We start from the raw sequence: 576,340 nt of genomic DNA on the forward strand, positions 1-576,340 counted from the left end.
CCTCCACACAGGAAACAATGCACAGCTGAGTCTGTCAATCACCTGCTATGTGCTGGAGCTCCCTTCCCCTGTTCTCCTATTTCTGATGCCACGTACACATGACCGTTTTTCCTGACGAGAAAAACGACGATGTGAAAAACGAAGAGAAAAAATAGAGCAGGTTCTAAATTTTTAACGCCCATTTTTCTCGTCGAGAAAAATGCTCTGGAGCCTACACACGACCGTTTTTCACGACCAATTTAAAAAATTTAATTTTTCTCGTCATGAAAAACGGTCGTGAGTACGTGGCATGAGAATTTGGATAACCTGTTGGCACTGACTAATGCAGATAGTATAGGAAGGAGACAGCAGAGAGAAATCACACTCAGTGCTTTAGATTGAGGCAAATAAACAATATAGAAGGGCATGATTTGTTCATTTTTCATGTCAGAGGTTTATAACCACTTCAAAGCCTGCAATTTTCAGGCTGGCTGCATGGTTCACAGCATATACTGTATGTTATGTTAGTCACACATCATATGGGCCCAAAACTTAAAGATCATGAACAATCTTCACTAGTAGTCCTTCCTCATGAAGAAAGAGGTCTTTTTGTCCATTCATTTTTTTATTCACACATCACTGACCATCATTTGGGGATTACAGAGCCTCCCTTTATCAATGCAAAGTTAGGTTATGACATCACAAGTCCTACCTCTTCTCCTCTGGAGGTGATTGAGGGTAATCCTTATTCTCAGGCAGAGCAGTGCTTAGATTATATGTAAGCGCTATTCTGTACAGGTAATACTGTGTATCCTGGCTGGCGTAAAGAAGCACCACAATGGGGTGTGTCCATGATAGCTTGGATTAACAAGAATTGGGTTGAATGATGCTGGAACATATTTATCCTGGAAGAGGGCTGGCACTGGATCACAGAGAGACAAGTCTGCCGGGAAAGATGTTAAAGAGGATGTGAGTACTACAAAAATAACTGCTTTTTAATTTTAAAACCTGCTAGGCAAATTTTTATTTATTTTTTAAATGGTGGAGTTAGGCTTTTAACACTGAGATACAAGTTTGGGGAAGCTAATATTAGTGTTGCTAGATTGCCTTTATGGGCTTAAATAGCCTTTTTGGCTATTTAAATATTCCTATACTCCTAGTTCAAATATTTATTTTTTAAATATTAGAAAACACACACACACACACACACATATATATATATATATATATATATATATATATATATGATTATAAATATTATGAAACTTACAAGTAATGCAGACACATTTTTCAAATTTCGACTTTTTGTCAGCTTATAATAAAAAATCATTAGGGAGGCATTTAATAAACCGGTGTATCAAATAATCAAATAAAAATATATCAATTACTAAACAAAAATAACATTTTGAAAAGCAAAACACGGGGCATAGTCATGAATCAGTGAATTGACATTTACCAAGTGAATTCTCCTGGTGCATGAGTGTTAAACAATGGATTCATCACCAGTGAATATTTGGTGAAAGTCACTTTAACAGCTTTATAAATATGCCCCTTAACCACTTGCCGACTGCCTACCGCAGATGTACTGCAGCAGGCCAGCTCTATTGTGCAAAAAGACCTAACTGTACGTCATTCTGTGCAATAGCCACTGGGGGTCGGATTTGTCCACCACCTTAGGTCATGAAAGGGTTACACAGACCATAACACAAATTTGATGTCAACTTTCTAGTCTTAAATCTGATAAATTGAGAGGTTTATTTAATCACATAGTCTGTACACCCCTCACATTTTGTAAATTATTATTATAACTTTTCATATGACAACACTGAAGAAATTACACTTTGCTACAATGTAAAGTAGTGAATGTACAGCTTGTATTAGAGTGTAAATTTACTATGCCATCAAAATAACTCAACACACAGCCAAAATGCTGGCAAAAGTTAGTACACCCCTAAGTGAAAATGTCCAAATTGGGCCCCATTAGCCATCTTCCCTTCCCGGTGTCATGTGAATTGTCAGTGTTACAAGGTCTCAGGTGTGAATGGGGAACAGGTGTGTTCAATTTGGTGTTATCACTCTCTCTCCCTCATACTGGTCACTGGGAGTTCAACATGACACCTTCATGGCAAAGAACTCTGAAAATCTGAAGAAAAAAATTGTTGCTCTACATGAAGATGGCCTAGGCTATGAAGATTGCCAAGACCCTGAAACTGAGCTGCAGCACGGTGGCCATGACCATAGAGTGGTTTAACAGGACAGGTTCCACTCAGAACAGGCCTTGCCATGGTCGACCAAAGAAGTTGAGTGCACGTGCTCAGCGTCATATCCAGAGGTTGTCTTTGGGAAATAGATGTATGAGTGCTGCCAGCATTGCTGCAGAGGTTGAAGGGTGAGAGGTCAGCCTGTCAGTGCTCAGACCATACAATGCACACTGCATTAAATTGGTCTGCATGGCTGTTGTCTCAGAAAGAAGTCTCTTCTAAAGAAGATGCACAAGAAAGCCTGCAAACAGTATGCTGAAGACAAGCAGACTAAGGACATGGATTACGGGAAACCATGTCCTGTGGTCTGATGAAGCCAAGATAAACTTATTTGGTTCAGATGGTGTCAAGCGTGTGTGGCGGCAACCAGGTGAGAAGTACAGAGACAAGTGTGTCTTGCTTACAGTCAAGCATGGTGGTGGGAGTGTTAGGGTCTGGGGCTGCATGAGTGCTGCTGGCACTGGGAAGCTACAGTTCATTGAGGGAACCATGAATGCCAACATGTACTGTGACATACTGAAGAAGAGCATGATCCCCTTTCTTCGCGACTGGGCCGCAGGGCAATATTCCAACATGATAACGACCCCAAACACACCTCCAAGATGACCACTGCCTTGCTAAAGAAGCTGATGGTAAAGGTGATGAACTGGCCAAGCATGTCTCCAGACCTAAACCCTATTGAGCATCTGTGGGGCATCTTCAAATGGAAGGAGGAGTCTCTAACATCCACCAGCTCCATGATGTCTATGTGATGCTCTAGTGAACTCAACACCCAGAAGGTTAAGACAGTGCTGGAAAATAATGGTGGCCAAACAAAATATTGACACTTTGGGCCGAATTTGGACATTTTCACGTAGAGATGTACTCACTTTTGTTGCCAGTGGTTTAAATTAATGGCTGTGTGTTGAGTTATTTTGAGGGGACAGCAAATTTACACTGTTATACAAGCTGTACACTCACTACTTTGCATTGTAGCATTTCTTCAATGTTGTCACATGAAAAGTTATAATAAACTATTTTCAAAAATGTGAGGGATGTACTCAATTTTGTGAGATACTGTATATATGCACACACATATGTAACTTTCTTCCATTATATTTTGAACTAAAAAAATAAAAATCTTTAGAATATGTTTTACTTTAGTTGTACAATTTTATGTAAAAAACTAAAGCTTAACCGCTTCAGCCCCGGACCATTTTGGTGGTCAAAGACCAGGCCACTTTTTGCGATTCGGCACTGCGTAGCTTTAACTGACAATTGCACGGCCGTGCGACATGGCTCCCAAACAAAATTTATGTCCTTTTTCCCCACAAATAGAGCTTTCTTTTGGTGGTATTTGATCACCTCTGCGATTTTTATTTTTTGCGCTATAAACAAAAAAAAGAGCGAAAATTTTGAAAAAAAATCAATATTTTTGACTTTTTGCTATAATAAATATTCTCCAAAAATATCTAAAAAACGTTTTTTTTCCCACAGTTTAGGCCGATACGTATTCTTCTACATATTTTTGGTAAACAAAAATTGCAATAAGCATTTATTGATTGGTTTGCGCAAAAGTTATAGCTTCTACAAAATTGGGGACTGTTATATGGCATTTTTATAAAAAAAATGTTTTAGTAGTTATGTCGGCGATCAGCGATTTTTATCATGACTGCAACATTATGGCGGATGCATCAGTCACTTTTGACACCATTTTGGAACCGTTGTCATTTTTACAGCGATCAGTGCTATAAAAATGCACTGATTACTATAAGAATGACACTGGCAGTGAAGGGGTTAACCACTAGGTGGCGCTGCATGCCATGTTGTCGACGTTCATAGTCGTGCGACGGTCTGCAAGTGGTTAGGTAATCAGCTTAAAAACATATAAACTTAAAACAATCTCAGAGCATTAAAATTTTCCCTTAAGGACATTGAAAACAGAATCTCTGGTACAGAGACCATATACATTTACAGACCATAATAATACAACTGGATTTTATAACTGTCATAATTAGTATCGGATGGACTATTTACATTGAAGTTGCTTACTGCTTACTGCTTACTGCCATGAAAATACAAATTCTCTAGCAATAAATTCTTAGTAACACAACAATTTACTGTCATGAAAAAATTACCAGTATTGGATTGGGACAGAAAAGTAGCCATGGCAAAATGTGAATAGACGTTGCTATGATTACTGGAGAAACATGGTTCATATTTTGGTACCACCATGACTTTTTACTGCCACTGAAAGGCTACAGTGGGAAAAAACTGCTTGTAGCAGGCCTTCTCAGTAATCCTGATGGGAATTTTCTATGGCTGTACACTCATGGTTCCTTCAGTGACTATGAACTTACACCCAGACAGAGCCTGACAGTTAACCCTTTTTATGAATGTATGCAGGGATGGACTGGCCATTGGGACTACCGGGAGTTTCCCGGTGGGCCGATGACTCAGTGGGCCGGCTTCAGTGACATCGGACCGCTGCCCCCCTCCACTCCTTTGTCTCTTCCTTCCGCTCAACCTGGGTGGGAACAGAGAAGCAGGGGGAGGTTTAGAGGAACAGGGACGACGACAGAGGAGCATGAGGGGGACTAGAAGGAGCACGGGGGAGGGGACAGACAGCTGACTCAACAGCTATGGCCTGGGAGTTTCTCACTTCTGCCTAATCTTGTCCCATAGGGGGGGGCACCAAACTGATTCCTTGCCCCGGGAGAAATAATGTCTAGCTTCCCCACTGGTACTGCCTATAAGAGTACCAGTACCAGCCGTTCTACTCTAATAAAGTAGAACGGCTAGTGGCTAGTGAAGGGGGAGAGGGGGGTTGGGTGGCCGGTGGAGCGGGAGTTGTCCGGCCGCTGTGGGAGAGACCTGTCAAAGTGGGCGAGTCTGTAAGAAGTCCAGGGCCAAATTTTTATTTAATTTTTTACATTTTTTTGATTACTTTTATTCCTATTACAAGAAATGTAAACACCCCTTGTAATAGGAATCTATAGTGATGGCATAACGTCGCGCCTGGGCCTCCGACGGTCATAGAGATGACTGGTGACCATCTGGCACAGGAGAAGCACCGGATGTCAGGAGGGGGATATTCCCTTCCGTTGCCTATAAGCAGGGATGGACTGGCCATAGGGACTACAGGGAGTTTCCCGGTGGGCCGATGGCTCAGTGGGCCGTTTTTTAAAACAGAGATGCTGCTTGGAGGACTTTTTCTAACGCCCTGGTAGCGCCCCAGTGTGAAAGCACTCAGGCTTTCAAACTAGGACTGCAGCGGAAGCGTTTTTCAGTCGCCGGTCTGGATGAAGTCCAGGGCCAAATTTTTGTCCCAGTCCAGCCCTGCCTATAAGAATGATTAAGTGGCGGAACTGCCGCTATGATCATTCTTATCATGCACAGAATCGCCGGCTGGAAATAATGATATCTGAATCATGCCTGTAGCTGCAGGCATCATTCAGATATCCCCGCTAAAGGTCCAGAACGTCATATGACGTCCTTGGGCTGGAAGTGGTTCATAAAGTAGTAATTTGACCAGCTTTTTGCTCACAAAGAGTGTCAGACATAACAATGACTAAAGTTTCCATATTGCCAGTCCAGGCCTGATGTTTTTTATTTTAAAACAGATTTCTCATTTGCAGCAGTTAAATACTTTAAATTCCAGGAATTTTATCAATTGAGAAAAACTTTGACAGGACTATAATATTACATGATGATATTCTGTTTATCATTTTTAGTGCAAAATGTTTTCGTATTCCACACTAGGAGGGATTATAATTATAATAATAAAAAATTCGGGAGCAAAAGATACTGGGTTTCATTTTTTTAAATCAATAATTTTATCTATAATGTTTGAAATCTTTTATGTACATATATGTGAACATCATTAGTGTTTTTTTATATGAAGTAGTATTTTTTAGAAATGTGAAAAAATAAATGAAACATTATCATATTCTTCATGTTGGTTGCTTGTGTAGTTTCATTTTTCATAATATTATGTAAAATTATTCAGTTCTGAAAAGCATATACTTACAATCCATGCTTCATGCTGGGCAGTCTAATATGAGAAATGCAGGCCTTACATAGTATTCAAGCTTCACAATTATTCTAAATAATGGATGCGATTTAGCCACAAAGAAAGGAACACATTAACCAAGCCTAGTAATAATAATCATTGTGCGATTCTCACAAAGTAACATCTCATGCAGAGCTGGCAAGAAAAATCAGAAATGTACTAGCACTTGATTGTTGTTCATTAAGGAACCGAGCCTGAAATCACATTGTAAAATTAATATCAGTTTTGGGAATCTTTTTTTATTTAAACAGTTTTTTCTAAGTAGCCTTTGTTGTATGTATGCAATTTTGATTATAGGACATATGACCAAACAAATTAAAATGCTTTAATGGTCAAAAATTTTACATTTGCATTCACATGAAACACATACAATTCCCATAGCTTAACCCCGGACCATATTGCTGGTCAAAGACCAGAGCACTTTTTCACAATTCAGCACTGCGTCGATTTAACGGTTGTGCGACGAGGCTCCCAAACAAAATTTTCCCCACAAAAAGGGCTTTCTTTTTGTGGTATTTGATCACCTCTGCGGTTTTTAGTTTTTGCGCTATAAACAAAAATAGAGCGACAATTTTGAAAAAAATGAATATTTTTTAATTTTTGCTATAATAAATATCCCCCAAAAATATATAAAAAAACTTGTTTTTCCCTCAGTTTAGGCCGATACGTATTCTTCTACATATTTTTCGTTAAAAAAAATTGCAATGAGCGTTTATTGATTGGTTTGCGCAAAAGTTATAGCGTTTACACAATAGGGGGTATTTTTATTAATATTTTTTTTTTTACTAGTAATGGTGGCGATTTTTTTTCAGTACTGCGACATTATGGCGGACACTTCGGACACTTTTGACACATTTTTGGGACCATTGGCATTTTTATAGTGATCAGTGCTATAAAAATGCATTGGATTAGTATAAAAATGCCACTGGCAGTGAAGGGGTTAACACTAGGGGGCGGGGAAGGGGTTAAGTATGTTCCCTGGGTGTGTTCCAACTGTAGTGGGGGGTGCCCTTACTAGGGAAAATTACTGATCTTCTCTTCATACATTGTATGAAGAGAAGATCAGCATTTCTCTCCCTGACAGGACCGGGAACTGTTTGTTTACACACACAGCTCCCGGTCCCCGCTCTGTAACGAGCGATCGCGTGTGCCCGGCGGCGATCCCGCCCGCCGGGCACGCGCACGGGACTTGGGGGTGAGCGCGAGAGCCGACGTATAGCTACGGGCTCTCGCGCAGGGGAGCCGACCTGCCACCGTAAAACGACGGCGGCTGGTCGGCAAATTGTTAAAGGAACTTTATCCATTTTTTAAGTCAGATCCAAACTACATGGGTGTTTGAGACTCTACTGGCATCTTAATCACCTTGATATGTGATTACATTTGATTTTTATGCTATAGAATACCCTTGGGGACATCACCCAAAGAAGTCCAATATATTTATTGGGATATGACTGAATAAAAAAGTATAACGTTTCTTTTTTGGGTCACTAATGTTACAGGGGTGGGGATTCCTGACCAATAGGGGTTGATTTACTAAAGGCAAATAGACTATTCACTTTGCAAGTGAAGTTGCCCTGGAGTTTAGTGAATGAGGTGAAGCTCTGCTGACTTCCATCATCTAATCGTGTAATAGCAAAAACATTTTTTTTTCTTGCACGTGAAATTTCAGTACATTGACTTAGCTCTAGACCAGGGGTAGGCAGCCTGGGGCCCCCCAGTTGTTGTGAAACTGCATTTCCCATGAGGAATTGCACGGCTGACAGTACAATTACTCCCAGAGGCATGATGGAACTTGTAGTTCTGCAACAGCTGGAGGGCCTTTAGAAAATCAACCCCTTAACCTCTACTGGTCACCTCTCAATGACTTGACTAAGTGAATACAGTTTGCTAGAAAAGTGAAATGCCCCTTCCAGTTAACCTTCAAGATTCCCTAGAATTTGTTACACATGTAAATTTATTCCCTCATTTTTAGTTAGTTTTGTTTCAAATGTTTAATATTTTCTCATATTATTTTCATGTCTATTTTCATTTATTATAGATGTAGCACTACCCCTGAAGGAGCTGCTGGTTTTTTTTGGGTTTGTTACTCTGGCCATCAACCCCTGAAACTGTCTCAAACCCTCCCTTGGCACAACTGGTATCAGTGGGAATTGTGGACCCCAATAGATGTTGGAGGGCACAATGTCCTATCACACCACAGTAAATTATGTAAACACATGGTTACCTTGCGTTGTATTGATCCCGCAGGATGACAGATGGACTGCACACAAATTCAGCTTAATCAATGTAACTCTTTACTTGATAAGATAAAAGCAAAAGAAACAAAGGTAAAACAGTAGTAGACGTCTCACAGAGCTCTCCGAGAGTCAGAATCAGTGATAACGGATGAATAAAAGTTAAATTATGATAGCTATGCCGACACTGGCATAGCAAGGGGGGGGCAGGGGGTGCTGTGGCCCCGGGCGCGACATTTAGGGGGACGACTTTCCGTGCCTCCTCCTAATTTTAATTTCCCGTGTCACCGACATGGATGTCCGGACCGGCCACCATGTTTAATGTCCAGAGCCCTGTGATTGGGCATATGGGGGTCATGTGAGGCGCCATTCCATGATCGTGCGCAATTTTAAAGTGCGACATGTTTGGTATCTATTTACTCGGCGTAACATAATCTTTCACATTATACAAAAAAATTGGGCTAACTTTACTGTTTTGTTATTTTTTAATTCATGAAACCGTTTATTTTCCCAAAAAAAGGCGTTTGAAAAATTATTGCGCAAATACCGTGCAAGATAAAAAGTTATTCCCTAGGGTGTCTGCTAAAAAAAACATATATTATGTTTAGGGGTTCTGAGTAATTTTCGAGCAAACAAATTATAATTTTTACATGTAGGAGAGGAGTGCCAGAATAGACTTTTTACATATTTAATAATTTTTTTGCCAATTTGGACAATTATTTGATCAATTATTTGATTAATCATTAAGAGCACATATATCAACTTATATATTTTATCCATCACAGGTGGTGATCATATGTGGTTATATATTCAATTGTTTATCACGTTTGAATATTCTTAATAGCGCCCCCTATTATTTATTAATATTTATCCATTTATTCCCTAGGGTGTCTGCTAAAAAAAACATATATAGTGTTTGGGGGTTCTGAGTAATTCTCTAGCAAAAATTTTTTAGGACAAGAGTGGTAGTGGTTAAATTTATTTTAGGGTGCAATGAGCTTTAACCCTTTTACTGCCACAAATGTAGAATCTTCATTAGTGGCTTTGGAGGGGTTTTACTCACTCTCCAGGGGCTGCAAGGAGTGGGGGTAAATCTAACAAGCTGACTGTCAGCTGAAAGCGATCTAGCCACTGTGCAACCAATGGATCCCTTTTTTCAGCATGGAGGTTGCTCCCGGGTACGGATCCAGAATGTGTAAAACATCACTTCTGGGACCTGATGTCACTGTCCCCAACCAGACAGTGGAAGTAGCTGATGGAAGACAATTTGCATTCCAATAGCTACAATCGAAGACAAGGGAGACATCGGGGATTTTTTTTAGATCCCTGAGGTCTCAATATAGAGAACCTGACACCAAAAAATGCATCACATACGCTTGGTGTCGCCGCAAACGTTAGAGCGAGAGCAATAATTCTAGCCCTAGACCTCCTCTGTAACTCAAAACATAAAACCAGTAAAAACAAATTTAAGCGTCGCCTATGGGGATTTTTAAGTACCAAAGTTTGGCGTCATGTGCAATTTTGAGGCATGACATGTTAGGTATCAATTTACTCGGCGTAACTTCATCTTGCACATTATGCAAAAACATTGGGCTAACTTTACTGTTTTTTTTAGTCATGAAACTGTTTTAAAAAAAAACAACAAGTTTGAAAAATTGCTGCCCAAATACCGTGCAAGATAAAAAGTTGCAAAGACCACCAATGTATTCTCTAGGGTCTCTGCTAAAAAAACATATATAATGTTTGGGGGTTCTATGTAATTTTCTAGCAAAAAAATGATGATTGTTATATGTAGGAGAGAAATGTCAGAATTGGCCTGGTTGGCAAGTGGTGAAATGAATTGGTTAGATGGGTTCTCCTGTTACATAGTTTTGGTAAAAAGAAAGAAAATTGTACAAGAGATTGTACAATCAGATTTCAAAGTGTATGGCCAGCTTTACACAAGTACATGAGAGGGAGACATTCAGCTGTCAATGTTCTTTTAATCCAGCTCACGGAGGGGAGGGTGTAAACACCAATTTTACTTTCAGGCCTCATTCATACAGCGTAATGGGAGTCAACGCTATATCCTGGCCTAGGCCAACAAGACCCAGGCCTAGGGCAGCACTTTGCAGGGGGGCAGCACGGCTTGAGCTACACTGTTAGTGTAGCACCAGTCTTATGGGGCAGACTGGGCTGAAAAGCAAACTAGTCTAGCGCCCCCCATAAAGCGTCCACACTGCTTCCGGTATGCGTTCTGCAACATTTTGGGGGGTGTGGGGCGCCGCTTCTAATTTTGACTATCCTATCATCCTGGACCACAAACCTTCCTCACTGTGCTATAAGTTTTATGCTGCACCATTGGCATAGTTATATCTTCTTAGTCCTCTCCATAAAATTATCAGAAATTTGTGCTTAAAGTAGAACTATAGGCAACACTTTTTTTTTCCATTTTGGATAGAGTAAGGGAGGGTTAAAGTCCTTGTCAGTCTATTTTTTACCATCCCTGTCCTATTGCAGAGATTTCCCTTCAATTCCTGCCCCATAGCCAGAAAGTGAGAGGAAATCTATGCAAATTAAGAACATCCATTGCCACCCCCACCAGGCCCTTAGAGCTAGTGTCCCCACTCGAAAATTTCAGGGCGGGTCTTAAACAGCAAGGTGTGTGCCCTTGACAGGAAGGGGTGGGTCATATTTAAAGCACAAAACCTAAATACACTAATGTAAGTGTATATTTTTTGGTGCATTTTTCCTGTTTTATGGTGCATTTTCCCATTTTATGCATAGGGAAGCTAATTGATCTCAAAATAGATTAAAGGGCAGTTTAGTGCTTTGTGGTTTGCACATTTTTTACTTGAGTGTTTTTTAAAAGGCAGTGGAGAAAACACATTCAATGATTTACATGACAGCATCGAAACAATAATCAAATACACAAAAAAAAAGGAAAACATACAAATACAAAAAACACTGAGGGGCCTCTTTTTATGCAACTTTCACCCAGGATTCTCATATTTTTCAGTTTAATCCAATTGGAAAAATGTGTGCATCTCAAGTAAAAGCTGTGTGATTGAGAGCAAATTATAAATAGATCCTTAAGAGCAAAAATAAAGTAAAATACACTCCTAAAAACTCCACACCCTCTAAATAAATGCCAATAATAATAATAAAAAAAAAATGAAACCCGAGAAGCCTAAGGCCGGGTACTAACGAACAAACATGTAAGATGAAACCGGTCCGTCGGACCGTTTTCACCGTACATGTCTGCCAGAGGGTTTCTGTACGATGGCTGTACTAACCATCGTACAGAGGTCCGCGCGTAAACAATACGCGGGGCGTGTCCGCGTCGTCGCGGCAACGTGGGCGGGCCTGCCATTTAAAAGCTTCCACGCATGCGTCAAAGTCATTCGATGCATGCGAGGGACGGCGGGCGCTCGGACATGTACGGTAGGTCTGTACTGACGACCGTACATGTCCGAGCGGGCAGGATTCCAGCGGACGGTTTTAAAACACGTCCAGGAATATTTGTCTGCTGGGAAAAGGCCGGTGGGCAAATGTTTGCTGGAATTCGGCCCGCTCGTGCCTACACACGACCGAACATGTATGCTGAAACTGGTCCGCGGACCAGTTTCAGCATACATGTTTGGTCGTGTGTACGGGGCCTAATGAACCTAATGAAAGTGGAGATTTGTGTGCAAAATTAATTTGTCGAAATCAGTGGCGGCTGGTGTTTTTTTTTTGGGTGGTGGGGGCTTGGCAAACAACCACTACCCCCCCCCCCCAGCGGCACCTCAAACCCTGCCCACTCAATTGTGGTCCGACACTTACCCCATCTGGGTGGCGAGATCAGGCATCAGCAGCGGGCATCGGGCAGTGGCATCTGTGTCCTTTCCTCCACGGCTGCCATGCGTCTCCTCCGCTCCTCCTAGGCATCCAACAGGATCACCTGTCCTTTCAGTCAATCAGGTGATGTGTTTCAAGACCTGCTTCCTGATTGGCCGGGAGGAAGATTGGTATGAAAATAGTGAATATTCATTCACTATTTAACACACCTGGGTGGGCTCGGTTTGCATTTTCTGCGCTCCGAGCCCATCCTATTTTAAAGCCTTAAAAACAAAACAAAAAAAACACCCCATTGGAATCCATGCATCGCCGTTCTTAAAGGGGCCGGATGCATGAATAGGGGGGGCGGCGCCCTGCGCCCTTAATGGACGGGCCGCCGCCCCTGGCCGAAATCCCTCCGCTCATCCTGTTAACAAAATACCTTCAGCTCTACTGCAAGATTTATAGAATGTATATATCTATACTGTACATATTAAAAGTTCTTTTACAGCTTATACATTGGGAGAAATAGATTACAAGCCTCAACAACTTTTATTATTGTGTATTTCTTTTTGCATATAAAATCAGTCGCTAGGCAGGTCTTCTATTTAAAGTCATCCGGGAAACAAAAACATTATGCCCCATGTAAATATAGCTTTAAAATAGAACAATGCTCGCTCAACCATAAACGCACTAAAACTCACTGATGTCTTAAACTATTAACTGTTGGGCCTTGGATAAAGAACAGATAAATCTGTCGTCAACTTTTCCACCAAAAAGTATATAGAAGACTTTACATTTACAAAGCCACTTTCCGAGCTTGAGAATTTCGGAGCATATTATTTGAATAAACAGAAAGCCATTTGTTTTCAATCTTCAGGTGCATAAATCAAAACGTCTCTAAAGAAGTGTATTAAAGCTTTCGAAATCAAGTGTACTCTGTGTGTGGTTGGAATTTAAATTCCAGTTTAATAATAGCTTTGCATTTTGGCCTCGGGTCAGATCGTATTATTTATATGAAAGTTTAGCAACCTTATCTGGACAAAAGAAATCTGAGAAATGTTGTAATATTTTTGCATTCTGCTTTAGGCGCTGTAGCTCCTGCAGAACTAAATAAAAATGTTTAAAACATTTATATGGTCACGTGCAAAAGTCTGTTTGCTATACACACTAGTGTAGATTAATATGTAATAGAGAGGGATGACGGCTGAGACTCTGGAAATTCTCACTGCTGTAAATGTGGAATAAATAGGCCACAAATATTATTTAGAAAACACAGAATGTAAGGTGATACAATGCTTTATTCTATTCAAGCAGATGAATGCATGAGATATCATGTGGTTTATTGCATAGGCCAGGGAGTTTCAGTCTCTCAGGGATATGTAAACGTTGCATTTGATCTGTTAATGACCCACAAATTTAACCACTTGCCTACTGGGCACTTTTACCCCCTCCCTGCCAGGCCAATTTTCAGCTCTCAGCACTGTCACAATTTGAATGACAATTGCACAGTCATACAAAACTGTACCTATATGAAATTATCATTTTTTCCACACAAATAGAGCTTTCTTTTGGTGGTATTTAAAGCGGATGTGCGCTGGAAAAAAAATATTAAAAGCCAGCAGCTACAAATACTGCAGCTGCTGACTTTTAATATTAGGACACTTACCTGTCCTGCAGTCCAGCGCCGTCCGCAGCAGAGGATGAGCGATCGCTCATCACTCCCCCCGCCATCCACGGTGAGGGAACCAGGAAGTGAAGCGCTCCAGCTTCACTGCCCGGTTCCCTACAGCGCATGCGCGAGTCACGTTGCGCCTGCCGATTGGCTCCCGCTGTGTATTGGGAGCCGAGTGTTCCCAGCACACAACGGGGGGGGGGGGGGGGGCGGGAGTTGACGTCATGCCCGCAGTCTGCCGGAGACTGTTGTGGCCGGAAGTAGGTGCAAATACCTGTCTTTAGACAGGTATCTGCACCCCCCTCCCCCCTGAAAGGTGTCAAATGGGACACCGGAGGGGGGAGGGTTCCAATCAGCGTGAGTTTCACTTTAGGGTGGAGCTCCGCTTAAATCATCACTGGGTTTTATGTTTTTTTGCTAATGAAACAAAAACTTTTTTTATAGTTTGTTATAAAACTTTGCAAATTGGTAATTTTTCTCCTTCACTGATGTACGCTTATGACGCTGTGCCAATGGTCACTGATAGGCTGGACTGATGGGCACTGATAGCTGGCACTGATGGGCATTGATAGGTGGCACTGATGAGGTGGCACTGATGGGCACTGATAGGTGGCACTGAATGGCACTGATATGCAGCAATGATAAGCAGCACTGATGGACATGGATAGGTGGCACTGATGGGCATTAATGGGGAGGCACTGATGGGCACTCATAGATGGCACTGATAGGTAGCACAGATATGAAGAATTGATTGGGGGGCACTGATGGACAATAGTAGGTTTCACTGATGGGCACTAATAGTTGACACTGATGGGCATTGATTGGCAGCACTGATGGAAACTGATTGGCAGCACTGATGAGCACTGATTGGGAGAACTGATAATCAGGACACTGACTTTGGAGTCAGAGATCTGATCATTTGTTTCAGGTCAGTGAATCAGCATTTAAAGCGGTTTTATACCCGCACACTAAAAAAAATTATGAAATACTTACCTCAGAACAAAGTCCCCATATCGAAGCCCGGTCCGTGCCGAGGGAGATGACATCTTGCCCTTGGAGTGTCTTCTGGGTCCTGCTAGTGGCCGGAGCCGCGATGATGTCATTCCCGTGCATGCGAGTGGAGTTTTTTTCCCGGCAAGGTTCGGCAGATTAATTTTACCTACAGGTAAGCCTTATTATAGGCTTACCTGTAGGTAAAAGTGTCAAATTTGGGTGTACAACCACTTTAAGCATCAACATGAAAGCCATAGAAATAGCATTCTTCAAAGGAAGAGTTAGGAGTGGCTGCCTAAATAATTCTATCATGGCAAGTGTATTGATAGGTGGAAATAAACTGGTTAAAAAATTTCATTTACAGTAAAGGTTTTAAAAAAGGTGTTCATTTTGGGAAAAGGTCTGGCTATGAAGATATCCAAGGTCTCTAGTGGTGTATATAGCCATAGCAGCTAGTACTGCTCCCACTAGAGAGGTTGTCTAATATCTCTATTCAATCTCTCACATCTATGAGTAGATTTATTGCCTTGAGATTTTTGGTCATCCTGACACTATTCTTGAGGCTGAACAATTCTAGTGTGTCTCCTCAGCTAAAAGTGGGACAATATTTGTAGTTTTTAATTTTGGAAACAAGTGCCAATTTAAAGAAGCGTGTATTACATTTATTGACTTTTTGTGTGTAGGGGCATCAACCATTATATACAAAAATATAAAAAAAATGTTTTTGTTACCGACTACTAAATCATAATGTTCAGCACTTCCAGTTGGGGTGGTCTAAGGGGTGGAAAGGCTTAGAATTTATGATAAAGCCCATCTATCAAGCACTTATTAATCTAATGACCATGTTAACAGCTCTCTTGTTTCCTGCCCTTGATGTAGGTCCGGATCCATTACACCAGGGATATGCAATTAGCGGACCTCCAGCTGTTGCAGAACGAGTCCCATGAGGCATAGCAAGACTCTGACAGCCACAAGCATGACACCCAGAGGGAGAAGCAAGATGGGACTTGTAGTTTTGCAACAGCTGGAGGTCCGCTAATTGCATATCCCTGCATTACACTATTGTCTGATTTAACATTGCCAGGTGTCAAGGACAAAGTTTGCTAGGTGGCCCGATCAAAATATTGCTATAAGCCACATGAATCATAAACCTCCTAAGGTCTATATAAAGATTTGGCAACCTATAAGCAAATAATAAAAATAAACTCTACAAAGCAAAAATGGGTTTTTAATTGTGTACGGTGGAAGATGAATTTACTATTGCTTTAGGGAGGTGTTCTTTATGGTAAGAGTTAGTAGGCTAAGGAATTTACTAAATTAATAGTGCAATTTAAAAAAGGATCTGCCACTATGCCCATTTTAGGTTTCTAAAGTATTTTGAAGCCTCATAACTAATATGGCTTAAATAGTCTATTTTTTTTAAACAACTTAATAATGCAAGCTTGCCGTTGCTCTATACCATCTTTCAAAACAGAGACTGCCTTGCGAAATTATTCAAGATCTGGGCTTTATTTTTGGATACACTTTCCACAGCTATGGACATGGTCCTTCCAGGTTGACTAACCAACTTAAAGTTTCTTCACCTTTAATGATAATTTCCTAGTTTAAAAATCTTCCCCGTTTCTTCTGTGAGTATCATCGACATTCCTAACTCTGCGTCAATATAACTCCCCCTTATACTTTTTCAAAGCATAACTATAACCAGTTTAACATGGGTATGGCCCCCTCACCCCCCCCATTACCCCTTTCTTTCTTTCCTTGGGTGCTTTCCCACCCCACTCCCCTTCTTATGACAAGCCCACCATAAAGCTAAAATGCACAAATTCAGCCCACTGTGGTTAAGGTCCTGTGACACAAATCATACAAACGTACACAGTCCTGATCAAAAGTTTAAAGCGGTTCTCCACCCTAAAGTGGAGTCCCGCTGATCGGAACCCTCCCCCCCTCCGGTGTCACATTTGACACCTTTCAGGGGGGAGGGGGGTGCAGACACCTGTCTAAAGACAGGTATTTGCACCCACTTCCGGCCACACGCTACGGGCGAAAGACGGGCATTGCCCGTCACATCCCGTCTGTCGCCCGTTGTGTGCTGGGAACACTCGGCTCCCAGCACACAGCGTGTGAGCCAATCGGCGGGCGCAGCGCGACTCGCGCATGCGCCGTAGGGAACCGGGCAGTGAAGCCGCAGCGCTTCACTTCCTGGTTCCCTCAGCGTGGATGGCGGGGGGAGCAGCAGAGTGATGAGCGATCGCTCGTGCTCTGCTGCGATCGGCGCTGGACTCCAGGACAGGTAAGTGTCCTAATATTAAAAGTCAGCAGCTGCAGTATTTGTAGCTGCTGGCTTTTAATATTTTGTTCCCATGGCACATCCGCTTTAAGACAACTTGAAAAATGGCAAAAAATCATATTTTACATTGTTGGATCTTAAAAAGGTTCCAAGTAGAGCTTCAACATGCAACAAGAAGAAATGAGTGAGACAAAATATTTTTTGAGCATTCAATTAATTAAAAATAACGATTAAACTGAAACAGGCTTTTTTTCAGCTGATCAAAAGTTTAGGACCACATGCCTTTAAAAGACCAAATCTGTGCAAAGATGTGGATTCATTGTAATTTTCTGTCAGGTAGTCACACGTTGTGATGGCAAAGGCAAAAAAACTCTCCCTTTTTGAACGTGGTCGGGTTGTTAAACTGCATAAGCAGGGTCTCTCACAGCACGCCATTGCTGCTGAGGTGGGATGCAGTAAGACAGTCATTTGGAATTTCTTAAATGATCCTGAGGGTTATGGAACAAAAAAGTCAAGTGTAATGTCGTGTACAGACAGTTGTTTTTTGTGATGAAAAAAAAACGAAGTTTTTCAAACTTCATTTTCAAAAACGACGTAGCATACACACCATCATTTTTTCCAAAAGCTCTAGCAAAGCACGGTTACGTTCAGCACGTACAACGGCACTCTGTTCCATCCAAACTCGCGTCCTAACTTGCTTCTGAGCATGCACGGGTTAAAAAAAAGTTGTTTTAAACGTTGTTTTAGATACACACGGTCATTTTTTGTGACACAAAAAACGACGTTTTGAAAAACGACATAAAAAATTGAAGCATGCTCTAATTTTTTTTGTCGTTTTTCAGAAGACATAAAACAACGTTTTCCCCACACACTGCCATTTTAAATGACGTTTTTAAAAACAACGTTTTTTTTCATCACAAAAAATGACCCAAAAAAATTTCACCAGCACTGAGCCGGAGGATCCAATTGGCTGTCCGTCAAGACACTGGACAATCCTCGACCCAAATTAAGGCCCTTTCTGGTGCTGACTGCAGCCCCAGAACCATCAGACGGCATCGGAGACTGAAGGGCTTCAAAAACAAAAAACATCTTCAAAAACCTCATCTCCTTGAACGCCACAGAACTGCTCGTTTGAACTTTGCAAGAGAGCACCAAACATGGGACATTCAAAGGTGGAAGAAAGTTTTATTCTCTGATGAGAAAAAATGTAACCTTGATGGTCCTGATGGTTTCCAATGTTACTTGCATGACAAGCAGATCCCATCTGAGATGTTTTCTACGCACCACAGTGGAGGGGGCGCCATAATGGTCTGGGGTGCTTTTTCCTTCAGTGGAACAATGGAGCTTCAGGAAGTTCAGGGGCATCAAACAGATGTTGCAGAGAGCATTCCTCATGACTAAGGGGCCCTCGTCTGTGTGGTTTTTCAACAGGACAATGCTACAGTACACAATGCCCGCAGGACAAGGGACTTCTTCCAGGAGAATAACATCACTCTTTTGGCCCATCCTGCGTGTTCCCCTGATCTAAATCCAATTGAGAACCTTTGAGGATGGATGGCAAGGGAAGTTAACAAAAATGGAAAACAGTAGATGGCCTTCGTGCGGCTGTCTTCACCACTTGGAGAAATGTTCCCACTCACCTCATGGAAACGCTTGCATCAAGCATGCTGAAACAAATTTTTGAAGTGATCAACAATAACGAGCTACTCATTACTGAGTTCATGTTTGGAAGTTGGATTTCTGTTTTGGGGGGGTTTAGTTTTTTTTGGAGGTGTGGTCCTAAACTTTTGATCAGCTGAAAAACAGCCTGTTTCAGTTTATTCGTTGTTTTCATTAAATTGAATGCTCAAAAAATGTTTTGTCTCACTCTCATTTCTTCTTGTTGCATGTTTAAGCTCTACTTGGAACCTTGTTAAGATCCAACAATGTAAAATATGATTTTTTGTCATTTTTCAAGTGGTCATAAACTTTTGATCAGGACTGTATCTGTGCTCGTTAATGTTTTCTGGACAAAAAGGGCTGATATATGTGAATACCTTATAATCTAAATGATAAAGCTTGCAGTGCTACCACATAAAGTGGTCAAATCAAAGCATATATTGTGAAAAAGCCTATGGTTCTCCGAAAAACACCAATGATTACAACCAAGTGTTATATTTCATACAAATATTATGAATGCCTAGCGTTCCAAATGAAGCACCAAGTATTACAATCAGAACATGTAATATAAAACCTGTGCATGCTTCAAAAACTAATGCACAGAAATACACAAAATGTCGTGTGTTCTAAATGAAGCACCCAAGTGTTACATTCCAAACATACAGTAATAAAAATGCTATGTATTCTTCACAAAGTAATACAAAAAAGTATATATAAAAAATTATCAACACAAAAAATTCTCAGTGACCTGATTTTTTGAATCTATTGAAGAGATTGTGAACACATCAGAGAGATTAAATGTAACAAAAGTACCGTATTTATCGGGGTATAGCGCGCTCCCACGTATAGCGCGCACCCCTAAAGTTGCCCCCATTCCTGTGGAAAAAAGAGTTTTTTGTACTTACAGTTTTGGTGTCTTGCGCGGCGTCCATCGGCGGCCTCGTCGGGTCCGGCGTCCGTCTGCGGCTTCGGGTGTCCTCTTCGTCGGGTCCGGCGTCCTTCTGCGGCGTCCTCGCGTCCTCCCCGCTCGTTTCCCACGCCGAGTTTGAATACTGCGCCGGCATATACCGAGTGCAGTACACTCGGGCAGGCTCGGCTACTGTCGCGCTCACGTCCTGTACGTCCAGGACGTGAGCGCGGAAGAAGCTGAGACGGCCCGACTATACACGAGTGTACTGCGCTCGGTATATGTCGGCGCTGTATTCAAACTCGGCGCGGGAAAGCGGGTATTGGCGTATATCGCGCACCCATGATTTTGCCCTGATTTTCAGGGCAAAATAGTGCGCGGTATACGCCGATAAATACGGTATATCAAAGAACTTTATTATGTGACAACCATCATCAAAATTAGTGTGCATGCTTACCAAATACGGCTCCTGAATGCACCAAAGTACAATCACTATTGTGATCCCAATAGCCAAACCACATCTATCCACTTTAGTCACTGAGGGAAATCACCCATTTTTTTTAACTCCATGCCCAAATGCTTAATGCTCAATCACACACACAAAAGAGGGAGGCAGCCTCATAGTGTAGCATTTGTTGTATAATGAAATCAAATATACATAGTAAAAGCAACATATGCTGACATATATCGGCCCATATGTATGCCACTGTCTGGCTCCAAAGACAGCAGCATGTAACACCTAACATGTTTTGTTCAATGAGATGTCAATGGTATGCATTTTGCCTTCTTAAATCCTACCTAAAATACACTGATCCTGATCATTGACACCTGATCTTTGCCCCAACCTTTGACTCTCACATCATGACTTTTGACCCCAACTTGTCCCTGACCTAGCTATTTCTTGTTTGTATTATTATTATTTATACATGCTTCTTTGTTTACCTTTTTCTCCTCTTGTTGTTTTCTCCTTCATTCAAAAATAGAAATAAAGGGATGGGCTAAACAGTGACTGATCACTGTTATAGCCAATCAGAGGCTACCACAGTGGGCCTTCCGCTTCCCGATCATTAATGCATAACCTGGGGCTCTTGATGAGAGCCTGCTCTCTGTGCTGGAAGTGCGCTCACAGCACAAACGCAAGTACATATACAGTATCTCACAAAGGTGAGTACACACCTCACAATTTTGTAAAAAAATATATATATATTATCTTTTCATGTGACAACATTGAAGAAATTACACCTTGCTACAATGTAAAGTAGTCAGTGTTTAGCTTGTATAACCATGTATATTTGCTGTCCCCTCAAAATAACTGAACACAGCCATTAATGTCTAAACCGCTGGAAACAAAAGTGAGCACACCCTTAAGTGAAAATGTCCAAATTGGGCCAAAAGTGTCAATATTTTGTTACCATTATTATTTTCCAGCACTGCCTTAAAACTTTGGGCGTGGAGTTCACCAGAGCTTCACAGGTTGCCACTGGAGTCTTCTTTCACTCCTATACAACGACATCACGGATCTGGTGGATGTTAGAGACCTTTCGCTCCTCCACCTCCTGTTTGAGGATGCCCCACAGATGCTCAATAGGGTTTAGGTCTGGAGACATTCTGGCCAGTCCATCACCTTTACCGTCAGCTTCTTTAGCAAGGCAGTGGTCGTCTTGGAGGTGTGTTTTGGGTAGTAATGTTGGAATACTGCCCTGCGGCCCAGTCTCAGAAGGGAGGGGATCATGCTCTGCTTCAGTATGTCACAGTACATGTTGACATTCATGGTTCCTCAATGAACTGTAGCTCTCCAGTGCCGGCAGCACTCATGCAGCCCCAGACCATGACACTCCCACCACCATGCTTAACTGTAGACAAACACACTTTTCTTTGTACTTCTCACCTGGTTGCCGCCACACATGCTTGAGACTGTCTGAACAAAATAAGTTTATCTTGGTCTCATCAGACCACAGGACATGGTTCCAGTAATCCATGTCTTTAGTCTGCTTGTCTTCAGCAAACTGTTTGCGGGTTTTCTTGTGCATCATCTTTAGAAGAGGCTTCCTTCTGGGAGGACAGCCATGCAGACCGATTTGATGCAGCATGCAGCGTATGGTCTGAGCACTGTCAGGCTGAACCCCCACTCCTTTAACCTCTGCAGCAATTCCGGCAGCAGTCATATGTCTATTTCCCAAAGACAACATCTGAATATGACACTGGTCATGTGCCCTAAACTTCTTTGGTCGACCATGGTGAGGCCTGTTCTGAGTGTAACCTGTCCTGTTAAACCGCTGTATGGTCTTGGCTACCATGCTGCAGCTCAGTTTCAGGGTCTTGGCAACCTTATCATAGCCTAGGCCATCTTTATATAGAGCAACATTTTTTTTTTCAGATTCTCAGGGAGTTATTTGCCATGAGGTGCCATGTTGAACTTCCAGTGACCAGTATAAGAGAGAACACCAAATTTAACACACCAGTTCCCCATTCACACCTGAGACCTTGTAATAGTAAATAGTCACATGACACCGAGGATGGAAAATGGCTAATTGGGCCCAATTTGCACATTTTCACTTAGGGGTGTACTCACTTTTGTTGCCAGCGGTTTAGACATTAATGGTGTGTTGAGGGGACAGCAAATTTACACTGTTATACAAGCTGCACACTCACTACTTTACATTGTAGCAAAGTGTAATTTCTTCAGTGTTGTCGCACGAAAAGATATAATGAAATATTTACAAAAAATGTCAGGGGTGTACTCACTTTTGTGAGCTACTGTATATGCAGCCCCACAGGATCAAGGCCCACTTCAGTGAGGCTGTAAGTAGGTATATGTTTTTTTTTATCAATGCATTTTTTTTTAAATAGTAAAAAAAAAAAATATTTAAACTGTAGCTGTATATTTCTCCCATGAACCACGCCAAAATTCTACCCATATACTGTATGTGTGTATAATTTACTGTTTATACCTTATTAAGCTTACCTAAAACACACCAACAGTTTTTTCTTTTGTCTACAACATACTGACCCTAACCTTTGACCCAGACACTAACCTAGATCAAGCCCAGATCTAGCGGTTTTAGCTTGATTCGATTTTTACATTCTTCTCCTAGGGTTTAGGGGGAAAATATACAATAGAGGATATGTATCAAACAAATTAGTGACACAATTGCAAATCAGGCTGCATCTCCTTTAAGTAAATCTCAGCGACAGGTTTACCGATCTGTGCGTTTGTACTCCTGGGCAGCCAAGTGCTACAGTTTGCAAAGTTCTAAGACAGATTTATTACTGAAGTTAAGAACCGATACATAATTAAGACGTGGTCAAGGTCAGGCTTAATACAGTTACAGCAGAAGGAAGAATTTATGACTAACCTTGTAAAATATCTGCCTCACTCACATTTAGCATTGGTTTGCCTTGCAACAGGATTGATAATCGTCCCCCAATAAACATTTTTCTCCATTAAGGAGAAAGAGTACATGATTGGGTTTTACAGAGTGATCACAATTATAAACTATAACATCCAGCATGTGATTGGGAACCAGTCCTCCCAGCTACTGATCATTGGTACTAGATTCAGAGCTGTCAGATACAGTTAATGGATAACACTTACAGCAAAAATGCCAGTGTGTGTGTGTATATGCATATATATATATATATATATATATATATATATATATATATATATATATATATATATATATACGATGCGTCTTACCTCTGTTATACCGCATAAATGTGTGAATCAATGATGTCAATGGGTTAATGATAACATTTTTTATTATAGGCAATGTTAACTTTGACATATTTGTCAAAATAAATAATGACACTGTTGGCAAATTGGAAAACAGGTGGGTCTGTACTAGTATTTGGCTGTCAGCACTATCAAAGGTCATGTTATTTGCCTTTTTATCCTGTTTCAGAGACGGTTTGCATCTCATTCCTTAAATAAGAAGCCCCAATCTGGTTTCGTTTGTACTTCAGAAACAGCATTTTTTTTAAACATTAAAGACCTTCCTAGATCTGCTCTCACTTACAAAGTAGAATTTCTTGTAGCCATCACTTCTGCAAGGCAAGGTTGGCAGCCTTATTTTTCAAGGAACCCTTTTTTTGCATAGAAATATGGTGGTGTTTGGGCCAAGGCCTTTGATTTTTCTTTTTTTTTTTATCTTTGCTTGCATTTCCCTATCTGTTGTGTTTGCTTAAATTAGGCAAGGATGGCCTTACAATAAGAAAATACATTTTAAAAATACAGGAATTTAAATAAGATGAAACAAAATAAATCTCTACAAGTGCAGTTAAAAGTAAATCACCAAGCGTGCAGAACCTCTATCTCTCACTACTGTTTTTTTTTTTTTTTTCAATAAAGGCGATTGCTTACATCTATTGGCAGATATAGAAAAGGGAAATGGATCCAACCACCGTCAGGAAATATGGTAAAGCGGTTCTTTGCAGTACTACTTTGGAGTGGGGCACTCTGTGCTCCCTCTTGGAAGGTAGCATACAGCAGATCCCTGTATGTTTTCATGAAAGGTCCCCCCCTTGCAGCCCCAAATTTCCGCTGCCCCCTTACTACCAACGCAACAATCCTTCTCTGCATCCTGTTGCTTCTGCCTCACAGGGATGGTGGTAGTAAGCAAAGAATCATGTTGGCCCTCAGACAGCAGGAAATTTTAATAAAGCTGCATTTTGTCTAGGCTAACACTTCATGTATATGACTGCTTAAAGTGACTGCACACATTTGGTCTGTAATAGGACACCCCAAAAGCCAGAAATAATTGCACCATCAGGTTCAGGACATGCCAGCAAAGGGGTGTGCGGACATTCCCTTCCAAAGGGTGGTCAGCAGGTTAGTGCTGTTCTCGCATAGGACCTCATCTGGCACAAGCTGGGGTGAGGTCAGTCAGTCACTCACAGGAGACCAACTCCACCAGCTGTAATGGGAACAGCTGTGAAGAAAATTTTGACAAGCTTACATTGATACTTTGGTCATGGGGTGATTATAGGAAATTTTTTCTTCTGCCCCAGAGATGCATGCCTGGTCAATGGGCACATGCCGGGGCAGGAATGCCAGAGACATTTGAATGGGATTAGGAGATTGATAGTGAGGTTGAAGCTTATGCCTGGCCCTACTCAAAGCAGCTCCTATGCTCTGATTGATGTTTCATATATGTAAGCCTCTCAAACCCCTTGTCAGATTTCCCTCCCTAAGGTAGTTAAGGGTTAAAAATGAAGAAAGAAGAGGAGTGCAGGTAGAGCTATGCTGAGAGTTAAAGGGGTGGCAAACTCTCGTGGTTTTTCACCTTAATGCATTCTATGCATTAAGGGGGACAAACCTTCTGTCATGCTGCAGCCCCTCAGTGCCCCCTTTTTATTCACCTGAGCCCAGTCTTTTTCTCCCTAGGGATGAGCACACAAACTCTAGCTTGTGTCTTGTGTCCTGATTGGATACATTGATGATAACAGCGCAGCCTTTGGCTCTTGCTCCTGTCAATCAAATCATATGACGCAGGCGCCGGGCCGAGTCCTGCTTTCTGTGTCAATAGACGCAAAAGCAGGACTCGGGAGCGTGCCCGCATGGGTGTCCCGAAGGAGATCTCTTTTCCGATGGGGCACTCAAGAAGGGGAGTATCTACTAGCGCTGATGAGGGACCCCAGAAGAGGAAGATCGGGGCGACTCTGTGGAAAACCAACTGCACCGAGGAGGTATGACATGCTTTTTATTTAAAAAAAAAACAGGGTTAAGTAACCCTTTAAACATAACAGGCTTAATTCAGCAGTAAACCCACAACCTGTGTTACTCAAAGTAATTCACAGCTCATGAAGTGTGGGTGGGGGCACTTTGGCATGTTTATCTTGGGTGCAACCAGTATATAGTCGAGGTTCTGCTGCCACTCAGTTCCTTGATGAACAGTCATGTGTTTCTTAATGCAAGTAGTATTCAAATTACTATTTTTGCCATGCCTGCTGCTGAGGAGCTGTTAATGATTAATTATCGTGCAAGCTTTTATCTACTAAAGGCTAAGAGGCAGTTTGTTTGGGTGATGGTGGCAGTGTCTGTGCAAGCGGATGATACAAGATTTCTCACTATGGACTTTTTTGTCGTTTACACACATTTAAAGTTTATGAGTGATATTGCTATTTATTTAAAGAGCTACACCATTTCCTGTATAATCCCCAACCTTGATTGTCAATGGACAGACCTCCTTAAATACTCAGGGTCAGCCCAGCTGGGGAGGAGTAGTTTAGGTAGAAGCTGTCATGGCTTTTGAGGGAGCTCCCCAGTCTGGAGGGGGAGGGGGGTGAGCTTGTGCCTGGGCTCGGGTGTGGACAGCACACTCTCAAGACACACAGAGGTGTCCAAGACAGGTGGCAGAGGAGCAAGGAGAGGACAGCAGGAAAGCACTGCCGGGCAAATCTCCAGGCTGAGCTACAAGTCACAGCCAGGAGGGCTGGTGTGTGACACACAGTCAGGAAGGACTGGGGAGGCACTCTTGAGAGGACTGGGAGATTGCAGTCTGGGATGGGTACAGAGCCAGTGGAGTGGACTGTGGTGGCACAGACAGTGGAAAACAGCAGCTGCAGCCAGGAGGGCTGGCAGGGCCTGAACAGGTGCTGCTGGGATCAGTAGCCATGTGAAAATATATATATCCACCAATACGGAGCCATAGATGGTTGCCAATCCCGGTATGTATACAAGAAAAAAAAGAAAAGCAGGCCTTTTTTTCAGCAGGAACGCAGTTCCGGCACCTCCCAAACTGAATGTATGTAATGGAAAGAGGTTCTGGGGTGTGCTGGAAAGTCTATTGATGCTGGCTGTTGGGGGATCTATCGCTAGAGGGGATCTATTTTGCGAAGGAAATAAGTCTATTGTTGCTGGGGAGTTCTTCTGTTGCTCGTGGGGGAGGTGGATAAGGGGTGGAACCAAGAAACTGTGCTCGGAGGTGGGTAGGGGGTGGAGTCAAGGGTGACTTGGAAGGGAGGAGTTCCTGCACCTATTCTCTGAGAAAAAAAGCCCTGAGGACAAGTATCCCCAGAACAGGAATTGTGGACTTTAGAGGCAAACCAAATAAAGAAAATCTAAGCAATATAGTTAAAAATATATAATTTAATTTAATAACAAAGAAAGAATAAGTATAAAAATGGTGTAGATCAACTTGGGTACAACCAGCATGTCAGATTTTCCTGTGATTTTGTCAGTGTTCTCCTGGCAGGGACAGCTCTGCGCTATAGCTTTTAGATGTGTGTTACACGTGCAAATTATATAATGCCAGAATATGGTTTTGTTGACACTTTCTGTTGAACAACATCAGGTTGTCATTGAAATTTCATAAAAAAGGGGAACCCTCTTCCTACCAATGATAAATGATAGGGGCGCTAGTGTAATAGGGGGAATAAATACCCTATTATAAAGTGTCAGAGATATATAAATAATATATATAAATATAAAATACCGACATATATACGTGATAAACAATTACAAAATTAGTTGTGATAGATACAAAATATAACAGTGCCAATATCCACACTCTTCCTACCAAACTGTATTTTTTTAAATTTGGATTCGGGCCTCGATCACACAGGGTGCCCTATGGCATAAGCCTGTGCGAGGGTTGCGTTTACCCGCACAGGGGTGTTCATTGCATTCCCCGTGCAGGCAGTCCCATTGATGTCAATTGCAATGCACTGGCACAGCTGCTGCCCCTAATTTGACATTGGTGTGCATGAATGGCCCTGAATGCAGCTAATGTGAAAATTCACAATTTTCGAATCTACAATGGGTTTGATGACTTGGCCCTTGAACTGCACCCAAGCTCATTCACTTGTCCCTACTCCACGACTAAGGCGTTTCTTGTCTGAAACATGTCAATACTATTCTATACATGGTGTTTTTATTCCTATGATCTAATAAAGAAGATTTTACAGTCCGTGGAGGAGTGCCAGCTTTTGCATTTACAAAGCACATCAAGATTTAAGGGCACACAAGCTTCTTGTATTTGGACCAAATTTGCTTATCTTATTTAGATGGCAATTTTTAATCTTTTAACGCTTCAGTGGATTTAAAAAAAAAAAATATCAAATTTTGAGGTGGATATAGGAATTAAAATTGCAGGCTAAAATATTTAAAAAAGTAAACATATATTATTATTAATACAAAAGTGACCAAGTGTATATAAAGCCATTTTTTTAGCTTTGGATAGGTGGGTTGGGGTAAGAGCCTCTATTTTTTAGTACTGGGTCCCAGCTGGGCAGATTCACCCTTACTATTTGTGCAGGTGACAATTGTCTCCAGTAGAGAAATTGATTGGAAATCAAAACTTTTCGAGTTGGCACAACAACAGTTGTTGAGGGGGGATCTTAAAGATATTGAGGATGTCCCCTTGCTTTGGAGAGATTGTTTCATGATTCTTGTCTTCTTCTGGGACAGAACGTGAGGAAATAAATGGAAAAAAAAAAAAAAAAAAAAAAAAAAACATTTCCTATTTCCTATTCTATTTTAAAAAATAAGTTTGGCTTTACATACACTTTAGTGTAATATTTTATTAGCTTAGAAAAGTTTGATTTTTAATTCTTTGTAGAGCCAATACTCCTTTGCTAGCTATAACTTGGTCTGAGCGAGGTCTGAATCAAAATTGTATTCTCCTATGAAGCAGTAGAAGCTTTGAATGCATTGCTTGGGGTAAGTTGTGCTGTTTAATTAGCAAGATGTAGTAGATAAAGTGGGTAATACACAAAATGTAAGTTAATTGCACATGAACTAATCTTCCACTGCAAGCAAGTTGGTAAAAAAGTACCATCTGCTTGTATAGTTAATGACTTCAGCTTCCCATTTTAAAAGCAACGTCTTATTTATTTATTTATTTATTTTATTAGACTGTAGATGATTACCTAAAGGTCTTTAAGAATAGCATGCAATCTCTAAGATATAAAGTTACACAAAAAGCTTAGTTGGTTTTAACATTAACAGAAACATATAAAGGGACAGAAACTATATTTAATGAAATCTGTGGAAAACACATTCACATATTTGACCTTGTGCCAGATTTCAAAACATTTCATAGTGAACAAGGTCATTCTGCTAAGTGTTTATGTCCCTTTAAACCACATGGCAGTCTTCATGAATCTAGAGTGCATGATGATGTGAGAACCGTTCTGAGATACAGCCTGTTGCAGATTGTCAGCTGAGATTAATTCATTCGGTCTGTACTTTCTACAAAACATGGGAAAACACATCTAACATTTCTAAGAATAAAAAAAATATATGTAACTAGTGCAGCCCAGTAAAGGAAAAACTTAAACCTGACTGATAAAGATAAACTAAGGATCAAAAAATATTCTAACTGCGTTGAAATAACCAATTTCCACATTTTGTTTGCATACATGCTGCTGCAATTAGAGATAAGTAATACAACATTTTGCTGCCAAGGCCTACATCACCACTTTTGACACTTTATTTTTGAATAGAGGGGACCCCTTGATGTCATCAGACATCATTCATTTTTCTTGAAAACAATAGGGCCACTTTTCTCTCCTCAGACGGGACTAAACAGTGTTAGCAGTCTGACAGAAACAAAGACACAATTACATTTTTACTCAAATAATTCAATGGCCCGGATTCACATACATTGGCGCATATTTATGCCGGCATATCGTATCTAATATACGCTACGCCGACGCAGCGCACAGAGGCAAGCACTGGATTCACAAAGCACTTGCTCCCACTCGCTCTTAAAGATACGCTGGGTTTCCTCGGCGTAAGCCGGCGTAGGTGGAAGTGGGCGTGAGCCATGCTAATGAGGCGTGACCCCATGCAAATGATGGGCCAAGCGTCATAGAAGTACTTAAAATGAGAGGGCGCATGCGCTGTCCCGTGGCCGCATCCCAGTGCGCATGCTCAGAATCACATTGAAACAACTGCCTAAGATAGGTCGAATCACTGCCTACGACGTGAACGTAACCTACGCCTAGCCATATTCACATACGACGTAAATGACGTAAAATACGACGGCTCTGTTCCCTGGTCCATACCTTTGCATGAGTTGCGCCTCTTATATGGGGAATAACTTTACGCCGGACGTACGACTTACGCAAACCGCGTATATTATGCGCCGGGCGCAAGTATTTTCTTGAATCAGCGTATCTCCCTCATTTGCATATGTGCATAGAAAATCAATGGAAGCGGAAAATGCGCCCAGCGTAAATATGCGCCCATGATACGATGCGTAGGCAAGTTACGTCGGTTGTAGGAAGCCTATTTTTAGGCGTATCTCAGATTGTGGGCACGGCGCACAGATACGACGGCGCATAGTTACACTTATGCGGCGTATCTCGAGATATACGTCGGCGTAAGTGCTTTGTGAATCCGGGCCAATGTATTCAGCTTTACTGACTGACTGAACTAGATTGTCAGCTTTTGGAAGGATGTACATACCTTCCAAAATGTTTAACTCTTTAGGACCGCCCACCCACATTGTACAGCGGACACGCAACCCCTAAGGTACAGGGCATGCAGGGAAAAGGAACAAATAGATTTTTAGTAAAAAGTAGCACATAATACACACATTAACGCTTGCTAGGCACACACTTGATCCCCTGATTACCCCAAGATCCCGACTCCTTCCCAGCCAGTGTCATCAGTGTATAGTATTATCACTGATCACTGTATTAGTGTCACTGGTGATGTCAGTGTCAGTTAATCAGTTCCCACCCAGTTAGTGTCAGATTGCCAATCCTACTACAAATCACTGATCACTGCTATTACTACTATAAAAAAATAAATACATAAATAAAAATTACAGTATACAGACCATAGTTTGTAGATGCTATAACGTTCACACAATTAATATACACATATTGGGATTTGTTTTCTACCAAAGACATGTAGCAGAATACACTTTGGCCTAAATTTATTAAGAAATTCAATTTTTTTTGTTTGAATATTTATTTCAGAAAGTAAAAAAAATGTATTTTTTTCAAATTTTCTGTCTTTTTTTTCATTTACATAATAGAACAACTAAAACCCAAGGTAATTGTGACAGACTCACCCGGGACAGAGGCTTTTGGAGGGGACTGAATGCTAGCCTCTTGTCTTGCGATCATGGGCCCTGGCATTTGGGGGAATGGTGCTCTTTGTGAGCTGTATGCATGGGGACCCTTGAGGTGGTGTTACTTTGGATTCAGGTCCATGTCCCCCCAAGACACACAGACTCTGGGAACCATGTATATGTCATATTAGAAATAGTGACTGATTCATAATGTTGTGACACATACTGTTAGAATATCCTGATGTCAACTTCAGCCACCTGTCTGTTATTATGTAAATGAGTCTAGGATAACTTCTAAGAGTCTTTCATCCATTGTTGTCTGTGCTAATTAACCCTGCAATTGTATGAAGGAGTTATGTGTTGATATGTATGATAATGTGTATTGTAGTTAGGGAGTCACAACGGCTGCTTTATGGGATTAGTTAATTAGCTCATGTTAATTTATGTTTCTGTGTATTGCTAGAGTAATATGAGCAGGATGTAGTAACCTCCTCTTTTACTGTATACTGTATAAGACTTGTATTCTGGTTCTAATAAACATTTCATGTTCAGCAATCAAGCAAGTATCTTCTTGTTTGTATTTGTCAGCGGTTGGCATATCTGATATCTAGGTTCAGACTAGGAGAAAGGGGTATATGAAGAAAGCACTCAAGCGGAGTGTGGGGCATTTCGTTACAGTAATCAAATACCACCAAATCGCTATTTGTTTGTAAACAATTTTCATTTGGGTGTAGTGTTGCATGACCAGGCAATTACCAGTTAAAATAGTAGTGCAGTGCTAAATAGCAAAAAGGTAAAACCTTCCAGAGCTCAAGTGGTTAATATAACCACTGGTAAAATTTTCAGCTACCTGGGTTAAAACAGCAACTTGGAGTTTTTTATTTACAATAAACCTAATCTATCCGAAAGAGATGCCGCTTTTAGTACACTAATGCCCTGTACACATGATCGGTTCATCTGATGAAAACGGACTGATGGATTTTTTCATCAGATATCCGATGAAGCTGACTTTCATCAGTCTTGCCTACACACCATCAGTTAAAAAAACGATCGTGTCAGAACGCGGTGATGTAAAACACAACGAAGTGCTGAGAAAAATAAAGTTCAATGCTTCCAAGCATGCGTTGACTTGATTCTGAGCATGAGTTGATTTTTAACTAATGGATTTCCCCACACATAATCGTTTTTTTTCTATAGGTTTTTTAACCATAAGATAATTTTAAAACAGGTTCTAAGTTTTTTCACCGATGGGAAAAAACTGATGGGGCCCACACACACAATCGGTTCGTCTGATGAAAAGGGTCCATCAGACCGTTTTCATCAGACGAACCGACCGTGTGTACGTGGCATAACTGCGAATATACCCATCTCCTGGGACTAAAACAGTAAGATGTTGAAACAGGCCTCTACTTTTTACTAGAATAGTGTAGTTCGTGCACTGAAGTTGGCAATAAATAGTCAGCTTCTGAGGCTAAAGCAGAAAGATAATTTTGATAAACACTTTTTTTTTCAATAAATGTAGCTTTTGAAAAGCACAGTTTTGACATAAATTGACAACTCCAGGCCCAAAAAAAGCAATGCATCTTATCTTAAACTTTGTTGCAAAGTCCTACATAGTTACATAGTTAGTCAGGGTAAAATAAAAGACACAGGTCCATCTAGTTCAACCATAAGATTTGAACCTTTTGAAATTACCTTTTGTTACTTTGAAGAAAAAGCTAAATAAATCTGAATGGGAGTGACTTTCATTTTCAGCCAGCTGATGCACTTGCAGGGATCTGCTGAGAAAAGTGGCAGGGTCTGAATCCCCGTAGACATTATAAACCCTTTAAGAGTATCTCACCAAAACTGTTTTTTTTTGTTCCAGAGGATGCCTAAAATTTGAACTGTATCTTGGTACAGACTTCTGGGAAAATTTGTGAGCCAATCACTCAAGCAGGAAATTGTATGCCTGGGGGGTGCTCTATACACCAACCGTTTATTTAAAACCTTTAGGTTGCCATATTGTAAAATTGACAGCATTGCAGATTTAAAAAGAAAGCTAATTTGTATGAACATTCAATTTCAATATGATTTGTAAATTATATATGCTATATGTTTTATTTACATTTTTTCCCCATGAAATTTACCGGTAAATATTTCCTATTTTTCAAACATACTTGCTCAGCTGGACACAAACACTTTCTTCTGGAAGTCATCATGGTTTTATCAGGACTGCAAATACCAAATTATGTTTAAACAGTTTTCAAGCTACTCTTAACAATGACATGATCATCATCTGATCTTTGCAGGTTTGAGTGACCATTAAGTGATGAGTGCCTCCATATCTCAGCAGAGTAACGCCAACTTCTTGATTTTGTCAGGGGGAGTAGATAACTAAAATGTCTGTACTGTTTGAAAGCTTATTTAACAGTAATCTAAGGTCTATGGTTACGTTTACTTTCCCAGGCCTCATTATCTTTAAAAATATTCATTACAACCCTGATGGGGTTATTACAGAGAAATTACCCATCAATGGCATTGTTAATATAAGCCATTAGTTAAACAGGTATTATAATCTACTAATAGCCTAGCAATGAATCATTGCCACATTAAAACATTAAATTGCCATATGTATACTTCTGTCACCTTCCTTTACAGAATATGACAATCACTGTCAAAGCCCGTCACTGCCATGGATCTTAAAGTGATTGTGAAGGCCCTCTCTCCCCTGATTGACTAGCTGACTCTGATTGACAACAGTGAAAGCCAGTGGCACCACTGCTGTGTCTCAGCCTATCAAAAAGGAGAATCTGGATGGCTGAGACACTTGTGGACATCGCTGGACAGAGAGGGACTTCAGGTAAGTGTTAGGGGGCTGAGGGGGGGGGGGGGTTGGGCTGCTGCACACAGAAGGCTATTTATGCATCAAGATAAAAAGGTCTGCCTTTACAACCCCTTCAACTTAATTTAAACCCTTAAAAAACGTATCTTTGAAGAGCTGATTTTACATGTTACAATAGTATTATACAATATGTTATAAACTCATTAACAGCTGTGGGTGCCCCTAGTGGGAGGCCTTATCTCATTTAATATAATCCAAATGCACTTTTTAGGCAGGCCATGGAACTGCAACAATAAAACTATACAACTACTACTATAAAAATATGTCCCCTGAAATGCGTTGCTTACTTATTGCATGTGACTCCGAAATCTTCACTACTGGACTGCAGTGTGTCCCAGCCACCAGGGCACCACCACCTAAGACGTCTAGCAAAGTCTTTGAGAGATACACAGAGGAGTAGCCTTGGTTGTTTATGTTACACTGCTTTCCATGGTATCATCTCCATTCTGTACAGACTGTTGCCAGACGTTCTGTCCAGCTTCACTTGTGAGTGCATGGATTATTCCTTTTGATAAACCAATATTTGTTTTGTTCAATTGATACAGTAATGAGCTAGCCGGGCTAATGACAGTCTGTGGCCCTGGCTGTCGGCGCAGGTGAGAGGCACTCCCCCCTGCTTAACTGCAAAACACCCCCCCAGGAGGAACCAGAGTGGTGTGTGGATGTCTGCTTAAGGGAAGAGAGCTGACACATTCCGTGGACAGGTGAGAGGCACCCCCCGCTCAACAACTTCAATTCGCCCCCCCGCTCAACAACTTTAATGCGCACCCCGATCCCCCCCTTGCTCAACATCTTCGATCCCCCCCAATTCTCGGCTCCAGGGGGCCCCCTTCAACACTCAAGCCCAGGGGCCCCCACCACCCTAAGTCCTGCCCTGAACATGAGAGTATATAGAAGGGGTGCCCGGCTTTGAAAAATCGGTGCTCCCCGGCTGTATGTCTCTCAGGCAGCAAACTTTGCACACTTGTAGAGGAAAACTGGGGCTACATGTGTGCCAAGGTTGGTACTGGGTCCCCCAAAGTCCGGGAGATCAGGCACAAAAAGGTGACTCGAGTATAAGCTGAGAGGGGCATTTTCAGCACAAAAAAATTGCTGAAAAACTCGGCTTATACTGGAGTATATACAGTAATTTTAGAGATGATTTTTTTCTATACAAATCTGAGATCAACAGAAAAGTGTGTATTTTTAAAAACAGCAGCAACTAGACAAAAAAAAATGCAAAGGATGTTGATAAACTGACAATTTACTGCTATTTAAGGTGAAAAAAATCAATACTGAAATGTCTTTTTTTATGGTGCTTAGGTGAAATTCAATTAAAAAAATAAAAACATTGTGGTGTTATTTTAGCATACTACACAGTCCCTGATGATCCAAGCTAGGATTCTGTTCACTGAAAGAAATTAATGAATTTCTTTAAGAAGTTGAAGGCTGTTGTTCCACAAACGAAAATCTAAACAGAATTTAGTTTTGTGATGTGAACTAGACACTTTTTCACTGTAATTAATGTTTGTTTGCTCTGTTTACATGTTCAGTTAAACATTTTAGGCGAACATATTAGCAAATTATAACTATTTACAGCAATTTGTCTGAGATCCAGAAAATAAGTAGTGTATTAGATTTGTATCCTGGGCAACTTTCTATTTACTCGAAAAACACTTACTGCCTCCCCAGGGAAAGCTGAAATGATCAATTATCACAATAGTGGCCATTACGGCCTTAGTCTTTCATTGTGACTTATTTTGAAAATTGCTCTTAATGTTATTTACCAAGCCTATTTTTCTGGCGTTTCCATACTAAAAATGATAAAGCAGATAAAGCAGGTGAGTGTTTGGATGTCATTACTTACAAATGTAGTATTTGGGAGATTTATACCTTATTTTCAACATAAACCCCATGTTAGTGGATTACTTTGTGTATTTATTCATAGTGTAGTAGTGTTTATTGGTAGTGTTTATGTTCTTTTGGGATACATATTTGTAAGGTTGTTTTTTTTTTCATTGTTTGTCAAAATGTTGTGTATATATGCTAACTTTTAGTAGTACAATTAGCTTTTCTATATTATGTGATAATCACTAGGTAAACCTTGACATTAACATTTATTTGGAATACTGTGAAATGTTGTGTCATTTAAATGTGTCATATTCTAGCTCACCAAAACCACAACAAGTGCAAACTACAAGTGCAAAGTGCAAAGTGCAGTCGCTGTAAATCTGAGGGGTAGATCTGAAATGAGGGGAAGTTTTGCCAATTTTATTATCCAATCATGTGCAAGCTAAAAAAATGTTTTTATTTTACTTGCATGTGTCCCTCAGATCTACAGCGACTGCACTTCCAAGTGTACTTTCAGTGCAATTTCAAGTGCACTTTGCACTTGTAGTTTGCACTTGTAGTGCAAAGTGGATTTGCCTTTAGTAAATAACCCCCAATGTTCCTACATTTTAAGAACACCTTGGCCTTATGGGTTAGAACCTCACATTATTGGACATGTATAGAAAGGGTTTTTCTTTAATGGAAATTAGTTAAAGCGGGGGTTCGCCCTAAAAAAAAAATTTTCTAGCATGCCATCAAGCATACTAGCGCGATCTACAGTACGCCTTTCTTTTATTTTTTGGCGCTGTACTTACGGTTTACTGCCGTAGTGAAGTTTCAGACTCCCCGCGGGGAATGGGCGTTCCTATGCACAGGGAAGATTATTGACGGTCGGCTATGGTGCGTCACGCTGCCCGAAGATAGCCGAAATAGGACTTGCCTCTTCACGGCGCTATACGGGGCCTGCGCACAGACATCAGAGCTGACTGCGCAGGCGCCGTGAAGAGGCAAGTCCTATTTTGGCTATCTTCGGGCAGCGTGACGCGCCATAGCCGACCGTCAATCATCTTCTCCATTCCCCGCGGGGAGTCTGAAACTTCACTACGGCAGTAAACCGTAAGTACGGCGCCAAAAAATAAAAGAAAGGCATACTGTAGCTCGCGCTAGTATGCCTAATGGCATGCTAGAAATTTGTTTTTAGGGTGAAACACCGCTTTAAGGAGTAGATGTTTGATCCTCCTGCAATTAGTCAGTGGTTTAATTAAATTTTCATGAGCTAGAATATGACACATTTAAATGACACAACCTTTCACAGTATTCCAAATAAATGTTAATGTCAAGGTTTACCTAGTGATTATCACATAATATAGAAAAGCTAATTGTACTACTAAAAGTTAGCATATATGAAAATCTATGTTCTAGAAAGAGTGCTGACGTGCAGATATTACTGATTACTTCTAATAAAGAAAGAGTTACCCATTTAAGGCTGACCTTTGCCTATTCAGTTTAGTGGGTAACAGTCAAGATAGAAAAGCGCGTTAGAATTTGTTTTAATGTTTAATATAATATATTTTTATTGTCAATTTCAATAATAAAAGGAGTACAGAGAATGCTTTCAGATGTCAATGCGATATGGACCATAAGAAATTAAACATGAATATACAGTATAGGTAAACAGAACCTGAATATCAATGTCACACTTATAGGTGTTCAAAAGAATTACCATGAGAGCTACCAATGATGTGCCACGATGTAGGAAATTTTGTAGGAAATGTTATGTTAATGATAATAAAAAAAAGTTACCCGAAGAAGGCTATTGAGAAAGGGTAAAGGAGGTAGAAAAAAGGAAGAAGAAATATAAAAGAATATGTAGATAGAAATGGGAGGCATATTCTCCCAAAATGTGTTGGCTTGATTTGTTCATTTATAAACCTCAATCAATGACTTAACCTTTCATCAAATGCATTTTCACTCTGGACACGCCTCTCTTCTAATATATTGCATTCATGCCACTGCATTACCATCTAGAGTTTGTAGGCAGAGTTGCTTTCCTCGTTGAAATGGATGTAGGAAGGGAGTAGAAAATGTGGGATTGGCTATTAGACTTCCCAAAGGCCAGCTTCAAAAGCTGCAGAGATAGCTGAAGCACATTTGCTAGGAAAGGCTATGCATATTTGTAGCACTTTGTAGGGTTGATTTACTAAAACTGAAGAATGCAAAATATGGCACAGCTCTGCATAGAAACCTTTCAGCTTTCATTTTTTTTTTGTCAAAGCTTAATTGAACAAGCTGAAGTTAGAAGCTGATTGGATACCATGCACAACTGCACCAAATTGTGCACTCTCCAGCTTTAGTAAATCAACCCTTGTATTGTATTCCTGTAACAATAAACAGTATGTATACACAGTATTATTATATGACACATTATTATACTACTTGGTCATTTACTTAACTTTACTGCAAGAATTAGACAAACAGCAAGAATTAGAAAAAACAAGTATGAAGTATAGAGATTTGTAGATTAGTTAGTAAAGGGAACTCTCAGTGGATCAGTGCAGTTGCTGTGTCTTAACAGCTGCGAAGGTAAGATTAAAACCATATTTTCAAAGAGTCATAAGATATTGCAATAACAAAAATAAAGTGAAACCATTGTGTAGTTCTGCAAAGCAAGAAACCAAGCCTGCATATGTGGAAAGATAAACACAGATCAGCTATAACATTATATCCACTGACAGGTAAAGTGAATAACATGGATTATCTCATTGCAATGGCATCTGAAAGTGGGTGGGATATATTGGACAGCAAGTGAACATGTTGTTCACCATAATTGGTCAATGACATCAGACAACATTACCGGACAGTTTGTTGACATTCAGCAGCTGTCCAGGAACCTGTCATTTAGCAATAGGAATAGTGACAGGAGAGTATCATCATGGCGTGGATCCCTGAGGCATTGTTTATTGTGACTAATGCCGCGTACACACGATAATTTTTCAGCATGAAAGAAAATTTTGTTTTTCAGCATGCCTAAAAAACGAAGTTTTCCCAAGCTTATCATTAAAACGATGTTGCCCACACACCATCGTTTTTAAAAAATGATCCAGCAAAGCGTGGTGACGTACAACACGTACGACGGCACTTTAAAGGGGAAGTTCCATTCGCCTTTGGGCTGCTTTAGCGGATTCCGTGTTAGTAAAAGACGATTCGTGCTTTTTTGTCTGTTACAGCGTGATGAATGTGCTTACTCCATTATGAACCGTAGTTTTACCAAAACGAGCGCTCCCGTCTCATAACTTGTTTCTGAGCATGCGCGTGTTTTTTTGTCGCTTTAGCCCACACACGATAATTTTTTACAACCCGAAAAAAACGACATTGTTTAAAACGACGTTAAAAAATGCAGCATGTTCAAAAAAAAAATTGTCGTTTTTCAGAACCTGAAAAATGATGTGAAGCCCTCACACGATCATTTTAAATGACGTTTTTGAAAAACAAAGTTTTTTTCATGCTGAAAAATTATTGTGTGTACGCGGCATAATGCAGGATCTACATCGCTGGATGATGTAATGGACTCTGGATTTACATTGGGGGACAATATTTAATTTTTATTTTTAATAAAGGACATTGCCAAGGTGTGTGTTTATTTTTTGGTGAACCTACCCTTTCCCTTTCCTGGCCAACCAAGCAGCATGTCTTGATAAAAAGTCTGGTGTGAATTTTGTGGGGAACCTGAAAAAGCCATGTTGTAATGACCCCATTTGTAGTCAATAACTGAACCCAGCATCCCCCAGCTGTATCATTTAAAAACAGAAGCCAGTGGGTCATTTAGCAGCAATATATATATATTTTTAAACAACATGTCACTTGGTGAATATGTACAACTTCACACATGGTATTTAAAAAGGAATTGTGAACTTTTAAAGTTACCTTTTAAACCTCAATAAAAGACCCACTCCACGGTTACGCATTTGCATACTGTAGGTTCCCATGGCGGTGCCTAGCTACCCATGGCCTTTTTTGCATTGAAACATCCCCAGTGGCAGTGCCAAGCTACCCATGCCCCTATTATATAAATCTAAGATCAAGAACATAAGGACATGGCCTTAAACTAACAAGAGGAAATTTCAAAACGAATCTTTGAAATATTATTGAACCAAAAGTGTAGTTTACAGTATTCTTGGAACAGACTTCCAGCAGAGGTATTGAGTAAGTGAGCAGTAAGTGTATTCAAATATGCCTGAGACAACCAGATTTATACTTAGAAAAAAAAGTTAAACATAATTCTATGTAAATAAAATAAAAAAAAGGGGTATGGACCTTTTTTTCTGCTGTTACTCTTTTATGTTTCTATGTTTTTAACAAGAGCTTGCAAATTGGTCTTGGTAAAAAATAGAAAAAATAAATAGAAAAAAAAAGGTTTGGCTCTCATGAACTTCATTGGGGCTTCAATTCTAGGTTTGGAACTTGCAGATTTTGAGCTGGGTTTGTGAGACCTCCCATGTACCAAATCCAGGACAGTTCAATTATTGCTAATCCCATTTATAGGTTTCTCCACACATTCTAGCATTGAAATAGAATTTACATTCCCTTTAATCATCCACTGTAATCTTATTGCATTTAGATCACTGGAGACTGTTTTTATAAGGAGAGGCAATTAGTCATTTATAACCGATCTGATAGCAGCTAAAGTGAAAATAATAATGTATGCTTGGTACTTCATTACTTGTCATATCAAAACAACCTTCACTTAATATTCATGTCATAGCTAGGGTGTTCGAAGGATAACAATCAAAGGCTATAAAATAAAAGTAAATGTGATTGACATATTAAATTTGCCCTGAAATAATTTAGGTTGGCCTAGATTGTTTTGACACAAGAAAAATGTATCTAGGTCAGTAGTAACTGATTGTATAGAAATCTACATTTAGACATTTTTATCAACTAATTCAGTCAATGAGCATTCTGTTAATAGCACATTTCTCAAGTTGTTCCATCACTTCTAATACCCTCATGTATTGATTCATTGATTAGCTTTCATCAATTTAAAAAACCAAAGAAATAGCTTATTACTATATTTACATCATGCATTTATTGGTTGAACTAGATAGACTTGTGTCTTTTTTTCAACCCAATTATGTAACTATGTATTCGTGCACTAATATACAAACATATACAGTATACTGTATAATCCGAAAAATAAAGCTCCACTCATGGGGCTTGAAAGGTGAACACACAGTGATGTGCTTTGCTGAGAACTTGGGGCTATTTTGGATATGTATGCAATGGCAACTACTTTAGAGATATATACTGTGTATATATATATATATATAAAATATTTTTTTGACAGAGACTTTTGGTTGTTTGAAAAAATTGTTTAAAGCATAACTCCGCTTTTGTTGAGACCCCCACCCCCCCCCCCAGGGTGATCTATGCACATTGCGGGGTGGTTCTGAATCTCTAACAGGCCGTAAAAACACGGCCTGCGTGCGCAACCAGCGGCGCGGGCGCGCCGCGGTCCGCGCGTGCTCGCCGCATTGCTGAGATGCCGATGCGAGTGCCTGGCGGCCGTGATGTCCGCCAGGGACTCGGGATCGGCGGCTACAGGGACAAGACGTGGAGCTCTGTGTGTAAACAGAGATCCATGTCCTGTCAGGGGAGAGAGGAGACCGATCTGTATCCCTTATACATAGGGACATAGATCGGTCACCTCCCCCAGTCACCCCCCTCCACCTACAGTTAGAACACAATTTAGGGTACACATTTAACCCCTTCCTCACCCCCTAGTGTTAACCCCTTCAATGCCAGTCACATTTATACAGTAATTAGTGCATATTGCTGTATAAATGTGAATGGCGCCAAAAATGTGTCAAAAATGTCCGATGTGTCCGCCATAATGTCGCAGTCATGAAAAAATGCTGATCGCCGCCATTAGTAGTAAAAAAATTAAATAAAAAATAATAATAATTCTGTCCCCTATTTTGTAAGCGCAATAACTTTTGCGCAAACCAGACGCTTCTTGCGATTTTTTTATTTATTTTTTCCCCAAAAATATGTAGAAGAATACGTATCGCCTAGACTGAGAAAAAAAATGTTTTTTTAAAAAAATTGGGCTATTTATTATAGCAACAAGTAAAAAATATTGTTTTTTTTTCAAAATTGTTGCTCTATTTTTGTTTATAGCGCAAAAAATAAAACCCGCAATTGTCAGTTAAAGTGATGCAGTGCCACAAGCTGACATTTCACCTGGTCAGGAAGGGGTATATGTGCCCAGTAAGGAAGTGGTTAACAAACTTTGTTGCAGATTTCTACCTTTTGGTATTCTGAAGAAATACCTGTGTGTTGGTCTATCTATGTCCATGTGGGAAAGTGAGTCTAATGGGAGCGGTTTCTTAATTATCAGTCAGCTACTGCACCTACAGGACTCTAATGAGGAAAATTGCAGGGTCTGCATCCCTTCAGACGTAATTTCCATTTGGGAGTATATTACCAAAAATTTGATTTTTGTTGCAGGTGATGCCAGATACCTGATTTATATCTTAGTGTAGACTTCTGGGAAAATCAGTGAGCCAATCACACAAGCAGGAAATTACATATCTGGGGGGAATTCTGTACACATTCAGTGTACAGAACACCTCCAGGTAGCCATATTGCATTTTATAGAAAATTACAGAGCTACAGATTGAAAAGAAAAGGTTATTTTTAATAACATTCAATTACAATATGACTTGTGTCGCAATTGTATACGCTATATATTTTTTCTTTCATTTATATTTTTTTCCACACGAAAGTGGAGTTACTCATTAGGCATTAAAATAATTAGTTGTCTTTTTCTTACATATATGTACTGTGTTCATTTACACAGTGCCTGTATATTCTCACATTGCTCTACTAACCTATTTGGTTCATACAGTTACACTCTTGGATCATTGTGAAGCAATGACATATTGTCAGTTTTTGGCATGTAAATGGACATGGAAGCATCTGGACACTGGCAGAATATACGATGCCTTATAGAGCGTGGGAAATTTACCCAGCAATGCCCTATATTGGAGGAAATTAACTACAATAACTCATAAATACGCTACATTTTTGAGGCTAGAGTATTTTTATTTTCATTATTATCCTCTGAAATTTAAAATATAAATGCAACTTGATTTTTTTCCCCCTTATACCATTCACATCCACAATCTATTTATTCATTTTAGGACCATTACTGTACTACTCTTCATGATTATTTGACAAACTGAAATCCTATTCTATAACCTAACACTTGATAAAAGTGGTGCAAAAATTGAAATAATAAGGAATTAAAATATTTAACAATACTACTTTGCACATTAGACTAAGCTGCTCCTGCAAGAGATTTCCGACTGCTATAAGCCGCTTCTGCTGCAGTGACTGATTATCAGCCAGGAAATGCTAATTTCAAATCATTCCAAGAAAGCTATAATGAATAAGAATGGGAAGCAATGATACCACTTCATTTACTACGCCACTAAGTATTGTAAAAAATAATTAACCTTTCTGATTTTGGCAGAGACAGTGTCAAATTGATTTTTTCTTCTTTACAAATTATCATGTAAAGTTGTGAAATGGATGCAGTCAACACCGGACAATTAATATTTATATACATTTATTCTGTGCTTGATGATTTTGTGCTTGAAAAATATCTGCCTATTAATCCTGTTCCATGTGATGATAAAGAATAATCAAAGATGGTATGCATTTTAAACACATTTGAATTATAAATATCATTAAAGTAAAATAATTCTTAAAAATGAATTGATGTGCAAATCCAAATAATCTCAAATTTTACATGCATTATGCAAGCTAAAACTCCTGACATGAGACAGGCCTGTTTCTAATGCCGCGTACACACGATTGGTTTGTCTGATGAAAACGGTCTGATGGACCTTTTTCATCAGACCAAACCGATCGTGTGTGGGCCCCATCGGTTAAAAAAATGTGGAACTTGTTTTAAAATCATCTGATGGTTAACTAACCGATAGAAAAAAAAAAACGATCGTCTGTAGGTACATCCATCGGTTAAAAACCAATGCATGCTCAGACTAAATTAGGGGACGGGAGCGCTCGTTCTGGTAAAACTAGCATTCGTTATGGAGATGGCACATTCTACATTTTGAAAATTAGTGCCTCGTTTATTGCAGCGCATTTTTTTTTTCCTTCTATTGCTAGAATAAAGACGTTGTTTTGCTGATGGTATTTAGACAGAGTTCTCCCATACTGACTTCTTTTATTTTTTGCTTGTGATCTCATGAATATTCATATTTTTTTTAAAAAAAAGCCAGATCTCCAAAATATATATATATTTTTTTTAATCAAGTTATCACAACAACATTATTTTTCCCCCCTCAAGGAGGTTGTGTCCTTTGTTAATTACACATTGTATTTCTGAAATACAATTCCATTATCCCGAAGGCATTCTCAACAACCCTCCGGGCTCTGGCCAGCCGGTAATTAAAAACCCTCCTCTCCGGGGTGAGGGTCATCTGGGGAAACGGCCTCATGAGGTGTGGTCCAAGCTCGAAAGTCTCTAGGGCCCCCATTTCCCCTAGAGGAAGAAACCCTATCTCCAGACCATACTGGCTGGCAGTGCTGCGTCAGCCACCCTTGGGTGCTATGATGGGGTAAGGGGCAGTAAAATCCAAATCCCCAGCCACATGCTCCCTCAGGGTAAACTGGCTTTGTATTAGTGAAGAACCTTAAAGTGAGGTAAACCTGTACTGTTATTATTTCTATGTTAGGATTATTATTATCTTCATTTATTAGCAGGTGAATGCGTCCCTCCATGCATTCACACACATTGAATTTGGCCCTTAAGTGGAAAAAGGTTGCTGACCCCTGTTTTTTTTTTTTTCAAATATAATATTTATTGAAGCCCACAACAGGTGAGAACAGGTCACTGCAGACATTATGTGAAATCAGGTATAACATCAGACAATACATCGACATGAAGATCATAGAACGATTAAAATAGAATAATGTAGATATTCTGAACAGAACCTCTATTAATAATGGCAAGATGGTTTAATGCAAATGCATTCATTGTCAGAAATAGATATATATATATATATATATATATATATATATATGTGAAAAATGAATAGTGAAGTAGGATCCAAATTCACCTCTTACCCATTTTCTCTTATTTAATAAAACAAAGAACAATTACATGGAGAGATATGAGGGGGGACACAAAGAACAGGAAGGGAAAAGAAAGGGGGGAGGGAGTAATGAGGTCAGGGTTACATTAGCTCCAGACAACCAAGAAAACAGGTCATAAAACTCATGCATGACATTATGTTCCAAAGAGGGCTGTACCCTCTGTAGAGAGGACAAACGGATTCCAAAGCCTCCATATTTTAGAGTATTTTTCTTGTTGATGTTGCGCGGTGAGAACCAGATCCTCCATTCTGTTAATAACCTCCACTTTATGGAGCCAGTCAGCAGTAGTTGGTTGAAATTGTTTCTTCCAATGAAGTGGAATACAGGACTTTGCCACATTCAAGAGATGGCGTACGATGGATTTCTTATATAGTTTGGCTGAAATGGTAGAGATGTGCAACAGGAAAAAGGCTGGATCACCAGGAATCTTGTATTCTGTACATTTTTGGGCGACGTCTCCAACTGTCACCCAAAAATGGGTCAATTTAGGACATGACCAGAATACATGGACCAACGTCTCTCTATCCGCCAGGCATCTCCAGCAGCAGTCACTAGTAGCAGGGTAGTATTTATGTAAGAGGTGAGGAGTTAGAGACCACCTAAAAGTTTATAATTGGTCTCTTGAATTTTTGTACAGACTGAGGATTTTAGAAGAATCTAATGCCGTGTACACACCATCGTTTTCTGCGATGGAAAAATGCGACGCTTTATGTGCTTTAAAAAAACGTCATTTTTCAAACTTCAATTTGAACAACGACGTAGCATACACACCATCGCTTTTTCACAACGCTCTAGCACAGCGCAGTTCCGTCAATCACGCACGACGTCACTATAAAGGGTCGTTTCCAAGCGGAAGACGGCCTCTTTTGCTGATATCGTGTTGCTGCGTGTTAGTAAAAGTTTGGTGAGATACGATTCGTGATTTTCAGTGACTGTGCTTTAAATTTCGTTTTCTGTCGTACAGTTTGTCTATTTGTTGTCGGATCTGTGATACAGTGCTTGTACTAAGGACGTATTTGTTTAGGCATTACGTTTGGTGTGCACGGTGCTGTTTAGCAGGTCGTTCTTCAAAGGCCATTCTTTACTTCAGGGCGTAATTTTTAGTCTGATCTGATTTGACGACCGTTTTCTAGCCATGTTGCGGGTACGAACTCGTCGCCGAGATCGTGCTGTGCTTGTTGTTAGGATGTGTGCTGCATCCCAGCGACGGTCCATGAACAGGGTGAGGAGGAGGTTGTGGACCAAGAACTGGTTGCTACGCAGGGACCAGTTCTCTCATATGCCTCTGCTGCGGGAGATCCGAGAAAATAACCCTGATGATTTCAGGAATTTTCTTAGGATGTCTGACCCCGTATTTCAGCAGCTTTTGGCTTTGGTGTCGCCATATATCACCAGGCAGGACACCGTTATGCGGGAAGCCATCACTGCTGAGCAGAGGCTAGTTGCTACGTTGCGCTACCTTGCAACAGGGAGAAGTCTGCAGGACTTGAAGTTCTCGACGGGCATCTCCCCCCAGGCTCTGGGCCTCATAATCCCTGAGACCTGTTCGGCCATCATTCAGGTTCTTCAGGAGGACTATGTTAAGGTAAGTGGTGTTCTTTCAATGGTCAAACTAATTCCCAAAAAAAAAAATACTTTTCTAATATGCTCAGAATGCTCACTTTGTCTCTATGTATGCTGTTCTACACAATTAGTAAAGCCCTACATGTTTATTTAATTTAGCCAACCTGTCCATCATTCTATGTTGTGGGCAAACCCACCTAGCATAGTCCCTATATCCCCGTTTATTTGTGGCCTCCATTGTAGTGCTGCATTTTGTGTGTCCCTATATCCCCGTTTATTTGTGGCCTCCATTGTAGTGCTGCATTTTGTGTGTCCCTATATCCCCGTTTATTTGTGGCCTCCATTGTAGTGCTGCATTTTGTGTGTCCCTATATCCCCGTTTATTTGTGGCCTCCATTGTAGTGCTGCATTTTGTGTGTCCCTATATCCCCGTTTATTTGTGGCCTCCATTGTAGTGCTGCATTTTGTGTGTCCCTATATCCCCGTTTATTTGTGGCCTCCATTGTCCAAACCCCCCCCCCCCTAGATTTTTGAAATACATACTAATAATTATTTTTCTTATTTATAGATTTTTTGGGGGGTTGTTTCTCATCTCATCTTGAGCCCCACTCCCCCTAAATATATTTTTTCAACATCAGAGGGGGGTGATTAATATGCTTAATTGTTCACATGTTATTTTTTAATACTAACCTTTTTTGTGGAATTGTTGGTGGGATCCCTTGTAATTTTAGCTATATTCTGTTTAAAATCTTTGTTCTAATGTTTTTTATTTTTTCTTTCTATCCAGTTCCCCACCACGCCACAGGAATGGCAGACTGTGGCAGCGGACTTCTCCCAGCGTTGGAACTTTCCGAACTGTGGAGGAGCCATTGATGGCAAGCACATCCGCATTGTGCCCCCACCCCATAGTGGATCCCATTTCTTCAATTACAAGGGGTTCCACAGCGTTGTTTTGATGGCGGTGGTCTCTGCAAATTACGAGTTTTTGTACGTGGATGTTGGGAAAAATGGCCGGATGTCGGACGGCGGTGTCTTTGCGGAGACGGAGTTCGCACAACGGCTTCGGTTGGAGGACCTAGGATTGCCACCTGCGGAGGAGAACGAAGAGGGTCTGCCCTTCGTGTTTGTAGCAGATGAGGCTTTTGGTTTGGGTCCCCACCTCATGAGGCCATTTCCCCAACGCACCCTCACCCCTGAGAGGAGGGTTTTTAATTATCGGCTGGCCAGGGCAAGACGTGTGGTAGAGAATGCCTTTGGAATCATGGCCAGCCGATTCAGATTGTTTTTAACAGCAATAAACATGGCGGAATACAAGTGGAATTATATCATACTATCTTGTTGCATTTTGCACAATTTTTTGAAAAGAAATTCTCAAACGTACCTGACGGTATTGCCTGATGAGGCTGATCTTGTGGCTCCGGAGCCGGGACATCAGGCTAGCCATAGAGGCTTGGCCCCCCAAACCGCACGTGCAGTGCGTCAATCCTATGTGGACTATTTTATGGGGAGGGGGGCCATTGCAATGCCTGATCTTGTTTAAAAAAATAAATTTACTTTTTGTTTGATGAAACAGTGTTTATTTGTTTGATTTTAGTTATTTGTAAGTTTTGGGGGGTAATGTTTCTTTTTCGTAGGTTCTCATCCAGCCATGTGTTTGGGATGTAATAAATTCCCATGAGTGTTAAATCTTAATAACTCTACAAATATGCCTGAGTAATTGAATGAGTCTGCATTGATACCAATAACTACACACAAATTGTTTGGAGTCCAAAATGTTATTTATTTGTTACTTTTTTAGTTTTGATTAGTACAACAAATATATATTTTTTTTTTTTGGTCTTTTTTGATTATTACAAAATATAATATAATTTTTTTGTTTTTTTGGTCTTTTTTGATTATTACAAAATATAATTAATTTTTTAATTTTTTTGGTCTTTTTTGATTATTACAAAATATAATTTATTTTTTTATTTTTTTGGTCTTTTTTGATTATTACAAAATATAATTTATTTTTTTATTTTTTTGGTCTTTTTTGATTATTACAAAATATAATTTATTTTTTTATTTTTTTGGTCTTTTTTGATTATTACAAAATATAATTTATTTTTTTGGTCTTTTTTGATTATTACAAAATATATTTTTATTATTTTTTTTTTTATTTTTTTTTAAATTCAAGGAAAAAAGAAAATACACCAAAAATTAAACCCTCCCCAAAACATTAATAAAATTTTTAAGCTGCCGTTCCAGCGTCTTTGCTTTGTGACGTATTTCACGGCAGGCCAGACGTATGTCCTCAACTTGGGCCCTGCAGGTGAGAACCTCGCCGATGAGGAGCTGGGCACTATACGTGTCCAGTCCCTGACCAGCCCGATTTCCTCCTGAAATGTGGAACCAAAACATGTGTTAAAAGATTGTATGCCTATATCTATATTCACAGAAAATGTGGTAGATGTTACTTTACCGGATGTTGAGGCAGGTTCCTCTTCCTCTACATCCCTCGGGGGTGTGGCTTGATTGGCTTGTGCCTCCTGCCTTTCTGCTTCATTGTGCCCTACAAGATTGAAGAAAGGGAAAACATGAGGTTCAACCATTACGAGCGGCATGAAATGACACCCAAAAAATAAGAAATGCTAAACAAAAGGTCACTATTGTTGATTTTTAAACAATTATCAATAAAATAGACCAATATTTAATCCATTCACAAAGTAATGTCAAATCAGTTAACACAATTTTTAAGTTTAGATATGTAAGCTAAACAAGTCTCCCCTGGATCTGCTCACCCCTGTGTGTGACCCAACATAGGTTGTGATTGTGACAAACAATTGTGCTACTGAGTACACATGTTCAATAAAAAAAGGAGTAGCAAACGCTCCTTTTTGTGAATCTCAAGGTATTTACGTTTCTTCTAAAATAAGCTGAAACACATTTCCATCTATTCCAGAATTGAATACACCTTTTTTTTAAGCCCCAAAAATGTCACAACTTTCATATTTGTGTCGACTAATTGGTCATAGGAGTCGTCGTTCATTCGCCCACAATTCCTAAATTTACGATTTTTGTTCAGATACAGTGCTTCAACTCCCCTTTGCACATGCAAACTAGGCATGATGCCATTTCTCATTAATATGGTATTGGATTATTGAAAGTCACCGAATGAACGACGACTACGACGACTGCATCATGCGTCCACATTCATAATATTCATTTTATGGTCAACCTGGCCCAAAAAAAAAAATGGCACAAAGAAAACACCAAAATAATTAAATACACATGGAAAAAACTTACTTCTTCTTCGAATCACCTTATTAATTCTGTAAAGTTGGTGGGGTTCCCTTTTTTTTAAATCCGACCACCTTTTGCGCAGGTGCTCTCTGCTCCTGGTTTTCCCAAACTTCCGCTGGAGCCTACGGATGACCTTCTCCATAATTTGGGCTTTAACTTTATTGGGATGCATGTAGGGGCCATGCTTGGCATCATAGTCCTCCCTCCTCAATATGGTGACCATCTCCACCATTTCATTAAAGCTCATGTTGGAGGCTCTGCAGCGGAATCTGCGGCGTGTTTGGGCCTGGCCTGCCTCCTGGCTAGAGCTAGAATACACCTCCATGTTGTCCATCTTTTCTCACTCACCAAACGACAGAGAAGGGGCGTGGAAAGGACGATACCGAACGTCAGGGGCGGGGTGTCGTGCGGAGCGTCACGCGTGCGTAGTGTAAAAGGGATGGGACGTGTTTGGAAACGGCCTGCATAGTCTGTGGAAGAAGTCGTAATTCCCGATCTTTCCTAACGACGAGACGTAAGTTTTTAATTCCGACTTTATTATAGTGAATAGGGAATGAGTTTGTGGGCTAGTTAGGGGAAGTAAAGCTAGTGCCTTTAATTACATTATGTTTTGGCTTCTGTTTCATGTGCAGAAAGAATGGATGCCTTCAAGGATGCGGACTTCCTCACAGAATTCATCCAAAAATGGAAGGAACATCCAGTTCTGTGGCAAACCAAAAGCACACTAAATAAAAACAAAGATGCCAGGGAGAAAGCTAGACAGAGCATGCTTGTTTTTTTGAAAACAAGGGTCCCCAACGCCACAACAGCCACTGTGAAAAATAAAATCAATTCCATCAGGGGCACCTACAGGGCCCAACGGGTCCAAGTCCTGGCCTCAATGAGGTCTGGGGCTGCAGCTGACTCCATATACAAACCAACCCTGTGGTACTATAGTCAGCTGCAGTTCCTGGACGACCACATTGAGACCAGGACATCCATGTCTACCCTTCCCCCAAGAGGTAGCTCCCAGCTTCCCAGCAGCCAATCCTCCAGTGTTCCCTGCAGACAAGAGCAGACAAGCTCGGAGGAAGAGGAAGAGTTCCTGGAGGACCCCAATTGTGAGCCGTGGAGAATGGTATGTGTTTTTTGTTTGAATTTAGTTAGTATATGACAAGTATAGTAATAATGGTAAATGTATGTTACTATTGTTCTAAATTCTATGTGAATCTCGTAAGTTTAGGGATAGGATCAATAGTCAGTAGTGGGAAAACATGATGGGGTCAAAATGGGCAAATTAATAATGTTGATGAAGGAGTGGGTGGCATTTTCAGATAGGCCAGTAGGGGGGGAGTAACGCAATACACCTGCAAGGGGTCCCAGATGGAAGACACCCTTTTTGAGTACTATCTAGTTGACACTAAATTGATTAAATGAATTTTTGGGGAAAAGGCCACTTATTTACTAAATTAGGCATGCAACAACCCACATAATTCCAGGGGGACCATGTCTGAAGGTGTTTAAGGGGCCACATAATTAAGGATGGCGACCCTGTGTGTAATATATATTGACATTCAATTTGCATCACTCATGATTGTAAAAATGTGTGTGATTAATGACAAACACAAATAACATATGTTCCTTTTTTTCATACACAGGCAGACCCAAGCCAGGAACAGCCAGGGCCCACAGGGAGCCAGGAAGAGCCAGGGCCCACAGGGAGCCAGGAAGAGACAGGGCCCACAGGGAGCCAGGAGGAGCCAGGGCCAACTGCAAGGCAGGAGGTGGCAGAGCCCACTGGGAGCCAGGAGGTGGCAGGCCCCAGTGGGACCCAGGAGGCACGCCGGCGGGATACCATCTCCCGGATCCCTCCATTCCGCAATCCCAATAAACGGCTCAGGAGTATGCGACAAATGGAGGAGGAGACCCAGGGCCTGCTTCGCCAAGCTACTGCAGCCATCCGAGAGCCACCCAGTGAAGTTGAGGGGTTCGCAGCGCTCATTGCAGCCAAGATGTACAATCTGGAGCAGAGCCAGCGTGTGCGCTGCGAACTCCTCATCTTCCAAGCCATAACCATGGCATCCCTGGGGCAGCTCGATGACGACACCCACATTGTGCGGATTGCTCCTCCTGTCCTTGCTGCTCCTCCTGCTCCTGCTCCTGCTCCTGCTCCTGCACCTGCTCCTGCTCCTCCACCTGCTCCTGCTTCTCCACCTCATGAGGCTGCTATGGCTCCTGCCACCTCATCTCCTCCAGGAACCCAGCCCCCAAGGACTCGGGCTACCGGGAAGGCTGCAGGGAAGACTGCAGGGAAGGCTGCTGGGAAGAAAAGGGCGAAGAAATAATACGGTGCCCCTGATGGAATTTTAATGTGGACTCACAGGCTGTATTTGTGGCTTCGGGGACCCTTGTTTTCAGAAAAAAACAAGCATGCTCTAAAGTGCTGCCTACCTTGGCATCTTTGTTTTTATTATGTTGTGTTTTTGGGTTGCCACTTTTTTTTTTTCAAAATTTTTATGAAGACTAAAATAAAAATTAATTTTTCAGCCAAATTTCAACATGTTTCTTTATTGTAGATTTGAGAGATCAGTAGTGAGTGGGCAGACCCATTACAAAATAAATAATGCAAACATTAACAAGGTAAAAAAACATGCTTGTGGGTGAGTTAACTAAAAAATTAGGTTGTTGCAGACACTTCACACACTCCTAAATAAAAACAAAATAGAGATTACTAATCAAATTGGTGACAAAAATTAAAAAAAAAAAAAAAAGGTGGACCAATATATATATTTAAAATGTTTAAGATGGAAGATACAACTAAATAACAGAACACAAACATAAACATTATCAAACAAGAAAGAAACTAATTAAAAGCTTGTCATAACTATGCAACAAGATCAGCCGCAACAAACGTCCATTTCTGGGTAGCAGTTAAAAGCAGGGGTTAAAGAAGCGCTTTATTTTCTTGTCTATAAGCTGAAAAACACCTTAACGAATGTGCTGATTCCATTCTGAACAGTCGTTTTACATGAATGAGCGCTGCCGTCTCCTAACTTGCTTCTGAGCATGCGCGGGCTTAAATCGACGTTTTTACGTACACACGGTCAATGTTTAGAACACAGAAAACGACGTCGGCCAAAAACGACACATAAAATTGAAGCATGCTTCAATTTTTTTCTGTCGTTTTTTAGAAGACATAAAACGACGTTTTTGCCCACACACGGTCAATTAAATTGACGTTTTTGAAAATGACGTTTTTTTCCATCGCAGAAAACGATGGTGTGTACGCGGCATCAGAATATGTTGTAGCTGGGCAGGTGAAAATTTACGCTGCAGTTCTATGTCCCATTTGTCTACAAATGGTAAGTGTGGTCAGACAATTCAGTAGGGTGTATGTTTTGGATAGGACCTGTGTGAAAGTGCTCTCCTCGGAGCAATACTCTTCAAAGATCATCAGTGGACGATCAAAGCCTTGCGGGTTAGGCCAGGTATGGAGGAAAAGCCGCAATTGGAGTGCTGTGCAGAAGGGCAGTTGAAAGGGGCCCGTAGCGTTCCCCAACACTTATATTGAAGGCCATTATCCCCCTGTTAAAAAATGGGATGCCTGAACTCTACCTAATTGATGCTTAGTTTGAAGTGTATGGGGGTCAAGACCAGGGGGGAACCGTGGGTTTACCATAATAGGGAGCAATGTGGAGTCTGCAGCAGAGAGGGAATTCTGTCTACTAATTTGTGAGTTTATCTGGAGTGTTGTACCCAATAGAGCATGGGTGCTCAACCTGTGCCTCTCCAGCTGTTTCAGAACTACAATTCCCATGAGGCATTGCAAGCTACTGACTGTTACAAGCATGACTCCCAAAGGCAGAGGCATGATGGGACTTGAAGTTCTGCAACAGCTGGAGAGCCACAGGTTGAGCACCCATGCAATAGAGGGTGAGATCTCAAAGAGGGATTTAAATGGTCGAAACACCACAGAGCTCTCTTCAGTGGAATGTTAGTTTGAGCCTGCTCCATCTGTACCCATAGCTTAAAGCAGCAGTGACAGCACCAATCAATAATCCCCTGACACCTGTTTTAAGTGAACAATTAACAAATCCAATATATTTAATGATTTCCAAAAAGCGGGGTGGGGACACAACAGGCTTGTGTTTGGGGGTAAGCCGTTAAGGCAGAGGCCATGTGCAGTAAAACCTTCAGCGCAACACCCACTGACCTCTTGACCATTGTACCACTAAAGCCTGCTAACTTTACAATGCTCAGCATTGGCTTGATACTATTACTGGCCAAAAAAGTATAGGTCTAGTACCCATGGTATTTAAATGCTTATGAAAATGTATGTTATGTGTGTTAGGAAAGAGCAGTGTCATTAATTTTGAATGGCAATACCAAAACAGAAAGGCAATGCAGCTCCAATGTACATGTGTTGCAGCACAGTTCCCTACCATGCACTGTGGTCCAAAGCTTTTAAAACAATGCCTCATGTACAATTTTTGGTTGTTCTTGTGCATTTTGAAATAACTCAACATTAGGGCATGACATGACTGATTAACCCCTTCATGTCAAGCGCAGGCAGATATGCAGCCCACAGGGCTGGGCTTTTTTGCTCTGGGTCACAAATTTGCTTATCTCCCTTTGTGCTGGGAGCAGGCCGCACTCCCAGGATATAGACCAGGGTCTCACCGAGAGCCCTGAGCCCCGTACTAAAGATGTGGACCCAGAACTCCCGATTCCGGGTCACCTGATCGCTGTGTTAGCTTATGATTGGCTATCAAAGTAATCAGTCACTGTGAAGCCCATCCCTGTGTTTTTTCTCTCTGTGAATGGAGGAGAGAGATACATTGTATCTCTCTCTCTCCTTGCAGAGAAAAAATAAATAAATAAATAAAAATAAGAATAATAAAAAAATATCTTGATCAAGGTTTGATCTAGGTCAGAGCCAAAGTTAGTGTTTGGGTCAAAGGTCAGGTTCATTTTTGGACAGGATTTTTTAAAATTAGTATCAGTAGGTCAAAAAAGTAGTAGAAGTAGGATAAGAAAAAGCAAAAAAGCAAAGTGAATACTATTGTTTTTGGGCTGTACTACGGGTACAAAAAACAACTAATGTACACATATGTGGTATCACTGCGATCATCGGGAGCAGGAGAAATTTATTTTTTATATATTATTGTTTTTTATGGTGTTTTTTTTACTATTTTAGGCCAGTTTTCCTTTGATAATAATAATAAAAATAAAAAAATAAATCGGTATTATCCACCTTGATGCACAACGTAGTTGTGATGATATGTACCGTTTTTCTAACGCATGGCAAAGTTGAAAAATTAAGATTTGTTTTACCCTTAGGCACCAAGGGGTTAATATGTGAACATCAGCGTGAATGGGCCTTTTTAATTTAGGGAGAATTGCACTAAGAGTTTTATACCCACGTACACTTCTATGATGTAGTGGTTTAATATACACATTACTGCAACACATATTAATGTAAATTACTGTTCCATTCATTCTAAATTGTACCCCAACACACTAAGGCAATGCCACACCGATGTACATGCATTGGGTGTTCAATTACTTTAACCACTTCCCATCCCACGTATTGTAATATGCAAGTTGGCTCTGCCATCCCGGGGCGGCCGTCATATGACGTCCTCTGCTTCCTGGCGGTCTAGGTTGCACACGTGCCAGATACCCACGATTGCTGTTTACAGAACAGGAACGTGGATCTGTGTGTGTAAACTAGGGTTGTCCCGATACCACTTTTTTGAGACCGAGTACAAGTACCGATACTTTTTTTCAAGTACTCGCTGATACCGATTACCGATACTTTTTTAATGTCATGTGACAGTATTTTTTTTTTTTTTTTACAGTGATTGTCAGTGGGTTTTTTTTGTTTTTTTTTTACATTTTATTTTTATTTATTTTTAAAAAATATATTTATTGCAATTTTTTTTTAAATCAGCCCTGTTGGGGGTCTTTGGAGAGATATCAGGGGTCTTAACAGACGTCTGACATCTCCCCTTTAAGACAGAGAAAGGGACTAAAGGACACAGATTCCCCAGTCCTTTTCTCTGCAGCCTCAGCTGAAATGAATGGAGGGAAGCTCCTCTCCATTCATAAACTGAAGCATCGTAAACACAGGTTACGATGCTCAGTTATGTAAATGGACAGAGTCAGTGATCACTGACTCTGTTCATTCTGAAAAGGTAGGAGCCGGGTTTAGCGGCTCCTACCTCCGCTCTCCATCCTGACAAATTGAGGGGGGAGAGAGGACAGCAGGGAACACAGGGGAAAGAGAGGACAGCACGGAACACGGGGGAAAGGGAGCACAGCACGGAACACGGGGGAAAGAGAGCACAGCACGGAACACGGGGGAAAGAGAGCACAGCACGGGGGAAAGACAGCACGGAGCATGGGGGAAAGACAGCTCGGGGGGAGAAGACTTGCAACTCCCCTGCCTGCCCAGGTATCGGCTGAGGCATCGGAGCATTTCCCCGAGTACAAGTACTCGGGGAAATGCTTGGTATCAGTACCGATACTAATATCGGTATCGGGATATCCCTAGTGTAAAAAACACAGATCCACGTCCTGTCAGGGGAGAGGAGACAGATTGGTGTTCGTATATACAAGGAACACACAATCAGTTACTTCCCCCAGTTAGTCCCCTCCCCCCACAGTTAGAATCACTCCCTAAGTAACACATTTAATCCGATCGCCCCCTAGTGTTAACTCCTTCCCTGGCAGTAACATGTATACAGTAATCAGTGCACTTCCATTACTAGTAAAACAAAATAATAATAAAAATGCCATAAATCAATAACCTACTTTGTAGGCGCTATAACTTTGCGCAAACCAATCAATATACACTTATTGCGATTGTTTTAATCAAAAATACGTAGAAGAATACATATCGGCCTAAACTGAGGAAGAAATTTGTTTCTGTTTTAAAAAAAAAATGATATTTATTATAGCAAAAAGTAAAAAATATTGTGTTTTTTTCAAAATTGTCGCTCTTTTTGTTTATAGCGCAAAAATAAAAAACGCAGAGGTGATCAAATACCACCAAAAGAAAGCTCTATTTGTGGGGGGAAAAAATTTCATATGGGTACAACGTCGCATGACTGGACAATTGTCATTCAAAATGTTACAGCGCTGAAAGCTGAAAATTGGCCTGGGCAGGAAGGGGGTGAAAATGCCTTGTATTGAAGTGGTTAAAGAACACCTGTGCAAGTCAATGCTTCTATTCAGAACTGAAAGTCGCCATTGTCTCAATTTCAGGAGCAGCTCTGATTTTATGAACACCACACATTTTCAGCATGACTCACAGTGACCCACCTACCCTGGACCTAGTAAAGATTATGGTAATTCGCAATGACAGCCTAAAGGTTGATAAAGATCATTCTGGTCATCTGGTTCTGGATATCAGCTAATTTGCCTTTCAGAGGCCCTCTCAGCTTCAGAGACAGAAATACATTAATAATCTCTAAATAGCTTTTGATATACTTTATTTTCTCTCTCAACATGGAGATAAACACAAATATCACAGACTTCTCTTTACCATTTATAGCTGCACTTAGAATTGAGAGCAATGGAATAAGGACCATTGAATTAGTAATTTCTTCTCCATACTCATACAAGACTTTCAAATACACAGATACTGGATGTACAGTTCAATTTCCACCCAATGACTACACCACCAGTGGCCAGTCATTGTTCTTCTACAATGAAAGTTTCATACAACGTACTCTGTAAGTCTCTTTACCTTTATTTCTTGCTCAGCAAACCTTTTAGAAAAGCAATGATGAACTGGACTGACCTCCAGTGGCTGTCTGGTCACTCAGAGCAGGAAATGACCCTTGATTTAGCTGAAAGGGTTAAATAAACAAATCATTACACATTGTTACTATATTCACAGTTAATATTTATCTGCTGAGCGTGTATGAGATTGTTTAATATTTGAAAAGTTGTAATAATTAACTTAAAAGCTTTATCACTTTTTCATAGAAATACAAAGTGCAAAGGTACGTGGATCCAGTTTCTTTAATATATTGTTCCTGGTTACTTAAGCTTGTACAGCAGACTTTCATTATTTTTATTTTCTTTTACCTGACACATTGCGCTTGTTCAAATATCACAATGATACAGTGTGAAATGTTATTCCATAGCTTAATAGCTGCTTTGGTACAAGTTATCAGTTATTATATTGAATTCCACTTTGAAGTTTTCAATCTTTCCTGTCCTCTTTTAGCCTCTTGACATAAAAGTCACTTTCAGTACAAGTTTTTATTTTTTATTTCTAGTTCTCAGCAAAAGGTGTAGATTACTTTTCTTTTTATAGCTTTGTTGCCTGACCTAATATTATTTTCCTGGCCTGAAAATAATAAAAACAAAAGTATGTATTCACAACAAAGAAAGACTCGATGATTAGATCATATGCATCCGATCTTTAGCCAACATTCCACTACAATCCATTAAAAAAATGTTTTTTTTTTTTAATACAGTCCTAATTTCAATAATTTCCCAATTCAGAGAAATTTAACAGAGAAAACAAGAAAACTAGTTAGTTACCTAGTAACTTAGGGCCAGATCCACAAAAGGGATACGCAGGCGTATCTGCTGATACGCCGTCGTATCCCTGTTTCTATCTATGCGACTGATTCATAGAATCAGTTACGCATAGATATTCCTAAGATTTGGCAGGTGTAATAGTTTTACACTGTCGGATCTTAGGATGCAGTACCGCAGCCGCCGCTGGGGGCATTTCTCGTCGAAATTCCGCGTTGGGTATGCAAATTAGCACTTACGGAGATCCACGAAGGTATTTCCCTTCGTTAATTCTCCGTAAGTGTTAGTTTGCCGTCGCAAAATTAGGGCTGCTTTTACAAAGTGTAAACTTAGTACACCATGTAAAAGTATACCCTTCTTTCCCGTGTCGCTGTCAAATTTTTTAAACTTTTTTTTTCCCCGCCGCATCTCTTTTTTACCCGTCGCGATTCACAAAACTCGGAGCAACGTAACGTAATGCAAAGCACGTCGGGAAAATAGCGTCGGGAGCATGCGCAGTACGTCCGGCGCGGGAGCGCACCTAATTTAAATGGGACTCGCCCCATTAGATTGGGCCTGCCTTGCACCGGACGGATTTTAGTTACACAGCTGCAAATTTCTAGGTAAGTGCTTTGTGGATCGGGCACTTAGGTAGAAATTTTGTGGCGGTGTAACTTAAATCGGAACATTTAAGTTAAGCTCGCTGGTTGTGGATCTGGCCCTTAGTATCCATGAATCATATAGGAAATATTTGAGATCCAGAGTGGAACCACAACCCCCACAACACTTTAAAAAGTTTCCCTAATCACTTATTTTTTGTGCTATAAACAAAAAAAGACTGACATTTTGAAGAAAAAAAATATATATTTGTTACTTTATGCTGTAAAACATATCCTATAAAAATTTTTTTCATCAATTTAGGCCAATATGTATTCTGTCACATATTTTTGTTAAAAAATCCCAATAAGCATATTGATTGGTTTGCACAAACGTTATAGCGTCTACAGAATATGGGATATTTTTATTTTATTTTTTTACTAGTAATGGTGGCAATTAGAGACTTATAGCAGGACTGTGATATTGTGGTGGACAGTCAGGATACTAACTGACACTTTTGACACTTTTTAGAGACCAGTGACACTAATACAGTGATCAGTGCTAAAAATATGCACTGTACTAATGACACTGGCTGAGAAGGGAATGAAATCCAGGTTGATCAAAGGGTTAAATGTGTGTCTGACCAGTGCTTTAATACTGTGGGGGAGATGCTTGGACTAGAAGCAGGGAAGGTAGCCCCTGCTTATCAGAGACACAGGATCCACGTCTTCTGTAGTGACAGAATGGCAATCTGCCTTGTTTACACAGCCAGAGCGGGCCACCAGCGGTGCACCCTAGACCCGGAAGTGCAGGATCATGTACTAGATATAGTATATACAGGGCCAAAGCTAAGGGGGTGCAGGGGGGTGCTGTGGCTCCCACCTCCTCCTCCTTCCCCCTCGGCTGTCAAAATCTCTTCAGCTCCTTGCCTCCGTTGTTATTCCCGTGAAGCCGCTCCCAGCTCTTGCTCACTACTGTTGCTTCTAACACAGAAGCCTGGCTTCTGTATTTAGAAGTGACAGCACTCCTCTCTGTGCAACTGCAATGAAATGAAAATTGCTTGTCCCTCCCCCCTCCTTCCCACGGTCCCCAGGTGCAGTACCAGAAAGGGGGGAGGGGTGTGATCGCCAATGTCACCACTAGCGTCCAGCACCCAGGCTTTACCGATACCCGCCGCATCATCTCTCCAGGCGGACTGATCCTGTGTAACAAAGCCGAGGAAGCTTCCACAACACTCCTTCCTCAGCTCTACCATCTCAGTCGTGATAGACCACAAGGAGGAGGCCTGAGGTCTGCGTTAACGAGAAATTTGAGGGGGATATTAAATTTCTCGATGTCCGCCGGTGTCCTGCGATTGTGTCACAGAGTGGCAGAATGGGGGGATACCATTGTAAACAAGGCATCTCCCTGTTCTGCCTTGTGATTGGACACGATTGTCTGCTCCCTGTCATCGGGAGCAGTGATCAGTGTCATGTCACAGTAAGCCCAGCCCCCACACAGTTAGAATCATTTCCTAGGACACACTTAACCCCTTCCTCGCCCCTACTGGTTAACCCCTTCACTGCCAGTGTCATTTACACAGTAATCAGTGCATTTTATATCACTGATCGCTGTATAAATGACAATGGTCCCAAAATAGCGTCAAAAGTGTCCGATGTGTCTGCCATAATGTCGCAGTCATGATAAAAATCGCAGATTGCCGCCATTTCTACAAAAAAATTCTAATAAAAATGCCATAAAACTATCCCCCATTTTGTAGACGTCAAAACTTTTGCGCAAACCAATAAATATACGCCTATTGCAATTTTTTAAACTGAGAAAAAAAAAAAGTTTTTTTTATATTTTTGGGGATATTTATTATAGCAAAAGGTAAAAATATTGTTTTTTTTCAAAATTGTCGCTCTTTTTTTTGTTTATAGCGCAAAAAATAAAAACCGCAGAGGTGATCAAATACCACTAAAAGAAAGCTCTATTTGTGGGGAAAAAAGGATGACAATTTTGTTTGGGAGCCACGTCGCACGACTGCGCAATTGTTAGTTAAAGCGACACAGTCCTGAATTGCAAAAAAATGGCCCCGTCATTGGGCAGCCAAATCCTCCGGGGGTTAAGTGGTTAAAAACAAAAAAACACAAAAAAGTCCCACTGTGCAATGTCATTGTAAATGACATTGTCTAGCGATGCAGATCCATGTTGATCACGATGAACATGCCCAACAAAAGTAAAAAAAATCCTGCAGAATCCAAATTAACTCAGCCTACTTACATGTGTATGTGTTCACATGCATGCTGGGCTACCCAATTGAGAGCCAAGCACTAAACTTTCACTGTTTGACTGTTCCTCCAGACTAAAGTTCCAGACAGCATCATCTCTACAGAAGAGGAGAAGAGGGGGGGGGGGGTCCCTCATTCGAGTCAATCAGGGAAATTCAGTCACTTGCATGGGGGTAACATTAGATCTTGCCCTTGGTTCTGTTGATACAGCCCAGCAATAATCCAGCCCTGAAGTAATAAACTCCCACTTACCACCTACTTTCTGCATGAGTGTAAATATGCGATAACTGTATATGCAATAAATTGGTTTACACCCTTTGGTATTTATTTCATAATTGTTTCCTCTTGCGTTTTAGAAAAAAAAAATTGTTTGTATTGTAAGAGATTACATTGGCAGCTGGGTGTGTGTGACTTCCTGTATAAATAATTCACTGAACTTTAAACATTTACAGCAAACATTTCTTGGTGAAACTTATGTGCAATCTATTTATACAAACTATCTACACTATGTACAGGAGCAAACATGGAAAAACAAAAACAATACAAGAAAATAAAACCTTACCAGTCTGTGACTTACTAACATTGGCTAGCAGACCTGGAGCAACCAACTGCTGCCAAGCACCTATTTCTCTGCAAATAAAGTTGCTGCCGCATAGGCAAAATGAGCTGTATTTCACCACACAGGTACAGTTCTCCCTAGTGTGACGTACACTGAAACTGGGAAGGAAGGCTTTATATAGAGCCACAAATCACCAGACCTGCTTCATCTAGGAAGCCATTCCAAAAACTTCAACTTCCATGCTTACCAAAAAATGTGAAATATATTCATCAAACTGCCAGAATCAGAGACATTCATACTTTTTATTCAAGATATAACTAGAATTGGTCCCTGGATGCAAGCTGCTTATGCCCAGGGGTGATCATCTGCCCTTAACTGCAGATAAGTCCACCATGTGCAATAACATCTGAATACTAGGGCTGTGTCAGGAATGCTGGTAGATCAGACTGTGTGACCGCACAGAGGAACCAAACAAGGTGAGTAGTGAAATAAAAGGTGTTTATTTACAAATGTGTGAACCACCAGTGCACAATAAAACGACAAACAGTATGTACAAATAAAGGGGAATACCGTATTCATAAACGAGCCAAGCCGAGGTCATACACATGGGAGGTCAGTAGATGGGTAAGGATGGGAACACAGCAGATCAGGGAGCGGATGGATGGACAGGCTGCGGGGCAGGAATCCAAAAGGGAACAGGAACCAATGTAAACAGGCAAAGGGAAGAACGGGTCCAGGATAAGCTCAGGATTTGGGAACAGAAACAGAGTCCAGATAGCAGGGTCAGATAACAGGCTCAGGTCCAGGAGGTATGACGATACCAGGGCGAGGAGTGATTACACACGCCGGGTATTTATAGAGGCGTGCTGATTGCATTCAGGTCACACCTGAACGCAGGAAGGGCTGTATGCTCCATACTGCCAAGAACGCCCCGCTGGTGGACGCCAGTACTGCAGCCCAAGGATAACATAGCACCACCAGGGAAGAACTCCCCCGACAGTCCAAGACTGTCGGGAGACACCTGGTGGTGGGCCACAGTACTGCACGCCAAATACCAGGCAGTAACACCAGCAGGGGGAACCTTCCCTGACAGTACCCCCCCCAAAGGAGCGGCCTCCGGACGCTCCAATTAGATGTTGCTGGGGGAAGTCCGTGGTGTCAAGCTGGGCAGCAGATAAAGTCACATCAGGTTGGGCCGGATGAAAGTCCATGACTTTTAACAGGGCAAAGTGCAGCTCAAGCTGGGCAGCGGGTACAGAAATCTTAAGTTGGGCAAAAAGTACATCAAGCTGGGATGCAGATAGGGGCAAATCAAGCTGGGCAGCAAGCTCTGGGTCGTCGAGCTGGGCAGCAAGCTCCGGGTCCTCGAGCTGGGCAGCAAGCTCCGGGTCGTCGAGCTGGGCAGCAGGCTCCGGGTCGTCGAGCTGGGCAGCAGGCTCCGGGTCGTCGAGCTGGGCAGCAGGCTCCGGGTCGTCGAGCTGGGCAGCAGGCTCCGGGTCGTCGAGCTGGGCAGCAGGCTCCGGGTCGTCGAGCTGGGCAGCAGGCCCTGGGTCGTCAAGCTGGGCAGCAGGCTCCGGGTCGTCGAGCTGGGCAGCAAACGCCGGGTCGTCGAGCTGGGCAGCGGGCAGGGACACCTCAGACTGGGCAGCGGACAGGAACTTCACAGGCAGGGCGGATGGCACTGAAACAGGCAGGGCAGATGGCACTGAAACAGGCAGGGCAGATGGCACTGAAACAGGCAGGGCAGATGGCACTGAAACAGGCAGGGCAGATGGCACTGAAACAGGCAAGGCAGATGGCACTGAAACAGGCAGGGCAGATGGCACTGAAACAGGCAGGGCAGATGGCACTGAAACAGGCAGCGCAGATGGCACAGCAACTTCAGGCTGGCAAACTGGCACAGCAACTTCAGGCTGGCAAACTGGCACAGCAACTTCAGGCTGGCAAACTGGCACAGCAACTTCAGGCTGGCAAACTGGCACAGCAACTTCAGGCTGGCATACAGGATCAGGCTGGCAAACTGGCCGCATAGCAGGTAGAGGTTTGGCAGAATCAGGTTCAGCTGGCATGCAAGCAGACTGGAGCAGGTTGGTTGGTGTGGAGACAGGTTGGGTTACTGGCAGGATCATCTTGGTTGGGAAAAACTTTCGTTTTTTCTTGGGCTTAGCCACAGAAGCACTGTAGGTAAGGGGTGCAGCAGACTGGAAAGGAGGATTGGGATATGGCAGAGTAGAGGGAACAGTAGCTGGAGGAAGTTTTTGTGGGTTAGTAGGCGGCTGAGAAGAGACAGGTGGGTTGTATGCAGGATAGGTACAGGGAGCAGAGACTGGATATTGGCATCTGGTGGGAAGCAGTGTATACTGAGCTTCAACTGGGGTTGCCATTGGTGATGGACAGATGGATCTTTGGGAAGGTAAGTGGTTAATGGCAGGGCTGGAAACAGGTGGTTTGGCAGAAATCAGGAGATCTGACCATGCCTGCAGCACAGGCTGAACAAAAGCAGGTTCACACACACCTTGCCTAATCAGAGACTGCACAGAACAAATGCACTCAGACAACTTTTGCTGGGGACAGGAGGAATAATGCTCATCAAAAGACGCCGGATCATCCTCTAATAACCACACCAGGGATTCAACTTGGTCATGACTGAAGGGGGGAAAGAAATCGTCACTGCCATCAGGAATAAATGACAGAGCTGGCTTTTCACACAACCGAATTAATGCCTGAACATCATCATAAGACATATAACCCTGATCCACCATGGAATGGGCTGATCGGATGGCTTCCATCAACTGGTCACTTGTCCATCCCTCAAAAACCTGGCGACAATATTCCTCATCCTCCTCTGCCAGCAGAGAATAGTAAATGATTTCATTGAAATCCATCTTTAGAGCCACACACTACACCAGTATGGTTCCTCAAAGCAATCACGTCTGATCAAGGGATGGCCCTGGTATACTGTCAGGAATGCTGGTAGATCAGACTGTGTGACCACACAGAGGAACCAAACAAGGTGAGTAGTGAAATAAAAGGTGTTTATTTACAAATGTGTGAACCACCAGTGCACAATAAAACGACAAACAGTATGTACAAATAAAGGGGAATACCGTATTCATAAACGAGCCAAGCCGAGGTCATACACATGGGAGGTCAGTAGATGGGTAAGGATGGGAACACAGCAGATCAGGGAGCGGATGGATGGACAGGCTGCGGGGCAGGAATCCAAGAGGGAACAGGAACCAATGTAAACAGGCAAAGGGAAGAACGGGTCCAGGATAAGCTCAGGATGGGGAACAGAAACAGAGTCCAGATAGCAGGGTCAGATAACAGGCTCAGGTCCAGGAGGTATGACGATACCAGGGCGAGGAGTGATTACACATGCCGGGTATTTATAGAGGCGTGCTGATTGCATTCAGGTCACACCTGAACGCAGGAAGGGCTGTATGCTCCATACTGCCAAGAACGCCCCGCTGGTGGACGCCAGTACTGCAGCCCAAGGATAACATAGCACCACCAGGGAAGAACTCCCCCGACAGTCCAAGACTGTCGGGAGACACCTGGTGGTGGGCCACAGTACTGCACGCCAAATACCAGGCAGTAACACCAGCAGGGGGAACCTTCCCTGACAGGCTGTTACTGATTAAAATTTTTGTGTTCAATAACGCACATACATTTTTCAGATCACCACCATATATAGTCCCCACTGTAATATCCACTGACATCCCCCCACTGTAATATCCACAGACATCTCCCCCACTGTAATATCCACAGACATCTCCCCACTGTAATATGGTCCACATCTCTCCCACTGTATAGGAAGATTAGTGGTTGCTTAGTCTTACCAGAGAAGCCAGCCTAACATGAGCAGTTGAGGCCGGGTGATGACGCCAGTGCGCCACTCTAGGCTCACCTAGGCCGTCGCCGGGTGGACCAAGATGGCCGCCGCTCCGGGAGCTAGGCCGGAGCGGCGGCCTATGGCCAAGGCAAGCAGCAGATCTCTGCGGATCACGTGGTGTGCCGATCCGCATATGGTGATCCGTTCGGATTCGTTGCACCACTAGTATCAATCAAAATAATTTTGACCGATCAAAAAAATTAATGATTAATCGAGGAATTAATCTTTAATTTCCACAGCCCTACTGAATACTCATCCACATCGCTTTGTAAAGGCTGAGTGGCCACAGCTATCTACAACCATATACTATAACTATATATAGACATGTGCAGAACAAAAAAAAATAGTTTTGTTTTGTTTCAATTCGTTATTTACATAAATTTGTTTGGTTAAATTTTTTTAATCAGTTTAAATAGATTTTCAGAAATTTGTTTTGTTTATTTGTATTCAAATCGATTCAAATTAGGATCGATTTTAAAAGTTTTCAAATCAATTTTGATTAGTTTTCCAATTTCCAAAGAGAATACAATAAAATAGAAAATAAAGGAATAGTCTAGAAAAAAAATCCTGTTATATTCTTTTCTATTATTTTTATTCTATTACATTCCTTTATTTTATATTCTATTTTATTATCTTTGGAAATTCGAATTTGAAAGCTACTTAAATTCTAAAACTTATGGAAAAGTATTCGAAAATGATTAAAATTCAAATTTCGTCTGAATTTTTTTTCCATTATTTCGGATTCATTTAAATTTAGTACTATTGAAATTTGCAAAATCAGATGCATCCAAATTTCCAAAAAACTAAAATTTATCCGAATTTAAATTTATAACTAAACGAACCGCACATGTCTAATATATACAGTATCTCCTAAAAGTGAGTACACCCCTCACATTTTTGTAAATATTTTATTTTACCTTTTCATGTGATAACACTAAAGAAATTAGACTTTGCTACAATGTAAAGTAGTGAGTGTATAGCTTGTGTAACAGTGCAAATTTACTGTCCCCTCAAAATAACTCAACACACAGCCAATAATGTCTAAACCACTGGCAACACAAGTGAGTACACCCAAAGTGAAAATGTCAAAATTGTGCCCAATTAGACATTTTCCCTCCCCGGTGTCATGTGACTCATTAGTGTTACAAGGTTTCAGGGTTAAATGGGGAGTGTGTTAAATTTGGTGTTTTCGCTCTTACTCTCTCATACTGCTTACTGGAAGTTCAACATGGCACTTAATGGCAAAGAACTCTCTGAGGATCTGAAGAAAATAATTGTTGCTCTAATTAAAGATGGCCTAGGCTATAAGAAGATTGGCAAGACCCTGAAACTGAGCTGCAGGGGTTTAACAGGACAGGATCCACTCAGAACAGGCCTCGCCATGGTCGACCAAAGGAGTTGAGTGCATGTGCTCAGCGTCATATCCAGAGGTTGCCTTTGGGAAATAGATAAATGAGTGCTGCCAGCATTGCTGCAGAGGTTGAAGGGGTGGGGGGTCATCAAATTGGTCTGCATGGCTGTCATCCCAGAAAGAAGCCTCTTCTAAAGATCATGCACAAGAAAGCCTGCAAACAGTTTGCTGAAGACTAAGGACATGGATTACAGAAACCATGTCCTGTGGTCTGATGAGACCAACATAAACCTATTTGGTTCAGGTGGTGTCGAGTGTTTGGTAACCAGGTGAGAAGTACAAAGACAAGTGCAATTAATTTAATTCTGAAATGTTTTTTTTATGAAAATCTCCAAAAGTTTGTTAATCAGAAACATCAGAATTAACAAAACCACTTAACACATTTTTGGGGAAATTTTTAATTTTTTCGAAAATTCGTAAATTCATAAATTCGAAAATCTGAAATAATAACTATTAAATTATAGGTATTGCAATGTCCTTTTAAATTTGTCTGAATACAAATTTATTTAAAACAGATTACCTGAAATAACGAATGTCGTATCTAAATGAATGGAACATAATGAATTAATAATATTAAACAATATTAATAAAACCTTTTTATTTTTATTATTTATTATAAAAAATGTTCTGTTCCATTTGTTTAGATGCTGCATTCATTATTTTGGATAATTCGTAACTTCGGATAAATTTGTATTCATTACATCCACTAACAGCTAAATTTAAAAGGAAATTCCAATACCTATAATGTAATAGTTATTAGTTAGTTGGTTATTCTTTAGAACTTTATTTTTTATTTAACTTATTTTTTTCAGATTTTTGAATTTACAAAGTTTTGAATTTACCAATTGCGATCACAACAAATGACCCGAAACCCCCCCCCCCAAAAAAAAACACAAATGAAACAAAAAAATAAATGTCGGCAGTGCATATGTCTAAGGCCCCGTACACATGAGAGGATCCATCCGCTGAAAAATCTCAGCGGATCGGTTTCAGCGGATAGATCCCCTGGTGTGTACGTTCCAGCGGATATTCATCCGCGGATATTTCCGATTTCCAGCAGATAAAAATTTGTAGACATGCTTACAAATCTATCCGCTGGGATCGGCTCCAGCGGATCGATCCAGTGGTCTGTACAGACTCACCGGATCGATCCGTCCGAACCCGTCCCTTGCATGCGTCGTAATGCTTCGACGCATGCGTGGAATTGCTTATATGACAGCGTCGCGCACGCCGCCGCGGCATCATCGCGGCGACGGCGCGACACGTCACCGCGGTGTCAATTCGGCGCGGATTTCGATCCGATGGTGAGTACACTCCATCGGATCAAAATCCTCAGAGGATTTATCCGCGGATACGGTCCGGCGGACCGTATCCGCGGATCAATCCTATCGTGTGTACCAGGCCTTATATGTAATGCTACCATGTGCCTCCCCCATCAAATCATTCTCCACAGCTATTACTTTTTGTACCACCACCCCCTCCCTATAGAACGTAAGCTCTACGAGCAGGGCCCACCTGTCCCTTCTGTATTGAACTGTACTGTAATTGTGCTGTAATTGTGCTGTCTCCCCTCTACATTGTAAAGCACTGTGTAAACTGTTGGTGCTATATAAATCGTGTATAATAATAATGTGATAGTCACACGTTGTGATTATTAAAGTTTGCAAATTTTTATTAGAACACCACGTATGCGACTTTGCCATTGTATCAAAAGTGATAGCTTCATACACATCACAATGCCACCATACAATCTCTGTACAATCAATGCTAGATTTACCAAAACTATGCAAGACCTACCCAAACTATCCAATCAGTCTGCTACCAAATAAGAGTGTCCTTGTACAACACAGTTTTTGGTAGATATAAAGGAGATTAGACAGAAAAATTGTAACGTGTGTGTGGTGGGCTTTAAATTGGTTTGCCAAGGGTATGTTTAGCCATCAGTTGGGATGTAATAGCATAATTTAAGTGCAAACAAATAATGACTAAGCTATGTATTTTTTCTATCCCATATACTGTAGCTAACGGTACATTTGCCTATATTTAAACTTTCAAAATATGGCACGATTGCCCATTGTAAAGCAGGATTTGAACAGTAAGCAACCAGTAAAATATGCAGTAAAATATGCCAGCAACATTAAAATTCAACCAAGGTGAAGAAGAATTAAAAATATCAACCAGTCATGGCTTCTGTCAGTAGGATATTTATTTGTTATGTACAACACACAAACAACCATCGATCTCATTTTAGCACAGAATAATTTGCTTGAAAAGCAGGTTAGAAATGTTTGCAATTTTGTCTTTTCATGTGTGACCAGTACAACAATGACACAGGTATGACAAGCAAAAGAAAAGGATTTGTTTATTTCCATTGTTTAGCTTACTTATATCTATAAGGATGTCCATAAATTTCGAATGTAAAAAATATAACCTTTGAAATCAAACAAACTTATTTTAGTCTTTTTTTTTTTTCATTTCTTTTAAGGTCTTCAGGAGTATATGTATATATAAAAAAAACAAAAAAAACCCATAAAAATGTAAAAGGTTTTAGGATATTAAGGTAAAAGATAAAGCTTTCCTAAAGGCCACTGTTAACCCTCGTACACACGACTGGTTTTCCCGGCAAGAAAACTGCTAGGAGAGCTTTTTGCCGTGAAAATTGGCCGTGTGTATGCTTCCTCGTCGGGAAAACTGCCGGGAATCCCACCGGGGAAAAATAGAGAACCTGCTCTCTATAATACCGGCATTTTTTCCCCCCCGCCTGATTTACTACACTTGGCAATGGAAAACACGGGGAGGCAGTGCCGAGGGAGCATAAGCCCTGTACACACGGCCGGGATTTGCGGTGGACTTTATACCGCTGGTAATCCCGGCCTTGTGTGCAGGGCTTAAAGGTTATCATGAAGATAAAAATAAAATTAGACATCTACAGTATGACAATGCCCATTTTTTTTGTCCTGTAAATGGCACATTTATTAATACCAAAAAATTATTACCATTATTCTAAATAAGGTTATAATTTCACCACATCGGAACTGTATCATTTAAAAAAAAAAATTCTGCTTAATGCACAAAGTGGAAAAAATGGTAGTAAATAGTAAATAACAAAATTGTGTAACCCAAACAACAAAATTCATTGAACGATTTTCATTTACACCCTGACAGATTCCTTTTAAATCCCAAATAGGGACTTGCATTAGTCTGTATAAATGTAAAATGTAGTTGAATGCATACAATTCAGGTCATTCCTTTAAACATAATTATACATATACCAAGAAAATTAATGTACATTGAAACTACAAAATACATTAATTTTAAGTTTTCTTCTTGGATTTATACATTATATGCATGTGTAGCTATAATACACAATAGCTATGCACATAATATTAGAATAGAATTTTCTCAGGATTTGTTGGAAATTCATTTTCTAAGTCAGTGTTTGCATTATTGCATTTAACTATTTCATAGACAGTGCATTCCTGGGTCCACAAGGGAATAGGTTTACACAAGCTTCCTGCTATTTAAACATACATTTGCTAGGATGTGGAAGACATAAAATATTCATATATTACCTGCAACATATTGATTCAGTAACTGAAAGTTACTTTTTAGCTCTTAAAGTAGATATAAACCTGGTCACTGAATTCTCATATAAACCTATACATTATAATTATTTCTAAAGTTGTTTTCTTGTTTTATTAATTCACATCCTACGTTAAAATAAAATATGGTGATCTTGCCAAGAAAGTCCTTGTTCAAGCAATTCTTGTTATGTGGCGATAAATTTATCCCAGTTGTTTGTCTGCATTTTCACTGTCACATGCACAGACATACGGGTCAATTCACTAAGCTTTACCGCATGCGATAAGGGTATCCCATTACTCATTTGCATACATTATCACATGTGGTAAATAAAGTCCAATTCATAAAAAAAAAAAAAGAGAACGATTATGCAATATTTACCAGGAAAAAAAGTGTGTAAATATTGCATAATGAGCTCTTAAGTCCAATTCACAAACGGACAAGAGAGTAAACAAGCATACCATATTTACCACCAGGGTTTTGCTGGCAGTATCACATGAAGGACCCCAATGCTATTTTTTGACAAATACCTGGTTGCTAAGGAGTGGGTCAGGAAGCCAGCCGCTGTGTCCTTAAAGCGGAGGTCCGGTTTAAAAAAAAAAGTCAGCAGCTACTAACACTGTAGCTGCTGACTTTTAATAAGGAGACTTACCTGTCCAGGGTGCCCGCGATGACATCAGCCGAAGCCGAGCAAATGCTCGGGTCTCAGCTGCCCCGCCGCCATCCTCAGTGAGGGAATCAGGAAGTGAAGTCTTCACTGCCCGATTCCCTACTGCACATGCGTGAGCCGCGCAGCGCGACGTGAATGGGTGATGTCTTCTGAGACACCGCTCCTCCATTCCACAGGAGGCAGCCGAGGAGAAGAAAGAAGACAGACTGCGGATCAGGAAGTGGCAGATTAGGACGATCTGCCTAGCAACAGGCACTTCAGGTATGTTTTTTTTTTTTTTTACAGCATCTTTTATTTTATTTTTATCTTGGTGGAGTTCCGCTTTAACAACCGATGATTTATCAGCTGCCAGAGAGTTCCCACGCCAATTTTTTTTTAAAAACAAGTGAGTGTCCCACTCCTGAACCATACCAGGCCACATGCCCTCATCATGGGGGAGGGTGGGTGCTTGCCTCCATGTTGATGGGGACAAGGGCCTTATCCCCACAACCATGGCCGGCAGTTGAGGGGGTCTGTGGGCAGGGGACTTATCGGAATCTTGAACCCATCTTTAAGGAAGGGGCCTCCCCTATGTGAATGAGTATCGGTTACATAGTACCCCTAACCATTCACCAAAAAAGTGTCATGAAGTAATAAAAACATAGTTTTTAACAATACCTGTATTAAAAAAAATCAAAGAGTGTCCCCCAATGTAAATCCATCCTCAACCGCCTGCCGACCCCGAAAAAGTAAAAAACTAAAAAAACACGCTCCCGTTGTCGATGAAGGCTGGCTGCCTACTGCAGGCTCTGCTGTCTGACATTTCTTATATAGGTAAGGGGCAGGGCCACCTGTCTACATCAATTGGTGGTCCCACCCCTTGTGAAGTCACCGACCAAGCATGCACCGGTCCGTGACGTCACAAGTGGGCGAGACCACCAGGTACCACATTCTCAAAATTCTTAATCAACCACTTGCAGTTCAGCCACTGTCGTTAGCTGTAAATCGGCTTGAGTGGGGGGCCCACTGCACGAGCATACATGCGGGTTGGGTGGACTTGATGCCCGCTGGCAACCCGCTATTGCCCAGTACAGAGGCAGAACGTGGATCTGCCTAAACAAGCGGATTCCAGTTCTGACAGGGAACAGTGATTTCGGTCATGTCCCTGGCAGCCCACCCCCCTACAGTTAGAACATACCTAGGGAACACAGTTAACCCTTTGATCACCCCCTAGTGTTAACCCCTTCCCTGACAATGTCATTTTTACATTGATCAGTGCATTTTTATAGCACTGATCAATTGAATAATGTCACTGGTCCCCAAAAAGTTATATTTGTCCCCCGCAATGCCACAGTCCTGCTAAAAATCAGATTGCTGCAATTACTAGTAAAAACAATAAAAAATAAATAAAAGTCCCTAAATCCATCCCATAGTTTGTAGACAATATAACATTTGCGCAAACCAATCAATATATATGTATTTTTTTTACCAAAGATATGTAGAACAATATATATATCGGCTTAAACTGATGAATAAATTCGTTTTTTATATATATTTTTTGGGGATATGTATCATTGCAAATTTTTTTTTCAAAATTGGCACTCTTTGTTTATAGCGCAAAAAATAAAAACCGCAGAGGTGATCAAATTCCACCAAAAGAAAGCTCTATTTGTGGGGAAAAAAGGACGTCAATTTTGTTTGGGTACAGTATTGCACAACCGTGCAATGTTGGCAATTCTCAGATGTCAAAGAGTTGCTGTATAATGACAGCATTTGTAGAAGGTGCTGTCAAAAGACAGACCACCTAACAGTGTCAAAAAAAGTTTACTTCATTTGAAAAGAACTTTGCAATACTTTTTTCTAATAACAATTTACAATTTAGTGCAATTTTAGTACAATTTGAGAATAAAATGTATATTATTAATCTACTTTAACACAATTTTTTTAAACACGGATTAAAATACAGTGATTTTGCATATGGGTTACATAAAGTAAATCATTTTGCAAGACAATATCACCAAGAAAGTGTTGTTTACCCTAAAAAAAATAATAATAATAACAAATCTATTTCTGAATCAATAGGCCCACAGCAAAACATTTTAAAAATTGCATTTGATCCACGGGTGTTAATATTTATAATCACTTTATCAGAGATATTTATTAAGGGGTAACATTATGAATGATTGAGGTATTTTTATTAATTGATGTGAGATTTTGCATTGTTTCACTATATACTGTATGTACTCTTTCAGTTATTTGGGTATTGATGCCATTTATTTTACATATATAATGGGGTTGATGGCACAAGAGGCACCACTTAAGTATATTGAATATTTCTATAGCAACACTAGTGGTTTTAAAATAATCACTAGTTAACCTGAAAAAAATGCCTATTTTGCTTCTATTTTTGTTTTACTTCCTTTTGCCTTTGAAATTGTATAGCATGTTGCATGGCAGCAGTGTTTCTGCAAAACAGTAATGAAGGGACTTGACACCCACTGAAAAGTTAAGTATTCATTATGTACTTGTACAGTACATGGGGCTGCTGGTTGCATTTTGTGATACTAGGGTCACTTTAACTGGTTAAAGCTTACTATGTGCCATATTTGTACAATAGGAGATTTTAAGAAGTTGAGACTAGGGGCCAGATTCACAGAAGAAGTACGCCGGAGTATCTACTGATACTCCGGCATACTTTCAAATTTGCTGGGTCGTATCTTTAGTTTGAATCCTCAAACCAAGATACGACGGCTTCTGGCTTCGATCCGACAGGCGTACGGCTTCGTACGCCTTCGGATCGTAGCTGTAATACTTTGTCGCCCGCTGGGTGGAGTCCGCGTCGGGTATGCTAATTAGCATTTTCCGTCGATCCACAAAGGTACGCGCGGCCGTCGCATTCTCTTACGTCGTCGCTAGTCGGCTTTTCCTGGCGTATAGTTAAAGCTGCTATTCTGTGGCGTATAGATAGACGTGCCATGTTAAAGTATGGCCGTCATTCCCGCATCGAATTTCAATTTTCTTTTTGTGTAAGTCGTCCGTGAATAGGAAAGGACGTAACGCACGTCGAAGTTCAAAAAATGACGTCGGTGCGACGTCATTTCGCGCAAAGCACGGTGGGAAATTTCAAAACGGAGCATGCGCAGTACATTCGGTGCGGGAACGCGCCTAATTTAAATGATCCACACCCCCTACCCGGATCATTTGAATTAAACGGGCTTGCGCCGAAGGGATTTACGCTACGCCGCCGCAACTTTACAGGCAAGTTCTTTGTGAATCAAGCACTTGCCCGTAAAACTTGCGGCGGTGTAACGTAAATGCGATACGTTACGCCGCCGCAAATGTACCTGAATCTGGCCCTATATTTTTTTTGTATTGGCTATAGGAGGAAAATATAATAGCCTTTAGTCATAGTTAAGTAAAAATAAATGTAGATCAATGCAGCCACATTAATAAGCTTTGCAGTGGCTCACTGGAAAAGTATATAAGTAATTAAATAGATATGGGGAACGTTAGTGTGGGAAAATTGCTTAAAATAAAAATACCCATTCTGAGGAATTGCTAGAACAGTTCACAGTGTTTTCAGGGATGTCATTTTACTTGTTCCAAAGAAACTGCTACCGTGTTTCCCCGAAAATAAGCCCGGGTCTTATATAAATTTTGGCAACAAAAGACACAGTAGGGCTTATTTTCGGGGTAGGTCTTACCATGTAATGTGCTGTCTTCTCTCCCCCTCTCCCTCCCTGCCTGTCAGGAATCCCCAGTGTTAACTGAGTTAAAATGCTTGTAAAATCTTATAATCCACTCTATTACAGTATTATATAATGTACAATGTGTGTGTTTCTGTAATATAATTGTGCCAAATACCTTCTTTATAGCGCCGCTCTACACTTCTGTGACCCGCCGGAGCTCTCGTCCCTGCATTTATATTACAGAAACACACACATTGTACATTATATAATACTGTAATAGAGTGGATTATAGGATTTTAAAAGCATTTTAAACTAGGTCTTATTTTCGGGGTAGGGCTTATATTGCAACCCTCCTGGAAAATAACGCTAGGTCTTATTTTCAGGGTAGGTCTTATTTTCGGGGAAACAGGGTATTAACACACATACTGTTCTGTTGCTGTATATTATTATGAATAAAATTAAATGGTCCCTAAGGATGAGGTTTTGGTTTATATTTACCAAATATCAAACTATGGCAAATGCGCAGATTCATTATAAGCCACATGTGCATACACACAGGATTCACTGTGAACCCATGGTAAATATGAACCCAAACCTCATCCTTAGGGACCATTTCATTTTTGAGTTTGAGTTTAGATCAGCTGGTATAGAGGGGCCAATAAGGGAGATTTGGATAAGCCAGTTCCCTGGCTATAAAAGGGTGGTTTCCAGCAGCCATGTTAACAGTGGGCTTTAGCTGTACTTGGGAAAGCATATGGACTGCAGCTGATAAGGTGCATAGGGAGAGATTTGCATAGGCATTGTAGGCACTGGCAGGTCTCTTAAGCCAGCCATACATGGATCAAAATTCAGTCAAATTTAGTAAGGACCGTTTTCAAATTCAAGGAATTTAAATTCCTGTATGGGCACTGTGATTTACAACAGTCTATCAATTGATTGACTTCTGTGCCCAAATCCTGTTGGATTCCCCCTACTCGATCAGTGCTGCAAGTTATAGTGTATTCTGACGGGGGGGGGGAGGAGTCTTGGAGAATTTGGAGGATGGAGAGGGAAGGGTTTTTACCTTTTTTTTTTATACTTTGTTAACAGTACATCTTGTGGCTAATTCACACAGAATGGGCAGCTGCTGAAGTGGTAAACCAAAGCGGTTTCCTCTCTGGCGGTTGTCTGTTCTGGCTGTGGTGCCCAATTCAGGGCATCACACAGCTCCCTTTTTTTCATTGAACTTTATTTGAAGTGTACAAAAAGTACACGTCATTCATGTGAAAAATATACTACAGCGCTAATTAAATAATCAATTCCACGTGCACCTAAATAAAAAACCAAATAATATAGCTGCTATCTTGAGTGATAACAAATCCAAACAGTGAAACATATAAAATATAAAGAAAAGATGTGGCGCCAATAAAAACACAAATGCCCTGTGGGGCAAAAATGAATATAGACTCAGCAAGGTCAATGTGATTTGAACAGTGAGTACATAAGGAGTGATCAAAAGGGGCTCCACTACATTGAAGGTCAATAGGGTGGGTCCCTAGATCACTGAACAGTGAATATTGAGTGTGTCAACCCAAAACAGCATTCCAGATCAGCAGGAACGGTGAAATTCACAATACAAAAAACTGTGCACATGAATAAAAACAAATGACTGTGGTATTCATAAGGTGTCAGTAATATGTGAAATGGACAATGATTGTCATGAACCACAAAGTCCCATTTCCTGCATGTAAATGGCTTGTATTCATAAAGTTTATACAGTCCAAAGGAACATCAATCTTTTTGGTAAGCGGTGTCTTATCTCCAGAAAGAATCAGCAGTAGAAATAAATAAATTATGCCCTTACCGGATGGAGTAGACCCACATCTCACCGTACGGTGGGGGGTCTTCAAGGCTTGCGTAGGCCGATTGCCTTACAGGGGTAACTCTCCAGACACTCCTAAAGCGCTTTTCCGGTAGGACCTTTTCACTCTGATTAGACCAGAAATCTGGAACTGGTGATGATGATGATGATGTTCCTGGAGGTAGTTGGAGTTCTCAGGGGATCCAGTGTACCAGTATAAAATTAAAAGAGAAAAGAAAACACCTCCTCATCGCATAAAAAATTTATTTAAAAAACTTCAAAATAAGGACAAGCTCCCAAAAGTCTCAAAGAAGGGGATCTCAGTAAACCATTATCACACCAAAAAAGAACAGCACTGCAAAAGCAATCTCAGCATCAAGGCACACACACTTCAGAGAAGGATAAAGTAACTGTGCGCAGTTTGGGGTGGATATGATCAGATGCCCGACCGGTTTCGTATCAAAATACTTCTACTGGGGTGCGTTACGTCACAGGCACCCACAGGCACAGGTAGGAACCCATGAGTAAGTCGCGTGCCTGTGACGTAACGCATAGGGAGGAGCCTGCGATCGAATCCGAGTGCATTGGATCGAGCTGAGGAAACAGCATACTGAGTGGCGTTTTCATGCTTTACTGAACGCGGGGATTCGTGAGTGCATATGTCAATGCTCTGATTACATTTTTTTGATCTGTCATCGAATATTGCGCAATGAGAGTTTTTTTCTCTTTTCTTTCATGCAATCCCTGTCTGTGAGTGCCTGTATCATCTGATCACAGCGGTGGAGGGCTGGATTAGCATTCAGATTGAAGAGAGTGATTTTTTCCCTGCATGGAATCCTGCTAATCACTGTGCACTAATTAAGGACATATTAGTAATTCACAGTTTATGGAGTGTTCTCCCTGATTAGTTTTCTTTGTACGTTTTATCACCTTTTAAGTTAATATTAGCGCATCTATATTTTACACGTCATTCATGTCACTGTACACCAGCGCAATAATATTTCCTAATTGTTTTTCCTAATTGGCTGCAATTGTTTTTTTACAGGCCTTTTTTAAAGTAAACCTTTATCTTCAGTATGGCAATCTCTATCCATATTTTCCTGACCAGGGCAGGGATTGCTTTATTAACCACTTACCGCCCGGTCAATAGTAAATTGATGTCCGGGAAGTGGTTGTGTAATCCTGACTGGACGTCTATTGACGTCCTGCAGGATAACATGGCGGCGCGCGCCTGTGGGGGCGCTCAGCGAGGCGATCGGTGATGCTGGGTGTCAGTGTGACACCCTGCATCTCCAATCTTGGTAAAGAGCCTCCAGCGGAGGCTCTTTACCACGTGATCAGCCGTGTCCAAATCACGGCTGATCACGGTGTAAACAGGAAGAGCCGTTGATCGGCTCTTCCTCACTCGCGTCTAACAGACGCGAGTAGAGGAGAGCCAATCGGTGGCTCTCCTGATGGGGGGGGGTTCGCGCTGATTGTTTATCAGCGCAGCCCCCCCGATGCCCACACTGGACCACCAGGGAAGCCGCCAGGACCACCAGGGAAGGGGGCAACAAGAAAAAAACAAGAAAAAAATGAGAACAATAGATGCCAATCAGTGCCCACAAATGGGCACTGACTGGCAACATGGGCACTGACTGGCACAATATGGGATAAACAAGTGATGCCCAGCAATGCCATCAGTGCCACCCCTCAGTGTCCATCAGTACCACCCCTCAGTGTCCATCAGTGCCACCCCTCAGTGCCCATCCATGCCCAGTGCCCACCTATCAGTGCCCATCTGTGCCACCCATAAGTACCTATCAGTGCCACCCACAAGTGCCGCCCATGAGTGCCCATCAGTGCCGACTATGAGTGCCCAGTGCCGCCTATGAGTGCCCATCAGTGCCGCCTATGAGTGCCCATCAGTGCTGCCTATGAGTGCACATCAGTGCCGCATACCAGTGCCGCCTATGAGTGCCCATCAGTGCTGCCTATCAGTGCCCATCGGTGCCGCCTATGAATGCCCAGTGTCGCCTATCAGTGCCCATCAGTGCCACCTCATCGCTGCCCATCAGTGCCGCCATATCAGTGCCCGTAATTGAAGAAGAAAACGTACTTATTTACAAAAAAATTAACAGAAAAAAATAAAAAAAATTTTTTTCAACATTTTCAGTCTTTTTTTAGTTGTTGCGCAAAAAAAAAAAAATCGCAGAGGTGATCAAATACCACCAAAAGAAAGCTCTATTTGTGGGAACAAAATTATAAAATTGTTTGGGTACAGTGTAGCATGACAGCACAATTGTCATTCAAAGTGAGACAGCGTTGAAAGCTGAAAATTGGCTTGGGCAGGAAGGAGCGTAAGTGCCTGGTATGGAAGTGGTTAAGAAAAAATTTTAATGTAAAAAAAATTAGCAATGAAAAGTGTAAACAATTCAACTCTGTAAATAATGTTTAGAAAAAAAACTGCTAGTGGGTGGAAAATTTTAATATTGGACTTGCCCAATCCACAGACTAGAGGAAGGAGTTAGTATGGAAGCTTAATGGCTTTACTGCGGAGAAAAGGTGGGTAGCCTATGACCACATGATTGTATCTTTGAACCCAGGCATATCTGGCTCATCCCTAATGATTACTTGTAAATGTTTAAATGGAACACTGAAAAATGAGGAGAAAGATTCAAAGTTTTTTTTAAATAGAAAGGAATATGAACTACATTTATGAAGTGCAGAATTAGGCTACTGGTTATATGCCATTTTTCCCTACCACTACCATGTTGGATCTTTTGTCAAAATCACAAAATACATTTGCCAGCCAGATTCACTCACAGAGTTATTTTAGCATTTAATCACCACAAATCTGAGATTTCCATTCTTTAATGTAAATTTAAGCTACAATACTGTTACAACATCCATAGTACTCCAAATGTTAAAGCTCCTAGCCCTTGCCCTTTTTTAAACATGAACTATTGCTTTCTTTTAGTGATCAGCAGTGGATTATAAGTTGCTATAGGGGACCCACTGTGCTTTTAAAGCCTTGAACTGGAGGTTTTTAGACAAAATTCACATTTTTGTTTGTTACTATGCCCCTTCTATTTGCTATAAAATTCACATAATTACTACAATGAATCTTCAGGGCAACGCCAGCAAATGGAGAGGGAATAGGAGAAAATATAGGCAAACAAAACAAATGAAAAAAGCCCCCCTGACACTTTTTTTGAATTCCTATAATACATAAATGTTTTCTTGCAGTGTTGTGGTTGGTCTGGTCACATCCTGGGTCCACCCATTTGTCCTCTGGCAGCCTGTGTGTTGGTATTCCTGGACACTGCAGGATTCATATAGTGACACATGATTGCTGAGCTGTCCAGGGAGGTATGATGACCCACCCCCAAAGGGCATTCCTTTAGTGGTCTGGGCTTGCCCAGTACCATGCAACCCTAAAAATGACTGGTTCTGTATAGTAGAGATGCAAGTCTGTGGGAGACAATCCCAGAGAGGCGGTCAACTTTTACAGTATTCTTTCCTTTTTAATCCTCTGTCCAATACATTTATTTTAGAAACATTGAATCAGACTTAAAAAAATAAAGTGTAAAGATAAAAAAAAAGGAAAACTGTTTCATGTTGATATCAGTTTTTCAACCTTTTGTATGCTAAAGACATGATTGAGAAGGTAAAATTTGACTGAGGAGCTGGGCATACAATGTTTTTTTCCTACAGAGAGAGGAAGGGGCAGAACAATAAAAGAGGGTCAGTGACAGTTTTTCAGAGGAGGAGCCATATCAAATGGAACAGGTTTTCTAGTCTACCATTTTAAATGTTTACTTGAAAGCAGTGTCTTTGGATATGCTTACTCAGCTGTGTTGTAACCAGTATTAAACAAGAACAGTTGCACTTGTTTTGCCCAGTAGACTCAGTATAAGAGCAGCATACCGAACATGTGTGCCATGCACATAAACATGCACTGTCATAAAATATAAGCATGCATATCAATGTATATATTGAGGCAAAGAAAGCTTGTGAGCCTGCCAGATAATTAGTAACTTCCACTCATTATCTTAGATGTATAGCCAACTCTATTCAGTAACATATGGCTTAGCACAGGAATAATTTGTTGTGATTTGAGTATTCTGGACTTGTTACAGGATGGAGAGGCACAGTATGCTAATGTAGCGCAGACATAATGAATCAGCAAGACCCTTTGCTGAAATAAATAAAATGAAGGGCAAGTTCAGCATTGATGGAGTACATTGCATTAACATTTGCAAAAGTGTAAGACAATAGGGATTCCAGTATCAGATTGTCAGTTTGAGCTTTGAAGCATATAGTACTTGAGAGAATAGATTAGCCTTACTGATATGCATGTTTACGTCTATAATCAAGAGCAGCATTACAATATGGACTATGTTGCTTCTATATGATTAATAGTTACTGCTTCAAGAGGAAGCTTGACAGGATGAATAAAAGGATGTCAGTTGTACACCACATGTGTAGTGTCTTAAAAGGATGAAGATGTTTTTGTGAGATTTGCTCTGCTTCCAGCTGTGAGAAAGATGATCAAGTTAAGTTTTCTGCAATGAAAGAGTACAAAGACTTTTTATATTAACTGTGTGGCCAGATGACAATCATGAATGGTGCAAACAAAGGATTTCATTTAATAAAGCATTTGGACAAAAGCCTGTGTTGCTCCTTGCAATCAATGAATTCACAGTGTCATATTTTATTTTTTTAAGTTTGAAACTGGAAATGTTACTGTTACTGGGGCAACACAGACAGTTATTTTTTTAATTTTCTGACATTATAAAATTGGATACACACTCCCTCAGCTACCAATCAGATTTAATCTTACTCTGGAAGACCACGTAGATTTATGACACTCTAAATGTAGCCCTGCATAGTAGTGTAAATTACTGAACATGATGCATGATTCACTTGATTGAATGTTCCTTAGTGTAATAGAAAGAGTCTACTATAAAACACTAACATGTTAACCAGTAGCATAATAGGATAAGTATATAATGTACTATAAATATTATCAATTGGCAGCAAGACTAAATATTATTGACGATACTTTTTTTTTTTTCTGTTTCAATATTTTTATTAAGGCATTTTCAATCTCCACACAACAAAACGGAACAAATAAAATCGTATAAGGAAGCCATATTATCAAAAGCAGTATAAAACATACACAGAACGTATCCTCGACTGTAATATATATGGTGGTAGTCTACGTATACAATGTAGAATTCTCAGTAGATTTCACCATTCGGCATACACAGTAGTATGCCAATCAATCAGAAGTCAGTTAACAAAACACATGTCAAGGCCAACGAAATCCAAGGCAGTAATTGAACAATCAAATGCGTGGAAAGGCAGAACAGTATTATCATCGATAAAAATGAATACATTTTAAAAAAAGTATCGTTTTAATTTAGACGATACTTTTTTTTTTTTATAAAGTATTTAATGTAATCACTTAAATTTTATATAAACTTTAAAATGTTATTTTCAAAAGCAATCAGTATTTTTAACTCTGCAACTAGGAAAACATCTGGTGATCCTGCCATGAAGGTCCTTGTACGTGTATTTCCTGGGCTGTCATATAGACCCTCACATTAAGTCACTCAATTGGAAACAAGTACTGTATGTAAATAACACTTAGGACTTTGTGCCAACTTTCCTGATCAAAAAAAATATTCTAGGTCAATAATGTCAATGATAACTGTCAGACAGCCAACATTTTTATTAGTCCCTCTAATTCTCATAAGACAGGTTTATATTAAGTAAAATATCACAACATTATTGTCAACCCTCTTTTTTATTTTTCACGATTCTGAAAAGGGCTCATTATATTTTCTTCTACTAAAGTTCTACCTGTGTATTGAAATTACATTACGATGGATCTTGTAAAAAAAATCTGAAATCAAATGAATCTGTCTTTCATAATCGTATGAGTGAAATTCCTCACATTCTTTTATATATGCATTCATGAGAAATGAGTTATGATAACTTTGAAGTCTGTCTACTTGAAGCTTTTATTTAGTATTCTTTGATCTTCAACCATTAACCAACTATTTTGTTAACAATAATTTCTAAGTTTCTCTTTGTGACATCACTTTTGTAACAACTAGCAAATCCAGGCTCAATTTAATTTTTTTTTGCTACAAATTTTATTTTAAAGTATCTCATAGTATTGGAATGTTAGTAGCAGAAATGTAAACAACTTTAACGCCTGAAAACATCTGGCTACCATAAATACACAGCTCACTAATGCTGGCTATTTGTTGAGCTGTCCCTATACCCGACCATGCATACTGTTCTACAGTGTCAGTTACAACTTTGGCCTTAACTTTTTATAAAAAAAAAATTAAACTTGCTAAAAAGCAGAAGGAAGCAAGATAAAGACTTGTCACTAAGGATGGACAGCCTGGTCTAGCTGAACTTCTGAGTTTCTATTTATTGCAATAGGCAAAGATTAAAAAAAGGAGTCAAGACAGACCAAGAAAGTACTCTTTTTTAAATCAGGAACAACTTTATTGAACAAAAAAAAAGGAGCAGGTAAACATACACTTGTACAAGTTCCCAAAGCAGAACATCAAAAACTGGCAGCATGTTCAAAAACAGCAGACCCAACAGGACTGAATATGCTAAAATACGCAAAATATGACAAAGGCTATATCAAGAAGGTAACTTGGTGGTATGGGATTTTTAATTGGCAACAAGAATACAAACGCAATAGTCCGCAACATATTAAAAGACAACAAAAGAAAATATACATAGATTCAAAACCACCATATATATAGTACAGCACATCTTTAATGCTTAAAGTGGAGGTCCACCCAAATTTCTTTTTTTAAAAGCCAGCAGCTACAAATACTGCAGCCGCCGACTTTCAATAAATGGATACTTACCTGTCCAGCGCGCCCCCACAATGTCAGTAGCCAAGGCAGAGCAATCGCTCGTCTCTCGGCTGCCCCCGCCGCCATCCTCGGTTCCCTACTGTGCATGCGTGAGCCGAGTGGTGCGCCCTCACTGGTCCCCGCTGTCTCCTGGGACCAGTGTGTTTTCCAGAAGACAGCGGGGGGTGACGCAAAGGGGCGTGACTCCCGTGGGAGTCTTTTCCCAGAAGTGGGTGCAAATACCTGTATTATACAGGGTACCGGAAAGCGGATGTTCACTTTTTGTGTGGACGTCCGTTTTAAGGCTTACAAAAAACTCCAACACGTTTCAACTCAAAAGTTGTAAGCTTTCTTTAGTTGGTTTGTATAGTGGTATGATGCATAGAATTACTGAGCATAACATGATGTAGGATAGAGGCCTTTACTAGGGGAAGTTACATGACAGCATCCAATACAGCACAAGGGATGCAACAAACTCTCCATTTACTGACCCGGCAGATCACCTTAAAAAGGCTCAATCAAAAAGTATCAGGACAAATTGCAAAAAAATCCTCCCAAGATGCCAAGAGGTGACATAAAAGGGTTCAATAGAGTTAACCTGAATGGTCTCAAGAAGAGTGGATCAGAATTCCAAAAAAGGGGAAGGAGGATAAAATCCTGCAATCAGCCAAAGCCATATCACCACATTTATGGACATTAGGAATTCAACAGCTGTTTGCTGTTGGATTTTGGATGCCTATTGGTGTGGTGCTGCAGGGGGTGGGAGTACCAATTATTTTTCAGGAAGGATTTGTCAATGTACCTGTGATACATTTTGTTGTGGCACAGGTATATACATATTCTCATGGTATGGGCTGGCAATCCGAGGCCTGCTGTCAGGGAAATGGCCGTAGAAGAAGTACTGGCAATCTTGCCAGTAGAAGAAATGGGTGCCATAGGCACATCATGTGACAGGTGGATCCTCCTGCTGGCCTATAAAAGGCTGCCACTGTCTGATCCAAATTGCTGGATTGTAATCAGCCTTCCTGAGTTCCCGAGTCTCTGTACTACTGCTGTTTGGATTTCCTGTTGTGACCCAGCTTGTTCCTGACCTGTCTGATCCGCTCTCCTGGTTTGACCCCCTGACTTGCTTTACTGACTTGTTACCTTCTCCAGCACCTGATCCCGGCTTGTTTCACAGACTTTGCTTCAGTTTTCTGTTCCTGCCTGTTTTCCAATACCAGACCTTTGGCTTGTCTCCGTTCCTGCAACCTGCATCTCCTGCCTGGATCCACAGTGTTTGATCCCCAGCCGGCTTCCACTGTTGCTCCTTGTGCACACCTTGCCAAGTGTTAGAGGATTCCTAGAGACTGCAGCCCAGCTGTGTTTCCTGTATTCTCCAGTATTCTTCAGGCACTCGCCAGCTCTTCTCTCCTGGGTCTATCTGGCAACCTGTGCTTCTCTGGGCACTAAACCCTCTGTTCCCAACCTCAGAGGTGTACTGCACTCAGCCGCAAGGGGAGCCCTCTCAGCATTTCGGCCTCTAACCAGGTACGTGACACCTGCACTTTATCATTTCTTGGAGGGTTTGATTGAGAATATAATTAGTGATAATATAAATGATGATAACCTTTCATTTACTTATTTGGTGGCCAAGTGTATTACCTTTCTTGATCTGAACATTTCCATTGAGGAGAATGGTCAAATTTCCACCTCCCTGTTCAGAAATCAAACAGCAGGCAACACTGCTGATGCCACTGCGTTATCTTGATTCTATTTGCTTTTACTTGTCTTGTCAAATGTGAGTGACCATTTTATATTTTATTTAATAAATGACCACTTTTTAAACAAAATTATACTATGTGGCTCAATTTCTCTCCTTAACATATGTTACACTGGGAGGATTGTGTATGAAGTGACGTTGCTTAAACCTATGGTGGATACCCATTGATGTCAATATAGTGGAATATTGTTGCCTGGTCTCACTGCCTGGCCCCATTGGAAGCTGTGCTTGCTGTACCTCTCCCTGGGTGTGTTACACCAATAAGCTCATTCGATCCTTCAGGCATATGCCCTGCTGGGTCCATATGGTCTGGTAAGCCTTTGATCTTCATGGTGGTGGATTGCCTACAGACAACTATATACAGAGTCACTTTTATCACAGTGGATCAATTTTGGACTTTATATTTTATTTGTTCACTAGCACTTTTTTGGTTTATTTCCATCTTTGGTGCTTCACTTTGTATTTATATTTATTCATATAATATCGATTTATTCACTATATTCATTTGGTGCATTTTCAACCTACACATATTTTGGAACTTGTCCAAATTTTGAATAACACAATTTTGTTCAGTCAATGATTGCCTTATATTATCAATTTGATTATTCATGTGCATAGTTTTCATATTATGTGTGCAATTTAATTAGATTATTAAGTATAACACGGAGGTTATATCTACACTTACATATCTTTTGAGCATACCTAGTGTAATAATTTGAGCGCCACACTTTCTCTTTTCCACTTGCTTTATATACTATATATATAATATATTCATTATTGACAGCGCGGTTTTCCTTTCACCTTTATATTCATTGAACACTATTTTGAGGATGGATAGTGCCTATTTAAGGGCACTTGTACTAAGGATCACCTACAGACAATATCTGAGGATCAAACTTAACTGTTATAATGAACAGGACTTTAAAAGGGAGGCCTCAGCCCTGAGAGATCGGTTGTTAATGAGAGGCTATAGTAAATTATTACTGAACCCCCACAGTCAGAATTACTGCTTGGAGATAAACAAATGAGCAACAAAGTAATACACTAAAATTTGTAACCACCTATACCTATAATCATGACCAAGTTAGGGAGGCATTTTCAAAATTCTGGTGCCTTTTGAGCACTGATGAAGTTAAAAGCAAATGACATTGTGTTTAGATGGAATTCCTCTTTAAGAAACAGGTTGGTTTACAGTTCTGACCCCATCCGAGTGGGGAAGGGCATTTACGAGGCTTGTTTAGATAAATAAAGAATTCTCCAAAGCCACATTTTTTCCAAAGTCAACCAAACGTATTGCCATTTGGCGCTGTCAAAGGCTTTGTTGGCATCCAGTGAAAGGAGTGCCTGACCTCCGTGATTATCTGCAGTTTTTTGCATATTCATATACAGCCTGCGAAGATTAACAGCAGTAGATTTATGTGGCATAAAGCAAGATTAATCAGATTAATCAGAGTAATAATGCTAGTAAGCAATCTCTTTCCAAAGCTTGCTGCCTCAACCTCCGCAACATCTCTAAACTATGCCCCTTTTTAACCAATGAAACCACAAAGCTCCCGATTTACTCCCCTGGTTATCGCTCGCCTCGACTACTGCAACTCCTTCCTCATTGGCTTACCTTTAAATAAACGAACCCCCCTTTAGTCCATCATGAATGCTGCTGCCAGACTCATCCACCTTACAAACTGCTCAGTGTCTGCTACCCCTCTTTGCCAATCTCTCCATTAGAAGCTACTCCCCCAACAAATTAAATTCAAAATACTAATAACTTAAAAAGCCACAACTCTGCCCCATCTACATCACTAGCCTAGTCTCAAAATACCAACCTAATCGTCCTCTTAATTTTTCCCAGGACCTCCTGCTCTCTAGCTCCATCATCACCTCCTCCCATATTCGCCTCCGGGATTTCTCCCAAGCCTTTCTTATCCTCTGGAATTCCCTACCCCAATCTGCAAGACTGTCTCCAAATCTATCCTCTTTTAGGCAATCCCTGAAAACTTTTCTCTTCCGAGAAGCCTATCCTCCACCTAACAACTGCACTTCTATTTTTCTTCATCAGCTCATCCCCAACAGCTATTACCCTTTTGTATCACTTGACCCTTCTCCTAAATTGTAAGCTCAAATGAGTAGGGCCATGTGAATCCTCCTGTATTGAATTGTATTGTATTTGTACTGTCTGCCCTAATGTTGTAAAGCGCTGCGCAAACTGTCGGAGCTATATATGCTGGTGAGATAAACGTGGAAGGTCAACCTGGGTCAATGTGGGTTGAGAGAGGTGAGTTTGAGGCTGATATAAATCTGAATAGAAACAACGCGTCAGAGGGAGCGGGGTCACCCATACACGTCATTGGGTAACCCCCAGGCTTTCTCCTCGTGTCAGAGAGGGGGTGGGATCACCCATGCATTTAAGGGGTGGCCCCGCCCTCATCTATAAAAGAGCTGTGACACCAATTGAGCATCATTTAGCCTGGCGCCTCTTATGAGGCGGTATCATTCGTAGCGTCAAGGTTTTTTTTTCTCCGTATCGCTCGAGACAGGATTACATCGTTGGAACCTTTTTTATTTATTTTTTCTTTTTAATAAAGGACTTATCCCAGACTGTCTCCTGTGGTTTTTAACATTTTGACACTTTTTTTGTGAAATGGTAGGGGTACAATGTACCCAGTTACCAATTCACATAGGGGGGCGGGATCTGGAGTTCCCCTTTGTTAGAGGGGCTTCCATATTCCGATAAGCCCCCCGCCTGCAGACCCCCACAACCACCGGGCAAGGGTTGTGGGGATGAGGCCCTTGTCCCCATGTTGAGAGCATGTGGCCTGGTACAGTTCAGGAGGGGGGGCGCTCTCTCGTCCCCCCTCTTTTCCTGCAGCCTGCCAACCCCACACCATTTTTCTTTTTACAAAATGGCGCAGGGTTCCCCTTATTATCCATACCAGACCTGAAAGGCCTGATATGTAATTTGAAGGGGACCCCCACGCATTTTTTTCTTTAATTTTGGTTTGGGGTTCCCCTTAATATTCATACCAGACCCAAATGGCCTGGTAATGGACTAAGGGGGAACCCATGCTGTTTTTTTTTTAATGACTTATCTGTATTGCCGGCCCCTGACAATTCATTATGGCCGCAAGTAGTTTTAAATGATTTTTTTTCCTTTAGAAATGTCATTTTGTGCAGGGACTTTTCTAAGCACGGGAAACATACGCTACTTTACAGGCATACTATAGACACCTCCGGTACACAATTTAACGGAATATTTCACTTTTATTGTTTCACTTTAAGCATTATTAAAATCACTGCTCCTGAAAAAACTTCAGTTTTTAAAACTTTTTTGCATTCATACATGTCCCCTGGGGCAGGACCCAGGTCCCCAAACACTTTTTATGACAATAACTTGCATATTAACCTTTAAAATGAGCACTTTTGATTTTTCCCATAGACTTTTAAAGGGTGTTCCGGGGCCTTTCGAATTTGCCGTGAACACCCCAAATTGTTCGCTGTTTGGCGAACAGGCAATGTTCAAGTTAAACTCATGTTCGACCCGAACAGATAGCCCATCCTGAGTAGTGACCATAATCCTCTTCAGGGGGGGTCACACAACCCCCTGATGTTCTAGGATAGCACAGGGACCTCAGTCGTGGTTGACATTCAACAAAGACATGTGATGAGTTAAAGGAGTCATCTCCACTGCAGTAGAGGGCAAACAAGAGGAGGAGGTGTTCAGGCCAGGTGAAGAAAAAGTAGTCGACTATCAATCGGAAGGCTGGCATAAGGAATGTCCCAGGTCTCATGCAAGTGCAGGTCAAGATGCTCCAGAATAGTACATATTGAACTGTAAAAGAATACAGCACAAACGGTGCCAGAAAGCCATAGCCGGGATACTAGGTTCCCTTGGCCTCACTGGGTATTTCCAAAGGCCAAACAGTCATCATAGATGTGGTATACATGGCAAACTCAGGTATGAAAAAATATTGGCGTAGTGATAAACCATGGAGCTGTGGTAATAGTGTAGAGAATTGGGTGTCACCAGGAATGAGCAGTTCCTGGTCTATGGCCTTCCAGAAAAGTTGAGACATAGTGTAAAGCACAACTGAAGGGTAGGACTCCCCAGGTCTGCAGTGACATGCCAAAAAGATGGATTCATTGGTATCGAGACAGTTGGAGGCATCCAGAGCTTTTTCAAAGAAATGCATCTGACCCAGGGCAGCGACCCACAATCTAGATCAGTGGTTCTCAAAGTTTCTAGTGCCGTGACCCCTTGATAAAATGTCACAAGTTGTGGGGACCCCTAACAGTAAAATTATTTCCGTAGCATGGGTTGTCAGCATCCAAGGCAAGACAAGTAATTTGCGCCCCTAACCCATGGACATGTAGCACTTCCTGAGTCTCTTCCACTAGTACAGTACTAAAACCCCTTATGGTACTTTTTAGAATGTGCCACTTTCTCTTTGTTCTCTTTTTTTTCCCCTTTTATCTCTCTCTAAGCTAATTTCTTGCCCGCCCCATCCCCCTCTCTAGCCGTCTTTCCTGTTCTTTCTCTCCCCTTTTCTTTGTTCCTCCCCCTCTTTTGCTCTCCCTTCCATGTATTCTCTGTGTATTCCTTCTCTCACTCCTTGGTGGGGGAGTGGTAAGAGTGGCAGTGCTGGCGGGGAGTTGGAATGAGTGGCAGTGCTGGTGGGGGGGGGGGGGGGGGTGGGATCAGTCTCAGTACTGGGGGGAGTTCTGATCAGCAAACTTAGGTGCTCTTGATCAAGGTCATCTGCTGATCTGAGAACTGTAGTGGGGACTTTTAATTGGCAACTATAATCACAGGTAGTGTTGCTCACCGTCTCTCTGGCTCACTGTGTCTCTGAATTTGTGGTGTCTTGTTGCTATGCCAAAAACAGGAGATAGGGTCTCCTCCAGCCCCTCCCACTTCACATTCCTCACCAGTCAGCTGACCTCTAGTCTCTGTCCCCCACTAATGCTGTGAACTGAAAGGAGCGGCTGCGAAGAGACGGCGTGGGCAGCCAAGGGCTCCAGGAACAGCCCTGCTGGGCAGCCGCGAAAAGGCTGGGAGAGCAGTGCAGGCTTCAGGAACAACCCAGGATTCGGTGACCCCCTGGCAAATCATCATTCGACCCCCGAGGGGGTCCCGACCCCCTGGTTGAGAACCACTGATCTAGATGGATAAAGCATGGCGCATGTTAGTTGCAGCCCCTGCTCCTTCCCTGTAGGGTGGGAGGGCCTTCCCAGTTTTCTCACAGTGTATTTTGGCTTGTCAGCAGATCCACATGCAACGCACTGCAGTAGAGGAGGCTAGATGCCATCTTAGAGTACAGGGGCTGCCACTTCCTTGCGTTTTGGGTCATCATGGCTGTAAAGGGTGTCAGAGGCAAACAGAGAGAAAAGACCATCAGCAGACACAAGCAAAGCTAAAAGCAGCAAATGCTGGTAACAGGATCAGTGAAGGATCAGAGTCAAGAGCTCTGTGAAACATGTCTGCTCACATGCCCTATGCAGCCACGTCCCCTACTTGGATTATTCTAATTTATAAACGTTCTACAGTCAAGGCAGAAACATAATATTTATTACTTTAAGTATGTGCCTACTGTCTGAAATAAGGGTTATTGAGGAAGAATGCACCTTTTGTAAGATAACAATTTTTTGCTTTCCACACTTAAAATGTTGAAGCCTAAGGAAGCAATAAGGAGACACGTCACTAAGGATCATAAGCTTGGTTCAGGTAGGCTTCTGGGCTAGACCTATGAGATCTGCACGTGTGAAGTGGTGTTGGCACAAAAATATAATGGAAATTAACCTATCAATCTCCTATTTATTGCAAAAGGAACATTTACGGACAGCTTTGTCCGTAAATATCCAGGAAGGACAACAACTGCTCCAAAAAAATAGCCCAGGGATCGGCTTTGGGTCAGTCCTGTAGCCCACTGATCAAAGGACGTTTTCTATCAGCACCATTTGACAGAAGCCAAGATCCGCTTTAGTTAGTTCTAGAGCTCCATTTACAATCTTCAGAAATCCCCTTTGGGCAGCTATTGTTGCCATTACTCATTATTTGGCTGTTAACCAAGCCATCATCAAAGCAATCTAATTGGCTGTGTGTTTGTGTAATACTGGTGCACTCCACAACCATTACATATGTTTTGGTGAGCTGCACATGCTTCAACTAGCATCTGGCATCTTTGCCCTGGGCTCTAAATTGCCCTGCCCCGCCACTGGTAGGCATTCACTCAATTTTGCTGCAAAAGTGGAAATACCCTTTACACAGAGATTCCCGAGGAAGTTAAATGAGGAAACGCATAGAACGGAATAGACATCACGTATACGCAAAGCGCTGGTCTCTATATACTTTCTATTTTTTGTTTATGTACATTTTAATAAAGTGCCTGACTTTATTTTAATTTAATTTAAATATAAACACATTTAAACAAATGCTCCAAATAACATAACGAAATTCGGACGAATTTTGGAAACTTGGACTGAAATTTGAATCAAATTTTTCGTTGAACTCCAGTCGAATTCTCACTACACATATTGCTAAAATCAAAGACTGTGTGTGTGTTATTGGAGTACCATTTTGAAATAATGCTGTTTTTGTTAAGCCAAAGGTGATTTAAAAAGTCATTGTAATCATTTGAAGATTTTTCTTTTGTTTGTTTACTTTGCTGCATTCGAATCGAAAATAATGCAACATTTTAATTTCGAATGATTTGAAAATTTATCGACTTGATCGTTTAGAATTGAGAAAAAATGGTAAATTCAAAAATTCTGAATTCCGAAAACGAATTGAAAAAAATCAACCGAATTTAACTACACAAAATGACTAGATTAGCGAATCAAGGCGAAACAAAACACATATTTTCATCATCTACTTATTGCTGTCACTGGACGGTGACAATTCCATTCATTTAAAGTAGTGGTGATCTGTACTTTTAAAGGTGTGGCTAAATGGCAACTGGTATGTGAGTGTAATACTGTATGATAAGGTTTCTGGAATGTTAAAACATGCTATACTATAGTTGTATTTTTGTTTTTGATACCATTTCTGAGCATTTGAAGAGTGAAGAATATTTTTGATCCTGCGTGTATGAATTTAATGTAAATTAAATAAGGGGTCATTATTTTCTGGTAAGGCTTTTTTATCCATCTGAGGAACACTTAGCACAGAGGTGGAAAAACCATGGCATTTTTATCATATAGACTTTTAAATCATTTTTGGACAGTTTCTTATTGATTTCACATACATTAATTGGTTTACACAGAATGTCAGACATTCCAAAGATCGTTTAAAAGCCATGTTTCATAGCATTGTGAATAGGGATAGAAAGGGATTGATCCATTCGCATTAAAAGGAAAGTAACTGAAAAACTGCACTTCTGTATTTATTAAAGGGGTTGTAAAGGTTAGTTTTTTATTTTCTAAATAGGTTACTTTAAGCTAGTGCATTGTTGGTTCACTTATCTTTTCCTTAAATGTTTCTTCTAAAAAAAAATTATTTGTTTTCTTTGTCTGAATTTCTCACTTCTGCTCCTCCTCCGTAAGGTGTTCAGTAAGCTGTTCTAAATGACTTTCCACCGCTAGGATGATGGTGGAAAGCTTACTGAGGAGAAACAGGAAGTGAGAAATTCAAACAAAGAAAAAAAACATTTAGAAGGGAAATCAAAGGAAAAGATAAGTGAACCAACAATGCACTAGCTTAAAGGAACCTATTTAGAAAATAGGTTCCTTTAAGCTAGTGCATTGTTGGTTCACTTAAATTGTTATTTTGTCTATAAGAAATTCTCTGTGAATTTACTAGCTCACCTATGATTGACATAACGCTACAACAAAGTCCTATTTTACTGGCGTGGCTAATACCCACTCAGTTTGTTCTGTCCAAACTATTTAGAAAATAAAAGAGAACCTTTACAACCCCTTTAACAAATATGGTACTAGTGCTTTGACGATTTAAGATTTCATTCACACATACTGGTTTATAAGCCTGTGCTGATCATAAACACACATTTGGAGAAAAAATAAAAACAAAACACAAACGGTACACAGAAGAATGCTTGGCTATTGCTAGTGCATCTAAAAAATTCTGATTAGGCCAATTAGTTCAAAGTAAATAATATTCTGTTGAGGAACAAGATATGTAAAAGTTTTTCCTTTGTTGAGAGAGTGTCTCCAGTAATCATATTCACCAGTACTAGATTTTTTTTTTTTACACAAGGGATTATATAAATGGCACAAGAAATGTTATTTACTTAATACAATGTAGATGTGGGAAAATACCCAGGAATTAAAACTCTACATAAAAAAAACAAAAAAGTCCTTTAAAATATTAACTTAACAGTGATGACACTGAGGTTTTTAGATACGTGGTTACACATCCTGCTCCCCTCACTTATGTTGATGCCCAAGGTTCAATTATGACTCCTTTTTTCATAGCAGAGGAAGGGTTATATATACAAAATATGCACCGGCTTATCTCCAAGGACTGTTTTCATAAAGTTTACAATCCTTCATTGCAGAGCTAGTTCCTAACACTGAACTGAATGCTCTAAGCAGAACTGTGACAAACACTGGGCCAGATCCACGAAGCGCGGCGCTTCTTTCCGGCCGGCGTAGTGTATCTCAGATACACTACGCCGCCGTAACTTACAGCGTATTTCCCATATTCTCAAAGAATTTGCGCCGTAAGTTACGGCGGCGTAGTGTATCTGAGTCGGTGTAAGGGCGCGCAACTCAAATAGGTGAGATGGGGGCGTGTTTTATGCTAATACGTCTTGACCCGACATAAATGACGTTTTTTCTGAACGGCGCATGCGCCGTCCGTGGGGGTATCCCAGTGCGCATGCTCGAAATTAACCCGCAACAAGCCAATGCTTACGATGTGAACGTAATTCTACGCAAAGTCCTATTCGCGAACGACTTATGCAAACGACGTAAAATTTTCAAAATTTGACGCGGGAACGAAGCCCATACTTAACATTGAGTACGCCTCATATAGCAGGGGTAACTATACGCCGAAAAAAGCCTTACGGAAACTACGTCAAAAAATGCTCCGGCCGGACGTACGTTCGTGGATCGCCGTATCTAGCTAATTTGCATACTCCACGCGGAATTTGACGGAAATGCCACCTAGCGGCCAGCGTAAATATGCACCTACGATCTGACGGCGTAATAAGACGTACGCCAGTTGGATCTAGCCCAGCTTCAGGCGTATCTTGTTTTGTGGATACAAAACAAAGATACGCCGGAGCAAACTAGCAGTAGATACGCCAGCATAACTGCTTTGTGGATCTGGCCCACAGTGTCCAATCACTGCCCTCTTCACAAACTTGGGACAAATAGCTGGTCAACTCACGTCATGAATACACAACAATGACGCTCTCAGCCTCACTCTGGACAAAGATTTTCCAGCTTGCGGGACTACAATCTAAGTGCCAAAAGAGCAATTGTCAGTGGGTTTAGTTAACTAAGCAACTGACTCTTTACGCTGCCACCAATGTTCACAATATTAGCAATAGCAATGACTTTAGAATGAATGTCTGTAACACACATTGTCACCATAGACAGGTATATCCAGAGATTTACACTATAGCAGTGCTCTTTAGAGACAGTAATGCATTAATGCATTCGAGACAAGTTTAACACTTTTCAAAATATTGTTTAATAATGAGAGGTAAAAATGGTGCAAAGTAAATTTATATATATTTACATAGAAAACAGGCATTACAACGGAGACAACAATGCAACAGCAAAACAAAGGGGTTGACGAATGGAAAAATAGGATTTTGTGTACTCACCGTAAAATCCTTTTCTCTGAAGTCCATGGATGGACACAGCTCCTTAAGTCTTGACAAGTGAGTTATGTTCCCTGTTTACAGGAGAGGACTAGGCAGAAACATGTTAAATGGTTAAATACATGTTACATTAACAGAGTTGAACAGCCCCGCCCAGGGGGCGGTCCCTCCAGACATAACCCTCCTCACTGCAGCTTGCAGCCTCAGTTCGTAACAAGCAGTACAAACCTAAAAAGGAGGGGTGGGAGCTGTGTCCGTCCATGGACTTCAGAGAAAAGGATTTTACGGTGAGTACAAAAAATCCTATTTTCTCTTATCGTCCATGGACGGACACAGCTCCTTAAGTCTTGACAAGTGGGACGTCCCCAAGCAGTGTCAAAAAACGAGGGGTGGGAAATATATCAGTAAAACCAATTTTAACTTCACCCCAAAACAAGCAGAGCTCCTCAAATGGAGGAGATGCAACTTCAAACGGCCGCCTGCAAACACTAGCGGGCGAAAAAAAGCATCAGAAGATGCACTCACAGCAACCATGTAAATTCTGGAAAGGCTGTGAACGGACGACCAAGTCGCCGCCTCGCACACCTGAGACCGACGCATGTTGTCGGACCGGAAAAGGGGGGCCCGCCCCTTAAGAACACAGGCCTGTATGACAGCCTACCTGATCCACCGAGAAATGGTGGGCAACGAGATTGTCAGTCCCCTTTTGTGGACCAGACACCGACACTAAAGAGTCAGATCTTCCGAAACTGAGCAGTAGCAGGCTAGTATACCCGCAAAGTGCGTCCCCCGCCTAAAGTATGAAAGGCAACCTCCGTAGGATGCGGCGGCCGAGGACAGAAAGATGTGAGAAACAATGTCCTTATTCTGGCGAAAAAGCCGAAACCACCTTCGGAAGAAGGGTAGGTCGCGGACGCACCACCACCTAAGGCTATGAAGGATCAAACATGGCGGCTTGCAAGACAAGAGCGCCAACTCAGAAACCCCTCTGTAACAGAGGTAAAAGCCACTTAAAGGGGCCACTTCTGAGGTAGTGTCAAGAGAAAATCTCTCTGATGTTTCCAAAAGGAAGATTCCCGAAGAACCGAGAGCGCCAGAGTCAAAACTCATGCGGGAAAAGATGGGCCAAGGGGGGGGGGTAAGGTATAGGGTAAGCCCCCTCCACAAAAAAAGGTACCCACCAGGGAACGGCCGCAGAAAGGCCACTGAAAGAACACAGCCAAGGCTGAAATCTGCCCCCAAACGGTGCTCTAAGCTAATTTTTTGATCCACCGAGCTGTAAAAACAGCAGGCCGATGGACCCCGAGTACGTCCGTGGACGTCACTCCATCTCTTTGCACCCAGAGATGTAGGTCCGCCAGACACGACGGTAGGTTCACCGGAAGAAGACTACCGTGCCCTCAGCATTGTTGAGGTGACCGGGTCGGACAGACCCCGGTCCCTTAAAGTCTGGCTTCCAATAGCCCTGTTGAGCAAGTCAGTGACTGTACAACAGGAGGAAGTATGGGACCTCGAGACAGGAGGACCTCCTGCCCTGGCTACCGCCAGGGTACCTCCGCTACCAGGCGGCCGAAATCGGCGCACCCAGGATCTGAAGCTATTAAAGTCGTCGGGATTCCTCAGCCTCCACTCTGTGGGGAAGCCACTACAATGGGGGAAAGGCATAAAAGTCGCCGAGACAGACCCCACAGGGCCACCAGCGCAACTTGCACGTCTGTACCATATCGCTAGATCTGGCCACTAACCTTGATACCCCTGTGGCTGAGACGAGTGGCTAGGAGATCCATGCCCTGCGAGGCTCACCTCCTGCCGGGGAGTTGACTCCATGTACCAAGACCAGTTGTCCTGATTCAACATCAGGCGACTCCAGTAGCCCGCCTGCCGGCATACCTGATGGTAGCCCGAAGCCACCGGCGTGGCGTTGTTAGGTTGAATCAAGATCGGACGACCTTGCAACCCCCTCGACCATGAGGAGAGGCATAGCCTCTCATAGTACCGCCCATAGTACTAGGGCAAGTAACGGTAGACAAGGTCTACGGCACCTGGTATTTCCAGGTGGACTCCCACCCAGGTGCTAACCAGGCCCGAGCTTGGGCAGTTACCGAGATTGGGCGCATATAGGCCTGTGTGGTCGTAGGTCCACTCACGTCCAGCGACTCTGGGCCGACCGGACCCCCCAGACGCCCTCACAACCCTAGAGGTTGGCGTCCATTGTAATCTCCACAGAAGGGAAGAAACCACCTCCCAGACCGAAAAGTCAGGGATCCCAGCCACCAATTCAGAGAGACACTGACTAGGTGGCGTACCTGAATCTGATGATTCAGAGACCAGAGATTCGAGTCGTAGGCACTCCAAACTGAGTCGGAACCAGGGCCGACTCCAAATGTTTAACACCCACCCGAATTCACGGAGGGTCCGAAAAGCCACAGACACAACCTCTGAGTCAGGAAGTCGTCTAAGTAGCCACGACAGCAAAGCCTCGCTGTCCCAACAAGGATAGGATAAGTGCAAAACTCCTTGGTGAAAATCATTGGTGGCGCCCAACGTGGGGCACGAACCCACGACCCTGAGATTAAGAGTCTCATGCTCTACCGACTGAGCTAGCCGGGCTGCTGGCACCAGTTCAAAAGGAAGGCCCACAACTGACCGTGGGCATCTCCATCGCGAGGCACAGAAAAACTCTATGACTTGCGCAAAGTTGAACAAGCATGTATGCGTCCTTATGTCCAAGGACGCCAGAAAGTCCCCCGGATGGAGCGCAGCTAAAAAGCTATATAGGTAGCAGCCCCATGGTGGGTCGTACCTATGACCTTTTGCACCGAAGTGCAAGTGGCTACCCCACTGAACGAATGGATTCCGAGCGGACCTACCCATCATTTACAAAGACCTTTAGGTCCTTGAAGCCCAAAATCGGATGGATCATGCCCATCCTTGGGACCGAGATAGAGTCCCTCAAACCACTAGTCCTGCGGAAAAGATAAAATCACACCGCAGCTTAGCAAGTCCCATACTGCTCAAAGGCAGACCGAGCCGGGAGAGGGAGACACGAGGGAAGAAAACTGTTCGGTGGATCGGAAGGGACCCTATCTAGTACCCCGAAGATACCACCTCACAGACCCACTGTCGGAGGGCAGGGAGGTTCACCGAGCTGTTAACAGCAAAGGCGACCCCCCACTTAAGAGACGGGCAGGGGAAGCTACATACATTGGCGGGTTCGGGTGCCGGCGCAATTGGCTTACGCACCCAGGGACGGATCAGCCCCCCAGCTGAGCCCTTGTCGGCCCAGGAGGTTCGCCCGCGGCCCCTGACTGACGGAAAAAGACCGCTTTGGAAAAAGAAGGACCCGGCCCACGGCGGGGCCCCTTCCCCCTGGAAGCCTGAGGGAGGAGAGCGCTCTTCCCTCCAGTGACATCCTTGATAATGTCAACCAGCAAGGACGCAAAGGTCTCCCACCCAAAAAGGGTAAATCAGTCAGGGCGTATGTTAGAGACCTGGCCAGCAGACCAGCATTCCAACCAGAGAAGGCGCCATCTCAGAAACCAAAGCCCTGGATATCAAGGGCACGGCATCCAGTGAAACATCACAGACATATACAGGGCCCTGGACCTGCAGGTCCGTTAGCCTAACAACTTCGGGAGAGAGTAAAGTACTCATTGCATTGTCCGGGAATCGAACCCGGGCCTCCCGCGTGGCAGGCGAGAATTCTACCACTGAACCACCAATGCATTTATCCACCGTATGGTTCAAAATGCTCACTCAGTGAGCGACTGGGATCCAGAGTAGTGGCCACAATAGGCCGCAAGACAGACCCCAGCATGATAGACATGGAACGGGTCAGAACTTCGGATCTTCTCAGTCAAATTCATACAAGCGGGGGTGTCCCGCAATAGGGGGGGGTGGTCACCTATACATGACGCCCGGAGGGTCCACCACCGGAGGAGAAGCCCACTCTCTTAAAAGGCTCCCCTCAAGGGGCACCGAGCCGCCAGGCGGTGAGGGACTACAAAAGCCCTCAGTGGCTTTTCTCATTCCGCGTTTTTTTAAAAATTAGCAAGAAAGGGCACAGAAGGAAAACCTACACAGAGCGGTCTGATTTGTGTGATCCCAAAAAAGACCAAGCCCTCAGCGGAAACCCAGCTGCACTATCCAGCTACAGGGAGTCCCGTACAGCAGTGAGAAGCGCACCTCTAAGTGCCTTATCCTGCACCCCCAGGTATCTGGTCCATGGCTCCATCTGTGACAGAGCATTCCCCAGGGGATAAGAGGGGGGGGGGAGGAGGGCACTCCTTTGACCCCTGCCCGTCCACAGTCCCCCACCCTGGCACCAAGGTGTCCAGGACAAACAGTAAAAAACCATCTGTGGGATCCCAGGTGGGGAAGGACCAGATACTGACTCCAATAGAGCAACCCATACACATAGTGTTGTATATTTACAGAAGCTCCAACACCCTATGCAGGGCAACTCACCCTTCGCTGCGCTGGTCGGGGGTATAACAGGGGACTCACCGAGGAGGAGACTGCCCAGCGCGCCATCCGCCCACAGCACACGGCGTGTGGGGAGGAAAAAATACTGTGAGGAGACTGCGGCATCCGAGGGACTTGTGTGTACCGTAGGATTCAGCACTAGGGGTCAGCCAAGATGGCCGCCGAACGTCCTCGGAGCGCGGCTACGGCAAAATGGCCGCCAATGGGAGTTTTCAATGCAATTGAAAACCACCCCAAAAATGGCGCCAGAGCCGGCCGAATGGCGGCAAAACGCAGCATTTAAACAGCAAAAGCCTCTAAGGCTTTTAAAAATGTAAAAAATTAAAAAATACACACAGAAACCTCACAGAAAAACTCAGGCCAGACACAGTCCCCTCAGGGAGCCCCCCCCCCCCGACAGCGGCAAATGTTTGCAATGCAGCAGAGGGAAAGGAGCAGGGGAGGGAGGAGAAAAGGCCCCCCAAACCCCGGGAATGCCCAGCCGTACCAACCCACCTAAGCGGGAGGGACTGTACTTACCTCAGAGCGAGCATTCGCTGACGCATTCCTGACAGAACTACAACCGCAATGGAGGTAGCTGTCGGCCCGGTCCACTGTGAGTGAGACAACACCACAGCCCAGTCATATGTGGACCTCGGAGCAAAGCTCACCGGCCACCTCAGGAGTCATGAGGTATGGCGTGGCAGACCAAGCCTCTTTGCAAAGGTGTGTCCACGCATGCTGGTCGGACTGAGAAGACTACAAGGATCTATAATATCCAGCCTGTCTCTCAGCCGACAGTTGAAAGAAGATTCTTTAAGAAAAAATTTAAAGAAAAGAAAATAAAAGAAAATTTCTCCTCAAGGCGCTGGGCCCAAAGGGAGCCATACGTCCATCTCCTTTGCTAGGCAGAACAAAACTGAGGCTGCAAGCTGCAGTGAGGAGGGTTATGTCTGGAGGGACCGCCCCCTGGGCGGGGCTGTTCAACTCTGTTAATGTAACATGTATTTAACCATTTAACATGTTTCTGCCTAGTCCTCTCCTGTAAACAGGGAACATAACCCACTTGTCAAGACTTAAGGAGCTGTGTCCGTCCATGGACGATAAGAGAAATACTTTTAAAGTCTGGTTCAGCAGAGTCCAGTCAACAAGCAAGGTGGTACAATGGCTCTCATAAGACTTGACAGCTTTTCCTTGGTTTGATGTCAAATGAGAGCTGTCAAGTGTGTTTGCAGTCCCTTTTCCTGGACCTCGAGGGCAGTGTTGACAGAAATGGCTTGACCAATCACCAGTTATAAGGTGTGGCTGCTGAGATGTCATTGTGTTTATGACCATACACCAGATGCAGTTTTATACAGGTATTATTATATTTGAATACCTATAGTCTGCTAACTTGCATATTATTGTCCAACATAGAATTACCTGTTGAATGCATAAAAATATGAGGGTTGTTGGATGTCTACTTTACCTAGGAGGGAAATTGGGTCGGTTACACTTATAATACTTACTAGGATAGAGATGTTTGGGCCCAAAATGCTGCGAATTAACTGATAGAGGTAAATATGTAATTATTCTGGCTGTACTGCTATTATACCATGAGTTATGAAACATACAGAAGTTTTGGGTTCTTTAGGAGGAGGTAGAATGACTTTGGCTAGATATCTATGATGGGGAATTAGGAAGACGGATGGGGAATTAGGAAGACGGATATCTGCTTGCTTTCCCAATTACTCAAGCTTGCAGATTTGACCATTGTATAACACCACATAGACATGTATTGGGGTTAGATTCTGCTAATCCTATGAAGGTACTGATAAGAGGTTTTAAAATGCAGCTAAATGCTGTGTATTGTATACACTAATATCCATGTCCTCACATGAGGAAAGGTCATTTCTGCTCTGTTTTATATTCTGAAAAAAATGGCATATATGACCTGGGACCTGAAGAATGTGACTGCCACACATATCTTTTTGTGTGCCCAGTACACAATATCATTATAATATTAACTTAACATGCAACGGCACTGAGGTTTTTAGATACTTGGTTACACATCATGCACTATGTTGATACTCTAGGTTCAATTAGGATTCATTTTTTTCAGAGGAAGGGTTATATTATAATGTTTTTAAATATATTTTTATCTATCACCTGTTTCCTTGATCATATGCAACACCTTGCCTAGAGCATGTACATAAACTTTGTAGGTGGAACATATGATCCATATGATCCACCCCCTTGAGGAGGCGTTTGCTCTTACACAAACTAGTCAGGTATTTTTCTTACAGCTCCTTAATACATTGTATAATTGATGGATTGCCAAAAAATATGAATGCATGGCTTAATCTATTATTTTTAGAAGTAACCAGTAATTTTAATCTAACAAGTGATCTGTTTGTATGTTGCCTGTCGTCGGTGTTTTTGTGCCAGTTTGTGACTTTGAATTTGCAGTCTCTATTTATACCATCCAGGGCAAACTGTAGGCTGTGGAAACAAGCTAAACTGAGTATCTTGCCTTAAAAGTGTTCCTACCATGAGAAAAGTATTGGGGCTGCTATTGTGTCTTGCATCAATGTTTTTTGAGTCACAAACCGCAGAACAAGCATACTGTAAAGGATGTCAGAACAATTTCAGAATTCCTTAAATTTACACTTTGAGGTTAGGAAACTACTGATACCAATGCTTCAACATGACAGCCAGGTGACTAGCATTTTAGGGCAACCTCCCTGATTCTCTGATGAGCATCCACTGTGGATCACTTTTCACAGAGTACTGAAGGCACAGCAGACAGGCATTCAGGAGAAAATACTACTGCCTTCTTTTTTTTTTTTTTTGACAGCTAAAATTACTTTAAATGGGTTGTAAAGGTACAATTTATTTTTCCGAAATAGCTTCCTTTACCTTAGTGCAGTCCTCCTTCACTTACCTCATCCTTTGATTTTGCTTTTAAATGTCCTTCTTTCTTATGAGAAATCCTCACTTCCTGTTCTTCTGTCTAACTCCACACAGTAATGCAAGGCTTTCTCCCTGGTGTGAAGTGTCGTGCTCGCCCCCTCCCTTGGAGTACAGGGGAGTCAGGACGCTCTCTACTTTGTAGATAGAGAAAGGAGCTGTGTGTTAGTGGGCGTCCTTACTCTCCTGTAGTCCAAGGGAGGGGGCGAGCACGACACTCCACACCAGGGAGAAAGCCTTGCATTACTGTGTGGAGTTACAGACAGAAGAACAGGAAGTGAGGATTTCTCAGAAGAAATAAGGACATTTAAAAGAAAAATCGAAGGATGAGGTAAGTGAAGGAGGACTGCACTAAGGTAAAGGAAGCTGTTTAGGAAAAAAAATGTACCTTTCAACATGAAACAAAGAAAGGTTTTTCCTGAAATTTTATCTCAATGTGATCTATACTCTGTGTCCTTATCTAAATACCTTAACATACAGGATATCAAAAGCACAAGGCAAGTTATAATCTCTTGAAAGCAAAGCTAATGTGAGGAGACAAGAAAATACATGTTTTGCATGGTAGTTTATTGTTTTCTGGGCAAAAATAGACTTTACAACTATTTTTAAAATGTGATTTCCTGCTGACAAAAAAAGACCTTCATGAACTGGAATCTTTAATGGCAAGGAATATATTTCTTCAGTGATGTGTTGTGGGTTTATTTTGAAGTTAATGGGATGTTAATATGTGATGGTCTAATAAAGATCTTTAACCACTGGCTGTCTGTGGTAATTTTTAAAATTTTGCACACACATTAAAATCAGCATTTTTTTCTAGATCATTACTTAGAACCCCCAAACATATATTTTCTGAAAGCAGGAGGCCCTGGAGAGTAAAAAGGGGACTGTTGCAATTTTTTATATCACACAATATTTGTGCAGCCATTTGTCAAATGCAGATTATCATGGAAATATACACTGAAATGAAGCTTACTCCACCCAAACACAATACCCAATTTTTGGCAAGATATAGAATATGATGGAGTGTTAAAGGGGTTTTAAAGGTACAATTTTTTTTCTTAAATAGCTTCCTTTACCTTAGTGCAGTCCTCCTTTACTTACCTCATCCTTCGATTTTGCTTTTAAATGTCCTTATTTCTTCTGAGAAATCCTCACTTCCTGTTCTTCTGTCTGTAACTCCACACAGTAATACAAGGCTTTCTCCCTGGTGTGGAGTGTCGTGCTCGCCCCCTTCCTTGGACTACGGGAGAGTCAAGACGCTCACTAACACACCGCTCCTTTCTCTATCTGCAATGTAGAGAGCGTCCTGACTCTCCTGTAGTCCAAGGGAGGGGCGAGCACGACACTCCACACCAGGGAGAAAGCCTTTCATTACTGTGTGGAGTTACAGACAGAAGAACAGGAAGGGAGGATTTATCATAAGAAATGAGGACATTTAAAGCAAAATCTAAGGATGAGGTAAGTGAAGGAAGACTGCAGTAGGGTAAAGGAAGCTATTTAGGGGAAAAAAAATTGTACCTTTACAACCCCTTTTAAGCAAATAGATGCCAAACATTTCAAGACTCAAAATTGCATACACCCATGAAATGATGACGAAAAAAATGTACCTAAACTTTTTCATGGGTGACACTTTAAAGCAAAGGTGCAGCTGCGGTTTTATTTTTGTTTTAAAGTCAGCAACTACAAACACTGTAGCTGCTGACTTTTAATAAGGACACTTACCTGTCCTAGGCGCCCTCAATCGTGGCAGGTCCTGGCTCTGCCATCCTCACTAAGGGAAACAGGCAGTGGAGCCTTGCGGCTTCACTGCACGATTTGCGCAGCTGTTCTCTGGGATACACACAGTTCCCAGAAGACAGCGCGCCCAATTCTCCAGAAGACAATACTAAGATGACAACCAGCCACAGACTAGGACGAGGCAGATTAGGAAGATCGCCTAGCAACTGCAATTTCTGGTAAGTAAACATTTTTTTTTCTTCTTTTTTTTGAGCATTTTTATGTGGTCCTCCGCTTTAAAAGCCTTTATGGGTTATTACTTTAGCTTAAATTGAGAAATATGGTGCTAGAAATATTGCTTGCACTCGGATGTTCCCGGTGATACCACATCTTAGACAGTTGTCACTGAACATGTGCCCCTATTGGTTTTGCACCTCCTGCCTCTGTGACTGCTATAAAACCTTAGATTTCCCTTATGTCTCCATGGTCACCAGAACTTGACAAAAAAGTCAATGTCTTCATCAAGAATAAAAACAGCAAAAAAAACTAACATAGGTACTAACCTGTTCTTACTTAATCTAGAACCCAGAAAAAAAGACGTCTTTGTTATATATACTTTAAAGGAGTTGTAAAGGCTTGTGTTTTTGCTTCCTATGCATTAAGGTGAAAAAACACTTGGCAGCCACCGGCCTGCCAGCCCCCCCCCCCGCTTTACTTACCTGAGCCCCTTCATCTCCTCGGCAGATCAACCAGTTTGATAACGATGAAAATTAACTCCTGCATTGTGGCCAGCAGGTCCAGAATCAGCCCACATAAACCTGAGATTTTTTTTGGTGATATAAACTTACACAACATTACAGCTTCTTTCAGGTCTTAGGGTTCCAGTGCTGAGAACTGTCTACTTGTGCTCAAATGCCTGTACACGTCCAATAGTATTTTTAAGGGGGTCACACTTTCTCAGTATGGTTTTTATGTCACTTTATTGAGAATGTAGCAGGTTAAGTACAGGAGCCTTGAACTAAGGTGGGTAAACATTGTCATTGGATGTAAAAATTGGATGTAAAAATGTAGTTAGTGATTTATCCCCTTTGGGTAATAGAAAAATCACTTTTGGGCATAACGATTTTTTTAAAAACAAAATACCAGCCCAAGGTAACTCATTTGACACCACACATACCTGGTATATCAAAATAATTGATTTATACTGGTGCTTGTGTGAAACCACCTAGTATTGTAATACTAATACTACATGGTTTTTATATAAGCAGCTGATTAGGAAAATCTAGAAGGACAGACATGAAGGTGTTCCCAATAGCAGCCAAATGCTTGCATTAATTTTTTTTTAAACTGGAACCAAACAAATCAGCTAGTTGATTGGATTCTCTGGACAGACATACTGTACATGTTTGCTGGTATCGTCTATGTAGTGAAACATACATTACTAAAGTTAGGAATGAAAAAAAACTCTTTAACTGAAGCTTTGTCCTCTGTGGTTCATTTGCAGTGTTAAAAAGCTGTTAAATTTGGAGTACATAAGCTTAACAGAATAGCTTTAGTCAAAGCTCCCATGCTCAAATTCTTACTGTCCTGAGAGGTTATTCATGTATTTATCATGCTACATTCTGCTACAAATGTATACTTTAAGCTTTTTGCATGAACAGGATATCAAAAAGGGAAATATTTCTTTATAATTGGAAGCATACGGCTCTCAAGCACATGTTTTAGATTAAGTATACAATCTTTGGTTGGTGTTTCTACATTGTTTACCAGAATATCTAAACTGTGCACATAAAATTTACATAATAAGCCCATAATAAGTCAATCTAACTAATAGCATACAAATGTTTGCATTCCATGGATTTTCTTTTCTTAAATCTAATAGCTGTACTATTTCTGTTCTCAGCACTTTGATGAGCATCACTAAATAATTTTCTTTGAAAAGGCAGTTATTCTATTTTACTGTTTTAAAAAGAGATACATCAAATGACACCCAAGTCCACATAACTTTCTGCTCCTTGAAGGCATATTTATAGCAGATTTTTTATGTTCTGAATAGAATTTATCTGGCAATGCTAAAACGGCTTATTGTCTTTCTTACTTAATCAACTATCAGAGCAAAATGTAATAGGGATTCATCATACTTTGTAGTTAATGGGTCAATATACTGCAAAAAAAATAATAAAACAATCTAAAATATAAATAGAAAATATATATATTATAGGTTATCCTGTTCCAGGTCTAACAGAATCTGTGGCATGTAAAATCTCTTTTGCGTTGGTTCTCAAAGCACCAGCTTACAGACAGTTACATAGTTAAATAGTTAGTCAGGTTGAAAAAAGACACAAGTTCATCCAGTTCAACCATAAAACAAAATAAATTAATAACAATAATGATAATAACATACAATTCCATATACCCAATTCTATACCCACAGTTGATCCAGGGGAAGGCGAAAACACCAGCAGAGCATGATCCAATTTGCTACAGCAGGGGAAAAAATTCCTTCTTGATCCCCCAAGAGGCAATTTGATATTCTCCAGATCAACTTTACCTATAAGTGTTAGTACCCAGTTATATTATGTACATTTAGGAAATAATCCAGGCCTTTCTTAAAGCAATCTACTGAGCTTGCCAGAACCACATCTGCAGGGAGTCTATTCCACATTTTCACGGCTCTTACTGTGAAGAAACCTTTCCGTATTTGGAGGTGAAATCTTTTCCTCTAGACTTAAAGAGTGCCCTTTTTCCTCAGTGTTGACTGTAAAGTGAATAACTCAACACCAATTTCACTATATGGACCCCTTATATATTTGTAGATGTTGATCATATCCCCCTTAATCTCCTCTTCTCAAGAGTGAATAAATTCAGTTCCTATAATTTTTCCTCATAGCTGAGCTCCTCCTTCACTTTTATTAGTTTGGTTGCCCTTATCTGCACTTTCTCCAGTTCCCCAATATCCTTTTTTGAGAACTGGGGCCCAAAACTGAACTGCATATTCCAGATAAGGTGTTACTAATGATTTGAACAGGGGCAACATGATATCTCACTCTCTGGAGTCCATACCTCTCTTAATACAAGACAGGACTTTGCTCGGTTTGCAGCTTGGTATTGCATGCCATTATTGAGCTTATGATCTACCAAAATCCCCAGATCCTTCTCCACTATGGATTTAGTTAGATGACTATAGTATACAACAGGTGGCCTGGCATGCTATACTCATGTATTGTCAGAATCAGCTGTATTTTTATCTTGAGGGTTCAATAACAAACTCTATGGATTCTTAAAAGTCTGTCACTAGGGGGAAGAATGGCAAACTCCTTCAAGGTAGCTTCATAGGTGTAGAGGCTAGGAAAATGGACAGCCACACTTCCAAAAAACCCTTAGGTTGTCTTTATTGTAAAACAGGTGGAAGATGCATTACAAAATACAGAAAAAGGTAGAGATAGCAGCCTACGCGCTTCACACTACAATCAGTGCTTAGTCATGGCTAACATGCAAATGAAACACACTTCAAATATGTGTGATCCCAACAAAGAACATGTGGAAAATACTGACTACTTACAAAAGTGAATCAATAAGTGTTTTCACATGTACACATAGAAATAACCCAAATAGCATTCCCACCCAAAACACACACAAATATAAAATGAAAAGTAAATATAAATATAAAACATATATACGTGAATATATCCTAGCTGAAGTTGGCGAATATAAATGTGAAAAAACATAAAATGTGCAACGAGTATATATATAGTTGCCACAATTACCGGAGCCACATAATGCATGTATATGCATGCAGCGGCACCAGATTATGGCAATATGTAAACTGTTGTGGTGTCTAGTGGACCATAAAGCTAGGACAATAGTTCCGTGTACGTAAAAAAGTGTTATATATAAGTGACATGTGTGTCTATATACGTAAAAATAGAATGTATGGAAATATATTAAGTATAGCCCTGAGGACGTTATATGATAGTAATGAATAGAGTTTGAGTATCTATGTATATGTGAATATGACCACATATAATGCAAGCACAATATTTGTATTGATCTAAATAAATGACGGTTGTATATCGAGTGAAAACCCACCATATCAAAAGGTAAATTAACTCTAGATCAACATGAAGGTGAATAAAATTAAAAAATAATAAAAAATAAATATAAAACTAGATTGTGCTGAATCACAATGTATATAGATGTAATAGCATGTAGATAGACACTAGAAAACATTTCAATTTTCAGTGTGTATATTAATAGATGGATATAAATGAATGTTCGTGAGAATCACTTATAGTTATCTCTCATTTTTAAAAAAGAGATATATGTATACGTGTCTTTTCCGTGTTAGATCAAGTAGTAAATAATATCCTGAGAGGATAAGTACCATAAAGGAAGAGAAGAAACATACAAATAAATAGTATGTGTAATAAATACAGTTTAAGATTGGAAGTTGGATCTATGGTAAAAGAGATAGATGTATATATGTTCAATCTAAATAGAAGGAGGAATGTTGACTAGTGTGTCACCCCACATCAGAAAAATGAACCAACACAGTGTATCAGAATAATGCCGATGTTGATGCTAGAAGTAAAATAAAAATATTCTATTGAAAGAATATAATGTTTCCTAATGCTTGAGATACCCAAATGGACAATCCTATTAATTGTCAATGAACTCCACTGGCATGTGTATTTAATCTGAATAGCCAGACATGAAGAAGAGCACACATCCATGTCTATGGATGTGGAATGTTAATGTCTAGGGAACCCCTATCAACTTCTGATTCTCATGATGTAAAAAATTCAATCCAATAACTGTATTATTAAAAACATTTATACCACCTGCAAAAACATAAAATACATCATAAAATACATTATACATAAAAGAAAAAGTGTTCAAAGACGGAATACATTATTTCATGTGTAGTTCGTTGGTTGTGTTGTGAAAACTTCATAAAGTGGGAGAAATGTCCCATATTTCCACTGGTGTTTTTACAGCCACTTTTGTTAGCCTTTTTTACAGCTTAAAAACGCCTGTCCATGTTTATTTATTTTTTTTGTGAGCTGGAGCTCAAAAACGCCGCGGTAACGTTTTTGGGCGTTTTTGGGTGTTTTTTTAATGTCTGGCGTTTTTACAGCTCTATTGCTGGAGCCACAGAACGCCCGCGTTTTTTTTTACAGCTCAAAAACGCCTATGCCATTTGCAGCTCAAAAACGCCTATGTGGGCATGATGCCATAGAATAACATGGACAGGCGTTAAGCTGTAAAAAACGCTCAGAAAAGTGGCTGTAAAAACGCCAGTGGAAATGAAGCCTAAATGTTCAAAACCTGCTTAAATTTGAAATCTTTTCATGTGGATGTGTCCACTGTAGTCATATCATCAGACTAGACATAAAGAAATGTTTGACCTGAAATGTAGACAGAAATCCACTATAGATAGTCCTAGATCTTTTCTGGCAGAAAAGTACATCCCCAAAAAGTAAAACCAAACCATAGGTATATTATGTCTTTTTACCAAAATCATGTTCTTTGTCTGCCATTCTCTTCTAACCATAGATGGCAAGGGCCATCTGTCAGGTTTTTAGCATATAAAGCTGGCGATTTTGGAAAGAGAACAAATTATTTGAAATATTAGAGTTATACAATTATAAATTACAAATTCTAGAACACAATGGAGATGGTGATGATTTAGATACAGAACAAACTTGATGACGATAGAACTTAAAAAAAAACAAGTCCAGTCTATTTGAAAACAACAGATCCTTAAAAAGCCTTTTATTTTAAAAAGATCAAAATCTGTTTTTGTTGTAACACTTACCTTCAATACAGAGATTTCCCCAGCATTAGTTTTTTCTGCCACTAGATGTCGACAGTATGATGGTCATCATCATTCAACCTTACTCTGACCCAGGCTGTCCAGGCTGTTCACTGTTGTGACTGCAGAGTTAAGCCCTGTACAAACGATCGGATAACTGATGGAATCTAATCCGATGGATTTTTTTCGTTGGATATCCGATGAAGCTGACTTTCATCAGTCTTGCCTACACACCATCGGGCAAAAATCCGACCGTGTCCAAACGAGGTGACGTAAAACATTACGACGTGCTGAGAAAAATGAAGTTCAATGCTTCCGAGCATGCGTCGACTTGATTTTGACTGATGGACTTCCACACAGACGATCGTTTATTTCTATCTTTTTTTTATCCATAGGAAAATTTTAAAACATGTTCTAGTTTTTGTCACCGATGGAAAACAAACTGATGGGGCCCACACACGATCGGTTTGTCCGATGAAAACGGTCCATCGGTCTGTTTTCATCAGACAAACCGATCGTGTGTACAGGGCTTAAGTGTCAACTCACACTTGTATGACTTAAGAATTGTGCGATTTCCATTACGACTTTACTGCGCGTCTTGATGCAACTTTGGATGAGTGCGACTTTATTACTACTTAGGCTTTGATCAATGCGATCATTTTGTTTGTGCTCTACAAAGATTCTAGACATGTGCAGGATTGAAAAAGATGTTTAGTTTCACTTGGTTTTATTTTGTAACTACAGTAATTCCAAATATTCAGAACGATTTGAATTCAAATTGGTCAAAAGATGATTGACTAATTTAAATTCTGTTTGAAGAATAGCTGGTTGTTAAGGAGCGGCCTAGGAAGCTGGACTCTTGAGTGCTCAACAACTGATAACTTGTCATCTGTCAGCGAGTTTCCCCACTGACAGTTGAATGTAAACAAAAGAATGCCAGCAATGGGGAAAAAAAAAAACAGCGTTTGGCCCCCACTACCCTTCGGGTCTGGTTTAGGTAAGGTTAGCGGAACCCCACACCACAATTTAAAAAAATTGCATTTGTTTACCCGAAAATCCATACCAGACCCTTATTGGAGCATGTGGCTCGGCAGGTCAGGAAAGGGGAGGAACCATACCAGACCACAGACCCTTAAAATTGGGGGTGCTTTGGGGCAAAGGGGCCTCTTCCCCACAACCCTGACATTTGGGGTCTGCAGGGGGGCTTATCGGAATCTGGAAGCCGGGTGTCGCCGCCCCTTAATTATTTAAGAGCTGTCAGATGGCGGGACTGGAGGTTTTTTTTCCGTGTAGGCGGTGGCGGCGGGCATCGTGGTTGACAATGCAAAATATTGTATTCAATTCCTTTATGCCACTGAAGTCACTCACAACCAAAGCAAAAGCTAGCAAAAAAAATACAACATTCTCTCAACCTACTAGTGACTGTTTCAGGATTTTCTGTACAATATTTCCATAGCTTGAAATGCACGTTATGTATTCAAAAAAGCATTTTGTCAACCTAAAAATTTACAGCGGTATCTTGTGCATGTCATTTATAACAAATATAACAATTCAGACAACATTTTCTCAGATCTTAACTAGATCTTCTAAGAATTGCAAGCTTCAAATTTACTTTGACAGGGAGTATTACAAGATGATCAGAGTGGAATATCTACACTTTGAAACTGTTAACAACAAATTCATTCTCCAGCAACCTTCTTTCAATAAACTGTACTTTGTTTTCATCAGATAGGCATTACTGTAACCTAGTATGCAAAAAAAGAATAGCTATCCAAGTGCAATGCACAGTTGTGTTCTGCTTAAAACATCTAGTTATGTCCAATAAAACAACCCCATATTTTCTGACTCCACAAAGATTTTCAAATACATGATATTTCCTTTCTGAACATTAATATTCTGCTCAGCTGTGTAGCTATGTGGAAATTTAGGGTAAAAGTACACTGTAGAGTTTAATAAAAATCAAATTTCTTCATCTTAGGAAAAAGTTGTACAACAGGTTTAAACAATTAAAATTCCTGCAGTGGCAAGTGATCTACAGAAATTGTTTCCATGTTCTGCTTAGAACATATCCAATCATCAAATTTAAATACTTTCTGCTTTTCTATTTCACAGAAGACTGGGATTATTGTTAAATATTTTGAGGATTATTAGTGTTTAAAATCAAATATGCAGGAACAATTATCTTTTTCATTGCACTAAAATATAGTATATATTCAATACTACATTTCTGGTATCTCAGTTATCACTTATTATTACTTTTTATGCTCTTAATATATTGTGTAAATGTGTGCTGCCTCTAATATTTGTAACAAATGGATTACAGTCAATGTTTACACACACAGATACATATATATATATATATATATATATATATATACACATACATACATACATACATAGTATATATATATATATATATATATATATATATATATATATATATATACACACACACACACACACACACACACACACATATATATGTGCCACTTTTTGCAATTCAGCACTGCGTCGCTTTAACTGACAATTGCGCAGTCGTTACTACATGACTCCCAAACAAAATTGATGTCTTTTTTTTCCCACAAATAGAGATTTATTTTGGTGGTATTTGATCACCTCTGCGTTTTTTGTTTTTTGCGCTATAAACAAAAATGGAGCGACAATTTTGAAAAAAATGCAATATTTTTTACTTTTTGCTATAATAAATATCCCCCCCCCCCCAAAAAAAAAAAAAAAAAAAAAAAAAAAAAAAAAAAAAAAAAAAAAAAAAAATAATAATATATATATATATATATATATATATATATATATATATATATATATATATATATATATATATATATATATAAAAACTTCCTCAGTTTAGGCCGAAAATTTTTGGTCAGTTTGCGCAAAAGTTATAGCGTCTACAAAATAGGGGATAGTTGTATAGCATTTTTTTAAATTATTTTTTTTACTAGTAATGGCGGCGATCAGCGATTTTTATTTTGTATATTTTTTTCAAAATTGTCACTCTATTTTAGTTTATAGCGCAACAAATAAATAAAACAAATACCACCAGAAGAAAGCTCTATTTGTGGGGTAAAAAAAAGACGTCAATTTTGTTTGGGAGCCACGTCGCACGACCACGCAATTGTCAGTTAAAGCAACGCAGTGCCGAATCGCAAAAAGGGACCTGGTCCTTTAGCAACAAAATGGTCTGGGGCTTTAACCGGGCCACAAACAGTTTGATAGTAAAACAAGTATTCAAAATGTATTGCACATTGATAATATATAACAACATGAACATGGGAATATACGAAACAAACACATGTAACTTTTTTTCATGATCTGTCAACACTCAGCCTTTTCACACAGCAGCAGGCTTCGAAAGCAGAGTAAGCAAAAGAGAACACTGAGCGTCAGTCGGCTCACAAAGACCTGTCCACAACAGACTAAGCACGAGATCTGGCTACCAGGTAAGGTATGGGCCTAGAAATTAGGGCTTTATACAACTTAAAGCTCTACAAATATGCTAGGCTCCAGGACCTAGGCCAAAACTGAAGATTTTAAATAAAAAAAAGTTAGCTTTCTCCACTTCAGTGAAACCCTGGCAATCCCTGACACAAACAAATTTGGGAAAGAGGACAAGAAAAACATATTTCTAGATAGGGGTTACTCTGTGGAACATCTCAAAGTAAGATTGTAGTCTAATGAGAACAAGCAGGGTAAGGAAATAAGAAAAACAAAGATTTTGTATGTCAAAGTCATGGATTGTTACAGTGGGTGTTTGCGCATGTAAGTCATCACTGACATATTCTGCAGGCAGGATATCCCAATATTGAGGAATTCAAGAGCATGTCTATACAAGTGTGTATACGTAATCCCAAAATTGGAGATTGTGTGGTGCATGCTAAGCAGAGGAACCAGGACATTCCACAAACATTTTAAGGGCCAGCAAGGAAAGGATCATTCTCTGTTTGTCATACTCTGGATGTAAACATTTTTTTTAAGAGTGTGACCTTTCAGGTGGCACCAGGAGCTTTAGGGTCAGACATTACCTCGCTTGTCAAAGCTTATACATTGCATATGTACCAAGATGCCCATGCAATTTGTTATATGTGGTAGAAATTGCAGAGATGCCTAGGGATAAAATATCCCAGCATAAATCTTCTATAAAACTAAACAGATGGAGACATTTTATGGAGGCAAGATACAAGGATACAGATCTTGAGTTTATGATTATTGACCAGATTCTGAAACCTAGACATGGGGCAGGGGGTGTATTACCTTGCCGAAAAAAAATGTTTATTGAATACACAAGCTGGATACTTTTTCACTGCATGGCTTAAATTATGATTTTGACTTTCTTCTCTTTTTATGATGTTTATGTATTGTATTTTACCGTGTTTCAGATTTCAATTCAGATTGTTGCAGTGGATCAAAGAACATCAGATCATTGAATGTGTAGCCACACCTATTGTATGAAATTGAACTTAAATTGTTCAATTACCATTATATATTGTATTTGATCTATCGAATTATAAATGTTTATTTTGTGTACCATGTCCGGTAACTGTATTATATAGACTTGAGAGATAAGCTGTATAATAAACTTGAGAAAGGGTATTGTATTGCTCCCTGAAATGTTGCTGTACTGCTCTACAGCTTAATGAGCACTACATTTTGGCCTTTGATGTTGCAACCCGGTATTTTTGTGAGAATATATATATAGTATATACACATAGGGGCAGATTCACGTACCTGCGCGTAATCTTCCGCCGGGTGCAGCGTATCTAAGATACACTACGCCGCCGTAACGTATTTTTTTATTTTGAATCTACAAAGAATTTGCGCCGTAAGTTACGGTGGCGTAGTGTATCTCTGGCGGCGTAAGGGCGCAGAATTCAAATGGATGTAATAGGGGCGTGTTTTATGTAAATACGTCGTGACCCGACGTAAAAACATTTTTTTTAACTGCGCATGCGCCGTCCCTGGGGGTATCCCAGTGCGCATGCTCGAAATTTAACCAGAACAAGCCAATGCTTACGACGGTGACGTCATTCTACGCAAATTCCTATTCGCGAACGACGTAAAAAATTCAAAATTGTATGCGGAAACGACGGCCATACTTAACATTGAGTACGCCTCATAACAGCAGCTTTAACTATACGCCGGAAAAAGCTGAACGCAAATGACGTAAAAAATGCGCCGGCCGGACGTACGTTCGTGGATCGCCGTAAATAGCTAATTTGCATACTCGACGCGGATTTCGACAGAAACGCCACCTAGAGGCCGCCGAAAAATTGCATCTAAGATCCGACGGCGTACTAAGACGTACGCCTGTCGGATCGATCACAGATGCCGTCGTATCTTGTTTTGTGGATACAAAACAAAGATACGACGCGGGAAATTTAAAATTATGCCGGCGTATCAAGAGATACGCTGGCGTAATGATTTTGTGGATCTGCCCCAATCTGTGTTTATATACAGTATGTATGTGGGTATGTATCTCACAAAAGTGAGTACACCCCTCACATTTTTTAAAATATTTTATTATATCTTTTCATGCGACAACACTGAAGAAATTACACTTTGCTACAATGTAAGTAAGAGAGGAAAAATGGCTAATTGGGCCCAATTTTGATATTTTCACTTAGAGGTACACTCACTTTTGTTGCCAGCAGTTTAGACATTAATGGCTGTGTGCGGTAAGGGGGCAGCAAATTTACACTGTTGTACAAGCTGTACACGCACTACTGACAACTTCAGTGTTGTCACATGAAAAGATACAGTAAAACATTTTCAAAAACATGAGGGGTATACTCACTTTGTGACATATGTTTGCATATATATATATATATATATATATATATATATATATATATATACACACACACACATATATATATATATATATATATATATATATATATATATATATATATATATATATATATATATATATATATATATATATATATATAAAGGAAAATAAGTAGATAGGAGAAAAAGGAGCTGGTGGTTGCATAAAAAGCTTCATAATATTTTAAGGGGTTGTAAAGGTAAGAAAATGTTTCCCTAAATAGCTTCCTTTACCTCAGTGCAGTCCTCCTTCACTTACCTCATCCTTCGATTTTGCTTTTAAATGTCCTTATTTCTTCTGAGAAATCCTCACTTCCTGTTCTTCTGTCAGTAACTCCACACAGTAATGCAAGGCTTTCTCCCTGGTGAGGAGTGTCGTGCTCGCCCCCTCCCTTGGACTACAGGAGAGTCAGGACGCCCACTAACACACAGCTCCTTTCTCTATCTGCAACGTAGAGAGCGTCCTGACTCTCCTGTAATCCAAGAGGGGGGGGCAAGCACGACACTCCACACCAGGGAGAAAGCCTTGCATTACTGTGTGGAGTTACAGACAGAAGAACAGGAAGTGAGGATTTCTCAGAAGAAATAAGGACATTTAAAAGCAAAATCGAAGGATGAGGTAAGTGAAGGAGGACTGCACTAATGTAAAGGAAGCTATTTAGGGAAAAAATGTTTTACCTTTACAACCCCTTTAATGTATACCAAAGTATATATACAGTATGCGTTAATATTGTAAACCTAATTAGGATAAATACCGTAATACATATAAAATAGTGATGCACAATGGTACCAATCACCAAACCAAAACTGATTTTTTACTAGACAAGCAGATTTTAAAAACAAATGCCAAAATAAAAAATTATGTGTTATCTCAATTAAGTCAACAACACAATAAAAGAAAATCAAATTAGGTTAAAATCACGAGTAAACAATAGGTTTTTCGTCTGTTTGGAAATGTTATTGTGAGCTACAGTAGCTTCGGTATCCTCATAACTGAAGGCAAGTTCCCAAACAAAGCATTTTGTGGAAGGGAAGGGTTCTCAAACACATGGAGCTGCATTATTAAAATTAAATTGCATCTGGAAACAGACAGAAAGATGATTGAGACAGACTTTATTTCTGGCTATCTTTCCAATATTTTATAGGTCATTGTGTTTACCCAAACAATGCACCTTTATAAAATTGTTATAAAGGCAAAGGGGATTATTTATATTAATGCATTCTCTGCATTAAGGTTAAACACCTTACAGTGTTTGTTAACCCCCCCCCCCCAAAAAAAAAATATATAGATCCTTGACCCTTAAAGCAGATTATACAGCACAGTGCTTGTGCAATCTGCCCCCCTCTAAACTGTAAAAAAACAACAAAAAAAAAACAACCCTGAACACTGCACTTCCTGTATGCCCTCTCTAAACTGACCATGATAAACAGGGCTGCTCTGCCCTGATCACTGTGGTCAAAGTTTGTCCCTCTGTCATACACTGCCTGCTCTCTGCTCTTCTCTCTCCCCCCTGACCCCCCTCCTTCCTGCCTATCATCTCCCTCTCTGTCTCCGGCCCGGCCCGCCGCTATTATTATTATTAAATGAAAACTAAAATTTGTCACTGCCAGTACCTCTATTAGAGGATGGCATAGCGCACTATATAAGTGTTTTTTAAAAATGAGTGTTGTAAATACCGAATTTCAGCTTTCTTCAGGTCGGTCAGGTGACCTGTGGCCGCTTTACAGCTCCAATGGTTGGCTTCTGCTTACATCAGAGGGAGATCACGACCCCTCCCGCAGAAGACATCCATCAGAGCTGGAAAGCGGCCATGAGTCATGTGACCGGCCTGAATACAGCTGATATTTACAACACTAGTTTTTAAAAAAACAACTTACACAGTGTGCTATGCCAGTCTCTAATAGAGGGGCTGGCATAGTCTTGTATAAGTGCATTAACAAAAAATTTAAACATTTACCAGAGCCTGATCTCGATCCAGCACTGTGTCCATCTCCAGCAACTCTTCTCTGCTCTCTCTTTCCACAGGAGACTTGACAACAGAGGGAGCCATTGGCTCCTGTTTCGGTCAGTCAAATCCTGTAAAGAGGGAGCAGGGCCGAGTGGTGCTGGGTGTGTCTATACACACACACAGCCCTGCTTGAGATTGAGCCTGCATGATTGCCCCTATAGCAAGTGGCTTGCTATGGGGCACTCAAAGAAAGGGCAGAGCCATGACTGCCAGCAGGGGACCCCAGAATAGGAGGTTTGGGGCCGCTCTGTGCAAAACCATTGCACAGAGCAGGCAAATTTGACAGGTTTATTATTTAAAAAAAAAAAACCTTTACAATCACATTAATTATATATTGCTGAATTTTGTGTTTTACAACAAGCTGTCCTTTCAATTTTTCCCACATAGATCAGTCTCTGAACCCTACTAAAAACAAAATGCTTTCCCCGTCAACCACTGTATAGCAGGTCAGTGAAATGGTAAGGTGTAAACAGAATTACCCACTCTAATTCCTTTATGTGCTTTATACGTGTAAGAAATAAATTCACAGCTTCAAAAATACTGACCTAGCCATAGGTTTACAATGTGAACGACCTTCCCTCCTAGCAACAGGCTAAATCTCAACAACCTTCACTAATCGCACATGATTTGTCAAAAGGTTTAAAACATTATATGTGCCAAATAAATACAAAGAAATGGAGGCATTTCCTAATAAGCTACATTCAGTTAAAAAGACTACTAACTTTACCTGAAGACTAATCCAATCCTCCTGCATCTTTGGAAAATTAAAAGATATACAGTTGAATCCTGGATTCCGAGCATAATCTGTTCCAGGAGAATGCCTGTAATCCAAAGCACTCACATATCAAAGCGAGTTTCCTCATAGAAGTTAATGGAAACAAAGACAATTTGTTCCGCATTGACTTCTATTGCATGCAATACTGCATTGGGGGGGTGCTGGAGAGCATTGGAAATACTCGGGGACAGTTCGTCTGATCTCGGAAACCCTTGGAAAGGCTCAGAAAAACTCAGGAACTGAGAAACCAAAGTTCCACTGTATTAGGTGATTTGATATTTATGCGATCACTCAGGAGTTTCGCAGGACAAACACCTTACTGATATTATTTCCCAAAAACGAGTAAAAAATTAATTATGTTGGCTTATAGTATTTTTTATAGCATCTAATTCGGCAGGGTGCAAGGTTTGCAAACAAAATTGATATCTGGTCTCATTCTTGTAGTTGGTTTAAGTGTATCCAAACTTAAGAACAAAGCTGCATACTATTTTCCTTACCTGGTGACCCTGCCAGTAACACCACTTAGTTGTCCAGGGATGACAACACTGCCTGAACTGTATCTATAGATAGGCAGCTGTATCACCCTGGATGGGAAGTGTGTTATGACTAGTGTTGAGCGGAATACGCCATATTCGATTTCACGATATATCACGAATATATAGCCGAATATTCGTGAAATATTGGCTAAAAATCGAATATTCGTGATATTTTATCAAAAAGTTTTTTTTGCGAAATTTCGCTAATGCGAATGCGAAACTGATTGCGAAATTTCGCTAATGCGAATGCGAAATTGATTGCGAAATTTTGAAACATTCAATTTCACCTGCCTTTTGGAAAAAGTGTGGTTTTACGTAATGGACCCTGCAACTAACAAGGTATTAATAAAATAAATACATTATTATATAGATTTGAGGGTTTACTTTGACCAATTTGTATATTGATTTATATATTGTCTTTATGTTAAACAGTTATTATTCTCATTAAAGAGGTGAAATGCAAATGATGATGACACGGGACAAAAGATGGAAAATTCTTTGAAGATGTGATTCACTGGAAAAACGCACAGAAACACTCCACTCTCTCCTATGACAACTGTGGTAGGAGAACTCTGATTGGCTCTGATGCAAAAGAAGGGCGGAGAAAGTATTCGCGAATATTCGGAAATCGAATATTCGCGATTGCGAATATTCGGCAACATAAAAGGATCGCCTCAGCTTAGCTACTCGGCCCAGGGTCTCTAATCATACCAGCAATGCTTTTAGACATCGATGGAGATCACTAGGATGTGATCTGTTTTAAAAATATAATTGAAAAAATACGAATATTCGGAATAGCGAATATTGGCCGCGAAATTCGAGTTATTCGCGAATATTCGAATATGCCATATTCGTAACGAATATTCGCAATGCGAATATTCGTGAGCAACACTAGTTATGACTACAGAACAACCCATCCTTCCCCTTATCCCCATAATATACTGTAGGTGGAGGTGTTCTGTAGTCCTAACTTTCTGATACCATTATTTGAGATAGAACTACAGCATACACAGGTAAGAGCATGGCAGATTTTACATAGTTACTAAGTTGATAAGTCTGAATAAAGACACCAACCCACCCAGTTCAACCTGAGAGTGTGTGTTTATATCATTTCAAAATCTGGATTTCCAGGTTTATGCACTTATTGAACAGATGTAGCACAATACTTTCAATGATGTATTCAACAGAGCAAAAAGGGAATGCCCCAGTGCATTATACACATACACGTTAACAGGACAGACTATTAATTTGAACAAATTACTATAGGAAATGCCTAGTTCCTGCTGAAATGTTCAGCTGCTTCAACAATATTCTACATAATTTATGTCATCTTTTCTTTCCGTGACATATACTTTATACACCAGAAAACGTATATCAAGAGACAACTTGACAGATTTGCAGTCGCTTTTGCTTAGACAGTTATAGACTAAAATCTGATTAACGCCAGTTGGGCAGTGTGACAAGGCACATTTGCCAGAGTATGTAAACATATCTATAGATTTGGTTTAGGTTTGATTGTAGACATTTTTCTAGTGGCAGTGATGGGTTGTATAACTGTGGTGTTGGCGTGTTTATCTCTGTGGCTTGCTCTGCTCCAATTAATCCCCAGTTGCTTGCTGGTGATCATGATGGTAAATGTATGTGTTAACCTTGTAAGACCAAGAGATAAGCTGAAACTGGGCAATCTTTTATCAAACGATGAAAAGTAAAAAAGGACTTGTGGACATCTCTTTGCACAATATTGACAACATTTCGGGGGTAGGCCATTTATTCTGGCTGAACTTCTGTGAAAAGGAGGGTGTGATTATTATGTTAGAAGTAGCTAGCAGCCGAGAAGTGTGAGATGTGCTCAGGAAATTGCATTTAGGCCAATTTCCCTGGGCTGTTTTTTGTTTTGTTGTATGAATAAAGTAAAGTCCATCTGGATTGTCTGGCTGCTGCACCGAAGAACCCAGTGACCTGTGACAGGCAGACTAGATGCTAAGACTGCAGCATGAAAGTATGTCTTGTTCATTGGGATTAAAACTTATTTTGCTCAATTTCCACCCCATTCCCATCCATATAAGTGTCATTTCTATGAGGTTATCCAAGCACAAAGCTAAGGTAAATAGATGAAAAAAGAAGTTTGCAGTGTTTTCTTTAGTATACAGTCGTTTTCAAACAAAGGTTCCAAAGGAGTCTGTCTTTACAAAAAAACTGTACAAACTTGCATCAGCCTCAAAAAGCTTTAAGATATGACTCAATGCCAAGCTGTTCTGACGGGCAAAGTCCTAAAACTTTTCTGCTGCTATCCTGCCTCCTGCACATTCCTACTGGCCAGTGAGGCAGCCCAGCATAGTGATGGGCCAATAGCAATTTAAGGAGAACGAACTTAGCGACAGAACTGTCCTTAATTCAGCTACAGTATTATCTAGAGCAGTGTTTCCCAACTCCAGTCCTGAAGGCACACCAACAGGTCATGTTTTCAGGCTTTCCATTATTTTGCACAGGTGATTTGATCAGTTTCACTGCCTTAGCACTTACCACAGCCGTTTCATCTGAGGGAAATCCTGAAAACATGACCTGTTGGTGTGCCTTGAGGACTGGAGTTGGGAAACACTGATCTAGAGGCACAGGTATCTGCAGATACTTCTAGATGCTTATACCTGCCACAGCTGTTCTGTATTATTTTGGAGACACAACTCTTTAACTGCTTGCCGACTGCCTCCTACACATATATATGTCGGCAGAATGGCACGGCTGTGCAAAGCAACGTAGAGGTACATCGATTTGAATTTGCCGCCGTGCGGACATGTACGACCCTGCCGCAAGCTTTGTGACCGTGCCCGCGGGACCCTCAGACTCTATGTCTGCCGATGTCCCGCGATCATGTTCTGGAGCTGCAGAAACAGGGAGATGCCTGTATAAACAAGGCATTTCCCTGTTCTGCCTTGTGACAGGACACTGATCTACAGCTCCCTGTCATCGGGAGCAGTGATCAATGTCGTTTCACTGGTAGCCCAGCCCCCACACAGTTAGAATCACTCCCTAGGACACACTTAACCCCTCGCCCCCTAGTGATTAATTCCTTCCCTGCCAGTGTCATTTACACAGTAATCAGTGCATTTGTATAGCACTGATCGCTGCATAAATGACAATGGTCCCAAAATAGCATCAAAAGTGTCCGATGTGTCCGCCATAATGTCGCAGTCATGATTAAAATCACAGATTGCCGCCATTGCTAGTAAAAAAAAAAATAATAAAAATTCCATAAAACTATCCCCTATTTTGTAGACGCTATAACTTTTGCGCAAACCAATCAATATATGCTTATTGCAATTTTTTACCAAAAATATGTAGAAGAATACATATCAGCCTTAACTGAGAAAGAAATTTGTTTTTTTATATATAATTTTTTGGGAGACATTTTTTATAGCAAAAAGTAAAAAATATTGCTTTTTTTCAAAATTGTCGCTATTTTTTTGTTTATAGCGAAAAAAATAAAAACTGCAGAGGTGATCAAATACCACCAAAAGAAATCTCTATTTGTGGCTAAAAAAGGACATCAATTTTGTTCGGGAGCCACGTCGCACAATCGTGCAATTGTCAGTTAAAGTGACGCAGTGCCGAATCGCAAAAAAATGGCCCGGTCATTGGGCAGCCAAATCCTCCGAGGCTAAAGTGGTTAAAGGGGTAATCACTTGTTTGGAAAAAAATATTGCAACATTTATAAAAAAAATATCTAGCATATACAGTTGCTGCAGAAGCCTTAATGTAAATTATTTTTGTTTAAAATGTATTTATTTTTCAATCTGCGGCTGCTGTCATTTTCTATACATTCAACAAAATATGTAAACCTGGAGGTGTTCTGTACTAAGACACCAAGTTTCAAGCATCCTCTGCAAGAAAAATTAAATTTTTGGTGAGAAAGTCCCTAATGGTTATTCTAAAGGAATGAGGACACAGCTATTTTAACCACTTGCGTACTAGGCACTTTTACCCCCTTCCTGCTCAGGCCAATTTTCAGATTTTAGTGCTGTTGCACTTTGAATGACAATTGCGCAGTCATGCCAAACTGTACCGAACCGAATATTTTATAATTTTTTTGAGACAGATAGAGCTTTCTTTTGGTGGTATTTAATGTTTATTTTTATTTTTTGCTAAACTAAAAAAAATAAAAAAAATAATAATAATAAGTTTGTTATAAAATTTTGTAAGAAAATGTTCTCCGTCATGGTTTGTGCGTGCATGAGGATGCACTGATGCGCACTGATGGGACGGCATTGATAGGTGGCACTGATGGCTACTGATAGGCAGCAATAATAGGCATCACTGAAGGGCCCTGAAATGCAGCCTCAATGGTCAATCAACTGCTGCATGATAAGGAAAATTGCATGGTTTACATCCTGTAGACGTGATTTTTTTTTGGGACTATCTCACTAAAAGTGACATTTTTGTTGCAAAGGAATGCTCGAAATTGGATTTGTATCTTAGTGCAGGGAAAATCAGTCAGCCAATCACACACGCAGGAAATTACATATCTGGGGGTGTTCTATACACCATATATGTACAGACTGCCTCCAGGTAGCCATATTGCATTGTATTTGACAGAAAATGAATGCACTACTTTTTAAAAGCATTCAAATACAATATGACTTATGTTGCAATTGTATACGCTCTATTATTTTGTTTTTGCTATTTTTTTCCCCAGAGAAAATGGAGTAACCCTTTAATGAGTCACTCCTATTTACAATTAATCCTGTATGAAAAATGATCTAACAAATAAACATTCACTCAGAGCAGAAAAAGGTTAAAATCTGCAACAGTTTGCCAATTCTTGCAGTGTAAATGGATTTTGCAGAAGGAAATGCTTTTTCCTCCAAAAAAATGGAGTTCCTCTTTAAGCTTCAGGAAAAAGGACAGGGGTGCGAGACAGAAAGAGGTGAACAAGAGAGGGAGAGGGTTATGAGAGAGAGAGAGAGAGAGAGAGAGAGAGAGAGAGAGAGAGAGAGAGAGAGAAAGGGGGTAAGGGAAAGAAGATGAGGGGGTGAGAGACAGGGGGGCGAAACAAAAGGGGTGAGAAAAAAAGGGGGGTGAGAGAAGAAAGGGGGTGAAAGAAAAGGGGGTGAGAGAAAAGGGGGTGAGGGAGAGAAAAGGGGGTGAGAGAAAAGGGGGTGAGAGAGAGAAAAGGGGATGAGAGAAAAGGAGGGGTGAAAAAGAAGAGGTTGAGAGAAAAGGGGGGTGAGAGAGGGGTGAGAGGGAGACAAGAGAGAGACCCTTAGCCCTGTTCCTGTCTGCAGTCCCTCCTCTGCTTCCCTGTCCTCTGCACCCATCACCCATCCTCCAGGCCCCAAGTCAGCCTGTACTCCGAGCCATTGTCACCGCTGATGTTGGAGCGGAGAAGAGGTTGGAGAAGGAATCCAGGGATGCTGCTCACACTGCTGGTTGCCTTTTCAGGTGTCAGAGGGGCGTTGGAGCTCTTCTCCCTGCTGGGCTCTCAGGGCTAGCTGACCTCACTCATCGCCTTTTCCATGGCTGCCTGCTCACCACATGAAGATAGATGTCCGCACCTCGAGGATACTGCCGTTTGCTGCCCTGCTTTCACTGCCACAGAACCGGGACTCCCCATAACAACAAGGGGCTCAAGAGGCTGCTGCTTTGGGCCCCACTACAACAACTGGGCCCGGGGAAGCTGCCCCTTTGCCCCGCATTAAAGAGGACCCAGAGACCCAGCACACTCAGGCTGTCGCCCCTCTAAATGTTGCACCTGGGGCCATAACCCAGGCTGCCCCTCCACGCTACTCCACTGCATAGAATAAAAGTAGATTAAAGTTTGATATGCTTTGCTCCCACTGCATAAGTATGTAAGCCGATATCCTGCTGTGTTGGTACATAACTGTAAAACGGTGTGAGTTTAATGCACTGTACACACGATCGGTTTGCCTGATGAAAACGGTCGGAAGGACCGTTTTCATCGAACGAACCGATCGTGTGTGGGCCCCATCGTTTTTTCCCCATCGGTGAAAAAAAATAGAACCTGTTTTAAAATTTTCTGATGGTTAAAAAAACGATAGAAAAAAACGATCGTCTGTGGGGAAATCCATTGGTCAAAAATCCGCGCATGCTCAGAATCAAGTCGACGCATGCTCGGAAGCATTGAACTTCATTTTTCTCTGCACGTCGTATTTTACGTCACCGCGTTGGACAAGATCGGATTTTTAACTGATGGTGTGTAGGCAAGACTGATGAAAGTCAGCTTCATCGGATATCTGATGAAAAAATCCATCGGTCCGTTTTCATCGGATGAACCGATTGTGTGTAGGCTAAGTTTACACTAGTGTAGTGTAGGTCGGTAAAGCACAAAAACATTGCGTGGTTTCTCAAACTGCACAGAAATGCACTGGCTTTTAGCAGACATTTAGTAGTGCCATTCATTCTTAATCTGTTAATGCAAAGGTTTTTGTACATACTAAAAACTGATGTCTGCCCGATGCAATTTTGAAAAAGGGCTGGGGACTTCTTTTCCACGTTTATTATGCAAAAATGGTTTGCCCAACAAGAAATATGTGAGGGCACACTGTAAACATGCATAATTGCATGAACAAAATTGAACACAAGTGTGAACCAAGCCCTAAAGTGCCTGCGCTGTCAGATCTGAGTCTCCATTGAAGCCTACACAGCAGCAGCAATTCCATGAACTGGACAGTTCTTTGTCAGTTAACATCCTGGAAACTCCCCTATTTTAAAGTACTCCAAAATGGGTTTTCTGACCCAGCTAGCAGGGACAGAAAGTAATGCACATAAACAACTCTCTAACAGGAAGACACACGCAACTTACAATTACAGACAGTAGAGAAGCAGAATTTTTTTTAATATACTAACTTCTCAAGTTTGTGAACTCTAGCTTATGATTTTAATTTGATTAAAGTTGAGGTGTTTACATTTACAAATAGAGTAAAAGTTAGGGGAAAGTTGACTGGATTAAAAAAAAGTGTAATTAATAACAGACAAGTATTTATGCCACAAAACCCCCCCAAAAAAGTACATTACTGCATTTTTAGAAGACAAAAAAAAAACATGCAGATAATCTACACACTAATATTTTAAAGATAATGACTGACAAGTATTTCCATTATGCCCTCTCTCCAACTATGCCTGCAAAAATTGTTTTATAGCACACATTCTAAAATGATAACTAAACATTATTATAATACTACTTTCTATTTGTTTACTACCATTTTGTCATTAAGATTGGTTTCATGGATTTTTCACACAATGTATAAATATGTGGCTATGTGCAAATAGGGCAAAATTAAATGTTAGGTTATATGTTTAGGGGCTTTTCTCTTAGTATCAAATGTTCTCTGTGAATTTTAATTTCTGATCAAATGTTCTTTGGGATAATTATTCCTCTGTTCAAATTTCTTAGGGCTTTTTTTCTTCTTCTGGTCTCATGTACTTAAGGTATTAATTTTGTTTGAATGTTCAAGGGTATTTTGTCTTAAGATTAAATATTCTTAATAGTATTTTGCATCCAGTACTGCTATACGCACCAGAGAAAACCATACCATATCATGTTTTAATACTGGTAGTTACATTCTAATTACCTTCGATTAAACAACAACAATGGAATTCACCAACTGATTTATATCCCCCCTGTGAAAGATAACTTCAATATCAGCAAAACACATTTTGCCCATTTTAAAAACATTAGCAAGGATATTTTTCTTGACTTTTGTATGGATACCGATACTTTCACACAGCATAGGACTGTGCCTTTATTTAATTAACTCTTGAAATCCATCAACTTATAAACAGGTTATTACTATTCTTGAATTTCGATAAAACTCTTTTGCTATCATCTTTATTAGCCACATTCTGAAAATTCAGCAGTTGATTTAATAGTCTTATGAACAGAATAATCATCACCAACTACAATATTTGTGTCAGTTGTTCTTTAGTGGTTTTCAACAACTGCATGCCATCAACAAATCTGTGATATCTCACATTGGTTTCAGTTTAGAAAACATTATCTCACAGGTTTTTGCTCTTCAAAATACATGCTCATAAATTCTGCCCAACAATAATTTTGGATTTCCATGAGAACAGTAAAAATAACTATTTAAGAAGAAATGTAGAGAAATAGTTAAATATTCTTTTAATGCATAAACAAATGTGGATTCCATATCTATGCGATATTTCAGTTTGTGAATCCAGCATTTTGATGAGAAAATTATCTTCAGGGAAAATAAACACTGTTAAAATAACTCCTATATCTTAGAGAGTTGACCTTAATGTGCGGTTTATAGCAGGGAGTCTTAGTAAACATTTTCTCCAAATCATCAAGCAAAAAGTTAGAAAATGAAGATGCCTCTGGCATATCCATGTATGTTACTTGTGTCTGGATATAAAACTTATCTCCAAATAGAAGTGACTGTGATGGAAAAATGTATTTCAAACTGTCAGATAGTATATTTTTCCCCAATAGTTTCTTCTCAACACACTGTACCCCTGCATGGAATTTCACTTCAAGGTCTGTACACTTTTCTAGGAAAAGCAGCAAGCCAATCACACCAGTAGGAAATTATATATCAGAGGGTGTTCTGTAAACAAGCAGGTTACCATAGTTGGAAGGAAGCAACCATTGTACATTTTGGGACCATAGAAATTACAGAATGAAGTGGAAACTTTTGAAAATGTAATTATATTCTCTTTTTTTTCTTATTTTGGTTGAAATGTAATTATTAACAACATTAAAAAGGTGGATGCAATGGCTAAGCCTCAAAAACTACCAGGTAATTGCAACAGTGTTTTATTAATGTTGTCATTAATTTTAATAAAATTGATTTAGAAGTAGTTTAAGTTTTATTTTATGTGCAGTCATATGCATATATGGGTGGTGAGCTTGGACTAAACCTTCATTGACACCAGAGCTCCAAACATTGCATCGTCGCTGCATGTGTGCCAGAGAAAACACCTGACATACCGAGATGGGTAAGCTTTTAGGCGCTGACAATGCTAAAGGATTCTCTATTGGAATAGCACATAGATAGCATTGTCAGCTTGCCACCTTAATTGGCTTGATAAATGGGGACCTGGCAGGATTAACAGTTAGTTGATCTATCTTAGCAATAAACTTATAAGTTAAAAGTAATATCAATATGCATTTATTAAGAACCATGTACAGTATGGATTTTTGTTTTAATTTTTGACTGGAGTCTCACTTGAAAGTATATGTAAACCTTTAATGAATGGTGCTTAGTTTACTAAAGCGCTGCATATTGTCAATAATTGCCAAGCTTTATTTTTTTTTAAACACTTGAATTCAGGTTTTTTCATTTTTTGTTTATGTGCTGCTCATATCCCGCAGCCTCTTTGCAGGTGCATCCAGTCTACATGCATGCATGGCCGTATTACACTTTTCAGTATACATTTCCTGATGGTGAAAACAGTGGATCTTTTGAAGTTTCCATAAGGAGCTGGTGTGACAGGATGACCACACAGGAGCACAATAAGGAAAAAAGTACAGACAGTGTCACCCAATAACAGGAAGTAACTTCTTGGCAGGTATCACCAGGTATTATTTTAATGAACTTATTCAAAATGCAATATCTATAAAGTGCTATTGAATGAGTAACTTATATAGCGCTACAAATGCGAACTAAAATCACCATAATATAAGCTCTATGCAACATACTATGAAGCTGAGATAAAGTGCAAAAAAGATCAAAAAATGTACAACGATGAATATCAATATTAAGATAATAAAACAAAATGTACCAAATGAGTGAATAGTCTTTCCTTATGTGATTATCACAAAAAACACAAAAAGCAAACTTCACCAATATGTGAGTCCTTCACCACTCTCTCTGTCTCTCTCTCTCAATTGGACTCACCAGATGAATAATTGGATATATCAACTGGAGGAACACACGCTCCACAAATGGTTATCAATCACAGTTTTTCTCTCAGCCATTACAACATATCATGGGAAAGACAAAGAAAAAGGAAGGAGGCTTCCATAGCGTAAAAAATCTCACAGGCTTCTTAAAAAACTATTTACATTCCACTCACATTTGAAGAGTGCCTGCCCGACACTAGGAAGAAACATGCTCAGCTATGTACAGCCAGTCATTCATCTCCAGACCTGTCATGGACTGCAAGAGTGAGCTGGCAAATGCAATGTCCTCAGCATCCTGGCCCTGCAGAGCCAGGATGCTAAGGACATCGTGACTGCCAGAGCAAGGCCAGGGCGCTGAGGACATCACAATTTCCAGAGCAGGGCCAGGATGCTGAGGACATCACGATTGCCAGAGCAGGGCCAGGATGCTGAGGACATCGTGACTGCCAGAGCAGGGCCAGGGCGCTGAGTACATCAAGATTGCCAGAGCAGGGCCAGGATGCTGAGGACATCGTGACTGCCAGAGCAGGGCCAGGGCGCTGAGTACATCACCATTGCCAGAGCAGGGCCAGGATGCTGAGGACATCACCATTGCCAGAGCAGTGCCAGGACGCTGAGGACATCGCTATTGCCAGTTCACACTTGCAGTCCATGACATGTCTGGAGGTGAATGGTTATACATAGCTGAGCATGTTATTCCTTCGTGGTGTTGGGCAGGCACTCTTCAAATGTGAGTGGAATGCAAATATTTTTTTTAACAAGCCTGTGAGATATTTTTACGCTATGGAAGCCTCCTTCCTTTTTCTTTTTCTTTCCCATAATATGCTGTAATCATTGAGAGAAAAGCTGCGATTGTTGACCATTTGTGGAGAGTGTGTACCTCCAGTTGATATACCCAATTATTCATCTGGTGAGTCCAATTGAGAGAGAGCGGTGAAGGATTCAAATATTGGTGAAGTTTGCTTTTTGCATTTTTTTGTGATAATCACAAAGGGAAAGACTGTTAACTCATTTGGTACATTTTGTCATTTTTGTTTATTATTTTAATATTTATATTCATCGTTTTACATGTTTTTATCTTTTTTGCACCTTATCAACTTTATATTATATTGCATAGAGTTTATATTATGTACTAGCACTTTATAGATATTACATATTGAATTGGTTTAACACATATATATGTAAACATGTAAATGTTGAACAATTGGTTTAAACACATATATACACACATGTTATACTGTAATTGTAGTACTTACCATTTCAATTGTAAAAAAAATTGTGTGTGGATTAGCGCTATTCTTATCACTTTACACAGTTCACTAAATGTTTTTTTCACAATTATTGAAGTAGCAGCTGTTCATTTGAACCCAGATCTATGGCGCTGTTAGTACGTTATTTTAACAGAATCTATAGATTTACAAATCACATTAATATGCAAAAGCTTTTATGAGATAAACTGAATGCATTTATACGTTAAAATAGGAAGTGAGCTCTATATACAATAATAAACAAAGTACACATATAAATGTATAATCCAGAATAAAATGGTAAAGTCCCAAAATATTATTACAAAAACAGTCTACGTCATGACTTAGGTATGCTCTGTGTATTTAAAAGATCTTCCAGGTGATAGTGTAGTACATATAATCACTCCCTAGAAACAAGGGAATTTAAAGCCTTGAATTATTACACTCCACCCGGTATAGTGCTAGTTGCCTTATCAACTATGAGCCTCCACTATTTTGTACACCAGAATCCAGACAAATATGTGGCTTTAACTGTGTAGCAGAGGAGTGTCCCCGCTTTGTTTACCAATTAGAACAGGGGTCCTCAAACTTTTTAAACAGGGGGCCAGTTCAAGGTCCCTCAGACTGTTGGGTGGCCGGACAATAGTTTGAAAAAAATATAAACAAATCCCTCTCCATCACAGACTCCTCTCCATCACAGACTCCTCTCCATCACAGACTCCCCTCCATCACAGACCCCTCTCCATGAAAGGCCCCCCTATCACAGACTCCTCTCAATCACAGACTCCTCTCCATGAAAGCCCCATCACAGACTCCTCTCCATAACAGATCCCCCCCATCACAGATCCCTCCAGCGATATTACACTGTCCCTTCCATAAGATAGCAGCACTTCCCCCTACGCAGCACTCCCCCCTCCCCTACCTTATTCACACAAGACGCAAAGCGCGGGAAGGTCCAGACAAAGTGTAGGACTTTTCAAGTGAAAGGCAGATCATTGATTGCTGGGACCGCTCCGTTGCCTTGTACCAATTACCCGCTTCTTAACCCGAAAAGTCCCGCCCTTTGTCTGGACCTGTCATGCATTGCGTCTTCTGTGAAAAATGTAGCAGAGGGGAGGGGAAATGCTGTGATCTTTTGAAAGGGGCAGTCCGTGCTGTGGGCCGGTGAAATAAACTGGTCGGGCCGTATGCGGCCCGTGGGCCGTAGTTTGAGGACCCCTGAATAAGATGGAGGAATCCGAAGAGACCATATGCTGTGTGACAAAAGCTCACCACCAGGAGCCCGAATGATACTAATATGGTGTAGTATTTTATTAAATAACTAAAAACAAATACAAATTCTGCAGCATAGAAAAGACAGATGGGCCAAACTCACAGTAATGGCGAGTGGTTAGATGTACTACACTGTATCACCGGATGATCTTTTAAATACACAAGTCACATCACGGACTGTTTGGTAGTAATATTTTGAGACACTACCATTTTATTCTGGATTACATATTTATACTTGTACCTCGTTTATTATTGTTAAGTGCTGCACAGCATTTATACGTCAAATTACAAAATGTTTTGCAGCCTTAAGTGAAAGTCAGGTTTCTTTTCCTACATGAAAAAAAAAGTAGACCAAAATGCATGTAAGAAATGCAATCTCAAGCTGCAATCCAGATGCATTTAAAATGCAACAATGTTTACAACCCAACAAAGGCATTTTTTAAATACATTTATGTTCAACAACTGCGAAACCCAAATCTGAGTTACATTTGTTTAGAGTCAACATTTATATTTTCACTTTGATCACTTGTCCATTAATACAGATGGATGCAATATGAAAGAAAATAAAAGAATCCATGTGTAATGCATTCCTTTCTGTCTTTCGGTATATAAACAAATACAATGACAGATTATTTGTACTATACTAGATCTATACCATGTGACATTATGAAGCATAACTTATTAAAATTACATAATGGTCTAATATAGTCTGCAATTGGATTAAAATATACAGCTTTGTAACAAACATGAGAGAGTTAAAACTTTAAATAAGCTTTGTATAAAAAGCATAACATATTTGATGATTGTTAGAGAAAATAGAAAATAATCTGGTCAGCTTAATGTACAATTTTTTCAAGGTGTTAAAGGAAACAAACATTTTTTTAAGTGAAATTTTAAGCTAGCACGCATGTAAACCAATGCTTTATATATTTTTGCATGTAGAACAACTTGTAGGATGTATTTATAACAGGCATGTTGAGCTTTCTAAGAAAGCTGAAAACTACCTTCACGCTTTCTGATTGACTGTATTGCTCCAATATTGGACCTTTTTGGACCTTTTTTCTCATTGAAATATGGAGGATGCCATTGCTAAATGTTACTTGCCTGCCTGTAGTGCTGACCCCCTTTAATGGTGTCAATGGTTCTATATACATCGGATGACAGTATTGTGTGGATAGAGGATCTATATATAATGTATAGAATAGTCTCTTGCTTGTGTTTGCTGTTTTTATTAGGGGATTAAAAACTTGAATTGGGAAAAGGGACATGGGATGCCCAGATAATGAATACTTCTTAATAGAATAAAAGTAGTTGCATCTACACCTCTTAATAGAATAAGAGTAGTTGCATCTAGATCTGAAAGTCTCTTCCTATGCACATCTCCTCCAACACAATACTTGAGACCATCCTTTGCACATCTCCTCCAGCACAATACTTGAGATTAGGGATGAGATTTATGTTCGGGTCGAACATGAGTTTGACTCGAACAATGGCTGTTCGCCGAATAGCGAACAATTTGGGGTGTTTGTGGCAAAATCGAAAGCCGCGGAACACCCTTTAAAAGTCTATGGGAGAAATCAAAAGTGCTAATTTTAAAGACAATAAGTTATTGTCTAAAAAGTGTTTGGGGACCCGGGTTCTTGCCCTAGGGGACATGTATCAATGCAAAAAAAGTTTTTTCAGGAGCAGTGATTTTAATAATGCTTTTAGTGAAACCATAAAAGTGAAATAATATTTTAAATTTCGTACCTGGGGGGTGTCTATAGTATGCCTGTAAAGTAGCGCATGTTTCCCGTGTTTATAATAGTCCCTGCACAAAATGTAATTTCTAAAAGGAAAGAGTAATTTAAAACTACTTGCGGCTATAATGAATTGTCGGGTCCTGGCAAAAAAAACGACATGGGTCCCCCCCAATTCATTACCAGGCCCTTTGGGTCTGGTATGAATATTAAGGGGAACCCCGAAACAAAAAAAATGCATGGGGGTCCCCCCAAACTCCATTACCAGGCTCTTCAGGTCTGGTATGGATATTAAGGAGAACCCTGCGCCAAATAAAAAAAAATGGCATACCAGACCCTTATCCGAGCATGCAACCTGGCAGGCTGCAGGAAAAGAGGAACCTGAACCGTACACATGCCCTCAAACCCCCTTGCGTCAGAGGGGGGTGGGGTCCTCGGTTATAAAACAGCTGCCGCGGGTCACGCGTCATTTGGCCAGGAGGCCTCCTTTGGAGGTGGTATCAATTGTAGCGGCGGGTCTGACTCATAGGAAGATTACGGCACTGGAATTTTTTTATTTTTATTAACCACTTCCGGCCCGGTCAATAGACAATTGACATCCGGGAAGTGGTTCTGTTATCCTGACTGGACGTCTATTGATGTCCAGCAGGATAACATGCCGGCGTTCGCCCATGAGGAGCGCAGCGATCGGTAATGCGGGGTGTCAGTCTGACACCCTGCATCTCCGATCTCAGTAAAGAGCCCCTGGCGGATGCTCTTTACCACGTGATCAGCCATGTCCAATCACGGCTGATCAGGATGTAAACAGGAAGAGCCGTTGATCGTCTATTCCTCACTCGCATCTGACAGACGCGGGGAAAAGGAAAGCCGATCGGTGGCTTTCCTGACAGGGGAGGTATATGCTGATTGTTTATCAGCGTAGCCCCCCCACGGATGCCCACACTGGACCACCAGGGAAGCCAGCAGGACCACCAGGGAAGGGGAAAACATGTGGATGGCCAGGTATGTAAACCATGGCCATTTACATGTTAAAAAATATTCGCAATTGATGCCAATCAGTGCCCACAAATGGGCACTGACTGGCAACATGGGCACAACATATAAAACATAAAAAAGTGATGCCCAGTAATGCCACCATCAGTATCATCAGTGCCACCCCTCAGTGTCCATCAGTACCACCTCTCAGTGCCCACCAGTGCCCATCTGCGCCACCTATCAATGCCACCCATAAGTACCCATCAGTGCCACGCATAAGTACCCATCAGTGCCGCCTATGAGTGCCCATCAGTGCCACCTCATCAGTGCCCATCAGTGCCACCTCATCAGTGCCCATCAGTGCCGCCTATCAGTGACCATCATCAGTGCCACCTCATCGGTGCCCATCAGTGCCACCTTATCAGTGCCCATCAGTGCAGCCATATCAGTGCCCGTAATTGAAGAAGAAAATGTACTTATTTACAAAAAAAGTAACCGTCTTTTTTTAGTTGTTGCGCAAAAAATAAAAATCGCAGAGGTGATCAAAAACCACCAAAAGAAAGCTCTATTTCTGTGAAAAAAATTATAAAAATTTCATTTGGTTACAGTGTAGCATAACCATGCAATTGTCATTCAAATTGCGACAACACTGAAGGCTGAAAATTGGCTTGGGCAGGAAGGTGCGCAAGTGCCTGGTATTGAAGTGGTTAAAGAACTTGTCCCAACTTTGTGTGTGTGTTTTTTTCCTTTTTTCTCACTTTTTTGGGTGTAATGGTAGGGGTACAATGTACCCCGTTACCAATTCACATGGGGGGGTGGCATCTGGGGGTCCCCTTTTTTAAAGGGGGCTTCCAGATTCCGATAAGCCCCCTGCCCGCAGACCTCACAACCAACAGGCAAGGGTTGTGGGGATGAGGCCCTTGTCCCCATTAACGTGGGGACATTCCCCCAGTGTTGAGGGCATGTGGCCTGGTACAGTTCAGGAGGGGGGGCACTCTCTTGCCCCCCCTCTTTCCCTATGGCCTGCCAGGTTGCGTGCTCAGATAAGGGTCTGGTATGGATTTTTGGGGGGAACCCCACGCCATTTAAAAAAAAATTGGTGTGGGGTTTCCCTTAAAATCCATACCAGACCTGAAGGGCCTGGTAATGGAATTTGGGGGGATCCCCACACATTGTTTTTTTTTGGTTCGGGGTTCCCCTTAATATTCATATCAGACCTAAAGGGCCTGGCAATGGACTGGGGGGACCCATGTTGTTTTTTTTTCAATTACTTTTATCTGTATTGCCGGGACCCGACAATTCATTATAGCCGCGAGTAGTTTTAAATTACTTTTTTCCTTTAGAAATGTAATTTTGTGCAGGGACTGTTATAAACACGGGAAACATGCGCTACTTTACAGACATACTATAGGCACCCCCCAGGTACAAAATTTAAAGGAACATTTCACTTTTATTGTTTCACTTTAATCATTATTAAAATCACTGCTCCCGAAAAAAACTTCAGTTTTTAAAACTTTTTTTTGCATTGATACATGTCCCCTGGGGCAGGACCCAAACACTTTTTATGACAATAACTTGCATATTAGCCTTTAAAATTAGCACTTTAGATTTTTCATGTTTGTGTCCCATAGACTTTAACGGCGTTCGCGTTTTCGAACAATTTTTTTACCTGTTTGCATGTTTTGCTGCGAACCAATCCAAGGGGTGTTCGGCTCATCCCTACTTGAGATCACTTGCTTCACTTCACTGTCCAAATCTAGATTTCTGTCACATTAGCACATGGCTAAGCCTCAATCTGAATTAGTTCTAGTCTTTTCCTGATAGCCCATTACAGGCAAGGTTTTGCAGTCCCCTTTAAAGCAGCAACCATTTTAGATGAGAAGAATAAAATGTGCTGACACTTGGTGGACTACTGATCCTAGCACATTCGTCTCTCCCTCTAGCTCCACATCCAACTCCTGGCATGTCTCTTCCAGAGCTTTTCACTGTGCTTTCCACTCACCGACCTCACCATGATGGATCCCTCCTGAATGACTATCTGGGCGTGCTCCCAACTGTCCATTTCCTGCTCCTGTTCTAGGACAACTCTCAATGACGGCGTATGGAGAGGCTCCCTCCCGAGCTCCCCAGAAAGAGGGTTCCCTCGGACCAAGACAGTCTAACACTCCATCATTCAGTTCATCCACCTGACAACTCCTCCCACAGCAGGCTGACCATGGGTATATGTAGGAGGCCTGCCCCCTGCCAATCTTAATTGGGGATTGGTCAGGGCTCCCTGATACATCCCATGTCACTCCAACTCTCTGCCCTGCCTCTTTTCCAGAACCTTCTCCCTGGAAACAGAAGAGGCGCCCACAAGCTGAAACACATGTCAGTCACCTGCTGCTATACTAAACCACTCCCCTGCCTCCAGATCAAAACAAACTGGCCTACCTCACAGCATAGGCCTGCCTAAATTTACCTGTGCTGGAAGCTTACACAAAAACCTACACTTGGCACCTCCTTTCCCAAGGTAGAGGGTGCTACACATGATTTGTACTTAGTACCATACATTTTACAGGTATGGATGAATACTTATTTCCATGCATTGCACAGTCAGTCACTATGTATTCTCCTTAATTCAGCAGTGAGGATCCCAGATGGAAATATGGGTCCACTCGGTGGAGACAACGCAAAAATAATGACATGTTTCATGGGTATCCACCCCACTCTGTTGAAACTATAACAATATAACGTTATGACCAATGTATAACCTTATACATATACTATTTGAGTGTAATTCTTCAAATACCTTAAGCTAAAATAGAAGCTTAATCCTTGATTGGAATCATTGGCCTGGGGACCACCATCTGCACAGGGTCTACATACATATGATGTCAGATGTTTTTTCTATTGCTACAGGTAGAGGATAAGTGATCTATATATAGTATAAACATAATTGTGTGTATATATATATATATATATATATATATATATATATATATATATATATATATATATATATATATATATATATATATATACATATATATATATATATATACATACATACATATACATACATACACACACACACACACATACATACACACACACATCAACATTTGAATATTACATATACAGTTGTGCTCAAAAGTTTTCATATCCTTTGGTTTTGATTGGTAATATACAATATGTGCCATTTTTAAAAGAAAACATGAGCAGCAGCAAAACCCAGTTGTTTTATTTCTTATGGGATTCATAATAAACTTTAGGTCATAACAGAATGACCTGTTCAAAAGTCTGCATACCCTGCCGCGTACACACGATCGGTTCGTCTGATGAAAATGGTCCGATGGACCGTTTTCATCGGACGAACCGATCGTGTGTGGGCCCCATCGTTTTTTTTCCCATTGGTGAACAAACTTAGAACCTGTTTTAAAATTATCTGATGGTTAAAAAAACGATAGAAAAAAATGATCGTCTGTGGGCAAGTCCATCGGTTAAAAGTCCACGCCTACTCAGAATCAAGTCGACGCATGCTCGGAAGCATTGAACATCATTTTTCTCAGCACTTCGTAGTGTTTTACATCACCGCGTTCTGACACGAACGTATTAACTGATGGTGTGTAGGCAAGACTGATGAAAGTCAGCTTTTATCTAATATCTGATGAAAAAATCCATCGGTCCGTTTTCATCGGATGAACCGATCGTGTGTACGTGGCATTATTTCTTAATTCTGTGTATTGCCGCCTGTAGCAATGACAGCGTGCAGACATTAGATTTTGTTATAATCTATGAGGCCTCAAATTCTTTCAGGTGGTTTAGCTGCCCATTCGTCTTGGCAAACTGCCTCCAGGTCATGCAAAGTCTTTGGTCATCTTGTATGAACTGCAAGTTTGAAATCTCCCCAGACTGGCTTGACTGTGATGGCCACTTCAGAACCTTCACCTTTTTATGCTGCAACAACTGGAGGGTCGATTTGGGCCGGTCATTGTCACGCGCAGCTTTTGTGCAGAAGAATGGCAATTGTCTGCCAGTATTTTCTGATAACATGCTGCATTTATCTTGCTATCAATTTTCAAAATATTCCCCGTGCCTATTGAGCTCAACCCCAAAACATCAACGAGACACCACCATGCTTCACAGTTGGAATCCGTGGCGGCTGGTGCTCAACATTTTTGGAGGTGCAAACAAAAAATACTGAAAAAAACAACATCAATTTCAGCCTCACTGTGCCCATCAAAATGCAGCCACTGTGCCATCAATTGCAGCCATTGTGCTCCAACAAATGCAGCCACTGTGCCCATCATATGCAGCCACTTGTGCCCATCATATGCAGCCACTTGTGCTCATCAAATGCCGCCACTGTGACCATTGCCTGCCCGCTGTCTACCCGGCAATCACCCCCTCTTAGTGGCGGGTCAGGCATCGGGTGACGGCGGCGAGCTGTGGGAAGGCCCCTGTATCCTTCATGCTTCCCCCACCTCTCTTTTTCAGTCGGTTCAGTGTTTTTCTAACACATTTGGGTGGACTTCAAGCGCAATGCTCTGCGCTCACAGTCCACTGTTTTTGATGCCTATTAGATCTTATGACTCTAATCAGGTTCTTCAAAAAAACACCCCCGCCGCTGTAATTCAGGCACCCAGCATCTGAAAAGGGGCCGTACGGCTGAATAGGGGTGGCAGTGGTGGCCATTGATATCCATTAGTCATTGAGGGGGTGGCTGGAGAGAGGGGGCAGTGCCTGTGCGCACTTAATAGACGGGCCGCCCCTAGTGGGGATGGTATACTTGTCACTGCCTTGACTAACCAAAGACGAAATATTTTTAAAGTAGGTTACAGTGCAGACTTTTTTACAAGTGTATTTTGTAAAATTGTCCTGCAATAAATTTTCTCCAACAAGTTAATATTCGCTATTGTCTTACTGGCTGAGAGGAGAAGTGACTGTATTGGCTGGTAGGCAGGGGAGGATGTACATGGAGATTTGGAGGACATCCTCATCGGAAGCGATCTTGCCCTGCATCGCCGCGAACACCGAGCCCCACCGCGTGAGTATCACCCATGGCTGGAGCACCAGCTGCCACTGCTCAGGGGGGTGAGGGATTACTCACTCAGGAGACTGTAATAGGTACTCCAGAACTTTCACCTTTTTCTGCTGTAACCACTGGAGAGTCAACTTGGCATTGCGCTTAGGGTCATTGGTGGGAATTTATTAAAGGAAATCACTGTACTAGATCGCTGCTGGCTTCCGGTTGCTGTGCCAAGTGCCCGCCCTGCTGTTTATTGAATCAAAGAAGGTTGTTTACTGGGTATGGGTGGGTACCATTCTTTGCATTTTTTTCAATGAATGCAAACCTTTCTCTGATTGGATGTAGTGGAGATCCTAACTTTACCATCCTGCCTTTCCACTTTGTCAAATCAGAGAAAGCTTTGAATGTATTGAGAAAATGCAATGTGTTTTCTCAATGGTGCCCTTGCTAAGCAAGTGACTTCCTGTTCTCTTAATGAAGTGCAGCCACTTAATAAAAAGGACCCGGAAGCTAGTGGAGATCACCATAGTAACAATTCCTACTACAGTTGTTTCCAGCTTTCATGAGGATCCCACAGGTACAGTGTGATGCAAACCATTACTTTTGTCTAAGCTGGACCAATGTAAATATTCCAAAATATGTATAGAACGAGAAGATAGGATTTTAACCACTTCAATATCAGGCACTTTGCCCCTTCCTGCCCAGGACAATTTTCAGCTTTCGGCGCTGTCGCACTTTGAATGAAAATTGCGTGGTCATGTAACACTGTACCCAAAAAATTTTTAATTTCTTCCCACAAATAGAGCTTTCTTTTGGTGGTATTTGATTACCTCTGGGGTTTTTATTTTTTGCTAAACTAAAAAAGACCACAATATTTCTTAGTTTGTCATACATTTTTGTTTTCCCCTTCATTGATGAGGCAGCCCAGATGGGCACTGATGAGGCGGCACTGATGAGTTGGCACTGATAAGGTGGCACCAATGGGCACTGATAAGGTGGCACTGATGAGTTGGCACCGATGGGCACTGATATGTAGAATTGATGGGCACCAATAGGCGGCACTGATATGCCGCACAGAGGGACACTGATAGGCGGCACTGATGGGCGGCACTGATAATGAGGTACTGATTAATTACTGACGGGCACTGATTGGCACTGAGGTGGGCTCTGATTGGCACTGTGGTGGGCACTGGCAGTATTTATTATTGGGGCACTGCTGGGCACCGATTGGCAGATCTGAGGGGGCTGTGCTGATAATTAATGTGCCGATTATCAGCACAGACCCCTCCCTCTGACAGGGAGATCCGCCGATCGGCTCTCCCTGTCAGCCCGAACCGATGAATGCCGTTTACCGGCACTTCCTGGTTCATGCGATGATCAGCTGTGATTGGTCACAGCTGATCACGTGGTAAGAAGCCTCTGACAGAGGCTCCTTATCACGATAGAAGATGCGACATGTCAGACTGACACGCTGCACTCACGATCGCTGCGCTGCGGGCGCACACCGGTATGTTATCTTGCTGAAAGTCATATGACGGGGGGGGGGAGTGGGTGGGGAGTTACAAACCAGTGTATTGCCACTGTTTGTGGAAGTAAGGAATCCAAAAAGATGGACATTACCAGATCCTTTAGAAAACCCACAATTACATCTATGTGTAGGGCAGTATAGAGTCTGGAGAGATGTGGAGATTATCTTGATACTCATCCAAAATAACAAATCATGGAAACTGTTCAAGATTCATAAACACAGCACGTGGTACTGTGTGTATAACCAGGGCTGCTGATAGGCTAGTACAATTGGCCCTGTTGTAGTGGTAAATAGAAAATAGAATCGCGCTAAGTCAAAATGTACATAAATTGAAAAGTCCACCAGTGTTTGCAACTATGAGCCTATTGCAAAAAGTCCATCCACCATCTTCAGCGTGCAAGTTCCACCACCAAAATGATAAAGATGTCTCCTTACCAAATCTGCATGACCCCCCGTTACAGAGGATCGCAGAGTGCCTATTACAACAGCCTTAATCTTTTTCCGGAACACAGCTGTGCATCTATCTCCAGTGTGCCTCTTATCTACTTACCAAGATGTTATGGATAGTTTTCCAAAAAAATGTAATAGAAGCTCCATATAGTGAAAAATCATAAACACCTTTATTCACAAATAAAATATATTGCACTTACAGTATCCACTTTAAAAGATAGCCTTAAGTCAGGTGTGCTGGCCGGTGTACATCTAGAAAAAAAACATCCTTCCGGGACGTGAATTGGAAAACACGAGGTGATGTCAGCGCGCTGCTCTGCCCTACGCATTTTGTAAGAGATGACGTCGTTCAGGGGCACTGTGCCCCTGGACGACGACATCATCTCTGACAAAACATGTAGGGGGGAAGCCTTGTGTTTTATCATTCGTGTCCTGGAGAGACGGGCTTGTCAGGCACTATGCCATTGGCAGCATGGGTGGCACTGTCTACAGCACAATATGGTATTGGCGGCACTGTCAGCACATGCGCTATAAGAATTAACATCATGGGTGGCACTGTCTGCAGCATATTACGGAATTGGCGGCATGGGTGGCACCGTCTGTAGGTAGCACATGCATTATGGCCCATAATGTATGTGCTGCTTGCAGAGACAGTGCCACCCATGCCGCCAATGCCATAATGTTCTGCAGACAGTGCCACCCTTGCTGCCAATGGCACTATGCCATTGGCGGCATGGGTGGCACTATCTGCATCACAATATGGCATCTGGGGAGGGACCAGGGGTGGAGCCAGGGGTGAGGCTGAAGGAGGGACCAGGGGTGGAGCTGAAGGGGGCTCCGTCAGGTAGGCTGTACGGGGCCCCATGATTTCTATCAGCGGCCCTGTGTATAAAGAACATATTGGTATGCTCTTAACACCAGCTGCCGTGTGCTGCAGTGCATTGAAAAAATGCATTGCAGTGCTTATTTTTTCCAGCTTGTATAAATGCGATCTGCGAAGCGTTACAGCGTTGTAAAGCACTGCTCAAAAAATGTAAAATGTCCAACTTTTGCGATGGTGTGAACAGAAACCCTAGGACACAACACAGATTGCGTTCTCCTTGTGTTGAGACTGTGTTGGGCAAATTTCCCAGTGCTGCTGGTGTGAATAAGCCCTTAAAGGGATACTACACTGCTTTGAAGAATGTGTAAAAAGGATGGCAGTAAATTCTAATGTACTCTATCCAAAATAAAAATTTAAAAAATACTAAAAAAACAACCAACAGTTTTGAAATTCAGATAACTTTCCATCCATTTTATATCAGAGATTAAAGCTATGTATTTTGAACAAACAATATGTAATCATATATAGTAACCACTGAGACTGATTTATATTTTTGTTACACTTTGTACAAGCAAACGGTCAAGTTATCAGATATGCAAGAGGGAAGCAGTTAAGTAATCATTCTCAGGCTTTACTGGAAAATGCTTTTGAAATCCAAAGAGAATACCTATAATAGCGAGTCAGCATGTGTGCCAGTTGTATGTCTCTTCCGGCTCCACAATAACTATCTATTGAATTTGATGTTTGTTAAGAAGATAGTGTGTATTTTCAGGAAGTGCTCATTTTGTACTCATGTTTTAATATTTACTTGAATAGAATGTTGAGCAAAATATTGACATTTATTTATTTGGTGTCATTATGATCTATATCAGTGGTCTCCAAACTGTGGCGCTTTTTTCCTTTTGTTTTTCTCTTTGCATATTCTGAGCTGGCTTCGCTCCTGGAGAGCTGCCCTGAGCATCTGATATCATCCACACTGGTTTTATATATAGCCACCAACAACAGCCATAATGGCACCTTGTTTGGACTGATCCTTGATGGACCTATTCAACTTTTAGACCATATACGCCGCCGTTTTGGTTTCATTTCACTATTTTATTATACAGAACTCTGCCCGATAATAGATTGCTTGTGCAGACATCCTGAGCGCTGTAACCCCTTGCTATAAACTGTGGCCCGTTGCTTGCCATTATCTGGCTCTTGAGGGATTATTCTCCCACTGATATAAAACACTTATATGCCAATGGATATCACATCCACAATGGGGCACCACTTCTCTCATTGACCCCAACAATTGGCCTCCCAGTGATACCAATGATGGGGCACTATTCCTCCAGCTTTTACAAAATGTGGCAATGCCTACTCCCACTGATGCCAGGAACATTTCCACTCCTGCTGCCCACTGTCCAGCCTCCTAAAGTCTAAAGGACAATAAACTGGCCCCTTGTTTAGAAAGTTTGGAGACCTCTGATCTATATGAAAAAGTCTAGCTTCCTATGGACTTATTAAGCACCACTTACTTTCTGTTCAGTGATGCCATAGAAAAAAGAAAATTTGAAGGAGCAGAATGTAAATTGTATTTTGAATGAACACATTTCTAACAGCGTATGTCATTTTTGTTCAGGAAGTTCTATTTACATCACATTTGATTGTTAAAAGCAAGCACATGTTCCTGGCTGAAGGGCATCCAGCATCATCTAGCCATTTCCTTACAGTCCTTGGCCCACCCCTTTTATTCATTGGGATGCAGTTATTTCAATCATGGCTCAGAATCATATGTGGGTGTTACCACAGATTCCTACTGTATGTTCAGAAGTTATGTACAGCATCCTGATGGCCTTTACCAGCCATGATATGCCTGCATTACCTAGAAAGCCCAGTAATGATGTCACTGGGTCAAAGAAATGTTTGTAGTGAAAATAGAAAGGTCTTATTTCATAGATATAGATTATAGATATAGATTCATGTTTGATGTTTTGTAGCTATATTTAGGGATGTGGCAGTAACTCTACTGATCCATACAGCACTAGGCTAGCATTTTAGGAATAGTCTTGAATAAAGTTACACATAATAATAAGCTTAATGTAGCTCTAACAATCCTAAATAATTATCTCTACAGTGTCCAATAATTATGTTATACTGTGTCCACGCACACTGTGAACATTAAACAGTAGGTTCAAAAAAATTAATTTTCCACTGAAAACCAATCTACAATGGCAGCATGAATTAAAAAAAAACAAAAAGCAAAATCCACTCATTTTTTAATCTGCTCCTAAAAAATAATCTTGCTTTGCATGTCAGCAAGTTACAACGGCTCACTCTACAATCAATAAATACATACATTTAAATTGTAAAAAATAGCAGAACAATATTACTGCAAACATGCAGCCCAACGTTCCAGTTTTTGTTCTAAAATCGAACTTACTCAAACAGGAAACAACATTACAATGAACACATCACAGCATGTTAACATTTCAGAGCAACACGTAGAACTGGTTTTTAAAAATAACATTCATTAGGCTGTGAAAAGAAAATTTTCCACATTGAAAATGGATCAATATTAACTGTAATTATGTTTTTGGTGCATTTTTCTATTCCTTCTCTTGCTACTTTTAATAACTAAGTGCCAACTGTTTCAGAAGGCTGTTTGTAGAGCACCAAATTAATTATTCCTCCACACACTGAAGATAAAACTAACTCATTAACGATTCAGTTACAGCTGTTGATGTATTCTACCTGGAGGAACATTCCTGATGTCATAATCTGCTAGAGAAGAGCTAGAAAAACAATTTGAGGCACAAAGATCCATTAGATAAATTACAACATATTCTGTGTTCCTTCCCCTTTGTTGGGTGTGGGGCAAGATTCCATTTATATCGCATGAAATATTCAGCACTTTACTTATACTGGCAATCCAATTCAGTTTTGAAAAATGTGAAAGTGTCAAGAACGAATATATTCTTAATGCATTTAAAGTGAACTTGTATATTTTCAAACACGCAAATGTATACACACACCACAGGACTTGGCAACAGAAATAACAACATTTAAAGGGAAATTTATTCAGGTCCCATTTGATTGTTATCTCTGTTGCCAAGTGCACCAATGCATGTACCTAATTACAGATTATGTTTGTACATACTTTGTGAGTTGCACCATTATATATATATATATATATATATATATATATATATATATATATATATATATATATATAGTATAATATGGGGAGCCTGGGATCACTAGCTACTTGTAAAAAATATTTTATTGGTTTCTCAAGAACAGGCAAACAAAAATAGCTTTCTTCAGCAAAATGAAGGCACGTAGCCGATGATACTGGTACAATTAGGACAACAAAAGTGTCTCACCACCAGTATACCAGTCCCACACCAGGGTTTAGGCTCCTTGTCCGCTTTGGGGTATAAAGGCCACAGCAGCTCAGCAAGTGTCTCAGTCACCAGACATTGCACATTTTCGCACTACTGTGGGATTACTCCACTCCACCTCACTGATAGGTGCCGTTTCCTTCCTGCTTCTTTTCAAGCCTCCCTTGCAGGTGGATTCATTATTTTGGGACCAAAACCCCTGTAATCAGGTTTGGAGGCTCTTTCCCACCCAAAGCCTCTAAGAACCTCTGAAATCTGTGTCACAACTGTGACCCCAGGGAGAACTGTGAATCTGTACGCTCCAACCAAATTACCCTGGAACCCCTCACTCTGCATGTGTGAGAACCCTTGAGTAATGTTAAATGTGCTCACAGCATTCCTCTTAAAAGGGGACCACAGCCCTAATAGTGGGGCATGTATCTCCCTTCCAGTACCCATCCCAGGTGTCCTATACAGAAAGCAACAATACTGTGTACATATATATATATATATATATATCAATTTAAAAGTGAACCTGTACTTTGCAGGGAAAAGCAATGAATTCTTAGCTGTTATGCTGCTGCTTGCTGGGTCAAGTAAAGTAACATTCCACCACTTCGGAGTATAGGGGAGCATGTACCTCACTCCCTTTTGCATGTGACAGTGTTGGTGCTTTGTGATTGGCCTCTTAGGCAACTGGTGTTGTCAAACATGGGCAGGAAGAAATTCCAGAGTGCTGTGATGACTTATGCAGGGCTTCTCTTAATTCCCATGGGCAAACAGAGTGACTGGGAGGTGAAGAGGGGGGGGGGGGGCAAGTATAAGCAGCTGCAATGTCTGGAGTTAAGTCAACTTGTTGCTCTTCCATGCATAAGCAAAGCACATGTTTATGTTAAACCTTTCATTTCTAAGTATAGTACCCAGTAGGGCTGATACACAAAGCCGTCATGTTGTACGGGGACCATACAGACATCAATTTAGTGCTGTAATCAAGAACAAGAGGCTCCAAAGCTTTCCAAAGCAAAATAAATCAAAATCACTGTACAGAGAATGTAACACTCCATCCAGGCTTAAGCTACTACCTTGGTATTATAGTAGTACTCTAACATGAATATACTGACCAGCTTTTTCACTAAAAGCCTGGGAACTATCCCATTTGAGCCCATTTCCTGACCATAGGCACTAGTCGTTTTTATATATTCAAGACTTCTGGACTTTAAGGGTGCATCCATGCTTGCAAATCCCCCCAGTGTGCAATCAGCTGTGAGAATCCCAGCAGGGTTTCCTAGATTAGCTGCAAGAAGGCAGCCCTATTGTAAGCAATGGAAGGCTTCCGGCTCTTGAAGCTAATTGTGCCCACTTGCATGTAATCGCTCCAACAGTGATCACATGCGAGTGATCAGCCCTGAATGCAGGCAGTCCCAGGAAGCTTCAGAACAAAGCTGAACCAACATGCAGAAACCCAAAGAGGGCACTGTAGTATATAAACACCATTTAATTATTTCAAGCATTCTGTTACCAGCATTAGAAAGATGAAATGTGATTTGTTGCATAAGCAAACAGCTCCATTTTCTGTTCAAACTAAATTGGGCTCAGAAAGCCCTCCTCTTTCCAAGTAGCCCAAAATGTTTAATTTGTGTCACCTGTAAACTAATTAAATTCAGCCGTAATATCTCATAACCAATTAGTTACTTGACTGCATTGGTAGGTAGTGAGCAATTAAATGTCTTAAAAAGGCGCCACCTCCATAAACATAAATGATCCTGCAGACCATTATGGCAAATGACTGCTTTGGAATGTTTCATTTGATAAATAAAGAAGCAGAAAACTGACACCATAGCTTTTGACTGAAGTCACTCTAGTAATAGGATATGCATGCTTGTTTAATTAGTTAGGGAAAAAGGGGAAAATGACAGATTGCTGTGCTCTTTATGTGGACATCTATGTACTCCTTCCAACAATTTTGGCACTTTCTAAATATTTAATAATAAACAGTTACTAGATCATTTCTAACCTCTGTGTCAAGTCAACCAAATTTGAAGACCAGTCACAAAAAAAGGTCAAATTTGCAAAAACTGCATAAAAGATAAAGCAAATATTACTTAGTAAATCATATGAGCAGGAATCTGCTATGAAGGCAATGTCTTTTTTTCATGTCTGTATCAAAGGAAATGAAATGTTTGCAATATTTTTCGCTTGATAAATTTATGAAAGCATTTGTAGTATGAACACTGCTGACATAAACAGACTGTGACCTGAAAATGATTATATTCTACTCTGCAAGGAACAGAAAGGGGGGGGGGGGGAGGGAAGGGGGGAGCGGAGAAGAATATATTCAGCAGTTGGAAACATTGCCACAGGGTCTGAGTAATCCTTAATTAACTGAATATATTAACAGAGAACTATAAAAGGAAGGAAAAGAATTTTGTTTTTATATCACGCCCTTTGAAAAGAAGTCATTCTGTTGCAATTTACAAGCCACTATAAGCAGTAATAGCCACTGGGCATTTTGTACAATAAAACAAGATTGTTTCTGAATCAAGAGGTTAAAGCTGAAGCTTCAGACTCTTGCTTATATATTATTTATTGATTTTGTGGGTGTGCATGTTTTTTTTCTCCAACATTTTAGGTATACAGATGCAGCTATTTTCACTATATGCAAAAAAATATATGGAAAAATGTTGCGACATGATTTTGCCTGTTCTAGATAACAATTTTATGAAGCAGAAAGGGTGTTTATTACAGGCCCCTTGAATTTTGTTTGTGGAGGTCATTACTATAGTATGCTGTGTATTTCATAGCTGGTCATTTCACAAATAAAGCCAATTACAGTTTTCTATAAATAAATATTCATAGCAATGAAGAGGACAATTATGTTCAAACAGGTAATTAAAGTGGTAGTACAGTTTTTTGTATTTATACCTACAGGTAAGCCTATAATAAAGGCACAGTAAATATCTCCTAAACATGTACAGATTAGGAGATATTTACCTATGAAGTGCCAATATCACTGGATCATGCACACTGCACTCTCATTGGATGGTGAGCCATTCCTGCAGGAGTGATGTGGTTTGGCCAATCAGATGGGCACAGCTCGGGAACCGGAAAGGAAAACAAGGTAAAGATGGAAGACCAGGTGAAGATGTGACAGTGCACTGCTGGAGGGCTTCGTTTTCAGTTAAGTCTTTCATAGTGTGCTAGTATGCATTTTGCGATATGCTTATGCTTTAAGTAATTGTAGTTTAAGGTTAGATAAATATAAAGTAATACAGTAAAACCTTGGATTGTGAGCATAATTCGTTCCAGAAACATGCTTGTAATCCAAAGCACTTGTATATAAAAGCAAATTTCCCCATAAGAAATAATGGAAACTCAAATAATTTGTTCCACAACCATTTATTCATAGGTTCTTCATTTTATAGTCTATATCAGGGATCCTCAAACTACGGCCCTCCAGCTGTTGCAGAACTACACATCCCATGAGGCATTGTAAACCTCTGAAATTTACAGACATGACTAGGCATCAACGCTGTATCCTGGCCTAGGCCAACAAGGCATTCCACAACTGTGGGAGGGGGGCGCTGCTTCTAATTTTGACTGTCCTAATATCCTGGACCACACACCTCCCTCAATGTGCTATATGTTTTCTGCTGCACCATTGGCAGCAGAATATCTTCTTAGTCCTCTCCATAAAATTATCAGAAATTTGTGTTTAAAGTAGAACTATAAGACAACACTTTTTTTTTTCCATTTTGGATAGCGTAAGGGAGGGTTATATCCCCTGTCAGTTTATTTTTTACCATCCCTGTCCCATTGCAGAGATTTCCCTTCACTTCCTGCCCCATAGCCAAACAGGAAGGGAGAGGAAATCTATGCAAATTAAGAATATCTATTGATGCCCCCACCAGGCCCTCAGAGCTTGTGTCCCCACTCGAAAATTCCAGGGTCTTAAACAGAAAGGGGCGTGGCCTTGATTGGAAGGGGTGGGTCATATTTAAATTAGGGGGTGCATGAGTTTAGTCAGGCCTAGGGCAGCACAAAACCTAAATACACTACTGCTAGGCATGATGGGAATTGTAGTTCCTGAACAGAGCCGTACTTTGAAGATCCCTGGTTTATATAAAAAGATTATAGTAATGTGATCAGGTTGTGTAACCATAAAATGTCCATTCACAAATGGCAACCTCCACAAGGGGATTAGAAGCAAAATCCAGCAGCAGCTACAGAGTAAAAAAAGAGAAGAGAGTCGCCTCTAAGTGTAGAAATGAATGAATGAATGAATGAATGAATGAATGACTTGTATAGCGCAACGCATGCGAACTGAATCGCCTCTGGGCGCTTTTCCAGCCAGTATCTGCTTGGCTGGTGCGGTCATTTTTTACCCCGTAGGATCATGACACGCTAGGGACACACAGTCATACACACACATATACATATACAGTATACTGGGCCAATTTGGACGAGATCCAATTTACCTACAAGCATGTCTTTGGAGTGTGGGAGGAAACCGGAGTACCCGGAGGAAACCCACGCAGACACAGGGAGAACATGCAAACTCCAGGCAGATGGTGTCGTGGTTGGGATTCGAACCAGCGAACCTTTTTGCTGCTAGGCGAAAGTGCTACTCACTGCACCACTGTGCTGCCCAAAATATGTTGCCAAATGCTGTACCTTAATTAAATGTAACCATATTGCTACACTTACAGGCTCCTCTCTTGTCTTTTATACCCAGGTGTGACATGATGCTACTCTTATATCAAGACATCTCTTGTATATCAAGTCAAACGTTTTTAAAAAAATTAGCTTGTCTTGCAAAACGCTCTCAAACCAAGTTACTCTCAAACCAAGGTTTTACTGTATATTAATGTAATACTGTATAATAATTCGTTTATACAATCTAATCTATATTTAATTTAAATGTGACATATATGGAGTTTTAAAAAAGACTAATTAAAATTGAAAGGAAAAATCTCAAGAAAAAAAATGCAAGAAAAAATTGCAAGAAAGTATCTATAGTGAAATGTATTTTCTAAATTACACAATACTTTAATTAAAACTAACACAGCTACTTTAATAAGTTTAAAGTTGATGAAATACTTCACAAGGGATAATAACAAATGTGCGATAGGCTGCTATGATTTTATCAGACTTGTATCACACATTAAATATAAAAATAAAAATGGCTAACAAAGTGGAAACGATATGATCTTAAAACAACCACACGTGTGATGAGAGGTCATGGAAAGGTAGTCCAGAGAGTTTGTTAGAATAGCTATTAACAGCCCAATAAAAGCGCATTATGACCTCCATGAGAACCCGTACTAGTGCCTCTGGTGAAGGTGCTACTGATGACACAGGGGGATCTTATTGCTGAGAAATCAACCAGTGAGCAGGGGGAAGAATTTAGTCATCTACAGAGGGGATTAAAGGAGAACAGATCTAGAGAATTTCAGTTGCACATTAATTCTCACTTCTGGTTAAAGTGTAAAGCCCTGTACACCTGATCGGTCCATCCGATGAAGCTGACTGATGGTCAGTCGTGCCTACACACCATCGGTTAAAAAACTGATCGTGTCAGAACGCGGTGACGTATAACACAACGACGTTCTTAAAAAAAAAAAAAGAAGAAGTCCAATGCTTCCAAGCATGCGTGGACTTGATTCTGAAAATACGTGGATTTTTAACCGACGGACGTGCCTACAACCGATCGTTTTTTTCCTATCGGTTAGGTATCCATTGGTTAAATTGAAAACAAGATTGCTTTTTTTAACCTATGGATAAATAACCGATGGGGCCCACACACGATCAGTTTGGTCCGATGAAAACGGTCCATCAGACCGTTCATCGGTTTGACCGATTGTGTGTACGCGGCATAAGTCTATCAGGTTACATTCTGAACCCAGTTTCTGCCAGACAGAACCTGGTTCTTAGGGAAAAGACCCCACCTTGCTTCCTGCTATGCAATTACAACCCTGCTGACTGCAGCAACAGAAAGAGCAATATTTTAGTTAATATAAAGGTAAATTCTAGGAACATAATCTTTAATTTGAATATACAGTATTAGCCACAAAAGATAGAAATACCAGTTCTGTGCCTCTGCAACACAAATTATGACCAAAACTATAAACCTGGGAAGTCCACAATTTCACAGACGGCATAATGAGTATGACATGCATTATCTGCTACAAGTTCCCTCCCTTAATGTCACTATTTTATAAAATGTTCCATATGTCTAATAATATAATATCTTCTCACTTTTAAATTGTGTGGTGTGTGCTTATTTACATATTGCACTTTCCCTATTTGGCTTTTATATATATCCTACTCTATATGGGTTCTCAAAGTAACCACTCTTTGTAAACTTCTCCAGTATTTACCAACGCACGTGTAGGCTTTGAACCAAACTACTCCTTTTGATTCCAAGATCCCAAATAATGTCTTTAATAATGATGCCATAAACATACAGGCCCAGATCCACGTAGTGCGGCGCATTTGTAAGTCCGGCGTAGTGTATCTCAGATACACTATGCCGATGTAACTTACAGTGTATTCCCCGTATCCACAAAGAATTTGCGCCGTAAGTTACGGCAGCGCAGTGTAAATGTGTCGGCGTAAGGGAGCGCAATTCAAATCACTAAGTTGTGGGCGTGTTTTATGTAAATACGTCTAGACCCCACGCAAATTACGTTTTTTTTAAAGGCGCATGCGCCGTCCGTGGGGGTATCCCAGTGCGCATGTTCCAAATTAACCCGCAACAAGCCAATGCTTTCGACGTGAACGTAATTCTACGCAAAGCCCTATTCGCGAACGTTTTACGCAAACAATGTAAAATTCGACGCTGGCCCGACGTCCAAACTTAACATTGGCTACGCCTCATATAGCAGGGGTAACTTTACGCCGGAAAAAGCCTTACGGAAACGACGTAAAAAAATGCGCCGGCCGGATGTACGTTTGTGGATTGGCGTATCTAGCTAATTTGCATACTCGACGTGGAAATCGACCGAAGCGCCACCTAGCGGCCAGCGTAAATATGCATCTTATATGCGACGGCGTACTAAGACGTACGCCAGTCGGATCTAGCCCAGCTTCAGGCGTATCTTGTTTTGTGGATACAAAACAAAGATACGCCGGAGAAAGCTAGAAGTTACGCGGCGTATCAATAGATACGCCAGCGTAACTGCTTTGTGGATCTGGCCCACAGTGTAAAATATTTACCCACCTTAAACTTAATAGAATCTAAAGGGGGGAATGAATTTAAGAATTCTTAGAATAGTATATGCGATGGAGAGAAAACAGGTAGAAAAAAAATCTGATCCTGAATTTGACAGGTACTCGCTCTCACTTCCACTTGGATCAACTAGGTCCCCCCCATGCCCACAGCTTTCTGGGACACATCACAAGTCCCAGAAGGCTGTGAGACCATTTACCAAGTGTAGTAAGCTTTGTGCATGTGCAGAGGGCAGCCGGCTGTGAAGCTGTAAGGGGTCACAGCTGACAGCCCACAGTTGACATGCCGGCACCGGGAACTGACAACAGGTGAAGAAACTGGCTTGGGTGAGAACAGCGATGGATACTCGGGCAGATGAGTGTCTGTTTATTAAAAGTCAGCAGCTACAGTTTTTGTAGCTGCTGACCTTTAACCACTTCCTGCCTGCCATATAGCAGAATGATGACCACAAAGTGGTTGCATTATCCTGACTGGGCGTTGTCCAGCAACATAAGCTGCAGGGGCACACAGCGCAGAGATCAGTGGTGTGGTGTGTCAGTCTGACACAACGCATCTCCGATCCCTATAAAGAGCCCGACGTAGGCACTTTACCATGTGATCAGCTGTATCCAATTACAACTCATCACATAACTAGGAAGCGCAGTTGATTTCCTCTGCTCGCGCTGACAAGGCATGCGTATAGGAGAGCCGATTGGCTGCTCTTCTGACACAGTGTCTACGCTGATAATCAGCACATTATTAGTGCAGACCCATCGAGGCTGCCCACTAGAGACCACCAGAGATGCCAATCAGTGTCAATTGAAATGCCAATCTGTGCCCATCAGTGATTGCCTGTCAGTGCTCCCTAATCAGTACTACCTATCATACCATCAGTGCCACCCATGAGTGCCCATCAGTGCCACCTGTCAGTGCTGAATATTAGTGCCACCTATCAGTGCCCATCAGTGCTGCTTATCAATGCCATTTATCAGTAATGCATATAAATGCCTCATTATCAGTGCCCATCAGTGCCACCTCATCAGTGCTTTCCCCATTTGTGCCCGTCAGTGCAGCCTCATCAGTGCCCATCAGTAAAGGAGAAAACTTACTTATTTACAAAGATTTAGAACAGAAACAAGGAAAAACGTTTTTGGCCTTATTTTATTTGTAGTGCAAAAAATAAAACACCACAGTGGTGATCAAATATCACCAAAAGAAAGCTGTATTTTTGCGGAAAAAAATATGAAAATTTTGTTTGGGTATAGTTTTCCATGACCGTGCAATTGTCATTCAAAATGCGACAGAGCTGAAATCTGAAAATTGGCCTGGGCAGGAAGGGGGGAAAAGTGTCCTGTATTGAAGTGGCTAATTTTCACACACCTGACTAAAGCTCCTCTTTAAAGTGGAACAAGGAAAATGCCAAATTTCTTTACACAACATGCCTCAAGGATGCCCTAACCCTGTTTGTGAAGTGGTGGACTTGACTTAGTACAGCAACACTGAGCGTTAGAGTGACAGCTCCCATCTGCTTCATACAGTTTACAAATAAAGCGGCTGATGATTCCATTAATCTATACCAGACTCTTCAGGTGTTATATGAATTTACCCTAACCCTATGCAAAAAAAAAAAAAAAGTGAATGAGGTCAGTGGTTGTAAAGAACTCAGCATTGACTGCACCCTCCAGTGTCCATAACAACCATTGACAGTGGGAAATTGTCATGTGCAGTAGCGATTGTAATGCCCTATTAGATATGACATTGGGCTGCTGCCAAAGGGGTGGTAACGTTGTGTTTGCACCAAACATTAAGCTCATCCCTAATGGTCACATACTATACTATAATGGTATGCATGTACAGTAAAACCTTGGTTTGCAAGCATAATTAGTTCCAGAAACATGCTTGCAATCCAAAGCACTTGTATATCAAAGCATTTATTTTTTTACAGGGTATAAAAGAGAAGAGGCACCTATAAGTGTAGCAATAAGTTGCCAAATGTTGTACCTTCATTAAATGTAACCATATTGCTACACTTAGAGTCTCCTCTTTTATATACTCAGTTGTGACATGACGCTACTCTTATATAAAAACATCGCTTGTATATCAAGGCAAAATGTATTAAAACATTTTGCTTGTCTTGCAAAATGCTCTCAAACCAAGGTTTTACTGTATTATTATAACTCATAAAAAAAAAAAAAGAAAAAGAAAAGAAAAAGAATCAAGTGATTAAATTGAAGGTCGTCACAAAAGGACAGAAGAATGCTTCCTTGTGATTGAAAGAAATATTTTTTCTTTTTACCTTATGCCTCGTACACACGACCATTTTTCTCGGCAGGAAAAAACAAAGTTTTTCCCGACGGGATTCCTCTTGCATACACAAGTTCAGGCCAAATACCACCCGTTCAAAGCGCGCCGGTGACGTACACCGCGTACGATGGGACTATAAAAGGGGAAGTTCCATTCAAATGGCGCCACCCTTTGGGCTGCTTTTGCTGATCCTCGTGTTAGTAAAAGATTGGTGAGAGACGATTCATGCTTTTCAGTCCGGTACAGCGTGAAGAATGTGCCATCTTCATTCCGAACGCTAGTTTTACCAGAATGCGTGCTCCCGTATCATACTTGATTCTGAGCATGCACGTTTTTTCCCCCCTCGGGAAAGCATACACAAGACCGGTTTTCCTGATGAGAAAAAGTCCGCCGGGAATCCGGCGGGAAAAAAGAAAACATGTTCCCTTTTTTTTCACCGCAGTTTTCCTGTCGGGAAAACTGTGATGGAGCATACACCCGGCCAGGATTCTGGGCCAAAAGCTCTCATGGCAGTTTTCCTGCCGTGAAAACGAGTCGTGTGTACAAGGCCTAATTTAAGTCAATTGGATCACACTTTAAGACAGACTTTTTACCTTTCTTTGTCTCACGTAAGAGTTAAGAGTTTTAAAAAGGTTAAAAGACCTACATTCGTGTATTTACAGATTTATTCTTCGTTTTGGTTAAATTTATTATGTCCAGTACAGTCTTAGCACAGGATGTTCCAAGATTTTTACAAATCCAGGCATATTGGCTATGAAACCATAATAAAGCAAAAGTTTCAATCCAAATTCCAGCCCAGTTTTTCCCTCCACATTTTAATAAGAGTTGGGAAGAACTACATTTTCTGTCAGGGTCTTTTTATGTCTGACCCCAATGTGGAGATTTTCCTTTATTTCCTGTCATTGTGACGCACATACAGGAAAAGTAAATAATAAATAAAATAAAAAAATAGCAGCAGTTCCAACCCTTCCATACTTTCCTTTCTATGTCCCTATTGGAATGATTCCACATCACGTTCTTTCCTGACATTAAATTATTGAGTCTGTAACCCTTCCTTTACTATATCTGAACCAGAATAAAAATATTTAGCTGGAGCTGAGCTATAATACAAAATAATATTCGTTATTTCCCATGTAAATCTCTGTGCTGTAAGAAATAGGTATGCATTTGGAAGAGAACCAAGTAAATACATATATAGATAAAAAAAGCACTTAAAAAAAAAATTTCAGCCATTACCATGGCGATTAGTTTCCTAGTTCATATATACGAATACACATGAAATCTCATAACAATCTGAGCTCCCCACACAAATAAAGCACAAAAGAGACAAATTAGGGACTGGAAAAGATAAATGCAAATATGTTTGTTAAAGACAAAAAGGGTTCTGAGAGCACAGTGCAGATGTGACCTGGGTCATACATGCTTTGTTATTGCAGCTGTTTATGCCAAGTACAATTTAATTGCAAGGCAAATAGTGTTCTATATTGTAAACGTGAGGTTGATTTCATGAAAAAGCCCAATAATGCACAAAATAAAGTATAAAGACAATGTGAGAAAGGGTTTCAAGAATGTGACGTCTATGTACCAAAAGAAGTAGAATTAATCCTTTCAAGGGCAAACAAGCCTAGCATGCTTTGCATTATTAACATAACTTGGAATCATGATAAATAGGAACCAAAGAATAACAGTTGTTTCATTTTAAAACTACCACCGGTAGTTTTTTTTTTTTTGGGCCGCTAAAGCCATTTACAGATAACATAAATACAGACATAACATATTTCTAACATGTGAATAGTAAAATGAACAACTAGCTAGGAAGTGCAGAAAACACCAATCAAACACGGGAGTGTCTGTCTGCAAAGCATATTTTGGAAGATAAACAGATCTGGTAGGAGCAGGAACACTGGGAGAGAACCTTTTTTATACACTATATTACCAAAAGTATTGGGACATCTGCCTTTACACACACACATGGACTTTGAATGGCATCCCCAGTCTTAGTCAGTAGGGTTCAATATTAAGTTGGCCCATCCTTTGCAGCTATAACGACTTCAACTCTTCTGGGAAGGCTGTCCACAAGGTTTAGGAGTGTGTCTCTAGGAATGTTTGACCATTCCTCCAGAAGCACATTTGTAAAACCAGACCCTGATGTGGCCAAGAAGACCTATTTTGCAGTCACCGCTCTAATTCATCCCAATGTGTTCTATTGGGTTGAGGTCAGGACTCTGTGCAGGCCAGTCAAGTTCCTCCACCCCAAACCCACTCATTCATGTCTTTATAGACCTTGTAAAACCTTGGACAGAGGGGTGGTGATGGACGTGGTATACTTGGATTTTGAAAAAGCGTTTTGATACAGTTCCCCACACACGGCTAATGTGTAAGGCCCCATACTCACGACCAAACATGTCTGCTGAAACTGGCCCGCAGGCCAGTTTCAGCAGACATGTTTGGTCGTGTGTGGGCGCGAGCGGGCCGAATTCCAGCAAACATTTGCCCGCCGGGCCTTTTCCCAGCAGACAAATATTCCTGGACTTGTTTTAAAACAGTCCGCTGGAATTCTGCCCGCTCGGACATGTACGGTCGTCAGTACAGACATACCGTACATGTCCAGGCGCCCGCCGTCCCTCGCATGCGTCGAATGACTTCGACGCATGCGTGGAAGCATTTTAAAGGCGGGCCGCCCACGTCGCCGCGTCATTGTCGCGGCGACACCGCGTCATCGACGCGGCGACACCGCGGACACGCCCCGCGTATTGTTTACGCGCGGACTTCTGTACGATGGTGTGTACAACCATCGTACAGAAGCCCTCTGGCAGACATGTATGGTGAAAACGGTCCGACGGACCGCTTTCACCATACATGTTTGGTCGTGAGTACCCGGCCTAAGGTAAAGTCTACAGGCTTGGAAATATCAGTATGTAAATGAATAGAAAACTGGCTAAAAGACAGAATTCAGAGAGTAATGGTTAATGATTTTTACTCTGAATGGTCTAAGGTTATCAGTGGTGTACCCCAAGGTTCAGTGCTGGGACCCTTACTCTTTAATATCTTTATAAATGATGGAACCGTTGGTTTGAGACATTGCTACGAAGGGCCTGGGATGCAAATGCTGCAGCCATGGCACCAACATTAGCATCTGCTTGTGTAGCCAAAAACGTGGAAGCATGGTTTCATAGACTAACTGACCATGTAGCTAGGGAGAGCAGATGCAAAGAAGTCTCTGACTCTCTGGAAATTGTTAGTAAGGCAGTAGCATACCTGGCAGATGGGAGTCATCTCAGACAAACAGTTCCACAGTGATGCGACTCCCGAAGTCGCGTCATCATGGCCTGGCCTATCAAAAGGCCAAAGGCACAGGACCTGGAAGGAAGACTGGGTGAAGATGCAAGCTCCTGGGAACAGCGGAATCAGTTCCAGCATTGCGCTGAAGGACACCATAGGACAGGTAAATCTGCCATAATGTACTAATATTCTGTGCATACTAGCACAATATGGCATAACCATATCACCTGGGGTGGCTTAAAACACATTTTTTATAGCAGGCTTTACTTCCAAGTTTCTCTTTAACGCTAGGGGGGGAAGGCATACACTAGGTTATACCCCCACTCCTGTGCTAGAGGATCTACCCCTTCCGAACTCCACTTTCAGGGTGAGAGAGGATAACCACTCCACCTTACTGTTCCTCCTGCATAAAAAAGGCTCTATATCCGGGACCCTGAAGCACAGACTTATCTGAAAAAATACCTTTGTCCAACTCTCATTTCCCCTGATGGGTGGGTTTATCGACTTAGAAAGTCTGCTTCCATATTGGTGGACCACCGATACGGAGAGGAGGATCTCCTCTGCCCAGCCCAGAACTCTCAGGGACAGATTTAGGAGACTCCTGGACCTTGTCACTCCTTGACGATTTAAGTAAGAGACCGTCGTCCTGTTGTCTGACAAGACTTGGGTTTCTTATCCCTGAAACCTGTCCTTGAATGTCATCGGCGCCTGTCCTACGGCCCAGAGCTCCCTGTAATTGGGGGTTTTTGTTTGGCTGGGCTCCAAGTTCCCTAAGGTCCCCCAGATAGGCTCCCCCAACCCCAGGATCCCCCATTGGTAGTTCATTTGACTTGGTTCCACTGGGCCCAGGAGTGACCTGACGTCAACCTGTCTTTGCCTAGCCACCAACTTAGAGAGGCCTTTAATTCCCCTGAGATAGAAACCCTCCCACCCAGTGACTCTCCAGAGGAGAGCAGGAAGAACTGCAGTTCCCTGGAAAGAAGTTGTGCCCAGGGGACTGCTGGGATGCAAGGGGTTATTAGTCCTGGAACTCTTATGATGTGTCTGCGTGAGCAGTCTTCTAGTTCTAGTAAAAATGAAATTGACCCCACTAATTTCCTCTCCTTCTCTTCGGGGGCACAAGGTTTTGAACTCTGGAGTCTACCAGAAACCCTAGGAACATCTTTTACTCTTTTACATGCTTCCACGTTTTTGTCTACACAAGCTGATTCTAATGCTTATGCCATGGCGGCAGCATTTGCATCCGAGGCCCTTTGTACCAATGTCTCAAACCAACGGTTCCAGGTCAACCGCAAAAAGGTGCTTGCTCTGCCTGGAAGCCTCACTGTCTTGGCTGTCTGATTCCATGTTTTCGCCCTCCTCTAGGTCTAAGCCCTCTTACTTCTATAATTCCTCTGATTTGAGAGAAGATGGAGGTCTCTGGCTACCCGGCAAACTCCAGGCGGACATACCCTCTTTGGAGAAAGACCCTTCCCTAGACGACAGAGCCTCTGTGTCCTGTTTTGACATTTTGACTGTCTTTAAGGACTAAAGGGTGGCTAGCATTTGACTGTATGACAGTAAATCCTTCATAACGGCTTAAGTTTTCTTGTCCGCCAGCTTGTGAATGCATCTGTAGCAAAAAGGCTTTGGTCTATGGGCGCTACCGATTCACTGTGTTTTGAGGAGACAAGAGGTAACAGCATCTAGGTGTCAAACACCTCTCATACTTGCCACCACCCTTTCTCTACACAGGGGTGCAGGTCACACTTTTACCCTTTCCCCGCCCCTGCACCCACCGGCGGTTTCTCCTCTCAGCAGAATTCCGTTCCCCCTCGGTCTGGATCCACTTGCAAAGGGCCAGAACGCGAGAGGAGTTACCATGGAGCCTCCATCTTGCCCCACTGGGAGGACACCACTGCCGATGGCTGGTGCCATCTTGCTAGAGTCCCGTCACCGGAAGGGACATTAGCCTTGTGAGAACAAGGCCTGGAGTGAACCTGTCCACACATACGCGAGGAGGTCCCACAGCGTGGCTGAGCCAGAAGTCACACTGGCCCGTCTGCTCTCTTGCTGGACAGGTTCCCGGCCATGGGACTCCTTCTGCTCAACCAGTCAGTCCCTTCACCCTCAGAGCCCCGCTGCCTGAATGGGAGGTATGAGTATTGTTTTGGTCCACTGGAGTATCGGGGAAACTTACCCTGTGCCTGAAAAGCCTCATACAGGGAGGAACCCCTGAAAGTAGAAAAACCCAGAGAGGGATGCCCTTAGCTGGACCTGCAGTGCAGCCCTCCCCGGCCTTGGTGTCCAGCAACTGGTGGGGGACCTTCCACTACCGACTTCAGGTCCAAATATAACAAACGTTTTGCTGCCCGGAAACACAATCAAAAATGGACGTGCAGGGGGAAGGGTGGGGGATTTTAACCTCATTGTTGATTGTGTTTCCTGTCAGATGGAATCTGTCATCTCTCAGATCCAGGAAGATGATGAGTACAAAAAGCTGTGCTTTTGGCAGTGACCAGGGTTCTACCAAATGGAAAGAAGAAAAAAAAAACTGTTAAAAGACTGTTTCTTAAACGTTGCAGGAGGAAAGTAAAGTAATAGAACACTAATATGATCTAGACCACTGTCAAATAAGAAGCATCTTGAACCTTAAATCTAACCATGACCTGGTAAAAGATATATAGTGAAACACTAAAAGGAAAAAACTGCCTAAACCAATCATCTTGATATATTCCTAAGGTCAGGGTATTGCATTTTAAGGGACAAGCATTGTACATGAATATGTTGAATTTCAGAAGTCCGTATTTGAAAGTTGGGGGGGGGGGGGGGGGGTTGATGGTACTCTCATGGGTTGGAATGTAATACGAGTGGTATCAATGGCTCCATTCCATCAGCGGTGAGAAGACACACCACATGCTACAATACAGCGCTCCTGCAGGACCAGGAAGTGAACGGCGGACACGATGACACCCCTCTCCCTTCCTTGGGATTTTTACATGCCTACTGCACACCACCTAAATGTGAGTGGCCATTACCGGTGTTTACAATAAATTGTGTTAAAACTATTACACCCAGAGGCGCCTCCTCCCCTGAGTGTGCGAAAAGGCATGTGGGAGACTCCCAAAATATACGGAGGAAGGTACTCTGGTCTGATGAGATAAAAATTTAACTCTTTGACCATCAAAGAAAACGCTATGTCTGGGGCAAACCCAACACATCACTTCACCCAAAGAACACCATCCCCACAGTAAAACATGGTGGTGGTAGCATCATGCTGTGGGAATGTTTTTCAGCAGTCAGGACTGGGAAACTGGTCAGAGTTGGGGGAAAGATGGATGGTGCTAAATACAGGGATTTTCTTGAGCAAAACCTGTACCACTCTGTGTGGAATTTGAGGCTAGGACTGAGGTTCACCTTCCAGCAGGAAAATGACCCCAAACTCACTGCTAACGCAACACTTAAGTGGTTTAAGGGGAAACATGTAATTGTGTTTGAGTGGCCTAGTCAAAGCCCAGACCTCAATCCAATAGAAAATCTGTGGTCAGACTTAAAGATTGCTGTTCACAAGCACAAACCATCCAACTTGAAGGAGCTGGAGCAGTTTTGCAAGGAGGAATGGGCAGTGGTAAGATGTGGCAAGCTCATAGAGACTTATCCAAAGTGACTTGGAGCTGCGATAGCCGCAAAAGGTGGCTCTACAAAGTGTTGACTTTAGGGGGTGAATAGTTACGCACATTGACTTTGTTATTTTTCAAAGTTGTGGGCATGTTCTGTAAATTAAATGATTCAAATTCTCAAACAATCTATGTTAATTCCAGGTTGTGGGGCAACAAAACATGAAAAATGCCAAGGGGGTGAATACTTTTGCAAGGCACTGTAGGTTCTGCTTAATTTGAGTGATATCTCTGGTGGAAAAAACAGCGATGGCCAAAATATATTGCTGTACCTGCAATAAGGAATTGAAGGAGAGTCGCGACAACCAGGATTAACCATTAAGACCCCTTAAAGGGGAAGGCGCATGGTGACCTGTTGTATAGATCAAAAGGCTAAAGTGAGAGCAGATAGAGAACAGTGGTAGCACTGACGAATACTCACGTCTATTATTTTGTGCACATTGGGACTGTTTCATGTCAAGATGTATATTTGAAATTACCTTACTTTTTACAGAAGATATTTCAGTGGTGGTGGAACCCCCTAGTGTTTACACATATTGTTTGATGTTTAGTGTGACACAATTTTATTTAGTTGGCTAATGGCTATATACATTGCTTTAAAGTTGGTGTGATACAATATATAATTGTAAATTACATATTTTTCAAAATATTTTGCTATACCACAGGGGTGGTGGAACCCCCGCAAGTTTTAGGATTTGGGTTTCTTGGATTTATATGGTTTATATAAGAGAATTGATATAGGATACATATTTTTGATCACAACATTATCATATATTTAGGATATTACTCGGTTTTGTGATACAATATGATAATGTAGCGCAGAACTTTCCTAAACTTTATATGATTTAATGTGGGGACACATTCTGGGGCTTTTCAGGAACATTATATTAAAAATGTATTGAAGTATAAATCATATAGGCTGCACAGAGAATACACATATTTTGTAAATTGGTAACTGTTGAACCCATGTACTATAGCAAGGATATCCATAGCTATTTATGTAAAATCCACACATCAACTCAACAATAGTGTGCTCTGTTAGGCATTTGTTGTAAAATTTTAGGTTGCTCGGGCATTAGCCAAGTCATGGCAACATATCAGCCAGATTTTGTGGTTATACCCAATGTTGGCTGGCACCAAACAAATGCATTTAAATCATGAATTGGTAAATACTTCAGAAAGATAGAATGGACAACACATATACGTGAGGTGTGGATGCTACACACCCCAATTTGTAGTATTTAACCACTTCCATACAGGGCACTTATACACCTTCCTGCCCAGACCAATTTTCAGTGCTGTTGCAATTTGAATGACAATTGCGCGGTCATGCTACACTGTACCCAAATACATTTTTTATAATTTTGTTCCCACAAATAGAGCTTTCTTTTGATGGTATTTGATCACCTCTGGGATTTTTATTTTCTGCTAAAAAAATAAAAAATGACCGAAAATCTTGAAAAATAAAACTTATTTTTTGTTTCAGTTACAAAACATTGTAAATAAGTAAGTTTTCTCCTTCACTGATGGGCACTGATGGTACTGCACTGATGGCAACTGATAAGGCGGCACTGATGGGCACCGGTGAGGTGGCACCAATGAGGTGGCATTGATGGGCACTAATATGTGGCACTGATGGGTACTGATAGGTTGCACTGATAGGCGGCACGGATGGGCACAGATAGGCGGCATGGATGGGCACTGATAGGCGGCATGGATGGGCACTGATAGGCGGCACGGATGGGCACTGATAGGCGGCACGGATGGGCACTGATAGGCGGCACGGATGGGCACTGATAGGCGGCACGGATGGGCACTGATAGGCGGCACGGATGGGCACTGATAGGCGGCACGGATGGGTATAGATGGGCACTGATAGGTGGCACTAATGTACTGCAATGTGTTGTACTAATGGATGCCAATCAGTGCCAAACAATAATGTCTGCCAATCAGTGATGCCCCTTGTGGGCACTGATTGGCATTCATTCATTTATGATTGCCATCCTTGGTGGTCTAGGGTGGCATACCTGTGGTGGGCATCCCTGGTGGTCTAGTGGCATCCCTGGTGGTCCAGTGTGGGCATCCTCAGGGGGCTGTGCCGATAATCAATCAGCGCAAACCCCCCCTGTCAGAGGAGCAGCCGATCGGCTCTCCTCTACTCGCGTCTAACAGACGCGAGTGAGGAAAAGCCGATTATCGGCTTTTCCTGTTTACATCGTGATCAGCCGTGGTTGGACACGGCTGATCACATGGTAAAGAGTCTCTATCAGAGACTCTTGACCTAGATCGGTGTTGCGGGGTGTCAGACTGACACCCTGCAACAACGATCACCTTGATGCGCGCCCCTGGGGGCACGCAACGGCTCAATATGACGTCCAGTCAGGATATTGAAACCACTTTGCCGACGTCATTTTGCTATATGGCGGGCAGCAAGTGGTTAATGGAAGATCCCTCAAGGTTTTTTTTTTGAAAAGCAAAAGATGTTACGTAAAAATTGGTAATTATTTATTTATTAGTTAAATTATTAATTAATGACAGACAGATATTGCAAAGCCATTATTGATCCATTTTCAGCATCCCCTGAGCTATAGTAGAACAACAGTAATTTTTAAATCCTGTAATATAGAAATTTGTGGGTGCCCTTCCATCTCCCTTGGTTCATTCCCCAGTCCAATAAAGGGGTGACTTCTTGTAAGTGATGTGAAGGCGGGGCTCATCCATGGAGGGCAGGTGAGCAGCCTGTGGATAATCCAGGACCATTGAGGCTTGGTGCGCTTTTATATAAACAGCAAATCGTCTGGCCACAGGACATGGCTTCCTCATTCAAAAGTGGTAGATATACATACTACTCTGTTGTATTAGAATATACTAAATTATATAAATTATGTATTTATAAACATAATAATTTGTAAATCTTTTCTTTCTCACATAGTAATTAAATCCCCTGAAGAAGACCAAGAAAGGTCGAAATACGTAGGATTGTGTGAAGCTCTACATAATTACAAAGAGTTTACACAACATGAGTTATGTGTAGTTTTCCAATTTTTTAATGAGTATGTTGTCAATGTTGGGGTCAGAACTGTTTTTTATGACTTCTTTGTAATTATGGAAAATATTTTTGATATCATTTAACTAATAAATACCAATATGTAACATCTTTTGCTTTTCAAATACTTATCTCGCTGCTAAAAAAAAAAACCTTGAGGGATCTTCCATTAAATACTCCAGAAAGGTTTTAATTTTCAATGTTTCCTATTGCTTTACTATAAACCACTCCCTAAAAAAAAAAAAAGTAAATAGAAAGAAAAGAGAAATCAGTTCAACTTTCTATCCTTTCCTGGAACTGGGAGTCATTATTCTGCTTCCAATGACATCTGCTGGCAAAATCTGGTATCACGAATATGCCAAAGAAACACCAATGCTTCTGCCATCACTTATGAGAGGGAGGAGAGATGCCTTTTAGTATTAGGAGTATTAGTATTTAAGTACTAGGAGGAACCAAGTAGAAACCCCCTCTACTCTCTTTAATAGTTTTAAATAGCTCTAAATATATTTAAAAAACTATGAATGCATAGAGGCATAACAAAAGCCTATTGTATTAAAAAAAAAAAAAAAAAAATACACACAGCTTACAAAATATTTCTACAACTAGGATGCATGGGTCTAGGAAAATTCATTTACTAGCAGACTCTGCAGGTGTTTATGAATAAGACATGTAAGCAATATTTCAACTGTGAAGACATAATTAATCTTCCAGCAAAATCTCCCTCTCCGCCCCAGTTTCAAGGAGTCTCAAATGATAGAAAATGTGCATATTTTGCAAGCAATAGCAGAGTTATTCAGGGAAAGAAAGATAAAAGCTATTTGTTATTGTGTAAAGCAACACCATTCATTAAAACGATAATTATGTAACCACACCCAAGCAATTATTGTGAAGCAAACAAGACAAATCCCTCTATATAGTACACTGCCACAGCCTTGAGTTAGAAAAAAAAAATAGGCATATTAATGTTACAGTCTAATGGATTGCAAGCTGTTTTTATTAAAATCAGCTGAATCCTGTTTTGCATAAAAAGAAACTCTGTTTGCCATCAAGAAACGCATTCACATCAGTATGACTTTGACAGAGTAGAAAAAAATGCATTAAGATGATGTAAGCAGATAAGACAATGAAAACTCTGTGAGATCGTTTTGGCACAGAAATTTCAATCATGTCCCCACAGGAATGGAACATATTTTACACAGTGTATTTCTGCTTTTTAAATCTTGGTCGGCAGCCAAAAATTAATACACTTTTAAAACACTTTAATACATTTTTTTCCTCCCCTGCTCTTTGTTAAAAAGACATATCCTGTAAATTACATTTCCTTTGTACAATAACACAAACATATTTTGTTCTGTACACTGAACTGTAATCATCTTGATTATTGTGAGGGACTTTCCAATGTAGAGGAGCAGCTGAAGACAAGGTTTTGGATTACATGGCAATTTAGGAATGCATGAAAAGTCAATCGGTAACCATAATAGAAGTCTGAACAAACGTCATGGTTTTTAGACCAAAGCATAACAACATATGTTTTATACTTAGCTCACATGAAGCCTGTTTTTTAAATAATGATTTTTTTTTTCTGTTACAATTTCTTTACACTTTTTTTATATATATATATATTTTTTTACCAGAAAGTCTAACAATCCAGCTTGAGCTCTGGTATTTTTATTACAACACATTGCTTTCAGCATTAAGGTCTCTCATTTTAGTTTAGTCATTAAGAGGGAGGCATTGATGGATGAGAATAATGTTGTGGATTTTATGACTAATCAGACTTTGGCAGCTGTAATATTTCCTTACTAGAGAAGCTTTAATATTGCCTTTTCTATTCAGGCCTGTAAAGATTTTTTTTTTTTTTTTTTTAGCTATAACAACAAACTACATATTAAACATTACAACATACTTGTTATATGAACTAAAATAACTTTGATCTAATGCACAAATATTTAAAACTAATTCAGGCTGTTTTTGAGTAATGATTTATTGCAGGTATTTGCCCAAGTGTAAATTTATTTGTCAAACCTTCCAACACATTTTTAATTAAACTTGTAGCACTTGAGAAAAATAATAGCGTGTGGAGAAATTTAAATAGGTGAATCAGTTCTAAGTTAACTTATGAAGTTGTATTTAGAACTCATTTGTCTTCTTAGAAGATGTTTTTGGTAAGCTTGGCTGAATGTTTCAGTACATTAATTTTACATAAGGTTAGTTTACATCCTATGCATGGATGTTTACAGATTTTCTTAAACTTTGAAGGACCCTAACAATTTTCAATGAATGTTTAATTTTCAATGCATTCATGTTTTTTGACCAAAATATTTGTGACTGGTTTATACCATTTGATGTTTGGAGCATTCATTGAATTTTTTTTGAGATTTCAATGCATGCCAAGCCAGTTTGTTGTTGTGGACTATCCATGAAAATCACACATAGCTTTAACGCCGTCCAAAGCATGTCATTTTAAGAATTCATGTATTTTTCCCCTTTTTCTTTGTCCCCATTGCAGTGCCCAGCTTCCTTATATACAGCATGTATATATACAGTAGTACACATAGGAGGGAGTTTGCGCTTGCACCAGCAGCGATGTGGGAAAAACTCAAGCAAAAGGGAAAAATAATTAAAAGCAAGACAGGGCAATGTTTAAAACATAAGACTTTTAAAGTCCATTTAGTCCGTGCTAAAAACACTTTGAAGGCAGCCCAGTGTAGATATGAAAGGGATCCCGAACTTGACCCCGAGCCCGAACCCCATTGAAGTCAATGGGGACCCGAACATTTCAGTACTAAAATGTCTCTAAAAAACTAATGGAAGGGGCTAGAGGGCTGCAAATGGCAGCAAAATCTTGGTAAGAGCATGGCAAGTACTCTGCAAACAAATGTGGATAGGGAAATAACTTAAAATAACATAAAATACCTAAAAAAATAAATAAATAAATAAATAATCTTGACCTAGGAGGACGAGGTCCATATGGAGTAGGAGGTTGAGGTGGCGGTGGTGTAGATGGAAGCGGCGGTGGAGGAGGACGAGATAGCCAACACAGGTTTTTGTTTTTAATTTATTTTTTAAATTAGGGTACACCAAGAGTGAGAAAGATCAAAAGTACAAGAATGGCTGGGTAAGGCCGGTATACGTGTCTATTCTGTGGGATCCATGCCTGGTTCATTTTAATGAACGTGAGCTTGTCCACATTGGCTCTGGACAGGCGGCTGTGCTTGTCTGTGATAACGCCCCCTGCCGTGCTAAAAACATGTTCAGATAATACACTGGCTGCAGGGCAGGCTAGCACCTCCAAGGCATAAAGGGCATAAAGGGCAAGCTCAGGCCATGTGCCCAATTTGGAGACCCAGAAGTTTAAGGGGGCAGACCCGTCATTCAGTACGTGTAGGCGTGTGCACACATACTGCTCCACCATGTTGGTGAAATGCTACCTCCTGCTAAAACGTTCCATATCAGCTGGTGGTGCTGGTTGTTGTGGAGTGCTGACAAAGCTTTTCCACATTTTGGCCATGCTAACCCTGCCTTCTGAGGTGCTGGCAGTGCCCCGGCTGCGTTGGCGACCTCTTCCTCCTCCTCTGCCTTTGCCTTGTGCTTCCACTGGGCCCCCGCTGTCAGGTGGGAATTCCACCAGCAGCTCATCTACCAGCGTGCGCTTGTACTCGTGCATCTTGCGATCACGCTCCAGTGAGGGAATTAAGGATGGTACATTGTCCTTGTAACGGGGATCCAGCAGCGTGGCCACCCAGTAATCAGCACCTGTTAAAATGTGGGCAACACGGCAGTCGTTACGGAGACACTGCAGCATGTAATCGCTCATGTGTGCCAGGCTGCCCAGAGGCAACTAAAAGCTGTCCTCTGTGGGAGGTGTATCGTCTGTGTCCTCTGCATCCCCCCAGCTACGCACCAGTGATGGCCATGAGCTGGTCTGGGTGCCACCCTGCTGTGAACATGGTTCCTCCTCCATCTCCTCCTCCTCATCCTCCACCTCGTCATCCTCCAGAACTGTGCCCTTGCTGGACAATTGTGGACCTGGTGTTTGTTGGTGCAGGAACCCACCCTCTGAGCCACTTGTGAATGACTGCCCTGAAAGCCTTGGAAATTATCCAGATTCCTCCTCCTCCTCCTGTGCCACAGCCTCTTCCGTCATTGCCCGAAGCGTTTTTTTAAGGAGGCATAGAACTGGGATAGTTACGCTGAGAACGGCGTCATCGGCACTGGCCATGTTGGTGGAGTACTCGAAACAGTGCAACAAGGCACACAGGTCTCGCATGGAGGCCCAGTTATTGATGGTGAAGTGGTTCTGTTCCGCAGAGCGACTCACGCGTGCATGCTGCAGCTGAAACTCCATTATCACCTGCTGCCAGCATGTGCAAGGTGGAGTTCCACCTTGTGGGCACGTCACATATGAGGCGGTGAGCGGGAAGGCCGAAGTTACGCTGCAGCGCTGACAGGCGAGCAGCAGCAGGGTGAGAACGCCGAAAGTGCGCACAGATGGCCCGCACTTTTTGCAGCAGCTGTGGCATATCGGGGTAAGTTTTAAAAAACCTCTGCACCACCAAATTCAGCACATGCGCCAGGCAAGGGATGTGCGGCAAACTGGCTAGGCCCAGAGCTGCTACGAGATTTCGCCCATTGATGCACATCACCAGGCCCGGATTGAAGCTCACTGCCGCCAACCACTCATCAGTCTGTTGTTCCATGTTCCTCCACAACTCCTGCGCGGTGTGGGTTTTTTCCCCCAAACAGGAAAGTTTTAAAACTGCCTGCTGTCGTTTACCCATGGCTGTGCTGAAGTTGGTGGTGAATTTGTTACGCTGACCGGATGAGGAAGCGGAGTAGGAGGAGTTAGCAACAGGAGGAAAACTGAAGCGCCCTGCAATCCTCGTGCCAAACTGCTATCCGCCTCAGGCACAGCCGCCACTGCATTTACCCAGTGTGCTGTTAGGGAGATATAATGTCCCTGACTGTGCTTACTGGTCCACGTATCCGTAGTTAGGTGGACCTTGCCAGAGATGGCGTTGCGCAGTGCACACCTGATTTTGTCCCCCACTTGGTTGTGCAGGGAAGGGATGGCTCACCTGGAAAATTAGTGGCGGCTGGGCACGACGTACTGTGGGACAGCCAATGCCATCAGGCTTTTAAAACTCTGCGTCTCCACCAGACGAAATGACAGCATTTCAAAGCCCAGGAATTTTGAAATGCTGGCATTCAGGGCCAGGGATCGCGGGTGTGTAGGGGGGTACTTCCTCTTCCACTCCAGTGTTTGGGAGATAGAGAGCTGAACGTTTCCATGGGACATTGTGGAGATGTTTGGTGACCCAGGTGGTAGTGTTGCTTGCCGATCCTCTGATTGCGGGGTGGCAGGTGCCACTGTCACTACAGAGGTGGATGAAGAGGCCGAGACTGAAGCAGAAGAGGAAGCAGGAGGAGCCAGAGACCTTTCTTGGTTTTTGAGGTGTCTTCTCCACTGCAGCTCATGCTTTGCACTTAGATGTCTGGTCATGCAGGTTGTGCTCAGGTTGAGAACGTTTATGCCTCGCTTCAGGCTCTGATTGCACAGCTTGCAAACCACTCGTGTCTTGTCATCAGCACATTGTGTGAAGAACTGCCATGCTAGGGAACTCCTTGGACCCAGCTTTGGTGTGCTTGGTCCCTTGCTGCGTTGGGCAGTAGCAGGCGTACTGTCTAGGGGACAGATGCTCCGCTTTTGCACCCTGCTCCCTCTTCTGCTGTGCTGGTGGCTCTGTGCGACCACCGCCTCTTCCTCCGAACTACACAGGTCACCTGCATGACGTTGATCCCATGTGGGGTCGAGGACCTCATTGTCCTCCACATCATCTTCCACCCAGTCTTCACCACTGCTCTCCTTTTCGGTCTGCACAATTGCGAAAGCAGCAGCAGTTGGCAACTGTGTTTCTTCATCATCAGAGACGTGCTGTGATGGTCCCCCCATGTACTCATCTTGAAACATAAGTGGTTGGGCATTGGTGCACTCAATCTCTTCCACTTCTGGGGCAGGGCTAGGTGGATGGCCTTGGGAAAACATGCCAACAGAGTCATCAAAAAGCAGAAGAGACTGCTGCATGATTTGGGGCTCAGACTGCTTGGCTGATTTGCAAGGGGGTGAGGTGAAAGACTGATGGACATCGGCTGCAGGTGCCAACTCTGACCTTTCAGCACAAGACTGGTTGGGAGACAATGTGAAGGAACTGGAGGCACTGTCAGCAACCCAATCTACTATCGCCTGTTCTGCTCCTGGCCTCAACATTCGTAGAGCCGGATTAGGCCCGACCAAATACCGCTGCAGGCTCTGTCGTCTACTCGCACCTGAGGAAGGTGTTTCACTTGTGCGTGTAGCTGGCACAGATCGACCACGTCCTCTCCCTGCAACAGAAACTCCACCAGCAGCAGCACGACCGGGGCCACGTCCCTTATTTGACGTTCTCCTCATATTTCTCAAATGTAGGATCTTGCCCTAAATGGGTGTTTTTTGAATAGCACAAAAGAAGAAGAACAGTATCTAAAGTGTGTATCTCACATGTACAGATATGCAGGAAACGCACCAAAAAAAAAATTATTTGCCCTAAAAAAAATTTGAATAGCACAATAGAAAAACAGTATGTAAAGTGTGTATCTCATACGTACAAATATGGAGGAAACACTGCAAATACTGCAAAATATATTTTTTTGCCCTAAATTGGTGTTTTTTTAATAGAACAATAGAAGAACAGTATCTAAAGGGTGTATCTCACACGTACAGATATGCAGGAAATGCACCAAAAAAAATATTATTTGCCCTAAATATTTTTTTTTTGAATAGCACAATAGAAAAACAGTATCTAAAGTGTGTATCTCACATGTACAGATATGCAGGAAAAACTGCAAACACTGGAGGAAAAACTGCAAAATATATTTGTTTGCCCTAAATGGGTGTTTTTTGAATAGCACAATAGAAGAACACTAGCTAAAGTGTTTATCTCACACGTACAGATATGGAGGAAACACTGCAAACTATTTTTTTCCCTAAATGGATGTTTTTTGAATAGCACAATAGAAGAAAAGTATCTAAAGGGTGTATCTCACAGTAACATATGCAGTGCTGGTGTAATTTGATTTCTGAAGCAGGACTGACTCCTATATATTTCTCTCCCTACAAGCAAAAGCAGGAACCTTTCCCTAAAGTATCTAATGCAGAGTGACTTGCACATATGTAGATCACTGAGTAATTTGATTTCTGAAGCAGGACAGTCTGACTCCTATCTAATTCTCTCCCTCAGAGCAGCAGCCTTTCCCTACTCTATCTAAAGCAGAGTGACATGCTGTGCTATGGGCCTCTAGCTTATATAGAGGCTGGGTCACATGCTGCACTGGCCAATCACAGCCATGCCATTAGTAGGCATGGCTGTGATGGCTTCTAGGTCACACAAGTTAAACAAATGTTGATTGGCTGCCCTGTTGATTACATTGCCGAACCCGAACTCGAACCCAAACTTACAGTAAATTGTTCGGGTTCAGGTCCGGGTACCAAAAACCCAAAAGTCCGGTACGAACCCGAACTTTACAGTTCGGGTTCGCTCAACCTTATCTGTCACTGCTCTTTGACAATCCCTTCACTGGTGTCCTACTGCCCAATGAACACAATTCAAAACACTAACCATAACATACAAAACCATCTACAACTACATCACCAATATTGTCTGCAAATATCATCCTAACCATCCTCTCTGTTCCTCCCAAGACCTCCTGCTCTTCAGTTTCCTTGTTTCCCCCTCCCATGCTCATATCCAGTACTTCTCCAGAGCCTCTCCCATCCTCTGGAACTCACTGCCCCAACCTATCTGGCCATCTCCTTGTCTGCCCACTTTTAGGCGATCCCTGAAAACTCATCTCTACAGGGAGGCCTACCCTGCCTTCAGCTAACAACCAAATCTTCTACTTCTCCCACCAGTACATCCCTCATAGTTACTACCTTTTGTTTCAACATCATCTCCCTATTAGACCATGGGCTCTCAGGAGCAGGGCCCTCCTAAACTTCTTGTAGTGAATTGTATTGTTGCTGTATTGTCTCCCTTTATATTGTATAGTGCTGCGCAAACTGTTGGCGCTATATAAATCTTTTATAATAATAATAGGCTGGAACACATCATTGGGCTCAATGATCCTGAAACAATGTAACACTTGGTAAATAAAAAGATAGAAGCCTGCTTGTTATTTCTGCAATAATAAAGTCTGTCTCAATTCACTGACCTGCATATGTGTATGTACCCCATTTAAAGATCTTCTAATCAGTCTCCTAAAGGGAACAAATAAGGTGGAAGGACAGCCTCCTTTGGCTAGACATTTGTGCAACAGTCATCACTGCTCCACTGTGTTCGTTAGTAGCAATTTATATGTGACTCTTTTGCGCTGGAGTTTCTCTGTTTTGCATTTGCATGGCAGTGAGAAGGCTGCTGTAATCAATATACTGTACATCACATTTTAATAGACTGTATAGTTTTGTTTTTTTATATTTTCACATTTTTATTATAAAACATTTCCAATAAAAGCATTTTTTTGGTGAAAAAAAGGAAATCCAAATAAGTGTACAATAACTGATTTGTGTGAAAGTTCGTCTACAAACTAGGGTATATAGAATTTGAAAATTGATCAATCCTGATGTACTCTGGTGGTCTTTCTCATTTCTTAAAATTCCAGGATTATACAAACACCCCCCAAATGACCCCTTTTAGGAAAGTAGACAGTCTGAGATATTTGGTAAGAGGCAAGGCGAGTTTTTTAAAACTCAAATTTATTGTCACAACATTTTGGAACAAAGAAACAAATACATATATTTTTTCACAATTTCCTTTTACATACTATTACCAGTTTAGTACAGCGTCAACATATGATCAATGTTACAGACTGGTGTTACATTTTTTTTATTCATTTTTGAAGAATTAATGAATGATTATTTATTTACTTAAATACTTTCACCGTAGCGACTCGGGTAGGAGGGGTTATCAGGGATTATTTTTCATTTACACTTTGAGTAACAGCAATTTTTTGAGCTGTCTTCTTTCTCAATGGAAATATCCCAGCAGGATAAGGAACCACTGCTGCCTCAAAGGATGGATGGATGGATGGATGGATGTTGTCCCATAAGGTCCACACTCCACAAAAAAAACAAGAAGATAGCACAGTCCACCAGGATCCAATTCCATTTTAATGCATAACTAGACCCATTGGGGTCTATCCTTGAGGTGAGAGGCTAGAACACACTGGGTGTATTGTTGGAGGTTATCTACAGGATATCATCATATCTTATCTTGCCGTTTTGTACTTGGACGCTTTTTTCTCTTCGCCCTTCAGGTTTTTTGCACTTATTTTGCACAATTAAAGAGACTTCATTTTGATATTTATGCACATTTTCTGTCATTGGACTATTTCTTGATGATACATGATTGCACATTGACATAGGATTTGTTTATTGCATTTGCACTTTATTTCATATATAGCACTTTATATTGTTTTGTTATAGTTTGTAGCGCCGTTTCACTTTACTATTCACATATCTGCTGTTGCTGGTGACACTTCAGAAGTTCAGCAGCTTTATACACCTTGATTTACACTACTTTAATTGCCAACATTTTCAGTAGCGCATAAATACTTCACATAAAAAAAAAATGCTAATTTTGTGCCTAAACATGCTATTACACCTACTTACATTTGGCACATTTGTAGCTATTTAAAGTTCAATTATGATAGCAACATATTGTGTTGACTTTTTCTTTTAAACAAATGTATTTTTTAAAGTTCATTTTTAGATGTTTAAAGCTGAATTCCATCTTATTGAATTCCCCTGACCTAAGATAACAGTGCTGCTGCTGCACAATATGGAGCTCATTCGTCACTACTGGAGTGACTCTCTGCGCAGCAGTAAGGCCCCCCCACTGCTGACATCAGACAAGAGGAATGACCCACAAAGTCATGTGACTGCATAGAAGGCTATGTACCCAGTTTATTTATTTTTAGGGCAGGCTATGGGGGTGGCTTAATGCAAAATATATTTTTTTTGGTGCCCTAGGTAGTCTAATTTGTATGATGTCTTTGCATGTTTAATGCAGTTGACCAATTATCTGTACTAGCCATGACACTGCTAAGCCATGTTTATAAAATATTGGTCAAATTCCTTCACTATGTTAGCCAGGGGCTGGAGTTTTGTGTTTTTATTTTTGGTAAGGTCTGCTATGCTCTCCCAACATACTGGTGGGGGTGATTACTAAAACCAGAACAGAAAGAATCTGACGCAGCTGTGCAGAGTAACCAATCGGCTTCTAGCCTCAGCATGTTCAGATAAGTTTTGAAAATGAAAAGGTACTGTAGGATTTGATTGGTCGCCATGCAAGCTACTCCCGATTCTGTCTTAGCAAGTTTCACTTACTATATATTGTAACTATAGAAAGCAAAAGGGGTTTTGGGGCTTTAAATGTGGTGCACGTTATCATGCACCTCCATCCCTAAATCAGGAAAAATAAAGGCGTTTTTGGGACTTTGAGTGATGCATAAGACGCGTGGTAGGAGAAATTGTAAAATTGTTTATTTGGAATATAAACAAACAAAGCATAACTCATATGGTAAAATATAAGTATTTTTCTATATACAAGGTGATGGCATACAAAAAAAAGAGAAATGTATTTATATATATATATATATATATATATATATATATATATATATATATATATATATATACACACACACACACACACACACACACACACACACACACAAATGGTTTATAGGATAAACATGTGTTGGCCATTTGCCACTCATCAGGAGAAAACGCATAGCATATCTTAAAAAACAAATTAAAAAAAAAAGGTACCAAAATAGGAATTCATGTTTTGGCCAGATAGAAAATTAAACCATATAAACAATTTTACAGTTTTGCCTTACCATGCGTCTTGTGCCTCTCTCAAATTCCCCAAAAAAACGTTCTTATATATTGTAGATATGGCTTTTATTTGGTAGCATTTTATTTATTTTTTTCTTATGCCTCGTACACACGATCGGAATTTCAGATGAAAAAAGTATTTTTTCATCAGATATTCCGACCGTGTGTATGCCCCATCAGACTTATTCCGTCAGAAATTCTGACAGAATTAGAAAGAGAACGTGTTCTCTTTTTTTCCCAGACGGAAAATAATTCGAAAATAGTCTAATGGGGGGGGGGGTGGTCTGTACTAATGGAGGGGGGGTGCTATGTACTAATGGAGGGGGGGTGTTTTGTGGGGGTGGTCTGTACTAATGGATAGGGGGAGGTTTGTGGGGGGTCTGTACTAATGAAGGGGGGGTGGTTTGTGGGGGGGTCTGTCCTAATGGAGGGAGGGTGGCTTGTCCTGGGGGGTCTGTACTGAGGAAGGTCTGTACTGAGGGAGGGATTTATACTTAAGTGGGGAGTCTGCACTGATGGAGGGGGGGTCTGTACTGAGGGGCGACTATAGACTAGTAATTCCACTGCAGCTTCGGGCTCTTTACCCCTCCCTCTCCTCGCGATGCTGTACTAGTGAGCAGCGCTTGCCAGCACAGCTGCTCACTATGTTTCTTCCCCCCGCCTTCATATCGGATCTTGGGTGGGAGTTTCCACACTTTTTTCCCCAGGACTTGACCCCTGAGGATGAGGATGATTTAGTAAGCCAATCCCCCACCTCCTCTGAATGGTGTGGCTGGAGGATACAGGCAACATCACTAAACAAAGGAAATTAGGCCCTGCCTGAGGATGGACCACGTCCATCTTTGCCTATGGACACATACGCTGCTAGCCCCATCAAAGTGGGAACATCTGCGTCTCCTTGTTGGCCTTTCAGACATGGGGGCGGGGCGCTCATTAACAAAATGTAATAAAGATGTGGAAATGTGTACGTGAATGCACTTTAATCAATGGAAAGTGGTGTTTGGTGCATTTTAAATTGAGTACTCACTACACAGAAACACTCCACTGATGCACTAAAATATACTGCAGTAAAAACTGATGCACTGCAATATACTGTGGTGACATGCACCAACACACTGAAATATACTGTGTTAAAACATACAGTAAAGCACTGAAATATATGCAAAGGGGGGTCAGGAGCGGAGCACGCGGAGGGGGATGGGAGCGGAGGAGGACACAGAGGGGGACTAGTGGAGGATATCGGGAAGGTCAGGGGCAATCAGTGTGGCGAGCTACAAGCACTGATCTCCATGTATAGATTTCAATAAAGCAGCTGAAAGGGAGAGAAGGAGAAGCAGCTGAAAGGGAGAGAAGGAGAAGCGTCTGTCAGCTGCTTGACTGGAATCTACAGTGGGGATGGAAAGTTTGGGCACCCCAGGTAAAAATTTGTATTAATTGCATAACGAAGCCAAGAAAAGATGGAAACATCTCCAAAAGGCATCAAATTACAGATTAGACATTCTTATAATATGTCAAAAAAAGTTCAATTTTATTTCCATCATTTACACTTTAAAAGTTACAGAAAACAAAAAAATGGCGTCTGCAAAAGTTTGCAGTTAATATCTTGTACTGCCCCCCTTTGGCAAGTATCACTGCTTGTAAACGCTTTTTGTAGCCAGCCAAGAGTCTTTCAATTCTTTTTTGGAAATATGGTCCAAGATGTGTAGATTCACCCAAAAATAAGGCACCTAATCCCAATTAGATAGATAAAGTTTTTTCCAATGGGAAAGGGAAGGGGATAATTTGCGGTGCGTACTTTAGCAAATTGATAGTGATGAGAAAGCACAATTCTTGTTAGAAAATTACAAAAATGCTTTATTTATGAATACAAAACATACAATACAATAGTTTAAAAGAAAAGTGGACAACCAGTTTGTTGATTTGATTCAGTGGATAACACAGCATCAGTCAGTTGTAAATATGGATGCAACTGGAAAAGGAAATCGCATGGACCCTACATGTTTCGCGGACTTCCGCTTCTTCAGGGGAGGGAGCGATATCCAGTCAAAATATGCAACTGAAAGGTATATATATATATATATATATATATATATATATATATATATTAGGGTTGTCCAGATACCGATACCAGTATCGGTACCGATACCGAGTATTTGCGGGAGTACTCGTACTCGCGCAAATACCCCCGATACCTAAATAGAATACTTTCCCCCCCCGCCGCTGCATCGCGCCGCCGCATCAAGGGACATGGCTAGAGGGACATTGCTGCATATGTGAGGGACATGGCTAGAGGGACATGGCTGCATATGTGAGGGACATGGCTAGAGGGACATGGCTGCATATGTGAGGGACATGGCTAGAGGGACATGGCTGCATATGTGAGGGACATGGCTAGAGGGACATGGCTGCATATGTGAGGGACATGGCTAGAGGGACATGGCTGCATATGTGAGGGACATGGCTAGAGGGACATGGCTGCATATGTGAGGGACATGGCTAGAGGGACATGGCTGCATATGTGAGGGACATGGCTAGAGGGACATGGCTGCATATGTGGGGGACATGGCTGCATATGTGGGGGACATGGCTGCATATGGGGGGGACATGGCTGCATTTGGGGACACATTTAAAAAAAGTATCGGTATTCGGTATCGGCGACTACTTGAAAAAAAGTATCGGTACTTGTACTCGGTCCTAAAAAAGTGGTATCGGGACAACCCTAATATATATATATATATATAGATATATATATATATATATATATATATATATATATATATATATATATACACACACACACACACACACACACACACACACACAAGCATTAACCAGTAAAATATGATACACATTCCAATTGCTTAAATCAGGTACAACATATAATGGTAAAAAATGGTTCCAAAGTTTAAAGACCACACTATCTTACCCACGAGTTGCCCACAACTAGCGACAAACAAAGAAAACCGCCGAGGTGAAAATGGTCATGTGCATGATCCTGCAAATGAGCAGGAAAAGTTTGAAAATGGTCACAAAAGGACAGTCATATAAGGGTTAACATGTAAGTGAGACAGAGGTAAAAAAAAAAAAAAAAAAAAAAACACACACACCATAGCCAAAGCAATAGGGATGGCTAGGGGGTTAAAATATTATTATCTGTGAGATATATATGTATTTAAGACATAATGACCAAAATATTGGTTAACTTAGTTTAGCAGTAATGACTGTGAGACCATAAAGCATAAATGACTTACATATATAACGGTTTATGGGGTTAAAGACCAGGGACATCAATGAGCAATCCAGCTGCAGTGTTAATTCAAGGAAGGAATCATGTAGATTTCCCAAAATATCTGTTTAAACGATAACAATTGGCTACAAATTACAAAGGTGTCCCTGCCTCCAAACGGGGCAACCATAGAAAAAGATAAAAATAAAATAAATAAATTGTATAAACATTATCAAAACGGAGCCGAGATTATTTAGAAATTGCAAAAAAATACACATACCTGTATAAGATCTATATAAGGATCGCAGGCAGTGTTGCAAAGTCACAATAAGCTTAGTGTGTATAAAGCCAGAAGAAATCAGCTGCTTGATCCAGGAGGGGAACTAAAGAGCATACACAGCAAGCATAGTTGCAATTAGATGGAGTGAAATCTAGCAGTGTAGTTGTAGAGAGATAGCACAAAAGGAGTTTAACATACCTGCAAAGCATTAAGGACACGAGTGCTCACTGAACATATGACCCTGCGGCATTCTGCACTGAGTGTGCAGCAAAATGCCGTTTAAATAGGCTGTCCTAACCCGATGTGTGACGTGTAAGCATCACATGATATCGGGTGGGCCAATCACAGCTGAAACAAGTCCCAAAGCAATGCGTGCAATACACCTGCAGCGTGAGGAGGCTTGATGGGATGACAGGTGGAATGGATCAAGCAGAGAGCTCACTATGTCAAAACGGTGGGGAGAAAATTTAACCCCATCAGTGGACAAGTGGGCTCAAGAAAGTATGTGTGACAATGCACACAGCAAACAAGGCAAGCTGATCACAGATGGATTTTTTTTTTTTTACATATATAACATCTACACAAACTACTACACAAACTACTTCAATCATATGTACTAATTTAATGGTTCCACAGTTTTCTGGCCACATCCAATATTTTGAGGCCCTCAACCTGATAGTGGATATCGGGCTGGGCTTCAACTTTCTTTCCACTGTTTTGGGCACATTTGGCGATGTGTCGCAGTTTCCTCCTTGGTATGGCCAATTGTGCAGTTTGTTTATTGGCCACAAGGGCGCTCGGGGAGTTTAGTGTTAGCCTCCACACTCACTCCCCTTACCACAGCTGATTTTCCCCTATGCAATGTCGTTAGCAGTCTTCCTTTTTTGTCGGTAATACTGACAACACAGCCCCTGTCCATCTGTGATCAGCTTGCCTTGTTTGCTGTGTGCATTGTCACACATACTTTCTTGAGCCCACTTGTCCACTGATGGGGTTAAATTTTCTCCCCACCGTTTTGACATAGTGAGCTCTCTGCTTGATCCATTCCACCTGTCATCCCATCAAGCCTCCTCACGCTGCAGGTGTATTGCACGCATTGCTTTGGGACTTGTTTCAGCTGTGATTGGCCCACCCGATATCATGTGATGCTTACACGTCACACATCGGGTTAGGACAGCCTATTTAAACGACATTTTGCTGCACACTCAGTGCAGAATGCCGCAGGGTCATATGTTCAGTGAGCACTCTTGTCCTTAATGCTTTGCAGGTATGTTAAACTCCTTTTGTGCTATCTCTCTACAACTACACTGCTAGATTTCACTCCATCTAATTGCAACTATGCTTGCTGTGTATGCTCTTTAGTTCCCCTCCTGGATCAAGCAGCTGATTTCTTCTGGCTTTATACACACTAAGCTTATTGTGACTTTGCAACACTGCCTGCGATCCTTATATAGATCTTATACAGGTATGTGTATTTTTTTGCAATTTCTAAATAATCTCGGCTCCGTTTTGATAATGTTTATACAATTTATTTATTTTATTTTTATCTTTTTTCTATGGTTGCCCCGTTTGGAGGCAGGGACACCTTTGTAATTTGTAGCCAATTGTTATCGTTTAAACAGATATTTTGGGAAATCTACATGATTCCTTCCTTGAATTAACACTGCAGCTGGATTGCTCATTGATGTCCCTGGTCTTTAACCCCATAAACCGTTATATATGTAAGTCATTTATGCTTTATGGTCTCACAGTCATTACTGCTAAACTAAGTTAACCAATATTTTGGTCATTATGTCTTAAATACATATATATCTCACAGATAATAATATTTTAACCCCTAGCCATCCCTATTGCTTTGGCTATGGTGTGTGTGTGTGTTTTTTTTTTTTTTACCTCTGTCTCACTTACATGTTAACCCTTATATGACTGTCCTTTTGTGACCATTTTCAAACTTTTCCTGCTCATTTGCAGGATCATGCACATGACCATTTTCACCTTGGCGGTTTTCTGTGTTTGTCGCTAGTTGTGGGCAACTCGTGGGTAAGATAGTGTGGTCTTTAAACTTTGGAACCATTTTTTACCATTATATGTTGTACCTGATTTAAGCAATTGGAATGTGTATCATATTTTACTGGTTAATGCTTGTGTGTGTGTGTGTGTGTATATATATATATATATATATATATATATATATATATATATATATATATATACCTTTCAGTTGCATATTTTGACTGGATATCGCTCCCTCCCCTGAAGAAGCGGAAGTCCGCGAAACATGTAGGGTCCATGCGATTTCCTTTTCCAGTTGCATCCATATTTACAACTGACTGATGCTGTGTTATCCACTGAATCAAATCAACAAACTGGTTGTCCACTTTTCTTTTAAACTATTGTATTGTATGTTTTGTATTCATAAATAAAGCATTTTTGTAATTTTCTAACAAGATTTCTAACAAGAATTGTGCTTTCTCATCACTATCAATTTGCTAAAGTACGCACCGCAAATTATCCCCTTCCCTTTCCCATTGGAAAAAACTTTATCTTTCAATTCTTGTTTGAGGTATCTTTGCCCATTCTTCCTATTCTTCCTTACAAAAGTCTTCCAGTTCTTTGAGATTTCTGGGCTGTCTGTCACGCACTGCTCTTTTAAGGTCTATCTATAGATTTTCAATTATGTTGAGGTCAGGAGATTGTGAAGGCCATGGTTAAGGCCAAGGTTATTTTCATTAAATTATGTGCCCTTTCTTCTCCAAACGTACCTTTGCTCATTCCGGACAAAAAGTTCTATTTTAACCTCATCGGTCCACAGAACTTTTTTCCAAAATGCATCAGGCTTGTCTATATGTTCATTTGCAAAGTTCAAACACTGATTTTTGTGGTGAGGACGTAGAGGAGGTTTTCTTGATGACTCTTCCATGAAGACCATATTTGTACAAGTATCTCTTTATAGTGGAATAGTGTACCACAACTCCAGCGTCTGCCAGATCTTTCTGGAGTGATCGTGCAGTCAAATGTGGGCTTTCAATTGCTTTTATCACAATCCTGCAAGCTCTTCTGTCTCATATTTTTCTTGGTCTTCCAGATCTTGCTTTAACTTCCACTGTTCCTGATGACTGCCATTTCTTAATTCCATTCCGAATAGAGGATATTGACATCTGAAAATGCTTTGCTATCTTCTTATAGCCTTCTCCAGCTTTGTGAGCGTCAACTATTTTCAGTTTCAGTTTTCTAGACAACTGCTTAGAAGAACCCATGGTGCTGATTGTTGGGGCAAGGTCAGATGAGTCTGGGCATTTAAAACCTTTGAGATTGACATCACCTGGTCTTCCCAGACGATGATTGAGAACAATCCATGACACTGGCAGGTCTCAGCTTTGCAAAGGGGGCAGTGCATGCTATAAATTCTGCAGGGTGCCCAAACTTTTGCAGACGGCATTTTTTTTGTTTTCTGTAACTTTGAAAGTGTAAATGATGGAAATAAAATCTAACTTTTTTTGAATTATTATAAGAATGTCTAATCTGTAATTTGATGCCTTTTGGAGATTTTCCATCTTTCCTTGGCTTTGTTATACAAATTAATACAATTTTATACCTGGGGTGCCCAAACTTTCGATCCCCACTGTATGCAGGGAGATTGGTGCTTGTAAATCCTCCACTGATCACCCCTGACTGGCCAGCTATTGGATCGAGCATCGGAGCATTTGCCCGAGTACAAGTACTTGGGCAAATGCTCGGTATCAGCACCGATACTAGTATCGGTACAACCCTAGTATTTAGAAGAAAAAAAAGTGCTACCAACAAACCTCTTAAAAACATGAACTTTACTTATCCACACAGGTTACAACAATTCTGCTGATAACATGAGTCCCCGTGCTTCCGAGTGTGACACAGCCCCCAACATCTCAACGGCAAACAAATGCCATCCACCACCCACACAGGAGACGAATTGCGGACAGGAAGGCAGCGAATGCCGCAAGCACAACAATGTCCCCCCTGGGCGTTGGACGGGTGAGAAGGTGGCATTAAAGACTAACCTTAACATAGGAGGCAGGGGGAATGAAGAGCCAGTCATTCTCCTCTTTGTTCTCCTCCAGGTTAAACAAGAAGTGTGTCCCGAGACATGATTGGGAGTCTTAAGACTCCCTGGCCAATTGGGTCTACAGAGCGGTTTCCTGATTGAATGGGAGGAGAATCAGGAAGACAATAGCGAATATTAAATGAATATGGTTACAAAGGTTTATTTTAAACCTACAGAAATAGCGATCGATTTGAAGTGGACATTATCTCACTTGCCTGCAGAATATACCGCAAGGCCAATTTACTCGTATTAGAAGAAAATGTACTTCTGACACTGATTTTGTAGAACAAACAGAACACATAAAGTAGAAATTTGTACAAAAAAAAAAAAGATACTCTGACAAATAATTAGATTGAGATTCGGAGGATGCTCACCATCCCGAGGAGCCAATGCCTGGAGAGTAGTATTCCAAGAGGTGGTGGTGTGGGGTTAAACAATGGTGTTTTATCTCTGACTTTAATTGTCAATACAGAGAAGTCGAAAGCATATCCTCCAGACATTGGCATATCTTGAAGATGGATAGAGTCCTAAAATCGGAATTGCCCAAGAAACCATTGTTTATCTATAGAAAAGTCCCCAATTTTATATTTATATTCTGACCTTTGTGGCTTGTAGGAAGTAAGTATAAAGCTCTACATTTGCTCTACATTCTACGTTTGTCTCTAACAAAACAGGTCTTCTTAAATATGAGGTTAATGATCTCATTACTTGCGATACCACTCACGTCGTATATGCATTGGTCTACCCTTGTGGACTGATGTATATAGGATATACCAAAAGAATTAGATAAAAAGTTAGAGTTGGGGAGCATGTAATATTATTGAAGGGTACAGATACCATAGTGTCTCTGAGCACTACAGGCATTGTCATGCAAAGGATCCCTCCTCACTTCAATTTTGGGGAGTGGAGAGAGTACTTCCATCATGGAGGGGCTCAACTAGAATTAGAGACTTCTCTAAAATCTATCCGATAAGTATCCTCTCTGTATAAACCTCCTTTTAATCACTTGGGATTGTTCCAGAAATTCCTTAATATAAAATAAGTAGAGATGCAAACTTTTGCGGTTACTTAGCGCAGTGATTGTGTGGTACAAAAATATAATATATTGTACCTGCCAACTCCTTTGAAATGGTGGCTGCTTTAGTTTTCAGTTTTTTGGCATTAACCCGGTTAGCCTGCCAGTAAATATGATGTTTTTCAAAAGAACAAGCTCTCCTACAACTGTGGCAGTTGGAGGGATGAAAATAATAAATAAAACAGCGCTGGCTCCTCTTAATACTATAAGCTGATGGTTGCTAACCTGGGAATTGGGAATATGGTCTGATTCTAAATTTAATAAATTGTGATTAAAGCAGATAATCCCTTTTCCTCATGAATAGCTATGTACCAGTGGTTTTACATTTGTAAAGTGACAATATGTATCATAATTTGCAGTGCATTATTAGATAATCAGATATAAAAATTGATAAAGTGACAATAGTGCCATATACAAGTGCATATAGTTATAATAGTGCACATATTTCCTTTTCTGCGCAAAATAAAAGATGCCAGTGCGCCAAGTCCCAATGATGTAATGATCTCTTGTGAGTGATGTGAATTCAAGACTCGCCAGATAAGTTGATCCCCTTTTCCTTATAGCAAATAGGTCCCCATAAAGACCTACAGGTGTGATTGACTAACCCCATACTATTTTTCAACAGGACAATGACCCCAAACACACCTCCAGGCTGTGTAAGGGCTATTTGACCAATAAGGAGAGTGATGGGGTGCTGTGCCAGGTAACTACCTCTTGAAGCTCATCAAGAGAATGCCAAGAGTGTGCAAAGCAGTAATCAAAGCAAAAGGTGGCTACTTTGAAGAACCTAGAATATGAAATATATTTTAAGTTGTTTCACACTTTTTTGTTATGTATAATTCCACATGTGTTAATTCATAGTTTTGATGCCTTCAGTGTGAATCTACAATTTTCATAGTCATGAAAATAAAGAAAACTCCTTGAATGAGAATGTGTGTCCAAAGTTTTGGTCTGTACTATAATATATATATATATATATATATATATATATATATATATATATATATATTGTGTAAGGGGTTAGCTCAGTAGCGGGGTGTGTGACCCCTTGGATGGGATCACTACACACTGAATTTTTTACAGACAGGCAGTCGAAGACGGTTGAAGACAAAGATTTGGGTTTATTCTTCCATCTTGCTGAAAACAAGTGCAAGCATCCAAACAGCATAAACAAAATCAAACATAAAATAAACCCTGGTCACTTGGGGCGTCTACCTTCACCACACAGGAACCTATCTATGGAGTTTGGCACAGCCTAGTGCTGGGCAGACACTGCTGGTCATACAGCAGAAAAACAATAGTCTTTTGATTTTTATCACACAGAAAAATCAAACCTCTCCTCACCTCCTCAGAAGACTTTCAGTACACTGCTCTCCTTCCTCACAAAGCCTCAGGAAGCAGCAATTCAGTGGCAATCCTCTGGATTATTTATAGAGGCCTTAATTTCCTCATTCTGAACAGCTGAAGTTCTCCTTTCACAATATATATATATATATATATATATATATATATATATATATATATATATATATATACAAAGAATCAACAAGTATAACCAGTAAATGATGGATATAAAATGATAAAACAGCGCTAAACATGAGTGAAAAACAAATAGATAAAAGATGTTGGAAAAAAAGTCCATAGATCAGTGAATCAGGCAAAGTTCAAAGTAGTATAGGAAATGTTTCCAGGAATGGTAGTACACCCTCCACCGATTTCCAATCTTCACCAAAACGTGAGACACACTTCCCCTCTAGGGTTCAAACTCACCAGAAAGTTAACAAAGTAAAGCCTTGAAATAAATCATCCTGATCGAACCTCCAACCTCATTCCAGAAGCAGCAAGGGATTTTTTAAAAACTCCAAACAGGGGTTCATAGAAAAAACAAAGGGCACCAAATAGTGTAATATTGCTTTAATAAAAAAAAACCCTGTGTAAACACACCCCGCTTCCTATCTACGTACAATGGGTATACTTGTAAATGAGCATAAGAGTAAAAGAGTATAATTCACCTCTCTCCTCCGCACACAGGGGGTCGCGTTTGTGCTGGATGCACGCTGCTGAAGACGCCTGGCCTGGTAGGGATGGTGCAGCGGTGGAACGCACTCTTCACAACTTCCTGGATAGGGCGTGGCTAGAACGGCGTATCCAGGAAGTTGTGAAGAGTGCGTTCCACCCAGGGCTGGTGCAAGAATTTTTGACACCCTAGGCGAAACCTAATTTTGCCGCCCCCCCCTGGCTCCACCCCGGACTCCTGAGACTGTATTTGATGGGCACAGCTGAGATTGTATTTGATGGGCACAGCTTATGTATACCCTAACTTTTTAATGAAGCGCCCATCAAATACCTCCTCTCCAGCGTCCATCAAACAGTCTCAGCTGTGCCCATCAAATAGTCTCAGCTGTGCCCATCCATTTCACTTCACCTGTGCCCATCAAATACAGTCTCAGCTGTGCCCATCCATTCTGCCTCACCTGTGCCCATCCATTTCACCTCACCTGTGCCCATCAAATACAGTCTCAGCTGAGCCCATCCATTCTGTCTCACCTGTGCCCATAAAATACAGCCTCACCCGTGCCCATCAAATACAGTCTCAGCTGTGCCCATCCATTCTGCCTCAGCTGTGCCCATCAAATACAATCTCAGCTGTGCCCATCAAATACAGTCTCAGCTGTGCCCATCAAATACAGTCTCAGCTGTGCCCAAATACAGTCTCAGCTGTGCCCAAATACAGTCTCAGCTGTGCCCAAATACAGTCTCAGCTGTGCCCAAATACAGTCTCACCTGTGCCCATCAAATACAGCCTCACATGTGCCCATCTATTCCGCCTCAGCTGTGCCCATCAAATACAGTCTCAGCTGTGCCCATCAAATACAGCCTCATCTGTGCCCATCAAATACAGCCTCATCTGTGCCCATCAAATACAGCCTCAGCTGTGCCCATCAAATACAGCCTCATCTGTGCCCATCAAATACAGCCTCACATGTGCCCATCTATTCCGCCTCAGCTGTGCCCATCAAATACAGCCTCATCTGTGCCCATCAAATACAGCCTCAGCTGTGCCCAAATACAGTCTCAGCTGTGCCCATCAAATACAGCCTCATCTGTGCCCATCAAATACAGCCTCACATGTGCCCATCTATTCCGCCTCAGCTGTGCCCATCTATTCCGCCTCACATGTGCCCATCAATTCCGCCTCAGCTGTGCCCATCAAATACAGTCTCAGCTGTGCCCATCAAATACAGTCTCAGCTGTGCCCATCAAATACAGTCTCAGCTGTGCCCATCAAATACAGTCTCAGCTGTGCCCATCAAATACAGTCCCAGCTGTGCCCATCAAATACAGTCCCAGCTGTGCCCATCAAATACAGTCCCAGCTGTGCCTATCAAATACAGTCTCACCCACGCCAATCACATACAGCCTCACCTGCGTCCATCAAATTCCACCTCACCCATGCCCATCAAATACAGCCACACCTGCGTCCGATCAATCACATCAGTGCCAATTAATGCAAATCAAGCTCTGGGGGGGTGGGGGGGGGCAGATATTTTAATATACACATACATTTAAAAAAAATTATTGTTACCACATACATAAGTTTTACTTTACTCACCACACCAACTTGAACGGTGAACGGTGGTGGCTGCCTGCCCTCGCTCACACCACCTCTGCTGTTGTACAGTGGCACGGTGCCTCTTCAATGCTCCACCTGTCCCCCCCCCCCCGCCAAGCCCGGGAGCCGCCAGTACCCATGATGCATCGCGCGGCATCAGGCTCCACACACTGTGACTGACAGGACTCAGGAGAGGGGGGGGGCGCTGTGCTACGGACGGTACACCTCCTCCTGTCACACACAGACTGTCAGTCATTGTGGACAGAGAGAGAGCTGAGAAGGGAGGGGCTACTGCTGCCTCATGTCAGCCGGCTCTTTCTGCTGAAAAGGAGGATCATTGCTGGACACGGATGGACCTTTGGTGACACAGGAGAGGAGATGAGATGATGACAGTAATGGAGGGTGCCCAGGCTGGGGGGGACGACTATGGCTGGGGGGGACGACTATGGCACGTGTGATACACAGTCAGACTCACTCAGAACAGAGAACTGGAGCCGCGCGGGGGGATTTCTGCCTAGCGGCGCTGCTTGACATGTCAGGGCTGAGGACGCTGCCGCCTACCAGCATTTTGTGGAGGACAGTGCGGGAGTAATAGCGGTCGGGCGCCTCTAGGCGACAGTGCGCTCTAGGCGGTCGCCTAATCCGCCTAGTGGTAGCGCCGGCCCTGGTTCCACCGCTGCACCATCCCTACCAGGCCAGGCGTCTTCAGCAGCGTGCATCCAGCACAAGGAATTCGGTGGAGGGTGTACTACCATTCCTGGAAACATTTCCTATACTACTTTGAACTTTGCCTGATTCACTGATCTATGGACTTTTTTTCCAACATCTTTTATCTATTTGTTTTTGACTCATGTTTAGCGCTGTTTTATCATTTTATAACCATCATTTACTGGTTATACTTGTTGATTCTTTGTTTACATTTTTAATAGATGTGTCTTATCTATTTTAAACAGCTGCTTTAATATATATATATATATCACCTTCTGGGTTTTAGCAGAGACTTTAGCTATTTCTGTTAATTTTATATATATATTATATCTTTCAGATTTTGTCCATTTCCTGTTTATCTCATATTAAGTTTTTTTTTCCTGGGCGCCGGGAAGTGCACTGTGCACTTCCCTCTTGAGCGTTGTCCTTGGTGCACTCTCTTTTAGTTTTTTTATAATATATATATATATATATATATATATATATATATATATATATTACATAAAAAAACACACACACACACACACACACACACATTATAATATATATATATATATATATATATATATATATATATATGTGTATATATAGATATACTGTATATATAGATAGATATATAAACACATATACATACACTATAAATTCCTAACCTGCTAATTTTGGGGTGTGTAACAGTGGGGAAGATGTGATCTGACTGTATGGCTGCTTGTGTGTGAAGCATGGAAGTCAAAACACTTCCTTCTTCCTCCACAATACTCAGCCAGCTTTGCGCTTATCTTTCTGATTCTCCACCTCTGAGATGGTGAATCAGAAAGTGAGAATTCTGTCACAGATCGCTAGTGAGGTGCTGAGATCGCACTTTCATAAACTGTCCGTTTCTGTGACAGTCAGTTACAGATTCTCACTGTGCTGAGGTAATCAGTGGAGAACATGTTCTCAGCTGATTACCTCAGCTTCATAAACTGTGTATGACCTGAGATCAGCAGTGAGAGTCAGGATCGCCGCTGATCTCACTTTCATAAAAGGACACCTAAGGGCTACAATGACAGTCAGGTGACAACCATCTGCAGAATGAGAAGTCAGCAAAGGCAGCTCCTATATTTTGTTCAGAGACGGTTTGCTTTAAAGCCCTTTAAAAAGCAGTAACCCTAAAAAACACCAGGTGTCTCTACTGAGCTGAAGTTTCCAATAAAGTGAACTGTATGCATAGTCTAATTGTTCAGTCCTATTTCATTGCATGCTGTTTTGAATAGAAGTCAGCAAGTCTAAACAGAACTATAGCAACAGGAATAGTTTGTGGTAGATGCTGATTTATGCATGCTTCGACATCATCTACCTAAAATAAAGTGCTTCTGTTAATCTGTTTTGTGCAGTTTATTAGGGCAACTGTGAACTGCCCTTACTGTACATTAAACAATAACCTTGCATACAATGTTGCACTGTAAACTGTTCCACACTTTCAAGGTTTTTCATAATGTAAACTTTGCTTTTATTGCACTTGGACATAATTAAAAACATATAAAATATCAGGGAGAGAGTCCACTTCCATACCGTGTACTTCCCCCCTTCCTGCCCAGGACAATTTTTAGCTTTCAGCGCTGTCACACTTTGAATGACAATTGCACGGTCATGCTACACTGTACCCAAACTAATTTTTTTTTATCATTTTCTTCCCACAGAGCTTTCTTTTGGTGGTATTTGATCACCTCTGGGTTATTTAGACCGACAAGTTAAAGAAAAAAAAATGGGCACTGATAGACAGCATTGATGAGGCGCTACTGACAGGCATTACTGAGTGGCACTTTGATGGGGCACTGACAGGCATTACTGATAGGGCACTGATTGGCACTGTTACATACCTCCCAACTTTTTGAGATGGGAATGAAGGACACCTATCAGCAAAAGTATGAGGCATATGACACACACCCTGCCACCCTGTCCCTTAAAGGAGAATGGTACAAAAAACAAGATTAGTTAAACCCACAATTGCTTTTTTACCACTACTATTCCTTTTTATTGGCTTTTGGAATTTACAAATGTAGCAATTTAGAAATCAGATGAAAGGTTTAGCACTGGAAAACACTTTTTGATAGATTCCAAGTGCATTTTGTATTTTGATCTGATCTATAGATCAGATCAAAATGAGGGACAAATGAGGAGGAATGAGGGACATTGCTCCAAATCAGGGACAGTCCCTCGGAATCAGGGACAGTTGAGAGCAATGCTGTTGTAGGCACTAACAGGCATTTATTAGGGGACAGGCTGGCAGGTGTTGGGCACTAATTGGCACCTTTTGATGGGGGCTGTGCTGATAATCAATGTTCTGATTATCAGCACAGACCCCCCCCCCCCCCCTGACAGGGAGAGCCGCCGATCCCTGTCAGCGCGAACTGAGGAAAGTCGTTTACCAGCACTTTCTGGTTCACACGATGATCAGCTGTGACTGGTCACGGCTGATCAGGTGGTAACACACAGTACCTCCGATTGCCGCACAACCCCACGCCGCCTGTGATATCCTAATCATGTCATATGATGTTCAGTCAGGACATCACAATCACTTTGCCGCCGTCATTCTGCTATATAGCGGGGCGGGAAGTGGCCTTGTGGCAACTGAGCAGATTATTTGCAGAGTGACTTTATTTTAGTGGTGACAGGACACCTTAACACTACTGTGGGCAGGCAGTGTAAAGAGCCCTGTCACACTCACCTCTCATGTAACCTAAGTCTTCTGGGTCACCTATCAGCCAATGAGGCATGACGTTGTGTCCGCGCATGTCACCCCTCCCATCCACCGCACAAGGATCTCAAGTTAGCAAGGCCTGCTGCGTAGCTGATGGGCGTGAGTGGGGCCTCATGTCTAAGTTTTGCTTAGGGCCTCACAAAGCCTAGAGCCGCCTCTGACTGTAAATATATATATACACACACACACACACACACACACACATATACATATATATATATATATATATATATATATATATATATATATATATATATATATATATATATATATATATATATATTTATTTATATATATATATATATATATATATATATATATATATATATATATATATGTATTTTTTTTTTATTATTATTATAAAGGATTATATGTTGCCAATATGTTTGCATATACACACACACTCACACGGTATATATTATGTTTTTAATATATTTCTGCCTGCACATTGACCTAGATCTTTCTTTTTAAAGCATAACAAAACCTGTGAATGTTAATATTACAGAAAGGTAAAATCATACACACAATAAAAATGTTTTATGCACACAATACAATACATTTCTGAGGGCCTTTGTACTACCCACTGTGTCTAGTCAGAGAACTATTCTTATTCTGCTTGTTGCCATAGATGAGCTAAACTATGTAACAAATACTTTGCTCTCGCTTCATTCTGCATTCTACCCAAGCTGCTGTGTTATATCATAAATTATATTATACAATAAAATCATGTAAAAATCACAGAGCTACCCTTAATTAACTATTCTCCCCCCTAAAAACGTGCCAGTATATTCTTAAAAATACCACTTTATTGTCTAATGTAAACAAATGTGTAAAAAAAATACTGAATTTATAATCAATAGTGCCCCAGCAAATATTACATTTCTTAAAGACAGTAGGTGCGAACATTTTTTTTTTATATATAAACATGATTCAAAATAACCATTTATTATTATAAAGTGCATAATCAATAATCGTGCAAACTGTCCATCCATAATCACCGACAACAATTATTAGGGATATTAAAATCCTCCACTCCTCCTTCCTCTAGATCAGTGGTCTCCAAACTGTGGCTCAGGGGATAGATGTGGCCCTTTGCTTGCCTTTATCTGGCCCTTGGGACACTATTCCACCCCCCACTGAGATGTGAGAAGGTGGAAGCGCTTACACATCTGTGTTCCTTCCCCCTACTAACACCATCAATGGCACACTATTCCTCCCATTGAAACCAATGATGGGGCACTGAGGCTGGGGCATTTTCTACTCCCAATGGCCACAGTCCGGCCCCCTTAAAGCCTGAAGAATAGTAAACTGGCCACTTGCTCAGAAAGTTTTGAAGACCCCTGCTCTAGATCACAGCGCTCTATAATGTTCCAAGCATCACTAATGCACCAAATGTGTTCCTCTTTTCCTGTTCTTAGATTAAAGCATGTGTGCAATGTGTGTGGTGCACAAGGGCCCCAAGGGACTGTGCCCTCACACATTGCACAATCGGGAGGAAACACCATTTCACTTCAGCTGCATTTGTCACAGGCAACTGTTTGTTCATGCCAGGAAGGGGGTGGTTAGTAAAGGCTGGCATAATGAGTAGGCGGGTGGGGCTATAATTCGCTGTGATAACATTTTATGCCAGGTAGGGGGTGGGTACTTAAGGCTGAAGCAGGGAGTAAGGACAGGGCTATGATTGGCTGTAATTGCCAAGCCAATCATAGTATCCCCCCTCTCAATGCGCTGGCAGTACTTGCGCCCTGCCTGGCATAAAGAGTCATCACAGCCAATCATAGGCCTCTCCCTACTCCCCATGGTGGCCCTTAGTATCCACCCCTTGCCCGGCATAAACAAAACAGTGTCTCCTATGTAGTTGCCTGTGACAAGTAGAGCTGCCCTGATGACAGAGGGGATTGGTCCAGTAGGCAGGTATAAATTACAGCCAATCATAGCCGTGCCTACTAAAACAGTATCCGGAGTACTGTGAAGAGTCCAGGTAAAAAGGGGAACATAGGTAATCAATGCAGAGGACAGCCGTTTGTCCTATGAGAGGGTCACTTACTGATACACTCTGTACTCTGTGTTGCTACTAACATCTGAACTCTGCATCACTTACTTTACTGCATCACTTACTACAGATTTCAAGGATGAACAGTAAAGTAAGTAAATGAGAGGTCAGTAGTGACACAGTTTAGGGTCAATATCATGTGACACAGTGTTCAGGTGTTAGTATTAAGTAACAGCAAGTTCAGAGGTTAGTGGTGACGCAGACTTCAAGAATCCGTAATAAGTGATGCAGAGTAAGAGTAGGTGACACAGAGGTCAGTATTAATACAGACTTTAAGAGACGGCAGTAAGAAATGCAGAGTTCAGGGTTCAAATGGTAAGTGGCGCAGAGTTCAGGGTTCAGCGGTAAGTGGTTCAGGGTTCAATGGTAAGCAATGCAGAGTTCAGGGTTCAGTGGTAAGTAGCGCATAGTTCAGGGTTCAGTGGTAAGTGGTTCAGGGTTCAATGGTAAGCAATGCAGGGTTCAGTGGTAAGTAGCGCATAGTTCAGGGTTCAGTGGTTCAGGGTTCAATAGTAAGCAATGCAGAGTTCAGGGTTCAGTGGTAAGCAGTGCAGAGTTCAGGGTTCAGTGGTAAGTGGTGCAGAGTTCAGGGTTCAGTGGTAAGTGTTTCATGGTTCAATGGTAAGCAATGTATAGTTCAGGATTCAGTGGTAAGTGGCGCATAGTTCAGGGTTCAGTGGTAAGTGTTTCATGGTTCAATGGTAAGCAATGCAGAGTTCAGGGTTCAGTGGTAAGTGATGCAGAGTTCAGTGGCAAGTGGTAAGTGATGCAGAGCTCAGGGTTCAGTGGTAAGCAATGCGGAGTTCAGGGTTCAGTTGTAAGCGGTGCAGAGTTCAAGTGTCAGTAGTAAGTGACTTAGTTCAGATGTCAATAGTGACGCAGAGTTTAGAAGTCAGTAATGGATTAGAGATCAGTAATAAATGACTCAGAGGTCAGTGGCAAGTGGCACAAAGATCAGTAGGAACTCACTTACAACTAACCCTTGAACAGATGCCCCAATGTTGCCCCCCCCCCATTTTACTTACACAGAAGCTGTGCATTCCTTATTTAACATGGACTCATTCTATACTATGCAAATCAAGTCACATTCTGAGTAATCACGTCTCTTTAAGTCACGCCCAATATTCAGTGCAATTAAAAACACGCCCATTTTTACTGCGGTGCAATGCACATGTGAAGTTTTTTCATCGCTGCCCAAAGGGGCCCAACTTATAGTTTTGAATTGTGCAAATTTAGTTTTTTACATTAAAAAAAACTTCACTTTCATACAGCTTTATATATGGTTCTCTTTAAACCAAGTAATAGAGCAAATGCTTCATAAACAAAGTTCAAAACTAACATACCAATACAATAAATCTGCAAACAGCATAAGCTGGCAGCATTAACCTCTTGCTGGAGTCCAGCACACTCATGCCCTGTACACACGATCGGTTCATCTGATGAAAACGGACCGATGGACCGTGTTCATCTGACGAACCGATCGTGTGTGGGCCCCATCATTTTTTTTCCCCATTGGTGAAAAAAAATAGAACCCGTTTTAAAATTTTCGTATGGTTAAAAAAACGATAGAAAAAAAACGATCGTCTGTGGGGAAATCCATCGGTCAAAAATCGCATGCTCAGAATCAAGTCGATGCATGCTCGGAAGCATTGAACTTAATTTTTCTCTGCACGTCGTTGTGTTTTACGTCACCACGTTGGACAGGATCAGATTTTTAACCGATGGTGTGTAGGCAAGACTGATGAAACTCAGCTTCATCGGATAGCTGATGAAAAAATCCATCGGTCCGTTTTCATCAGACGAACCGATTGTGTGCACAGTGCATCAGTTATGTGGAAGGTAGAGGTAAATCACGCCCAGGTTCTAAAGCTGGCCTTACACTGGTAGATTTTCGACCATACATTTATATAAAAATTCTCAGTAAATCAATGACGCAATGAATATCATTCATAAATACTGCAATATTATGTTTGTTCTAAACATTATATTTTGCAATTAATGCAATTTTGCAAATGAGAACCGCATACACTTAAAAGTTCAGCAATTCGCCCTTTGGAATATTCTCATCACCAAGGTCAAAAACAAATGCCAATTTGACCTCTCCAACAATTATATAAATTGAATATTTTTAAAACAAAACATTTAAAAAATGTCTGCTATTGTATGGGAAGTGGAATATTGTCTTGTGGAAGGAAGCAAACCCATGCTTGTGTTTTTAAAAAGTTGTCATTTACATAGATAGGTTAAAGAAGTTCTATGTGAACTGCACTTGCATATGCAGCAATATATACACTATATTGCCAAAAGTATTGGGACACCTGCCTTTACACACACATGAACTTTAATGGCATCCCAGTCTTAGTCCGTAGGGTTCAATATTGAGTTGTCCGACTCTTTGCAGCTATAACAGCTTCCACTCTTCTGGGAAGGCTGTCCAGAAGGTTTACAAGTGTGTTTATGGGAATGTTTGACCATTCTTCCAAAAGCGCATTTGTGAGGTAAGGCACTGATGTTGGATGAGAAAGCCTGGCTCGCAGTCTACGCATTCATCCCAAAAGTGTTCGAGCTTAGGTCAGGACTCTGCAGGCCTGTCAAGTTCATCAACCCCAAATGTGGTGAAGGTATGGTGACTTTTTTTCATATTTTGTGATGAATAAACTTGAATTTTTCTGAGAGATACCGCAGTTTGTTCCTTATTGGAGCCCCTCTTATGGGCACTTTTGTGTTTTCATCCCCTCTTTCTTTCGATTAACCACAGGCTCCAGGACCACCACCTATTTCGCTTTGGGCAGTCGGTTGTTCTAATTAGATATTATCATGAGTGTACCACTGTTTCTTTCCTCTGTTTGTATACAGTCAGGTTTGGCTCTATACACCACCACAATGGATTTTATATGAAATGAACAGGATTACCTTTAACTACAAACTTTCAGCTTCAATTTGATGGTATTTACATCCAAATCAGGTGAACGGTATAGGAATTACAACAGTTTGTATATGTGCCTCCCACTTTTTAAGGGACCAAAAGTAATGGGACAATTGGCTGCTCACCTGTTCCATGGCCAGGTGTGTGTTATTCCCTCATTATCCCATTTACAAGGAGCAGAAAAAAGGTCCAGAGTTCATTTCAAGTGTGCCATTTGCATTTGGAATCTGTTGCTGTCAACTCTCAATACGAGATCCAAAGAGCTGTCACTATCAGTGAAGCAAGCCATCATTAGGCTAAAAAAAAAAACATCAGAGAGATAGCAAAAACATTAGGTGTGGCCAAATCAACTTTTTGGAACATCCTTAAAAGAAAGAACACACCGGTGAGCTCAGCAACACCAAAAGACCCAGAAAGACCACAGAAAACAACTGTGGTGGATGACCGAAAAATTATTTTCCTGGTGAAGAAAACATGCTTCACAACAGTTGGCCAGATCAAGAACACTCTCCAGGTGGTAGGTGTATGTGTGTCAAAGTCAACAATCAAGAGAAGACTTTACCATAGTTCACCACACGATATAAACCATTTTGCAAACAACATCTAAAAAAGCCTTCACAGTTCTGGAACAACATCTTATGGACAGATGAGACCAAGATCAACTTGTACCAGAGTGATAGGAAGGGAAGAATATGGAAAAGGAAATGAACTGCTCATGATCCAAAGCATACCACCTCATCAGGAAGCATGGTGGTGGTAGTGTCATGGCGTGGGCATGTATGGCTGCCAATGGAACGGTTTCTCTTGTATTTATTGATGATGTGACTGCTGACAAAAGCAGCAGGATAAATTCTGAAGTGTTTTGGGCAATATTATTATTATCTGCTCATATTCAGCCAAATGCTTCAGAACTCATTGGACGGCGCTTCACAGTGCAGATGGACAATGACCCGAAGCAGACTGCCAAAGCAACCAAAGAGTTTTTAAGGGAAAGAAGTGGAATGTTATGCAATGGCCAAGTCAATCTCCTGACCTGAATCCGATTGAGCATGCATTTCACTTGCTGAAGACTAAACTAAAGGTAAAATGCCCCAAGAACAAGCAGGAACTGAAGACAGTTGCAGTAGGAGGCCTGGCAGAGCATCACCAGGGATGAAACCCAGCGTCTGGTGATGTTTATCAGGCTGTAATTGACTGCAAAGGATTTGTAACCAAGTATTAAAAAGTGAAAGTTTGATTTATGATTGTTTATCCGTCCCATTACTTTTGATCCCTTAAAACAGTGGAAGGCACATATACAAACTGTTGTAATTCCTACACCGTTGACCTGATTTGGATGCAAATGCCCTCAAATTAAAGCTGAAAGGCATACAGTTAAAGCACATCTTGTTCGTTTCATTTCAAATCCATTATGGTGGTGTATAGAGCCAAAAATATTAGAATTGTGTTGATGTCCCAATATTTATGGACCCGACTGTAAATGGGCCCCCTTTGCCATAATTGTACTGATGGAAAAAATGTAAATGATGAAGAAAGACAGAGCGCACTGCCCTCTTTCTTTTATGTTTTCACAGTCACTGGTTATTGCCGCCAGTTTATGAGAGCTGCAAGTCCAAGACAAGTGGGATCCACAGAGACTTTTATGGACTATGGGGTAGAATGGCGTATGTTTGTGCGGGCGTAACGTATCCTATTTATGTTACGCCTCCGCAACTTTTACAGGCAAGTGCCGTATTGTCAAAAGAAAGTTGCGGCGGCGTAGCGTAAATAGGCCGGCGTAAGCCTGCCTAATTCAAATTGTGAAGAGGTGGGCGTGTGTTATGTAAATTAACCCTGACCCGACGTGATTGACGTTTTTCACGAACCGTGCATGCGCCGTCCGTGGAATTTCCCAGTGTGCATTGCTCCAAAGTACGCCACAAGGATGTCATTGGTTTCGACGTGAATGTAAATGACGTCCAGCACCATTCACGGACGACTTACACAAACAACGTAAATTTTTCAAATTCCGTTGCGGGAACGACGGCCATACTTAACATTGGTACGCCGCATATACGCCTCATATAGCTGGGAAAAGCCAACCATAAACAGCGTAACTGTACTGCGTCGGCCGTACGTTCGTGAATTTGTGTATCTAGCTGATTTACATATTTAGGCGTAAATCAGCGTACACGCCCCTAGCGGCCAGCGTAAATATGCAGTTAAGATCCGACGGCGTAAGAGACTTACGCCGGTCGGATCTAACAGAAATCTATGCGTAACTGATTCTATGAATCAGGCGCATAGATACGACCGGCCAAACTCAGAGATACGACGGCGTATCTGGAGATACGCCGTCGTATCTCCTTTGTGAATCTACCCCTATGAGTTTTCTTTATTTCCCTGACAGATTCATGCGAGACTCTTTGTGCAACAACTGGTATTTATTCATAAAAAATATATATAAATGAGCATTTCAAATACTAGGAAAGTGTTCACACTAAAATCACAGACCTTTCACATATGATTGGCACATTACATACCAATGTAATAAATTAGAAAATGTAGGAATGTAGTGATGATTGTGAATCTTTTGTTAATACATTGTTAAAAAAAAAATTTATGTTAGGCCTAGTACACACGAGAGGATTTATCCGCGGATACGGTCCAACGATTTGGATCTGATGGAGTGTACTCACCATAGGATCGAAATCCGCCCCGAAATCCCATCGCGATGACGTGTCGCGCCGTCGCCGCGATGATGACGCGACGCTGTCATATAATGAATTCTACGCATGCGTCGAATCATTACGACGCATGCGGGGGATCCATTCGGACGGATTGATCCGGTGAGTCTGTACAGACCAGCGGATCAATCCGTTGGGATGGATTCAAGCGGATAGATTTTAAAGCATGTCTTCAAATTTTTATCCGCTTGAAATCCATCCCAGGGGATAAAATTCCGCGGAAACAGATCCGCTGGATTGTACACACCAGGGGATCTATCCGCTGGAGCCGGTCCGCGGATCCATTCCAGCGGATGGATCCTCTCGTGTGTACGGGCCTAAGAGTATATCATACCCAATATGAAACACAAAACACACATGTCAAATTTGCTGATATTTCTGCTCTTTTGATCAGGCTTTTATGCCACAATTCATATTACGTCACCAGAATATTTTAAGAGTAAAACAGATGTCACCTTTGCTTTGCATAACAGTCATCAAATGCTACATTTGCATGATTCACATATCTTCATGGTGTTGATTTCTTAGGATTTGCTATTTAAATGCTGTATGCGATTTCTGTTGAAACAGTAAATAGTTCTGACCTTTGTTCTCTGAAAAGGTTGTCATAATGTCTGTTGACTTTAACTATTTTAATAATGCAGTTAAGTAGATTTAAAGGATGATAACATTGAAACAAAGGGGAATGTTGATATCTGACTAGAAACATTATTTTAATAGCGTCATTTATAATTTTATAAAGCAAATATTTTCAAATCAGGTTTAAAAATGCTAAAGAAAGTCAGAAGAAAGAATTTCTCTTCTATACATAGATCTTCTATCATGTAAACAGTAGTTTAAAAGAGCAATGTGTACAGAAAGCATTTACAAAGTTTTTAACAAGCTTTGATTATCTTTTTGGAGCCCATTACTCCTTCCTGTCCACCATCTGTATACTGTATGAACATTCCCAAGCGGGGGAGATACCTTGTTACACTAACTCCAATTCGCTTGGCTCCCAATCCTGTACTCACTAGGTCACCTATGACTTAGTGATCATATACAAGCCGGGGGCATCACTGACAAAAATTAAAGCTTTTAAACTGAACATGGACCCGGCCACCTACAAGGTGTAGTGTTCATCTGCATTGCCATATGTTTATCCCCCTTTATAACAAGGGTAAAACTAATCTTAAAACCTGAAACCAGTTTTGCAACTTTGACATGTATTAGTAAAGCCATCATTGCAAAACATTACAGCTACTTAGTGTATCCAGATGAAATATATTTTTTTTCCCAGGAAAAACTGGCCTTTCATTTCGTGGTAAATGGTAATAGAAATCGCCAATTTTTTTTATTATCAAAAGGAAAGCTGTCTCAAAATAGTAAAAAAATTTAAATTTGAAAGCTGGCTGTGTATTTCTTGCCATTTCCATTACCTACCACCACAGAACAAATTCTCCTTCTCCTGATGATTGCAACGATACCACATATGTGTAGGTTAGTCGTTGTAGTAGGGCTAAAAAACAATAGTGTTTATGTAGTGCTACCCCCTCAGGAGCCGCTGGTTAGATTGGGACGGCATGATTATGTTACCTCTGTGATGTGTTTAGGGATGATGATGATGATGATGATGATGATGAGATGCAATAACGGAATGTCCAAATCGCCTTAAGGCGATTAAGTTCGCATTTGTTGCGCTATACAAGTTTCTCACTCACTCACTCAGGGTGTAGTTTTCTGTGCTTTTATTTTCTGCCCAACACGACAAACAGTTAACTGGGCTTTAGCTCTCCACCTGCTGACTGCTGAAGAGGATGTTGTGGCAGAACATCAGTATCTCAGTAGAGAGGGAGGGAATGATAAAAGGGCAATGTTTCCACCTCCATATTGCTGTAGCCTAGCATCTGGCTGCAATAACAATGTGTTTTCCTTTGTAGATTTTGTTTCCATATGCATAATTTATACATAGGTATAGTATTTTTTTTTACTTTTTTTTGTTGTTGTCCCGAAGAGCATATATGAGGAACTGTACAAGTATGACAAATAGAAAACCAGCTGGTCAATGAAACATGATTTTATTTTTTTCCTATGCAATGCTTTATGTAAATGAGAAACAAAAAAAAGATATCCAAACTAAGCTGTCCATGTCAAAACACATCAATTGCTTTTGAATAAAAAGATTTTTTTTATTACACTTTGAATCCACAAAGGGCTTAAAGTGCCTGGGGCAATTTCAGCATTTTGTAAATTAATTATTTCTATGATTTTATTTAATAATGATATGTTTTCATCTAATATAGATCTTAGAGGAAGGCTGCTATAAAGCCAAATATACAAAGGATAAAGGAAACTCATCCCCAGTAGTTTCTGATATTCAAGCCAAGTCTTTGAAGTTCTCCATAAATATGTAACTGTATGTATTTTATGTATTAGTGAAAACACCACAATAATGGCAATGATTCTGTAGCTATATATCCAGACTGTACTGATTTTCACAATTTCTTATGTCTGTTTTGAGACACTGTGGCCAGTGTGCAGACCAAATTCCACCTTTGAAAGGTTTTTAGCATCAGATGCAGAATAATTATTTCCAGCTACATATAGTAACTGCTGTAATTTCCCTATTTTAATATTACAAAGCTCATCTTTGTCAGTGTGAACACGCACATGTGAACATTTAAAAGACATGAGACCTAATATGTCAACATACTAACTGAGTGCCAAACTGAAAACTCCCTTAAAGCCCAGTTGATTGCTCATTATTACTGTAATACAGCCAGGCTGCATATACAGTACAGTAATAAATAAGGGGCTCCTTTATTTTGCAAAGGGTAAAAAACCCTGTGCCACCAGCACATAGGAGACAAATAGATATCGATGCTAGCTCCTATAAAAATTGCAATAAATGTGATATAATTCACTAAATATGAGAACTCTGATTCTAACTTAAAACATCACACATTGCGTGACGTGTATATAACTCGGAAATTGTGTTTTTTAAAGGGGGGGGGGAATTATTTTAGGTTTCTGCGAGTAAAATCTTTTTTTTTGTTTGTCTCATTTTTAGTTATTTTTTGTTTGTCTAATTTTTTGGAGCTTATACGAATTGGTCCATATTCAGCCTGCAGTAAAAGGTCTACTGGTTTGTCGCTTCAGTCCTCGAGATCCATTCCATAGGAGTTACCGAGATTGCACCGCTTACCTGGGAGATCCTGCCACGCTGATTCAGGTCCTTTAAGACCACAAGCTCATCAGACCCCTTTTTTTTTTATTTTAAACAGATGAGTCCACAACACAGGGTAAGAGCATTTCACCCTCTCTTTGTGTGAAGTAACTTTGACCCCCTCTGGCTATCGGCCATTCAACATCCAGTGTCTCCATTTGGAAGGAGTTTTTCCACATCACGTGGTCACCACACATATATGGACTTCCACATCACTGTATTTTATTGTGATAATTTCACTTAGCATTTTTGCTTTTATTAGTCACATTATGTATGATTGACTTATTTAGGGCTGCACTATTTGTTTTTATTCTTAATATACTTTGTTTGTTGGAGTGCTGGCAGCTTTTTTATTCTTATTTGATTCATTTTTCACATGTGGGTTTAGCGCAGTTTTTTCTTCATTTACACATTAATATTTATGAAATAAAGCACTTGGTAGTATGGATTTACATTCTGTTTTGAGCAATACCTGTCAGCAATTCTGAAAAAAAGGTAGGTTAGGTGGAGGACCTTATCCCAGGTCAGTCTGGCAGTGCTACAAATGGAGGGGAGTGGTGGAAAGATGCCCAAGCATGGTCATGTAACCTCCTTTGTAAAAGAAGGTGTCAATTTCTGAAGCGCATTTTATATACATTACTGCTCTTAAATGTGCTTGTGACTCACTTTGCAAAAGAAGGGAGTCAACAACTTTTGGTGAGCTTTATATTTATACCAGTGGTTACTGTACTTTTGAATGTGACTCACTTTCTAATAATAGGGGGTCAATAACTTTCTGTGAGCCTTTTATATAAAACATTGGTGGCTGGTTTAAAGATACAAGTGAAATGTGCTTTTGTGGTGAGCCTAGTAACATCACGTAAACCCAAGATTGCATATATTATGTGAGTGCATTTTGTATTATACTGGATTTTTATTTTATTTTTTAATGTACTACACCATGAGAGTTATATTTTGATACTGGTGCAAGTCCACACAAGGATCTGTTTACTCTACTTCAGATCAAGTAGGTTCCTAGATATGCAATAATGTACAAAAGTCTTAGGCAGGTGTAAAAAAATGCTGTAAATTAAGAATGCTTTCAGAAATAGAAGTGTAAATAGTTTATTTTCATCAATTAACACAATGGAAAGTAAATGAAGAGAAGAGAAATCCAAATCAAAACAATTTGGCGTGACCCTTTAAAAACAGCACCAGTTCCTCACTTCTTCCAGGTACGCTTGCACACACTCATTGCACACGCATTACTTTTCTGCTCTCCTGCCGTTTGTTCACAAAAAGCTTTTTGCTTACAGCCACATATTACAAATTTTACCTTATCAGTCCAGAGCACCTGCTGCTATTTTTCTCCACCCTAGTTACTATGTTTTCTCACATAGTTGAGTCGCTTAGCCTGGTTTCCATGTTCTATGCATGAAAACTGGTTTGCGGAAAAATGGCAGCTGGTGTTCTTGACTGATGAGTCAAAATTTGAAATTTTTGGCTGTAGCAAAAAGCAGTTTGTTCACGAAGAGCTGGTGAGCGGTACAATAATGAGTGTTTGCAGGCAACTGTGAAGCCCAGTGGAGGTTTGCTTGCAAGTTTGGGGCTGCATTTCTGCAAATAGAGTTGGGGATTTGGTCAGGATCCATGGTGTCCTCAATTCTGAGAAATACAGGCAGATACTTATCCATCATGCTATAACACCAGGGAGGCGTGCAATTGGCCTCAAATGTATTCTCCGGTGAGACACCTGCCCCAAACATGCAGCCAATTTTATTAAAAACTATCTTCAGTGTAAAGAAAACCAAGGAGTCCTGGAAGTGATGTCAACATCATGAAGTCTGTCTGGAATTACATGAAGAGACAAAAGGATTTAAGGCAGCCTAGAACCACAGAAGATTTTTGGTTAATTCTCAAAGATGTTTTGAACAACCTACCTACCGAGTCACTTAAAAAACTGTGTGCAAATGTACCTAGAAGAATAGTTTTTTTTTAAATGCAAAGCGTGATCACATCAATTAATGATTAAAATTTCTCTTCTGTTTATTTTTATTATCAATTAACAAAATGGAAAGTAAATTAACTATTGACACTTATATTTATAAAAAACATTCTTAATTTACAGCATTTTTTCACACCTGCCTAAAACTTTTGCAAATTATTATATATCTGGGAACCAACGTGATCTGAAGTAGAGAAGAGGTTCTTGTGTGAAGAGGAGAAATTGGTGGACCCAAACATATAAAAAGAAGCCTATATTTGACACTCTTTTGACTCGTAAATAGAGTTGAGCGGACACCTGGATGTTCGGGTCTGAACCCGAACTTTAAAAAAAAAGTTCGGGTTCGGGAATCAGAATCTGGAAGACCCCTTTAACAAAGGGGACCCCCAGATTCTGACCCCCCCCCTGTGTGAAATGGTAATGGGGTACACTATACCTCTACCATTTCACGAAGGAAGTGAAAAGTATTGTAAAAAAAACACACTGACACCGTAGAATAAAGTCCTTTATTAAAAATAACTCCAGCGCTGAAAAATCCACTCGTTCCCGGCTTCCAGCGTTGTCCTCATCCTGCGACGGTGATCTCCCGCGATGAGAAGATCCTGCGGCGTCCGGGTCATCTTCGATCCATCGCTGAGAAGATCCATCCGGAGCGCAGCATCCCCGACCTGCTCATCGCCGGACACAGCCCAGCGGAATGACGCGCTGGGGCTGTGTGACATTACTTATATAGAGGAGGCAGGGGCACCCGTCACGTGACCCCGCCCCCTCTGACGTACCCTCTGCTACGTCACTGGGGAAGCCCAAAAAGAGGGAAGCCGGGCTTCGCCAGTGACGTAGCAGAGGGTACGTCAGAGGGGGCGGGGTCACGTGACGGGTGCCCCTGCCTCTTCTATATAAGTAATGTCACACAGCCCCAGCGCGTCATTCCGCTGGGCTGTGTCCGGCGATGAGGAGGTCGGGGATGCTGCGCTCCGGATGGATCTTCTGAGCGATGGATCGAAGATGACATGGACGCCGCAGGATCTTCTCATCGCGGGAGATCACCGTCGCAGGATGAGGACAACGCTGGAAGCCGGGAACGAGTGGATTTTTCAGCGCTGGAGTTTTTTTTTTTTTAATAAAGGACTTTATTCTACGGTGTCAGTGTGTTTTTTTTACAATACTTTTCACTTCCTTCGTGAAATGGTAGAGGTACAGTGTACCCCATTACCATTTCACACAGGGGGGGTCAGGATCTGGGGGTCCCCTTTGTTAAAGGGGTCTTCCAGATTCTGATAAACCTCCCGCCCGCAGACCCCCACAACCACCGGGCAAGGGTTGTGGGGATGAGACCCTTGTCGAGGGCATGTGGCCTGGTGCGGTTCAGGAGAGGGGGGGCTGCACTCTGTCCCCCCCTCTTTTCTGCGGCCGGCCAGGTCAACGTGCTCGGATAATGGGTCTGGTTATGGATATTTAGGGGGAACCACACGTCATTTTTGTTTTAAATTGACGGCGGGGTTCCCCTGAATATCCATACCAGACCTAAAGGGTCTGGTTATTGAATTTGCGGGGACCTCCGCACATTTTTTTTCCCGAACTCCGATCCCGGACCCAAACTTTTTTCAATTATTCGGGTTCGGGTCCGGGTTCGGGAAAAACCCAAAGTCCGTACCGAACCCGAACTTTACAGTTCGGGTTCGCTCAACCCTACTCGTAAATAAACAAGTTCTCTCTAACTGGTGAGCAGGGGCATTGCTAGGTGGCAAAAAGACCAGGGGCTTCAGCCCGAAGTCCAAAGCTGGAACCGAAGGGGGGGTTGCCGGGGGTTTTCGGTGTGGCTGAATTAGAGGTGTTGTATGTGGAGTAGCGTTTTTTTGGGGCTGGGCGGTGGGGTTGTGTGACTTACCAGTGCCCATCAATGCTGACCACTGACCTACCTACATTGACCTACCTGCACTGACCAGTGACCTGCATGACCTAACACACACTGACCTACTGACAAGGCATAGAAACACACACACACACACACTGACTTACCTGAGCTCAGACGTGGTGTCAGTCACTCGTCACTGTCAGAGAGGAGAGGAGCTGCCATGCCGAGGTGAGGAGCTGCCATGCCAAGGAGGAGGAGAGGAGCTGCTGAGCCGAGGAGCAGAGGGAGGAGAGCCGCCCGCCTGAGCAGGCATATTGTGCGGCGGCTGCATTTTGAAATTCCCGCCTTCTAGAGACTCTGCAGGCTATGATGGATGCACTACGTCACACATCCCATGGTCCTCCTGGATTGGCGCTGCAGGCTCCAGAAGGCGGGACCTATGGCACTCGGCCGAACTCGGCCCCAGCCGCACTCGGCCAAACTCGACCCCAGCCGCACTTGGCCAAACTCGGCCCCAGCCTCACTCGGCCATCAGATCGGTCCCGGGCCCCCGGTGCTCAGGGCCAACAATACAAATCATCGGTAAATAGATTCGGGGCTTTTCAAAAGGCCCATTTGGGGCTCCAGCCCCCCAAGACCGGGCCTAACGATGCCCCTGTTGGTGAGCTTTTTATCCGAGTGACTTTTATAAAATAATTTCATTTAGTTTAAAAGGGAGTAGAATACGAAGAGAGTTTAGGATTATTATTTCTAAAAGGCACAGCACTATGAAGATATTGTTCTCTTTTTAACCACTTCAGCCCCGGAAGTATTAACCTCCTTCCTGACCAAAGCTATTTTTGAGATACGGAACTGTGTCCCTTTAACTGACAATTGTGCGGTCGTGCGACATTGCATCCAAACAAAATTGATGTCCTTTTTTCCCCACAAGTAGAGCCCAGTTACGGAGTATGCAGCGGTGCATGAGAGCCCGCTAGCACCAAATTAAAGGGGACATACAGGTACGCCCATTTGCCCACCGCGCTGCCATTGTGCCAATGTATATCGGCATGTAGTGGTTGGCAAGTGGTTACTATATACTCTGGGCCAAAAGATTAAAGAGAAGGAAATTGAAGTGAAAACCCGGTATAGGACCATTCAGCTTGGAAGGAGGAGGTGTACAATATATCCGGCATATACATATCCCTTTGGGGAAAGCAATCTTGACCTACTTAGAATTAAGCGGTCAATATATCCTGGTGAGCCTCCCAAGTTATTGTGGACACATTAAACATGTTTTGGAAGATTTGGTGACTTTAGTTAATTGAACTTTTGTTTGACTGATTGCACCGCTGTATTTTATTTGACACTATTTGTTATGAATCACTACCTATGAGAATCCTGATTATTTCACATTTATTGTAATTTTTATAGGAGCTAGCTCGGATATTGATTTATGTTACTTAGGAGCACTGGGGGGGGGGGGGATGATTTTTTAATAGCAGTTGACTATTAGTTGAGTTAGAGTATTCACTGAGGGTTCTTTATAGTAATTTGTTTAGGACATAGGAGAATCGGACCATGGGTCTAACAGTCCTGCCTCCCCCAGCTTAGGAATTACCTGTTGTGTTGAAGGCGGGGGACATGTTGAATATCTAGGCCTCCGATTTGTGTGTTAGAGTCATAGTTTGACTATATCTGCTGGCACCACAGAGCATTTTACCCCTTACTGTAAAAAACAAATAAAAGAGACCCATATTTATTACTACATATGTAGCCAGTGTGTATGTAACAGTTGTTCAATAGTATCACATCCAAAACGCATGTAGAACGCGCGTAAAAGCACAACATACCTAAAATGCAGTGCACAGATGTGAACTGGCCCTAAGGTTGCCAAAATGTTAGCTCATTGGCTGTCATGCCAGCCCTCTAACTTCAATACTAAACTATTGACCTAGAATAAGCATGCCGTTCTGACTACACTTGGAAAGTAGCTCAGACAATATTTAAACTATGGTATCCACATGGCAGCCAAGCACATAGTATTATAAGATGGAGATCAACAATGATAGTATTCTTATTTTTCTAGCTGTAGGTTTCCTTTAACTGCTCAGGAAATATATGAGCATGTCCCTTACATTACATATCATAATCACTTTGAAGGTTGCAAGAACATACACTAGAATACAAATTATATATATATATATAAAAAAAAAAAAAATTCCATGATAATGGTTATATTTTTATATGAAACAACATGCAAATGTTAGTTGACAAGTATTTTGAATACAAGGTCCTTCTCAGAAGCAGCAAGAACTGTACCAGACCAAACTAACAACCACATGGAGCTTCACCAACTGGCAATTATAGACCAAATAAAATCATCTCTTAATCAACTCACATTGAAACATGTGTGGCAAAACAACGCTTCAAATTCAGCATGTAAAATATATAAAATGTACGTGTCCTGTTAAGTCAGTACAATATAACGGGTTGCAGTTCAATTTTCAGGAAGACAAGCACTTTCTGCATTGGCATAACTGGCAACACAAGGCTTTCAAGTGAGAGCAGCTAGAAGGCAGTTCTGCATCAGTTGTTTTAGTAATTTAAAGAACCCTTTGCCATCATAATTTAAAACAAGCCATTTCACCATGGTAAACAAATTGCACTGTAATCAATAAAACAATACCGCCATCAAGATAAGTAGAATTAATGCATTGTTAATTTTCTCAGAGCTCTTCATTGGTATTCACCCTGATGCCTGACTCAGTCTGTTCCACAGCTTATATTTCTGTTCTGTAATGATTCTATTATTTCTCTCAGAAAAGCTGGTCTTGAGCCGTGACTTGTTATTAAACATACTAAACAAAAAAATAACATGATAACATTCCATATGGAACTGAACCTACAAAGCTCATTACCAGGATGACACGAAGAGATAGGCACATAAGGGTTTCAGATAGGCCTATACTGTATAGTATTAAAATCAGACAAACTATTCAAATAAAAGGTACATGTGTGTCCATTAACACATGCATGAAAATTCTGAAACCCAAATAGCTTTGGTTAGCACTGAAACAATTAAAAGGCCTCATGCACACAGGAGGTTTTAACAGCAGCTGTTTTTGGCAGTAGACTTTTTTTCTACAGTCAATAAACTCTCCATCATGTTATCCTATGTGTCCATACACACATAGGCGGTTATCAGCAGTTTTGGGCAGTGGCGTTTTTGAGCAGTAAAAAAAAAACACACAAAACAAGTGGGTTCTGAGAGACGTTTTTCAGCTGTAAAAACGCTCTAATGCTGATAAACGTCAATAAACGCTGATGTACGCTCAAAAACGTCACTCGCCAGCATTTTTTTCACGTTTTTGATCCATTGAAAAAAATATATATATATATATTTTTTCTTCAACCAAAAAACGCTAAAAAACGCTAACCAGGAAAAACGCTAATAAAAGCTAAAAAACGCTATTGAAAAAACGTTGAAAAACTCACTGCAAAGCTACTGCCATTTTTTTAATGTTATTTTAACCAGTTCCCGACCCCCGCATGTACATATACGTCCACAATATGGCACGTACAGGCACATGGGCGTACACGTACGTCCTCGCCTATTAGCGGGTGGGGGGTCCGATCGGGACCCCCCCGCTACATGCGGAGGTCGGGTCCGCTCGGGGAGCGATCCGGGACCACGGCGCGGCTATTTGTTTATAGCCGCTCCGTCGCGATCGCTCCCCGGAGCTGAAGAACGGGGAGAGCCGTGTGTAAACACGGCTTCCCCGTCCTTCACTATGGCGGCGCATCGATCGCGTCATTCCCTTTATAGGGAAGACACGATCGATGACGTCATTCCTACAGCCACACCCCCAAACAGTTGTAAACACATACTAGGTGCACCCTAACTCCTACAGCGCCACCTGTGGTTAACTCCCAAACTGCAACTGTCATTTTCACAATAAAGAATGCAATTTAAATGCATTTTTTGCTGTGAAAATGACAATGGTCCCAAAAATGTGTCAAAATTGTCCGAAGTGTCCGCCATAATGTCGCAGTCACGAAAAAAATTGCTGATCGCCGCCATTAGTAGTAAAAAAAAAAAAAAATAATAAAAATGCAATAAAACTATCCCCTATTTTGTAAACGCTATAAATTTTGCGCAAACCAATCGATAAACGCTTATTGCGATTTTTTTTTACTAAAAATAGGTAGAAGAATACGTATCGGCCTAAACTGAGGAAAAAAAATGTTTTTATATATGTTTTTGGGGGATATTTATTACAGCAAAAAGTAAAAAATATTGCTTTTTTTTCAAAATTGTCGCTCTATTTTTGTTTATAACACAAAAAATAAAAACCGCAGAGGCGATCAAATACCACCAAAATAAAGCTCTATTTGTGGGAAAAAAAGGACGCCAATTTTGTTTGGGAGCCACGTCGCACGACCGCGCAATTGTCTGTTAAAGCGACGCAGTCCCGAACTGTAAAAACACCTTGGGTCTTTAGGCTGCATATTGGTCCGGGGCTTAAGTGGTTAACGTCCAGTGTGCATGAGGCCAAAAAGTGACTGCTCTAATGATGCCAAGGGACTAGGAGAGGGTGCTTCATATAAGACCAACTGGAAAAATAGTAAGTACAAACACATCACAGTTATGTATGTCAATTAGAAGAAATTTCTTAAGGATAAAAATGCACCCACAAATGTAGTAAATTGCAGGAATGTAAAAACATGGGGGACCGTCCGCATGGCATCAGCAATGGGACTTTGCGGGGGCTTCTTGTTGATAGCTTGGCTTTACATAGGCGTCAGCTAATTGATACAGTACTCACAGGTAATTTGAGACCGTCTTTGATCACCCTGGAGCTGATCATTGGCTGAATCTTTGCCTTTGTGGCTATTCTTCAATCCAATTGAATGATAGTTTTCTGTTTTCTTCCATGTCTTTCTGGTTTTGGTTGCCATTTTAAACCATTTGAGATCCTTTTAGCTGAGCTGCCTATCAGTTTCCGCACTTCTTGTGTTTTCCCCTCTGAAATCAACTTTTTAATCAAAGTACACTGTTCTTCAGAACAATGGGCCAGATTCACAAAAGGGATACGACGGCGTATCTCCTGATACGCCGTCGTATCTCTGTTTCTATCTGTGCGACTGATTCATAGAATCAGTTACGCATAGATTTTCCTAAGATCTGACAGGTGTAATTGTTTTACACTGTCGGATCTTAGGATGCAGTACCGCGGCCGCCGCTGGGGGGAGTTCGCGTCATAAACCAGCGGCGGGTATGCAAATTAGGAGTTACGGCGGATCCACAACGGATTTTCGCGTTCGCTACGTCGCCGCTAGTCTAGTTTCCCGTCGCAAAGTTAGTCGTCGTTTTAGGTGCCCTAACTTTAGTCAGCAAACGTATTGCTGTCTAAAGTATGGCCGCCGTTCCCACGTCGAAATTTAAAAATGAACGTCGTTTGCGTAAGCCGTCCGGAAATACGGAATTACGCTACGCGCGTCGTCGTTCGAAAAAATGACGTCATGGCGCGCAAAGCACGACGGGAATTGCACAACTGAGCATGCGCAGTAGGTCCGGCGCGGGAGCGTGCCTAATATAAATGGCACATGCCCATTTGAATTGGCCCGCCTTGCGCCGGAGGCCGCCGGCGTAGTTTTTATCGCAAGTGCTCTGTGTAAAGTGGATTTGCCTTTAGTAAATAACCCCCAATGGAGCCTACCTAGAATAGATTCCAAGTAGTTAATAGAAAAACTCTGAAAGGGAATTTTCCCTTAGCTTAGGAAATGAGGTGAAGCGATGCTGATCATCCAATCATGTGCAGGCAAAAATCCTTATTTTTAAATTATTTTCCTTGATTGGTTATCTTTGCAAATTGAATTACCACCTCATTCACTTTAGCTAAAAAGGATAAATCCCTTGCAAAGTGAACAACTTGTTTGCCTTTAGTAAATCAACCCCATAGAAAACAGGCGTTTTCCTACTAATTAGAAGATCCCAGAAGACACAGCAGTATAAAGCTGGCCAGCAGCAGGACAGTTTTAAATAGCAAGGGTAGGCCCCAATTTACTAGAGACAAACAGCACAGACCTGGCTTTACTACAAGAATGCAGCAAAGGATAAAGCAGTTTAAAATTGGCCAACAGCAGGACAGTTTTGGTTTAATAGGAAAGCCCATAGATGAGTCTGGGCGCTTGTTGTTCCTGTCTCCTTTGGTATCAAAAGAGATGAGTCTTGATCTTTCGCCTGAACGTCAAGTGGTTCTCCTCCAACCGAATGCTGGTTGGTAAAGCATTCCATAGTCTAGGCCCTTGGACCGCAAATCTCCTTTCTCCTTTGGACTTGTAGTTGGCTTTCGGTATCTGGAGGAGATTTTGATTGGTGGATCGCAGAACGCGATTGGGATTATGAGCTTTTATTTTTCCGCATAGATAATGGGGAGCATTCCCATAGATACATCTATGCGTTAGACAGAGTGCTTTAAACGTGATTCTGTCTTTTATTGGTAACCAGTGAAGGGTTCTCAGTGAAGGTGAGATTGATTCCCAAGGTTTTTTCCCAGTCACAAGTCTAGCGGCCGTATTTTGAACGACTTGTAGACGAGCGATTTGGTACTTGGGGAGTCCGAGGTAAAGTGCATTTGCATAGTCCAATCTTCATTAACTGGGGAAAATCTGACAGGGCAGTTGTATAGAAGCAGATTGGTAGATAGACTTCTGTAAAACCTCCCTGCCTATACATGGATCAAACATTGTCTGGTCAATGCTAAATTGGCCAAATTTTGATCCATGCATGGCCAGATTAACCAGTGTATGCCTAGCTTGTATTATATCTATGAAGATTGCAGTGAATGTGAATTATGTCATGTGAAGTGGTTTAGATGCACTCTGTTGTTGCTGTGAACAAAAACAGCCAAAAGAACATATGGTCAATATTAAGTGAATCCGGCACTTTTAGCACCCCAAACTTTAAAAAGGGCCCCTTAAAGTAGAACTATAGGCAAAACATTTTTTCCCCCCCATTTTCGATGGCATAAGGGAGGCCCATAACCCCTATCAGTTTATTTTTCACCATCGGTGCCCCATTAGGTTGATTTCCCTTCACTTCCTGTGCCATTACCAAAACAGGAGGTGAGGAAATCTCTGCAAATTAAGGGAATCACTTGGGGACGCCCTGGACATTAGAACTAGTGTCCCCATTGGAGGATTCCCTGTCTATTACTTTACTGAGGACAACCCTAAATGTGGGATTTTCTTTTACTTTCAATGATAATGGCAAACAAGACCGATAGAGAGGGTGAACAGACAGCAATGAGAACTGACAGGTGTTCTAATCCATCTTCACTCTGTCCAACCCCCCCCCCCCCCCCCCCCCAAAAAAAAAGTGTTGCCTTTAGTTGTACTTTAAAAATACAATTAAAAAAATTTAATGAAAATCTCAAAGACTAAAAAGGCTTTAAAAGGGAAGTCATAATAGGTTGATTTCTAATGAAAACAGCATGTGTCACCTATAAAAAGACATCCCTCAATTATCATTTTAAAGTTTTCAAAGCAACAGGAGGCAGATAACTAGTTTCCAAAATGGCAAAACAGCCATTGTCCAAATTGCATCACTATAAATATGCTGAAAAATGTTCTAATATTTTAAAACGGTACATTTTTTGAAAAATTACGGTGTATACAAAATAGAAAACAATATGCACTGCAAAATAAGAATATAGATCAGCTAAAAATATGCCACAAAAAGGACTGCCTCCACAGGTCCAAATCATCACCTTTATGGAATGATCTCAACAAAAACGAATTCACTAGTGCCACCAAAGATATTATTTATGGTAGGGATTCTCTTTGGAAATTCAAGATCAAATCACAAACATTGAAAATGTGATCATAGTATCACAAGGCCCATTGATTGCTTTGTATGGTCATATAGCAGCCATAAAGCTTTTTCACACAACTAAATGTGCCATTGGTGAAAACAGTGTCTTGTGATATTCTCCTACACCAAGATAAAAATGTAGTCAGGGTGTTTACCTGAACATAGAGATGAAGGCACAATATTGTACATTTTCTCCTGTCGCTTTAACAAAACACTAGGAAACGCTGCATTTGTTTTAGGTACATTTTTGTTTTATCTTAACATTCTTAATGTTGTATTTTTTCTAACCATTCCTGTTAATGTAAATGTTTTTCAAACGAAAGAATGATGAAGGATTCATAGAGCATTATGAGCTTCCTAAAGAGAAATCTGCTTGTCTTTAGTTACTCTGGAAGGTTATTCAATAATGCATTTATGACACATTTCTGCAGTGTGGATGTGGTCAGAAGCCTTGTGCAAAATGAATCTGCCATTTGTCACATTACTGCAGTGTTTCTCAATTCCAGTCCTCAGGCCCCCCCAACAGGTCATGTTTTCAGGATTTCCCTCAGATGAAAAGGCTGTGGTGATTAATAAGGCAGTGAAACTGATCAAATCACCTGTGCAAAATAATGGAAATCCTGAAAACCTGACCTGTTGGGGGGGCCTGAGGACTGGAATTGAGAAACACTGCATTACTGGGAGACATATTTCTAATGAGTATTGACAACATTTCTTATTTCTCTGATTTAAATGTCCTATTGTTTTTTGTCATCTTATTTCGCTCAATATAAATTGGAACTTGAGCTACTGAGCTCTATAAACAATATGCATTTTCAGAAAAAACAGGCAAGAATAGCTTAGATACATGGAAATACAACAAAAGTTCCTTCTGTCTTAAAATACTATTTATTCTAATACTATAAAAGTATTTCAAAACTTGTTTCAGTGCATACCATAATAAAGACAGAATGAAAGCAAATGGGACACATGCAAAACGTTTAATATTTATGGAAAGGTAATAGAACCGAAGGCTTCATACCTGTACAAACAGTTGATGACTTGTATAACAGCATTCCAAGAATGCCTGAAGCCGTTTTGAATGCCAATGCTGCCCCTTTACCTTATTAGTTCAAGAATATAATTTTAGGCATTTCTATTATTTTGGACATCTATCCATAAACATACTGATTATATGTCAATGCATGCACAAGGATAAACTTAACAACTGAACATAAAACAAACTGAAATAAAGTAACAGCAAGCCGAGCTTGTGAGCCTAAAATAATAATAATTGCAACGCATCCGCTCTGTTTCTCAGTAACAATAAGTTAAATGCCTTTATTGGGAAAAAGGAATTTGTGAATGTTTCACTGCTGAGCTGCCAAGTTTTGTCAAGCTTGGCATTTAAACAATTTTTAAATCTGCAAATGCTTTTAAATGCACTTTAAAATAAACAGTATGTACCCAATTAGATTACAACAAAGCTGTGCTTGACAGATATAGCAGAATAACTTAACTGCGACATGATTACCTCCCATATTGTGAGACCACGCATTAATATAATTAATATTTGTATTGGAAATAACTGTGACATATTAGTATGAACTACAGAGGTTTCACTGAAAATTTGTCATTAAATTTGATAAGCCTTTTTTCAAACATAGCAGTTAATGCTGTATTAGCTATATTATGTTAACCTTAAACAGTGAAGTACTACAATAATGAAAACCTCATACAATGGAGGTCTGTAAAGGTAATTTTTTCCCCTATATCTGGTTCAAAATTAATTTGCATATCTCAATTCCTTTTGATCTTATTCTTAGCATAAGAGGCCAGGAAAAGGGTAGAAAATCCCTGAACCATTGTTGCATTTATGAATAAAACCATAGATTGATGGATGTACTTCCTTTTTGCACAAATTTATGGTCCCCTTACACTGTCACATAGCTAATTCAATAATGACATTGCGCCCTAGAGACTGATTAAAGTGAAACGCCACTTATAGAGAAAAAACTATTAAACAGTCGTTAGTTAATGGTTGCTGTGTGTCAAGGGAAGTGAAAAAAAAAAGAGAAGTTACAAAAAACTGCGCGTTAGCCATTAGGATTCCTTAACACATCCTCAGAAAACCACACTGTCAGATTTAGCCAGGTTCCTCTCACCCACTCTTGGTGTCCTTTTGACTTAATATTTCAACAGCAGCATTTAAAATACAACCCTGGTGGAGCAAACGAAGGAAAAAAATGCTCCTTGTGCCATCATTTTATTAAAACCAAAAATCTTGAAAACATAACTTTTCAAACGTACTTTATCTGTTGAAGTCTAAAAGACGAAACCAGTCAGGCATATTATTATTTTTTGGGGAAAATTTGTGTTTATTTACTATGTGGATAAATCAATAAAACAGAATAGGGACTGGTGCCCACACAGGGGCCACTGCCCAAACAAAACAAACACTACAAACGAGCAGTACAGTACAGTCATTACTACGGCTAAACGAACAAAAAAGAAGAAGGTGCAAGGCTCAAACACAAATGGCTGATACAAATGAGGACTATTCCCCAACAGAAATTACATTACCCAAGGTGTTGAAATAAAAGTTTTTAGGGGTCCAGAGAAGTAGCAGTTAAAGGGCTGCCCACAAGGACCACACTTTATCAAAAACTTAGTCGGACACCCTCTGTTGCGATGTGTCCTGGTATAGGAGGTAGAATAAAGTTAACCAGCTTCATCCAGAATTTGACAGATGGGGGAGAGGACTTTTTCCAATAAAGGGTAATAGCTTACTGGCATAAAACAAAAGGCTGCTTAAAATAATTATTGTAGCCAGTTTAGGGTCTAGTTCTTCTACAAAACTGAGGAGGCAGGTCCTTGATCACAAGAATATGCACCACTAAATCAATGGCATCCAGAACCCCTCACTAGTATATGGCAATTGCAGGGCAGGACCAAAAGATGCGTATAAAGTCACCCCTTGACCTTGAGTGTGAGCAATATTGGAGTTCATCCTATGGAGCCCAGGCATAATAATTAATTCTTGTGTATATTAAAAATTGTGTCTTAATTACTTTAAAGACTTTTCTTTGGTTAGACCTAATGTTTTACTGGAGAAGAAACATCTCCAGACAAGAAATAATAGAAAAGTAAGAGCAGCAAAATGTATAAATAAAGTGGTCCATCGAGGCTGCCCATTTTATAACTTATTTGGATGTTTGTCAGTCTTTTTGTCCTAGTATAGGATTTATGTTTGTCCTAACCATGTTTATATCTACTAATTGTTGATTGACTCCCTACTTCTGCTGGAAGTCTGTTCTATGCATCAACTACTTTTTGGTAAACAAATAAGGATAGTTTTGAACTTTCCTTCCTGATCTTGGCTTCATGTTAGAAATACTCCCCCTCGTGAACCTTACTCACATCTTAACTGCTTGCCGACCAGCCGCCGCAGTTATACGGTGGCAGGTCGGCTCTGCTGGGCCAGATCACGTAGCTATACGTCATCTTGCCGAGCAGCCAATAGGGGCGCGCGCGCCCCCGACTCCTGCGCGCTGATTGCTAATCGCACTGATCGCAAAAAAAATGCCAATGGTCCCAAAAATTTGTCAAAAGTGTCCGAAGTGTCCGTCATAATGTCGCAGTACCGAAAAAAATTGCTGATCGCCGCCATTACTAGTAAATAAAAAATATTAATAAAAATGCCATAAAACTACCCCCTATTTTGTAAACGCTATAACTTTTGTGCAAACCAATCAATAAACGCTTATTGCAATTTTTTTTAATGAAAAATATGTAGAAGAATACGTATCGGCCTAAACTGAGGAAAAAATGTGTTTTTATATATTTTTGGGGGATATTTATTATAGCAAAAAGTAAAAAATAATTTTTTTTTTCAAAATTGTCGCTATATTTTTGTTTATAGCGCAAAAACTAAAAACCACAGAGGTGATCAAATACCACCAAAATAACGCTCTATTTGTGGGAAAAAAAGGACGCCAATTTTGTTTGGGAGCCACGTCGCAAGATCGTGCAATTGTCAGTTAGCCCAGTGTCGAATCGCAAAAAGTGCTCTGGTCTTTGACCAGCAATATGGTCCGGGGCTGAAGTGGTTAATACATCTAATAAGGTTTAATCATCTCCCCCCCCCATGACAAATCAGAATCACCTTTACTAACTTTTGACAAAAGACATCGTGCTGTCACCGATATGTAACGATGACACACTCAGCCTCACCCTGCAAAAAGATTTTCCAGCTTGTGGGACCACAATATCTACGTGCCAACAGACTGGATTTAGTTAGCTCTTTAAACTGCCACCAACTACTTTTAACGAGAAGTAGTAAACATCCACAAGACTAGCAATAGTAGCTGTGATTTTAGAATAAACGTCTAACACATGCTGTCACCACATAAAGTTATATTCAGAGATTTACAAGGTAGTATCACTCTTCAAGATGTAGGGACTCTCATGTTTGGGCATTAGACACAGTTTAACACTTTTCAAAATATTATTTAAAAGGCTTGTAAACCCTCATGGTTTTTCACCTTAATGCATTCTATACATTAGGGTGAAAACCCTTTTGTACTGCAGCACCCCCCCCCCCCCTCCACCCTTTTCATTACCTGAATCTCGGGTCTTCATTGGATAGATTAATAGCAGCAGGAGCCAGGGACTCCAATCAACCAGCAAGGTGATACATTGGCTTTCATACAGATGGACAGGTTTTCCTTGGATTGAACAAGGAGGGAGTTTTAAGAGACTAGCTCCCTTCTTTCTAGCTCTCTCCCGAAACGTGTTAGATTACCAACAAAATGGACCAATGATGAGACATACCGTCCGTGGCTGAGGTATTCGTTTTCTTTGCCTGAAGTTTTTGTACATTTGTGAATATTCATTTATCTTTGAGGGTGCAATACATTGTTTGGTAGTAATGTACAAGGAGCTTGTGCCCTTTTGTGTGTGTTTTTTGCAGTTGACTGAAGATTTCCCGATCTGTGGGGCGGTATACCTGAGGAAGTATTAGGCATCTTAGCATCCTTGGGAGCATATTGTATTGAGTGCTGGAGTGTTTTTGTGGATGCAGTGAAATTGCAGGGCAGACTCCTTCTCTTGTTCATGAGAGGGGTGTTGCAGGGCTATCTTAATGAGAGGGCACACCTGGGCACTGTCCAGGGGCCCCAGATGCATGGGGGGCCCTTGCCCTTTCCCCAAAGCAGCTGGTCCTTGAGCCCATGCTGGGGGGGGATATCTGGGATTCAGATGGGCCAGAGTGCTGGGGGGATATCTGGGATGTAGAGGGGTCAGTGTGCTGGGGGGATATCTGGGGTGTAGAAGGGTCAGAGTGATGGGGGGATATCTGGGATGTAGAGGGGTCAGAGTGCTTGTGGATAACTGGGATGCAGAGGGGTCAGAGTGCTGGGGGGATATCTGGGATGCAGAGGGGTCAGAGTGCTGGGGGATATCTGGGATGTAGAGGGGCAAGAGTGCTGGGGGGATATCTAAGATGCTAGACGCTACATACCTGCCTTGTGGGCTGTCAGACCACTGCCCCCTCCTTCTTACCATCTGCTCCCCCGCCTCCCGAACCTCTGCCCTTTGGCGCCTGGGAACCCATTGGCTCTCCCATGCCGACTTGACTGACTCTATCCCACCTCGCCTCACCGAATACTGGGAACTTAATGACGGATCCTCCTCCCCTGAAATCACCTGGGACACCTTTACGGCCTTCACTAGGGGCCAGTACATCTCCTCAATAGCTGGGATCCGTAGGGAACTGGGGGTGATTGCTGCCTACCTGCCTGGTCTGTGCTCTCCCGGGCTCATTACCCACTGCGCTTTGAGCCACCCCCCCCCCCCCCCGCTGCCTCCTGGACATTGCTCTGGGCACGTGCTGCTCCTGTGTTGGAGACCCCCTCTAGAGTCTCGCCAGATGTCCCCCCTTCCAAAAAGGCGAAGAAGAAGAACTCCGGGGCCGCAGGGACTGGCTCATCGCCCCAGCAGCCGCAACTCTCACCTGACCCCATATTGATTGGACGATTCCGGGTCCTATCGGCTGACTTGGAGATGGATCCGGGAGGGGTTCCAGTGGCGGAGGAGCCAACCCAGCCATCGCAAGATAACATAGCCACGATCCTTGCTGCGATCGAGTACGAGCAAAGTAAGACCTTACTGATTGTGCGCATCGATCGTCTTGCGGAGGAGTGCAATCTTATCAGGAATGACTGACAAAATAAGGGTGAGAATGACTGAAACCAGAATATCCGCTACTGAAGATCTTACTACCACCCATGCCTCCTCCATTGCCGAGCTGCAGCGCACAGTACAGTCCCTTGTCGCAAAATCTGATGACGCTGAGAACTGACTCAGGTGCAACAATGTTCGAGTCCTGGGGCTACCTGAGAGAGAGGAGGGGGAGCACCCGGCTGAATTCGTAGAGGAGTTCTTCAAAAACCTCCTGGGCCTCACAGATGTCCCTCCTACCTATGTGGTTGAAAGGGCTCATCGGGTGCCCACTGGCCGCGCCATCCTGGGGAACCTCCCCAGGCTTTTCTTAGTCCGCTTCCTCAATTATCGGGACAGGGACAAGATTCTATCCGAAGCCCGCAAACATCCCACTCTCAAATATGGCAACACCTCCATTCTTCTTTTCCCTGACTTTTCGGCCGATTTGCAGCAGAAGAGGAAGACCTTCAACGATGTTCGTAGACGACTCAGGGACAAGAACATAAAATATAGCATGCTGTACCCCAGCCGCCTGAGAGTCCAACACAATGGAGCGGTCCGATTCTTTGACAACCCAGCGGATGCTGATGACTGGCTGACCACCTTGCATTGAGGACCAGGGCTGGACTGGGACAAAAATTTGGCCCTGGACTTCATCCAGACTGGCCCACTTTGACAGGTCTCTCCCACAGCGGCCAGACAACTCCCGCACCTCCCAAGTCCCCTCTCCCCCTTCACTAGCCACTAGCCGTTTTACTTTATTAGAGTAGAACGGCTGGTACTGATACTCTTATAGGCAGTACCAGTGGGGAAGCTAGACATTATTTCTCCCGAGGCAAAGAATCAGTTTGGTTACCCCCTTATGGGACAAGATTCGGCAGAAGTGAGAAACTCCCAGGCCGCTGTCACTGAAGCCGGCCCACTGAGCCATCGGCCCACCGGGAAACTCCCTGTAGTCCCAATGGCCAGTCCATCCCTGTTGAGGACCCATCCCCATAAAGTCTTCAGATGCACAAATTTTCTACATCCTTGCCTGTTGTATCCTTCTAAAAAACTTCCTGTAAGTACCGAAGCCACCTCACCTTGACCAGTACATCGTCAAGAGATTCGCATTGAACCCCCACGGTTCAGGAACCACTCCGAGGACCTAGGTACAGCACGAAGTGTTGTTACCAACTTGCACCAGCTTACCCCCCCGGAGAACTCCCACAAGTTCTCACGTGCAGCACTGAACTGTTGCCGAGAAAAGTTTAAGGGGTTACATTGTTATTTTCTGGGTATAAGACCAATCTGTTCGCTCCTAAGTTACCAGGGATGCCATCAGATAAGGGCAGGGTTGACACCTTGCTGTCAGCAAGGGTTCTTTTGTTTCTCGTTACTGTATGTGTTTTTTTGACTGTATGGTTAATTGCTTGGTCATGACTCTTCCTACAGGGGGCTCTCTGGATCTATGTAGCTCTTGTTACATGCTGTTGACGTTATCACACGTCTCCTCAATGTCATAACTGAATCATCTAATGGCCACACGCGACATGTCCACTTTCAATATCTTATCCTGGAATGTCCGGGGGCTCAATCCCAATTCTAAAAGAGCAGTACTATTTAAGTATCTTAAACTGCACTTCCCCCACATGATATTGCTCCAGGAGACGCAACTTATGGGCAGTAAACTACTGGCACTAAAGAAGCTGTGGATCCAGAGAGCCTTTCATGCCTCATATTCCACCTATGCCAGGGGGGTCTCAGTGCTGGTCAGCAAATCCTTTCCATGCGTAGTGGAACAGATTCACACCGACCCCCAGGGCAAATATGTGATAGTGGTTTTCACAGTTTGGGGAACAAAATATATTGTGGTTAGTATATACATCCCTCCTCCTATCTCGGCCTCCACCTTATACACTATCCTAGAATGGGTTACCCCATACTGCCCTGCCAAGTTGCTACTTATGGGCGATTTTAACGCCATCCTAGCTCAGGACTTGGACAGACCAATCCCCCCTAAACATTGCTCCTCAGACCTATCCACTTGGGCACAAGCAATGGGAGTGTCCAAGGTCTGGGAGGTGGAAACACCCCTCAACTAGGGCCTACTCCTGCATTTACGCCACCTACAAAACATCCTCACGCATTGACTTAGCTTTTGCCAATCCATCGGATGTGCTAGACGCTACATACCTGCCTTTTGGGCTGTCAGACCACTGCCCCCTCCTCCTTACCATCTGCTCCCCCGCCTCCCGAACCTCTGCCCTTTGGCACCTGGGAACCCATTGGCTCTCCCACGTCTACTTGACTGACTCTATCCCACCTCGCCTCACCGAATACTGGGAACTTAATGCAGGATCCTCCTCCCCTGAAATCACCTGGGACGCCTTCACGGCCTTCACTAGGGGCCAGTACATCTCCTCAATAGCTGGGATCCGTAGGGAACAAGCCACCACCACAACTGAGCTACAGAGCAGGGTAGATGACCAGGCAAGGGCCCACGCGGCCGACCCCACTGACTCTAGCTTTGAAGTCCTTACCGCAGCAAAACGGGAGCGAAGACCTCCAACTGACAGAACTTACTAGGTTGGATTTCTACCGTAAGAAGCAAAGATTTTTCGAACAGGGGACCAGAACGGTCGCCTCCTAGCTATGTTAGCACAACATGACCTACCCCTGACGGTGATACCCAGCGTAGTGTCTCCTTCGGGTGAATCGATCTCTTCTCTCCCGGGCATACTTGATGTATTTCGGCAATACTATAGTTCCCTCTACACCTCCGTGTTTCCCTCGCATTTCAGGTCACAGGACTTGGCTGGACCCCCTGGCACTTGGCTGGCTTTCAGATGCAGAGAGAGAAACTTTAGTGTGACCCATTACCCCAGAGGAGGTTATAAAGGCCATCGAATCCTTTCCTGCTGGAAAATCCCCAGGCCCAGACAGCCTCCCAATAGAGTTCTACAAAACCCACGGGGACCTACTTGCTCCCAAACTGGCCCAGCTCTTTTCTCACTGTGTGGGGGAGGGCGCTCTTCCCACATCAATGAGTCACGCACACATAATACTAATCAACAAAGCCCCTAAAGACCCCACTTCCTGCGCCTCTTATAGGCCTATCGCCCTACTTAACGCGGACTTCAAAATTCTTACCAAATTGCTCACTACGAGACTACAACCCCTATTGCCGTCTGTAATTGAGACTGACCAAACTGGTTTTATGGCTAATAGAGCCACTGATGTCAACCTGCGACGCCTATTTACCAACATACATGCACAACACCTCAATGAAGGTTCCCGTGTGGTGGCCTCCTTAGACATAGAGAAGGCCTTCAACACTGTGGAATGGCCTTTTCTGTGGGAGGTCCTGCGTAGAATGGGGTTTCCTGTGATATTTATCGCGTGGTTACAGACACTATACAAGCATCCTACGTCGGCTGTCAAGCTGGGGGGGGTCTGTCACGGCCCTTCCCTCTGTCCAGAGGCACACGGTTGCCCTCTCTCTCCTGCCATTTTTGCCATTGCGATGGAACCGCTGGCATCAGGGGCCTGCGCGTTGGCTGGCTGGAGGAGACAACCTCCTTCTTTTCCTCAATGATGCAGACTCCTCGCTCACGGGGGCACTGCAGATCCTGAACTCCTTCTCTGCTGTCACAGGCCTCAAGGTTAACTGGTCTAAGTCTCTTTTGTTCCCTATAGACCCCGCAGCCGGCACCACCGCCCCCTCCGATATACCCCTACAATGGGTTGAGAGCTTCAAATACCTTGGGGTGGTGATCTCGAGGCAGGCTTTAGATTTTTTGCCCCTGAATCTATCCCCAGTGGTTCAGGAGACACGGCTGAAACTGAAGGCATGGGAGTCACTACCCTTATGCCGCGTACACACGATCGTTTTTCAGCATGTCCAAAAAACAAAGTTTTTCCAACTTCATCATTAAAAACGATGTTGCCCACACACCATCGTTTTTGAAAAATGATGAACAAAGCGCGGTGACGTACACCTTGTATGACGGCACTCTAAAGGGGAAGTTCTATTCGCCTTTGGGCTGCTTTTAGCCGATCCCTTGTTAGTAAAAGACGATTCACGTTTTTTTGTCTGTTACAGCGTGATGAATGTGCTTACTCCGTTATGAATGGTAGTTTTACGTGAACGAGCGCTCCCGTCTCATAACTTGCTTCTGGGCATGCACGGGTTTAAAACGTCGTTTTTGCCCACACACGATCATTTTTAACAACATGAAAAACGACATTTTAAAAAAACTATGTGAAAAAATGCAGCATGTTCGAATTTTTTTTTGTCATTTTTCAGAAGCCGAAAAACGATGTGAAGCCCACACACGATCATTTTAAATGAAGTTTTTAAAAACGTTGTTTTTTTCATGCCAAAAAACGATCATTGCTAGGTCGGATAAATCTCATAAAAATGAAAATCCTGCCCAAATGTATTTACTTACTCCGCCAATCTCCGCAATGGATTCCCAAATCTCTTTTCATCCGGCTGCATATAGCCTCTTCGATTTGTTTATCTGGGGGACCCAGTCCCCCAGGTATGGATGGTAAACGCTAATACGCCCATCCTCCCAGGGAGGACTGGCGTGCCCTGACCTATATAAATATTTCCTGGCCACCAAACTGGTTACAGCAGTCTGGTGGCTTACTCCCGATACGACAAACCCCGCCACCTTGGTTGAGGCGGCAGTGGTGAAATAGTTGGAAGCGATGACATTTTTACTTTTTTGCGGCCCCAAGGCCCCATACCCATTGACCCCCTCCATGCGCACCACGCTTCATGCATGGGGGCGGGACTTAGAATTGAAAGATACCCTAAAAATGCACCCTCTCCAGCTGCCCCCTTGTGGTTCAACCCCACCCTTGAGCACATTTACAAATTGCCCAAACACCACGCTTGGACCAAATTCGGTGTTAAAACAGTGGCCCAAGTAATCTCCAATCAATCTCTGGCCCCACTCCTAAAACTGATATCGGACTTCAACATCCCGCAGAGTTATTTTTTTTAGATATTTACAACTTTCCCATGCCTTCGGTCGTCAATTCTCCAGTTTTCCCCTCCAGATCGTTCAGTCCTCATTAGAGAACCTCCTCAGGTCAGGATGTGCAGATAAACCCACCTCGCGACTGTACTCTCACTTAATAATGACCTCCCTCCCTACTCTGGAAAAACTCAGAAACAAATGGCTACATGACATTCCTGACTTTGACAACGACGATTGGGATGACATATGGGACTTCCCTTTCAGATCCCTGGTCTCCCTGAGAGACTGACTAATACAGTTCACTGCGCATATTTTACCCCGCACAGGTTACACAAAATGAACCCCGTCTCCCCCCCAGGGTGTTGGCATTGTGGTACAGTACCAGGTGACTTTACCCATATTTTTTGGACCTGCCCAGCCATTGTCGATTACTGGAAGGAGATATTAAAGATCATTACGCCGATCACCACCATATTGCTCCAACCCTCCATAGCAATATGTATATTGGGCCTGATATAACAAATAATTCCCACTGTGGCAGGTCGTACCCTGGTCGGGTTACTTCTCTTTTATGCCCGCAAGGCCATAGCCCTTAGGAGGAGGAGTAGGCTTATACCAGCTATCTCCCTGTGGGAACAATTGGTCAACAACAGCCTGCCTCTTTACAAAGATTGCTATGCTAATAGGGGTTGCCCTCAAAAATATGATAAGGTTTGGTCCAAATGGCCGCAGACCCACACCCTACTTAATTCTCTGTTCCCTGGTGATGAATAGGAATCTACAACTGTGAATATATCATGTGTTTCTGAGCTACAAATTTTTTTTTTTAGCTCAGCGTTGTCCTTCTACCAGTGAAGGACAGCCTGCTGAGACCATTGTGATGACTTGAGCTCCCCACCGTGTTTCATGTAACTGTTTGCCTCTTATCATATTTCTGTATGTACCTCAGTCAATTCTTGTCATGACCAATGTATATTGCTTTTTTTTGTTGTTGAATGTTTTAAAATTCAATAAACAGATTTACAAAAAAAAAAAAAGCTCACATCGAACTTTTCTTGTCCGAAATTCCGACCGGGTGCATGTGGCATTACTGCTTTGGGTCCAGCAAGTTTTAGGTTTTCAAACCATTCTTGATAATTTTTAGGAGTAGTTCCATTATTTTTATTACGAATAATGGAACTACTACTAAAACTGTTCATTTTTTTTTTTTTTTTAAATAGGAGCCTGGAAAGCACTGCACCCGCAATCAGCAAATTGTGGGTGCAATGTCAGGCTCTTGCACACATGAAAAAATAATAATTGTTGCACTATAAGCAAAGCTCTAGCTTGGGACACAGGAAGCCACTGGCGCCGCCAGACAAGAACCCACAGCGCTGGAAGAACACCCCGCAGAGCCCTGCTGTCCATCCTGCTATCCATCGACCTGCTGCCGTATAATGACGGCAGCAGGTCGATTTCAGATGTAAAGGGGCGCTGTGATGGGGACACCTGATGTAAAGGGGCGCTGTGATGGGGACACCTGATGTAAAGGGGCGCTGTGATGGGGACACCTGATGTAAAGGGGAGCTGTGATGGGGACACCTGATGTAAAGGGGCGCTGTGATGGGGACACCTGATGTAAAGGGGCGCTGGGATGGGGACACCTGATGTAAAGAAGCACTGTGATGAGGACAAATGGGGACTTGAGATTCGGACCTCGGCCCAAAGAAAATTTTAGTGGCCGAACCTCCTTGAATTTTAATTCAAGACCCCTGGTTTAGGAGATTTTCACCCTGCATGCAGCAACCAAGGGCTCCCACAGCCACTCACAGCGGTGGACCTGGTCAACGTCAGAAGTTTTTTTCACCTTAATGCATTAAGGTGAAAAAACACAAGGGTTTACAACACCTTTAGGGCCAGTTCACACCAGACACAGTTCCGTTCAGTTCTGTGTGCTTTTTTTTCTGCACAAAATACATGCACAGTGTTTTCCCATGTATTCCAATGGCTCTAGTTCACACCATGCAGTCAGTTTCTGCATCGGAAACTGACTGCATGGTGTGAACTAGAGCCATTGGAATACATGGAAAACACTGTGCATGCATTTTTAGTGCAGAAAAAATGCACACAACTGCGTCTGGTGTGAACTGGCCCTAAAAATGCATGCACAGTGTTTTCCAATGGCTCTAGTTCACACCATGCAGTCAGTTTCTGCATGGTGTGACTGGAAACTGACTGTATGGTGTGAGCTAGAGCCAACTGGAGCCATTGGAATACATGGAAAACACTGTGCATGCATTTTGTGCAAAAAAAGCACACAGAACTGAACGGAACTGCGTCTGGTGTGAACTGGCCCTTAAGGTACTAGCATTTTTAAAAGCTGAACTCAGCAACAGCATTTCACATGTCTCTCTGTATTATTTAGTATTTCAGATGGCAAAATAAGATACTCTATCACAACACCATGTCTGTATTTATCATTCTAAAATTATACTAACTTACATTTGGTCAACAACAAGTGTCAAACTAGGGCAACGTTAATTCTGACCACAGTAATTTGAAGGTAATAGATAAAATCCAAGTCTTTATAATGTCATTAAAATGAAACATCTAATATTCCATGTTTTTATTTTTTTTATCTATAATACAAAAAAAGAAAAAAAGAATGCTGTTTAATGCTAGTACAGGTGACTAGTAGTAGAATAATGTCCCAGTTGTATACTTGGAAAGAGTTTAACGAATTAGGAATTCATACCCTAATACTTCATGTTATGAGACTTGAATTACATAGAGAAAGATTGGGGCCATCCATCTCTCATAAATTAACACAAAGCAAAGAAAATGGACAATTATACCATTTTTTAGTTGCACAACTAAAGATGACCCATATAGCTATATCCCAAGTGTATTAAATGCATTTTTCATAACATAAAAATGATTGTAGTTACTTTACCTTTCTGATGGTTTGTATGTGATGTTTCCAGCATAGTTTGTGTTTAGCAGTGAGAGACAGGTGTGATGTAATGAATGTCAGGTGCTCACAGAATCGCAGGTGTTTCATCATTTAGAATTAATGGATTACTTCTCTAATGTTTGAGGGCTTATCAAACTAATAATTCTGGCAACAAATCACTCATATGGCATCACTTCTTTGCTGGACCAGCAAGATAGGATTCTGTAGCATTCTGGCCACCCATAATGTCCATTAGGTAAAGTGAAGTTTTAATACTGCCACTGGTGAGCTGTCACAAGCAGCAGAAATTAAAGGGGTTGTAAAGGTACACTTTTTTTCCCCCTAAGGGCTCTTTCACACGGAGCGGACCGTTTCCGGGTCCGCTCCGTGTGTCTCCGTCGGCTCATCGGGGATCCCCGCTCAGCTGTCGGCGGATAGGGCGGTCCCCGCACACAGTGCAGGGACCGCCCTGTCTCTGCTCCGCTTCCCCCCTTTGGGGAACCTGATGCAGACGGACCGTCTGTCCGTCTGCATCAGTTCCGCTCTGCCGAATGGAAGAAAAATAGGGTTTCTTCCGTTCGGATGCTCCATCCGCTAACGGACGCGTCCCCATAGGGATTCATTACAAGTCCGTTAACGGACTTGTAATGAACGGACAGACGGAGCGGACATCTGAAAGGGGCCTAAATAGCTTCCTTAACCTTAGTGCAGTCCACCTTCACTTACCTCAGCCTTCCATTTTGCTTTTAAATGTCCTTATTTCTTCTGAGAAATCCTCACTTCCTGGTCTTCTATCTGTAACTCCACACAGTAATGCAAGGCTTTCTCCCTGGGGTGGAGTGTCATGCTCGCCCCCTCCCTTGGGCTACAGGAGAGTCAGGACACTCTACGTTGCAGATAGAGAAAGGAGCTGTGTGTTAGTGGGCGTCCTGACTCTCCTGTAGTCCAAGGGAGTGGGTGAGCACAACACTCCACACCAGGGAGAAAGCCTTGCATTACGGTGTGGAGTTGCAGACAGAAGAACAGGAAGTGAAGATTTCTCAGAAGAAATAAGGACATTTAAAAGCAATAATCGAAGGATGAGGTAAGCGAAGGAGGACTGCACTAAGGTAAAGGTAAAAATATATATACCTTTACAACCCCTTTAAATCACCAATGACATCAGTTTGAAGAATATCTTCCCTTTCAGAGAAAGTGCCATATACCTCTCTCCTAACATACCTATAGTATAAAGTATAGATACTGGGGGAGATCCACAAAAGGATTACCCCGGTGTATCTATTGATACGCCGGCGTAATTTTAAATTTCCTGCGTCGTATCTTTGTTTTATATCCACAAAACAAGATATGACGGCATCTGGGATCGATCCGACAGGCGTACGTCTTAGTACGCCGTCAGATCTTAGATGCAATTTTTCGGCGGCCACTAGGTGGCCTTTCCGTCAAAATCCGCATTGAGTATGCAACTTAGCTATTTACGGCGATCCACGAACGTACGTCCGGCCAGCGCATTTTTTTATGTCGTTTTCGTTCGGCTTTTTCCGGCGTATAGTTAAAGCTGCTGTTTTGAGGCGTACTCAATGTTAAGTATGGCAGTCGTTCCCTCGTACAATTTTGAAATTTTTACGTTGTTTGCGTAAGTTGTTCGCGAATAGGGATTTGCGTAGAATGACGTCAGCGTCGGAAGCATTGGCTTTTTCTGGGTTAATTTTGAGCATGCACACTGGGATACCCCCACGGACGGTGCATGCGCAGTTAAAAAAAAACGTAGTTTACGTTGTGTCACGACGTATTAACATAAAACATGCCCCATTACATCCATTTAAATTCCGCGCCCTTACGCCGCCAGAGATACACTACGCCGCCGTAACTTACGGCGCAAATTCTTTGTGGATTTGAAATAAAAAAAATAATTTGCGGCAGTGTAGTGTATCTTAGATACGCTGCGCCCGGCGGAAGATTACGCGCAGGTACGTGGATCTGCCCCACTGTATATAATAGCCATGGATTTATGTTGCTTGGCAAGTTTACAAGCTTCCTGATCTCTGATGACTGTGCATGTACAGTAGTCATCCACAGATTTGCACAGGACCACCTCCTGAGACTGAAGATGTTTAGGAGACAGGGCCATCTCACTCCTTGGTGGACTACTGCACCTATGAGGCTAGTGGGATAAAGGCATGTTAAGTGTGCCCAGTCAAGTCAGGGGAGTGTGTACTTATCATGTATGTTGTTTGACTATATTGTAAAAATATAGTATTAGTGATGAGTGAACCAAGCACATCTACAAACCCTGAGCCTCATTAATGTTCATGGGAGTCAAATGTTGATATATTTTTTTTCCTGGCATTTTTCAAAGCTAATTTCTATGCTTTTGATTAAAAAAGAACATGGGTTCACTGGGCACTGCCATGGGAATCATGCTGCAATGCAGAAAAATAGTACCGTAATTAAGATACTTTGCAGCAGGCTCTCTTTGTAAAGCAATAGTATAATCGTACCTGGCTGGGAACAGGTATGCTTAAACAGGGAAGGGCCCTTCCCACTGCCACTGTGACATAAATGGAGTCTGACAAACTCCAAACTGTTTGGAGAGAATGGTGAAGTAAGACTGAACACATTGCCACCCTCATTTTCCCAAATATAGGTAACAGCAGAGCAACCAATTGGCAGTGGACAGTGGCACCCACTGTAGTACCAGTGACTACTACATTGATTCTACTCTTCCCTACAAGGATGACATATGCATGTTTAATTGATTCAATCTGGACCAATATAAGTTGGATCCATACCTAGATTTCAGCTTCAGGGCTCCCTCATCTTGTTGGCAGTTCTGGGTTGCTTTTGAGAGAATGGTATAGCAGTTTCTGGCACATGTATATAAGAAGATCATTGCTGCCTCCTTAATGTCTGTTTTTTCCCCCCTATTATTTTTTATGGGGGATTTTGTTTTGAAAAACACACTGCATGTGTGATTTAAGCATTTATCTTGCGAATGCAATGCTCCCATTAAACTCAATGGGCGAGTTTGCCTGGCAGTGCCACCTGTCAAACAAAGTGAAGTAAATTTGCTGTGGCCATAAAGCAAAGGATGGTGGCCGCCCATGTGCACAGCCCTGTCAGACTGTAATGTTAGAATTTAGGTGGGCAGTTGTGAGGTGGGAGTAGGGGTAAAACTGCAGCTCAACTACCTGTTGTTTTTTAGGCCCCTTTCACACAGACATTCTGATTGGGTCCTGTCAGTTTTTCATGTGGACTTAATCAGAACCTCCATTCTTCTCTATGGAGCGTCAGGTGGAAATGGACATGTGTGCCTACATCCAATTTGATCCCCCAAAAACAGACAGATGAGGATACGTTCGCCAATCATCTGGTGGATCGGATGGCAGTTGGGTGTTAATGGACAAGTGACCCGTTTACATCCAGCGGCCCATAGGGAAGAGTGGTCTGTGTCCGTCCTGCGGGAAGATCCCCTGCTGAGTACGCGGATTGTAGCTAAAGTCGGCCCTGTGTAAAAGGGCCCTACTGTTCCCTGGCCACCCATGTGAAAGAGCCCTAAAAGCTTCTTCAAGATCTGTATTCAAGAATGGTTAGTATTTTGTCATAAGTGGTCCAATGGAGCAACATTTTATTATCTAAAGCGCTACGTAAACTGTTGGCGCTATATAAATCCTGTATAATAATAATAATCTACATAGTTCTTAACTTACACCAAAATTGTAATTTATTTTTCATCAAAATTTAAAATATTTTATAAACTTAAACAATTCACCGAATTACAACTTTAGAACCTCCATGAAGCTTTCTGAGAAAGTTGTGGCTTTTTCAAGTTTTCTATTTCTGCAGTGAAGGCACGTCAATTGTCATTTATCTCAGCCTGTGGAGAGAATGAAAAAAAAAAGATTTAGGGAAAGGCTGCCTGGTGCTGCACTTTGTCCAAACATGTCTGACATATCCATCTAGCCTTTACACAAAGATTACACTTCACGTGCCTTCCTGTTTCACAGACTGCACTCATTGCCAGCCTACATTTAGGTAATAACTTTTATCACATAGCACAAATGCATCTGAAATATGTTTATTATGACTTACTTTATCAATATTATTGGAATATAAGAATAAAGAAAGTCTTTTAAAAAATAATTATATATACAATATCTCACAAAAGTGAGTACACCCCTCAAATTTTTGTAAATATGTTATTATAGTAAAGTAGTGAGTGTGCAGCTTGTATAACAGTGTCAATTTTCTGTCCCCTCAAAATAACTCAACACACAGCCAACAATGTCTAAACTGCTGACAACAAATGTGAGTACACCCCTAAGTGAAAATGTCCAAATTGGGCCCAAAGTGTCAATATTTTGTGTGGTCACCATTATTTTCCAGCACTGCCTTAACCCGCCTGGGCATGGAGTTCACCAGAGCTTCACAGATGGCTACTGGAGTTCTCTTCCACTCCTCCATGATGACATTGCAGAGCTGGTGAATGTTTGAAACCTTGCGTTCCTCCACCTTCCGTTTGAGGATGCCCCACAAATGCTCAATAGGGTTTAGGTCTGGAGACATGCTTGGCCAGTCTATCACCTTTACCCTCAGCTTCTTTAACAAGGCAGTGGCTGTCTTAGGCCGCGTACACATGGTCGGTCCAAACCGATGAGAATGGTCTGACGGACCATTTTCATCGGTTCACCCCTGAAGCGGCCTGATGGTCTGATGTGCGTACACACCATCAGTTCAAAAACCGATCGGGTCAGAACGCGGTGACGTAAAACACACGACGTTCTGAAAAAAAAGAAGTTCAATACTTCTGAGCATGCGCAGGTTTTGAACCAATGCTTTTGTGTACTAACCATCAGTTTGGACCTATCAGGCGGCGGTCCATCGGTTCGATTTTAAAGCAAGTTCTAAAATTTTGGACCGAAGGACAACGGACCGATGGGCCATACACACGGTCGGTTTGGAATGATGAAACTGGACTTGAGACCGTTTTCATCGGTTTGGACCGACCGTGTGTACGCGGCCTTAGAGGTGTGTTTGGGGTCGTTGGAATACTGCTCTGTGGCCCATGCTCTGCTTCAGTATGTCACAGTACATGTTGACATTCATGGTTCCCTCAATGAACTGTAGCTCCCCAGTGCCGGCAGCACTAATGCAGCCCTAAACCATGACACTTCAACCACCATGCTTGACTGTAGGCAAGACACACTTGTCTTTGTACTTCTCACCTGGTTGCCGCCACACACGATTGACACCATCTGAACCAAATAAGTTTATCTTGATCTCATCAGACCACAGGACATGGTTCCAGTAATCCATGTCCTTAGTCTGTTTGTCTTCAGAAAACTGTTTGTGGGCTTTCTTGTACATCTTTAGAAGAAGCTTCTTTCTGGGACGACAGCCATGCAGACCAATTTAGTGCAGTGTGCAGCGTATGGTCTGAGAAATGTCAAGCTGACCCCCCCCACCCCTTCAACCTCTGCAGCAATGATGGCAGCACTCATATGTAAATGTGAGTGCGTGCACTCTACTTCTTTTTTTGACCAAGGCGAGGCCTGTTCTGAGTGGAACCTGTCCTGTTAAACCGCTGTATGGTCTTGGCCACCTAGCTGCAGCTCAGTTTCAGGGCCTTGGCAATCTTCTTATAGCCTAAGCCATCTTTTTGTAGAGCAACAGTTTTTTTCAGATCCTCGTGAGTTCTTTGTCTCGAGGTGCCATGTTGAACTTCCAGTGACCAGCATGAGGGAGTGAGAGCAATAACACCAAATTTAACACACCCACTCCCGATTCACACCTGAGACATTGTAACACTAATGAGTCACATGACACAGGGAAGGGAAATGGCTAATTGGGCCAAATGTGGACATTTTCACTTAGGGATGTACTCACTTTTGTTGCCAGTGGTTTAGAAATTATTGGTGTTTAGGTATTTTTAGGGTACAGCAAATGTACACTGTTATACAAACTGTACAGTCATTGCTTTACATTGTAGCAAAGTGTAATTTCTTTGGTGTTGTCACATGAAAAGATATAATAAGATATTGACAAAAATGCGAGGAGTGTACTCACTTTTGTGAGATACTGTATATATCTATCTATTATTTTTTGGAGAATATAAGCAAAAGCAATAATCATCTCAGAAATATGCAGGGCATTTACAAAGACTTGAATTGCCAGAATCTAGAGCAGCTGTGCATGGCGACCAATTAACTTCTAGCTTTAATTTTTCAAAGCTAATGAACAAACTGAAGTTATAGGATGATTGATTATTGTGCACAGCTTCTCCAGATTGTGGGTGCTCCAGTTTTAGTAAATTCCCCCCATTACTGTTCAGAGAGCTCACTTGTGAACACAGTAAATGAATCACAGAAAAATCTTTCAAATCTGCTTAAAAAGATACATACTGTAATTTTAGGTTTTCTTTTATTAAAGCTGAACTTAAAGCTCTATGAATTGTCCACTTGTCCTTCATTAATAGAGTGCTTTTCTTTGCAGTAAGCAATAGTGCGGCTTTTATGAATGGACCACGGGGCAGAGTGGGTGGGAAGAATAGACATTTTGATGAGTACCTGTGACAAGTCCAGCAGTTCAAATTAACTCTGGCACCAGAATATCTCAGCTGCAGGGGTATTGGGTGGCATAGGAATAAAGATTTCAACAAACAGTGCAGCCATAATGGACACTTTTCATTCAACATAAGTATCGACACTTGTGCTGCTTGAAAAGAAAGAAAAGAAACTAAACCTAAGCTTTAAGGCAAACAGTTAAATACACCATTGAAAGACACCTTTGGAAACTGTTTTACCTTTCAAAGGATATTTATTTCTATCTGCCCAGTCCAGAGACATACTGGCTCTGCCAAACAATACAGTGGTGACTTGACTTTTTTCTACTACGGTTAAGCAACAAAGTTAGATTGCCTTCCTCCTTCCAGACTCTGATTGGGCAATGAAGGAGCAGCAACAGACTGAGGTCATCTGAGGCATCTCTCTGCTCGTTTTCCTGTCTGTATGTTCCATGTCAGCATGTAGTGTATGCACATGAGAAACCTCACTGCCCGCCAGAGCTTCCTCTCTCTCTGCCAGTCTGTGTGCTGCTGTACAGAGGATTGCAGGAGGCTGAAATCGACCCACATGCAGGTATTTATACTAGTTGCGAGTACTTTTTCTTGTTTAAATACACTATAAAAAATGCATTCATTGATGTTTACCTTCTGCCTAACTCGAGTTCGAGTAACTTCGAACTTTAAAATTAAACTGGCATGATGGAAATATGAAACATGGCAGAAAGATTACCTCCCTCTGGAAATGGTAATTGACTGGCTGTTATGCTGGTCCTCTGGCTTAGGAACCTTTTAAGGAGAAGAGACACAGGCGCCTTCTAAGTGTAGCTGTGAGATGTGAGTAGTTCTGTAATGTGTAATAAATTCATAAGAAAAAGCAGTAAAACAGGCATGGGTGGTCTCAAAGGAACCGAACAGGGGATTGTCCTGTGCAGCTCTCTCCGGGGGGTCCACAGGGGATGGTTTCATCCATTAGAGGAAGTGGGCAGTCAGTTGATTCTGGTGCTTACATGTGTGCTGATGTAAAGGCTATGACAGCATGGTTGCAGAGCATTCCCTCCTTCTTCAGGCTCACTACGGCCTGAAGAAGGAGCGAATGCGCTACAAACGCATCGCCGTACCCTTCACGTCAGCACTCAGCATGAAAAAGGAGCGCATGCTCCGCAAATGCGTCGCTGTAGCCCTTCACGTCAGCACTCAGCCTCCGAAAAGTGATGTCAGCTCCCTCCTGCCAGTGCGTTCCATGGACCTGTAAGTGCTGGAATCCACCTGCGCTGACCGCCCCCGTTTCATCTGATGGATGAAAGCGTCCCCTGTGGAGAGCTGCACAGGACTATCCCCTGTCCGGTTCCTTTGAGACTATCCATGCTTGTTTTACTGCTTCCCTTGTGAGTAGTTCTGTTATGTGTAATAAATTCATATCTCACAGCTACACCTAGAAGCAGTGATAGACAGATATCTAGAGTAAGAACTGAGAAGCGTCACGGTAAGAGGGAGAGAGAGCAAAATCGACATACAATGTAAGATAGCAGATCTAAAAGTAATAGTAACCAAAGTAATCATTAACCAAACTAAACTAAAAGAAACATAAGTAATAGTTGGCCTGCGGAGGATTCTCATAGTCATACTTTGAATGACAATTGTGCGGTCATGCAACACTGTACCCAAATGCATTTTTTATCATTTTTTTTTCAACAAATATGCGGTTTTTATTTCTTGCGCTATAAACAAAAGAAGAGTGACAATTTTGAAAAAAAACACAATATTTTTTACTTTTTGCTATAATAAATGCATTTTTTTTAAAATGTTCTCAGTTTAGGCCGATATGTATTCTTCTACATATTTTTGATATAAAAAAAAAAAATCGCAATAAGTGTATATTGATTGGTTTGCGCAAAAGTTATAGCGTGTACAAAATAGGGGATAGATTTATAGCATTTTTTTTTTAAACGATCTGCAATTTTTATCGTGATTGCGATATTGGACACTTTTGACACATTTTTGGGACCATTCACATTTATACAGCGATTCGTGCTACAAAAATGCACTAATTACTGTATAAATCCACGGTTCTGTTGTGTTAATAGGCAATCGCGGGAGCCCGGCGGACATCGCAGCCCCATGGCACGCGCATCAGGTCCCCAGTGACATGGCGGGCACGCGCGCGCCCCCTGGTGGGTCGGGAAGGGGAGGACGTCATATGACTCCCGCCCAGAACAAGAGTCGCACTGTCCAGCCGTCATTTGACGGCCGGCGGGAGGCAAGCGGTTAGAGGGGTTGTAAATCCTCGTGTTTTTTCACCTTAATGCATCCTATGCATTAAGGTAAAAAAACACCTTGCACTGTCTGCCCCCCCCCCCCCCCCCGAGCCCCTGTTTTACTTACCTGAGCCCCGAACTTTCATGGGTGTGATCCCACGCCGTTCTCTCTACGGCTTCTCGGCTCTTCATTGGATAGATTGATAACAGCGCAGCCATTGGCTCCCGCTGCTGTTAATCAAATCCAATGACGCGGCCGCCGCAAGTCATACACAGTGGCTATGTACGCTGAGTGTATGACACGGGAGCGCGCCCACAAGGTAACCCCCTCGGGAGAGAGCTTCCCAGAGGGGGTTATCTATTGCGGGGAGGAGCCGGGAGAGCCGCCGTGGGACCCCAGAAGAGGACGATCGGGGCCACTCTGTGCAAAACGAACTGCACAGTGGAGGTAAGTATGACATGTTTGTTATTTTTTTTTTTTAAACGTTAACCCATAGTATCACTTTAAGAACCTTTAAAGTAAAGTTCCTGTGTGACAAAGGAAAAACCGGTTTGACTAGCAAAGAGTGATCTGTATATGTGAGGAACTAGAGTAATAAAGCCAATTATACCACAGGTATGTTTTTGTAAACCTTGAGCATGTTACTCTTCTGAGAGATATTGTGTGGTGGCAGCTTTGACAAGAATTGTTTTGTATTAGAATTCCCTATGTTATGAGACTTGATATACATTACAAGTTGGTTGAGACGATATTGACACTGTTGTGTGGACTCTTGCTGCCTGTACATAAAACCCCACATCTGAGGCTGTCTACCCCAAGACACTGAAATAGAGGCTGCTGTCCTTACACCTGGAACAAGAATGTAGATTGCCAGAAGTCTTTATATGTTTACTTGCTCTGGTTCAGGCTACTGAAACCAGACTGTCAGCATGACAGCCTAGCAGCACTAGCATTTTTTATTAGAAGTTTCAGAAGTCTGTTATAACAAGTTCAGTGGTGTGGAGCAGAAACAAAGGGGCACACTGATGTAAAACCAGCTTTAGCCCACATTCACGTTGGGACGATTTGGCATGCGATTTGACATGTGAATTGAATAAAAATGAATTACATTTTGCAGATATCCATTATCCATCAAACAGCCTGACATGGATCTCAAATCTGGTGAATCCATTCTGTCCTCAGTATTTTTCTCTGTACCTTATTCTGTATACATAATAACACTTGACTTTGGTAAATTAAACGTTATCTGCAGGAATTTCATTTTCACTGGTGCATGCTATATTACATTTTTGACAGGCAAACAGTCTGCACTAAAGAAAACAAGGCAACACCCATTACACTTCTATATCTAGAACAAACATAGACTAATCTCTTTTACCCTGACAAAATGTCACAGTCCATTTTGCACACTTCCTAACAATAACTCTATTAAGCTTGCTTATATATCAAAGTCAATGTTCAAGCAAGGCAACACATTATTCACAAGATAAAGTGTCTCTCCTCTTTTTTATTTATTGTAATAAAGTGCGGTATATCATTTTTAGAAAATGGAAGCAGTAACAAAGTACATTTGGTGTAAATAAAATATGCTGCATATGACATGGAAGAATTCATGTTATTTATTGTATGATTGCTAGATGGATTGTAATAAATATTTAGCTTAAAAAAAAAAAACTTCTGTCTGTATGTATTACACACCTCCCTCCTCCAAGAAGTTCTGAAGCAGCTGTGACACTCAGGGAAAGTTGTTAGAGGTGGGCGAAGGGGGAGCCTGGCTCAGGGAAGGACATTCTGTCACCAAAGGACACACATACTAATCACCTCCCAGAGCGGAGTCATCTGGCAGCCTCCCGCAGATGAGTGGGTGTACGGGGAGGGGCATAGTACATCTCTGGGAAGAGACTCAGTCCACTCAAATTAAGCTAATGAAGAGGGGCATGGCCAGTCCAAGAGGGGGTGGGGCCAGTAGAGGGAACACTGAGGGGACACTTAACCTGTACCAGGAGGGGAAAACTTCATACGTGATAGCCAAAGCCTCTTGACAGTGCGGGCTCAAGGGGCAGCTGCTTTGGGCCCCACAACAATTACTGGGCCCAGGCAGGTTCCCCTTTTACCCCACGTTAAAGACGGCCCTGAGCATAAGATTGATTAGATCATCCCTTGCCCTCTCCTACTGTTTGCATGTTCCTTGTCAGTACATGTGCATTTAACACAGCCTGATCAGCAGACTTTCCCCATCTCGTGGCCATACATAGGATTACAAGAAGTTGATATTGATACAGTTTCATGTGCTTACACTAGCTGCATTAAAAAATCTAAATTATTTTATATCTGCATGAAGTTCAGCTTTAAGTAGAACATGGGTTACAATCCAGCCTCATTATTTCTCAATACATTTTCGTGTTGAATCTTGCTTTCCAAGGCTCTTACAACCAGAGGAAAATGTTGGCAGTGTAATTTCCTAAATGTTTAAATAAATGGGGCCAGTATTTACGCATGGAATCAAAAAGACAGTGTTAAAAAACAGTGTGATTGTACTGTAGCTACATGTTATGCATCTGAACTCACGGTGTGAAAATGTCAATAATTTATACAGACTCCATAAATCTTCATCAGCTCCACCTAGAGGCAATATGTAATATTGCAATAATGTAATATTTTTCCTGATTTAGGGTGTTCAAGAAAAAAAAATACCACATGATTGCCTCTGGAGGGCACTGACGAGCCTAGGAAATAAACATTTTAGGAAAACAATGATGAAGATTTGTGGAGCCTGTGACTGACATATTCATACAGTGTTTTTTTTTTAATATACAGTATAGACCCTTAAGTTTGTGTTCAGTTGTATACCCAATTAGAGCATCACCTATAACTTACACATTTTCATGAGGATGTGTAGAATCCTTATTTAAAATTTAGTATGCAATTTGTTAATATAAAACTGTAATATAATAACATAGACTGTACAATACAAAAACTGTCATTTGCAAAAACATTGTCCAGGAACCTGTAAACATTTAGAAAAGCTAATCTCCTTTCCCACAGGACTGCAGTCTTTATTCTGACTCAGCCAAGAGGTCAGTGCAACTCATGCACATTGAAGCACTCATTGCGGAGAAAGGGGAATGGTTGGCACAATTTCAAAATTATAGTTAAGTTAAAAAATTGTACATCCTCAACTATGAAAAGTATTCATTAATCATTAGTCTAAAAGCAAAACTATGATAACACAGCTTTTTAATAAGTCAAAAAAGAAGTTGCGTAGTGCAAGTAACCCTTAGCCACTATAGCACAATAATGTTTCTTTGTTCTGACTGCTCTAAACTCATGAATTGTGATTTAGGATTGGTTACTATTAGACAGAAGCGAACATTGTAAAAAAAACCAAAAAAAACAGAAATAAAAGTCTCCATTGAGTTGCTGATCTAACCCTTTTTTGACCTGAGTACACATCAGAAAAGGTGCCCAGATGAAAATATCATGGGTGATAAATGATCTTTTGTTATAAGTATCAAGATCTTTTTTTTTTCATTTTCAATTGGTAGGGAGACAATCAAAAAGAAGATTTATTTAAGTTTTTTTGCTGGGTGTGGCATTGTGAAATACAACCAACATGGATCAGGAAAAGGCACAAGGAGACATAGGGACAACGTCCTTTTTACAAGACAGCAAGAAATATAATTGCATTTTAACCTTAAAGATAAAACAGAGAGGAAAGCATTTTTGAGGCACCAAAATAGCTATACGAAGAACACAGCTGGTTAGGGGCATCCAAGAGAGGTGACTGCTGCCCACCAATTCATTAAAAATTAACAATGATAAAGATTGACAATTAAAGGTCTTTTTACAAGGAGGTATGTGATCACAGAAAATGTATGTGAAACCTTAAAGACAGTGGGCTAGATTCAGCAAGCATTTACGGCAGCGTATCTTCAGATACGCCGCCGTAATTTCAAATCTGCGTCGGCGTAACGTTACGCCGATTCTCCAAGGCAGATCCACATTGGCTGGCGCTGCTGTCAATCACATCCAGTGACGTGGCGCGCCGAGGGGCGGGGCCAAGTGATACAGCGAGCGGCTTTGGCACGCAATTAGTGACCACCATGCAAGCTCTCGCATGACCGTGGTGACTAATTTCAGGGAGGACCGAGACAGCGGCCGAGGGACCCCAGAAGACATGGATCGGGGGCACTCTGTGCAAAACGAACTGCAGAGTGGAGGTAAGTATGACATGTTTGCTATTTAAAAAAAAAAATTCCTTTACAAACCCTTTAAGTATTGTGAGATGTTAACATACCACTTTAAAATCTTCCTGCATGATATTTATTCTCCATTCTGGGCCCAAGACAAAGATTGTTACTCCTTGTATCCTAAAATCTGCTCGAAAAATATTTTTACTGTCTATGTATAACATCTACAGCAGTTCTTCTAACTAAATGTGCCAAACGCCCTCTCCCTGTTTTGCTGTTTCATGCCGGTTTTAAAAAAAAAGGTACAAGCTTTCTCATTTTCTGCTATGAGGCATACTAGCTTTACATGCATTGTCTGGAATTTTATCAGAAATAGTTTTGTTATATTTTAATATTTTTATTGAGTTTAATATGCTCAATACAATAATAGAGTAGAAGAAAACACACGCCCAGATTCTTAAAGACTTACGACAGCTTATCTCCAGATACACCATCGTAAGTCCGAATGGCCGCCGTCGTATCTATGCGCCTGATTCATAGAATCAGTTCCGCATAGATTTTGTCAAGATACGAGCGGCGTAAGTCTCCTACGCCGTCGTATCTTGGGGTGCATATTTACGCTGGCCGCTAGGTGGCGCTTCCGTTGATTTCCGCGTCGAATATGTAAATGAGCAAGATACGCCGATTCACGAACGTACGTACGCCCGTCGCAATTAGTTACGCCGTTTACGTAAGACATACGCCGGCGTAAAGTTAAAGCTGGTCTCTAGGTGGCGCAGCCCATGCAAAGTATGGACGTTGGAACAAGCGTATCTTTTTACGTCCTTTGCGTAAGTACGCGAATAGGGCTGTGCGTAAGTTACGTTCACATCGTAGGCAGTGTTCGACGTATCTTAGGCATTCTTTTTTTTTCATATTTAAATCTTTTATTTTATTTTTCTTTTATGGTAAGGTTCACAGAAGGTTAACATATCTTATACAATGGATACATAATCATATAGTTCTTATCACTACACACTTATGATGGGCTAGCAAATAAACAGGTGGGGATTCAGAAACTTAAGAAGAATAAACCAAAAGCAGTACCTCCCCGGTCCTCTTGCTCTATTCCCAAGCCCGCCTGCCTTTTATCAGTAACTTCTTTTCCCGTTTCCTAGTACCACTGTATTGACCTCACACTTCTTCCTCCCCTCTGTTCCCTTGTCCATTCCTATACCCCACCTAACCCCCCCTTAAACCTAGAATCAACATAATCCTCAACAAAACAACAACCAAAAAAAAAAAAAAGGAGAAAACCCCGCCAACCCCCTCCCCTCCTCTCCCTCCCCTACCTCGCCGGAGACGGACGGATCCTCCCTTACTTCAACCCTTCGGCCTCTCCCTTTTCACTTCTACCCAAAAAGGAATCTTCTCTCCCCTATCTATTCCACCAGTAATCTCTTCCCCTCTTCCGTACTCATAAACTGATTCCAACCTGTCCAAGTTTCTACATACTGTTCCCTTTTGTTCTTAGGCATTCTATCCGACGCATGCGCACTGGGATACGTCCACGAACGGCGCATGCGCCGTTCATTCAAAACGTCAATTACGTGAGGTCATGCTTTATTTACATAAAACACGCCCACCTCTTCACAATTTGAATTAGGCGCGCTTACACCGGCACATTTACACTACGCCGCCGTAACTTAGGACGCAAGTGCTTTGTGAATACAGCACTTGCCTCTTTAAGTTGCGGCGGCGTAGCGTAAATACGATACGCTACGCCCGCTCAATGTAACGCGGCCCTACGTGAATCTGGGCCACAGAGTGTGGTTTACACAGTATGTATGTGTTGATCGTGTTCTTACTAGGGACAAACACAGAATTACTGCCTTGTGAATGAGGATCATCTAAGATAATAAAATATCATTTCGCAGTACCAATATGAGTTCTTCAACATCAGCTGCGATAGACATTTCATAAGCATTATCTTCAAAAAATAAATAGGAACAAAAATAATATTTCCACATTATGTAGTGAGCACACTCATAACTCTCATACAACAATTGAGAACAATAAACAATAAGAGCATAGAGGGGTTTGAGATCTCTCAACAAACCTGGAGAAATTAAAGAGTTGAATAAAATGAAGTCGTTTTCTATAAAGGGATGAAAAAAAGCAGACAGAAAATCCCATCAAGATACATAGACAAAAATTAGTAGAATAGAGAAAGGCTGGAGAGAAAGAAAAGTAGGAGGTAAGAGGGGGAGTTCAAATTTGGTTTGCATATGTGGAGAAAGTGATTTTTTTTGTCACTATCAACATTCCTTAGATTAGGGATAAATGTAATGAGGAGCAAGTAAAGATTTCTCTGTCACCATCACCATCAACAGGCCCAGAGTCAGAAAAGTGGACAGTGAACAATTATTTTACATTGTTCACTGTCCACAGTCAATAGGCCCAAGTCAAAGATGAAAGTCCGGATGTGTTCCAGATGCTTTTTTAGATGCACATTTTTGCCAACTTTTTGATGCAGTCCAGTGCATTTCCCCCCTCTTTTTTCTTAACCTTGAGGACCAGTGCACCCCACATGCAGTCCAATACATCTTGTGCATCAAAAACGCATGGAAAGTAGGTTATATGGTTTTTAAAGGCATTAGTTCACACCAGTTCTTGCAGATTCAGTGCGATCCAGTTCCATAAATAAAGCATCAAAAATGCACTGGAACATCCACCTGGTAACATTTAGCAATCTTAGCAACAGAAGACAAGGTGGCAGCCTTGCAAGTCTGGAAAACAGATGCCTGATGCTAAAAAGATCATGAAACCGGTACAGTTCTGTAGAGGTGCCTTAACAGGAAAGGGAGGAACTTTATCTTTCAGACTTGTAGGCTTGGATGTGTTTCCAATTCACCTGGCAATGGTGGAATGGGAGGCAGCATGTCCCCAATGGGGACCCACAGGAATAAAAATGAGTGTTTGTCCAATTGTCTAAAAGAGGCTGTAGCTGAGAAGTACCTCATCCAAACAGTGGATAGAATCTCTTGTTTTGAAATGTTTTGGGGCAGAATATTAGGAAGAAGGCACAATGTCCTGGTTAAGGCGGAAGGAGGAAACCATCTTGTCGAGAAAAAAGGCCTTAGGTAGCAAGACAAACATATCCTTGTGTAACACAAAGAAGGGTTTATTACAGGATAAAGCCACTAACTCTAAAACAAATCTTGCAGGTGACAGCCTGAAAGGCATCCATGTGAGTAAGGACAGTGGGATATCCCTGGTTCTAAAGGAGGTTTCTGAGGAATTGATACAGTCAAGTTGAGGTCCCAGGGAAACTTTGCAGAGCATATGGGGGAATGATGTGAGCAACAACCCACACAAAGGCTTTACACAATTAGTGAGAGGCAAATAATGGAAAATAATGGCAAGGGCTGAAATTTTGCATCTGATGATACTTACTTTAGGCCAAACGCTGATCACGACAAGTTTGGAGGAAAGAAAGGATACTGACAATTAAGTACTTCCTATGATGAAGTTCCCCAGTCTTACACAACACAAAGAAGCCCTTGAAGGTGTGATTTTAAAGATTTTGCAAGAAGTTGGTTTCTCAGCTTTCAGAAGCATAGGAATGACTGGGTCTAATAGACCCCCATGTCCATCAGGACTTTGGCTTCAACAGCCATGTTGTTAAATAAGGCAACTGAGAAGCAGGATGATGGAACACCTCCCGAGACAGATCTCTCTGATCTGGTAGGGTCCACAGACAGTCTGCCCGGAGTTTGATGGGGTCCAAGTGCCATGTTCTCTTGGGCTAGTTAGGTGCAATGAGGATTCCCAGAAAGTCCTCCCTTTTGATCCTGTGAAGTAGATAAGGAAGAAACTTCAGTGAGGAAAATGGATAGATGAAGTTAAAATGAAGCCATGGAGTCACCAGGGCATTCCGTGTGAAGACATGTGAAGGGCTTTGGTTCTGGTGACAAACCTATCCAGCTTAATTTTGAATGTGCACTCCAGAATCCACATTAAGTGTCCCCCATCCATGGCAGAGGTTTTAAACCACTTCTGGTTAAAGGAACAATTGCTCTGAAACCAGACAATGATGACTGAGGAGGTCTGTCTGCCAATTTCCCATGCCTAGAATATGCGCTATGAACAGGACTGGAAGATATCATGCTGCCACCTAAGCTAAAGGCTCCACTTCAGGACTGTTTATTGTGAGCACCTTCCAAGACATAAGGAGAAAGGTAATCCATCACACTAGGACAAGTCTGGCTTTGCTGGTAAGATGAATAGTATGATCCAGAGACAAAATCTGCTTCTTTCACTCTTACACATTCATAAGGTTGAGTTTCAATGAACTGAAGTGAAAATGGTTGCATGCTACTGCCTTGAAAGAAACTACATTAAACCCAGAACCCTCATGCAAAAGTGAATATTTGAGTGTCTCTTGGATCAGGCCCAGATACTCTAAGCGATGGTTCCATTCCAGTGCTGATTTCTGGAGATTAAACCAATCTGAACCTCAGCCAAGTCTTCCGTGTTTGACGAACATTGGCTAAAAAGGTTTGGAGGAGGTCATCTAGGATACCTAGATGGCTGACAAGGTTTGGAGGATGTCATCTAGGATACCTATTATGGGGATACCCTGAGAGCAAAGTATATATCAGGATAGGTGCTAATGCCTTGGTGAAGATCAGAGGTACCATGGACTGGCCAAAAGGAAGGGAAAAAAATGGTAATATTGCATGCCCACAGCACAAGTAATATGGATGAGGGGGGGAAGAAGGGGATGCCTAAATAGGCATCCTTGTTGTCCACATAGGCCAGAAATTCCCCTGGTTAAAGGAAAGCAATGACTGACCTGGCAGATTGGATATGGGATTTTTGAGTCTGAAGGAGCTTATTGAGAGTCTTCAGATCCAAAGAAGGGTCAAATGCCTCCACTTGCCTTGGGGCCAGTGAACAGGCTGGAGTAAAACCCCTGAAGCCTCTCTATTTCTTGAACTAGGACAACAATCCCTGAAATAGGAGTTGTCAGAGAGCAGCCTCAAGACCCCCCCCCCTGCTTCTGGGGGGAGGGTGGAAATTTTGATAGCAAAGAGAAACTTTATCTTGTAGCCTTGGAAACAAAGTTCTGGACCCAAACATCTGATATGTCTTGTGCCCAGAAAGCCATCAGGTTTCCCCCCACTCTGACAGCTAGGGATGTCTTTTCATTGTGAGGAGGGCTTATTCCTGGACTTGGTGGGCTAATGGTGGAAGTGTGAGACAGGCTTGGACATTGAACCGGAGGCCTCAGAGAAACAAAGGGAACTCTCCATTTCAGGAACTGAATGTTTGCTTGTAAGGGATTAAGCTTTTTTCTACAGGGGTAAGAGAACACTCTAAAGCCCTGTACACACGATCAGTTTGTCTGATGAAAACGGACCGACGGACCATTTTCATCGGACGAACCAGCGTTTTTTTCCCATCGGTGAAAAAAAGTAGAACCTGATTTAAATTTTTCTTATGGTTAAAAAAACGATAGAAAAAAACAATCGTCTGTGGGGAAATCCATCCGGCAAAAATCCATGCATGCTCAGAAGTCGACGCATGCTCGGAAGCATTGAACTTTCTTTTTTCTCAGCACGTCGTTGTGTTTTACGTCACCGCGTTGGACACGATCGGATTTTTAACCGATAGTGTGTAGGCAAGACTGATGAAAGTCAGCTTCATCGGATATCTGATGAAAAAATCCATCGGTCCGTTTTCATCAGACGAACCGATCGTGTGTACAGGGCATTAGTCCCAGATGACTTCCTTTATGTAAGGGTCTAAGGAGTCATAAAATAGATGTTGTCATTTAAAGGAATTTGCATGAGACTCTTCTTGCAGGGAGTGTCTGCAGATAAATACTTAAAACAAAGTATCCTTTGCATATGAACTGGAATGAATAAAAGCAGACGTATTTGTAACCCAACAACATTTAAAAAAATTGGACTTTAGTCTAAGGCCCTGTACACACGGTCGGTCCATCTGATGAGAACGGTCCGAAAGACCGTTCGCATCGGTTAACCGATGAAGCTGACTGATGGTCTGATGTGCCTACACACCATCAGTTTAAAAACCTATCGAGTCCAATGCGGTGACGTAAAACACAACGACGTGCTGAGAAAAATGAAGTTCAATGCTTCCAAGCATGCGTCGACTTGATTCTGAGCATGCGCGGGTTTTGAACCGATGCCTTTGTGTACTAACTGTCGATTTTTACCGATCGGTTAGGCGTCCATCGGTTCAATTTTAAAGCAAGTTCTAAATTTTTCGACCGAAGGATAACGGACCGATGGGGCCCACACACGGTCGGTTTAGACCGATGAAACTGAACTTTAGTCCGTTTTCATCGGTTTTGTCTGATCGTGTGTACAGGGCCATATAGTCATTATTTATGTACTGTGCATAGTTACATAGTTGGCAAAGTTGAATAAAGACACCATGCAATCCAGTTCCACCTTAGTGTGAGTGTCTCCTGTTAACATCGCCAACTGCGGAAAATCAGTTTTACATCCTTAGTGCTCTAACAATAAGGAACCCTTTATGCAGTTTAAGCTTAAACATCCTCGTTCCCAACTTCACTGTGTGCCCCTGTGTCTTCTTTTTTTTTTTTTTTTAAATCAGTAAAATGGTTTATTGTGCTAAAAATAAAAGTAAGATACAGAAATATATATCAGCATACATGGAAGTCACAACATATCAGCACAAAGAGAATTGTACCTTACGTATGCCAGAACAGAGGCACCAGGAGGTTACAGAAACCATATACCGTTATTGACAACGTTTAAACAGTGTCGGGCAGGTGAGAAACCGCCTCTCCCCCCAACACAATCACACACTAGGCCAACGGGCCAAAACAGAAAGTCTGCATTCCACAGTCTGCCCAAACATTCAAAATCATCGCCCGACATTGATGTAAATTCTCCTGTCCACAGTATAAAATCCCCAAAGATATATACTTCAATCATGGTCTGAATTTTATTTATACTTTAATTTAGTCATATATTTTTTTGTGATTTTATGTTTTGTACCCGAGTGGACAACGTCGACTACATCTGCAGCAGCCGAGTCATAACCAGTCTCGGAGGTGCCAATCCAGGTGTCTCCAACCAGGGCTGCCAAATGGAGTTAAATTTCCTGGGGGCATTTCTATGCTGATATGTATAGTGTTCTCTCACAATAATAAGGTTTACCTGGTCAATCCATTGTTTTTTAGTCGGAACGTGTGGGGACAACCAGAATCTAGCTATCTGTTTCCTTGCTAGGTATAAGAGTCTGATCACTGCGATATTAACAGGTGGAGGGTATACCTCTTCATCCACGGCACCTAGTATGCATACTAGGGGGTCCAATGGGACCCTAACTTGGAATACTGAGGAAATAACCTCTGTGACATTCCTCCAGAACCGATGTAACTTGGGACAGCGCCACATCAGGTGAATAAGCGACCCCTGTGTCTTCTTTAGAGACCTAGTTAAAATAGATTTCTACCAATGCTAGAGCCACCATTTAAAGATTTGTATATGTAGTTATACTTATTTGTGCAAATAATGGGACCTACATAGCCATTATATAAACAAATGAATACTAAGTTGTATTACAACATCATTAAACATTGTTGAAAGGACATTGGCACAAGCACACATACATTACATATAACAAACCCAATGTTGGACACCTCCCGGTCTTGGTTCATTAATACCCCCCTTCCATGTGATCTAATGATAACAAACAACTGTATAGTAATTCAAATAAAGAAATCCACGAATGTCATACTGGAAGTGAGGCAGGGGCCAAGGCTTGTTTGAGAGAAATAAACAAATCCATTTTCCATTTTTCAGTGTAATCTATTCTTCATGTATACACAATAAGTTTTAGATTGCATCAAATAAAACATGGGTTTACATGAGATTAAAACTCAGCCTATATCTCTGCCATTTCTGTAAAGGGCAGCATGACAAGAAAAGACACATGATATTTTATCTGAATGTGTAATAAAGTTATGTTTAGAGTCTGCCATCTGTGTCATTTAAAATTTAAATTTAAATTTAAAATGGTTATTTGTATTTTATCATATTGCTTCAAAGATAACTTGAGTAGTACTGGCTCAGGAGAAAAAAAAAAGCTTTATTTAAAATAAGTCAGTTTTAATATTTCTCACAGGTACTTATATGGTGATATTAATTTACACAACACTTTACATATCTATTGCATATTTACATCAGTCCCTACCCTCAAGGAGCTAATAATTCATACATATACTAGGGTTTTAGACAGGAGCCAATTTAACTACCACCATCTGATTGGCGTGTGGGAGGAAACTCACACACGCACAGGGAAAACATGCAAACTCCAGTCAGGTAGTGTCAAGGTTGGGATTTGAACCGATGACCCTAGAGCTGCTAGGTAGAAACAGTGGGCCAGATTCAGAGAGAGAGTACGCCGGCGTATCTACTGATACGCCGGCGTACTTTCAAATTACCCGCGTCGTATCTTTAGTTTGAATCCTCAAACCAAGATACGACGGCATCTGGGTTCGATCCGACAGGCGTACGTCTTCGTACGCCTTCGGATCGTAGATGAAATACTTTGGCGTCCGCTGGGTAGAGTTTGCGTCGTTTTCCGCGTCGGGTATGCAAATTAGCTTTTTACGACGATCCACGAACGTACGTGCGGCCGTTGCATTCTCTTATGTCGTCTCTAGTCGTTTTTTTTCCGGCGTATAGTTTAAGCTGCTATTTTGCGGCGTATAGATAGACTTGCCATGTTAAGTATGGCCGTCGTTCCCTGTGACTCTGGGGCTGTATATTCTGTCCTGTGATCCTGAGCTATAAACTCTGTCCTGTGATTCTGGGGCTATAAACTCTGTCCTGTGATTCTGAGCTGTATACTCCTGACACCATGGGTGGAAGCAAGTGAAATACAGGGGACGGAGTGGGTGAATTCTATAAGGGGCGGGGCATATGGAAAGTGGCATGGGTGAGGTCTGGCACCCCCCCCATCCAAAAAATGTACCAGCCACCACCGGTTGACTGGTATTTGACTAGAATTACACTTTAAAATGACAAATTTGACTGTTGCAGCTGTAGATACATTATCATTCCTTTATATGATCAGTAAGGCCTTGGTAAAGTTTATTTGTGTGCTATGAAAAGAAAAAACATACCATTGTATTTTCTTCTTCTGGTTCTGGTGGGGCTAGAAACTGTATGTACATTTCATAGGGTATTCCTTCTTCTAGTGGTGCTGGAAATGGTGTTTCTGCCGGCTTAGCAATCTCCACTTCTACCTACAAAAAATAAAGAATGCAACATTTGTTGTAAAAATTCTGTTCACAATGAAGTGTGTTACAGTTGTAAATTGGAAAACTAGTTTTTAAATAATATCATGTTTTACACAAGTGAGTTGTATTTAAAAACTGAGAGGGCACAATTATATTTTTGTCACATACGCTTCATAAAAAAATAACTACACAATTAATTACATTAGGCAGATTATGCCCATACTGTATATATTAAAATGGTCTAGGTTGAATCGATGAATAAAAATGAAGAGCACATTAAAATATAAATGCTAGGTAACCAGTATTTTTGTAGCTATTGCTCGTGTGCATGTGCCAGTACATAGGAGGACTCGGGCTAGTAACCAGCATGCACTGACATGTCAGTGCATATCTGTGTATTGGCGCACATCCGTGCATATCCAGTCTCCCTAATGGCGCCAAAGCTGCATGTTTTAAGGAGGTGCCCATATGTGCTGATTGCTGGATGTTCTTCAGGTCTCTGTGATCCTTGGACCTGTCCTTCCTGGTTACCCTATTGTCTGACTTCAGGTTCCTGACTCAGTCTGTTCCTGGATTTTCATCGGACTCTCCCCTGGTCGTGGTTGTGGCTTGTTGCTTGACCTTGCTCCTGCTTGATCTAATGTGCTTGTCCCGGCTTGTTTCCAGACTTTGCTCCCACTGCTTATCCATGTATGACCCTGACTTGGCTCTTGACATCTGACTGTGTATGACCTTGTCCCCATCTTCCTGACTACGCCTTCCTGCCTGCTCCATCAGAACCTTGTTACCAAATCTGCCTTCTGTGCCCTATCTGGCATTCCCACACAATCACTGCATGGACTGTTTACTACTCATGAGGTACTTTCTTATCTGCTTCTGCCATCATCCCTGCAGACCATCTCTACTGCCGGTTTCATTATAAAACGTCGTCTGGAACGTCAGACAACGTTTTATAACGAAACCAGTGGGGCGATTACCGCTGTCACCATACACTTCCGAGTTTTGGAATAACATTGCCTATTTTAACCAGCTGTATTGTGAGTACCCTTTTTAAAACTAAATAAAGTACAACATTCAAAACGGTATCACACTATTGGGATCCCTTCTCTCTACATATGTTTATTGTTGGACACTGAAAGTGGAACAAAGGGAAGGAGAAAACACCAGAGTGAGGCACAGGGCATACACTGTGAAAGCTTTCCACCCCAAGAGGGGGGCTGGATCTGGTGAGTGTGGTAGCTATCAGAGCACAGAAGAAGGTGTCACTGCATGGGACACGGACCCAGTTTTTCTAGCAATCTCCAGGATTTTCTGGATTCAGCACGAATCACTTTCTTCTCCTTTTTTCTTCAATTATCATGGACTGATTTAAACCCACTATTAATATTTATTTATTAATTATTTATTCATTTGTCACGTATTTAATATAACTTCACACATCACCTGAATTTAATCATTATATTCACTGCATGATTGCATAGCAATTTATCACTTTATTTTATTTTTATTATTCGTATTTATATAATTTATATTCCAATTTAATACATTATAGTTGTTATGTAGGCGCCAAATCTACTAACTAATTCCTATTCATTCATTAACCCATCTAGGTGGGATAACTAAAGTAGAGGCAGCCACCTAATTAACTGGTCTTCCCTTTCACTATCTGCCTTATAGTTTATATTTTATCAGTTTAATCACATTTAATTGTATTCATCGCATTTGCAAATCTTATACTTTCCCTGCCACATTTTAACATATATTTTTAATTCTGTAGCGCGGGTTCATTTTTTCTTTTCATGTCTCCAGACCTAAACCCTATTGAGCATCTGTGGGGCATCCTCAAACGGAAGGTGGAGGAGCGCAAGGTCTCTAACATCCACCAGCTTTGTGATGTCATCATGGAGGAGTGGAAGAGGACTCCAGTGGCAACCTGTGAAGCTCTGGTGAACTCCATGCCCAAGAGGGTTGAGGCAGTGTTGTAAAATAATGGTGGCCACACAAAATATTGACACTTTGGGCCCAATTTGGATTTTTTTTTCACTTTTGTTGCCAACGGTTTAGACGTTAATGGCTGTGTGTTGAGTTATTTTGAGGGGACAGCAAATATATAGTCCTCGGGCCTTTTCGGACATTTTCGGTTCTCTCTGGGTGCCAGATTCCCCCACCTCTGGCCGCATTTGGTATTACATCCCATTGAAGTCAATGCAGAACAAATTATTTTCGTTTCCATTGACTTCAATGGGAAAACTCGCTTTGATATGCGAGTACTTTGGATTACGAGCATGCCCCTGGAACAGATTATGCTCGTAATCCGAGGTTCAACTGTATATATTTTATATCTACCTGGAGCTTTTAAATATACCTAATAATATAATACGTTGCTAACCTTGGCTTCTAATTTAGAAGCCTGTACTTAAGCAAAATGTTAGACGTTTCCGAGAGCTCTGAATTGCATTAATTTCTAATATAATAATCTTGCCTTTGGTCAGAAAGTGGCATCTAGTTTACCCTCTCTGCCCCCTGGAACTCCTTGTGCTCTGAATTTTTGCCTGGGGGCTAACCCAGATACATGACGTGCCATAATTCCCTCTTGGTCATTGATGCCACCCTTCATATTGACAGACCAATATGAGGGGTGGCATCAATGACCAAGAGGAAAAAGTTTAGAGAACATTGGGATTAAGGGCTCCCCTAATGCTGTGCACCTAAGGGTGCCTGCCTTCGATTTAGAAGACCAGTTTAACCACCAGCACAAATAAAAAAATATATTTCAAGAGTGTTGTAAATTATTTATTTTTAAAATAAAGCAAATAATGTTGTCATGTTATTTACTTCCAAACTGCATTTGCAAATGTTATTTTTTTAATGTTATTGTTTCCATCTCAACAAAAAATGTTATATATAATATAAATAAATATACAGTATATAAAGAACTAGGTCTACTGTACAAAATAATTTTAACAAATGTAAGCAAATTATAGGTCATTATAATCAGATTCCACAAAATATGTTACATTATAGCTTGCATTAATATGCTGTGAATGTGGCAGTTGTATTGTTTAGTCATGCATGTCTTAATTTTGCTTTAAAGGAACGCTGGTATCTAAGGTATCTAAGGCGAAAGAAAAGAACATTTTGTCTTACAAGCACAAAAAAAACACAGTACGAAGGAAACAAAGATTCAACTTGATTCTGTGATTTATTGCGTCTCTGCGGAGTTCTTTTGATCCTTGACTATGCCCTTTGTCCCTGTCTACAATGCAATATATACTTTAATAGCTACAATGTTGCTCTAAAGAAAAATACATTGAAAAGCTGCAATTTCACATAAACTTCTAGGTGCAAGCTAGGTTACATTTAAGTTCTGTTTGGAAACACTCCATGTTTCAAAGGAAGGCACAAACAACAACCACCTAATTATTCTGCATAGCAGTTGTACAGTGTACATATGCTTAAATGTATGCGTTTCAGAGACCTGGGAGGCACCAGCATTCATTTCTTCAGTAGAAGACGGGTGCAGGAGGTGAAGACAACAGGTTATTAGCAGACAAATTCCAGCAGAGCTAACAGACTTTTTTTTTTTTCTTGATCATGGAAGTATAACTATATCTGCTAAGCTTGGTGTCCCAGCTATAAAGCAAGGTGAGAAATGTGTTACAGTCAGCTCCCTTTAGGGGCAGCATATTGTATATATCCAAAATTGATTCTACATTGTCCCATGACATTTGAGCTGCTCTGTACTTTTGTACAAACTGTGTAGAAGTGCAGTAGGACTATGATGTCAAAAGTCAGGTTGGAGAAAGAGCTTGTTACAAGTGAAACTAAAACCACAACTTAAAGGGGTTGTAAAGGAAAAAAAAATGTTTTCCCTAAATAGCTTCCTTTACCTAAGTGCTGTCGTCCTTCACTTACCTCAGTCAGTCAGTCAGTGGTGGAGTAGGACGCTCCGGACCTTCCGCATCGAGTCTGCTCTCACCAGGGACTAGACAGATAGTCAGCTAGACTACAGACAGGCAGGCAGGCTCCTACAATCCTTGCTGCACAAGGCAACTGCAGCTTCATAGGACCGGCTCCTTCCTTCTCTTGGGCCCCCTCGTGGGCCCCCTCTCCTCAGGTAAGTCCCTGTCTTTCAGGGCCTTTTCCACCCCCAGGAATTCGCTGAAGACCGTCCTTCTCAGGACAGCCACTCCAGCGACCCAAATTGCGGCTCACTACCTTCTGCAAAGCCGCATCGCACCCCACACTATTACCCACTACCATCTCGGCCCCTCGTCGCTCATAAGAGCGTTTTTTTCGGCGACTCTGCGGCTCTTCCCCGCATCCGCGCCAGCCCAGGCCTAATTCGCGGCCGCCGCAATCAGGAAAGTCCACGGCTTCAGCCGCGGCCTAGCGGCGCGCCGCATACAGGCCCAGAAACAGCCCGGAAATCTCCGGAACTGCTTAGAATCATCCCCCCCTATCCCTGGAGGATCTCTTCCTCCTCAGGATTAACAGCCCTAGCTTTAACTAACCAAGCTAACTGCCCCCAAACCTGAGGCCTGTGTCTCGGTCGGTGGCCATCTTGGTACTCCCCAGCAGCAGAGACACCTCTCATCCCCCCTTTCCTCCCTCTATTCCAACAGTACTTGATCCAGGGTTTTGTCTGATCGCCGCTCAGGGATCAGGAAGGAATTTTTTTCCCTGCGGCAGCACATTGGCTTAGCGCTGCCAGGGTTTTTTTGCCTTCCTCTGGACCAAGGCCAAGCGAGAGGATTCAGCGAATCTTCCCCCTATCGCAAGTCAATCCCCCCCCCCCGGTGACTGGCGACAATGGCTAATCTGCAATACTCTGCGGAGACTATTCGTGGTCTGAGACAATTCGCAACAGTATTACCAGCCGTCACCAAAAAGGCTTTAAAAATAGAGCAACTTTTGAGATTCGATCGACGATCGACCATCAAAAATTTCAACCACTTAACCCAGCTCAAGCACATATCATGTGCTTTGATTAATACAAGATCGGCAGTAAAACACCGATTAGAAATCCACGATTTCTTACTACACAACGATCTAGACTGCCTCTTTATTACAGAAAGCTGGCTTTCAGACGACTGCAACACCATTCTTGAAGAATTGGTACCAGAAAACTATCGCATTATAACGCAAAACAGAATAGGGCAAAGAGGAGGAGGCCTGGCGGTGATCCACAAGATTCATATTGCAATCACTAAGCCAGCCCTTCAAAATCCCCTTCCATTTATGGAAACCCTTACTCTTCAACTTCAAACTAACCCCCAGGAGACTGTTCACGTTCTCCTCTGCTATAAGCCACCCGGGCCTAAATCGCAGCTTCTACCATCATTAACGGAGTTTATATCCACTTATACCCTTAACAGCAAACACCTTTTGCTGCTCGGGGACTTCAATCTGTGGGCCAACTCCTCACAGGATCCCATTGCGGACGCCTGTATTGGTCACCTGGAAGGATTAGGGCTACAGCAACTTATATGCGGGCCAACACATGTTTCAGGTCACACACTCAACCTAATTTTCAGACAAAATCTGAAAATAAGCATTTTGGAAAATGAACCATTGCCATGGACAGACCACCATGCAATTAATTTCATAATTTCCAAAATTCCCCCAGTGATAAAAGCACCCAAGCCGGTGACAATACACTGGGCTAGATCTCAGAAGAAGCTCCATTCGGAACTCTTCAAATCTACCTTGGGAAACCGAATCGAAACTATTCATCCTCAGTTAGCAGCCTCAGATACACTGGATGCCATAAATGCAGCTCTGCTACAGTCAGCCGACTTAGTAGCACCGAAGCGCAAAGTCCGCATCCGGAAAAAAAAGTCCGGCTGGTTCAACAACCAGCTGTCCGTACTGAAGCAAGAGCGCAGAAGGGCGGAAGCCGCCTGGAAAAGAAGCCCTTCAGAAGATCACCTCATCATCTACAAGGCAACAACAACACAATATCATAAAGAAATCTTCAAAGCCAAGAAACATCATTTTTCTATGGCGATTAACAGCGCCATGAACCGCCCCCGAGAACTTTTCAAGATGGTCACCCAGACCATGAATCCGGGATGTCTTGAAGTCCCCAATTCAGACACCCAAGAGTTCTGTAATGAACTATCGGATTTCTTCATCAACAAAATCGAAAGAATCCGGGAAAGTATTCTGCAAAACAACACCCCCCTCAACCCCCCCCCTTCAATCAACCGCAAAACACCGACAGAAACTTTCTAAAATCAACAAAGTTCTCTCTGGAACCGATCTCCATCGATACCACAAAAAATATCATTGGTGCCTTGCGAAACAGCACAGCACCCAATGATATCATCCCCACCAAACTGCTGAAGGAATGTGCCGACATCCTGGCACCTCCCATCACACAGCTTATAAACCAATCATTTAAGGAAGGCATAGTGCCATCCCTGCTGAAAGAGGGCACAATCCAGCCCATCTTGAAAAAACCTAACTTGGATCCCAAGGACCCAACTCACCGCCGCCCCATAACAGGCCTAAATGTGCTCTCCAAGATAATGGAGAAAATAGTGGTACAACAGCTGCAATAGCATCTGGATACCCACAATCTACTCGATCCATTTCAATCAGGTTTCCGTCCCGGACACGGGACAGAAACGGCCTTACTCAAAATATGGGACGATGCCCTCGAGGCCGCAGACGAGGGAGAATCCTGTCTCCTGGTTCTGCTGGACCTAAGCGCAGCCTTTGACACAGTAGACCACAAAATGTTACTGATGCGACTGGCCGAGGTAGCCAGAGTCGCAGAAGGTGATTTACCATGGTTTTCCTCTTTTCTTGAAAACCGATCACAAACAGTGAAACTGGGATCTTTCACGTTGGAAAAACGCACGGTGCCATGTGGAGTCCCCCAAGGATCCCCCCTGTCACCGGTGCTGTTCAACATCTATCTTAGCCCTCTCTTTGATATTATCAGTAGCCAAGAACTACTTTATCACTCTTATGCAGACGATACGCAACTGTATTTTCGCATCTGCAACAAAAAGGATCATCATCTCAGTTTAGAGAAATGTCTCTCTTCGATAGAAAACTGGATGACTAAGAGTTATCTTAAACTCAACAGTTCCAAAACAGAACTTCTTATGTTTCACGCCAGCCGAAAGAGTCAACTGGCAACTACCTGGACACCGCCGCCCATTCTGGGCCAAATCATCGCCCCTAGCTCCAAAGTCAAAAGTCTAGGAGTCATTTTTGACACCTTCATGACAATGGACGCACAAATAGGGTCAGTAGTCAGCGGATCGCACCACTTGTTGCGCCTACTACGCAGACTTATTCCATTTATCCCCAAAGAAGACGTAGCAGTCGTGGTGGGAACAATCGTGAATTCCAGACTGGACTATGCAAATGCCCTTTACCTCGGGCTCCCAAAGTACCAAATTGCTCGTCTGCAAGTCGTTCAGAATACGGCCGCCAGACTTGTGACTGGGAAAAAAACATGGGAATCAATCTCACCTTCGCTGAGAACCCTTCATTGGTTGCCAGTAAAAGACAGAATTGCATTTAAAGCACTCTGCCTGACACATAAGTGCATCCATGGGAAGGCTCCGCAATATCTTTGCGACAAGATAGAACCTCACAATTCTAATCGCGTTCTGCGATCCAGCGACCAAAATCTGGTCAAGGTTCCAAAAACCAAATACAAGTCCAAAGGAGAAAGAAGGTTTGCTTTTCAAGGTCCTAGACTATGGAACGCTTTACCAACCAGCATTCGGTTGGAGGAAGACCACCTGACTTTCAGAAGACAGATCAAAACTCTGCTCTTTTGATGTCATGAGACACGAACAACAAGCGCCCAGAGGCGATTCAGTTCGCATGTGCCGCGCTATATAAGTTTTTCATTCATTCATTCATTCAGTCGTCCATTTTGCTTTTAAATGTCCTTATTTCTTCTGAGAAATCCTCACTTCCTGTTCTTCTGTCTAACTCCACACAGTAATGCAAGGCTTTCTTCCTGGTGTGGAGAAAGCCTCTTGAGGGGGGAGGGGGCGAGCAGGAGTATCAGGATTCCCACTAACACACAGCTCCTTTCTCTATCTGCAAAGTAGAGAGTGTCCTGACTTGCCTGCTCGCCCCCTCCCCCTCAAGAGGCTTTCTCCACACCAGGGAGAAAGCCTTGCATTATGGTGTGTAGTTAGGGTGTTATGGTGTGTGAAGAAATAAGGACATTTAAAAGCAAAATGGAAGGATGAGGTAAGTGAAGGAGGACTGCGCTAAGGTAAAGGAAGCTATTTAAGGAAACAAATTCCCTTACAACCCCTTTAAAGTATATGTGATGTCTCACCTAAAACAATCCATTCAGTTTAAAATAGAAATGCAAGGCTAAATGTTCACATGACTGAAGAGGGCATGTCAGTAGGAGGCAGAGAAACAGTAATATGCTGATCTTCCCAGTGAAGAGCTGTGCAGGGTGGTGTGTCAGCACAAGTCTGGCCATTGGATTACAGATAGCTTGGTACTCCCAAATAGAATGCAACTGATCACATTGGGAAGGATATGCTTCCTTGCCTGGCGTGGTCGGTTTAAAAAAAGGAAAGCAGGGGGGGCTGGCAGGATCTTCTGGTATTTCACGCAAGGGAAGCAATTCAAAACTATCTTATCTTTGCCAACTAGCAACACCCATTGCTCTTTTTTTAAGGAAATCTAATATAAAGCAAAAACATTTGGGGAAAAAAAGGTTAATGGAAGAAACCATTGGAGTTTGCTATGCACTTGGCCTGAAAGAGTGAAAATAATATGTACCCTGCCTTGGAAGTAAAATGTGGTCATAGAAATGAACAGAGACTGCTTCCAGCAAAGGTATCTTACATGGCTGGTTTGCTATATGAGTCACTTTAAAGAGAAGGCACCATAACTCCACTTTCCCCAGCTGCCAGAGCCTCAAGAAATATTAAACACATACCAGTATGGTAATTTATTATTATGTGCCTGAGCTGTCAGTTGGTGTCTCATGAGTAGGGATGAGCTCGATGTTCGAGTTGAACGTAAGTTTAACTCAAACATTGGGTGTTTGCCCATTGGGGGTACCCCCAAAACCTATACCAGGCCCTTCAGGTCTGGTATGGATTTTAAAGGGAACCCCATGCCAAAATAAAAGAAAATGGCGTGGGGGTCCCACAAAAATCCATACCAGGCCCTTCAGGTCTGGTATGGATTTTAAGGGGAACCCCCTGCCTGGATTAAAAAAGAATGGTGTGGGGTCCCCCCAAAATCCATACCAGGCCCTTATCCGAGCAAGCAGCCGTGGCAGGCCAGGAAAGGGGGGCGAGCGGTCTCCCCCTCCTGAACCATACCAGGCCGCTTGTCCTCAATATGGGGAGGGTGCTTTGTGGTCTCCCCCAAAGCACCTTATCCCCATGTTGATGGGGACAAGAGCCTCATCCCCACAACCCTTGCCCGGTGGTTCTCGGGGTCTGCAGGCAGGAGGATTATTGGAATCTGGAAGGCCCCTTTTAACAAGGGGGCCCCCAGATCCCGGCTCCCCATGTGAATGGGTAGGGGTATACATTGTACCCTTACCCATTCACCAAAAAATGTATCAAAAAGTAAAAATGATAGTAGACAATTTTTGACAACTCCTTTATTTAAAAAAAAGTGTCCTGCGATGTCCATCCATCTTTAATCACCGCGCCCGACCCAAAAAAGAAAAAAAAAGAAAAGAAAAAGCTCTGCCTCGACGGGAGGCATCCCGCCGACTGCTGCCTCTTGGCTGTAACAGCTGTTATATTGTCATGACCTTGCAGTAATACTTTCATGACCTGTCTGTCTCTTACCTTGTCTGTGTATCAGCCTTAGGGCTTGACTTCCCACACCTGCATGGTTAAGTAATCTTCCCTCAGTGTGGCTCCACCCTAGCCTATTTAACACTGTGTTCTCCAAGCCTGCCTTGCCGTGCAATATTGTGTGTTTAGTTTCCTGTTTTCTGCTTGCCGCGTGCTCTACGTTTGTCTCTGGTACCGATCTTGGCGTATTCCCGACCATCCCCGCTTGCTTGTGACCCTGACCTTTGGCGCGTTCTCGACTATCCCTGCCTGCTTGTGACCCTTGACCTTTGGCTTGTTCAACGTTTATCCTTGTCTGCTTGTCGCTCCGACCTGTAGCTTATCCTCCTATAGCCTACATGAACGTGAGCTGGGAGACCCCAGGAGCCGCAACCTGGAGTCAGCTGCAGCGAAGTCCATCCTTATCACTAGAGACTCTGGTGAACACCAGCTGCCTCTTAGACTCCGCGCCCTGGGAAATTTCACATTCTAGCTCCCTGTGGGATCCGTGTTGGCACCCCAGTGCACCTGCCTTCATGCACCACCCAGGGTTCCAACGGCAGCAGTCAGCCGTAGGGTCCACTATCATAGCGGTGCACTCCTGACCCAATGGTGTGCATCTGTCACCTGGCCTCAGGTGACCTGACATATATATAAGCAAGGTTGGGGGACACCCATTGACGTAAATGGGCTCCCCATATTGCTTTTATTTTTCATTTTTCAATTCGTGATCACTTTTAACGTCAATGTTTTTGTTGGTTTTACTACAATAAAACCTTTTTTACCATTTTGACCTGCACTATTGGAGCACCGTTCTTTCTTTCTCCTTGCATGATTTGTTGGATTAAGCCTTTGGAGCTGCTCCATCATGCCTTGCAAACCCCACTGGGGGTTCTTTTCATTTCTCAACACCCGTTTGAAGCAGGGTGGATACCATGTAAGCTCTGATCTGTTCCACCTATCCAGGACACCATCCAGGGTCTTCAGTCGAGGACTGTCGGGTCCTAACGACCGAGTTTGTGGTTCCAACTATTCAGAGTTGTCAGACAAGTTGAGCTGATCCATTTTTGGGATTTCCAATGCCCTTATGATCTGCTATTGCTGACAGGTAGATCTATTGGTTCTGGTAAGCGTATTCCATCTATTTCACATAGTCGGAAGGAATGTTTTCCCCATGATGATCTACGTGGCTATATGTTTATTTTCTTCACCGCCAACCCACATGTTTTATTGATGGACATTCATTTGTCATTTTTCCTTTCTTTGTGGACTTATTAGCACATTCAGTCATATACATTTTGTTTGATTGTTTAGTATATACAGTATTTGTTTCACTGCTTCACATCCAGTGATTATATGTACCTAGTGAGACACTGAGGTCTCTCCACAATCACCAGCTCTACATTTATATTTATCACGTAAATGGGTGACCTGCCCCCTTCTGATGTCACATGATGTCACAGGACACTTTTTTTAAATAAGGAAATTGTCAAAAACTGTCTCCTGTCGTTTTGACTTTTTTTACACTTTTTTTGGTGAAGCGGTAGGGGTTCATTATACCCCTACCCATTCACATGGGGGGGCGGAATCTGGGGGCCCCCCTTGTTGAAGAGGGCTTCCAGATTACGATAAGCGCCCCGCCCGCAGACACCCACAACAACCGGGCAAGGCACCTTCCCCATGTTGAGGGCAAGCAGCCTGGTATGGTTCAGGAGGAGGGGACTGGGGAAGGGGGGCCTCACATATTTTTTTTCAATGTTTTTTTATCTATATTGCCGAGAGCTGACAATACATTACACCCGTGAGCAATTTTAAATACAATTTTTTCCTTTTAGAAATTTCATTTTGCTGCGGTACTGTAATAAACATTGGAAAGATGCGCTACTTTACAGGCAGACTAAGCATTATTAACCACTTGCCTACAGGGCACTTACATCTCCTTCCTGCCCAAGCCATTTTTCAGCTTTCAGCGCTGTCGCACTTTGGATGAGAATTGTGTGGTCATGTAACACTGTACCCAAACACATTTTTTATTATTTTCTTCACACAAATAGAGCTTTCTTTTGGTGATATTTAATCACTGCTGGGATTTTTATTTATTTATTTCTGTCAGTAAATTTTGTAACTAAGTATTTTTTTGCCTTCACTGATGTGCGCTGATGAGGCGGCACTTATAGGCTGAACTGGTGGGCACTGATGAGGTGGCACTTATGGACACTGATGAGGCGGCACTTATGGGCACTGATTAGGTGGCACTAATAAGGAGGCATTAATATGCCGCATTTATGGGCACTGATAGGTGACACTGATGAGCACTGATAGGCAGCAATAATGGTCACTGTTAGGTCGCACTGATAGGCACTGATAGACAGCACTGGTGGGCACTGATAGGCGGCACGAATAGGCGGTACTGATGCCCACTCATGGTCATTGATGGGTGGCACTGATGGGCGACACTGATGAACAATGATCGACAGCAGTAATGGGCATTGATGGGCGGCACTGATAGGTGGCACTATCAGCAAAGCACTGACTGGCATCGCTAATGGGTACTGATTGGTGGCATTTGTGGGCAGTGGTGGGCACTGATTGCTGGCACTGGTGGGCAATGGTGGGCACTGATTGGTGACACTAAATTGCTATACAGTAATCAGGGCACTGTTGGTCAATGCCCCGATTACATTCCTAGATGTCCCTCTGTGAGGAGATGCCACTAAAAGATGCCACAAAGCTGATTACCGGCATCTCCGTGTTTACATGTGACCGGCTGTGGTTGGACACAGACGAACACATGGTTAAAGAGCCAGGGGCGCGGCTCTTTACAGAGATCGGGGTCGCGCCATGTCCTAGCAACACAGTGCGCACACATTGATTGCCACGCAGCACGCCTCCGAGAACGGCCGTTCTGGGATGCCGTCATGTGACGTTGTCGCAGAACAAGAGCCGCACCGCCCCACAGGTCAAGGAAGTGCAGCTTCTCCCTTTGTTAATTTTAATTTTTTAATCCAGTATAGTTACATAATTATAGTTAGTCAGGTTGAAAAAAGGCACAAGTCTATCCAGTTCAACCATATAAAAAAAAAAAAAATAATAACAAAAATAATATCATACAATCTCATATACCCAATTCTATACCCACAGGAAGGCGAAAAACCCCAGCTGAACACGATCCAATTTGCTACAGCAGGGGAAAAGATCCTTCCTGATCCCCCGGATCAACTTTACCTATAAGTGTTAGTACCCAGTTATATTATGTACATTTAGGAAAGAATCCAGGCTTTTTTTAAAGCAATCTACTGAGCTGGCCAGAACCAGTATTTAGTTGTTATAGTAACAGTGCAAATAGTAATCATGACTTGTCTGCGATCTGCTACAAAAAAGGAGGAAATTAAAATGTAAAAAAAAAATTCAGGGCCACAATTAAATCTCTGTGCTACTGGGAGACTAAGGCCTGCTGAACTGGCCAAGATTTGAACCAATAATGGGCAGGCTGAATGTACCAAGTTGATCGATCAATCAACTTGGGTACAACCAGCCTGCTGGATTCTCGTGAGATTATTGCTAGTGGCTGCTGTAGCCGCTAGCAATAATCACTGTTTTCACCCGGCGGCGATGGCTTCCCTCACCCTCCACGACCGGGAGAAGACAATACCTTGGCAGGTGGGATTTCCAAATCAATACTGTCTATGTTGGTGGGGAAATCAAGCAAATTTCTTTCCTGCAACCCACTGTTGCAGGAAATAAATTTGCTCCGTGTATGGCCAGCCTAAGCCTTTGTTCACACCAGTAGTGTATTTAGGTTTGTGCTGCCCTAGGCCTGACTAAATTTCCGCACCTCCTAATTTAAATATGACTCACCCCTTCCTGTCAAGGCCACACCCTGTTTTTTTAAGACCTGCCCTAAAATTTTCGGGGGGGAAGGGGCGGACACTAGTTCTGAGGGCCCTGGGGGTGGGTAATGGATTTCCTTAATTTGCATAGTTTTTCTCTCACCTCCTGTTTGGCTATGGGGCAGGAAGTGAAGGGAAATCTATAGCTATAACCCTCCCTTACTCTATCCAAAATGGGGAAAAAATGGAAAAGAAAGGTGTTGATTATAGTTCTACTTTAAGCTCAAATTTCGGATAATTTTATTGAGAGGACTAAGAAAATATAACCATGCCAATGGTGCAACAGAAATGGCATAGTGAGGAAGGTTTGTGGTCCAGGATAATAGGACAGTCAAATTTAGAAGCCCCCCCCACCACACACACACAGTTGCGGAATGCCGGGCCGAAGCAGAGTGTCCGCTTTATAGGAGCGCTAGACTAATTTGCCTAACAGTGTAGTGCAAGCCGGTGGGGACTCTTTTTGTGCTGCCCCCTTGCAAAGTGCTGCCCTAGGCCTGGGCCTTGTTGGCCTAGGCCAGGATACAGCGTTGGTTTACACAATCGTTTAGTCATGCTGTGAATCCCAGCAGCAAAAATCTACTGATTTGTGTGGCTTTGATTGACAGCTGCAGGCAGATAGCTAGCCAAAAGCTATTCCTGACTGTTAGCACAGCCAGTGATTATGTGGCTGGCCGCACTTAAGCTGCAAAGGCAGATACTGTATACAGAAGCTTACATATACGCACAAAGTTACCCCTCCCCCCTTCGCATTTTGCAGGCGATATCACAGCCGAACGCAACCTTTATGGCTGGGTTCACACCTATGAGGTTTGGATGGAGGTCCCCGCATCCAATTTGCATGGTAGGAGATTGTGACCGGCTATCCTTGGTGCCGGTTTACATATCTCCACTGCGGCTCCGGTGCGAATTTGCACAGGGGTCCCGTGCATTTTTTGGTCCTTTCAGGTCCGAACTAAGCCCAAATTTTGGGCTGAAATCGGGTTTGAAACGGTAAACGGGGAGTCATGGACCCCTGTGGTGAGCTGCATGTGGCAATAGTGTTAACCCAACCTTCAAGCAAATGGGGCCAAATTGATAGGCTTACAGATGCAGGATGGTAATCCCATTTAAAAAGCTGATTCAGCTGTCAAAAAAAACAAAAAAACAGGCTTCCAAGTGGTGGCAGTTTACCCTCTGAACGTTTGTCAGCCATCCCCTTGCTGCTCAGTGAAAAATGATCCATGGCGTATCAGTTTTCACAAATGACACGAGTGTAAATGAGCCCAAAGGGATCTCATTAGTCGCTCACTGATTGGTGAGACCCTGATTGAGTTGTCCTTTAAATACACTTCATTTCTGCCGTTATCTATTGTTTTTGAGTTTATATTTTACAGAGAAAAAAAAAGAATGCTGTGATGCCACATATGATATTACAAAGGAAAGACAAACATCCATAGTTTGCTATGTTTTATGGTACAATAGCTCTGCTGCCTTTGCACCAAGCCACATAATAAATAATATAAGAGCATGACGAATAACTAGAAAAGATCAGAACAGGAAAATGGGCTGATTGATGACTGCATAATGAATGAATATCACAGACGTGATGGCTGCAGGAAGAATTGACTTTGCATAAGTTGCTAATATACTGTAAAGATCTTATTTTCCCTTGGCACAGCCTTATCAGGAATTAGCTTAATGTAAACTGCCAACACTGATCATTGTATGTACATAGTGGAAAATGACTGTTATTTAAAGCATCATAAAATGTGTTCTAGGTTATGTATATACTACAGTGGGGTTTTGGCAGTAATTGTGATATTTAAAGAAAGGGTGAGGTAGTTCACACTGTTTTATGATTATGATTATTTTGCTTGTTATTAATGATAGAAGAAAGAAATAAAAATAGTTTTGTGAATTTAAAAGCGGACATTCGCCTAAAAGGGGAAGAAGTTCCCCGCCTCCACCTCTTCAATTTTTTGGGGGGGAGCGGGTGCCTTGTTTTGACAGGTACCAACTCCCATTTCGGCTCGGATCACCTGGTGATCCGAGCAGAAGTTCTCTTCCAGTCTCTCCCTGCCTACAGCCTGCTGGGACATTTCACAAAGCTGCAGGACCACTCACAGGGTGCAGCACGGCTCAGGCATGCGCAGTGGGTAGCTGGCTGAAAAGCCGCAAGGAGTAACGACCTTTTGCTTACAGTAAACCTGCCGTCGCTGGGACCCGAAGGCCGGTGAAGAAACCTGTTCAGGTGAGGACCGCACTGGATCCCCAGGACAGGTAAGTGTCTGTTATTAAGACAGCAGGTATATTTTTTGTAGCTGCTGACTGAAATGTTTTAACAAGAATGACCGAAAAAAACATTTAGGCCCCTTTCACACTTGTACACTTTTCCCATGGTTTGGGACTGCAAAGTAGCATGCCAAGTTGTTCCCCATGATTTCCAATGACAAGCATTCATGTTAGTACGACTTCAAGTCTTGCCTACTTCAAAGTAGTCCCTGCACTACTTTGGTCCAACTTTGATGCGAGTTACACAGGCATTCCCTGAAATCGCTGCAAAATTGCAGCCGTGAATTACGTCAAAATCACGGGCGACTTTGAAGTCGCAGTAGTGTGAAAGGGGCCTTAAAGCGGAGGTCTGCCGAAATGTTTTTTTTTTTTAATAGTCAGCAGCTACAAATACTGCAGGTACGGACTTTTAAAATAAGGACACTTACCTGCCCAGGGCGCCTGTGATGTCGGCACCCAAAGCCGATCTCTCCCTCGGCTCTCAGATGCTGCCGCCGCCATCTTCGGTAAGGGATTCAGGAAGTGAAGGCTTGTGGCTTTCTTTTCCTGGTTCCCTACTGCGAATGCGCAAGTCGCGCTGCGCTATCCGAATGGTCCCTGCTGTCTTTTGGGACCTGTGTGTCTCCCAGAAGACAGCGCGGGGGGGGGGGGGGAAGTGGCATAGATACTTGCAGATAATGTGGCTATCTATGCCCGGAAATGGGAGCAAATACCTGTATCGGTTCAAAAAAAGTGGAAGTTCCATTTTTGGGTTGAACTCCGCTTTAAAAAGAAAAGGAATGCTACTTTATACAATTAGGCCTTTTTAAAGTTGAGATTCTGGCAAACACCCAAATACACAGATAATTAATATATACTTGTAGAAGCTCTTTTTCATGCCAATGGATTCATATTTCTGTCCATCCAGTTCTGAGAGTTACACAGCTCTGCCTTACCACTAAATACAAATTAAGCTGCAATAATTTGTTTCTTTTGCATCCAGTTCAGTGTTAATTAAACCTCAGAAACACTTGGGTTTGTCAGTACAGGTTTCAATAATGATTAAAAGTCATTACTGAATTCCAATTAACATAGCTGGCGTATTTTCTAAGTGGAACTCCTATCTAAATTATGTAGTAGCTTCTGGGAGCCTTTTGAAATAACATACACGTGTAATTTTTATACAGGTTGCACAGGGCAAGGGTAGCTAAAGGATTTACACTAAAATTCCAGGTAAACAGCTAAATTGTATATGTAGGCTTCTTATTTACAAACAGATTTTTATTTCTATTCAGCTACTCTTGTGATTTTCACACATTCCTACCTGACTGCACAATCAAGGTAGTCTACCTAAGTTCTGTGTGCACCTTCCCTGTCAGCAGGTATGTGATTTACAAGACTGGATGAACAGTACTACATATCTTTTGGCAATTTACATAGATCATGTACAAGTATTTCTGTATATAGCTGTTTTAAACAGTTTTAAGCAACAGTGCTCTCGACTGAATGTCTTGCAAACCTGCATGCAACATGTCTTCAGTCACACAGGTGGCTGTGCGGGGTGGTAAAAACAGGTGGTTGAGCCATGGTTTTGCCAACTACCCGACTGCCTACTTAAAGCTTACTATACAACCAGAAGATGACTTGATGAATGAATGCATGTTTTTTTTAAATTTAAAATTAAAAGAAAAAATACGGAAGCTACCATTGCTGGCCACCTTTTGAAAATGCTAATTTCTTGGCTGCCTCTGGCATAAATACACTGATTGGAACAAAAATAAGGATTCAAAAAGGTGGAGGGAAGTTAGGGCCCCTGATTTGCATAATACAAGTCAGTAACTCAGAAAAAGCTGAAGCCTCTAGAGCAGGGATCTCCAAAACTACAGCCCTCCAGCGGTTGCGGAACTAAACAATCCATAAGGCATTGTAAAACTCTAACATTCACAGGCAGGACTAGGCATGATGGGAACAACTGGAGGGCCATAGTTTGGAGACCCCTGCTCTAGACCAAAACAACAACTGAGAAAATGTTATTTTTAGCAATAGAAGCCTTTATACTCCCTCAATACAAATCTCTATTAACTTACAAAGAGTACCAAACTATACTGTAGATTATAAATGCAGATTGAACTACTTTAGATATGGTTACCCCAAATTTGACTATTTGACAAAAACTATTCTCAGTGAACAATATACAGACTGGATACTGGATAGCAGGGACTATTATACTCATCTATCCCTGTAAGTGTAAAAAGTATTATTACTATTACTAGTATATTATTTTTCTGAACTTTCAGCAAAATAATAAGAGTCTGTTCGTAATTTTTTACACATCAAGGGGCTACTGAATGTGTATGTAAACCTAAAATCAAAAATTGTATATATTGCCGCTTATTAGTCTTGAGATGAACTGGTTGCATTAATTTACTGGGGTGACAATGCTTACTCACTCTACTGTATCTATGGAGGATCAGCAGTGCCACCCTAGGACTTGAAGTATACTAAGACTAAAGAACATCTTCCCCACTCTTCATCTCAATAACATAGGAGGAAGTTTCCTGTAGTCCAGAAAAGTGACATGATAACTGGGACTAATAAAAGGAAGAACAGGCAGAGATCACATAAAGTTATCAGCTGACAAGATTGATGGCTTGATCAAGAGGTATCAAACAGATATAACAAATTAAGAAAAATAATAAAATGGCGCTATGTGTAGAAAAGTACATATAGGTGACCAAATTAGTTTAGTCACAAAAAGTTCACACTTAAAGTGAATAATTCCATTATAGTGTCTATCATTCATCACCAATAATATCAAGGTGAATCCACCAATAACTGTAGAAACTGCTTACCAGCTCAAGCTGACCCCTTTTTAAAGGGGATCGGTGAACTCCTATGGCTTAAAACCCAGCCGGGACCTTTCTCCACATCACAGGGTCACTCCACTTCTCCCAAAGGTACTCAAGGGAAAGTAACCAAAAGCTCCAGATAGTGTAAATTCTATAGGTTTATTAAATGAAAGTTCTCACTCACAGCAATAAAAAGCTTGAAGTTTGGCGCGTCGGCCGGTACATACCAAACAACCCATCTTTCCGGACATATAAAAGATGGTGATGTCAGCACGTTATTCTTTTTTTTTTTTATCCAACAAAATTTTATTTAGCTTACAGAGGTACAAGGTATGCAAGGTCCCCTTAACATTGCGGGGACAGATAAAGAGCTGCAATGAGATAACCACTACTCACAATACATCTATGAACAGGAGGTGACCCTCCCCCCCCCAGCAAGTCAAACATTTCCCTCCCGACAATTAGCTCAATGCCCGCCTCACCCAATATTGACGCCCAGAAGCCTGTCCATCACCAGGTCCACAGGGGCCAGACCCGACACGTCCAGCCACTTTGCCCACAACTTCTCAAATTTTTGGGCATTACCCCTGTGCTGATATATCACCTTCTCCATCCTCAGCACTATCCCAATGTTATTGATCCATTCAGCTAGAGTCGGAGGAGCCTCGGCCCTCCAGTGAACCATAATAAGCTTCCTAGCTTGGAACAAGACCCTTTGCACCGCCTCCCTGTCCGCCTCCTCCCATTCGTACTCCTCCAGAGCCCCCAAGAGACAAGCCCTCGGGTCCTGCGGAAGAGACACTCCAAATGCTGAATTGATGGTACTCACGACTCCCGCCCAATACGTGTGGAGCTTTGGGCATCTCCACAGCATATGTATCAGATCTCCATGGTCTCTCTTGCACCTGGTGCAGGTAGGGTCGAGCTGTGGATTCATTCTATGGAGTCTGTGAGGGGTATAATAGGTTCGTAACAAAATATACAGTTGCGTGAGCCTCTGTGAGACATTCAGTGAGCACTTGCCTACTGCCTGAAAAATTTCCTCCCATTGTTCACCGTCCAAGTCCCCTGCATCTGCTTCCCACCTTTCCCATATCTTCAGGGGATGCTGCTTCATCACATACTGTAACAGGATGGCATAGCATTGGGAGATAAAGCCCTTAGACGTCCCAGCATCCCCCAGAAGTTCAAAAGCAGGGGTCGGCGACAGGCACCACTCAGAGGAGCGACCCTGTGCCGCCACTGCGTGTCTCAACTGTATGTATGAGAATTGCATGGACTGTGGCAGGCCGAACGCCTCCCGCAATTCCGGAAACGTGCGAAGTACCCCGTTACGGAATATGTGTGTAAGGTGTGTAATCCCATAATGTTTCCACCTGGCACCGGACTGCAGTTTAGCCAGTTCAGTGTACGTGTCATTTTGCCATATAGGACTGTACTTCGTGTAACCCTCTGCGTTTTGGACATATTTAACCTTATTCCATATCTTCTGAATCAGACTAAATGTGGGGAGCTTCTTGTGCGGTCTAGCAAATGCCTGCGCCTCCAACGCCTCAGGGATCGGACCTCCGCCCACGGTGTGCTCCATAAGCCTCTGAGCCGAGGACCGCACCGTCGGCCGGAACATGCCAACCAGCTGCTGCATCTGAGCCGCCAAGTAGTATAGCCAGGGGTTTGGCAACGCCAATCCCCCGCTATCTTTAGGTCTCTGCAGGTGTTCCAACTTAATCCTAGGATTCTTATCCTTCCAGATGAGACCCCGAAAAATACTGTTCACTGTATGGAAAACTTTCAGGGGGATGACCATGGGGGTGTTGTGAAGAAAGTATAATAGTTGCGGCATGAGTATCATCTTGATAAGATTCACCCTCCCAGCAACCGACAGAAGCAGGGCCTTCCAAGTTTTAACTTTGTCCCTAAACCGCAGCAACAGGGGGGAGATATTTAGACGTATGAAATCTCGTGGCCGAGCCGTTATCTGTACCCCTAGATATTTAAAGGATGAAGTAATGGATATGGGGCAGACCGAGTTAATTACTTGTGTGTCATCACCGTCCAACAAAAGCAATGCTGACTTTGCCCAGTTTATGAGCAGGCCAGAGAATTTTCCAAACTCTGTGATTGCCATCATAGCCTCTCTAAGGGAGGAATCCGTGTCTCCCAGCAGAAGAAGCGTTTTGTCAGCATACAACATCACCTTTTCCTGCATGTCGCCATAACAAAAACCGGTGATGCGAGGGTTAGCCCTGATACTAATGGCCAGCGGCTCAATAGCCAGGGCAAAGAGGAGGGGGGACAGGGGGCAACCCTGCCGCGTCCCCCTCCTCAGTGCAAAGCCCGCCGACAACGAGCCAAATGTCCGTATCGCCGCCTGCGGCTGGCTGTACAGCAGCTGCACCCAGGAAATGTAGACAGGGCCAAATCCGAATTTCCGCAGCACGGTCCAGAGATAATTCCAATCAATACTATCGAAGGCTTTTGTTGCGTCTAAGGATAATAGAGCCCTACTGCCCATGTTGTCCGCCCGCGCCTGTATATTAAGGAACAGCCTTCTCAAATTAACCGCCGTCGATTTGTTAGGCATGAACCCGGCTTGGTCTCCATGTACTATAGAAGTCACCACCCCATTTAGCCGAATGGCGAGCACCTTGGCCAGGATCTTAACGTCACTCTGTAGTAAGGAAATGGGACGGTAGGCCCCCGGGTCCACAGGATCCTTGCCTGGCTTAAGTAACAATACTATATTTGCTTTGGACATGGAAGGGGGCAAAGTCCCCCCCTCCCTGGCGCTGTTAAAAACCTGCAAAAGCTGTGGCAACAACACCCCCGAGTACTGTTTGTATACCTCCATGGGCAGCCCATCCTCCCCCGGAGCTTTACAGTTAGGGAAGGCACTGACTGCCTCTTGCAATTCCTCAACTGTAACCGGTTTCTCCAGCAAAGTACGCTGATTAGCGGACAGTCCCGGGAAGGTCAATTGAGTCAAATATAGCTCTAGATCCTCCTGGGTATACGCCGCGCCGGAACTGTACAGGGCCTCATAGAAACCCGCCAGTTCCTGCATAATCTGGTCTGGCTGAGAGACTACCCCTCCTGACCTGGCTCTAATAGCCCCTATCTCAGGTGAACGTTGATGGGAGTTCGCAATCCGTGCCAGTATACGGCCGGTTTTCTCACCCTCCTCAAAGAACGCCTGTTTGGCAAAGAATCTCTTCTTTTCTGCTGACGAGGAGAGCAACTGCTGGTAGGCGGATTGAGCCGCCTGCCAGGACTCCCTGGCCAAGTCAGAAGGATCTGCAATGTAAGCCCGCTCCATTTCCTGGACCCTGTTCTCCACTTCTATCAATAATGCAGCAGAGGCCCTCTTCACCCCAGTCACTTCCCGTATGAGGAGGCCCCTAAGATATGCCTTGAAGGCATCCCACTGTAGCACATTTCGTTCCACCCCCACCTCCGCAGCAAAATACCTCCGTATACTCTTCTCTATTTCGGCATGTGATCTAATCAATTTCAACCAAAATGCATTCAGCTTCCATGGTGCCTTAATCAGGTTCCCCTGCGGTGCCACGCAGAGCTGCACCACCAGGGCTGAGTGATCTGACACACTACGGGGCCTGTGCGACAGGTCTGCTATCAGTGGAAGCATGCTTGCGTTACCCACCCCCAGGTCTATCCTGGACAGGCATCCATGCGTCTTCGAAAAGCACGTGAACTGCCTGCCCCCGGGATTACGGTGCCTCCAGATATCCACCCAGCCCACCTCTTGCAACAACCGCGCCAGGGGAGTACTCCTAGCGAGGGCAGAGGGTCTAGGGCCCGGATGTCTATCCGCCACCTGGTCCAGACAACAATTAAAGTCGCCGAGCACGAGCAACGGAACTTCCGGCTTGCCCTCCAAAAAAGAGAGGAGGAGCCTGAGCACCGCTGCCGTGAATGGCGGGGGGATATAAACACACGCCAATACACAAATCAATGTACCAATTTTGCAATGGATGAATACATAGCGACCCTCAGAGTCTACAGCACTGTCAATTTCCTGGAAATCCAGGGCATTGTGCACTAGTACACTCACCCCCCTAGAGAAGGAGGTGTGTGTAGAGTGATATGCCTTACCCACCCACACATATTTCAGAAAGCACACAGTTTCCGCTGTCAGGTGCGTTTCCTGAAAACAGATCACCCCTGGCAGAAATGTTTTTAAACACATAAATAGCATCGTGCGTTTCAGTGGAGAATGCATACCCCTCACGTTCCATGACACAATAGATACCTTAGCCATGGGTGTCTTCCTTTAACATCAAAAAGCAATATACTTGTGGGCAAAAATATACAGTCTGACCCCACTGTCGGGAAAAAGGGCCTCCCCCCATCTCTGTCCACTCCTGCACAATATCTTGCATAAGGGCCAACGGCCCAGGTCTGTTGAGTTGTACCTCTGTCTTCATATGGTAGCTAGAAAAACAAAAGTTAGCATAACTTGCGGACCAAACGGGTCCCGAATCATCAATGCCCGCCAACAGGGCGGTTCCAACACGTTGTGCGACTAAACGTCGACTTACTCCAGTCACAGTAATCATCATACTAAGAACAGCTTTCCTCACGATGTGCTGCCAATCATAATGTCCCCCGGCCAAAGGGTAAATGAAAAAAGTATTCAAACTGGCAAAAAGTAGGGGATCCCCCCTAAAAGACAGCAGTGAAGCATAGAAACATTCCTAATCTTGCATATTCAGTGTCTGGAGGCAAAACCAAAGAAATAATAAAAAATAAAAATAACTTGCTCAAGACTCACTCCCCCTCCTCCTGCGCTTGGCGTTGTAGAGATTGTTCGTTTCTATCCAACCATGACATGGCCTCCTTTGCAGACTCAAAGAATTGGGCTTGACCCCGCACCACCACCCGGAGCTTCGCTGGGTAGAGCATAGCATATGGGAGTTGTATACGTCGCAGTCGTCTCTTTACATCCAGGAATTTAGCCTGGCGCCTTTGTACTTCCTGCGAAAAATCTGGGTAAAATGACACCCGGACGCCATAATGTTGGATGTTAGCTCGCTCCCGAGCCTGACGCAGCACCGCTTCCCTGTCCCGGTAGTGGAGTAGTTTTGCCAGGATGGATCTAGGGGGGCCCCCCTGCTGCGGTGGGCGCGAAGGTACACGGTGGGCCCTTTCCACTGCAAAAAATGGTGACAACGTATTTTTGCCAAAAAGTTCAATCAGCCAGTTCTCTACAAACATGGTGGGGTCTTTACCTTCCACCCTCTCCGGCAGCCCTACTATACGGACATTATTGCGTCTGAGACGGTTCTCCATGTCTTCCACGCGGTCATAAGCGTCTCTAGCCATCTGCAGGGCAGCTCTAGTGTCTTGGGCCATGGGCTGCAGCTGGTCCTCCACCTCACTGACTCTGCTTTCCACTGCAGTAGTACGTTCACAAATCTTTTGCATATCCTGCCTTAGTAATCCAAACTGCTCCTTCAAAGTGTCCACAGATGCAGTACATTTATTAACTGCTTTAAGTATGTCTGCCAGCGTGGGTTGCACAGTATTCTCAGCTTGTGCGTCAGGGGCCTGCTCGTCCTCCAGTCCCTGGCCTGCTCCTTCTCTGTCCTCCTCCTCCCCCCAGTAAAGTGGGACACTTTCGCCCTGTACTGCAGGCCTAAACTGGTGCGCGGCACCCGATCGGGACGGTTGTTCTGGCCCCCCCGTTCCAGACATCTTTTGGGCGTAGTAGAGCATGTCCCTGGGGGGGTCTTTTCCCTGGGTCTTGGCAGGCTTACCGTGTTTGGGGCCTGTTTTGTCCGCTCCACGAGGCGTCCCTCTTGCAGTTGGCGCGGCGGCGCCATCTTGGGCCTCCATCCCCGCGATCTCCGCCTGTCCTTTGCGGGTCTTTCCCCTGGTGCACAACGCCGGTGGTGGTACCGCTGTGGTCCCGGGAGTGCTGGCCTCCAGCATATGGCGGTCTCGAACCGGAATAACGGCCGGGGGAGGATCAATACCGGATCAGCACTGGGAGCTGTGAGAGATGCGTCCTCTCACATGCCTGTCCTGGCCACGCCCCTTCAGCACGTTATTCTGCCTGTGCCCCAGGATGATGTCATTTGTGACAAAACACTTAGGGAAGAGCGACGTGCTGACGTCACCACCTTTTTTGCGTGCCAACGGACAGGTTGTTTGGTATGTTCTGGCCAACACGCCAAACTTTAGGCTTTTTATTGCTGTGAGTGAGAACTTTCATTTAATAAACTTAAAGATTTTACACTATCTGGAGCTTTTGGTTTCTTTCCGTTGAGTACTTTTGGGAGAAGTGGAGTGACCCCGTGATGTGGAGTGAGAACTATAATTTAATAAACCTAAGGATTTTACACTATCTGGAGCCTTTGGTTTCTTTCTGGTGTCTAATTCCTATTAAATCCCTTGAGTACCTTTGGGAGAAGTGGAGTCACCCCGTGATGTGGAAAAAGGCCCCGACTGGGTTTTAAGCCATAGGCGTTCATGACCCCCTATAATAAGGGATCAACTGGAGCTGGTAAGCAGTTTCTACAGCTGGTGGTGAATTCACTGTGATACTATTGGTGATGGATGATGAACACTATCATGGAATTATTCACTTTAAGTGTGGGCTTTTTTTAACTTAAAGTGGAGGTTCACCCAAAAAATAAACTTTTAACATTACTTTCAGCCAAGTTGTCCTAATGACAATCGGCTGTTTTTTCCCCCGTACATACTGTATTTTCACCGCCGCTTCCGGGTATGTCTTCTGCGGGACTAGGCGTTCCTAATTGATTGACAGGCTTCCGACCGTCGCATACTACGCGTCACGAGTTGCCGAAAGAAGCCGAACGTTGGTGCGCAGGCGCCGTATAGAGCTGCACCGACAAAAAAACAGCCGATTGTCATTAGGACAACTCGGCTGAATGTAATGTTAAAAATCTATTTTTGGGTGAACCCCCGCTTTAACTAATTTGGTCACATATATAGACTTTTATACAATTAGCACAATTTTATTATTTTTATTATTTTGATTGTGTTGCACAAAATTGCTGCTTAAGTTTTGTTTGTTGTAATAGATGTTATCTAGTGCAGTTTTTCACGTTTTACAGATATAACAAATTGCTATCAATTGTATATTTAACAGACTAAAAAGGTAGCAAAAAGAGAATTGTATTGTTAGTGTTTGTCTTAAAAGGTCTTTTCTCAATTAAAAGTGCTTTTTTTTTTTTTATGTTGTTTCTTATTATATATTCACTTTAAATTTACTGATAGATTGCTGTATTGCATTTTTACTAAAATCGAACAGAGAAAAATATACACTTAATGACATCATTTGCTATTTAATTCATATTGCATGCCGACACATAAAGCATAAGACCATGTGTGGGAAACTAAACTTGTATTAATTCATATTCATTAATACTAGTTTAGAATTTAATGCTTTTTATTTGTTCTCACAATCTGTCTCTAGTACAGTTCATGTGCCAGCATGATTAAAACAGTATTTCACTGCAGGAAGTCTTATTTAAACAAAGAAAGTGCAGACAGGATCAGCATCATTTATATTCGCGTTGTTTGCTGCCAATGTACTGGGGTTTGGGAATAGCTTGGATAGCCAAATTAAATCAACCGTTTTTGTTACTTTTCCTGAGTTTTTGGGCTACAGCTTTCAATTACTTTAACGCAGGTCATCCATTAACAAAATAAAGTGCTGCAAAACATCTTAAAAGACTTAAATATTTTTAGCATGAGCTGGTTATGCAAAGGAAATGTCTGTTTAATACAATAATGTATGAAATATAAATAAAACACGCATACAAAGTATAGAACTATTATAGTACGGAAGCTTCTAGCTGGCTGTTTACCAAAAGTCAAGGACAAATGTTCAACTGTACTAGTAAGAAAAGTTAAAAACATAATAACCATGATTCACTCAACCGTTTCATCCCTGATAGGCAAAATCCTATGGCCTGATAAAGACACTAGACTTGTATTTTGGTCTGAAAAAACACACTGGGTTTTGTACTTGTGCCAAGAATCATAAACTAAATAAAAAAAATATTCTGTTATACTTCACCATCTTTGTAAAAGGTCAAAAAGAGACAACAGGCCCAAAAGCAAAGGGTTCTAAGCCCAGATTGGTGATATTGAGGCCAGACAGTTTGAAAAAGGCTCATACCCCACCTAGAGACTTAGGAACATAGGCAATCCCTTTTTTCAGGAGAACCGTCTTCTCATTTATGTTATTGATCCACAATAAAAACAATATTTACGTTACGCCTCCGCAACTTTTACAGGCAAGTGCCGTATTCTCAAAAAAAAGTTGCGGCGGCGTAGCGTAAATAGGCCGGCTTAAGCCCGCCTAATTTAAATTGTGAAGAGGTGTGCGTGTTATGTAAAACAGGCTTGACCCGACGTGATTGTCGTTTTTCCCGAACGGCGCATGCGCCGTCCGTGGAATTTTCCAGTGTGCATTGCTCCAAAGTACGCCGCAACGACGTCAATGGTTTTGACGTGAACGTAAATGACGTCCAGCCCCATTCACGGACGAGTTACGCAAATGACGTAAACATTTTTTTAAATTTCGTCGCGGGAACGACGGCCATACTTAACATTGGTACGCCGCACTCACGCCACCATATAGCAGGGGTAACTATATGCCGGGAAAAGCCTAACATAAACGGCGTAACTTTACTTCGTCAGCCGGGCGTACGTTCGGGAATTCGCGTATCTAGCTGATTTGCATATTTTGACGCGTAAATAAGCGTACACGCCCCTAGCGGCCAGCGTAAATATGCAGTTACGATCCAACGGCATAAGAGACTTACGCCTGTCGGATCTAACAGATATCTATGCGTAACTGATTCTAAGAATCAGGCGCATAGATACGACCGGCCGGACGCAGAGATACGACGGCGTATCTGGAGATACGCCGTCGTATCTCCTCTAAGAATCTGACCCATTGTTTACATCAGGAATCCTCAAACTATGGCCCTCCAGCTTTTGCGGAACTAGACATCCTATGAGGCATTGTAAAACTCTGACATTCACAGAAATGACTAGGCATGATGGGAATTGTAGTTCCTGAACAACTGGAGGGCCATAGTTTGAAGACCCATGGTTTACATGGTCGTTGATACATTCATATATGCAGCGATGTAACAGTGTAAGCTCCCAACATGTTTCGCCCACTGGGGCTTCCTCAGGGGATTTGATTGCCACTAAGGATCTAAATATTGTATCGAAACACAACAAATCAATTAAGCAATACAATGATCTTACAGCATCCAAAGATACATTTGCATATTTCATTATTTCATGCTTACACTTCAAATTAGTCACGAATCAAGAACACACTTATCTGCTAATTTCCAGAAAATGATGCATTGTGTGACCACAGGAGGTATCATAGGACCAAACTACAGTTAATAAATAGTCATTGTATTAATGTTTTATTAATATTGTTTTAAACCTACAATAAGCTGTTCAATTATCATCTTTTTCAATTCACTACTCATGAATGTGTAAAGTCCTGGACAATTATAGGCAGCAGCATTTTATCATTTCGATGGTGGAACGTTTTTATAGATATCAGCAGATATCTGTTATACATACATTCTTCTTATTTTGTTTCAGTCTGTATGAGACTGGTTCATGTTCCCTGTTTAGAGTCTAGGGGTCCCAATGTGAGTAGTGAATTAAAAAATCTGATGATTGAACAGCTTATTGTAGGTTTAAAACAATAATAATAAAACATTAACAAAATAGCTATTTATTGACTGTAGTTTTGTCCTATGATACCTCATGTGGTCACACAATACCTTATTTTCTGGCATTAAGTGGATAAGTGTGTTCTTGATTCGTGACTAATTTGAAGGGTAAGCATACAATGGCCTAAGACGGTGAGTAATTAAATATGCAAATGTATTTTTGGATACATTATGATCATTGTATTGTTTAATTGATTTGTTGTTGTTTTTTTTTATACAATCTTTAGATCATTAGTGGCAATCAAATCCCCTGAAGAAGCCAGTGGGTGAAACATGTTGGAAGCTTACACTGTTACATTGTCGCATATATAAGTGAATCAACAACCATAAAAACAATGTGTTTGTATTTTAATCCAAATGGCTTTTAATATCATAAACAATAAAATGATGGATTTTGTTGCGTTTAGATATTATATGTATGAATTTCAGCACTCTAAATATCCCATCCACATAGTCTTGTGTTCAAATTACTACTAAAGGGATGTGGTGCAATATATTCATGTGTCATACACCCACACCATAAAAAACAGAGATCTACAGTAGAACTGCATTATAATCTAACTTCAACCAGCAGATGTTGTGACCAACACTGTGAACCATTTGAAATCTAGACTTTTGGCAAGAGATTGCAAGGCTCTACAATATAAGACCATGATCAAGCTGGTACTTGCATATGAAGCTGAGACCTAGACACTTTTACAAGAAAAACTATGTATTTTGCCCTATTGAAAGCATAAAGGTAGTGGATACCCAGCTTTGAGAAACATCCGTTTGAAATGAACTTCATTCAGGAGGCAGGTTATGTCATCTGACTGGATGATATTGACCCTGTCAAAAAAAGTTCTACTTGGTAAACCTACCCTGGGGTGTGGCACCAATGGATGGATGCAAACAAGAGTCATATCAAATCATCAAAAGAGTTCCTAAACGTTGCTAATACTGAATAATGACTTTTCCATCCCAACTGTAGGTATGCAAAACCTTCTCTTTTATCTTGAACATACTGTAGTATATTATTGCTATATGTTTCATAGGAATATTAAGTGAATGAAATTCCTTAGAATGAAGAATTCAAATCTGACAGGTAAAACCTTTGACCCACTACATACAAAACTAAAAATATAATTCTGCTGGAGACTTATTTTAAATATGCATTTCAGTTGTCTTAAAGCTAAAGTCTAGTAAAAAATGATAACCCACCAATCTTAAGTCATATAGCATGTTCATCTGATAAATGGCTGTATAAGGGCCTATTCACAAGAGTGTATAGCATGGTAACATAAATCGATTGAGCCATGGTTTTAGTGACCCCTGACCACCCAAATAAACAAGGGCATGCAGCTGCCCAGGAGTGTATACCTGCCACAGGAAAAAATAAAATGGCATGCTGGTTTTGGGTGGTGGTACAACATCCCTCCTGGATCGATTTTCAGAGGAGCAGCAAAGTATACATGTGTGAACAAGCCTTCATAAAGCCAAAATAGAGTGCTGGTGCAGCCCTGATTTTTCCTGCCCCTGTCATTAAATGTAAACTCCTAGAATTAGACAAAAGTGCTGGGATGGGCATAATACTTACTTTATTCCTGGTTCAAGAAGGCTCCCTCAAGACATGTGACCGGTCCAGCGATGCTGCCTTTCTAAGGTGCTTTGGGTCCTAGTTACAAGCTTGTCTCCTCATGTACAATGCAGGGTTAATAGCCCTTCATTGTACATGATGATGCCAAGGGCCTACCCACAGCTTGGAGCAGAAGAAAACAGCACTGGTACAAGGGGTAAGGGAAGTAATACACCTTATCCCTGAAGCCCTAGACTAAGCAAGCTTTTAAGGCTGGGTTCACACTAGTGCGAATTGGATGCAGATTTTACCACATCCAATTCTCACAGCAGGAGATTGTTGACTGTCTCTCTATGGAGCCGGTTCACATATTTCTGCAGCTGCTCTGGTGCGATTTTTGCAGGAGCCCTGTGCGTCTTTTGGTCCGCTTCAGGTCCGATCGCAGCAAAAAATTTGGGCTGAGATAGTCCCCGAAACAGTGAATGAGGACGCACCGGACGCCTGCTGTGAGCCGCTGTGTGCTCATATGTAAACCCAGCCTAATGCCTTGTACATACGATCGGAATTTCCAATTAAAAAAGTCAGACGGAATTTTTTTATCGGATATTCCGACCTTGTGTGGGCCCCATCAGGCTTTTTTCCGTCTGAGTTTAGAAATTCCAATCGTCTGTGTGGAACTCTGACGGAAAAAAAACATGCATGCTCAGAATCAAGTCGACGCATGCTCAGAAGTATTAAACTTAATTTTTCTCGGCCTGTCGTAGTGTTTTATGTCACCACGTTTTGGATGGTCGGAATTTGGCCTGACAGTGTGTATGCAAGACAGCTTGAACAGAATTCAGACGGAAAATTCCATCGGATTTTATCCCATCGGAAATTCTGATCGTGTGTACAGGGCATAACCCCTTATGTGGGAGTTTTCTCTCTCCAAGAATAGAGTTTGTCTATTTTCTAAAGTTCAATTTAAAATTTTCAGTGTTAACTAGGCAGTCCATTGTTCCATTGTCCACATCATGTGAACCCCAAAAGGTATTTAAACCTCTAAACTACACTTTTGATTGTAATTATACACATTATTTTATTGCTGATTGTCACTGAGCATGTTTTTTGTAAATTACTTTTATATTAGGTTTACAAAAGATTCCTAAAACTATTGCAGCTATGATTAAGCACTAATTTATAGTGCGAAATGCGTCAGCTGTTTTACTCCCGTTTTGTGTGCTGTCACTTGTAGTGCATTTTCCTTTTTTAAATAAAGACAACCATCAAGGTTTTTTGGAGTGCGGCTGTCCATATTTTCTTTTTCCATTTGTTGCCTTGTGCATTGCCAGCACCCTTGATCTTCTGAGACCATACTGATCATCCTAACACAATCCACCTGGAGTAGTAACTTTCTTTCTTTCAACTATTGCAATGTGTTACAGACATTTTTACTATCCAAGCTGCTGGCTGGGGGCTGGTGTGACCTATAATTTACAGGAAAGAATTCATTTGTAGATCATTTATTGAGTATTTCCTAATAAAAATTGATTTTCGGACTTGGCGTCTCACTCCAGCCTTGTAGACAATGATACTGCTCAAAGACTATAACCTGAATTTTTTTATTCCATTAAAGAACATAATTTATTTACCCAGTTTATGGGTGACATCATAACTCTTCAAACATTAACTTTTCCCCAAATATAAACAGTTTTCAATACTTTACGGTATGACATTTTTAAAAACATATAATTAATGATTAAATGATTTACTGTTGTGTTTTATCTTTCGCCCTTTGGTAGACTTAAACATCTGCTGGACTATTTATCTTCCATATCTTCTAAGACTATTTATCACTTCCATCTAACAAGACCAGGTGTGGTATATTCTCCTATTCTGCTTTCCTTCACAATTTTTTTACAATTTAATTCAACAGGAGAAATGTGAATGGTTGATTTACATTAACTTCTTCAAAATAAGCCACTCATGAGAATTCGTTTTTATAGGCATTCATTAAGACCTAACAACAAAGACTAATGCAGTAAACAACTAAGTGCTGCATAACTTTATGGACTTGCAAGCACATGTTTTTTTTTTTCTTTTTTTGCCTGATCAAAGAGGAATCAGTTGTAGTTCTCCGGTTTCATAAGCAACGGCTGTCATAATAATTCATAAGTCTACAACCTCATAAAGATAAAGGGCTCTTTACAAAATTGCCTAATGAATATGTCCCATTTTTCACAAGCAAATCAACTCTGTCATGCATCAAATTCATGAATTCCACCAATAGATCTTAATTTAGAAACTGTGCAATCGCTATTCTGAGAACAAATTTCCTTATACAAAAAGAGTAAGGCTAAATGCAATTAATGTTCTGTTTTAAAGCATTAGTTATGGTTGTGCCTCTTTCATAATAAATGCTCTATTATTATGCATTACATAAAATGAACATGGGTACATCAAAAATCCACATTTATTTGCCATTAATGGAGATTGGAGAATATAATCACCCAAACAGAAGGAACGCACAGTGCTTTGCATATATTTTCTTGATTTATTTTGTTCAGGGTTGAAAAAAAACTATTTGGAAATATGTTTCTTTCTATAGTCAGATACATATAAAATAATGCATATGAATATTTCAAGCAGTTTTCAAGGCAACCAAGCTATCAAAGCACAATGAATATTCTATGTTATGCTATGAATATTCTGAATAGCAGGATATCAGGTTACACATCTCCAAGGTTGAAAGAGTTAAAGGAAGGATTCCGCCCCCCCCCCCCCCCCCAATCCCTTCCTGCTAGCAGTAAAACCAACCCAAATAATGTTCTAATGCCCCGTACACACGATCAAAATTTCAGATGGCCTCAAATACGATGTAATTTTTCGTCGGAATTCTGTTCAAACTGTCTTGTATACACACTGTCAGACCAAATTCCGACCGTGACATAAAACACTACGATGAGCCGAGAAAAATTAAGTTCAATGCTTCCGAGCATGCGTCAACTTGATTCTGAGCATGCGTGGGTTTTTTCTCCGTTGGAGTTGCACACAGATGATAGGAATTTCCTATTGTTTTTTTTTTCATCGGAAAAAAAATAAAACATGTTTTATTTCTAAACACCGATGGAAAAAAGTCTGATGTGGCCCACACACGATTGGAATTTTCGATGAAAAAAGTCCATCAGATAATTCCGATAATGGTCCAGGTCTTAAGTGGTTAAAGGAGAAGTTCGCCTTTAGCCTGGATTCACATCTATGCATTTTTAGTGCTTTTTGCATTTTGCAGATTTGCACTACAGAACGTGTTCCATAGGAAACCATGTTATATTGACTGTAGTGCAAATCTGCAAAATGCAAAAAGCACTAAAAATGCATAGGTGTGAATCCAGGCTAAAGGCAAACTTCTCCTTTAACCACTTAAGACCCGGACCATTATGCAGGTAAAGAAACTGGCCCCTTTTTGCGATTCGGCACTGCGTCGCTTTAACTGACAATTGCGCAATTGTGCAACGTGGCTCCCAAACAAAATTGGCGTCCTTTTCTTCCCACAAATAGAGCTTTCTTTTGGTGGTATTAGAGCGACAAAAAATAGAGCGACAATTTTGAAAAAAAAACAATATTTTTTACATTTTGCTATAATAAATATCCCCAAAAAGATATAAAGAAACATGTTTTTTCCTCAGTTTAGGCCGATACGTATTCTTCTACATATTTTTGGTAAAAAAAAAAAATCGCAACAAGTGTTTATTTATTGGTTTGCGCAAATAGGAGATAGTTTTATTGCATTTTTATTTTTATTTTTTTATATAGTAATGGCGGCGATCAGCGATTTTTATAGTGACTGCCACATTATGGCGGGCACATCGGACACCTTTGACACTATTTTGGGACCATTGTCATTTTTACAGCGAACAGTGCTATAAAAATGCACTAGTTACTGTAAAAATGACACTGGCAGTGAAGGGGTTAAACAGGAGGGGGCGCTGTAGGGGTTAAGTGTGCCCTAAGGGAGTGTTCTTACTGTGGGGGGGCGTGGCTGTGCGTGTGAAGTCACTGATTAATGTTCCCTAACACAGGGAACAGACAATCAGTGACAGCCACACTAGGAAGCACGGGGAGAGGTTTGTCTACACTTACCTCTTTCCCTTCTTCCTCTCTGTGACCCGATTGCGGGACACCGGAGGTGATCGGGTCCACTGTTCCCGTGGGGACGGTCACGGAGAAGAGGACCGGGTTGCGAGCGCGCCGCCGGTGGTTCGCTGCGCGACCCATGGCTAAGCTCTTAAAGGGGACGTACATGTACGCCCTTGTGCCCAGCCGTGCCATTTTGTCGACGTATATCGTCGTGCGGCGGTCCTCAAGCGGTTAAAGGGTCACTAAAGGATTTTTTTTCCTTTACCTTACTGCAGTCCTGGTTTCATGTCCTCATTGTTCATTTTTGCTCTGATGTTGCTGTAATTCCTCTCTGTTCTGGACACTTCCTGGTTGTCTGTTTCCTGATCACCACAGTACTGGGAGATTTCTCACTGTGGTGACTAATCAAGGAGGTGTGATTACTGTGTGTCTAAAACTCCTCAGCACCAATCCAGTTTCGTTTTGCAAAACCTTCCCTGCCCTCTATTGGCTCTCTGGCTCTGTACATCAGAGAACCAGGAAACAACAACAAAAACGAAACTAAACTGTAGGCACATTATATGATTGGTCTTTATCTATTTTTAATCATTTTTAAAAGGAATCAGTTAACTATTATGTCTCTATACCCTGTAAACAGTCATTTCAGCAAAAAAATTTTTTTCCTTTAGTGACCCTTTAAGGACTGAATTTACTCCTAGGAAATTGGATACCAGATTATTTTAATGGCACATGTTGCAACTGTCAAAATAAAATAAACTAAGCCTTTAACATATTTTGATACATTGTATTACTTGTCTTTTTTAATGAAATATATATATGTTTTTGTTCAGATCTAAGTAAATTTATGACCTAAACTGATTTTAGTCATTCTGACATCATAGCTGGCACCCACGCTAACATGGTAGTGCCAAAGATCAGGTTTAGACATATCTCTTATCTTTGCTACTAAAAGAATAAAAGATAAATAAAGTCTCTTCTCTCCTATAAATGTGTTCTGCTTTGGTTTAAAAGCTGTTCTGTGTTTGAACCAAGAATGCACATATATCCAGTAATCTGTTGAACTGTGACAACCTGTGCTTGAATCTTCCAGCTGCAACCTCATGCCAGGCTGAAGCTATGCAATCAAAAGCTATTTCAGGGCAGACCAAAAGAAATTAAATATTTTCAACTCAAAGACCAAGCTTAAAAATAAACATAATTCATTATAAATCCTGGAACTGCTTCAAAATCTGTCTTGTTTGTTGTGTTTAAAATATTTTACCTAAACAAAAACATATTAATCCTTATGAATGTGCTCATATGACAGTTTTGTGTTGCCAAAAGTTGGAACTCAATAGATAGTTAAAGGAAAAGCATGGGGAGGGCTCACTACCACTGACCCCTGGTGGACCATAGAGTGTAGTGCAACTAACATACGTTTATAGTGTATTTCCACTTTTTGCAGCCAAATTGAGATAACACCTCTTTAGATTTTCTACTTGTTCCCATTAACATAGAATCATTTTAATAACTGTAGAAGAGCTTTTTACTTGCTTAAAAATCTTTAGATGCTCTTCATGCTTTGTAATGTTTAGGAGGTGTCTGTGGAGTAATGATTAACATAATTAACCCTCAATTTACTGTATTCGCAGCTCTTCATTATCAATGGTAAATGAGATTTAAAGAGGTTTTAAAGTCAGAAGTTTTTTCTTATCTTAACCACTTAAGCCCCGGACCATTTTGTTGCTAAATGCCCAGGCCAGGTTTTGCGATTCGGCACTGCGTCGCTTTAACAGACAATTGCGCGGTCGTGCGACGTGGCTCCCAAACAAAATTGGCGTCCTTTTTTCCCCACAAATAGAGCTTTCTTTTGGTGGTATTTGATCACCTCTGCGGTTTTTATTTTTTGAGCTATAAACAAAAATAGAGCGATAATTTTTAAAAAAATTCAATATTTTTTACTTTTTGCTATAATAAATATCCCCCAAAAACATATATAACATTTTTTTCACCTCAGTTTAGGCCGATACGTATTCTTCTACCTATTTTTGGTAAAAAAAAAACGCAATACGCGTTTATCGATTGGTTTGCGCAAAATTTATAGTGTTTACAAAATAAGGGATAGTTTTATTGCATTTTTATAAAAAAAAAATTTCTTACTACTAATGGCGGCGATCAGCGATTTTTTTCATGACTGCGACATTATGGCGGACACTTCGGACAATTTTGACACATTTTTGGGACCATTGTCATTTTCACAGCAAAAAATGCATTTAAATTGCATTGTTTATTGTGAAAATGACAGTTGCAGTTTGGGAGTTAACCACAGGGGGCGCTGTAGGAGTTAGGGTTCACCTAGTGTGTGTTTACAACTGTAGGGGGGTGTGACTGTAGGACTGACGTCATCGATTGAGTCTCCCTATAAAAGGGATCACTCGATCGATGCAGCCGCCACAGTGAAGCACAGGGAAGCCGTGTTTACATACGGCTCTCCCCGTTCTTCAGCTCCGGGGAGCGATCGCGACGGAGCGGCTATAAACGAATAGCCACGCCGTCGTCCCGGATCGCTCCCCGCGGGTATCCGACCACCGCATGTAGACCCCCGACCCGCGGAAAGGCAGGGACGTACATGTACGCCCATATGCCTGTACGTGCCATTCTGTGGACGTACATATACATACGGCGGTCGGCAAGTGGTTAATGCATTCTGTGAGCAGCAGCTGCCCGTAAATACTTACCAGAGCCCCATCTCCGTCCACGAGTGTCTCGGCTGTCCAAGACTCTCCCTCCTGATTGGTTAAGGCACAGCAGCGATGCCATTGGCTCCCACTGCTTTCAATCAAAGTCAGTCAGCCTATCAGGAGAGAAGGGGCGGGGCCAAACTGCTGCTCTACATCTGAGAGGACACAAGGAGCTGCAGCTCGGGTTTGGGTGCCCCCATAGCAAGTTGCTTGCTGTGGGGGCACTCAACAGGAGGGAGGGGCCAGACGCATGGAAGAGGGACCGGAGAAGAGGAGGATTTGGGCTGCTCTGTGCTAAACCACTGCAATAGAGCAGGTGAGTATAACATGTTTTTTATTTTTATATAAAAAAAAGACTTTACAATCACTTTAAACACTTTCTACCCTCATGTATTGTATGTTAATAAGGAATATCTAGAGTCTGTGTGGGTACAAAGGTGTGTGCACTAACTCATAAAAATACAAAGCATTCTCTGAATGGTGCTCATTCTGAGCGACCAACCTCCTGTGTTCAGAATGCAGCAGAACAGCTGCTAAGCATGGGACCTGGAAGTAGAGATCACTGAAGTAGTGGCGTCTACAGCTTCAGGGGCATCGACCAGGTATGGTATATACATAGTTATGCATATTTACAATGGTCCAGGCTAGACCAATGTAACTGTGTTTATAATATCCAACAATCTTTAATCGTAAACCTACAAGCTTGTGTATATATGGTAGAGAGCTGTCTGTGAGAGTGGCATCATCCAAATTATGATATAGACAAGAATACCCTCCAAGAAAGGGACTTTTATTGGCACAACAGACCATAGAGACTCAAAAAACAATATGTATAAATTGTATACAAACTTTAATTTATTACATATCAAAAGAAGGTAAAAGTCATTAAAAGCTGACAGCTTAAGCGAGAAGTATACAGCCAACGCTCGTTTGGCTGGATCTCCCCTGTGGATCACAGGAGTGCAGATGGTTTTCCACTTTTGTGACCTGTTTTCAGCAGACAGCAGGCTGAAGCCCGCTGTCAGCTCACATCCCAGCCAGTCCAGGCTTGGGAAGGATCGCGACTCTATGGTCGGGATCCGCCCACATGCCTGGACTGGCACTCAGCTCAGCCTCTCAGAGAGCCACCGAGAGCCTGAACTGGCCGTTCCTGCCCCCTCCACAGCCCAGCGCTCCAGTTAGTGAGTGGGGGCCGAGCCGAGAGCAGTGACAGTGACCAGCTCTCTGCTCAGGAAGATCTGAGAACCTGAGCGATTGGTGGTATTTGATCTCTCGGTTGTTAGTGTTAGTCACATCAGGGGACAGATGCCGCATCAGACCGATGCTGCATGCACCTAAGTAAGTATGAATCTAGCTTTTCTTTTAAAGATAATACATGGGCAAAACAATAGTGCTGGTTGCCAAATCCTTGACCAAAGTCAATGAATTTATTGAGACATCCCACAGTCAAGAAGCTTTTAAAGGAAGTGGTCAGTAATGGCAGCCATCTTTCTCTCGTCATTGGTTCCCATTTGGGAGCAATATAACATTTTTTTTGTTAACCAATTGAGTACTAGCCTGTAAATACCCCTTCATTACCAGGACATTTTTCAGTTTTCAGTGCTCTGATAATTTGACTGACAATTATTCAGTCATGCAACATAGCACCCAGTTTTATATCATTTTTGAGGCAAATATCAAATATCCCTCAGTTTAGGCCGATACGTATTCTTCTACATATTTTTGGTAAAAAAAAAATTGCAATAAGCGTTTATTGATTGGTTTGCGCAAAATTTATAGCGTCTACCAAATAGGGGATAGTTTTATTGCATTTTTATTAATAAATGTTTTTCTCTAGTAATGGCAGTGATCAGCGATTTTTATCGTGACTGCGACAATATGGCGGACACATCGGACACTTTTGACACTATTTTGGGACCATTGTCATTTTTACAGCGAATAGTGCTATAGAAATGCACTGATTACTGTAAAAATGACACTGGCAGTGAAGGGGTTAACCAGGAGGGGGCGCAGTAGTGATTCTTACTGTGGGGGGGCGTGGCTGGGCGTGCAATGTCACTGATCATTGTACGCTATGAAAGGGAACAGACGCTCAGTGACAGGCTCACTAGGAAGCATGGGGAGAGGTTTGTTTACACTTACCTCTCTCCGTTCTTCCTCTCTGTGACCCGATTGGGTCCACTGTTTCCACAGGGACGGTCACGGAGAAGAGGATCGGTAATTAATAGACTGTAAGGTGAGGGCTGTGTTTACATTTTTATTTACAGAATGGGAGTGGTAGAAGCAGCACAGTAATGCCGCGTACACACGGTCGGAATTTCCGACAACAAATGTTTGAGAGCTGGTTCTCAATTTTTCCGACAACAAAAGTTCTTGTCGGAAATTCCGATCGTCTGTATCCAATTCCGACGCACAAAAATCCTACGCATGCTCGGAATCAGTTCGACACATGCTCAGAATCATTGAACTTCATTTTTCTCGGCTCGTCGTAGTGTTGTACGTGACCGCGTTCTTGACGTTTGGAATTTCCGACAACATTTGTGTGAACGTGTGTATGCAAGACAAGTTTGAGCGAACAATCCGTCGGAAAAAAAATCCACGGTTTTGATGTCGGAATTTCTGATCGTGTGTACGCGGCATAAGCCAAACATTTGGTGCATGTGTGTTAACAAGTAGCATGTTGATAGGAGGAGAGAGCAGATCTAAACTCATAAGTATGATGCATCTCCTTTCACTGTCCAATCAAAGGCTGTAGAAAAGACAAGACCCGTTAGTGTTGCTCAATTTCAACAGAGACAAATCATGTCTCTCGGTCTGCCAGACAGTGCTGCACAGAGCTGTGTCAGCCTCATAACTGGATGGCTAGACAAATACAAATTATTTTTCATGTGAAAGAGCCTTATATGTATTTCAACTGTTTGCATAGGGGCAGATCCACAAAGATCTGCCCTGGCGCAGCGTATCTGAAATACGCTACGCCGCCGTAACTTTTTAGATTTGGTTCGAATCCACAACGAATTTGCGCCCAAAGTTACGGCGGCGCCTAATTCAAATGTGGCGCGTAGGGGGCGTGTTTCATTTAAATGAAGCGCGTCCCCGCGCCGAACGAACTGCGCATGCGCCGTCTCTAAATTTTCCACCGTGCATTGCGCTAAATGACGTCGCATGGACGTCAGTGTTTTCAACTTGAACGTAAATGGTGTCCAGTCCCATTCACGACGACTTACGCAAACGACGTAGAATATTTAAAATTATACGCGGGAACGTCGGCCATACTTAACATTGAGTATGCCACCAAATAGCAGCTTTAACTATACGCCGGAAAAAGCCAGAAAAAAACGACGTAAGGAAATGCGACGGCCGCTCGTATGTTCGTGGATCGTCGGAAATAGCTAATTTGCATACTCGACGCGGAAAACGTCTGAAACAATACCCAGCGGCCACCGGAAAATTGCATCTTGGATTCGACGGCGTATTAAGGCGTACGCCTGTCAGATCTAACACAGATGCCGTCGTATCTGATTGGTGGATACCAACCAAAAGATACAACGCGCAAAATTCGAAATTACGTGGCGTATCAATAGATACGCCAACGTAATGGCTTTGAGGATCTGCCACACTGTATGTATTTTATGTATTGATGTATATACAGTATTTCTACAGGTGATGTATTTTCCATGGGAGCTACAATACTTTCCAAAATTATACATCTCACAATATCAGCTACATTGTGCCATATGGTGCCCCAGACTTGAAGCTGGGGTCTCTGAAGAGAAAGAAAGAACAGAATAGCTTCCCTGATGTGTAGACTAATACAGCTCTCAGTTATCAGCAGACACTATTCAGCTATTGATGCTATACTAAAAGTAGACCTTCTCTGGTGACTGTGGATAATATAAAGCTAGTCACTGAAAGACAGATCTTCCATCAACTTTTTGAAAAAAAATATCAGACCCGTACTTTCCTTACAACCATCATACGGGCTGCACTTTAAATCCAGGATTTAACTTTTTTTTTTTTTAACAAATGCACATAGATAAGAGTCAGCTTAACACTTGATCATTGATAGCTTTCAATGTGCTTAAAAAAGCTTAGAGCTACAGACCTCACCATTCACAGCTATTCCTGACAGTTGCACAATTTTTTATATTAAATAAAAAGTACAGTTATGTTAATTAAAACAAACTTTCAAAAATACTATATTTCTTGCCGTACAATCACGTTTATATATTTGATCGTGTTCAAGTGGTTATATCGGGACCCAGGCCTGGACTGGCCATAGGGCAGCCCGGGCGTTTGCCCGGTGGGCCAGGGGCCTCTGGGCCGCATGTCTGGCTGTGACATGCAGGGCCGGCCGCTGATGTTCTGCGCTGCATCCAGGGACATGTAGGGCTGGCCGCTGGTGGTGGTGGGAGGAGCGGAGGCAGAGGAGAGTGGAGGAGAGGTCGCTATGTGGAGGCAGTGCGGTGCCGTCTGCCAGTGAACACAAGCAGTCACGCTGTGACAAGGGGGAGGCAAAGCTCCCTTACTCGCCCCCCTTCTCCTGTCCGCTCTCGTCTTATCTGGCTGCTTAGCTTCTTTCCGATTTGATTCTGTCCCCATTGGCCACAGAGGAGGGCCAATCAGAAGAAGCTAGCAGTGCATTATGGGAAATGTAGTACTGGAGGATTGTAAGCCCCATTGTTGTCCACAGGCAGCAGACTTCAGCCCCCAGCATGCACTCTGCTGGGGAAAGAGTGAAAGCCTGGAACCCAGGAAGAAGCTGAATGACTACTAAAGGAAAAAGAGAGGACTGTGCTGGGGGAAGCCAGAGAGAGAGCTACGCTGTACCCGCACCACCAGAGAGAGAGCCATGCTGTGCCTGCACCACCAGAGAGAGAGCCAAGCTTTACCCGCACCACCAGAGAGAGCCATGCTGTACCCGTACCACCAGAGAGAGTGCCACACTGTACCCGCACCACCAGAGAGAGAGCCACGCTGTACCCGCACCACCAGAGAGTGAGCCACGCTGTACCCGCTCCACTAGAGAGTGAGCCACCTGAGTGAGGTCCTCCGGAAACCCCCTGATACAGATATGTGGACGTCCGGAACCCCCGATACAGACATGAGAACCACTGGAACCCCCCAATACAGACATGTGGACCTCCGAAACCCGCTGATACAGACATGAGGACCTCCGAAACCCCCAATACAGACTTGAGGACCTCCAGAACACCCAATACAGACATGAGGACCTCCGAAACCCCCAATACAGACATGAGGACCTCCGAAACCCCGATACAGACATGAGGACCTCCGGAACCCCCCAATACAGACATGTGGACCTCCAGAAACCCCCAATACAGACATGAGAACCACCGGAACCCCCCGATACAGACATGAGAACCACCGGAACCCCCCCGATACAGATATGAGGAAATTGTGCAGATGGAAGGAAACCGGCACAGAGGACTCCCCCAGTCCCGCTCCCTCACACTCACTGATCCACACCTCCATCCTCCGCCACCTCACCGGCTACTTCCTGGTCTCACAGCCACTTCCGCCAGCACAGCAACCCCCTCTGCCACGTCACTTCTGCCCGCACTCACAAAACCAACACTTTAATTTCTCGCATGACCGGAAAGCGTATTTTACACCGGAAATTGCCACTGAGGCTAATCCGCCATCCCCCTGCTAGAGGGAGCCACGCTATCACCATCCCGGTATTGGAGAGAGCCAACCTACTGCCATCCTGGTACCGGAGAGAGCTGACCTACCGCCATCCCAGTACCGGAGAGAGCCACCGTATGGTGGTGGGAGGACGGTAGTGCAGCTCCTCTCTGTTTACATTGATCACTGAAAGTAAAAAAAGAAAATTCGAAATAACGCTTTCTGTATCTGTATATGATTTATTTATTTTTTATTAAATCAGAAACAAAACAACAAGAGAAAGAAGAAAAAACAAAAACGTAATTCTATATTATAGTAGTGTTGTTACTCTAACACTGGGAGCTTGCTGATAGGAGACAGCGGAGAGAGGACCTAGCTCATCAGTACAGTAATGCCCCCTTATTGTCCAATCAGCAAGATTGCAAATAGGGGACAAGGGGACCTGACCAAACAGTACTAATTAGAAACAGTGTGGAGCAAAGATGCTTGGATGACGAGTCTGGCAGATTGGAATTGGAAGCTTTCGGAAACACTGGTTTTCTTCTTCAGGCATGCCTGAAGGCAAGTTATATTTTAACACAGTACTACACTTTACTTGTAAGAACGGCAGAAGAAATGTAATGCTAAGTCTATGGCAAAATTCCATAAAAACTGTAGATCACTGTAGACAGGGTGACAAATACATAACTTAGTTTGTGATTGATTTTTAAAAAATGTGTACAGGCAAACAATGTCTCAAGTGGAGAACCAACCACTAAATTCCTAGAAGCGTATACGTTTTAAACCACAGCAGCAATATATCAGATCCGCGCTGACTGATCATAAAGAGTGCTGAATTATAAAATCTGTTTATTTTCATAGAAAACTGCATGAATGAACTGCATGTTCAACTGAACATCACTGCCCACCGTATTAAGTATAGCTCATATTGGCTTTATGTGAAAAAAAATTATAAGATTTAGGGCTGTTACTGATTAAAAATGTCTTTTAAATATGGTGGTGATCCGAAAAATGTATGTGTGTTATAATTAATCGAAATTGGACCTGAAACGGTGAACGGAGATGCACCTGCTGTGAGCCACTGTGCTGCGGTGTGATCCCAGCCTGAAGTATATGTATTTTTTTAGTTTTTAGTTTTGGATAGAATAGAAAACGATTCAAATCTTGTCAGTATTTTTTTTTTTTTGTTCTGTGTCATCTTTTGAAAATTGCCTATAACTTTCTATCTTCAATGTCTTCTCTGAACATCTGGAATCAAGAGAAAATCTCCCCACAGTGAAGGGAAACCTGTGAACATGTGAAGCTAACTATTATCACACTGTTGTTTGGCTTCTTTTTAAGTCGTAATGGTAACATAAATCATCCAAATGGCCCTGATAAAAAGTTTACATACCCTGGAATGTTTCGCCTTGGTACAGACACACAAGGTGACATACACAGGGTAAAATGCTAATAAAAGTTTCATTTCCCACACTTTTGGCTTTGTAAATTGCATCAAGTCAATGAGATTGTTAGCTCTCACGTGGATTCACTGAACAGGCTAGATACTGAGGCATGGGGAGCAGAAAAGATTTGTCAAAAGACCTGTGTAACAAGGTAATGGAACTTTATAAAGATGGAAAAGTATATAAAAAATTATCAAAAGCTTTGAATATGCCAGTCAGTACTGTTCAATCACTTATTAAGAAGTGGAACATTTGGGATCTCTTGATACCAAGCCATGGTCAGGTAGACCAAGAAAGATTGGAGCCACAACTGCCAGAAGAATTGTTACAAATAAAAACCTACAGATAACATCAGGAGAAATACAGGCTGCTCTGGAAAAAGATGGCATGTTTTTTTCCAGGAGCACAATATGACAATACTTGAACAAAAATGAGTCACATGGTCAAATTGCCAGAAAGAAGCCTTTACTGTGCCAATGCCACCAAAAAAAAAAAAAAAACACAACACATTGCCATGCCTCAAAGCTTCTGGTATACTGTAATCCAGAAAGACAAGACCACATAAGAGCTCTGTCGTCACAGTTTGAAAAGAGGTCAACAAGGTCTATAGCGACAAGAATACAATCCCCACTGTGAAGCACTCTGGTTGCTCACTAATGTTTTGGGGGTGTGTGAGCTCCAAATCATATGGAATCTTATGGGAATAGATGGCAAGATTAATTCTTCTGCCCAAACGCTGTGCATGGGATGCTCTTGGATCTTCCAGTCAAGGCTAAGTTGACCCTCCAGCGGTTACAGCAGAAAAAGGTGAAGGTTCTGGAGTGGCCATCACAGTCTCCTGACCTTAAAGTGGTTGCAGAGGCAGAAGGTTTTTTACCTTCATGCATAGTATGCAGCTTCCCCCACAGCCCCTCTAATACTTGCCTAAGCACAATCTTCATCCATCGATGTGCACGAGAGCCAAGGCTCATCCGCGTCTCTCGCTCCTCATTGGTTGTGAAGCAGCAGCAGGAGCCATTAGCGTCTACTGCTGTCAGTCACAGCCAGTGAGGCAGGAGCAGGGGGCGGGGGGCCTTAATAAGACACAGAGACGGCTCAGGAGCTAGTCATTCACGAGTGCTCCCATAGCAAGCTGCTTGTTTTGGAGGCACTTGGCAAGGAGTAGAGGCCCTCTGTAAAAAAACTATTGGTAATCCCAAGGTGTATGTACAATTGTACATGATTACTCAGAGGGAATTGTTTGTTTCTCAACAAAAGTGCACTTCCTTTTTAAATCTCCATTTTCAAATTTCTACTGCAAGGTTGACCACCGGATATTGCTTGAATTGTATGGGGAACACACTTTTTATCGTTCTTAGGTTTTAACTGACTCACACTAAATTGTTTTCATGGGAATATTATCTTCAATTTTTTTTTTTATTTCAAAGAACAAATTGACATATTCCAGCTATAACATGGTGTAGCCTATTTTGGTACATTAGATTAGATATTTAAAACTAGTTTAATTGCAGTTTATCCCTCTGATATCCAATATAGCATTCCCATTACCATCACGATTTTAATCTATTTTTATAGTAGTCCAGAGTTGGTAAATCAAATAATCAGATTATTTTCAGTGTAAAATCTCAGCATGCAGCTAAAGTATATATTTTCCTCACTGAAGCACAACATCAATAAATCCTATTTTCTAAGTGGAGAGGTGCCCAATGCATTTCACAGCTTGCCTAAATGTTTCCAAAGCAGCAAGCCAAGGTAATAAAGTGCTAGCAGCCAACTACAGGACAGCGGAATTGTTGCCATGTTTACAAATAGAATCCAGTCACAGGTAACAATGTTCATTTGCCGGTATGACACACATAATAAACCCAGCATAGTAATTATCAGTATAACGCCTAACAGCACATTGTAGTGTAGGTTGTTTTAAAGAGAACATTTTTTTTTTTTTGTAAAATACAAATAAAAAATTGCTTCTGCAGAACAAAACTAAATCTGCAAATGTTTATTTTTAAAAATAATAATAATATATGCACTTGCAAATGGAGTTTAAAGTATATGTTCAGCTTATTTTTATAAAGTCACCTTTCTTTAGGGGGAGCTCTAATGGCAGGACTTAAAGTGTGCAACCATTCAATAAAACATTTCATTAAAATAATACAACTGATGTGTCAGCTAATCCTGTCATGAAGGTTTATGTTTGGGCACTTCCTGTTATAGAGTGACAACATCCTGTTGTTGTCTCCCAACTGAACTTTTGCACTATCATCCTGTTATTGTGAGCTTCTGATAGAGACTACAAGTGGACGTGCCAACGCACATTAGGTAAGAATGTTCCACCCTCTAGAAACCCACCTAAGAAATATTGTGTAGCGATCACTAGTGTGCATATAGGTAGAAAGTGGAAGAAAATAGGCAGCAGGTGAATGGCAGAATGGGGTTGCAACCAAATATGAAAACAAAATTAAAAACAATTATTTTTATTAAAAATAATGGCTAATTGTGTATGATATACTGCTTCATCAAATAAGGAGGGTTATTTATCAATGTTTTAAAAAAAAATAAAAAATCGCTCAACTTTTACACTAGAGTTGCTTATTTTCACATAAGTAAATGGGTATGTCTTGATAAATAGACCCATGAATTTAATTTAGTTAGGGTTTACACCTACTTTAACCACTTACTGATCGCCCTATAGCAGTTTTACTGTTAAGCCGTGTACATATGATCAGTCCATCCGATGAGAACGATCTGATGGACCGTTGTCATCGGTTAACCGATGAAGCTGACTGATGGTCCGTCGCGCCCACACACCATCGGTTAAAAAAACAATCGTGTCAGAACGCGGTGACGTAAAACACAACGACGTGCTGAAAAAAACAAAGTTCAATGCTTCCAAGCATGCGTCGACTTGATTCTGAGCATGCATGGATTTTTAACCGATGGTTGTGCCTACTAACGATCGTTTTTTTACCATCGGTTAGGAATCACTCGGTTAAATTTAAAGCAAGTTGGCTTTTTTTTAACCGATGGTTAAATAACCTATGGGGCCCACACACGATCGGTTTTGACCGATGAAAACGGTCCATCAGACCGCTGTCCTCTGTTTAACCAATCGTGTGTATGAGGCCGAACAAGGTGCAGCTGTGCGCCAGATCACTAATACAATATCACGCACTTCCGCTTCTGCTGTGATTATTCATAGCAGAAGCCAATCTGCGGGTGTCAGGCACTTTATGTCTGCCGGCACCTACCGATCATCGGACAGGGACTCAGAAGGGAGTTCTGCCTATGTAAACAAGGCAGAGTTTCGTTTTTCCAGGGGGGAAGCAGTGGAGTCTGTGCTCCTGCAAAGCAGGTACTTAAATCCATCTCCCCCTAGTAAAAGTAGCACACATAGTAAACACAAACACTGGCTAGGCACACAGTTGACCCTTTGATTGCCCTAGATCAGGGTTTCTCAACTCCAGTCCTCGAGGCGCCCCAACAGGTCATGTTTTCAGGTTTTCCATTTTTTTGCACAGGTGATTTGATCAGTTTCACTGCCTTAGTAATCACCACAGCCAATTCATCTGAGGGAAATCCTGAAAACATGACCTGTTGGGGCGCCTTGAGGACTAGAGTTGAGAAACACTGCCCTAGATATTCAACACCATCCCAATCAATGTCATTAGTACAATGACAGTGCATATTTTTCGCACTGATCATTCTATTGGTTTCACTGGTTTCCAAAAAGTGTCAAAAGTGTCAGTTAATGTCAGATCGTCCACCACAATATCGCAGTCCCGCTGATTGCTGTCATTACCAGTACAATAAACAAATAAAAAAGCCAGTATATATACACCATAGTTTGTAGTTTCTATAACTTTTGTGCAAACCAATCAATATACAGAAATTGGGATTTATTTTACCACAAATATGTAGCATAATACAGCCCTCAAAATTTCCACTCGCCTACTAGCATTTGGCGAGTGGATTTAAGCTGGGGGCGAGTGATGACATGGCTGCATGACCAATCTCCCTCCAATCTGTGCCTACACTTAGAGTCCTGATGAGATTGGCGGCCGAAGAGGAAAGGTGCATGCTCTGGAAAAGTAGTCTGGTGAGCCGCGCACAGGCAGAGCAGTACACAGGTGCTCTCCTTACAATTCTCATTAAGCCATGGGACCTAACAGTATGACCTCTCTGAGCCTGCCCCCCTCCCCCCGACCAATGTAGCTGGAGAGCAGGAAGTAATGAGTGAGGTGGAGGATTGCAAAAATTACCACTCCAGCGCTCACTGAAAGTTGCCCTGACATGAGAGCGGCAGCCTTCCAGTTTGTGCAGTTTTCTTCTCCTTGTGCTCTATGTAAGTGTCCAACAGTTCAGCCTGAGCACTGTGAGCAGACTGGTCTCAATGTGCGCTGTGCGCTGTCAGTGTGCGCTGTGCTATGGTGTCAATGGCTGTGCAGTTGTGTGGATCTCAGCGCTGGATTGTACTCCCTCCCGCTGTGCTGCAGCTCCTCTCCTCTCTGCCAGCCTGAATAAAAGGGGGAAGTGGGGACATGCAAGCGTGGAGCCGCACACACAGGCTCCTGATGAGATGAATGGGAGAGAGAAAGAGGATGGATGGGAGTTGCAGAGGAGACAGCAAGAGAATGGGGAAGAGACCCAGTTCTAGTGCCTTGTCCCTCTGGTCTGCCCCCAGTGCCCTGTCCCTCTGGTCTGCCCCCAGTGCCCTGTCCCATTTTGTTAAAGTTGTTGTTGGTAATATTTAATTTTGTACCTTGATTCTGCATAAAACATTGTCTTTCCATGAGATAATCTACGAGGGCGTGTTTACGGGTGCAATTAGGCGCAGGGCAGTGTATGAATTAGGTGGGGCAACTGGTGGCGAGTAACTCTTGAGGCCTGGCTAGTAGCTCAGGACTTGAAATTTTGAGCCCTGGCATAATACATATTGACCAAAATTGTAATTTATAAACATTTTTTATTGGATATGCTTAAAGTAAAAAATATTGCTTGTTTTTTTTTTCAAAATTGTCTGCTTTTTTTGTTGATAGCGCAAAAAATAAAAACACAGTGGTGATTTAAATAACACCAGAAGAAAGCTCTATTTGTGGGAAAAGTGGTTAAAACTGAACTATGCAGGTTCAACAAATATTTATTCTGATATCCGCCCATCTCTGCCATTCCTATTTGTTTCAAATGCCTCTATTTTGCATAATAAATCCAGAGCACATGGTCTCATGCATCGGGCATCGTATTGCTGGTATCATGCGGTGCTTAGAGTGGTTTTAAACTCCTAATAAGAGGTATTCTACAAAGAAACTTCTATACCTTTATAATATTACTTTAGAAAGGATAGCTTGGATGTAATTGTACATATTAACATGTTATACTTACCTCCTGCTGTTCTTTTCATAGATATTTCTTGGAGCTCTGTCTTAAATGTTGTGCTCTGCTATGGCTTTTCCTTTAATTGTACATTGTTCACAATGGACACATAAAAGCTCATACAGAAATAACAAAATATGATATGTAATAAACACTCTTATTAAAGTTAATGGTTTTAGTCTCATGTCTACAGCACTACATACATATATTATATATTTCACTTTACACTTTAAGCATGTTCCGTATGACTGAAAGATGAAATGACATGTAGCTGCTCATCGGTGACATTCGTGAAATTATCAACCACAAAACGCGGAGAGTGAATGGAAAGGTCTAAGCAGAATGTTCACCTTAAACAAAAATCATTACACGACAAAAGGAGACAAAATACTAGAGAACATTATTGAATGCTTAATAAAGATAGATGTGTTCAAATTATTTCAGCTGTATATAACTCCCCAGAGAGCATTAAAGTAATTGACTGAATTCATTTCTAAACCAATAAAGAAGAAATCTCTTGAACAAGACAGATACAAAAGATTAAAGAAGGCCAAATATTGTACCTCCTGTAAATTAATAAGAAAGGTACTTTTCCCAATTAAAATCTACAGTTATTACAATTCCTGTCATGTTCTAAAGAGATTTAGGTGGCAAAAATTCTGCATATTTTAAATACAGATGGTTTCATTAAAGAGAAATGTGTTAACAGCTAAAGTGCTCGTTCCTGTCAGTAAAAAGCTGGTGAAAAGCAAAATGTCTGTGCTGCCAAAAGCAAATGAATGTCATCCCACACATGAGTGTGCATACTACAAATGCAATCATTGGAGTTTGTTATAGTCCCCCCCCAGTGTTAATGAGGGGGTGGAGACTTGGCTCCTTGTACAGATAGAAAGAACTGTAAGGGCTGGGACAGTGATAATAATGGGTGACTTTAACCACTTGCCGACCAGCCGCCGCAGTTTTACTGCGGCGGCATGGCTCAGCTGGGCGAAACAACATTATGTTACGTCGATTCACCCTGTGGCCACTAGGATTGCGCACGCTGCCAGAGGGACATGCCCGCTGCTCGTCAATGGAGCCATTGTGAGTGCCCTCCGGGCACGATGGCCACCGGGCACCTGCGATCGCTTGTGACACAGTAAGAAAGTTTGTATGAACAGCGATCTGTCATTTCCCCTAGTAAGTCCCATCCCCTTTTCAGTTTGAAAATGCAGAGGGAACACAATTGACCCCTTGATCGCCCCCTAGTGTTAACCCCTTCCCTGCCATTGACATTTTTACAGTAATCAGTGCATTTTTATAGCACTAATCACTGTAAAATTGTCAATGGTCCCAAAAATTTGTCAAAAGTGTCTGATGTGTCCACTATAATATCGCAGTCCTGATAAAAATTGTCGATCGTCGCCATTACTAGTAAAAAAGTAAATAATAATAAAAATGCCAAAAATATGTAGAAGAATACATATCAGCCTAAACTGAGGAAAAAAAATGTTTTTTGAAAAAAAAATGGGATATTTATTATAGCAAAAAGTAAAAGATATTGTGTTTTTTTTTCCAAAATTGGATTGAATTCTTTTGTTTATAGCACAAAAAAAAAAAAAATGTGATCAAACACTACCAAAAAAAAAGCTCTATTTGTGGGGGAAAAAAATAAAATTGTTTGGGTACAGCACAATTTTCAGTTTAAATGTCGCAGTGTCAAATTGTAAAAAGCGTTCTGGTCAGGAAGGGGGTCAAATTTTCCGGGGGTGAAGCGGTTAAGTACCCTAATATTGACTGGAGTAAAGGCACTGCTGGAACAGTAAGACCCCTTTCACGCTGAGATCATTTTTAGGCATTTTAGCACTAGAAATATTGCCTGTAAGGCTACTTTACAGGCGTTTTAATTAATACATATACATTACATTAATTTATAGCTGGTAAATAGTTAGGTAATGGGACATTAGTTGCAGATTTGTTGATAATGATTTGATAACTTGTTGATCTTCTTCAGTGGACATAGCTGCTTCTGTAAGACTGAGAAAAGCTCCGGGGAGAAAAAGCTAATAAATGGTTTGGAAGAAGAACTCAGCTTCAGACGCTGTGAAAAAAGTGTTAGCTGAATAGTTTAAAGAGGCTGTACTGAAATACAGTTTACAGAAGCGGTACTGGAATTAGTTTTAAATGGTTACTGGGTCAGGACCAGCTCCCCTTTTTTAAGGGTAAAAGGGATCAATATTGAATTGAACATTTTCAGGTGGTTAGTTAGCATTGTGTTTGGTTTGTTACTTTTACCCCTTCATGATGGAGGGTAGAACAAAATCCTAATGCCTGAACACAATTTTGCAACTTTGACACGTTTTAGCAAAACTGTACATATATAAGCGGCCTCACAGAAAATAACCCACTTCAGTGAGGCCACATATATGTGCACATGCGGCAGGAAGGGGTTAAGGTAATATTTTTATTTACTTCATCTTAGTCTGTTTTGATTTCATTTTATAAGACCTTATGCACACTTGGTGGCTAGCACCAGTGCATAGGTTCCCAGTGTTTTGGTGTACGTGGAAGGCTCAGGTCCACTGTCCAGCTCACTGATAGCAGCCTGTAAAATTAGAGGCTGACAGATTCTGTGTATGGGTGGGACTGGGTGGTGTACCAAGAGCTATTAACATTTAGGGCAGTATGAGCCCAGGGATTAATGCCTGAAATGCAAGCAGTACCCTGTCTATCTCTAACCAGTCAGGAGAAACATTTGGTGCTAAGCAGGGGCATCGGGAGGGGATGGCTAGGGGGGGCTGGAGCCCTGAATGTGACCCCGAAAAGCCCAGAGTCTCATGCTGGCAGGTCTGCATTGCCAGCCCCGAGTGAGCAATGAGTGCTGGGACTGATTTGATCCCGAGCGCTGCTGAATGTGGCCAAGTGTGGCCGAGTGGGGTCGAGTGCCATAGCAGGTCCCACCTTTTGGAGCCTGCGCAATGCCTATGATGGACGTCCCACTGGTCCAATGCCTGGACCACGGGACGTGTGATGTCCATCATAGGAGCTGCAGGCTCCAGAAGGCAGGAATTACAATGCGGCCACCGCGGCTGAGCCAAGGTAGGTCATAGACAGTGTATGTAAATGTCAGTAGGTCACTACCATCAGTGTAGGTAGGTCAGTGTATGCAGGTCACTACCATCAGTGTAGGTAGGTTGGGTAGGTCAGTGTATGTAGGTCACTACCGTCATTGTATGTAGGTCACTACTGTCAGTGTATGTAGGTCAGGTAGGTCACGGCCTAACCCCAAAAAAAAAAGCCTGCATCACCTACACCAACCCCCCCCCCCCCGTTTTCTGGCCTTGGACTTCGGGCTGAAGCCCCTGGTCTTTTTGCCACCCAGCAACGCCCCTGGCGCTAGGTCCAGAAAAAGACTTGTGATAAAGCCCCAACAGGTCAGTGACTGTTTCAGATAGGCCTCAGTTTCTTGTGTCGTTCCTCTTGGCTCTATTTTGTTGTCCTCCAGTTTGTCGTGTACCCCTTTAAACTGGCCTGCACAGGCTCTAGATCAGATCCTGTTTCCGACCCCTGAGGACTGTGGTACAGCGATCCATATGCACCTCCAAAAGAAAGTGTGTTGAGGCCTATTTATTTTAGTTGTTTGTGGGAAAACATCTAAAATTTAGGGGAATGTCACTGTAATCTCCTGGGAGTCATCGGTCAGTGGATACAAGGCTGATGGAAATCACTGCTGGCTGTCTGTAGAATGATTTGAATCTTTGAGGGATGTGGTAAGGTAGCTACCCTACTGGCAATAGTGAACTCCATCTTGGAAGACCTGTGGGTAGAAGCTACGGGTTTTTGATTTGCTTGCACTCTGCCGCATCTGTGTTCAGTGATGTAGGATAATAGGGATATCTCTTGATGTATAAATAGCCCTAACAGCACGATTAAAGTGCATTATAGGGGAACCATGTCTGCCCAAGCTCACTGAGTGCATTCACACTCACAAAATGAATCCTCCTAATGATGCCGGATAGAATAATTATTAATATGCCGATCACTCGCAAGGAAAGCTTGTATACAGGTGACATCAGTTATTAATCAAGAAAGACTTTTGGAAATGTTGAACATGCAGTGGGTGACCAAATCCCTAAATGAATTATTTATTTACATATGTTTATGTAATTTCACTGAATAACAAGTTGATTACAATTCCCAGCAATGATTTCATCAACATATCTGCTAAAGTCAATGTGGTTTTAATGAACCATAAATTTGATGCTAGATACATGCTCAATTAACTGAGTTTTTGCAGCTGTGAAACATCGAGAAATAAACCCAAAGTGATTCAACAAAAGGTTACAGGCAAAGCTAAATTTAAACCTGTCCAAAACAAACCAGTATCGTTTTCAAGGAACTCTTCCAGATTCAGTTCTTTGTTAGCTTTAACAGAGAATGTGTTTGTTACCCACTACACAAGAGTCATTTATTTTACTTTAGATTTATTTTAGATAAAAGATTGTTGAACATAAGCACAATAATGTATCAGACAACTGCTTTAAAATTCAGTTTCTTTGAGTACCATAAAAGGCAAAGCTATATGACTAATTTTCAAACACCTTACTGAACACTTAAAAACCACACTCATCTGATGCAATCACCCCTCCAACCAACTGCACTAGAACAATATGGCATATTTACCTGTAAGGCCGGGTTCACACTTGTCCGACAAATGCTCCGACATTGGGAGCTCATGTCGCATGACATGTGAAAATCAATGTTTCCCTATGAGAGCTGTCTTAACTGGTCCGACACAAGTCGGTCCGACTTTGAAAACGCTCCCTGTACTACTTTGGTCCGACATTGATCCCACTTCAGCCCATTGAATATCATTGAAGTCGGACCAAAGTTGGAGCCTTTTCCTTACCATCCGACTTTTGACATCCGACATGTGATTACAGCAGCAGTAAAAAGAATTTATCTCAGTCTGGGATTGTTTTGATTGGTCAAAGAACAAGTCAGACTATCACAAAGTCGGATCAAAGTAGTATGCTGCTCATGAAAGTCGGATGGATGTAGGACCAATGTAGGATCAATGTAGGACCAATGTAGCAGAGCAAAGTAGGATGAAAGTTGTACTGCTGTCGTGTAGTATAGTGTGAACCCAGCCTAAAACAGAACCCTCCAGTGTTGCACTTATACAAAATACAACAAATGTCTGTGAATTTCACCTTCATCAACCACTATTAAAAAAACAAGTAGCAAACTTCAGATATTGTCCCTGTATCCAAGCAAGGTGTGCAATAAGGCAATATGTCAGGTGCTAGCAGGCAGATACGATTCCCCAAACTGCCCCATTGAGCTAAACAATGTTAAATAATATAGTCCATCCTTGGTAGTATCTCCATCATGGGGAAACAGGGGCCTTAGCTCAGGTAGGTGAGGCGTTTTGTTGCTTTGACCCAGTGCCTGGCTGCGCCGCCCGTTCGCGGTACATCCACCATGAGTAGGTCGGCAAGAGGTTAATGCTAAACAATCATATTGTTGCAAAACCCAATTGTGACTTGTTCCTTTCAATGTAGCTTAGTCTACATACTTTCATTGTATTAGAAATAGCTTATGGTCAATTATAGTCCATAATGGGGGTGGGTTTGAAATTTTGACTTCCAAAGGGCAAATGTGAATTTTTGGTATTTTTTTATATGTAGGTTATATTTTTTATTAAGAAAACAGTATTAAAGATAAACATGTCTTATGGTAAAAATGATCTTGCTTACCTTTGCTCCTATAACCTTTTGATCTCTTGGAAGTACGCACATGCATTCATACAGCTTATAATGCTGAAAAAAACTAAAGGCAAAAGAAAGAATAAACACCATAAATGTCAAAATGTATGTCAGTCCAAATATATTGGTGACAACTGAACAATACTTAAGTAGATATTAGGAATTTTACAGATCAAGGCCTCAATTAATATTATATTTTTTATTTTAAGATAGTGATAGCACTATTAAAGCGGAGGTTCACCCTAAAGAACATCTATGTACCATCCCATCCAGCATACTAGCATCAGCTACAGTATGCCATTTTTTTTCCCGCTGTATTTACCGTTTAATCCTTCAGTTTCTTTTCAGACTCCCGCGGGGAGTAGGCGTTCCTATGAAGAGGGGAACATGATTGACGTCCGGCTATGGCGCGTCACGCGTTCCGAAAATAGCCGGACTAGGTCTCGGCTCTTCACGGCGCTATACGGCGCCTGCACACGGACTAGGAGCTGACTGTGCAGGCGAGTCCTATTTCGGCTATTTTCGGAACGCGTGACGCGCCATAGCCGGACGTCAATCATGTTCCCCACGGTCGAATTTCAAATACATTTTCTTTTCAAAATCAGAAAGTTCATTTTTTTGTGATCCGATGATGCCACCATTGATTTTCGAAATTCGGCCGACCAAACCTTCATGTTGCCGGGAATATTAACAGACAATTCTTTCACCGCTCCAGGTGAGCCTCGTAGATCATCAAGGGTTGTTGAACCACCAGGGTGCTGGCGATGCTAATTGTAGCACATGAACGAAAAAACTCTGGATAGCCACACTCCAAGATAACTTAAAATGAAGTTGGCCATGACTAAGCGCTGAATTGCAGTGTGAAACGCGTCGGCCATTTCTGTACCTGTTGTTTGCGGTGAATGCATGTGCATTTGAAAATAAAAAGACCAACTTTATTTTAAGTTATCTTGGAGTGCGGCTATCCAGAGTTTTTTCGTTCATGTGTTGCCGGGAATATTAGTTTCTCTCCGGGAATATTCTTTTCTTGCACATGCGCATTTTTTTTCTATTACATTTTTCACACAATTCTCCCATTATTGACAGGAAAATCGTTTGTTTTTCAAAAAATTTCCAACATGTCGGATTCCTCAAATTTGATTGCTGCACGAAAATCGGCTGTTGCTGCAGCCCACTAATGGTGCGAAATTCGTACGAAAATTCTTTGATAAGATTTTCGAAAGAAAAATCTTTCAAAATTCGAACCGTGTATGGCCGCCTTAAGCCAGTAATATATAGAAATAAATCTGAAATCACTGCCCCGCCTCTCCACCTCATCCAAACAAAAATATGTTTCAGATCTATTCAGAAAAAACCTCCTATGTTCAAGATAGACCAATCCAGGCTGGACCAATGTACTGTAACTATTTATAGAATACCTATACCTGGAATTCATTTTTAAAGCGGCGTTCCACCCAAATTAACAACTACATCCTATCTCCTTCAGTACAATGCATATATGTTCAATTGCCACATCATTATTTTTTTTGTGCTGTAAATACCTTTTATTGCGGGGTAAAGTCTGACTTCCTGTTCATCACTCCCATGGGAGTAGGCATTTCTACTGCTTTCCCCGGTGCCGCACTGTCTCTTGGGAGCTTAGTTTTATGCTTCCCAAGAGTCAGTGCGAAACGCGGCCCAGCGAAATCTTGAGTGATTGCCATCACAATGAGGCGGGAACTTTTGATGACACCGCCAGTTGTGATGGCAACCAGGACGCGCGGGAACGAGCAGTGAATGCTGGGAGATAAGCATTGATCACATACAGGAAATCAGTGCTTGTGGGCTTCACATGCCCACAAGCAAAATGGAAAATGCCTTGATCACTTTTTAAAAGATGTTCTTGTGCACGAAAACGGACAGCGGATATATAAAGACACCAAAACACTGAGTATTGTTTTGTAATGTGGAAAAGAATTGAATGACAAAAATTTTTTAAAATTATTGGCCGTGGGACCTCCGCTTTAAGAAACACACACCAGGATGATTCACCTGCTGTGATTGTTTAATGAATGAGAGATTAACTGCTTTATAAACAAGCACCTCGAATAAGGATCATTATTATTATAAGTAACAGTTATTTTGATGTTGAGTCTAATGAGATTTGGAAATTTCGGTCACAAGGTTGAACATAATAATAAAGATCCTTGTGCTTTCGGAAAGCTTCTTGAACTGAACTATTATCACAAACGTTTGTAGGTTTTGTGCAGATTTACAGGTCTGTTAATGGAAACACATGAATATTTTTTTTAAAAAAAACAAACATGTTATACTTACCTCCTCTGTGCAAGGGTTTCCTCCTGCTCTGGGGTCCCCAGCTGCGCTCCTGGCTCCACCCTGCATCGAGTGCCCCTTCGGAGACCCGCATTCCAATGGGACACCTGTGCGGGCACGCTGCTGAGTCCTGCTGCGTCCATTGACACAGACAGCAGGACTCGGCCCCCAACCCCGATGTCATTGAATTTGATTGACAGCAGTGGGAGCCAATGCCTGCACTGCTATCAATCTATCCAACGAAGACCTGAGACAGCGGCTGGAGCTTCTGTGCTCGTCCCCATCAATGGAACAATCGGGTTCAGGCAAATAAAAGGGGGGCAGCTGCACTACAGAAGGTTTTTCATCTTAATGAATAGAATGGACATTAAAGGACACAAAATGGACATTAATAAAAAATGGCGTGAGAAAATGAATAAAAACATTTACATTTTTTTAAGACCAAGATGTAAAAGGTGAAGCAACCATGCTTGTTCCTGTTCACATGACAGGAACTTTCAGTGGGTCACTGGACTAATCCTTCCGCATCTTTTTTATCCTCTTTTTTGAGTAATTCATTATTGTGCAAATTAGAATTTGCTGGTGTCTTTTTCATTTGAAATGCAATGTGAAATGAAATGTGACCTCTGCAGCCCTGTCCTTGCTCTCCAGGTCTCAGAGCCCTCACCCAGCCACCAAGACTTTCTCCAGAGCAGAGACTGAAGCTTTGCTCTCCTTGTATACAGCTGGTGGATCAAAGCTCATCTGCTGTACCATTGACTAGCACACAGCTAGGGGTAAAGGCAGACCCTATGCAATCCTCACTCTACTTAAGCTAGCCATAAATGATCGTTGTTTTCTGACAGCAGGACTCCTCCTCTGTCAGAATACACTGATCAGCACTGCAACAAATTGGCTGCATGCACTAATTAAATAAAATATTTACAACATCCCCTTTGAGAGAAACCAATCATGCTAAACCAGTGGATGTTTGACTCTTCTATGGCATATTTAGCAAATGATTTATGGTTGCACAGCACCTATCTGTGAAAAACTGCCCTATCATGCTTGAAGGTAGACGATGTTTCTTTTCCAGTGTGATTGCTAGAAAAGATACTATTCCCGAGACAAGGCTCTGTCTGTGAATTTTAAGAAACAGCTGTGTAGGAGATGATGTGTATGTTAAACCCAAGAAGACTAGTCTACCCTAATGGGCCCAGTGAGTTTTTACTAGAAACTGCAGTTCTATCGCTGCTGTGAACTATTAAAACTGGTACACACTATGAGTTTTTCCTGACGTTAGTAAAGCAATCTCCCCTGCTGAGCTGTTGTGTTCTGACAGGAGGATGACCCCCCCCCTCCTATCAGAACACTCTAGCCAGCGCCCTCAGCTATTGGCTAAGAGTGCTGATCAGGAATTAGTCGGCTCCTGGTTTTCCAGCATGCTCATCGGACAGATGCCAACGGTTGGCATACAAATGGGCCAAATGTCGGACAGTTTTTATGGAAACTAGTCCCATATACCCATAACTTGACCTTGGGGTGCCCTTCTCATATCTAGTACCACCACCAAGTACCTGGCCACCTAGCGGTAGAAGAGAAAAGTGCAACAAAGCCAAATTTAGGGAGAAATCAATAGATTTCGGGTGTATTACTGTTATAAACTACTACAAAGACGTGTAGTTTATTGCTAAATCCACCCTCAAGTTATCAGCTCTGCCCATCAATATAAAATTCGGCCCCTTTTGTAGCCATCCGCCCCTTACACGATATAACAGTAATACACCCGCCCCTTGTCGGCCCCTTACATGATATAACAGTAATACACCTGCCCCTCGTCGTCATTGCACAGGCATTTGATACGTGTGTACAGGGCTTTGAGGACTGGCAAGATCTATAGTTCTGTATTAACTTGTTGCTCCTATCTGAACAACCCTCTAGAGTCAAATTTTCCCCTCTGCACTCTACCCCAGTTGGAACTGTATAAAAATCTGCTGGATTTCAGTTGCCCTGCTGGGGGGGTCTGTCCAGAGGGAACAATATGAAGATGTCTGCCTGGTGGGAGCATACTTAATAGAATCTTCTGTGCTCAGGATTGTCCAGGGAGAGGTGGGCAGAACCTTTTGCTGACAAACATAGCACAATTTACTGCTTACAGAAAATGGTACCGGTGGCTGCACCGAAAAGGTCAAAATTGAGAGAAGGATCCATCACAATTCAAGAAATTAATCACGACGGTGTCATAGATCTGAATTGTGGCTGCTCTTAAAAAGCCAATTATAACCAAGAAACTGGAGCAGGACAAACAAAAGCTACACTAAAGGAATTTTTAGAAATGTGAGATTCCCCCTGCTATTTATGTAGGTCAGATTGCTGCCATCTTTATCAGGTTTTCCATATCTTTAATCTGTTCTTCCAAAGTTGAAATCAGCCCAAAAATTGGCAAAAGACTGAACAAACTTTGTTACCGCACCAAAAGCCAAAGATTCTGCCCTGAGAGTGGATGTGCCCAAAAGAGTAAATACTGGGGCATTTGGAGATGTCATCCTGCTATACTGCTTTGGGAATCATTCAATACCCCGCAAGGAGTGGAGCTACAGTTGAAATAAGAATAGTAAGGGCAGGGCTTTTTTTCAGGGGGAACTTGGGGGAACTCAGTTCCACCACCTTTGGCCCAGACCCTTTGGTGCCTGCTCACCACAATCACTTGTAAACACAGAAGTCTGGTGACAGCTTTGTAACCCCCTGAACTCTGCACTCTGTATGTAATGCAATTCTGGTATTTAATGCCCCTTTAAGACCCTTCTACTGTTTGTGAAATCTGAACGGGTCGTGGTTAAGTTCCTGCACCTATTTTCTGAGAAAAAAAGCTCTGAGTAAGGGTATGATTTTTGGAAAGAATCGGCAGCTGATGACGTCTTCCCTTTTGTCCCTGCACCAGCATAGATTGAAAGGGTTTATGTAGTGATTATACTTGAATCAAAGAGGACTGCAGTTTGATGGAAACAAGAAGTGGTACAATCCCTACATTTATGCAGACGGCTTTTATAAAGATTTCTATTTTTTGTTTGTCTATTGAATAATCTGAGTAGCTGCAATTCACGGATTTCTTAAAGGTAGTTTTTCTTTTCATTTTAAATAGAACCTTACCTTTTAACAATTTCAAAACTTTGTTATCTGTAGAATGAATTTGAGTAGCTGTATGTCATGGGTCTAATCAAGATTTCATAAAGATACTTGTTTCTTGCAAAGAAAATAAAAAAACTTTTTCTGTAAATTTTGTTTTTCCTTTGAATTAATCTGAATAGATGTAATTCAAATGTAAATGAACTGGTAAATAACAGGTTGCGGTTTCATACAAGATTAAATAATTTCAAATCCCATCTTCAGTCTTTTCAGAACTATCTTCTATAAAATTAATACATTTTGCTATCATTTTTACAGCTGCATTGTTAAGAATTGACATGTTTAATACTTTAAACTGCTCTTTCAAACTTTCCTTTGCGATGATAAGAAAATATCTCTATCTCTGTGACACGCAATACATCACTGCTAGATACTGTCTCAAAGCAAACTTATTTTTTCCAATACCATGCTGTCAGATGTATCTTCCAAAGTGAGCCATAAAAAGAAAAGCAAAGAGATTTATTTAACAAGGTGATTTTCTTGCCACATTTTTAAGTGTTCAAAGCCAATTACATCATCTGAACTTTCTGCTATGCTAGGTACATAAGCAAAAATCTACTATGAATCAGTGTGCTTGGGGCATACAGACACATTTTTATGGCAACTAACCATTTGAAAGTGTGGAATATCACAACTTACTATTTGCCTAGTGGAGAAATCATGGGGTCAAAAGGGGTAAAAGCATTCAGAGCCAAGTTTTGAGTCGGCATTTGTCACTGGCTATAAATATGCCAAAAAATATGGTTGGATAAAGTAACTCATGCAGTTAAAATAGCTTAGGTTGCTCAGTGAACTAGTCCTTACGAGCAAGGAAACATATGCATGACAATATCATCATGCAACTTTATTGACAACCTAGCTGTCCCAGGGTCTGTGGGAGCTAAAGTGTTTACCTGCCACTGCCAATTATGCACACCTATTCTATAAGGTAAAGAACAATTTGCACTGTGCAGTAACTCATCTCAATCAATTATAGTTCATAAAATACTGATGTGACTAATGTGCATAATGGTTAATTTTATATAAGGGACCTCAGCAGATACCCATTTATAGATTGAAGTCTAATGCCCCGTACACACGATGAGATTATGGGACGAATAATCGTCTGGTTTTTTTTTTTGCATGCCAAACGCACGTCGAATCTGATGAGTTTACTAAAGTCACGAAAATTCTCATACGACAAAATAAAAATTCAGAAGTGATGTCATGTGTTGTAATGCATTTGTATTGCATTTTTGAACAACAGCTGTACTGATTAAACGAAAATCTTACGATCTGGCATTCTACAAAAAAAATTACGTGCATGTCCGATAGAATAATATCGGATGAACTGTCATGATCGGCTCTCGAAAAGCTCTGTTCTAACGACCCGATTATCGTACGATCGCTTCTAAAGCGGCATTTTTCGAACGATTTTCGGATCGTGTATACGGGGCTTAAGTTTAGTGAAAAATTTATGTATAGAGGCTTTTGACAGGTGGCGAGGAAGCAAAATGTTGCCACCTCACCGCCTTGTTTTAAACCGGTAAAGCGTGCACAAGTTATGCATTGCACACAGTTGCAAGGCAGTTGTGGCACAGGCTCTCATTAAGAAGTTATTGCCTTCGAAATGCGTCAGCCAGTAAGGACCCTGGTGACATCCACCTGTTACTCTGGAGTGTGCTGTACCTATGACTACAGGGCTACAGATGAGTAGCTTGATAAGTGGTTTTAATTCACATGTTCATCATGAGTATAATTTATGATTTCTTCTTATTAAATGCTGTTTGATAATGCACTAGGCTGGTGCGCCCTTTTTTGTTCATTTTTTGCAGTTGTGGCACAAGTCTGTTTACTTAAGTGGGTCATGTTTGTCGGGGGTACTGCTCACTGAACATAGTGGGTATCATTTTTGCTGTTGCTGCAAAATAAAGCATTGTGCCCACATCATGCGTACACCTCTGTCTGGTTAACTTTACAACATAAGAAAGGGCGGGTTTGCAGTAAAAATTCAGCTCAGCCGCCTATTTTTACTGCCTCCCCAACTGTAGGTGTAAACGACCCCTTAGAGCAGAGGTGTGTTGGTAATTGTGACTTATTTAGGTCAACAGACTTATTTTCTCCCGATTACTGAGTCAATGGTGGGTCTCTGTTGTTCCTATAGATATGCATGTAAAATTATGTAAGCTTGTGTGCTTTTTAGCAGCTGGTGAGATCATGTGTCCCTGGATTGTTCATAAACATGTGATCGTCCTCATAAATTGATAACTAACAGTAGTGGGAAGATGCAGGGCCATCTTTAATATTGATTGGACCGTGGGCAAAAAAATTCTTGGGCCCCCAATGCAATTTCGCTCTCCATCAGTTTACTGTATCAGATCAGGCAGCGATCGCGATTGGTTACCAGAGGTTACAGCATATCATTACCGCTTACTGACTGGTTGCTAGAGGTTACAGCACACATTACGGCTAACTGATTAGTGGATATGATTTCTGCTTGTTGATTGGTTGCTAGAGATTACTGTACAGTAATACTGCTCACTGATTGGTTGCTAGAGGTTAGAGCACATCATCTCCTCACTGCCTGCACACCATGGACTGGGGAGGTGAGCGGACCCATCAATATACAGACAAGGGAATTTAAACTAGGATAGTTGGCAAGTATGAGGCTGCTGCTTTGGGCTCTACAACAATGACAGGGCCCAAGACAGCTTCCCCTTTTGCCCTGCCTTAAAGATGACCCTGGGAAAATGTACCATGTAGTGAGTTTTTTGAGCAACCATCCTACATATCCCAGATCAATAGATTACAGCCTTTTTGACCGCAGACTGCGAAGCTGAGGGCCCATTTTTTCTGGTGAGTGGGGTCACCGAAGGGGGAGTGTGGCACCTCACACTTTGCAAGTTTGGAGCACCGTTGCACTTTTTTCCATTACTATATGAGCACCAATCACTTTACAGATTTGTGTATATTATATATATTTTTTGTTGCATTTTGATTTTGTATGGCACAAGCATATTGATTTAAATGGCACCAACCACCATGAATTGTATAGAATAATATATGCTGCCAGCACTTTTTCATATTTATTTCCATCACTGTTAATCTAACATTGACACCCGCAGCAGATTGCATGGAGGCTGTGCGATTGCTATGCAGTGCGAATGCAGGGAAATGCAGCGAATCATGTGTGTTTCCTGCATCGCATCAGTGTGAACCAGGGCTGATAAATCTGTGTTTACCTTTAAAATAGCTACAGGTAATGATGATTTCATAGATAGTTACTGAAAGTAACCTCTGCTTTTACTTCTGCTTATGTTTAATGTACACTGCAAACCATGACCACAAAGGATCAGTTCCATACAGAGGGAAAGTCCAGCGCAAAAAAACAGAAGTTGTCTAAAATTATCAACGATCGTTGCTAACACCTGCGTCTGATCAATCGTCATGAACATCTGACCAATGACCAAACACTATAATGACTTGCATCTTTTCTCTTTGTAGTCAGGGGCTGGACTTCAAAACCATGAAGAAAGAGACATTTCCCTCTTGACAATCATTTTACTTTCATTATCTACTGATATACTGATGTTATGCTGTGCCATTTTCCTCTGGCTAGCAGGGGGAGAGCTAAAGCCAAGCAACCCCATAAACTTTAATACAGGGCACTTGGAATCCTGGGGATTGTAGTCAGAAATTATAAGCATGTAATACAGGAACTGACTCTCTGAAACAGATTCCAGTGTGCACTGGGCAGAAGAAGGGGTTAGCAAGGGATTGTTTAATAAACTGCCTGGGAAAGCGGGCTGTCTTGGCACCAAGGAAAGCAAGGAGAGCAGATCTGCTACAGGCTGACAGACTGGTAAGATGCCAGACCAGCAGGGGCCGCGCCTGAGACCAAGGAAGAGACGGCCAAGGCCAGGAGAGGGCTGGCAGCCTTAGGCCTGGGGGGCAAGTCCAGTCAAGTGGCCCATAGAGCGAGGACAAGTGATGGATGGAGGAAAACAGTCTAAGATTTTTCATGATCACAAGAGTCCACACAGAGGCCCCCCTTACATCAGAGTCTGCACAGAGGCCTCCCTTACATCAAAGTCCACACAGAGGCCCCCCTTACATCAGAGTCAGCACAGAGGCCCCCCTTACATCAGAGTCCGCACAGAGGCCCCCCTTACATCAGAGTCTGCACAGAGGCCTCCCCTTACATCAGAGTCCACACAGAGCCTCCCCTTAAATCAGAGACCTCGTGTCTATGCAGAGGGAGAAGGGGATGTCAGCGCTGGTGTGTGAGACGAGACATAGCTCAGCTCTGCAGCCATCTACCTCGGAGCTGACACAGGCACGGCTGCACAGTGGGAGGTGAGCAGCGGCCGTGACCTGTGTTAACAGAGCTCCAGCAGGCATATTCCTGCTCTGCAAAAAACAGCATTTGGTAGTGGCGGCTGGTGGCTGTGTATGTTGTCACCAGCCCGGGGGGAGATTTCCACCCTGTCCCCCCTGCCAGCCCTCCCCTGGCCAAGGCCACTTGACATAGACCACAGCAAGCTTGTATTGCTGCAGCAGAGACCGGAGAGACCCTCTTATTCCCAACACTGATCATCAGAGACAATTAAAGAGAGAAAGGGAGCCCCTTTCAAAGTGATGGTTCACAGCTGCACCACAGGGACTCAGCATCAACTATTCACATTGTTAGCAGAAAATGAGTCACTGGAGACAGGATATTAAGTCTATCACAGCCATACTGCACCTGTGCCATACCTATTCAGCATCTATACCACATCCATAACGCATCTATACTGCGCCTATACCAACTTTATAATGCATTATACCAAACATCCACCCTTGCATCTTTGCCAATTAGACTATACTATACCTATACTGTACCTATATTGTATGCAGGTTAACTGAGACTGCCGTTAAGTGCACTGACGATCTTAAAGAGCCCAACATTAGCCGGTAGAAGAACATCTCAAAGGACTGCCCCTCCCTTTATACTTATGCTGCAAGCCCTTTTGTTCCCCTGCTCCCCCCCACTACCAATCACCTTTTCTTTTGGACAGTGCATACCCAGTCAGAATCGCCTTCATAAAATGTGCTCTGGAAGCATTGTTCCAGCACTCAGTAGATTAAGCTTCATTACTACCCTCTGCTGCACTCTAGGTGACCGTGCTACTGTTTATGCTGATCTGGACTTCAAGTGTCATGGTACTACTGATCGCTCTGTATGCTAAATTGTGGTATTGCTTTGTTAATTAATATTCATGCTTGTCTCTTTACCCACCATATTGGGTAACAATTTATACATTTTACCTTTACTAACTGATTCAGTGCCATTTTTTTTGGACATGGTAGTATTAATGGTCACCAGATATTATCTGTGATTTTTGTGGTAGTGCATGCTTTATAGACTCAACTTTCAATGTGTCAGAGAGGCTAAAGTTCTCATGGAGGTCGAGGCAAAGAGCAGAAGACCCATCTGAACCAGCAGCCACTATGGGTGGTAGCACTACATGTTATAAATACTCATGTCAATCATATAATAAATTTAGACAGTTCCAGCAATAAGCTATACAGCTACAAGTGCAGTGGATTTTTTATTTATTTTTGCCCATGTGCAAGAGGCCTTAAAAAACAATATATACTTTATTCAAAACTTCCACCCTGCCTCAAAGAAACAATGCCACTGCATAAAATTATTAAATTTTAAGGACATAATAATAGGTTATTATAGATTAGAAATTAAATAAATGTACACATACCTCATTTTAAGGTAGTCAATTATATCTTTAGCTTGTTCAACACTGAAGAAAGAGAGCTTCCCATTGGCCTTCAGTAGGCTGTGTCCTATTCCAGCCATCGCTCTTGCCAGCTCAGTTATATTCTCGTCTAGGGATAAGTGTCTGGCTGAAAAGTAAAACAAATCATGGAGTAGTTGTAAATCTTTATCCTTAAAAGAGATGTATGGCTTTAAAAAAAATAAACAATTATACTCACCTAAATGGCTGCAGCACTGATCCCAGCTGCGTCGGTCCCCCACCACATCTAAGACGGAGAACAGAGCGATCAAAGGCCCATTTCTTAGTCTTCAACCTGTAGAGAGCTGGTGACTGTCAATCACCAGCTCTCTGCTCTGCCCCTCCAGCACTCACTAGAGTATTGTGTATAGCTGTGGTGGGGGTTTGAACAGCTGGCTCAGTCTCTGAGGGGCTCGCTAAGAGACTGAGCCCGATTCCAGTAAATTCCGACCTTTCCTGAGCCTGGGCGGCTGTGTGACAGTGTGCTTTAGCCTGCTGTTATCTGAAAAAGGGTCGCAGGAGTGCAGAACAAACTGCACCCTGGTCTGAGGAGTCTCGATTTCAGCTGCGACATTCAGATGGTAGGGCCAGAGGCCCCAGCTGAATGGGGGCCCTGTTTTTTCACCAAAGCAACTGGTCCTTGAGCCCACGCTGCCCCGAAATTGGGGGCCCCATGATGGCACTGAGAGTGATAGATACACAGGGGAGGCAGTCTGCCTCCTACCTACTTGATGTCTGTTTACCTGCACTGTCATCATTGTAGGGGCCCCAGAGCATTACTTTGCCCAGGGGCCCATGATGCTATTAAGACTGCCCTGGCTGGTAGTGGTGGTGTAATGGTGTGGGGGATATTTTCTTTGTACACTCTGGGCCCCTTAGTACCAATTGAGAATTGTTTAAATGCCACAGCCTACCTGAGTATTGTTGTTGACCTTGTCCATCCCTTTATGACTACAGTGTACCCATCTTCAGATGGCTACTTCCAGCAGGATATCGCACCATGTCACAAATCTCAAATCATCTCACCACTGTTTTTTTGTTTCCAATGTTTTTATAAAATTTCCAAGTAGAAATACAATAATAGGACAGGTATAGTCTGTCCAAGCAGTATAATTCAAGTTACAGGTACGAGTCAATGAGAATACAACAGTATAACCAGCGCATGAGAGTTACCCAAATTTTTATACCACAAAACTGTCAACGGATATATAGGGAAAAAAAATAAAAAAAATGGGGGGATTAACCAGAACTACTACCGGGCCTCCCGGCGGGGAGCCCAACTGATCTCAAAGACCCGTTACTCAGTAAAACAAGAGTAATATGCATCGGCAATAAAATAATAATGAGAAAAATAAAAAGAACAGAAAAGCACCAAAGAGAAAAAGACTAGAAAAACAGGAAAGGGAAGGAAGAAAGAAGGAAGAGATGGGGGGAGCACTCCAGCATCAAAGGGTCATTCACCAGTAGTAATCTACATCTCACGTAGTCGTGAGATAGTCAATCCAAGGGTCCCAGATCCTGTGAAACATTGCAACCTTGTCTGCCAGGATGGCGGATAGCCTCTCATTCACCATTATCCAAGATAATTTAGCCTTCAGCAGATAGAAAGGAACGGTGGGGGACCTCCAGGACCTTGCTATTGAAATCCTAGCCGCTGTAAATATGTATGCTATTAGCTTTTTTGTACATTTCGATATTCCCTTGATCGGACGTCCCAACAGTGCATCCAGGGGCGACTTACGAAGATTGACCTGAGTCAGTGAGTATATAAAGTTGTACGTACGGATCCAAAACCGTCTCACCTTCGGACATAGCCACCAGACGTGGTACATAGTACCGTCTGCAGCGCAACCCCTGAAGCACCGCGGGGACGCCCCAGGGACAAAGGTTGCCACTCGCGCCGGGACCATGTACCACCTCAACAATACCTTGTAATTTGCTTCTATCAAAGAGGTATTAATATAAGTTTTAGAGGCACTTTGCGACAATGTACCCCACTCAGCAAGGTCCAGTGGCTCACCCGTATCCTGCTCCCATTTCAGCATATAGTCTAACTTTTGGGAGCTAGAGGATAGGAGACTATAAATCAGGGATATATGTCCAGAATGTTTGTCAAAGGTCGTACAAAGGTGCTCCATGGGAGTACTAGTAGTAACGTCAGAAGCACGATTCAGTGATGACAAAAAATGGGCAATTTGTGTATAATGGAAAAACTCAGCATTTGGGAGTTTATATTTCTCCTGCAGGACAGACCTCGAGAGAACTCCCCTGTGGTCACAGAAGTCCGCTATCCTCAATAGACCCTTGTTGGTCCACCAGGTAAAGTCCTGGGGGTGGAGACCCGGGATAAACAGAGGATTACGAAACAGTGGTGCCAGAGGCGTATGTGGGGACTTAAACTTGTGTTTGGCCGTTAGGCGGTCCCATAGGCTGAGAGAAAATGACAGAGACGGACACATTATGGGCGGCCTCTCCTTCCCCCCAAGCCACATTAAGTGGGAGATCTCTCTGTCTGCACATACGGAGGACTCCAATTCCATCCAGAGCGGCCTGGGTCGAGCTGTATGGAAGCGGGTCAGATGGGCCAATTGAGCTGCATGAAAGTATCTGAGAAGATCAGGCACACCCAAACCCCCTCCCACTTTAGGAGTGTACAATGTCCGTCTGTTCACTCTGGGCCTCCCGTGAGCCCATATAAAATCAAGCAATTTAGCCTGGAATCTTTTGAGGTCCGCACCCACTATTGCAATCGGAAGGGTCCTGAATAGGTACAGCACCTTGGGGAGAATAGTCATTTTGATAGAATACAGCCTACCGAACCACGACGGAGGACTCCGAGACCATCTCTGAAGATCATCCAGCAGTCTACGAAACAGGGGGGGGTAGTTTCTCTTATATAGAGTGGAGAGGGTCGGGGTCAGGAAGATGCCCAGGTAAGGCAGGGCATCCTTCTGCCAGTTAAAAGTGAATGACTGTTGAAGGGCTCGAACTATGTGAGGTGGCAGGGAGACATTGAGGGCCTGGGATTTAGACTGATTCACAGATAGCCCCGAAAATGTTGCAAATTTTCCTAAGACGAGATTCAAATGGGGTATAGAGGCAACCGGGGAAGAAAGGAGCAAGAGGATGTCATCCGCAAACATAGCGCATTTATGCTCTCGGCCCCCACAGCTGACCCCTAGGATGTCCGGATGTGTTCTAATCTTAATAGCGAGAGGTTCTAAGGCCATAATGAACAGCAGGGGGGAAAGTGGGCAGCCCTGTCGGGTACCCCTACCTATGTGTATGTCCGGGGATCGATAGCCTTTAACCGAGAGACTCGCAGTCGGGGCTGTGTAGACCGAGCGAAGCGTCGTCCAAAAATTTGACCCAAACCCATACCGCCCAAGTATGAAAAAAAGGTAATTCCAAGACAGGGAATCAAATGCCTTACACAAGTCCAATGACAACAGCAAGGCACCCCGCTTCCCTCCCCCATCCCAACCAGAATTCAGGGCCGATATTATGTCTATGACGCGTCTGGTCTGATCCGAGGCCTGCCTATGAGGCACAAAGCCCACCTGATCAGGATGGATGTATTTAGGTAAAAACCCATTCATACGCGTGGCTAGTACCTTGGTTAGCAATTTAAGATCGACGTTTATCAACGATATGGGGCGGTAGTTCGCGCAATCGCCGAGATCCTTATTAGGTTTAGGAATGACGTGTATAAAGGCCCTATTTTCGTGTGGCGGGAGGGGAGAACCCTTTCTCAGGTCATTAAAAAAGGCGCAAATATGTGGGATCAATATCTCGGCGTACTTACGATAGTAATGGCCTGTGAAGCCATCAGGGCCCGGCGATTTCGATGGATTTAGGGATTTAATAGCAACTGCAATTTCACCTGGTGTAAACTCTGCCTCCATTATCTCCACATGGTCCGTGGACAGCGTGGGAAGGGGCAAGTCTCGCAGAAAGTCTTCCGCCTCAACCGCATCGAAGGTCCTCGGGGGTGTGTATAATTTAGAGTAGAACGCAGAGAATTCTTGGAGTATGGACTGGGGATTTTGAGTAATCAATCCAGATCTCAATCGCAGTTTAGGGAGACCAGGACTAAACGGCCGAGGAGTCAATTTTCTTGCTAATAGTGTATTTGGTTTATCGCCTAATGTGTAATATCGGTGGCGGGCCCATCGTACGGATTTTTCCGCCTTAGTGGTCAGGCTCAAGTTCAGGGCTGTCTGGGCCTCATCAATCTGGTTTCTAAAGTCAATATGTGGGTTAGCTGTTTGGTCGCGCATAAGGCGATCAAGCTCATCCTCCTGATGTCGGATAGCCTGATCCCTTTCCCGTTTCACTCTAGAGGCCAATTGTAGTAGTACCCCCCGAATGGTGACCTTGTGGGCAGCCCAGAGTGTTCCAGGAGAAACCCCCGGGGAGGAATTTTCCTGAAAATAGAGTTGAATAGCCCTCTCCACCTCCTTTTCAAGGACAGGGTCATTCAACAGGGACTCATTTAATCGCCACGGCGAAGGGTCTGACTTCGACCAAAGGTCTGTCAACACCATTTGAACCGACGAGTGATCTGACCATGCCATAGGAGAAATTTTTGCCGACGAGACATACGGAAGCAAAGGGGTGAGTGTGAACAGGTGATCTATGCGCGAGTACGTTTTGTGGACATGGGAGTAATACGAGAAATCCCTGGCGGTAGGATGGAGGTCCCTCCAAATGTCTATTAGGTCATAGCTGTGAAGTAGTCGTGCCATAGCGCTGCTCCGTCTAGGGACGTGTCTCAAAACATCTCTCCCAGGGTTAGATTTATCAAGAACCCGATCTAACGAGGTATTGCTATCTCCCCCAAACACCACGTGACCCGCTACGTGAGGCATTATTACGTCTAACATGGAGCGAAAAAAGGACAATTGGCCTACATTAGGGGCGTAATAGGAGAGAAAGGTCACCTCCCTATCGTTAATCTTCCCCACCACCATGACATAGCGGCCTTCCTTGTCTCTAATCACAGTTGAGGGTGTAAAGGGAACCTTCTTGGCGAAACAAATCGCGACGCCACGTTTTTTATCGGGGCCATTAGACAAAAAAAATGTTGTGTATCTCGAATGTAAATATCTAGGGGCCGAGGTCTTAGAAAAATGTGTCTCCTGTAAAAGTAGGACGTCCGCCCTCATTTTGTAATAGTGCTGAAATGCTTTAGACCGTTTGGTAGGGGAATTAAGGCCCTGAACATTATGAGTCAAAATAGTGTAGCCTGCTGGATGTTTAGGGGTCATAATGGTTCGGTCTACTGTACTCACGGTTTAGAAGGCTCAGAAATCGAACTGTAGAAGTCCCCCGAAGCCCCCACCATACTTTGTTTTGACGCTGGAGTGCACCCCAGAAGAGAGAAGCTTGGAGAAAGGAAAAATAAGTTAAAGTAGGAAAAATAAAGTACAAATAAATCAAAACAGTGAGCATCACCTCGTTCTCCCCTCCCCTTCCCCCCCCTCAAAAGAGGGAGAAAAAAGGAGGAAGAAGAAAAGAGAAGGAGGAAATAGCAAAAAAGAAAAAAAAAGGGACTCCGCAGTGTAAACAACAACTGCAGAGTATCTTATGACACACCGTAAACCGGTGTGTCCCTGGGAGTAATCAACTACCAGCACTTAGCGTAAAGTCGCCTCCACCAACTAGGAGGAGGCAAGTTCACTTCAAGTGGCACGCGTTTCCACCTCAGCCCAATTCAGTCGCAAAATGAGGAGAGCGGGCTGAATCGGTCAATAGAGGTCCATAAGGAGAGCAAGGAGGGACTCAGGCCCAAGGGCCACATCCAGGTCCGTCACCTTACCGGAAAGCTAAAAAACGGTACAAACTAAGAACCAAAACATAAAATATATATAAAAGAAACATAAAGGTTAAGGCAGAGAACCCAATCTCAGGGTGGTCTCAATCACTGTCCAACCAAACCACGGCCATCGGTCAGAGAGGGCCAAACCATCACAACCTGTAAGAAAAGGTAAGCAAAGTCACAGGCATTCAGGTGTTCAAGGTGGACTTCTTGCTCTTATTAGAGCGGCCTTGCTGGGACCAGAGAGGGGACACTGGCCTATCCCTCATCTCAGAGGCGCCGGAGGGGACTCTTGGATCTGTCGAGAGTAGTCCCAATTCCCGAAGCAGCTCTTCTCCAGACTGGAAGGTAGAAAAGGAATGGGGTTTCCCCTTGTATGAGAAGGAGAGTCTAAACGGGAACGACCATCGGTATTTAATGCGGTGATTAATTAGGTGGCTCAAAAGAGGTTTCAACGCCCTCCTTTTCTGAATCGTCGATTGGGATATGTCGGCAAATATCTGAACCGAATGTTCCAGGAGGGGCACGTTTCCCTGTGACCTAGCCGCCATCATCACCTTCTCCTTAATTCTATAGTAGTGTGGCTTGACGATAATATCACGTGGTAAACCGTCAGGTCTGGGAGCCGTCAAGGCACGATGGACCCTATCTAACTCTAACTGATGAGGGGAAATGTCCGGTATCAGCTGTGTCATCAATGCATGGACAGCCTCCTCTAAGTCAAGGACCGTCTCCGGGAGACCACGCACGCGAAAGTTGTAGCGCCTGGACCTATTCTCCAGATCTTCGATCTTTGCGTTGGCCTGGTCCAGTTGGTCTTGCAGGGAGGTGATCATCCTGGAATTTTGGTTCACACGTTTAACTGTGCCATCCATTTTAGTCTCAATACTGTCCAGTCGTTCTCCAATGTTTTGAAAATCAGCCTTCATTCCGGATGTGATCATTGTACATGCCTTTGTCAATTCTTGCTGTAACAGGGCGGAAAACCTAGCCAGCAATACCGCATCTCCAGAGTAATGGGCAGTAGCGGTTACTGGGGCCTGCGATAGCGCAGAGCTAGTCTGGCTGTAGGACAGTTCAACAAGTTCCGCCATTTGTCTATCAGTGGAGGAGACAGGGGAGGCAGAGAATAGGAGTGCTCTGTCAGGGGAGCTGGAAGATGGAGAGTGCTGTGAGCAGCCAGTCTGTGGGGAGGGGAGCGGGTCTGGGGACTGTGAGGAGAAGGGATCTCTGTGCACCTCAGCTTGGATCGAGACAGAGCCAGGGCCCCACGCTGTGGTTGTCGGCGCAGAGCGCACACTGCCCCCCTTCCCAGTACCTGAGTCTCTCATCGCCATCTGAGTCATGGAGGGCTGCAGGGGTGGGAAGTCATTCACCGCCTCCATCGGCAGCTGTGTCATCCAAGGGGATCCCGGATTAAGCTGGGGACTCTCCCTCACCTCAATCCCTCCACTGCGTTCCTCGGCGGTCCGGGGAGATGAAGGCTGGGCCTGGGAGCCGCCGCGTGTCGAATCCCCCTTCCCCAGCGCCATCTTGCCTGGCGGGGACGGCTTCTGGGCCTGTGAGGATCTGGTCTGCCGGGCGCTCTGTGAAGGCTTACGCTGGTGGTGTTTGTTCCCAGCTGTCCTCCGCTGCATTCTCCGTGTAGTGATGCGGTAGAAAGACCGATCCGCTCGCTCTGGTTGCTGATTAAAACGCTGTTTAGGGCCGGAGGTGTGCGGAGCTTCTCAGAACATGTCTGATGTCGGCGCCGCGCGCATGCGCACTTCACCACTGTTTTTTTGAACATGACAATGAGTTCACTGTACTCCAATTGCCTCCTCAGTCATCAGATCTCAATCCAATAGAGCACCTTTGGGACAGTGGAGGTGCGTCCAAAAGGGAGCACGGGTGCCTCCCCTTCTCTCCAGCCACCGTCTCTATCACCAATAGATAGTAAAGTGAATATTCATGAATGCATGAATCTAACACTGAACCGCCAATCAGGTGCTCAGGTCTGTTGCCCGTCACCTGATTGGCTTAAACGACAGGCGATGTGATTGGATGCCTATCGGGTGTCCAATCATTGGAGAGGACGGGAGGAGCGAGTGGGAGAAGACATCGAGGACATGAAGAAGCATAGAGTGGAATGGAGGACACCACTTGCTCTCAGGCGGGCAGGGGGGCACAGTGGCAGCATTTGATGGGCACACTGGGAGCATTTAATGGCACACTGGTAGCATTTGATGGGGCACAATGGCAGTGTTTGATGGCACAGTAGCAGCGTTTGATGGGCAAAGTTGCTGCGTTTGATGGGCACATTGGCGGCATTTGATGGGCACAGTGGCGCCGTTTGGCACAGTGGCAGCATTCAATGGGCACAGTGGGAGCATTTGATGGCACAGTGGCAGCATTTGATGGGCACAGTGGGAGCATTTGATGGCACAGTGGCAGCATTTGAGGGGCACAGTGGGAGCATTTGATGGGGCACAGTGGCAGCATTTGATGGGCACAGTGGCTGCGTTTGATGGGCACATTGGCGGCATTTGATGGGCACAGTGTCGCAGTTTGATGGTATAGTGGCTGCGTTTGATGGTATAGTGGCTGCGTTTGATGGCACAGTGGCTGTGTTTGATAGGCACAGTGGCTGTGTTTGATGGGCACAGTGGCTGTGTTTGAGGGCACAGGGGCTGCAATTCATGGGGCGAGGGGTTTCAGAATTTTTCAGTTTGTTTGCGCCCCCCAAAAAATTTTGAGCACCAGCTGCCACTGCTTTGGGAATGCGGTGGAACAGAAGATTTACATCATGGATATGCAGCGATAAATCTGTAGTAACTGCGTGATGCTATCATGTCACTATGAACCAAAATCTCTGAGCAATGTTTCCAACACATTGTTGAATCTATGCCACAAAGAATTACAGCAGTTCTGAAGGCAAAAGGGGGTCCAACCCGGTACTAGCAAGGTATACCTAAAAAAGTGATCGATGAGTGTAGGGTCTGCTTAAAGAGTAGCTGAACCTTATGTTTTTTTAGCTGTTTGTGTCCCAATGTGGATATTTCTTTTCGTTTTCTGTCTTGGATAACAACAGAAAATAAGAAAGCGATAGTCATGGAAATCCTCTCCAGAGAGCTGTCTCTGAGACAAGTATTCCAATTGGAAGATTTCCATCTCTTCTTCTTTCAGTGATAATTCAATATTTAGAATTTTTCCATCACTTTCAGTCCCGGCGAAAATGGTCACCAGGACAAAAAGCGAGTGAATCACCCAAGCAGGGACACAGACAAGAAAAAACCTTATGAGTTTTTCCATTGCCTACACTAGCCAAAATAGAAATGGCTTTAGATGCACTTTAATGATTTTTAATGGAGCTATGACTATATTAACCACTTCAATACCGGACACTTTTACTCCCTTCCTGCCTAGGCCAATTTTCAGCTGTCCCACTTTGAATGACAATTGCGCATTAACAACTTAAGGAACTGCTCACGACTATATATGTCCTGTTTTTAAAGATGGATATCTCGGTAACGGCAGCAGCTGCTGCCACAACCGAGATATCCATCTTTACTGTGAGCGGTCCTGTAAACGATAATGGTGGTCTCCGCGGCAGGATCACCGTTATCGGCGGCGGGAGAGGGCCCCCTCCCACCGCTCTCCCGCGCCCTCCGCCGCTTACCGGAGCCGTCGGTAGTGGCGGAGGCGATTGGGTCCTGTCCCCTGCTCGGCTGGAATACGAGTGAGGGCAAGATGGCCCCCACCCATCTCCATAGCATAGCAGGGCAGAAGTGACGTCAAAACATCACTTCCGCCCATGCTTCTTAAAGGAGTTGTAAAGGAAGTTTTTTTTTTTTTGCTGAAATGACTGTTTACAGGGTATAGAGACATAATAGTTAACTGATTCCCTTTAAAAATGATTAAAAATAGATAAAAATCAATCATATAATGTACCTGCAGTTTCTAGTTTCCTCTTGCATGTTGTTTCCTGCTCCTGTGATGTACAGAGCCACAGAGCCAATACAGGGCAGTGATGGTTTGGAAAACTAAACTGATTGGTGCTGAGGGGTTTTAGACACACAGTAATCACACCTCCTTGATTAGTGACCACAGAGAGAAAGCTCCCAGTACTGTGGTTATCAGGAAACAGACAACCAGGAAGTGTGGAGATCAGAGAAGAATTACAGCAACTTGAGAGCAAAAACTAACAACGAGGACATGAAAACAGCAATGCATTAAGGTAAAGGAAGCTATTAAGATAAAAAAAAAAAAAATCCTTTAAAGCAATATTTTCTTGTTGTCATTTTATTTTTTTATTTTTTTAAAGTCTAAATATGAGATCTGAGGTCTTTTTGGCCCCAGATCTCATATTTAAGAGGACCTGTCATGCTTTTTTCTATTACAAGGGATGTGTACATTCCTTGTAATAGGAATAAAAGTGATCCAATTTTTTTTTTTCAGTGTAAAAATTAATAAAATAAATAAAAATAAAAAAGAAAACCCCCAAAAAATGTTTTAAAGCGAGCTTGCGTGCGCGCATAAGCGAATGCATACGTGAGTAGCGCCCGCATATGAAAACGGTGTTCAAACCACACAAGTGAGGTATCAATAAAAATTGGGCTAAATGTTGAAAAAAAAAAAGATTTTCTTCTGTTACAACATTTTGCAAATAATTTTTCTTCATAAATTTAGGTCAAAGTCAATCCAGATGCTCCAAAATTAGAGAAAAAGGTGCCGATAATGGCACGGAAAACGTACATGTTTTTGCTGCAATTTTTCCTCAATTTTACTGTGCGCAGTGTGTTTTTTATAGGTCACGTGACTCAAAAACCACATCAAGGTGCATTATCAACAACAGGTGCGTTATTGATGCATTCTTGCTGCGTTTTCAATTAATTTAAATGGGGAGTTGCATTTTTGGTGCGTTTTTTTTTTTTATCTGACCAAAAATGTAGCAAGCAAGATTTTTAACACCACAATGGAAGCACTATGGACCAGTCTGCAGACATACATAGAATTTAAAGAGATACATTTTTCTTAAGCTAAATTTACCGATAATGGTCGACAATAAATTCATATTCATTTAAATTCAGGATTAATAAAAAATTTGAATATAATACATTTATATTTAAAAATATATATGTATTTTAAAAATTGTCGTTTTAGTTTCAGCCTGAATTTTCAGTTTCGGCACCAAAAAGTTTTCATTTCGGTGCACCTCTAGTACTGACTCATTTCTTGAGGCCCAAAAATATCAAAGACAGTAAAAATTACTCAAATTACCCCTTTTTGGAAAGTAGACAGTCCAAGGTATTTGTTTTTTGAAGTTGTAATTTTTTGTCATACATTTTAAGAAAATGAAGAAATTGAAAATGTGTCATCATATAACTGGTGTGGTGGTTATCAGGGACACCGATGAAAGTACAAAAAAAAAAGATTTTTGGGAACTCAAGATAGATGATTTAATTAAAACAGATTACAGGACCATTAAAGGAGTTGTAATGACAGAAGTTTTTTTTTATATAAAGTGTTTGTAAAAGTAAAATAAAAAAATTACAAACATATCTATACTTACCTACTCTGTGCAATATAATCGCAGAGAGCGGCCAGGAACCTCCTCTTTTCAGGTCCCCCGCCGACGCTCCTGGCCCCTCCTCTCTGGCCAGTGCCCCCATTTGGAAGCTGCAGGGTCTCAGGTAAGTAAAGGGGGGCTTAGGGGGTGATGCTGACACCTAAACATTTTTTTACCTTAATGCAAGGAATGCATTAAGGTAATTTTTTTTTAGACTTTACAACCCCTTTAATCTATTCTATGCATTAAGATAAAAAGCCTTATGTGTGCAACAGAATCCCCAGCACCCCTTATTATTTACCCGAGCCCCCTCTTTGTCCAGCAATGTCCACAAGTCCCTCTAACATCCTGAACACTCCTCCTGATTGGCTGAGACACAGCAGGGGCACCATTGGCTCTCGCGGCTGTCAATCAAATTCAGTTAGCCAATCAGGAGAGAGAGGTGCAAGGCCAAATGGCAGCTCGATGTCTGAATGGACACACGGAGCTGCAGCTTGGCTTGGGTGCCCCCATAGCAAGCTGCTTGCTGTGGGAGCATTCGACAGGAGGAAGGGGCAGGGAGCAGCGAAGAGGGAGCGAGAGGAAGAGGATCCAGGCTTTCCTGTGCAAATCCACAGCACATGTTTGTTATTTAAAAAAAAAAAACCCACAAGACTTTACAATCACTTTAAGTATTGGATATGTATGAACTATTTTTGGAGAATAAAGATATCTTTTAATGTCACTTTAAATGGCAAACATTCACCTCTCATGCTTTCTATCTTTATAACAGCCTTTACAGTGAAGCCTACCTCAACATTGACAAGTTGTAGTGTGACTATATAGAGTGGCCTAATAAACAAACACATTAAAAACAGGGTAAGTTCTAAGCTGGATAATCACACAAACACACTTTGGCTGAAGAAGTAACTAAACCAGATGACATGAAATGTTGTCACAAAGTATTCTAGCAGACATGAGATACGCGCTGATTGTACGGAACGTTCTGCAATTTCACTTCCTACAGCTATGCATGTGTGCAAAGGGCTGCAATAAATCAGGATCATAACTCATAACTCAAAGTTTTTGTTACTATTAGTAATAATATGTTTTATGTACATGTAGCAGCTTGCTCTTTTTGAGCCAGCGCTGTTGTAAATTTAGAGGGAAGTCTGAGAGTTGCTTTACCCAGACATGTGTGATTTGTGCAAATTTGGTTTCTGTTCCAGCCATGGCTGTGCTGTGAGTGACCACTATTGTTCGCCTGGGGTGTAGATGTTACTCCAGGCCAAGGCTGGTAGCAACTAGGTCAGGGAGATTTGAGTATTCTCCCTTAGCAGCCAATCAGTGGGGTTGATCGTCCTGCTGTGCATGCTGGGGAGGGGTACTTAAAGAACAGACGTCACTGGACTGGGTGGTAGATCCTGAGTCTGTCGTCCCACCACCCCCTGTGCGTGGCCCTCCTGGCCGGGGGTGCGTGTTCCTGTAATCCTGGCTCCGGGACCACATTGGTCCGGGGTTGTGATCTTTTGAGTAGGCCCAGTAGGCAGATTGGGTCTATGCATTGGAAGGTGATCCTGTGCTGTCCGTCCTGAGGGAGGAAGCCGCTTGACGAAGGACCTGTCTTGGAGAGGACCGAGCATGAGGCTGGTGTCTCAAGAGAGGCCTTGAACTTCATCGAAGGATGCACCGTTTACTGAAAGGCTGGATGGTGATCGCCTGTCAGTTTCAAGTTCCACAAGAAGTTACTCTGGAGAGATCCGGGTGCTGAATCCTGTACTGTGAGGATTCTGGACCGAAAAGTGTCTCCATCTGTGGGAAGGTCTGTGGCAGAGACGTTGCCATTTTTCCGTGTGTCACCCTGGCTGCTAGGCTAGTGAGAAAAATATATCCGGTTGCGCAAAACCCACTCTGGCTAGAGTAGCGACGAAAGCTGTGTCACTGGAAGCAGGAGTGTTTCCGGATTGAAACTACGCACCTGAATCTAGTTACCTGTTACCCTTCCACCTTCTCCCTGGATGGTGAGGAATAAGAGGTAACATGCCGCCCAAATATATCCAGCAGCTCCTTCGGGGGTAGTGCTACATACAGTATAATTTAGTCATATTCTATTGCATTTTGTAGAAGTAAATCCAGTAAGTACACACATTTCAGCAACAGAGAAAATAACAGTAAACAAGAAGTATTAGGGCCCCCATCAGGCTCACAAACTAAATTTCTCTCAGCACTTGAGAATTATATGAACATTCAGAGCTGACATGTCTCTGCAACTATAAAACACACAGGCCTTACAGTGTTTTCAACCTTTCTTCAGTCAAGGCACCCTTTAAAATGATGCACAATCTGGAGGCACCCTATTCGAAAATGTAAAGAAAGTAAACTAGTAGATTTACATAATGCAGCAACATCCACACATGTAGGACAGCCGAGGTTCAAGGTGAATTATCCTTCCACTAGTACTGACTAGTGTTCCAACGTTTCTCTTCTCTCAGTTTCTCTCCTTCATTCAACTAATGTGACCGAAGGCTGATGGAGAGGGGCAAACAAGGATGCTGCGCAATGTCCTCCTTAATGATGCAATTTGTTGTTTGAGCACTGGCGGCTTGAAGGTTGTAATGATGCACTGCTGTGGCCACAGATTCATAAAGAATTATCACTAGTTCTAAGATATGCAAACTTGCAGTACTAAACCCATTGATTAACTGTTTTCCAAAACAGTTGCATTCAAGGCATTCCATGAATGATAACTGGTACAGTTGCTTGTGTTCTCAACTGAACAGTCAAGTCATCAAATGGCTAGTATCATAACTGATCACATGTGCAGTACCATGGCAACTGCAGATCAAACAGAGGCTAAAATGGCAGCTTCCTTGGCTACAAAGGATACAAGGGTTTTGTTCCAATCTAAGATCAACTCTAATGGAGCTTACACAGTCCGATGGACTTTTTTCATTGGAAATTCCGATCGTGTGTGGGCCCCATCTGACTTTTTCCGTCGGTGTTTAGAAATAAAACATGTTTTATTTTTTTCCGATGGAAAAAAAAATGATAGGAAATTCCTATCGTCTCTGTGCAACTCCGACGTAGAAAAAACCCGTGCATGCTCAGAATCAAGTCGACGCATGCTCGGAAGCATTGAAATTAATTTTTCTCGGCTCGTTGTAGTGTTTTACGTCATCGTGTTTTGGACGATCGGAATTTAGTCTGACAGTGTGTATGCAAGACTGATGGAAGAAAATTCCATCGGAAATTACGATCGTGTGTACGAGGCTTAAGTTGGCGTACAGAGAAACTCCAGTGCTCACAGTACATGTGCCATAATGCTTCCTGCTAATGCTTCCTGCAAAGGGCTAATGAGCTGCTAGGGCACCAAAGGCTGCCAGCTTCCTAGTACCTAATGACTCATTGCTGGTCCCATTCAGATGGGATATTTACCTGCCAGCAGCTGAAAGAAAACAAAGGGGTGGTGATGCTGTCAGATATCTTTGTCCAGTAGTTAATGATATCAGCCAGCACCTGCACCTCTTTTCTTGCCCTCAGTTGTTGCCCGGGACCAGGGATGAGTCTTTTGCTGCAAGGATGCTGTCGATTGGTGAGCCAATGGTGTCCTAGCCAACAAGGGGATAAACATGAATTGAATACAGAATGTCGTGGTAGAGGAACTTTCGAGCAGAAAGAAATGCTGCCTAAGGCTCCATTCACACCTAGGCGTTTTTACGCCTGTAGCGCGACGTGCACAAACGCCAGAGGGACGAAAAGTAATGAAAGGCAATGGGGATGGTTCACATCTGAACGCCTAAACGCCTGTAGCCTGTAGCCTGTAGCTCAAAAAAGTTCCGGACCCTTTTTTGTCGCTCCTAGCGCGCGATATGCGCGTATTTGAGCGTTTTTTTTTTACATTGAAGTCAATGTAAAACGCCTGATACGCGCGTATTGCGCGTAAACACGTGCTTGTACAAGCGTTTTGACGCCTGTGTTGCTGAAATCCGGAAGAGGTATATTCACCCAGGAAGAGGAATAAAAAATTCCTAGGAGAGCAACAAGTGATGTCAGGGATGATCATTTTTCTTATTGGCTAATATGGAAAAAGACAAAGTACAAAAACGTCGAACGCCACTGTGCGAAAACGCGCGCATACGCGCATATACGCGCGACAAAAACGTCGGTAAAAATCGCCTGTAAAAACGCCTGTACGCCCTACGCCTAGGTGTGAATGGAGCCATAATGCGGTTTTAGGTGTTTCAGTTTTTCTAGTGTTTTGGGGGAAAATTCTTATAAATGTACAATGCTCCAAAGGAGTGTTTTTTTATCCTGCTTTTTTTCTGCTGCCTAGTGTGTATGGACCCTTAAAGCGGAACTTCATCTTTGATATACTTTACTTGGCCCAAACAAGCTATGTCCCTCGCTAATATCAGAGGGAGCTTTGTATTCATTGATAGAATAAATCACTTTCTCTGAATGACTGAGCGCCGCTGTGATAGACTGTGTGTCTCAGCTCCATACAGTTTATACAGCACATCCAGCGGACTCACATTAGTTATTTTGGGCCAAGCTGGCCGAAACAAACTATGTAAAGTATATAAAAAGATGGAGTTCAAACTACAAATGAAATGCTACAAGCTGGTGTAAACAATATGGGTTCATATATCTCCCATTTTCCCTTGTTATATCAATAAAATACAATTGCTAGAAACAAGAACTTTCACTGGCTATTAGCACATTTGCATACAAAAACATAAAAGATACTATGGTATTTAAACTGTATGTGTCTTTTCAATGTATAGGTGATTGCACACTTACTTTCAATATTCTCCATGAGGAAATGTAACAGCCCAATTAATCCGGTCAACTGCAGTGAGCTAAACTTGTTCTCTTTTCCCCAACAGAGTCCAGATACATAGTAATCCACCAGTATGCCTTCCTTTAAGTTTGTTTGAGTATCTTTAAAGCCGAGAAACTCTACCATTATCCTGAAAATAAAAATTTACTGAGGTTCTGAACTACATGTCACAAGCAAATCTTTAATATACAAAAAAGGGCTTAAAGGGGTTGTAAAGACAAAAATATTTTCCTCTTAAATTAAAGTCTGACAGTAGCTGATAAAGTAAAAAGTAATGTTTTGCATTATAACTAGTTTGATACCTGTTGAAATCGAGCTGTTTTATTCACCTCCAGCACTCCTGAATCGTTATTCTCACTGACTTCCTGGTTTGCGGTGCGCATTCATTCTTGCTACATCACAGCCTAATGGGAACTACAGTTCCCATTAGGCTTAACCTTCATGCCTGTGAGGGATAAGAGAGCATCTTCACGCAGGGCTGTAGTCATAGGGAGGGGGTGAGCACATTCTGCTTTCCACCATGCAAAACAGCTCAGATGCTGGTGGAAAGCAAGAAGAGGAGAGGCAGGAAATGGCATTTTCAAACCTGGATTACTGTATTTTGGAGGTCAAAAGAAAAAACGAGGTAAGTGATATTTAAATGCTCTAGCTTACAGCAATCAATTGATCTAATAAAAATCGAACCTTTAGTGTTCCTTTAAATCGGAATTTTTTTTTTTTAGTGGTTCTAGATATACAGGTGCATCTGTATCATCAAAAAGTTAATTTACTTCAGTAATTCAATTCAAAAAGTAAAACTCATATATTTTATATAGATGCGTTTCACACAAAGTGATATATTTCAAGCTTTTTGTTTATTTAATTTTGATGATTATGACTTATGACTAGGGGAAACCCAAAATTCAATACCTCGGAAAATTTAAATATTACATAAGGCCAATAAAAAAAAATTTTTAATACAGAAATGTTGTCTTACTGAAAAGTATGTCCATGTACAGTATAGTATGCACACAATACTTGGTCTGGCTTTTTTTGCATGAATTACTGCATCAATGCGGCGTGGCATGGAGGCAATCAGCCTGTGGAACTGCTGAGGTGTTATGGAAGCCCAGTGGCTTTCAGCTCATCTGCATTGTTGGGTCTGGTGTCTCTCATCTTCCTCTTGACAACACCCCACAGATTGTCTATGGGGTTTATGTCAGGTGAGTTTGCTGGCCAATCAAGCTCAGTGATACCATGGTCATTAAACTAGGTATTGGTACTTTTGGCAGTGTGGGTAGGTGCTGCTGGTAAATGAAATCAGCATCTGCATAAAGCTGGTCAGCAATGAAGCATGAAGTGCTCTAGAATTTCCTGGTAGAGGGATGTGCGGACTTTGGTGATAAAACACAGTGGACCAACACCAGCAGATGACATGGCTCCCCAAATCATTACTGACTGTGGAAACTTCACACTGGACCTCATGCAACTTGGATTCTGTGCCTTTCCACTCTTCCAGACTCTGGGAACTTGGGGCCAGATTCACAAACGAGATACGACGGCGTATCTACTGATACGCCGTCGTATCTCTGTTTCTAACTATGCGACTGATTCATAGAATCAGTTACGCATAGCTAGCCCTAAGATCCGACAGGTGAAATTGAATTACACTGTCGGATCTTAAGGATGCAATTCTAGGCCAGCCGCTAGGTGGCGAGGCCATTGCGGCCGGCGTAGAATATGCAAATGAATACTTACGGCGATCCCCGAACATCCCGAACGTCCCGTCGATCTAACTCTACGTCGTTTCCATCGAGTTACGCCGCGTAAAACTAGGGCTGAGCCCTAGTTGTCTTAAGCCATGTTAAGTATGGCCGTCGTTCCCGCGTCGAAATTTAAACATCAACGTCGTTTGCGTAAGACGTCCGTGAATGGCGCTGGACGCCATTTACGTTAACATCTAAGCAAATGACGTTGGTGCGACGTCAGTTAGCGCAATGCACGTCGGATAATTTACCCGACGGAGCATGAGCAGTACGTCCGGCGCGGGAGCGCGCCTAATTTAAATGGGACTCGCCCCATTTGATTGGGCCCGCCTTGCGCCGGACGGATTTAGGATACACCGCCGCAAATTTCCAGGTAAGTGCTTTGTGGATCGGGCACTAACTTGGGAAATTTGCGGCGGTGTAACTTAAATCGTTTAAGTTACGTTGCGCACGGGCTACGTGAATCTGGCCCTTGATATCCAAACCAAATGCAACATTTTCCACAGTCTGTGATGATTTGGGGAGACATGTCATATGCTGGTGTTGGTCCACTGTGTTTTATCAAGTCTAAAGTCAGCGTACTAGGAAATTAATTTAATGCTTCCCGCTACTGACCAGCTTTATGGAGATGCTTATTTAATTTTCCAGCAGGACTTGGCACCTGCCCCCGCTGCCAAAAATACCAATACCAATACCTGGTTTAATGACCATGGTGCTTGATTGGCCAGCAAACTCGTCTGACCTAAACCCCATAGAGAATCTGGGGGGTATTGTCAAGAGGAAGATGAGAGACACCAGACCCAACAATGCAGATGAGCTGAAAGCAACTATCAAAGCAACCATAGGCTGATCTCCTCCATGACATGCTACATTGATGCAGTAATTCATGCAAAAGGGCCCCCGGTCTAATTATTGAGAGCATTCTATACTGTACATGGACATACTATTGAGTAATGCCCTGTACACACGATCGGTTCATCCGATGAAAACGGTCTGATGGATTTTTTCATCAGATATCCGATGAAGCTGACTTTCATCAGTCTTGCCTACACACCATCAGTTAAAAAAACGATCGCGTCAGAACGCGGTGACGTAAAACACAACGACGTGCTGAGAAAAATGAAGTTCAATGCTTCCAAGCATGCGTCAACTTGATTCTGAGCATGCATGAATTTTTAACCGATGGACGTGCCCACAGACGATCGTTTTTTTTCTATCGTTTTTTTAACCATCAGATAGTTTTAAAACAAGTTCCTAGGTTTTTCACCGATGGATAAAAAAACGATGGGGCCCACACACGATCGGTTCGTCTGATTAAAACGGTCCATCAGACCGTTTTCATCAGACGAACCGATCGTGTGTACGCGGCATTAGCCAACATTTCTGTATTCAAATTATTATTATTTTTTTTATTGATCTTATGTAATATTCACATTTTCTGAGATACTGAATTTTGGGTTTTCACTAGCTGTAAGCCATAATCATCAAAATTAAAAGAAAGAAATGCTTGAAATATATCACTCTGTGTGTAACGCAGCTATTTAAAATATATGAGTTTCACGTTTTGAATTTAATTACTGAAATAAATTAACAATTTGAAGATATTTTAATTTTATGAGATGCACCTGTATATGGAAATGTGATCAGCATAAGGAAAATAGTTCACAATAGCTGCAACAGAAAATAGGCTACTAATGTTTGCTGAAGCTATACTGTTATAAAAAAGTTAGGAAATAGCTAAACATATAAAAGAACACAGTGATGTAGTGCAGTGGTTCTCAACCTTATGGAGACCAGGGACTGGTAAATTCTTCCAAAACCTTCCAAGCCACAACAGTAGAAAAAAGTTTATAATCACACAACAAAAGTATCGGAACGTAGATGAAATGCTGGAAGACTCTGGATGGAGCTGGGTGTCAATGTTGGGGGGGGGGGGGGGGGAGTCTGCAGCAGACTTGGTAGCCCTATAGCCCTATAGGGGATGAAGTTTCTAGAGGTGGCTGTTGTGGAGCTCAAAGTTTAGGAGACAGTGTTAGAGTTTTGGAGGCACTGTGGGACACTGTAGGAGTTTGAGGGCACTATGGGGGGCTGGTGGCACTGTGGAAGGCTGGGGGGGGCACTTTCGTGACCTATTAACAGTGTGGGGGGTTGAAGGGCACTTCAGGCAGTAATAGGAGGTTAGGGTGACTAAGAGCTGGGAGGCACTGTGGTAGGTTAAGAAATGTGCAGCTGACTGGCACGCTGAAAGGAGGAAAACCAAGGCCTAGCACTGGGTCACGTCTCGGTGGTTGAGAACCACTGATGTAGGAGACAGTGGGAGGACAATGAGGGCTGTGAGAATCCAAGTAGTTTGATGCTCCCAAAAGTGACAGTTTCCCAACAGAGTTCAGAGTGGTGCAATTTGGGTACTTTTTACATGCACTATTCTTCTTCCCTGGGGACAGTGCATTTTGGTAGAAAATTCACAAAAGATGGACTTAAAGTTTTTTTAGGAGATGGAACACATGAGGTGCGACTGCCCCTGTAGACTGACAACCACTGATCAAGGCTGCCCAAGCTAAGAACTCAGGAGCAGCATTTTATATTCATAATAATAAAATGCATAATGTTATTTGGTAAAGTTCTGATAGGCTCTATTGATTCATGTTAAGTGTGGATTTTGATAATAGATCTACTGTAGAAGTGGATTTCTCGATCCATAATGTACCCCAGTCAACTTATGATTACATGATCAATGTATATGAAGCTTTGTGAATTAAAATATGTAAATCAAAACATTTTTTTGCAGTTTAGGATAGAGTCGTGAGGAGTTAGAGCCCCTAACAAGTTTCTATTGCTCCCTGTGTCCCTGTTGGGTAGTTTTAGCCACTATATTTGTCTTGGTGACCAATGTCACTGAGACAAAAAAGTGATGGCAAATCCAAAATTTTACAAGTGTCACCAGAACAGGAGGTACCAGTAATTCTTCCAACTGGGACACATGTTCCTGTGTCCAGGAGTGGACTGACAACAAATGAGGCCCCTGGGCACTAGGGAATCATGTGGCCCCCAGGTTTAAAGATGGCCACCACATGGCAGCCATCTTTCTGATGCAACATTAATGCGGCAGGGCCTCGTGGAGGGGCACCTAGCTTGGCGACATGCAGAGTGGCAGGAGACTTTGTTATAGTCTTAAATGTAGGTACAAGTGGTATTACAGAGTTTACTACAACTTTATTTTTTTTTCACAACTCTGACCCTAAAGTCTCACTTTTGAGACAGATACAGGTATTGAGGACAGAGATTCCACAGTCCCTTTCTCCATAAACATAGACGATTCTCTAAATCATCAGTGTTCATACAGTGTGACTGTCCCAGCTCATGGGGCCCCCTACTGGCCTTGGGACCCTCGGGCAGTGCCTTAATGGTCAGTCCACCCCTGCCTGTGTCTAAGAGGGGGATTTTCTCTGTCCTGTTGCATCCCTGGAACAGGACGTTAAGGGCAATCTCTTCAACAGGACATAGACAGCATAAAAAAAACCTGACAGGGGTATAACCCTTCTATACTCTTTCCAAAACAAAAAATATACTATACTGTTCATACACTAACCGTGTTCTTAGACAGCATTCATTTCAGCAACAGGATACAGTAGATTCTTTCAGAATGTGTGTAGGCATTGGAGGTTTTTCCCCACATATACTAATTCTGACATGGTCTGCATTCCTGTGTGATTCAGTGTGGTGCAATATTCAGACCATTCATTTGAATAGGACGAAATTGCATTGGATCGCACTAAAAGTAATGCTTTGAATGCTGTGTGGTAAACGTGACGGAACATGGCTTTCCTGCTCTGCATTCTGGTGTGAACAAGTCCTAAAAATGGGACTTCTGTCAAACCAGGGCGACCATGATCAGAAAGTGGCCGGTCCCTGTTGGAGCCGGCTGAATTTTGATTGTTCTTCGACCAGCTTTAAGCTGAACTTGTAAAAATTAAAAAGGCGTACCTCTGTATGTCATCTATGTCTTCATGTTCTAAAAGTGTATTTATTTGTGACTGAGAAAGGAAATCCAGCTTTACAACATCCTCCATTTCATCATGAAGATTATTTTCCTGTTCATAAAACATAAAGAAAATATAGATATATTGTTTACTCAAAAATGTGACGAAACATAAAGAAAACAACCAAAGACATTGCTGGGAGAAGCAGCAGAGGAGAACCCACATGCAAAGGCGTGTAGTGCACACCCTTCTGGATGCGCCTCGTGTTGTGAATGTTTCATATAGTTGGGGTTTTCCCTTTCGTCTGACTGCTACGTGCACAAAGGATGATCTCCCACATTTCCTCGAAAACTTAGATCCGCCTACTGACTGCCCAGATTAGAGACTCTGCAGTATGATTCTGCTTCTACAACGACCCGACCACTGGCATCACGCCTCTTCCAGATCCCACAAAAGGAACCACATGGGTAGTCGGACTTAAGACTCTGCATCATGGTCTCAAACTTGACTACTCCATTTGACCTCCCTATTGTATGAGCATCAACATCCTAGATTTGAATGTTGGGCTTCCCTCCACCTTCACGATCAACAGTCAATAGCGGTAAATGGTTTGATCGGTCACCTGAGGCTCCTGGAAGAAAAAGGCCCTGGCTGGGTGTTAGCCACAAGATTCAAAGCTTGTGCAGCTGGTAAGCATGCACTCTCTGTGGTGGTGGATTCACTTTGTCTGTCCTAAAGTCACAGGAGAAAGTCGCTATATTTATCCCCCTATTCTTCCACTGAAGGATCTTTCCCCATTTCATTGGAGGACCTTTTATATGTCACACGATTCACTCATTGGGACTTGTTTTAATTTTTATATATAAGTTTTTTTTGCATCTTATCATTGGGTCACATGTCAGTTTCAGAATGCAGCTCCTTATGTTTATTTATATATAAAACAAGTATATATGTACATACACATAAGCTGTATCTCTAGCTAGATTATTATTTTTTTAATTGTTAGAATCTCTGTCAGTTTTTTTTTCTTTTGGTTGCTGCATGTTTCATGTGGGGGAGATTTCGCTTCACTTCCTGTCCTGGAGACACAACAAGAAGTGACAGGATATCTCTCTTTCTTTGTGGTCATCAGCAGGCCCGGACTGGGACAAAAAAAAGGCCCGGGCATTTTAGACTGAGCAGCCCGGGGGGGGGGGGGGGTCGGGTTTGGCGCGGTGGGGGTTAGTGGTGGGGTGAGATAAAGAAATATAGATAGACAGAGAGAGAGAGAAAGAAAGAAAGAAAGATAGATAGATAGATAGATAGATAGATAGATAGATAGATAGATAGATAGATAGATACAAAGAAAGATAAAGATAGAAAGAAAGAAAGGACGGTAGATAGATAGATAGATAGATAGATAGATAGATAGATAGATAGATAGATAGATAGATAGATAGATAGATAGATAGAAAAAGAAAGAAAGAAGGGAAGGAAGGAAGGAAAATAGATAGATAGATATAGATAGAAAGATAGATAGAAATGAAGGAAGATAGATAAAGAAAGAAAGATAGATACAGATAGAAAGAAAGAAGGGAAGATAGAGATAGATAGATAGATAGATAGATAGATAGATAGATAGATAGATAAATAGATAGAAAGTAAGGAAGATAGATAAAGAAGGGAAGGAAGATAGATAGATAGATAGATAGATAGATAGATAGAGATAGATAATAGGGAGAGAGAAAGAAAGAAAGAAAGGTGAAGAGAGAGAGAGAGAGAAGGGAATGAAGGGCACCCTTACACCAGTTTACAGTACTCACAGGACTCACTCAGAGGCAGGAGGGACTGACTGGATGAATGGATATCAGACTCCATCTTTCCTTTCTGTTTGGCTTTATCTTGAACTGTCGGGGAGAGTGGGCGGGGCAGACACATGAGGAGAGGATGAGAGGAGGGGGAGGAGTAGAAGCAGCTCCTCTCCTCTAAACTGATCCTGTGGGCAGCAAGGGGAGGGGAGAAATCGCCCGCTCATCTCTCTCTATATGGCGATGTGTTGGTGGCGGGGGGTGGGGGATCTCTGCTATCAAGTAAAATGGGCGTCCCCTCTTGGCCTGCAACCCTTTGGTACACCCCTGGGGAAATGTGACATGCGGCCCGCCGAGGGCCGTTCGCGGGCCGCCAAGAGCCGTTGGCGGGCCGCAACCGGGCCTGGTCATCAGTATCCACATAGCAAAAGTTCTCCTTGTGGCAACGGTAAAAGTCTGGTTTTCCGATGATTTTCTGTCTCAGTAAGAATGGTCACCAAGATAACTAGAGAAAGTGAATCCCCTGCACACGAATCAATAAAAATAAGATGTTCTTCGTCTTTCCCACTTTATTCAAAACTGGCGTTTAAGGCCCTATGCATTTAGGGATAAAGATTGACATGAATAGAGGGGAAGTCTCCGATTAGGGACACTGGTTCTGGTGATTTCCTCACTGTGGAAGGATTTCCCCTAACTTCCTGTTTTAGCTATGGGAGGGGAAGTGAGGGAAATCTCCCTAATAGGACATACAGTAGATCTGGGGTGTCAAACTAAATTTCATCATGGATCACATCAGCAGTATGGTTGCCCTCCAAGGGCTAAATGTATATGTAAGGCTATGTATCTGCTCTTATTATTCATTAGTGCGCTACATACAGAACAGGGTGCAGAGTTGAGGGGGTGCACTGTGTACAAAGTGCAGGGTTTTGGAGTGTGCTATGCAGAGTTCAGAAGTGCCCTGTGTACATAGTGCAGGTTGAGGGGTGCACAGTGTGCAACATCAACCTAGCCCCCAAGCTTGCTTACATCTTTATTCTTTTCTACCTATGTCTATGTGGGCAGCTCTCTCTACTACCCGGTTCTCACTCTCGATTCTGGAGAACTGGTCTCACTATGATGGATCTGTTACATCCAGAAGCCGCAGAAAGCAAAGCTGTCCCATGTAAACACCAAAGGTTTCTGTGTTTACAAGTGAAAGCAGTTAGCAGGAGCAGAATGTGAGAGATGGATGTGGCGGAATGGAGTTCCGCCACGATCCAGCTGCAAAATTGGACAAGGTCATCTAGATCCCAGGGCGAACATGCTAAACTGCGCCCTCCCCAAGATGTATGAGCATTATGTGTCGGCAAAAATCCCGCCCCCCAACACAAAAATTGAACACTAATCTGCATGCTTAACCCTAAGCATAACCCCCCCCTCCTCACAGGTCACATCCTCTCCCCCACTCCATCCCCCCATCCCTCCTTTTAGCACAAATCCTCTTTCCTCATCCCCCTCCCAACACAAAGCCCACTAAATCACCACACCTAGAACCCCCCCCCCCCCACCCAAATTTCCCTACCTAGAACAATTCTTATCCACTTCTACCTCCCCCCTCCCAATCCCCTTCCCGACACAGATCCCCTCCCCCAATCTCCTTGTGGCGCCCCTGACCTCACATGATACCACAGTGCCCAGGGCAGCCTTCCCTCCTGCCCACCCCTTGTGTCAGCTCTGGCCACATGACAAGATCTGTCAGGTCAGATTCGGCCCCCTGGCCTTGTGTTGGACATACATGTTGTAGATGGTAAAACAAAAAAAAAAACAACTGAACACGTTTTTTAACCCTGCTTAAAGGTGGTCATACACGTTTTCATTTTATTATGTGATTCAATCAAAATAATCAAATCAGAAACTGATTGAATAGCCATACCTTCCCTTCTGATGGATTTAGCCTCGGTTTAGATTGGATTTGATGAAACTGAGTCGATTGGCCAAGGTGGAGCCATCAGCATCAAACTAATTAAGTAAAAGATGTGATCATGTTTTGTTCGATCAAATAACGAGGTTGCACGGTAGAAACAGAAATAAAATCGATTTGGCTCTTTTGGACATTTCCAAGCATCCCATTTCCATGGAGGAGCCATCCAACTCCATGGCTGTCTTGTCTGCTTAGTAAAACCCGTACACATGATCAGAAATTCTGACAGCAAAAGTCCGATGCGAGCTTTTGAACGTAAATTCCGACCGTGTGTATGCTCCATCGGACATTTGCTGTCGGAATTTCCGCCAACAAAAGATTGAGAGCTGGTTCTAAAATTTTGCTATCGGAAAATCCAAACGTCTGTAGCAATTCCGACGCGCAAAATTCCGACGCATGCTCGGAAGCATTGAACTTAATTTTCTCGGCTCGTCGTAGTGTTGTACGTCACCGCATTCTTGACGGACGAAAGTTCAGAGATCTTTTGTGTGACCGTGTGTATGCAAGCCAAGCTTGATCGGAATTCTGTCGGAAAAAACATCCTTGGTTTTTCTGATGGAAAATCCGATTGTGTGTATGCGGCGTAAAACAAAAAATGCAATATATTGCAGCATACCAATAATTGGTGGCTGAATTTGTTTACTTTTTTTGGGCTCATTTCTTTTATTTTCACCTGGTGATCTGGCCAGTAAGTCTATTATTTACGCGTACAACACATTTACAATGGCATTTTTTCTCAATGGCACCCTAAACGCAGTACGATTTTGGCAGGATTGTCACGCGACAAATCGTGGCAAAATCGCGCAAACAAAATCGCAGGACATGTGTCGCAGGGACTTCTGTTGGGTGACCCACGTCCCGCAATTTTGTTTGCGTGATTTTTCCACAATTTGTCGTGCAACAATCACTGCAAAATCGTGGGCCAATTGGGGTGTCCTTAGAAGTAATGGCAACATAAACGGGTCCCATGTTTTTGTAACCAATTAAAATCGCAGGGCAGAATTCTGCCCGATTCCAATCATAATCATGTGTGCATGGAGCTTATGGCATTCACACCTATGCAGTTCGCTTTTGAGCATTTCTGCAGTGCTTTTTGCAGTTCTTTACCGCGATTTTGCAGCAATTTGCAAAATGCACTACATGCTTTTCTGCAGCTTCTCCATTGAAGTCTATTGAATTAAAAAAAGCAAAAAATAGCACAGTTTTGCATTTAAAAAAAGTCTTGATCCTTTCCAAAAATTCAAAGGCCCAAAAATGCATTGGTGCGTACGTTTTCTATAGGAAACCATTATAAAAACAATGTCCATGTGTTTCTGCAAAAAGCATGAAAAAAAACGCATTGTGGGAACCGAGTCTAAGCCCCCGTTCACATCGGTGCGATTTGACATGCGATTTGACATGTCAAATCGCAGCCTATTGGCAGCAATGGCACTGTCCCAATCGGTGCGATGCCGACTTTGTGGCGCTGCACCGATTTCCAAAAGTAGTACCTGTATTACTTTTGGCGACTTCGGGGCGATTTCAATTGACATCTGTGTATGAACCCGCAGAGATGTCTTTCAAATCGCCCCCCCGATCTCGCACTGAAATGCGGGTTTGAAATGGTGCGAGGTCACATTTGCCTTTGGGTTCAATATCAATTGAATCCATATTACAGAGCAGATCTACACAAGATATTATCACTTAAAGTGCATGTTCACAAATAACAAACCTATGGTGTTCTGATCTCTGTGGAACTACAAGTCTCAAGATGTCTATGACAATGGTTCCTCAGCTGCACAAACAGCTCAATGCTTGAATATCATCAGACATTATATATATATATATATATATATATATACACACACATATATATATATATATATATATATATATATATATATATATATATATACATCCTATGAACATCCATCCTCTATCCATGTCCTACCTGCTCTGTGCCTCTCCTCTCCAGAGACTCCATACTGCTAGAGTTTAGCTTTGTGTTGCCATAGTGACCAAGCAGCTCACTGCACATGCTCAGTGGGACTCTGTCTGAGAGTTTGCAGCTAGCACAGTGAAGCTGATGGCAGATTAGCCTAGTGTCAGGTTTCCTGGAGAAATCTGCTGAGTCAGCTGCATATTGGGTTCTGCGACAGAATGGCTGTGACAGGGCTGTGCTCAGTAGTTTGCACAGATCTACTCCACATGTTGCTGTGTTTGCTGTGCTCAGCTAATGACTTTATGCATGCAGTAGATATCTTTTCTTATGTTTGATGTCTTATTAAAGTGACATTAAACTCCGGTTTAAAAGTAAATCTATTCAATGATGTATTAATAACTCCTAAAACTCCCTTGTATTGCTCTGTCTCCTTAAGATCCCCAAATGTTTGCTGCCGTGAACCGACTTCCTGTTAGAAGGTGGCTACCTTCATTCTCCAATCCATGTTTTGGTAGCCACCCTCTCTCAAGATGATTTTAGGTTAAAGCATAAGTGTGCGCACAGGGTGTGCCGGATGTGCCTGGGCACACCCTAATCACCCTGTGTGGCGCTGATTCCCTGGGGCAGATTCAGATAGAGATACGACGGCGTATCTCCTGATACGCCGTCGTATCTCTGAGTTCCGTCGGTCGGATCTATGCGCCTGATTCATAGAATCAGGTTCCACATAGATCTCCCTAAGATCCGACAGGTGTAAGTGACTAACACCGTCGGATCCTAGGCTGCAATCTCACGCTGGCCGCTAGGTGGCGCTTCCGTTTGTATACGCAAGGAATATGCAAATGAGGAGTTACGCCGATTCAGAAACGAACGACCGCCCGGCGCTTTTTTTTTACGTCGTTTGCGTTCGGCTTTTTACGGTGTATAGTTACCCCTGCTATATGCGGCGTATCCTAGGTTAAGTATGGCCGTCGGTCCTGGGTCGAAATTTGAATTTGAATTTGAATTCGCGTAAGTCGTTCGCGAATACGGATGGACGTCGAAACCAATGACGTCCTAGCGACGTCATTTGGAGCAATGCACGCTGGGAAATTTAGCGGACCGCGCATGCGCTGTTCGTTCGGCGCGGGGACGCGCCTGATTTAAATGTTACACGCCCCCTAGCCGCAGAATTTGAATTCCGCCGGGGGATTTACAATACGCCGCCGCAACTTTAGAGGCAAGTGCTTTCTGAATAAAGCACTTGCCTCAAAAACTTGCGGCGGCGTAACGTAAATCAGATCTAAAGATCCGCTGACCTATCTGAATCTGGGCCCCTGTGTTTAAATCCCTGATATTTCACCAAAGGGTTTTCTAAAAAATGTGTAAAAAAAAAAAAAAAAAAGATTGTAAAAAAAAATAAAAAATAAAAATAATACACATAAAAGCTACTGACACCATACACTGCCCTACTGGCACCAATCTCTGCCCTACTGGCACCAATCTCTGCTCTACTGACACCCATCCTCTGCTCTACTGATATCATCAGTATACACACACACACACACACACACACACACACATGTGTGTTTGAGCTTTGAGGTGCACATCTTAATGTAATAGGCTGTGAACACATATGGGTTAAAGTTTAGTTAAAACCCTCAAACATTATATATTTTCTAAACGTAGACACCCTAAACCAGGGGTCCTCAAACTTTTTAAACAGGGGGCCAGTTCACGGTCCCTAAAACTGTTGGGGGGCCGGACTATAGTTTAAAAAATATATGAACCTATGCACACATCTTATTTGAAGTACAAAAAAAACAGGAAAAAACAATACAATATTTAAAATAAAGAACAATTTTAATCAACATAAACTTATTAGTATTTTACAGACTCCCTTCATTACGGAACCCCAGCCCCCGCATCACCGATTCCTCTCCATTACAGATCACCCCCATCAAAAATTCCCCCGTATTAGGTCCCCCCAACACAAACTTCTCTCCATTACAAAGCCCCCAATAACAGACCCCCCATCACACAGACCCCCAACACAAAGGGAGGGGAGAGGATAGGACAGAGAAGGAGCAGTCAGGTGGAGGGGAGGACAGGGTGGATGCAGCCATGTGGAGGGGAGGACAGGGTGGATGCAGCCGAGGGGAGGACAGGGTGGATGCAGCCGAGGGGAGGACAGGGTGGCTGCAGCCAGGTGGAGGGGAGGACAGGGTGGGAGCAGCCAGGTGGAGGGTAGAATAGAGTTGGCGCAGCCAGGTGGAGGGTAGAATAGAGTTGGAGCAGCCAGGTGGAGGGTAGAATAGAGTTGGAGCAGCCAGGTGGAGGGTAGAATAGAGTTGGAGCAGTCAGGTGAAGGGTAGAACAGAGTGGGAGCAGCCAGGTAGAAGGGAGGACAGGGTGGATGCAGCCAGGTAGAAGGGAGGACAGGGTGGATGCAGCCAGGTGGAGGGGAGGACAGAGTGGGAGCAGCCAGGTGGAGGGGAGGACAGAGTGGGAGCAGCAAGGTGGAAGGAAGGATAGAGTGGATGCAGCCAGGTTGAGGGGAGGACAGGGTGGGAGCAGCCAGGTGGAGGGTAGAATAGAGTTGGAGCAGCCAGGTGGAAGGAAGAACAGAGTGGATGCAGCCAGGTGGAAGGGTAGAACAGAGTGGGAGGAGCCAGGTGGAGGGTAGAACAGAGTTGGAGCAGCCAGGTGGAGGGTAGAACAGGGTTGGAGCAGCCAGGTGGAGGGTAGAACAGAGTTGGAGCAGCCAGGTGGAGGGTAGAACAGGGTGGATGCAGTCAGGTGGAGGGTAGAACAGGGTTGGAGCAGCCAGGTGGAGGGGAGGACAGGGTGGGAGCAGCCAGGTGGAGGGTAGAACAGAGTTGGAGCAGCCAGGTGGAGGGTAGAACAGGGTTGGAGCAGCCAGGTGGAGGGTAGAACAGGGTTGGAGCAGCCAGGTGGAGTGGAGGACAGGGTGGGAGCAGCCAGGTGGAGGGTAGAACAGGGTTGGAGCAGCCAGGTGGAGTGGAGGACAGGGTTGGAGCAGCCAGGTGGAGGGTAGAACAGGGTTGGAGCAGCCAGGTGGAGGGTAGAACAGGGTTGGAGCAGCCAGGTGGAGGGTAGAACAGGGTTGGAGCAGCCAGGTGGAGGGTAGAACAGGGTTGGAGCAGCCAGGTGGAGGGTAGAACAGGGTTGGAGCAGCCAGGTGGAGTGGAGGACAGGGTGGATGCAGTCAGGTGGAGGGTAGAACAGGGTTGGAGCAGCCAGGTGGAGGGTAGAACAGGGTTGGAGCAGCCAGGTGGAGGGTAGAACAGGGTTGGAGCAGCCAGGTGGAGTGGAGGACAGGGTGGATGCAGCCAGGTGGAGGGTAGAACAGGGTTGGAGCAGCCAGGTGGAGTGGAGGACAGGGTGGGAGCAGCCAGGTGGAGGGTAGAACAGGGTTGGAGCAGCCAGGTGGAGTGGAGGACAGGGTGGATGCAGCCAGGTGGAGGGTAGAACAGGGTTGGAGCAGCCAGGTGGAGTGGAGGACAGGGTGGATGCAGCCAGGTGGAGGGTAGAACAGGGTTGGAGCAGCCAGGTGGAGGGTAGAACAGGGTTGGAGCAGCCAGGTGGAGGGTAGAACAGGGTTGGAGCAGCCAGGTGGAGGGTAGAACAGGGTTGGAGCAGCCAGGTGGAGGGTAGAACAGGGTTGGAGCAGCCAGGTGGAGTGGAGGACAGGGTGGATGCAGTCAGGTGGAGGGTAGAACAGGGTTGGAGCAGCCAGGTGGAGGGTAGAACAGGGTTGGAGCAGCCAGGTGGAGGGTAGAACAGGGTTGGAGCAGCCAGGTGGAGGGTAGAACAGGGTTGGAGCAGCCAGGTGGAGTGGAGGACAGGGTGGATGCAGCCAGGTGGAGGGTAGAACAGGGTGGATGCAGTCAGGTGGAGGGTAGAACAGGGTTGGAGCAGCCAGGTGGAGGGTAGAACAGGGTTGGAGCAGCCAGGTGGAGGGTAGAACAGGGTTGGAGCAGCCAGGTGGAGGGTAGAACAGGGTTGGAGCAGCCAGGTGGAGGGTAGAACAGGGTTGGAGCAGCCAGGTGGAGTGGAGGACAGGGTGGATGCAGTCAGGTGGAGGGTAGAACAGGGTTGGAGCAGTCAGGTAGATGGGAGGACAGGGTTGGAGCAGCCAGGTAGATGGGAGGACAGGGTTGGAGCAGCCAGGTAGATGGGAGGTAAGTTCTTACCTTGGAGGGTAATAAAAGAATCACTGGCTCCCTCCACTCGATAGCCTCATGGCATTCCTTCGCCTCTCTTCCTATTCCCCCTCCCGCTCGGCATGTTGGGGGCTGAACTCCTCTCAGGGAATCATCATGGGACCTGCTGGTATCCAGGACTACAATTCCCATAATGCTCTAGTTTCCCAGCTATTGGCTCTGAATATAGCCAATAGGAGCAGGCATTGCCAGGTGAATGCTCTGCTCAAAGAGAGGGAGGGGTGGAATTCTCCCGCAGCTGCGGCTCTGCCTGTGTCCCTCCTCAGAGCCTGTCAGTTTCGTGGCCACTGCCCTGTCACTAGTTTCAGTCCACGGGCCGGGTAAATCACACTGGCGGGCCGGATACGGCCCGCGGGCCGTAGTTTGAGGACCCCTGCCCTAAACAAATGGTAGTTGCAATTTTATATGTCACACTATGTTAGCTCGACAATTTACCAAGCACAAATGTTTAATTTTAAAGCAATATATTACCCAATTTTTTGGTAAAATATAAAAGCTGAGGTTGCCGCAAGTAAATAGACCTCCAACAAGTGAAGTCTTAAAATTGTGCGCACCCATAAAACAAGACGAACTTCAGTACCCTAAATTCTCTGTAAGTGACACTTTAAAAGCCCCTGCACGTCATCAGTTTATAGTTAACAGTAAATAATGGCCCTGGAATTATTGCTCTCACTTTAACGTGCGTGGCAATATGCAACATGTGTATCGCAGGTGGCGTTTTCATACATTGGCGTCCCTATGGGCATGCGTGTACGTTGAGACAGGGTGGGCTTAAAATTTATTGTAGAAGGATTTAAAGGGGTTGCAAAGGTAAAAAAAAAAGCCCTAAATAGCTTCCTTTACCTCAGTGCAGTCCTCCTTCACGTACCTCATCCTTTGATTTTGCTTTTAAATGTCCTTATTTCTTCTGAGAAATCCTCACTTCCTGTTCTTCTGTCTGTATACACAGTCATGGGAGGCTTTCTCCTTGGTGTGGAGAAAGCCTCCTGAAGGGGGAAAGGGGTGAGCAGGAGTGTCAGGACGCCCACTATCACACAGCTCCTTTCTCTATCTGCAAAGTAGAGAGTGTCCTGACTTGCCTGCTCGCCCCCTCCCCCCACAAGAGGCTTTCTCCACACCAGGGGAAAAGCCTTGCATTGCTGTGTGGAGTTACAGACAGAAGAACAGGAAGTGAGGATTTCTCAGAAGAAATAAGGACATTTAAAAGCAAAATGGAAGGATGAGGTAAGTGAAGGAGGACTGCACTAAGGTAAAGGAAGCTATTTAGGTGGACAATTTTTTACCTTTACAACCCCTTTAACTGCTTGCCGACCGCACACCGCAGTTCTACGTTGGCAAGCTGGCTCTCCTGGGCGAGAGCACGTCATTCTACGTCGGCTCTTTCAGCCGCCCCCCGCTCGCCCCCGACTCCCGTGCGTGTGCCCGGCGGGCGCGATCGCCGCCGGGCACACGCGATCGCTCGTTACAGAGCGGGGACCGGGAGCTGTGTGTGTAAACACACAGCTCCCGGTCCTGTCAGCAGGGGAAATGCTGATCTTCGGTTCATACAATGTATGAACCGAGGATCAGTGTTTCCCATAGTGAGGCCACACCCCCCCCCAGTAAGAACACACCCAGGCATACTTAACCCCTTCCCCGCCCCCTAGTGTTAACCCCTTCACTGCCAGTGGCATTTTTATAGTAATCCAATGCATTTTTATAGCACTGATCGCTATAAAAATGCCAATGGTCCCAAAAATGTGTCAAAAGTGTCCGAAGTGTCCGCCATAATGTCGCAATACCGAAAAAAAAATCGCTGATCGCCGCCATTACTAGTAAAAAAATATATAATAAAAATGACATAAAAATACCCCCTATTTTGTAAACGCTATAACTTTTGCGCAAACCAATCAATAAACGCTTATCGCGATTTTTTTTTACGAAAAATAGGTAGAAGAATACGTATCGGCCTAAACTGAGGGAAAAATATGTTTTTTTATATATTTTTGGGGGATATTTATTATGGCAAAAAGTAAAAAATATTCATTTTTTTCAAAATTGTCGCTCTATTTTTGTTTATAGTGCAAAAAATAAAAACCGCAGAGGTGATCAAATACCACCAAAAGAAAGCTCTATTTGTGGGAAAAAAAGGACGCCAATTTTGTTTGGGAGCCACGTTGCACGACCGCGCAATTGTCTGTTAAAGCGACGCAGTCCCGAATCGCAAAAAGTACTCTGGTCTTTGGGCAGCAATATGGTCCGGGGGGTAAGTGGTTAAGTGCGTGGGTGTAACTTTACTTTGCTATGTGCTGACATCACCTGCGATCACCGCTTTCTTTCTGAGTTGCACATGAGTTGTATCATCTGCCTGTGTACCTGCACTCAGGTTATGAGTGCATAATCATGTGAGTGTTTTTCTATTGCTTTTAATAAATACAAACTTGTTGCTATTGAGAGCATTAGATCTCTCCTTTATTTTTTATGTCCACACATGCTGAGTCTATGACTGACATCCGGAGTTGTCCATGAGCTGCTGGTTGCCATTTATCTGGATTCCTGATTACTTATCATGCTGTGTGACTCCTTGAGGGTCGAATTACTGAGGTGAGAGGCCATCTGTTCTCTGGTTAAGGATCTCTTTCTATGGTCACTAGTCTGGAATCTGCACCATTTTGTTGAAATTCATTTGGATTTCTCGTTTACCCTATCACTGATGGACTTCTTATTATCACTTTTTTGATGCATTCATTTTTGATTTATTCCTTTTCTATGATCACTCATGGACTTATTGTAATTTATTGTAACATATTGTTTTGCGCTGCACTGTTTTATTACACATAACTTTACTTTTTGACTATTTTAATCCAATAAAACTATTTATATCAGAAAGGGGACAAAAGGTCCCCTGTGTGATATAATTACTTTGTTACAGGTTCTCTTTTAGGCTCCATTCACACTAATGCTTTCTTTGATGCATTTTGCATTTTACAGAAATGCAGGGAAATTTTTTAACATGGTTTCCTATGGAACATGTTCACATCAATGCTTTTTTGTGCCTCTGCGTTTTTGGAAAGGGTCAGGGACTTATTTTCCTGCAAAAAGCAGCGTTTTGCATGCAATAGAATTCAATGGACCTGCATCCAAAACGCATTTTGCCATGATTTGCGTTTTTTTTTTTAACCTGTTTATAGCTAGTTGTTAAAGGAAATGTAAAAAAATAAAAATTACTGGCTAAAAAAAAAAAAAACGCAAATCGCGGTAAAAACGCACGTCAAAAAACGCAGCAAGCACCGCAAAAAGCATTGCAAAAACGCTCAAAAGCAACATGCATAGGTGTAAATCGAGCCTAACAGACTGACAGATTAGCTGTGTCCAATCACTAAACAAACTTGCTGGTTATTGGCATTCTGTTCCTCACACGCTGTCACAGAGCCGGTAACTAGCAATTCTGAGAGCACACATTTACACTGGTAATCAGGGCACTTATCATCAGTGCCCTAAATATCAGTGAACCCCCGTCAGTTCCCCGCAGTGCAGCCTATCAGTGCCCATCAGTGCCACTTATCAGTACCCATCAGTGCTGCCTTTCAGTGACACATATCCGTGCTGCCTCATCAGTGCCCATCAGTGCCACCTCATCAGTGCACATCAGTGAAGGAAAAAATTACTTATTTGCAAAATTATTTAACAAAAGCTAAGAAAAACATATGTTTTTGTCTTTTTTCATTAGTTTAGCAAAAAATAAAAAAACAGTGGTGATTAAGTACTCCCAAAATAAATCTCTTGTTGGGTAAAGTGTTGCATAACTGCACAATTCAAAGTGTGTGTGTCAGTCGGGACCGGTTCTCACTAGTGCGATGTGACGTCTGACATGGCATATGATTTGCACCACACTGCAGTACAAATCAAATGCGATCTCTGTGCGATGTGATCTCAGTCATACAGATAGTATGGCTGAATTCACATTGCATTCAGACCAAACTCGCACAGGACCCTTTTTTGGTCCGCAGCAGAATCGAATCACATGGGTGTTCACACCCATGTGATCCATTTCCTGTCCGAACTTGCAGTTCGCTGTGCAATATGCAAACTGATTTTGCGGTGTCATTAACTTTCATTGATACTCCCAGCAGTTTGCATAGGGCAGTGTGAACTGCCTTCAGGAGAAATGCGATGCGGGAACCCACAGTGGATTTGCAGGGTTTCCGCATCGCTGCAGTATGACCACACTGAAAGCTAAAAATTGGCCTGGGCAGAAAGGGGGTAAAAGTGCCCATTATTGAAGTGGTTAATCATTCGGAAATCACAAATAAGTTTTGACATGTTAATGTAATTTCAAATGTTGGTTTTAATCTTTTTAGATTTACAGCTTACTTTAAGGGCAGTCCCTCATGGACAAAAGACAGAAGTCTTGCTCTCTATTGTACTGTATCAGTTCACCAGGGTGCTGCATTGGTATGCACTGAAAAAGGCAGGCAGCATTTTTATCACACAGCGCAAAGGATAACAATGTGCCTTACAATAAAACATTGAAACAAATGCCACCGAGCCACAAGTAAAAACGCAAGGCACCGAATGTCAATGCACCCAAAAAGCTCTCTTGCATTGTTACCATGCCACATGCGTCCCTCATCCAATTTGCATATATGTGAAAACAGACTGAAAGAGCAATAAGACGATCAATAGTACTGAGATGAAAAAAAAAAGATGAATATAGTATTTTATGAAACTGTTTAGCAATTGTTTATTTTGGATTAGCACTCCAAACAAACACCGGTAATAATATTTTAATTATATGCAATACACAAAATAACAGTAAATATTTATAATGATATTTTTACATTATTAATATTATTTTTATTATTATCTATTTATTTAATGCTGTACTATTTATATCTAGATACATATTTGTATAGATAGATAGATATTTTGATAAGAACTATTCACACTATATAGTTGAAGGTCAATGGTTTCATTTTCATACATACTGCCATCTAGAGGATATTTTGCACAATGCAATAAAGGCTTGAGGCATTCTCTTTCGAACACACTTTTTTTATGTATTTTTATAAAATTAAGTAATGTAACTGTATAACATTATGTGTAGTGTTTGTTCTGGATGTTATAATTCACATTAAGAATTATATTTATCTATGAAAAAATATGTTTTCACATTCAATTGCATAAAAAATGGAGATGGCTAGCCAATTAGTATTTTCAGAAGGAGGTCAATAGTTGTGGACCACAGTTTCTCTCAGAGCATACAATTTTTTGGCAGTGAGTTTGCTAAATTGCCCTTTCAGAAATAGTTCAGCAAGAGCTGAAAGTAAAATAGCATTTAAAAATTTTGAGAGAGAGAGCAGAAAATATCCTAATATTTATCTCTACTAGCTGGCTAATAAACAGCACCTTTCCTCTTATTTGCACATGCTTTGTCCTTTTCTAAAACAAAATGTTACCTGTTTTACTTTATTTATCTAGGGTTATCTTGGCAAAAGGTGAGGCTAGAGTACAAAATATAATACAAAAAACTAACGCTGAAGTAAATAAATAAAGTGCAAATGACCGCTGCAGCTGCTGTGCAAAAAGTGCTAAAACTGCAAAATGCGATAAACTAATAAGGAGCAGTGCTGGCAACTAAATAGTGAAATAATAAATAATAAATGTGGTACTATGAATAAGTGTCCATAAATAAATTATACAAAATGTGCAAAAGAGCAATAAAGTGCATAAAGAACAACACAACAATATTTATGGTCGTGGCCCTCTGACCGAGAGTGATGTGGATCACATAAACACGTGACAAGACTTACAACATAAATAGACCTGAAGTGTGCCTTGGTGGTCTGGTCAGTATGCCAAGAAAAGGGGGCATACCCAAGGTAAGTAATGGGTAGTTAATTGAAGAAGGATATGCTGAGAAGTGCCCTGAAAAAGGGAAGGGTGGGAGGGTGTCGAATGCGATTTAATGTTAAGAAAAGGGGGAGACGGTTTTAATTCCCCCTTTTCTCATGGGAAGGCGGCAGGACAGGCAGTTTCTAGGCCCCCCTTTCCCCTGTCTAGTTCTGCTATAGCAAGCTGTCACGTGTCACAGCTGAGGGAGAAAACATGACTTTCCCGGGCTTTACTTGAACACCTGGTGTTCACGTGGCCTGGGAGAGGGCTACACGTGATTTTCCCAGGCTTTCTAGGGGAAAATCCAGTTTAAACCAGCCTGATACTGCGCTAATTAGGGTATAAAAAGTAAGGGTTCCGTGCGTCAGATCAGCCGCTTCAGTGAGCAGGATCTGTGGTGTCCCCCCCCCCCCCTCCCTGTTTGTTATTTTTGTCGCGGCTGCATAATTATGTGGTAAGGTCACCTTGTTTAAAGGTGTACAAATTTGTTTTGAATATATTTATTGATGTCTGGGTGTTTGAATTTTGTAGCTATATACAGCCCGAGCCGTAGTGGCTGGGTTGGTTTGAGTTAATAAAGAAATTCTGTATTGTTTGAATTTTATCTTATGAAACCAATAATAAAGCAGCCCTGGTCTTATTTTATGCCACACAAGTTGTCTGTCATTTTAATTTTAGGTAATTTATTAATACGTTTTTAAAGGTCCTGCCTGCCTTCCCATGCGCAGACTCACGAACATGAGGTGAGCTGGAAAGAGTCGGCCCAGTGATGTGTAGTACCGCACACTGAACCGACAAAGAGCATGTGTAAGTGGGCTGCTTAAATACCCTCCGGGCTCCTCCCATAAACTCAGGCCACCATATTGGCCTTCGAATATATGCTAGAACACTTGATGAAGCTGAATAATTATCGATCTTCAATGAGTCCAAAGTTCCCACAAAAGGATATATCAATCCCCCTTCGGAGACCGCACTCACCAGAAATAGCAGATCCTCAGCTTCTCAGTCTGGGATCATGTAGGCATGAAACAATCCCTCTAGATGTCACGGTTCCTCAGATGGGTTTTTCAAAACATGCTTGATGGCAGGAGAGATATCGTATTCCACGACAAATAAAGAGAAGGAAATATAGTGAAGTACTGCTGGGCATCTAGGACAAGCGCATCAAGGTGCTACTTACAGAATGTATGGCAAAAACAGGCTTTCAGAAAGAACTTCCGTGATCGCAGCTCGTATAGAGTGCACTCCACGGAGGCAGGAAATTGCGTCACAGGTTTGTTTCAAAACTTCCGGTTTGCGGCAAACCAGTGACACAATTTCCTGCCTCGCGATCGCGGAAGTTCTTTCTGAAAGCCTGATTTTGCCATGTAAGTAGCACCCTGATGCGCTTGTCCTAGATGCCCAGCGGTACTTCACTATATTTCCTTCTCTTTATTTGTCGTGGAATGCGATATACTTCCTGCCATCAAGTATGTGTTGAGAAAGCCATCTGAGGAACTGTGACATCTAGAGAGATTGTTTCATGCCTACATGATCCCAGACTGAGAAGCTGAGGATCTGCTATTTCTGTTGAGTGGGGTCTCCGAAGGGGGATTGATATATCCTTTCGTGGGAACTTTGGACTCATTGAAGATCGATAATTATTCAGCTTCATCAAGTGTTCTAGCATATATATATTGTCGTGTTGTTCTTTTGCACTTTATTGCTGTAGAGTACAAATTTTTTTTTTTTTATAAATATGAAAATAGCCCAAGTCACCTAAATGAACATGAGAAAAATGTGCCTGGCATAGTATGTTTTACAGAGTACAATTTATATAGGCCCCTGTCCCTGGAACAGTACCACACATTAGTGCCATGTTATTAAACTGTAGGAAAAACCCAGAGCACAATCGAGAAAACAGACTACTTGCAAATGGTGTATCAAAAAACAAAAATACAATTCCCACACTAGATTTAAGTGTATATACTGTAAATAGTGTACATTGTGGTCCATTACCAAAATCCCAAACCTAAACCTACCTAAAATAACAAGTGAAGAAATGGTATAAGGGAAAGGTAAAAAAATATCCTTTATTAAGACACATGATACAAATAATTGAATGCAGTCCCCCAAAAATGTATTTATGTATTGGCATTTATATAGCTCTGACAATTAACACAACACTTTCCTTATACAATGGTCATTCACATAAGTCCCTGCCCTCAAGGAGCTTACAGTCAAATGTCTCTAACTTACATTCATACATGCACATACTGGGGACAATTTAGACAGGGGCCAAATAACCTAAATAAAAAATATTCATATTTTTCAGGTTGGGTGATTGCATTCATTATTTTATTAAAGATTTAATATACTATTGCCTTTTTTTCTATGTAGCCCTAGGTGGGATTTGAACACAGGATTTAGAGCTGCAAAGGAAGTGTACCAACCTATTCGCTGCCATGCTACTTATTTATTGTAGCAGACATTTATGGTTCAGATAGATTTAGTACATTACTATCTTTTCTTTCCTTGGTTTTGGATTGCATTTACTAATAGACTGCATCTAAATTGTATCACTTTACATAACCCATTATTTACAATTAACTGAATACATTTTGCTTCTCTTATCTTCACTTTTTGCTTCGCATGTATTTCATTTGATTATTGCAAAGTGTTGGCCTTGGAATCATAACCATCATAAAAATAACCTGTATCATTCACTGTAATCTAAGGCCTTCTAAAAGAAAATTACCTTTTACCATATTAATTGCACATTTTTTAACAAAATCATTTAATGCGTACCAAAACATTTGTATTCAATTGTGTAAACTGAACTAGCTCTCACTTAATTTTTTATGTCAATTATATACATTTAATTGGACTTTAGAGCAATGCACGCATTATCCAAAATTATCGACTTTGGTAACAGAAATGAACTAATTTGCATTTTACTGCCTTTAATTGTATGTTTAAATAATTAGGAAATATTACCATAATGCAGTTCACTGCACTTTGTCAGAATAAAATAAATACTAGATTTCAACAGAAGCCTATGGGATTTGAGGCTAAAAGGATTTAATATTTTATATGCTGTTTTTTTTTTTTCTATTTACATTTTTGGATTATATCTATGTACTTATTTAATTTAATAAACATTTAGTTCTACCTATTACAGTATTGCGTTTAATCAAATCATATATTGTTCTCTTCAAAATGCTTATCTTCATTTTTTGCTTCATCTTCTCATACTGTATATGCTACAAAATTACTGCAATGTGTAGCAGCACATTGATAATCTCATTGTGTTTGGCTGGTGTTATTAAGATTATAAAATGAACCTGTTTTATCTACAATTACCTTTAATGTCCAAGTAATCTTTTACATTGCTTTCAAGAAAAGTAATGAGAAAATAAGCACTTAAATTAATTTCAAATAAAGTGAATAAAAGACTGTCTCTCACTTATAATTTTTTATGTCAATTGTATGAAGTTAATTTGACTTTAGAGCAGTGACCACATTATTTAAAGCATCCGCTATAATCATTTTACTGCTTTTAATTGTATGTTAAAGCAATTAGGAAATATTACCCTGACGCAGTTTATTGAATTGTATAGACTGTTGTCAATAAGGATTATTAAAAACTAATTTTTTTTTTACAGTTATAGAATTATATACTGTTGATATAATATATAGAAGGAACAATGTGCTGCATTTAAAGCAATCCCATTAGCAATGTTTATTGAAGAAGCCTTATGTTGAAATTTGTATCTGTAGCCTTTTTGTAAAAGACCCCAATTCATGGTTGCAAGTACCAAAACCCAACATTTTATGTATTTACGATGCCAGTTTACTCCCCCTGCTTCCATTAATGCAATGCGGTCAGTTGCTGAAATGAATAAACGTTTAATGCAAATTTGACCTTTTATGTCAACAAGCTGCTCCTTTCTAAATGAAAAGTCAAGTTTAGGTTACTGTACTATTATACATCAAAATCTTTGTTTTAAGGTGAAGATTTGTAATAAACCACTATAATGATTTTTTTTCTAAAATCTGTTCAACTAAACATAATAACCCTGTTCCTTGGCAAAATGCCTGAAAATTGGCCAAAAATTGTATACAAGCCAGCAGGTGCATCAAACCTTTTAGTAACCAGGGCCGGTGCAACCATTAGGCAAACTAGGAAGCTCCCTAGGGCACACTGTTTCCTAGGGGCGCCCAGCCACTGGTGTTCCTACTCTCTTCTCTCTGCAACAACCAATTAAGTCTCAGCATCAGCAGGCAGCCACAGCTCCATTCGTACATAGTGTCAGAGGAGCACTGGCAGTGGAGGGCTGTGTCTGTGTCCCAACTCCCGAATTAATGGAAGCAAGCAAACATTCATTGACGGGCACTAGTAGGCTGCATTGATGGATGCTGGTGAGGCTACATTGACGGGTGCTGGTGAGGCTGAATTGATGTCCGCTGGTGAGGCTGCATTGAGGCACCCAGATGCAGGTCTTGTTGCTGCATGGGCAAGACTTAAGCGAGCTTATGGTAGCTCTGAAGCCATAGAGAGCACTTCTATTCAGACTGTAAAACTTCACAAAAAAAGGGAACAAAGACTATTGCAAGCTCCAAGATCTGAGTGACCTTCTCATGGAGCTGGATTTGGCAAAGACAGACCCACGTCTACCTGGACTAAGCTTCCTGGACACTGCTCATGGTTTCAATCCAGTGGTGTCTAAACTGCCATACGGCCTGCAAGAGAAATGGGCACAACAGAGCTCAAGGTACAAAAAAGACTATAACGTATCTTTTCCTACATTTGCATATTTTTGCAGGTTCTTCAGTGATCAAGCCTGGATGAGAAACGATCCGAGCATCAGCTTCAGTAAAGCCAACTTGCCTGCTTCATCATCATCATCATTATCTTCAAGGAATGATAACACAGGAGCTAAACATAGAGACTTTAATAGAGCAATATCTGTTAAAAGGACAGACATCACACCACCTGTATCTTCTCCTGCTCACCAGAGCGATTCGGGTGACAGAGATAAAAACCCTAATCGTCAGTGCCCTATTCACAAGAAGGCTCACGCCCTAAAGAAATGTCATGGGCTTAGGGCAAAGACGTTACAAGAGCGCAGGGAGATTCTTCGGAAACTTGGAATTTGCTACAGGTGCTGTGCTTGTTATGGACATTTTGCTAAAGACTGTAAAGTTGTCATCAAGTCACAGAATGCAGTAGCGACAGACATGTTACAGCTATGCATCAGGGCCCACCCTCAGACAATTCACAGCAGCCTCCTACCACCAACCCTGTCTCAAATCATGGCAGGGAGCAACAAGGTCATGCTCCAGCCACAGCTAATGTTTCCTCTTCATGAACAGAAGTCTGTGGAGAAGACTTAGATTTCAAATGCTGTGCTAAGATATCCCTAGTCAAGATATACCCAAAGGGCCAACCTGAGGAAGCTATTAGGATGTATGCCATAATAGATGAACAGAACAACAGATCCCTGGTTAAGCCTAAATTATTTAAGATCTTTGGTATAGATAGACATACATCACCGTATACTCTCAGAACCTGTTCTGGTCGTGAAGAGACCTTCGACAAAAGGGCTGATGGGTTCATGATTTCTCATATCAATAAGGAAGAGGGCATACCCCTACCAACATTAGTTGAGTGTGAGCAGATACCAGACAAAAGGGAAGAAATTCCTACATATCACCATCCTCACTTAAGGCATCTTGTTAATGAGATTCCTGCAATGGACATGAAAGCTCAAATATTGATGTTGCTAGGAAGAGACATTCTCAGAGTGCATAAAGTACACAAGCAGTGCATTGGACCTGATGATGCCCCTTAAGCACAAAAACTTGATCTAGGCTAGGTAATTGTGGGTGATGTATGCTTGGATAGAATGCGTACGTCATCTGAGATCCACTCCTTGAAAACGTACATGTTAAGAAATGGACGTGCATCCCACTTCAAACAGTGTCCTCGCCATTATGAAGTAAAAAGAGGAGCCTCTTGAAATCATCCAAGTACCTGACGTCACTCCTATCCTTTGTGATGACAACCTAGGTACCACAGTGTTTTGTACTACAAGCAATGACAACAAAATAGCCTTGTCAGTTGAAGACAGATAGTTCATCAAAATAATGGACAAAGAATTCTTCCAGGATGAAACAGCTGGATTGCACCATTACCTCTTCGTGCTGCCTTTATGTAAAGGATCTTTGACAATGATCACGCCGAACCAGCTCCACCACTTCAAAGACACGAGGAGTGCTGGTACCTGCCTTTCTTCGGAGTGTATCATCCACATAAGCCAAAGCAAATCAGGGTAGTATTTGACTCCAGTGCCAAGCATCAAGGCGTATCCCTGAACGATGTTCTTCTCACTGGTTCAAACCTAACCAACAACCTTGTAGGTGTACTTATGATGTTTAGAAGAAAGGCAGTTGCCATAACTGCTGACATTGAACAAATGTCTCATTGAACATGAAGACCATAGGAACATCCTAAGGTTACTGTGGCACCGTGACAACAACATGGACAATGAGATGATTGAATACCACATGAAGGTACATGTTTTCGGAAATAGTCCCTCACCTGCTGTTGCAACATACGGTTTACCAAGGACTGCCCTTGACGGAGAAAAGAAGTATGGCATAGACGCTCAACACTTCGTTGAGAGAGACTTCTATGTGGACAATGGACTTAAATCGTTGCCAACAGATGAAGAAGCCATAGACTTGCTCCGAAGGACACAAGGTATGTTTTCTGAGGCTAACCCCAGACTACACAAGATTGACTCAAATAGTGTTGCTGTTATGAAAGCCTTTCAACCTGGTGATCATGCCACAGGGTTTAAAGACTTAAATCTGGGAATGGACATACCACATGTACAGAGAAGTCTGGGCTTACAGTGGGACTTATTAAAAGATACCTTAGGCTTTCAAGTCAGCTCTGCAGACAAGCCATTTACCAAACTTGGTGTTCTGTTAGTGGTGAACAGCCTACACGATCCATTGGGATTTGTAGCTGCTATCACCATACAAGGTAAATCCTTACTTAGACAGCTCTCATAGACTATTAAAGATTGGGATGCTCCACTACCAATAGACCAGCTTTCAAAGTGGGAGTCCTGCAAACAATCTCTACATGCCTTAGATGAAATCCGTATACCACACTGCTACACTTCTGCATCCTTTGCTACAAGTTAAAGGAAAGAGCTTCACATCTTCTCAAATTCTTCTCTGGAATCGTTAGAAGATGGAGTATCTTTCTACTTTGCAAGGACGTAGGAAATGGCACAGCCTGAACCCTAACATACAAGTTGGAGGTCTCGTTCTGCTTAAGGACCAGTAAGCTGAAAGAATCGAATGGATTATGGGACTTATTGTAAAGAGCGTTCCTAGTGATGACGGTAAGGTACACGAGGTGGAGGTGAAGTTTTCAAGACAAGGGACTGTAAAGACTTTCATCAGACCTATCACAGAACTCATTCTGCTCTTGCCCTTTGGAGAATGAACTTGTTTGTGTGCGCTGCTGGATCCTACCTGTGACTTCAAGAAGAAAGTGTCTTGAACTTTAGTTGACGTAACTTGAAGCCTTAATTTGAGAGTTGTTTTTATTGCATTATATGCATGTTCTTTTTATGCTTGGGGGTCTGCACTAGGGGGTGTGTCTGTACTGAGGGGGGTCTGCACTAGGGGGTGTCTGTACTGAGGGGGATCTGCACTGCTGGGGGGTGTCTGTACTGAGGGGGGTCTGCACTGCTGGGGGTGTCTGTACTGAGGGGGTCTGCACTGCTGGGAGGTGTCTGTACTAAGGGGGGTCTGCACTGAGGAGGGTGTCTGTACTGCTGGGGGGATCTGCACTGAGGGGGGTGTCTGTAATGTTGGGGAGTCTGCACTTAGGTGGAGGTGTCTGCACTGATGGGGGGTCTGCACTTGGGTGGGGGTGTCTGTACTAATTGGGGTCTACACTTAGGTGGGGGTGTCTGTACTGATGGAGGGTCTGCACTTGGGTGGGGGTGTCTGTACTGATAGGGGGTCTGCACTAGGAGGGGTGTCTGTAATGAGGGGGGGTCTGCACTGCTTGGGGGTGTCTGTACTGAGGGGGCTGCACTGAGGAGGGGTGTCTGTACTGTTGGGGGGACTCCACTTTTTTGGGGGTGTCTGTACTGATGGGGGGGTCTGCACTTGGGTGGGGGGTCTGTACTGATGGGGGTCTGCACTTGGGTGGGGGCGTCTGTACTGATGGGGGGTCTGCACTGAGGTGGGGAGTGTCTGTACTGATGGGGGGGTCTGCACTTGGGTGGGGGTGTCTGTACTGATGGGGGTCTGCCCTTGGGTGGGGGTGTCTGTACTGATGGGGGGTCTGCACTGATGGAGGGGTCTATACTGAGGGGGTCTACATTGATGAAGGGGGTCTGTACTTAGTGGGTGGTATGTACTTGGTGGGGGGTCTGTACTGCGTGAGGGGGGTCTGTACTGAGGGGGGACTATAGTTGGTGGGGGGAGGTGACGCCATTTTTTTTGCGCACCGGGTGACACCAACCCTAGTGACGCCATTGTTTGTGTTATTTTGGAGATTTTGCCTCACTTTTAGTTCTGATGTCAAAGGTGACCAAAATAAATAGAATAAGTCCACCCGATAGACACAAAGACAGCAATAAAAAAAAACACAATAGTAAATAAATCAAGCTTATCCTTTTATAGTGTATAGTGGCCTCAATCTATAGCATTTACTGTGGTTCCTATCTGCTCTTTCATTCTTTGGCAATCTGCATGAGTCACTGCTGACAGTATTTCCAGACACCAGGCAATCCTGAGAGATGGCCATGCCTCCTCAGCACACTGAAGATGTGTATGTTCCCTATGAGGCTGTGTGTGGGAGGTGTCTGTTCCCTCTGCTCAGGTCTCAGATTACACTCAGCTCTGTAAGGTTTATTATAACTTTAAATGTGGTGACTGAACGATTTTTCTTTTTTTTATATTTTTTTCCTGTATTCTTAGGCCTGTTTAAGACTTCCTGTCTTAGGGTGTCTCCACTATAGAGGAGCATGGAGACACCTTTGAACAACAGCATTGTCAATCTGGAAAGAGGATAATGTTAGAAGCACTAGAAAATTTTAATTGACTTGACTAACAATTTGAATCCGAACTCGAGCTAACACTTTTTAAGCAGCTACAGCAAACTTTTAAATTAATAAAAACTGGCAGTGTTAAATGGTTTATCTCAATCCTCTAATTACCACTTTTGCTGAATAGTTTGGACTGGTACACAAAAAAAAGCCTGAAAAAGAAAACCTGTGCAGCCACCAAACCACCACATGCTTTTTCATCTCTTTCACACATAATTCCTAGTAACTATGCAATAAAGACACCTTTTGTCACTATTGTTGTAACATGCTGTCATTTCTTATCTATGTTGGAGCTACAAGTGCCATTACACGTTGTTCCCAGACCTGTTCCAGTTAGATGGCACATGCACAGATTTTGTGTCCCTGCTACCTTTTAATTAATTCTGGTACTATAAATGTCATTGTATCTCTTTCTTATCTCGGGGCTTTATGTCATTTGTTAAATTACCTAAGACATCTGTATTGCAGGCGAAAAGAAAAAAAAAAACGTGTAAATCATATATTTATATTAAATGCCTTAGTCTCATGTTCTGCTTTGTATATTTTAAGATCTGAAGTCATGGCTAATGAAGCCAAGGTGTGATTACACTCTTAATTTTTCCCCTAGACATAGCACTTCACATTAACACCTGCTGAGACAATGTCATAAAATCTCAGAATTACTGCAGCCAGAAGGGATGAACCGACTACATAAATAAATGTTTTCCTGATATATGCTACAGTTATTATTTTGAAACCTTTTAGTGTGTTTTTTATATACACCTAATACAAAGATGTAGCAACCTGAAAATTAGAGCAGTGGTTCTAAATAGATTTTTTTAAAGAAAGGACTTTATGTACAGTGTGTGTTTATTTACTATGCAACAATATTTGGGCAAATGAGTAACCAGGGGTGCCATGTACCTTGAAAAACTAGATATCTGGGGGCCTCCTTATTTTAACCCTTTCGTTGTCATGCCCTGTGCTCCATTTTGTACTCTCAGGTGGCCAGATTACCCTCTATTTTCAGGGTAAAAAAGTGAGTGTTATACGCCAATAAATACAGTATATATATATATATATATATATATATATATATATATATATACATACATACATACACACACATACACACTTTGGGCCAAATTCTCAAAAGAGATACGCGGACTTAACTAAAGTTTTCTAAATTTACACGGCGCGTATCTTTGAGCCCGATCTTCAAAACGAGTTAAGCCTAGATCTGCGGATTTTCCGTCCTACCTAAAATAGTTACACCTGCGCATCCCCGGGCGCAAATTACGCTAGTCTCGCCGCTGTTTTTGATAGGCAAAGATGCAAATGAGGGAGTTAGGGCGATCCACAAAATTAAGTGTGTGCGGCGTATTTTCCGCCCTGTGCGCACCTGTTAGTTTCCCTGTGTAAATTTCCACATTATAAAAGCAGCCCTAATTTTACACATGCCGTGGAAGGGTTTGCTGAAGGTAGTGACTAGAGCTATACTTGTGAAGGATCTGTCTGGAAAAATGCCTGGGACATCAATGATTCTGATGGCACTTGCCACCTTACAGGCACAAAGGAGGAGGAGGGCACAGAGGAGGAGGATGAGGGCACAGGAGAGAGTTTATCGGCCACGGCGTGATCTGCTTCAAATGCCAGATTATGAAGTGTATGGCAACTTCAGGTTTGATAGGGAAGCCATCCTGGAGCTCACCCAACTACTTATGGAGGATCTTATCACCCCAACCAGACGCTCCCATGCCCTGCCACCTCTACATAAAGTTATGGCAACCCTCCATTTTTTATCTACAGGCTCATTCCAGCGTGCATCTGGAGGTCTGGCTGGGATGGTGCAGTCGACAATGAGCCGATGTGTCCATCAGGTGGTCCCTGCCATACTGCGGCGCATTACCAACCAATTTGTCAAGCCCACCCAGGAGGAGCAGCGTCTGCAAGCCATGACTGACTTTTACAGCATTGCTGGCTTCCCAAGGACCATCGGGGCGATAGATTGCACGCATGTGGCACTACAGCCCCCCCATGAAACTGAACACCTGTTCAGAAACAGAAAAGGGTGGCATTCCATCAACGTCCAGATGATTGTAGATGCCCATGGCCTCATCTGGCACGTTTGTGCCAAGTTTCCAGGGTCGTGCCACGACAGTTTTATTCTACGGCAGACCAAGATCTACCAAGACTTGGAGATGAACGTTTATGGAGACAGCTGGCTGATTGGTGAGTGACATTGGTGTCAGGTATGCCCCCCCATGATGCAGACATCACAAGGGGCACATGCATGACTAATATCCTCCTGTCTTTTCCCTTACAAGTGACTCTGGATATGCGTTGGGACCCCATCTCATGACCCCTTTTAGGAACCCCCAAACACCCGGAGAACGCAAATTCAACGAGGTGCACATCCACACCCGGTCAATAGTAGAGCGGACATTTGGCCTTCTGAAGTCCAGATTCAGATGCCTTGACAAGACTGGGGGTACACTCTTGTATTCCCCAGACTTTGTCTGTCAAATTATTGGGGCATGTTGCATCCTCCATAATTTTGCTCTGAGAAGGGGCCTGCATGTTGAGATATGTCCTGACCTAACCCCCCACCCAGGCAATCCCCCCCCCCCAACCACCTCTACCCAGTCTGCTGAGGGCCAGGCAATAAGGAGACAACTGGCTGAAGGCATCTTTGCCCAGTAAATGGACCTTAATTATCTTTTTTTTTTTTGGTTTGACAACAACAACTCACAGAGATTATGTGACCTTTAAACATTTACTTTGCACATAAAATGCACATTACTTATATGACAATGAGAATGTATTTTTTTTTACACAAAACGCACATTAATTATCTCACAATGAGAATGCATGAATGCACGCCACTGTGGTCCCTAGCACAGACACATCACATGCACATCGAATTGGATTAGATCCAAGTACCCCCCCCCCCCTTTGGTACTTGGGAGCAGTAACGCCCCGCCACGGCTCCAATTATGTCACTGTGCATTCATACACCATTCAGGAACCTGGGATGACTTCTCCCTGGTCCTGGGGATCTCTACTCCACCAAAACTGAGGGTGACACCCTTATGTTATCAGGAATGCCACCCCCCCCCCCACATTCACACATCATTCACACACATAAACCAAATCATAAGTACAGTATAATAAAAAAAAAACTGCAACTTACTGATGTTGCCGAGTGCTCCTTCTGGGCTGACCACGGGCACAGGCACGGGCACGGGCACGGCCACGGCCAACTGGGGGATCTTCACGGGGGGGGGGGGGTCTGTGCAGGGGAGGGATTATCTTCACGGGGGGGGGTCTGTGCAGGGGAAGAAGGAGCCTCCCCTGGTGTCTGTCCTCCTGCTGGCCTGCCCTCCAAGGCCACGGCTATCCTTGTCAGACAGGCAGTGATGTCAGCCGTATTAGCCTGGCCAGCCCGGGTATTGGCCTGCACAGCCCGGGTATTGGCCTGCACAGCCTGGGTCAGGGCAGTCACCTCCTGGGCCACGCCTGTTGTGGCGTTTTTCAGGTCCCACAAACAGGTGATGACCCCCACTGAGTTGGTGGCCACGTCACCCAGTGAATCCCTCATTAAACCCAGGCTGTGCTCCACCTTGGTCATTGTTTTTTTAATTCCACCCAGACTGCGGGTCTGCCGGACATTGTCCCTCAGCAGACTGACCGGCAGACGCTCAAACCCCCCCTGGTTTCCGGGGTCGGCCTCCTACTTGCCCCTGAGGCTTGTGGCCTTGGAGGAGGGGTTGGAGTGACCCATGGGGGCTGCTGCATGTTGGAGGAGGGTTGGGAGGGGCCACCCCTGATGGTGGCCTGACTGCTGGGAGCCTCTGGGGTACCCTCAGGGGATGACTCAAAGGTCCTATCTTGGCCCATCAGGATTTGCTGGCCAATAACAATATTCTCATCTTCCTCCCCCTCATCCTCCTCCCACTCAACATCCAAATTAGGGGAGTTGTGGGCACTCCCCTCCCATGGCGAATCCTGCCCTTCTTGGGACTCAGCATCAGCCTGTCTTGGGGGTGGTGCAGCAGCCTGCCCTGATGGGCCAGCAACCTCCTGCCCTGATGGGGCTGCCACCTCCTGCCCTGATGGGGCTGCCACCTCCTGGGCTGATGGGGCTGCCACCTCCTGGGCTGATGGGGCTGCCACCTCCTGGGCTGATGACCCAGCAACCTCCTGGGCTGATGGGGCTGCCACCTCCTGGGCTGATGGGGCTGCCACCTCCTGGCCATCTGGGGAGGACACAAAACAATCACAGGTTGGTGGATCCACACACTTGGCACATCTTCCCTTCCCCCACCCACACATGCTAATCACCAGATAGAAAAAATTAGAAACTTACCTGAATCACAGGAGCATCAGAGTCAAAGCCAGGCAGGCCCACCACCTGCTGTGGGTGGAAACACTGGGCCACTGCCCATTCCTCCTCACTCATCCTGACTGGGCAGGGTCCCCCTCCTCCAGTGCCCCTGGTATGGGCATGCAGTGTTGCCAGCTTGTTCCGGGACACGCTCTTCAAATCGTTTTTTTTTTTTTGGATTCCAGCGATGGTCCTGGTCTCCCCCCCCGCCGCATTGATCCGATCGGTGATCTTTTTAAGGATCTCCTTCCTCCTGGCCGGGGTGGTGTTGTGGCTCTCAGGGCCATGGAGAAAGCGCCCATATTTTATGATGCCCTGAGCAAGAATATGCTTCTCTGCCACTGAAAAATTTAGCTTCCTGCGCTTGGTGGCCATCACAGACACCACCCAGCAACAGGAAACTCACCCAAAAAACAATCAACAATACACACACAACAAAGAAAAAAAAACACAGCACAAAAAAAAATTAAACACAAACAGACAGCTACTATAAATTCAAAAACAAACAGGCAAAAAAGGGAAACAAAAAACAATCACACACCAAAAAACAAACACTTATCAAAAACAAACAGGCAAAAAATCAAAACAAATAACAAATTATCAAAAACAAACACCAACTAGACTCTCCAACTCCGCAACAACTTTTCTCACAAACAAATCTTACCAACAAACACTGACAAACATTCAAAGCAGAAGCAACTTGCTTTAGGAAGGGAACACAGGGAAATACTTTTGCAAGGGAAGTGTGTTTGACTGGGCTATTTAGACACAGGGCGATCCTCAAACTAAGTACGCTTGGCCTTTTACCTATCTCACTGATTGCGATGAGCAAAGTTCTGCACATGCCCAGTGAGGTTCAGATTCGTGCGCGCATGCGCAGTACGGCCGGCCCTTAATTTGCATGGGGTCACGGCTCATTACAATGAAGCACGCCCACTTCCTTCCCACTTGCCATAACCACGCCTTACGCCTCGGAATTTAGGTTACGGATGGCGCAATTTTGTGCGCAAATGCGCTGTGGATACGGCACTTACGACACCAACTAAGGGCGCCGTAACTTAAATGACATAAGTTAGGTAATACTAAATTTGCACAGCTTTTTGAGAATTTGGCCCTATATGTGTGTGTTTGAGCTTTTGGTGTGCACACCCTAATGCAATCGACTGCGCACACCTATGTCCACACCTGAATAAGATAAAGAGTCTGGACATCTGAAGAAGATCCTGCCCTGCTGTGCTTAACCATCCATACTCATCCATCACCATTTGGTTTAGATGTGGTGCCAGCAATACGGACCTGCGGTGATCTGCAGCTTCCATTTCTTCAGTCCAACAACTGACTCGTACTCAACACTACCATTGCCCATGTGAGTGGATATTGCTGTTCTAAATAAATGCTTATATGATATATATTCAGAGGCACCCCTGTTTCCTTGTTTTTACTTTAGCACACTGGAACTCCGCTTCTGGTCTTTTTGGTGGCTGCCCTGACTGGCCGATTGACATATTCATTTTATGTGTGCATATGTTTACATATACACATCTCTTACCCCTGGCCCTGGACTATTGGGTACTACACAGGCTACTGAAGTACCTGTGCACTGCGCCTTTTTTACTTTTTTTATAAGCTAGTGATAGGACTGCAGATACCAGGGTGCAGACTAAACCCCTGTTTTTAACGCATACTGATAAACAGGTCAATTTGGTTGCCTGCTGGCTGGTCGGTAAGTGAGCTTGGAGTTTTCCTTGGATTTATCCTTGGCTTTTTTCTAACATATGTTGCCTTCCAATGCTGCTTGCTGCAATGGCCAGTTTTAGGTGGGGGCAGTGGCTTTCTTTTTTGTACATACTGTATAAATCCGGGCCAAATGGATGAGATGTCTATATTGCCTGAAATAACGATTTTGTTTGTTTCTTAACCCCCCTGACGGTAAACACGAGCGTGACTCGGGGTTGGTTTTACATGTTAGGATCGGCAAACCCGAGTCACGCTCGGGCTGGACGGGCTTACCTTTCGCTGGATCCACAGGCTTGGTTTACTCACCTTGTCCCTGGATCCAGCGATGCCACCCGCTGTGTGAGCGAGCGAGACCTCCTCGCTCGATTCACAGTCCCCGTGTGACGCCGATCTCCGTTCCCTGCGACGTTACGACGCACGGGGACGGAGAACGGCGCCAAATTCAAAAAAGTAAACAAACACATTACATACAGTATACTGTAATCTTATAGATTACAGTACTGTATGTAAAAAATACACACCCCCCTTGTCCCTAGTGGTCTGCCCAGTGTCCTGCATGTACTTTTATATAATAAAAAATTTAATTTCTGCCTAAAAACTGTAGATTGTCCAAAAGTGTCCCTTTATGTCAAAAATGGTTTTAGATCAGCTAGAAAACAGCGATAATAAATTATAATCACTTGCAGAAATGTGCGATAGCGATTTGCGGGGAAATTCGTCATAAAAAAAATAAAATAATGACAGCGACAATTCTGCAACTGCAAATTTCAGTGATTTTGAGTTGATTATATTATTGAATAATTTTTATTATAATTATATTATTATTTGTTATAATTATTTATAATTATTTATTATATTATAATTTATAATTTTGTTTTAAAAAAAAAAATCATACCCGGGATTACTACAAGACTCTTGCTTGGTCAGATTTAAGTGAGTTATTTCTAAAAATTACAGGCCTACAGTATAAAACGCCAATTTCCTTGCAAAATAAATGTACCGCTTTTGGTACGTAATTCCAGACAGAATCATACCGCCAGGGAGGTTAAGAGCATCAAGTCTATTTAAGCTACAAGGGTGGTTCCTTGCTATGAATTGCCCCTCTACTGAGGCATACACTGAGGATAGAGTGCAAAGAAAACCTTTTTTAGACGGAGGAGATCTGTCTGCAATATTGACAATTTAGTTGACACTTTTTTTTTCCCATGTGTGGCCAGGTTATTTTACAATTTCTTTTGTTCTGTTACCGCATAAGAGGAAATATACAGTGGATATAGAAAATAATCACCTACCTTTAAAATAATCTTTTGTTGCTTTGCAGTCTGAAATATAGACAGACACAGTTTTTGTTTTATCCAGTCATATTTACTAGTGGAAATTGTAACATCCAAGTGAAAGATATAACATGTCAGAAAAAAAAAATCAAAAACATAATCACTGAGTTGAAAAAAGGATCACCTCCCTTAAGTCAGTATTTTCTTGAACCACCTTTTTCTTTAATTACAGCCTTTAGTCTGTTCAGTTAAGTTTGTGGACTGTAGTCTTCAAGTCATTCCACAGATTTTCAATGGGGTTTTAAGTCTGGGCTCTGACTAAGCCGTGCAAGGACATTCACCTTTTTCTCCTTCAACCACTATGTGGTAATTTTTGCTGTGTGCTTTGGGTCATTGTCATGTTGGAAAGTAAACCTTCTTCCTATTGACAACTTTCTGAGGGAGGGTAGCAGATTTCCCTCAAGAATATGACAGTATTTTGCCCCATAAATTTTTCTTCTATCCTGACAAGTGCTCCAGTCCCTGCTGCAGTGAAACAACCTCATAACAGGATATTACCACCTCCATGCTTTACTGTAGGTATGCTGTTATTTGGATGGTGAGCTGTATTGGATTTTCGCCAGACATATCGTTTGGTATTGAGGCCAAATAATTATATGTTATTCTCACTCAGGGCTGGACTGGGACAGAAATTTGGCCCTGGATTTTGTCCAGACTGGCCCAATTTGAGAGGTCTCTCCCATGGCGGCCAGACAAACAATTAGGGAGAAGTGAGAATCTCCCAGTCCATAGCTGTTGAGTCAGCTGTCTGTCCCCTCCCCCCATGCTCCTCTGTCGTCGTCCCTGCTCCTCCCCATGCTTCCTTGTTCCCCCCAGGTGAGAGCTGCGGGGAGGGAGAGACAGAGGAGCGGAGGGGGGCGGCAGTCCGCTGTCACTGAAGCCGGCCCACTGAGCCATCGGCCCACCGGGAAACTCCCTGTAGTCCCAATGGCCAGTCCATCCCTGTTCTCACTTGAATATAACACTGTGCTCCATGCGACCTCAGAATCTTCAAGGTGTGTTTTGGCAAAGCTCAGTTGTGACTACATGTGAGGAGTGGCTTTTTTCTTGCAACCCTCCCATACAAGCCATATTTGTGAGGAATTTGTGATATTGTTGTCACATGCACACAATGACCACTCTTTGTCAAAATATCCTGCTGCTTCAGAGTTGCTTTAGGCCTTTTTATAGCCTCTCTGACCAGTTTCACCCTGGCTGTTTTATCAAGTTTGGAGCAATGTCCTGATCCAGGGAGGGTCTGTGTTGTACTAAATACCTTCCACTTCTTGATAATATACTTCACTGTGCTTCTAGGCATTGATAAGGCCTTTGAATTATTTTTTTATTCATCTCCTGACTTGTGCCTGCTTATAACTTTATCCCAGAGATCTTCTGACAGTGTCTTGCCACCCATAGTTGATTGTTTGCTTCAGTTGCACTACCTGGGACTGAAATGTTCAAGGAAAGCTATTTTCACGCTGAGCTAATCAAAATGACGACAGCTGATCTCTGTTGAAGGTCAAATGGCTTTGTGTGCCATTGAGAAGGTACATCTGATTGAGTTTATAAGTAATTTTTAGAAGGGGTGATCCCTTTTCCAACCCAGTTATTCTGTTTTTGAATTTTTTTAATTTGTTTTCTGACATGTTGGCATTATATCTTTCACTTGGATATTATAAGTTAAGTTTCACTGAGTAAATACAGCCGTAATTTCAGGCTGCAAAGCAACACAATTAGCTAGATTCAGGTAGGCTGGCGTAGCTTTGCGGTGGCGTAGTGTATCGTGTTTACACTACGCCGCCGTAAGTTAGCGAGGCAAGTACATGATTCACAAAGTACTTGCCTGCTAAGTTACGGCGGCATAGCGTAATGGCGCCTAATTCAAATTCGGCTGAGGGGGCGTGTTTTATGTTAATAGGAGGTGACCCGAAGTGATTGACGTATTTTACGAACGGCACATGCGCCGTCCGTGTACATATCCCAGTGTGCATTGCGGCTAAGTACGCCGCACGGTCCTATTGGTTTAGACGTGGACGTAAAACACGTAAATCCCTATTCACGGACGACTTACGCAAACAATGTAAAATTTTCAAATTTCGACGCGGGAACGACGGTCATACTTAACCACTTGCTTACTGGGCACTTAAACACCCCTCCTGCCCAGAGCAATTTTCAGCTTTCAGCGCTGTCACACTTTGAATGACAATTACTCAGTCATGCAACACTGTACCCAAATTATTTTTTTGTCCTTTTTTTCCCACAAATAGAGCTTTCTTTTGGTGGTATTTGATCACCTCTGGGTTTTTTATTTTTTGCGCTATTAATGAAAAAAGACCGAAAATTTGGAAAAAAAAAGATTTTTTCTTAGTTTCTGTGATAACATTTTGCAAATTATTAATATTTCTTCATAAATTTTGGCCACAATTTATACTGCTACATGTCTTTGATAAAAATAACCCAAAATTTTTGGAAATTATTTGGTCTGTGTGAAAGTTTTAGAGTCTACAAGCTATAGTGCAAATCATAAAAAATTGTCACATCTGATCACACCTGATGTACTGAAGGCCTATCTCATTTCTTGGGACCCTAACAAGCCAGGAAAGTACAAATGCCCCCAAAATAACCCCTTTTTGGAAAGTAGACATTCCAAGGTATTTATTAAGAGGCATGGTGAGTTATTTGAAGTTGTGTTTTTTTCCCACAATTCTTTGCAAAATTAAGATTTTTATTTTTCATTTAAAAAATTTCTCAAAATTGTCATTGTAATAGCTTATTTCTCTCACATGGCATGTGCATACCACAAATGACACCCCAAAATACATTCTGCTACTCCTCCTGAGTAAAACGATACCCCATGTGTGAGACTTTTTCACTGCCTGGCCACATACGGAGGCCCAACATGCAGGAAGCGCCATCAGGGGTTTTAGGAGCATAAATTGCACATCTAACTAGTTGACTACCTATTACACTTTTGAAGGCCCTGGAACACCAGGACAATGGAATTACCCACAAAGTGACCCCATTTTGGAAAGCTAATACCCCAACGTATAATCTATGAGGCATAATGAGTCTTTTGAACGGTTTATTTTTTTCCAGCAGTTTTTGGAAAATGTGGAAAAAAAATGAAAACGCATTTTTTTTACACAAAGTTGTCCATTGATAAGATATTTCCAACACATAGCATGTACATACCACAAATGACACCCCAAAATACATTCTGCTACTCCTCCTGAGTAAAACGATACCCCATGTGTGAGACTTTTTCACTGCCTGGCCACATACGGAGGCCCAACATGCAGGAAGCGCCATCAGGGGTTTTAGGAGCATAAATTGCACATCTAACTAGTTGACTACCTATTACACTTTTGAAGGCCCTGGAACACCAGGACAATGGAATTACCCACAAAGTGACCCCATTTTGGAAAGCTAATACCCCAACGTATAATCTATGAGGCATAATGAGTCTTTTGAACGGTTTATTTTTTTCCAGCAGTTTTTGGAAAATGTGGAAAAAAAATGAAAACGCATTTTTTTTACACAAAGTTGTCCATTGATAAGATATTTCCAACACATAGCATGTACATACCACAAATGACACCCCAAAATACATTCTGCTACTCCTCCTGAGTAAAACGATACCCCATGTGTGAGACTTTTTCACTGCCTGGCCACATACGGAGGCCCAACATGCAGGAAGCGCCATCAGGGGTTTTAGGAGCATAAATTGCACATCTAACTAGTTGACTACCTATTACACTTTTGAAGGCCCTGGAACACCAGGACAATGGAATTACCCACAAAGTGACCCCATTTTGGAAAGCTAATACCCCAACGTATAATCTATGAGGCATAATGAGTCTTTTGAACGGTTTATTTTTTTCCAGCAGTTTTTGGAAAATGTGGAAAAAAAATGAAAACGCATTTTTTTTACACAAAGTTGTCCATTGATAAGATATTTCCAACACATAGCATGTACATACCACAAATGACACCCCAAAATACATTCTGCTACTCCTCCTGAGTAAAACGATACCCCATGTGTGAGACTTTTTCACTGCCTGGCCACATACGGAGGCCCAACATGCAGGAAGCGCCATCAGGGGTTTTAGGAGCATAAATTGCACATCTAACTAGTTGACTACCTATTACACTTTTGAAGGCCCTGGAACACCAGGACAATGGAATTACCCACAAAGTGACCTCATTTTGGAAAGCTAATACCCCAACGTATAATCTATGAGGCATAATGAGTCTTTTGAACGGTTTATTTTTTTCCAGCAGTTTTTGGAAAATGTGGAAAAAAAATGAAAACGCATTTTTTTTACACAAAGTTGTCCATTGATAAGATATTTCCAACACATAGCATGTACATACCACAAATGACACCCCAAAATACATTCTGCTACTCCTCCTGAGTAAAACGATACCCCATGTGTGAGACTTTTTCACTGCCTGGCCACATACGGAGGCCCAACATGCAGGAAGCGCCATCAGGGGTTTTAGGAGCATAAATTGCACATCTAACTAGTTGACTACCTATTACACTTTTGAAGGCCCTGGAACACCAGGACAATGGAATTACCCACAAAATGACCCCATTTTGGAAAGCGAACACCCCAACGTATAATCTATGAGGCATAATGAGTCTTTTGAATGGTTCATTTTTTTCCAGAAGTTTTTGGAACATGTGGAAGAAAAATGAAAACGCATTTTTTTTACACAAAGTTGTATGTTTCTAAGATATTTCCAACACATAGCATTTAGATAGCAAAAATTACACCCCAAAATACATTCTGCTACTCCTCCTGAGTACAACAATACCACATGTGTGAGACTTCTACATAGCCTGACCACATACAGAGATCCAACATGCAAGGAACACCGTCAGGTGTTCCAGAGACACATAGTATGCACATACCAAGAATTACACCTCAAAATACATTATGCTGAGCAAAGCGTAAACAAAAGATTACCTGTGGTAATAGTAGCGCAGTTCTACAGCAGGATAGCACTGGTTCAGGCAGCAGGCAGGGACTTGGTCAGCAACGTCCAGGCAGGGATACTGTCCCGTCAGGGTTAGTGCAGGTGGTCAGTTCATGCAACAGGCAGAGGCATGATGGCATAGGTCCTACAGGCAGCAGGCAGAAGTAGGGCCTCGTTCAGGACAGAATGGGGACAGGGGTAGAGGCTTCTCCCACCCAAATCTCTTTGAAGCCTCCGGGCAACCAGACCCTAATCTAGGATGAGAAAACAAAAAAGTTTTCTTCATCCAGAAAAACTTTTCTGGCGCCCCTCACATATGTGAGACCCCTGTGTTCCCACTAGTTCAGTAGCAGGGTACAAGATCAGTCCATGAGGCAGGCAAAAACATGGTCAAACAGTCCGAGGTCAGTTCCAGATCAGGCAGAGGCAGTACAGAATCGTTAGGCAGAAGAATGGTCGAAAAAACAGTCCAGGGTCAATTCCAAATCGGGCAGAGGCATTACAAAATCGTTAGGCAGAATCGTGGTCAAAAAACAAGCCGGGGTCAGTTCCATATCGGGCAGAGGTATTACAAAATCATTAGGCAGAATCGTGGTCAAAAAACAAGCCGGGGTCAGTTACAGAGCAGGCGGTGGCATAAGGCGTGTGAAGGTGTGTGAAGGCAGGAACGGAGGATTAATACTTTAGTTTGGTGTGGTAACGGCGAAAACAGTTAATTATACAGAGGCCTGGTTGGGAAGGACAATCCACACAATGGAAAGATGTGTCTCGTCTGACTCCATCACTGGCGCATACCTTGCATTTTTTTTGACGTCGTCGGCCTGTTTCTGTGGGAGGGATTTTATCGGGAAAATGACGTTCGGCGAGACGACTTAAAACATCAGATCGGATGGTTTGGGGTGGGCCGTTCGGGAAAATAAGGGCAGTGATAAGGTCCTCTTGGTAGCCAAGGAACTGTTTGGGGTTTTGGGTGGAGTTGCTGTAAATTACATAAGAATTGTATATGGCCAATTGAAAAAAATAAATGGCAACTTTTTTGTACCAATGGTACGTTCTTCTTGTAGCAAGATAGGGTTCAAGCATCTGGTCGTTGAAGTCGACCCCCCCATAAACAAATTATAGTCCTGGATGCAAGTGGGCTTTCGGATGGTGGTGCCACGCCTTCTGCGGGTTTCAACGACGGTATCATTATGGATGGAAGATAGCATGTACACGTCTCTTCTGTCCTTCCACTTCACCGCCAGAACCGCATTGTTACGCAGACTTGCTGATTCTCCTCTTTTCAGCGTTGTGTTCACCAGGCTTTGAGGAAAGCCTTTCCTATTGTTTCTGACGGTGCCACAAGCCGGGGTCTGCTTCCGGTGCAGGTTGTGGAACAGGGGAAGAGAGGTGTAGAAATTATCTACGTATAGATGATAGCCTTTTTCCAATAGGGGGTTAATGAGTTCCCAAACAATTTTGCCACTTGATCCCAAGTAGTCTGGGCAATTAGGGGGATTGATCTGGGTGTCCTTGCCTTCGTATACTCTGTAGGCATACAGGTATCCTGTGACTCGGTCACACAATTTGTAGACCTTCACGCCATAGCGGGCTCTTTTGCTGGGCATGAATTGTTTTATTTGGAGTCTGCCACTAAATTTAACAAGCGATTCATCCACACAGATGTGTTGGTCCGGGGTATATAATTGGGGGAATTTTTCCGAAAAATAATTTAGTAAGGGCCGAATTTTGAAAAGTCTGTCATGTTCTGGATGATTTCGGGGATGGCTCTGGGTATTGTCGTTGAAATGTAAGAATCTCATTATGGCAAAGTATCGGGATCTGGGCATTACGCTGGAGAAGATGGGCATGTGGTAGATCGGGTTTTTGGACCAAAAGGCACGGTAAGTGTTTTTTGGGTTGAGTCCCATACAAAATGTTAGGCCTAAAAAAATGTTAAACTCCTCCACCGTAAGGTCTCTCCACTGGAAGGGACGGGCATGGTATGACGTGGGATTATTTGCAATAAATTGCTGTGCAAATCGGTTGCACTGGGCCACAATTTCGGATAGCATGTCTTCTGTGAACATTAGATTGAAATAATCAATTGGGGTGAAATTCTCCGTGTTCACTTGGATTCCTGGCTGGGCCGTGAAAGGGGGAATGTTGGCTTCTCCTGAAGTAGCAGGAAGCCACAAGGGGTTCTGAAGGGCATAGGGAAGGCTGGCATGGGTCCTGGAAGTTTGTTGCCGAGGCACTGCGGTGCTGGCGGATGGCCCTGCAGTGCTGGCGGATGGCCCTGCAGTGCTGGCGGATGGCCCTGCAGTGCTGGCGGATGGCACTGCGGTGCTGGTGGATGGCACTGCCTCCTCACTAGAACGCCTTCGTTTAGCCGGCCGGCTATCTTCCTCCTCTGAGTCACTCAGTGTTCCGCTACTGAGGGCGGGCTCATAATTGACGTCCAACTCAGAATTTGAATTTGAAAGGGACTCTGAAAGAGAGAGCTCCCCGTTGCTCTCGTCGGGGGCAGAAATGATTTGGAATGCCTCCTGAAGGGAATAGGACCTTTTGGACCTTTTGGACATGGTTGCTGATGCAACTGCACAGGTGTGTGCTAAGCCTTCACTGATGGGCACTGATGAGGTGGAGAAGATCGGCACTGATAAGGTGGAGCAGATGGGCACTGATTGGCGGAGCAGATGGGCACTGATGAGACGGCACAGATGTGCACTGATAATGCTGCACAGATGTGCACTTATAATGCTACACAGATGGGCACTGATTGGCACAGGTGGGCACTGAGGTGGCACTGATGTGGCGGCACAGGTGGGCACTGATGTGGCGGCACAGGTGGGCACTGATGTGGCGGAACAGGTGGGCACTGATTGGCAGCACAGGTAGGCACTGATAATGCTGCACAGATGTGCACTAATAATGCTGAACAGATGTGCACTGATAATGCTGCACAAATGGGCACTGATTGGCACAGGTGGGCACTGATGTGGCGGCACAGGTGGGCACTGATGTGGCGGCACAGGTGGGCACTGATGTGGCGGCACAGGTGGGCACTGATGTGGCGGCACAGATGTGCACTAATTGGCGGCACAGATGTGCACTGATTGGCGGCACAGGTAGGAACTGATTTGGCGGCACAGGTGGGCACTGATGTGGCGGCACAGGTGGGCACTGATGTGGCGGCACAGGTGGGCACTGATGTGGCGGCACAGGTGGGCACTGATGTGGCGGCACAGATGTGCACTGATTGGCGGCACAGGTAGGAACTGATTGGCGGCACAGGTAGAAACTGATTGGCGGCACAGGTGGGCACTGATGTGGCGGCACAGGTGGGCACTGTTGTGGCGGCACAGGTGGGCACTGATGTGGCGGCACAGGTGGGCACTGATGTGGCGGCACAGGTGGGCACTGATGTGGCGGCACAGGTAGGAACTGATTGGCGGCACAGGTGGGCACTGATGTGGCGGCACAGGTGGGCACTGATGTGGCGGCACAGGTGGGCACTGATGTGGCGGCACAGGTGGGCACTGATGTGGCGGCACAGGTGGGCACTGATGTGGCGGCACAGATGGGAACTGATTGGCGGCACAGGTGGGAACTGATTGGCGGCACAGGTAGCAACTGATTGGCGGCACAGGTAGCAACTGATTGGCGGCACAGGTGGGCACTGATTGGCACTGATGAGGTGGCAAAGGGATGGCACTGTATGTTCAACACGGATGGCACTGAGATGGCACTGGGATGGCACTGGGATGGCACAGGGATGGCACTGGGATGGCACTGGGATGGGCACTGGGATGGGCACTGGGATGGGCACTGTAAACGGGCACTTTTTTTCACAGTAATTGACAGTAATCAGACCTTCTCTCTCCTCACACGCGCTGTCTGTGTGAGGAGGGAGAGGCGGCAATGAGAGATGATCTCATATGTTTACATTTGAGATCATCTCTCATTGGCCACACAGATCGCATCGCAAACGGCCACTCTGATTGGCCGTTTGCGGCGATCTGTAATTGGCTGTGTCCAGGGGACACGGCCAACACAGAATTTCCCCGCAGCGCGCTCGTGAGCGCGCGCGGGGAACGAACAAACAGGAGGATGTCAAATGACGTCCTCTTGGATTTTGAGGCCCGCGCTGAAGCCGTCATTCGGCTATAGCGCGGGCCGGAAGTGGTTAACATTACTATTCCAGCTATTTAATGGAATAACTTTAGGCCTGAAAGTGCGTTACGTAAACGGCGTATCTTTACTGCGTCGGGCAAGCGTACGTTCGTGAATCGGCGTATCTACACTTACGACACTTACACCGCTCGTATCTGAGCCTAATTTAAGCGTATCTGGTTTCCAGAATACGCTTAAATTTGCATCGGCATAGATTCCGAGTTAGGTCGGCGTATCTACTGATACGCCGGCCTAACTCTCTGTGAATCACCCCCAATGTGAATATTTTTTCTACCCACTGTGTGTGTATATATATATGTATAGTATATATATATATATATATATATATATATATATATAAAGTTTAACTGTTTGTTTTCATTTTGATTTTTCTTTTTTGGATTGGATACTAAAATGTACATTGGTAAGCCTTTACACTGTTGGTCCCTCATATAATATTATTGGTAAGACATTTACACAGCAGAAGACTGGGTATTGGTTATGCATTGTTGTGGTTGTACAGTATTTAGTGCCTGCAAATTCCTTCAGCTTTAAAATAACCATTGTTTCAATTATATTTTGGCCAAAACGTAATGTGCGTATACAGAATAGTTGATTTTGGTAATGTTATAAAGTAAAGTGCTGATTCTATATACATTTATTGTCTCATTCTATTCACAAATCACTAGATAGATAGATAGATAGATAGATAGATAGATAGATAGATAGATAGATAGATAGATAGATAGATAGATAGATAGATAGATAGATAGATAGATAGATAGATAGATAGATAGATAGATAGATAGATAGATAGATAGATAGATAGATAGATAGATAGATAGATAGATAGATAGATAGATAGATAGATAGATAGATGACGAATTAGACATTTTCACTCATTCTTGAATATACATTCATATTAGCCACATCATAAAAGTGTTTTATTAGCTCCAGGTCCATATTGATAAGGTTAAAACAAAATGAGAATATGAAACCACATTTTCTGGAGATAAATGTCCCAATAAATATTACAGTCGCTGCCAGTGTTATATTTTAAAAAAAATCTAGCTGATTAAATTCAGTTCGTTTTTGGAGTAGAAATAATTATGCTTAGAATTTCCAACTTACTGGGAAATTAGTGTAACTGAATGCATCCTAATTCTGAACAGAAACAAAATGTTCTTGATATCTCAGTAGGAAGGCAAACAATTAACTGAGCGCAAATATGGATTTTGTTAATAATTCATATAATTACAGTGTAAGTAAAATTAACATTTTGAATTGTTAAAATGGAAAAGATGCTGGTTAATTACTGTACATTTTTTTTTGCATTGAGGGTTTGTAAGATTTCCTTAACTATTTGAGTCCCAGGACCAGTGGCTGCTGGTGGTACATTTTTTTGGGGGGCAACAAACAGTACACCCACCACAACCCCCCAGGTCAGGTCGGTGTCCGGTCGGTCGGTGCACTTACCTCAACCAGGGGCGGCTTCCCTGACTCTCCTTCGCAGGCATCATGAGCAGGCATCTTCTTCCCCTGCTCGGCGGCTTCCGTCTCCTCCTTGGCGGCCAATCAGAACGATTCTCCTTTAGGCCAATCGGGAAATGTGTCATACACCCGCGCTTCCTGCAGAAAGGCGATTCAATGTTAGAATAGTGAATGTTCATTCACTATTCTAACACAACTGGGTGGGCTCTGAGCACAATGCTCTGCATCCGGAGCCCACCATATTTTGAAGCCTATTAGAGCCTCTGGCTCTAAGTAGATGCTTAACCACTTAAGGACTGAGCCTCTTTCTGAGATTCATTGTTTACAAGTTAAAAACAGTTAATAGCACTCAACTGTCACGAATATGTCACAAATTGCATGAAGACAATATATGGATGGAACTTTTTATGTTGTCACGGACCAGTCATCTGTTATTCTGATGCTCATTCATCACTTATTTTCATCTACATTTGGACGCTTTATTATTATTATTATATACTTATATAATTTTCTGGTATTATATCTTATCTTATAGAAGATACACACATGATTATAGAATAATAGGGGCAGGTGTATTCGCAGTTCTCCTAGTTAGACACCACTGCTCATACCACCCTGGGAATACTTAATACCACAATATTAGCAAGCAATCTAGCCTGCTGACCCACTGTGTGAGACTTCTTAATATCTCTGCATATTTAGGGGATATTCAGACAGCGCCATTACCCTCTTCAAACTTTCAAAGTTAAAAACAGTTGTTGTTTTTTTTGCTAGAAAATTAATTTGAACCCCCAAGCATTATAATTTTTTTTTCTAACATGCTAGAGAATAAAATAGTGGCTGTTGCAATACTTTATGTCACAACGTATTTGCGCAGTGGTCTTACAAGCGTACTTTTTTGGGAAAAAATACACTTTTTTTAATTAACAAATAAGATAACAGTAAAGTAAGCCCAATTTTTTTTAATATTCTGAAAGATAATGTTACGCCGAGTACATTGATACCCAACATGTCACGCTTCAAAATTTCGTCCACTCGTAGAATGGCGACAAACTTTTACCCTTTAAAATCTCCATAGGCTGTCACTTTTATTCTTATTACAAGGAATGTAAACATCGCTTGTAATTGAAAAAAAGCATGACAGGACCTCTTAAATATAAGATCTCAGATCTCATATTTACACTAAAATGCAATAAAAAAAGCTATAGGTGGAAGTGATGTTTTAACGTTGCTTCTACCCTGCTATGGTATGGAGACGGGTGGGGGCCATCTTCCCCTCACTCGTCTCCATACCCAGCCACGAGAAGGACGCGATCACCTCCGCCGCTGCCGACGGCTCGGGTAAACGGTGGAGGGCACGGGAGAGCGGGGCCCCTCTCCCGCCACCGATAACTGTGATCTTGCAGTGAAACCGCCGCAGAGACCACCATTATCCACTTACCCCCCGGACCATATTGCTGCCCAAAGACCAGAGTACTTTTTGCGATTCGGGACTGGGTCGCTTTAACAGACAATTGCGCGGTCGTGCGACGTGGCTCCCAAACAAAATTGGCGTCCTTTTTTTCCCACAAATAGAGCTTTCTTTTGGTGGTATTTGATCACCTCTGCGGTTTTTAGTTTTTGCGCTATAAACAAAAATAGAGCGACAATTTTGAAAAAAATTAATATTTTTTACATTTTGCTATAATAAATATCCCCCAAAAATATATAAAAAAACATATTTTTCCTCAGTTTAGGCCGATACGTTTTCTTCTACATATTTTTCGTAAAAAAAAATCGCAATAGGCGTTTATTAATTGGTTTGCGCAAAAGTTATAGCGTTTACAAAATAGGGGGTATTTTTATGTCATTTTTATTATATTTTTTTTACTAGTAATGGCGGCGATCAGCGATTTTTTTTTTCCGGTACTGCGACATTATGGTGGACACTTCGGACACTTTTGACACATTTTTGGGACCATTGGCATTTTTATAGCGATCAGTGCTATAAAAATGCATTGGATTACTATAAAAATGCCACTGGCAGTGAAGGGGTTAACACTAGGGGGCGGGGAAGGGGTTAAGTATGCCTGGGTGTGTTCTTACTGTGGGGGGGGGGTGGCCTCACTAGGGGAAACACTGATCCTCGGTTCATACATTGTATGAACCGAAGATCAGCATTTCCCCTGCTGACAGGACCGGGAGCTGTGTGTTTACACACACAGCTCCCGGTCCCCGCTCTGTACCGAGCGATCGCGTGTGCCCGGCGGCGATCGCGCCCGCCGGGCACACGCACGGGAGTCGGGGGCGCGCCCCTAGTGGCGGCTGGGAGAGAGGACGTCATATTACGTGCTCTCGCCCAGCAGAGCCACCTTGTGGACGTATAATGATCATTATTATGCCCTGTACACACGATCGGAATTTCCGATTTGATAAAATCCAATTGAATTTTCCGTCGGAATTCCGTTCAAGCTGTCTTGCATACACACTGTCAGACCAAATTCCGACCGTTTAAAACACGGTGACGTAAAACACTACGACGAGCCGAGAAAAATTAAGTTCAATGCTTCTGAGCATGCATTGACTTGATTCTGAGCATGCATGTTTTTTCTCCGTTCCACACAGATGATCGGAATTTCCGATAGGATTTTTTTCCATCGTAAAAAATAAAACATGTTCTATTTCTAAACTCTGATGGAAAAAACTGATGGGACACACACACAAACGGTCGGAATATCCAATGAAAAAATTCCGTCAGACTTTTTTCATCGGAAATTCCGATCATGTGACAAGGCATAAGAAGTGATTTGCTGCATCTGGGGTAGTCTGCATCCAGAGTGTCTACTCATTGATCACATTGGTCAGGCATTGGTCACCATATGCAAAATAGCTGCTGTAAAATAGATACACATACACATTAATAGTTACATAGTACTCAATGAGTTTTGAATGTATAAAAGATATATATGAGCCAGTGAATAGGTAATGAGCCAGACTTGACTGAGCACCCCATGGAAACTCGATGTGTTTCATGGCTATATGCCATTCATCAGGACTTGGGTACAAAAATAAACTGTAAATACAAATAGATATGTAGTATTAGTTAATATGTTCTACCACTAAGGGGAGAAAAGACTACATGGGGGAAAAGGAATCTATACTCACAGGTCGGCTAGAGCACTGTGCTTGGGTAGCACCGAGGAAGATGGGACCATTGGGGACCCAGTTGCATGTTAATATCGGAACTGTTTGCAGCACATTCTGACTGCCAGTTGATGCCATCTTGCTGTAACTGTTAATGTTAGACTGTGTTGTTAGACCTAATTTAAAAATAAATGACCAGATTGTTTACTTCATTGGCTTTTAAGTTAATTTTGACCTGACACATCCCAGTTACCAGATCATATTCAGGGAATTCATTGACAGCAAAGTAAATTGGTGCTTATGGCCCAACGTAGTATCTAGCTATTGCTAGGCAGCATACAGCCCTCTTATCTTCAGACAAGCTGTTTAGGCTCTTGTCCATCAGGGATTTGGCTATAACCATCTGTGCAGCTTTTATCAGATGCATGGTGTGTAGTGGTGTGACCATTAGTGTTGAGCAGAATATGCCATATTCGATTTCGCGATATATCTCGAATATATATTCGAATATTCGAGATATATTCGCTAAATTCGAATATTCGTGATATTTTATCGAAATTAATTGAATGCGATTTTTCGCTATTGCGAATGCGAAAATAATTGCGATTTTTTTAATAACTGCGGTAGGAGCGCTCTGATTGGCTTAGAATATTCGTGATATTTTATCGAAATATCGCAACATGCGAATGCGATATTTATTGCGCAATTTCGAGATATGCTGGAGGAGCGCTCTGATTGGCTCAGAATATTCGTGATATTTTATCGAAATATCGCAACATGCGAATGCGATATTTATTGCGCAATTTCGAGATATGCTGGAGGAGCGCTCTGATTGGCTCAGAATATTCGTGATATTTTATCGAAATATCGCAACATGCGAATGCGATATTTATTGCGCAATTTCGAGATATGCTGGAGGAGCGCTCTGATTGGCTCAGAATATTCGTGATATTTTATCGAAATATCGCAACATGCGAATGCGATATTTATTGCGCAATTTCGAGATATGCTGGAGGAGCGCTCTGATTGGCTCAGAATATTCCTGATATTTTATCGAAATATCGCAACATGCGAATGCGAAATTTATTGCAGATATTTCGAAAACTGCTGTAGCAGCACTCTGAAATCGAATATGTATGATATTTTAACCAAAATACATATTGCGATTGCGATTTTTCGATCGCGCATGCGCAATTGCGCGAACAACACGCGACCATTTCCTGGAGCCTTGCCAGTTTCCAACTTATGATCGCAGCGCAATCACACAGCAACATGGTTGGAAGCAATTTCACTAAGTCTGAGGAAAAGTTGCTGATTTGTGTAAGTATTTTGACCACTGTTATTTCATCATCTTCAACTGCATTTTAGTCTAGTTTAAAAGTTAGTATATATGATCAGATATTAGTATTTCACAAAAAATGTGTCTCCTGCTTTTACAAAACTACAAGTCCCAGCATGCCTGGACAGCTGCAGACACCCTGGTTGGCAAATGTGTATTTAGGCACTTTTCCTTGTTATTTAGCATAATGAATTTAACATTTTATTGGACATAGGACGTATGCGAACGTCCTGACTTCAGTGTCCTCAAGGCCCAAGGACGTTCGAATACATATTGCCCTTTAGATGTTGCAGAACTACAACTTCCAGCATGCCTGGGAATGCTGGCACTTCTAGTATTGTAAGTTCTGCAGGCCCACATTTTTCAGGCCTTTATGCACGGGTCTCTAAACTGTGGCACCCTAGATGCAGCAAAAGTAAAATTCTTAGCATGCACTGACAGACCGTGGCTGATGGGAGTAGTAGTTTTGCAACAGCTGGAGGTGGACTGGTCTTGAAACCCAGAGTTAGGTAACAAACCCGTAGTGTTTTGCAACCATTCTGCCTCCAGCTGGTTATTTTCTGTTGAAAAGCCTGTGGCGTGCAAAACACAACCCAAAAACTCCACCCGGTGCAAGGAAAAATTTGCACACACCTAAAGAGTGACATCACAAAAAACTGCGACGGTTGCATACGTCAGTGGTCCTCCGAAAAGGTCCCGTCTCTGACCCCCCGGGGCGTTAGGCTCCTAGGCTCCTGACAGGGAAAAGAGTTACTGTGGTCCATACAGCCGAAGCCATATGGACCCATCTCGGTCCAAGCAGCGCAATCAACACGCGAACAACACGCGACCATTTCCTGGAGCCTTGCCAGTTTACAACTTATGATCGCAGCGCAATCACACAGCAACATGGTTGGAAGCAATTTCACTAAGTCTGAGGAAAAGTTGCTGATTTGTGTAAGTATTTTGACCACTGTTATTTCATCATCTTCAACTGCATTTAAGTCTAGTTTAAAAGTTAGTATATATGATCAGATATTAGTATTTAACCAAAAATGTGTCTCCTGCTTTTACAAAACTACAAGTCCCAGCCCAGCCCAGCATTTTAGTCTAGTTTAAAAGTTAGTATATATGATCATATATTAGTATTTCACAAAAAATGTGTCTCCTGCTTTTACAAAACTACAAGTCCCAGCATGCCTGGACAGCTGCAGACACCCTGGTTGGCAAATGTGTATTTAGGCACTTTTCCTTGTTATTTAGCATAATGAATTTAAAAAATTTTTGGACATAGGACGTATGCGAACGTCCTGACTTCAGTGTCCTCAAGGCCCAAGGACGTTCGAATACATATTGCCCTTTAGATGTTGCAGAACTACAACTTCCAGCATGCCTGGGAATGCTGGCACTTCTAGTATTGTAAGTTCTGCAGGCCCCCATTTTTCAGGCCTTTATGCACGGGTCTCTAAACTGTGGCACCCTAGATGCAGCAAAAGTAAAATTCTTAGCATGCACTGACAGACCGTGGCTGATGGGAGTAGTAGTTTTGCAACAGCTGGAGGTGGACTGGTCTTGAAACCCAGAGTTAAGTAACAAACACGTAGTGTTTTGCAACCATTCTGCCTCCAGCTGTTTTTTTCCTGTTGAAAAGCCTGTGGCGTGCAAAACACAACCCAAAAACTCCACCCGGATGCAGTGAAAAATGTGCACACACCTAAAGAGTGACATCACAAAAAACTGCGACGGGTACATACGTCAGTGGTCCTCCGAAAAAGGTCCCGTCTCTGACCCCCCGGGGCGTTAGGCTCCTGACAGGGAAAAGAGTTAGCAACGCATATCTCCCCTATACGTGTATCCTGTGTTGTTAATAATATATTCATAATTATGCAAATGATAATGGCTGCTATATTTATGCAAAAAAGGTGGCGACCGAAATGGCAGGATATAAAATCTTTCATGTTACCCCTGTCATTGATTAATAAGGCGAGAATGCTTCCAATTGTTGAATAGCATACATTTACGTCATATATCCATAAGGCTGTCAACAGAAGTATTACAATATACTTTGTTCTTCATCTTGCAGAAGTTCCTGGAAACAGGATACGATGAGCTGCGGAGGCAGCCAGAGAAAAGGGCTGTGGTCAGCGCCCTAATCGCTGACTTTGGCGGCCAACATGACCACAAGGCCATTGTTAAGAAGTGGTCTGACCTGAAGAGGCGCCAAATGGTTCATGTCAGACGTCTTCGGGCTAAATATCATCCAGGTAAGTTATTGTTGACAGTTATGTTTTTTTTAAAAAAAGTGTATTTTGTGCGTGAACTCGAAAGAGAGAGGAGCCGGCCTGCAGGAGTTGGGAGGCCTCCCCCAGAGGCAATCTGCCACCTTTCTCCATGCCCCGGTTGGCAATGGCGGGTGTGAGGGGGTCCTCCCAACCCAACCTCGCATAGCACACCCACCAGGGGCGGGGCTGAGACCACCAAACTCAATTCACAGGTAGCCGAGAGCGGGATCCGAACCCCTAGCTGCAGAGGTGAATCAGTTGTCAGTGCAGTGGCAATCGCGTGGAGCCACCGCAGCTCCTTTGGTGACAGTTATGTAAGGTCATATGTAATTCATGTAAGGTCAGATGTTGTTAACCAAGATGCCATGTTGTGCTAACATATATCACCACCGGCCAAGGTATTCATAGTACTGTTGAAAAAAGACATGGGGCAGCAGACAGGAACACAGAAGTTATGTGGGAACATAATTTTCCCATTGCTTTGCATGGGACTTTAAAGAAAAACCCCGACCATGGCAAGTGGGGGTGGGTAAGGTTTAAACCACCTATCCTATGTTTGTGGCTGACATATAAGTAACCTGTGTGCCAAGTTTCATATAAATATCTTTAGCCGTTTGTACGTGATGCTGGAACATACATACATACATACATACATACATACATACATTTATGCACACACACACGTTGAGTTTTATATATATAGATTACCACTAAATTCCTGTGTTAGGAGTGGGGTTGTTATAGTAATCCCGTGTGCTCCATCAGGCCCTTTTTTTAACATGAGATGGTCTGAACAAAACAAAGTAGACAAAAACAGCTCATTTTAACATGGTTGCATCCCAGCTCACGCTCAGTCCCCTGTAGTGCCCACAAGACCCTTTAATATAACATTGTCCCATTGGTTAACTGTCTATATAAATCAATTTGTATTCATATACAATACAGCAGAGTACACAGAATTTGCATACGTCATTAGAAAACATTTTTATAATATATGAACATTGTGTTATTATAGGAGCTCCAATGCCAGTTATCCGCGCCAAGCGCAGAAGGCGCCAGGCCGATGAGGAGGAGGAGGAGGATGCGGCAGAGGAGGATGCGGCAGAGGAGGAGATGGATGAAGAGGAGCAGCCAGGGCCCTCCCACTCCCCAACCCCAGCTCCTGCTGAGGAGCAAGCTGAGGAGCTTCCCCCCCCCACCACCCCAACTTCTCAAGCAGAAGAGCAGGAGGAAGAGAGCGGTCCTGTGAGCCTCGTTCAGGAAGGTAAATATGTGCACAATGATTAATAACATTTCAACAATAAAATGTAGATATAAAAATGGACAACATATAAAGCGCACCTGTCAGATTGTAGAACCATAATATGGTATTGATGCTAGAAGTATACAGGTAGTGCATAATTATTAAGCAAGTAGTATTTTTGAGGATTCATTTTATTATTGAACAACAACCATGTTCTCAATGAACCCCAAAAACTCATTAATATCAAAGCTGAATTTTTTTGGAAGTAGTTTTTAGTTTGTTTTTAGTGTTAGTTATTTTCGGGGGATATCTGTGTGTGCAGGTGACTACTATTACTGTGCAGAATTTTTAGGCAACTTAACCAAAAAATAAATATATACCCATTTCAATGATTTATTTTTAAAAGTGAAACCAATATAACATCTCAACATTCACAAATACACATTTCTGACATTTAAAAACAAAACAAAAACAAATCAGTGACCAATATAGCCACCTTTCTTTGCAAGGACACTCGAAAGCCTGACATCCATGGATTCTGTCAGTGTTTTGATCTGTTCACCATCAACATTGCGTGCAGCAGCAACCACAGCCTCCCAGACACTGTTCAGAGAGGTGTACTGTTTTCCCTCCTTGTAAATCCCACATTTGATGATGGACCACAGGTTCTCAATGGGGTTCAGATCAGGTGAACAAGGAGGCCATGTCATTACTTTTTTTTATTTAATACCCTTTCTTGCCAGCCACGCTGTGGAGTACTTTGACACGTGTGATGGAGCATTGTCCTGCATGAAAATCATGTTTTTCTTGAAGGATGGTGACTTTTTCCTGTACCACTGCTTGAAGAAGGTCTCTTCCATAATCTGGCAGTAGGACTGGGAGTTCAGCTTGACTCCATCCTCAATCCGAAAAGGCCCCACAAGCTCATCTTTGATGATACCAGCCCAAACCAGTACTCCACCACCACCTTGCTGGCGTCTGAGTCGGACTGGAGCTCCCTGCACTTTACCAATCCAGCCACGGGCTCTTCCATCTGGCCCATCAAGACTCACTCTCATTTCAGCAGTCCATAAAACCTTAGAAAAATCTTTCTTGAGATATTTATTGGCACAGTCTTGACGTTGCAGCTTGTGTGTCTTGTTCAGTGGTCATCGTCTTTCAGCCTTTCTTACCTTGGCCATGTCTCTGGGTATTGCACACCTTGTGCTTTTGGGCACCCCAGTGATGTTGCAGCTCTGAAATATGGCCAATCTTGTGGCAAGTGGCATCTTGGCAGCTGCACGCTTAACTTTTCTCAGTTCATGGGCAGTTATTTTGCACCTTTGTTTTTCCACACGCTTCTTTTGTTTGATGATCACGCTTCAGAAGCTTTGCAACTTTAAGAGTGCTGCATCCCTCTGCTAGATATCTCTCTATTTTGGACTTTTCAGAGTCTGTCAAATCCTTCTTTTGGCCCATTTTGACAAAGAAAAGGAAATTGACTAATAATTATGCACACCTGATATAGAGTGTTGATGTCATTAGACCACACACCTTCTCATTACAGAGTTGTACATTACCTAATATGCCTAATCTGTAGTAGGCTTTCGAGCCTATACAACTTGGAGTAAGACAACATGCATAAAGAGGATGATGTGGTCCAAATACTCATTTGCCTAATAATTCTGCACTCCCGGGATGTGTTAGACACATAACAAGTGTATACACATGATAATGATTGATTAATAAGCAAAAAAAAATTTTTATTTATTTGGTAACGTTATTTTAAATCCAATTTTTTTTTTTATTATATCCTAACAGTATCAGGAAAGATGAGGAGGCAGACCGCGCTCATAAAGACAACCCACCAGAGGATCCAGGCAAATCAGCGCCAGATCCGCTACCTTATTCAGCAAAATGTGCTGCTGGAGCAGCAGCAATTAAAAAATATAGAGAAGCTGGAGCGCCTTCAGAAGCTCAATCAGAGTTATATCTGAAATTATGTTTTTATTAATAAATATTATTTTTTGGAAATGTTTCATTTCTTTTTGAGATAGATTTGTAGGTTTTTCAACACATCTAACTTAACATCAAACAAATCAACATCAACACATTTAACTTCATAATAAGCAAAAACATTTTATACTATTATTTTATTTAACAGTAACCTAGGACAAACTAAAGCACACGACACAGACACGACGAACACAAAATAAACAGTTGAAAAATGAACATAACAAAAGCAACAATATATATATATATACAAAGAGAGAGAGAGGGAGAGCAAGAAAGAGAGAGAATGCAGATGAGCTCTTGCAGACAGCCCAATGGTTGCAGTATAAATGCCGCAAAACAGTGTTTAACATAAGGTTCATTGTTATAGTTACACTTGCTGTTTAGATCCGGTCTGGTAGCTTGTAGCGGAGGCTGTTGGTGGATCCGCTGTGCCAGAGAGGTCATGAAGCTTTACTCAGCATGGAGGCAGCAGCAGGAGTATTAAAATATAATATAACTAGACAATGCATTTCCTGAGGAAAATGCGAGTGGGAATGCTGAATAGCTTAATTGGTGAGCCCCTTGCCAAAGACATTCACCATAACCACTACACTATCTTTAGGACACACAGCTTCTTTCTCTATCTGCAAAGTATAGCGTATGCTGACTTCCTGGTCGCCCCTCCCCCCTCAATAGGTTTCCCCTCCCCCCCAGGTCAGTGAGGAGGAATATTGCACTGAGGTCAGGAAAGTGATTTATAGAAAGAAATAACATTACAAACGCTTTTAATTCACAGATCTAATACATGATTTAAGCCTCCAAACAAAGCTTAATAAATCCTCAAACGTACATGCAATTGATACAACGACTACACCGTTTGAAATACACGGCCCTTGTAAACGCATCGATATGAAATTTATGTAGATAAACTTAAAAATGTGGCCATGTCTGCGATTTAGAAAAGAGCGTCTTTGTGAGTTCTGCAGCAACATTTTTTAGATAATTTAACATGAGAGTCTATGAGACATAATTTCTGGCTGTTGCTCCAATAACTAAAACTAAAATACGTATCGCAGACTTGATCACATTGCCATAAACCAGACAAGCATAGCTACGTTTTGATATAAAAATTGTGTATGAAAAGTAGATCTTGTGGGCGTGAGACCAATTTGTTTCCCCTTTTTGTAAAGATATTTTTAATTACAAAGATCTAGAATGTTAAGGTCACATGACAGACTCTAAATCCCCTCCATAGGATTACATTATAACCTATCGCATTTTTGTGAAAAATTCGCAAAACGTAAATTGCGTTTTCACCAAAAAATTGTAAACGCTAACTATCTGAAAAGTCATAGCCGGATAGCTAAATATTTTGTGACCGCTTTACAGTTTTTTCAGTGTCTGTAAGTGAAAGTATGAAGTAGCTGAAACTTTTGGCAGGGCATGTGAATTCAAAGGGGAAAAGGATGTTCTCATTGACTTCAATGTTAAAAAAAGGGTCTTAAAAGCTAAAAATTTATAAAAGTGTAAAAAGTAGGAAAAAACTTGAACAAGTCCCATCATTTGCTGAAAGAGACGAACATTTTTACAGTTGAATGGTCTCAATAGCTGAAAGTATGCCGAAGTTACGCAGAACCAAAAAACGTAAGGAATAATAAGATTACTAAATTTACGGATATCAATACTGGAAATGTTTATTAAAGCATTCACACTAATTAAGATTAATACATTTACGGGTATCCATACTAGGAATGCTTATTAAAGCATTCCCACTAAGTATCACACAGGCACGATTTACAAGCAGTAGTGGTAATAGTAATACATAGCATAAAAACACTTGGGGAATACTTTACAGCATTAGTAGTGGTCATAATAGTCAATAGTGTACCAAAAAATTGGGACACAGGTGTCTTGACTGAGCTGTAATAGTAGTAGTAGACATTGACAATACAGTGTCAAATCACTCGGGCAAGAGGTGCCATGATGAACAGCAGTCTTAATAAGAGTATATAGGGTGTGAAATAACTGCTGACATAGGTGTCTTGACTGGGCAGCAGAAGCAGCAGTAGTAGTATTAACAGTAGTAGTTGATACAGAGTCATATCACATGGGCAGGAGGTGCCATGATGTACAGCAGTCTTAATAAGAGTATATAGGGTGTGAAATAACTGCTGACATAGGTGTCTTGACTGGGCAGCAGAAGCAGCAGTAGCAGTATTAACAGTAGTAGTTGATACAGAGTCATATCACATGGGCAGGAGGTGCCATGATGTACAGCAGTCTTAATAAGAGTATATAGGGTGTGAAATAACTGCTGACATAGGTGTCTTGACTGGGCAGCAGAAGCAGCAGCAGTAGTATTAACAGTAGTACTTGATACAGAGTCATATCACATGGGCAGGAGGTGCCATGATGTACAGCAGTCTTAATAAGAGTATATAGGGTGTGAAATAACTGCTGACATAGGTGTCTTGACTGGGCAGCAGAAGCAGTAGTAGTAGTATTAACAGTAGTAGTTGATACAGAGTCATATCACATGGGCAGGAGTTGCCATGATGTACAGCAGTCTTAATAAGAGTATATAGAGTGTGAAACAACTGCTGACATAGGTGTATTGACTGGGCGGCAGCAGCAGCAGAAGCAGTAGTAGTAGTATTAACAGTAGTAGTTGATACAGAGTCATATCACATGGGCAGGAGTTGCCATGATGTACAGCAGTCTTAATAAGAGTATATAGAGTGTGAAACAACTGCTGACATAGGTGTATTGACTGGGCGGCAGCAGCAGCAGAAGCAGTAGTAGTAGTATTAACAGTAGTAGTTGATACAGAGTCATATCACATGGGCAGGAGGTGCCATGATGAACAGCAGTAGGAATAAGAGTATATAGAGTGTTAAACAACTGCTGACATAGGTGTATTGACTGGGCGGCAGCAGCAGCTGAAGCAGCAGTAGTAGTATTAACAGTAGTAGTTGATACAGAGTCATATCACATGGGCAGGAGGTGCCATGATGTACAGCAGTCTTAATAAGAGTATATAGGGTGTGAAATAACTGCTGACATAGGTGTCTTGACTGGGCAGCAGCAGCAGCAGAAGCAGCAGTAGTAGTATTAACAGTAGTAGTTGATACAGAGTCATATCACATGAGCAGGAGGTGCCATGATGAACAGCAGTAGGAATAGGAGTATATAGAGTGTCAAATAACTGCTGACATAGGTGTATTGACTGGGCGGCAGCAGCAACAGCAGAAGCAGCAGTAGTAGTATTAACAGTAGTAGTTGATACAGAGTCATATCACATGGGCAGGAGTTGCCATGATGTACAGCAGTCTTAATAAGAGTATATAGAGTGTGAAACAACTGCTGACATAGGTGTATTGACTGGACGGCAGCAGCAGCAGAAGCAGCAGTAGTAGTATTAACAGTAGTAGTTGATGCAGAGTCATATCACATGGGCAGGAGGTGCCATGATGAACAGCAGTAGGAATAAGAGTATATAGAGTGTTAAACAACTGCTGACATAGGTGTATTGACTGGGCGGCAGCAGCAGCAGAAGCAGTAGTAGTAGTATTAACAGTAGTAGTTGATACAGAGTCATATCACATGGGCAGGAGGTGCCATGATGAACAGCAGTAGGAATAAGAGTATATAGAGTGTTAAACAACTGCTGACATAGGTGTATTGACTGGGCGGCAGCAGCAGCTGAAGCAGCAGTAGTAGTATTAACAGTAGTAGTTGATACAGAGTCATATCACATGGGCAGGAGTTGCCATGATGTACAGCAGTCTTAATAAGAGTATATAGAGTGTGAAACAACTGCTGACATAGGTGTATTGACTGGGCGGCAGCAGCAGCAGAAGCAGTAGTAGTAGTATTAACAGTAGTAGTTGATACAGAGTCATATCACATGGGCAGGAGGTGCCATGATGAACAGCAGTAGGAATAAGAGTATATAGAGTGTTAAACAACTGCTGACATAGGTGTATTGACTGGGCGGCAGCAGCAGCAGAAGCAGTAGTAGTAGTATTAACAGTAGTAGTTGATACAGAGTCATATCACATGGGCAGGAGGTGCCATGATGAACAGCAGTAGGAATAAGAGTATATAGAGTGTTAAACAACTGCTGACATAGGTGTATTGACTGGGCGGCAGCAGCAGCTGAAGCAGCAGTAGTAGTATTAACAGTAGTAGTTGATACAGAGTCATATCACATGGGCAGGAGTTGCCATGATGTACAGCAGTCTTAATAAGAGTATATAGGGTGTGAAATAACTGCTGACATAATTGTCTTGACTGATCCAAAGGAGTCATGGGAGAAAATCATGTGGTCAGATGAGACTATAATATAATTTTTTGATCATAATTTCACTAACCGTGTTCGGAGGAAGAATAATGATGAGTACCATGCCAAGAACGCCATCCCTAATGTGAAGCATGGGGGTGGTAGCATCATGCTTTGGTGGTGTTTTTCTGCACATGGGACAGGGTGACTGCACTGTATTAAGGAGAGGATGACCGGGGCCATGTATTGCAAGATTTTGGGCAACAACCTCCTTCCCTGAGTTAGAGCTTTGAAGATGGGTCAAGGCTGGGTCTTCCAACATGAGAATGACCCAAAGCACACAGCCAGGATAACCAAGGATTGGCTCTGTAAGGAGCATATCAAGGTTCTGGCGTGGCCTAGCCAGTCTCCAGACCTAAACCCAATAGAGAATCTTTGGAGGGAGCTCAAACTCCGTGTTTCTCAGCGATAGCCCAGAAACATGACTGATGTAGAGAAGATCTGTGTGGAGGAGTGGGCCAAAATCCCTCCTCCAGTGTGTGCAAAGCTGGTGTAAAACTACAAGAAATGTTTGACCGCTGTAATTGCAAAGAAAGCCTACTGTACCAAATATTAACATTGATTTTCTCTGATGTTGAAATAGTTATATTCAGCACTGTAAATACATCAGGTCCGGGGCTTCATCAGGGAATGCATGGCAAGGGACCCTTCAGCGCCCTGAACCGACGACGGGTGCCAGAAAGTCACCGCCGATCCAGGACTCATTCATCTTTATGAATGTGAGTCTGTCCACGGAGTCTGTGGACAGACGGGTCCTCTTGTCCGTGACCACCCCACCTGCCGCGCTGAATGTCCGCTCAGATAGTACGCTGGAGGGGGGGCAAGACAATAACTCCAGCGCATACTGAGCGAGCTCGCGGCAGGTGTCCAATCTGGCAACCCAGTACTCCATGGGGTCGTCGGTGCTCATACTGTCAGAAGCACCGACGGACGCCATGTAGTCTGCCACCATGTGGGCCAGCCGCTGGTGGTGACTGCTGCTGCTGCTGCTGCTGGTGGTACTGGGTCGCTCGGTTTGGAAGAACATCCTCATCTCTTCCATTAGGTCCCCTGCTCGGCTGCAGCTGGGTGCAGCCACCTGCTGGGTGAGATGAGGGGGGACAACTGGAGGCCGGGGAGTTGCCTGCTCCAACCGTCTGACAATGGCTGCCTGCAGTTCCTCCATCCGGTGCTGCCTCCGGCTGGCTGGGATGAACTGCTCCAGTTTCCCCTTGCACCTGGGATCCAAAAGGGTGGCCATCCAGAAATCATCCCTCGTCTTGATGGTCTTAACCCGGGGGTCCCTCCTGAGGCATCTCAGCATGTGGGCAGCCATGGGGAAGAGCACAGCCCGCTGTGACTCCTCAATGCTGGCCAGGTGAATGAGGTGCGACTCTTCTTCCCTGAGGCGCTGCTGGTCAAACTCAGACATGCCCAACCCCCGGACTATCGGTGCCCCCAACACCGGCTCTCCCTCCTGACCAGGCCCTGACTCCGGGACGACACCAGCAACCACCTCCTCCTCCTCTTCATCATCATCCTCCTCCTCCTCCTGGTCCTGGCCCTGGTCTCGGTGGAGCATTGCTGACTCCTCCTGCTCCACCAAGGCACTCTCCCCAGCCTCGAGCAGGCGATCTAGTGTCCTCTCCAGCATGAACAGTATTGGCAGCACGCTATTGAGGCCAATTTGCTCACTGCTGACCATCTTGGTCGCCTGCTCGAAGGAGGACAACACTTGGCAGACCTGGTTTATCTGCCCCCACTCCGCACAGGCGATGAAAGGGAGTTGTGGTGAAGCCCTCTCAGTGCCTAGTTCCATCAGGTACTCCCTCACCGCCCTTTGCTGCTCCCACAACCTCTTCAGCATGTGGAGGGTGGAGTTCCACCGCGTCACACTGTCCACAATCAGCCTGTGAAGGGGCAGATTGTACTTCCGCTGCAATTTGGACAGGGACGCGGTAGCGGTTGGGGAGCGCCTGAAGTGGCTGGCAATCCTACGCGCCTTTGCCACAATGTCACTCAACCCTGGATAAGTGCGCAGGAACTTCTGCACCACCAGGTTGAGGACATGTGCCAGACAGGGCACGTGCGTCAGACTGCCAGCATGGAGGGCGGCGAGTAGGTTGCTGCCGTTATCGCAGACAACCATACCTGGCTGGAGCCTTCGGGGTGTCAGCCACTTCTGGACCTGAGCTTGAAGTGCTTTCAGCACTTCTTCTGCAGTGTGTCTCCGGTCCCCTAAACTAACAAGCTGGAGCACGGCCTGACAGCGCACGTGCCCCACACTTGAGTAGCTACGGGGGCGCTTGCTGGGAGGCTCAGCAGCTGCGGAGACAGTGGCTTGAGGGAGACCAGCAGTTCTCCCCTGGACACCCCGGGGCGGCACCACAAGATCGGTTGCCGACGATCCCTCACCGACGCCTCGGAGGGAAACCCAATGGGCCGTGAAGCTGATGTAGCGTCCCTGCCCATGCCTGCTGGTCCAGCCATCCATTGTCAGATGAACCCTGTCGCTGACAGCGTGATCCAGCGACAGGGTTACATTCTGCACAATGTGCTGGTGTAGGGCAGGGACACCAGTCCTGGCAAAGAAATGGCGGCTGGGGACACGCCATTGGGGTTGGGCCTGCTCCAACATCTGCCTGAAGGGGTTGCTGTCAACTATGTTGAAGGGCAGCAGATGTTGGGCAATAACCCTTGCCAGGAGCCCATTGAGGGAACGCACACGTCGGTCTCCAGGGGGGAAGGGAGTGGTGCGGTCAAAGGCGTCTGAAATCGACGCCTGGCGCCGGACGGCAGTGCGGGACACAGACGTGGAGGGTGCTGTGGAAGTAGAGGTCTGGCTGCCGGTACCAGTACCTCTACTAGAGGGAGCGGGGGGGCATGACCTGCTGGAAACAGATGAAGATGTGGCAGGGGCTGCTGTACCCTGCTCACTTGTGGTGGTGGCGCTGCTACCACCACCACGCTTCATCTCGTCATACAACGCCCAGTGGTTTATCCTCAGGTGCTGGTTCAGGGCTGTGGTACCCACCCGAGCCAAACACTTCCCTCTCTTCACCCTCACTTTACAAATCCGGCAGATGGCCACGGTAGGGTTGTCTGCCACCAGGGTAAAGAAATTCCAGACAGGTGACTTCAGCACCGCCCTCCTGTCAGATGGGGTGACGCTTACTTGCACCTGCTGGGATTCGGTGCGCACAGGTGGAGCTGCCTGCTGCTGCTGCTGCTGCTGCTGCTCCTCCTCCTGACACCTCCTGCTGCCATCACCAGTGGAGACCCTGACGATGGTCTCCCTGGTGGTGACCTGGCGCACCGTTTCACCAGGGTGCCTACCTTCCCCGTCGTCACTGACGTAGTGAGCCGACGCGTCAGATGGCAACCATGATGGGTCACCCTCTTCGCCCCCAGAGATGTCAGACCAAGGGCTGAGATGTGTTGGTCTGAGGGAACCACGTGACATGGAGCCTCTAGCCTGGCTCCGCTGTCCCCTCACCCACGCCTGGGTCTGACTAGGTGCTGCTGTTTCCTGCACCAAAACAGCAGCACCAGTTTGAAGGGATGTCTCTGGGATACTGCCAGCAGGTATCCCATCCTCCTCATCCATCCCTTCAAAAAGGTCCTGACCATCAGGACAGAGCTGGAGGTCTGCCTGATGCATGGCCTCCCCCAAGAGATCCCTATCACTGTCGCTGTCGAACAGTAAGATGCTGGACTCTTGGGGGCTGGGGGGGGTAGTACAGGCAACGGTGTAATGGTGGTACTACTGTGAGTCGGGACCGACGACTCAGTGGCACTGCTGTGCCCCATGTAGTCCACCACTACTTGAGCCTGAGATGGCAATATCGGGCGGCTGCCCGATGGGAAGAACTCCCGGATCAGGCGTACTCCCCTTGCACCCGATCCTCTACCACTAGTAGGGGCACGAGAGGTACCCCGTGCTGGCAGCGATCCAGCACTGGGAGTAACTCCCCTACCCCTGCTGCCACGGCCACGGATGCCGCTCATTATTGCTGATATGTGTGTGGGGGGGTTAAACTTTATTGGGGGGGGAAATGTGAACAAAATGTGTTTTTGTGTTTTTTTTACAAGACAGGCACGCAGACAAAGACGTACACAGACAGCTACTAAACTATAAGAAAAGTAGTACACCAGACAAGGACTACAAAATTAAAGAAAAAAAAAAAAAGCACTAAACAAACACTAACTTTTTTTTTTTTTTTTTTTTTTTAAACACAAAACACAGACACTAAACACACACTAAGCTAAGCTAGATGAAATAAATGTACACTAACAGTGTGTACACTTACTACACAAAATTTAACTAAACTGAACACAAAACTTAGCTTTTATAAAAGCTCTTTAGGGAAAACTAAACAAAATTTGAACTGAGATGCCTATCAAATATCACTGAACAGCGAACCTGCAAGATCTAACAGTAACACAAGATGAACAAAACTTAGCTTTTAGAAAAGCTCTTTTATAAAGCTCAGCAAAACGTGTTCTGAAATCTCTTGCAAATATAACTGAACAGGGAGGATTGCAGGATCAAACAGTAACACAAATGAAAAAAACAGCACAAAACAGCACAAAACGTAGCTTTGAAAAAAGCTCTTGGGTCTATTGCTTTGAAAAAAGCAGTTGATATACTGGAAAAGATCCACTGGAATCACTAAATAGCAATGCTGGTGATGATCTAAATCAATCAAGAACAAAGACACAGGAAACCAGGAACACAGAAACAGCCTCCACACTCTATAGCCAGCTTCTGAATCTGCAATGAAATGGTGCTGGGAGTGAGCTTATATAATGTCCATGCAGGCAGGTTCCTATTGGTTGCTAACCTGTGACGAGTGTGGAAGGAGAACTCTGATTGGCTCTGATGCAAAAGGGCGGAGCAAATAATCGCGCAATATTCCTATTGCCGAATATTCGCATTGCGAATATTCGGCAATATAAAATGATCGCTTCAGCTACTCGGCCCAATGGCTCTAATCATACCAGCAATGCTTTCAGACGTCTATGGAGATCACTAGGATGTGATCTGTTTTAAAAATGAAACTGTAAAAATCGCTCTGATGCGGAAGATCGGGGCGAGGAAAGTAATCGCGCGATATTGCGTTTGCCGAATAATCGCATTGCGATCTTTCTGGAAAATTCAATGAACGCTTCAGCTACTCGGCCCAGGGTCTCTAATGATACCAGCAATGCTTTTAGACGTCGATGGAGATATCTAGGATGTGATCTGATTCAAAAAAAAAATTGTAAAAAATCGAATATTCGGAATTGCGAATATTCACCGCGAATTTCGAAATATAGCGCGATTTCTCGAATATGCTATATTCGAGTCGAATATTCGCAATGCGAATATTCGTGAGCAACACTAGTGACCATCTGAAGGTGGCCCTGATGCTGTGGCCATGTTGAATTGTGGCAATCATGTTAACTAAGCTGAACTTGCTGGTTTTACTTTGCATTTGCACATCAGCATGAACTGTATGATCTAGGTTGATAAAAAAAAGCTTGCATAGTTTTATATTGACAGAGTCAACAGAAGAATTAAAAACCCAGCAAAAAAAAGAAGGAGATCTACAAGAGATAAGGAGAGACAAGCTACTATGTTGCATATTTTTTAATTTAAGGGTTTACATACACTTTACATACACTTTGACACAAATTTGTATACATGTATACATGTATGCAAAGTAATTCTTCAATACTGTTGATTCCTCCAGGTGGCAGCACATGTCTTTGATAAACATAATGGGTTTTGGTTCAGTCCCTGTATTCTGCTCTTCTAAAACTTATTGATGGCTACAGTAACATGATCAGCAAATTCTTCAGTGTCTCCTGCAGGTCAATTTACATAGAGAGAATAACAACCATACTCTGGCTGTCTTTGCTTACTACATTTTGCACATAATCCTTGCTTTTAATGCTTTTATTAAATACGCTCTCCAAACAATGTCCTTTGTGCAACAGAGTGAAAAAAATCCAGGAAATATTTAAACTCTTAGCAACTCCATGAGAACACATTTTGAATGATTACAATAAATGCAGGGGTACTTTGTTGCTAAGCTGAGCATGGATTGCAATAGTATTTTCAAGGGGGGCGCTGAATCAGGAAACAGAGAAAATAATATCCCCAAGCTGGCTGCACTCTGGTATAGGGAACATGAAGATTTCTAGGTTCAATGTCCTGATGAGTCATGGCTGGGGGCACATTATTTGAGGGACGGGTTGGGGGCAGTAGCATATGTAGGGGAACTTTTAATGATATTTCCATGACTGCTGCTCTACTGAGTCATGGATACAAAAAAATATATATCTAGGTACAGTCTCCTGCTGTGTCATCAAGGATCTGACTCCGGGGGGGGGGGGGGGTATTATGGTACTGGGGTTGAGGGGGCCGTGTGATTTTTCCAAAACACCTAAATTTGGGTTGAGGGACACACATTCCAGGTACAATATTCTGCTCAGCCAGGGATGCAGTTCAGAGTTACTATGTGTCAGGCAGGAAAATGTAAACAAGGGAAATAAATCGTGGAGGCATTTACAGAGTATAGTTTTTTTTTCTCTCTACTAGCTTAGCTTTTCATTACTCAACAAATGGGTACATATACAGTATATCCAGGGCAAGGGGTGGGCAGGAGGGACGGCTGCCCTGGGCACTGTGGTATCATGTGAGGTGGGGGGCACCAAGAGGGGATTGAGGGGAGGAAATTTGTGTTGGGAGGATGAACTGGGGAGGGGGGTAAGAATTGTTCTAGGAGGGGAAATGTGGGGAGGTATGCTAGAAGTAAAGTAGTGATTTGGGGAATTTGTGTTGAGAGGGGGGATTTGTGGTAACATGGTGGAGAAAGGGGGGGGGGATTTGTGCTAGGAGGGAGACTTGGAGTGGGGGGAGAGCATATGTGCTTAGAGGGGAAACTTGAGGGGTAGATGATATGTGCTGGGAGGGGACGTTTTTTTTGGAGGGGTGGATTTGTGCTGGGGGCATATGGGGAGAGAGGATTTGAGTTGAGAAGGGGGGGGGATTGTGTGCCAGGAGGGGGGATTTCAGCAGGGGGGTGCAATTTGTACTGGGAGGAGGGAGGAATATATTCTTAGGGGGAGAATACAGATTAGTGCTCAATTTTTTGGGGGGAGGGGGGTGATTTTGCTGACACATATTTATACAACCGAGGAGGGGCGCAATTTATTAAGCATGTTCGCCCTGGGCTCTAGATTACCTTGTCTCGGCACTGAGCATATCTCTCTCTCTCTCTCGATATATATATATATATATATATATATATATATATATATATATATATATATATATACATACTGTATATACACAGTATATCATAGATATTTTATCTTTCTAAAGAACTGTAGAGAACTTCCCAAATTACAAATGTTTCTCACTAATTCATGCACATAACTAGCAATGTCTGCAGGCTTAGAATGTCACCAATATCCATTGTGTTTGCTTTATTTGTTCTTCAATAAATGTCTCTTTTAAAACATCATTTGAGTCTGTAGCTTTAGAATTATATGGTGGATTCTAGCCAGCTCGGAATGTACATTTCATAAAGTCTAGCCATTTATTTCTTTGTCTGAATTATACATTATTTAAAAATGGAGTCTGCTTTACAGAATTCAGCACATCATATTGTTTGCCCGCTGTCACAATTCTCTTATTTTTCCCAGAGTAACCATTCTTGTGGTAAGATGCTTCCTTTGAATTGCAAAATACTTTACCTGCCTTTTGAATTATTCACATTCAATATAGGTTTACTAGCCAACAGCATAACATTATTTATTTTTTGAAGTTTTAAACAAAATTTAAACCATTATTGGACCTGATATTTATTTTTTAGCAAATATCAGTAAGTTATTGTCATACACACCATCTTGCAGAATGAATGACTTAAAGTGGATGTAAACCCAATTTTTTATTTATTTTTTGCTGTCACAATGTACAGTATAAGATTGCCTATCTTCTGTGCCCAGTCTTGCCCCACAGAGTTAATCCAGCTCTGAGCAATACTATTTTATTGTTCAGTGAGCTAAATCTTGACAAACAGAGAAAAACCTTGGTCCGTTCCGCCCCCTTGCTGTGAGTGACAGGTTATTTACATATCTCATGCACTACCCTGGAGACAGGCATTATTTTTTAATTCCCACTCCCACTCCTTTTCTGAAGTCATGTGGTTACTTTTCTGGATTTTGACTGGATGTTAGTGATCATAGCAGAATTCAGTGTAAGGGGAGTGTAGAGGAGGGCAGGGAGTCTACTGACATCACAGATCCACCCACAGAATCTGCAGTTTTTCAGTTCTTATAACAGACAGAGGGGAAACATTTGAGAGGTAAGAATACATGCAGGAGGCATCTATATTCTTATAGATCAGCACTATGGCAGTAGTTTAGAAAGGATGAGAGTGGGTTTACATCCACTTTAAAGTCAAAACATAGATCTCTTCTGTAGGAGTGAAGTGATGAGTAAGAGCTAGATAGGAATTGCAGTAAGCTGGCTTTTGAAATTTCAGTATCACAAGGTAGGAAAAATAATTATAATTTTATTTATTTTTTCTATTTTACGCATTACATACAGTAGAATACATTAGATCGAAAACATGCAATGGGTAGTAAATAGTACCCATTATAAAAACTGTAATATAAGTAAAAATTATTATTTTTTTAATAATGTATCCATATAAGTAATTTGTATTTTTTCATCATTGTCAATTTTTTCACCGTCGTTATAAACATAATAAGGATCGAATGTATTTAAAATAACATTTTATATGCACATATTTTTTTAAACCATCATTGAAAATAGCCCAGTGCTTTTCTCTTAAAGTGTTTGTAGAAAAAAAAACTGTTCTCTTGTAGCAGGTTAAACGGCACAGTGCTTGTGCTGTCTAATCAGCCCCTCTAAGCTGGAAAATACCTGGCTGATCCTGGCAGTTTCTGCCCTCCCCCTGTAAACTGACCATGGTTTATCATGGCTGCTGAGCCCTGATGCCGTGGTCAGTTTATGTGCCTCCATCATTCACAGCTCTCCTGTCCTCTACTCCCCCTCCCTGCTTGTCAGCTCATGCGTCTGTGTTTGTGTGAGCTGTCTCCACCCCCCCCGCCACTTTTAGTATAAAAAAAAAAATGTCACTGACAGCCCCTCTCCTGTATACAGCAATAACACACCCTTTAAGTGTTTTTTTTAAAATGGTGCTTCTAAATACCTTTTTTTCTGTTATCCTCAGGCCGGTCACGTGACTCCTGGCCACTCTGCTACTCCGATCCAGAGCTACAGCGGGAGGTGCTGAGCAGCCAGCACGGTGGTTAAGTGACCTCCCGGCTGACGTCAGCGGAAGATCTTGGCTGTAGCCCTGGATCGGAGTAGCAGAGCGGCTGAAAAGTCATGTGACTGGCCTGAAGATAACAGAAAAAAGTTATTTAGAAGTACCATTTAAGAAAAAAAAACTTAAAGGGTGTTAATCATCATTAACTACATGTCGACCAGCCACCACAGTTCTACGGCGGCAGGTCAGCTCTCCTGCGTGAGAGCCCGTAGCTCTACATCGCCTCTCGAAGCGGCCACTAGGGGTGCACGCGTGCCCCCCGCTCGCTCCTGACTCCCGCGTTACAGAGCGAGAACCGGGAGCTGTGTGTGTAAACACACAGCTCCCGGTCCTGTCAGGGGAGAAATGCCTGTGTGCAAACTAACTAACTAACTGTGTGTGAAACGCGTCGGCTGTCCCCTCATGTGACTGTATCTTTGGATGTACATGTCTTACTTTTATCAATAAAGACAACTTTCTCAAGTTTATCCGGAGTGCGGCTGTCCATCGATTTCCATACCTCCATAGTAAGCCGCTTGCTATGGGGGCACTTATGCAGAAGATATTTGCATTTTTAATGTTGCTCTTCAAGTTTTATGATAATCATTGCTCCTTGCTGACCTGATTTTCTAAAAAAAATTGTTTTGCTTTGGTACATGTTCCCCAGGGCATTGCCCAGCCCCCTATGCTATTTGTTTGACATTCCCCTGCCTATTAGCCTTGACCATTATGGCCATTGTGATTTTATAACATTTGGCTCACATTGACTTCAGTGAGGCTTGGGTTTGGCAAATGTGTCCCGAATCAAACCTGGAGTACTTTCCGCTCAGCCCTACAAAGGATCACAACTTATAGACAGGGACAGTGTTTTCACCCAATAACAGATAGTGCCTAAACATAACCCTCAAAGCAGGATCATTAACTATTTTTTCAATGAAAGCTATAGATTTAAAACTAAAGGAAATTGCTTTTGAAATAACAGGTTTTATTAATTGGGTCTACATATATTTTAAGTTTTTTTTATATCTGAACTGGAGTTTTAAGGGTATTATCTCTTAGGTTTTTATCATCTTTTCAGAAAGATTTGGCACCGTATGACAAAAGTCACTGGTGGCTTTGTAACCTCTAAAGCATAATGCTGTACTTTATGCATTTATTTTATTCAAACTGTGGTCTATCATAGGACCTAGGATAGTAATTACTTACAGTATATAAAGCTTTTTTGATCTACACTGCATGATGCCTTGGAAATTTTAACAAAATATTTCTTGAATATGTCCAATTGAAGGGTTCTTTCACTATCTCTTTTTAAGCTTTTATGTTGGTTAATTATATTGAACTGTTAAAAGACAACCAGTAAATGTTATTAACTTTGTTAGAAATATTTACAGCGCTTAAAGTTAAAACATAGAATTTTATACATTTTCAAACCTAGCATGCTCATTGAATAATTGAACGTAATAAACACAATGTAGAACTGTTAGCGAACAAAGCATAATTACTTTATTCAAGAATAAATTGTCAGCAGTATCTCAGGGAAAGCAGTTTATTATATTTTTTTTTTTAACAAAACGTATTAACATTTTTTAACGGTCAGTAACAGGAAATTAGCAAAGAACAGGGATTTTGGATCCATTGTACAATACAGCAAATAAATAATCAGAAAAGGTTTCATAAACACATGCTTTGGATATAGTTTTGGGGCTTCTATCCTTATCCTTACTGGAAAAGCAAGAGCCATTGAAGTCCTTCATGCTTCTTCTAAGGCTGGCCATAGATGAGCCATTTGTAATTTTGTTCAACTTGAAGGTTCAATAGAAAAAAAATTAATTGATTCCTCCATCCAATCCACACATTCTAAGTGGATTGGGGCATCCTCCCCACTGAGCTATTGTATTCTGACAGCAGGGAGACTGTCAGAATACATTGATCAGCATTGCCCGTTATAGTTGGCGGCAATGATCTAGTGGCAAACACCAGCCTGCGGTATACAACCACCTTGCCCGTGGATCAAAATTCAACCAATCCCTGCTAAACTGACTGAATTTCGATCCTGTATGGCCAGCTTCAGTCATCGACTGACTAGGTATTATATCCAAGATAAGGATGATCACCATGCAGATATTTGTGCCCCCAGCAAGTATAAACTCTAACTGATCTGGCAAAGAGTACACTTTTGTTGAAGTGGATGTAAACCCACTCTCATCCTTTCTAAACTACTGCCATAGTGCTGATATATGAGGATATAGATGCCTCCTGCATGTATCCTTACCTGTCAAATGTCTCCCCTCTGTTTGTTATAAGAACTGAAAAACTGCAGATTCTGTGGGTGGATCTGTTGTCTGGAGCTTGTGGGTGGAGTCGTGATGTCAGTAGACTCCCCGCCCACCTCCACACTCCCCTTGTCAACATGCATTTTGTCCTGTGTATTTCTTACACTGAATTCTGCTATGATCACTAACATCCAGTCAAAATCCAGAAAAGTAACCACATGACTTCAGAAAAGGAGTGGGGGTGGGAATTAAAAAATAATGCCTAGTGCATGAGATATGTAAATAACTTGTCACTCAAAGCAAGGGGGAGGATTTTTACAAAGTTTTTCTCTGTTTGTCAAGATTTAGCTCACTGAACAATAAAAGAGTATTGCTCAGAGCTGGATTAACTCTGTGTGGCAAGATGGTAGGAAATCGTATACTAAAAAAATATTTGGGTTTACATCCACTTTAAAGGAAGATGCCACTTTTAAAAAAAATACAGTGCAAAAAATTGCTATACAAGCCTTTTTGTAATTTATTGTTGTTAAAAATGACCTTTCCATTTCATTCTGTACCAGACAAGAAAGGTACCCTGAGTGCGTAGTGACTCTACAGGCGACTCAAATATACAAATTTATAGTAAAATATAAAGTTTTATTTATATACATAGATCAAAAGTTGGTGCATAAATCACCATGAAACAACATTTCCAATACATCTAAAAATATGACTATTGGTACAGCTAGATGTGGTATTGATGTTTTTCTTTGCACTATGCCAGACACGTTTCAGGAAAAATGAAGAATCCTTTCTTCAGGGGCATTCAATAGAGAAGATCATAAGTTTGCAATACTCTATTAGCTGGATTCAGGTATCCGTGCCTAACGTTATCTCATATACGCTACGCCGCCGTAAGTTAGAGAGGCAAGTGCTGTATTCACAAAGCACTTGCGTCCTAAGTTATGGCGGCGTAGCGTAAATGTGCCGGCCTAAGCGTGCCTAATCAAATTGTGAAGAGGTGGGCGTGTTTTATGCTAATGAACCGTGACCCGACGTGATTGACGTTTTGAACGAATGGCGCATGCGCCGTCCGTGGACATATCCCAGTGCGCATGCTCCAAATTACGCCGCAAAGACTTATTGGTTTCGACGTGAACGTAAATTACGCCCAGCCCCATTCACGGACGACTTACGCAAACAACGTAAAAATTTTAAAATTCGACGCGGTTCCGACGTCCATACTTAACATTGGCTGCGCCATCTTTTTGGTGGAATATCTTTAGGCCTGAAAACGCCTTACGTAAACGACGTATGTTTACTGCGACGGGCAAGCATACGTTCGTGAATAGGCGTATCTCGCTGATTTACGCATTATAGGCGTAAATCAGTGTACACGCCCCTAGCGGCCGGCGAAAATAGACAGCTAAGATATGACGGCGCCGGCGGTCGTATCTTAGCTAGATTTAAGTGTATCTCAATTTGAGAATACACTTAAATATACGACGGCGCAGATTCAGAGTTACGACGGCGTATCTACTGATACGCCGGCGTAACTCTACCTGAATCTGGCTATATAACCATGAAACAGATATATGAGATGGGAACAGTGTGGAGAGTGAGTACACCAACATACCAAACAGACATCCCTTTCCATTTCATGGGCTAGTACAGAGGTATTAAATAAGGAGACCAAACAACAATTTGATACAACATTTTTATTTATCTTTGGTAAAATTGGCCACGGTGTCATCCATAAAATGTGGGGGCGGGGTTACAAAAATTTCTCAATAAATAAATTAAATTACAAAAGGCCAAATTGGCTAAACTTAAAACTTTAAAATCAAATTAATTGCTGTCCATCCAGCAAAAGCTGGACGACTACTCCCCCAATACGGACGACAACATGACTTATTATGACAAACTGACAGGGAAGGGTGGGCGGGCGGGCGACGCTGCTCGTCAGGAGACGTGACTGAGCGAATCGCCTCAGCCTCTCCCCTATATAGGCTCGCCCAGCGCGGGAATTACCTCACGCGAACGGACCTATCAGAGAAGGGGGCTGCCGCAACTAACCAATCAGAGGCTGTTACTACCCCAGAGCGCGGCAGCCCACTTCTCCCTCTGCGCTATCCCATGCAGGCTCAGCATATTGCCGTAGCCTTTCATGGGCTAGTACAGAGGTATTAAATAAGGAGACCAAACAACAATTTGATACAACATTTTTATTTATCTTTGGTAAAATTGGCCACGGTGTCATCCATAAAATGTGGGGGCGGGGTTACAAAAATTTCTCAATAAATAAATTAAATTACAAAAGGCCAAATTGGCTAAACTTAAAACTTTAAAATCAAATTAATTGCTGTCCATCCAGCAAAAGCTGGACGACTACTCCCCACCGGCCGGGGCCAACCGCGAAGCTGTTGGCCGAGGCCCCCCCACCACCGTGGCTGATTCGATCATGGACTGGATACCCATATTAAAAATGTCCAGGCCAATGCCTGACAGATGAATTTGGTCTTCCCGAAACAACCCGGGCAAAAAACCCTCTAACTCGAAATGACGAAAGGAAGAGCCACCAATTGAAGGCATAAAACTATGGATTGTCCTATTAAGACGTCTACGGATCATATCCACGTAAAAAAGGGTGCCATGCGGTGACCATAACAGTCTGGGAACCATCTCAGAATATGCTAACACCGAACCCGGGAACATTTGAGTTATGGAATAGAGATCCCTTTTTATCTCACATAACAAGTCCCATGTGTTGAATTTACCCAAGTCATTAGCCCCCGCTTGGATAACTATCACTTGGGGTTGAGGCCAGACAGAAGACAAATAAACTAGGTGGTCTTTTACATTGCGCCACTGCATACCTCTAACACCTGACCATAAAATTAAAAATAAATCGGGATCAAGCCCCAGGTTAGCAGAGTATGATCTGGATCCGGAGTGCTTGTAAGCCCAGAACACGTAGGAGTGACCTATGACCCAAGCGATATTCCTGGATAAATCTGAAAGAAAATCATAAAGTTAGAAGACTGGGACGGACATATAACTTATATCTATTGCTGCCCCACCTACCCACCTTTTTAACCCTACTCTCCGAAAAACCTATGGAATCAGCTGTGGTGGCCGCGCCAATTCGGAAAGAATGGGAAGAAAAATGGTACCCAGATAAGTTCAAGCGCTTCAAACAGGAGGCCAGAACAGCTGAGAACTGATACCTTGTTAATGATGACAAGTCTTCATGGATAAAAAAGGAATCGTTACTAAATGGTCTGACCACAAGATAATTACGAACATGAAACACAGGACAGATAGCCTCATTAGGAGAACTAGATAAGGAAAACCACTGACCAACCTGAGAGGACTTGGATCTGGACAAAAACAGACGAATAGAAACGACGTCAAACTGGACATGAGAAAAACGGAGAAATGAAAAAGAGTTTCTGTTTGCTGCTGTAAACTCGCCTAACCTGAGGGCTCCAAAGAATGCGATAGAAAAGGCAGCCTTGAAAAGAAAAGACTCGAAACTAGATGAGCATACATCTTGAAGAATCCCCAGAAGGTCAATCAAAAGGGGGATAGATATGGGACGCCTATTATCCGAAGAGGGCCTAGACTTCTTGAGGCCCTTCAAAACTTGAGTGACCTGAAAGAAAGAAGTAAGAGCAGGAAGGCCTGCAAACTTAAGGAAAAAAGAAACTCCCGCCAATATTTTACCTATGGAAGCCGGGGAAAGATTAGCTTGAATGAGAAAGGACAAAAAAGACAAAGCCACGTAAGAAGATACAGCTAGTGGATCCAAACCCAATGGTTGACAGAAAGAGCACCATTTGTGCCATGAAAGCCTATAATCCCTCCAGGTGTTTTCCGCTACTGAAGCCTTGAGATTCCGGAATATTATTCCCAAATTAAGCCCCAGAGGAAGTCTGGGCAAGGGGTGCCACGTTGATCCGCTGATGGCGCCAACTCTCGGAATCTCTTGAACTGTGAACGAGATAAAGAATCTGCTATGTTATTTTCTTTACCTGCAATATGCTCAGCTCTCAACCATATATTACAGTTCATACAATGTAGTACAAGGAAACGTAATAACCTCAGAACGGGATCAGACTTAGAAGACAGAGTATTGATGGCAAAAAAGACACCTTTATTATCTGTATGAACTAAAATTCTACGATTCCTAAAGATGTCTTCCCAAACAACCACCGACACTATCACTGGAAAAAGTTCTAACAGAACTAGATTTTGTAGTATCTCCTTCTGGAGCCAATCAGGGTGCCAGGACTGGGCGCACCAGCGCCCATCCAAGAAAGCCCCGAACCCAGAAGAGCCAGCTGCATCAGTGAAGAACTCCATCTGAGAACTATTAATGAAGTCTATTTGCCAGGCCGAGGAACCATTAAACTCATTTAAAAAAGCATCCCAAATTCTTAGATCATCCTTGATGCTTTTTGAAATCTGGAAATGAGCGTAAGGGTTCACCATACCTTTTATGGCTAACGAGAACCTGCGCGAAAAAACCCTCGCCATAGGGATGACTCTGGCCGCAAAAGCAAAAAGCCCCAGCAAAGACTGTGCCTCCTTTAAGCACACCTTCTTACTTACAAGAAAAGTTGCAATCATAGACTTCATCTTATGTATCTTCTGCTGTGGCAATCTGAATTCCATTCGTTCAGAGTCAACCGTGATACCCAAAAATTCAATAACCGTAGTGGGAAAAACTGTCTTCTCCTGTGCCAGCGGCACTCCAAAGTCATGACAAACGTCAAAGAAAACCTGTAAAGATTCCATACATACTGATGACCCCCGGGGACCTAAAAACAAGAAGTCATCTAGATAATGTAGGATGAGGCCTTGAGGGAAAATGACTGACACGACCCAATGTAAGAAGGAGGAAAAGGCCTCGAAATAAAAGCATGACAGTGAAAACCCCATTGGCATACATTTGTCGAAATAATATTGATTCAAAAATTGAAACCCTAATGAATTGAAACCTTGTGGATGCACGGGAAGAAGGCGGAAAGCCGACTTAATATCGGCCTTTGCTAGCACAGCCCCTTGTCCTGCCTGCCTCAAAAGACACAAAGCCTCATCAAATGAGGCGTAGCAGACCGGAGCCTCCACAGAGGCAACTTCGTCATTGAGTGACGAATGCGGGGGATAAGATAGGTGGTGGATCAGTCTGAACGCACCCTCCTCTTTTTTGGGTACAATGCCTAACGGGGACAACCGAAAATTAGCGAATGGCGGGTCATTAAAGGGACCAGCAACCCTACCCTCAGACAATTCTTTGTAAATTTTCTCAAGTACTAAGTTAGAGTGCATGGATACAGATACTAAATTTTTCACTGGTACACACCCTGAACCAGTAAAGGATGGCACTAAGAAACCATTAGCAAAACCTTCAGTTAGCAGAGCCGCCATCCTGAGGTCTGGATAGCGCTCGAGCCATGGGCGCATTCTTGCCAGGCTCACCGGAGTCGGGGCCTTTCCCATGTGTGTCCTTGGGTCCTGAATGAGAGGAACTTGCGGCAGCTTTACGAAAACATCTGCTCGCCGCGTGAGTACCACCACAATAAGAACACTCATGTCTGTATCTACAATTTAATAAGAATTTACATTGACCCTCATTAAATGCAAAGCATACACCCTTCCTGACTGGACTCTGACCATTAGGAGAGGGGCGAGGGGTGAACTGGGGTCTTGGTGGCAGCATAAGGTTTAACCATAAACCCACGTCCTTAGCCCCCCAATGCAACGAGGGGTGCACAGCTAGTTTTTGACGAAAATTCTCGTCATATGAGAACCATGCGGAGCCGCCAAAGTGGCGAAAGGCCTCCGCAATGATATCCAGGTGTTGGAATAAACCTGAACACTTCCCAGGGAAGCGCTCTCCCATAACTGCTGCATAAATACAGAATGCTTGCAGCCAGTTTTGAAAGGTCTTAGGAACCGCTCTCCTCCTATCCGCCTCCGTTCTTTCGCTGGACTGTCTGTCAGACTTAGCCAAAAACTCCTTGGAAGATGGCAAAAGTGATAATATGTCAAGATATTCACCCCTCCAAATTTTTTCTTTGACTGATTTAGACAGATGAAAACCCAGCGGGGATAAACTGCAAAGGAGGGGTTCCTTAAAGGAAGACTCGCTGACCATAGCCGCAGAGGCTCTGAGGGGTAAAGTATTATGTACAGAAGGACACCTCACATTCGATTTGATAGTAACATCTTTATCTAGCAGAGAGGGATGACCAGCCTCATGCCACACCACACCAATCTCCTCCATATCAATAGCATTATCACTATTTCCAGCACCAGCCTCCTGTGCACTCTGACTCACTGTGCATGTCTGAGTACTCAGACTCTCACCTGGTTGTACATACATATTTACATTTTGTGAGGCAAAATCCGCACCATGACTATGTACCCCTTTGAACTGCTGCACAATGACAGATAAAGATTCAATCAGACTGGAAAATGCAGATAACTGGTTAACATTTCTGAAAACAACTTCAGGTAAAACATGCTCACCCAAGTCCCCAGGAGGGGGGGAAGAGGCAGCGCTGCTCCCTTGCTGGCAAGAAGCACTTCTTGTTGCAGCTCCCTCAGCTTGAGGAGCTAAATTATTACTTTTACATTTCTTCTTTCTCCCAGGCTGTTTCCTGGGGGCGCCCTCGTTCGTCTCTGGTACTGCAGCTGGGCTGGGAACGGACGAGGCAGAGCCACTCTCCTCTGACAAGCATCGCTTCAACCACTCCTCACCTCCCCTGCTCTCCGCCTTCTCCAGGAGTCTGCATAGGAGCTCCTCACGGCTGTCCGGAACAGCGCGCTTCATCCTGAGAGAGAGAGGGAGAGGCGGGCGACGCTGCTCGTCAGGAGACGTGACTGAGCGAATCGCCTCAGCCTCTCCCCTATATAGGCTCGCCCAGCGCGGGAATTACCTCACGCGAACGGACCTATCAGAGAAGGGGGCTGCCGCAACTAACCAATCAGAGGCTGTTACTACCCCAGAGCGCGGCAGCCCACTTCTCCCTCTGCGCTATCCCATGCAGGCTCAGCATATTGCCGTAGCCTTTCATTCTGTAATGCTGTACTTTTCTAAAAAAATGTTCAAATAAGTCAATACAGTATCTCAAGCTGGAGGTGTATTGTACACACTGGTGTATGGAATGCCCCCAAGAAATGTTATTTTCTGTTTGGGTGATTGCCTCCCTGGTTTCCTCCAATATCTGCACTAAGATCCAAAAACATTTTGGGCATGCAGTTTTGGTAAAAAAAACTGCCCAAGGGTTAACTACTTATAAAGGAATGCAGACACTTCAGCTTTTCTCATTTAAACAGTGAAAGTTCACCAGAAGGCTATAATAAACACAGGCAGACCCTTCCATTCAAGAATTGGTCTGGAAGGAACATGATGAAACAAATGGGTATTTCTTTGGAACAGAAAAAGGTAGAAATTGTGTTATAAAGTTTGGGAAGATCCTTGTAATGTACATTGATTACTTAGAGGGGATTTTATTCTTTCCCCAAAATAAGTGGTGTGTCATGTGATCCCCACATATATTGAACATCCTTTTTGGTAGCTATTATGCATTTTAGTTGCATTACTGTTTATTTAAGCCCCAGGAGGAGGAAATATGTGTATTTATGTATCTCTTATTGTTTATTGTTTAATTATTTATTGATGATTTGAGCATGTATATAGTTGCAAAGGCTTCCTTTCCAGTTGCAATCTAATGCTACAATTCATGCCTTAGTCACTTCCAGTTATAGGGTTACAATGCTGCCTTACTGCAGGGTCTGCATTGACACTAGGGATGATCCAAATGGAAAACATTATGGGGCATTCGCCGGAAATTCTAGCGCCCGAGAAACGTGCCATAATGAACGGCGAGACCGTCAATGCACTGCAAGACTGCATTGACGGCTTCTGATTGGCCAAAGCATGCACCTGACCTGCATGCTTTGGCAAATCACAGCACGCTCTGCTGTGAGAGCCATGATTGGCCAAAGGCAGGAGTCCACGCCCCATACTATGTAAGGCTGCTTACACGGCAGACATACATAGTCTTATGAATTACATTTCTAAAGGAAAACATGTAATTTAAAACTGCACGCGGCTGTAAAGTATTGGCGGTTCGCGGCAATATAGATACAAATCATTGTAAAAATCGGCATGAGTTCCCCCCTCCCAGTCCATTACCAAACAATTGCGTGGGTCACATGATGTCAGAAGGGGGCGGAGTGACCTGTTTACGTCACCCTCAGCTATATTTTTTCAGTTTTTCTTTTTCTTCTCGGGTCGTTTTGGTTCGAAGATAAATGGACATCGCGGGACACTTTTTTTTATAATTTTCTTTTTAATAAAGGACTTTTTACACTTTTTTTGGTGAATGTGTAAGGGTCCAATGTACCCGATACCCATTCACATAGGGGAGGTGGGATCTGGGAGTCACCTTGTTAAAGGGGGCTTCCAGATTCTGACAAGCCGCCTGCCCACAGACCCCCACAACCACTGGGCAAGGGTTGTGGGGATGAGGTCTTGTCCCCATCAACATGGGGACAAGGTGCTTTGGGGGGACCCCAAAACATCTGCCCCATGTTGAGGGCATGTGACCTGGTATGGTTCAAGAGGGGGGCCGCTCTCCCCCCCTTTTCCTGCGACCTGCCAGGTTGTGTGCTCAGACAAGGGTCTGGTATGGACTTTGGGGGTGACCGCTACACTATTTTTTTTTACTTTTTGGCACAGGGTTCCCCTTAATATCCATACCAGACTCAAAGGGCCTGGCAATGGACTGGCGGGGGGGCATGCAATTTTTTTTCAATGATTTTTATCTATTTTGCCAGGACCCCACAATACATTACAGCCGCGAGCAGTTTTAACCACTTTAGCCCTGGAAGGATTTACCCCCTTCCTGACCAAGCCCTTTTTTGTAACTCTGCACTGTGCTGCTTTAACTGACAATTGCGCAGTCGTGATGTTATTTTTTTCCCACAAATAGAGCTTTCTTTTGGTGGTATTTGATCACCTCTTCTGGTTTATTTTTTTTGCGCTATAAATACAAAAATAGTGCAATAAAAAGCGATATTTTTTACTTTTTGCTATAATAAATATCCCCCAAAAATATATAAAATTTTATTTTTTTCCTCAGTTTAGGCCAATACGTATTCTTCTACATATTTTTGGTAAAAAAAAAAAACGCAATAAGTGTATATTGATTGGTTTGCGCAAAAGTTATCGCATCTACAAAATAGGGGAAAGATTTATGGCATTTTTATTACGATTTTTTTCTTGGTAATGGCGGCGATCTGCGATTTTTATCGTGACTGTGACATTGCGGCTGACAGATCGGACACATTTCTGGGACCATTGACATTTATAGAGCGATCAGTGCTATATAAATGCACTGATTACTGTATAAATGTCACTGGCAGGGAAGGGCTTAACACTACGCGGTGATCAAGGGGTTAACTGTGTGTTCTTACTGTGTGGGGATGGGACTAGCTTGGAGAGATGACAGAGTGCTGTTTCTGCTTTGTAGAAACACACAATTTGTCTCCTCTCCTCTGACAGCACAGGGGTTTGTGTGCTTACACACACAAATCCCCGTGCTGGCTCTTGAGCACGTGATCATGCGTGGTGGCGGTGCCATGCAGCCGACTTATATTGGTGTGAGCCGGTCAGCAAGTGGTTAAATTAAATTTTTTCCTTTTAGAAATGTCATTTTGCTGTGGTACTGTTTTTTTTTTTTAATATGTTTTTATTGAAGAAGTAACATACAAAGTATAAAAGAACGAGGCATAAGAAAAAAATTTCAAGGACATTTGAACATATACATGGAAAGCAGGGTATGTAGAGGCCATCACAAAATAATAATAGGTACATAGGAAGCTAAAGGAATTGGTGATGCACCCAGTCCAGGGGGGGGGGGGGGAGAGAGCCTCGGAAGGCACATCCGAATTATAAAAGAAGGGGGATAACAATGGGGGGGGGGCGGCCTCAGTCTAGCAAATGCTACCAGTAGTGAGAAAAAACATTTAGCCTACCGGGAGACCTCATGCGCGAGGGCAAAGGGGGAGGCATAGCAGAAGAAAAAACAAAAAACGTCTTGGGGGGGATCCTAGAGAACCGAAGGGATTGCATAGTGTCAGCTGAACGGAGTAGCCATCGGAAAAGAGTCAAGAAGAGGAGGCTCGTTGTTGTTCTGGTCCAGTGGCCTTGAATCTCTTGGGGGATTCCTTGCGCGGGCTTCCGTGCTCCAAGGCCCGATTAGAGGGTGCCGATCTGGGAGATGGGTTGAGATGGGGGGCCGAAAGGTGGGATCTCAGGAAAGCCTCCGCTGCAGATGGGTCGTGGAAGGAGAGTTGTTCCCCATTAGGGGCTTTGAGTAGAAGTACGGCAGGGAAGGCCAGAGTGAACTTGACCTGCATGCGGTGGAGCTCTGAGCAGACCTGCTGGAACGCTTTCCTCTTCTTGGAGACGTCGACTGAGTAATCCGCAAAGACCAGGATGTTCATGCCGTCTATCTGGAGGGTTCTGGATTGCCTGAACTTCTGCAGGATGATGGCCTTCTCCGAATAGTGGAGGTACTTGGCGATCACTGGGCGGGGTGATTTGCGGTCCAAATTAAAGAGGCCCATGCGGTGGGCGCGCTCGACCGTGCAGGGGCCCGGGAGGCCCAACGCCTCAGGGATGCGGTGTGAGCAGTGTTCCGAGAGGGCCGAGGGTTGTAGCGACTCAGGGACGCCAACAAAACGCAGATTACTCCTTCTGGATCTGTTCTCCAAGTCATCCAGCTTGTCAAGGATATACCTGGTACAGTTCCTCTTCTATGTTTGCGATCCGATGCTCGGCTTCATTCAGCCTGGTTGCATGCTCCCCCAGTTGAGCCTGGAGATTCTGCATCCCTGCATTGATGGCCTTTTCCACTGATGAGGCTATCATGGGGGATAATAGAGCGGCAACTGCCTGGGCCATCAGCTCTATATTATGTATTTCCCCTGCTTGTGGTGGAGGTAAGGAGGGTTGTACAGTGTGAGGGGTGGTTGGAGGGGCTGCCGTTGTGCTCACCTCCATTGCAGGCATCGAATCCACGATCGGATCTGTGTAGGCCGATTTGCGGCTGCCCCGTCCGCGCCACGGCGGCCACGTACGATCGCGCACCGCCTTTTTCCAGGAACCTGTCCATCTCCCCTTGGGTGGATGGCGGATGGTGATCACGGGGTCGGTGGCGGGTCTGCCGGTTTTGTAGGCCGGTTTTAGTAGTCTGTCTGCGGGAGCTGCAGAGACACGCAGCTACTCCATGCGGCGCCGGAACCGGAAGTCGTGGTACTGCTTTAAACACTGGAAAGGTGCAGTACTTTACAGGCATACTATAGACACCCCCCAGGCACGATATTTAAAGGAATATTTCATTTTTATTGTTTCACTTTAAGCATTATTAAAATAGCTGTTCCTGAAAAAACTGCTGTTTTTAAAACTTTTTTTGCATTGATACACGTCCCCTGGGGCAGGACACTTTTATGGCAATAACTTGCATATAAGCCTTTAAAATGAGCACTTTTGATTTTTTCATGTTTGTGTCCCATAGACTTTAATGGTGTTTGTACAATTTCTTTGCCTGTTCGTAAGCCCTGGTGCGAACCGAACTGGGGGGTGTTGGGCTCATCCCTAATTGTCACTGCAATCATCACTACAATGTCAAAGCTGCACTGCACGCAGATACGTACCATACTGAGGCACAGCTGCACTTTACACACACATTTTGCACACAAAAGTGTATTGGACTTTTGAAGGGTATTACCAAATTGCATTATTTATTATTTTTAAGGGGGGGGGGGGTTTAATAATACGTTAGGAAATGCATGTTTAAATATGTTTTTGCATGCCCCCTCCAAACTATACACATGTCTCAAGTGCCGATCCTGACCTCCCTGGGGCCCTAAGCAAAATGACATGTCACATTAAAGTTGAGAAGGGGGGGTGTCACATTAAAGATTGAAGTTGAGAAGCGGGGGGAGGGGGTGTTCTGCTGTTGGAAATTACATCTTACATTAAAGTGAGAAGCTGGGGGTGCTGACTTCTTACCTCTTCTCCCATGCAGCCAGCGAGTTGAGAAGCGAGGTGAGGGGCCGAAAATTACTTCTCACCAGGTGGGGCCTCTAGTAATTTGGGTGGCCCTCCGCAGCTTTGTGGGGCCCTAAGCGGCTTGCATAGTGAGCCTATAGGGCGGATCGGCCCTGCATGTCTCTCCATTTGCTTTTTTTGCTTGCTTTATTTCAGGCAACTTTGCAAAAGTGTGTGAACAAGGCCCAGTTAGCCTAGGAAAATATTCACCCAGAAACAATATTGGCAATGGAATGCATACAGTTTCATGTCATGTTGATGTGAGTAATAATGTCTTCAGTCGGGTGCAAATGCATGCATACTGATGCATACATCGTCTGTCAAATGCAAACATTTGCAAAAATGCAAATAAATATCTGGAAAGTGTGGCGTGCATTTGTATTCAACCCCCTTTACTCTGATACCCCTAACTAAAATCGAGTGAAACCAAATGCCTTCAGAAGTCACCTAAATAGTAAATATAGTCCACCTGTGTGTAATTTAATACCAGTATAAATACAGCTGTTCTGTGAAGCCCTCAGGTTTGTTAGAGAACCTTAGTGAAAAAACAGCAGTTTAGAGATAAAGTTGTGGAGAAGTTTAAAGCAGGGTTAGGTTATAAAAAAAATATCCCAAGCGTTGAACATCTCACAGAGCACTGTTCAATCCATCAACCGAAAATGGAAAGAGTATGGCACAACTGCAAACATACCAACACATAGCTGTCCACCTAAACTGACTGGCTGGGCAAGGAGAACATTAATCAGAGAAGCAGCCAAGAGCCCCATGGTAACTCTGGAGGAGCTGCAGAGATCCACAGCTCAGGTGGGTGAAACTATCCACAGGGATATTTATTATAGCAAAAAATATTGTGTTTTTTTTCAAAAGTATCACTCTTTTTTGCTTATTGCGCAAAAAATTAAAACCGCAGAGTTGATCAAATACCACCAAAAGAAAGCTCTATTTGTGGGGAGAAAAATCATCAAAATTTCATATGGGTAAAGTGATGCATGACGGCACAATTGTCATTCAAACTGTTACAGCACTGAGAGCTGAAAATTGGCCTGGGCAGGAAGGGGGTGAAAATGCCCTGTATTAAAGTGGTTAAACTATAGGTATTGGAATTTCCTTTCAAATTTGGCTGTTAGTGAACGTAACAAATACAAATGAATCAGAAGTTACACATTTTCCGAAATAACGAATGCTGTATCTAACAAATGGAACGTAATGAATTAATAATGATAAATAGTAATAAAAACATTTTATTATTAATATTATTAATTATTAAATAGTTCTGTTCCATTTGTTCAGATGCAATATTCGTTATATTCGGATAATTCGTAACTTCGGATAAATTAGTTTTCATTACGTTCACTAACAGCCAAATTTGATAGTAAATTCAAATACCTATAATTTAATAGTTAGTTAGTTAGTTAGTTATTATTTCAAATTTCGGGATTTCAAATTTTCGAATTTTTTATTTACGATTTTTCAAATTTCCGGAATTTTGAATTTCCGCGTTTCAGATTTTCGAACTTATGGATTTTCGCATTTTCGAATTTACGGATTTACAAATGTATGAATTTTGATCATAACAAATAACCCTCTGGGTGAAGACGTTTTAAGTAAACTTTAAAGAACAAACATTAGTCAAACTCACATTTCAGTAGAAAGTGGCAGGCATAGAAGTATAAACGTAGTTATGTTGTGGTGTCATCACCACGACATAACTACGTTTATACCTCTATGCTTGTCACTTTCTACTGAAATGTGAGTTTGACTAATGTTTTGTTCATTTACTTAAAACGTCTTCACCCAGAGGCGCCTCTTTCCTTGTGTTTCTTTGCGGTTCCCTTGAACATGGTTTCTGTTCTAATATGATGGCAGCCCTGCTTGTTCTGGACTTTTAACCCCTTCCACTATTTGCTTATAGACTTATACAGACTGTGCATAAAATACGGATTGATCACAGATCCATTATAGATCTCTTTACAGTTTCATTGCAAACTTTTATTGGGTCATGTATGGTTTTAAGTTGTTGCCCCTCCACTTGCTAGAATAGGGGAGGCTGCCCTGGGCACTGCGGTATCATGTGAGGGAGATACCACAAGGAGATTGTGGGGAGGGAATTTGTGTTGAGAAGGGGAATTTTCAGGAGGTAAGAACTGTTCTAGGAGGGCACATTTTTGAAGGTGTGCTAGGAGTGGTGATTTGTGTTGGGAGAGGGCAAGAGGATTTGTGATGGGAGAGGAGATTTTGGGGGTTTGTGCTATAAAAGTAAAACCATAGAGGGGGGGGTATTTTTTGGGGGGGGTGGTATAGTAGAGATGATTGGGGGGAAGTTATACTTGGAGGGGAAATTTGTGGGAGGGATTTGTGCTAGGAAGGTGGCAGGGCTGGGCTCTCCCTTCTCTGTGCTGGCAGCTCAGCTGTCTGCTAATTGCCAGCTCCTATCTCTCCACAGTGATCCACCTGTTGATGATCCTGCTCGTCAGCTCTGCCTACTTAAAGCCTTCCAGTTCATTTGCTCTCTGCCTTCGCCTGTGTTAACATCACAAGGGACTTTCTCCTGCATTCCATTTGAAGACCTGCTTGACTGACGTTTCCTCTGGCTACAGATTCTGCTTGCTGTACTACTACCTTTATCATTGGCTCTTGGACATTGGCTTGGGCGACTACCCGATCCGGTTACTGAACTCTGGCTATGTTTTGACTGCGCTTACTCTGTTTACCTTTTTATTTTTATTATTAAACAAGTGTGATTTAACTGTACTTCTGTCTCGGTCTGATTCATGGTTTCTGACAGAAGGGAGATTGGGGGAGGGGACTTTGTGCTGGAAGGGGGGGGGGGGTTGGAGTAGGGGGGTGAGAGGATTTGTGCTTGGAGGGTAATTTTTGAGGGTTAGAGGATTCGTGCTAGATGGGGAATTTTAAGGGTTAGAGGATTTGTGCTGGGAGGGGGGAAAAGATTTGTGCTGGGAAGGGGGATTTCAGCAGGGGGCAGATTGGTACTGGAAAGAGGGAAATTGTATTTATTTATTTGGGGGGGGGGGGGATTTGTGCTGGCGGCATATTGGGAGATAGAGGGATAAGCTGGGGGGTGGGGGGAGATTTGTTCTGGGAGGGGAGATTTCAACAGGGGGGAGATTGGTACTGGGAGTAGCGGAAATGTATTTACTTACTTTTTTTAGGGGAGGGGTATTTGTGCTGGGGGCATATGGGGATAAAGAAGGATAAGCTGGGGAGGTGGGGGGCAAAGATTTGTGCTGGGAGGGGGGATTTCAGCAGGGGGGCAAATTGTTATTGGAAGGAGGGGAAATGTATGCTTAGGGGGTAAGCATGCAGATGAATTCTTGATTCATTTTTTTTTGGGGAGGGGCGCAATTTGGCATGTTCGCCCTGGGCTCTGGATGACATAGTCCCAGAACTGCTTGCACTAAAGCTTGCCCTGCTCGGACTGCAAGGGTTTGTAAGAAAGCTGCAAATATACATATGGCAAAAGTGGTTCCTAGGTCACTATACCCAGGGCTGTCTTAATGAGAGGGCACACCTGGGCACTGCCCAGGGGCCCCAGCTGCATGGGGGGCCCCTGCACTTTCCCCAAAGCAGCTGGTCCTTGAGCCCACGCTGCCCCAAAATTGGGGGGCCCATGATGGCACTGAGAGTGATAGATACACAGGGGAGGCAGTCTGCCTCCTACCTACTTGATGTTGGTTTACCTGCACTGTCATCATTGTAGGGGCCCCAGAGTATTACTTTGCCCAGGGCCCCATGATGCTATTAAGACGACACTGACTATACCAACCAGTGCATAAAACACCTTTACTAGTTGAATGGATTGGTTTTCTAATCCTAAAACATGAGTCACACCTCTGCATGTGTTATAACTATATCACTCATGTTACAGGTCAGGACAATAATCTCAAATAACTGGAGAGGTCAGTTACTCAGCCGCTACAATGAGTTTATAATGAGATGAAGGCAAATTTGCCAAGCTCTCTGTTTAAAGGAAGGAAATGAATGTCAACTGTCTGGACAGTAAGTCATAACAGTAGTCTCTTACAGTTTCATTTTGTGCAAGCCACTTGGGGAATTCTCAGCAGAAATGCAGTTATATAGTCAAAGAAAGCTGCTGAACTAGCAGCTATTTTTCAGCAAGATTGCAATTACAGCGTGGATCTGTCTCATTAAAACTAATTTAGCTTTATATAAGCATCAATAAGTCATATTGTATCTGCAAGTTTGATCATTAGGCTGAACACAATTGTAATGTATATTACAGCAAAAAAGAAAACCTCACCAGCTAAAATGTATCCGCTAGGGAGGTTTTCATAGCGGGCTATTAATCAAATATTTAACTCAGTCATTTTTTCATTTTTATTTTACGAATGCACATTCAAGGAAAAATAAGTCACGAAAATGAGCTAAAAAGAAAGTCTTAAAAAAAAAAGCGTGATTTGTTTTCCCAAGTGCAGCCAAAAAATGTACTTGCTCAATCCATTTTGCTGGAGGTGCTAATTGTTGGTAGCTATGTACTAACCCTGTGTCCCAACAGTTTTTAGTAGAGCTAACCAGTGAGAATGTGGATGCTGTTGTTGCTGACCTCACCTACTGAAAATGCTGGTTGCCTGGCTTACATGCTGATCCAATGGCACACTCCTAGAAAGAGAATGCAGATTATCATCTATGACTTTGCTCTTCCCTGTTTTTACTCTCAATACAGGTTTTCTATAAACCTAGACTCTATGCAAATATAAAAGACATGAATGAGATGAATGCATCTTTCTTATCATTATTAACCACTTACCGACTGCCTAACGTAGATATACGTCGGCAGAATGGCATGGGCAGGCAAAACAACGTACCTGTACGTTGCTTTGAATCTGCCACCTATCGGGCGCGCGCGTCCACCGCGAGCTCCGTGGCCGTGCCCGAGGGACCCGCATACTTGATGTCCGCCAGTGTCCCGTGATCGTGTCACGGAGCTGCAGAACAGGGAGATGTCTATGTAAACAAGGCATTTCCCTGTTCTGCCTAGTGACAGGACAGCGATCTACTGCTCCTTGTGATCAGGACACAGTTAGAATCACTCCCTAGGACACACTTAACCCCTTCCTTGCCCCCTAGTGGTTGACCCCTCCCCTGCCAGTGTAATTTACAGAGTAATCCGTGCATTTTTATAGCACTGATCGCTGTATAAATGACAATGGTCCCAAAAGTGTCCGATGTGGCGGCCACAATATCGCAGACTCAATAAAAATCACAGATCGCCGCCATTACTAGTAAAAAAATAATAATAACAATTCCATAAAACTATCCCCAATTTTGTAGACATTATAACTTTTGCGCGAACTAATCAATATACGCTTATTTTTTTTTTTTTTTACCAAAAATATGTAGAAGAATACGTATTGGCCTAAACTGAGGATTTTTTTATATATATATATATTTTTTTTGGGGGGGGGGATATTTATTATAGCAAAAAGTAAATAATATTGTTGTTGTTTTTTTCTAAATTGTTGCACTTTTTTGTTTATAGTTCAAAAAATAAAAACCGCAGAGGTGATCAAATACCACAATTAGAAAGCTCTATTTGTGGGGAAAAAAAGGACGTCAGTTTTGTTTTGGTGTAACGTCGTACGACCGTGCAATTTAATCGCAGTTGCGAATCGCAAAAAATGGCCTGGTCATTGGGCAGCCAATTCTGGTTAAACCAACATATGAATTTTTGTAAACAAAGAACCATATTGCAATTGCAATCCCCTGTACAGCGGCTCTCAGGCCTGAAGAGGGAGGGGCAGAACTGATTGTATGAATATGTGTCGACAAGGGAAATGCTGTTGGGAGGAGAGAGCAGGGTGAGCAGACAGATGACCTCATCAATTCGCAGCTGCTCCTTCCCTGTCTAATCGGGAGACTGGTGGAGAAATAGGACACCACTGTATTCCTTTACTGTGAGTGATATCACCTGTCTGGCTGTGGTTTTGTACATCCCAGGAGCTGATGGAAATAAATAAATGTCCATTGGGAGATAAAATAGCACCCATACATGTTTTCAATCTGTGTCTTTAGCTGTTTACATGGAATTTAGCTTTGGGGTTAATCTGTACACCTAAAGCACACACTTTAACGTGGGTTGCATTGAGGCAGCCAATTCATTTGGACAGTGGACCTAAAGTGAGAAATGCACCAAGTTTGGTGAGCACAATATAGCACAACACACAGTAGTGTATTGCCACACATTGAAGTGTGTTATAACACGGGTGCATTGGAATTCCATGTACAATAAATTGCACTGCATCTCACCAATGCATGTATTACACATGTTGCCACCAATGTTATACTAGTTGGATTAAAATAGACCCTTTGGGCCAGATTCACAGACAAAATACTTTCAAATTTCCAGCGTTGTATCGTTGTTTTGAATCCTCAAAACAAGATACGACGGCATTTGGGTTAGATCCGACAGGTGTACGTGTTTGTAAGCCTTCGGATCTAAGATGCAATACTTCGGCGTCCGTTGGGTGGCGTTTTCCGTGTCGGATATGCAAATTAGCGATTTACGACGATCCACAAACGTACGCGCGGCCGTCGCATTTTCGAACGTCGTCTGTAGTCGGCTTTTTCCGGCGTATAGTTAAAGCTGGTATTTTGCGGCGTATAGGTAGACTTGCCATGTTAAGTATGGCCGTCGTTCCTGCGTCAATTTTTTTTTTTTTTTTGCGTAAGTCGTCCGTGAATAGGGAAGGACTTAACTCATGTCTAAGTTAAAAAAAATTACGTCCTAGCGACGTCATTTAGCGCAATGCACGTTGGGAAATTTCAGGACGACGCATGTGCAGTTCATTTGGCGCGGGGACGTGCTTCATTTAAATGAAACCCGCCCCCAACCGCCCAATTTCAAATCCGCCGACAGAAATACACTACGCCGCCGTAACTTATGGCGCAAACTCGCTGAGGATTCGAAAATGCGTCAGGTAAGGTACGGCGGCGTAGTAGTGTATCTCTGATACACTGCGCCGTTCTACATCTATGTAGATCTGGCCCTTTGACTGGTCCAGCCATTTAAGCAGTTGTACAGTACTTATATTATTATTCAGTCTAATGACATAGTATATAGCATTGACAAAGTGTAACATAATGTTTACAGTAATATACTAGTGAGGGAGTACATGCTAGAAATTGCTGAATACACTCTATTTAGCTGCTTAGCTCTTATTTTCCAGAAGAACAAATCAACTAACTAGGTTGCTTACATAGATGCAGGGATTTCTTATGCTGAGTCATTTCAGAGACATCTACAACTGCGGTCTTTAGCCACTAACCCTTCATGAATCTCAATAACTCAGCATAAGGTTTTTCCATCATTTACACCTATTGCTGGTATTAGCTTTTGCTACTTATTAGAGATATTTTCTAATGTTTGCAACCAATTACCACTTGCCGACCACGCCATGTAGATTTACTTTGGCAGAATGGTACGCCCAATTTTCTCGCCATGCTCCATGCGCGAGCTCCATGACCGCGGACTAAACTGAGGGGAAAAAAATGTATAGATTTTTTGGGGATATTTATTATAGCAAAAAGTAAAAAATATTGTTTTTTTTCAAAATTGACGCTCTATTTTTGTTTATAGCGCAAAAAATAAAAACTGCGGAGGTGATCAAATACCACCAAAAGAAAGCTCTATTTGTGGGAAAAAAAAGGATATCAATTTTGTTTGGGAGCCACTTTGCACAATTGTCAGTTAAAGCAACGCAGTGTCGAATCGCAAAAAGTGGCCCGGTCATTTGGCAACCAAATCCTCCGGGGCTGAAGTGGTTACAGTCAGTTTTCAAATATATTACACAGGGAGGCTTTATTTCTACAGTAAATGTTTTAGCATTCATTTACAGTGTCATAATAAATTAAAGCCCAATATTAAATTACAGGTTTTGCAGTTCAATATCTTCCAGTTGGAACTTACTATTTTTATATGTAAAGTAGATGTAAATGTATAAAAAGAGAACTGCCACGCTGTCAATGGGAATGGCTAGGGGGGAGGGGGGCACTGCTGCAGTCACCTGTGAGTCTATCCTAATAAACAATGGGTCAAGTGAAAAAAGTAGTAGTGTCTGCGCTGTGTGACCAAGGAAAAGACAGGGGTGGGGAGGTGAAAAAACTAGAAAATCTAGGTGGGTGGGACAAAATCTAACAGACTTGAAACAGTGAACATCAAAAAATGTGTAATGAACTACATAGCAAACTGGAGTAGAAAAAATATATATACGTGAAATGCAATGATAGTCATCATATTCCTTATAAAATGGTATATAATGTATACATATATATACTGTATATTTAGAGTGGTGGATTCCACATTGTCTACAGGAAGAAGGATGCTCGCGAGTCGCGGCTTCCTCTTCATAATGTCTCTGTCTAGAGGTCTGATTGACAGGAACCTGCTTGTTAACCTAGCTGAACTGTTCTGTCTGTCTTCCTTCCTTTCGTTATTGCCATCTATGATGGCAAGTAAGGTAATCTCAAATCAATGTGTTTTTAGGCTTGCAAGGCTATCAAAAGAAAATAGTTTGGAAATAAACCAGGAGGTTGACTATTGAATATTCTATTGTTTTCTGTAACTTGAAGATGGATTTGTTACTGTTTCTTTGCGATAGTGTTTATTTACTACCATAATATGTATATATATATATATATATATATATATATATATATATATATATATATATATATATATATATATATATATATATTTGTTTGCTTTTATGTTCCTAACTTTTCTGAGAGCATACCGTCATTAAACTTTGCCACCTTAGGCTAAGGAGGCCTGTATGACATTTCTGCAAATGCAGGCCTTCATATCTGGAACCACTTAGCTGTCCATAGTCTAGCAGAATGTAGTTCAAATATTTTCATTTTATAAATCTTCACTTTTGTAATTGGTCAAATTGACATTTGCTGTCAGCCATAAAGACGATACAATTTAAAGGAGCACAATGGAGAATTTTTCTTGAACAAATAATGAGTGTGGTTTTCATTCTGTCCATTTCATCCAAAATGTAATGTTATAAGAAAGTGTTTTTTGACTTACCTTCCGAGGACATTCATCATGTCATAGATGAATGCTGTACTAATGAGAATTTTTGTATGAATGTTTGTATAGATGTTCATATATACCTCTACTAGTAGTGGAAGCCCTTTGTGCTACCAAGTGAACTAATAGTAAAAGGTATATACAGTAATGTATATACCTGTGAAGCTGTGATAATCAATAACTAAAACTAACTGCAAAAGCTATAGTGTTCACAATACACAAATAATTGAAATAAGAAAAGTGATCCTGCGCAGTAATAAATGAATCCCAAACAATATATATGTGCAAAAGTGGTGCATCAAATAAAGTCCCAAAAAACATATATCATAAAATCCACACAACCCTTCATGATGGAGATGTCATTAATAGCTATTCATTTTGTGCCTTCACACAAATGTTATGTGCTCTCAGAACTCTCACCTTAGAACAATTACCGTAATATCCAGCCTCAACGTTATAGGAATATCCAGCCTTCAAGCTCCAGATTACAGGATACAATGTATCACAACGGGTTCCTCTCACTGGTATATTAACGGCTTCCTGAGACCCATAGAGTAATACCGATATCTGGGCTCCAAAACGCCAGACTTCAAACTTCTACCGTATCTCTATAGGTTTCAGTTATATTAGGATTCAAAAAGAAAAAAAAATGCCCTTCAAAGTGTAATAAATAAAGGGATAATTTATTGTAGGCAAATGGATTCTTACATCAAACAAGCTTTAAAAGTGCATTAGAATAAAAATTTGTGTGAAGGCACGAAATGAAAGCTATTAATGACATCTCCATCATGAAGAGTTGTGTGGATTTTATGATATATGTTTTTTTGGCGCACCATTTTTGCACATATAAATTGTTTGTGATAATTTATTGATGCGCAAGATCACTCTTTTATTATTAATACCTCTACTAGTGTATGGAGAGCTTTGGTAATCTTATTTCAGTGGTACTGGCATACTAATTTATAAATAATATGCTTCTATGCTAGTTTTATATTTAATGTGTTTTTAAATTCCAAAGTTTTCTTTTACTTTTGGACAGACTACAGAGCAGTTACAACCCCATGAAGTTTTTATTGCTGTCAGTGGGGACCACTGAAAACATCTACCCTCTCTACATGATCAGCCAGAGCAGGTATCCATATCTCCATAACAGAACAGCTTTTGAAGATATGGAAGGTATTTAAGCGATTTGTCCGCGCCAGAGCTTTTTTTTGCGCAATTTGTTTACATATTTAAAAATCATTTTAGGCCTGAAGATTACATAAAACACTACATTATATATTTTCTAAAACTGAACACCCTAGAGAATAGTAGTAGTTCTAATTTTTTATGTCACATGATATTAGCACAATGGTTTAGGAACTGCAATACACTAAAGTTCATTTTAGGGCATACAAACAATAAATTATCAGATTTTTTGGTAAAATATAAAATGATGAGGTTGCCATAGAGATGAAATGCGTTGAGGCATAAGTAAAAGTGTGTCTAGGAGTCACAGTGCACACATAGCAAGCCGACTGTTAACTACTGTGTACACAACACTTTAAAGAGTTTGTAAAGGAAATTTTTTTTTATCTTAATAGCTTCCTTTACCTTAATGCAGTGCTGTTTTCATGTCCTCATTGTTCGTTTTTGCTCTCAAGTTGCTGTAATTCTTCTCTGATCTCCACACTTCCTGGTTGTCTGTTTCCTGATGACCACAGTACTGGGAGCTTTCTGTCTGTGGTCACTAATAAAGGAGGTGTGATTACTGTGTGTCTAAAACCCCTCAGCACCAATCAGTTTCGTTTTCCAAACCATCACTGGCCTGTATTGGCTCTGTGGCTCTGTACATCACAGAAGCAGGAAACAACATGCAAAAATGAAACTAGAAACTGCAGGTACATTATATGATTGATTTTTATAAATTTGTAATCATTTTTAAAATGACTCAGTTAACTATTATGTCTCTATACCCTGTAAACAGTCATTCCTTTACTATGTGAGTGTAGTGCTACCCCCCTAGGAGCAACTGTAGATGTACACAAGTTCTTTCTTTAATCAGTGCAGGGCAGCCAGGCACACTTTATGATATATTTTGGATGGCATTTTTCTTTTTTTGAGAGGACAGGGGTCTAAAAGACCTTCGAAGTCTCACCTATCCTCTAATAAGGCTAATTGAATGAAGATCATGTTCCATTAGCATCTTCGCCAGCCATACTGGCTGGACACAGTGATGCCAGGACACAAAAGAATAATTGTTTCCAGGTCAGTAACAGGATGTGGAGATCAGTGAATTGATGTTTACTGATCTCCCTCCTCTCTATCCAGCAGAACTCATCATGCTGGTCCTATATTCGCTGATGGGCATGCAGAGAAAGGGAAATATGTTATGGCTGAGTGCAGGGGGCGCACACAGTTACCAGGGTATATGAGTATATGAAGGCAATCTGGCAGCTTCCACCTGACAACCAACAGTTGGCTTGACAGATTTACACACATACACAGTAGCGTGTATGTCAGTGGCAGTAAAAGGGTTGAGATGATGCAAAGTTTAAATATTGGGTTTAATTTAATTTACACAGCTTTAATTAACATAACCTCTAAAGAAAAAATCTATTTTTTTTTTCTTTCAATCTTTTAATTATTAAGAAAAATCAAAATATAAAGGTTTCTGTGCACAAAGAAGTCACAAAGGCTGGAGCCTTGACCAAAATACAACGCAATAATAATGTCAACATCAACTTGAGTATAATGAAAAAATAACGGACACAGGCACTTAAAGAGCAAGTAAACAAGTAAATACTAGAATATTTCAAGTGACAAAAAGGGGGTTAGCTAAACATGTTAACCTTATGCAAACATAAAACATAAACAAAGGGGAGTGAGAGAGGGAACCCAGTCAAAAAAATGGACCACGGGTCCCAAAAGGGGAAAAATACAGAGAGATAGAAGGGGAAACACAGAAGGGAAGCCTGCTTATTATTATTTTTTAAGTATACTTTGCTTAAGCAGCTTAAAGTGATTGTAAAGTCTATTGTTTTTTGTTTTTTAAATAACAAGCATGTTACACGTACCTCCTCTGTGCAGTTGCTTTTGCACAGAGCAGCCTGGATCCTCCTCTTCTTGGGTCCCTCTTTGCTGCTCCTAGCCCCTCCCTCCTTTGAGTGCTCCTCTGTCAGCAGCTTGCTACAGGGGGTACCCAGCTGAGTCAGAGCTCTGTGTATCCATTTAGCCCCAATCTGGCCCTGCCCCACCTCTACCCTGTATGGCTGACTGACTTTGATTGACAGTTGCGGGAGCCAATGGCAATGGTGCCACTGCACTGTCTCAGCCAATCAGGAGGAGTGTCCTGAGGGGATTGCAGTCATCACTGGAGAGAGAAGGGGCTTGGGTAGGTAACTAGGGGGTGCTGAGGGGGCTGCTACACACAGAAGGTTTTTTTTTATCTTAATGCATAGATTGCACCTTCTGCCTTTACAACTCCTTTAATGGGTGAAAATGAGAGTTTCAGCTTTAGTGAAATTTTTCTCATGCCTAATAGGCACTGCACATTTATTGGAAGCTACAATAAAGGGATCATAGGGCAGAGCCACTGGTTGGAGACCACAATAAATGTATATAAAATAAATATAAAATAATCTTATTTAAATCATGTACTTGTGAAAATGTAAATATTAGAGGCTTTTTTCCCCCTTTAAAGTGTAGTTGTGTTTTTAAAGACATGAAAGATAATTTAACTATGAAACAGTGGTGACAATGCATATAATTTATGCAATCATTATATCCACTTGAAAGGAAGGGACAGTGTGACACTTGACTAATTGGCTTTTACAAATGGCCATGACAGCTTTGTAGCAGTTCCAGTGGCATGATACAATGTCTTCACTGCTTCAGCAGTCTTGTCTGTGACATGTCTTTTTAGTGCTTTTCAAATGCAAACTGAAAAGTATGTTCAAATGTTTAATCACATAAGGGAAATCTGTTTGATTTTTATTTTAAGAAAAAAGGGCAAAGCTTCTTCTTTATTTTTAATGAACTCTGGAGGCTTACTGTCTTAATTTAGGTTTTGTACACATGACTGCAAAAACTTACTTATTATCTGAAGTACAAACTATTACAAAATGCCAATATACACAAACAATTTAGTATACTTAACCACTTTCATACTGGGCACTTTCCCCCTTCCTGCCCAAGCCAATTTTCAGCTTTCAGCACTGTCGTTTTTTTAAATTACAATTGCGCGGTCATGCAACACTGTACCCAAACAATTTTTTTTTTCATTTTGTTCCCACAAATAGAGCTTTCTTTTTATGGTATTTGATCACCACTGGGGTTTTTATTTTATTTTATTATTAAGCAAATAAAAAAAGACAGCACAAAAAATAAATAAAACGTTTTTCTTTGTTTCTGTTATAAAATGTTGTAAATAAGTCTGTTTTCACCTTCACTGATGGGCACTGATGAGGCTGCACTGACGGGCACTGATAAGGCGCCACTGATGAGGTGGCACCAATGAGGTGGCATCGATGAGGTGGCACTGATGATGGGCACTGATATGCAGCACTGATGGGCATTGATAGGTGGCACTGATGGGCACTAATAGGTGACACTGATAGGCAATGATAGGTGGCAGTGATGGGCACTAGTAGGTGACACTGATTGGCAATAATAGGCAACACTAATGGGCACTGAAAGGCAGCACTAATGGGCACTGAAAGGCAGCACTGATGGACACTCATAGGTGGCACTGATAAGCTCTAATAGGCGACACTGATGGGCACTGATAGGTGACACTGATGAACACTGATAGATGGCACTGATGGACACTGTTAGATGGCACTTATAGGCATCACTGATGAGGAGGCACTGGCAGGCATTAATAATAAGCACTGATTGGCATCATTTATAGGGCACTGATTGGCATCCCTGGTGGTCCTGGGTGGCATACCAGGGGGTCATCATTGATGGGTATTCCTGGTGGTCTGGGGTGGGCATCCTCTGCTCGCGTCTGTCAGACATGATAGAGGAAAAGCCAATGTATTACTTTTTCACTCAGCTGTGATTGGACACAGCTGAGTGATTATGTGGTAAAGAGCCTCTGTCAGACTGACGCACCACACCACCGATCGCCACACTGTGCACCCCCTTGGGCACACGATCACAGCTTTTCCTGCTGCATATCATATAACCAGTTATATTATTATTTTTTAAGAAAGTTCTTCTTTTACCACTTTCCACTGGCCTATAACAGAGTGATGGCCGGGCGGGAAGTGGTTAAAGAAGAACTTCCCGCAAAAAATAACAATATAAAATGAATAGCCCTTTTAAAGATCAAATAACAAAGAAAAGTGATTTTACCCTGCAGTACTTTTTTTACTAGATGTCCTCAGCCAGATGGCCAGCATCATTCAACTTTTTCTGAGCCCAGGTTTTCCTGTAACTGGACAGTGAAAGGAGAAGCAGCCCAGTGATAAGTCACTCTACTTTCTCTTCCTATCAACACGCTCATTGTCAGAACATGAACATGACATGAACGAACTAGCTTCTTGCATAGTTACATAGTCGATAAGGTTAAATAAAGACATTAGTCCATCCAGTTCAACCTGAGTGAAATTCATTTCCCGTATCCCTGTATATTGTGTTTGCTAAGATACCGTCCAAAAGTTTTTTAAAACTATCAATAATTCCCACTGACACCACCGATTGTGGAAGTGAATTCCACATTCTTACCACACTGACAGTGAAAGAACCCCTACACAGTTTAAGGTTACAGCTTCTTTTCCAATTTCATTGAGTAACCCCATGTCTTCTTACACTCCCTGAGACTGAATAGTTAATTCCCAATGCCAGAATCACTGTAGAGGTATTTATAGATCACTATCATATCACCTCTCAAGCATCTGTTCTCCAAAGAGAATACGTTTAATGCTTGTAGTCGTTCCTCCTAGCTGAGGTCCTCCAGTCCCCTTATTTATTTTGTTGCCCTTCTCTGGACTCTCTCCAGTTCCCACCACTCCCTCCTGAGGACTGGTGACCAGAACTGGACGGCATACTCCAGATGTGACTGAACCAAAGTTTTATAAAGTGGCAGGATTATCCCTTTTTTATACATTCTAATATTCTGCCAGATTTGCTTGCTGCAGCTTGGCATTGCATGTCATTGCTGAGCCTGCCATCTTCTAGGATCCCCAGATATTTTTCCATCCTGGATTCCCCCAGAAGCGAGTAACTTGCATTCACATTTTAGGAAAAAGAGGAATCCCCCAGGGTGGGGCTTTAACGGTAACAGCTCATAGATTCAAAAGGCGTAATAATGCATTCACATTTTTAGCCCCCAAGTGCATTCCTTTACATTTTTCGACTTTAAACCTTATTTGCCATGTAGTTGCCCACCACATAATTTTAGAGAGTTCCTCTTGTAAGGCTACTATATCTTGCTGTTAAGCTATTGCCCTATTTATCTTTGTATCATCCACAAACAAGCTCCTTTTTCATATACTCCAGCCCTGAAGTGCAGGGATTGCAAGAGGCTGATACCGGGTGAAATCCAGGTACCGTATTTATCGGCGTATACCGCGCACTATTTTGCCCTGAAAATCAGGGCAAAATCGTGGGTGCGCGATATACGCCGATACCCGCTTTCCCGCCATGAGTTTGAATACTGCGCCCGCATATAGCAAGCGCAGTACACTCGTGAATCTTCGGCCAGTCTCGGCGCCTCTCGTACTGACGTCCTGACGTCCTGAGCGTACAGGACGTCAGTGCGAGAGGCGCCCGAGCCTGCCCGAAGATTCACGAGTGTACTGCGCTCGCTATATGCGGGCGCAGTATTCAAAGTCGTGGCGGGAAACGAGCGGGAGGACGCCGCCGAAGGACGCCGGACCCGCCGAAGATGGACGCCCGACCCGCCGAAGACGGACGCCGGACCCGCCGAAGAGGACACCCGACGAGGCCGCAGAAGGACGCCGGACCCGACGAGGCCGCAGATGGACGCCGCGCAAGACATCAAAACTGTAAGTACAAAACAACAAAAAATCTTTTTTTCCCACAGGATTGGGGGCCACTTTGGGGGTGCGCGGTATACGCCAGAGCGCGTTATACCGCGATAAATACGGTATTTACACTGCTTGCATTTAAAATATAAATGTTATCATTACATTTTTAAACCCTTCATTATGGTCCTGCAGCAGGCCTCCTTCCTGCTGTCTTGGCATCCCCCCATGGTGGTGGAACACCAGAGCCCAGTCACAAGTATGACCTTTGTGACCCTCGTAGTTCTGCCACTGTTGTCAGTAGTTTTTTTTTATTATCCTTTTTGTGCCATTTATTTTTAAACATGTATTATTTTTTTACAATATAATTTGTTATTATTATTTTCATATTTTTTAGGACCCCTGTTGGGGGGCTTTGATAAAATATCAGGGGTCTAAACAGACTCCTGATGTCTCACTTTTCAGACAGAGAAAAAGACTGAGGACAGGTTCATCAGTCCCTTCTCTGTAGTCTCTGCACAGAATGAATGAACAGGAATAGCTCTGAATATAGTGTCCCATTAATTCATAAACTGAGGCATAGTAAACACAGTTTACTATGCCTCAGCAGTGAATGACTAATAATGAGTCAGTGATCGATCGGTACAGACACATTTACCGCCCCCTTCTCCTGACAGATTCCCTGCAGCAGCTGGCAGGGAGGTGGGAGGGGTAAAACCCGGCAGCACTGCGGGGAGTTGAGGGGGCCAGGGAAGCCTACAGGGGCCCAGGGTACCAGGACAGGGATAAGGAGGCAGCGGAAGCAATATGTAGAGGAATCAATACCCTCTATTTCCCTCGTACAGCAGCTGAATGTTTGGGGAAGGCATAGGAGAGCAGCGCTGCATGGAGGGACTTGTTTTGCTGCCCTCCTATTTTGGTGTACAGGGTCACCGCACGGGCCCCCTGTATGTATACCTATGGATCTCAGCCTTAAAGCTGAACTCAAGGGAAACACATAATAAAGAGTTAAAATACCCATGTTTTAACTGTTTTACCTCCCAACATGAATTGTCATTTATTTCAGCCAGTTTTGTGATTCAGAAATTCATGTAAGAGAGCAAAGATTGGGGTTTGCATGATTTTCCCCTGCTCCACCTGACGAAAAGTTTTACTTTCCAAAGCACTTGTATATCTTTCCAACCAGTTCTGAAGCTTAGTCACAACCCATTAGTCATTCATCCCACACACATTTGTTCTCAGCTTTCCTCACTGATTACCAGTGTCCTCTTTATTCATTCTAAACACCGTTTTTCTCATATGCTTTCAACAGCATCACTGCTTGTCTAGGTTTGTGTCCCAGTGTAATCAAAGCTTTCCATCATTTTCCACTTTGCATTGCTCTCTTTGCATAAAATGCCTGGTGATTTTGCCAGTCCTACTGCTTTGCTATTTCAAACTGACCATGCCAAGGCATGAAAGCCTAACCATCTCAGAATGGTCAGTTTGCTTCATTCCATTAAACTTAGGAGCACATCATGCCTGTACTCCAGTGGTCAAATGTGTGCTGAAATGCCCCCCTGCACAGCTCATCACTTTTGATTGTTATCTTAATTCCGCGTACACATGGTCGAACTTTCGACCAGGTAAAACACTGTCTGAATTTCCGATGGAAAAATAGAGAACCTGCTCTCTATCTAAGTCCGTCAGAATTTCCAATGTAAAAAGTTAGATGGGGCATACACACAGTTGGAATATCCGATGAAAAGCTCCCATCTGACTCTTTCCATCAGAAATTCTGACTGTGTGTACGCGGCTTAAGAAGTATTTCTAATAAGTATTTTCAGCGGTGCCTTACAAAAAGAACTGTTGACGATTAAGTGACTAAAGCTGGATACACACTATACAATGTTCCTTTCCTTTAGATTTACCAAAACCATATAATATGAGGTCAAACCCAAACACTTTCAATTTGTATGCAATCAGACAGGCACTTGCACTACATAGTTAAAGGTAAATCTAAAGGGAATCGAACAACAAAAGTTGTCTAGTGTATATCCAGCTTTAGTCCCCTTTCACGTGGGGCGGGCTCTGTTGGATTTTGGAGTCTGCCTGCTCAGCGGGGAATCTATCCGCTGATCCCCACTGAGCAGGTGGATGGCTGGTCTGTGCATAAGCAGAGTGGGTACAGACACAGCCCGCTCTCCTCTATGGGTGGTTGGATGTAAACGAGCCACCTGTCCAGTTACACCCAACTGCCATCAGATTCCCCAGATGGGGAATTTTTTTGTAGATGGTGTCAGTTAGGATGTTGACTGGTGTAAACAGACACACTGTCCACTCCATAGAAGAGACTAGAGGGTCCGACTGGTCTACCGGAGAAATGGACAGGTGGACCTGATTGGTCCATTAGTGTGAAAGGGGCCTTAGGGACCATTGCTTGCAAAATCTTCAAAATGAGTGAGTGATGAACAGACAAAACAGTGAGCAGTGCTTATCAACAATATGTATAGAGTCAAACTTGTGTGAAGAACTTAGGAGATATGGTTGGCAAGTTTGTCAGCTGGCCAGTGACCGCCAGTGATAGATAACAAGAAAGGGAGAAAAATATGTAGACACTATAGATGTGGCCATCTATCCTTTTAGCCAAAACAGTCATATTGGCTCACTTTTGTCAAGCTTCATACTATATGTGCTACAGTATGGAAAACTCCTATAGATTGCAAATTTATTATGACTTTTTTGTATTACATTTATTGTATTTTTGTATTTATCATTTCTTTAATATTATAAAATTTTAAAATATATAGTAGTCCTACATAAATTTATATATATATATATATATATATATATATATATATATATATATATATTAGTGCTGTCAAGCGATTAAAAATTTTAATCGTGATTAATCGCATTAATGTCATAGTTAACTCACGATTAATCGCGCCAAAAATTTTTTTTTTGTTTTCTTATTTTTTTTTTTTTTTTTATAATATTAAATTGTGTTTTTTTAATTTATTTACATTTTGATCACTTTTATTGCTGTCACAAGGAATGTAAACATCCCTTGTGACAGCAATAGGTGGTGACAGGTACTCTTTATGGAGGGATCGGGGGTCTAAAAGACCTCCGAGCCCTCCTTTGCACTTCAAAGTATTCAGATCGCCGAAAACGGCGATTCTGAATACTGTGTACTTTTTTAAATCCGGCGCCATTGGCAGCCGAGAAACCCGGAAGTGACGTCATGACGTCGCTTCCGTGGTTTCAATGCGGAGACTGAATCAAAGCCGCTTACGGCTTAGTGTCAGTCTCCGCCTGGACACAGAAGGCGCCGGATGGAGGATCGGGTCTCCCGGTGGGACGGGAGGCCCGGTCAGAGCGGAGAAAGGCGGCGGGAGGGGGGGGATGTCCCCTCCCGCTCCTCCGGCATAACAACCGAGCGGCTTTTAGCCGCATCGGTTGTTATGTTTGGATAGCCGATCGCCCGCTCTAAACAACGGTACTGGGATGATGCCTGCGGCTGCAGGCATCATCCCGGTATAACCCCCGAACGCCGCCTCGTTAATCGCGCGATAAAAAAATTGACGGCGTTAACGTGGGTTTGCGTTAACGCCGTTAATAGCGCGTTTAACTGACAGCACTAATATATATATATATATATATATATATATATATATATATATATATATATATATATATATATATATATATATATATATATATATATATATATATATATATATATATATATAAAAATATAAATATATATCAGTAGTTCTGCTGTTCATTGTTTGTAGCCATTTTCAGAATATTTCTAATGCAAACAAAAAGTTCATGTTCTTAAATAAAATAGCACAGCTCTGCCCAAAATATAAATAGATCTTATCTACATATAAATAATTTGTACTATGCCAGTGCAGGAGCACTGTTGTTTTTCATGTTGAAGTGTTTCAATATTTAAAACACTAAAAAGGTTGTTGTTTTTTATAAGACAAAGGGCGAAGTTCAAAGTGTAGTAATAATTTTTCAACCAACGAACAGTATCATGCATTGTTCTAACTCCTCTGAACTGATGAAAATTAAACTGGCATAGTAAATAGGTCTTAAAAAGACATTTCTCCTAAACCTGATTTGATTCAGAGGAAGGCAAAAACCCTTATAACACATGATCCAAAGGCAATTAAATACTTCCCGAATCAACAGTCAACATAATTTCTTATAAATATTAATAACTTGTATATTTTGTGCACACGTCCAGGACAAAGCAATCTGCTAAATCTGCCAGCACTACTTCTTGTGAAAGGTTATCCCAAACTTCTACAGCATTTACAGTTTAGAATAATTTCCATACACAGAAATGAAACCTGTATATAGTGCCCTTTAGACTTATGAGGATCTTAATCGGAACAACTCTCCACTGAGTTTACTTTATAGAGCACAAATTTTTTTTATACTGTACAAGATGACAATAATTGACTCTTCTTGAGAGTAAATTAATTAATTTCAGTTAATCTTTTCTAAGCTGTGACCCCTTATATCCCTTATTTTATATTAATATTACCGTAATTCCTTTTCTTGAATCTATACTTTTTGTAAAAATAAACTACATTGCTCTTTCAAAAACAGTGGTCCCCAAACTATGGCCCACTAGTTTCCATTGGCTGGCCCCTGGAATGAGAACCTGCTTTAAGGAGGGCTTTATCATTCAATGCCAGAGGATCTCTTGTGCAGAGCAATGAAATGCAGTGCACAGTCTATTACAGGTGCTTACAGGCAGAGTGCTCACCTAACATGACTTCAGAACAAGAAACTTTGCAGGACATAGAGCCTACAAGCAGGTATGGTACCTCTGAACACCAATGCTGGGGTTTCTTTTATTATCCCACTGACACCAATGCCAGAGGGTTTTTTATTATCTCACTGACACCAATTCCAGGGGGGAATTGGTTATATTTAGTTTACTGACACCAATGCTGGAGACATTTTTTTTACCACTGACCCCAGACAGAAGGGCATATTTTACTGACCACTAATGTGGGGGCATTTTTCACTTTAACTGACTATTCAGGCAAGAGCATTTATTACTCCTACTGACCATCAATTGTGTGGGCAATATTTTCTTTGCACACTTTGGGCCTCTTAGTACCAATTGAGCATTGTTTAAATGTCATGGCCTACCTGAGTATTGTTGCTGACCATGTCCATCCCTTTATGACTACAGTGTACCCATCTTCTGATGGCTCCTTCCAGCGGGATAATGCACCATGTCACAAAGATCAAATCATCTCAAACTGGTTTCTTGAACATGACAATGTACTCCAATGGCCTCCACAGTCACCCGATCTCAATCCAATAGAGCACCTTTGGGATATGGTGGAACAGGATGTCCAGCTGACAAATCTGCAGTAACTGCATGATCCTATCATGTCAGAATGAACCAAAATCTTTGAGGAATGTTTCCAACAACATGTTGAATCTATGCCACGTATGTGCTCCTACTATGGAGGCTCTCAAAATGTATAGAGTTAGGATTGCAGAAAATACTGGGGTGCCTTGTCATGGCCTCTGCTGCTTACGCATGTATTTTAATATGTGTGAAAACTACTTTTGTAGTTTGTAAATGTGTGTGACTACAGCATGGGAGTAAGCTGAGAGAGCTTCAAGAGAAAGAGAGAGTGTTGTGAGAGACACAGAGTGGTATGTGAGCACAGCCATGCTGTGTAAGATGGCCCTAGGGACTAAGAGAAAGGCCAAAGCTTGAAGCCGAGCCATGATTCTCCAAGGAAAAGCCAGGAGACATGGTATTATTTGTCCTTTCCTATTTTTAGGTGAAAACCCCTGTGAGGAGAATCATTTATTTTATTGAACTTCTCTTTACATAGTTTCTGACTGTTGTGGACTCACTAGAACATTCCACCATAACTGAGTTAGATTTACCAAGATAACAATAAATAAATTCAATGTAATTTGGCTAGGGTAACCTTACATGAGATACATGATCTGGATGGGTATAGTAAAATTAACTACTAAATTACTAAAATGCCATTCTGTCAATTAAACCAAATATATTCAATTGTGGATCTTAATCACTTCATCAGAAATCCCACGCTAAAGAGATACTTGCCTTTAAAGCGGACCTTCAGTAATTTTTTTAACTTTCCATTTATAACATTTTCTGCATTTGTTGTTTTAACTTTGTATACTAAAACATTTTTTTTCTGCCAGTAAATACCTTATACAGCCCACTTCCTGTTTCTTGTCTGGTCATTAGCCTAGGCTTATGACATCATGCACAGCTCTCTCTCGTGAGAGTTTGCCAGGAAGGGAGGGGGGATACGTCATAAGAGGGCCAATAAAAGCTGCAGAGCTGGAGGTGTGCCTCTGTGTGTTTGTGTAAATCCATGAAGTGAACAGGCAGCAGCTTCATCTGCCCACAGTTAAAATGGCTGCAGCCAGACTTAGTGGAGGGATATTTCTGCAGCATATTTGGCAAGTACAGAATCACAGTATATATAAAATAATATGCAAAGTGGTTGGAGGGAAGCTTAAGAATGGCAAAGATGTTTTTATTACAAATTATGTGAGTGGGCTACGGTTCCTTTTTAAAAAATAAAACCCTAACCAACTCCAAAACCTTTCCCATAATTATTAAAAATTAGGATATTGTTCCAAATGCCATCTTGTGTACTATTATTGAGGAAACAGATGAACTGCTGAACACATACATATTTATTCCAATCAAAAAAAAATCAGGCTTGTATCCCTGTATTCACTTATCTTAAATAGATTACATTATTTCACTTTACATGCGTTTGGTTCCCTCTGTTGCATTCCACATGGTTCTGGCCACACCTGTTTATGACAAATATATTTCATTTTTGGTTTTGGGTTTAATACTGCTTTAACTAAGATGCTTATACCATAGACTTTCTGGACCCACAACTGTCTATTTCGTATTAAAATTCAATTGAGAACCTTTTTTTGGAAAAGTTGACTGATTTCCACAGAAATTACCTCAAGAGCTGGAAAACAACCATACCATATAAACAATTTCAAGGCTTTCAAAAAACTGTCCTATACTTAAAGCTTTTCACACACAAACACTAACAAAAAAAAACAAAGGCAAACATGATCCAAAAACTTTAGTCCAAAACCAGATATAATATTAGACATAACAAAATAAAAAACGTCTACAATCAAACTGGCACATTTTGCTAAAGGCCCCAAAATTAAAGACAACTCTGCCCAATAAACCAATTTACACTTTCAGACAATAACAAATATTTAAGCACCAAGCAGACTAAAAACCAAAGGATAAAAAAGAAACCTCAAGACAACAAAAATACCTCTTTATTAACCCACTTAACCCAATTTTAGGATGTTACAAATGCAACTACTCCAGGCGTCTTATATGTCATCTCATCAGCAACCAAGCAAAAAAAAATGCAAGTCCTTTAATATATGTGAAATATACCTAATCAAATCCTTCCTTACTTGTGATACAGATTTTGTCATCTGTATGCTTGAGTTCTTTTGTGGTCTCCAATACATAGGATGAACCACCCAAAAATGTAATAAAAAACGGGGGGCCAGATCCACATAGATCGGCACCGGCGCAGCGTATCTAAGATACGCTACGCCGCTGCAACTTACTTGGCTTTGGTTCAAATCCACAACCAATTTGCGCCGTAAGTTACGGCGGTGTAGTGTATCTCTGGAGGCGGAATTTAAATTGGCAATTAGGGGGCGTGATTCATTTAAATGAAGCGCGTCCCCGCGCCGAATGAACTGCGCATGCTCCGTTTCTAAATTTCCCGCTGTGCATTGCGCGAAATGACGTCGCAAGGAAGTCATTTTTTAAACTTAGACGTGACTTACGTCCATCCCGATTCACGGATGACTTACGCAAAAAAAAGAAAAAATTCAAATTTCGAAGCGGGAACATACTCAACATGGCAAATCTAACTATACGCCGCAAAAAAGCAGCTTTAACTATACGCCGGAAAAAGCCGACTAGAGACGACGTAAGAGAATGTGACGGCCGCCCGTACGTTCGTGGATCGTCGGAAATAGCTAATTTGCATACCCGACGCGGAAAACGACGCGAACTCCACCCAGCGGACGCCGAAGTATTGCATCTACGATCCGAAGGCGTACGAAGCCGTACGCCTGTCGGATCAAACCCAGATGCCGTCGTATCTTGGTTTGAGGATTCAAACTTAAGATACGAAGTGGGAAATTTGAAAGTACGCCGGCGTATCAGTAGATACGCCGGCGTACTCTCACTGTGGATCTGGCCCAGGGTCTTGAAACACTTTCTTTTTAATGAAAAGTTCAATACTCACCCAAATGTTACAATTATAGAACACATCAAAGCCTCGGAACACTATGACAGATAGTTTTAAATAAAGTGAAGTATATTGGATGTATAAATCAAATATGAGGTATACGAATGTAATCATCCATAGTACAGATGTTGTAGTTGCTGATCAGATGGGTAACTGCACTTTGCACAGTTGTTTTTGCCTAAAAAAACAAACACTTTTATTTATTAATATGTATTTAAATATCTGGTTCATTGCTTCGGTGATTTCAAAGGTCATAAGTCTTTGTAATAAAATCTTAAGCTAGCAATACACAAAGTATTTTGTAGATTTAGTTATACAGTTACTCTGTGGCCCCAATACATTTAAAGGTTAAATGATAAATCTTTAACCCCAGATGTTTAGTTTGTATTTCTTTAAATATGAATGAACCTGATTTTGGAACTGGAGCCTGCCTATCTAATCAATATAGTCTCTGAATAAATGCCAAATTCCGTTGTGATAGTGACAAAAGCAAACCTATCTAATACAGGAAATGGAGACTGTGTCCTATGAATTGTTCTAAGCATTTTACAGGAGCTTTAATTTCTATGGTATCGATGATAATTTAACTACAAAGCATTATCTAAACAACAGGCAGCTCTTTTAGAAACAGCTGGTCTCCCTGATAACATAACATGTTATAGCCTGCAAGATCCCAGATCCGGAAACAAGCTTTAAAATGTCTTTTTAAGTTGTCACTTGTAGATTTTTTATTTTACTGTACATTTCAGCTGCATGTGTAGCTTATGTTCAAAGTTTGTAGAAGATGTACTTACTTGCTTTATCATTTTACAAGAGTTCATTATTGATGCGTTTTATTTGCTTGATACAGTCACAATTCAGATTTCATATGAGCATTGATTACCCATGCATTGTTTTAGGTTGCCCATGCATGCTAGTGATGCCTACAAAAATCAAAACGTTTTTCCGGTTCAGATCATTTAGGGGTTAACAAACTAATCAAGTGCAAATGCTCGGTAACTAAATCAGAATCCCTACTTTATCATATTCTTAAAGGGAATAGTTCTTTCACTGCACAACAGCAGAGGGGAAATGTTTTTGTAACTTGGTAGAAATATCAGGATGGGCTTAATATTTGCATATTGGCAACAAGAATAGATACTGTAGATTATTATTATTATTATTATACAGGATTTATATAGCGCCAACAGTTTGCGCAGCGCTTTACATCAGGGAAGACAGTACAGTCACAATACAAATCAATAAAGGAGGGATCAGAGGGCCATGCTCGTTAGAGCTTACAATCTAGAAGATCTCCCATTATTCTGATATCTGTCTAAATATGGGAAGCTTAGGTTTTGTAGCTTTTGCTTGTTGATTACAAATGAGTCTCTAGTAAAATGTCCTTAAGGCTGGGTTCACACATGCTGAGGCCTCGGTCCACAGCATGGGGTCTGATGCGTCCCTGTTCACTAATTTAGGTGCGAATCAGGTTTAAATTTCTGCCTGAATTCACACCTGAATCGAAACCGAAGACGCATTGTTTCCAAATGCGCTCCGTGGCTGCCCCGGAGCTGTGTGAACCAGCTCCATTAAGAGCCGGGCACACTCTCCTGTCATGCAAATTGGATGTGGGGAAAAAAAATCCAATTTGCTTATATGTGAACCCGGCCCAACCAGTATCTTTCATGCAACACAACAATTTTGCCAATTTACAGCCATTTTCCTCATGCTGTGGACCATTTGCATGTTTCTCCATGCAAGGTAGTGGCACAAGTGATGCAATGATTCATAATGGTACCATATACTTCATTCAAAGTACTTCAAACTTGAGCGTAAATTCAATATTGTGTATTTATTATATTCTTCTTATATTAAGCTCCCCATAGACAAACAATAAAGAGAAGAAATGGGAGATTTCAAGCCTCTCAGTCAGTCATCTAGACTTTTTGCATGGAAGATTGTATGTGGACAACTGTGATCCAAAAAAATAAATGTATTTTCTCAGCATAAGGTTTAATATCCAATATGGACTGTAGTATACCTTTAAATTATTAAATACAATATCTATCAGTTCAATAGTATCTGAAATATTAGCTTTTTTTTTTACTTAAAATGTTATTTGGTTTTCAAGGTAGAAAATAATGAGCAAAGTCTGATGGAAAACTGGGTACTAAATACAAAAAGTGGTGATGTCTGCTGTGAAGGATATGTCAGTGTAAATCTCCCTGCTTGGTTAAATTGTGGGTTAGAGGTAAAATGGATTCATGTGTTACAAGCTATTGACATGTTAATGACCCGTCTGCAGCTAGCTCCTTATTTCAAAGGGATGTTAATCCTGTTACTGTGATTAGAGGTGACTCATGTTATGTATTCTGATTGCTTCATTATGCGGTGCCAGGCTGCCCAGCTAATGTGTTCTGTACACCTTGCAATTAACTTCCCTGATGTCATTATTTAAAGAAAATGTGTCTCAGGTCGGCTTCGAATTGTCTGGCTATATTCTGTATGAGAAACTCCAGAGTGGGTGAAAAGGGGGTGGAGCTCCCATTGTTCCTTGATTAAGGATTTAGCTTGTAAAACTGTATTTATAACCAGCAGCAAGCTGCCAATAAATCAGTCTTGGTTCCAGCATTCAGTCTTGACTCATGTGTGGAGGATCCTGTGATGTTCTTGTATGGAGAGGAGGGAATGCTTGACGGGGATATCATACCGATACCATCACAATTGGTTGGCAGCAGCGGGATCTTCCCTTCTACTCTCCCTTACACGAGGACTCCAAGCAGACACTGGGAACAGTGAATGGAAGGCTGCTACACCCTGCTTAAAAGAACTACTGGAAGTTCGTGGAAGGATTGCTAGCAACAAAACCAACCATAGCAGAATTAATGGAGCTAGACCAGGAGAACGTGATTGCAGCAACGCCAGCAGTACAAGAGATGGAGACACCAGTGATTCAGGAGGAGGAATCACCAGCCAACAAGCTAATGAGAGAGAAGCTAGCGTGGTTCGGCCCGAACCCAATGCCGGATGTGGTGCTGAAAGTGATGGACCTGTTAGCGAAGGAGGATAAACAAATAAGAGATGCAGAGCTACAGTTAAAACTGGCAGCAGTCCAACAAGCAGCCGCACATTCTCCAAACAGTGAGTACAGCACAGCAGACGCAAGGAAGATTCCGTTTAGCGCTTTTAAAGCTTTTGATGAAAAGGACTGTGAGATTGATAACTACCTGGCGGATTTTGAGCGACAATGTAACCTGCACCGAATAGCTAGAAGAGAGTGGGTTGCAATATTGTCAGGCAAACTGTCAGGCAAAGCTTCTGATGCTTTCCGGACCGTGCCAGATCAGGATATCCATAGCTACGCCAGGGTTAAAGAAGTGCTCCTGGCTCGTTATGCAGTAACCCCAGAGTCCCACCGACAGAAGTTCAGGGACTCACGCAAAACCATGAAAGACTCTTACGCGGAGTGGGCATGCCAGTTGTCCCTGTCGGCCTCTAACTGGGTTAACAGCAGCCAGGCCACCACCGCAGAGGACATTTTGCAACTAATGCTCCTGGAGCAATTTTACAATCACATCCCGACGGACGTCAAAGATTGGGTGAGAGATCGCAGGCCCATGACTCTACCAGAGGCCGCGAAGTTGGCGGATGAATATGCGGATACTCGCAAGACAAACCAGGTCACACCACAGGAACAACCTCCGCGACCAACGGCGCCCTCACACCCACCAGCCGCTAGATACCAACCGCCTAACAGACCGATGACATCTAGCCCTCGCTACCCACGCCAGGAGGACAACGAACAACGCTGCTTCCGGTGCAAACAGTTGGGTCACTTCAAGCAGAATTGCCCCATGAATGACAACACCAGGTCAAATTGGTCTCAACCTGGGTACCGCCCACCAGCAGCAGCCCATTGTGTAGACTCGGCTTGGGATCCCCAGGAGCTGGGTCAGGAAGAACCATTGGGCACCCCTTACGAAGCCCTCATGGTACAATCTGTTATTACGGACAACAGGGAACACCATTGTCAACTGGTCATGGGCGACAGCCATGAGCCGGAGGGGCCCTGGAGGGAGCTGGGCAGAAAGAGGCACCGCCAGCTACCCTCCAAGAAGAAGAGGTCCTGGAAGTCATATAACCAGCGGACCTGGGAGGAGAAAAAGCGACTGGAGGAGATGGAATCGCAGCGGGCGCCCCAGATGCGGGCCGAGATGTTCGCCAAGGGCCCACCGGTGGCCCCTTACACCACCACCCAGTTCCTGATGATGAAGGACCACGTGGAAAGCCTGCAGGACATGAGCAAGCAGGAGCTGATCCGTGAGTACATGGAGCTGGAGGAGTGCATAAGCCGCATGGAGGAGGAGAACAACCACCTGAGGTCACAGCAGGCTGACCCCCCCAGGCTCCATGAACTGGAGATGGAGCTGGAGAAGCTCCAAGAGGAGAACCGGCGGCTGCGGAGGGAGCAGGGGGTGGCTGACCTTATGGGGCTCTGATTCCCCTCCCCCCCGGACTCTGAGCACCAGTGCTACAGCATTTCAACAAATATAACTTTTCCTTTTTATGAATCTCCTGTGATTGTCACTTCAGAGCCATAACCTGCCCCTCCCATAGCGGGACACCTAGACGGCGGCGCACAGACCCATTCGCCGTCTTCACACTGACTTCTGGTGACTCTGCAGATCGCACAAAGACTTGGGGACTGACCGACGTGTGATCTGACGACCCGGTGGCATACCTGAGTCGGAAGCAGTTACCAATGGAGGTCAGTCACGCCAAACGGAGTTAACCTCTAAAAGCTCTGAACCCGTCAACCCTACTGGACCAGGGAAGGTCCAACCGGGTTTGCCGGAGCAGGGAGAAAAAGGGGGGCCATTGTGAAGGATATGTCAGTGTAAATCTCCCTGCTTGGTTAAATTGTGGGTTAGAGGTAAAATGGATTCATGTGTTACAAGCTATTGACATGTTAATGACCCGTCTGCAGCTAGCTCCTTATTTCAAAGGGATGTTAATCCTGTTACTGTGATTAGAGGTGACTCATGTTATGTATTCTGATTGCTTCATTATGCGGTGCCAGGCTGCCCAGCTAATGTGTTCTGTACACCTTGTAATTAACTTCCCTGATGTCATTATTTAAAGAAAATGTGTCTCAGGTCGGCTTCGAATTGTCTGGCTATATTCTGTATGAGAAACTCCAGAGTGGGTGAAAAGGGGGTGGAGCTCCCATTGTTCCTTGATTAAGGATTTAGCTTGTAAAACTGTATTTATAACCAGCAGCAAGCTGCCAATAAATCAGTCTTGGTTCCAGCATTCAGTCTTGACTCATGTGTGGAGGATCCTGTGATGTTCTTGTATGGAGAGGAGGGAATGCTTGACGGGGATATCATACCGATACCGTCACATCTGCGCTGTGAAGGAGGGAAGGGCAGGGGGGGAGGGATAAGTGGGGATGTGGGGGTGGGGGTACAAATGGACCCGTGGAGCGTGAAGATAATGTAATGGTACAAACACAGTGAAATTACAACTTAAAAACAGTGGTTAAGTGAACATACAGCCTGGGCAGAGCTGTACTAAAATAAACAAAGTGAAAGAAATGTCTTCAGTGATAAAACATAACAGTCCCGGATAAATACAAACAGAAGACCATGGTCTAGAGTGAAAAAATCCAAAGCCAAATAGGTGAAGTTGTGCATCAAAAACGAATCCAAAAGCGTGCAGCCCACACCATTAGTGATCCTAGCAGCTTACCTCACGGCTGTCACATAAAGCCAAATCAATTACCAATGCTTCAACCTCTCAATGGATGGGTGTCTTCCTACTGGGTCTCCGTGATGGATGTAAGGGATACAATAAAGATACTGAAGCGTAGTCCTGATACCACACAAAGAGGGGTCTCTGTAATGGGTAAGTAGATGTACACTTACACAACTTACACAGTGTATGGAAAAAAGGTGCCTATCTCCACGAGCGCCGAGCTCGTCACCCTGAACTTCTCACTGCCACAGCTTACTCCCTTCAATGTCCGTGGGATCGACCACTCAGACGAAAATGCAAGGGGCGGGGGAAGGAGAAGAAAGGGGGCACATCGCGTAATTCCGTACAACAAACTTTTTATTAAAAGAGAATAAAACCATCTGCTAAAAAACTCACATTAAACAGTCTTGTCACGGTCTCATATCCACGAGCGCCGCGCTCGTCTGCCGTCTGTCGGGTGCTGCTACCCAATCAGTGCTCAAGTCCCAATCCCAATCAGTGGGGACTTGAGCACTGGTTGGATTCAGAGCATTTTTTACGATCTAAAAAATGGGCAATTTTTTTTTCGAACATGCTCTATTTTTTCACAACGTTTTTAACATTGTAATTCTTCAGGTTGTAAAAAATGGTAGTGTGTGGGCTTTAACGACGTGAAAAAAACGTGCATGCTTAAAATCAAGTTATGAGACGGGAGCGCTCGTTCTGGTAAAACTAGCGTTCGTAATGGAGTAAGCACATTCATCACGCTGTAACAGACAGAAAAGCGCGAATCGTCTTTTACTAACACAAAATCAGCAAAAGCAGCCCCAAGGGTGGCGCCATCCGCATTGAACTTCCCCTTTATAGTGCCGTTGTACGTGTTGTACGTCACCGCGCTTTGCTAGAGCATTTTTTTTAACAATTGTGTGTAGGCAAGGCCGTTTTAATGATGAAGTTGAAAAAAACTTCTAGAGCCTGAAAAACTTTGTTTTTTACAACCCGAAAAATGATCGTGTGTACGCGGAATAAGGGACATGCTTCAGGACACAGCCAGAGAATGGAGACATCCACCTTAGAAATCACTTGCATCACATTTGAAATTCCTCTCAACAAGATCCATCATACAGTAATAACATAAAAAAGAGAAAAGAGATAAACAGAACAGAAAAGGTTAAATAGTGTGAACAGGGGCATACCAATAGGGTGGCGGCGGGGGCGGTCCGCCCCAGGTACCACACATTGAAGGGGTGTCAGTGGCCGAGTGACTTCGCTATGTGGGGTGCACTCCATACCCAAGTCGGGTGATACTGTCTAATCATCCCAAGGCATCCCTGCTGGGTCTGGCTGCTCCATTTCCCTTTAGGTGTTTTTTAGAACACCCCCATCGCCGCGGCCGCAATGGACTAGTCCAGATTGTCCACTCGTTTTATTCACTGAATTCCCTCCTGCTAGCTCCGCCTCCACCCACCACTGCGGCCTCAGCCTGTGTCTGTCATCTCTCTCCGCTGGGGCGGCTCGGCTGCTGCTTTCAAATACAGACACAGGCAGTGAGGCAGGATCAGGAATCGAATCCATCTGGACCTCCCAAGTTACTCCCTAGCAGAGGCTGAGTCTGAGAGCCTGAGGCTGGACAACAGTGGTGAGGGGGGGGGGTTGGGGGGTGTTGCATGAAGAAGAGCCTGGAGGAGTGTGTCTGCCTGCTCTGCCACCCTGTGTGTGCTGACCTGATTTGGGGGGAGGGGGACCCCCCTGCCATGTGCACAACTAGCACTGTATGTAGTAGCTGACTTGATTTAGGGGGGTGATTGATGTGCCTACCACCCCCTGCCATGTGTACAACTAGCACTGTATGTAGCTGACTTGATTTGGGGGGGGGGTGATTGATGTGTCTGCCACCCCCTGCCATGTGTACTAGCACTGTATGTAGCTGACCTGATTTGTGGGGGGGGGGGGGTGATTACTGTGTCTGCCACCCCCTGCCATGTGTACTAGCACTGTATGTTGCAGACCTGATTTGGGGGGGGGGGTTGGGGTGGGGTGATTACTGAGTCTGCCACCCCCTGCCATGTGTACTAGCACTGTATGTAGCTGACCTGATTGGGGGGGGGGTGATTGCTGTGTCTGCCACCCCCTGCCATGTGTACTAGCACTGTATGTAGCTGACCTGATTGGGGGGGGGGGGGTGATTACTGTGTCTGCCACCCCCTGCCATGTGTACTAGCACTGTATGTAGCTGACCTGATATGGGGGGGTGATTGCTGTGTCCGCCACCCCCTGCCATGTGTACTATCACAGTATGTAGCTGACCTGATTGGGGGGGGGGTGATTGCTGTGTCTGCCACCCCCTGCCCAGAGGCGTCTCTAGGGGGGGGCCAGAGGGGGCCCTGACCCCCCCAACATTATGCTGTGCCCCACCATGTGCCCCCCCAAAAAAAAAAAAAATTTTTTTTTTTTTTGCTTTTTTTTTTTTTTTTTTCGGGCCGCCGCTGGAGTAACAGTCTCTCCTGAGAGGGAGAGCGTTCCCAGTCAGCTCTGCGGGGCATTCCTCCCCCTCCCTCTGCTCGCTGACACTGCATAATGCGAGCGTTCACACAACCACAGCCGCCCGATCTGCTCCTTCCCCTGCATCCTCATTGGCACGGAGAAGAGCGAGTTGCAGAAAGGACTCCATGAGCACTGTGGGGGAGGGGGGCCCAAGCCTTCATCTCAGTTACTGAAAAAACAGACTGATTTCTCCCGTCCTTAGGACAGGAGAACCAGCCTGTAAATTCCGAGAGTGGTGACTGCAAGCTGAGCCAAGTGTCAGTCTATGACACTCTTTTACAGCCCAGCGAGTCTAGCCACCCCCCCACTCTCCTCACATATGAGCAGGGAGGAATAAAGCTCCTCCTCCTTCTCCTTTCAGTCCCGCCCACACTATCTCGGTGTGCTGTATCTGAAGAGAGGGGATGTGTGTTCAGGAAATATGAAAATCAGCAGCATGTGTGTGAATGATGCCTGAGATTCTAGCCTGGACCGTGGGTATGTGTGTGCACTGCAGACTGCAGTACACTGTAATCACTGAACTGCATTATCTCCATCCCTTATCTCCCCCATCTGTCTCCCTCCCCCTCACCTGTTCTTTCAAGACATTCACAATTTACTTTCTGTAACGGTCACCACCGTTTACGATATTCCAATCCATCGCCCCATGACAGGTTATCCGACAGACATCAGACACGACCCATTTCATTTCCCAGAATAAACGAGACAAAACAAGCTCTGGTACTGGCTCCAAAATGAATGAATGAATCCTTTAATGGTAACTTAGCTTTGTTATATACAGTACAAGCATGTTACAGTTAATCACAGGGACAAAGACACACTCCACCCACACATCACACATTACACATTATTTTAGATAATAACATTCCGATGAGTTAATTACTACTTATTATCCAGACGGTCTGGCTCCGCATTTAGAGGGGTTAATTACTACAGCTTGACACATTCACATTCCACATCTTAACAGTGTCATTAGCATACACAATGAACAGGTCTTAGGAGAAGACCTAATTAGCACAATGGACACAAAACAGTATTAGCATCACACAAAGGAATGTCTAGGAGCAGACTCAATTAACACCTCAAAAGCATGTGTCCCCCCCATTGAATGAAAACACTCTATTGACCTGTCGGAGTCAGACTTTAACAACTTGTAATATTTCAAGATATCCTGCAATACATGAATTATCAGTAATGTCCCATCTCATGTAATTTATAATTATCATTTCTCAGTCACCCTATGCCCAAAAGGGCATAGTGACGCTGGCACAGGAGTAAACCCCATCCTTCAAAAGTCTCTGGGTGTCACGGGCCATTCTGTTACACTTTCACTTTCAGTTAGGCAGGTAATATACAATGCAATTTTTTTTCCTACATCCACAGATTGCAGGAAAGAAACTTGCATGATTCCCCCATCAACACAAACAGTGCTGACGGGAATATCCCTCCTGCCCAGGAATTGTATTCTATACAGCAACCACTGGTGATAATCATAAGAGAATCTGCTCATTAATGGTTCAAATCTCAGGCAGTTCCTGCTGAACCAGCTGAGATTTAAAATGTCTATGGATGGTCTTAGCTCTTAGGCAGCCCATACATTGATCACTATTTTTCATTCAACTATTAGGTTGAATAAAAAAAAAAAAGAAATGATCCAATTCCCCCATCTACACATTATAGGTGGATGGGGGAATCGTCCCAGTGTGGACCAGTGCTGGAACAACCAGAGTTACTGTCCTGTCCCGGCTATTCACAGCACTGGTCTCTGTCTCCATGGCAGCGGCGGCAGGACATTGGAACCCAGAGCTGGTTACTTTATGGGGCTGATGTACAGGAGGGCCAGCACAATTTGTTGTTAGAGATGGGCTGGGCATGTTCAAAATTCCACATGCCAGAGCCTGCCAGGAAGCCCACACTGCACAGCGCTAATCACAGGCAGTGAGACATTTCTCGGTCCGCAGCTGCACAGATCAGGAAATGTCTCACTGCCTGTGATTAGCGATGTGGAGTGTCGGCTTCCTGGCGGGATCGGGCATGTGGGATTTCAAACACACCCGAGCCCATCTCTATTGGTTGTAGACAGTTGAGCTCCCTGCAGGTTGCTTAGCAGCAGTGGACCCTTCTCTGACATGCTGATCGTGATGCAATCCAGGTGATGCTCTTAGTCAAATCCTAGTGTTAAATATCAGAGATTTTATTGATCAAAGCCCACAATTTACAGGCATAGAGCCCACACGGCTGCGGAACATACGTTTGATTATATATATATATATGTGGTTGTACTCTTGATGCTAATAAATATTGTGTTTATTAGATCTGACTGGGAGCATCACCTGGATCACATGCCGATCAGCATGTCAACAGAGAAGGTTATACAGCATTACTGCTGCTAGGTGACCAGCTGGGGGCTCAGTTCTCTATAACCAATAGTGCCAGCCTTCCCCTGCATGCACCCATAATGTCACCAGCACTAGGACCTAATAGACTGCCGCCGCTGCCAAGGAGACAGATGCCAGACCAGCTCTGTAAATAGCAGGGACAGGACAGCTGGGGAACCCCACAGTGGCAGAACACCAGGGCCCGGTGGCAAGACAACCTTTGCAACCCTGAAAGTTCTCCCACTGCTTTGGACCCTTATATTTTCTTGGTGTGCTGGTGACATATATCTCTTGTTTTCTGCCACCCTGGGGGGCCCCAGTATAGTAGGAAGGGAGCTCACGACAGAACATGTAAAAGGGCCCGTTGTGGGATCGTAGTAAAGGGCCCCAGGAGATTTTATATATATATACTGTATATATATAAAATTGCATTTTATAGTTGGCCCCCCTACTTTTTTCCCTGTCCCCCCATGTGCCCCCCCTAAATATGAAAGCTGGAGACGCCACTGCCCCTGCCATGTGTACTAGCACTGTATGTAGCTGACCTGATTGGGGGGGGTGATTGCTGTGTCTGCCACCCCCTGCCATGTGTACTAGCACTGTATGTAGCTGACCTGATTGGGGGGGGGGGTGATTGCTGTGTCCGCCACCCCCTGCCATGTGTACTAGCACAGTATGTAGCTGACCTGATTTGGGGGGGTGATTGCTGTGTCCACCACCCCCTGCCATGTGTACTAGCACAGTATGTAGCTGACCTGATTTGGGGGGGGGGTGATTGCTGTCTGCCACCCCCTGCCATGTGTACTAGCACAGTATGTAGCTGACCTGATTTGGGGGGGTGATTGCTGTGTCCGCCACCCCCTGCCATGTGTACTAGCACAGTATGTAGCTGACCTGATTTGGGGGGGGGGGGTGATTGCTGTGTCCACCACCCCCTGCCATGTGTACTAGCACTGTATGTAGCTGACCTGATTTGGGGGGGTGATTGCTGTGTCCGTCACCCCCTGCCATGTGTACTAGCACAGTATGTAGCTGACCTGATTTGGGGGGGTGATTGCTGTGTCCATCAACCCCTGCCATGTGTACTAGCACAGTATGTAGCTGACCTGATTTGGGGGGGGGGGTGATTACTGTGTCCGTCACCCCCTGCCATGTGTACTAGCACTGTATGTAGCTGACCTGATTTGGGGGGGTGATTGCTGTGTCCATCACCCCCTGCCATGTGTACTAGCACAGTATGTAGCTGACCTGATTTGGGGGGGGGGGGTGATTACTGTGTCCGCCACCCCCTGCCATGTGTACTAGCACTGTATGTAGCTGACCTGATTTGGGGGGGGGTGATTACTGTGTCCGCCACCCCCTGCCATGTGTACTAGCACTGTATGTAGCTGCCCCAGGGCTGTCTTAATGAGAGGGCACACTGAGCACTGCCCAGGGGCCCCAGTTGCATGGGGGCCCCTGCTCTTTCCCCAAAGCAGCTGTTCCTTGGGCCCTGGGCTGCCCCTCTACATCCCAGATATCCCTCCAGCACTCTGACCCCTCTACACCCTAGATATCCCCTACCTCCTACCTACTTGATGTCTGTTTACCTGCACTGTCTCCATTGTAGGGGCCCCAGAGCATTGCTTTGCCCAGGGGCCCATGATGCTATTAAGACGGCCCTGATTTGGGGGGGGGGGTGATTACTGTGCCCGCCACCCCCTGCCATGTGTATAGTGTAACACTGTAGCTGACCTGATTGGGAGGGTTGCAGAATGTAGGCATATGTGATTTACAGTGTGCAGAATGTAGACATGTGCGATTTACAGTGTGCAGAATCCAGGCGTTTGCTATGCTATGGTTTTGTTAAAAAAAAAAAAGCAGTATTATCTGTTGAGTAAATGTTATAAATAATTGAAATTGGAAAATAAGTTATTAACTTACTTCAACCTATGTTTTTTTTTTGTTTTTTTGTTTTTTTTAAGTTGATGTAAAGTTTACAAATTCGTGCAATACATGTTCTTGAAAACATGAAAAAAAATTGTGGGTGTTTTTCCAGGTAAACGTTGGGGGGGGGGGGGGGGCCAGATGTAGGATCCGCCCCGGGTGCCAAATGCTCTAGGTACGTCCCTGAGTGTGAAATAAATTAACCAAACTACTGAAATACTGAATACTGAAATTCAGTCTGAAGTTTTCTTTCACTGTTTTATTATTGTTTTATATGTAAATTTATATAATAGAACATATTGATCCTGCCATTCAGAAATCACACTCTTTCTACACATACAGTATGGTACCTGATTATCAGATTCATTAAATAATGTGAAACAGAGCTGTTGTCCAATAGAAAATGATCAGATTCCATTTAGCATAATACGGCTGAAAGAATTCCACCTAAAGCTCTAATCTTTTTAAATCTTTACAATTTTGTATTTGTGATAAGCATAACCTGTATCCATTTAGCTATTACCTAAAAATCCAGTTCATGTTTTAAATCTGTTTTTCCCATTCAGTAAGGGTTTGGCAAAACCTATTTGTGTCTATCTGATTTAATGCACTCAGTGCTCCAAATTATGCTATTTCCCACATTGTGTGTTGTTCATACTTCAAATCCTTTCAGAAATGCAATGCTGTTCATTTGTAATTCCGCTGCTATAGTTGCAATACACAAGCACAGTAAGCTTTTACTGAGAACATTATAGTTATACTTGCAGATTTTAAACTATTATCATACTCATAGGAAATATTTTCAGACTGTTTAGAAGCAGTGTATTTTCCTGTACTCATGGGCAAGAAATGATTTAAAGAGGATTTGTCACTAAAATTAATTGTATAGGAACGCTGCAGACCTCCAAACAGATAATGTAAAATACTCTCCCCAAGTCTGTGTGAAGGCAGGTGCAATCTGTTCTCCCCACTGTAGGTAGCTGAACCAAAGCAGCAATACAGAAAGGGAAGGAAGTCGTAGGGAACTTAGTTCCTCTATGACTTCCTGCAGTCGCCAGAACACTGGGACCTCCCTGGCCATCTTGGGTGAGGGCAGAGCTTATTTAAAGTGGTTTTAAACCTTTATATATACCCAGTGAAGTGACTAGCCTCAAGTGATACACAAAGATGAAACACGTCCTCCTACTTCAGTCATACCTGATCTGCAGCTCTATTTTCTCTACATCCCTTCAAAGTGCTGAATTTAAATCTCATTTGTGAGTTAAGAAAATAGGGGCAAAGAGCAGAAGTTACTCTGCAGAGCTCAGTGAGGAAAGCTCAGACAGCTGATTGGGTAAAGGGACATACAAACCCACACACACACAGGAACAGAGTTGAGGCTGTCAATCAACAGGAGATCCCTCCTTTGTCACCTTTTTTCTCTTGGTGTCAGGGAAACTTGATGCAGATAGCAGAGGAACAAAGCAGAAGACAGTAATGACACTTAGCCCCCGTTCACACCTAGGCGTATATACGCCTGTAGTGCGACGCCGCAGCTGCCCCTGAGACGCTGGAGGGATGATTTCACATTGCCCTCTATGGAGATGGTTCACATCTCCACGCTGAACGCCGTACGCCTGCCGCCTGAAAACAAGTCCCGGACCTTTTTTTCAGGCGGCTTTTGGCGTTCGGCATAGGAGATGTGAACCATCTCCATAGAGGGGGTAAGGCTGCATTCACAATCGCAGCGTTTTGTCGCCGCAAATCGCGGTACAAAACCCTGCAATTTGTCGCCGCAATTCGCGGGACAAAACGCCGCGATTTTGTACGCCAAGGTGTGAATGCAGCCTAAGTGCTCTTAATTGAGACAAGTACACACTATAGGGGATATGTTTTGTTTATATTTCATGTCTGAGGTTTACAACCAATTTAAGCCTCTGCCCCCTTTCCCACAGTTTCTGCCATGAGGAGTAGGGAGAGTGCAGGGGCTACTCAATCTCTATTCAGAAAGCCTCCTATTTGTGTTGGAATTGCCAGGCCACATTCCCACTCCCCGTTACAGAAACTGTCAGCATCTCTTCAAGTACAGAACCCCTGTAACTACCCCTGAAAGTGGCTACAGGTGGGAGTGATCTCCTGTTAGGCCTATGGTACTTAGTTTAGATGTTCTACAATATACAGTTCATATTACTCAGCCTCTGCGTGATTCAGCTCACCACTCTGCTCACATGTGAGTATTCAGATTACAGAGAACAAGTGCATTACCCAAACATGCCAAGCAAAAGATTCACTTTAAAACCTATCTCCAGGGAAAAAATACCCCATTTACTCCCACCAACTCCTCTCCCAGACATATACAATTTCTGTTATAAAGCCCCCAAAGCCTATTGTTTCTTTCCTGACTTCATCGTTATATGTCCTTCACTTGCACCTCTCTCACTATTGGAAACCAGTAATGCAGCGCTGCAAACTTGAGTTTGCCACTGATTAGTCTTTTTGACATCTCTCTTTTTGATGTAACTATATGTATTTTCTAGAGAGTTGGAGGATTAAAAGATAAGTATGGCTTGTGGAAAAAAAAACACTTATATTCATCTGGATGCAGCATCGATCTGATGCTGCATCTGTCCCCTGCTGGCTCTAAGGCCCCGTACACACGACCGGATCTATCCGCTGGGATTGATCCGCGGATCAGTTCCAGCAGATAGATCCGGTCGTGTACGTCCGAGCGGACATTTTCAGGCGGATAAAAATCCAGCCGACGGATTCCCAGCGGATAAAAATTTCTTAGCATGCTGACTGATCCCAGCGGACTGATCCGGTCGTCTGTACAGACTCACCAGATCAGTCCGTCCGCTCCCATCCCTCGCATGCGTCGTAATGATTCGACGCATGCGTGGAAGTATTTACCTTCCAGGGTCGCGCACGTCGCCGCGTCATCGTCGCGGCGACGGCGCGGCCACGTCACCACGGATGTATTCCGCGGGGATTTCGATCTGATGGTGTGTACAGCCATCAGATCCGAATCCGCCAGAGGATTTATCCGCTGGAAACGGTCCGGCGGACCGTTTCCAGCGGATATCCTCTCGTCTGTACGAGGCCTAAGACTGAGAGCGATGGGTTCTCAGTCTTCAGTGAGCAGAGAGCCGGTGACTATCAGTCACTGTCTCTCTGCCCTTCCTCTCCAGTGCTCACTGGAGCACTGGGCTGTGGAGGTGTCGGAAGCAGCTGGTTCAAGCTCACTGAGAGGCTAACCCAACTGGCGATCCAGGCATGTGGGTGGATCCCAACTGTAAAGATCTTGGATCTGGCTCGGTTGAGTGACGTCAGATGACCACGGATTTTAGCCCATTGTCAGCTGAAAAGGGTCACGGGAGTGCAGAATGAACTGCACTCCTGTGACCCCCAGGAGAAGTATAGTCAAAATAGCTTGAACTTCTCCTTTAAAGAATCTTTTTGCTTTTCCTTGAAAGATTACAGTATAATACACATTTTTCTATAAAAGCAGACATTCTGGATAATTGAAATAGATTAAAATAGGTGGCGAAATTGAAGATTCTCCATAGCTGATTACCCCAAAAATTATGCAAGAATTTAAAACAATAAATAAATAAAATAAAATGTATTTAACATGCCTAAAGTTATTTGCACACACAATCTCATTGATTGTGCTGTCATTAGCACAGACCACAGAAAAAATGCACAAAGCCAATCGGAGTGGTTCTGTGCTTTGCGATCACAAATGTAAGTATTGCGGGATGCATGAGAATCTTCAATCATTGGTATGTCATTAAAAATACAGAGGAGCACTGCAGAGCGGGCAGCGTTTCAGACATGTTATAAATGCTTCTTTTCCAGGCAGAATAGGGCCAGACAAAGTGTTACCTCTATGTCTACATTCTGTGTGCAAATCTGCATATGTAATGGAGATTTTATTATGTCGTGAGGTTTATATGTGTCTGTAAGGCTGTCACTTTTGCCCCAGCAATCAAGTATTTTGTGACTGCAAGGATTGCAGAATATGCAGTTCAGTAAATACAGAGTAGGCTCAGACTTTGTTTATCCATGTTTCTTTAACCGATTGCCTACCAGCCGCCGTCGCTATACAGCGGCAGGTCGTCACTCCTGCGCACATCGGCGTAGCTGTGTGTTCTACAGTTAGAACACACCCGAGGGAACACATTTAACCCCTTGATCGCCCCCTAGTGTTAACCCTTTCCCTGCCAGTGACATCTACACAGTAATCAGTGGCTATTTATAGCACTAATCACTGTATAAATGTCAATGGTCCCCAAAAACGTGTCAAAAGTGTCAAATCTGTCCGCTTCAATGTCGCAATCTTGCTAAAAATCGCAGATCACCACCATTACCATTAAAAAAAAGATTCCATAAAACTATCCCCTATTTTGTAGATGCACAAACCAATCAACGTACACCTATTGTGATTTTTTTTTTTACCAAAAATATGTAGAAGAATCTATATTGGCCTAAACTGATGAATACATTTGTTTTTTTATATTTTTTGGGGGGATATATATTATAGCAAAGAGTAAAAAAAAATGTTTGTTTTTAAAAATTGTCACTCTGTTTGTTTATAGCGCAAAAAAAACAATTTACTCTGTTTAACCTGCGAGGGCACAACTCAATCATTGTACCATATAATGTCATGAGTATTTATAAGTATGTATCTCCTTAAAGGAACAACAACCATTTAAATCACCTTTTATTTAACCACTTGCCGACCACCTAATGTACTTGTACTGTGGCAGGTTAGTGACATACCTGTACGTCATTTTGTGCAATAGCCACTGGGTGGCGCACCTGCACATGGAGGCAGAATCATGCGTTGATTGGACAGAGAGGGAGCAATTAGTAGGTCCGGCAGACCAGATGTCAAAAAGGCAAATTGCCGGTATGAAAGGGGAGAAGATAGAGATCTTGTGTTAAGCAGGGATACGGATCTACAGTTGTGTTCATAAGTTTAATAGAATTTATGATTTCTTGACCATTTTTCTGAGAATATGAATGATAACACAAAAACATTTCCTTTCGCTCATGGTTAGTGTTTGGCTGAAGCCATTTATTATCAATCAACTGTGTTTACTCTTTTTAAATCATAATGGAAACAGACACAACCCAAATGTTCCTGATCAAAAGTTTACATACCCCAGTTCTTAATACCGTGTATTGCCCCCTTTAACATCAATGACAGCTTGAAGTCTTTTGTGGGATTTGTGGATGAGACTCTTTATCTTCTCAGATGGTAAAGCTGCCCATTCCTCTTGACAAAAATCCTCCAGTTCCTGTACATTTTTGGCCTGTCTTGCATGAACTGCACGTTTGAGATCTCTCCAGAGTGGCCAATGATATTGAGGTCAGGAGACTGAGATGGCCACTCCAGAACCTTCACTTTATTCTGCTGTAGCCAATGACAGGTTGACTTGGCCTTGTGTTTTGGATCCTTGTCATGTTGCAATGTCCAAGTATGTCCCATGCGCAGCTTCCTGGCTGATGAATGCAAATGTTCCTCCAGTATTTTTAATAACATACTGCATTCATCTTACCATCAATTTTGACCAAATTTCCTGTGCCTTTGTAGCTCACACATCCCCCAAAACATCAGCGACCCACCTCTGTGTGTCACAGTTGGAATGGTGTACCTTTCATCAAAGGCCTTGTTGACTCCTCTCCAAATGAAGCGTTTATTATTGTGGCCAAAAAGCTACATTTTGGTCTCATCACTCCAAATGACTTTGTGCCAGAAGGTTTGAGGCTTGTCTCTGTGCTGTTTGGTGTACTGTAAGCGGGAATTCTTTGTGGCATTTGAATAGTAATGGCTTCCTTCCGACGACTCGACCATGCAGCCCATCTTTCTTCAAGTGCCTCCTTTTTATGCAACTTGAAACCGCCACACCACATGTTTTCAGAGTCCTGTATTTCACCTGAAGTTATTTGTGGGTTTTTCTTTGCATCCCAAACAATTTTCCTGGCAGTTATGACTGACATTTTAAGAGGAGTTATTTTAGTTCTCCCATAAAGAGGAGTATATTTCTCCTTTGATTGAGAAGTGGGATCTTTTATTCTATGATTAGTGTAGGACTCACTGAAAATGGGGTACTTTGACGCAGTAGTTTGCTTAAGCACTGTATGACCATATGGTGTGACCAAATCCCCATATTTGCTTATTATGTTCAGGTGCTTTAAATAGCCTTTTAGGAGTTTTTTTTTTTAACAAGAAAGCCTCGTAGGATTTAAAAATATTGTATATGTGTGCGCTGTTAGCTTTTGTTCAGACGAGCCAGCGTGCATTACAACAATTGGCTATGCTGTCAAAACCTGTTTTATTTTTTTTGCTGTGTTTTGTTTACAGGCGTTTTTAATGGAGATACATTTTTGACTATTTAAAAAAAAAAAAAAAGAGGCTAAATGCAGCATGTAAACGCAGCAAACGGACATTTTTAAATGTTGTTTACTATCTGTCAAGTTAAATAGTTCAGGGGAGGTTGTAAAACATCCTGTGTACATTAGGGCTCCTTGCATACTGGCTTAAAAAATTGCTTCTACAGGGGTTTTGTGTTGTACCTGTAGAAGCAGCTTAATATTGTCCTATGTGTTCATGTACATTAGGACGTTAAGAGGCATAGTTTGAGTTTAACAATTAAAGTCAGAAAAAAAAACCTTCTGGTTCGCATTTCTGATTGGAGCTTGAAGGCGTAAAAAATGTGAACTCTCCTAAACTCATCTAAACTTTGTAAAAAAAATGCTCTTTTTACTCCCAAGAGAACATAATTTTTTTTAAGCCCATTGTGTATGGAGCCTCAGTCTTAGATCAAACGTCGGTCTGTAAATGAGGTCAGTTTAACCACTTAAAGACCCGGGCCCGGATTCTCAGTGGAGATACGATGGCGTATCTTCAGATACGCCGTCGTATCTCTGCGTTGTGCCGTCGTATCTATGCGCCTGATTCTTAGAATCAGTTACGCATAGATATCTATTAGATCCGACAGGCGTAGGTCGGATCGTAACTGCATATTTACGCTGGCCGCTAGGGGCGTGTACGCTGATTTACGCGTCAAAATATGTAAATCAGCTAGATACGCGAATTCACGAACGTACGCCCGGCTGACGCAGTAAAGTTACGTCGTTCACGTTAGGCTTTTCCCGGCGTATAGTTACCCCTGCTATATGGTGGCGTAAGTGCGCCGTACCAATGTTAAGTATGGCCGTCGTTCCCGCAACGAAATTTGAAAATTTTACGTTGTTTGCTTAACTCGGGCTGGACGTAATTTACGTTCACGTCAAAACCAATACTTTCTTGCGGCGTACTAGGAGCAATGCACACTGGAAGATTTCCACCGACGGTGCATGCGCCGTTCGTGAAAAACGTCAATCATGTCGGGTCACAGAACATTTACATAAAACATGCCCCCCTGTTCCAAATTTGAATTAGGCAGGCTTACGCCGGCCGATTTACGCTACGTCGCCGCAAATTACGGAGCAAGTGCTTTGAGAATACAGCACTTGCCCGTCTAAGTTGCAGAGGTGTAACGTAAATCGATACGTTACGCCGCCGCAAAGATACGCCGCTGGACGAGAATCTGGCCCTAAGCTTTTTTTCTGACACTTGTTGCTTTCAAGTTAAAAACAGTATTTATTTTTTTTGCTAGAAAATTACTTAGAACTTTCAAACATTGTATATATTTTATTTAGCAGAGACCCTAGAGAATAAAATGGCGGTTGCTGCAATATTTTATGTCGCACTGTATTTGCGCAGCGGTCTTTCAAACGCATTTTTTGTGGAAAAAATACACATCAATGCATTGAAAAAAGACTAAACGAAGTAGTTAGCCCAATTTGTTGTATAATGTGAAAGATGATGTTACGCCACAATAGTCGTGAGAGAATCGTGATCTTTTTTCTAAGCAAAAAAATTGTGATTCTCATTCTAGCCAGAATAGTGCAGCTCTTTGATGAAGTCACATTCCTCCCGAAAATTCTGATTTGAATAAGGAAGGCCACCACTATACATACCGTCATAGGTGTGCGCAGCCTATTGCATTAGGGTATGCACCCCAAAGCTCAAACAGACACTACCAATCACTCACGATCTTCATTCAGAAAAGGGAAGGGGCCAGTAAATTACTTACTTACCGGCCCCTTCCCCCACTCATTCTAAAACATCCCCACAGCAACAGCTGGCGGGAGAGGAGGGAAGCCAGAATAGCTGTAGGGAGAAGGGGAGGAGCCAGGGCAGTAGGGGGAATGTGTGCTGCACAGGGTGATTAGGGTGTGCCTGGGCACACCTGGCACACCCTGTGTGCGCGTCTATACATACAGTATATAACACTTAAATATTAAAGATACTTTAAACTCATCATTATTTCAATAAAGAGACCTAGTCACCAACTTAAAAAAGTGCAGGCAAAAGCACAGAAAAATAAAATATTTTACATGCTTACTTGTGGTGTTTTTCCTTTACAGAAAATAGTTTTTATTCCCTTGCAATGCGCCTTTGAACTTGCTAGTTGATCGTTCAGTTTCTAGCATTGCCTCTGTAACGGAACCCCAAATGGGACAGGGGTTAACGCTGTTTAAGATACTCCATTCCGAACCCAAGACAGCTTATCGACACTCCACAATCCGGCGACTACGTCCCATACGGATTTCCCCCAGAAACGAGACACACAGCTCTGTTCTCTGGTTCAAACCGAATAGACAATCTTTATTGAGAAGGCAGGCTCCTATATACACCAAAAAGAATACTGCAGTAATCAAATGGACAATGACACACTCCACCCACAACATCATACAATGGTTGCTAACGAGCCCCCCTCAATACACATATTTTAGTCAGACATTCTGACACCATCTCTGACATAATCTACATGAGCTAATTAACTAATCATTTACCCAGACAAGGTGACTCCGAGATATGACCTTTCAAGATAGACACCTGCTATACAATACACATTCCTTTAGTAGGCATAATCTACATGAGCTAATTAACTACAGCTGACAAGTCAGACATCTGACCTTTAGACTGTGCGAACTCACAACACACATCTATCATTAATAGAACGTTCACACAATACAGTGTCAATTAGCATAACACAATGAAAGGTTCTTAGGAGCCATACTAAGGTTCATTTACATCACGGTAGCAGACTTAATTACCACAGCAAGCTTTTATACTACACATCAGCCAACACACAATATATATACAATATATACAATATCTATACTGCATTAAATGTGACTAGCACAGACCATAGTGGGGTTCTCATTCACCCTGTGCCCCTATTAGAGACACAGGGTGATCTACACATAAGAGGCATCGGTGAAGCAGAAACAGGAGTATCTCATACTTTCTAAGCGCTTCTGGATTCCACGGGCCCTCCCATTACAGCCTCCTTTCTCTTTACACATCATAGCCATCTCCTGTTCTAGGAGTGTCTACCTTCTCTGTATGCTGACCCAGCTCCCCCCCCACCTCCCTACATTATCTTTTATGTATCCTATGTGGGAAAGAGAAGGGGAATACCATAAAGTGTTATTTTAGTAACAGCTCCTATTCTGCTGGAATTTTACCGACATCTAGATGGCTGCGTCCGGCAGCAGTCTCAGGGCTTTTGCATGTCTGCACAAAGAAAGCTTTTACAGGAAAATAACATTCATAAAATACAGTAAATGCTTATGTAATTTTATAGGAAGATTTTTGTTGAACTCAATGGTCTGGTGACAGGTTCTCTATAAAGGAATTCCATCTCCACATGTACATTTTTACTAAAAGCTATAATTTTGCCCATTTCCTATGTAGCAATGGATTTATACCAAGTGAATTTACCAGTGCCATTATTATTTTCTTCACTGACTGGGAAAGAAATTCTCATTTCCCAACTAATCTGTTTAATGTCCTCGCCTAAGCTAATGTAACAGCTCCCTTCATTTAAAATGTAAATTGTACATTCTACTCCCAAGTATATAATTTAAATCTATTAATGCTGTTAGCAATATTGTGAATTGCACTGATATAATCTTATAATACCTGAACATTTTCCTGCAATGTTTTCCTCCAGTAAAAATAGAACATTTATTTTTTAAGCAAGTTAATTAATGAAACTGCATGAAAAAGGTTTCATTGTACCTCAGGGGCTGCAATAAAACAAAACAAACTGTGCTTTTCACAGGGGTTTTATCAATGTTTCATTTACATTCTACAAGTAATTAGTACACAAGCATTGAAAGAACACTTTTAACTTTATTAGGTATAAAAGCTGCAGTATTATTTGTTAAGAACTAAACTAAAACAAAAATATAAAAAAGAGCAATTCTCATTAAATTGGTATAGATTTTTTTTTTATGTAAAAAGCTTGCAGAAGTAAGATTTAAAGCTCATCTTCATTTTAAAAACAACATTTTTTCTAGCCACCCCACCTGCCCCTTGCTGATTGCTAACTTTTATTTAAAAGAAGAATCTAATTTAAAGCCACAATTATTTGCCTAAAACCATGGTCAAGTTATGCCCTGTACACACGATCGGAGGATCGGAGGAAACTAGAACATGTTCTCTATGTAAACTACGATGGAATTCATTGGAATTTCCGATGAAATTACTTCAATGGGGCATACACACGGTCGGAATTTCCGATGGAAAAGGTCTATCGGACTTTTTCCATCGGAAATTCCGATCGTGTGTACGAGGCATTACAGACTGGTCCCAATTTTTCTTTATTCTGGTCTGTGGTGTGGGGAGATTTTTGCTCATTTCCTGCTGAAATGAATGCTGCCCACTGTCTGTCAAAAGAGTCCATCACAGAGTTTTAACAGGATCTAGAAGTCTTCCAGTGACATCATCACAATGTCACAACATGAGGGACATGAAGAACAGGAGCAGTTGGCTGGCCTGGAGTGCAGTGGAGTTATGATTACTTCTCCTCATGTCCAGGACAGGCAACTTGTCCCATGAAATAGGACTATAGTAACTAAAAGAGAGTCTAATGCCGCGTAGACACGATCGGATTTTCCGTCGGAAAAACCTTTGATGGTTTTTCCAACGGAATTTCGCTCAAGCTTGGCTTGCATACACACTGTTGCACAAAAGTTCTCTGAACTTTCATCCGTCAAGAACACGGTGATGTACCAAACTACGACGGGCCGAGAAAATTAAGTTCAATGCTTCCGAGCATGCGTCAAATTGTTTCCGAGAATGCGTCGGAATTTTGCGCGTCGGAATTGCTACAGACGATCAGATTTTCCGATAATAATTTTTTCTGTTTGAAAATTTGAGAACCAGCTCTCAATCTTTTGTTGGCGGAAATTCCGAAAGCAAAAGTCAGATGGAGCATACACACGGTCGGAATTTCCATTCAAAAGCTCACATCGGACTTTTGCTGTTGGAATTTCTGATCATGTGTATGGGGCATTAGAAGCTGGTTTCTAGCTTTTATTTAAAAAAAAAAATCTAAATAAAAGCCACAATTACTTATCTAAAATCATGGTAAATTTACAAGCTGAATCTCAAATCTCTTCTGGTCTGTAGTGTGTGAAGATTTTCACACCATCCATTTTGCCTCCTGCTGATATGGACACTGCCAGGATTTTAATGTCTTCCAGTGGTGACATTATGATGTCACAATGTTAGAGGCAGCAACAAGACTGGGCCAGATCTTGGAGGAGGCTGAGGTGGGCTGCCACCTCCTGGATATCAGTTGCTCCCCCCAGGACCTGGGGCTGCCAAGCCTCATCAAAGTGGGGGTGGTGAGGCCATGAGTGTTGCTAGTAACGTCACCTGCTGGCATCTCCTGCAGGGTGATTCAGGTCCCAATGCTGTGACGTATGGGGACAATAAACAGGGCAGGGTCACATAGACGTCTCCTTAGCTCTGACATATAACACATGACATATAACACAGCCAATAGGAAGATATGTAAGTGTGGAATTCTCCTGCCTCTCTGCCATGTTGTATATGAAGTCTGATAGGTGTACAGAGTGAGTATGTGAGGATCCCTACCTAGAATAAGTGGAATGAGTTTTCTTGTGGGGACATTTACTGGAGGGGTTAATTTGCTTTTGAAAGGGGGTTTGTTTGAGTGAAAGATCTCTTCTGGAAGAATACTTTAGAGGTGGGGAGTAAGATTTTCATGTAAAAGAAGGAAATGTTTGGTAGGGCACATTTTTGCCTTGAAAAGGTTGCTTGAGTTATGAAGGAATTTTGCTTGCCGGGAGAGTATTTGTTCTTGAAGGGGGAGATTTCTTGAGGGAAAAGGGGATTTTTGTTTGGGTAGTATTTTTGCTTTGTGGGGCAAATTTATTCTAGTGAAATTTTTGCATGAATGGCATTAAAGGGTTTGTAAAGGATTTTTTTTTTTATCTTAATAGCTTCCTTTAACACATATTTCAATCTAGGAATACATTTGGAAAAGAGTATCTCTCCAAGCCCTGCGACCTATGCTGTGCTCCCGCTGTGTAGTACTGACAGGTGCAGACTCTGCGCTGATCCGTGGAAAAAATAAATGTTCCTGGACTGCCGCACTCTGATTTATTGAAACAAAATGAATAAAGGATAAAATCCAAAGCTGTATAACATCCAAAAATGCATGCAACACTGCAATAAATGGTAGAAAGTGGACATAGGGGACAAAAGCATCTATCCATGATGTGAAACATGTTAGCTTTTTTGTCCCCTATGTCCACTTTCTACTATTGATTGCAGTGTTGCATGAACATTTATTTTTTCCTAGGAATAAATTTACCGGGTTGGGTTAGGTTCCTGGAGGTTCACCCAACCCAGAGGGATGTCTGTGATCCCCAAACATAGTGTCCAACCCCTTTAGAAGTCTGTAGGAGGCAAATCTTGTAATTTTATTTCTGACCTTTTCAAGGCTACTTTACAAGCTAAAAAAAAGGCATGGGTAGCTGGGCACTGACAAGGAGGACATGTACCAATGCAAACATTGTTTTTAAAAAATATTGTTCAGCCGAATGAGAGACTCAAAGGTCACCCAAATTCTTTAAATAACATTCTTAGATAAAATGTAAAAGTGGTGTGGGGCTCCACTTAAAAACCCTACCAAGCTCTTATCCAGGTGTGTCTGGGTGGCCTGGGCAGTGAGCATGTGCATTTTGAAATGATCCCTGTAAAAGACTAGACTGAACATGTTTTGTGAGTGGCTGAGTCAGTAGACTGCCAGATGGAGCAGCCAAAAAGCAAGCATCTAAGAAAAACTAATTAAAAAAATATGTAATAAGCAGTTGATTAATATTACATGTAAACTTACTTTGAATTATATTGAGATGCATAAGAGAAAAACAAATCAACAAAACATTGTTTGATATGTATTTTGTAGTTCAAAATATATTGCGAGAAAACATATATTTTGAGAGCACTATATTTTTTCTTCATGCAGTAACAGCTTTATTTGTAGAAATTCCCAGAGCAGACACTGGCAGACAGAGTGTTCTGATAGAATACAATGTACACATAAAATATTAATGTAACTATTGAGCAGTAAATAGAGAATACGTTGCAAGTTTTTTCTCCAGTCTCATCACGTAAATGCATTCAGTCTCAAATAGTTTTATTTTCTATTAGAAAGCTGTAATAAAACTTAGGAACTTTCTATCAGTAAAATGTATTTTAAAGCAGATCTAAACTGTCATTCTACAATAAGTTATTTTACTGTGTACACTCCACCCCAATTCCCATGCACTGTCACTAACCTCACATTCTGAGCTGCCAAATAGCAGATTGGTGCATCTTTCATCTGCCAAGGTTAGACCAAGCAGCGGTTGATTAGGTAGTATCTGGGGCAGATCCTTGTACAGCGGCGCATCTGTACGCCGGGCGCAGCGTATCTAAGATACACTACCCCGCCGTAACTTATTTATTTTATTTTGAATCCACAAAGAATTTGCGCCGTAAGTTACGGCGGCGTAGTGTATATCTGGCGGCGTAAGGGCGCGGAATTCAAATGGATGTAATGGGGGCATGTTTTATGTAAATACGTTGTGACCCGACGTAAACTACGTTTTTTTTTAACTGCGCATGCACCGTCCCTGGGGGTATCCCAGTGCACATGCTCGAAATTTGACCGGAAGAAGCCAATGCTTACGATGGTGACGTCATTGTACGCAAATTCCTATTCGCGAACGACTTCCGCAAACAACGTAAAAAATTAAAAATTGTACTCGGGAACGACGGCCATACTTAACATTGAGTACGCCACCATATAGCACCTTTAACTATACGCCGGAAAAAGCCGAACGAAAACGACGTTCGTTGGATCGCCGTAAATAGCTTATTTGCATACTCAACGCGGATTTCGACGGAAACGCCACCTAGCGGCCGCCGAAAAATTGCATCTACGATCCGACGGCATACTAAGACGTACGCCTGTCGGATCGATCCCAGATGCCGTCGTATCTTGTTTTGTGGATACAAAACAAAGATACGACGCAGGAAATTAAAAATTACGCCGGCGTATCAATAGATACACCGGCGTAATCCTTTTGTGGATCTGCCCCTCTGTGTTTAGGATTGGCTTTTCTGACCATCATCCTTTTACAGTTGTCAAATGAAAACATTAACTTTATAGGCAAAATGCATTAGTGGAGATTTACAAAGTTGGTGGTCCCCATTGCTTGATTTTATGTTGTAGATTTGTGGGGTCATTTTTTGGTGAAAAAAATCCAGACCAGTGCTATACATGTTAGAATCCAGATATTGTAATCATAATAAAAATGGGTCATTATACACTCTGTGACGGACTGCCTAGCACCCCACCTGGGTCCCTCCACCAAACAGTACCCCCTGCCCTCCAAACCCTTCCAGCAGACCGAGAGTTAATGCCAGCCTTTTTCCCCCAAGCATTGTACACAAATAAGATGTTGAGGTAAAACCAAAGGCATTCCTCTTTATTAAAACTCAGACACAGGAGGACATCCCCCTCTTGGGGATATTAGCATGACAATACAAACTTCAAACAGAAATCCAAATAACAGCTAACAGTTATCTAATTAAACAGTGATCTAATTAACAGTAAGGCCCTTTTCACATTGGGTTTGGAACAGTGTCGGACAATTTTGCGGCACTATTTGGCCGCTGGCGGGGCGTCCTGCTAGCGCACTGCTCTAGTGTGAAAGCCCTCGGGCTTTCACACTGGAAAGACAACAGCAGCTGTTTAGGGTCGGTTTGCAGGCGCTATTTTTAGCGCAATAGCGCCTGCAAACCGCTCCAGTGTAAAAGGGGTCTTAGCTAATTAAAAGCCAGGCACCCAGACAATGCTTTGATTAGTTAGGAAGCCCAAACCAGACAGTTTGGCGCCTACATAGGAGTACATTACACATGCTGTCTTTCAGGTGTTTCGCTTTCACTTGTGTAATATCATAAGATAAGACTCATTTGGTGCTAGTGAGTCGGGCGGAGTGGGCAGAGTCAGGTAGGAGACGCCGCTCTGGTATCTCACCGTTCCCGGACTTGGTTGGATGTCTAAATGATGTATTGCCTTTACTATAGTTCATCATTGTAAGGGCAATTCCAATAGGGGGCTTTGTTTTTCTGGTGAATAAAAAGGTTTTACGGAATTACGCTATTGTGGCCATTCCTTTTTCCTTTGCATGAGAGTATCAGCTTGAGATCCTCCCCCCTCAGCGTCTGTGAGATGAGAGTTCCATCTATTTATTAGCACCAGTGATCATTTGAGGCGATTGTTTCAGCTCCGACTGGTAAGAACAATTTTAACAGGGGTGGTTTCATATGCCCCCCGCAATTTTCACGAGTATTGGTGTTGGTGGCAGATTACCACAAAACATGGACGGAATTGGTTTTTAATCAGCTGGGATCTTTGTCTGTGTTTTAATCACAGGAATTATTTCTGAACTTCTCTCAGATCTTTGGACTTCTCTTATATATTCATATTCACACATATTTGTATTAATTTTGTATTGCACTTATTTATTGTTGTACACATTTGCATCGCTGCCTTTTATATTATATTGTGTTTTATATGGCCCTAGTATATGTATGAATGTGTGACCTCAGTTGCAAGTGCGTCGGGATCCTACGGGGTAAATGGCCGCTCTATATCAAGATGCCACTCAACTCAACTCAACAAAGCATTGCTAGACTATATCAGAGAAGAATATTGGCCAAAAACTGAAATTAAATGACAGGGACCATATTGTGCCCAAATAACACAGAGCTACTGCAGAAGATCTCAAAATTCATATTGAAGACCCTGTTTCTGCAAAACAGTACCCAAAGAACTTCACAAATCAATTCTCCTTGAGAGAGCTGAAACAAACATTACAATTCCATTTGGTTTTCAACCAACATTCCTCTTCACCAATGAAAATCTTGCATTGCTTTGTGTATGCAGGGGGCAGTAGATAATAAGCATACTGTATAATCACCCATTAGGTATCAATACAAAATCTAGATTCTACCAGGTACAGCACTGCCATTAGCAGAATGTTCTTCAATGTGCTGATATCATGCAACTGAGAATAAAATAAATTGCTTTTACCATCTCATTCTCACTTCACAAATGTGCTTTACACTTTGTACAGCAAATGTTGTTTTAATAATGGCTCACTTTGTTTGATGCAGTGAATATTATAGATGTTAGAGAATGAAATAAAAGGAAAAAATCTGAGAAGTTGTAACATACATTTTGGTTATAAATGACATTTTATATTATTATGTTAGAATAAATTACACTGTAAATTCCTATATTTCCTTTAGTATTTCCTTTAGCATTTCAGGCTGAATGATGTTTGCATACTTTAGATGTGTTTTGTATTTTTTGCAGTTTGACAGTTTTCATTTTCTAGAAAACAGGTTTGTTTTTGTAACCTATGTTAATTTTTCTCCTCCTTTTTTATCCTTAAACTGTTGCTAAACCCACATCATAAAAAACTATCAATAAATGGTGTATTACATGCTGATCATACTCACTCATTCATTATGGAATTTGTTTTCTGTAGTCTGGTTGATCCTGCTGTTCTCTATCTCCCTCTTCTGTCCAATTCCCCAATTCAGCTAGGAATTTTGCATAGTAGTGTTGGCAGATCTTCGCATGCTCATTTTTCTGGTTCAATGCCGAGCATTTCCTCACTATCACATCTGAGCAGCCCATGGGACACATGTTGGTATATTCATAGTGGTAAATGATAGCCCACCCCATCCCTCCTCCTCAATGCCCACTAACCAGCTAAACACAATAGGGGACAAGATATTACATGTAGATTAATGTAGGCTTCACCTTCCTTATATTCTAAGACACAGGCTGGAGGGGAGTGAAGCAGTCTGTAACTGGCAGAAATCCACCAACACAATGTTATTGACAAAAAATAATCAAGATTTGATTTCAAATATATATTTGCATGCCAATTTAAAACAGTCTATTGATATTCATTATTTATTTTTACTCTTATTCCAAAGGCTATTTTTTTATTTTGAACATGTGACCAGCAGCAGAGGACTAGAATCTCCTCCTGCTTATGCTTCCCTGCAGACAGGCTGGGAAAGAGCTGGGTCATGTGACAGCTATATATATATATATATATATATATATATATATATATATATATATATATATATATATATATATTGATTAGGAAAACAAATTTCAGTGCCATCATCCTTATACAGAAGGAGAAGGGTCAATGTGTGTGCTTAGTATCACTTTAATTAAGTGCTATCATTCTATTTACTTTTTCCTTTATTGACTATATTTCCTTTTTTACAGACATATTTCAGAACAGCTATTAGGGTGTATACATCCTTCACATCACTTCTTGCTTCTAAATAGGGATGAGCTTCGTATTCGAGTCGAACTCATGTTCGACTCGAACATCGTATGTTCGTCGAAATACGAACAAAACGGGTCGTTCGCGCCAAATTCGAGTGGCGCGTCATGGCCCATAATTCACTGCGGCATTGCTGGCTGATGGTTGGCCAAGCATGCACTATGACTTGCATGCTTGGCCAATCACAACTTGCAAAAAACGGAGAGCCATAATTGGCCAAAGCCAGGGTGGCTTTGGCCAATTATGGCTTAGGAGGTTTAGTACACGCCCCACACTATTAAAAGGCCGCCTGCAGGTCGGCCTTGTGTAGTGTGTTGCGGTGGTGGTTAGAGAGAACAGAGAGAGACAGAGAGAGTGTCATTTTTTGCAGGTAGATAGGGCAGGCAGGCTAGTCAGTTAATGTTACAGTGTGTAGAGCATATATATACATCCCAGGTGTTGTACATATATTTATACACTGTATAGTTTATCTAGATCAGTTCTTCCTAATTTACTGGCAGGCAGGTGATTGTGCTAGCTGCAGTATTCTTATGTGGTTTATTGCCTGTGTTCTCTGTAGTTTGCACCTAAAGCTACTTGGTGTGTACTGGCCGTGTGCTTTGTAGTTTGCACCTAAAGCTACTTGGTGTGTACTGGCGGTGTGCTCTGTAGTTTGCACCTAAAGCTACGTGGTGTGTGTACTGTCTGTGTCTGTGCTATTTTTCGCAATGATTTTCATCCATATTGCAGGGACCGCAAGCAGTTTTAAATTACCTTTTTCTTATAGTAAACTCATTTTGTGCAGGGACAGTTCTAAACACGTGCTACTTCACAGGCATACTATAGACACCCAGCGGGTACAATATTTAAAGGAATCTTTCATTTTTTTTCTTTAATTTAAGCATCATTAAAATCACTGCTCCTGATTCAGGAGCAGTGATTTTAATGATGCTTAAATAAAAAATAAAAAAATGAAAATTTCCTTTAAATATTGTACCTGCTGGGTGTCTATAGTATGCCTGTGAAAACGTCTTTTAGAACCCAGGTCTTGCCTGAGGGAACATGTATGAATGGAAAAAATGTTTTAAAAACGGAAGTTTTTTCTGGAGTCCTTTTTTTATTTAAGCATCATTAAAATCACTGCTCCTGAAAAAACAACCGTTTTTAAAACTTTTTTTCCATTTCACATGTTCCCTGGGGCAAGACCCGGGTTCTCAAAGACGTTTTACAACAATAACTTGCACATTAGGCTTTAAAATTAGCACTTTTGAATTCGAACGTTCGAGTCCCATAGACATCAATGGGGTTCTAAATGTTCGCGCGAACATTCGGTCCGTTCGAAGGTTCTGGTGCGAACCAAACGGGGGGGGGGTGTTCGGCTCATCCCTTCTTCTAAATCACTTCTAAATAAATCTTTATTTAATAGAATATGGCTACCACAGCTATAATGACACATAAAAAATTGCATATTTGGCACTTTGTAATTCCCTTGAAATTTGTGTGTAAAACTGATTGACCTGGGGGAATTACACAATTTAATAATGCATGCAGTGATGATTCATGAAGTGCAAGTCATATGTTCAGTTAAATAAAAAAATGCTGATTCACTTGCTTTTTAAGGGAGTTGTAAAGAAAACATTTTTTTTCACCTTAATGCATTCTATGAGTATACCGGCCCCCCGCGGCCCCCCGTTATACTTACCTGACCCCTCGAAAGTCCCACGCTCGGTCCCGAAATCCTCTTCGCCGCTCAGCCTGGGCACTGATTGGCTAGAGCGGATGGATTGAAAGCAGCGCAGCCATTGGCTGGCACTGCTGTCAATCACATCCAGCGATGCGGCGTGCTGAGGGGCGGGGCCGAGTGATACAGTGAGCGCCTATGGCCGCTTGCTGTATCACGGGAGCGTGCCCGCAAGGACTCCACACTATGCGAGGAAACTTGCATGAATGTGTGGAGTTCTTGCCGCCAAGGGACCCCAGAAGACGTGGATCGGGGCCACTCTGTGCAAAACGAGCTGCACAGTGGAGGTAAGTATAACATGTTTGTTATTTTTTTAAAAATATTTTTTTATTGTTTACAAACCCTTTAAATTTATAGCTAGGAGTATTTTGGGAAAAAGATAGTCAACCTAGTGGTAGTTTTTGAGGCTCTCTGAGGAAATTGGATTGGGGGTTTGCATGCACTTTAACCACTTGCCTACTGGGTACTTTTGCCCCCTTCCTGCCCAGACCAGTTTTCATTTCAGCTTTCAGCACTATAGCACTTTAAATGGCAATTGTGCAGTAATGCTACACTTCCAATATGATATTTTTAGAATTTTCACACAAATAGAAATTTATTTTGGTGGTATTTAATCATCACTGGGTTTTTTTATTTTTGAAAAAAAAAAAAGGTTTTTCATAGTTTGTTATAAAATTTTGCACATACCTGGTTGGACTATTCAGCTGCTTGGAATCGGTGGTTGGCTTTCTGTAGGTCCTTGGATTTTCATTGTTACCAACACTCAGGCCCCGTACACACGTCCGAGGAACTCGACGGGCAAAACACATCGTCGAGTTCATTGTGAAGCCTCCGAGGATCTCGGCGAGCCAAGTTTCCTCATTGACTAATGAGGAAATAGAGAACATGTTCTCTATTTGGCCCGACGAGTTCCTCGTCGGCTTCCTCGGCGAAAAGTGTACACACGACCGAGTTTCTCGGCAGAATACGGCTCCGATCGAGTTTCTGGCTGAATTCTGTCGAGAAACTCGGTCGTGTACGGGGCATCACAGGGTGTAGTTCTATCGTTTTTTGTGTACTTTAATGCATGACAATCTTTCACACAGCCACATCTCTAAGATTTTGGCTTGTGTATCTTTCTTTTTCAAGCTTCATAGTTTGCCCCCGTTGAATGTGTTCTTCTCAGTTAAAGAAGCCCTAAAGGGTTATAGGAAGAGCAAGTTTGTGCAGGACAAACGTAGGCCAGTTTCAGTTGACCTGCTTAGACAACTTTGTGCATGCTCGGGTCAAGTATGCCTGGATCAATTTGAGTCTTGTCTCAGCAGCTTTCTGTGTAGCCTTTTTTGCTGCGCTCAGAGTATCTGAATTGGTACCCTTCAATAAATCTGGAACTTCGGGTTTGATGTTTCAGGATGTTCTTGTTTCAGATCCAGGAGTTTGTTTATATGTCATTCAAAGATGGATCAGCTGGGAAAAGGATGCTGGGTGCAACTCTATCCTTGTGGGGATCAAGTAATATGCCCTATAATAGTTCTCCAGAAATACTTGGCCATCAGGCCCCCTTTCACAGGTAATTTTTTCTGCCATGCTGACAGTTTGCCACTGACCAAATATCAGGTTGGTTCAGTTTTCAAAAAGTGTGTATGGGCTATTGGGCTATCGGATGCTTCCTTCTCGACCCATTCTTTCCGCATCGGCGCCACCACAGAGGTGGCTAGGATGGGCCTGGATGAGGCAAGACTGGGTAGATGGGAATCTGGTAGATTCAGGTTGTATGTCCGGCCTAACCTTGTTCTTTGACTTCCCAGGTTTTCACAGCACTGTGTGGATCATAGGGCACTCCTTTGTTTTCTGGGCATGTAGGAGAGCATCTCAGCGTTGCTATACGGAGAACCTAACACTACCAACTGATGCTTTCTCATTATATTGGAAAGGTATTCGGGGGTTGCGCTGGTGTCAAGTGTCTTTTTAATTACCTCAGCTCAGTGCACACTGGCCCCCTCCCTCCGTAATCATTGTACATGCAGGTGGTAATGACATCGGCCGAATAAAATCCCTGGAATTAATTTTTACCATGAAGCAGGATTTTCAAAGGTTTAAGCTTGTTCCCTGACTTCTTTGGTCCTCGTCACCCCAGCTTAGACCACTTGAGAGGGTAAGAAGGCAGGTGAACAGATCTATTGAAAAATGTATGCCATCCATTGGTGGATTTTTCTATCGCCATGTTGATTTGGAGGGGGGTATCCCGGGTTTTTATAGATCAGATTTGATCCATCTGTCAGAGGTGGGGGTTGATTTATTTAACCTAGGACTTCAATCCTGTGTGGAAATGGCCATTTGTGGCTGTGTGGCTGTTGGTTTGCAACAGGTTTGGCTGGTGGGGGGACTTTACCGTTTTTTCAAGTTTAGCTGCTCGACTCCTAAGCCTGAGCAGGGTATTTTGCATTATTAACCACTTAAGGACCGCCTAACGAAGATATACGTCGGCAGAATGGCACCACTGGGCACAATCACGTACCTGTACGTGATTGTATAAAGCCCAGCGGTGGGTCGCGGGCGCGCACCCGCAACCCGGTCCGAAGCTCCGTGACCTTGGCCGCGGGACTCGCGGACCCGATCGCCGCTACAGTCCCGCGATCGGTCCCCGGAGCTGAAGAACGGGGAGAGTCGCGTGTAAACACGGCTTCCCCGTTCTTCACTGTGGTGCTGTCATCGATTGTTTGTTCCCTAATATAGGGACGTACAATCAATGACGTCAGACCTACAGCCACACCCCCCTACAGTTGTAAACACACTTCAGGGAACACATAACCCCTTCGGCGCCCCCTTGTGGTTAACTCCATAACTGCAACTGTAATTTTCACAATAAATAATGCATTTTAAATGCATTTTTTGCTGTGAAAATGACAATGGTCCCAAAAATGTGTAAAAATTGTCCGAAGTGTCCGCCATAATGTCGCAGTCATGAAAAAAATTGCTGATCGCTACCAGTAGTAGTAAAAAAAATAAAAAATAAAAATGCAATAAAACGATCCCCTATTTTGTAAACGCTATAAATTTTGCGCAAACCAATCGATAACTGCTTATTGCAATTTTTTTACCAAAAATAGGTAGAAGAATACGTATCGGCCTAAACTGAGGAAAAAAAAAATTGTATATATGTTTTTGGGGGATATTTATTATAGCAAAAAATATTGAATTTTTTTCAAAATTGTCGCTCTATTTTTGTTTATAGCGCAAGAAATAAAAACCGCAGAGGTGATCAAATACCAACAAAAGAAAGCTCTATTTTTGCGAATCGCAAAAAGGGGCCTGGCCTTTTACCTGCATTTTGGTCCGGGTCTTAAGTGGTTAAAGATTTATTATCAATACGGTATATTTGAATAAAATAAATATGGAATGTTATATATTATTTTGTTAAAACATAAAAGTGCCACGGGCATTACAATGCCATACAGTTGTTGGGTTTTTTGTTTGTTGGGAGTGTTGGGTTTGAGGGGGTGGGTAGTGTGGCCTGCGGTCCCATGTAGCTGTCATTCGGCTGTAGCGAGGTCGGAAAGTGGTTAAGCGAAAAGCGCAGAAAGGCATGCAAACCCCCAATCAAATTTTTCACTATATTTGGCGTCATGCTGCAATGTAAATAGTTTTCTTAAGCAAATATTATTGGTGAAACTATTGCAAAGGTTCTTTCCTGGAGATCCTGCCAATAGTAGCAGTATGTGTTGAAGGATGACAATGCTGAGCCATTGGTTAGAAGAACAAATACATTTTCCTGCTTGTTTTGTATTTGCTTCAGAAACCCTGAACTCTGAAGCTCACCAAACTTTACAGAAAAGTGGCCAGTCTCAGTGCATATACAGTATATTTAACTTGTTGGCCTTGGTCAACAATGTTGTGTCTTCCTTAATATGCTATTTTATGTGTATTAAAACATTTTTTTTTTCAGCTACCTGTGTAAAACAATCAACTTGTTTTACCTCAGAGATACAAGTTAGAAACTTTGCTGTCACAGAGTTTTAATGAAACGAGGTCTTGTGGGCCTAGTCCTATTAATTACTAAGTTTTGTGTTTGCCTGTTGATCTTCTTAAATCTTTTGCTGTGAAAACAGATATTGAAAACAGATTTAGGGTAAAAAGAAAAAAAAAGGCTGTCTTGCAAGATAAGAAAAGTGAATGATGAAAAGTGAATAACGTCTCTTGTTTACAGCAAAAAATATTTATTTTCGCATCATTTGTGCCTTTAAGTCATCCTGTGAATAATGTTCTGTCGATGACATGGGGGATGAATAGAAACACCACAAGTACCAAAACAATTACATAGGCTGAATAGACATAGAGCATGCTAAATAAAATCAATCATTTTTTTTCATGCTGATTAAGACAAAATAATGACTGATGCTTAGCAGAACAAGTACACAGAAACAAGAAAACAAGCTTTAGTTTTGAAGCATATTCACAAAGCAAGCAGTGGGAACACAGTGACAGCTCAGCCCCAGCATGATAAATAGAGTGGCTGGTTATGTAAAGCAATTGTAACGGAAGTGAGACGCTATTACAGTCCTCTAATAGAAGAGAACAGCTTTTTAGTCGGGAAGCCAGAGGGGCATGAACATAAGTAAATGAGTTTTGGGTGATGTGATTTACTTCTCTGCTGCTGGTTTAACATTATGCTTTATGCAAGAAGAGTGTAACTCATTCTAAAATTCAGATGTAAAACACACTGGGATGTGGATGTTTATTACATCTATACAAATAGAAGGAATATAAGGATTTTTGGAAACTATTTTTATTTGTGGTTGCTTCTATTCCGAATATATTAAAAAAACCTGGTTTCTTTGCTGGTGTCTTCTCTCATGCTTCAAGAATGCTCCTCTTATGTGCATGCACCTGTAGCACCCTCTACCGTAGGTAGGTGTTAGAATAGTATTGTTTTAGGCATAACTGTCAGCATTGGTAAATTTAGGCAGGCCTATACTTCAGGCTAGGCCTGCTTGTTTTGATCTGGGGGCAGGGAGTGGTTAGTGTAGCAGTGGGTGTGGCCACCTATGCTCTAGTTCTCCCTGACGTCATCGCTCTGAACAGGAGACTGCATGCAAATCTTCCTAAAGGGAGCCCAGACAGCAATAAAAACTCAACAGGATATAAACTCCCTCTCCGCTCTATCAAAAAAAAAAGGAAAAAGTTTTGCCTTTTCTTATAATGTAAGCTTAAACTGATCGCACACTCACGTTAAATGGTCTCAAAAGTCTATATTTAGTAGACCTAAGTAAATTTGGTGCTTTATTAATATGCCAGTTGTGATTCCAAGGGCACACAGATGTTTGTTACCATCATATTGCATGTCCCAGAGCTTTTTTGTGAAGAGGTATAAGAAATGTTTTAAATAATAAACGCGTTGGGCTCTTCTGGGCTCTTCTGGATCCTTGTGGGAATTCATGCACCATTGCACTGTTTATGTTTTTATCATTAATCTTTTGTATATTTTGTAATTATAAGAATAAATTACTATTTTTGTACTTTTGAGTTGTTGCCCTAAAGCCCTGTACACACGATCGGTCCTTCCGATGAGAACGGTCTGATGGACCGTTTTCATCGGTTAACCGATGAAGCTGACTGATGGTCAGTCGTGCCTACACACCATCGGTTAAAAAACCGATCGTGTCAGAACGCGGTGACGTAAAACACAACGACGTGCTGAAAAAAACGAAGTTCAATGCTTCCAAGCATGCGTCGACTTGATTCTGAGCATACGTGGAGTTTTAACCGATGGACGTGCCTACAAACGATCGTTTTTTACTATCGGTTAGGTATCCATTGGTTGAATTTAAAACAAGATTGCTTTTTTTTAACCTATGGATAAATAACCGATGGGGCCCACACACGATCGGTTTGGTCCGATGAAATGTGTACGCGGCATTAAAGTCCCAATTGGGTTTTTCATCTATTTTAAATAATTTTAGAATAGGAAGAAATAGACCAACTAAAAGTATAGTGGTTAAACATGTACTGTATTTTTGGATATAATACCTCAGTATTCTTATATAATTATTTTTTATTTGTTTTTGCCTTTCTGATCTGTTACTCCTTAACTACTGTAGAGCTACTGCATGACCAAGTCCTTAACCTTACTTTGTTGAGCACAAAATGTAAATCTAAATGATCTTATACCCATAGTACAGTGAGGTATAGTTACTCATAATATCAGAAATACCATATCTTTAAGTTTCTTTTACACGTTTTAACAAATGAACTCAGGAAATCATACAGACTCCTATACCATCATGTATATAGCTGATTTTCAGTTTCTTAGTGATTAAAAGTATTGTGCCAAAACAAGCAATCAAATGAGTCGAGAGACACTAGGGATTACCTCTGTTTTATAGCACTGAAAATCATTCCCAAATGTTTAAATATGTGTATCCTGAAGTTACTCTATAATTATATTTTTTTGCAATTTTGGCATTTGCTTTTCTACTTTTTCATGGGAAAAAAATAATCCAAATGGATTTTTGTGTGAATTAAATCTCAGTAAATTAGGTATCAACTACTGGTAAGTCGTCATATTGAACCCAATACTGTGAAAATGTAAGTAAAACTAAACTCTTGAATTGATATATTTGTAGTTCCCAATTTATCCTATTATACAAAAAATGATGTTGTTAATATAAAGTTTTACTCATTAGAAGCTTACCTCCATGCACAATCCTTCTCAAACTGCAGTTTATTAAGTGACACCGGTGATAAAACAACATTTCCCTGCATGCATAGCATTATGAGTCCTTGCAGTGGCTTGCACTAATTTTAGGAGGGAACAACACAGATGGGAGGTGGTGCCAATCAAGTTCTTCAGTAGGGCCAGATTTAGCCTGTTTATGTGGGGGTGCAGTAAAAAAATGTCAAAGGGGGGCAGAGGATTGGAGGTCAGCAGTTTGTGGGGCAGTGTACAGAGGTTATTATATTGTAGGGCAGTGTAGAGGGTTCAGCTTGGCAGAGGACAGGGGTCAGAAGGGCAGTGTATGGGGTCAGCAAGGCAAAGGACAGGGGCCAGTAGTAAGTAAGGCAGAGTTCAGAGGTCAGTAGTAAGTGATGCAGAGGACAGATTTTTCCTAGCAGTTGGAGGGACTTAAAGGGGGTTGATTAAACAGAATGTGTGCCTAACCGTTAAAGCGGTAGTTCACCCCCCCCCCCGACACATTTTACCATCGAGACAGGCATTGTAGCGCGAGCTACAGTATGCCTGTCCCGATTTTTTTAACCCCGGACTCACCTTGTAATCGGACATCGTAGATTTCGGCTCCCGCGGGGAATGGGCGTGCCTATGGAGAGGGAGGATGATTGACGGCCGGCCCTGGCACGTCACTCTCCCCGAAGACAGCCGGAGTAGGTCTCGGCTCTTCACGGCGCCTGCGCACAGGCTATGCGCACGCGTCGTGAAGACCAAGCCTATTTCGGCTATTTCCGGAGAAGCGTGACGCGCCAGAGCCGGCCGTCAATCATCCTCCGTCTCCATAGGCACGCCCATTCCCCGGTATCTTCGATGTACGACTACAAGGTGAGTACAGGGGTAAAAAATTCGGGACAGGCATACTGTAGCTCGCGCTACAATGCCTGATTTTAAGGTAAAAGAAAAAAAAAATGTTTTTTTCGTCGATAGGGTGAACCCCCAGTACACTGCATACATACTGTATACCACAGTCCTTGTACCCACAAAATACTCCTACTTACTATGTTATAAGTGACAGTCTCACAGATACACATAAATCTCAGAATGGATCATTTAAAAAAAATGTAAATGTTTCCATCACATATGCTTTTCTTCACGCAAACAGTGATCACTTTGTCTGTCTGAGCCTATATTAAAGAACAACTTCAATAAAACCAGCAACTGTTGGGGCAATGAATACTTTGGCAGTACAATGTAATGTTCAACATATTGTATAGCACACAGAGGTCAGGGGTAAGCAATGTTAAAAACAACATACAGTATAGAATGCAAGAGTCAGGATGAGCCCCGCTATTTACATCAAATTCCCCCTTACACCAAGAATTACCATCACAGTCCCCCTCAAACAGAGTCCCCCTCTACATCAGAGTCCTTCCCCTTAAATCAGGGTCCTAGAGTTCCCCCCTACATCAGGTTTCCCAGAGTCATCCCCCTTATGTCAGGGTCCTCAGAGTAATCCCTTAATATTAGGGTCCCCAGAGCACCCCTTCCTTACATCAGGTTCCCAAGAGCCCCCTCGTTACATCAGGGTCCCCTTCCTAACATCAGGACCCCCAGAGCCGCAGCAATAATGACATTTCGAAAGAAAAATTCTAATTTAAACTTGCTTGCGGCTGTAATGTATTGCTGGCTTCCGGCAATACAGATAAAAAAATATATGAAAAAAACAGCGTATGGTCCCCCCAGGCCATACTAGGCCCTTTCGAGCACGGGGGCGTGTACCTAGTTTTGACAGGTACCCAGCTCCCACTTACACTCAGGCCACCAAGGTGGCCCCTCCCTCCCTGCAATCTTCTGGGACATGTCACAGGTCCCAGAATATTGCCCAGCCATTCAGGACAGGCAGCACGACTCGTGCATGTGCAGTGCACACCTGGCTGTGAAGCCACAAGCTGTCACAGCCGGGGGCCCACAGTAGTGATGCCGGTGCCACAGAGAGGCGGGGGAGAAAACCGAGGCTTCGGGCGGCCGCGTCGCTGGATCATAGGACAGGTGAGTATGTGTGTGTGTTTATTAAAAGTCAGCAGCTACACTTTTTGTAGCTTCTGACTTTTAATAAACACAGAAATGGCTGCAACGCCACTTTAATGGTAATTAAAGTATTCTATTTGTTTTTACAAAACCTTGTTTGCGTTTTCATTTTATTTATTTCCATAAAAAGGCCCATCAAAATTCTCAGCACCAGGCCCATGATGTTCTTAATCCAGCTCTGTCCATGACCACATGCTCCACAATCTTGGGGCCTGACAAAGTCTCTGGCTGCAGTCACTTTTTGGTGAGGTGTACCAAGTCATACATCTGAGAGTGGTGTGGCTTGTCATTAGTGTATGCCCACAAATGCACCCGCTGAGACTGGACTGCAATGGTGACACCTAGGCATGCAAGTATTTCCTCCTTCAGGGTCTCATAGTCCTGGGCAGCACCTGGTTCCAGGTCAAAATAGGCCTTTTGGGGTTTCTCCTGTTAGAAAGGATGCTAGCAGTCCCGCCCATTCTCTTTTTCCCATCCTTCCCAAACAGTGACTCTTTCAAAATTTGCGAGGTAAGCTTCCACATCATCTGAAGGGGTCATCTGCTACAGGAAAATATTCTGTTCCACTGGCAACAGACCTGCGGACCCCTTCTTTAATTCCACCAGGGCTTCCAAAAACTGGCAATTCGCCTTCTGCTGTGCTGCAGTGGACTCTGCGACTTGGCGGTTGGCTTCCTGCTGGTTCTCCGCAAACTGCTGATTCACCTCCTGCTGTTGGCGATTGGCTTCTTGCTGCTGGCGATTGGTTTTTCATGTTGGGTTGCAGTGACCTGCAGCAGGGCTTTTAATACATCCTCCATCTTTCCACTTGTTCAGGAAGATGCCTGCACAAATCCACCATAGGTCTAAGGTCAGGAGTTTAGCTCCAAGGGGATCACCTTCCCTGGGGAAAAGGTAGTCCAAACAGCAGGTTTCTTAAAATTAGCCAGGTTTATATTTAAAAGGTTGCATGAAAATAACACAAACAAAAGAGAAAATAAATCCTTGCCATCCAGCAGGCACTAACTGAACATTGCCGGTTCCTAACTCAACAGGTGAAGGGCTTCTCCCAATCACCCACAAAACAAAGATAATGCAAACCCTTTCTCTTACAAAGCAAGCTTCACATAAGCAGATCTCTCAGGTTTTGGCTTCTTGAGTCCCAGGCCAAGAGCAATCCTTTGCTCTAGTCCAGCTTAATTTTTTACCACCTGTTTGTTGGTGGGCACAAGTGGACTGCAAAATTTGGTCCGGAACCAGCCTGGTTCTGGATTCCACCTTAGTTTTCTGCAAATGAACGCATGCGAGGTGAAACATAACGTCCATCAATCACCTCGCCTTTCATAATGTGACAAATATATATATATATATATATATATATATATATATATATATATATATATATATATATATATATATATATATATATATATATATATATATATATATATACATATATATATATATATATATATATATATATATATATATATATATATATATATATATATATATATATATAATCGTCATGATTATTCATGAGTTCCAGTACAACATGTGCACTAAAGGTTATAATTTACAAGTTGGGTCCACTGTGGCTAAATCTCAACTTTTTTCATTTTTAATCAGGGAAGCCTTTCTACTGGATGATGTTGCATTATATGTAATGGATAATTTGTCGTCTGTTGCTCAAAAACAAGTCTTTACTGACGTACTACAGCAAGTCCAAACATGTATGGATCAATTTTATTTTTATTTTTTAACACCGCAGTCAGAAGCAGAAAGCTGCATTTTACTCCTTTAACCACTTAAGACCCGGACCTTTAAGCAGCTAAAGGACCCGGACAGTTTTTGTGATTTTGACACATTTTTGGGACCATTGTCATTTTCACAGCAAAAAATGCATTTAAAATGCATTGTTTATTGTGAAAATGACAATTGCAGTTTGGGAGTTAACCACAAGGGGGCGCTGAGGGGTTATGTATGACCTCATCTGTGTTTCTAACTGTAGGGGGGTGTGGCTGTAGGTGTGACGTCATTGATTGTGGTTCCCTATATAAGGGAACACACGATCGATGACGGAGCCACAGTAAAGAACGGGAAAGCTGTGTTTACACACAGCTCTCCCCGTTCTTTAGCTCCGGGGACCGATCGGGGGACTCCAGCGGCGATCGGGTCCCGCGGTCACGAAGCTTCGGACCGGGTCGCGGGAGAGCGCCACGTGGCGCGCCTGCGACCCACGGCTGGGCACTTAAAGAGGACGTACCTGTACGTGCTTGTGCCCAGCCGTGCCATTCTGCCGACGTATATGTGCAGGAGGCAGTCCTTAAGTGGTTAAAGAATTTTGTTACCCTAACATTTCATATTCCTGATATGTTGCAGAATACAATGTACTTGCGTTAAAAGGTATCCTGTTCTGTTTGGATTGCTTCTTTTGTGTGAAATACTTACTGTTCCTGCCAATGCTTTTCTGTTTCAAACTGACCATTCTAGGCATGAGAGCACATCCATCTCAGTGTGGTCAGTTTTCAGGCTGTGCTGGGATCTCAGCCTTCTTGTCCCCCAATGGCCAAGACTTGTGCTGACATGTCCCCCTTCTCAGCCATTTACTGTGAAGATCAGTGCACTGACGTCTCTCCATTCTCCACCCCTAGCTCTCTAAGCCCCTTTTACAGATGAGAACATCGATTATGTAATCAGTTATTAATAAATATATGTTTTATAATGTTTTACACAATTAAGGGATCACATATACTTTTATATAGTATGCTATGGCTGCACAGTCGCACAATTTGCATCATTCAGAGTTTGTTATAACTTTCTACCTAGCACAGAATTCTTCTCACTGTATTTTGTGATGTACTTTAATAAACCTTGACTTTTTATGCTAAAAACAGCCAAATTTATATTCTTTTGTTGTTCCCCATTTATCACAGACTCTTGGGATTTGGGTTGAATATTGTGTTTTTCGCTAGCTGTAAAAATAGAGCAGAATCTGTAAAGAGATTTTCTGCTAAATAATTAAACTTTACTTTAACAATCTTGCAGAATGAGATTTTTTTTTTTTTTTATCAAGTGAGCTTTACAACTACAAATAAACAGAAACAATGTTCTGATACCTGGCCATGCAATCAGCAATCAGTCAGTTATATTTAATAGACTGTTGTTTTATTTATTTCAGTTAATGTGCTCTCAGCCTGAATTAAAGGTCCCTGTTGTGCAGTATTTCCATCAATTACACTAATGTTTACATTATAGAATTTTTAAATTTATGGACATTCGTGTGCCCAGGGAATTAAAAGAAACACAAAGGGATAATAAAAAAAGGATTCACTAAGAGCAGTAATAACTAGTCCAAAGTGAGATATGCTAGTACCAGCAACAAAGGTTCAATAGACAAATCTGACTTTTATGTTCAATAGTGAGATTCTGGGATCTGGATTTTGCTCAGCCCTGACTAAACACTCATTTGCATAACAAATATCAATAATAGATACTCTGACCTGCTACATAGTTGCACTGCTATAGTTTTAGCAAATGAATTTGATCCATGTAGAAAATCCAGTAAATTATATCAGGTACAAATGTCAGTCAATTGTGAAATGTAGCAACAATGAGAAAGATTTACTTAAAGTGGATGTAAACCCGATTCATGTGCTTCCTCCTTCCCCCAGCACAGCACATTGCCACCTTAACATTGCGCACCGCATCGCCCCAGCACACCGCATCGGCCCCAGCACAGCACACCGCATCGGCCCCAGCACAGCACACGTCATCGGCCCCAGCACATCTCATTGCCCATTGCCAAATTGCATCACATCGCACCAGCACATTGCATTGCCCCCCCACCAAATCACATTGCCCCCGCCAAATCGCATCGCCCCCCACCAAATTGCAAATCGCATTGCCCCAGCACATTGCATCGCCCCTCGCCAAGTCGCATCGCCCCAGCACATTGCATCAACCTAACACAGGGCATTGCCCCCCGCCAAATCGCATAGCCCCCAGCACATTTCATCACTCCCACCAAATCGCATCACCCCAGCACATGGATGCGCGGGGCTGTTAACCATGTCTCAGCCTACGCCCGCCCGCCCGCACACTGGCTCGCTCGAGTTTTCCACTGCGGCTGAAGTCCCGCGATACTTCTGCCTCCTGGGCTCGATAACAAACATCTCCCAGGAGGCATAGCAGCGCTGGATCCGCCGCGGCGGGAGAAACAAACTTATCGGCAGAGCACAGTGAGTTTTAGAAAAAAAAAAAAAAACATGCCAAATATATTTAAGGGGGCAGTATTAAATCGGATGGTACAAAGTTAAAAAATAGGGTGGAGCTACGCTTTAAGTTGATACCAGCTTGGCAGACAGTTGTGTAGATTTGTGTCCAGTTCAAGTTTTTTTTTTTACCAATCTGATAGCAGAGAACGTATCTGGAGATGATCAGGAAGAAGGTCATGCTTCAGTTATACACCCAGCTCTTGCTTGGGTTTACAACTTCTCCAAATTTCTCTGGCATCATTTTTACAAGACTAAAATGAAAACAGTTTTTATTGCACTCACGGATTTATATTCATGCTCATGTTTTTCACGCTGAAGACAAGCCCATAACTGAACAGTTACAGCGTCAGATCATCAGTAAGCCTTTACAATCAGTTCCAATCATAACAGTTTTAGAGTAACGTCAGCATGCCAAGTTCTGTACGGTATTTGCTTTCCATTCAATAGAAATTTGCATTTAACATAACTGCTGGTTTGTTCACAGGTTTGGGCTTAATTGTTTTTTTAAACATGGCTTTAATCAAGATGGGGTGGAGAGGAAGGTAAATCAATGTCTACTTTATTTAAGACAGAATTGCTTCCTTTCTCATGTGCTGTAATCTGTTTGCTTTCCAGGATGGGTGGTAAATGTTATGCTATTTTCAGCTATCAATATTCAAGTGGAAAATAAAGTGTGCCTTGCAGACTGTAAATATCACAAATGAGAATGGTGAAAACCCTTTTTGATAAAATGTGTTTACATTCTGTAACACTGGAATGTGTTTAGTGTGTTGCATTACAACTGTCCACTGTACAGATTCTGTTGTCACACTATTATGCCCTGTACACACGATCAGTTCATCCGATGAAAACGGTCTGATAGATTTTTTCATCAGATATCCGACGAAGCTGACTTTCATCAGTCGTGCCTACACACCATCGGTTAAAAAAAACGATTGTGTCAGTACGCGGTGACGTAAAACACAACGACGTGCTGAGAAAAATTAAGTTCAATGCTTCCGAGCATGCGTCGACTTGATTCTGAGCATGCATGGATTTTTAACTGATGGACGTACCCACAGACGATCGTTTTTTTCTATCGGTTTTGTAACCATCAGATAATTTTAAAACAAGTTCCTAGTTTTTTCACTGATGGATAACAAACCGATGGGGCCCACACACGATCGATTTGTCTGATGAAAACGGTCCATCAGACCGTTTTCATCAGACGAACCTATCGTGAGTACGCGGCATTAGGGCTCATGCACGCTGCATCTCAAAGAAGCCGTTCCTACAGGCTTTTGAGAACTCAATTTTTTTTCTGCCTGGAAACTCCCCTCCATGTAAACCAGTTTTTCAATGAACACTATTAGCCAGATTCAGGTACATCGGTGCATCTTTGTGCCGGCGTAGCGCATCTCATATGCGCTACGCCGACGTAACATTGAGAGGCAAGCTGAGTATTCACAAAGCACTCGCTCCCATATTTGCACTGGGGGAACGTAAATTGGCCGGCGTAAGCCCGCCTAATTCAAAGTAGGGAGGTAGTGGGCCTGATCTATTAAAATGAAGCGTGACCCCATGTAAATGAATGGCCGAACGAACGGCGCATGCGCGCACATGCTCAGAGTCACGTTGAATTTACTCCCTAAGATACGCCAGCTCAATGCCTACGACGTGAACGTAACCTACGCCCAGCCCCATTCACGTACGACTTATGTAAACAACGTAAAATACGACGGCTGTTCCGTCGTCCATCCCCTAACATGACTTACACCTGCTTTAGGTTGAAAAACTTTACGCCGGATGTACGCCTTACGTAAACGGTGTAGATTACAGCGACGGGCGTAAGTACGTTCATGAATCGGCGTATCTAGGTCATTTACATATTCGACGCCTAAATCAATGGAAGCGCCCCTTGCGGCCAGCGTAAATATGCGCCCAAGATACGACGGTGTAGGAGACTTACGTCGGTCGGATCAAGCCAAAATTCAGGCGTATCTTGTATTGAGAATTAGGCGCACAGATATGATGGCGCATCCGAGAACTTACGCGGCGTATCAGAAGATACGTTGGCATAAGTCGTACGTGAATCTGAGCCTATGGCTTTTTCAGGAATTTACAGGCATGTGCTCTTACAGGCAGGAAAACCCCCCAACAAAACTTGCCTAATGCCTTGTACACACGATCGGAATTTCCAATGAAAAAAGTCAGACATGACTTTTGAATCGGATATTCCGACCGTGTGTGTGAAAAAAACATTTAGAAGGGAAATCGAAGGAAAAGGTAAGTGAACCAACAATGCACTAGGAACCTAAAGGAACCTATTTAGAAAATAAAAAACAAACCTTTACAACCTCTTTAAGTGGTTAGACTAATCACAGCAAAACAGACTGAATGAATTTGTTTCATTTAGTAAAATGCTTGCTTATATCAATGTAATGCACTGCTATAAAGAAAAATAATGTGTAAAAAAAAATTCTGATCACTTCCCCAGAGCAGTACAATGTTACTATATATAGTACATTATATTGCTCTGGACATTTTTTTTTTCATACTTTCACCTGTCAGTGTCCCTGATCACTGCCACACCAGTTATAGGATGACGCTGTACTGCACTGATATGTTAAAACATTGTTTTAAAAATTATGACAGAAAATTACAACTTAAAAAAAAACACCATGCCGTCTACTAAATACTCTGGACTCCCAACTTCTCAAAAAGGGGTAATTTGGGGGGTGTTTCTACTGTCCTGGCATTGTCCTGGCCTCAAGAAATGAGATATGCCTTCAGTACATCAGGATTAATCAAATAGTTTGTGGACTCTATAACTTTCACGCAGACTAAATACACACACTGATTTGGATTATTTTCACTAAAGAAGTGTAGCAAAATACATTTTTTTTTTATTGGGAAATGATAAGATCTGCTTGCACAGTGTAGCTCTATACAAATGGGTTACCAAAAAAAAAAAAGAAGAAAGAAAGAAAGGGAAGTAGTGGTCAGTGCTTGGATGCATTCTAATGAAATTACAACTACCTAAAACATTATGAATAGACCACGTGTCAGTGGTTTTATATCTAGATGTGTGTACAAATTTTTACTTTGTTCTGATCCTGTTTAGCGAGCCTGTCATTACATTGAATATCACATTATTTCAAATGTTTTGCAACCTGAAAAATTGTTGGTGGTTATAATAAACTCCTTAAAACTGAACATAAATACAATTTCATAATGACTGTATCATGTAGGAATCTTAAGAAATAAATATATATATTTTTTAATACCTATAATTTATTTAATCACATTATGTTTTTGACGCACTGCATGAGTTCAACAAGGCTTAAAGTGTTTTGCTGCTGTTTTTCGTTTGTGTCCAGTATGATAGGCATGTAGTTAGCACCAGTAATTGCACTATTGAAACCACACGTGAACCTATCAGGGAGGGAGAGAGTTCATAGTTCTTCAAAAAGCTTTTTGTGAATTCACTTGTCAGTGGCCTGCAGCTCTAAGAAACTAGTGCGAGAAATCAGTAGCTGTTAAAATATAAAAGAGGAGGAAGCACATCACCCTAGTATATTAACCTTTTATTATGTGGGGAAAAAAATTGTAGTCAAAATAAAATCTTTGCACCACAGATGTTACAAATCCACACAAGGATCCCTTGGTCTGTAAGAGAGTAGAGCAGCTCAATCTGCCATACAGATGACCTGCCAGTCTGTGAGCTAAAGCACCGTAACACAGAAGCCACTTGATTAAGCCAGGAGCAGCCGTTCTCCCGGCTGACAAGCTGCCAGCTGAATTATAAGGCACATGCGTAGCCCCATCTCAACAGAACACCCAGAGACCTGATTGGATAGCGGCTGTCAGTATGACATGTTTTGGAGGCATGGCCTCCTTTTTCAAGTTTGAGGACTTGCATAATGTATGGCCAGCTTAAGATCCAAAAAATTGTCAGACACACACCCTTCTATACAACACAAGCGTGAGGACAATTGTGTTGAGGGTTGTGTTATCACAGAGCACTGCAGAGCAAGTACAGGAGCAGAATTTTCATTACGAAGAAGGGTACTTAAATGCATTTCCTTGAAAAAAAAAAAACAGTCCCAAATCATAATAGAGTTATAAAAAGGTAAAAAAAAGAATGGACCATCTGTGCTCTAAATCAGCCTCCCCTTGCCAAATATCTATATGCAATGCTGTTTCATGAAGGCAACATTCTCCAAATAGTGTCTTATATTTATTGCACTTACCCTTTTAATGCTTGGCATTTGCCCCCTATTTCACACCTCAAATGGACAAGCTGAGTACAACCTAAAAGTTAGCAAAAGTTTCTAATATGTGTGGTTCAATAGCCTTATGTACTATATGCATGTGCCTTCTTATATGTATGTACAGTATGTCCCTTCCTATAGTGTGTGTATCTTTTAAAATATGCACTTTTTTATTCATTGTGTATTTTTTGTATTATATGATGCGTTTTAAACTTAAGCAGCTGCCTCATACTTGCCAACTATCCCAGTTTAAATTCCCTTGTCCCTTGAAGTTTTAGTTATTTTCTGTGTCCTGATATCTCAGTGTGAAGTGCTGCTACTAATGCTGCCCAGCTCTGCCCTATTGTTGTATACAGATGACTCAACTGCAGACCCTGTGTTTACATGTAAATAACCGTCATTTATTTGTAAATAGCGACAAAATGTATATGTAAATAGCTGAGGCTGGCAGCATTCATATGTAAATAAAGGCGGCATTCATATGCATATCATGCCCCTCTGCAGTGAAGTGATGATATGCTGTAACCTCTAGCAACCAATCAGTGAGCAGTATTACTGTACAGTAATCTCTAGCAACCAATCAACAAGAATAAATCATGTGCTGTAACCTCTAGCAACTAATCAGTGAGCCGTAATGTGTGCTGTAACCTCTAGCAGCCAGTCAGTAAGTGGTAATGATATGCTGTAACCTCTGTCAACCAATCGCAATCACTGCCTGATCTGATACAGTAAACTGATTTTAAGTCTAGCTGATATTTATTGTATGTCTCAGAGCAAAACAAATTTGCCCAGGGTCCAATCAACATTAAAAACAGCCCTGAATGAGAGCAACAAACATTTCTTGCCATAATTGTAACCATTTTAACCAATTTTTATATTGTGTGTACAGAAATCCAGAAACAGGCACTTGTAAACTCATAAAACCACATTACACATGCCTATTGCATATGAATATGATCAAAAGATGCATATGTTTCTATGATCAAATAAATTCACATACTGATTCACAAATATTCACTGGAAAGCTCCAATTACATTAGTCAAGGACCAATCAGCATGGGCCCTGGTTATATGTTCCCCGTCACAGCGAACACCAATACAATTTTACTTAAAAAAAAAAACTTTGCAGCTACTAACACAGCTGTTCTGCCTTTGTAAAAGAGATATTGCAGCTCATTACTTTGGACTGTAAATGTTGTAAACTTAATGTTGTAAACAAATATATTGTTTAAGAAAGCCTAGTCCGTAATGACTTCCTTTCCTTTCCAGATTAGACTTCTTTGTAGCAGTAATCTTTACTTCTCTAATTATATTCAGAGGAATTTTTTATTGATCAAAAGTTGGTACATACATAACTTATAGTCCTCCCAAAAAGGAAGCAGATAAAGACAACATAAAAAGAAGGCACAGTAACATTAAAACAGAGAATGCTCATTACTTTTGTTTACTGTAGTCTGCTATATCAGCTTGTCTATCGATTCCGATAGCGCCAGTGTGGCGTGGTGCAAACTTGCCCTCGTCTATAAGGACTGCCTATGTGTTGTGACTAGAGTGATAAAGAAGCCTAACATCTGATTAGTATGTCGAAGTCACTAGTGGGAGAAAGAGAGAAGAAGGAGAAGAGAGGGGGGAAGAGTAGAAGAGCAGAGCAGGGAGAGAGTGTCATCACGTTGGGCCACGTATCATCTCAGGGCGGGTCCTCCCGGCAGTGCCACAGCTCCCAGACAGCGTTGTGTGCCTCCATCCGGTCCCGCATTCTGGCGATCATTTTCTCCATAGTCTCCACATCCTTGATCCGGGCATATAAGCCCGGATCAAGAGCTTATGAAGAAGCCACAGAAGGGATTACAAGGGAATCGGGGAGCACTTGGGGAGTACAAGAAGAAGCCACAGAGGCACGTTTATGCCGACGTGAAGTAGGTCAGTTGGGAGATCTGGGCTGAAGAAGGACAAAGTCCATGGCAACAGTCTCTAAGATAAAAGAGGAGAGGAATCCTTGTTCCAGCACTAAGGGCAGCCAGAAAAGAGCTAGAAGCAGTCTATACAATGCAACAAAGGAAAGAAACACAGCACCCCTAAGTGCAGTATGGGTAAACCATTTAATGATAAGGCAAAAATAAAACTACTCACAAAAGGAGCATGAATACAAGCATTGTAGTAGTAATCCTGCAGCAAAATCCAAGGGTTGTTATCTCCTGAACGTTCGTGTCTCCGGAGTGCAGCTGACAGCTCGTGCAGGTGGAATCCAGCATTCACAGCCTATGGGAACAGCGGGGAACGCAGGGGAGATCAGGGATGACGTTACTTCCAGGTGCAGGGTGAGAGGAGGCTTCTTCACGTTCACAGCATGCATGCTCCTTCCTCAGGCCATGCAAAACGCCATCTTAGTTGTGGTATGTGTGTACTTGGGGGATCTATAGGATTGGGGATCTAACTAATCCTACGCAGATTTTGGCATGATAGTAATATGTGCCACCAATGTATCTGGGGCAGGCACCGAGCCTTGGCGTAAGCAATTATAGTAGGCCATTAAGTGAGTTAGATGTAGAATTTGAAGATTTTGTGACATGCCTGTGTAAATTTCAAGATTGATTGGATAGAAATACAATTCATTTTAACTGTATATTTGGCTGTCTGCCTGGAGTTCAACTTGAACAGGACAGAAAAAATATATAGCATATTCAGTCAGACAAACAGGGATTTGGAGAGTAAGCAATTTCTCATTGATTTGTATGGGTTATAGGGTAATTTATTATGTACAAATTGCATATCATTGCAGCATGCATTATATAAAACAATTTGGCCACCTGGAAATTTAACATCTGTTTTTCCTTCTATAGCCAAAAACACACCAGCTCTGAAAATATGTATTCATCTTTACATAAAAGCATTCATTTATTTTTCTTTTACTTGTAAAACTTCTCAGCCCAACCCTGAGTTATTCACTGACCCAAGAGTCAATTACACGGTAGTGATGTCACTGCTAGTGATGTTCCCAAATGAAGATAACACAAGGTTCTAGCAAGATATGAGCCTGGAATGATAAAAATATTTGCCATTAAAATGAGATAACACCAAAAACAAAAACAAACAAAATTGTAGCGCTAAATACTATGATCATAAGGAATTACAGATGAATTAATAAAACTCCCTGTCGGCTAAGTATACGAGTAACCAAAAAAGTAGATTTTCCTATCAGTAAATGGTTTTGCTGCAGCTGTATTTCAAGTTCATCACAGGCACACATGGCAGGGTGTGGGCTGATTGGCTTTGACCTCTACAGAAATAATATATTACTGGGTAATCCAAAGTTGAAATGTTCACAAGATGTTCTGATAGAAAACATGCTATTCAGTATGCTTGGGTTTCAATCATTATGAAATGTGATCTCTGGTCCAGTAGAGCACATTTATGTTCAAAATACCAAAGACTTTATTGTTTATTTCAAAGAGTCCAAATAATGCATTCAAGAGAAGTACAGAAAAATGTTCCACGATTTGTGGGGTTATGACTGTCGGAAAAGGACAAGTGTGTGAATAAATTCTTTGAATGCACATCTTTTAGAACTAAAATGACATTATCTTGCTTTTATCTGGCTATAATTTTGTTATTATGTTGATAAACATTAGAGTCAACTTATGTTATACAAGATAATAGCTAATAGGGTTTTTAGCACTATAGGCATATCAGGCAAACAGTGAAGTACAGAAACCCAACCAATTGTAGATCTTTGCAGTCATCTCTTTTGCTGATTTGTGACTCATTGCTTTGGGTGTTTCACCACTTTGGACACTGTACTTTGCCTTAATGAAAAAGCCTGCTAGAGTTTAGTGCATTTGTATTTATTTTATGATTTTGTCATACTCTACTTTGTGTAATGTTGCAAAATGATCTGGTTTTCTAAAAATAAATTATAATAACAAGAGGAAACAATGGGCAAGATTCTCAAAGGGCTTACGATGGCGCAACGCCATTTGCGCCGTCGTAAGTCCTAATCTGGCCCGGCGTATCTATGCGACTGATTCTTAGAATCAGTTACGCATAGATATCCATTAGATCTGACAGGCGTAAGGCTCTTACGCTGTCAGATCTTAGATGCAATTTTTTTTTCCCGCCGCTAGGTGTCGCCGACGTCGTTTTCCCCGTCGTCTATGCAAATTAGCTATTTACACGAGATTCCCGAACGTACACGCGGTCGACGCAGTGAATTTACGATGTTTCCGTAGCTTTTGCGACGCGCAAAGTTGCCCCTGCTATATGAGGGGCAACCAATGTTAAGTATGGCCGTCGCTCCCGCGTCAAAATTTAAAAAAGTATGTTGTTTGCGTAAGTCGTCCGTGGATGGCGCTGGACGCCATTTACGTTAATGTCGAAATCAATGACGTCCTTGCGACATCATTTAGCGCAATGCACGTAGGGAAATTTTAGCAACGGCGCATGCGCAGTACGATCGGCACGGGAATGCGCCTAATTTAAATGATCCACGCCCCTACCTGTATCATTTGAATTAGGCGGGCTTGCGCCGGAGAATTTACGCTACGCCGCCGCAACTTTACAGGCAAGTGCTTTGTGAATCAAGCACTTGCCCGTAAAACTTGCGGCCGCGTAACGTAAACGAGATACGTTACGCCGCCGGAGTTTTACTCCATTCTACGAGAATCTGGCCCAAAGTCTTCTGCTCAGCTGACATAGTCTTGACATAGAGATCAATGCCTTTATTGACAATGCTTAGCTTTTATAAATGTTTTACCTTGTACATCCATAGAATAATATTTTCCATTGTTCACCTGTATAGTCTTGTATACATGCTTTGGGAGAATACCACCATGATATGATATTAGCTATTTTTTTTTAATATTAAGGTAGTTCTATTTCTATATGCCTAAAGTGCAATTATGGCAGTTCTGTCTGATATATGTATTATGTATTTTTCACATTCTCAGAGTTTTTCATATATGGTTAGCATTGATAGGTCTTTTAATGCAATGTCTCTCCGCAAACATTGTGACTGATTTTTAATACCTTGAGATTTTGTTCCTTCTCTATAGTGCTGTTTTACTGCTTAGTTCATCATATCAAGGCTTGGTGTTCTCTTATGCAGTGTTTTTGAATTGTGTTCCACAAGATGGTGCCCAGGCAAAAGCGAGGTTTGGTTTCTGCTTTGTGGTATAAAGGTGATGGTTCAGCACGTCGCCCATGCCCCAGGAAGAAGTCATGTATGACGAAACATGTAGGGCGGTGCCACGACGTGCTGACGCCATTAAGCTATTACACCCCACGTGACCCCGGTACATGGGTGTTCCTTTTTCTTTTTGTATTTTAAGCTTGTTGGCTATTTTTATGTATTATGCGGTTGATTCCGCCTGCTAAACTTTTAAAGCAATAAAGGCTTTTTTACTGATTATACTAAACTATCGGAATTCCCTGTCTTCTTACACTCACTGCCTGCCAGTCTAAGAGTGATATTTGGAGTTTCTCACTTGCTGATTGCCACGGAGATTGGAGCACAGTGCGGACATTTCGGTGACGGAGGAGATCTATCTGTCCCTGCAGTGGGCTGTATCTGCTTGAGTTTACAACCTTGCTATTAAGGGGGTCCACCGTATCTGGTAAGGAACCCACTTACAGAGTGAGAACGATTTCCAATCTGGGACTCTCATTCATCTCCTTTTCCCCCTCCTTTTCTCTTCTTTGGTGACGGTGGATGAATCCTAGATTTTGTCTTCTCATTGGACCTTGTTTTTCCTCCCATCAGTGCTCTCTTTCCCAGTTTTATATGGTTTTTATTACTAATTAAGTTTTTCAATCTTCTTGATGCCACTAGTTTATTATAAGCGTAACTTATCTTTTTACTAAAAATGTATTATAATAATGAGAGGAAACAGTGTCTTCTGCTCAGCTGGCATAGTCTAAAACGTTTAGTTAAACACATTTTTAAAAAGGGTAATATTTTAAGCAAACTGACCAATTGGCTTTATAAAAGCTTGCTTAAGCCCCGTACACACGGTCGGACTTTTGCCCAACCAACTTCAAAATCCGGCACTTTTCGTATTTGTCCGACCGTGTGTACGTTCCATCGGACCAACTTTTTTGGCTTCAATCGGACAAAAAGTTGGGTCTGTGAACGGACCAACTTTCTGTTCCGAAAAGTCCGATTGTGCAAAGTGCGACCGTGTGTACAGCAAACCATCGGACTTTTGGACAAAGTACAAATGCGCATGCTCAGAACCAATGTTAAACTCAACCAACAATAGCAGAAGTTAACCAAAGGGTGGCGGTAAAGAGCAAGTAAAACCACGTGATGTTGGGAAAGTGTTAGAAAAGTTTGCAGAAAAGTCCGAGCGTGTGTATGCTATGGGTGTGATCGGACAAATCAATTAAGACAAAAATCCAAGGGAAATTTTGTTGGATGTCCTACCGTGTGTATGAGCCTTTAGATGTCAGACCTTTGGAACTTAGCAAACAGTCATAGGCAATATCGCAATAAAAACAGGACAATATTGAGCATGTTCAAAATTTTTAATGGCCATTTTTTAGATTGTGAAAAATGCTCTGGAGCCCACACACGATAGTTTTTAATGACATAAAAAAATATGTCATTTTTTAGAACCCGAAAAATGGTCGTGTGTAAGTGGCATGAGTCTGCTGATTGGAAAGCCCATGTAAAAGGACCCTAAGAATATTTGTTTTATTTGTGTTAATTTGCACATCTTGATGAGAAGTTCGTTGCAGCACTGGCACTTTGAGTACAAACTTAGTAGATATATGTATATTATTCACATTATTCAATATCTACCTTGAGAGATCAAACACCTGTAATATTACTGTTTGCAATTCTTTATATTGTTTCAATATTCTTTTAGTTGTTGAAGCATAGTGCCACTTCATATTTGTAAAAAATGATATTCTGCTATAAATTTATTTTATCATTAAATTACTTTGTACTCTGGGGAATTTGTTCACGCGCTCGCATTAGATTATATGTGTATGGATTCTTAACTCTGGGTCTTTTCCCAACTTTAAAAAACTCGCTGTGCCTCTTACTAAATAACTTGGACTGTCTACTTTCCAAAAATAGTTCATTTGGGGGATACTTGTACTATCCTGGCATTTTCAGACCTCAAGAAATTAGATAGGATGTTAGTACATCAGGATTGATCGAATTTCAGATATACTGTTTATACACCATTGTTTGTGGACTCTATAACTTTCCTACAAACTAATTAATATACACTGATTTGGGTTATTTTGACCAAATAAATGTAGCAGTATATGTGTTGGTCTAAATTTATGAAGAAAGATTATTTATTTGCAAAGTAACAGAAATGAAGAAGAAATCTTTTTTTCCCCCCAAATTTACAGCCTTTGTTTGTGACAAAAATGTAATATGGGTACAGTGTTGCTTGACCGTGAAATTGTCATTTAAAGTGTGACAGTGATGAAAGCTGAAAATTGGCCTGGACAGGAAGAGGGTAAAAATGTCCAGTTTTGAAGTGGTTAAAGAGTAACTCCACTTTTGTGTATATATACTGTATGCAGTAAAACCTTGGTTTGCGAGCATAATTTGTTCCAGAAACATACTTGTAATCCAAAGCACTTGTACATCAAAGCATTTTTTTTACAGGGTATACAAGTGAAGAGAGGCACCTCTAAGTGTAGCAATAAGCTGCTAAATGTTGTACCTTCATTAAATGTAACCATATTGCTACACCTAGAGGCTCCTCTCTTCTTTTTTATACTCAGTTGACGCTACTCTTATATTAAGACATCGCTTGTATATCATGGCAAAATTTATTAAAACATTTTGCTTGTCTTGCAAAACGCTCTTAAACCAAGTTACTCTCAAACCAAGGTTTTACTGTACAATTGAATTTACAATTGTTACACAAGCCAAATTGTAATTGAATATTATTAAAAAGTTACCTTTCCTTTTCAATCTACAGCACAGTACATTTCTGTAAAATTCAATGCAATATGGCAACCTGGAGGCATTCCATACACAGTTGGTAGACAGAACTTCCCCAAAAATGTAATTTACTGCTTGTGTGATTGGCTCACTGATTTTTTCAGAAGCCTGCACTAAGATACAAGTCAGATTTTAGCCATCATCAGCAACAAAAATTTAATTTCTGATGAGATGCTCATAAAGTGTTAATCACCTCTAAAGAGATGCAGACCCTTTCCTCATTAGAACCCTGCACATGCATTATCTGATTTTTAAAGAGGAAGTAAACTGTCACAAAAAAAAAACCTGCAATAGAAAGGCATAATGAGCTAGTATGCACAGCATACTAGCTCATTATGTGTCACTTACCTAAAAACGAAGCCCCCGAAGTCCTCCACGGTCCCGTCCACCGCCGCCGCCATGTCCACCCGGAGCTTTCTTCCTGTTATCGTCGCCTCGGCGCTGTGATTGGCCGGAGCGGCGATAACGTCACTCCCGCGCATGCGCGTGGCACCGACAGATCCCCGCGCATGTGCGGAATTCCATCATTATTCCCGGCATCTACAGGTAACAAGCCCTGCACGGTCAGTGCGCCTGCGCCGCTTTCCTTTCTGCATATATCTCCTAAACCGTAGTAAATATTAAAGGCTCTTCTAAAGTAGTAGACCTCTGATCAAATTTAGCCCATCTGATTGATATTTCATGTGACCTCATTAGTGTTGTAACTAACGGCGTTTAAATAAACGCTGTTAGGTAACGATGGGCCTCCTGAGGGTAACGAGTAATCTATCAGATTACTTTTTCCCTCTCGGCAACGCCGTTCCCATTACTGCGCGGGGGGGGGGGGAGTCCAGGCAGACTCTGCCTCCTCACGTGACGCTGCTTGTGACTCACCGACCACGTCGAAAAGTCAGCAGCCTTGGGTCCCGTACACTCCCAGCCACTCTTACCTAGAACGGATGGAACCGGCGGAACAGCGACGTTGGAGCCCGCCGGGGAGATCATGACAGTCGGCAATGGAGAGGCACAGGTACGCCTGCACAGTACACAGGACACACAGACCCAGGAGGTGGGGATAGAGTCAGAGCCAGATATCATATCAGGCAGCTTAGCGGGCTTATCCAGGCTCTCCCCACAAAGGATGACATGCCTGGGCAGTGGGCAGTTGGGCACTGTGGGCAGGTGGAGTTGATAATTAATTATACACAGTATTGCATTTGCTGGGCCTGCCTCGGCATGTGGAGCGGTCCGGTGGAGTGTCAGTGACACTCCACCTGACCGCTCCACATGCCCAGGCAGTGTGCCCAGGCACTGTGTCACACTACACACTGAATCTGATATTGTACAGTATTGCTGGGCAGGTGGAGTGTGATGATGATATTAATAATTGTACACAGTATTGCATTTGCTGGGCCTGCCTGGGCATGTGGAGCGGTCACAGTTACTTTGCTGAGTAACTAATTACTTTGCCAATGTAGTAACTGAGTCACTAACGCAATTACTTTTTCGGACAAGTAATTTGTAACTGTAACTAATTACTTTTTTAAAGGAAGATGAGCAACACTGGACATCATTGTGTTCTTACAGTATGAAAAAACTGAACATTGTGATGCTTATTCACTGATATATTTGTTCAGGGAAAACATTGTAACAGCAAGGTGTTAAGAATGCCGAAGTGGGAAATGGAGAATGAAACATCAGAATACTGTACTTCAGTGAATCTAAGGATGAAACTTTTTGAGACTCACTCGGATTGGAGCTTTATGGCACACACAAAAGGTAAAATATATGTTTTATATATCAGTTTTACCTTTTTTTCTTTAACTTAAAGCAGGATTGGAAGGAGGCGGCTTTTCCCTTGGGACCTATAGAGAATAGGCCGTGCATGCACAATGCCGTCACTTGAGAAAAAGGCCAGAGCTTTGAGTGACCCGGAAAAGGCCACGTACCCTGGGAGAGGAGGCAGTCTATCATGGAGAGTGGGATCATTTACAAATAACTTATTTAATTGCATAATTATATTTTACATTTCTCCTAAACAATGGTGTTTTGACAGGAAGGCCTCATCCTTGACCCTTATTGAAGCATTACCTCATACAGAAGGGTTTATTGGCTACTATAAACCTAGGGGGGGGGGGGGTTAAAGCTCACACATACATTTACATGATTATTGCAGGTGGTTATGCATTTACCTAATAAAAAAATAAAAAAAGGAAAAAAAAATCCAAGAAAGAAGACTGGGAAATGTTTGTGAATATCCATCAGCCAGAAATCAATCCTAGTTTGCAGTAGTTTGACTTGATCATCTTTATGTTATAACAAAATAATGTAAATCTAGGCTGTATATTTCAGCAGAAATTTAGTTTATATCTTTTGGCATGTTAAACCGCCAGACTATTAATTCTCATGTGAATGTCTCTATATTAATGGCGTTATAACGAAGTTTGCCTGGTTCCTATAACTGTTTTGTAATGCAGCAGATATGAATATTCAAACATATTCTTCCATTCAAGTGAGGAATAAAAGCTCACTTTACTTGGCCTTAATTTTCAGCATAGATTACCATTTCATTAGAAACATAATTCTATGCACTTTTCTGCCATAAAGACTACATGTTATACATAATTCCATACTGATTACTCAGAGCTGAAGCAGACCACAAACAATATTGCTTGATATAGCTCATATGGGAAATATGCATACAGTAACATTTGGATATACTGATGTGAGCAGTTTTACTAAACATGAATACTTTCTAATAATAAATATTTTGTGTAGGAAGCTTGGTCTTATGGGACAGTAGGATGCTTTTCCCTTTTCTAGCAAAGGAAATAACTCATCCTAAAGACCTCAAAGGTCATCTGCTGTTCCGGTAGGAAACAGATCTAGGCTTAGGCTACATATTATTCTTATTTTAAATAAAAATGTCTTGGGATAAAATAGCTACTAATGACATTCACAAATATGTATGTTAGAGTACGAACCTGGAATGTTTTTACATGTTTAATCCATTGCCAAGACATTTCAGGATTACCACATATTGTACATGTTTAACCCCTTTCTTCCCAGCAATCGAGGGCGCACGCATGCGCCGCTCGTGCCCCACTGCACGTGCCCTGGTGCGTGTGCCCAGCGGCCGCAGTGTCCGCCCGGCACCCGCGATTGCTGGCGATCACGGCAGGAGTGTGGATCTGTGTGTGTAAACACACAGATCCACCTCCTGCCAGAGGTGAGGAGACCAATGTGTGTTCCCAGTACAGAGGAACAGAGGAACTTGTGAGTCCCCTCCCCCTACAGTAAGAATCACTCTCAGGGAACAGATTAACCCCTTCAGTGCCCCCTAGTGTTAACCTCTTCCCTGCCAGTCACATTTACACAGTAATCAGTGCAGTTTTATAGCACTAATCGCTGTATAAATGTGAATTGTCCCAAAAACGTGTCAAAAGTGTCCGATATGTCCGCCGCAATGTCACGCTCACGATAAAAATCGCAGATCACTGCCATTACTAGTAAAATAATAATAATAAAAAAATGCCATAACTCTATTCCCTATTTTGTAGATGCTATAATACGCTATAATACGCTTATTGTGATTTTTTTTACCAAAAGTATGTAGAAGAATATGTGTCTAAACTGAGGAGGAAAAAAATTGTTTTTTTAAAGTAAAGTTTTAAAGTTTTAAAGTTTTTAACTACTAGCCGACCAGCCACCGTCATTATACGGCGGCAGGTCGGCTCTTCTGGGCGAGAGCCCGTAGCTATACGTCCGCTCTTCGAGCGGCCAATGTGTCAAAAGTGTCCGAAGTGTCCGCCATAATGTCGCAGTACCGAAAAAAATCGCTGATCGCCACCATTACTAGTAAAAAAAATATATTAATAAAAATGCCATAAAAATACCCCCTATTTTGTAAACGCTATAACTTTTGCGCAAACCAATCAATAAACGCTTATTACGATTTTTTTTTACGAAAAATATGTAGAAGAATACATATCGGCCTAAACTGAGGGAAAAAAATGTTTTTTTATATATTTTTGGGGGATATTTATTACAGCAAAAAGTAAAAAATATAATTTTTTTTCAAAATTGTCGCTCTATTTTTGTTTATAGCGCAAAAAATAAAAACCGCAGAGGTGATAAAATACCACCAAAAGAAAGCTCTATTTGTGGGAAAAAAAGGACGCCAATTTTGTTTGGGAGCCACGTCGCACGACCGTGCAATTGTCAGTTAAAGTGGCGCAGTCCCGAATCGCAAAAAGTGCTCTGGTCTTTGACCAGCAATATGGTCCGGGGGTTAAGTGGTTAATCAAAAAGTAAAAAATATTGTTTTTTTTTTAATTGTCGCTCTTCTTTTGTTTATAGCGGAAAAAAATAAAAATCGAAGAGATGATCAAATACCACCAAACGAAAGCTCTATTTGTGGGGAAAAAAACCATAAAGATTTCATTTGGGTACAGTGTGCATGACCGCGCAATTGTCATTCAAGGTGCAACAGCACTGAAAACTAAAAATTGGTCTGGGTAAAAAGGGGGTGAAAATGCCTTGTATGGAAGTGGTTAATATCTGAAAAAGATATGTCTATCTTAACCACTTGCTGACCGCCCTATAGTAGTTTTACTGGTACAGGGTAGCAGCTGTGCACAGGACCACGTATATACACGTGATCCCGCACTTCCTCTTGCAAGGGGCGAGCGCGCGCACTGCTTCTGCAGCGATTACTCCCAGCAGAATCCGATCGATGGCACCCGCTGATCATCGGGCAGAGACTCAGAACAAAGCTTTGCCTATGTAAAAAAGGCATTCTGACAGGGGAAAAGGGATGGATTTAACCCTTTAATCACCCTAGATGTTTAACCCCTTCCCAGACAGGGTCATTAGTACAATGACGGTTCATATTTTTAGCACTGATCACTGTATTAGTGTCACTGGTCCCAGCAAAGTGCCAAAAATGTCAGTTAGTATCTGATTGTTTGCCGCAATATTGCAGTCCCACTATAAGTCATCATATGATGTCCTTCCAGAACAACAGTGTTTCCGCCTGGCCGTCATTGTACAATAGGCTGGAGGGGAAGGTGTTAGGTTACTGATTCTGACTGCTCGTTCCAGAAGAATTGGAGGGAGATTTGGTGATGTCACTGTTGTTCTTTTCAATGTTCTTTTTTTATGGAGGCTCTGCCATTGGAAAGCAAAGCCCCGCCTCTACCAAGATGGCTGCCTCTAGTCATGCTGAAGTCATCTAGTCAGCTGAATGCAGTGGGAAGTAAAACATTTAGAAGTGGTATACCACATCCCACGGGACTGCTTCCCGCTCAGGTTGGTTATTAGGGAGCCTCTGGCCACGGCTTCCTAGTAACTAGTGATGTATCCCCACCCAACCATTCAATTGCTATTAAAGGGGCTTCAAGATTGTGATAACCCCCCATTCATCAGGCCAAATATGTGAAATATGTAAAATCCACAACAAACCCTCATCAAGGATAAAGGTTTTGCTATGAATTGGGGGGTCATTTTTGCTGTAGGATGTCATACAGGAAAATTTAATTTGTAAAGAAAAAAAATTGCTACTGTTGATTTTTGCAGGTAAACAGAAAGTGTGCTGATGGCAGGATCATTAGACAAAAATAAAATAAAAAACCCTAAAAAGAAAAGGAAAACAAATGCAGCCACGTACCAAATTATACAACATAATTCCATTTATGCTTAGTGGTGCCGCTCCAAGCCAAGTTGTGAAGCTCTGTTGGTGCTCAGGATTACAGGGGTCCTGGCTTGAAAAGTGACCCATCCAGTGAGAGGTAAACATCAAAGCAAAAGACTGCCGCACATCTGAGCCGATGCTAGTCAGGATGTGTACATGTAAAATCCTCAGTCAATTTCGCTCCTCAGACCATGCCACCCAATGTGTTTTGCCCAACCCCTCAGGGCTTAATCTTATGCCCTGTACACAAAATCGGAGTTTCCATCGGAACAAACTCTGACTAGTTTTTCCGACGGAATTCCGTTCAAGCTGTCTTGCATACACATGGACACTCCAAATTCCGACCGTCAAAAACGCGGTGACATACAACACTACGACGAGCCTAGAAAAATGAAGTTCAATGCTTCCGAGGACGTGTCAAATTGTTTCCGAGCCTGTGTGTTTTTTTTCTCCGTCGGAGTTCCATATAGACGAAACAGATTTTCAGACGGAAAAACTCAGATGGGGCGCACACACGGTCGGAATATCCGATGAAAATATTTTGTCTGACCTTTTCCATCGGAAACTCTGATCGTGTGTACAAGGCATTAGATGTTTCTGTGATTAAGCCCCAGCAGGCGAGACAAAACACATCAGGGGGGCGTGGTTTGAGAAACGGCATTGACTGGGGCTTTCACATGTACACACCATTACTAGGATTGGCTCAGGTGTGTGGCGGCCTTTTGCTTTGATGTTCACCACTCTAAATAGAATACAAAATACTTACAAAAATAGTAGATGGTCGTTATAGTTCACAAATATTTTCTAACATGACCAATCAGTGACTGCTCTCTGTTCAATGGACAAAACGGATAATTCACTTCACTATGCAAAGCATTGCATCCAAACTCTAGTCAGCCAGGTAAAAAAGAAAAAAGAAAAAAGTTCCATTCCAGCAATGCTCTATATTGGTGATCATGGCCAGACTTGTCACTCAAAAGACTACTGAACAGGATGTACATAATGTACAGGAAAATGTCTCTAATCACAATAACAACTTTATCTTAACTGTATTCTACTCTGATAATTGTACAAACTATTTAAGAGCTTTGGTTCATATGGTTAATTTAATGCCGCCTGCTTCCTATGAAAAAAAAGGAAGTTCTTCAGGAAAAGAAAAATCCATTATTTTTCACTTTACCTTGGCTGAGGATATGGCTCCCAAAGGCATGAATTCACTTTCAGTTAGCATACAGAAACAATTTGTGGTCATATGCTAGAAGGAGTTGCACATTATGTCTAAAAACTAGAATCTTCAGTACTTTCTTTGTAAGCCACATTTGCCATTCATTAGGGCTGAACTATATTGCTGGGTTTCAAAAAATTAGCCATGTAAATGTATTAATGTTCAATTACTATTCTAATATTTTAATAAACACATACTGTACATATATGTTTAGCTCAAGAATCTTATAATGATATATTGTCTAATCCTCGCTTAATACCTGGCGGAAAAAAATAATTATAGGATAAGCCATGTAGAGAGTTTTCAGGGAAAGCCTGTGCTTATGGGCTCTGTCCATAGGTTTGTGCTACACTGATTATTTAAAAAAAAAAGTTGTAATTTTGGCAAAATGTATTTGATTCAATGAAGAAAAAGTAATTAAAGTGGTTTAAAGGCTGAAGGTCTTTTTATCTTCATGCATTCTATGCATGAAGTTAAAAAACCTTCTGTGTGCTGCTCCCCCCCCCCCCCCCCCCAGCCCCCCTAATACTCACCCTGCATCCAATTCGCATGACAGGTAAGTGTGCCTGGCACGCAATGGAATCGGTTCACACAGCTCCAGAACGGCCACGGTCCACATTTGGAAAGGGTCGTGTGTGTCTTTGGCTCTGTTTCAGGTGCAAATTCAGGGAAAATTCAGACCTGATTCACACCTGAATCGGTGAACAGGGACATGAGCTTCTTTTTTGTCAGATTACGGGCGTTTTTTTGCTTTCTACATTGGTGACCTTTTCACCTGTACAATATCAATGCAAAAATCGCGTTACTTTCTGCCTGAAAACAAAACGCCTAGGTGTGAACAGAGCCTAAACCTTTTCATATGCACAAATAATGACCCCACATTAGGCTCATTATTTTACTTTTTTCCACTTATTTTTTTTAATAGAATACAAAGAACACTAAAGGAAATAAACTTAAAGCGGTATTAAACCCAAAAGCAAACATATATTATATTACAGCTTAGTAATTCTTATGCCTTGTACACACGACCGGACTGCCCGCTGAAAACGGTCCGCCGGACCGTTTTCATCGTACATGTCCGGTCGGTGATTTCTGTCTGATGGTTGTACACACCATCAGACAGAAATGACAGGCAATCCGCGTGGACAGACAGCGCGGTGACGTGTCCGCGCCGAAGGTCAATGCTTCCACGCATGCGTCAAAGTCATTCGACGCATGCGAGGGATGGCGGCCGCTCGGACATGTACGGTAGGTCTATACAGATGACCGAACATGTCCGAGGGACAGGATTTCAGCGGGCTGTTTCTAAACAAGTTTGGAAATATTTGCCCGCTGAAAAAAGGCCCGGCGGGCAAATGTATGCTGGAATCCTGTCCGCTCGGCTGTACAGACGACTGAACATGTCTGCTGAAACTGGTCCGCGGACCAGTTTCAGCAGACATGTTCGGTCGTCTGTACAGGGCCTTAGATGTTATTGCTGCATTAGTTTGGTTTTTTAAGCTTTCTTTCTTTTACATTTCACCTGATGATCCTGCAAGTAAGTCTGTTGTTTTTCAGCAGAATAATCTGTCCTACAGATTTTGCAGTTAAGCCTCGTACACACGACCATTTTCTCCGACGTGAAAACTGCTATGAGAGGTTTTCTTCGGGAATTCCAGCCGTGTGTATGCTCCATCGCAGTTTTTCCGACGGGAAAACTGCCAGACAAAAAAAGAGATCAGGATCTCTTTTTTCCCCGTCAGGCCAAAAATCCGAATAGGAAAACAGTTTGTCTGATGGTTTTCCGACGGGCAGAATCAAGTATGAGACGGGAGCGCTCTTTCTGGTAAAACTAGCGTTCGCAATGGAGATAGCACATTCCTCACGCTGTAACGGACTGAAAAGCAGGAAGACTGAAAAGCGCAAATCATCTCACCAAACTTTTATTAACATGAGGATCAGCAAAAGCAGCCCAAAGGGTGGCGCCATTGGAATGGAACTTCCCCTTTATAGTGCCGTCGTACGTGTTGTACGTCATCGCACTTAGGACGGCAGACTTTTGTCTGAGCGTGTGTATGCAAGGCAGCCTGAGATGAACTCCGTCAGGAAAACCGTCAGATTTTTAAACCAACGTAAAAAACGGTCGTGTGTACTAGGCATTAGAGTTTTGAGACAAACCATTTATAGCTAACAGGGGTGCTTGCAACGGTCAGCTTTTATTCATGTAAAACCTTTATCCCAAAAGGAAAAAATGTGTTGCTGTAACTGCTTATAAAGTTTTAGCTGGAGTTTGGCTTCAATTTGTTAGTGTATCTAAATCTGCTAGTACATATAAGGCCCCATACACACGAGAGGATTTATCCGCAGATACGGTCCAGCGGACCGTTTCCACGGATAAATCCTCTCAAAGATATCCGCTGATTTCGATGGGATGGAGTGTACACACCATCGCATTGAAATCCGCGCGGAAATCCTCTGCCGATGACGTGTCGCGCCGTCGCCGCGATTATGACGCGGCGACGGGCGCGACGCTGTCATATAAGGAATTCCACGCATGCGTCAAATCATTACGACGCGTGCGGGGAATCCCTTTGGACGAATGGATCCGGTAAGTCTGTACAGACGAGCGGATCCATCCGTTGGAATGGATTCCAGCAGATGGATATGTTGTGCAGCACAACAAATATTCGATCTGCTGGAATCCATCCCAGAGGAGATTTCTCCGCGGAAACAGATCCGCTGGCGTGTACACACCATAGGATCTATCCGCAGAAACCCATTTGCTGGGATTTATCTGCGGATGGATTCTATTGTGTGTACGGGGCCTAACACTCCAAATGTGTCTTTGTTGCTCGTTCATCCAGAGTGTAGGCATTCTACCACAGGAAGTGTGTTAGTGGCAGAATCATCAGGTGATAACAGATTGAAAAGAGCCTAAAAATGAAAATGAATGCAGTCATCACATCTAATGAATAGTAAGCTGGAATATATGACTTTTTTTGATTTGCCTTTAATACTGCTTTGACCTATGACCTCTCATTAAACATGTAGCAAAACATTTAATTCTAATTGCATCTGCCCTTAGGCCTTGTTCATACGGCGTGTTTTAACCCATGCCCTCTGCAGGGTTATGGTTACCGGCACAGAGATGCACAGGTGTTGATGGCAGTCCCATAGCTGTCAATGGAACGCAAAAAATAAGTGAACTCAGACATTGCTCCCGTTTAGGGATGAGCCGAACACCCCCCTCGTTCGGTTCGCACCAGAACCTTCGAACGGACCGACCGTTCGCGCGAACATTTAGAACACCATTGACGTCTATGGGACTCGAACGTTCGAATTCAAAAGTGCTCATTTTAAAGCCTAATATGCAAGTTATTGTCGTAAAACGTCTTTGAGAACCCGGGTCCTGCCCCAGGGAACATGTATCAATGGAAAAAAAAGTTTTAAAAACGGACGTTTTTTCTGGAGCAGTGATTTTAATGATGCTTAAAGTGAAAAAAAAATGAAAAATTCCTTTAAATATCGAACCTGATGGGTGTCTATAGTATGCCTGTGAAGTGGCACATGTTTAGAACTGTCCCTGCACAAAATGAGATTACTATAAGAAAAAAGTAATTTAAAACTGCTTGCGGCTTTAATGTAATGTCTGGTCCCTGCAATATGGATGAAAATCATTGAGAAAAATAGAACAGACACAGAGAGTACACACACCATGTAGCTTTATGTGCACACTGCAGAGGACACAGGCAGTACACACCACGTAGCTTTAGGTGCACACTGCAGAGGACACAGGCAGTACACCATGTGAGAATACTGCAGCTAGCACAATCACCTGCCTGCCAGTAAACTAGGAAGTGCGGATCTAGCTAAACTTTACAGTGTATAAATATATATACAACACCTGGGATGCATATATATCCTCTACACACTGTAACTTTAACTGACTAGCCTGCCTGCTCTATCTACCTACTAAAAATGACACTCTCTCTCTCTCTCTCTCTGTCTTCTCTCTCTTAACCACCGCAACACACTACACAAGGCCGACCTGCATTCCTGTGCTTGCAGTCGCATTGCTGTCTATCAGGATGCAGTTGCTGCGCAGACACAGATGCTTCTCCTAATATGACATTCCTGCGTGTGTGGGTACATGACCACATGATCACCCAGGGTGTATTTGAGGCTGTGCACCTGCACCCGCATGGATGTCACATCGGGAGTAGGGATGAGTTTTGTATTCAAGTCAAACTCATGTTTGACCGTTTGTCGAATTACGAAAGTTTTGGGCCGTTCGTGCCAAATTCGAGTGGCGTTTCACGGCCCATAATTCACTGCGGCATCGCAGTGCATTGCTGGCTGATGATTGGCCAAGTATGCACTATGACACGCCTGCTTGGCCAATCACAGCTTGCAAAAAACCAGGCCAGCCAGGGTGGCTTTGACCAATTATGGCTCAGGGGGTTTAGTACACACCCCACACTATAAAAGGCCGCCTGCAGGTCAACCTTGTGTAGTGTGTTGCGGTGGTTAAGAGAGAGAAGACAGAGAGAGAGTGTATTTTTTTACAGTGTGTAGAGGATATATATGCATCCCAGGTGTTGTATATATATTTATACACTGTATAGTTTAGCTAGATCCGCTCTTCCTAATTTACTGACAGGCAGGCAGGTGATTGTGCTAGCTGCTGTATTCTCACGTGGTGTACTGTCTGTGTCCTCTGCAGTGTGCACCTAAAGCTACGTGGTGTATGTACTGTCTGTGTCCTCTGCACATTGTGCACCTAAAGTAAAGCTGGTGTTTCTCATATTTACTCCTAGAAGCAGGGATCTGTTCATATTAATACTGCAGGCAGGGTATATTGCTGCAAGTACTTTCACGTGTGTACCTAAAGCTACATGGTGTGTGTACTGTCTGTGTCTTCTGCAGTGTGCACCTAAAGCTACGTGGTGTGTGTACTGTCTGTGTCCTCTGCACATTGTGCACCTAATGTAAAGCTGGTGTTTCTCATATTTACTCCTAGAAGCAGAGATCTTCTCATATTAATACTACAGGCAGGGTATATTGCTGCAAGTACTTTTACGTGGTGTACTGTCTGTGTCCTCTGCAGTGTGCACCTAAAGCTACGTGGTGTGTGTACTGTCTGTGTCCTCTGCACATTGTGCACCTAACGTAAAGCTGGTGTTTCTCATATTTATCCTAGAAGCAGAGATCTTCTCATATTAATACTAAAGGCAGGGTATATTGCTGCAAGTACTTTCACGTGGTGTACTGTCTGTGTCCTCTGCAGTGTGCACCTAAAGCTATATGGTGTGTGTACTGTCTGTGTCCTCTGCAGTGTGCACCTAAAGCTACGTGGTGTGTGTACTGTCTGTGTCCTCTGCAGTGTGCACCTAAAGCTACGTGGTGTGTGTACTGTCTGTGTCCTCTGCAGATTGTGCACCTAACGTAAAGCTGGTGTTTCTCATATTTACTCCTAGAAGCAGAGATCTTCTCCTATTAATACTACAGGCAGGGTATATTGCTTCAAGTACTTTCACGTGGTGTACTGTCTGTGTCTTCTGCAGTGTGCACCTAAAGCTACGTGGTGTGTGTACTGTCGTGTCCTCTGCAGTGTGCACCTAAAGCTACGTGGTGTGTGTACTGTCTGTGTCCTCTGCACATTGTGCACCTAACGTAAAGCTGGTGTTTCTCATATTTACTCCTAGAAGCAAGGATCTGCTCATATTAATACTACAGGCAGAGTATATTGCTGCAAGTACTTTCATGTGGTGTACTGTCTGTGTCCTCTGCAGGCCATTAGTATGTCTGGAAGGACAACAAGAAGAGGCAGAGAGTCACGGGCCAATAAAATAGGGCAAGCAGGCTCTGTCTAGAGGCAACAGTGCTGGTCGTGGACACGGTGCATCCTCATCAGCACGTGGCCGTGGGACACGCTCGTCCTTTTTTCTGCCAGCTGGCCGTGTTGAGCCACAACATGCCGAAGACTTGGTAGAGTGGGTGACCAAGCCGTCCTCATCCTCTCTCACCCAGGCTCAGGGTACTTTGTCTGGCAAAGCAGCTGCCAACGTGGCCTCTTCCCTCTGCTCAATGGCATCAGTCACTCCTTCCCTAGCTGCCACCATGTCCTCCTGAGGAGTCCCCCGAACTGTTTGACTACAGTGTTGGGTATATGCTGCAGGAGGATGCGCAGCGTTTTGAAGGCTCTGATGATGGTACACAGCTAGAAGAAGGCAGTAACGTGAGCCCAGAGAGAGGGGGAGCCCAAGAAGGACAGCAATCTGGCAGTCATGTTCCCCCAGCTGCATCATACTGCCAGGTTTTCTACAGTGATGAGGAGGAAGGGGATGATGAGGTCACTGACTCTACTTATGTGCCTGATAGGAGAGAGGAGGAGGAGGAGGAGGCACAGGCACATCTCCAACGAGGCAGGATGCACTCCAGGGGCCAGCTTAAGGGCAGCACACCGACTGCATCACAACGCAGAGCTACGCATGTTCAGGGCGCTGCTGTCTCTCAGCGTTATTCCAAAAGTTCTTTGGGGTGGGCCTTTTTTGAGACAAGTGCATCAGATCGCACTGCTGCAATTTGCAACATATGTCTCAAGCGTATCTTGCTTGGCCAAAACATCACCTGCTTGGGCACCACATGCTTGACCAGACATATGTTGACCTGCCATGCAGTTCGTTGGCAAGCATACCTCAAAGACCCACACCAAAGAACAAAGCGGACCTCTCCTTGCTCCTCATCAGCTGGGATCTCCAACCCCACTATACCCTCAGTCCTCTCTGAAGCCTGCACTGATAGGACTGAAGGTGTAGAATTAGGTGTGTCACAGCCAAGTACTTGCGGGCAATCTACTATCGGTACACCGATGGCAGATTGTACCAGGCAAATTTCCCTGCCCCAGCTGCTGCAGCGCCGAAAGAAGTTCTCTCCCAGCCATCCACATGCCCAACGGTTGAATGCTAGCTTAGCAAAATTGCTAGCACTTCAACTTCTGCCTTTTCAGTTAGTAGATTCTGCACCCTTCTGTGAGTTTGTGGAATGTGCGGTTCCTCAGTGGCAAGTTCCCAAACGCCACTTTTTCTCACGGAAGGCGATTCCGACTCCCTACTGGCATGTGGAAGGCAATGTCCATACCTCACTCAAAAGGGCGGTCAGTGGTAAGGTGCATATTACCGCTGACTCATGGCCCAGCAGGCATGAACAGGGACATTACCTATCTTTCACGATGCATTGGGTGACTCTGCTTGCAGCTGGGAAGGACGCAGGACAAGGTACAGTAGTGTTGGAGGTTGTTCCGCCACCACGCCTCCAAAATGCTACTACTGGGGGCGTGTCCGGATGTGATTAGGAGCAGACGTGCTTGTGAGGAGCTCCGGGTATCCTGAAAACAATCCTCTGCCATCCATGCTTTTATGGTTGGATTTCAGCCTTTAAACCCTGCCTGATTGTCACTCCTTGTCTCCTGGTGAGCCCTGTGCCGAAATTGGGCGAAGATTCTGCGGTGGATGCCCGGGAGAGAGGGGACTGCTCAGCCTCCAGCCGCCGCCATCTTGCTGCTCTGGGCCCGGACGTTGCGCTCGGATCCCCGTCAATCCTTGTGGTGAGCTGCCATCCTCTGCCCCTGGGACTGATCCCCATCCTCCTGTGTGTCCCCTCACCTGTCCGGAGTGTCCCGGTGACCTGCCAAGCCGCGGGGGGTGCCTGCGGCGGCCGCGGCCTAGTGCCGCATGTGAAGCCTCCGGCGCCAGCGCTGTTTCCTGAGCGGCTGCCCCGCCGAGGTGCACCGCGCTCGGCCCTTACTGGCGGCCGCGGGTCCTCCTGCTTCCACCTGCCCACCGCCCATCCACCTCCCTGCTGAGCCCTGCTGTGTCTGCCTGGGTGGGCCGGTGGTGATTACCTGGGACCTGGTGTCTCTGCCATCTCCAGGCCTGGATCCCCTCCTGCTGTGAGCCTCCCTGATCTCTCACCTCACTGCCCAGTCTGAACTGCTCCAAGGGGGCTGGGGGCCTCTACAATAACACCTGCCTCCCTGGACTGTGATCCCTTGGACCCCCCACCCGCTGCACTTGCGGCCTATCACCCCCCCCCCCCCCGCTGCCTTCTGGACACTGCTCTGGGCGGGAGGTGCTCCAGCGTTGGGGACCCCTGTTAGAGTCCCGCCAGATGTCCCCCCCTTCCAGAAAGGGGAAGAAGAAGAACTCCGGGGCCACAGGGACCGGCTCTTCGCCCCAGGGGCCGCACCCCTCGCCCTCGCAGCCAGACCCCTTGCTGGTCGAACGGTTCCGGGCCCTGTTGACAAATTTGGAGATGGACCCGGGGGGGGGGTTCCAGTGGTGGAGGGGCCGACCCAGCCCTCACAGGATAATACGGCCACGATCCTTGCCGCGATTGAGCAGAGTAAGACCTCACTGCTGGTGCGCATCGATCACCTTGCGGAGGAGTGCAATCTCATCAGGAACGACCTTGATAAAATACGGGGGAGAATGGCGGAGACAGAGACCAGAATATCTGCTACCGAAGATCTTACAGCCACCCATGCCTCCTCCATTGCCGAGCTGCAGCGCACAGTGCAGTCCCTCGTTGCAAAATCCGATGATGCTGAGAACCGACTCAGGCGCAACAATGTTAGAGTCCTGGGGTTGCCTGAGAGGGAGGAGGGGGAGCACCCAGCTGAATTTGCGGAGGAATTCTTCAAAAATCTCCTAGACCTCACGGATGTCCCTCCTACATACGTGGTTGAGAGGGCTCATCGGGTGCCCACCGGCCGCGCCATCCCGGGGAATCCCCCTAGGCCCTTCCTAGTCCGCTTCCTCAATTATCGGGACAGGGACAAGATTCTCTCCGAAGCCCGCAAACATCCCACTCTTAATTACGGCAACGCCTCCATTCATCTCTTTCCTGATTTCTCGGCCGATTTGCAGCGGAGGAGGAAGACCTTCAATGATTTTCGCAGACGACTCAGGGACAAGAACATAAAATATAGCATGCTGTACCCCAGCCGCCTGAGAGTCCAACACAATGGAGCGGTTCGATTCTTCGACAACCCAGCGGCTGCTGATGATTGGCTGACCACCTTGCGTTGAGGACCCTTCCCTATGCCTCATCGGATGCATGAACTTCCTACATCCTTGCCTGTTGTATCCTGTTGACGCTTCCTGTAAGTACCGGAGCACCCTCACCTTGACCGATACGTCGTTAAGAGACTAGCGTTGAACCCCCCACAGTTTAGTTGGTTTGCATGCTGCGGGAGGCCTGGTGTTTCTACGTATCTTGCAGACTGCACACCAGACCCCGCGCGCCGAGAGGGGTATCACACCCGCTACCGTGACTACGGTCTTCGACCACCTGAGCTGTGAGCCGCTCCGGGATACTTGGTGCAGCACGACGAATCGTCACCGGCTTGCACCAGCCTACCCCCTAGGAGAACTCCCACTATCTCTCACGAGACTCCCATACCAGTTCGAAGATACCCTCTCGTGAGCTGAACCTGTTGATTGGTTTAGAACTGCTGAAGTCTGTATTGTGGCCTAATTTTCAGGGTTAGCTGTACAGGCTCTGTGTTATTTTTTTTTTTGTTTTGTTTTGGGGTAAAGACCGCTTCCTGACCTCCATGATGTTCTGGGGGGTAGGGGGGATTGGTAGGATAAGCACCTGGTGCTTGGGAAGTTATGGTTTTGTTACTTTGACAGTTTATATGTGTGTTTTGTGTTGCACGTACAATGGCTCATGCTCCACTGCTGCTCACCGGGTGTCACCTGCTCAACGACTACTATTCTCCTCTAATTATTTTGACCGAAGCCCCTATGGCATCACGTGATCAGGATTCCTTTTCCGTGGTCTCCTGGAATGTGCGTGGCCTCAACTCTAAGTTTAAGAGGGCGCTTCTTTTTCAATATGTCAAACAATACAATCCAGCTATCCTGGTCCTGCAGGAAACACACCTGGTGGGCAGTAAGCTCATGGCTCTAAAAAGACCCTGGGTACAGAAGGCCTTTCATGCCTCCTACTCCACATATGCGAGGGGAGTTTCCATCTTGATAAACAAGTCTCTCCCATGTGTCGTTGAGGCGGTCCACACGGACCCGCAGGGTAAGTTTGTAATTTTGGTGCTCACGCTCTGGCAACAGAGGTATGTTCTTGCGGGTATATATGTGCCACCACCCTTTAAGCCTGAGGTTCTGTATACTATACTGGAGAGGATCACCCCCTACTGTCCTGCAAAACTTTTACTACTGGGTGACTTTAATGCCATCCTGTCCCCTGATTTGGATAGACCCGCGCCACCTAAATCCTTCACCGGGGAGTTGTCTAACTGGGCACTATCTGCGGGTGTGACGGAGGTCTGGAGGTGGAAATTCCCTTCCACTAAATCCTTTTCATGTTTTTCTACCTCCTACAAAACCGCCTCCAGAATCGATTATGCTTTTGCTAACCCCTCCCTGCTGTCGGACGTTTTAGACGCCTCTTATCTGTCCAGCGGCCTCTCTGACCACAGCCCCCTGCGGATTACCCTGCGTACCACCTCATCCCGTAGTAGCTCTATGTGGCGGCTTGGTGCACAGTGGATTTCTCAACCTGATATAGCGGAACAGGCCCCTTCGGCCCTACGTGCTTACTGGGACTCTAATGCAGGGTCATCCTCTCCTGAGATAGTCTGGGATGCCTTCAAGGCATTTACTAGGGGCCATTACATCTCGGCCATCAAGGCGGTGAGGGTGCAGCAGGCTGCTGCCGTGGTGGCTTTGGAGGATGGGGTGGAGTTGGCTTCCGCCCGCTTTGGATCGGATCCCTCCGCCTCAAACTTCGACGCGCTGCAGGCGTCTAAGCGTAGCCTTCACCTTCAGGTAACAGAGACTACTAGACTGGAATTGTTTCGTACGAAGCAAACTTTTTTTGAACAGGGGGACAGGAATGGCAGACTGTTGGCGATGATGTCCCATCATGACACCCCGAGTACAGTGATTCCTGAGCTCACCTCTCCCACGGGTGAGGCCATCTCTTCTCCTGAGGCCATTCTGGGGGCGTTCCGTGATTTTTACCAATCCTTATACAGCACCACTTTGCCCTCCGGTTTAGACCAAGAGGGGATGAAGCTCCTCCTAGATCCAATAGCCCTCGGTTGGCTCTCCGACTCGGAGAGATCACATCTAGTTGCCCCAATAACTGCTGAGGAGGTTCTTGCTGTGATTAATTCCCTGTCCACTGGCAAGGCTCCTGGTCCTGATGGTCTTCCGGTTGATTTTTATATAGCACATGCAGGCATGTTGGCCCCCCGACTGGCCGCCTTGTTTTCTCACTGCCTGGAGCAGGGTTCTCTCCCACCCTCCATGGCGCACGCGCATGTTATTCTCATTCCCAAGTCGGGTAAAGATCCAAAGTTGTGTGCCTCCTATAGACCCATAGCGCTTCTTAATAACGACCTTAAGATTCTAACTAAGCTCCTCACTGCTAGACTCAGCACTTTACTTCCCTCCCTCATAGACTCGGATCAGACCGGTTTCATGGCCCACAAATCCACTGATATCAACTTGCGTAGACTGTTCACTAATCTTCATGCACAGCATGACAACCAGGGTACCAGAGTAGTTGCCTCTCTCGATATTGAGAAGGCATTCGACTCCATAGAGTGGCCTTTCCTGTGGGAGACTCTAAGGCGGATGGGTTTCCCCCTGGTGTTTATAGGATGGTTGCAGACTATTTATCGTTCGCCGACAGCTGCCATTCGTTTAGGGGGTCGGCTATCCCCTGTGTTTACGCTTGCTAGGGGTACTCGGCAGGGCTGTCCTCTCTCTCCGGCCCTTTTTGCCATTGCCATGGAGCCAGTGGCTGAGGCACTGCGTGTTTCGCCACACATTAAGGGGCTTCGTCTGGCCTGGCTGGAGGAGAGGGTGGCCCTGTACGCAGATGACCTCCTCCTGTTTCTAAATGATGCCGGCCCTTCTCTACAAGGGGCATTGCAGGTCCTGGAACGCTTTTCAGAGGTGACAGGACTTAGAGTTAATTGGTCGAAGTCACAATTGCTGGCTGTTGATGAAAACGCTAGGGGGGGGGCTTCGGCTTCTCTTCAGCTACAGTGGGTGGACGAATTTACATATCTAGGAGTACGGGTCTCGAGGAATGTGGCTGATTTTCTTCCGCTGAACTTGACCCCCGTAGTCGACTCAGTCCGGACCAAGCTGAAAGCATGGGAGAACCTTCCTCTATCCCTGTTGGGGCGTATCAATTTGATAAAAATGAAAATCCTTCCCAAATTTACGTATCTGTTCCGTAACTCCCCTCAATGGATCCCCAAGTCGTTTTTTTCCCACCTAAATCAACTTTTCTCCTCTTTTTTATGGGGCCCACGCCCTCCCCGCTTCAAGTTAACCACTCTCATGCGACCTTGTTCGCAGGGGGGATTAGCATTCCCGGACTGCCACAAATATTTTCTTGCGGCTCAGTTGGTCACTGCATTCTGGTGGCTTGTCCCAGACAAGTCCAACCCGGCCTGGGCCACTGAGGCAGCGGTGGTGGGGTCTGCGGAGGCTTTATCTAACCTCCTATTGCGGGGTCCGAGGGCTCCGTACAACCTGACCCCCTCTATGTGCACCACCCTTAGAGCCTGGAGGGAGGGCCTAGCCTGCGAAGCTTATCCCGCGACGGCAGTATCCCCGAACGCCCCACTCTGGAACAACCCCACCTTGAATCATTTTCTTAACATCCCAGACCCGGTGGTGTGGACCAAGTATCATATTAAAATTCTCTCAGATATCACCTCTGACCTCTCGATTTTCTCCTTTGATCATTTAATGGCTAAAAACAATGCTCCGCCCTCACATGGATTCAGATATCTTCAGTTGTCCCATGCTTTCAAGACCCAGTTTCCACCAGGCGGGAAGCAGTTGGTACAGTCTGACTTGGAGCGGATTTTACGCTTCGACTGTACTAACAAACCCGCCTCTGTGTTGTATGCTCATCTCCTACGGGTCTCTTCCCCTGAGTTGTCCAAGCTCCGTCAGCAGTGGGGCCGGGATGTCCCGGAGTTAGACTCTGAGGACTGGGTGGATATATGGGACTTCCCGTTTAAAATACTGGTCTCCCTGAGAGATCGCCTCATTCAATACAAGATCGTCCACAGAGCATACCTCACTCCCGCCCGGGTGCACCGGATGAGGTCTTCCCTCTCACCGGAGTGCTGGCGGTGTGACCATGCTCAAGGGGACTACATTCATATTTTCTGGTCCTGCCCGGTCATAACAGTCTTTTGGTCACAAATCATTCTGGAGGTGAATGAATTGTTAGGCATCTCCATTGATTCATCCCCGAGAATATGCCTGCTGGGGCTGGTGGAGGACCTGGTTCCCAGGGTGGCTGAGAGAACCCTGTTGGGTCTCTTGCTGTTCTATGCCAGGAAGTCCATTGTCCTGTGCTGGAAGCGTAGGGCCCCTCCCTCATTGGGCCTATGGAAAACACTGGTCAATAATGTGATTCCTTTATACAGGGATACTTATACACACAGAGGCTGTCCGAAAAAATACGACAGAGTCTGGTCTAAATGGTTGGCCGAGCCCTCCACTGCGGCAGCAGATTAGGTGGCTCCTCTGATTTCTGGTGGCGATGCCTGAGGCCTTGCTGAGCCGTCCCCTGTTGGCATAACGACTTAGGTGGACCTGTCCACTATCATCCTGCCCCTGGAGCATGAGCTGGCCTGCCTTATTGATGATTGTTTTTTTTTTTTTTTTTTTTGTAGTCGCTAACTCGCTGACATTTCTTGGTTCTGTACTGCTACCTTTTGACCCCTGCGCGGGTCCCTGCTGGGATTTATGCCAGATGTTGGCTGTGCTATTGTACGTTTGGTATGTCTATGTGTTGTTGCAAATAAAATAAAAAAAGATTTTCAAAAAAAAAAAAAAAAAATGCTACTACTGGTTGTGACACACCTCTCTCCTCCACCCCCTTCTCTTCTTCTTCCTCTGTGGCCTCTTCCTGTGCTGATGTGTCCTCGGAACCAGCGGTGCTGCGTAGGCTTTCAAGGGGCTATGCAGGTATGCAGGCAAAGAGATGCCATGCAGTGCTTGAGCTGGTGTGCTTGGGGGACAGTCACCATTTGAGGAGGCCACGAGGATGTGAGCAGTGACAGTGCATGCATCAGTGAGACTGTCCCTCTTATTCACCTGTTGGAGCACACGCTGCATGGAATAATGGACAGGGCGCTTGAGACAGAACAGAGGGAGGAAGAGGAAGGGAGGACTTCCTTACCTCTCAAGGCCCCCTTTATCCAGACAGTGTTCCTGCTTGCCCGCCTATCACACAGGAAGAGGACGAGGAGGAGGAGGATTGTGTTAGCATGGAGGTGGAGCCTAGCACTCAGCATCAGCAGCAGTCTTCAAGGGATCAATTACAGTCCCAAGAAACCCATGGACTTGTACGTGGCTTGGACGAGGTGGTTGCGGATCATGTCGTCCTCAGTGACCCAGAGGACTCTGCACCGAATGCCTCAGCAAACCTACGTTGTATGGCCTCTCTGATCCTGCAAAGCCTGCAGAAGGATCCTCGTATTCATGCTATCAAGGAGAGGGATCATTACTGACTGGCAACCCTCCTTGATCCACATTACAAGAGTAAGGTTGCGGACCTTATCTTGCTGGCACAGAGAAAGCAGAAGATGAAACATCTTCGGGAGGCCTTGCAGAAAGGTCTGTGCAACGTGTTTCCAGATACTGGGAGGTTACAAAATCCTGGTCCTGGACAACGTGTTGCTGAGGCTTCGTCAGTCACAGAAGGAGCGGTGGAGAAGGTGGCCGTCTAACTGATGCGTTCAGACAATTTTTTAGTCCGCCGTCCCAAGGTATGACCGGTTCCAGCAACCATCGCCAGCGTCTGTTTTACATGGTGCGGGAATACCTAGGGACAAGATCAGACTTGGACACCTTTCCCACCGAAAATCCTCTGGCTTACTGGGTCTTGAGGATGGATTACTGGCCAGAGCTTGCACAGTACGCAATTGAGCTACTGGCTTGTCCTGCATCCAGCGTTCTTTCAGAACGCACATTCAGTGCTGCTGGCGGCTTTGTAACCGATCACAGGGTGTGCCTTTCCACCGACTCAGTCGATCGACTGACCTTCATAAAAATGAATCAGGCTTGGATCACCACCAGCTACCAAGCATCTGATGCTGATGTAACTGAATATTTTTTTTTTGAAATGTCAGATCCCTTCAAGACTGCCTATGCTGATGCTGAGTGACTATCCTGTTATGCTGAGTGACTATCCTTTTCCTCCTCAATGATCATGCTGATAGCTTGTAAGAACATTTTTGGTTCTGGGCACCGCCACCAGTGGCTAAGGCCCAATTTTTCTGCCCCTGTTTAACAGGGGTGTGTAATTAAAATTTTTGATGCAATACTTTGCAGCGGGCTAATTCCTGCGCTCCAACTAGAGTATCTGTGAGGGATTGCAGTGTTGTGGCACCAGCACCAGTGCCTAAGGCCCAATTTTTCTGCCCCTGTTTAACAGGGGCGTGTAATTAAAATTGTTGATGCAATACTTTGCAGCGGGCTCATTCCTGCGCTCCAACTATAGTATCTGTGAGGGGTTGCAGTGTTGTGGCACCAGAGACTGAGGTCCAATTTTTCTGCCCCTGTTTAACAGGGGCATGTAATTACAATTTTTGATGCAATACTTTGCAGCGGGCTCATTCCTGCGCTCCAACTAGAGTATCTGTGAGGGGTTGCAGTGTTGTGGCACCAGCACCACCACCAACAAAGGCCCAATTTTTCTGCCCCTGTTCAATAGGGGCATGTAATTACAATTCTTGATCTAATATTTCACAGCAGGGCCCATTCCTGTGCCCACCAAGAGTAACTGTAAGGGGTTACAGAGTTGTGGCACCGGCACCACCACCAACAAAGGCCCAATTTTTCTGACCCTGTTCAACAGGGGCATGTCATTACAATTCTTGATCTAATATTTCACACCCATTCCTGTGCCCACCAAGAGTAACTGTGAGGGCTTACAGAGTTGTGGCACCAGCGCCAGCACCAAAGGCCCAATTTTTCTACCACTGTTCAACAATGACATGTAATTACAATTCTTGATATAATAGTTCACACAGCAGGGCATTACAGCGCCCACCAAGACTAACTGTGAGGGCTTACAGTGTTGTGGCAACACCAACACCTAGGGCCCAAATTTATGCAAAGTATATACGGCAGGCCCCTACTTTCAAACATCCAACTTACAAACGACTCCTACTTGAAAACGGAAGGAGACAACAGGAAGTGAGAGGAAATCTACCCCTAGGAAAGGAAATTCTCTTCTGTAAGAGGTGTCTCCTGTCCACTGGTGCTTTATCACCAATCCTTGTTTCACTAAAAAAAACAAATTTAAAAAAAAAAACATTTGTCATTGGGACAGAAAGTGAATTGAAATCTTCTGAACAGATGCACACAGGCAGCAAAACAAATGTTACAGGGGTGATAACCCTTCTCAGTTTTCAGAAAAGCTTAAAAATAGATTTTATGGCTGGAGCTACACTTTAAAAAGTACCAGTTCAAAATTACAAACAGATTCTACTTAACAACAAACCTACAGTCCCTGTCTTGTTTGCACCGCCTGTATACTGCTGTTTAAAGTATATAGGGCCAAAGGGGCTTGTAATGACCTGGGGAGAGGGGGAGGGAAACCCATGCTATTTTTTTCAATGATTTTAATCCATATTGCAGGGACCAGACATTACATTAAAGCAGCAGTTATAAATTACTTTTTTCTTATAGTAATCTAATTTTGTGCAGGGACAGTTCTAAACACATGCCACTTCACAGGCATACTATAGACACCCAGCAGGTACGATATTTAAAGGAATTTTTCATTTTTGTTCACTTTAAGCATCATTAAAATCACTGCTCCAGAAAAAACTACAGTTTTTAAAACCTTTTTTCCATTGATACATGTTCCCTGGGGCAAGACCCGGGTTCTCAAAGATGTTTTAACAGGCATACTATAGACACCCAGCAGGTACAATATTTAAAGTAATTTTTCATTTTTTTTTTATTTAACCACTTAATCCCCAGACCATATTGCTGGTCAAAGACCATAGCACTTTTTGCGATTCGGCACTGCATCGCTTTAACTGACAATTGCGCGGTCGTGCAACGTGGCTCCCAAACAAAATTGGTGTCCTTTTTTCCCCACAAATAGAGCTTTCTTTTGGTGGTATTTGATCACCTCTGCGGTTTTTAGTTTTTGCGCTATAAACAAAAATACAGCGACAATTTTGAAAAAAATGAATATTTTTTACTTTTTGCTATAATAAATATCCCCCAAAAATATATAAAAAAACATTTTTTTCCTCAGTTTAGGCCGATACGTATTCTTCTACATATTTTTTGTAAAAAAAAATCGCAATAAGCATTTATTGATTGGTTTGCGCAAAAGTTATAGCGTTTACAAAATAGGGGGTATTTTTATGGCATTTTCATTAATATTTTTTTTTTACTAGTAATGGCGGCGATCAGCGATTTTTTTTCGGTACTGCGACATTATGGCGGACACTTCGGACACTTTTGACACATTTTTGGGACCATTGACACAGGGCTGTGGAGTCGGTAGATAAATGTTCCGACCCCGACTCTGACTCCTCAGTTTTATGTACTTCCGACTCCGACTTCGACTCGCTGACTCCGACTCCTCTGTATTAATATGCAAATGTATTTTATACATTCCTTGAGGGAAAGAAACGAAACCTACCACAGGACTACTGGCTGGGAAGCCAACAGTCTACTGTATTGCACAGTTTAAGCAAAAGACAAACACAATGAAAACAACGTTTTATAAAAAAAAATGTATTAATCAATCAAGTGGCTGGATAGTAGCAGCAGGCATAAACATCAGGAACAGGATTTTTACCAGTTCAAAAATACAAACCACATTATTTGGTTGTTTTAGAACAAAAACAAAGCTTATCTATAATGAACCAAAAACAAAATCTGTAAAACCTAGAAATGGTTTATATTAATCTTGAAATGTAGTTATAGGCTTAGAAAATGCAAATCAATTCAATGTAGAGTTCTAAGGAAGAGAATTGCCTCTGCCAGATCCTCTTTCATAGAGGCTCTTAAGTCAGACTTTATTATTTTTAGGGCTGAAAATAATCTTAGAGAGGTAGTTGGGCTGCTGCCTTCTCCTTTGTGTGCTTATCTGCTGCTGAAGATAGGGCAGTGGGAGGATCCAGGAAGGGGCATTTATTCTAAAACATGATTTTCCTAGGAAAATCCCATAGTTATGTTTAAAGTTTAAGCTAACAATCGGAGTTTACAAGTTTTTATAGCCTTAGCTAAATGACAGCAGTTTTTCCAATGGTTTACAGCTTCAGTCTTGAACTATTGGCCCTCCATTCCCTTCACTTATACAAGTGTCTCACTCTCTAGTCCTGCAAAAAAAAATATTTATTTAATCTCTTATCAGTGAGAGGCTAGGTTACACATGGACGCTGCGTTCCCTGTAAAAGCAGAACACAACACTATGGAAAGTATAAGTATTGCAGCTCCTAATTGTGCGTTGCGTGCCATATAGTGAAGCACATGAAAAGCATGCTTCTTCACGGTCACTTAACGTGTTCGTTTTGCGGTTACGTGAGGCACTGCATGCATTGGTCTTTATTCTTACAGTAGAGAAGTCATTAATTATAACTTTTTGTGAATTGGGACATTTAAACTTGCTTTTTTTTTAAATTCCAATCTAAATTTAGTAGGAGTCGGAGTCGGAGTCGGTGCATTGTTTGCCGACTCCGACTCCGACTCCAGGTACCCAAAATTTCCCCCGACTCCGACTCCTCGACTCCGACTCCACAGCCCTGCATTGACATTTTTATAGCGATAAATGCTATAGAAATGCATTGGATTACTATAAAAATGCCACTGGCAGTGAAGGGGTTAACACTAGGGGGCGGGGAAGGGGTTAAATATGTTCCCTGGGTGTGTTCTAACTGTAGGGGGGGTGAACTCACTAGGGGAAATGACCGATCTTCTGTTCATACATTGTATGAACAGAAGATCAGCATTTCTCTCCCTGACAGGACCGGGAGCTGTGTGTTTACACACACAGCTCCCGGTCCCCGCTCTGTAACGAGCAATCGCGGGTGCCTGGCAGCGATCGCGCCCACTGTGCACGCGCACGGGGTCGGGGGCGAGCGGGGGGCGCGCACGCGCCACTAGTGGCCTGCGCGAGAGCCGACGTTATATTACATGCTCTCGCGCAGGGGAGCCGATCTGCTGCCGTATAACGACGGCGGCAGGTCGGCAAGTGGTTAAGCATCATTAAAATCACTGCTCCTGAAAAAAATACAGTTTATTAAACTTTTTTTCCATTGGAACATGTTCCCTGGGGCAAGACTCGGGTTCTCAAAGGCGTTTTCACAGGCATACTATAGACACCCAGCAGGTACAATATTTAAAGGAATTTTTCATTTATTTAAGCATCATTAAAATCACTGCAACTTTTTTTCCATTGATACATGTCCCCTGGGGCAAGACCCGGGTTCTCCAAGACATTTTACGACAATAACTTGCATATTAGGCTTTAAAATTAGCACTTTTGAATTCGAACGTTCGAGTCCCATAGACGTCAATGGGGTTCTAAATGTTTGCGCGAACGGTCGGTCCGTTCAAAGGTTCTGGTGCAAACCGAACAGGGGGGTGTTCGGCTCATCCCTACTGTCAGATGAACACCTGTGGGCTAATTTTTGGGGCCTGTACTGGCCGACACTAACTTCTGTATCCAGTGAATGCCTAATGTACCACCAGCCACAGAATACAAAGTGGTTTGCTGTCAGGTGAACGCCTGTGGGCTAATTTTTGGGGCCTGTACTGGCCGACACTTACTTCTGTATCCGGTGAATAGCTTAATGTACCTCCAGCCACAGAATACAAAATTGTTTGCTGTCAGGTGAACGCCTATCGGCTAATTTTTGGGGCCTGTAATGGCCGACACCTACTTTTGTATCCGTTTTTTCGCTTAATACTTCTGGTAGGTCAGTGTCCATGTTGTGGGACTATTTCTGCACAGCTAGTAAGTATTTTGTAGCTGCAAATCTGACCTGCACGTTTTTAATGTTTGCCTGCCATTAAAGTCAATATTGCCCACCGCGAACATTTGAGAAAGTTTGCGGTTAGTGTTCGTTAACCGCCCAGTCAGGTGTTCGTCCATAACTAGTCTCCATGGCAGACATCTCTTTTTTGCAATTGGTAGCTTGAGGAGCACATATAAGAAGGAGCGGAATAAGGTCCTGGATTCCCTAAAATCAGGAGGAGCAGCAGAAGACGTTTATGTCCCCAGTCTGTGGTACTATGAGAGAATGCATTTTCTGGAAGACCAGACTGAAACCAGGACATCACTTTCAACTCTTCCTTCCACCCTTCCTTCCACCGCAGCTGAGGCTTGCGATTGCCAACCTGGACCTTCCAACCAGGAAGGAGTGGAGGAGCCCAGCTTGAGCATGGTATAGTATTTTTCTACATATTTATTGTCCTACAATTATTTATGTTAACTAGATGTTATTACTGATACCAAATTTATGATTTAACAAAAAGTGTTTTACATATCAATAGACAGTAGTGGCCAAAAATGGTTGGGACAAGAATGAAAAATGCTGGGGGTCAGAATGATAGTCTTTTCTATTCATTAACATTCAATTTGCAACAGTCATGAGCTGAAAATTGTGTGTGATTGATGAACCAAAAACGAAAACTACAGTATGTCCCTTTTTTATACACAGGAAAGCCTCAGCCAGGAGGAAGCTCTGGAATGTGGCAGCCAGAAGGAGGCTCTGGAATGTGGCAGCCAGGAGGTGGCGGGGTAAGTGGCAGCCAGGAGGTGGCCAGGCCTGTAGCCTCACACAATCCCAGGTGCCTCCCCTCCGACTTCCAGCCAAAAAGCCAAGGAAGGGGAGGAATGTGGAGGAGGCAGCACTCGGCCTCATTAGGGAGGCTAATGTGGCCCTCAGAACCCCCCAACCTTCAAAAGGCCTATGGCTACATGGTAGCAAGTCCAGGACATGGAGGAGGGCCAACGCCTCTTCTGTGAAGAAATAATTCTTATGGCCCTAAATAAGGGGTTGACGGGGGAACTCACCAGGAAAAGCCACATTTGTGAGCTCAACCATCCTCCTCCTCCTCCTCCTGCCACAACTCCACCACCAGAGCCACAACCTGGAAGCAAGCGTGGAAGGAAGACAAAAAAGTGATGGCCTTGGTTCAGTCTGGTGTAACAGAAGATGCAGACTGTTGTAGTACCACAGCCTGGGGACAAATATGTCATCTGCTGCTGTTCCTGATCTCTCAAGAGTCCTGGACCATATTGTGCTCCCTATTATATGGACTCCTCCAGCTACAATTTTGGTTTGCAAATAGTTCCAAAGGCTTCACAAATCTCACCAATTTCTCCAGCGTTGCCTTTTGTTATGACACATAATAAATGGATATTTTTTTCTGAAAATACTTGCCTATGTGTTTTTCTTCAAAAAGGACAGTTTAATTGTGAGTAGGCAGGTACATTTCAAAAATACAATATCAAATTAACAAGGGACACCAACCAACCTCATTGAGGTTAAAAAATACAAGATAATTATGTTGTTGTGGTAACTTGACACACACACAATAAAATCTAGGTATGGAGACCACTAGAAAATAATTTTCAAATCATAAAAAAAACAGGAGATCTTGATTACAATAAAAAGGAAAAAAGTTGACTATAAAAATAAATTCTAAACATTATTAAGGAGATCTGGCTTTAAAAAAGAAAAAGATTATTCAGGAGATCACAAGAAATAATAAAGAAATAAGTTTGTCAGAACTCTGTGTGAACATCAGCAGCAAAACAACTTCATTATTCTAGCATTATAAAGAAGAAAAGAATGCGCTACAAAGATCCAAAAATTTGCAGCGTGACGAATGTGCTTATCTCCATTACAAACGCTAGTTTTACCAGACCGAGCGCTTCCCTCTCGTACTTGATTCAGAGCATGCATGTTTTTTTGCGCGTCGGAATTGCATACAGACGATCAGAATTTCCGACAAGAACTTTTCCCGTCGGAAAATTTGAGAACCAGCTTTCAAATTTTTGCTGTCGGAAATTCCGACAGAAAAAGTCAGAGGGGGCCTAAACACAGAATTTCCGACCAAAAGCTCACATCGAACTTTTCTTGTCGGAAATTCCGATTGTGTGTACGCGACATTAGACGGTTGTCATGGCAACAGGTGTCCCCATTGGAACATAACCCCTCCATTCATGTGACCCTTTACCAGTGCACAATGGTGTGGGGTAATTAATTACACCATAGGTAAAATAACCAGAAGGTATAACTATGTTTCTAATGTTCAGGTGCATGCTACTCTACATATAGGCAATCCATTAGTGCCTAATACATTTGGCAGGTACACACCTATTCTTCTTCTTCTCACTACTGATTTATTGAAATTGAAATGGTGTTGCTTCTTTAAACATTTGAACACTGTATTTAAAAAAAAAATAAGGTGGTCCTTATTTAACTGCTTGCCGACCAGCCTCTGCAGTTATACGGCGGAAGGTCGGCTCTGCTGGGCGAGATCACGTAGCTATACGTCATCTCTCCCAGCAGCCAATAGGGGCACGTGCGCCCCCCGCTCGTCCCTGATCCCGGCGCGCATCCCAAAAATGTGTCAAAAGTGTCTGAAGTGTCCGCCATAATGTCGCAGTACCAAACAAAATCGCTGATCGCCGCCATTACTAGTAAAAAAAAATATTATTAAAAATGCCATAAAACTATCCCCTATTTTGTAAACGCTATAACTTTTGCGCAAACCAATCAATAAACGCTTATTGCGATTTTTTTTTATGAAAAAGATGTAAAAGAATACGTATCGGCCTAAGCTGAGGACATTTTTTTTTATATATATATTTGGGGATATTTCTTACAGCAAAAAGTAAAAAATAATCAATTTTCAAAATTGTCACTCTATTTGTTTATAGCGCAAAAAATAAAAACCGCAGAGGTAATCAAATACCACCAAAAGAAAGCTCTATTTGTGGGAAAAAAAGGACGCCAATTTTGTTTGGGAGCCACGTTGCACGACCGCGCAATTGTCAGTTAAAGCAACGCAGTGCAGAATCGCAAAAAGTGGCCTGGTCTTTGACCAGCAATATGGTCCGGGGCTGAAGTGGTTTAAAGTAACAATAATTTCCAAAAAGATATCAGTTGAAAAAAAGAAACTAAAGTAAAATATGTTCAAAAATAAAGTGTGCTTTACCTCTGACTACTGGTAAATCTCTTAATTTTTTCAGCCCGCAGTCTCTTGTTGATGCATTTCGCTCAGCACTGAGAAATTAAGCTTTATCTGAAGTACGTTGATCGGCACTTCCTCCATTCATATAATGTCTAGTATTCTTTTCACAAGGAATTGGGGAGGGAGCAGCCTGTGACATTCAGTTGAACCTATCAAACACAAAAGGAACACTGCCTTGAACTGTGAAACCCAAGTGTGAAGTAATTTGGTAATGGTACGCCCATTCCAGGTTCTCTGGCTCAGGATGTCCTTCCTACATCCATAAACGATAGCTCAAACACAAGGCACTTCTGGAAATTCCTTTATTTGAGCATGACCATGTTAAAATGACGGCTAATGCATTTCAGCACACGCCTTGCTCACTTGTCCTCATTCAGTTGATTCTCCTTCATTCTACGCCTTCATTTTGTGAAAAGAATTCAAGGCTTATTCTAAATGGAGCTTGTGACCCACTGTGATAAAGGTCTCAGTGCCGGCTGATCAACACCAACAGCAGACTCTGGTGCTGATCAGAAAGATTTGCCTAAACGCTACATCATATCTAACATTTTTACTGCGCAAATAGCAATAAAAACATAGTTTTTGACCATACTTCAGCTTTATTACCATTTTAGTGCTTTTGAGAAGTTCCAACTATAAACATTGTTTTTTTTTTTTAATTAGGCCATACAACTTGTTTTACAAAAGGAGTGAGGATCTACTTGAATGATCCCTTCTATGTATTCAATGCTACTCACATGCAATAAAAAAATATTATTCTTGGATACTAAGACTTATCTTGTAGCAGTGATAACTGGTAGTCAACTCCCATAAGATGCACAATTTGGCAGGATAGCATCTCTTGTGACGCATAAAACTCATGCAGAGCATTTCCTGCTACAGCTGTTTTCCAGCAAATATTATACACCAAGAATAAAATATTGTGTGTATTAATTAATCAACACAGTTTTAAAATAACATTTTGGAATTTGAGCTGTGCACATTATTTTTTACAAATGAAGAAATTGAGACTAAAAAAAGGGAAGTTATTAAAAAAAAAGTAAAACAATTTTTGGAGAAATCCATTGCTCACAGCAGTGCCAACATAAAGAGCCATGTGTTTTACTGTCATGGGCAGTTAACTAGCATGCTTTCACAATTCAAACACTATGGGCCAGATCCACAAAAACCTGACGTAACTTAAAAAATCCAATTTAAGTTACACTGGCTTAAAGTTTCTACCTAAGTGCCTGATCCACAAAGCACTTATCTAGAAATTTCAGGCTGTGTAACTAAAATTCCGCCGGCGCAAGGCGTTCCTATTCAAATGGGGCGAGTCCCATTTAAATGAGGCGCGCTCCCGCGGCGGCCGTACTGCGCATGCGCGTCGGCCGTACTGCGCATGCGCGAAGTTACGTTACGCCGAGTTTTGAGGATCGCGACGGCTTAAAGTTGCGTCGGGGAAAAAAAAAATGACAGCGGCATGCATTCCTGAGGGAGAACTCCATGCCAATTTTCAAAGAAAAAACCGGCATGGGTTCCCCCCCCAGGAGCATACCAGGTCCTTAGGTCTGGCATGGGTTGTAAGGAGACCCCCCCACGCCGAAAAATTGACGTAGGGGGTCCCCCTACAATCCATACCAGACCCGTATCCAAAGCACGGTACCCGGCCGGCCAGGAAGGGAGTGGGGACGAGCGAGCGCCCCCCCCCCCTCCTGAGCCGTGCCAGGCCGCGTGCCCTCAACATGGGGGGGTTGGGTGCTCTGGGGCAGGGGGGCGCACTGCGGGCCCCCCCACCCCAGAGCACCCTGTCCCCATGTTGATGAGGACAGGACCTCTTCCCGACAACCCTTGCCATTGGTTGTCGGGGTCTGCGGGCGGAGGCTTATCGGAATCTGGGAGTCCCCTTTAATAAGGGGGCCCCCAGATACCGGCCCCCCACCCTAAGTGAATGGATATGGGGTACATCGTACCCCTATCCATTCACCTGGAGGCAAAAAGTAAAAGTTAATAAACACACAACACAAGGCTTTTTAAAATAGTTTATTATTCTGCTCCGGATGCCCCCCCTGTCTTCGTTATTAGCTCAATTACCAGGGGGGGCTTCTTCTTCCGCTCTCCGGGGGTCTTCTTCCACTCTCCGGGGGTCTTCCGCTCTCCGGGGGGGCTTCTCCGGACTCCGGGGGGGCTTCTCCGGACTCCGGGGGGCTTCTTCCATCTTCTCCCCTCTTCCGCTCTTGACTCGGCGAACCCCGGTTCTTCTGCAGCTCTCCGGTGCCTTCTTCTTCAGCGCTGGCTGCCTGCTATGTTTGTGTGTTAGCTCGATTTCAAACAGGCAGCCGGCGCGGTCTTCTGTGACGTCAGGGTCTTCTGGTCTTCTGTTCTTCCGATGTTGTCTCGTCGCCTGTTGTCGCTGCAATGATAGAAGCGCGCCTTGCATCCCATTTATATAGGCATCACCGTCCCATCATGCTCCGGCAGGTACCCACGTGGTGGGTGCACGTGGGTAGGCACCCACCACGTGGGTACCTACCGGAGCATGATGGGACGGTGATGCCTATATAAATGTGATGCAAGGCGCGCTTCCATCATTACAGCGACAACAGGCGACGAGACAACATCGGAAGAAAGGAAGAGAAGACCCTGACGCCACAGAAGACCGCGCCGGCTGCCTGTTTGAAATCGAGCTAACACACAAACATAGCAGGCAGCCAGCGCTGAAGAAGAAGGCACCGGAGAGCTGCAGAAGAACCGGGGTTCGCCGAGTCAAGAGCGGAAGAGGGGAGAAGATGGAAGAAGCCCCCCGGAGTCCGGAGAAGCCCCCCCGGAGTCCGGAGAAGCCCCCCCCGGAGAGCGGAAGACCCCCGGAGAGTGGAAGAAGACCCCCGGAGAGCGGAAGAAGAAGCCCCCCCTGGTAATTGAGCTAATAACGAAGACAGGGGGGGCGTCCGGAGCAGAATAATAAACTATTTTAAAAAGCCTTGTGTTGTGTGTTTATTAACTTTTACTTTTTGCCTCCAGGTGAATGGATAGGGGTACGATGTACCCCATATCCATTCACTTAGGGTGGGGGGCCGGTATCTGGGGGCCCCCTTATTAAAGGGGACTCCCAGATTCCGATAAGCCTCCGCCCGCAGACCCCGACAACCAATGGCAAGGGTTGTCGGGAAGAGGTCCTGTCCTCATCAACATGGGGACAGGGTGCTCTGGGGTGGGGGGGCCCGCAGTGCGCCCCCCTGCCCCAGAGCACCCAACCCCCCCATGTTGAGGGCACGCGGCCTGGCACGGCTCAGGAGGGGGGGGGCGCTCGCTCGTCCCCACTCCCTTCCTGGCCGGCCGGGTAGCGTGCTTTGGATACGGGTCTGGTATGGATTGTAGGGGGACCCCCTACGTCAATTTTTCGGCGTAGGGGGGTCTCCTTACAACCCATACCAGACCTAAGGGCCTGGTATGCTCCTGGGGGGGAACCCATGCCGGTTTTGTTTTTTACAAATTGACGTGGAGTTCTCCCTCGGGAAAGCATACCAAATGCCGTCGCTGCAATGGGCCTTTACAAGGTGTGACTAACTTTACACTTTGTAAAACGAGCCCTAATTTTACACTTGCAAAATAACACTTACGGCGCAAAAAAGAAGCTAGAAAGCTTTGTGGATCGCCTTAAGTGCTAATTTGCATACTAGCAACGGCATTTCGACTCGAAATGCCCCCAGCGGCGGATGCGGTACTGCATCCTAAAATTAGGCAGTGTAAATCAATTACACATGCCGGATCTTCTGTGTAACTTTGGAAAAAGCCTTTTGAGGATCGTTTCCAAAGTTACACACAGACTGAACAGCACTTAAGTCGGAGTATCTCTTTTGAGGATCTGGCCCTTAGTCCTTAACTCATATACTTTCCTGTTACAACATAAAATTTAACCCGCTCCCCCTCATTCTTATCATAAATACTCCTGAATATTTATAATTAATGTGATGTCTGCTCTCAGCTCTAACATTTGTTTTTAAAGTCTATGGAAACCCAAGCTAACACATCATATAAGCTTTAAGTTCTTAATGGCATTTGATTTCAATTTATTTTCAGAAATTTTAAAGAATAACTCTACTTTTGGTCAATATATATATCTGGGATTTTAACAAACTTTGTTGCAGACTCCTTTTCTGTTCTGAAGAAAAAGCTGTTCATTTCCACACACCCTTTGCACACTGATTCTGAATGGTAGAGTCTGGTTCCTTATAAATACCTGTCCTGATCTAATGAGAAAACTTGCAGCACCAGGATCTGCATCCCTATAGAACTATTTAATCCTTAGGGAGTATCTTACCAAAACTAAAATTCCTATTGCAGAGGATGCCTAAAATGTGTCTTGAATCTCAGTGCAGACTCCTGGAAAATCAGTGAGCCGATCACACAAGCAGGAAATAAAATTTCTGGGTGGCGTTCTGTACACCAACAGCGTACTGAATGCCTCCAGGTGCCATATTGTATTGAATGTTAAAGAAAATACAGCAGCTGCATATTCAAATAGAAAGGTCATTTTTAAAAACATTCAATTAGAATACAGCTTGTGTAGCAATTGTTTTTTTTTTATTTGCACATTTTTTCATGAAAGTAAAGTTACCTTCAGCATTCCTTTTTTGATGTGAATGTACAGTATGTAAAGCACAACATAAATTACCAGCACTATATAAATACCTGTAATATATATATATATTAAAAAAATACCTGGTGACCCTACCATAAAGGTTCTTGATCAGTCTGAAGTTAATAAGGGAAAGTGGAAACCTTTAAATACATAAAGGGTGTGAATAAGTTTAAGCAGGGCAGTGTCTTCAATTTTAATTTAAGATCAAGAACACAGGGACATCACCTCAAACTAGCAGGGGGAAAGTTTAACATTAAAGTGGAGTTCCAAACAAACGTGGACGTTCAGCTTATCTGCCTCCTCCCCCCGTCTGTGCCACATTTGGCACCTTTCGGGTGGAGGGGGAGCCATTACCTATTTTTGGCAGGTATCCATCCCAAATTCTGAGAGATCTCATCACAGTGAGATCACTTGGAGGTTCGGCCTCCCTCCTCCTTCCCCCAACACGGGCCATTCAGAAAGTGCAGCGTGCTTTGCACATGCACAGTAGGGGACCGGCTCCACGAAGGAAGAAACAAACAAAAACAAATTGATTCATATTTCTGCCTTTTATGTTTTGAACCTATGGGCTACAGCTGTACAGGCTCACTGAAAGCTCTAATCAATGCACAAGTCATGTTTCTTGAAGCTAGGTCATAATACGGTAGATTTTCAATTCTTTTTTTGTGTAGCGCCACCCCCTCAGGAGCCGCTGATTTGTTGTTGGGATCGGCGTATTAAGTTACCTTGGTGTTGTCTAGGGGTGCAGTTGAAGAACAGAGTATTGAGCGAATGTCCAGTTTATCCAGTGAATAAAGATTTTCCAATGCTTTATTTCCAGGCCAACACGGCCAACATCGACATCAAATGGGAAAGAAAGGTTGATGAAGCAAGAGAGAGAGAACTTTGCAGTATCAGGCCCGGATATGAATCGAGCAATCCTGCTTTCAGTAGTATCAATTGCAATTCGTCGCCACTCCAGTCAGAGTAGGCGAAGTGCCCCCGGGCAGACTCCTGTCACAAGCCTGGCAGCCGAAGTGTCACTTTAGATTGCTGGGAGGAACAAGTCTCCCACACAGACCCGGCTCCAGGGCCTCTGCCACATGCCTATTACTGTAAATGAGCTAAATGAACGAGTTGAGCAAATCCTCCCAGTAGATTTTAGCAGAGGTCACAGGATGACAGCAAAGTGTACCTGTCAGTATTCCGGTCACCAGATCCCCGATTGATTCTTTCAAGCCCTGTCAGACAACCTGCCTCCGGGTTCTCCTCAAGCCGACACCCCAATCGAACGGCACCCAGCCTGGGATCCTTTCAATAGAACTGGGGACCTAGTAAGTCACTGGGGCCCCTCTCAGGAACATGGAACTCCACGTTCGCCGGGGTCCGTTGGATGCGCACACCCTAAAGGTGGGTGCCACACCTGGATCCCGCGAAGGACCCATAAAAATGGCGTCTGCCACAGATATACTCTCCCCCAGCATGCTCCGCGAGGGAAAACTCCTCTAATTGGATGCTGGGAAAAAGTGGCTCTACCAGAATCCCTATAGCGCCACCTGTCGCCCAGGGGTGGGAACAGCACCCCTGGAGCGCAGACTGATGACAGGACAGGACAGGAACGACAGCAGCCCAAATTTAGAAAATTGTGAATGGGACCAAAATAACTCTCCCATTCCCCACCAACTTTAGCGTAGTGCCCATACTGAAAGTAAGGGGGTGCTACATTTGCAAATTGTGTAATAGCTAGTATCTCACGTCACCGTCACCGCGCTTTGCTAGAGCATTTTTTTTCACGATCGCATGTAGGCAAGGCCGTTTTAATGATCGGGTTGAAAAAAACATTGTTTTTTCTAGACCCTTAAAAACGTCATTTTTTACAACCCGAAAAATGGTTGTGTGTACGCGGCATAAGAGAATTAGTGCATTGGGTGCAAGTAAGGTTAAAATGGATGTAAACCCGATTCCTGAAATTTGAGCTGGAGTGCAGTGTTTTCTTATCTCTCTTCAAAGCTATGTCATGTAGCTTTCTCCTTTTCCATTTTTCTGTTATCAGCATGAGAACTTCTGACAAGTTCTCTGACACAGGAGATAAAAGCAGCCTGAGTTTTGTGTTTGGGAGGATGCTATAAATAGATTGTATAGTATGGTTAATCCGCGCTATCCCCAAAAAGTGCAAATCGTGCAGCAAAGTGCAACAAAAAGTGCCACTGTGTAATAGTTGTCCTCACTGGGACAATATTCAAAGTGAAAACTCAGAAAAAAGGTGCTGCAATTATTAAATTAGCTTGAATAGTAAACTAAGATGAATATAATAAGGTGAAAAATAATGCGCAACCTAAGAAAATCGCTTTAAAAAGCGAATATGGATGTGTGTGTATATAGAACTGGTAAAAGCAAAAACTGACTAGTGAAAAAACACAAATTAATATATAAATATGTAGGAGGAGTTACCACCCACTATCAGCAATATGACCTTGGATGGTAAAATCAATACATAAAAAAAGTGAAAGAAATAATAAATAGGAATTGCCGCACACACTCAGCAATGTAATCTTAAATGGTCACTTTAGAGTCCAAAAACCATAGTTGCAAAGATTCGGTTGGACACAGGAGCAGAGGTACAAATCTTCAGCTTTTGCATCCATCTGATAAAGATATATAAATTGGCCGCTTACCGACTCAGGTGGATCTCTGCTACAGAGATCAAATGGGCTCAGCATATGAGGGTTATTCCAACAGACTCAGCCGTTATGGGTTCATCCACAGCAGGAATCATACACTCCCAGCAGTCCTTTTTACCTCTCCAAGGGGTATCAAACGATCTCAGGATCAGCTGGATCTTTCTCCCAGAATACACACTATCTCCTTAAGGGATTTGTGATAGGTAAAGCCGATCAGGAGGCAAATTTAGGCCTTATGCTGTTGCTGGGAAGAAGCTGGATGCGATGCTTGAAAGCAGAAAGTAAGGGTCTGGAGTAGGACCAGAGGAGGGCTGGAGATATCCTGCTGCTACAGAAGAGGAGGTGCAAGGGCCACATGAAATGGCCTGGAGGGCCAGATTCAGCCCGCAGGCCTTGTGTTTGACACCCTGTGCAGGAGCAACACAACAGTGACCAGGGGATGGCAGAGTGCTGAATGATTCAACCAACAGAGCTGAAAGTCTCTACCTATGAGGAGAGGGGGTGTGTGCCCTTCCTCCAATGAGCTGTCTTGGCTGTATTCCCAGGCTTCACTGCAGTGCTAACCAGGAAGCAAACATCTCCTAACACAATCTGAGCTTTCTAAAGAATATATAAAGCTGAAGACAGCAGATATATATGTAAAACACATGTAGGGAGATTTGTTTAATCTCTGTGTATCATCTGAGGCTGTTGACTTCACTGGGTATATGTGAGGGTTCACCTCCACTTTAAGCAATTGTGAAAAAATGATATATGATATATGTACTAATATATATACATACATACATACATAAATTTCACAGCATAGCATTTAAAAGGACAAGTTGCTATTTGCCACTTATTGCACTTAGTATATATATATTCCTGTATTAATTAATTATTGAATCTGCACTTGTCACTTTATTGGAATAATTGATTTTCATGCACAGAGGTCATAGCATAGCACTGTTATAGGATCCCAGAGCAGTGCCATACCCACCTTAACACTTTTTGCTTCACATCATTTCACTAAAAAAGTGTTGAGTCGAAATCAACATAATTTATTGAAGACACAGTCCACATTTTAGTCATGTATCCTTTATAGAAAGGCGTGTGTATGTGTATATATATATATATATATATATATATATATATATATACACACATATATATATATTGTGACAGCAGGCAGGTAAAATTGGTTGCATCCAGGATGGCAAATATGTGTGTCCCAGATTCAGGCCCTAAGCCGATTTGTACCACTCGGGGGAAGTGCTGAGAGTCCTGCAGGCGTAGAGGTAATGAACCGAGCTGAATTAAGTTGGCTCATTACGGCCTCTACAAAAACTCCCAGCATGCAAAGGGAGTTGCTCCACCCTGGAACCAGTTTTCTGCCTGTTGAGACTGGGGAGCGTGATACCTGTCTGTGCGGTGAGACAATGCCTGTATGGCAGGCCTCTTTAACAGGGAGATATAGGTGCTGCATGTAGCTGATAGCCAGAGAAGCTGTGTGACGTAGTAAGTGACCAAGTTGGCCAGGGTTTATTTTCATGTTTCTTTTTATTTTGATGTTTTTGACCATTGTACATAGTGTAAATAAATGGCACCTTTTTTTTTTCACCTTCACTACTGTTTTCTGCACCTAATTTTTGTGTAGTGAACTCTTCCAGGGGGTCACACACACCCACTGCCGAGTTATCACCCTCACAATATATATCTTTAGTTAAAAATGAAAAGGCCAGTTAAAATGTATATATATTAAGAAATGATGAGTTTTGTATTTGGGTCAAGCATGAGTTGACCGTTTTTTAGGAAGAGATGGTTACTTCTATACTCTGTTATATAGTGCTAGATACAGAGCTATACAGTGCTATTTTGTGATACATAACTGTAAATTACAGTGCTGTGGGCTACAAAGTGTAGAGGTTACTCCCTAGTATTCGCTGTGCTGTATAGTGCTACATTATTCAGAATTTCATTAAATTGCAATGTAATTGTGTACTACCCTTTGTACTCACAGTGAATAGACCCACCATTCCTCTTTAGGTCTACCTTTTTCTGTGTATCATCAAAAGCTTTTGTTGCTGTTTAGCCACAGCCCCCTTGCAGTTTTTTTGTACAGGTGATTTATTTTTATAAAAAAAATAAATCAGAAATACATTTGTATATCGCTATGAAACTAAACCCGACTTGTCTCTCCCTCTTACACTGTGGCCTTCTAAAAATGCTTACTTGTTATGCAGAAAGTCTGTGCATGATTTCTGGATGTTGTCTCTGACATAGATCATATCATAATAAAACCTGCCTTGTTACTCCTTTTCATCCAGTAAAACCTCTTACATGAAGTGCAGCAAATCCGTGCAATATTTCTTTCTGACATAATACACTCACATTTTTATTTTGTAATAAAACTTGCCTCATCTCTCTCTTACATTGCGACCTAAAAAATGTTTTACATGATGTGCTGTGAGTATGAGCAATATTATTGGCTGTTGTCTCAGGCATAACATACTCTAATATTTATTTCACAATAAAACCAACCTTTTCTCCTTTTCTTACCTTGTGGTCTAATAAACGGATTACATGATGTGTATTGAATCTGTGCAAAATTTCGGGCTGTCCTGACTGATATCTATTTTACTCTTACTTTGCAGCCAAGTAAAACTGCTTACATATTGGGCAGCAAGTCTGTACAATGTTTCAGGATGTTTCTCTGAATAATGCACTTTATATATCTTTTTTAATGTTTAAAAAAACGAGTCTCTACCTCTACTACCGTCCAATATATACAGTATTTGGCTATTGTCTCTAAAATATAATGCTGTGTTTTTTATGTCAGCATTTCTCTGGAATTTGAGGATGTGGTTTTGAAGTGTTTTTGTTCATCCTGTGTTGCAATCTTTTTAATTAGTCTTAGTAGTATCTTTTGAACTTTTTAAAGATGCAGCTTTTAATTTTAAAATACCTGATGATCCTGCCATTAAAATCCTTGTTCAGGTACTTACTGATATAAGGTGATAATGCTCTGTCCCTATCTCCCAAATCTTCCCTATAGCTATAGAGAAGTGTATATGTAGAGGCTCATTTACTACAAGAGATGGGAATCTTCACACATCAAATTGTACAAACTTTTACTTCAGTTTCCAAGCAAATTTCAGTAGTATAGTACATAATGTATTTTAAAAAATGTGGTCATCTATGAACCTTAATAAATAATACTAAACAACCTGAGCACACATTTTAGGCCCCTTTCACACGGACGGATAGAATGGTGCTTTTAGCACTAGAAGCACACAATGCTTTCATATGACACCCTTCACACACTACGGTTACCTGCGGTTTTGTTACCCGCGGTTTTGTGCGGATAGAAAAAATAGAACTGAATGCGCCAAACTGCGAAGTCCTGCAGCTATCGGCACATAACTGCAGGTAACCACAGTGTCAGCTGTGTTTCGTATGAATCTTGAGGGGGAACTCCATGCCAAATTTCAAATAAAAAAACGGCATGGGTTCCCCCTCCAGGAGCATACCAGGCCCTTGGGTCTGCTATGGATTTTAAGGGGAACCCAGTACACCGAAAAAACTGGCGTGGGGGTCCCCCCAAAATCCATACCAGACCCGTATCCGAGCAGCAGCCCGGCCGGTCAGGAAAGGGGGTGGGGTCGAGCGAGCAGTCCCCCTCCTCCTTAACTGTGGCAGGCCGCATGCCCTCAACATGGGGAGGTATGTGCTTTGGGGCAGGGGGTGCCCTGCTGCCCCCCCACCCCAAAGCACCCAGTCCCCATGTTGATGAGTACAGGGCCTCTTCCCGACAACCCTGGCTGTTGGTTGTTGGGGTCTGCTTAAAATAACAGTTGGATAGTCAGAGAATGGCTCTTTTTTCAATTTCTGTGAAAGAACTCCAGTACTTTTGGTGGCCACATGACTGCAATGAGTTGCAGCCAGAAAACTAGGGGACTCTTTGTGGAGATAAAAAGCCTCCTTTCTTCTGTCCATTCAGAAGCAATAGTTGGAAAATAAATAATCGTTGATACAATTTCACTGCGTATTTCATGGAATAGTATGATATATGCCATAATTGCATTAACCACTTTCACTTAATATATATATATATATATATATATATATATATATATATATATATATATATATATATATATATATATATATATATATATATCTCACAATATATATATAGTGAGATGACTCATTCAACAGTCTCTGCCAGAAGTTAGAATGAGCTACATTGAAGTATATGTAACAATAATAATAAATGGATCCCTTTTTTAATTTCAAAAGAGGGTTTATTTAGAACAGAGAATATAATGTTCTGTACCTTCTGTAATCCACTGGCTTTGATATTCAACTATTTCCGTTATAGGTAAAAATGCAGAATATTTTTTATTATTTTTCACAGTACAATATTGAGGATAGGAACTTTCTTTTAAACTCAACATGAAATGTTAAAGCGTAAACTGACAAGTAATTTAATAATTATGTTATTCACTTGCTTCCAGTAACAATAAAAATATTGTAAAGTGGTATCAAAAGTACTAAAATTTAGTGGATTCTTCACCCCACCAGACAATGGTTTAAAAATTCTTACTTGTCTAAACAATTTGGGGAGTTAACTGAATGTTTTGTGCCGGAAGATGGGTGCACAAAAATGGCGTGCCTGTAGTATCAAACTGAATGACCTGTTTCAAGTCTATCTGCACCACTTGGCCAGTCTCTATTTCAGAGCAAAGTAGAGATTAATATGGATTATAACAATAACACACACCCTAACTTTAAGAGGGAAATTTCGGGAAAAAAAACTTTCCACAGCCTCCTGCGTATAACACGCAGGTACAGTTTACCCTCTATTTTTAGGGTAAAAAAGTGAGTGTTATACGCCAATAAATACAGTACATTTTATTTAATATATGAAAATATAAACATCTAAAAACAGTCATTGGACCAGGCCTTCAATATAGAAATACAGCTACTCAGTGTTGCCATACGCAATGCGTTTATGGACATCAAGTCACAAATAAACTATGGTAACAGCAGCAACCCTACATGTTTCGGAAAGCATGAAAAGATTTTTTCCTTTTATGATGCATGTACTTCCTTCTTCAGGGGTTGAAGAGCGTGCTGGTATATTTAAGTTATATGTTCCTAACGGTAAATGATGCACAGCATCATTGCAGGTAGATGGTGTCGCACGTCTAGAGGTCCAATCAGTTGAGTAACAATCACTTAACCGTGATATGGTATGAGAATAAGGCCGCATACACACGATCGGTCAAAACCGATGAAAACGGACTGAAGGACCTTTTCATCGGTCCAAACCGATCGTGTGTGGGCCCCATCGGTCAGTTAACCTTCGGTCAAAAAAATGAGAACTTGCTTTAAAATGTAACCGATGGACGCCTAACCGATAGGTCAAAACCGACGGTTAGTATGCAAAAGCATCGGTTAAAAATCCACGCATGCTCAGAATTAAGTCGACGCATGCTTGGAAGCATTAAACTTTGTTTTTTTCAGCACGTCGTAGTGTTTTACGTCACTGCGTTCTGACGCGATCGTTTTTTTAACCTATGGTGTGTAGGCACATCAGACCATCAGTCAGCTTCATCGGTTAACCTATGATAATGGTCCTTTGGACCGCTCTCATTGGATGGACTGATCATGTACAAGCGGCCTAAGAGGATTTATTTACCAGCCAATGGGGTCTTGCCACACTCTTTTGTAAAAGGGTAGATCAGATCTGGTGTGGATCTTTGTTGAAGACCGATTCAAAATTTGCCCCTAAAGTGGAGTGGCTCACAGGAACCAGAAAAGAGAGGACGATTTTGTTTACATATATTTTGTTGGGAGTAACCCCATAACATATGAATTGTTTTTATTTACTTACAGTTTGTTTGGGTTGCACCATTTCTTAGCACTTATTGTTTGTGTGTTTGTTTATAATATTTTAAGCACTGCACTGTCACGATGTATAGTTTTCAAAATATGATTGCTAAATGTAGAACTCAACTGCCACCCACCCATCCCACATCTGACCAGAATTAGGGCCTGAGTTAACTGCCTTTGAGCTTGTGTCTATGGCATCAGTTTGCCACCAATTTGAGATGCTTCTGAGATTATTCAGAATGTATTTACAGGTGTATTTGACCAGCAGTTGACCTCATCCTGACCTGCATTTGATCAGTTTTAAGAAGGTTTTGCATTACCTTAGACTTTTTGAGATTTCAAAGTCCACCTGACATGAACAAAAACATCAACATCAGCATTTAGTGTCATGCTAACAAGGTCGGGCATCCGCCACATAAAGAACACCAAATAAAGGGAACACTTTGCCACACTGTATCCTTACGCCTAGAGTAAGATTTCTGTATTGCCAACATAGGTCGTGTCCTTGGGCACTAAAGATGCCAGGGGCAGTACACAACCTCCACCCTTCACACTGCAGAGTTTGTACACCTAAAACCAAGCGAATAGCAGAGCCGGGCCACAGTTTTCCCTATTAAATAGTTCTATGTGCTGTGTGCTCATGTATAGTGAATGCACTTATTCCCTCTATACCTCCCCAGCCTACTTTGTGTGGCTAGAACATCTGATCATATTTGTCTGGTACTAAGGCTAGATAGTCATTAGGAAGAACATGCATCAATGTAAGGAGCGCCAGATGAAAGGATAAAAGAGTCTAAATTAATTTCATGGTTTACAAAAAAATAAATAAAAAATCAACGAGTTTCAGGGATCAGAAAAAACTCCCCCTTAACAAGGGCTTCAGCAAAACACAATATATTATAGACATAAATACAAGTATAATCATAAGTTTAACAATTATAAAACATTATGGAAAACATGTATATATACTGTGTACAGATGTGTACATTCATAAATATACACATATGTACAGTGTGATAGGTTTGTTTTGAAATTATTATTACAACAATTCCAAAACAAACTTATCACACACTGTCACTTACCATCTGATATTCCTTTAGTTTCATCTCTATGCATCTGTACATGCATGTGTATGTGTGTAATTGTGTATGCACATACAGTATATACTGTGTACAGTATATATTGATCCATACCTTTTCTATACAATACCAAACCTTACTTTTTTACATTTACATTTATATTATATTGTGTTTTGTTTTAGTCCTGATGAAGGAGTAATTTTTTTCTGACCCCCAAAATGCTTTGGATGTTTTTTAGTGTAAACAAATCAATTAATTTGGACTCTTTTATCCTTTGGTCTGGCACTGCTTCCATTGGTGCATGTTTTTTTCCTGATAATATACTGGGCACCCAGAGGAGGGTAGCTGTTGTGAGAAGCCTAACCTGAGGAATTTTGCAAACGTGTTTGTCCTCTCCCTACTGTATATGAATGATCCTGGTGCCATGTTTTTCTTCATTGGAGTCTACATACTCTTGAAAACTGAGGTAGAAAAGGTAAGGGAGCCTTGATTATTGCAGAACTTGTAATTAGAAGAGTAAGGCAAATTAAAGTATAACTAAATGCAAAACTTTTTATTTTTATTTTTGGATCGAGTGGAGAAGGTTTAGAACACTTATTAGGTTTTTATTGCTGTATGTACCCCTGTTTAGGAGATGCATCCTCTAGATTTGTCCTGTTTACCATTATTATTGAAAATTAAAGTAAAAGAAAACCCGAAAATTATGGTTGGTCCCAGAAAAGTAATAGAGGGGAAATCTTCAAATGGGGAAACTAGTTCTGGTGAGCTGGGGGTCTCCAAGGCATTCCCTTAATTTGCAGGGATTTGAGGAAAGGAAATCTCCAAAATGGGACACAGATGGCAAAATAAATAAATCTGAGAGGGCTTATAACCCTCACTTACCCTATCCAAAATGAAAACAATAAATGTTTTGCCTATAGTTCTACTTTAAGTTCTAGGCAATGACTAACAATAGGGGAATTGGAACTTGGAATCTTGTATTGTACATGGGAATGTGTTACCTACAGTCAGCAATATGATCTGTGGGTGGCTGTGTGCTGTGCAGAAATAACCTGCTGAGAGGTTTATAAGCACATTAAACACTTTACCTTGTTACATTTTCTTATTCATGCTATTTGCATAGGAAAGTTGTTAAGTCTAGAAGTGTAATTTGATAAGCCTCAAATTTAAATGCGTAAACAGTTGCTTATAAACACTTACTTTGTTAAACAGTTTTTGAAGAGTAAGAACAATGTTAAAGAGGAGCTTCAGCCAGGTTCTAAAAAATTTAAAGTTAGCAGCTAAAAAACTTTAGCTGCTAACTTTTAATAATCGGACACTCACCTGTCCAACAATCCAGTGCGTCCCCACCTGGGCTGGTTCTTCGATGGTCTTTGGGTCCCCGGAGTTGGAAGGATAACTTAGAATGGCCCTGCAGCCTCCTGAGACCCGTGACATGTCCCAGAAGGTTGTGGACAAGGAAGGGGAAACTGAACTGGGGAATTTAAAGCGGGGGTTCACCCAAAAAAAAATTACAGACCCGGAAGCCGCGGTGAAAATATAGATAAAACGGTATGTACGGCAAGGAGATAAAAAAAACAGCCTAATGTCATTCTCCCAACTCGGCTCAATGCAATGTTAGAATTTTTTTTGGGGGTGAACCCCCGCTTTAAGCAAAAGGAGGAAGTTCTGCATTAATCTTTTTTTTGGGGGGGTGGGGGGTGGTACCTAGTTTTTGTATGTACCCGCTCCCCCTTTAGGTAAAGTTCTGCTTTAATTAAATAATAACCATACTGCTTGCTATGACAGCACTTTTTTTAATTATTCAGATTTTCTTCTTTTGGACATAGGATTGTCTGAAGGCCAATCCAGTGCATGAGTGATAGGTTAACTCCCCATTATTGGACCAAAATGTACTTTGTTAATGCTGAACTCCAGTTTTACCTTTCCTCCTGCACAGCTGTACAGGGTCCTTTCCTTTACTGAAATTGCTTACTCTGATTTCATTGCACTTTGTAAGTTTGCATCAGAAGCTGAAAAGTCTGATCATATAGTAAGATAGAGCTCATTTCATTTCCTACCTGGAGGACATCCAGGGTCCTTTCTTTCCCACCCTACTGTCTTTGTCCCATGCCTTTTATTCCTTGGATTTCACCCAGCCATGGTCACCCTCTTCTGTTTCAAGCACTAACTCCAGCCATCCTGGCCCATCTTTTCCTCAGTATTCTATTCTCAGCCACACTGGACCTTTGCCCTTGCTTCTGTGCTGTACCCCTGCCCATCTTGGACCCTTGACTATTTCTGCACCAGTTTTTCTGGAAGCTTACACTTTAGCCTAGTACACACTATTATTTTTTTTTTCAGGAAGAGCCATTGTACTGACAATTCAATGTAAGTATAGCGATCTCCCCCACTGAGGTATTGTGTTTTGACAGAGGAATGCCCCCACCCACCAGCACACACTGGCCATAGTCTGAGAGTGCTGATCGGGTGTCGATCAGCAGACCTTTTTCAGTCATGCCCTGAATGCCCAGGCTCTGTCAGACCAAGCACTGTATACATGGGCTAAATGTCAGCCGGTTTCTATTAAACGGACCAATGCTGCTCAATTTTCAATTGGGGGGGCCCCTCTCCTGCCACTGATAAAAGTGATCTTGTGGCGAATCTGCTGCAGAGACCACTTTTATCTGAAAGATAAACGTACGCCGTTCTTGAAAATATTGGGGTTATGGCGGCTAGCTGCTGCCATAACAACAGTATTTAGCATCAAAATACCAACACATGGGTACGGCGAATTGCGTGAAGTGGTTAATATACAGTAATAGTTACAAGATCAGTGCACTATAATAAACATTTATGCTACTTTACAAGCAAGATCTGTAAAGCAATTTACATAGGTAAATTAACAAGGTAATATTTGTTTTTTTGTGAAGAACAGGTACTGGAAGCATTACTAGCAGGATTTGGAGTGAATGGAAAAACACATTTCTAAGACCACTTTCACACTGAGCCACTCATAGTGTCGGCGGTAAAACTCTGCTATTTTTACGGCCAATGCTATTGGTGGATTTGCGGTGCAGTTTTGCCTCCCGTTAGCGGCCGAGAAATGGTTGAAACCGTCCGCGATGTGCTGCTGCAGCAGCACATTGCAAGCGGTATAGCCGCGCTGTCTTATTGATTTAAATGGGCAGCAGCGGAGAAGTGCGGGTAAACACACCGCTCCTTCACCGCTCCAACGATGCGGCTAGCAGGACTTTTTTACCGTCCTGCTAGCGCAATGCTCCAGTGTGAAAGCCCTCGGGCTTTCACACTGGAGTGAATGTGACAGCTGTTTAAGGGCGGATTGCAGGCGCTATTTTTAACGCTATAGCGCCTGCAATACGCTCCAGTGTGAAAGGGGTCTAAAACTAAATAACTATTGGTAATATATGATAGAGGTAAATATTATTTACAATTTGTCCCATTAAAAATGTCACTACATAGTTACATAGTTACACTGTAAAAAATATTGTGCTGGGTCTACTCAAAAAATTGAGACAACTATTTGCATCAGCTTTTTAAATACTGTCAACTAAACTTATTTTTATCTGACTCATTAGACTTTTCATGTTTTCAACTTTGTTGTTTTAAGTAAAGCCAACTATTTTTTTTTTTTTTTTCAGTTTATAGACCATAGGTTTAAGTTAGGAATACATGCCTGTATGTATTCCCAACTTAAACCTATGTTCTATAAACCGAAAATATTGAGTCTATAAACTGGAAAAATTTAGTTAGCTTTACTTAACCACTTACAGACTGCGCCATAGCCGAAATGACAGCTACAGCGCGGCTCGATAACTCTGAGAGGACTCTGCGCATCACGGTAAATGGTCGCTGACAGCTGACAACAGACATCGGCCGATTACCATGTGATCACTCCGTCAAGCGATCAGCGTCATGTCCAGTTCCTCCTCCCCTCTCTGTACCGATCGGTACAGTGTGACTGGAGAGGGGAGAGATCAGGTGCAGCAGTGCTGTGGCTGTATCTGTAGTGCCCACAGCGCTGCTCTGTGACAATTCCAGCTTTTATCTATCCATCCATCCATGCTCAGCCATCCCTCCATACTCATTACCAATCCATGCTCAGCCATCCATTCATCCATACCCATCAGTACTCATCCATGCTCAGCCATCCATCCATCCATACTCATCAGTACTCATTCATGTTCAGTCATCCATCCCTTTATACTCACCAGTACTCTTCCATGCTCAGCCATTCATACTCATCACTACTAATTAATGCTCAGCCATCCTTCCCTCCATACTCATTGGTCCACATCCATGCTCAGCCATCCATCCATCCATTCTCATTATTACTCATCCATGCTCAGCCATCCATCCATACTCATCCATGCTCAGCCATCCATCCCTTTATACTCATCAGTACTCTTCCATGCTCAGCCATCGATCCATACTCATCAGTACTCATCCATGCTCAGCCATCCATCCCTCCATACTCATCAGTACTCATCCATGCTCAGCCATCCATTCATCCATACACAGCAATACTCATCCATCCATCCATGCTCAGCCATCCATCCATACTCATCAGTACTCATCCATGCTCAGCCATCCATCCCTCCATACTCATCAGTACTCATCCATGCTCAGCCATCCATTCATCCATACACAGCATTACTCATCCATCCATGCTCAGCCATCCATCCATACTCAGCAATACTCATCCATGGTCAGCCATCCATCCATACTCAGCAATACTCATCCATCCATCCATGCTCAGCCATCCTATCCACCACCAGCCATGCTCAGCCATACCATGCCATTCTCGGCTGTACCCAGCCGTACTTAGCTGTACTCAGCTGTACCCAGCCATACTCAGCTGTACGGCGGCGGAACCCAGCCATACTCGTTCATGCTCAGTCATCCCAGCCATACCTGGCCATACCCAGCCATACTCGGCCATACTCAGCCATACTCGGCCATCCCCATCCCCATTCATGCTCATCCATGCCACATCAGTTCCTCACAAAAGTGTAATAGATAGTCAAATTCAATTTAAAATGTATGCCCCTAGAACGCCCGTTGGTGCTCCCTGCATGTTGGGCCTCTCTATGTGGCCAGGCTGTAGAAAAGTCTCACATGTGGTATTGTTATACTCGGGAGGAGTAGGAGAATCTTTTTTGGGGTGTAAGTTTTGGTATGTACATGCTATGTGTTACAAATATTGTATAAATGGACAACTTTGTGTAAAAAAAATGTGTTTTCATTTTCTTTCCAGATTTTCCAAAAACTTGTAGAAAAAAATGACATGTTCAAAAAACTCATTATGCCTTATAGATTATGCATTGGGGTGTTTTCTTTCCAAAATTGGGTCATTTTTGGGGTGTTTCCATTGTCCTGGTACTGCAGGGCCTTCAAAAGTGCAAGTGGTAGTCAAGAAATTATGGGCCAAATTCTCAAAAACCTGTGTAAATTTAGGATTATCTAACTTATGTCATTTAAGTTATGGCGCCCTAAGTTGGTGTCGTAAGTACCGTATTCTCAGCGCATTTGCGCACAAAATTGCGCCATCCTTAACCTAAGTTTCAATGCGTAAGGCGTGGTTATGGCAAGTGGGAATGAAGTGGGCGTGCCTCATTGTAATGAGCCGTGACCCCATGCAAATGAAGTGCCGGCCGTACTGCGCATGCGCGCACGAATCTGGACCTCACTGCGCATGTGCAGAACTTTGGTCATCGCAATCAGTGAGATAGGTAAAAGGCCAAGCGTATTTGAAGATCGCCCTGTGTCTAAATAGCCCCAGTCAAACAGACTTCTATTGCAAAAGTATTTCCCTGTGTTCCCTTCCTAAAGCAAGTTGCTTCTGCTTTGAACGTTTGTCAGTGTTTGTTGGTAAGATTTGTTTGTGAGAAAAGTGTTTGTGGAGTTGGAGGGTATAGTTGGTGTTTGTTTTTGCTAATTTGTTATTTGTTTTGATTGTTTGCCTGTTTGTTTTTGATAAGTATTTCTTTTTTGGTGTGTGATTGTTTTTTGTTGTCCTTTTTTGCCTGTTTGTTTTTGAATTTATAGTAGCTGTCTGTATATTTTTATTTTTTGCTTGTTTTTATTTTCTTTGTTGTGTGTGTATTGTTGTTTGTTTTTTGGGTGAGTTCCCTGTTGCTGGGTCTTGTCTGTCATGGCTCCCAAGCGCAGGAAGCTTAATTTTACCCTGGCAGAGAAGCATATACTTGCTCAGGGCGTCATTAAATTTGGGCGATTTCTCCATGGCCCTGAGAGCCACAACACCACCCCGGCCAGGAGGAAGGAGATCCTTAAAACAATTACCGATCGGATCAATGCGGCGGGGGGGGGGGGAGACCAGGACCATCGCTGGAGTACAAAAAAAAAAAAAATGACTTAAGGAGCGTGTCCCGGAACAAGCTGGCAACGCTGCATGCCCATACCAGGGGCACTGGAGGAGGGGGACCCTGCCCAGTCAGGATGAGTGAGGAGGAATGGGCAGTGGCCCAGTGTTTCCACCCACAGCAGGTGGTGGGCCTGCCTGGCTTTGACAATGATCCTCTTATGAGGACAGGTAATTTTTTGGAATTTCTATCTGGTGATTAGCATGTGTGGGTGGGGGAAGGGAAGATGTGCCAAGTGTGTGGATCCACCAACCTGTGATTGTTTTGTGTCCTCCCCAGATGGCCAGGAGGTTGCAGCCCCATCAGCCCAGGAGGAGGCAGCCCCATCAGGACAGGAGGTTGCTGGCCCATCAGGTCAGGAGGTGGCAGCCCCATCAGGACAGGAGGTTGCTGGCCCATCAGGTCAGGAGGTGGCAGCCCCATCAGGTCAGGAGGTGGCAGCCCCATCAGGTCAGGAGGTGGCAGCCCCATCAGGTCAGGAGGTTGCTGGCCCATCAGGGCAGGCTGCTGCACCACCCCCAAGACAGGCTGATGCAGAGTCCCAAGAAGGGCAGGATTCGCCATGGGAGGGGAGTGCCCACAACTCCCCTAATTTGGATGTTGAGTGGGAGGAGGATGAGGGGGAGGAAGATGACAATATTATGATTGGGCAGCAAATCATGATGGGCCAAGATATGACCTTTGAGTCATCCCCTGAGGGAACCCCACAGGCGCCCAGCAGTCAGGCCACCATCATGGGTCGCCCCTTCCAACCCTCCTCCAACATGCAGCAGCACCCATGGCTCACTCCAACTCCTCCTCCAAGGCCACAATCCTCAGGGGCAAGTAGGAGGCCGACCCCGGAAAACAGGGGGGGGTTGGTGCGTCTGCCGGTCAGTCTGCTGAGGGACAATGTCCGGCAGACCCGCAGTCTGTCTGCAATCCAAAAAACGATGACCAAGGTGGAGCGCAGCCTGGGTGCAATGAGGGAGTCACTGGGTGACGTGGCCACCAACTCAGTGGGGGTCATCACCTGTTTGTGGGACCTGAGGAACGCCACAACAGGCGTGGCCCAGGAGGTGACTGCCCTCACCCAGGCTGTGCAGGCCAATACCCGGGCTGTGCAGGCCAATACGGCTGACATTACTTCCTGTCTGACAAGGATAGCCATTGCCTTGGAGGGAAGGACAGCAGGAGGACAGACACCAGGGGAGGCTCCTTCTTCCCCTGCACAGACCCCCCCCTCAAAATACTCCCTCCCCTGCACAGACCCCCCCGTGAAGATCCCCCAGTCGGCCGTGGCCGTCCCCGTGGCCGTGCCCGTGCCCGTGGCCGTGGGCAGCCCAGAAGGAGCACTTGGCAACATCCTTAATTTGCAGGGGTACTTTTGATTATTTTTTTTTATTTTTTTTGCTACTGTACTTATGATTTGGTTTATATGTGTGTGAATGATGTGTGAATGTGGGGGGGTGGCATTCCTGAAAACATAAGGGTGTCACCCTCAGTTTTGGTAGAGTATGGATCCCCAGGACCAGGGAGAAGTCATCCTAGGTTCCTGAATGGTGTATGAATGCACAGTGACATAATTGGAGCCGTGGCAGGGCGTTACTGCTCCCAAGTACCAAAGGGGGGGGTACTTGGATCTAATCCAATTCGATGTGCATGTGATGTGTCTGTGCTAGGGACCACAGTGACGTGCATTCATGCATTCTCATTGTGAGATAATTAATGTGCGCTTTGTAGCAAAAAAAAAACATTCTCATTGGCATATAAGTAATGTGCATTTTATGTGCAACGAAAATATTTAAAGGTCACATAATCTCTGTGATTTATTCTGGGCAAAGCAAAAAAATAAAAATAATTAGGGTCCATTTACTGGGCAAAGATGCCTTCAGCCAGTTGTCTCCTTATTACCTGGCCCTCAGCAGTCCGGTTAGAGGGGTTTGGGGGGGGGGGGGATTGCCTGGGTGGGGGGTTAGGTCAGGACATATCTCCACATGCAGGCCCCTTCTCAAAGCAAAATTATGCAGGATGCAACATGCCCCAATAATTTGGCAGACAAAGTCTGGGGAATACAGGAGTGTACCCCCAGTCTTGTCAAGGCATCTAAATCTGGACTTGAGAAGGCCAAATGTCCGCTCTACTATTGCCCGGGTCTGGATGTGCACCTCGTTGAATTTCCGTTCTCCGGGTGTTTGGGGGTTCCTAAAGGGGGTCATCAGGTGGGGTCCCAACGTATATCCTGAGTCACCTGTAAGGGAAAAGACAGGAGGATATTAGTCATGCATGTGCCCCTTGTGATGTCTGCATCATGGGGGGGGCATACCTGACACCAATGTCACTCACCAATCAGCCAGCTGTCTCCATACACATTCTGCTCCAAGTCCTGGTAGATCTTGGTCTGTCGTAGGATGTAACTGTCGTGGCACGACCCTGGAAACTTGGCACAAATGTGCCAGATGAGGCCATGGGCATCTACGATCACCTGGACATTGATCGAATGCCAGCCTTTCCTGTTTCTGAACAGGTGTTCTGTTTCATGGGGGGCCTGTAGTGCCACATGGGTGCAGTCTATCGCCCGATGGTCCTTGGGAAGCCAGCAATGTTATAGAAGTCTGTCATGACTTGCACACGCTGCTCCTCCTGGGTGGGCATCACAAACTGGTTGCTCATGCGCCGCAGTATGGCAGGGACCACCTGATGGACACATTTGCTCATTGATGACTGCACCATCCCAGCCACACCTCCAGATGCACGCTGGAATGAGCCACTGGCTAAAAAATGGAGGGTTGCCATCACTTTTTGTAGAGGTGTCAGGGCATGGGAGCGTCTGGTTGGTGTGATAAGATCCTCCTGAAGAAGATGGGTGATCTCCAGGATGGCCTCCCTATCAAACCGGTAGTTGCCAATCACCTCATAATCTGGCATTTGCCAAAGATCACGCCGTGGACGATAAACTCGCGCCTGTGCCCTCATCCTCCTCCTCTGTGCCCTCCTCCTCCTTTGTGCCTGTAAGGCAGCAAGTGCCGTCAGAATCATAGCTGGTCCTGGCATTTTTACACAAAGATCCTTCTCAACTATAGCTCTAAGCTCTAGTCACTACCTACAGCAAACCCTTCCACAGCATGTGTAAAATTAGGGCTGGTTTTATAATGTGGAAATTTAGTCAGAAAAACTAACAGGTGCGCACAGGGCGGAAAATACGGCGCACACACTTAATTCTGAGAATCGCCCTAACTCCCTCATTTGCATCTTTGCCTATCAAAAACAGCGGCGAGCCTAGCGTAATTTGCGCCCGGGGATGCGCAGGTGTAACTAATTTAAGTACGGCTGAAAATACGGAAATCTTTGCTTAAGTCGTTTTGAAGATCGTGCGCAAATATACGCGCCGTGTAAATTTAGAAAACTTGAGTTTAGTCTGCGTATCTCTTTTGAGAATTTGGCCCTATATGTGTAATTTATTCTCCTATAATGCCTGATGGTGCTCCCTGCATGTTAGGGCTCTGTTTGTGGCCACGCTGTGTAAAAGTATCACACGTGTGGTATCGCCATACTCGGGAGGAGTAGTAGAATGTGTTTTAGGGTGTAATTTGTGCTATAACAATTTTGTGGGAAAGAAAGGAAAAAAATCTTGATTTTACAAAGAATTGTGGGAAAAAATAAAACTTTTAAAAACTCACCATGCCCCTTACTAAATACCTTGGAATGTCTACTTTCCAAAAAGGGGTCATTTGGGGGGTATTTGTACTTTCCTGGCTTGTTAAAGTCTCAAGAAATGAGCTAGGACGTCAGTACATCAGGTGTGATCAATTTTCAGAGATTGACACCATAACTTGTAGACTCTATGGGGTAGATCCACAAAGAAATTACGCCAGCGTATCTACTGATACGCCGGCGTAATTTCAAAATTCCTGCGTCGTATCTTTGTTTTGAATCCTCAAAACAAGATACAACGGCATCTCGGCTAGATCCGACAGACGTACGTCTTCGTACGCCGTCGGATCTAAGATGCAATTTTTCGGAGTCCGCTAGGTGGCATTCCCGTTGTAATCCGCGTCGAGTATGCAAATTAGCTATTTCTGACGATCCACGAACATACGACCGGCCGTCGCATTTTTTCATGTTGTTTCCGTTCGGCTTTTTCCGGCGTATAGTTAAAGCTGATATATGGTGGCGTACTCAATGTTAAGTATGGCCGTCGTTCCCACGTATAATTTTGAAAATTTTACATTGTTTGAGTAAGTCGTCCGTGAATGGGGCTGGACGCCATTTACGTTCACGTCGAAACCAATGACGTCCTTGCGATTCAAACCAACTAAAAGTAAGTTACAGCGGCGTAGTGTATCTTAGATACGCTGCGCCCAGCGCAGATGTATGTGGATCTGCCCCTATAACTTTCACAAAGACCACATAATGTGCACTGATTTGGCCAAAATTTTGGAAGAAAAATTACTAATTTGCTAAATGTTATAGCAGAAACTAAGAAAAATTTATGTTTTTACAGAATTTTCTGTCTTTTTTATTTTATAGCGCAAAAAATAAAAAACACAGCGGTGAATAAATACCATCAAAAGAAAGCTCTATTTGTGGGAAAAAAAGGACAAAATTTCATATAGGCACAGTGTTGCATGACTGAGTAATTGTCATTCAAAATGTGAGAGCACTGAAAGCTGAAAATTGGTCTGGTTAGGAAGGGGGTTTAAATGCCCAGTGGGTATGTGCTTAAAACAACAAAATTGAAAACATGAAAAGTCTAATGAGTCTGACAAAAATAAGTCAACAGTAATTATAAAGCTGGTGCAAATAGTTGCCTCAATTTTTTGATTAGACCCAGCACAATATTTTTTACTGTGCATTAACTTGTCTGGAACCATAGTTTTAACCTCCCTGGCAGTATGATTCTGTCTGAAAAAACATGCTGAAAGCGGTACAATTATTTGCAAGGAAATTTGGTGTTTTATACTGTAGGCCTGTGATTTTTAGGAATAACTCACTTAAATCTGACCAAACAAGAATCTAATAGGCATCCCGGGTATGAATTTTAAATTATAATATAATAAATAATTATAAATAATTATAGCAAGTAATAATATAATTAAAATAAAAATTATTCAATAATGTAATCAAATCAAAATCACTGAAATTTTTTCAGTTGCAGAATTGTTGCTGTCATTATTATTTTTTTTTTATGACGAATTTCCCCGCAAATCGCTATCGCACAATTCTGCAAGTGATTATAATTTATTATCGCTGTTTTCTAGCTGATCTAAAACCATTTTTGACATAAAAAGACACTTTTGGTTGCTATGGACAATCTACAGTTTTCAGGCAGAAAGAAAGGTTTTTATTATATAAAATGACATGTAGGGCACTGGGCAGACCACTAGGGACAAGGGGGGAGTGGTTTTTTTTTCCATACAGTACTGTAATCTATAAGATTACAGTATACTGTATGTATAGTGTTTGTTTACTTTTTTGAATTTGGCGCCGATCTCCGCTCCCGTGCGTCGTAACGTCGCAGGGAACGGAGATCGGCGGCACAGGAGGACGCTGTGTGAATCGAGCGAGGTCCCGCTCGCTCACACAGCGTGGTGACATCGCTGGATCCAGGAGAAGGTAAGCCAGCGCACGCTGCAGGCTCTGCATGTCTACCCCGAGCGTGACTCTGGGATACCGATCGCAGCAAGAAAAACCCACCCCGAGTCACGCTCGGGGATACCGCCAGGGAGGTTAAGTGATATTAATTTATTTTTTCTTTCTTTTTTATATAATTATATTACAATAATATGTTTTTTTTTTTTTTTTTAAGGAATAGTCTCATGAAACAGGCTTTCAAAACAAATTAACATTTATTATTTATAAAGTGTTACAAATGTAATATTATTAAAGCAGCATCAAATGTAAATGTAAACATATATTTTTTTTAAAAAAGCCTCTTTCTTAGTTAACAAATCAAACTAAAACACACACATGTAACATACAGTATATCTGTAAAGAACATAGAACGCTGAATGTATTAACATTTTTAAAGCCTTTTAGGAAAGTAATTTGAACTTTAAAGTGTGAGCGTTGAATGTCCAATATCTCAAAAAAAACAAACAAACTGCATTGGTGAGAATGGTTGAGGCATGGCTGGGCATGGATGAGCATGGATGAGCATGGCTGGGCATTGATGAGCATGCCTGGGCATTGATGAGCATGCCTGGGCATTGATGAGCATGGCTGGGCATGCATGAGGCATGGCTGGGCATGGATGAGGCATGGCTGAGCATAGATGAACATGGCTGGGCATGGCTGAGGCATGGCTGGGCATGGATGAGGCATGGCTGGGCATGAATGAGCATGGATGAGCAGGGATGAGCACAGATGAGCATGGATGAGCACGGATAAGCACGTCTGGGCACGGATAAGCACAGCTGGGCATGGCTGGGCATGACTGAGCACGGCTGAGCTGGGATGAGCATAGCTAAGTACGGATGAGCTTGGCTGAGCGTGGCTGAGCACAACTGGGCATGACTGAGCACAGATGAACACGGCTGGGCATGGATGAACACGGATGAGCACGGCTGGGCATGGATGAGCATTGCTGTGCATGGCTGGGCATGGATGAGCATGGCTGGACATGGATGGAGCATGAATGAGGATAGATGGATGAGCCATGGATGGGCAGAGATCAGGTCTGTGGGCACTTCACATCACATGGTAAAGGGCCACTGTCCTTGGCCCTTTACCTCGATCCGTGAAGCGCCGGGTCTGGAAGACATTCCCGGGCAGCGCGATTCTGGGAGGACATCACATGACAGCTTCCCAGAGCTATCTGATCGAACTGTAGCCATCATTCGGCTATGGCCCAGTCTGCAATTGGTTAAAGCATGTGAACGATAATTTGTTCAATGTTCATTCTACACCACAGGTGTCAAACAGATTATTATGCCAATATGACCTGGGGCCTCTCTAATCCCCATTGTTAATGGTAAACCAAATTATACAATATAGTGGTGCATAGTCCAATGAATTTCATGTATATACACACACAGATGTTACACAGTAATGCCCAATGTATCTGAGGCCTCACTGTTCCCTTATTGTTCCCTATTTTTAATAATAAATAAATAGTAAAGACAACCATCCTAAAAGGAATTGATATAAAACCCATGAAACCCATTGCCAAAGGTAGTATACATAGAATTATTAGAATGGGCATATTAATAGAGCACGGCATCTGTAGATTAAATTTCAGTCAAATGAAAAAATAAATCAATTAGAATATGGAAATACACATACCTTAAAAGTTTTGTCTAGATTTCTCAATATTATGCATTATTTTTGTAAATGTAAAAAGGTGTGTTTTAAGAACTAATGAAACTTAAATAAGGTACTTAAAATATCAAAGTAACTTAATTAACATTTATTTATTTGTTGAAAATGATAACATTTTTATGTTAAAATTACAAGCCAACAGAATAATTCTCATCAGTGGAGCCTGGTTGAAAAAAGACAATTGTGTTCAACCAATAAAAAAGGGAAAATTAAACTAACATTACTGCTACGCAAAGACAAATAAAACAAACAAAAATTAAGAAATATTAACAATGAACATTTTTTTTTTTTTTTTTTGGTGCAGGTAGGACTGTTTACAATACCTTTAACTGACTCCAGTTGAACTTTTTTTTATATTAGCTAAATACATTAGAACATTAGTGTTTAGGTGTTATGTTTTCTTTGGAAATCTTCAAGCATCATCCTTTGATGTACAATATTTGCTTTACAAATTGATAATTTTGTCCCTTCTGTATTTGAACAAGGTGTCAGCTGGAATTCTCCTTTAAGTGGCTCTATAATACATTAAATGCATAGTCCTATTATAACTAAAATGTTATTTCTGCCTAGAATTAAGTCAGAAAAATTATATTGCATTTCACTTAGCAGGAACACAATGTTTTAGGTATACAGAAGATTTGTTTGTAGAAGTCACTGACACAGTTTTACTCCCTAGCATAGGCCAAGGTCAAGATAGCAGTTCAAGTTAACGAAGGATGAGATTGCAGAAATTGTATAAATCAGTTAAAATGAGAATTTTTTTTTGCATGAATAGAGGCAATGTTACTTACAGAGTTGGGATCAGCACATTCGTGTCTCAACCTAATTATGTGACATTATTTTTGTGTATTCTGCTACAAACATGCAACTTTTGTTTCCGCATATTTGTAACTACCTCCTCAAAGGTCACAAGTGCCAGGGAACAGCTTTAAAAGTCCAGGAAAGCAGACTGTAAATTCACTTTATGTCAAAATGCTACCAATACTATAAATAAGTGCTTATGTTAAAGTTCATATACAACTTAGTTTCTCACTGCTAGAAAAACTTTTAAATGTAATCGAGTGTGCCAGTCTGTCAATGCAGCCTATTGTTCTATGTTACAGCTTCTTAAAAAAGCATGAGACCTAAGTTTACAAGAACATAGCGGGTGTCAGACTTTTTTGCGCTTGACTCATTTTTCATGCATCTTTGCTTGACTTCAAGGAGAACAATACTGAGAAATATACATGTTGTTCAATTACCATAAAACTCCAGCCAAATGCTTGATTTTTTATTATTTAGAGTGGGGAAGAATTAGAAACTCATTGAGGCTTTTGTTTTCATTATGCCGCGTACACACACGACCGTTTTTCATGATGAGAAAAATGTAATTTTTTAAATTGGTCGTTAAAAACGGTCGTGTGTAGGCTCCAGAGCATTTTTCTCGACGAGAAAAATGGGCATTAAAAATTTTAAACCTGCTCTATTTTGTCTCGTCCTTTTCACGTCGTCGTTTTTCTCGTTGTTAAAAACGGTCGTGTGTAGGCTTTAACGACAGGGGAAAAAATGCGCATGCTCAGAAGCAAGTTATGAGAAGGGAAATTTGAATAATCAGCCCAAAGAGTGGCGCCATTCTAATGGAACTTCCCCTTTATAGTGCCATCGTACGTGTTGTACGTCACCGTGCTTTGCTCGAGCATTTTTTATCACAATCGTGTGTATGCAAGGCAGGCTTGAGAGGAATCACGTAGAGAAAAACATATTTGTGTGTACGCGGCATTAGGGAGAATTCCCCTTTCTTTCTATATGGTAATCAAAACAGGAAGGGAGGGCACATCTCCACATTTGGGACATAAAAATAAAAATCAAAGGCTCAAACCTTCCACAATATATCCAAAAGAAAAAAAAATGTGTCTGGAGTTTCACCCCAACTGAGGAGTATGAGTTTATCCAGTAAAAAGGATTTGCAGTTATAGTGGCAGGCACAATAAAAATGCCCCAATAAAATAAAATAATTGGTTCCTGCCCTAATTATTAGTTGTGATGAGTGAAAGATTAAAATCATACAATCTGCGCATTTTTTCATTCACCTAAATATATGAGTGCACATTTCTCCAGTCTATAGCAAATCATACAGTTGAATGACAAATGCATGAATTCTTAAACAGATTCCCTTGTACATTTTCCACTGAGTGAAACATTTGAGAATCTCTGATATTTTGTTTTTAGTCAACTCGTCATCTATTTAGGCTAAAAGAGGAAGATGAGGGGCTAGCTACCCTCTAGAAACTAAATTTCATCACGGCTGCATCAGCATTATGGTTGTCCTCAAAGTGCCACTGTTGGAGAGAAAGGAAAAGGTGCAACTACCCCAAATTATTCAAATAACCTCCTAAGCTGTCGGGTGCAGGAAAATAAGTTGCTCAATAAAGATAATCCACAACTCCATACATGTTCTTCAATCTTTACAAATGTATTGATACGCCATAAAAAAGGTAGGTACAGCAGATGTAAATGTGTTTCAGCCATGATGGCCTTGTTTACAACATTTATGTACAAAAAAGCACAGAATATATAATATAAAAACATCGCTCCTCCTTCTATTGGTCACAGAAATTTTCAATCAATTCATTAGCTGCTATCTAGGTGGGACCGCAGAACAGAGGGGATTGGAATTCCTAAAAAGCAAGCAAAAAAACATGTTATATAATAATAATAATAATAATAATAATAATAAAAAAAATAATAATAAAAAAAATAATAATAAAAAAAATTGTATCTGTGATGCCTCGTACACACGACCGAGTTTCTCGGCAAAAACCAGCAAGAACCTTGCTGGGAGATATTTTTTTGCAGAGGAAACCGGTCGTGTGTACATTTTCGTTGAGGAAACTGCTGAGAACCTCGACGAGCCAAAAAGAGAGCAAGTTCTCTATTTCCTCGACGCAAGTCTGATTTGGCTCGTCGAGTTTCTGGTCGGGCTGGTTTTCGACAAGAAACTCGAACGTCTGTATGCTAAGAAACCCGCGAGACGGGAGTAAAAGTAGCATTTGTAATGGAGATAACACATTTTTAAAGCTGTAACAGACTGAAAAGTGCAAATCGTCTCTTACCAAACTTTTATTTAACACGCAAACACATGAAATTAGCAAAAGCAACCCCAAGAGTTTAGCCAGTGGAATCAAACTTCCCCTGCCGTTGTATGTGTTGTATGTCACCGCGTTTGAGAACGAGGAGATTTTGGCTTGACTGTGTGTACGCAAAGCAAGCTTGTCGAGTTCCCTAACAAGGAACTCGATGTGTTTCGCCCGTCGAGTTTCTCGGTCGTGTGTACGAGGTCTCAGACTATATACATTTTTTGTAGGACTTTTTTTTCAGAGAAAATGTGCAGAAACTCCCCAACAAACAACATCAAATGGTGCAGCCAATTTGCACTGGGAGGTTCTTAGGGGGGCAATAAATACCAGGAATACATTATGTGCAGAGTACAGGTATGGGGTATGTACAGAGTGCAGATTTCAGGGGCACACTGTGTACCGAGTGCAGGGTTCAGGGGTGTGCTATGTACAAAGTGCAGGATTCAGGGGTGTGCTATGTATAGTGTGCAGGGTTCAGGGGCGTACAATGTACCAAGTGCAGGGTTCAGGAGTGTGCTATGTACAGAGTGCAGAATTCAGGGGTGTGCTGTGTACAGAGTGCAGCGTTCAGGGGTATGCTGTGTACAGAGGGCAGAGTTCAGGGGTGCACTATCTACAGAGTGCAGTGTTGAAGAGTGAGCTACATACAGAGTGCAGGGTCTAGGGGTATGCTATATGCAGGGTTCAGCTCTATTTCACAGGCTGTCCACATCTTACCTCCACCCCTTCCCCTGGGTGCGAGGGCCACATGAAATGGCCTGGCGGGCAGGATTGGGCCCACAGGCCTTGTGTTTGACACATGTGTTCTAGAACTCTGGCACTCCCCCTTCCCTCTGCCCTTTGCCCCCCACCCCTCTCTAACAATTCCCTTAGCTATACTAATCTAAATCACATCTTTGGGTGTCCACTTCACTGTTCTGTGGACGTGGGCACTGATTATTGGCTGTCCAGCAGTGAGGTTCCCCAGAGTCAGAGAGGGAACTGGATACACTGTTCATCACTCCCAGGAGTGGCACAGGCAAATGACACAGATGGTGAAGTTAAGTGTGAATCACAAGGCATTTATTTTTATTTTTTGCTATAACTAGTAAATGGATGGAGGGGGAGGGCGAAAGGGAAAGGAAGTCAGCTTTGTTAGAAGAACAGCTTTAATTGGTATTATTAGACATGGAGTCAGCTATGAGTTAGCCTGTCCAAGATCAGTAACAATTTGTATGGGACAAAAAAAACACAATAAAATAAAAACTCTGAATAATAGTATTATGTATGTACCTTAGAATGAGGCATCAGTAACTTTCCTTGTCCACGCCGAGGTAGCTGACATGTTGCCTTGGCGTGTCTTCCGGGTATCGTGGCTCCAGCACTGTGAGTGGCTGGAGCTGCAATGTCGGCACTCCCATGCATGCGCGAGGGAGACTTCTTTCCGGGAAGGTTTGGCGTCTGTAGGGCCTTCAGCCGAGAATCCCCTGTGCGCATGCGCCACTGCAGTCAGCGGCTCATTGCGAGGGGAATATCTCCTAAACCATAAAGGTTTAGGAGATATTTTTTTTACCTACAGGTAAGCCTTATTATAGGCTTACCTGTAGGTAAAAGTAGAAAAAAAGACTATACAACCACTTGAAGGAAATAAGTCAAGTAATTGCCAGACCATTGTTCCTAATTTTTATGAACAGTCTACTGGAATGGTACAAGCTGATTGGAGAAAAGCCAATGGAGCACCAATATTTAAAAAAGGTCCAAGATACATCCCTGGAAATTACAGACCAGTTAGCCTAACATCAATTGTATGCAAGCTCTTGGAGGGGATGATAAGGGACTATACACAAGATTTTAGTAATGACAACGATATCATTAGCAGTAATCAGCATGGAATCATGAAGAATTGTTCTTGCCAAACAATTCTATTAACCTTCGATGAGGGGGTGATCTGCCATCTAGATAAAGGAAGACCGGTAGACATGGTGTATCTGTTTTTTTTCAAAAGCATTTGATACAGTTCCCCCCTAAACATTTACTTTACAAAGTAAGGTCCATTGGCATTGACCATAGGGTGAGTACATGGATTGAAAACTGGCTACAGGTGCGAGTTCAGAGGGTAGTGATAAATGGGGAGTACTCTGCATGGTCCAGGGTGGAAAGTGGGTCATAAACAACATGGAGGATAGGATAAACAGCTCAATCTCTGAATTTGCAAATGATACTAAGCTCAGCAGGGCAATAACTTCTCCGCAGGATGTGGAAACTTACAAGAAGATCTAAAAAAAATAATGGGGTGGGCAACTATACGGCAAATGAGGTTTAATGTAGAAAAATGTAAATTGATGCATTTGGGTGGCAAAAATATGAATGCAATCTACTCACTAGGGGGAGGGGATCCTCTGGGGGAATCTAGGATTGAAAAGGCTTAACAATGGCATGCAATGCCAAGCTGCTGCTAGTGCAAACAAAGCATGCTCGGAAGCATTGAACTTCATTTTTCTCAACACGTCGTTGTGTTTTACGTCACTGCGTTCTGACTCAATCATTTTTTTAACTGATTTTGTGTAGGCAAGACTGATGAAAGTCAGCTTCATCGGATATCTGATGAAAAAATCCATCAGACCTTTTTCATCGAATGAACCGATCGTGTGTACGGGGCATAAGAGCTGTTAGGATGTGGAATTCTATTCCACAGGCAATGGTTTTAGCGAGGAGCATCGATAATTTCAACAAACTATTAGATAGGCACCCTGGAACGACCACAACATACAGGGATATTCAGTTGAAACTCAGAAATTTGAATATTGTGCAAAAGTACATATATTTCACTAATGCAACTTAAAAAGGTGAAACTAATATATGAGATAGACTCATTACATGCAAAGCAAGATAGTTCAAGCCGTGATTTGTCATAATTGTGATGATTATGGCTTACAGCTCATGAAAACCCCAAATCCACAATCTCAGAAAATTAGAATATTACTGTAAATGCAATCAATAAAACAAGAATTGTACATAGAACAATATCGGACCTCTGAAAAGTAGAAGCATGCATACATGTACTCAGTACTTGATTTGGGCCCCTTTTGCAGCAATTACTGCCTCAATGCAGCGTGGCAAGAAGCTATCAGCCTGTGGCACTGCTGAGGTGTTATGGAAGACCAGGATGCTTCAATAGCAGCCTTCAGCTCTTCTGTATTGTTGGGTCTCATGTCTCTCATCTTTCTCTTGGCCATGCCCCATAGATTCTCTATGGGGTTCATGTCAGGCGAGTTTGCTGGCCAATTAAGCACAGTAATCTCACGGTCATTCAACCAGGTTTTGGTGCTTTTGGCAGTGGGACTGCTGGAAAATGAAGTCAGCATCCCCATATAGCTCATCTGCAGAAGGAAGCATGAAGTGCTCCAAAATCTCCTGGTAGGCAGCTGCGGTGACCCTGGACTTAATGAAGCACAGTGGACCAACACCAGCAGATGACATGGCTCCCCAAATCATCACAGACTGGGGAAACTTCCCACTGGACTTCAAGCATCTTGCAGTGTGTGCCTCTCCCTTCTTCCTCCATACTCTGGCTCCTTGGTTTCCAAATGAGATGCAAAATTTGCTCTCATCAGAAATTAGCACTTTGGACCACTTTGAGTAACAGACCAGGTCTGTTTTTCTTTAGCCCAGGTAAGACGCTTCTGACGTTGTTTGTTGTTCAGGAGTCCAGGATCTGTCCAGGAACTGTTATACAAGCTGTACACTCACTACTTTACATTATAGCAAAGTGTATTTTGTTCAGTGTTGTCACATGAAAAGATATAATAAAATATTTACAAAAATGTGAGGGGTGTGCTCACTTTTGTGAGATACTGTATACTGGAATTTTACGCAGCTCTAGACACTATACTGTAACAGTGATGATCAGCAACTTATAGTGGGACTTTGATAGGGTGGTGGACAATCTGACACTAACAGACACTGGCTGGGAAGGTCACTAACTGACACTGACATCTCTGACACTAATACAGCGATCAGTGATAATACAGTGCACTGACACTGTACTAATGACACTGGCTTGGAAGAGGTTTACAGCTAGAGCAGGGGTGTCAAACTCAATTGCATCGTGGGCTGCATCAGCATTATGATTGCCTTCAAAAGGGCCGGTTGTATCTGTAAGATTAGATGTCCAACGCATCACCTCCCCCTACATTAGATGTCAAGAGCCACCCAATCCATCAGAAGTTGCGTCCTCCACTCTCCCTTACATCACAGTGTCACCCCCCTTTCCTTATGCTGCTGGGAAGAAGCTGGATGCCATGCTTGAAAGCAGAAATCCCTGTACACACAATCAGTTTGTCCAATGAAAACATGGAAAGGGATTTCTCTGTATAGACAGAAAAAAACACTGCGCTAACGTGTAAATAAATTAACAGTGAAAAAAATTAATTTCTGTGAAAAGCTGCCAGTATTAATACTAAAATACCATAGTAAACAAAGAAACAAAAAACAAGATAATACGGCGCTAATATTTAAACCTGTGAAAAATATATATGTGAAATATATCTTAAAAAGTTGAATGCAACATTCATAAAAATAAATGTAAAATAAATGACCAAAAGAATGATCAAAAATTTGATAAAAGAATTGACAATATGGTATTCAATGTGACAAATCCAACCATATAAATAAATGAAGTGACAAAGAAATAGTCCATAAAAAATCAGTGCAAATTAAGTCCAATTAAGGTGAGCATCTGTGATTAATCAGGAAAGGGATCCTCCACCAAAAAGGTCACCCAATGTGTGGGAAATGAAATCTCCTTACCAGAGACAAAGACCGGGCTTTCAACGGTCTAATTCAGCATAAGGATGTTTAAAGTCTTCCTTGAAAAGACTATTCCAGACACTGCTATGAATCACCAGTATTGATAACTCCAAAAGATAGAATCCCATTCAAATCCGCTCCAGTTAAACATTGGTGTTCATAAAAAATAAAGAATGGTAGGAAACCACATAGTGCATTACTGTGTAAACATTGAGCTTTAATAAAAACAGGTGTGCACTTACAGCAAAAACTTTGGAATCTCGCATGTGGGATATGGTATGGAAGGGATGGCGTTTCCTCAAGCCTCCGTTCGCTTCGTGTCTCCGTCCGTCGCGTGTCTCTCCCTCTAACGTGATGACGTCACTGTGGCTAAGCTCCTCCTACGCGTTTCGTCGCAATACGGACGTCTACGGGGATAGGCTGCCTATCCCCGTAGACGTCCGTATTGCGACGAAACGCGTAGGAGGAGCTTAGCCACAGTGACGTCATCACGTTAGAGGGAGAGACACGCGACGGACGGAGACACGAAGCGAACGGAGGCTTGAGGAAACGCCATCCCTTCCATACCATATCCCACATGCGAGATTCCAAAGTTTTTGCTGTAAGTGCACACCTGTTTTTATTAAAGCTCAATGTTTACACAGTAATGCACTATGTGGTTTCCTACCATTCTTTATTTTTTATGAACACCAATGTTTAACTGGAGCGGATTTGAATGGGATTCTATCTTTTGGAGTTATCAATACTGGTGATTCATAGCAGTGTCTGGAATAGTCTTTTCAAGGAAGACTTTAAACATCCTTATGCTGAATTAGACCGTTGAAAGCCCGGTCTTTGTCTCTGGTAAGGAGATTTCATTTCCCACACATTGGGTGACCTTTTTGGTGGAGGATCCCTTTCCTGATTAATCACAGATGCTCACCTTAATTGGACTTAATTTGCACTGATTTTTTATGGACTATTTCTTTGTCACTTCATTTATTTATATGGTTGGATTTGTCACATTGAATACCATATTGTCAATTCTTTTATCAAATTTTTGATCATTCTTTTGGTCATTTATTTTACATTTATTTTTATGAATGTTGCATTCAACTTTTTAAGATATATTTCACATATATATTTTTCACAGGTTTAAATATTAGCGCCGTATTATCTTGTTTTTTGTCCAATGAAAACAGACTGATGGACTGTTTTCATCAGACAAACCGATCGTGTGTGGGCCCCATCGTTTTTTTTTTCCATCGGTGAAAAAAAATAGAACATGTTTTAAATTTTTCCTATGGATAAAAAACCTATAGAGAAAAACGATCGTCTGTGTGGAAGTCCATCGGTCAAAAATCCACGCATGCTCAGAATCAAGTCTACGCATGCTCAGAAGCATTGAACTTCATTTTTCTCAGCGCGTCTTAGTGTTTTACGTCACCGCGTTTTGGCATGGTTGGATTTTTGACTGATGGTGTGTAGGCAAGACTGATGAAAGTCGGCTTCATCGTATATCCGACAAAAAATTCCATCGGATTAGATTACATCAGATATCCGATCGTGTGTACAAGGCTTAAGGGTCTGGAGGAGGACCAGAGGAGGGCTGGAGCTCTCCTGCAGCTGCAGGAGAGGTGCAAGGGCCACATGAACTGGCCTGGAGGGCCGGAATTGGCCTGCGGGCCTTGTGTTTGACATCTGTGATCTAGAGTAAAGTCAAGGATTTAACTGTGTGCCTGACAATGTGTAATGTGTGTGATGTGTGCTGCTTTTGCTTTTCTATCTGCCTATTTTTTATCTCTGCTTTTCAGGGAGAAGACACAGCCAGTTAGTTTACTGTTCCCTGTACAAAGTTGTATAACAAAGTGGGACCTTCCCCATTGTACGGTACATTTTGAATTTATTTATTTTATTTATTGTCTCCTATGGCAGTGCCCAGCTCCCTGTGTCCTTTATTTGACAGCTCCCTACATATTATGCCGCGTACACACCATCACTTTATGTGATGAAAAAAAACGTAATTTTCTGTGAAGTAAAAAACTACGTTTTTGAAACTTCAATTTTCAAAAACGATGTTGCCTACACACCATCGTTTTTTCACAATGCTCTAGCAAAGCGAGGTTACGTTCACCACGTTTTTCCATTGAACCTCGCTTCATAACTAGCTTCTGGGCATGCGCGGGTGTAAAAACGTTGTTTTAAACGTCGTTTTTTGCTACACACGGTCAATTTCTGTGAAGTAAAAAACAACGTTTTTCACAAGACATAAAACTACGTTTTCCCCCCACACACGGTCATTTACAGTAAAGTGACAGTTTTAAAAACGTCGTTTTTTTTCATCACATAAAGTGATGGTGTGTACGCGGCATTAGTCTTTAGATTTTGCAATGGTTAGATGGACATCTCACAAACGAAATCCAGACACATCTACTCATGCTTAGTGCTGATTTACTTTAGAAGATCTTTTTCTTGCTGGAATCGGGTTATTTACGAAAGGAAAATCCACTTTACACTACAACGTGCACTTGGAATTGCAGTGGCTGAAGATCCGAGGGGGACATGCAAGGAAAATAAAAAACTGCATTTTAGCCTGCACATGATTGGATGATAAAATCAGCAGAGCTCCCCCTCATTTCAGATCTATCTCTCAGACTTACAGCGACTGCACTTCCAAGTGCACTTTCAGTGCAATTTCAAGTGCACATTGCACTTGTAGTGCAAAGTGGATTTGCCTTTCATAAATAACCCCCATTGTGGCCCAGATTCTCAAACGAGATACGCCGTCGTATCTCTAAGTTGCGCGGTTGTATCTATGCGCCTGATTCTTAGAATCCGTTACGCATAGATTTCCCGTAGATCCGACTGGCGTAACTGTGTTACACTGTCGTATCGTAACTGCATATTTACGCTGGCCGCTAGGTGGCGCTTCCGTCGAATTCAGTGTCGAGTATGCAAATTAGCTAGATACGCGAATTCCCGAACGTACGCCCGGCCGACGCAGTACATTTACGCTGTTTACGTTAGGCTTTTCCCGTCGTATAGTTACCCCTGCTATATGGTGGCGTAAGTGCGGCGTACCAATGTTAAGTATGGCCATCGTTCCCGCGTCGAAATTTGAAAAAGTTACGTAGTTTGCGTAAGTCGTCCATGAATGGGGCTGGACGTCATTTACGTTCACGTGGAAACCAATGACGTCCTTGCGGCATACTTTGGAGCAATGCACACTGGGAAATTCCACGGACGGTGCATGCGCCGTTCGGGAAAAACGTCAATCACGTCGGGTCACACAACATTTACATAAAACACGCCCCCCCTGTTCCAAATTTGAATTAGGCGGGCTTACGCCGGCCGATTTACGCTACGCCGCCGCAACTTACGGAGCAAGTGCTTTGAGAATACAGCACTTGCCTGTCTAAGTTGCGGAGGCGTAACATAAATCAGATACGTTACGCCCGCACAAAGATACGCGATCGGACGTGAATCTGGCCCTGTGTCTTTTGCCTTGTGGTTGAGCACAATGGTGTAATTGATGTTTTGCTGTGCCAGTAGTTCTAAATGGATTGACATCGCAGGATCCCAATATGCAACCAAACTGGTTCACAAAAATGTTAAAATATGGCTTGTGCTTAAAATTATGGAAAAAGATAGATAGATAGATAGATAGATAGATAGATAGATAGATAGATAGATAGATAGATAGATAGATAGATAGATAGATAGATAGATAGATAGATAGATAGATAGATAGATAGATAGATAGATGGATATATAGATAGATAGATAGATAGATAGAATATTGAATGATTAGCTATAAATAATGTTTATTTCAAGTGAGCTAATCATTAAGCAATCTTTTGGCTGGGATTTCCATCAGCGCCAATTAAATTTAATGTTCTTTTAATGATTTATACTACGTTTTTGCAGCACTACTAAGAGTGAATCTCAAATACTTAAGGATTACAATGCTATCTATGTTCTTGGCACTCTGATCAATAAGTGCATTTAACCCATACTTAAAAACATGAGAAGTATTTTCCTTTGCTCTCCTGGGATATTTTATTTGCATCAATGTGTGGTTTATTATGCACTGTGTAGTGAATTATTCACTATATAGACACTTGAGAGTTATAATAACAACACTTAATGTTTCAGCTGTGTTGGAAACTACTATGTTAGAAGTGTTCATGTTCAATATATTATCACATCATATTCACTTTTTGTGGAATAATCTCGTCTTATTTAAAGTAGATGTAAACTTTAACTGAATACAATTTTGCTAAAGCATGTTGTATCATTAACAATTGCCATTTTTGTTTTCTATTAGAAAATATTGTTTTTTTCTTGTTTAACCACTGGACCTCCGGAAGGTTTTACCCCCCTCATGACCAGGTTTTTTTTTTGCTATTCAACATTTTAACTTGCAAGTGCACGATCGCTGTATGCAAAATTAAATGTATATATATATATATATATATATTTTTTTTTTTTACACACATGCAGCTTTCTTTTGGCAGTATATGATCACCACTGGGGTTTATTATTTTTTTTACTCTTAAAAAACATATCCAATAAAAAATAAAAATGAAAATCAAATTTCTTCGTACATTTAGGCCAAAAAAATACCAATGAGTGTATATTAATTTGTTTGTGTGAAAGTTATAGTGTCTACAAACTATGGTATATACAGTATCTCCCAAAAGTGAGTACACCCCTCACATTTTTGTAAATATTTTTTATTATCTTTTCATATGACAACACTGAAGAGATTAAACTTTGCTACAATGTAAAGTAGTGAGTGTACAGCTTGTATAACAGTTAAAGTGGAGTTCCAACCACAATTAGCATTTTTTAAATGTATGTCCTTTCATCCTGCGTTTTTATAATATAAATCTGGTCACTTACTATTTTCAATCCGCCGCCGCTCCGCATAGTTATTCAAAAAAGATAGTTTATAAAACTATATCTACACCGTTGTCATTTTGCTTGTGGGCATTGTAAAGCCTACAGGCACTTACTTCCTGGAAGTCTTGGATGGGGAGTGATAATTGGACAGCGCACTGCATCCTGGGAAATGATGACACACATTTCCCAGGAGCATTAGAGGGAGATGATGTCAGAATCCTAGGTGGTTTCAAAGGCAGATTCTGTGGGACCGCATAGCAACAGGCATTTCCAGATGAGTAAAACAAAAAAAAAATTTGTTTTCTTTTTTAGTCGTAGCAACATTTTTTTTTGATGAAACCTCCACTTTAACCACTTCAATACCGGGCTTTAAAACCCACCTCCTTCCCGGGCCTATTCTGGCACTTCTTTCCTACATGTACAAATCCTCATTCTTTTGCTAGAAAATTACTCAGAACCCCCAAACATTATATATGTTTTTTTAGCAGACACCCTAGGGAATAAAATGGCGGTCATTGCAACTTTTTATCTTGCACCGTATTTGCGCAATAATTTTTTAAACGGCTTTTTTTTGTAAAAAAAATGGTTTCATAAATTAAAAAATAACAAAACAGTAACGTTAACCCAATTTTTTGGTAAAATATGAAAGATGATGTTACGCCGAGTAACTAGATACCTAACATGTCACGCTTTAAAATTGCGTACACTCATGGAATGGCGCCAAACTTCGTTACTTTAAAATCTCCATAGGCGACACTTTAAAATTTTTACAGGTTGCCAGTTTAGAGTTACAGAGGAGGTCTAGTGCTAGAATTGTTGCACACGCTCTAACGCACGCGGCGACACCTCACATGTGTGGTTTGAACGACGTTTACATACGTGGGCGGGACTTACGTGTGCGTACGCTTCTGAGCGCGAGCTACCGGGGACAGGGGCATTTTAATTTTTTTATTATTATTTTTTCTTTTTTATTTTACTTATTTCTTTATTTTTTACACTTTTTTTTACACTTTTTTTTTTTTCAATCGCTTTTATTCCTATTACAAGGAATGTAAACATCCCTTGTAATAGGAATGTGTGTGACAGGTCCTCTTTAAGGAGAGATGCGGGGTCAATAAGACCCCACATCTCTCCTGCAGGCTGGAAAGAATGAGATCGTGAAAAAAAATTCACAGATCTCATTCAAACTAGCCGCAATTGCGGTTTGTTTACTTACGGGGACCTGGGCGTGACGTCATCACATCGCGCCCGGGCCTCCGACGGTCATAGAGATGACTGGTGACCAGATCGTCACCAGTCTTCTCTATGGCAAACATCCGGCGGACGGCGATCATCTCTCCGGGCCCCCGGTGGGACGGGAGAGCCCGGAGAAGCACCGGATGGCGGCGGGAGGGGGGGGATGTCCCCTCCCGCCGCCTGTAAGAACGATCTAGCGGCGGAACCGCCGCTATGATCGTTCTTACGGTGCGCAGGATCGCCGCCGCTAAAAAATGATATCTCAATGATGCCTCCGGGTGCAGGCATCATTGAGATATCCCCCCCGCAAAGCCCATCACGTCATATGACGTCCACCCAGGATAACAGGTCCCCGTTTTGGACGTCATATGACGGCGTGCGGGTGTCAAGTGGTTAAGTTACTTTGAGGAGACAGTAACTGTTATAATAGTTTATAACAGTTGCTGTCCCCTCAAAATAACTGACACTGACATCGCTAGTGGCACTATTATAGTACTCAGTGATAATACTGTACACTGACACTGTACTAATGACACTGGCTGGGAAGGGGTTAACATCTAGGGGCAATCAAGGGGTTAACTGTGTGCCTAACAATGAGGGTTATTTACTAAAGGAAAATGCACTTTGCACTACAAGTGCAAACTACAAGTGCAAAGTGCACTTGAAATTGCAGTGAAAATGCACTTGGAAGTGCAGTCGCTGTAGATCAGAGGGGGACATGCAAGGAAAAAGAAAAACAGCATTTTAGCTTGCACATGATTGGATAATTAGCAGAGCTTCCCCTCATTTCAGATCTACCCCTCAGATCTACAGCGACGGCACTTCCAAGTGCACTTTCAGTGCAATTTCAAGTGCATTTTGCACTTGTAGTGCAAAGTGGATTTGCCTTTGGTAAATAACCCCCTAAGTGTCACAGAATTTAAAGTGTTACTAAACCCAGCGTTCACTATATCTGGTCTCCCACATACACAGAACATCTCCCAGAGCAAGGGAGCCCAACTTTTTGAAGAGAGAGGGCCACTTTAGCGACTTGGTAACTGGCCGTGGGCCACAATAAGCATAGCTATCTGGTGCTGTTGGTGGGTACTACTTGCTGGTACTTTTGGCTTATACTGCTGGCTGGTACTGCTGGAGGGTACTGCTGGATGGTACTATTGGTGGGTACTGATGGTGGTACTTCTAGCTGGTACTACTGGTGGGTACTGTTGGTGAGTACTGCTGGCCTGGTACTACTGGTTGGTACTGCTGGCTGGTACTGCTGGCAGGTACTTCTGATGACTGCTGTCCCAAATTGCAGGTTCCCGAACCCACGATCCTCGAGCAACCGGAGGAAGCATGCAGCTGCAGTAGAGAGCAGAGCTGATGCTTCCTGTATCACTCTTGTCACAGGCAGAGTACATTTGTTATCACTCCACCTCTAACAGGAGCCAGACACTGACAATCTGCAGGAGCCTGACACTGCACCTACAATTTGCTGATCACAGGTGCAATGCTTTACACTGTACAGGCTCCGCATCAAAAAATATATTAAATGCACATTATTACCTGCAAAAAGATGTGCATTTTTTTTTTTTAAAGGTGAACTTAGCCTTTAACCAACACGTATTGATGCTGGTAAATTTGGTCTAATCATCTAGGCTTTAGTGACCTCTGGTATGTGCTTCTTTTTGCAGGATGCTCAGTGAAATATGTTCGTGTTACATGAAAAAACGAAAGTTAAAGTGTTACCCAATCCACGACAGTAAAATCAGTCTATATTTGCAGTAAAGAATGCTTGTTATACTCACTGTGGAACCTAAGGGGTTGATCCTCTGCATTGTATAAAAAGGCTGTTCGAACCTGTCATCTCAGATCCTCTCCTTTTTCCAACTGTCTCCAAAAAGTTTTTTTTTTTTTCTGGGAGAGTGCATGTGATCAGCACAGGGCCAATCAGCACTGTCCATACAGAGGATCAGGGGTCCTATATTCTAATTGGACAATCATGGGAGAATGAAAACTCCTCTTACAAGCTTTAACCTCCCTGGCGGTATGATTATTTCAGAAAAAAGGTGCTGAAAGCGGTACCATTATTTGCAAGAAAATTTGGCGTTTTACATTGTAGGCCTGTAATTCTTAGGAATAACTCACTTAAATCTGACCAAACAAGAGTCTAGTAGGCATCCCGGGTATGATTTTTTTTTAAAAACAAAATTATAAATTATAATATAATAAATAATTATAAATAATTATAACAAATAATAATATAATTAAAATAAAAATTATTCAATAATGTAATCAACTCAAAATCACTGAAATGTGCTCAGTTGCAGAATTGTCGCTGTCGTTACTTTTATTTTTTTAATGACGAATTTCCCCACAAATCGCTATCACACAATTCTGCAAGTGATTATAATTTGTTATCGCTGTTTTCTAGCTGGTTTAAAACCATTTTTGACATAAAGGGACACTTTTGGTTTTCTATGGACAATCTACAGTTTGCAGGGAGAAAAATGTTTTTATTATATAAAAGTACATGTAGGACACTGGGCAGACCACTAGGGACAAGGGGTGTGTATTTTTTACATACAGTACTGTAATCTATAAGATTACAGTATACTGTATGTATTGTGTTTGTTTACCTTTTTGAATTTGGCGCCGTTCTCCGCTCCCATGCGTCGTAACGTCGCAGGGAGCGGAGATCGGCGGCACACATCGTGGTGGCATCGCTGGATCCAGGGACAAGGTAAGTAAACCAAGCCTATGGATGCTCCGAGGCAAGCCCAA

General features: G+C 42.4%; 1 protein-coding gene, 4 long non-coding RNA genes and 2 other non-coding genes across 11 annotated transcripts; 1 reads left to right on the forward strand and 6 right to left on the reverse strand.

Annotated features, from left to right (window-relative positions):
- Positions 1-288: 288 nt before the first annotated feature.
- Positions 289-228,616, reverse strand: LOC120947059. Its single transcript, XR_005750815.1, has 3 exons — positions 228,280-228,616; positions 57,325-57,427; positions 289-922 (listed from the first exon to the last, which is right to left on the reverse strand). It is a non-coding gene; the product is annotated as an uncharacterized LOC120947059 (long non-coding RNA).
- On the reverse strand, positions 97,555-97,627 carry TRNAK-CUU. Its single transcript has one exon. It is a non-coding gene; the product is annotated as a tRNA-Lys (tRNA).
- On the reverse strand, positions 98,672-98,742 carry TRNAG-GCC. Its single transcript has one exon. It is a non-coding gene; the product is annotated as a tRNA-Gly (tRNA).
- LOC120947058 lies at positions 177,802-179,869 on the reverse strand. 3 transcript variants are annotated; one of them, XR_005750814.1, is made up of 4 exons: positions 179,350-179,537; positions 179,095-179,193; positions 178,770-178,838; positions 177,802-177,899 (listed from the first exon to the last, which is right to left on the reverse strand). It is a non-coding gene; the product is annotated as an uncharacterized LOC120947058 (long non-coding RNA). The 3 variants fall into 3 exon arrangements; XR_005750813.1 differs by lacking the exon at positions 177,802-177,899 and adding an exon at positions 179,548-179,869 and having other exon boundaries at positions 178,664-178,838; positions 179,350-179,452; XR_005750812.1 differs by lacking the exon at positions 177,802-177,899 and having other exon boundaries at positions 178,664-178,838.
- LOC120947057 lies at positions 179,963-181,663 on the forward strand. 3 transcript variants are annotated; one of them, XR_005750810.1, is made up of 4 exons: positions 179,963-180,616; positions 180,712-180,814; positions 180,972-181,389; positions 181,571-181,663. It is a non-coding gene; the product is annotated as an uncharacterized LOC120947057 (long non-coding RNA). The 3 variants fall into 3 exon arrangements; XR_005750811.1 differs by lacking the exon at positions 181,571-181,663 and having other exon boundaries at positions 179,976-180,616; positions 180,972-181,070; positions 181,321-181,495; XR_005750809.1 differs by lacking the exon at positions 181,571-181,663 and having other exon boundaries at positions 179,978-180,616; positions 180,972-181,495.
- A 3,369-nt stretch (positions 228,617-231,985) lies between the features above and the next one.
- Positions 231,986-333,306, reverse strand: CABCOCO1 (ciliary associated calcium binding coiled-coil 1). The gene is made up of 5 exons (XM_040361999.1): positions 333,123-333,306; positions 316,939-317,083; positions 305,717-305,789; positions 250,460-250,582; positions 231,986-232,156 (listed from the first exon to the last, which is right to left on the reverse strand). Exons 1-5 carry the CDS (start codon positions 333,286-333,288, stop codon positions 232,136-232,138), a joined length of 528 nt encoding a protein of 175 aa, XP_040217933.1. The 5' UTR covers positions 333,289-333,306; the 3' UTR covers positions 231,986-232,135.
- A 5,632-nt stretch (positions 333,307-338,938) lies between these two features.
- LOC120947061 lies at positions 338,939-344,659 on the reverse strand. The gene is made up of 2 exons (XR_005750816.1): positions 344,565-344,659; positions 338,939-338,998 (listed from the first exon to the last, which is right to left on the reverse strand). It is a non-coding gene; the product is annotated as an uncharacterized LOC120947061 (long non-coding RNA).
- Positions 344,660-576,340: the final 231,681 nt, after the last annotated feature.

The sequence above is a fragment of the Rana temporaria genome, chromosome 8, assembly GCF_905171775.1.
Source record: "Rana temporaria chromosome 8, aRanTem1.1, whole genome shotgun sequence".
NCBI lineage: Eukaryota > Metazoa > Chordata > Amphibia > Anura > Ranidae > Rana > Rana temporaria.

Bases quoted from the DNA above. Each gene is read 5' to 3' on its own strand.
- CABCOCO1 (XM_040361999.1), bottom strand. From the start codon at position 333,288: ATGGTAGAGTTTCTCGGCTTTAAAGATACTCAAACAAACTTAAAGGAA. The intron at 305,790-316,938 runs GTATGTGTACAT...TTTTGCCTTTAG, and splicing joins ATTGACTACCTTAAAATGAG to TTTTTTTCAGCATTATAAGC. The intron at 232,157-250,459 runs GTATGTTTTTTC...TTCTCTCCACAG, and splicing joins CAGAAGAAGAAAATACAATG to GCTGAGATAAATGACAATTG.